At 44.4% G+C, this 520,296-nt stretch overlaps 2 protein-coding genes, 3 long non-coding RNA genes and 3 other non-coding genes across 13 annotated transcripts; 3 read left to right on the top strand and 5 right to left on the bottom strand.

The window, feature by feature from the left end:
* Positions 1-61,414: 61,414 nt before the first annotated feature.
* On the top strand, positions 61,415-61,518 carry LOC138423012 (U6 spliceosomal RNA). The gene has a single exon (XR_011250118.1). It is a non-coding gene; the product is annotated as a U6 spliceosomal RNA (small nuclear RNA).
* A 20,138-nt stretch (positions 61,519-81,656) lies between these two features.
* Positions 81,657-81,797, bottom strand: LOC138422983 (small nucleolar RNA ACA64). The gene has a single exon (XR_011250095.1). It is a non-coding gene; the product is annotated as a small nucleolar RNA ACA64 (small nucleolar RNA).
* A 9,752-nt stretch (positions 81,798-91,549) lies between these two features.
* FHIP1A (FHF complex subunit HOOK interacting protein 1A) lies at positions 91,550-388,351 on the top strand. Of its 3 annotated transcripts, none has more exons than XM_069556706.1 (14): positions 91,550-91,947; positions 173,959-174,082; positions 209,723-209,792; positions 275,777-276,009; positions 295,678-296,304; positions 311,875-312,033; positions 314,146-314,232; positions 351,088-351,255; positions 354,446-354,525; positions 368,931-369,121; positions 370,838-371,968; positions 381,179-381,357; positions 381,891-382,029; positions 387,168-388,351. In XM_069556706.1, the coding sequence occupies exons 4-14, from the start codon at positions 275,905-275,907 to the stop codon at positions 387,419-387,421; spliced, it is 3,120 nt and encodes a 1,039-aa protein (XP_069412807.1). In that variant the 5' UTR covers positions 91,550-91,947; positions 173,959-174,082; positions 209,723-209,792; positions 275,777-275,904; the 3' UTR covers positions 387,422-388,351. The 3 variants fall into 3 exon arrangements, with proteins under 3 accessions (XP_069412807.1, XP_069412808.1, XP_069412806.1); XM_069556707.1 differs by lacking the exon at positions 209,723-209,792 and adding an exon at positions 216,092-216,208 and having other exon boundaries at positions 91,567-91,947; XM_069556705.1 differs by lacking the exon at positions 209,723-209,792 and having other exon boundaries at positions 91,567-91,947.
* Positions 118,098-118,202, bottom strand: LOC138423019 (U6 spliceosomal RNA). Its single transcript, XR_011250124.1, has one exon. It is a non-coding gene; the product is annotated as a U6 spliceosomal RNA (small nuclear RNA).
* Positions 373,357-394,667, bottom strand: LOC138422165 (uncharacterized). 2 transcript variants are annotated; one of them, XR_011249768.1, is made up of 3 exons: positions 394,320-394,578; positions 376,078-376,288; positions 373,357-375,941 (listed from the first exon to the last, which is right to left on the bottom strand). It is a non-coding gene; the product is annotated as an uncharacterized lncRNA (long non-coding RNA). The 2 variants fall into 2 exon arrangements; XR_011249767.1 differs by lacking the exons at positions 373,357-375,941; positions 376,078-376,288 and adding an exon at positions 386,309-388,083 and having other exon boundaries at positions 394,320-394,667.
* Positions 377,317-378,574, bottom strand: LOC138422167 (uncharacterized). Its single transcript, XR_011249770.1, has 2 exons — positions 377,966-378,574; positions 377,317-377,579 (listed from the first exon to the last, which is right to left on the bottom strand). It is a non-coding gene; the product is annotated as an uncharacterized lncRNA (long non-coding RNA).
* A 331-nt stretch (positions 394,668-394,998) lies between the features above and the next one.
* GATB (glutamyl-tRNA amidotransferase subunit B) lies at positions 394,999-494,039 on the bottom strand. 3 transcript variants are annotated; one of them, XM_069556709.1, is made up of 13 exons: positions 493,765-494,039; positions 491,425-491,575; positions 458,468-458,581; positions 455,657-455,855; positions 454,806-454,928; positions 442,366-442,479; positions 438,927-439,011; positions 438,039-438,083; positions 435,599-435,788; positions 417,602-417,735; positions 411,258-411,336; positions 396,972-397,106; positions 394,999-395,674 (listed from the first exon to the last, which is right to left on the bottom strand). In XM_069556709.1, the coding sequence occupies exons 1-13, from the start codon at positions 493,938-493,940 to the stop codon at positions 395,546-395,548; spliced, it is 1,674 nt and encodes a 557-aa protein (XP_069412810.1). In that variant the 5' UTR covers positions 493,941-494,039; the 3' UTR covers positions 394,999-395,545. The 3 variants fall into 3 exon arrangements, with proteins under 3 accessions (XP_069412810.1, XP_069412811.1, XP_069412812.1); XM_069556710.1 differs by lacking the exon at positions 438,039-438,083 and having other exon boundaries at positions 493,765-493,990; XM_069556711.1 differs by lacking the exons at positions 435,599-435,788; positions 438,039-438,083 and adding an exon at positions 424,676-424,826 and having other exon boundaries at positions 493,765-493,990.
* Positions 458,511-470,452, top strand: LOC138422166 (uncharacterized). The gene is made up of 3 exons (XR_011249769.1): positions 458,511-458,666; positions 465,415-465,570; positions 468,226-470,452. It is a non-coding gene; the product is annotated as an uncharacterized lncRNA (long non-coding RNA).
* Positions 494,040-520,296: the final 26,257 nt, after the last annotated feature.

The raw sequence follows: 520,296 nt of genomic DNA, 5'->3' as shown, positions 1-520,296 counted from the left end.
GAACTGATACTTTTGAACTGTGGTGTCGGAGAAGACTCTCGAGAGTCCCTTGGGATGCAAGGAGATCAAAACAGTCAATCCTAAAGGAAATCAATCCTGAATATTTCTTAGAAGGATTGATGCTGAAGCTGAAGCTCCAATAATTTGGCCACCTGATGCGAAGAACCAAAGAACCGGATCAGGTTCTTCATTAGATCTCATTAGAAAAGACCCTGATGCTGGGAAAGATTGAAGGCGGAGGACAAGGGGATGACAGAGGATGAGATGGTTGGATGGCATCACAGACTCAATGGACATGAGTTTGAGCAAGCTCTGGGTGAAGATGAAGGACCAGGAAGCCTGGCGTGCTGCAGTCCATGGGGTCACAGAGTTTGACAGGACTCAGGGACTGAACAACAATGTAAATTCATCAGTTGTAACAAATGTACCCTCTGTGGAGACTGTTGATAATGAGGGAGGCTGTGCATGTGAAGGGGCCGAGAGATACGGAAAATCTCAATCTTCAGCTCAGTTTTGCTGTGAACCAGAAACTGCTCCAAAATATGTAAAGTCTAATAAGCAACTTTTTTTTTCGAGTCACCCTGTATTCTAGGTAACTTAGGGTTAGGAAGTGGCCACCATCTTTAGAAGAAAATGTATTTAAGAGCCTGGTACCTGATTATTTGCAGGGAGGCAATGTGGTGAAGTGACAGAGCAGTGACTCTAGGGTCAGAAACTGTCATTTGAAGCACTTCGGTAAAGCTGAAAAGAAGGAGGGAAGAAAGTTAATTATGTGTATCCATTTAGAACACATCTGAGATTCATACTTGCACATACGCACTTTGGCACACGAAGAGGCAGATTCTGAAATCTCAGAAAAAGATATCCAAGCAGCAGAGACACTGTCTGGACATGACTCGGTGGGACACTCCCCAGTAGAATGAACAGGCCTTTATCTTCAACCTCTCGTTCTATTTTTGAAAGCTTGTGAGGTCTCCTAACGTTCAGCGTGGGAGAAAAAGACAGGGAGAAAGGGGTCACTGAAAATAGAATTGCTGGCAAAACCAGAGCACTCTTTGCCTTTTTTAATAGTGATTGTTGCTTCCAGAAAAAAATCTTTCTGCTTTCAGGAAGGTTAGAACTACAGTCAGTTATCTGGAATTGAGGTCAAATTCACAAGTGAAATTTTATTACTGCATTAGCAGTTAAATAGGCTTCCCAGGTGGCTCAGTGGTAAAGAATCCATCTGCCAATGCAGGAGACCTAAGAGACACAGGTTCGATCCCTGGGTTAGGAAAGTCCCCTGGAGGAGGAAATGGCAACTCACTCTAGAACTTTTGCCTGAAAAATCCTGTGGTCAGAGGAGCCTGGCAGACTACAGTCCATGGGGTCGCAAAGAGTCAAACACAACTTAGCAACTGAGCAGATAAGTAGACATCTGGACAACTTGAAGTTAAACTCGAAGAAAAAAAAAAGATTCTAGACCTTGAGGGTTGTTTTCAGTGTTTAGAGTCACTGTAAGTGGAAACATATTTGTCACGTACCTTAGAGAATAAGGAGTCATTTGGAAGTCCCTACCTTGACTACAGTAAATAATCTGCCGGCCATGCAGGAGACCCAGGTTCAATCCCTGGGTCAGGAAGATCCCCTGGAGAAGGAAATGGCAACCCACCCCAGTATTCTTGCCTGGGAAATTCCATGGACAGAAGAGCCTGGTGGGCTGCAGTCCCTGGAGTCACAAAGAGTCGGACACGACTGAATGAGTAACACTCGTGATGACCTAGACGACAGCACAACTTCTCAACTTGTTGGGGTCTCCATGACTCAGAGTTTTAGTTTGAAAAGAGCTGAAAGTGTTCTGAACGTCCCATTCGATCAGAGCTTTAGGAACCTATGCCCTTCTTTCCAGGTGTGGGCTCAAGCAGATTTTCCATTCAACAAACGTTTATGTAATTATTGTAAGACAAACATCGCACCAAGTGCTGTGGGGAAATTCAAAAGAGGGAAAGAAATATTTACTCTGGGGCTCTAAGGCTCATATAGGTTTTCTCATCTTCAATGAACAAAACATAGTTCCTGTCCTCCAACCATAGGAGGACAGATCCAGTTTATACAAAACAAGGCAAAGTTTGGTAAATTCTATCATAAAGATATAACCTCAGGCAAAGTGCCAAGATAATTCAATAGAGAAAGAATTGTCTTTGCCATAGAAAAAATTTGAACCCCTACTTTATGCCATATAAAAAATTAACTCAAAATGGATCCTAGATCTAAATGTAAGAACTAGAATTATAAAGCTCTTCAAAGAAAACTTCAGAGAAAATTAAATTTTAAAAATTTAATCCTTAAAGAGGATTAAACTATTGTGACATTGTGTTAAGCAATGGTTTCTTAGAGTGTTGCTTATACCAAGATATACAAGAGACAACTGAAAAAATAAATCGGCCCTTACCAAAATAAAAAACTGTTCTGCTTTAGAGGGTATCATCAAGAAAGTAAAAGACAACTCTCAGAATGAGAGAAAATGTTTGTAAATCACATATCTGGTAAGGGACTTATATTCTGAATATATGAAGAACTTAAAAAATAAGATACAATTAGCCCAATTTTTTAAAGGACATTCTCCAAAGAAGAGATACAAATGATATATATGAAAATGAAAAAAAAAAAATTCAACCTTATTAGTCATTAGGGACAAGTAAATTAAAATCTCAATGAGGTGTCTTTTAACACATACCAGCATGACTAAGATAAAAAGGCTAGGCAATTAAAAGATGTTAAAGGATATGGAGAATTTTCAATCCACATACATGTCTGGTAGGAACATAAAATGGCAGAGCCACTTTAGGAAACAGTCTGGCAGCCCTCAAAAAGTTACACATAGAAAGTGAAAGTGAAAGTGAAGTCGCTCAGTCGTGTCTGACTTTTTGAGATCATGGACTGTAGCCCACCAGGCTTCTCTGTCCATGGGATTTTCCAGGCAAGAGTACTGGAGTGGGGTGCCAGTTCCTTCTCCAGGGGGTCTTCCTGACCCAGGGATCTAGGCTTCTCTGTCCATGGGATTTTCCAGGCAAGAGTACTGGAGTGGGGTGCCAGTTCCTTCTCCAGGGGGTCTTCCTGACCCAGGGATCGAACCCAGGTCTCCCGCATTGCAGGCAGACGCTTTACCCTCTGAGCCACTAGGGAAGCCCAAGTTACACATAGAGTAACCACATAACATAGCAGTTCTACTCATAGGCATATACTCTGGAGAAATGAAAACATGTACATCCAAAAACTTGTATCTGAATGCCCATAGTGGCATTATTTATAACAGGCAACATCACTACGAACAAAGCTAGTGGAGGTGATGGAATTCCAGTTGAGCTATTTCAAATCCTAAAAGATGATGCTGTGAAAGTGCTACACTCAATATGCTAACACTTTTGGAAAACTCAGCAGTGGCCACAGGACTGGAAAAGGTCAGTTTTCATTCCAATCCCAAAGAAAGGCAATGCCAAGAATGCTCAAACTACCACACAATTGCACTCATCTCACACACTAGTAAAGTAATGCTCAAAATTCTACAAGCCAGGCTTCAACAGTACGTGAACTGTGAACTTCCAGATGTTCAAGCTGGTTTTAGAAAAGGCAGAGGACCCAGAGATCAAATTGCCAACATCTGTTGGATCATTGAAAAAGCGAGAGAGTTCCAGAATAATATCTACTTCTGCTTTATTGACTATGCCAAAGCCTTTGACTGTATGGATTACAACAACACCTGACCTGCCTCTTGAGAAACCTGTATGCAGGTCAGGAAGCAACAGTTAGAACTGGACACGGAACAACAGACTGGTTCCAAATATGGAAAGGTGTACATCAAAGCTGTATATTGTCACCCTGCTTATTTAACTTATATGCAGAGTACATCATGCAAAATGCTGAGAGGGATGAAGCACAAGCTGGAAGCAAAATTGCCAGGAGAAATGCCAATAACTTCAGATATGCAGATGACACCACCCTTATGGCAGAAAGCAAAGAAGAACTAAAGAGCCTCTTGATGAAAGTGAAAGAGGAGAGTGAAAAAGTTGGCTTAAAACTCAACATTCAGAAAACAAAGATCATGGTATCTGGTCCCATCACTTCATGGCAAATAGATGGGGAAGCAGTGAAAACAGTGAGAGACTTTATTTTGAGGGGCTCTAAAATCACTGCCAATAGTGACTGCAGCTATGAAATTAAAAGATGCTTGCTCCTTGGAAGAAAAGTTATGACAAACCTAGACAGCATATTAAAAAACAGAGATATTACTTTGCCAGCAAAGGTCCATCTTGTCAAAGCTATGGTTTTTCCCATAGTCATGTGTGGATGTGAGAGTTGGACTATAAAGAAAGCTGAGTGCCAAAGAATTGATGCTTTTGAACTGTGGTATTAGAGAAGACTCTTGAGAGTCCCTTGGACTTCAAGGAGATCCAACCAGTCCATCCTAAAGGAATTCAGTCCTGAATATTCATTGGAAGGACTGATGCTGAAGCTAAAACCCCAACACTTTGGCCACCTGATGTGAAGAATTGACTCATTTGAAAAGACCCTGATGCTGGGAAAGATTGAAGGCAGGAGGAGAAGGGGACGACAGAGGATGAGATGGTTGGATGGCATCACTGACTCAATGGACATGAGTTTGAGTAAACTCCAGGAGTTGGGGTGATGGACAGGGAGGCCTGGTGTGCTGCAGTCCATGGGGTCGCAAAGCAACTGAGTGACCAAACTGAACTGAACTGAGATATAACCAAATACTCATCAACTGGTGAGCAGATATTCAAAATGTGGCATATCCATTCAATGGAATATTCTTTAGACATAAAAATGAATGAAGTACTGGTATATGCTACAACATGGATGAATCTTGAAAACATTACACTAAGTATAAAAAGCTAGAGACATGGCTTCCATGGTGATCCAGTGGCTAAGAATCTACCTGCCAATGAAGGGACAGGAGTTTGATCCCTGGTCCAGGAAGATTCCACATGCTGTGGGTCAACTGAGCCTGTGCACCACGACTACTGAAGCCCCCATGCCTGAGAGCCCATGCTGTGCGACGAGAGACGCCATCACAGTGAGAAGTCTGCGCCCTGCAGCCAGAGCCCCTTCTCACTGCAACCAGAGAAAGCCCACATGCAGCAACAAAGACTCAACACAGCCAAGATAAATAATTAATTTTAAAAAGAGAAAACGCTAGAGACGAAAGACTGCTCTGACGTATGACCCTATTTATTTGAAATGTCCAGAATAGGTTAATCCATGGGTGGAGGAGAATGAGGAGTCACAGTCACGAGGTATGGTATTTCTCTCCGAGATGATGAAAATATACAATCAGAGAGTGGCGATGGTTGCACAACTCCAAATATACTCAAGGATGACTTTTAGGGTATGTAGTTATATTTCAATAAAGCTGTTATTTTATTAAGAAAACTATAATCCACTCACTGTGAAAGCAAAGAAATAAGAACCAGGGAGCGGACTATACTCTGAAAATCATATTGAACTACAGAAACCAGATAGGAGTTAAAGATAATAACTGTTTAATCATTTGAAAGAAAAGGATAGGTGTGGCCAACTGGAAACAAAATAAACATGTCAAAACACCCTTCCTACCCTAGTGACACAGCAAAAGCCAAATTAATAGAAGGAAAATGTTAATGAAAATGCACAGCTAAGAATAGAACAAAATTTGCCCTTAAAGCTTTAAAGTATTAAGGAAAAAATTTGTAAGCAATATTGAAAAACAGCCTCCATTACAAAGAAAAAAATGTTATTTGCTTCTCACTTTGGCTTTACAGCCTGAAACGAAATGGTACGGGAATAGAACACTAGAAAAAGTAAGAATATACTACATAAATAAAGGGGCTTCCAAGGTGGCACTAGTGGTGAGGAACCCACCTGCCGATGCAGGAGACTTCGGAGACATAGGTTTTGCTCTCCTGGAGGAGGACATGGCAACCCATTCCAGTAGTCCTGCTGGAGAATCCCACGGACAGAGGAGCCACAGGGTCACAAAGAGTCAGACATGACTGAAGCGACTTAGCACACATTTAAAACATACACAGTACAGTGCTTGGCACGACAGTTGTTTGTTTAATGACTGAGTTAATATAGTAAATAGAGTTCCCTTTTTATTCCTGCTGAATCATCAGAAGATATGAGTCTCAAGTTCTTCAACTTATATAAAAAGTAAGTACCTGGAATTAAAAATTTACACCTCAAGACATCAAAAAAGAAAAGGCAAGGATGGGCAAGGGTATGCAGTGGATTTTAAAAGTATAAGATCTTCATAGTTTTGTTTCTTAAAATATCTGAACCAAATATGAAAGAATTTTATGATTTGTTAAAGTAGGTTGGTGGCTTCATGAATGTTTAACATGGTACATTATTCTCCATATTGTCCATGTACATTTAAATCTTCATTAGTTTTTAGAAAACAACAGAAAAGATCGATGAAACTAAAAGCTGGTTCTATGAAAAGATAATATTGACAAACCTTTAGTCAGACTCATGAAGAAAATAATGGAGAGGGCTCAAATCAATAAAATCAGAAATGAATAAAGAAGTTAAAACCAACACCACAGAAATGCAAAGGACCGTGGTGGTCATAAGTCACTTCAGTCATGTCCAACTGTTTGCAACCCTATGGACTGTAGCCCTGTAGCCTGACAGGTTCCTCTGTCCATGGGATTCTCCAGCCAAGAATACTGGAGTGGGTTGCCATGCCCTCCTCCAGGAGACTTTCTCAACCCATGGATAGATCCCGAATCTCGTATGTCTCCTGCATCGGCAGGCAGGTTCTTCACCACTGGCACCACCTGGAAAGCCAATAAAGGACCCTAAGTGACTACTAAGAGCAACTATGGGCTTCTCAGGCGGTGCTAAAGAAACTGCCTGCCAATGCAGGAGACATAAGAGACGGGGGATCAATCCCTGGGTCAGGAGGTCCCCTGGAGGAGGGCACGGCAACCCACTCCAGAGAATCCCAAGGACAGAGGAGCCTGGCAGGCTACAGCCCATAGGGTTGCAAAGAGTCAGACAAAACTTAACCGACTTAGCATGCATGCAAGAGCAACTATATACCAACAAAGTGGACAACCTAAAAGAAATGGACAAATTCTTAGAAAGGTACAATCTCCCAAGACTGAACCAGAAAGAAATAGAAGATATGAACAGACCAATTACAAACACTAAAATTGAATCTGTGATTTAAAAACTCCCAACAAACTGAAGTCCAGGACCACATGGCTTCACAGATGAATTCTATCAAACATTTAGAGATGAGTTAACACCTATCCTTCTGAAACTCTTCCAAAAAATGACAGAGGAAGGAACACTTCTGAACTCATTCTATGAGGTCAGCATCACCCTGAAATCAAAACCGGATAAAGATATCACAAAAGAAAATTAAAGACCAATAACACTAATGAACATAGATGCAAAAATCCTTAACAAAATACTAGTGAACTGAATCCAGCATTATTTTAAAAGGATTATATACCATGAACAATTGGGGTTTATCTCAGGGACACAAGGATTTTTTAGTATCCACAAATCAGTCAGTGTGATTTTGTTGTTGTTGTTCAGTCACTCAATCGTGTCTGACTCTTTGTGACCCCATAGACTGCAGCACACCAGGCTTCCCTGTCCTCCATCATCTCCCAGAGTTTGTTCAAACTCATGTCCATTGAGTTGATGATCCTATCCAACCATCTCATCCTCTGTTGGCCCCTTCTCCTCCTGCTCTCAATCTTTCCCAGCGTCAAGGTCTTTTCCAATGAGTCAGCTTTTTGCATCAGTGACCAAAGTATTAGAGTTTCAACTTCAGCATCAGTCCTTTCAATGAATAATCAGGGTGGATTTCCTTTAGGATTGACTGGTTTGATCTCCTTGCTGCCCAAGGGACTCTCAAGAGTCTTTTCCAACACCACAGTTTGAAGGCATCAATTCTTCGGCACTCAGCCTTCTTTATTGTCCATCCATACAGGACTAATGGAAAAACCATAACTTTGACTATATGTACCTTTGTCGGCAAAGTGATGTCTCTGCTTTTTAATACTCAGTCTAGGTTTATCATAGCTTTTCTTCCAAGAAGCAAACATCTTTTAATGTCATGGATGCATTGACTTTCCATGGTGATTTTGGAGCCCAAGAAAATTAAGTCTTTCACTGCTTTCATTGTTTCCCCATCTATTTGCCATGAAGTGATGGGGTTACATGCGATGATCCTAGTTTTATGAATGTTGAGTTTTAAACCAGCTTTTTCACTCCCCTCTTTCACCTTCATCAAGAGGCTGTTTAGTTCCTCTTTGCTTTCTGCCGTTAGGGTGATGTCATCTGCATATCTGAGGTTATTGATATTTTTCCTGGCAGTCTCGATTCCAGCTTGTGATTCATCCAGCCCAGCATTTCTAATGATGTGATACACACATTAACAAATTGAAGACTAAAGCTCCTATGATCATCTCAATAGATGCAGAAGCTTTTGATAAAACTCAACATCCATTTATGATGAAAGTTCTCTGAAAAGAGGGCATAGAAGGAACCTACTCAGCATAATATCTATCTACCTATCTACTGTAGGTGACTTTGCATCTCTTCCAACAGGAAGTGGTTCCCTACCCCGTGAAGTTGGGCTGACTTTGGGATTTGCTTTGGCCCATGGCATATGGCAGAGGTGACAGTATGTGAACTCTAAGTCTAGAACTCTTGAGGGCTTGCTTGCTTCATTCAGCTTGTTTTCTTGGAAGACTTCTACCACCATATGCCCAAGCCATGGTGAACTCAGCAGGGGATGTGATAGTCTGTGAGGGAAAGACCAGTTGTCCTAACTGAGGCCCCAGCCCACAGTCTCCCAGTGTGTGAGAGGACCCAGTCCAGATCAGCAGAGTTGCTGACTAGCAGCTGACCACAGACAAATAAATGACCCACCCAGCTAAGACAAAAACTGCCAGCTGGCCTCTAAACTCATAAGCAGTAAGAAATGCCTTGTGTTTTATGTCACTGGGGTTTTGTGGTTGGTTGTTATACAGCATGTGCAGGCTTTGGAAACCCCAGGAATCAGTTGCTGGAAAAAGAGATTTTGTCGTTCAGTCACTCAGTCGTGTCCAGCTCTTTGTGACTCCACGGACTGCAGCACGCCAGGCTTCCCTGTCCTTCACCACTCCCGGAGTTGGCTCAGACTCGTGTCCATTGAGTAGATGATGCCATCCAACCATCTCATCCTCTGTCACCCCCTTCTCCTCCTGCCCTCATTCTTTCCCAATATCAGGATCTTTTCCAATGAGTCAACTTTTTGCATCAGGTAGACAAAGTATTGAAGTTTCAACCTCAGCATCAGTCCTTCCATTGAATATTCAGGGTAGATTTCCTTTAGGATTGACTAGTTTGATCTCCTTGATGTTCAAGGGACTCTCAAGAGTCTTCTCCACCACCACAGTTCAAAAGCATCAGTTCTTCTTTACGGTCCAGCTCTCACATCTGTACATGACTACTAGAAAAACCATAGCTTTGACTATACGGACCTTTGTTGGCCAAGTGGAACATCACACTTGTGAAAGGAATAGGAGAGACAGAAATATTGGTCAGGGGGATATTGTACCATAGTGCAGACCTGACGAAGCCTCTGCTGGTCCAGTGGAGTAAACGGGTAGGCCCTCAAATCGCCACCACCTTGCTCTGTCATTGGCCCATGCTGCTTGAAGGCCGGCAGATGCTGAAGGAACAGCTAACTGGAGGCTGCTGGTCTACCACACTCTTTCTTCCCAGACAGCAAGTGTCCTTGAAGGGGGTGGCACGTGTGTCAGCCGTGTCAGTCCTCACACCCTGCAAATCCACTCCACTGTACCCGTCCAGCTCAGGTCACCCTCCTCCACTGCAGGGGGCCTCAGACATCCCAGAGTACTCATAGTCTCCCTTCTCCATCATTCATTCTAAATCCCTCTTGCCCCCAGCTACCAACTCCGCTGGTCTCGGTGGCTTACCTGGTGCTATGACCCAAACTTTCATTACCGAGGTATCTTAGCCCCTAGTAGTCATATCCTTTTCAGGCTGGAGTTGCTTCACTTGTCTGTTCACAGTTATAATGATCAAAGGAGAATCAGGAACCAAAGAGCATCCAAGTGGGTCATCTGAGCTTCACATATATGCCTCTTGGTTCCCCTTCTGGGCAACCAGCCTTATTTCCCACTGTCCGCTAGAGTTAGTTATCCCTGCCAAGATGGTCACTTTTCTCACCTTCTGGTCCCTGGTCACAAGGTGCTCCAAGTGCCCAGAAAGCAGTCATCGTTTACAATTCAAATTGACCCTCGCTGTGTCCTCTGGGGAGAATACGGCCACATTGACAACTGGAACGGCCAATCCTGTAGAGCCCAGAAGCATAACTGAGTAGGTCACGGGGAGTGATGGTCAGTGGACCACTCCTGCTTCTACTTCTCAATTCCAGATGCATATATTCTTTTGACTGGAGACACAGCACCATAAAAAGAAAGATCTCTGATATAATGTATACTGCATTCTAGAGGATTAAACCCGACCTTCACAAAATATTGTCTCCAATTTTGCACTTCAGCTATGCCTTACTTCAGCAAGAATATATACATATATTTATATATTTCATATATATATGAAACTAGAGGTAAGAAGCATAACATATAATATATAATAGCTTTTTAAGATAAGTACCATTTCATCCATCCAAAACAAATCCATAAAACGTATGAGCATAAAACCCAAATCTCTCAAAGTCACATTCACAGAACAAGAGATTATTATTAGTCCCTCTCTTCAAATAAAAATGAAGCATATATTCCAAAATCAAGACCAGGGCTCTACAATAAAATACACGAAAGTGTCAAAAATGAGAGTTTATTTCCGGACAGAAGAACATTTTTATTCAAACTCTTGACACATCTGAAAAGAAAAATGTCAGGGGTTTATGTACAATGACCTAGAGCTTCTCATGTTCTCTGGCCAGGTCAAGCTTTAATCTTTTTCCTTTGCTACTAAGGGTACAGGATCCAAGAAGGAACATAAGAGAGGCAGACTATTTGTTTCTCCCAATGCCTGATATCCCCTTGAGGCTGGGGGGTCAAGAATAAAGACTACATTCTGCAGTGTCCCATGGCCCTATCATGTCTATGTGGCCTGGTTCTGGCCAGTGGGAACCAGTGTGCACGACTTTGAAAAAATGTGTTAAAGGGAAGGCACATGCCCTTCTTCACCCTTTGCCTCCGTTGGCTAGAATGTAGATGTAATGGCTGGAACTGGAACAGTCATCTTTAACCACAGATATTAAGGGACTAGACGTCTGGACCAGTGATGATCACGGAGAAGGCATGCCTCTCAGACCTCATACATCTAGATTTCATTTACGTCAGAAATAAACTATTTTTTAAGATTGACTTTTTTTAAACTTTCTGTTTTATATTAAAGTATAGCTGATTAACAGCACCATGGTACTTTCGGATGCACAGCAGGGCAATTCAGCCGTACATACACATTTATCCGTTCTCAGCTTCTACTTTTTATTTCTTTCAACGTATTATTATTTTTTGGCTGTACTGGGTCTTCATTGTGGTGCATAGTGAAAGTCGTTCAGTCACGGCCAGCTCTTTGCGACCCCGTAGACTATACAGTTCATGGAATTCTCTAGGCCAGAATAGTGCAGTGTGTAGCCTTTCCCTTCTCTAGGGGATTTTATTGTGGTGCATAGGCTTTGTCTAGTTGCAGCATGCAGGGTTAGTTGCCCTGACACATGTGGGATCTTAGTTCTCTGACCAGAGATTGAACCCACTTCCCCTGCATCGGAAGGCAGATTCTTAACCAATGGCCCACAGGGGAAGTTCCCTCAACTTCTAGTTTTTCAAGCTATGATTATTTGGGATTTTCTGTCACACTGTTATTGTAGTTCCATTACAAACATGAAAATGTGTCTCAAACAGTCATGAAAGGAGGTAAGAGGGAAGGGAAGTATTCCGAACAGAAGAAAGATTCAGAAGTCAAAGTGTTAGTCACTCAGCTGTGTCTAACTCCATGGACTGGAGCCCTTTGCCTCCTACTTTTCCAGGGGATCTTCCCGACCCTGGGACTGAACCTAGGTCTCCTGCATTGCAGGCAGATTCTTTACCATCTGAACCACTAGGGAAGTCCAGAAGAAAGATTATACACAAGCAAAACAGAGTCTAAAATAACTTCTGATATCACAATGGAGTGAAATACACAACTGAGAAAAGAACTTTCTATAACAAAATACCCCTGCCAAACTTGGAGTACCCAATTCCAACATGTGAGGGGTTTCCCCACGTCACCGAGCAGTTTGGAGACACCACTTTGTGTCCTACAAGTCAAGTCAATTCCTACACTGTCTACCTGGAGTCAGCAGCTGGCTGGAGATGCTAAACCTCCCTCCACCCTCTACAATCACCCCCTGAGCTGCCTAGAGTGGTCCATGAAACTCCAAGTGATATTGTACTTAGTAGATTACTGGTTTATTATAATAGGATACAACTCAGGAATAGCCAGATGGAAAAGATGCATAGAGCAGGAAATAGGAAAAAAACATGGAGCTTTCGTGCCCTCTCAGATTTTGTCACTCTCTCCAAATGTCCATGTGTTCAGCAATCTGGAAGATGTCTGAAACCAGTCGATCTGGGTTTTCATGGAGGCTTCATTGCAAAGGCATAATTAGTTAAATCACCAGCTGTTAAAGTGCTGCACTTAGTATGTCAACACTTTTGGAAAACTCAGCAGTGGCCACAGGACTGGAAAGGGTCAGTTTTCATTCCAATCCCAAAGAAGGGCAATGCCAAAGAATGTTCAAACTACCACACAATTGCACTCATTTCACATGCTAGCTAGGTAATGCTCAAAATCTTTCAAGCTAGGCTTCAGCAATACATGAACTGGGAACTTCCAGATGTCCAAGCTGGATTTAGAAAAGGCAGAGGAACCAGAGATCAGATTGCCAACATCCACTGGATCTAGAAAAAGCAAGAGAGTTCCAGAAAAACATCTATTTCTGCTTTATTGACTAAGCTAAAGCCTTTAACTGTGTGGATCACAGCAAACTGGAAAATTCTTAAAGAGATGGGAATAACAGACCACCTTACCTACCTCCTGTGTAACCTGTATGCAGGTCAAGAAGCAACAGTTAGAACCAGATATGGAACAACAGACTGGTTCCAAATTGGGAAAGGAGTACGTCAAGGCTGTATATTGTCACCCTGCTTATTTAACTTCTATATGGAGTACATCATGTGAAATGCTGGACTGGATGAAGCACAAGCTGGAATCAAGATTGCCAGGAGAAATATCAATAACCTCAGATATGCAGATGACACCACTCTTATGGCAGAACGTAAAGAGGAACTAAAGAGCTTCTTGATGAAGGTGAAAGAGAAGAGTGAAAAAGCTGGCTTAAGACTCAACTTTCAGAAAACTTGGATCATGGCATCTGGTCCCATCACTTCATGGCAAATAGATGGTGAAACAATGGAAACAGTGAAAGACTTTATTTTCTTGGGCTCCAAAATCACTCCCATGGTGACTGCAGCCATGAAATTAAAAGCCTCTTGCTCCTTGAAAGAAAAGCTATGACCAACCTAGATAGCATATTAAAAAGCAGAACCATTTCTTTGCCAACAAAGGTCCGTCTAGGGAAAGTTATGGTTTTTCCAGTAGTCATGTATGGATGTGAGAGTTGGACAATGAAAAAGTTTGAGCGCGCAAGAATTGATGCCTTCAAACTGTGGTGTTGGAGAAGACGCTTGAGAGTCCCTTGAACAGCAAGTAGATAAAATCAGTCAATCCTAAAGGAAATCAACCCTGAATATTCATTGAAAGGAGTGATGCTGAAGCTGAAGCTCCAAGTCTTTGGCCACCTGATGCGAAGAGCCGACTCATTGAAAAGACCCTGATGCTGGGAAAGTTTGAAGGCAGAAGGAGAAGGGGATGACAGAGGGCAAGAAGGTTGGATGGCATCACCGAATCAATGGACATGAGTTTGAGCAAGCTCCGGGAGATGGGGAAGGACAGGGAAGCCTGGTGTGCTGCAGTCCATGGGATCGCATAGAGTTGTTCGCGACTGAACAACAATTGGTGACTGAACGCAGTCTCCAGGCCCTCTTCCCTCCCTGGAGGTCAGGGGTGGGATTGAATGTTCCAGTCCTCAGGGCTGGCTCTATTGAGGACCAGCCCCTACCTCTCCGTGGGAGTCCAAAAGTTGCCTCATTAGTGTAACAAAAGACACCTTTATCAGTTTCATCACAGGAAATTCCAAAGGTTTTAGAAGCTCCTGCTAAAAGATGGATGAAGACCAAATATATATTTCTTATTATGAATTGCAATATCACTCCTCTAATAAATTAAGGGAAATCTCCAAAGGCTAAAAGTGAACAAGGAGCTATAACTAGAGTGTTGATAATAGTTGATTCACATATGGGACTATTCAAAGTGTTTTAAACATCTTAACTCACTTAATCCTAACCACAACTCTATGAGGTAAATACTACTTGCATTCTTATCTTATAGGTGAGGAAGCTAAATCACATAAAGTTTACAGAAGATATAATGACAAGGTTCAATGGCTGCCCAACTGGAATTCTAAAAAGGAAAAGAATTAAGGAAAGACAACACTTGAAAATCAATGACTGAAAATTATCCAGAACTAATAAAAATCAAGAATCTTCAGATTAATAAATTATACCAAATTCCAAGTAGGCCTCTAAAAACAATACCAATGCAAAAAATAATGGCTAACATTTATCCAGTACTTACGAGTTAGCACTGTCCTAAGTGCATTGTATATATTTTATCCTTTAACCTTCACAAGAATCTTAGGAGATAGTTCCTACCATTATCCCCAGTTTGCAGATAGGGAAACTGAGGCACAGAGAGGTCAAGTAGCCCTTTTAAGAATGAAAGTGAAAGTCGCTCAGTTGTGTCCAACTCTTTGTGACCCCATGGACTGTAGACTGCCAGGCTCCTCTGTCCATGGAATTTTCCAGGCCAGAATACTGGAGTGAGTAGCCATTCCCTTCTCCAGGGGATCTTCCCAACCCAGGTCTCCTGCAGTGCAGGTGGATTCTTTACTGTCTGAACCACCAAGCAAGCCCTTTTAAGAATGAAGAGCCTACAAATGGTGAAGCCAGGATTGAAACTCAAACAATTTAATTCCAAGAATGCATTTTTCCCATCGCTCCTTTGTGTAACCTTCTCTGGGGAAAGCAGTGACTCTTGGATATTTAAGTGGAGTGCATCAGATGGCAGTGAAAGGAATGTGTCTCTCTGAAGTCCAGAAGAAGTTGCTGTGATGATGGCAATGCTCTGTCTCTATGTTGTCTGATGCAGCAGCCCTGGGTGATAGTACTGGACACTTGAAATGTGACTAGTGCCATTTACAACAGCTAGGACGTGGACGCAACCTCGATGTCCATCGGCAGAGGAACGGATAAGGGAATTGTGGTACCTATACCCAACGGAATATTACTCAGCTAGAGAAGGAACACATTTGAGTCATTTCTAATGAGGTGGACGAACCTGGAGCCTATTATACAGAGTGAAGTAAGTCAGAAAGGGAAAGACAAATACTGTATATTAACGCATACATATGGAATTTAGAAAGATGGTACTGATGATCCTACATGCAGGCAGCGAAGGAGACACAGACATAAAGGACAGACTTTTGGACTCAGTGGGAGAGGCGAGGGTGGGATGATTTGAGAGAAAAGCACTGAAGCATGTATATTCACGTATGTGAAATAGATGACCAGTGGGAGTTCAGTGCATGAAGCAGGGCACTCAAAGCCAGTGCTCAGGGACAACCCAGAGGGATGGGGAGGGGAGGGAGGTGGGAGGAGGGTTCAGGATGGGGGAGCCACATGTATACCTCTGGCTGATTCATGTTGATGTATGGCAAAACCCACCATACTATTTACAAAGTAATTATCCTCCAATTAAAATCAACTAAGAAAAAAGTAATGTGACTAGTACCACTGAGGAACTAAATTTTAAATAATTTTAACTAATTAAATTTCGAATGTAAATCCCCACCTACGGCTACTGCCTACTATCTTGGACAGTGCAGGTTCAGAGTTAATGAAGAGAGATTGGATGTGGAGACAGGGTAATTCACTAATCCTCTTGACCTCATGCTGAAATGTCTGGGTGACTCTCCATTTTAGATTAGAAAAACCAATAGCGTGATCTTGTTTCTTGAGCAAAGGCTATTCACAATTACCCCTGAATAGCTTTTAACTGCCTGTAGAGAACTGTTTATATGTTTTGGTTGGTGCCACCGTGTAAGGTAGGGTAATATGCATGTGTAATGTATTTAGGAATATTTACAGATAAGGAAGATGTAGAGAAACCTGCAAAAAATTGTAAAGAAGTCTCTAGGAGGCTGAGAGGAGTCTGCTTATGAAGGCCTATTGAACCTCCTCCTCTCTCCAGTCTGCATGCTCCTTCTGCTCTGTTTGGCTCCCAGGCCACTTTCTATTTCCCCTTGGGAGCATTTCATCCCCTTGTAGATGCTTCTCATTCACCCACATAGCCCTACCAAGTGCTTTATACCCCAAGTAAGGAAAAAAGTGTAGTATTACTCTAAGCCTTATATTTTAATATTGCGTCTTACTATCTTACACCCATTTTATTTTTTTTAAAGATGCATGTATTTATTTTTGGCTGCGCTGGGTCTTCGTAGCTGCGTGCAGGCTTTCTCCACTTGCAGTGAGCAGGGCTGCCCGGGTTTCTCACTGAAGTGGCTCCTCTTGCTGAGAACAGGCTCTAGGTGCACAGGCTTGAGTCGTGGCGGTGCACAGGTTTAGCTGCTCTGTGGCATGTGGAATCTTCCCAGACCGGGGATTGAACCCCTGTCCCCTGCACTGGCAGGCAGATTCTCAATGACTAGACCACAAGGGAAGCCCTATCTTGCATCTTAATAGTCTATGCCCTTGCTGTGAAGTGCGGTGCATGGACTGGTGGCATCAGCATGACCAAGCAGCATATTTAAATACGGAATATCAGCTCCGCACCAGACCTACTGTATCAGAAGCTGTATTTTAATAAGATCTGCATACACTCACTAAGCCCAATCCTCCGGAAAGTGAAAGTGAAGTCACTCAGTCGTGTCCAACTCTTTGCGACCCCGTGGACTGTAGCCTACCAAGCTCCTCCGTCCATAGGATTCTCCAGGCAAGAATACTGGAGTGGGTTGCCATTTCCTTCTCCAGGGGATCTTCCCCACCCAGGGATCGAACCCGGGTTTCCCGCGTTGGAGGTAGACACTTTAACCTCTGAGCCACCAGGGAAGCCCAATCCTCTTGCAATGCAGTAATTAAAATGTCTAACCCTTTGACTCAATTGCTTATAATTTTGGTATTATTAATTAGACTGTAGACTCCATCAGAATGGGGATTGTGTCTACCTTGATTATGATTATATTCTTAGAACCTGACACCAAGGTGGGCACTTAATATATCCTCAATAACCAGTTTGGATAAATTAAAAAACAATCAGAAAACAGATTTTTTTTTTTAAATGAGAAAAAGAAAATATGGTAAAATGACCTCCATTGGTTTGCTTTCATCTAAGTCATACTTTAAAAACCATCTGATTAGTAGGTATTGGTAATGTTCTTGAATTGTTCTGAATTGAAATTCAGTGCTAATTTTTTTCTGTTATATTAAAACCAATGCCAAATACATTATTAAAAATAACTTGGCAGAAGTTAATTTTCATTTTCTCCCCAGAAGAGTACAAGTAGCATTTAGCTCTTTCAGTTTAAAGCATATGATGCTTTCAAAGGTATAATAGAGATCAAAGGTAAATTTTCTACTCATTTCGATTTCTCAAATAAAGAAGCTGTCGGAATATAAAAGGAAATGCCCCCACAGGTAAGCATTCCAATCACCTAGGGGAGAAAGCAGATGGGCCTTCTGTAAAGACTTAGACTCAGTCAATTTAAATTCCATTTCCTGAAGCTTTTCTTCAAATTGGTGTTTATTTGCAAAACTTGTTATGTGTGGAATCTTGATTTACTGTGCTTCCCTCTAATTTTGCTTTCAGAAGACAACCGTTCTTGCTTATCTTTGCTTATGTAGAGTCTCAATAGCAATTGTCAGAACTCTCCCTGGGCAACAAACCCACCACACTGACCTCAGCAAGACCAAAAATGTCTTACAGAGAGCTAGCTTGTCTTACTTCAAATGGAATGCTCAGCTTCAGCAGTTCTCAGAGCTAAATAGCATGAGCAAATGAGCAAGGCGGATGCATTTTACAGACTTCAGAATTTGGAAGCCCTTGGCAGCCTGACTGACCAGCTCCCCTGCCCACTGCTCCTGTCCCCGCCCTCCTGCTCCAGTCACACCCAACTTGTCACTGCTTCCAACACACCCTTCTCTTCATGTCTCTACCTTGGGACATGAAGTCACTTCTGCCAGGATCACGCAGACAGGAAGAATACAGAGAGCACATGGGCTTGGGGCAAACCCAGATTCACTTCCTTGTTTTGAAATTTTGAGCAAGTTAATTAATTACTTTGAACTATTTGCTGATCCGAAAAACAAAAAATTGCAGTGTATAGGGGTTGGGATTGTTGTAAGGACAAAAACAAAGGACTAAGGGAAATAACAGTGGTGGTGTTTTAGTTACTAAGTCATGTCCGACTCTTTTGACCCCATGGACCACGGCCCACCAGGGTCCTCTGTCCATGGGATCTCCCAGGGAAATAACGATAGTTAACATTTAATGAACACCTACTGTGTGGCATTATTGTGACAAGTACCTACATTATCTGAATGACTACTTATATCAGCAGAATACCTACCTTTTTCTTACCCCTTTCTGCACTGTGAACCAATGAGTTTTTTCATAAACCTGTCTTATACACTCAACTCTGAGTTCCTCAAGCACTAGGAAATTATCTTCTTATTGCTCTTAGAAGCAAGCAAACACCATGCCTGACGCAAAGCAGGGGCCCAATGAATGTTTATTTAATGAACTGATAGTAAGGCATTATTGACATTTTGTCTCTCTGCACTGTAACCTTCCCTTTCCAAGTCTCAAGTGTTCTACTAAATAATATGTACCTCACAGAGTTGCCTTGAAGATTAAAAATAATAATGTGCCGCAAAAAGACAGGAAGGAAATTTAAATACATATTGCTAAGTGAAAGAAGCCAGTCTGAAAAGCCTATATCCTATATGATTCCAACTCTATGACATTCTGGAAAAGGCAAAATTATGGAGACAGTGAAAAGATCAGTGGTTTCTAGCAGTTTGAGGGAGGGAGCTAGAATGAGTAGGTGGAGCACAATGGATTTTTAGGTGAGTGAAACTATTTTGTAAGATACAGATGTAACTATTTGTCACAACCCATACAATATTTTGGGCTTCCCTGTTGACTCAGATAGTAAAGAATCTGCTTGCAATGCAGGAAACCTGGGTTTAATCCCTGGGTTGGGAAGATCCCCTGAAGAAAGGAATGGCTACCCCCTCCAGTATTCTGGCCTAGAGAATTCCATGGAAAGACGAGCCTGGTGTGATGCAGTCCATGGGGTCCCAAAGAGTCAGACGTGACTGAGTGACTGACGCACACACATACAACAGTCTACATTTGTCAAAACCTAGTATCTGTACAACCTGCAATGGGAACCCTGACGTAAAGTGCAGACTTCAGCTAATGATACTATATTAGCATTGCCTTCTCAGGTGTAGCAGATGTACCATGCTAATGTAAGATTTTAATTACAAGAGCAACTAGGTGGGACAGGAAGGGGAATATTGGGGCTCTTTCCTTTCTGGCCAATTTTCCTATAAATCTAAAACAGTACTAAAACATTAAGTGTATTCATTATTTTTAAAGAAAACATTAAAAAATAATGTGAACATCACATTTCACTATATGATAGACTTTATGAGAATTAAATGCAGCAACTATTTATTGGCTGCTTACTCCACACTAGACGCAGGGCTAGGTACTGGAGTTGCAGAGAAGGAAAATCTTGTCGCTGTCTTCAAGAGATATAATGTAATAAAGACACAGAGAAACAGAGGGAGAATGTTCAGTACAGTGTGACCCGCAGACGCGTGCACAAAGGAAGCACATCTAAGCTAGTCTGGGGAAGAATTGTTGCTAGGGCAGGAGAGCTTTACCGGAGGAAGTTATGTCTGAACTGGGTCTTAACAATAAGGAGGAATTAACTGGGCAAAGAAGAAGGGAGGGTGTAAGAAGAAACTTGTAGGCTTGATCAAAATAGTTGTGAACACCGTAGTCAGGGAATTAGAGGTAACTGAATATTTCTGTGGACGAGAGAAAAATGCATTAAGGGTCCACAGGTGAAGCTGGCAAGCTAGGGAAAGGTGATATGAAAAGCCTTTGTGTGCCGTGCTGAGGGATCATGAATGGGACAATGGGGGTGATGGGGAGAGTTCCAGCAGCAGAGTCTGGCAGTCAGGAGGAAGGCTGAGAAAGGCCAGCATTTTGGACTCAGCACTGTCTCCCTATCACATCTTTAGTTTCTCAGCAGCATTGCTGCTACCACTTAGGTATTTTGTTTTTCCTGGAGAGGTTCTAAGAGCTGGCAGCAGGGAAGATTTGGAAGCCAAATGGAGATGACACGGGGCATGAAATGGAAGTAGAGAAGACGGTTGCTTTCTCAACTGCTCAGGGCCCTTTGAGGCTGCTTTTCTGCAACACAAACTCCACTTTGATCCATCACTCATTGGCTCAATCCTCGGGATTTCATCTCCAAAGTCCCAGGAGAGGAAGTCACTGAAATACATAGGAATATCACTATCAAATATCCCTTTTCCCCTCAAATATTTTATCAACCACCATATGTGGTTAATATAAAACTGAGCAGCAAGCAGAAAGCCAGCTATATAAGAAAAAGGACATGAAGGCTCTGTTAGATGACCTCCCAGAAAAAAAGCTAAACAGAATTTCTAGCCCATAATCTGGCTTGGGCTTCCACGAAAGTGTGTAACAGCCATTTCTGGAGAAATCGGAGAACCTGGGAAACCTAGGACTTACTACAGTTGGGACCACGGGCAGGCGGTCCAGGGACAGGACAACTGGTGAGACTGTAGTGGAGAAGGCGCTCTGATTTCACCAAGGCCCATCTCCAGTTCTGGAGTAGGCCTGCAGGACTTAGTGAGCTCCCTCAGCTGGTGCAGGCAGGAGATTACAGCGGGGGGTAAGGAAAGGGCAAGTGGGCAGGAGAACACGACTCCATGACAAAACCCAGCAAACAACCTGGATGAGGCATACCCAGGGTACAAAACCAAAATACGTAAAGCAATCTGGGTGAGCAGATCCAGGAGCTCCGTTTTCAGATTTTAAAGTAATGGCCATTGACATGTCAATGATGACCGGCCTCAATGTGTCTGAGCCACAGGCCTCCTCTGCGTGCCTGTTGCCCTCTGTATCACGCACCCAGTTCTGAGTGCTCACTTCACCTATTTCCTTCCTTGGATTTCCTGTTTTCCTATAATCCACACCTTCTTTCAAGGTTCTCTCTCTCTCTTTTTGATTTAGCACTTTGTCCCTAAGCTTCTCGAGAAAGAGTGCATGGAAGGTAAGATTTTTGAGAATTTATGTAGATTCTGCTTTTATTTTTGATGGACAGTTCATCTTGGTATAGAATTTTACATAGAAAATCATTTTCTTTTAGATTTTTGGAAGCGTCCTTAGAATTCAGGGTTCAGAGTTGTTGAGAAGTCTGATGCCATTCTGGTTTCCTACCTGTTTGTATATATGCTTCTTCTCTTTAGAAATATGGAGACTGTTGTCTCTGTGTCTAGTGTTCTAGAATTTCATAATAATACACTTGATATGGATCTGTTTCCATTCATTGAAGTGGGTACTTGTACGCTGTTTTCATCTGGCAATGTAGGTCCTTCAGGTATCTTTCCTGTTAAAATTTCCTCCAGTGTAATCCTGGTTGTAATCCTGGTTGCCTGATTGTATTTAACGTTGTTGTTTAATCACTAGGTCATGTCTGACTCTTTTGCGACCCCATGGAGTATAGTCCACCAGACTCCCCTGTCCATGGGATTTCTCAGGCAAGAACACTGGAATGTTGCCATTTCCTTTTCCAGGGGATCTTTCCAACCCAGGGATGAACCTGTGTCTCCTGCATTGGCAAGTGGATTCTTTACCACTGAGCCCCCTGGGGAAGCCCTTATATTTAAGGACGGGATAGCAAAAAGGTGATGAGAAGCTCTGTGATTTTGGGAAGATTTATTGATCCTAAACTTTACTGAAAGATGATATAAGTAACTTCTTTGTTAGGGAATTCCAGCCCTCACCCCATCCCACTCCATATCACTGTCTTTAGGGATTTTTTTTCTGCTTGGACTAGTCATATTTCTTGGAGAAGTCTTCTCCAGTCTTTCCTCTGGAGGGTAAGGCTTGATTTCTAGCATTTCAGGAAACAGGGGAAGATCTGAGCATTTGATGTGCCTACATTAATTAATCCCTGTTTTCTTGTTACAGCCCCTAAGGCCCTTCAACATCAGAAATGAAGTGGATGAAGCTCCACTTCTGTTAGAGTAGGGGAGGGGAAGTCACCCAGTGGAAAAGAGTCCGGGAGAGGGTATAAAAGTAGTCACTTTACAAGGGGCTTCCATCCTCAATCAGTTCCCTTATTTCATCTCTCTTGCATCTTCACTCCACTTCCAGAGGACTTTGCAATGCCACTAACTTAGCATTTGGTTTTCTCAGGTCTGCCAAGTCCTTTACCACCGTTTTCTAGTCTCCAAAATTCTGTTATTATTACTTCTTTTCCCTCTTCCCCCATCCTTGTGAGTTTTAGTGGGGTCCTGGAAAGAGTGAAATTAGAAGCATTTGCTTAATCCATCATTTCCTCTTGGAACCAACTCTCAAACAGTCTAAAAAAAACCCCTGAGATTCATTTGTCCAATAAGTACGAGTGCCATTGATATTTTGGGCACTTTGATAAATGCTGGAGATGAACTGTAATTTATCTGCCATCATGAAGACCGATGCTCTAAGGTAATGGTTTGGAAAAAAGATTTCTTTCTTTGCTTCCGCCTTGATGTCAGCAGTTTATTCTATGGGGACTGCTCTGTGCTTGGTGTACTTGATCAGCACATATCTGATCCTGATTTGAAACCGCATGTTGAAACCTTGAATTGTTTCTGATGTCACCCACTTATTCCCTTACCCTGACTGTGTTTCTGAGTTTGTAGGTTAATTGGCCTAATGCTTAATTCTAACACTGCATGTGGTGTCAGGGCTGATTTGCCTTAAACACCATCTGTTCTAAATACAGCAGAAGACCAGGTGCCTCAGGTGCTGACCGAAGGATGAATGTGTGGTCATCTTAAGAAACCAACATGCCTCTGCTGTGTTTCTGTTCCTGGAGACACTTTATTCTAGATCTTGTCTTCAAAGTTTGGCAATAAAGCTTCAGTGATTACAATGGTAGAAAGAGGTGTGGAGGGGGGTATGACATTCATTCACTCATTATTATTTTATTGAAATATAGTCCATGTACAATATTATGTCAGTTCCAGCTATACTACACTGTGATTTCACATTTGCATACATTAGGGAATGATCACCGTAAATCTCGTAACCATATGTCCCTATACAAAGTTACTATGATGTTATTAAAATTATCTGTATTTCTTATGCTATAATAAATCCCTGTGGGTCATTTATTTTATAATAAAGTTTCAGTATCTCTTAATCCCCTTCACTTATTTTTCCATCTATCCCCCTTCCTGTCTGTCAACCACCCTTTTGTTCTGTGTATCTATGAGTCTGTTTTCACTTATTTTGTTTAAGATTCCACATATAAGAGGGATCATATGGTATTTATCTTTCTCTGACTTATCTTGTTTAGCATAATACCTTCTAAATCCATACATGTTGTCGTAAGCGGGAAAATTTTATTTTTATTATGACGAATATTCCACTGCATGTATACATCACATCTTTATCCATTCGTCTGTTGATGGACTTGTCATGGTTATTCCCACGTCTTGGCTTTAACAGTGCTGCAGTGAACATGGGAGCAAAGATATCTTTTTGAATGTTGTAACATTAAAAGGATGCACATTCTTGTTTAAATGAATTGTATCATTTGAAATTTCTGGGCTGGCTATTGCTCAGAGCCTAGGATGAACTGGAGAAAATTACTTCTGCTTGTTACTGGTATCTTACATTGATAAGGAACAGGAAGACCTCTGGAGTTTTTTTTTGTTTGTTTTTTAGTTTTTATCTTGTACATTGAGCCAGGAAAATCACATGTAGGACAGCTACAAGTAATAATGATATTAAAAATAATATCTTATCTTTGCATTGTACTCAGAGGTTACAAAGCATTGTTATACACATGAGTGCCTCTAAATAACCTTGAGCTGGGTTTTCATTGATTTACTACTGTGTGATTCAAAAAGTGCTTGAGATTTTATTAATGACTAACACAATAAACATGCTTTAGCAGCTAGGAATTTCCTAACCTCAACTTAAAGGTGTGGTATATGTTGAAAATCCCCCCTCCTGCCCCACCCTTTGCGTTAACAGCACCTGAAAAAAAACCTGTAACACAAGTAAGTGTGGGTAACCAGTTTCTTGAACCTCAGAAACAGGACCTTAAGACAGAATCACAAAGTCTCCATAAGGGAAGAACATTAAAGGTCAGCTAGTTTAAACCTCTGTCTAATGCTGTTCTGCATTGAGTTCTCCTGCCCTAGGGGAAGGCTCGGTGTTCTCCTGGAAACACTATGCATTTCCATTTCCTAGACAGATTGCTCCCCAGGGTCAGACGGCAAGTTATCGCAGGAGGTAGGAGAGCAAGGGTCAGGGGATAAGAAGGTGGAGGAGGAGAGGAACAGAGAGAACTAGAAACTGCCTTAGGAGAGAAGAGAGAATAGAGGTTATTTTTTTAAGAGGCGTAGAACCCTCCCCATGGGCTAGGGCAGTTGGTGCTGTGCCGGGGGAGGAAGAAAAAAGCCCACCTTTATGGAATTTACAGCCTCATGAAGGAGGAGGAGTTTTCACATGTCCCAGTTAAATGTGGGGCGTACCAATGAGTCATCCCTTGAAGTCTAGAATTTGATTAATAAAATAAAGGCAAAGCGGATGACACTGGACACAGGTACTTTAAAGAAATTGAAAAGATCACAGGCCAGGTGTGTGATTTGTTTAGAGCAGAATTGGAGGTTTCACTTACCAGGTGGAAGGGGTTGCAAATTAGGACAAAAACATAAATCTGAGTGGGTCTTGGACTCATAATCCCATTCTGAGGAAGGGCCCAAATTTAACCTCCAGAGTTCTCAACTGGGGCGAGGGTGTCACAGGGATCTAGAAGTGCCAGAGGCATGTGGTGTCTGTTACCCAACCAGGAACTGAACCTGCAACCCCTACGGGGGAAGCACCGAGTCTTAACCCCTGGACTGCCAGGGAAGTCCTGCCCTGAGTCCACGCTTAACAACAACCTTCCAGATGATAGTTGGTTTTGAAGGCACATTTCCTCTGTGAAATTTTCCTGAGCACAGTCCCCGCCTCCCAGGAGCTACCCACTCCCTCCTCTGTCTCTACATTTACTGTGTACGGACCTCTTTTATGCACCAATCGTCCGTAAAGCATTTGTAGTGCTCAATTTATATATCTTCTCTCCTACCACATTGGAAGACAAGGACTCAATCTCAGACACTTTTGTGTTCTTGGTGCCTCTGCATAGCAGCAGGCAGTCAGCAGATGCTCAGTGAATACCTGAGTGACAGAATAAAAGAGTGAGTGATGGAGTGAATGAATGGATCCATGGCTAAGTAGATGAAAAGGTGTTAATGTGAAAAGAGTTAATGTGAGCAAAACTTGAAGTCAACAGGGTATACTCAGGGGACTAAGGCAAAACCTACCTCCATGAAGCATATTTGGAAAGAGTGAAAAAAAAAAAACAGTTAATAGGATTAGGCTAGAAAATGGAGAGCCTTGAGTGCCAATAAACATTCCTGTGTTTATTCATTTGATCAACAAAAAATTTATCATAAATTCCCGTAGGTTGTGTGGATAATGTGGGCTTCCCAGGTGGCCCTAGCTGTAAAGGACCTGCCTGCCAATGCAGGAGATGTAAGAGACGCAGGTTCAATCCCTGGGACAAGACGATCCCCTGAGGGAGGGCATGGCAACCCACTCCAGTATTCTTGCCTGGAGAATCCCATGAAGAGAGGAGCCTGGCGAGCGATAGTCCATAGGACCGCAAAGAGTTGGGTGTGACCGAAGCAGCGTAGCACACACACGTGGATACTATAAAACTACAGTCTCTAGCCTTAGAGAGCACAGTCAAGGGGGAAAGGGAACCCTCACGAGAGCTACACAAAAAGCAAGGGCCGCCAGAGAGGCACAGCCAAAGAGCCCTAAGAATTCAAGGGTCAGTAAGTCACTTCTGATTGTGCCAACAGAAAAGCATCTGAGCTGGTCTTCACAGGTAACAGCGCCACAGACGGCATGATGTCAGCACGGAGGCAAAGATGGGACCGTGCAGGGTGTGGATGGAAGGCTGAGAGTGGTTCCCCAGGGCTGAAGCAAATCTGGAGACAGTGGGGTGAGGCAGAAGTGAAGAGGTAAGAAGAGAATGAGTAGGGGATTAATTTGTCAGGCTAAGGCGGTTGCACTGTATTCCAGAGGAGTTAGGGAGCTTGTGGTGACCCGCCGCAGGTTAGTGTAGGGCTAATTACCATGAGCACGGGGAACTGTCAGCCCAGCCCCGGATAAAAAGGTGAGGTAAATCTTTCTGACAGGCCTACCTGAGGTTTCGAAAATGTTTTACTCCATAATTAAGAGTCAGATGCTGAGACAGTTGCTGAAGTTTTCACACGGTAACTCATTCCTCGAGCGGTGCCCTTCCATTGCACCAGGTCCCATCATTATCACTGCTTTGTGTCCCAGGGCAGACCTCAGCTGAGACAGATAACCACAGACTGGGAACCTAGTAGATTATTGCCCTCCTAGTTATGATGCACTTGTTCATGGGGTCAAAAAAGTGCTAGCTAAAGTACTTTCAGTTTGAGTTGACAGTGTCTGGCACTTATTAAAGCCTCAGTTACTGTTAGCCAGGTATGAGTGTGCTAAGCCACTTCAGTCGTGTCAGACTTTGTGTGGCCCTCTGAACTACACAGCCCGCCAGGCTCCTCTGTCCATGGGGTTCTCCAGGCAAGAATATTGGAGTGGGTTACCATGCCCTCCTCCAGGGGGATCTTCCCGACCCAGGGATTGAACCTATGTCTCTTACGTTTTCTGCTTTGGTAGGCAGGCTCCTTTCAATCATGGCAAAAATATTTCATTTTCTACAGTCTTAGAACAGAATCCAAGGGTATTTTTACAAGTAACAGAATGCCAAAGCCAGCTTAATCTCAAAGTTAGATTTATTGGCTAGATACTGGGGTAGCTCACAGAGCTGAAAGAAACACCAGAAACGACACAGGATTATGGGAAGACAACAGAGCAGGGAACACCAGGAATCTGTCTCCCCACCTGGACAATAATTCTACTGGTAGAATCGATCTGATGTCAATAGTTTTGAAACTCTGGAGTCTACTGAAGGCTTGCAACTGCCAGGGGAATTATGATCAATTTCAGATTTCAGCACACTGGCAGTTCCAGTCCCAGGCAGGCAGCTGTGCACATGTTCTTGGAGCTGTTTGCAGACAGCTTTGGAAGCCAATGTGAGCAAATATCAAGGACCTGTGCTCTGATTGCTGATGTTCCTCCTTGTCGCAGAGTGGTCAGTGGCCATTGCTGCTGAACCTCTTCCCATGGTTTCCCTCTCTGCCAACTGAAGACTTCTAGGGAACTTACAGGGCTGGTATCCTTCCCCCTTCATTGTTCTCTTTTCCCTCTTTAGGAGCCAGATACTAAAAGGTAGGACATTCAGAAGCAACTGCTTTTTGTTCTTAATTTTATATTTTTGGCTATACTCTGCGGCATGTGGGCTTCCCTGGTGGCTCAGTGGTAAAGAATCTGCCTGCCAGAGAAGGAGCAGCAGGAGACGTGGGTTCTCTCCAGGGGGCAGGAAGATTCCATGGAGGAGGAAATGGCAAGCCACTCCAGTATTCTTGCAGGGATAATCCCACAGACAGAGGAGCCTGGCAGGCTACAGTCCATGGGGTCACAAAGAGTCAAACACGACTGAGCGTGAACACACATGTGGCATGTGGGATCTTAATTCCCCCCTAGGGACTGAACCTGCATCCCTTGCAGTGGTAGCACAGAGTCTTAACCACTGGCCTGCCAGGGAAGTCCCAGAAGCAACTGCTTATACAAAGGAAACTAGGGTAACATGTGCCCAGGGAAAGGTGTTGGCTCAGAAAAGAGCTGAGAAGGCCTTATGTTTTCACCTCAAACTGATACTTGGCTCAGAAATAGCCTACAACAATTTTAAAACAAAAATAAAAGCAAAAAGAATCAGCAAACCCTGGGGAAGGAGGAGAATCTAATTTCCAGATTTAGCACATTATTAGATTTAAGTGTCCAATTTTCGATAAAAAAATGATGAGACATACAGAGAAACAGGAAAGAATGGCTTATTCAAAGAAAAAAAAATCAACGGAAACTCTCGTTGAAAAGACTTGGTGATGGATCTATTGGACAAAGACTTTAAAACAACTGTCTTTAAGGTGTGGATAAAGTAAAGAAAAAGATGTATGAACAAAATGGGAATAAAATAGGTAGAAAATCTAAAGAGAAACCAAAAATAGGTTCTAGACTGGAAATATACAACAGCTGAAATTTTCAAATTCACTGGAAGGATTCAAAGGCAGATTGGACCAGCCAGAAGAAAGAATCAGTGATCTTGAAGAAAGTACAATCGAAGTTATTACATCTGAGAAACAGAAAGAAGCAAAAACTGGAGAAAAATGAGTAGCGCCTAAGGGATCTACGAGTCAGCCATCAAGTAGACCAACCTATAGGTGGAGAGAGTCTTAGAAGGAGAAGAGAGAGAGAGAAAGGGGCAGAGAGGATACATGAGGAAATAATGGCTGAAAACTTCCCAGATCTAATGAAAGACATGAATATGGTCATCCAAGACGTTCCATGAACTCCAAGACAAACTCAAAGAAGCTTAAACTAAGGCTCATTATAATCAAGCCTTTTGAACACAAAGACAGAATCTTGAAAGCAGCAAGAGAGAAGCTAGTCACATATAAAGACTCTTCAATAAGACCATCAGCAGATTTCGCTCCAGACATTTTGGAGGCCAGAAGGCAATACACTGAAATATTCAAAGTGCTAAAAGAAAAAAGGCTGTCAACCAAGAATCCTACATGTGGCAAAGTTGTCTTTCAAAAATAAGGGGGAAATGAAGACATTCCCTGGTAAACAAAAATGGAGGGAGTTAATTACTATTAGATTTGCCCTGAAAGAAAAGCTAAAGGGGGTCCTGTAGGCTGAAATGAAAGGACACTAGATAGAAACTTGAAGCCATATGAAAATATGTACATGTCAGTAAAGGTAAATCGCGGGCAATTATAAAAGTTAGTGTTATTGAAACAACAGTTTGCAACTCCAATTTTTGTTTTCTGCATGTTATGAGACTAACATATTAACAAAAAATGATTGTCAGTCTAAAAGCTGATATGATATTATTGTAATTTTGGTTTGTAACTCCATGTTTTGTTTTCCATGTAATTTAAGATACTAATGCATTTAAAAGAATTATTAATTTACATTTTGTGTATACAATATATAAAGATGAAATACTATGGCATCAATAATTAAAGGGTAGGAATGGAGCTGTACAGGTGCAGAGTTTTTCATGTTGCTAAAGATAAGCTAGTTTAAATTCAAGTTAGAGTGTTTAACTTGAATTATCATCATCCTAAATTTAGGATAGTCAGTATAATCTCCACAAAGCAACTAGGTATAGAATACACAGTTAAACAATTATAACATTTTTTGTTATGTCTATTTTACCTCACGCACTAAAAAAGTTCACTACTCTTTACGCACGTGTCCACTAGAAGCTCCAAGCTAAGAGATGTACTTAGGTCATTCCACTCCAGAATTATGGGACAGAAGGGAGGGCCTCTCCTGCTAGGGAATCTTATTCTCCTGAGTGGCTGTCAGGTATCCCTAGCACCCTCCAAGACAGTCCCTGCCTTGACTTGGGAGGCAGACCCCCAAACAATTTTTTTAAAGTGTGAGAATAGAGCAAAACAGTACAGAAAAGGCAAAATTCACAGATAAGGTAAGTAGATGGGGGAGGGGTAACAGGAAGTGAGTGCTAATGGGCACGGTGTTTCTTTTTGGGTAGACGAAAATGTTCTAACATTAGGTAGTGGTGAATGTTGGGAACATACTAAAAACCATTGAACTGTTCATTTTAAATCAGCAAATTTTATGGTATGTGAATTATATATCAATAAAGCTATTATTTTGGAGAAGGCAATGGCAACCCACTCCAGTACTCTTGCCTGGAAAATCCCATGGATGGAGGAGCCTGGTAGGCTGCAGTCCACGGGGTCGCGAAGAGTTGGACACGACTGAGCGACTTCACTTTCACTTTTCACTTTCATGCATTGGAGAAGGAAATGGCAACCCACTCCAGTGTTCTTGCCTGGAGAATCCCAGGGATGGCGGAGCCTGGTGGGCTGCCATCTATGGGGTCGCAGAGTTGGACACAAATGAAGCGACTTAGCAGCAGCAGCAAAGCTATTATTTAAGTTATTTTTTTTTTAGTGCAAAAAAAAAAAAGGAAAGCCAGAAAGTTGCAACTCTGGATTCTTGGCTTTTATAACTAGGCTCTCTTTTTTAAAAAAAAAATTTAAATATTTTATTTGTGCCTTGCAACTTGTGAGATATAAGTTCCCTGGCCAAGGATTTAACTGGTCCCCCAGCCAGGAAAGCACAGAGTCCTAACCACTAGCCTGGCAGGAAATTCCCCGGGCTCTTCATTGATCCTTCATGTCATTGCCCCTGCTGGTAGGGACAGCCCCAGATTCATATCCATCTCAAATCGCTACCCAACAGGCAAGCGTGTGCTTCCTTCCCACAGCTCCACTGGAACATTCTGGATGAAGGGCTTGAGATGACTCGGTTTGATTCATGAGTGCATCCCAGGCTGAATACTGTAGTGGGATGGATGGTGGGGAGGTGGGTAGACCAACTCAGCATGGGTTATACCGGCTCCCCGGGGAGCAGGGGCTGGGGACAGTCACCAGATGAATTGGGGGAGGGCAGAGGATGAAGACAGCAGTTGCTTTGCAAAAGCAGAATGACTCCTGTAGATGCTCAGCTGACTTTGGCTAGAACCTCTTTCTGATTCAAGATCCAAGGTGTGGGGTTTATGATTAGGTTCCACTGTACTGAGTGGGATTAACACTGTCCCTGTACTTCAGTGTGCCTTAATTATGTCTTAATTACTTCTGAGTCACTGACACACAGTCCTTCGGACTGTTTGATTTCAAAGGTGTTCCTTTTTACCTCTAGTATCTGTTTTATCTTGAAAGACATCTATTTTTTCACTTACGTAGCTCAGAATAGAAATTTCAATATCTAAGACCTAAGCTTAGGCTTCAAAAGACACCTGCCATATCTTCTGTGAGGTTTCCCCCTGGAGGGGAGGCAGTGGCTGGATGGTGACTCACCAGCTGCCATTCTGAGTGGCCCCTCATGTCTGAAGCTGGACTGGGAGTTTGGTGTCACTCCTGCTGGGCCAGAGATGTAGAGGGAACAGAGACAGAGAGTTTTGCTGTTCATTCTTAAGCATCCAACATTACTTGACTCCATTAATAGGTTGAATTGTCTCTCTCCAAAATACATATGTTGAAATTCTAATGCCCAATACCTTAGAATACGACCTCTCTCAGGGAGAGGGATTTTGTAGAGGTTCAGTTCAGTTCAGTCACTCAGTTGTGTCCAACTCTTTTCGAACCCATGAACTGCAGCACGCCAGGTCTCCCTGTCCATCACCAACTCCCAGAGTTCACTCAAACTCACATCCATCGAGTCGGTGATGCCATCCAGCCATCTCATCCTCTGTCATCCCTTTCTCCTCGTGCCCCACATCCCTCCCAGCATCAGAGTCTTTTCCAATGAGTCAACCCTTCTCATGAGGTGGCCAAAGTACTGGAGTTTCAGCTTTAGCATCATTCCTTCCAAAGAACACCCAGGACTGATCTCCTTTAGGATAGACTGGTTGGATCTCTTTGCAGTCCAAGGGACTCTCAAGAGTCTTCTCCAACACCCCAGTTCAAAAGCATCAATTCTTTGGTGCTAAGCTTTCTTCACAGTCCAACTCGCACATCCATACATGACTACTGGAAAAACCACAGCCTTGACTAGACGGACCTATATTGGCAAAGCAATGTCTCTGCTTTTGAATATGCTGTCTAGGTTGGTCATAACTTTTCTTCCAAGGAGTAAGCGTCTTTAATTTCATGGCTACAATCACCATCTGCAGTGATTTTGGAGCCCAAAAAAATAAAGTCTGATACTGTTTCCATTGTTTCCCGATCTATTTCCCATGAAGTGATGGGACCGGATGCCATGATCTTCGTTTTCTGAATGTTGAGCTTCAAGCCAACTTTTTCACTCTCCTCTTTCACTTTCTGCCATAAGGGTGGTGTCATCTGCATATCTGAGGTTATTGATATTTCTCCCGGAGGTCTTGATTCCAGCCTGTGCTTCTTCCAGCCCAGCGTTTCTCATGATGTACTCTGCATAGAAGTTGAATAAGCAGGGTGACAATATACAGCCTTGACATACTCCTTTTCTTATTTGGAACCAGTCTGTTGTTCCATGTCCAGTTCTAACTGTTGCTTCCTGACCTGCATATAGGTTTCTCCAGAGGCAGGTCAGGTGGTCTGGTATGCCCATCTTTTGAAGAATTTTCCACAGTTTATTGTGATCCACACAGTCAAAGGCTTTGGCATAGTCAATAAAGCAGAAATAGATGTTTCTCTGGAACTCTCTTCCTTTTTCCATGATCCAGGGGATGTTGGCAATTTGATCTCTGGTTCCTCTGCCTTTTCTAAAACAAACTTGAACATCTGGAAGTTCACAGTTCACATACTGCTGAACCCTGGCTTGGAAAATTTTGAGCATTACTTTACTAGCGTGTGAAATGAGTGCCATTGTGTCATAGTTTGAGCATTCTTTGGCATTGCTTTTCTTTGGGATTGGAATGAAAACTGACCTTTTCCAGTCCTGTGGCCACTGCTGAGTTTTCCAAATTTGCGGGCATACTGAACACAGCACTTTCACAGCATCATCTTTCAGGCTTTGAAATAGCTCAACTGGAATTCCATCACCTCCACTAGCTTTGTTCATAGTGATGCTTCCTAAGGCCCACTTGACTTCACATTCCAGGATGTCTGGCTCCAGGTGAGTGATCACACCATCATGATTATCTGGGTCATGAAGATCTTTTTTGTACAGTTCTTCTGTGTATTCTTGCCACCTCTTCTTAATATCTTCTGCTTCTGTTAGGTCCATACCATTTCTGTTCTTTATCGACCCCATCTTTGCATGAAATGTTCCCTTAGTATCTAATTTTGTTGAAGCGATCTCTAGTCTTTCCCATTCTGTTCTTTTCCTCTATTTCTTTGCATTGATCGCTGAAGAAGGCTTTCTTATCTCTTCTTGCTATACTCTGGAACTATGCATTCAGATGCTTATATCTTTCCTTTTCTCCTTTGCTTTTCGCTTCTCTTCTTTTCACAGCTATTTGTAAGGCCTCCCCAGACAGCCTTTTGCTTTTTTGCATTTCTTTTCCGTGAGGATCCCTGTCTCCTGTACAATGTCATGTACCTCCATCCATAGTTCATCAGGCACTCTATTGATCAGATCTAGGCCCTTAAATCTATTTCTCACTTCCACTGTATAATCATGAGGGATTTGATTTAGGTAATACCTAAATGGTCTAGTGGTTTTCCCTACTTTCTGTAATTTAAGTCTGAATTTGGCAATAAGGAGTTCATGATCCGAGCCATAGTCAGATCCCGGTCTTGTTTTTGTTGACTGTATAGAGCTTCTCCATCTTTGGCTGCAAAGAATATAATCAATCTGATTTTGGTGTTGACCATCTGGTGATGTTCATGTGTAGAGTCTTCTCTTGTGTTGTTGGAAGAGGGTGTTTGCTATGACCAGTGCATTCTCTTGGCAGAACTCTATTAGCCTTTGCCATGCTTCATTCCGTATTCCAAAGCCAAATTTGCCTGTTACCCCAGGTGTTTCTTGACTTCCTACTTTTGCATTCCAGTCCCCTATAATGAAAAGGACATCTTTTTTGGGTGTTAGTTCTAAAAGGTCTTGTAGGTCTTCATAGAACCGTTCAACTTCAGCTTCTTCAGTGTTACTGGTTGGGGCATAGACTTGGATAACTGTGATATTGAATGGTTTGCCTTGGAAACGAACAGAGATCATTCTGTCATTTTTGAGATTGCATCCAAGTACTGCATTTCGGACTCTTTTGTTGACCATGATGGCTACTCAATTTCTTCTAAGGGATTCCTGCCCGCAGTAGTAGATATAATGGTCATCTAGTTAAATTCACCCATTCCACTCCATTTTAGTTCCTTGATTCCTAGAATGTTGATGTTCACTCTTGCCATCTTGTTTGACCACATCCAATTTGCCTTGATTCATGGACCTGACATTCCAGGTTCCTATGCAATATTGCTCTTTACAGCATTGGACCTTGCTTCTATCACCAGTCACATCCACCACTGGGTATTGTTTTTGCTTTGGCTCCATGCCTTCATTCTTTCTGGAGTTATTTCTCCACTGACATCCAGTAGCATATCGGCCACCTACCGACCTGGGGAGTTCCTCTTTCAGTATCCTATCATTTTGCCTTTTCACACTGTTCATGGGGTTCTGAAGGCAAGAGTAGTAAAGTGGTTTGCCATTCCCTTCTCCAGTGGGCCACATTCCGTCAGACCTCTCCACCAAGACCTGCCCATCTTGGGTGGCCCCACAGGGCTTGGCTTAGTTTCATTGAGTTAGACCAGGTTGTGGTCCATGTGATTAGATTGACCCTAACCCTAACCCGACACCCTAACCCTAAACTGACAACCTAACCCAACACCCTAACCCGACACCCTAACCCTAACTTGACACCCTAACCGAACACCCTAACTCTAACCTGACACCCTAACCCTAACCCGACACCCTAACCCTAACCCGACCCCTGACACCCTAACCCGACCCCTGACACTCTAACCCAACACCATAACCCTAAAAGGTAGTAACCCTAAGTTTGTAGAGGTAATCAAGTTAAAATGAGACCTTTGGGTTGGGCCCTAAGCCAATATGATTGGTGTCCTACTAAAAAGAGGAAATTTGGAGATAGACACACATGGGGGGAACATCTTGTGAAGATGAAGGCAGAGCTCGGGGTGATGGCTCCACAGGCCGAGGAGCACCAGAGACTGGCGACAGACCAGCAGAAGCTAGGGGACAAGCGTGGCCCAGCTCTTTCCTCATGGTCCCCTAGAAGGAGCCGACTCTGCCAACACCTTGACCTCAGACTTGCCTCCACAGTTGTGAGAAAACTAACTTCTGTTCTTTAAGCCCCCCAGCCTGTAGTCCTTTGTTATGGCAGCCCTAGCAAACTAATAGATCTTTTGAAACCATCACGTAATCTAACACCCCCATGGGAGAGCAAGCCTGTTTTCTTCTCTCTTGCCCCATAAGCATATCTCTCTTTCCCGAGTTTGGATCACACATCTTTACCTCCTTCCAGCGTTCTTCTCTACCTCGCCTTCAAATCCTTATCCCCCTTTGCCGACCCCATGATCCCATCATTCTCAGCCTCTCTGACGTCTGTTCTGGATTCCCTAGTCCCAGTCCCCGTAATAGCTCATCTTGCATCACCCCCTCCTGGATCAAAATCTGACTTGGGAGTTATCCTGTTCCTGCTGTGGGCTGAATGCAGGTGTCTTAAGGCACTTCCCTTAGGCACTTAGAAGACACGCTCCTGCAAGGAGCAGTGATGGCTGACATTCCCGCAGCCACAGTGTGCAAGAGTCAACTGTGGGTGAGCAAGACTACGTCACAGCCCCCTTCACTCCTTTGTGACAACCATGGTGGGATCACCAAAGCACCCGTCTGGGATTTGGGATAATTTGTTTCTTCTCTTGGCTTTGGTTCCCTTGATGAGGGAGTAAATAACTAGTTGAAACAGGACTTGAGGCTGGAAAGCTCTGGGTTGTAGAGATCGTCTGGACATGCTGTGGTCGTGTGGCCTTATGGACGTTCCATCATTTCTCTGAGCCTCATCTGTAAAACAGGAATAATAATTTATATCTCGAAGAGTTGTTATGAGGATTAAATAAGATAATAACTATTCAGTTACTAAAAGCTATGTATGTACAAGATACTATCTTGCAAGAAAGTGTGAAAGTGTTAGTCGCTCAGTTGTGTCCAACTCTTTGCGACCCCATGACCTGCAGCCCACCAGACTCCTCTGTCTGTGGAATTCTCCAGGCAAGAATCCTGGGGTGGGTGTCATTCCCTTTGCCAGGGGATCTTTTCAACCCAGGGATCAAACCCAGGTCTCCCGAACTGCAGGCAGATTCTTTACCATCTGAGCCACCAGGGAAGCCCATGCTTTTGAGCTCTTAGGACAGGATCTGGGTATACAGTAAAAACTTGTAGTGGGGCAGAAGAGACAGGCAACCTACAGAAACATTTTGTTTCTTATTCAGATGTTTTGAATAAAAGCGTAGTGTGTCAAATATACTTGATTAAGCATGACAAGTTGCAACAAAATTTAAGGGTCCATTCAATTTTTAATACTCCAACTATGCTATATTTTATATTTTTTGAAATTAAAAAAATCACTCTCAGTTGGAAATAGCTCTAATGAATTTTATATGGTGCTATTTTGTCGTGGATTGTGCATATGTATGTATAGCTCACTGAGACCTTAATTCAAATAATTCACTCAACATTGTAACACTCATCACTGCCTCTCAGACAGGGACAGTCATCCCTGCTAGGGAACATTTGGCAATGTCTGGAGATGTTTTAGTTGTTATGACAGGACAGTTCCTAAAACAAAGAATTCCAGCCCAAAACATTAACAGTGCCGAGGCTGAGAAATCCTGCCCTCTGTTTCTCTATCTCTCTTTGCATATATATACATATACATATTTGCTTTATATATATATACATACCTATTTTATACATATTTATGTAAATATACATATGTCTAAAATTTTGAGATTTATATATAATATATAGCATATAAATATACACGACACACAAATGGACAGTCATCATAGAAACACAATGAAAAAAAGAAAAAGAAGTAAAGCAAAATAAAGTAAAAATAAAAATTAAAAGAAAAAGAATTAAAGCAGAATAAAGTAAAAATAAAAATTAAAAAAAAAAGAAACACAATGAAAGCAAGCTACCTAGTTAAAAAAAAATTTTTTTTTTCCAAGGAGAACTACTGATGGGGAAAGGAGGTGGTAAGACTGAGATTCAACAGTGTGTCAGAGGAGTCTGCCGGTGGGGGCTGGGGATGACCAGGATGTCAGGATTCTGAGCTAGTCGGCCAGCTTTCCAATCTGTCTGCCAAGAGCACAGCCCAGCTCTGCCTCAGCCGAGTCGCCCATCTGTGAGCCCCGGCCGCTGGAGACAACAGTGTTGCTATCTCCACGTACAACTGGGCACAATGGCAGAGCAGCGCACACTAGCATTTTTGTTCGCAGTTGGCAAGTTCACAATTAGAGCGATTGTTTCCGAAAGAGTGTTGAGTGCACGCTGGCTTCGCGTCCTTAATGTCTGCAGTGTGCTGAGCATAAAAGGTTAGCCGGGGGAGGGGGCACAGAAGTTTGAAATATTCAAATGCATGCAGAATTATACAGGCTTAAAGACTCCATTTTGGAGGCTCCTTCCTGCATCGACATAATGTGTTCGTTTCTACCAAGGACTCAAAATAATCCCTTGCTTGGAATTAGGAATTGAAAAGAGGTCCATTAATTCTTTCAGGCTACCAGGTGACCTTTTTGTTGTGGGCAAAAGGGAAAAAAAAATATCAGAAATGACACAGACTGGACAGGTGAAAGTCCCTCAGTCACCCAGCCAGGCATCTCCGAGGCTGGCAGTCTTTCATCGTTAAGTCCCACAGTTTATACAGGCATGTTTATTAATCGAGGTTTTATTCTAATATTTTTAGTTAAAATAAATATTTGGTGTTCTGTTATCAAAAGACTCACTCTGTGCCAAGTGAGTGGCACATACGAATCCTTGTATCTCCAGAGAACGGTGTCAAGGTCCTGTCACCAAGACGCTGTTTTGTATCGGTCTAGGAGTGAATCAGAGGAGTAGGCTGCTCATTCCATGTGATTAATCAACAAACAGCTGAGGATTCAGGAGTCAGCATGGAGCTAGGTGCTCTGAGATACACAAACATAGGTTATGAAAGTGAGTGAAGTCGCTCAGTCATGTCCGACTCTTTGTGACCCCATGGACTGTAGCCTACCAGGCTCCTCTGTCCATGAGATTTTCCAGGCAATAGTACTGGAGTGGATTGCCATTTCCTTCCCCAGGGGATCTTCCCAACCCAGGGATGGAACGCGGGTCTCCCGAATTGTAGACAGACGCTTTACCGTCTGAGCCATCAGGGAAAGGGAAGTATAGATACACAAAGGAAAATATCAGATACTTTTATTTCAGTGGGTTCAGAGGCAGTATTTATGGTGAAAGGCTATTCCTCAGGGAGTGGATCAAACGATTGCAGCGGCCAGAAAACAGAATTTCAGGCTTTCAGGGTATCATAATTTAGTTAGGGAGACAAGTTGACGACAGTAGAGAATTAATGATTGCTAAATAGTTTGGCCTTAATTATCAGTGAAATGTAAATTTATAAAAGGAGAAAGCAGATTGGCTTGAGTAAAAGGTTTACTTTGTGAAGCAGTTGAAAATAAGATGGGGTGAATAATTCATGTTATGGAGAACTAGTCAAGTTAAGAAGTCTGAAATTTACACCACACAAACCGAGACAGAAGCAACTCCCTTGAGCAAGGGAAGGACTGTCAATCAAGAGCCATAACAGTGCTGGGCACCGTGCCAGGCGCTTGGGGCACCGAAATGCCCCGTGTGTGGTACTCATGCTGATGGAACTCACAAAGGGGCGTTTTAAGCCTGGTTCAGCTGCCCTCCACAGGACAGCCAGGAGTGGGGAGAATCCAGAGCTAACGAGACCAGGCATGAGGCTGGGCAGGGGATGATGCGGGCCTGGGCCGGTTTTTCTCAGGCCAGCAGAGGGAATGTGAGTCTGGAAGGCGCTGAAGCACTCGGATCCTGGAAAGAGACTGAAGGAGCAGCAAGAGGGCAGGGACATGGGAAAAGGGTGGAGGCCCTGATCGCAATGGGGCACTTATAGAGGCAGCCAACTGGAATGCGGAAGTTTTAAGATACTGAAAGGGAGATAGTGGCAGGACTTACATATTGAAATAAACAGTAGGAAGATGGAGCAAGATCGATCAGAATGGCTGAATTGTACAGAAAGTGAGGGAAGAGAGGGATCAGAGCCAAGCCCTGGGAGCGTCATCCCTGGAGTCCGGAGCTGGGAGGGGAGGGGCAGATAAAAAGTTGTTGAAAAGGTCAAGAAGAAGTAGGAAAATGTAGTGTCCCTAGACCTAAGGGTGGAAAGAATTTGAAGGAGTGGGTTGCCAGGGTGGTTAAATGCCACAGAGAGGCTGAAGAGAATGAAAACCAAGATAAAGCCATTCATTGTGTAAGACTGCACTCTATAAAACAGCATGTGGGTTTTTTGTTTTAAAATGAAATGAAAAGTATCAGATAGTAATGAGCTCTGAAATCAAACATATATGCAAATGAACAACGTCAAGGTTTTAGTAACCTGCAGGGCTGAGATAACAGTATCCTATAATCACACAGCATTTGTGTTTTTAGAGCATTTTCAACTACATTATTTCAATTGCCCTTTTACAACATTCCCGGGATGATTATATTAATAGCCTAAAAGGAATCTAATTTCCTCTTTTTCCTCATTTACTTGCTCAATTACAGTTTGCATTTGTACAGCTATCAGTACTACTAACAATGAATAACTCTCCAGCAGCTTTTAAATTTTATTAAAAAAAAAAATTTTTTTTTTGGTTCTGCCACACAGCTTTTGGGATTTTAGTTCCCCGACCAGGGGTGGAACCCAGGCCCATATTGGCAGTGTGGAGTCCTAATCACTGGACCCCCAAGAAATTCCCTCTCTAGCAACTTTGCTGCTGCTGCTGCTGCTGCTGCTAAGTCGCTTCAGTCGTGTCTGACTCTGTGCGACTCCGTAGACGGTAGCCCACCAGGCTCCCCCGTCCCTGGGATTCTCCAGGTAAGAACACTGGAGTGGGTTGCCATTTCCTTCTCCAATGCATGAAAGTGAGAAGTGAAAGTGAAGTCGCTCAGTCATGTCCGACTCTTAGCGACCCCATGGACTGCAGCCCACCAGGTTCCTCCGTCCATGGGATTTTCCAGGCAAGAGTACTGGAGCGGGGTGCCATTGCCAAGAGTACTGGAGTGGGGTGCCATGATGATAATGAGGATGAAGCCTCATGAGTAAAAATGTTGGGTAATAATACCCAACATTTATACAGTGAAAGGTGAGTTCACGTATGTTATTTTATTTTACCTTTAACATTTCTGTGAGATAAGTTTCATTATCTCCATTTTATTTGTGTGGGCAACTTTTAAAAGTCCATGCCCAAAACAAATATGTTCAACAGGGGTTGTGTGCTTAGTCACTCAGTCATATCCAACTCTTTGAGACCCCATGGACTGTAGCACACCAGGCTCCTCTGTCCATGGGATTCTCCAGGCAAGAATATTGGAGTTGACTGCCATGCCCTCCTCTAGGGGATCTTTCCAACCCAGGGATCGAACCCAGGTCTCCCACTGCAGGCGAATTCTTTACCGTCTGAGCCACCAGGGAATAGGGGCTAACCTAGACCAAGTAAATGGACTTTACATAGTTAACAAACTTAAGCTCTGCTAAGAAAAATGAAGGCAATCTTATCAAAGAATAAGAAAAAAAATCTCAACATATTAGGACACATCAGTTAATGTATCCCCTTTCTATAAGCAGGCAAAACATAAAGCTGCTTACCTCATTTGAAAGTCTTGTAAATTTCTTTTAGTTAGAAATTTTGTGATTGCAAGTGACAAAACCCACATTAAACTCATTTAGGGCAAAAAGTGGCGGGGGATTAATTGACTCAGTAATTGAAAAGTTGAAGGGCAGAAGTTCAGTCTAAAGGTTCAGACATGGCTGGATCCATGTGTAATTCAAGTTGAAAAAGAGCAAACTCAGAGCTTGAATGGGCTGTGTGTGCAAGTACCACCTAGGAGTGTGCATATATGTTTGTGTTGGGAAGTAGTAGGGGTAGGGTGGGCAAGGATCACCCTTATCTCATGGCTGAGTCCCTTCACTGTTCACCTGAAACCATCACATTGTTAATCAGCCATACCCTAATAAAAAAATAAAAGTTCAAAAGAAAAAAAAATGTTTATAATTAAAAAAAAAATCAGCCCTACCTCAACTGCAAGGACTTAAAGCAGGGAAGGGGTGGTTCTCCAGAGGAAAACCAAGGGGCCCCTAGCAGAAGAAAGAAGAATGGATCTTGGGTAGGCAAAACCAACAGATTTCCAAATTACTCCCGTTTTCAAATAGTGTTGCACCAGCTTTCTTGAAATTCTCCCAGTTTTTTTTCCCACTGTTGAAGACTTTGGGACTCAGGAGTTACTTACAAGGATACAGATATTCTGGGGCATTAGACTCATGGGGTGGCCAAAAAATGCTTTAAAAAATTCATGCCTGAGCCTAACCTCTCAAGTGAGGTCCAGACATTGGCCCTCAACACCTCAAGCTTTGTCCACACAGTAAATGTCTGAAAGGAAAAACAAACTATGCAGAGTTAAAAGCGGGAGATAGCAGTTAATCATCTCATAGCTTTTCTTGCCTCCCTTCTCGTCTGCCATGCTATTAAAGAGGCTCTCTGACAGAATGGGCTTCCCACGTGGCTCAATGGTAAGGAATCCGCCTGCTCATGCAACAGATGCAGGAAACTTGGGTTCTATCTCCTGCAGGAGGAAATGGCAACCCACCCCAGTACTCTTGCCTGGAAAATTCCATTAACAGAGGAGCCTGGCGGGCTGCAATCTGTGGAGTCGCAAAGAGCAAAGAGCGGGACAACACTGAGCACACACGCAGGCTTGGGCAGAGTAGTTTTCTCATCAATACTGTTGAACTCAATGCAGAGAATACAGCAACCCCTACTGGTGGGAACCGGAGGCCCTCTGCAATGAAAGTGCCCAGTCCTAACCACCGGACCGTCAGGGAGTTCCCTCCTTGGAACAGACTCCTACTCTCTGTGACTGACTGTCTCCAAGGGAACAGAAGTGGGAGAGGAAATGAGGAGTCACGTGTGTGCTCAAAGACACTCCAGTCCAATAAGGGAGGAAGACGAGTCTGAGTGAGGGAAGGGTGTGTGTGTGTGTGTGTGTGTGTGTGTGTGTGTGTGTGTGTGTGTGTGTGTGTGTGTGTGTGTGTGTGTGTGTGTGTGTGTGTGTGTGTGTGTGTGTGTGTGTGTGTGTGTGTGTGTGTGTGTGTTGCTTAATAACTTTAAAATCTGGTAAGCAAAAAGAAGCCTGGCCCATTAGGAGACTTGAAAGTAGTCCTTTAGGGCTAGACGATAGTGCCTGAGGGCAGACTAACCCCACTGAAGCTGGAGAAAAGAGCCAGGGGACATAAGGGCTAAGTTTATTTTCATTCAAGTGCTCTAAAGAAATGTTCTAAAGAGCATTTAAAGGGCTCCTCATGTGAAGAGTTGACTCATTGGAAAAGGCCCTGATGCTGGGAGGGATTGGGGGCAGGAGGAGAAGGGGGCGACAGAGGATGAGATGGCTGGATGGCATCACCGACTCCATAGACGTGGGTGTGGGTGAACTCCGGGAGTTGGTGATGGACAGGGAGGCCTGGCGTGCTGCGATTCACGGGGTCGCAAAGAGTCGGACACGACTGAGCGACTGAACTGAACTGAAGAAATGTTTATTACAGACTGGAATCCCACGCATTCTCTAATTTTGAGCTTGTACATTTTCTGTTTGTGAGTTGAAAAAAAAATTACATCTTTAAATTGTAGTTTAAAAATCAGTCCGAAAAATACCCCCAAAGCCTCCCGAAAACCACTGGGATCCGGTGCTCCCGTGCCGCAGTGTCGCGGCTCGGCCACAAGGGTGCAGTGCAGCTCAGCGGACGGCGGAAGCCGGCGCTGACTGACGGATGGCCTGCGGGGCGGGGTCCCGGGAATCCCTCCCCAGGGAGCAAAGACGGTTCCTCTGTAACGAGGTGGGGCACTTTACCCCCGTCTGTACTTTTCCGGGCTTCCTCCTGCACCATCTATCGACCTTCCCCGCCAAAAACAGAAACAAAGTCAAAGCTCCGTTATAGCGTGTGGGGTACAAAAATGTCTGTAAATTAATGGTCCCTGCAGCACTCGCTTGCATGGCCTCATCCCGTACAAGCACTTGCCTTCTAAAAAAAATTGGAAACAACCAAAAGGTCCAACAGTCAGGCGCTGACGAAATGACTTGCAGTATGTTTATACAAAGAAATAGAGCCACACCCTTTAAAAGGTAGGGTAAATGATGAAAACATGTTAAGCGGAAAAAAAGAAAACAGCAAAATCCAAACAATGTATAGTGATAGCCTAGTTTTACTAAAGTGCTTATACGTATTAACATAGAATTAAAACCTGGAAGTTACCAGTGATAATCCTTGATGACAGAATTACTGTTGAGTTTTATTTTCTTCTTTATATTGTTTTATAATTTATAAAATCATAAACGATGCTTTTATGCTTTGAAGAAAATTAGCAAGGGAAATCTCAATACAAAAAAGTAAATATCCACCCCCAAAAAAGAATAATTTTATAATTTTATCAGTTACATGAGACTACATTGGCTCATGGGACTGAGTCCATGTATACTTTATTAGTGGAGTTTGCACTGATTAAGGACAGGTGTTTTGAAGCACACTCATAAATCCTTGAAAGAATAATGAACCACAAGAACATATTACTAGTGATTGTAAATAATTGTTTATTTTCTTCTGAATACTTTTCTGTATTCAAATTTTGTATAGAAAACATACACAGGTTTTATTTTTAAAAAAATAGCAAGCACAGACTGACAAGATGGAAAACTGTTAAAGGAGTAGGAGGGAGAGGCCTATCTTCCAGTCAGTAAGAGATAGATCTTCCTTCTCTTAAACTTGTCATTTGAGATAGCTGTCATTCTTTTCATGCTAAAATGACTTTTTAAAAAGTTTATTGTATTATTATTTTTAATGTGGACCATTTAAAAAGTCTTTATTGAGTTTGTTACAATATTGCTTCTGGTCTATATTTTGACCTTTTGGCTGCAGGGCATGTGGAATCTTAGCTCTGTGACCAGGATTTGAGCCCATAATCCCTGCGTGGGAAGATAAAATCTCAGCCACTGCACCACCAGGGAAGTCCCCTAAAATGGCTATGTTGATAAATACATCTCTCCAATCATAAAAATTAAAAACGTTGAAACTTAAAAACCTTTACAAAATTACAAAAGCATAGTGCAGTTTTTGTGAAAAAATAACTGGTTATTTCTTCACTAAGAACTGTATTTTGTTTCATACTCTTCCAAGTATGAAAAAAGATTTAAAAAAAAATTTTAATTGGAGGCTAATTACTTTACAATATTGTGGTGATTTTTGCCATACATTCACATGAATCAGCCTGAAAACAGATTATTTTTTTTAAACAAAGTAGGAACCTATTGCTTTCTGACCTGGCAAACTCATGTAACTACATATTGAACTTTCATGAATGTCGTTAAATACATGATTTTTGAAGTCTGGGCTGCATACTTATTTTAACATAAATGTGTACAATGATGTATTTAACCAGTTTCCTTTTGATAAACATCTATTGATTTTCTAGTTTTTAACCATTAATAATGATGAATTTAATATCTTTGTTCTTTTGTGTGTTTAACTATCTTTTCAGCAAAAATTGCTAGAACTGAACCGCTGAGTCAAAGATTTTTCAGCCCTTTGCCAACTGACATAAAGATAGAGTGCTCCAATCTATACTTCCCTCGGTAGTAATTATGTTACATATTATAGTGTTATATAAGCCTTATTATATGCCTTCCTCAGCAATCAATGCAAAGAAATAGAGGAAAAGAACAGAATGGGAAAGACTAGAGATCTCTTCAAGAAAATTAGAGATACCAAGGGAACATTTCATGCAAAGATGGGCTCGATAAAGGACAGAAATGGTATGGACCTAACAGAAGCAGATGATATTAAGAAGAGGTGGCAAGAATACACAGAAGAACTGTACAAAAAAGATCTTCATGACCCAGATAATCACGATGGTGTGATTACTCACCTGGAGCCAGACATCCTGGAATGTGAAGTCAAGTGGGCCTTAGGAAGCATCACTATGAACAAAGCTAGTGGAGGTGATGGAATTCCAGTTGAGCTCTTTCAAATCCTGAAAGATGATGCTGTGAAAGTGCTGTGTTCAGTATGCCAGCAAATTTGGGAAACTCAGCAGTGGCCACAGGACTGGAAAAGGTCAGTTTTCATTCCAATCCCAAAGAAAGGCAATGCCAAAGAATGCTCAGACTACCACACAATTGCACTCATCTCACACGCTAGTAAAGTAATGCTCAAAATTCTCCAAGCCAGGCTTCAGCAGTATGTGAACTGTGAACTTCCAGATATTCAAGCTGGTTTTAGAAAAGGCAGAGGAACCAGAGATCAAATTGCCAACATCTGCTGGATCATGGAAAAAGGAAGAGAGTTCCTGAAAAACATCTATTTCTGCTTTATTGACTATGCCAAAGCCTTTGACTGTGTGGATCACAATAAACTGTGGAAAGTTCTGAGAGAGATGGAAATACCAGACCACCTCACCTGCCTCTTGAGAAACCTATATGAAGGTCAGGAAGCAAGTTCGAACTGGACATGGAACAATAGACTGTTTCCAAATAGGAAAAGGAGTACGTCAAGGCTGTATATTGTCACCCTGCTTATTTAACTTATATGCAGAGTACATCATGAGAAACACTGGGCTGGAAGAAGCACAAGCTGGAATCAAGATTGCCGGGAGAAATATCAATAACCTCAGATATGAAGATGACACCACCCTTATGGCAGAAAGTGAAGAGGAACTAAAAAGCCTCTTGATGAAAGTGAAAGAGGAGAGTGAAAAAATTGACTTAAAGCTCAACATTCAGAAAATGAAGATCATGGCATCTGGTCCCATCACTTCATGGGAAATAGATGGGGAAACAGTGGGAACAGTGTCAGACTTTATTTTTGTGGGCTCCAAAATCACTGCAGATGGTGATTGCAGCCATGAAATGAAAAGACGCTTACTCCTTGGAAGAAAGTCATGACCAATCTAGATAGCATATTGAAAAGCAGAGATATTATCTTGCCAACAAAGGTCCGTCTAGTCAAGGCTATGATTTTTCCAGTGGTCATGTATGCATGTGAGAGTTGGACTGTGAAGAAAGCTGAGCGCCAAGAATTGATGCTTTTGAACTGGGGTGTTGGAGAAGACTCTTGAGAGTCCCTTGGACAGCAAGGAGATCCAACCAGTCCATCCTAAAGGAGATCAGTCCTGGGTGTTCATTGGAAGGACTGATACTGAAGCTGAAACTCCAGTACTTTGGCCACCTCATGTGAAGAGCTGACTCATTGGAAAAGACCCTGATGCTGGAAAAGATTGAGGGCAGGAGGAGAAGGGGACGACAGAGGATGAGATGGCTGGATGGCATCACCGACTCGATGGACATGAGTCTGAGTGAACTCTGGGAGTTGGAGATGGACAGGGAGGCCTGGTGTGCTGTGATTCATGGGGTTGCAAATAGTCAGCCACAACTGAGAGACTGAACTGAACTGAACTGAATAAGCCTTAAAATCAGATAGGCTGTCTTTCAACTTTGCTCTCCTTTTTCAAAGTTCTTTTGCATTTCCATGTAAATATTAGAATCATTTGTTAATTTCTACCCAATAAAATCTTCCGGTGAATGTAGAAATCAACTGAGGGAGAATCCCAGGTGGCTCAGGCAGTAAAGAATCTGCCTGCAGTGTGGGAGACCCGGGTTCGATCCCTAGGTCGGGGAGATCCCCTGGAGGAGGACATGGCAACCCACTCCAGTGTTCATGCCTGGAGAATCCCATGGACAGAGAAGCCTGGCAGGCTACAGTTCATGGGGTCACACAGAGTTGGGCACGACTGAGCAACTAACACCCACTTTCACCAAAAAAAAAGTCTCCAGGATTTTTACTGGAATGCTGGTGAATCTAGAAATCAATTGAGGGAGAATTGGTATAATTTACTTGATTGTAAATTTATATGTTAGTTTTTAAAAATTAATAGTTTTTTGGAGCTGTTAATTTTATAGGAAAATCAGTCAGAAAATATAGAGAATTCCCACATACTCTTTCTACTCCCCAGTTTCCCATGTTATTTACATTGTGAATTATTCTGGTACATTTGTTATAATTGATGAAACAATATTGACACATTACTATTAACTTTATTAACTCAAGTTTACAGCTTATGTTACAGGGGATTCATTCTTTGTAGTGTACATTCTTTGGTGGTGGTTTAGTCACTAAGTTGGGTCTGACTCTTGGAACCCCATGGACTGTAGCCTGACAGGCTTCTCTGTCCATGGGATATACCTGGCAAGAATACTGGAGTGGGTTGCCATTTCCTTCTCCTGGGGATCTTCCCATCCCAGGGATGGAATCCCGGTCTCCTGCACTGCAGGTGGATTCTTTACCAACTGAGCTACCAAGGAAACACCGTTGTACATTCTTTGAGTTTTAGCAAATATATAATGATGTGTATCCCCCATTATAGGATCATAGAGATTAGTTTCACACTACTGGTTTTTTGTGTATTGATCTTGTATACTACAACCTTGCTAAAATCCTTGTTAGCGCTGATGAAGTTTTGTAGATTCTGTTGGATTTTCTCCATAGATGATCACCTGGTCTGATAATAAGAACAGTTTTATGTCTTCCCGTCCAGAATCTGTAGTATGATGTTGGGAAGAAGTATTGATCCATGCCTACATCCTGATTTTAAGGGATAATGCATTCAGTCTGTCACAGTTAAGTAAGATGTTCACTGTAGATTTTTTCACAGATGCCCTCTGTGAAGCTGAGAAAGTCCCCTTGTTTACTGAAAAAATGGGTGTCTGGTTTTGTCAAATGCCTTTCTGCATCTGCCCAAATGATCTTATTTTTTCTTTTTTCAGTTTAAGATGGTGAATTACACTGATTTGTTTCCTGATGTTATGCTAATTATGCATTCCTGGGATAAACCACACTTGGTCATGGATGATGCATTATCCTTTTTACTGCTGAATTTTTTTTTTGTATATAATTTTTTGCATCTAGGTATTTAATTAATTAATTTATATATTAAAGGTGTTTTGGGCTGTGTTGTTGCTGCACATGGATCTTCATTGTGCTATATGGGCTTCTCTCTAGTCGTGGCGTGGGCTCTGTGGTCGTGGGATGAGGGCTCAGCAGTTGTGGCCCAAGAACTCAGTTGTCCCACGGCAGATGGGATCTTAGTTCCCCAAACAGGGTTGAAGCCTACATCCCTGGCGCTGGAAGGTGGATTCTTAACCACCGGACCACCAGGGGCGGATTCTTAACCACTGGATCACCAGGGAAGTCCCTGCATCCACATTAATGGGTGGAATTGAGCTACAGTTTCCTGGTCACGTGTTTGTTTGTCTTGTTTTGGTTTGAGGAGAATGCTGGCCTCATGGAATGAGTCAGAAAGTAAATTTAAGTTTCCTGGAAAGTTTGTTTTTAGCTGATATTGTTTCTTCCTTAAATGTTTGGTAGCTTTCACCAATAAAGCCAGATGGGCCTCCAGTTTCCTTTTGGGGAAGGTTCTTAGCTAGAAATTCAATTTTGGAAATAGATATATAGGGTTGTTTAAGTTGCCTCATACTTCTTCTGGAGTGAGCGTTGGTAGTTTGTGCCTTTCGAGTAATTTTTCTCTCATTCACGTAGTTTCCCCGCATGCCTGCATTGCAGTGTTGCAGTTGTTTAATTGCTAAGTCATGTCCAACTCTTTGTGATGCTATGGACTGTAGCCTGCCAGGCTCTACTGTCCATGGGGTTTCCCAGGCAAGAATACTGGAGCGGGTTGCCCTTTCCTTCTCCAGGGGCTCTTTCCAACCCAAGGAACCCACATCTCCTGAGTCTCCTGTATTGGCAGGCAGATTCTTTATCACTGAGCCACCAGGAAGCCCGTACTAATCGATACTCTCTTGGAAACTCTGCTGCGTCCCTCTGTGTATCTCCAGGGTTCTCCCTCTGCCCAGGTCTTTCTTCTCTGGTGCTCTGGCCAGTGACTGCTAACCCTGTTGCTTTTCTCGGATGGTCAGTTCCGTCTCAATTCCGGGAGGCTGTTGAGCGGTGCTTGCACCCACTGCCTCCTCCCCAGCCCTCTCCTCTGCCCCACTCAGCGGCCTCGAGTCTCTTCCAAAGCTGTGCAGCACAGCAAGCGTGGGCTTGCATCCCTTGTTTTCTATGTTCCAAGGACCATTTTACTTCATTGCCTAATGTCCATTGCCTTGGGAATTCATGTTAAATTTTACCTTTTTTCTTTCTTTGGGGACTTTTGGGTAAGAGAATAAATGAAGTCGCCTTTATTCATCTTGTATGGAAACAGAAGCCCCTTGGGTGTTTTTTAGTATCTTCAAAGCAAAGCTTGCCCTTAAAAAAAAAAAAAAAGAAACAATACAGTACTGTAAAGTAAAATAAAGTAAAAATAAAAATTAAAAAAAAAACAAACAAGCAAACAAACTTGGCTGCACCAGATCTTACTTTCTGCACAAAGGGGATCTCCAGTCTTTGCTGCAGCACCCACGGTCTTCAGTTGCCGCATGTGGGATCTAGTTCCCTGACCAGGGCTTGAACCCAGGCCCCCTGCATTGAGAGGGTGAGTCTTAGCCACTGGGCCACCAGAGAAGTCCAAGTTTACCCTTTTAATGGTCCCCAGATTCTTAATTTACATTTAGCAGAGGCTTCGTATCTTTGAACAACAATACATTCTTTGAGAATTGCTTTTTTTTTTTTAAAAAAAGATAATTCCTAATTAGTCCTTATTACTTATTCTGTGAAAGTGCTGCAAGCTGTAAAGCTCTAAACAGTTATTAAGTATTTTTATTGTTTGGTAGTCCATGCTAGACAAAGCTTTATATGTATTTTAGGCTTACATTGTTCTCTTGCTCTCACAGAAGATTTCCAGGCAACTAAGTAATGAAATTCAGGAAAACAGTATTATGGAATGCTTAATTTTGCTAACCTAATTATATTTAGTAAGTTAAAATTTCTAGCTTAATAGTGAGTCATTACACATGGGGATCCTGGAAAGAACTATTTTAAAAGTTTATTTTGGGGAAGACTTTCTCTTAATGTCTTGACTTTACAAGTTCTAGAACTTTAGGAAATGTTTAAATGAAAAGAAAGGTAGCAAAAATGATAGTAATTAATGAACATTAAGGACAAAAATTAAAATGCCCATTCAGAGCTGCAAATATAAAACTGTACCTCTTATCATGACGTGAATTGAATTTGCTCGAGTGAACACTGAAACCTATCAAGTTCAATTATTTTATAAATGATTAAATAATTATGCATTTCCAAAAATGATGGAATCTCAGTAAGTGCTTTCGGAGCTCTGAACTCTACTCAGTTTTTTTTTAAGTAACTGGTAATAGCTTAGTGAATAGTTTAGCAAACTCTTAAAACTTTTTTCACCCGTGGTGGGTATTTTAAATGTATCATATAAACGGGAAGAAGAATAAACATATGAGAGTCTTAAGATAAAGGGTAACCTAGTGAGAAGAATTTCTGTTTCCAGAGAAATGCATTTGCCCATTCAGCCGCTATTTGGCAGACGAGCCAACCAATCAGTCAAAAAAATTAACAACTACCTCTTTCAAGACCACGTTATTAGTATTCACAGGTATCTGTCTCCAGGGCTTTAGCGATAATTAAATTAGCTGTGAATCATCACTTGAGAAAAATTCTATTCTCTTCATGATAAAAGAGGAAATAAAACTAGCCGTTTGATGGATGAACATTACTACAATGTGTATTCTAAAAGGGTAAGTTTGTAAGTCATCATGAACAAACTCAATCAAATATGGTGAAGGAACTGAGACTCTGAATCAAATTCTATTCTGTGTTTTGAGTCATCCAGTTTTGCTTCATACAGACACCACGCCCTTTCAAATGCAGAAATCAGTGAGCGGGATCGCTAGGACACTTGGCAGCTTTCTGGTTAAGCAGTTGCAGGCTCTTACACTGCAACTACCAGGAACTTTCTACCTGATCTGAATAGAACTACAAGACTGAAGTTTCCTGTAAGAAAAAAAGTGATTACTGACTGCACTGTCAATTTGGAGACTTCTGGGTTCGAAGAAGAAGCACAGTGTCTTTCTTCCATGGGAAATCATCACATCAAGCGTCAAGATTATTCTAATCTTCTGCTTCTTCTAGACAACTGTGTCCTGCTGCAACTATGAGGATGCAAACCACCATGAATTAGTTTTTAGGAGGGAAACTTAAATCTTTCCTTTAAAAAATTCAGTCCTGAAAGCTCTATCACATGCTTGGGGCATGGATGAATCTGGAAGATCTTATCCTGAGTGAAATAAGCCAGAGACTATGTGAGGTTCCTGGGTTTCCCTGGTGGCTCAGTGGTAAAGAAGCTGCCTGCCAGTGCAGGAGACTTGCATTCAATCCCTGGGTCGGGAAGATCCCCTGGAGGAGAGCATGGCAACCCACTCCAGTTTTCTTGCCTTGAAAAATCCCATGGCCAGAGGAGCCTGGCAGGCTACAGTCCGTGGGGTCACAAACAGCCAGACATGACTTAGCGACTAAACAGCAATAACAGCATATGAGGTTCCTAGAGAAGTAAAATCCAGAGAGACTGAAAACAGAATACAGGTTGCCAGGGACTGGGAAAGGTAAGGATTGTATTTTTAAACTAATACAGATTTTAATTTTGCAAGATGAAAGGAGTTTTGGTGATTGCTTGCACAACAATGTGAATATCTTTAACCCTATTGAGCTGTAAGTGTAGAAATGGTTAAGATGGGAAATTTTATGTCGTGTGTGTTTGTTTTACCACAATTTAAAATCAAACAAAGAAGCAAACAAATCTTCAGTAACTTCTCATTGCCAATAACAACAATTCCAAGTATTTTTTTTTTTTTAATCAAGGCACATATAGAAATGATCATTAACACACTAAGGTGAATAAGACAAGTCATTCAAGGTTAGGAGGTGACCAGCCGGGGTCTCTGGGCTTCTCAGGCTCCATTTGTTTGCCCAAAAGTCTGAAAGGATCAATAGCCTGGCACTTCAGTAACCCATTCACAGACCCCTAGTTAAGAATATTTTAAAACAGAAAAAGCAGTGTATTGACATATATCTAGGTGTGTGTGTGTGCACTAAGTCACTTCAGTCCTGTCTGACTCTTTGCGACTCTATGGACAGTAGCCTGCTAGACTCTTTTGTCCATGGGATTCTCTACGTATGAATACTGGAGTGAGTTGCCATGCCCTCCTCCAGGGGATCTTCCTGACCCAGGGATCGAACCCACATCTCTTACAACTCCTTCATTGGCAGACAGGCTCTTTGCCTCTAGCACCACTGGGAAGCCCCATATATCAATATATATAGGACTATATATCAATATATATAGTCCCATATATAGGACTTATATATCCTATAGGCCAGATGCTTTGAGGGGTGCAGACAATTTTGTTGGCCCTGTGCTCATCTACCATTTGACTCTGCCTCTCACTGGATGTCAGCTCCATTTTTCAGAAATGCTGTCTCTTTAAGCTACAGATTTTCAGTAAGAAATAGAACTTTAATGTCTCCAGTCTAAACACTTTTCTACCTACCTCCTGATATCAGGCAGAGTTTCTCTAGGGAAATGGTTCTCAGCTGGTGGTCCTATGCTCCTTCTCAAGCTTTCATTTGTTTACAAAACACCAGAGATCTTGTTCAAATGTTTCAGATTCCCTAGGTTTAGTGCCTTTCACATCTCTAGCTATCTATCCAATGTTGATGCAGCTGATCCAAAGGCCACACTTTGAGTATCAAGACATTAGGGGATGTTCAGAAATGAATGGGAGCATTTTTGGTTGTCATGTGACTGGGAACACTCCTGGCAACACTGTCTGTTGGGGACCAGGGATGTCAAGCTTATTGCAATGTGCAGGAGAGTTCTGTGTAATGAAGAATTATCCCACCCAAGATACCAGTAGCTCCTTCTTTAAAGGGAGAAGCCATGCTTTCAGGCCTGATAGGATCCATGCCTAGTGGCATCCTAAATATTAATACTTAGGATAAAAGTCACCAAAGGTTACATAACATCAGAATCCAATGTGACACTCAAGAAAAGTTAAAACTACAGAAAAGGTTTAAAAGTCATTATTTAGTTTTTTTTTTTTCTTTCAGTTCAGTTCAGTTGCTCAGTTGTGTCCGACTCTTTGCGACCCCATGAATCGCAGCGTGCCAGGCCTCCCTGTCCATCACCAACTCCCGGAGTTCACTCAGACTCGCATCCATTGAGTCAGTGATGCCATCCAGCCATCTCATCCTCTGTCGTCCCCTTCTCCTCCTGCCCTCAATCCCTCCCAGCATCAGAGTCTTTTCCAGTGAGTCAACTCTTAGCATGAGGTGACCAAAGTATTAGAGTTTCAGCTTCAGCATCAGTCCTTCCAAAGAAATCCCAGGGCTGATCTCCTTCAGAATGGACTGGTTGGATCTCCTTGCAGTCCAAGGGACTCTCAAGAGTCTTCTCCAACACCACAGTTCAAAAGCATCAATTCTTCGGCGCTCAGCCTTCTTCACAATCCAACTCTCACATCCATTTAAAAAATACTATTAAAATCTTAGTATCTATTTTTTCATATGCTTAGAGTGGAAGTCAACCTGATATTAAATCCTGGTTTTAGTCTAAAAAAAGTGTTGAGGAGCCAGGTTCCTCCTCCAAATTTTATGTTGTGGTTCACACTTCAGTGATACAAGTAAAAATGCCTGCATATATGGCTAGAGCAGGTGCTATGAGCTATTTAGGTAAGATGAGGATTCTCTACAGCTGGAAGCATGTCAAATGTAGATCAGATGCCATCTTCACTGCACCCTTTTCTCTCATTCTCGCGTCAATTTTTGTTAGATGTTAGATGTTTGGATGCACGAGTCATTTTACTGGTTTCTGAACCTTAAGCCAGAATAGTGTCCTGTATGTTTCTGAGAGTAGTTGTAATATTAAGGAAACAGGCTGTAGTCCTGGACAGACTGGATTCCAATCCTGGCTCAGCCAGACACTTTGCTGTGTGACCTTGAACAAATTACTTAACTTCTTATATACTCAGCTGTGAAATTGGATAAAACTGGCACCTACTTCCTGGGTTCTTATGCACAATTAATAGATGAAAAACATTTAAAATAATGCCACAATCTGGTCAGCATTCAGTAGATGTTTATTACTACTAAATTATCCATTTGAGCTTGTATTTTTCTGGCACAGTGTAGGAAGACAAAGGACCATCACAGTCCAGAGAACAAGTACAGGAACGTTATTGTGAAGTGGCTCCAAGATAAGTTAATCGAGGTGTTTCTATACGACTGAATGCTATTAAATAGTTTAGACCAGTGTTCCTGACATTCGAGTGTATCAGAATCACCTGGAGGGTATGTTAAACCATAGATGCTGGGTCTACCCTCTAAATTTCTGATTCACTGCGTGAGAGGTGAGGTCCTGGAATTTGCACTGGAACAGGTTGCCAGGTGATGCTGGCGTTGCTGGTCCGTGACCACCCTTTGAGAATCACTGATTTAGATTAGGGTTTCTCAGCCTTGGCATTAGTGACGTGTTAGGCCAGGTAGTTCCTCATCATGGCACTGAAGGACGTCTAGCTGCATCCCTGGCCTCTAGCCACCTGATGCCAGTAGCTCTTCTTCCTCCTCCCTTGTTATGAAAACCAAAAACATCTCCCCACATGTCCCCTGGGGAGGCAAAATTGCGTCCTGCTGAGAACCACTGGTTTAGAAAAGTGAACTAGTAACATGAACCAATTTTAAAGATCAGTCTATGGTTTAAAAAGCAGGCTGCAAAGAAGACTTCCAGAAGTATGCATTCATTAATATAAAATTTGGAGATACACAAAACAATATATTTTCAAAAATGCGAAAGTACGTATTATAAGTACTGAAAACGTGAAATGGAAGGACACAGAAAAATCATAAAATAGTCTCTGTGGGGAGAGAGGAAAGGACACGGGCCTGGGGCTGGGTGTTCTGTGATGGTTGAATGTTTTATTAAGTGTTAATTGTGAGCCATAGGTATGTGGATATTTCTTATACTAGTCTCTGTAGTTTTCTATATTTAGAACATTCTTTCCAAATAAAACACACACACACATATTTAGTAAATAAAGGAACCATTTACATTACTATTTGTGTTATTCATGTACTGATTGAAGTCTTGGTTTTAGAGTCAGACTACAGTTCAAATCCTAATTCCACCACTGATGAGTTTCTGATCTCTGGAAACTTCAATTTTCTCACTTATAAGGTAGAGATGACCCTGGTATGATTGTCTTTATAAGCATTGACCAAAATAATGCATTTATTGCGTGAGGTCCTGCGAGAAGCAGGGCGCAACATGCAAGGATTATTTTTCAGTTTTCTTTCTATGAGAGAAGATAGAGAGGGAGCTGAGAAGGCTGGGGAGAGCGGTCAGACACGACACCCAGTCTGATGGTGAGTAAGGCAGAGAAGGAAGGCAGGCTGATGGAAGCTTCCTAGACTACCGTGCAGGCTACGTAAGGTTTGGCAAGGCAGCTGGGGAAGCCTCCAGCCGGTTTGTTGCCTGTGAGAGGAAGTCAGGCATCTCCATGACTGGGCTTACCTTCGGATCTCTAACTGTGCTCAGGCGTGAACTGGGAACAGCCTGGAGAAGTTGGGCCCAAGCAAGACATCATTTCCGAGCCCAGTAACTGATCAGTGTGGTTGGAGATCTGCGAGGAGCACCTGGGCCGCCACAAACCCCTAGCATCATACAGAGCGGACAGTGAGCACGCAATAAATAGTAGGTGCTACTGCAACAGAGCACGCGTGCTAAGTCGCCGCAGTCGGGTCCGGCTCTGAGACCCCATGCACTGTGGCCCGCCAGGCTGCTCTGTCCCCGGGATTCTCCAGGCAAGAGTACTGGAGCGGGTTGCTGTGCCCTCCTCCAGGGGATCTTTCTGACCCAGGAATCGAATCTGAGCCTCTTAAGTCTCCCACATTGCCCAGTGGGTTCTTAACCACTAATGCCACCTGGGAAGTCCATTAACTGTGCTAATATAGTGCAGTGCTAATATGCTAATAATGATATTCTTTTGAGTCGGCTGTGTACTCACAACATAAACGAGCGCCTTTCCCAGTCTGTTCGTCCGTTCATCAGATGATGGATGTTTGAGTTGCTTCCAACCTTTTGGTGCTTTTGAGCAGTGCTCCTGTGGCAATAGGCATACAAAAATCTTTTTCAGATCCTGCTTTCAATTCTTTTGAGTCCATACACAGATGTGGATTGCCAAATCATACGATTTTTAATTTTTTGAGGAACCACCAAACTTCTTCACAGCAGCCATACCGTTTCACATTCCTATCAACAGTTTATGTGCTCCAGTGTTTCCACATCCTTGCCAACATGTTACTTTCTTTAAAACAATGTTTTTATAGTCACTGTCCTAAGGAGGTGAGGTGGTATTTTGTTGTGGTTTTGATTTGCATTTCCCTAATGATTAGTGATACTGAGCTTCTTTTTCATGTGCTTGCTGGCCACTTGAACATCTTTTTTGGAGAAGCGTCTGATTAAGTTCTTGGCCCATTTCTAAGTAATCAGGTGGTTTTCCTGTCGTTCAGTTAAAGCGATTCTTTTTTTCTAAATGCTTTGTTTGTTTGTGGCTGTGTGAGTTCCTCGTTCCTGCACGGGCTTCTCCCTAGTCGTGGTGAGCAGGGGCTGCGCTCCAGCCGTGTCCGTGGGCTGCTTACTGTGGTGGCTTCTCTTGCTGCAGAGCATAGGCTTTAGGGAGCTCGGGCTTCAGAAGTTGCAGCACATGGCTCGGTAGTTGTGGCTCCCGGGCTCTAGAGCACAGGCCCACGGGCTTGGCTGCTTCGAGGCATGTGGGATCTTCCTGGACCAGGGATCGAACCCGAGTCTCCTGCACTGGCAGGTGGATTCTTCACTAAGCCACCGGGGAAATGGTTTTTCCTTTTCCACATGCTTGTCTAGTGAGAGAGGCCAGGGTCAAAAGGCCTGGGAGCTGGGAGTCCTCAGACACAGTTCCGGCCCTGCCATCAAAAGCTCTGGGGCCTCTGGCCAGCACCTGCTGCTCCCTCAGTCGTGCCCAACTCTTTGTGACCCCATGGACTGTAGCCCACCAGGCTCCTCTGTACGCGGGATTTCCCAGGCAAGAATACTGGAGGGGGTTGCCATTTCCTTCTCCATAGAGCAGGCCTTTTTATAGTCTGGATATTAGCCCTTTATCAGGTGTATAATTTGTAAATATTTTCTCATTCTGTAGGCTGCTTGTGTTCGGGGCTGTGTTGTGCCACTCGTGGGCTCTTAGTTCCCTGCAGTGGTTGAACCTGGTCCCTAGGCAGTGAAAGTGTGGAGTCCTAATCCCTGGGCCATCTGGGAATTCCCTGTAGGTTGCCTTTCACTCTGTTGATTGTGTCCTTTGATGCACAGAAGTTTCAAATTTGGCTGTAGTCCAGCTTATCTATTTTCACTTTGTTCTCTGTGCTTTTGGTGTCATATCCAAGAAATCATTGCCAAATTCAATATCATGAAGCTTTTGACATATTTTAAAAATTTTTATTGGACTATCATTGCTTTACAATGTTGTATTAGTTTCTACTGTACAGCAAAGTAAATCAGCTTTATGTATACATATAATTAGTTAATGTTAGTTGCTCAATCCTGTCCAACTCTTTGTGACCCCATGGATTGTAGCCCACCAGGTTCCTCTGTCCATGGGATTCTCCAGGCAAGAGTACTGGAGTGGGTTGCCATTCCCTTCTCCAGGGGATCTTCCTGACCCAGGGATCGAACCCAGGCTTCCTACATTGCTGGCAGATTCTTTACTCTCTGAGCCAACAGGGAAGCCCCATGTATACATATATCCTCTCTTTTTTATGTTTCCTTCCCATTTAGATCGCTGAAGATCACTGAGTAGGGTTCCCTGAGCTATACGGTAGGTTCTCATTAGTTATCTATTTTATACAGAGAATCAATAGTCTATATATGCTAATCCCAATCATCCTTTTTTTTAAAAGTATTTTAGCTCTTATGTTTAGGTGGGGTTTTTGGGGGTCAATTTTGAATTAATTTTTCATAACCCCTGAAGATTTTTGAATAAATGAAGTGATGTGAAATAGTTGTGAGCTAAGGATTTAGAAATGGACAATAATCACAAATAGGAACCTCATGCATGTCCTCAGATCCTATGTTTCATGTTGCTGCTGCTGCTGCTGCTGCTGCTAAGTCGCTTCAGTCGTGTCCGACTCTGTGTGACCCCAGAGATGGCAGCCCATCAGGCTCCCCCATCCCTGGGATTCTCCAGGCAAGAACGCTGGAGTGGGATAGAATCCTTTGTATAAAAAGGACTTGATAAACTTGAACAGTGGTTCTCAACCTTGACTGCCCTGGACTTAGGTGGAGAAGATTTAAAAAACAGTGATATCTGGTTTCCACCCTAGAGATTTTTATTTAATTGTTCTGGAATACAGCCTGGGTATTCACTGTTAGTTTTAAAAGCTCCCCAGGTGATTCTAATATGCAACAAAGACCAGAACCACAGTGCTAGAGAGTTCCAACAGTACAAAATTAAGCAACAGTTCATTGTGTGATCATCAGTGTTTATTTGCTTTACTCATTATAATAAAAGACAGCTTGTAGATTTAAGAAAAGGGAGAGAAAAGCATGCATCCCAATGTTTCTAATTCAATGTATTGCCTTCCCCAATATTTAGTGATGTTAGAAGGGAATCCAGCTTCATGGATTTATGAATTTTTAAAGAGCTCTTTAATGATGACTATGCTATTGTTTTTATAATTGTATCTTATGCCTCTTTGATAAACAATGGCAATTATTTTCTCTTAAAGGCATCATATATTGACCCCATGAAACACATTCAAAAGGAAAAATACTTGCAAATATGCTGAAGAACTGTAAATAAGCCTAGAATAAAAAAATGGAATTCTTTATAGATTGCTGAACTGAATATTCAGGCTACAGATAAAAGCCCCCCCCCTTTTTTAAAACCTATTTAGCTTTGGAAATTTCACTGTTCATCAGTTATAGTTCCACAAATTCTGAGAAACTGAGACTCATTGTCAAAGACTGTGGACATAGCAAAGCCCGGAGGGAGGTGTGGGGAAGCAGAGGAGGAAGGGAGGGATAAGAAGGGTTGCGTGTTCTAACGTCTTGGAATTCAGCCCTGATGACTCAGACATAGAGCAGTGAACAGAACATGCTTAGATCAAGGATTATTTTGATAGCAGAGCATCATACATGCCTTTCTTTACACTAGATCTTATAGTTTTCACTTTGCAAAATCATAGCTAAACTGCAGGTGGCAAAATCCCATGGCTATTTAGAATTAGAGTAATGTAAATTAGGTATGATGAAGCATTGCCCTTTAACTATTTCCCCCTGTGTCTTACACCAGCAGTTCTCAAACCTGCGTATGCATCAGAATCACCTGGCAGGCTTGTTAGACCACAAACTGTGGGCCCTGACAAACTTCTAGTTGATAGCTCTAGGACAGGGCTAAATATTTCCATTTCTAACAGGTGCACAGTGGTACTGATGCTGCTCTGGGTGGGCAGGACACGCATCTTGTGAAGCACTGTTTTATACTGATGCTATCTGGGCACAGGTGTCTCCTACTGATCCTCATTCTTGAGTTTTCAGTACATCTTTCAAACTGATGTTTGTATTTGACAAAAGGATTGCTTTTAAAAAAAAATGCTTTTCTGGGGCTTCCCTGGTGGGCCTGTGGTTAAGACTCAGCTCCTTCCTAATGCAGCAGGCTGGGGTTTGTTCCCTGGTCAGGGAACTAGATCCCACATGCCACAGAGTACACCAAAAATTAAATAAATAAATAAACAATGCTTTTCTCTGAACATGGTTTCAATCTAATATCTGCTTTTATTTTTCAGCTGAATTAAAAAAAGGCTACTGAATAATTCCCAGGACGCACATTTTTGTATGTATGAGTGGGTTCTAATGTGCATTCCCATAATTATTCATACGGATGCATTTGCTTTGTAAACAATAATCTTTTTTCTAACTATAACAATGGATTTTACTGTCATGTCACCTTTCCAAAATCTGGATAATCAGAGTTTTGTATTACAGGAGAGGGGATTAAAGGAGGAAATAAGGGCGAATGGCACAGAAGGTCTGAATTTGTCCCTCCAAAATTCTTATGTTGAAACCTAATTCCTAGCGTGATGCTGTTAGGAGTGGAGCCTTTGAGAGCTGATTGCATCATGACCTCGTGAGGATGGAAAGGACCTCCTTGAGAATGGAGAGCATTCTTAAAAAAGGCCGGGAGCACTCTCTTGCCTCCTCCACCACAAGAAGATGTGATGCATCTGCAACCCAGAAGCAGGCCCACACCATACTATTCCACCCTGATCTCACATTTGCAGCCTCCAGAACCGTGAGAAATAGATTTCTGTTGTTTTAAGCCCCTCACTCTATGGTTATTTTGTTGCAGCAACCTGAATGGATTAAGAGTGAGGCAGATTGTATTAGAATAACTGGTGGATTTCAGTTATTCATGCAATTTCATTCTATGAATAATCAAGAGTTCACTGCGGCTATAATTTTCTGTTGAAATTTTTCTTTTTAAAAGCTCCACATAGCAGCTTAATTATAATCTCTCTCCGCTTACTCAGAGAAAGTTCTTGAAACTGGCAGTAGGTTTCCTAAGTATCTGAGCGTTTACCACGTCATTTGGTTGCCTAGAACTGAGGATAAAACATCCAGTGTGAAATGTATGTAGTAGGGCTAAAGAGAATGCAGTTTGTGAGTAATCTAAAAGATAAATGGCAAGCATTCTCAAGACTGTAACAGTAGACAAATTTAAAAACAAGAGGGGTAGATGGCTTGGAAAATGCTAGTTTTTCCTCTATTTTTAAGAAAAAGGTTATTACCAGTTACAATGGGTAGCTCCTGTGAAGAGAGGAGAAAACAGCTCTTCAGATGTCATGAAAGGTTGAAGAATGTGTTTAAACAAAAGACTGGTGCTTGCTGCAGCAGCATCTGTACTAAAATTGGAACAATATAGAGATCAGCATGACCTCTGTGCAAGGATGACACTCAAATTTGTGAAGTGTCCCACATTTTTCAAAAAGAGAAAGACAGACCATGTGATCTCACTTATATGTGGAATCTAAAATAGGACACAGATGAACTTTATGAAACAGAAACAAGCTCACAGAGAACAGAATTGTGGTTGGTAAGTGGGGGTAGGGGAGGAATGGGTTGGGAATCTGGGATTGACAGACACAAACTATTAGTGTAGGATGGATAAAACAGCAAGGTCCTACTGTGTGTAGCACAGGGAACTGTATTCAGTAGCCTGTGATAAACCATATTGGAAAACAGTATGGAAAAGAATGCATATGTGTGTGTAACTGAATCACTTTGCTGTGCACCAGAAACACAAGATTATAAGTCAACTTTAATTCAATTAAAAGTACACATTATGTATTTATTTTAGAAGTGGGAATCTGTACCTTTCGACCCCTTTCATTCATTTCTCCCACCTCCAACCCTCATCTCAAATAACTCCCAATCTTTTCTCTGGTAACTTTGAGTTCTGTTTTTTTTGTTTTGTTTTGTTTTATATATTTCACACATAAATAAGAATCATACAGCATTTGTCTTTCTCTATTTCACTTAGTATAATGCCTGTAAGGTACATTAATGTTGCTGCAGATAGCAAAATTTCATCTTTTGTAGCTGAATAATACCCCACTGTGTATATATGGTATATATACCATTTTCTTTATTCATTCATCCATTGGTGGACATTTAGGCTATTTCCATGTCTTGAGTATTGTAAGAATGCTGCAATGAACATGGAATTGCCTGTCTTATTTTTTAAGGAAAAAAAATTACTTGTATCAAATTGAAAAATGAATGAATCTTCAAGTAAGATAAAATCATCAGTAACACAATTAAGTTACGACAGCGCATACAGATTAGACTACAGGTTTAGATACTTTTTTTAATTTTTAAAGATCTTATTGGGTTTATTCAACATATCATGAATCAAGCAACATCCCAAATAGCAAATAGAAATGAGCTCCAAGGAACTGAACAAAATGGGAGACTTTTACAGTCAGAGGGGGAAGGGACAAGGAAAGGGCAGATTACTTCATAGGTTTAGATACTTTGAATTAAGTACATACACCAAAATCAAGAGAGTTGACAGCTTTCACACTGACTGAAAGCCCTGACTTATTGTAAACGCAAGACTTCTGGGAAAATGGAGCTGACATTTCTCGGGATAGGGAGGGCATATATCTTTTTTAATTACTATTTTCATTTCGTTTGGATAAATATCTCGAAGTGGAATTGCTGGAGTTTTAATAATTTTAATTAAAAATAATTTTCAGCTTTCTGAGGATGCTCCATATTGTTTTCTGTACTGGATAAACCAATTTAACATTCCCACCAATAGTGCACGAGCGTTCCCTTTTCTCCACATCCTCTCCCACACGTATTTCTTTTTGGTAGTCATTCTAGCACAGTGATATCCCACTGTGGTTTTAATTTGTATTTCTCTAATTAGTGATGTTGAGCACTTTTTCATATACCTGTTGGCCATGAGAGAGTCATCTTTGGAAAAATGTCTGTTCAGATCCTTTGCCTGTTTTCTTTTTATTAACAGAGTTGTTTATTTGCTATTGAGTTGTAATAGTTCTTTATGTGTTTTGGGTATTAGCCTCTTCTCAGGTAAATGATTTGCAACTATTTTCTCCGATTTATAGGCTACTTTTCAATTTTGTTGATGGCTTCCTTTGCTGTATAGAAGTTCTTTAGTTTTGTTTTTTTTTTTTTTTGAAGGTTTTTAGTTTGATGTAGTCCCACATGCTTATTTTTGCTTTTGGGATCAAATCTACAAAATTATTGGCAAACTGATGTCAACAAGCTTACTGTCTGTGTTTTCTTCTGGAAGTTTAATGGTTTTAGGTCTTACATTCAAGTCTTTGATCCATTTTTTGCTTGAGCTATTTCCAGGGATGGTATACAGTGGTCCAGTTTCATTCTTTTGCATGTGGCTGTCCAGTTTTCCCAGCACCGTTTCTTGAAGAGGCTGTCCTCGTCACACTGTATACAATTGATGGTGTATCTATGTGTGGGCTTCCCAGGTGGCACCAATGCAGGAGACATAAGAGATGCAGATTCCATCCCTTTAGGCGGGCTTGGCAACCCACTCCATTATTCCTGCCTGGAGAATCCCATGGGCAGAGGAGCCTGGCAGGCTACAGTCCATAGAGTTGTAAAAAGTTGGACACGACTGAAGCGACTTAGCATGCAAGCACACATATGTATGGGCGTGTGTATTTCTCTGCACTATCTGTTCTGTTCCATTGACATGTGTGTCTGTTTTTATAATAATACTGTATTGTTTTGATTACTACAGCTTTGTAACGTATTTTGAAATCAGAACGCATGATCCTCCAGCTTTTCTGTTCTTCCTCAAGACTGCTGTGACTGCTCAGGGTCATTTATGGTTTCCTTTGAATTTTGGGATTATATATTCTATTTCTCTGAAAAATGCCACTGGAATTTTGATAGGGATTGCATTGAATCTGTAGATTGCTTTGGTAATATGGACATTTTAATGATATGAATTCTTCCAATCCATGAGCACAGAATATCTTTACATTTGTTTATGTCTTCAATTTCTTTCACCAATATCTTAGAGTTTCCAGTGTGGATGTCTTTTACATCCTTAGTTAAATTTATTCCTAGGTGTTTTATTCTTTTTGATCCAGTTGTAAATGGAATTATTTTCTTAATTTCTCTGATAGTTCATCATTAGTGTATAGAAATGAACAGTTTTTGTATATTGATTTTATATCCCACAACTTTACTGTATTTATGCTAACAGTTTAGTGATAAAGTTTTTAGGATTTATGTATGTATATGTGTATAAGTTTCCCAAGTGGCATTAGTGGTAAAGAAACCACCTGTCAATGCAGGAGACATAAGAGATACGGGTTTTATCCCTGGGTGGAGAAGATCCCTGGAGAAGGGCATGGCAACCCACTCCAGTATTCTTGCCTGGACAATCTTATGGACAGAGGAGCCTCGTGGGCTACAGTGTAGAGGGTTGCAATGAGTCAGACACGACTGAAGCGATTTAGCACATATGTGTGCTAAGCATATATGTTATATGTATGTGATCGTGACAGTTTTAGTTGTTATTTCTTCCGTTACAATTTGTATACCTTTTATTTTTCTTGCCTAAGTGCTCTGGCTAGAACTTCCCATACTAGAATAAAAGTGGTGAGAATGAGTATCCTTATCCTATTCCTGATCTTAGAGGAAAACTTTAGCTTTTTGTTATTAAGTATAATGTTAGCTGTGGGCTTGTTATACATGACCTTTATTATATTGAGGTATGGTCACCTCTAAATCCACTTTGTTGAGTTTTCTAATCATTAGATATTGAATTCTGACAATGCCTTTTCTGCATCTATCAATGATTATATGATTTTTATTCTTCATTGTGTTACTGTGGTATATCGCATTGATTTTGTGAGTGTTGACTCATCCTTTAATTACTAGACTAAATCCCACTTGATAATGGTGTTGAATTTGGTTTGCTGATGTTTTGTTGAGAACGTGTGTGCTGATGTTCATCAGGGGTATTGGCCTATGATTTTCTTTCCCTGTGGGATCCCTGTCTGATTTTGGAATCAGGGTGATGGAGACCTCATAGGATGAGTCTGGAGATGTTCCTTCCTCTGCAACTTTCAGGAATAGTTTCAGAAGGATAGACATTAACTCTTCACTTGTAATTTGATTACTGTAAGTGCCATACTACTACTACTACTAAGTCGCTTCAGTCGTGTCCGACTCTGTGGGACCCCATAGACGGCAGCCCACCAGGCTCCCCCGTCCCTGGGATTCTCCAGGCAAGAACACTGGAGTGGGTTGCCATTTCCTTCTCCAGTGCAGGCAAGTGAAGTTGCTCAGTCGTGTCCGACCCTCAGCGACCCCGTGGACTGCAGCTTAAGTGCCATGTTTGACCCTAATTATAAAGGACACATTTCCTTGTTCTTTTTTTTGTGTGTATCTATTTTAGATTTTTGGTTTGCTGTTACTAGGAGGCTTTTGTGCAGCAGTCTCTTTCTGAGAGAGAGAGATGATTGTATATGTGTATGTGTATATATATATATTTGTAATACACATACATATACATATATTGAATGTTTTAAGTTGCTGATGTTTTAATTTCAAATGAATTTAAAAGCCCTGCATTCTCACTCTACTCCCCTCATGATTACTGTTTCTGATGTCATATTTTATATCTGATTGTTTTATGTATCCCTTGGCTCAGAGGTTAAAGCCTCTGCCTGCAATGCAGGAGACCTGGGTTCAATCCCTGGGTCAGGAAGATCCCCTGGAGAAGAAAATGGCAACCCACTCCAGTACTCTTGCCTGGAGAATCCTATGGATGGAGGAGCCTAGTGGGCTACAGTCCACAGGGTCGCAAAGAGTCGGAGACGATTGAGTGACTTCACTTTCACTTCCACTTAAGTGCTTGTGGATACAGATGATTTTACCATTTTGCCTTTTAATTTTCCTACTGGTTTTGTGTGTGGATGCTTTCCTACCTTTACTGTATGTTTGCTTTACTGGTGAACTTTTTCATTTTGTAATTTCCTGTTTCTAGTTGCGGCCTTTTCCTTTTTGCCTAGAGAAGTTCCTTGAACATTTGTTGTAAAGCTGGTTTGGTGGTGCTGAAGTCGCCTAGATTTTGATGCCTATAAAGCTTTTAATCTCTTCAGCAGGTCTGAATCAGAGCCTTGCTGGTAGAGTATTCTTGTAGGTTTTTCCCTTTCATCACTTTAAATAGATGATGCCACTCCCTTCTGGTCTGCAGAATTTCTGCTAAAAAGTAAGCTGAGTTTTATGGCAGTTCCCTTGTATACTGTTTGCTGCTTTTCCCTTGCTGCTTTTAACATTGTCTCTTTTTCTCATTTTAATGACAATGTGTCTTGATGTGTTCTTTTAGGATTAATCCTGAATGGGACACTCTGTGCTTCTTGGATTTGGATAACTATTTCCCTTCCTGTGTCATGAAAGTTTTCAGCGATTTTGTCTTCAAATGTGTTCTTGACAACTTTCTCTTTCTTGGATCCCTATAATGTGAATATTATTTTGCTTGAGGTTACCCCAGGGGTCTCTTAAACTGTTCTCATTTCTTTTCATTCTTTTTTTCTGATCCACAGCAATGATTTTCACTATTCTGCCTTCCAACTTACTGGTTTGTTCTTCTGTGTATTTTAGTCTCCTGGTGAATTTTTTATTTTAGTTATTGTATTATTCATGTCTGTTTGGTTGTTCTCTATATTTTCTAACTCTTAAAAAAATTATCTCCTGGGAATTCTGTGGTAATCCAGTGATTAGGATTCTGTGTTCTTGTTACTGAGGGCCTGGGTTTAATCCCTTGTTGGGGAACTAAAATCCCACAGTCCACATGGTGTAGCCAAACCCAAAACAAACAAACAAACAAACAAAAACCTTAAAGAGAAAAAAGAAAACCAACAACCTTCTCTCTTCTTGTTCTGTGCCTCCATTCTTCTTCCAAGTCTGACCATCTCTATGATCATTACTCTGAACTCTTTCTTGGATAGGTTGCTTGGCTTTACTTAGTTTCTCTTCCAGAATTCCTTCATCTGAAATGTATTCCTATGCTGATTCACTTTGTCTGAGTTGCCATTGGTATTTTTATGTATTTGGTAAGTTACTTATGTTTCTCTGCTTTGGAGAAGTGGCCCTCTGTAGGAGACGCCCTATGCACCCTAGCAGTGCTCTCCTTTCTAGTCACCCAAGGTATATGCTCTGGGAAATCCCCCTAGGAGAGCTGTGTGGGTCCTTCAGTAGTGCTTATTATGTGAGTGATGTGATAGGCTTGGTTGGCCCCTCAGTTCAGTTCATTTCAGTTCATGTCTGACTCTTTGTGATCCCGTGAACCACACATGCCAGGCCTCCCTGTCCATCACCAACTCCTGGAGTCCACCCAAATCCATCTCCATCGAGTTGGTGATGCCATCCAACCATCTCATCCTCTGTTGTCCCCTTCTCCTCCTGCCTTCAATCTTTTCCAGCATCAGGGACTTTTCAAATGAATCAGCTCTTCGCATCAGGTGGCCAAAGTATTGGAGTCTCAGCTTCAACATCAGTCCTTCCAATGAACACCCAGGACTGATCTAACAAGACCCAGTTTCCCCAACAGTCAGTCTCTCCCATCAGGAAGCTTCCATAAGCTTCTTATCTTTATCCATCAGAGGGCAGACAGAATGAAAACCACAATCACAGAAAACTAATCAAACTGATCACATGGAACACAGCCTTGTCTAGCTCAGTGCAACTACGAGCCATGCCGTGTGGGGCCACCCAAGACAGATAGGTCATGGTGGAGAGTTCTGACAAAACGTGGTCTGCTGAAGAAGGGAATGGCAAACCACTTCAGAATGCCTTGAGAATCTCATGAACAGTATGAAAAGGCGAAAAGATAAAACACTGAAAGATGAACTCCCAGGTTGGTAGGTGCCAATATGCTACTGGAGAAGAGTAGAGAAATAACTCCGGAAAGAATGAAGGGATGGAGCCAAAGCAAAAACAAAACCCATTTGTGGATGTGACCAGTGATGGAAGTAAGTTCAGTGCTGTAAACAGCAATATTGCATAGGAACCTGTAATGTTAGGTCCATGAATCAACGTAAACTGTAAGTGGTCAAACAGGAGATGACGAGAGTGAACATCAACATTTTAGGAATCAGTGAACTAAAATGGACTGGAATGGGTGAATTTAACTCAGATGACCATTATATCTACTACTGCGGGCAAGAATCCCTTAGAAGAAATGGAGTAGCCATCATGGTTAACAAAAGAGCCCAAAATTCAGTACTTGGACACAGTCTCAAAAATGACAGAATGATCTCTTTGTTTCTAAGGCAAACCATTCAATATCACAGTAATCCAAGTCTATGCCCCAACCAGTATGCTGAAGAAGCTGAAGTTGTACAGTTACTATGAAGACCTACAAGATCTTCTAGAAGTAACACCCAAAAAAGATGTTCTTTTCATTATAGGGGACTGGAATGCAAAAGTAGGAAGTCAAGACATACCTGGAGTAACAGGCAAATTTGGCCTTGGAGCACAAAAGGAACCCAAGCAAAGGTTAACAGAATTTTGCCAAGAGAACACACTGGTCATAGCAAATGCCCTCTTCCAATAACACAAGAGATGACTCTACACATGGACATCACCAAATGGTCAGTACTGACATGAGGTTGACTATATTCTTTGCAGCCAAAGATGGAGAAGCTCTAGGAAGTCAGTTGTATAGACAGAGAGCTGACTGCGGTTCAGATCATAAACTACTTATTGCCAAATTCAGACTTAAATTGAAGAAAATTAGGGAAAGCCACTAGACCATTCAGTTCAGTTGCTCAGTCGTGTCCAACTCTTTGTGACGCCATGAATCACAGCATGCCAGGCCTCCCTGTCCATCACCAACACCTGGAGTTCACTCAGACTCATGTCCATCAAGTCAGTGATGCCATTCAGCCATCTCATCCTCTGTCGTCCCCTTCTCCTCCAGCCTCCAATACCTCCCAGCATCAGAGTCTTTTCCAATGAGTCAACTCTTCGCATCAGGTGGTGAAAGTATTGGAGTTTCAGCTTTAGCATCAGTCCTTCCAAAGAACACCCAGGACTGACCTCCTTTAAAATGGACTGGTTGGATCTCCTTGCAGTCCAAGGGACTCTCAAGAGTCTTCTCCAACACCATAGTTCAAAAGCATCAATTCTTCGGCTCTCAGGTTTCTTCACACTCCAACTCTCACATCCATACATGACCACTGGAAAAATCGTAACCTTGACGGACCTTTGTTGGCAAAGGAATGTCTCTGCTTTTTAATATGCTGTTTTGATTGGTCACAACTTTCCTTCCAAGGAGAAAGCGTCTTTTAATTTCATGGCTGCAAGCACCATCTACAGTGTTTTTGGAGCCCCCTAAAATAAAGTCTGCCACTGTTTCCACTGTTTCCCCATCTATTTCCCATGAAGTGATGGGACTGGATGCCATGATCTTCGTTTTCTGAATGGTGAGCTTTAAGCCATCTTTTTCACTCTCCTCTTTCACTTTCATCAAGAGTCTTTTTAGTTCCCCTTCACTTTCTGCCCTAAGGGTGGTGTCATCTGCATATCTGAGGTTATTGATATTTCTTCCGTCAACCTTGATTCCAGCTTGTGCTTCCTCCAGCCCAGCGTTTTTCATGATGTACTCTGCATATAATTTAAATAAGCAGGGTGACAATATATAGCCTTGACGTACTCCTTTTCCTAATTGGAAGCAGTCTGTTGTTCCATGTCCAGTTCTAACTGTTGCTTCCTGACCTGCATATAGGTTTCTTAAGAGGCAGGTCAGGTGGTCTGGTATGCCCCAACCAGTAATGCTGAAGATGCTGAAGTTGAACGGTTCTATGAAGAGCTACAAGACCTTTTAGAACTAACACCCAAAAAAGATGTCCTTTTAATTATACGGGACTGGAATGCAAAAGTAGAAAGTCAAGAAACACCTGGGGTAACAGGCAAATTTGGCCTTGGGATACGGAATGAAGCAGGGCAAAGGCTAATAGAGTTTTGCTAAGAGAACGTACACCCTCATAGCAAACACCCTCTTCCAACAACACAAGAGAAGACTCTACACATGGACATCACCAGATGGTCAACACCAAAATCAGATTGATTATATTCTTTGCAGCCAAAGATGGAGAAGCTCTATACAGTCAGCAAAAACAAGCGTAGGAGCTGACTGTGGCTCAGATCATGAACTCCTTATTGCGAAATTCAGACTTAAATTGAAGAAAGTAGGGAAAACCACTAGACCATTAAAGTAAGACCTAAATTAAATCCCTTATGATTATACAATGGAAGTGACAAATAGATTCAAGGGATTAGATCTGATAGACAGAGTGCCTGACGAACTATGGAAGGAGGTTTGTGAAATTGTACAGGAGGCAGTGATCAAGACCATCCCCAAGAAAAAGATATGCAAAAAGTCAAAATGGTTGTCTGAGGAGGCTTTAGAAATAACTGAGGAAAGAAGTGAAAGGCAAAGAAGAAAGGAGAGATATACCCATTTGAATGCAGTGTTCCAAAGAATAGCAAGGAGAGATTAGAAAGCCTTCCTCAGTGATCAATGCAAAGAAATAGAGGAAAACAATAGAATGGGAAAGACTAGAGACCTCTTTAAGAAAATGAGAGATACAAAGGGAATATTTCATGCACAGATGGGCTCAATAAAGGACAGAAATGGTATGGACCTAACAGAAGCAGATGATATTAAGAAGAGATGGCAAGAATACACAGAAGAACTGTACAAAAAAGATCTTCATGACCCAGATGGCCATGATGGTGTGATCACTCACCTAGAGCCAGATATCCTGGAATGTGAAGTCAAGTGGGCCTTAGGAAGCATCACTACAAACAAAGCTAGTGGAGGTGATGGAATTCCAGTTGAGCTGTTTCAAATCCTGAAAAATGATGCTGTGAAAGTGCTGTACTCAATAAGCCAGTAAATTTGGAAAACTCAGCAGTGGCCACAGGACTGGAAAAGGTCAGTTTTCATTCCAATCCCAAAGAAAGGCAATGCCAAAGATTGTTCAAACTACCACAATTGTACTCATTTCGCATGCTAGCATAGTAATGCTCAAAATTCTTCAAGCCAGGCTTCAACAGTAAGTGAACTGAGAACTTCGAGATGTTCAAGCTGGATTTAGAAAAGGCAGGGGAACCAGAGATCAAATTGCCATCATCTGATGGATCATTGAAAAAGCAAGAGAGTTCTAGTAAAACATCTACTTCTGCTTTACTGACTGTGCCAAAGTCTTTGACTGTGTGGATCACAACAGACTGTGGAAAATTCTGAAAGAGATGGGAATACCAGACCACCTGACCTGCCTCTTGAGAAATCTGTATCCAGTTCAAGAAACAACAGTTCAGACTAGACATGGAACAACAGACTGATTCCAAATCAGGAAAGGAGTATGTCAAGGCTGTATATCATCACCCTGCTTATTTAACTTATATGGAGAGTATATCATGAGAAATGATAGGCTGGATGAAGCACAAGCTGGAATCAAGATTACCAGGAGAAATATCAATAACCTCAGATACACAGATGACACCACCCTTATGGCAGAAAGGAGAGAAGAACTAAAGAGCCTCTTGATGAAGGTGAAAGAGGAGAGTAGGCTTAAAACACAACACCCAGAAAACCAGGATAATGGCATCTGGTCACACCACTTCATGGCAAATAGATGGGCAAACAATGGAAACAGTGAGAACCTTTATTTTTTTGTCTCCAAACTCACTGCAGATGGTGACTGCAGCCGTGAAATTAAAAGATCCTTGCTCCTTGGAAGAAAAGCTATGACCAACCTAGACAGCATATTATAAATCAGAAACATTACTTTGACAACATAGGTACATCTAGTCGAAGCTATGGTTGTTCCAATAGTCATGTATGAATGTGATAGTTGGAACATAAAGAAAGCTGAGTGCTGAAGAATTGATGCTTCTGAACTGTGGTGTTGGAGAAGACTCTTGAGAGTCCCTTGGACAGCAAGGAGATCCAACCAGTCAATCCTAAATGAAATCAGTCCTTAGTATTCATTGGAAGGACTGAAGCTGAAACTTGCCGGGGTCCTGCCCTGGTGGATCCAGGGAATTCGAAGCGGGGACAGTGTTGGCGTGAGAAAAACTTATTTATTTATTAATATAAGATTAGATTAAGAAACAATAGTATAGTAGGAAAATTAAGTAGAGAAAGAGGCTGAATAACTTGGATTATGTGGAAGACCAATAAAGTTCCAGACAAGGAGCTTGCACCATCTACTTTAGGTCACCGGCGTCCATTTGAATATCAGAGAGTGCCCTGTCTTGGGCTCTCTCTCTTACGGATCTTAGAAGCCGGGACAAATTAGTAGACATGATGAGCCTCCCTGCTCCAGATGGGAATTCAGCCGGAAAAAGAAAAGAACGACCTGGGGAAGCCCAGCATCGGTGCAAGACTCCAAAAACTATTTTTCAAAATCAGCTTATATACCCCAAGTTGTACATAAAGAAATAGAGTTATGCAGGGGCAGCAGTCCTGACCCTCATTGAGACAAGGCTTTCTTTTTGCATACCCTCCTGTATACAAAAGGTCTCAGGTGGTTTACATTATCTTCTGGCCAAGAGACTTGTTAACATTTTTATGGCTCTCTTCCTGGATAATTGTCCAGAAAACTCCTTTTCCCTAGAAGTGTTTTTTCTTTACTCTGCAATCCCTCAAAGTACAAAAAAGTTACATTCCTATAGAACAAAGGTGCAGTGGGTTATAACAAAGAAAGTACTTAACTCAAAGATCTAGTGTTGCTAATACCAGGTCTAATCCCTGTTTTTCTATATACCAACTATAACTAAAAATAAAAGATATGAAAATTTGGCAGCAAGTATTGGCTCAACAAATGAAACCTTTAATCGGTCCTATTCTAATGATTTTGACTCCTCGGAAGCCTCCACATTCCTAGGATGTTTTAAGCTTCCTGTGCCTCCTGCAGTCGGGAGGCCTCAACAATCACATGTGCAGCTGTAGGAGTCCTGCAGGCAGGCTAGAAAGCCATCAGAGGGGTTTTTGGATTGAAACACTCGTATTATGCCCAGGAGATTTATTATCTAAAAGCTCTAATTTTTTCCAGAAAACGGTAGTGGGGGGACAGTCCCCTGTTAATGACAGAAGAGTAGGTGGAAAGCATAACACAGTAAAGCAGGCAGATTCTGGTCTCGGGGGGTGGATGCTCAGGAATTTCCAGGGGGAATCCCTGAAGCCGAACACGTCCTTGCGTTTTGTCAGGCTTCCTTCCGCATGACCTTGTCACTGGTGGGATTCCTCACGCTGGCTCCCGACAGAAACTCCAATACTTTGGCCACCAGGTGCGAAGAGCTGACTCACTGGAAAAGACCCTGATGCTGGGAAAGATTGAAGATGGGAGGAGAAGGGGACAAAAGAGGATGAGATGGCTGGATGGCATCACTGACTCAATGGGGACGAGTTTGAGTCAACTTTGGGAGTTGGTGATGGACAGGGAGGCCTGGCATGCTGCAGTCCATGAGGTCACAAAGAGTCAGACACGACTGAGCCACTGAACTGAATGTACTCATTTCCATTTTTATAATTGTTTTCTGATGGTTTTGTAGTTCTTTTGTTCCTTTTTATTTTGCTCTCTTTCATGATCTGATTTTCTGTAGTGCCCACACGTTTTTAATATCACAATTTACATCTTGTTATCTTGTTTATCTCTTAACTAATTATTATAGTTATAAATATTTTTACTACTTCTGACTTAATTTTCATACTAATTTCCACCACCTTTACAACATTAAATTATTCTGAATTTTCTCTTAATATGTATTCACCTTTCTGAGATTTATACTATGATTTTTTTGGTCAAACTTAAAAGTTCTCATTCAGTTCAGCTTGAAGAAGTCCTATTATCATTTCTGATAAGGCTGGTCCATATTTGGATGAAATGTTCCCTTGGTATCTCTAATTTTCTTGAAGATCTCTAGTCTTTCCCATTCTATTGTTTTCCTCTATTTCTTTGCCTTGATCACTGAGGAAGGCTTTCTTATTTCTCCTTGCTAGTCTTTGAAACTCTTCATTCAAATGGGTATATCTTTCCTTTTCTCCTTTGCTTTTGGCTTATCTTCTTTTCATAGCTATTTGTAAGGCCTTCTCAGACAGCCATTTTGCTTTTTTGCATTTCTTTTGCTTGGGGATGGTGTTGATTCCTGTCTCCTGTAGAAGTCATGCACCTCCATCCATAGTTCATCAGGCATTCTGTCTATCATATCTAGCCCCTTAAATCTATTTCTCACTTCCACTGTATAGTCATAAGGGATTTGATTTAGGTCGTACCTGAATGGTCTAGCGGTTTTCTCCACTTTTTTCAGTTTCAGTCTGAATTTGGCAATAAGAAGTTCATGATCCAAGCCACAGTCAGCTCCCAGTCTTGTTTTTGCTGTCTGTATAGAGCTTCTCCATCTTTGGCTGCAGAGAATATAATCAATCTGATTTTGGTGTTGACCATCTGGTGATGTCCATGTGTAAAGTCTTCTCTTGTGTTGTTGGAAGAGGGTGTTTGCTATGACCAGTGTATTCTCTTGGTAGAACTCTATTAGTCTTTGCCCTGCTTCATTCTGTACTCCAAGGGCAAATTTGCCTGTTACTCCAGGTGTTTCTTGACTTCCTACTTTTGTATTCCATTCCCCTGTGATGAAAAGGACATCTTTTTTGGGTGTTAGTTCTAAAAGGTCTTGTAGGTCTTCACAGAACTGTTCAACTTCAGCTTTACTGGTCAAAGCATACTTGGATTACTGTGATATTGAATGGTTTGCCTTGGAGACGAACAGAGATCATTCTGTTGTTTTTGAAATTGCATCCAAGTGCTGTATTTCAGATTCTTGTTGACTATGATGGCTACTCCATTTCTTCTAAGGGATTCCTGCCCACAGTAGTAGATATAACGGTCATCTGAGTTAAATTCACTCATTCCAGTCCATCTTAGTTCACTGATTCTGTTTCATGCAAAGATGGGCTCAAAAAAGGACGGAAATGGTAGGGACCTAACAGAAGCAGAAGATATTAAGAAGAGGTGGCAAGAATACACAGAAGAACTCTACAAAAAAGATCTTCATGACCCAGATAATCATGATGGTGTGATCAGTCACCTAGAGCCAGACATCCTGGAATGTGAAGTCAAGTGGACCTTAGAAAGCATCACTACAAACAAAGCTAGTGGAGGTGATGGAATTCCAGTTGAGCTGTTTCAAATCCTGAAAGATGATGCTGTGAAAGATAGAACTGGACATGGAACAACAGACTTGTTCCAAATAAGAAAAGGAGTACGTCAAGGCTGTATATTGTCACCCTGCTTATTTAACTTATATGCAGAGTACATCATGAGAAATCCTGGGCTGGAGGAAGCACAAGCTGGAATCAAGATTGCCGGAAGAAATATCAGTAACCTCAGATATGCAGATGACACCACCCTTATGGCAGAAAGTGAAGAAGAACTAGAGAGCCTCGTGATGAAAGTGAAAGAGGAGAGTGAAAAAGTTGGCTTAAAGCTCAACATTCAGAAAACTAAGATCATGGCATCTGGTTCCATCACTTCATGACAAATAGATGGAGAAACAGTGGAAACAGTGGCTGACTTCATTTTTCTGGGCTCCAAGATTGCTGTAGATGGCTATTGCAGCCATGAAATTAAAAGATGCTTACTCCTTGGAAGGAAAGTTATGACCAACCTAGACAGCATATTAAAAAGCAGAGACATTACTTTGCCAACAAAGGTCCATCTAGTCAAGGCTATGGTTTTTCCGGTCGTCATGAATGGATATGAGAATTGGACTATAAAGGAAGCTGAGCGCTGAAGAATTGATGCTTTTGAACAGTGGTATTTGAGAAGACTCTGGCAGTCCCTTGGACTGCAACGAGATCTAAGCAGTCCATCCTAAAGGAGATCAGTCCTGGATGTTCATTGGAGGGCCTGCTGCTGAAGCTGAAACTCCAATCCTTTGGCCACCTGATGCTAAGAGCTGATTCATTTGAAGAGACTGTGATGCTGGAAAAGATTGAAGGCAGGAGGAGAAGGGGACGACAGAGGATGAGATGGTTGGACATGGTTTTGGGTAGACTCTGGGAGTTGGTGATGGACAGGGAGGCCTGGCATGCTGCTGTTCATGGGATCACATAGAGTTGTACATGACTGAGCGACTGAACTGACTGAATTAGTAAGGCTGGTCTACTGGTTATGAACTTTAAATTTTTTTCTGTCTTGATAACTTTATTTCTCCTTCGACTCTGAATGATAATCTAGTTGGGTGGAGTATTCTTGATTGAACATTTTTTTCTTTTCAGCATTTTGAATATATTGTGCCACTTCTTCTGGCCTACAAAGTGTCTACGGAGAAGTCTGATAGTCTTACAGGGGTTCCCCTGAGTGTAATAGGTTTTCCTATTGCTCCTTTTCACATTGTTTCCCTGTCTTTAACTTTTGACGTTGTAGTTATCTATCTTAGTGTAGGTCTCTTTGGGTTCATGTTATTTGCAGCTCTATGGGCTTCTTGAATCTGGATGTCTGTTCCCTTCCTCCAGCTTAGGGAAGTTTTTGGGAGGTCATTATTTGTTTAAGTAAGTTTTTCTGCCTCCTTTTGTCTTCTGGGATCTCTATAATGTGAATGTTGGTCTGCTTGATGTCATCCCACAAGTATATTAAGCTACCTTCATTAAAAAATTTTTTTTTCTGCTGTGATGGTATGAGTTCTGCTGACCTGTCGATCTCTTTCTTTGCCTCGTCTAGTTGACTGCTGAGTGCCTCTAGTGTATTTTTCAGTCCAGTTATTGTTTTCCAGCTCATCAACTTCGGTTTGGTACGTTTTTATGTTCTTCCATTTATTTGCTGTCATTCTCACTGCGTTCAAACGTTCTTTTTCTACATTCTGTGAGCATCTTTATGAACAATTAAAAAAACTATCGGGTAAATCACATCTCCATTTCATTAAGAATTTTTCCCCCTAAAATTCTATCTTGTTCTTTCATTTGGAACATTCCTCTATTTTTTCATTTTTCTCGATTCTGTGTTGGCTGTTTTATCTTATACGTAAAAACCAACTCTTTTTAAAAATTTAATTGAAGTATAGTTGATTTGTAATGTATTGGTTTATGCTGTACAGTCAAGTGATTCAGTTACATATATATAGAGATGTATATATACACACACATATATTCTTTTTTATATTCTTTTCCATTATGGCTTATCACAGGACATTGAATATAAATCTCTGTGTCCTATAGTAGGGTCTTGTTTATCCATTTTTTAAATAACAGTTTGTATAAAATAGCCAGGTTTCGCTGGTGGCTCAGTGGTAAAGAATCTGCCTGCAATGGAGAGACACAGGTTTGATCTCTGGGTTAGGAAGATCCCTGGAAGAGGGCACGGAAACCCACTCCAGTACTATTACCTGAAGAATCCCATGGACAGAGAAGCCTGGCAGGCTGCAGTCCATGGCATAGCAGGAGTCGAACAAGACTGAAGCCACCTAGCACACGCACATAAAACAGCCACCTCTTCAGTCTTGAAGGCATGACCTCGTGTGGAACATGAACCTCCTTGTTCAACACTGCTCTAGCGCTTGCTTGTCTCGAACTTCTGTGATTGTCCACACAACCTATTTGAGACTCCCAGGCGTTGATGGTGTGCCAAGACCTGTCAGTGTCCCAAAGCGGAGGTTCTTAGTCACTGCCTAGTTTCAAGCTAATTGGAAACCAGACTCCCAGGCAGCAAGTATTAAAGTATGCAAATATATCTACTCCTGTGGGAACACAAGTGTTAACTCCTGCTGGCCACCAGAGCCAGGTAAGTCAGAGGTGCCCCTGGTGGCAGCTACAAGAATTGGGGCACAAAAGTGTGTGCACTCTCCTTTCTGGGAGCTGCTGGTGAGTTGGAGAGTGGCATAGGAGGAGAATGCAAAGATGTCTGCTTCCAGCCTCCATCTCTGGAGAGTACTCTGGTAGGTCCTTAGAATTATGTTAAATTAGATGCTTGCCCCTTGGACCAAGGCTTTATAACCAAATGAACTCCTTTCATGTAAAATCTAGACTCCTCACAATTGGCTGCCTCTCTGCTGGTGGTCCCTGGGGTGGGTGGGTCTGAATGCACTAACCCTTTAAGAGTTGTTTCCCAGTCCTTTGTAGCCTGGCAGGTTTCATGGTTGCAGCCCCACTGGTATTAAAAACTTAATGTTTAGGAGGGAGCTTGTGTCTCTCAGATGCAGGTTTTAAAATCTGGGTGCCCAATATGGGGTTGAAACTCTTTGCTCTTCTGAGAGCTCTAATTTTTGAGTCCCCTCCTGAATTGTGTGTTACAAAGCCAAGGTTGTTTTTAAGCCTGTCCCACCCACTTCAGTGGAAACACTGTCAGACTTTATTTTTTGGGCTCCAAAATCACTGCAGATGGTGACTGCAGCCATGAGATTAGAAGACACTTACTCCTTGGAAGAAAAGTTATGACCAACCTAGGTAGCATATTGAAAAGCAGAGACATTACTTTGCTGACTAAGGTCCGTCTAGTCAAGGCTATGGTTTTTCTAGTGGTCATGTATGGATGTGAGAGTTGGACTGTGAAGAAAGCTGAGCACCAAAGAACTGATGCTTTTGAACTGTGGTGTTGGAGAAGACTCTTGAGAGTCCCTTGGACTGCAAGGAGATCCAACCAGTCCATTCGGAAGGAGATCAGCCCTGGGATTTCTTTGGAGGGAATGGTGCTGAAGCTGAAACTCCAGTACTTTGGCCACCTCATGCAAAGAGTTGATTCATTGGAAAAGACTCTGATGCTGGGAGGGATTGGGGCCAGGAGGAGATGGGGACGACAGAGGATGAGATGGCTGGATGGCATCACGGACCCGATGGACGCAAGTCTGAGTGAACTCCAGGAGTTGGTGATGGGCAGGGAAGCCTGGCGTGCTGCGATTCATGGGGTCGCAAAGAGTCGGACACAACTCAGTGACTGAACTGAACTAAACCCACTTCAGTGGGGCTTTCCTGGTGGCTCAGTGATAAAGAATCTGCCTACCAATGCAGGAGATACAGGTTTGAATCCCTGGGTGGGGAAGATCCCCTGGAGAACGAAATGGCAACTCCCTCCAGTATTCTTGCCTGGAGAACCCTAGGGACAGAGGAGCCTGGCGGGCTACAGTGCATAGGATTGCAAAGAGTTGGACACGACTTAGCGAATGAACAACAACCTACTTCAGTGTGGGTTTTTTTCCCGTCATTTCCTCATCTGTAGAAATTGCTTGCTAGTTCTTGCCCTGCCCCACTCCAGAATAAGTTGTTTATATGTAGCTATAAATTTGGTGTGTCTGAGGGAGGAGGTGAGTTTAGGATCTTCCCATGTCAAATTTGCCCTAGAATTTTCAAATACTAGTCTTTGAGATCTTTCCAGGGCTCCAGCTAAAATTACTACCCTTTAAAAAAAATCCTGTAACTCTAATCATGTTATACCTTTGTTTATAGTAATTAAAGAATCTGCCTGCAATGCGGGAGACCTGGGTTCAATCCCTGGGTTGGAAAGATCTGCTGGAGAAGGGAAAGTACTCACTCCAGTATTCTGGCAACTTTCACTTTCATAGTAATTAGGGTAAAATGTTTATGGAATTGGGCATGTTTTCTTGCTTAAAAAATGTCACTTCAAATGTTGGTTGGTGATCAAAATAAAATATAAATTTTGATTCTTATTAAAATCTGAGAATGTAAGAATTCAAAAACTGTTGACTTTATTCTGTTTGTGGAATAAACTTTATTTTAAATAAACAACAAAAAAAGTTTATTTTCCATACTGGATCACAGTGGTAAAGATGGTGTTGTGTTTATTTTTGTGGCTCCTTTAAGGACTAATGGAATGTTTGGAATTGGTTGGGTTCTTGAAGGTTCTTGAAATATATATAAAATATTGAAAGGAAGGAAAGGAAGAAAATAAATGTGTGTAAATATTCAAAGAAAGGAAGAAAATGAACATATTTGTGCACATACACACGTATGTTATCTTCTTCAACCTTAAGGCATGTATTTATATTTAGAGAAATATATTTGCATCGATAGTTTGATGCATTGAACCAAGAACTTCTGATGTTAGGTAAGATGGTAAGCTAAGAATGGCTGCTGGCTCTTTCTCATGCACAACAATTCTGGAGATGCCAGAAAGGAGATATCCAGAATGTGGAATATAAGAGATGAATTTCAATCTGATTAAGGACATCAACCAAAAATCTATGGCAAATATCACATTTAACAGAACTTACATGTGATAATATCTAGGCCTATGTTTGTTATATGTACATGAAACCCAGACAACAGTGGTATAAACATACAAATGTTGGCTTTTTCTTAATAATAAACAGGAAGTCCAGAGGTGGGCAGCACAGCCCTGTACATGGCCTAGAAGCTTCAGTGTTCTTGGCCCCTCTAACTCCCCTCAATCCCTCACATTCAGCTTTGTTCTCATGCTGAGGTGGTTTCTACCTCTGGCTCTAGGCAAGAAGAAGAAGAAGACAGAGAAAAGGTAGAGAGATATGGACCAAGCCAGCTGGGCTTTCTGCAAGCTCACCAGGCATGTCCTCCTAACATCCCATTGTCTTGGACTGCATTACACAACCACCTTTAGTTACAAAAGCAGTTGTATTTTGCCTCTATAAACAAAATTGGTTTCTGGTAGAAAGCAAAAAAAACAAACAAACATAGAGACTTGAAATTGGGTTGACAACTGGTGGTATCTGCTTGTGTCTTCACTTTAAGTAGAGAAAAACATGGTGATCCCCCTATGACCACTACTTTTGAATCAATGCTTAATTCTTGGCCATTGCAAAAAGAACAAAAATAAATGTGATATGTAACTGTCAGAGTTCTGTCACATACTTCAGAAAGTGTATCTAGCTGGTTTTAAAAGAAACTAACTTTTAAAGCAATGTGAAGTAGCTTGTGTTTAGCTAGTCAGTAGTGTCTGACTCTTTGTGACCCCATGAACAGTATAGCCCACAGGCTCCTCTGTCTATGGGATTTTTCAGGCAAGAATACTGGAGTGGGTTGCCATTTCCTTCTTCACGGGATCTTCCTGACCCAGGAACTGAACAAGGGTCTCCTGAATTGCAAGTGGATTCCTTGCTGCTGAGCCACCAAGGAATCCATACAATATTAAAAAATTAATCTAAAAAAAATATAAAAATAATTATGGAAAAGTTGTATGGCTTGATTAGCAAATATTAAGGACACCTGAATAAATGAAGCAACACACCATGCTAATAATGAGATAATTTAACTTTTTTTTTAGATCAACAGCTTTATTGAAAGATGAGAGAAAGGGAGGTTGGGAGGGAAGCTCAAGAGGGCAGGGGGATACAGATATAGCAAATTCACTTCTTTGTATAGCAGAAACTACCACGACATTGTAAAGCGATTATACTCCAATAAAAAAAAATATAAGAGCAGATGCCCTTTCTTCCCACAGTTCTGGTGGTATACGACTCAAACTCTGAGCATCCAGGTGTCCTGTGGGTAGAAGACAGGTCAGGGGTCAGATACCAGAATTTAGAACACGCCACCAGCCGCAGGCAGCCCAGAGCAGAGGTGCATGTCAGAGCCTGGGTTTCCCCGTGGCCCCCCCCGCCCCCCCCCACCGCCAAGGAGGAGCAAACAGTGAGCTGAGGCCCTGGTGGCTCTGGGCAAGGAATCTCACCTGTGACCAAAGTCACAGGTAATTTTCAACCAATGCCAATGAGATGATTTAACACTTTAAAGATTTAATTCCTCCAAAATTAATCTGTAAGTGCAGTGTGATTTGGAAAACAATTTTAGAAAGATGTTTTGGAGGTAAAGCAATAAAGTAATTCTGGAATATATTTGGTGAGTTACAAAAAGACAGTTTTGGAAAATAAGCCAAAGCAATTGAAACAGTGTCACAGGATCAACTCTTTAAGCCAAGAGGGCAGGGTAGAAAATCAAGAAACAGATCTGTATACAAACGAGAATTTCCTATACGATAGAGAAATAAAATCAGAAGAAATGATGGAGTATTAGAGTTAATAAATGGCACTGAGAAATTTTCTCACTGCAAGGAGAGAAATACAATCAGATCCCCATATTATATAAAAGTAAACTCCAAATATATTTAAAAAATCTAAAGATAAAATATAAAATGAAAAAAGAAACTGTAAGAGTATCAGGAAAGGATTTCTTGAATAAGGGCCTGCAGGTCAGGCCCTCTGGGAAACAGACTCTAAAATAAGAGATTTGTGTGGGGGCAGTTTATTGGGGTATTCCCTCCGGGTCAACACGGATGAAGGCAGTCTTAGCCTGATCCTGTGAGGCACTCTGGAGCTGGGGGAGCCCTTCTGATTTGAACTCAAGCTTTACTCTTTGCATAGGTCAGCTGTTGGTTGCAGGTTGTCCCCAGGAAGTGGGCAGGGCCCTGGGTGAGGCAGCAAGTCAAGGGCAATGCCCAAGTTTCCCATGTCTTCCTCTTGGCTATTGAATATAATGTTGCTCAGAATGTTGGTGTGCAAATATCTCTTCCAGATCCTGCTTTTAATTCTTTTGGATATATACTCACTAGTGGAATTGCTGGAGCATATGGTAATTCTCCCTGATGCTGGGAAAGATTGAAGGCAAAAGGAGAAGAGGGTAGGAGAGGATGAGATGGTGAGATAGCATCACTGACCCAGTGGACATGAGTTTGAGCAAACTCTGGGAGATGGTGAAGGACAGGGAAGCCCGGTGTGCTGTGGTCCACTGGCTTGCAAGAGCTGGACATGACGTAGTGACTGAACAGCACAGCCACGTGGTCATTGTAGTTTCATGTTTTCTGTGGCACTGTCTTACTGCTTTCCACAGGGGCTGTGCCATTCATATCCCCACTGACAGTGCACAAGGCTTCCTATTTCTCTACATTCTCCCAACACTCATTATTTTCTTTTTGCCTTTTATTGGCAGCCATCCTAATTAGTATGAGGTGATATCCTAACTTTGATTTGCATTTTTAAACAAGTTTTTAAAAAGTTAAGTTTTGGCCATACCCTGCCACATGTGAGATCCTAGTTCCCTGACCAGGGATAGAACCCACAACCTCTGTACTGGAGCCACTAAACCACAGGAGAAGTGCCTTGATTTGCATTTTAAAAATCTAGCTTGTTTTTTAAAAGCAAAAGTTTTGTCTTTTAATTATAAAAATAGTGCATATTCATTATGGAAAATTTGGAAAGCATAGAAAATCGTAGTGGGAAAAAACCTCCCTCAGAATCCTGTTACTTTAACATAATCAGTGTTAATACTTGGGTTTGTGTCTTTCCAGTTTTTTTTTTTTCTGTCCGTATTTCCAGATGACTGGTGCTGAGTCATAACACCCCTTTGAGCAATTCAGAAAAAGACATCCTGTTCTCTAGGTGAATGCAACCCTGCACCAGGGTATATGGCTTTTGACAAGCAGAGAACAGCTAGATTTCAGATCTCACTTGCCCCTAGTGGAGGTACATTATGCAGCGAAGAACTCATACAACCATATGTTGTAGTTCTGAATGTATCAAGAGATTTATTTTATATATATATTTTATAAATCTGAGATCATACTATTTGATAAACTATGTTTGGATAGGATAGAATTCATTCCTATTTATTAGTTAACTTATTTCCAAAGTTTTGATATTATAAAATCTTGCTAGTATGACAATACTTTTTTTTTCCCTTCAAGAAAACTGTGTTTATTTGTATTCTTACCAACAATGTACAAACTTGTTGACCACTCTGCAACACTGCATATTAGTAAATTTTAAATCTTTTGGAGACTATAAATTATGTGTTCACCTTATTAATATTGAAGTTTGGTGTATGTGGCCATTTGTTTTTCTTTTTCCTGTTACTTGCTGTACATCTGATATGACAATACTTGCACATGAATCTTTGTGCTTAGAATTATGTCTTTATGATAAAGTCCCTAGAAATTGCCTTGAAAACTTAAATTAATGAGTGCTTATTATTATGTGCCGTAGACTGTACTTAGGAAAATGTAAAGAGATAGAGATGCACAATTCTCATTCCAAACCAATGATCTAGGTACTGTGATTGTTATTTTTAAATAGAAAGTTGAGGTGCAACAAGAAATGAATGAGTGCTTATTAAACTTATTTGATGCAGGTCACAAAGCTGGGAAGCAGTCGAGCTGGGTTTTGACATGACTGTCAGCTGCATCTGCTCCAGAGCCCCGAACATGCCATGGCGATTCGCTTTAAAAGAGAAGACAGATGGTTTTGAGGAGAGTTTTAATAATTAATAAGCCTCATATCATCAGTGGAGTAGACCCTGACCACTTGACAAATTTCCTTAGGAGAAAAGATCATTCAAAAGCAAAGTGTTTTTATTAAGATATTTGGTAGAAAAAAGAATTTGATGGGTTGATTAATATCCTAATAGGATATACATTGTTCATTTTTGAGTTCCTTTTAAGGAAAACAACTTTAGAGAGTAATTTAAATTTAGATTTAATTTGACTGCAAATGATAATGTCTTCATCCTTTTTTTAGTTTCCAAGGTTTCTGGGTCAATGAAGGGATCATTTTGATGTCCTCATCTCAGAGTGCTCACTTCCCTATGCTACACCTAAACTTCTGTTTTTTGTTAAAGGTGATATGCTTTGCCCATTTCCTCAACGAGATGTGAAGATATGGACTACAGTCTCATGAGCTGTGTGAAAGAAGAGTATGTGAGAGTGTGGGTATTAGTAAGATACTACTCTTCTTTTTTCATATGATCGTGGATTTTTGGTATTTTAAATATTTAATGATTTGAGAAATGTATAATACAATATAAGACATAATTACATTTTTAAGTGGGACTAAAGGAGGGGACTCTTGAGAAACCTATATGCAGGTCAGGAAGCAACAGTTAGAACTGGACATGGAACAACAGACTGCTTCCAAATAGGAAAAGGAATACGTCAAGGCTGTATATTGTCATCCTGCTTATTTAACTTGTATGCAGAGTACATCATGAGAAACGCTGGGCTGGAAGAAGCACAAGCTGGAATCAAGATTGCCGGGAGAAATATCAATAACCTCAGATATGCAGATGACACCACCCTTATGGCAGAAAGTGAAGAGGAACTCAAAAGCATCTTGATGAAAGCGAAAGAGGAGAGTGAAAAAGTTGGCCTAAAGCTCGACATTCAGAAAACTAAGATCATGGCATCTGGTCCCATCACTTCATGGGAAATAGATGAGGAAACAGTGGAAACAGTGTCAGACTTTATATTTTTGGGCTCCAAAATCACTGCAGATGGTGATTGCAGCCATGAAATGAAAAGACGCTTACTCCTTGGAAGGAAAGTTATGACCAACCTAGATGGCATATTCAAAAGCAGAGACATTACTTTGCCAACCAAGGTCCATCTAGTCAGGGCTATGGTTTTTCCAGTAGTCATGTATGGATGTGAGAGTTGGGCTGTGAAGAAAGCTGAGTGCCAAAGAATTGACACTTTTGAACTGTGGTGTTAGAGAAGACTCTTGAGAGTCCCTTGGACTGCAAGGAAATCCAACCAGTCCATCCTAAAGGAGATCAGTCCTAGGTGTTCATTGGAAGGCCTGATGCTGAAGCTGAAACTCCAGTACTTTGGCCACCTCATGCGAAGAGTCGACTCATTGGAAAAGACTCCGATGCTGGGAGGGATTGGGGGTAGGAGGAGAAGCGGACAACAGAGGATGAGATGGCTGGATGGCATCACCGACTCGATGGACATGAGTTTGGGTAAACTCCGGGAGTTGGTGATGGACAGGGAGGCCTGGTGTGCTGCAATTCATGGGGTCGCAAAGAGTCGACCAAGACTGAGTGACTGAATGGAACTGAACTGAAAAGAGGTAAGAAAAAGAAGGAAATCTTGTCTAGCTCCTGTACTTAAGAAATCTAATTTTAGTTCTTTAACATATATAATACACCTAGAGAGTATAAAAAGAAATAAAATGAGATAAATTAATGAAAAGTACAAGTTAAAAATGGTTCCTATTATGTTACTAACATGCATTCAAATCAATGTACTTATTTCTAACTTGTTAATTACTGTAACTTGTATAGTAGTAGGCTTCAAATCAATGGCTGTTTACTGGATGCATGTTGTTAAAAATGCATGTCTAAACCAGAACTCATATGTTGCCAGTGGGAAAATAAATTGGTATAGCGACTTTGGAAAACTGTTTGGCAGTTTTAGCTAGATGTCATTGATATATACAGCCTGTGTGTGGTGTGCATATGTACTCTCAGTTGTGCCCGACTCTTTGTAACTCCATGGACTATAGGAGTAGCCTACCAGGCGCCTGTGTCCATGCAATTTTCCAGCCAAGAATCCTGGAGCAGGTTGCCCCTTCCTTTTGCAGGGATCTTCCTGACCCAGGGATCAAACCTATGTATCTTGCGTCTCCTGCATTGACAGGTAGGATCTTTACCATCTAAGTCACTAGGGAAGCCCCTGTATACAGTCTCAGTTCAGTTCATTTGCTCAGTCATGTCTGACTCTTTGCGACCCCACGGACTGCAGCACACCAGTCTTCCCTGTCCATCACCAGTTCCTGGAGCCTCCTCAACTCATGTCCATTGCGTTGGTGACGCCATCCAACCATCTTATCCTCTGTCGTCCCCTTCTCCTCCCGCCTTCAATCTTTGCCAGCATCAGGATCTTTTCCAGTGAGTTGGTTCTTTGTATCAGGTTGCCAGAGTATTCCAATGAATATTCAGGATTGATTTCCTTTAGGATAGACTGGTTGTATATACTTGCAGTCCAAGGGACTCTCAAGAGTCTTCTCCAACACTGCAGTTCAAAAGCATCAATTCTTTGGCACTCAGCCTTCTTCACAGTCCAACTCTCACATCTATCATCTAGGAATTTCACTTCTAGGAGAATGGGATACCTGATTATGCCAGAAAACTTAGAGAAAAGCACAAAAAAGAGAATAAAAATAAACTGTTATCCTAGTATGGAGATAGCAATTGGTACAGATTACATTTTAAAGGAGAACCATGTTTTACATACCATTTTGTAGCAGGCTTATTTTATATAATAATGGATTGTGAATGTATTTTCATTTACAGATATTTAACAATGTTTTAAAATTCTGCCTATAATATTATAACATGGCTAACCCATAACATATTGTACTTATGCTTACTTTAATTTTGTCTTTTGAGTATTTAGGATATTTCTACTTTTTCACTATATTTAAATAACAGTGTAGTGAAATTTCTGGTTCAAAAAGTATAAACATTTTAGTTATTTAGACACAAATTGCTAACAATTATTGTGACTTATACTCCCTTCCATATGGCAGGATATTGTCCAACATCCACAATAGGCATAATTTTTTTTTAATCTTTGCTAAATTTATAAATAAAAAATTAGTTGCCTCTCATTCTAGCTTTACTTAATACGGTTTGACGTCTTAAAATTATGGACTTAAAAAAATAATTCTCTGTTCATCTCCTTTGATTATTATTCTATTCTTATGTCTGTCTTATTTGTAAGAATGGTTTATAAGCAGTAGCAATCAAAATTCTTTGCTTAATACTTCGGTTGTGGATATTTTTTTCTGTTTTATAACCAACTTTTCATACTTGAAACTCTTCCCAAACTAGCAAACTCTGACATCTCAGTCTTTCCCTTTGAGAAAGCAGAATTTAGGGGAAAGTGTCATAACAGATAATCGGCATCAGGTACTTTCGTTGGACTTCATTTCTTACATTTTCATTTCATGTCCCTTCTCTCCTGTTTTCGGTCCCTTTTCTTTACTTTTAGGGCATAATGGAAATCTATGAATTTCGTATTTGCAGAGAGAGAACTAACATCCTTAAGTGGCTGCCAGGTGTCAGGTACCGTCCTCGATGCTCGACTACATTAACTCACGTGTGTGTTATGCGCGTCTTAAGTCGCTTCAGTCGTGTCCGACTTTGCGACTCTATGAACTGTAGCCCACCAGGCTCCTCTGTCCATTGGGATTCTCCAGGCAAGAATACTGGAGTGGGTTGCCATGCCCTCCTCCAGGGAATCTTCCCAACACAGGAATTGAACCCACATCTCTTGAGTCACCTGCATTAGCAGGTGGATTCTTTACCACTAGCACCACCAACAACCTTAACATTTTATAAGCTGAAGAAATCAAAGATCATCCAAATCATGTGTCCTTTCTTTCTTGTCTTCCTTTTAACTTTCTTACTTTCACCCTCAGCCTACTCCTTTTGAAGTCTTTTCCATTCTTTTTTAAAAAAAAGTGTTTCTCTTTATTTATTTGGCTTCACTGGGTCTTAGTTGTGGTATGTGGGATCTTTTATCTTCATTGTGGCATGCAGGGTCTTTAGTTGTGGCATGTGGGATCTAGTTCCCTGACCAGAGATGGAACCCGGGTCCCTTGCAGTGGAAGCTTGAATCTTAGCTACTAGACCACCAGGGAAGTCCTAAGTCTTCTCCATCTTTGTTCTGGCAGTTCCGTCCTTCCAGCTGTTAGGCCAAACCGCTCAGCATCCTCCTTGTTTTCTTTTTTATAGCCGAACATATTTGATAGAAATATTAAAATAGGGAGAGGGTGGGATGATTTGGGAGAATGGCATTGAAACATGTATAATATCATATAAGAAATGAATCGCCAGTCTAGGTTAGATGCAGGATACAGGATGCTTGGGGCTAGTGCACTGGGATGACCCAGAGGGATGGTACGGGGAGGGAGGTGGGAGGGGGTTCAGGATGGGGAACACGTGTACAGCCGTGGCGGATTCATGTTGATGTATGGCAAAACCAATACAATACTGTAAAGTAATTAGCCTCCAATTAAAATAAATAAATTTAAATTAAAAAAAAAGAAATATTAAAATAATCATTACAGTTCCTCTCACTGTGGAAGCCAGGGAGGGAAACCTCTTCTGTAACCAAAGTAATAATTTTTGATCATGCAACAATGCATTTTTGTTATTATGATCATAGGTAGAGACTGTATTTCAAAGCAGATTGATATAGATTTCAAAGAGGCCTGGACTTACAGAGTAAGTGAAATTTATTTAAATATAAAAGTTACCTCATATGCTGCTGGCATACTCATAGTCACAGTTTATAAAGTAAAAAACTAAACTGCTAAAGTCCGCTCTGAAATAGATGCATTTTCATTAATAGCTTCACTAGTTAGGTCTCTTCTTCTAAAACAGGGAGAAAGTCAGATATTTTGTAAGGAATAAACTCAGCATGTCAGCAACAAATTTCAGTTACTCCTTGTCCTCCACACTCCATACCCAGGCTTGGAGGATTCCCCTGTCAACTCACTCCATCCACTACCTCTGTCTCCCTGGCCCAGTCACTCTCCTCTTGCTCCTGGGTTATTTCAGTAGCCTCTCACTGGTCTCTGCGTCAGCCCTCACCCATGACTGCCCTCAACCCAGCAGTCAAAGTGATCCTATTACAAGGTGTCAGAAGATGTCACTTTCCTACACAAACCCTTCCAGTGGCTTCCAGCGGCTTCCAGCTCACTCAGCGTGGGGGCTTCCTTTGATCCATGTCACCTCTCCCTCTTCTCTGACTTCTTTCTGCCACAGTGGCCTCCAGGTTGCTCCCAGCACACTCAGGCATCCTGCCTCTGCCTCAGGGCATTTGTACTTGCTGTGCTTTCTGCCTCAAAAGTTATCAGCTCAGATATCTTGTTTCCCACCTCCTTCAGCCCTTTGCCCAAATATCTCCAGCAGCTTTCTTTGATCGCCTATTTAAGAGAACACGCTGCTTACTCCTATGTTCTGCCCCTGTCTATTTTTTCTCCACAGCATTTCTAATCATATGGCGTGAGTGCGTGTTCAGTCACTTCAGTTGTGTCTGCCTCTCTGCGACCCCATGGACCATGGCCTGCCAGGCTCCTCTGTCCATGGGATTCTCCAGGCAAGAATACTGGAGTGGGTTGCCAGTTCCTTCTCCAGTGATAAAGTATGAAGTGAGTGAAATGAGTGAAGTGAAGTCACTCAGTCCTGTCTGACTCTTTGCGACCCCGTAGGCTGTAGCCTACCAGGCTCCTCCCTCAGTGGGATTTTCTAGGCAAGAGTCCTGGAGTGGGTTGCCATTTCCTTCTCCAAATCATATGGTAGTCCACATATTTTCTTTATCATTTGTGTCTCCTGCCTGAAAGGTAAACTCCATGAGGGTTAAAATTTTTGTTTTTGTTCTCTGCTGTGTCCCCAATCCCTAGGAGAATGCCTAGCATGGGAAAAACACTCTAGAATGGTTGAATAAATGATTCCCCCACATCCCAATTGTTAGAACAGGCCCTGACCTGCTGGGCAGAACTTCCTCGCTCCTATGCTTCTATCTCCCTGTCCTTCCGCAGCTTTTAGTTAGCCACCTGTCTTGCACTTGTTATCGGTGGAAGGTTGGTGACCCCTGAGAGTTATTTGCAGCAGATGCATCCCTGCTGCAGTCATCAAGAATAACAGTGGTGGTAGAGCTGGAAGTGTGAAGTTTTTGCATCCTCTGATTACTGAGGTTGCAAGAGAGAACCCGAAGCTAGATAGACTTGATTTTCGTTGTCACTGGATGCCATTCATCGAGAATGGAGGGAGGAAGATATACTTCCTCCAAAGGAGAATCTGGTGAGGCGCAAGCAGGATGTTGCGGGCAAGAAAAACCCCACATCCGCCTTTGCAAGCCATAGTTCGGCCCAACCCGCTCTGATTGCGGCTCACCTCAAGTTTCAGCCACACCAACCACAGGGCTCTGGAAATGCCAAGAGAGCCTCTAACCAGGAATTTGATTCCTCCTCCTGGATTAAAAGTTCAGAAAGCAGATCCTCGACTTTACCGTCCAAACAGGCAAGGAGCTTGGAAGGAGGAGGAATGGGGAGGAGGAGGTGGCAGTGCCAGCAAGACAACAGGCAGGGTCTCCGATGATACGCACCAGCAAACATGGAGTCCGGTTCTGGAAAGGTCTGGGTTCTGGAAAGGCAGTGCCAAAGGCCATCGCCATACCCTGGGCGTAGGGAAATGGATTCCCAACCTGCTCTCTCATTTTCTGAGGAGTTGTGAGATGGGGAAGTTTCTTTTTGCTGTTGAACTGTCCAATTAAAGAGCTCTCATATTTGGCGGAAAACTGCCAGTGAACTGTGACACGTACACCTATACTCACAGGGTGCGTGTTGCATGGAGGTGTCTCACTTTCTCCACTCAGCAAAACCCAAGTAATGAGCCTTTTGGCACGATTGTAAATGTTGTGTGTGTGTGTGTTCGTGAAGTGGTGTAGTTCCAGCGATAGAGGAGTCCCCAAGGGCGAGGTGTCCTCCATTCCTCGGGGTTCAAGTTTCGGTGGAAACTTTCCCTCAGAGGCTCCGCCTCCTTCACCTTGGCAACGGGCGCAGGGGCCACGTCGCAGCCGACCCCACCCCTCTCCACCCCACACCTGGCGGCCACGCGCAGGGGGCAGGGGCGGAGGCAGGGGCGGGGCCTTCGATGGGCGGGGCCGGAGGGGCGGGGCGGGGCGGGGCCGGGTGCGCGCTCCCCCTGGCCGGCCTGGCAGGTTGGGCCCCTCCCCGGCCGAGCCCCGCCTGCGCTCCCGAGGGCGCGGGGAAGGGGGCGGGGGAGCCGGGGAGCGGCGCGACTCCGCCGCCCGCTGACGCACCGTCGGCGAGTTGCGCTCGGACCTTCTCCCGCCTCGTCCTTTCCCGGGGAGCCGCTGTAGACTTGGAGCCGGGCAGGGGGGAGCCGAGCAGAGATCTGCGAGCGTCGGCCGGCCCGGGAGCGGAGCGGACTGTCCCGGACCCGGCGAGGAGCCCGCTCCCCCTTCCTCGCAGCGTCCGGCGCGGGCAGCGGCACAAACTTTCTGCACTGTCCCCGCACCGCGCCCTCGGGAGGAGGAGCCGCGGCCCCTGACAGGTACGTGGCGCGCGGTTCTGAGACTTGCGCTTGAGGGGCTCTCTTGCTTTAGGGGTTGTGGGAAGCGGGAGAGCAGAAGCGCCTCTTCCTGAGCTCTCCGACCGGGAGGGAGGCGCAGGAATTGGGAGCGGGCCCTTGGGAATAGCCCAGACAAGGTCTCCGTGTCGGGCCAGGCGCGGCGGGGAGGAGGTTGGCTCCCCGAGCCGCGGGACCGGGCGTTACTCGGTGACTGATCCCGGGGGAAAGAGAGCTAGCTTGTTTTGACGGAGAAGGGTGGCATTAGGGCTCTCCACCCTTTTCTTGGTCCCTGGGGCCGGAGAGCTGAATCCTACGGGAGGAGCAGGCAAAGGCGAAGAGGTCTCGGGCTCAGTTTTCCTCTCTAGACCTTGTCGCTTTTATACCAGAGGCAGAGGCGGTGCCACTCTGAAGTTTGCAGTACTTGCCAGGTGTGAGGACTTACTCGTTGGGTGGCTTTTGCTCAATTCCATCAAGTTCTCTAATGAAATTGCTTTCAAGTCGTAGTTATTATTGACGGTGATGATGATGGTGTGTGTGTGTGTGTGTGTGTGTGTGTGTGTCCTGCTTCGACCTTAACAAAGGTCCATTGTTACAATTCCACTTCTTCTCGGGAGTAGAACTGCTGTCCTATTTCAAGAGCCCAGCCAGAGCCAGGTGTTGATGGCAGGGGTAGGTAGCCTTGTTTCTGGGGACTTTGGGAATCAAGTGGGCAGGTCTAATGAATTAGCCCAGTTCTGTCCCACCCACTTGGATCCATCCATTCTTAATAGAGCCGGGTTTTGTTAATCCCAGACTCCTAATTTATCCTGCTGTGTTATGAATGGATGGATCCAACTGGGTGCACAGGGAATTCTTCCCAATATTCTGTAATAACTAAAATGGGAAAAGAATCTGAAAAAAGAATGCATATATGAATGTGTATAACTGAATCACTTTGCTGTACACTTGAAACTAACAACATTGTAAATCAACTATATTCCAGTATAAAATAAAAATGAAACAAAAAATAGACCCAGCTTCCACCATTCAGCAGGTGCTGCAACCTTAGCCATCCAAGGTGAGGAATATTCCCAGTGGAAGAAAGGAAATAAAAACGGAGGAGAGATCCTCCTGAGGAGGAGGAGTGAGCAGTGCACACCACTTGTTGCTTCCCTGTAGACTGGGCCTACTGCAGGCCTTCTCTGGAAGGGGCCTGCTATCAAATTCATCTCATTAGGAAGTCAGCTGCTCTCTGGTAATAGCCACAGCAGCCCTGATGAAATTATGTAGGTCATTGAAAAATAATTCCTGCTTAATCACCTTTATCCTGTTGATTAGCGAGAGAAAAAGATTTCCTCTCCTTAATGTACCATGTCTGGTTGGCAGGGTAACCTGCCTGACCTCAAATTCACTTGGACACCTGGCCCCGGACAGGACATTTTTCCCTGAAACTGCCCAAACGTAGCGTACCACAGCCCAAGTCCACATTTGGAGAACTTTAGCGGTCTTCGCTGGACAGAAATCAAACAGGAGACTCAATCTGTACATTTACAGCTTAATGTGGCATACTTGTTGGATTTAGATAACCTTTCCAGGTAATTAAAAGCTGGTTTCTTTTAGTTCCAGTTAACCCCTCTCTGCCAGGTTCATAGAAATCGTTTCCATGTTTGTCTTGAAATAAAGTTTGGGGTCCCATTTGTCATTTGTCCTGTAGCTTTAGGAACAGGATTTAACTGTGTGGGGCAGATGGAAAAAACAAGAGAAACTGCCTATCACTGAACTAGATTCAGAGAGAGATTTAGAGTGGTTTCACAATCTAGGCACAACTACCCAGCTAGCTTCCTACCTTTCCCTAAATAGAGACAGTACAGTTGTATCACTTTATATACCAGAAAAGATATTTATTTGGCTGAGCCAGGTCTTAGTTTCAGCACATGGGATCTTTGATCTTCGTTATGGCATGCGAAATCTTTAGTTGTGGCATGTGGGATCTAGTTCTCCGACCAGGCATCCACTGGGGCCCCTTGCTTTGAGAGTGTGGAGTCAGCCCCTGGACAACCAGGGGAGCCCAGGTTGTATCACTTTTAATGTAGGCCTCTGAAGACCAGAAATGAGAGGACTGTTTTACTACAGTGTTGGTAATGCTCTGCTGGACAGTTCTTCGTGATAACTTCTTGAAATTGGTTCCAAACACTTTCTCTGCAGAATTCTTTTCTGCCATGTAGGAAGTCAGTAGATTATGTCTGCAAGTCAGAAAGCAGATGTACAGATAATGTTGAAATATCATATAGAAGGCTGAGGTGTGACTTTGGAAATGATGTTCTTGTTTCACTTTTCCAAAGATAATTTGATAAGAAAGCTCCCTCTCTCTGAAAATATAAAACAGAGTTGCTTTCTCTGATCCCTGCTTAGATGCTCGATGTTCTATGCACGTTTGTCTCATTGGGTGATACATAGGACCTTGGAAGAGCTGGCCCCTCAGATTTTGGCTGTGGAACATGATTTACTTCACCCTTACTTCTCACACTTGTGTGAAGAGTGAACACCTTTACTTCACTCTTACTCTCGATGACGTCTGCCTCTTAGTTTTTAGCCTACACAGGAGAACAGTGCTCAAGTGACCAGTAGCTTCAGGAACTTCATTTATAGGGATCTCTTAGTGAAGACAGTCACAGAAAGTAACTTTTTTGTGGGTCTTGAGGTGGCTGACTTAACCAAAAAGGCAGCTTTTGCCATCGCTTCTTGGCTGTTTGGCTAAGATCAGATGTAGTATGGGGGCTTCCCTGGTGGCACAGTGTTAAAGAATCCTCCTGCCAGTACAGGGGATGCAAGAGATGCGGGTTCGATCCCTGGGTCAGGGAAGATCCCCTGCAGGAGGAAATGGCAACCCACTCCAGTATTCTTGGCTGAAAAATCCCATAGACAGAGGAGCCTGGCGGGCTACAGTCCCTGGGGTTGCAAAGAGTTGGAACATGACTGAGGGACCGAGCATATACCATATTTGTGCTTTGTGATTTAACCATTTTGAAGTTCGTGCTATTATATTCAGATTATACAGGAGGAAAACAGATGAGATTCAGAGAAAATAGGAAACTTTTAGGTGCATATTTTGTTCCTGTATATGTTGAACTCAGACCCAAGTGCAGTGTTTCTGATTTAGAGGACAGGCTTTCAATTTTTTCTCTGCTGCATTTTGTGCAGGTTTGGGTGCAAAATGGGGTCTTATTTCTCATTAACCAAAATGTGAGCTCACGGGGGACTGTAGAAACACGTACATACACGTGTGTGTACATGCATGTCATCTTTATATCCTTTGCATGTTAACAGTGTAGGTGCACCCCAGGAGGTGGGGTAGGTAAATCAATGCCCTACTGGTTGCCATAAGAAACTTTGACTAGGATCTACAGTTGAAAAAATCAGAAAATAGAACTTAAGTGTGGGGTTTAAAAGTATGGAATTAATTACTAGAAGAAACATCTAAAAGAGTTGAAGGGCTTCTTTTGGAGAGTGGAACTCAAGGGTGAGGAGGAGCCAGGCAGGACTCTTGCTGATTTTGGCCAAGTACCTTATAACCTTAGACCTTATATTTTATGCTGTGTACATGTGTATTGCTTTTTTAGGTCTTCTTTGGCAAGGAAAGAGTAAAGGTTTGTTTTTCGAATTTTAAAGTCAAAAGAGACCGCAGAGATTGTTTATTTCCAGCCCTTTCATCTTGTAGGTGAGGAAATTGAAATATAGTTGAGTTGTTTTGCTAAGGTCTCCCAGGTTCACACCCTTCCCCAGGCAGGTGGAACTTTTCCTCCATGCTTGTGATTCCTTAGTCAGCTTTCCAGGCATTGCTCCCTTCTCCTTTCTGTCTGCCTTTTACAGCGTTTGATTAGGTTGTTGGACTGTGGATTCAAAAATAGGTAATTATCTCTAATTTTTCATATTTCTATCACAAAAGTGCTTCAGAATTTCAAAGTCTGCATAACCTGTACACTTTTGAGGTTGCTGCTGCCGCTGCTAAGTCGCTTCAGTCGTGTCCGACTCTGTGCGACCCCATAGACAGAAGCCCACCAGGCCTATAATAACTTTTAATTAGGATTGGAGACACTTTTTTCCAATGAGTCAACTTTTCGCATGAGGTGGCCAAAGTACTGGAGTTTCAGCTTTAGCATCATTCCTTCCAAAGAAATCCCAGGGAGGGATTGGGGGCAGGAGGAGAAGAGGATGACAGAGGATGAGATGGCTGGATGGCATCACTGACTCGATGGACGTGAGTCTGAGTGAACTCCGGGAGTTGGTGATGGACAGGGAGGCCTGGCGAGCTGCGATTCATGGGGTTGCAAAGAGTTGGACACGACTGAGCGACTGAACTGAACTGAACTGAGAGACACTTTTGCAATCTGTGTGCAGCTATTAAGAAATTGATGGTGTTACTCAGTTGCGTTTGGTAAATACTGGAGTTTGGCCTAAACTTTTATCTCGAGAAGCTATTACTAATGGGAGATGATAAGAAGGTCTTTCTGATATCTATGTGTGTTGCTTAATTTTGAAATTCTGAGAATAAGGAAACAATGGTCTTCCAAGAGAGAGGCCGAGGCAGGTGATATAGCAGAACTATAATAGAAAAGTTTTTAACACTCCAAGATTTCTATTTTATTTCTATTTTATTTTATTTTTTTAAATTTTACTTTACAGTACTATATTGGTTTTGCCATACATTGAGATTTTCTACTTTCTCTCCAAAATTATATCACCAACTTAAAAGAAAACTTTATTTTTTCTGATTATACACACAATACATATTCAACATTCAAACACTATAGAAGTATGTAATGTTGAAAATTAAACATGCAATGTGATGTTGTATTCTAGAGAAAGTTCCCCCAAATTTTCCTAAATTAAAATATATTTATAATTGTGCTTTTAATAACAAGTAGGGGTAAAATAGCACAACTTTCAACTTAATTTTTAACTTAATATGCATTGAAAATGTTTCCATAGCCATACATACAGATCATACTGTGTAGTATTGCATCACAGGTGATTTAAACAATTTCCTATTGTTGGAAATGTGGGGGGTTTCCCATTTTCCCCTAGTAAGAATAATACTTTGGAGAACATCCTTGAAAGTATATCTTTGTACACTTGGGTAGGAAAGGTTTGTGAAAGAGTCAGAGGGATGAAAAGTTAAATATCTCTAATTTATACTTCCTCCAGTAGTGTCTCTACGTTTTAAACTATATTAGTAGCTTTTTTATTTTTGAATATATTGGACCAAAGATAGAAATTATTAATATATGAGCAGACTCTGAAACAAAAGGTCATCGTAACAAAAGGTGCTAAGCTTTTAGGTGAGGCTCACCTCATTTCAGATTTTTTTGGTTTTAATATTTTCCCCAAGAGAATATAGTAATTGATAACAGCTCTAAATATATTCTGCAGTTGTTGGATGAGCTGCTAATTACTTTTTATGGAGCATAGTTAAAAAAAAATTTTTTTAAAGAACATTATTCTAGGACATGCCATTAAGGAGTTCAGGGAATCCTCTAGGCTTTGCAGAGTGCAGAGTGAGTGTGTTTTAGCTCCTCTTCTTGTATGAAAATTTACCTCTGTTGAAGTATTGGTTATGGGTCAATTTTAAGATCTTTAGACCTGCAGAAAGTCCCAGGAACTAATTTTACTCATCTGTGTGTGGCAAACGTGAAATGTAATTACTTTGGCCGAATTTCATGACCTAGGCTCACTGAAGCAGGAACATTTCAGCACTTCCTGTGGCAGAGTTTTTATTGGTCATCCTAGAGAGCTGATTAATATTTTCATGGAGTCCAAGCTTTGTTCATGACCATTCAATTAGAGGATTATGTTTCATTCCTCAGGATGAATACCTTCTGTTTTGTTTGTCTTCATGGAACTTGTACTTGGAGTTCATTCATGATTTTCTTTGTAACATATTAGAATGAGTATAAAAACATCTTAACAAATATAAATGTACACACATGCACACTTATATATATATATACACACTTATATATATATACACACATACCCTATGTATTACACTTGTGTGTAATACATGTGTGTATTTATGCATAAGTAATATAAGCTATACTTTAAAAATATGATCATCAGTAGGTCTTTTAGCATAAATATTTGGTGCACCCTTAAAATTAAGATGATATCTGCCCATGTTTATTTTATTAGGAAAAATGCTTCTTGATGTCTTTTATATGAAAAATTTCTTAATAAATTAAGAATTTTTTAGGATACAGATAAAACTTCATTGCTTGTATATAGTTCTTACATTTTGGGTTTTTTATTTGTGGGAAGGTGAAACTTATCTTGTGTATTAGTCTTAGTTATTGCCTGTTCTCTAACACTGTCACTTTTTAAATAAGTTGACTATTTAAAATCTCTCCTGTTTGTGATATATTTCAGAATGTTTACACTTTCCTTATTTTAAGCAAGATGCAGTAATGTTTATGAAAAAAGTGGCAACAGGACTTTCACTGACCTTGATTTGCTTCAGGAAATACTGGACAATGTGCTCTTTACTTGAGTTGTATTAAAAACTTAATGGTTAATGCTAACTTCAGCTTGATGAAGTTTGTCTTTCAGTTTCCTCCTTGTACTTCTCCACTGGGTTCATATTGAGGACTTTGTGTGTCCGATTTGGAAAGTGGACCCTGCAGTCGCTCTTGATGAATCAGCTTGTAAGCTGTGTTTTGGTTGTTTGGGGCCTGGTTGTATTGCTTCTCCCTTTTTTCCTCCTAAAGTCATCCTACCTCTTGATCACGTTTTAGGATTAGTGTGCCACCTAGGAGTGGTCGTTCCTCCACAGTGAGTCACAAAACGACTTTCTGACTCGAGCCTGACTGATTCAACCTGCTGTCCTTCGGGCTTCTGTCGGCGGGGGGGGGCACTCCTGGAGCAAACTCTCAACTTGGCTCCGTCCCCTGCACAGGTGATCCGTAAATCTGCATCCTCGTTGCTGACCTTTGAAATCCTAGGCTTGCTTCTCCAGTTCCTGCGGCATAGCTCTTTATTTGGATCCTGACATCCTATTAAACTATAGGGTGACAAGAGTAACTCCTCTGAGTCACCGGGCTGAGAACCTTACTGTGAACAGAATCCCGTACGTGTGTGTTGTTCACGGTCTGAGTCTCATCATCACATGGGCGGTTAGAGTGTGTTTTGCCTTGTTTTTATTTCCAGTTTTTCTTTCTGTGATCCATTTCATGCCATGATTGGTCTGATTCTATAAAGTACAGCTTTGCTTATGTCACTAATCATGGTCCTTGTTGCCTACTGAGTAATAAGTCAGTTCAAGGTATAATGGCTAAATTTAGGTGCCAGATTTAATTGATTGGGTGACAGGTTGTCTAGGGATTTATTTGGTTAAACATTGTTTTGGGTGTGTCTGTGAGGTTGTTTCTGGATGAGCTTGACACTGGAATTGGTAGACTGAGTAGTCTTTCTGCTGAAAGTAGGGCCTTTCTGTTGTGGATGGGCCTCATTCAGTCCACTGAAGACCTGAATTGAACAGAAAGGCTGAGGAAGGGAGAATTTGCGCTCTCTGCCTGACAGGTTTTGAGCTAGGACATCCATCTTCTGTGTCTTTGGCCTTAAGCTTGGACTTGAACTGTATTATCAGCTGTTCCTCTCTGGCTTGCCAACTGCAGATCTTGGGACTTCTCAGCCTTTGTTAATTGCATGAGCCAATTCCTTACAATAAACCTTTCTGTCTGTTTATATATATATATGAAAATATACATCCTTGATTTATTTTAAAATCTTTAGTGGCGTATAGTTGCTTTACAATGTTGTGTTGCTTTCTGCTCCATAGCAAAGAGAATCAGCTCTATGTATACACACATCCCTTCTGTTTTGGATTTCTTTCCCATTTAGGTCACCACAGAGCACGGACTAGAGTTCCCTGCGCTATCCAGCAGGTTCCCATTAGTTATATATTTTATACGTAGGAGCGTAAATGCGTCAGTCCCGGCGTCCCAGTTCATCCCACCCCACCCCTTTCTCCCGTTGGTGTCCATGTTTGTTCTCTGCGTCTGTCCACCTCCCTTATCTGCATGTCTTCGGCTGGTCTGTTTCCCTGGCGATCCCTAACACTCAGGCATCTGTGCTGTGCCCCATGCAGGCCCTCTGCTCAGGCTGCCGTGCCGATCTGTTCTTCGTTCCTGAGCACACCTTTCCCACTCTCTCTGATGGGACTGGTGCTTCCTCTTTCCTGTCTCGGTGATGTGAATTCTTCAAATCCAGTTCCGAGCCTGTGTCCTCCATTAAGCCTTTCTTGGCTATCTTCTCCTGTAGCAGTTTCCTGGCATCTGAATCTCTGTACTGAAATTTTAGGAATTTAGTCATTAGCTTTCTAGTGTTAAAAAATCTTTTATACAATTGTTCTTATCCCCAGTTATAAACACCGTGAGGACTCGGGTCAAGCTCTGTACTGCAAATCCTCCACTGTTCTTGGTTTTGCTTCACATAGAAGGTGGTCAGTGTTTACTGATTTTCTTTTAAAGCACTAAGCTCTACCAAGGAAGGAGAGGCAAGTATGGGGCATGTGCGCTCTGCCCCCAACCTTGTGCCCAGGGAAGAAATGTCTAGCTCATGGCCCACAGAACTCAGGACTCTTTATCAGAGTGGCGCTCCAGGGAGACTCTGCCAGTTGTTTGGAGTTGTTACTAGAAACAAAACTTATACATCGTCCTTGACCTAGAGCTAACTTTTCCTAAGAAAAAGTTGAGCCATATTTAAAGTTCTGTTGAATTAGCCCTTTCCTGAAGTACTGGTTTGCAACTGTTTTTGCTCTCTTCTGCTATGCTTTTGTCTCTTATAATTCCCTTTGCTCTGCCCATGGTGAAGTTATTTCGTATCTTCCTCCATAATTATATTATGTAGCATGTTGGTGTCAATAATTTTGAGCAAGGGTCAAGAAGACGAAATATGGAAAAAGAGCTCTGTGTTCCTAGGCAGTTTGGGTTTGTCCAATTTTATGCACATTTCCTTCAAACTCTGTTTGATTTTCCTCATTTCTCCTGCAGTTGAATGTAGTTTTTGAGGAACATCATTGCAAATCTGACCCCCTTATGCACTTTGGTGTGTCTTTTAATCTCAGAGTATTACAGATCCTCTGCACATTCCTTCCCCCTTCCCCTGCTGTCCTGCACTTGTTTTCTAACATATTACAATTTACTTATTTATTTTGTGTATTGTTTATCAGTTAACCCCCAAATAAGAACGTAAAGCTCCACGAAGGGCAGGGATCTCTGCTGAATTAGTTTTGACTCTCTTTGGCTGTGTCCCAAGATGTAGACCAATGCCTGCCATTCAGTAAAGTGTTTGTTGAATTGATTGAGAGTTTGCTGTCTTTTTTTTTCAAAGATTAAAAAAAATTATGTATTTGGCTGCACTGTTTGTTCATTGCAGCACACAGGATCTTCAGTTGTGTCAGACAGAATCTAGTTCTGTGCCCAGGGATCAAACCCAGGCCCCCTGCATTGGGAGCGTGGAGTCTTAGTAACTGGTGGCTTAGCCAGTTAGCCAGCCACCACGGAGGTCATTGGGAGCTTGCTGTCTCGAAAACTCTTCACACCCCTGGTTGTCTGGGCTTTCTGTTAAATCCTGTTGGCCCCTCTTCCTTTTTCCCTTCTTATTACTGAAGGTCCCGTCTATTCAGAGCTGGGCTTCCCAGTTGGCACTTGTGGTAAAACACCTGCCTGCCCATGTAGGAGACATCAGAGACAAGGGTTCAATCCCTGGGTTGGGAAGATTCCCCGGAGGAGGGCATGATGCCCACTCCAGTGTTCTTAGCTGGAAAATTCCACGGACAGAGGAGCCTGGCAGGCTACAGTCCATAGGGTCACAAAGAGTCGAGCGTGACTGAAGGGACTTAGCACGTCCAGACCGAGTCAGGCTTCAAATCACATACCCACCTGTTCGCCAGGTCGTTGCCTTTGTTGCCGCCACATCTACAGCAGGAGTGATTTAGAGTCTCCTGGCTGTTCACGGCTTGAAGAGCACTGTCGCACATACAGTCTCATCTGAAGTTGTTTTGTGTCTGTGGTGGTACTGAGTGCTTCAGGGCTCGTCTTTCACCAGAGCGTGCAGGCTAGCAAAGTCCCGTGCCGTCAAGGGGTACAGCCATTCTCCAGTGTGTGCTGGGCACACTCTCCCCTTGGCTCTGCTCTTGCCAACTTGTAACTAAGGAGCACGCCTCTTTGATGGCAGCTCTGGCCTTCTTAGGAACAATCACTGTTTTCTTCAGAAGAGTGTATGTATGGTATAAGGTCCCCAAGTAGAGTGGAAAAAGTGAGGAAGGAAAAAAAAGAGACACACCAACACGTGTATGGGACACTTCTCATTGGCAAGTCCTTGGGTAGATGCTGAAAACAGTTGTTGCCTTGAAGTTAGTGTAATAGAGTAGTTCCAGCAGCAATTGGACACAGAAGCAGGGAATCGAAAACCTTGGCCTGAAGTGTGCAGATCGTGTAGAGATGGGAACTGGGGATTTTGGGGTTCTCTGTCAGTAAACTGCTGTTCCTGTCCTCCTGGTCTTTCGTGACTGAGCTAAGAAGATGGAGCCATTTTCTTCCTAAAGGGCTTCTGTTCTTGCCTCCAAGCCATGGGAGTGCTCAATAACTATTAGTGTCTAATGATGACACAAGAATATTCCTCTGAGCAATTGCAGAGCTGAAGGCGTGTCTCACAGCGACAGGCTCTCACCAATCTCCTTTTGCTGCTTTGAAATATCACCGCCAGGGGAGTTGTATACATCTTGTTCAGGCAGAGGGGTCTTAAATATTCATCCTTTTACCTCTTCCTTAAGAGGAATGCCAGCATTTCATCTTCAGGCTGCCAGTAGTAATTTTGGAGAAATTATATTATAACTTTTTCAAGGTACTTATTTTCATATGGCTCATTTATTTATGCATCCATATATTAAGGCTGTGCTTAATGATGAAGGGCATGTACTTTGAGGTCAGAGGAGAGTCAGGGGTTAAATGGAGGCCTTTGGTGAGTTATACTCTCTGGTAAGTTAATTAGCAAGTATTTATTGTTGTGGGAGGCAACATGGGCATGGTGGAGAGAAGGTGCAGTTTGGACACAAATCTGGCTCAGACTGCTGCCTTGCTGTTTAATAATTGTGTCTGTGAACCTGTTGCTTTCCTGGGATGAACCTTAGCTTCTTTGTTTTTGTGCTCAGTCACGTCTGACTCCACGACCCCATGGACTGTAGCCACCAGGCTCCTCTGTCCATGGGATTCTCCAGGCAAGAATACTGCAGTGGGTTGCCATTCATCCTCCAGGGGATCTTCTGACCCAGGGATTAAACCTACATCTCCTGCGTCTCCTGTATTGGCAGGTGGATTCTTTACTACTTGGGCCATCGGGGAAGCCCAAGTTTATAATGCACCGCCCCCCGCAGGAATTTTCCTTGAGGGTTGAATAAGATAACACATCTGAAATGCTTACCATGTAAGTAATGATCAGTACATGGTAATTGTTATTTATGTGCTAAATCTCTGTTAGCACTCTTCTAGGGATTGTTAGTGGGATTCTTTCAAAAATTATGAGTTAATATGTCTGCAAGGCCACAAAAGATGTTGACAGAGATGTATTTGACACACAAAAAATTAGGACAGCTTGTGATTAAGTGTTATTTGTACAGAAAATAAGCATAAGAAACCAGAAATGTAGAGGTCACTGTGGTGAGGATTGTGTTAGGCTTCCTTTGGTTGTAAGTTATTAGAAATTTCAACTATATGGAAAGGGAATTTATTGACTCACATGGTCAAAGGTATGAGAGAAGTGAAGGAGGTATTGGAAGCCAGAGCTGGAAACTCCTGTACCACTGAGAGTCTCCATGTCTTTTCCCTACTTCTCCCTACTTCTCTCTGGGTCAGTTTTCTCCACGTGGCTGAGGGCATGGCTGCCCGAAAGCCAAGGATCACCGAGAAAGAGGGCCTGAGCTTTTAATCTACATCTCAGAATCCCGGGGCTGCCTCTGGTTGACCTCCCTTGGATGGTACCCTTTTCCCTGTGGCCGGCGGCACACGTTATTTGGTAATTGGCAGCCCTGTCTAGAAACACATTTTTTGGGGAAGAGGAGCAGTCTCCTGAAAGAAGGGTCGTGCCATTCTCTGAAGAAGGGTGGGTGCTGGATGCAGGAGCAGGAGCTGTGTCTACTGCTGAGGGCAAAGAGGACAGCTTGAGCTGGTTGCAGGGAGAGCGTCAGGTGTGCAGAGCACCAGCCAAAGGCGCCAAGTCCAGCATGAGAAGATGGGCTGCACCAGTGAGACAGGATCAGTCAGCCGCAGGCAGACTGGTTCCATGGGGCTGGTTGAAGAGTTTGGACTGGTCTGATTGGGCGTAAATCCTGAGAATTGACATCAAATCGACATAGTCATGTTGGGTCCTGCCTTTTGTTCTTTAAAAATAGGTTTCATATTGTAGGTGGAGTATTTGAACCGGTAACCTGAGGACTATGTGGAGTGCACTTGAGAAGTTACACTCATTGAGTCAGACCAGGGTAGTCTTAATAGTCAAGAGGCAGGTATCTGTCTGATACTACCTTAAAAAGGTGTTATCAAGCACTTACCTTACATTTCCTGTTTTTTAAAAAACCAATGCTGTATTTCAGAGGAACCAACAAGTGGTTTGTACAAAAACCTGATTTTTAGGATTCCAACCCATAAGTGCAGAAGAAATGACATAAAGAAAATACTACCATTTTATTACCCATAATGAAACAACAACCTAGGGAATGGTCGTCAGTGACTCCTGAAACCTAGGTCAAAGGGCAGTTGGGAACTTTATAACTGATAACATCAGACAGAGAATCCCTGTACCCACCAATCAATGTTAATGTTACAAAGAGAGAAAAAAGTAAATATGTGCCCCCTAACTGGATAAAATAGGAAATATATAGAACCATTTGACATTACTTATCAAAAACCTGAATATGATTCCAATCAAGACTTTGTCTCTAATTGCTAGTTTATAAAAAGCATAGGAAAAAGGGGACCATGTTTAAAAATATCATGGAGATGTGATCAGCCAAATCCAGAATGCAGATATTTCTGCAGAACAAGTTATTTTGTTTGTTCAGTAAATAAATGGCAAGAAAAAGAAGGAACTGTTATTTTTTTTCCCCAAAGTCAGTGTCAGATAAGTGTTTTTATTTATTTATTATATTTAAAAAAGTTGCCTTGAGATTTAAGAGGCATAAGTATTTTTGTATCTTGGTTTGGCTAAATCACCACAAAGTTATAAATTAGAAATATGAAATTGAGGCAATTTGGGAAATTTAAACTCTGGATATAGACACATTAAAGGACTTTAACAAAGGGAATGATCATGGCATTATTTTTAAAAAGAGTACTTCTTAAATATACATGGTGAAAAAATTTTCAGTTTGTATAATATTTGGTTAGTTTCTTATAACTATGGTAATACTTCCACAGACTGGGTGGATCAAACAACAGAAATTGTTCTCTCATTGTTCTGGAGGCTCGAAGTCTAAAGTCAAGGCGTAGGCAAGGCCATGGTCCCTGTGCGGAGCTGGGGGAGAATTCTTTCTTCTCTGGAAGCTGCCCTTGGTCTGTGGCTGCATCTCTGTCCCACCTCACGTGGCTTTCTCCTCTTGGTATGTCTGTGTCTTGTCTCCTCTACCTTTTTCCTATAAGCATACATGGGATTGCATTTAGGACTTACTTGGATAATCCAAGATGAATTCCTCCTTAAGACTGAAAGTTATAGCTGCATATTTCCCCCTATATAAACTAATATTCAGAGCATCTGGGGATTGGGAAGTGACATATATTTGTGGGCCATTTTTTTCTTGTCTCAGATATGGTGTATGATTTGGGCCATGCTTTAAGGCGTGTGAGATCTGAGCTTCCTGACCAGGGGTTGAACCTGGGCCCCCTGCAGCGGAAGCCCGGAGTCTTAACCACTGGACTACTGCGGAAGTCCTGAGATTTGCTTTAAACAATCCAGCAGAGGCAAGAAGTGGGAATGGCAGGTTGTGAATAGCTATACATTGTTAATTGCGGACCTGAGTGATGGTAGCTCATCATACATAAACACAAACAGAGCAGGTAAATCAAAATGCCTTAGTGTCAGTTCCTTTCAGAATTTGGGAAGGATGTCAAGCCCTGATAAATAAAAACTTCATTTTTTTTTTCTGTTCACAAACCTTAGATATTAGGGAATTCCCTGATGGACCAGTGGTTCAGTCTCTGCACTTTCACTGCTGAGGGCCTGGGTTTGATCCCTGATTGGGGAGCTGAGATCCCACAGGCTGCAATGTGGGGCCAAAAAAAAAAAATTACATGTGAGATGTCTAATATCCTCGTTAATCCTTCAAGTTTTCACTACCTTGTCAGATGTACTTGTTTGTACTTCTTAAGAAAAGTAAGGGGTGAGTGAATATCCCTTCACTTGGAATACAGAAATTGTAAGACCTGAGTCTTAGATAAAAACCCGCTTTACTTTTCCTTACTAAAATACTGGTGACAGTCAGAATGTCTGAGATCCAAAAGTCTGCAAGCAATAAGTGCTGGAGAGGGTGCGGAGAAAAGGGAACCCTCCTACACTGTTGGTGGGAATGCAAACTAGTACAGCCGCTATGGAGAACAATGTGGTGATTCCTTAAAAAATTGCAAATAGAACTGCCTTATGACCCAGCAATCCCACTGCTGGGCATACGCACTGAGGAAACCAGAATTGAAAGAGACACATGTACCCCAATGTTCATTGCAGCACTGTTTATAATAGCCAGGACATGGAAACAACCTAGATGTCCATCAGCAGATGAATGGATAAGAAAGCTGTGGTACATATATGCAATGGAGTATTACTCAGCCATTAAAAAGAATACATTTGAATCAGTTCTGATGAGATGGATGAAACTGGAGCTGATTATAGAGTGAAGTAAGCCAGAAAGAAAAACAACAATACAGTATACTAACACATATATATGGAATTTAAAAAGATGGTAATGATGACCCTGTATGCGAGACAGCAAAAGAGACACAGATGTATAGAATGGACTTTTGGACTCTGAGGGAGAGGGAGAGGGTGGGAGGATGTGGGAGAATGGCACTGAAACATGTATACTATCAGGTAAGAAATGAATCGCCAGTCTGTGTTCGATACAGGATACAGGATGCTTGGGGCTGGTGCACGGGGATGATCCAGAGAGATGATATGGGGTGGGAGGTGGGAGGAGGGGTTCAGGATTGGGAACTCATGTATACCTGTGGCGGATTCGTGTCAATGTATGGAAAAACCAATACAGTATTGTAAAGTAAAATAAAGTAAAAATAAAAATTAAAAAAAAATTAAACCATAAAAATAAATACTGGTGAGTGCATGAAGCAACAGTCAGCTGGGGAAACTCATGAGCCATGTGACTTATCATGACACCTTTGTCAAGCAGGTAAAATCATGAAAGGGTCAACCTTTTTGCTGTAGGGCTCCCCTTTCAACTGTGTTTTAATGTGATCGTAAAATGTCCAGGCGAGCAGCAGACTTGGCATATCGAGTACACTGGCATAGCTCAATAGTAATAAATATTTTTCGGTGAATTACATTTTTAGTTTTGTAAGGCTTGAGATTTTAATTCTTAATTTTAATCTACTTTGTTTTTCCTGAAAAGTAAAAGATAATGAGATTTTCATGATTTCTCTTCTTTACCTCTGTGCTGGAAAGATTTCAAGGCATACATTTAAAAACAACCACAAAGAGCTCTTGTTGCATATCAGAAGTTATATTTCTGTGTGCCCAATTCAGCTTAAGTGTGTTATAAAGTATAGTGACTGCCAAGACTCTGTTTTCGGTGATTCAGGTTACTTCACATACACTTTAGTTGCTTAATGATTTTTTTTAAGGAAGAAAACAGAAATTCATATGCAGAGTCTGCAATCAAATAATGCCTCGGTTGTGACTTAAGTTGTCAAAAGCAGCATTTTAAAATGTGCGTTTAGCCTTTAGAAGTCAGTTTATCAACATGCTGTAGTTTTATATTCATTCTTCAGTGATTTTTATATTGAATCTGTTTCTTTCCAAGTTGAAAACTGTATTTTCAAGGAGTGGTGTAGAATCTAGTTGCAAAATCTCAAAGTTAGACTGTCTTAAAAAAATTTTTTTTTAGCTCATGACATTAAACTTTAGTTGGTACATTTGTCATTGATGTATGAGACTACTAAAACCCAGATTCCCCCTTTATGTTTGTTCTGAGTATGGCCCAGATTGGCCCGTGTGCATCAAACACAAGAACAAGCGGCAAATTCAGTACAAAATTGGCTTTTTGTGTATTCACGGAGTTTGTAAGGGTGACTACATTTTGAACTTTATACCATCTTATGGGGGCTTCCCAGGTGTCTCAGTGGTAATGAATCTGCTTGCAATGCAGGAGACTCAGGAGATACAGGTTTGATCCCTGGGTTGGGAAGATCCCCTGGAGAAGGAAATGGCAACCCACTCCAGTATCCTTGCCTAGAAATTTCCATGGACAGAGGAGCCTGGCAGGCTACAGTCCATGGAGTTGCAAAGAGTCAGACACGACTGAGCATGCACCACCACACAGAAAAACCCGAGTGCACTTTTGGCTGACCCAGTATGTTGCTATGACATGGTAGCTAACCCAGGCCTACTGGAAAGCTGTATTTTTTTGGAGGGTATGGATTAGAAGTAGCATATCACAGTAAGATAGATATAAAAATGACTTTTCCATGTAGGTGAAATCATTCAGTTTAGTTCAGTTCAGTTGCTCAGTCGTTTCCGACTCTTTGTGACCCCATGGACTGCAGCACATCAGGCTTCCCTTGTCCATCAGGGAATTATCAGGGAGCCAGTGAAATCACTGGTGAAAGAATAGATTTAAATCACTGCAAGCCTCTTGGGCATTCTAGTTGCTTACTAAATGGTTTATTATAAAACTTGATGGTGATTATTAAATCTCTCAGCCATTCCCTCCTTTTAGAGTTGTAAAATCACCTGATTTATGTACCCTGTAATAAAAGAGAAATGATGTATGGAAATCATTGAGATAATGGTTTACATTTCACTTGATACAGTATCATGAGAATCTGTTCTGCATTTTTTAGTGTGTTTTTGTGCAAGAAAAATATTTACTCAGTAATAAGGTATGGGTTCTTTTATTACCCAGGTGCAACTCAGTTTTTCAGGAACACACATTTTTACATAAAATGAAATACTTCTTAAGTCTTGCTTTTCTCTGTTATTTTTTCTTCTTTATATAAAAGATAAAATATGTGGGACCTGGTTGAAAAAGAACTCTGACATTTGCATTATGTGTTTTGGTTTGCAAAGTGCAAGAAAGTGCGGTCGCTCAGCCGTGTCCGACTCTTTGCGACCCCAGGGACTGTGGCCCACCAGGCTCCTCCGTTCACAGGATTCTCCAGGCAAGAATACTGGAGTGGGTTGCCATTTCCTGTGATTAGCAAATAAGTAATTCTTAAGCAAAACGAAGTGCCTTCATTTTCACTTTTCACTTTCATGCATTGGAGAAGGAAATGGCAACCCACTCCAGTGTTCTTGCCTGGAGAATCCCAGGGACGGGGGAGCCTGGTGGGCTGCCGTCCATGGGGTTGCACAGAGTCGGACACGACTGAAGCGACTTAGCAGCAGTAGCAGCAGGCATAATGAAAGTATTATCTTTGAGTAAATAACAAACACAGAATACCATCCTAACTTTCACTGCTTTTACATCCAATGCCTCTCAGATCCACCCGTTTCTTGCATCTGTGTTATCCCCACCCTCTCTTGAGATTATTACAGTGTCTTCTTAACTGGTCTTCCTGCTTCTCTTCTGTCCACTCTCCAGTTGGTTCTTTACTCTAGCCTTGGTGATATTAAATAACGTTGATTTTATGGTGTCTCTTCCCCATCCTCCTTCCCATTTGAAAGTCCAGTTGAGGCCTTTCATCACTCTTAAGGTAAGTGAAGATCCTTAATGTGTGCCAGGCTCTGTGGAGTCCAGCCGACTACTTTGCCAGCCTCATCCTGGACCATTCTCTCACTAGTATTGAGACACTTCTCGATGCTAGTATTCTCACTAGTATTCATGCAAAACTAGTATTCCCACTAATATTTACTCAGCGCTAGTATTCTCACTAGTATTCAGTCAATGCTAGTATTCTCACTGGTATTCACTCAGTGCTAGTATTCTCACTAGTATTAAAGTAGTGCTTTAGCAGTGGAAACAGTGTCAGACTTTATTTTTGGGGGCTCCAAAATCACTGCAGATGGTGACGCAGCCATGAAATTAACAGATGCTTACTCCTTGGAAGAAAAGTTATGACCAACCTAGATAGCATATTCAAAAGCAGACACATTACTTTGCCAACAGATGTCCATCTAGTCAAGGCTATGGTTTTTCCTGTGGTCATGTATGGATGTGAGAGTTGGACTGTGAAAAAAGCAGAGTGCCGAAGAATTGATGCGTTTGAACTGTGGTGTTGGAGAAGACTCTTGAGGGTCCCCTGGACTCCAAGGAGATCCAACCAGTCCATTCTGAAGAAGATCAGCCCTGGGATTTCTTTGGAGGGAGTGATGCTAAAGCTGAAACTCCAGTACTTTGGCCACCTCATGCGAAGAGTTGACTCATTGGAAAAGACTCTGATGCTGGGAGGGATTGGGGGCAGGAGGAGAAGGGGACGACAGAGGATGAGATGGCTGGATGGCATCACGGACTCGATGGACGTGAGTCTGAGTGAACTCTGGGAGATGGTGATGGACAGGGAGGCCTGGCATGCTGCGATTCATGGGGTCGCAAAGAGTCGGACACGACTGAACTGAACTGAACTGAAGTGAGTGCTTTAGCACTGCAGTCTTTCATTTCTTAATGTGCCCATAGTCTTAAAAAAACCAAACCAAACTACAGAGCCTTTGCACATGCTACTTGAAACATGATTCTCCTCTACTCCACCCAGTCTCCATACCTTTCCCCTCGCAGTGCTCTTTGTTTAATGAGTTAACTGCTGATTATCTTCAGTTCAGATGAACTCTCTGGACCTCCATGGTGGTGCACTGGATGAGAATCTGCCTGCCGGCGCAGGGGACACAGGTTCAATCCCTGGTCTGGAAAGTTCCCACATGCCGTAGTGAAGCTAAGCCTGTGCACCACGACTCCTGAATCCTGAACTCCTGGGGCCTGTGCTCTGCAAGAAGAGAAGTCACTGAAACGAGAAGCCTGAGCACCACAACTAGAGAATACCCCCCTGCTTGCTGCAACTAGAAAAAGCCTGTACTCAGCAACAAAAAGAACTGGCACAGCCAAAACAAAAAACTACATCTCCTTAGAAAGCCTGTTTACACCAGCTGGGTCTCACTGTTACAGGCTTGTTAAAATAACCTTCTAGCCCCCCGATGGAGCCGCTCATGCCCAGGTGCTCCACCTGCAAACTGACACTTAGATGATTCCAGTGTCCCTTGCTCCTTGGAAGAAAAGCTATGACAAACCTAAACAGTGTATTAAAAAGCAGAGACGTCACTTTGCCAACAAAGGTCTGTGTAGTCAAAGCTATGGTTTTCTTAGTAGTCATGTACAGATGTGAGAGTTGAACCAGAAAGAAGGCTGAGCGCTGAAGAATTGATGCTTTCTAATTGTGATGCTGAAGTAGACTCTTGACAGCAAGAAGATCAAACCAGTCAATCCTAAAGGAAATCAATCCTGAATATTCATTGGAAGGGCTGATGCTAAAGCTGATGCTCCAGTACATTGGCCAGCTGATGCGAAGAGTCAGCTCATTGGAAAAGACCCTGATGCTGGGAAAGATTGAGTGCCGGAAGAGGAGGGGACAACAGAGGACGAGATGGTTGGATGGCATCACTGACTCAGTGAACATGAGTTTGAGCCAACGCTAGGAGATAGTGAAGGACAGAGGCCTGGCATGCTGCACTCCAGGGGTCACAAAGGGTCGCACATGACTAGCAACTGAACAACAACAATAAAGTGTCCCTGCATCTGCTCTGCTTGACCAGGAACCCAGGGAGTGTAACTAGTCCGTCAGTCTGCAGGCGCCAGGTCAGCGCTGAGACTTCCCACTCCAGACAAGGGTGAATGCATGGCCCGGGGTGTCACCGATGTTTTCCGTGTTTCCCTTCCCTGTTCTTTATTTTTTATCCTGTGAAAGCTTCCAGTCTTCTGCCCCATTTTACAGTTTCCGCAAGGAGACCGTCCACTTCATGAAGTGTTAAATAAAGTTTCTTTGTATCAGCTCATTGTCTTCTTTAGTAATTTTTAATAGGTTTTTGCATCACCCTATGTCTTTTTTTTTCTCCCATTGGATTGACTTACTGGTTATAATTTGTGTGGTTCTGTAAATTGTCTTCATGAGGCAGGTAGAGAGGCCTGCTCACCATTACCTTCCTAGGACTTAGTACAGTACTCGGCAGATACTTAGGAGCACTATAAATATTTGTTGAATGAATGAATAACGTGAAAAAATGGAATCAGAGATAGCTGTTACCTAATTAAGTAAACGTACAATCCCATTACTAAAGACATCCTAAAAAGTGAAACATGCTCTTCAAAGAAGTCATCTAGGGAGGTTGCCTGCTTATCCCATAGCTGGTGCTCATAGAAGGAGAATTTGGAGTCTTAAAGAATTGTCTTTGGAAGTAGTTTTCAAGCCACATAAAAAAAGCACTTGTTCTTTTGATTAAAAATAATATCCAGCTCAGTGGTTCCCTTCATTTTTTAAATGTATTTCCAGCTCGCACATTTCAACTTCCACTTTCAAAGACCCAGATTTGTCACAGTTGAAGTTTTCAAAAAGGTATTGTATACGTAAACACAGCCTTAAAAGAGTTACTGCTAAGACTTCTTGAGCATTGGCAGGCATTTTTGTGATGAGCATGTAGTCTTTGAAGGGACTAATATTCCTGTAGACGTGTGGACTTTGGTGTTCTTGTTAACTCTAATGAAGTTGCTCTTGATGCTGTGCGGATGTCTCACTTTTGCTTCTGGCGGTGAGGAAGGGGGATACATTTTACTCTCAAGTCTTTCGCTTCATCCTGGTGCCTCTCATCCTCCATGGGCAAAATACGTCTTGCAGTTTTTTGTTTTATACCAGTAAGTGTTATAATAGGGAATTGAATGAAATATTGTCAAGTTTTTAAAATTCCTTAGATGTTGAGTTCTCTGTTTAGGAAAAGTCCCTGTTAGTGTGAAACGTCTCAGAACTGTGACCACATTCTTCCACTGAAAAGTATCAGGGGTTCTTGCCAACTTCTGCTATTCAAGATTATTCAATATTTTTGTTAATTTATCTTTTTAGCCACTATGCATGCATGCATGCTTAGTTGCTTCAGTTGTGTCTGACTCTTTGTGACCCCACGGACTGTAGCTTGCCAGGCTTCTCTGACGATAGAATTTTCCGAGCAAGAATGCTGGAGTTGGTTGCCATGCCGTCCTCTAGGGGATCTTCCTGATGCAGGGGTCAAACCTACATGTCCCGTGTTGCAGGCAGATTCTTTACCACTGAGCCACTGAGGAGGACCTTAGCCACTATCACTTAACGATTTTCAGGAGGCTTAAGTTCAATCCCTAGGTCAGGAAATGCCCCAGAGGAGGAAGGGACAACCCACTGCAGTATTCTTGCCTGGGAAATCCCTTGGACAGAGGAGCCTGGCAGGCTACAGTCCACGGGATTGCAGAACAGTCGGGCACGATGGAGCGACTGAGCGCACATGCACTCGTTGCCCCTTTACTTCCTGATTTTGGAAGGAAGCAGCTTTGTGTACTTTCTCTAACACTTTAAATCAGCACGGACTTTTAAGTGGGAGTAACTGAGCTAAAATAACATGTCTGCGATTTGAATCTCTAGGAAGGCTTTTGGAGGTGCTGAACTGATAACTGCAGCTATGAAAGGTTATCTTAAAGTGGGGCATTTATCATAGCTCCAGTTGGGTCACCATGAGCGCTGTGTTTCTTAATTGTTCACTTTTGAGAAAATGCAGTCAACTCAGTGTGGTATAGGTGCTCTCAGAAGAGTGAACAGCTCTGCGAGCTCACAAGGTGGCAAGCCTTAGCTACGCAGCTGGGAACAAAAGTTCTATTGACCTTTTATTCTCAAGTGTTCTTGTTTTCCCCTGAGCACCAGAGATTTGGCTTTCATCTGCATTTTGTTGGGTTTACTACTTGCCAGTAAGGGCTTACATTTTCATATTGCTTCTGTGTTGGCAGCATTTATTTATGCAAATATAGTTTTGTGCCTCCAATGCAAATATTTTCTTTGCCTAGGAATAGTATCAAGATTTGTTAGAGAATCCTCTTTTGAATTTGGTCTTTTAAAGGGTGATTCTATGCTAACTGTCTTCTGTGGCAGTTCATTGCTTTTTATTAAATGAGGATCTTAGAAAAAGAACATTTAATGGTCGTACAGAAGACTCACTGTGTTCTCTGCCTGTCTGAGTGAATCTCAGTGAATCCCATCTTGACTGAGTCATAACCTCATACCTTATCAGTGACATTCATCTGTATGAGTGCTGGCTAACCACTCCCCACCTCCCAACAGAACTGTCCCCAGAGGGATTTAAGTGCATTTTGATTGAGATGCACTTACAGTATCATTAAGCTCTTTATTATTATTTTTAAAACTAAATCATCCCCCCTGAAGCTGGGGTCATGGTACTGCGTACTGTGTTTAATGGGCACAGTTCTTGTTCTCATCACTTATCTGATTGCTGTGCTGTTTCCTGTGTGGGAAAGAGAATTGCCCTTCAGGTGAGGTAGTGCCGTTCAGGGACATTATGGTGCCGTGACTCTAAGAAGTCTTGGAAATGATGGCAGTCATGTGCTCAAGTCACCTGTGCTCGCAGGATGAGTGCTGAAGGACTGTAAGGGTATGAAAAATTGATGGAGAATTAATACCTCGTAATGAAAACCCCCTGTGGCTTCCGCAGTGGCTCAGGGGTAAAGAATTCACCTGCCAATGCAGGAGACATGGGTTCTGTCTGTGGGTTGGGAAGAGGCCCTGGAGGAGGAAATGGCAACCCACTCTAGTATTCTTGCCTGGAGAATTCCATGGACAGAGGAGCCTTCTGGGCTACAGTCTGTGGGGTCACAAAGAGTCGGACACAACTGAGCAACTGAGCACCTACACACGAACAAAGCCGGTACTGTTTTAAATAATGGCCCACTCAAGCTCAGTGAACATATATTAAGATTTTCTAACATGAGTTAGAACCATTTAAGACTGATAAAGAAGGGGTAATAGAGGACTTAGGACAGGCTGTTCATTTAGCTATGAAGTGAATAGACTGCTTTGCATGAGAGGTCCTCCTGGCCTTTTAAGGAGGAAGCTGAAGTGAAGAGAGGTTCAACAGCGTGCTCAGAGTCACAGAAGTGAACAGAAACAGAGCCAGGACCCCAGCCCAGACCATTCTGACAGACCGCTGGTGATCGTCCCTCTGCGGTGCTGTCTTTCCCCCGGCATCCTGTGTCATAAGAAATAAAGTGAGTTGTATTTTATTTATTGATCTTTTGGTTGCACCGCACAGCATGTGGAATCTTAGTTCTCTGACCGGGGATCGAACCTGTGCCCCCTGCATTGGAAGCACAGAGACTTAACCACTGGATCACCAGGGAAGTCCCCGGATTCTCCTGTATTGACAGGAGGAAACAAATTCAGGTTTAGAACATAAAAGCTCAAGTAATGTATTAATTTATTAAATCATTTGTTCAGAAATCTACCGAGGACTTCATATGTGTAAAGCACCATGTGTGTTAGTTGCTCAGGTTGTGTCCGACTGTTCGTGACCCCATGGACTGTAGCCTGCCAGGCTCCTTTGTCCATGGAATTCTCCAGGCAAGAATACTAGCGTGTGTATCCATTCCCTTCTCCAGGGGATCTTCCCGACCCAGGGATCAAACCCAGATCTCCTGCATTGCAGATGGATTCTTTACCATCTAAGCCAATGGGTTTCCTATGAAGCACCGTGCTGGGAGCCAGAGTAGGATATCGAGATCACCCAACTGTCAGAGCTTGTAAAATATGTTTAATAATAACTTTTATATACAAGACAGAATTCCTGCAACAGTCTTTGGGGGAGGGTCACTGTGGTGTTCTAGGACTGGCCTAGACACTTGGGATCATTCAGCTGTTTATCAATTCATGCTTAGCTTTGGCTCACCTAGTCTGTGCCTGACACTGTTGTAGTTGCTGGGAAGAAAGATGAGATTAACGCAAGCGAACTCTGTGTTCTCATTTAGTACGTTCTGGTGGGAGAGACACACAATAAGTAAGCAAGAGAAGACTTGTTCTGCAGGGAGTGGAGCTCGGATGGTGTGTGGATAGCTGGCTACGTTAGATTGCAGAGATAAATAAGATTTGAGCCTTGCCCTGGAGGAGGCAGATGCGTAAACAGTGAACTACAGTGGAATCAATATGTGCAGTGATTCATGTAGGAGCAAGACGCTGTGGGTGACTGGAGGGACGTGAGACCTGAGGGGCGACAGGGAGCTGCCCGAACCAGATGTGTGTTTGGGTGGCGATTGTGGAGCAGCCTCAGGCGTAGGCTAGACGGGGAGGGAGCGAGGACAGGGTGTGCTAATTCCTCTCTGGGCTGAGAGCCCTGGACGAGCGCAGGAGGACAGAGAGGAGGAGGTGTTACTTCTCACAGAGAGAAGTACAGAAGGCTTCCTGAGTGAGATGACATCTCAGCTTCATCCTTAAATATGCAGATGTGAAGGGAAGGGCGTCTCATGGGTATACAACCGAGAACAAAAGGGAAGATCCAGCTTATAGCAGGAGTGGCTACACTCAAGGGCCTATAGACTGGCTGGAGCAGAAGCTATGTGAGAAAGAGGGCCATGGGGGCTTAGGTAGGCAGATTTGCTTCAGGTAAGCAGAGGGAACCTATTACAGGTTTCTTTTTTTTTTTTTTTAAGTGGACTGACATAGTCACAACCTTAGGAACATTCTTCTGCAGTAGCATATATGAGAAAGTGGAGTGGAGAGAGAGAGAGTGGAGATGATTCAGGAAGGCGTGTGGTCTGATGACCCTGAGATATTGGGGATATGATCTATAAAAGTGGGCCTGGGACTGGATTAGAGAATGTGGACGGGGAGAATAGTAGGGCAGACTACTGATCGGATGTGGGCAGTTAAGGAAAAGGAGAAAACTGATTGCAAGGACGAAGCCCAGATGACTAAGAGGATAGGATTTTTTTTGTGGGGGGCGGGGGAGGGCACACTATAAGGAATGCAGAATCTTTGTTCCCCAACCAGAGATCAAACCTGTGCCCTCTGCAGTAGAAGCACAGAGTCCTAACCTCTGGACCGCCAGGGAAGTCCCGAGGATGGGGTTTTTATGACTAGCTGAGGATGGCAGAAGGAAAAATGTGTTTGAGAGGTCAGATAGCTAAGATTAGTTTGGGACTTGTGGAGCTGGTACTGGTGGGACCTTGAGGTAGGAATGTCAGATAAGTAAATGAAGATAATACTTTAGCTCTGGGTTGGAAGGTATAGGTTGGAGTGGTAATAGAAAGTGAAAGTGAAAAGTGGTTCCATTTGTGGGCTAGATCACAGTGGCCAGGGACTGACTTGTACAAAGAAAGGAGGTGAGGATGGAAACTTAGGAGCATCATAATTTTGGTGATTTATTTTAATTTTTGTTCTTGCACTTTAGTGCTAATAATCTCCTAAACTACACTGTTGGACTTCCAGCTTTTTACTCTCAGCTCAGTCCACCGTATTGCTGGGAAAATTTGGGCTCCTGGGCTATATGATCTTGATTGCATTGTAGAATTTGGTTTTAATCTGGGACAACGTAAAAAAAAAACACAACAAAAAACAGCTTTGTGACCTTATTTGAGATACTGGAAAATTTTTCCATCATGTCTTTCTGTGTCTCCTAGAGCAGCTGTTTCACAGCAAGTGTTTGGAAACAGCTTTGCTTCCCTGGAGGAGTGGAAATTTTGTTCTTCATAGAAAATCATATAACTGACTACATTTACTTTTTCATCTTGGCTGCTAGGAGGCACTCAGATTCCCTGCTTAGTTGTAGTCACTGTGTAGGACTCAAATAGCTCTCCATATCTGGGTTCTGTACCAATATCTCTTATGCCAGGCACAGTCTTCATTTTCTTCTTTAAGCATTCCTTGGTCAAGGATCTTTAAAAATATCATCAGTTCACAGATTTGTGTGGTATCCCTGTGCAGGGGTCATGCTAATCTTCCCTGGACTGTTCCAGTTTTAATGTATGTGTTTCCCAAGTGAGCTTTGCTTGGTCATGATTTTTAATTTCCTTCTGTAATACATGCATTTCTCAGACCATCTCAGATTCTTTGTAGAATGAGATGTGCATGCATGCTAAGTTGCTTTAATCGTGCCCAACTCTGTGTGACCCTATGGACTGTAGCCCACCAAGCTCCTCTGTCCATGGGATTCTCTAGGCAAGAATACTGGAGTGGGTTGCCATGCCCTCCTCCAGGGGATCTTCCTGAACCAGGGATCCAGTCTGTGTCTCTTACATCTCATGCATTGGCAGGTGGATTCTTTATCACTAGCACCACCTGGGAAGAATGAGGTGAGGACTAGATAGATAGTGCAACTATGCTGATCACTATATGAATGAGTAGGATGTTATAGGTCAGCACATAAATACAAAGACTCACCACATTTTAAATTTATATGTTCTTTGTTTTCTATGAACTTTGTCTTAATTGATAGTTTTTTAGGCAAATGATACATATAGTCGCAGACAATAAAACTGTCAGGCGAGTGTATGCTCCTTGGTCCTTTGTCTCGTCACAGTGATGATTTGGAGCCATTTGGGACATTAAAGCCCTTGGCGCGTCACAGCTCTCTCAGGTCTTGAACAAACCGTGTCATAGCTCTTAGACAAATCAGTGTTACAGTTCTGTTTTATTTAGAAGATAGCAGGAGAATCCATCCTCGAAGAACAGAAGAGAGTGGAGGAGCGTGGCGGGAGGTGGGGGGTGGAGGGGTGGGGGGAGAGAGAGAGAAGAGCGCTTGGCTCCTCCTATCGTATGTTTTCTTCCCCCTGGGCCTGCCCTCTGCAGATTGGGCTCAGCCAGGAGTGCTGCTCTACCTGAAGTCCTCACTCCAGTCCTCGGACCTTTCTTTCACCTTCCTTTGTTCTGTTTTCGAGGGCTTTTCCCTTCTTTGTCTTTTAGCCACCACCATTTTGGACTCCTTTTCTCTATTCTTATGACCAACCTAGAGAGCATATTGAAAAGCAGAGACATTACTTTGCCGACTATGGTCCGTCTAGTTAAGGCTATGGTTTTTCCTGTGGTCAGGTATGGATGTGAGAGTTGGACTGTGAAGAAGGCTGAGCGCCGAAGAATTGATGCTTTTGAACTGTGGTGTTGGAGAAGACTCTTGAGAGTCCCTTGGACTGCAAGGAGATCCAACCAGTCCATTCTGAAGGAGATCAGCCCTGGGATTTCTTTGGAAGGACTGATGCCAAAGGTGAAACTCCAGTACTTTGGCCACCTCATGTGAAGAGTTGACTCACTGGAAAAGACCCTGATGCTGGGAGGGATTGGGGGCAGGAGGAGAAGGGGACAACAGAGGATGAGATGGCTGGATGGCATCACTGACTCGATGGACGTGAGTCTGAGTGAACTCTGGGAGATGGTGATGGACAGGGAGGCCTGGCGTGCTGCGATTCATGGGGTCGCAAAGAGTCGGATACGACTGAGCAACTGAACTGAACTGAACTGCCTGACAAAACTAAATGAAAAATGGTGTAACAGCAGGAGCCAAGTTCATGTGTAGACGTTTGCACACTGACCCTCCACTCTGCCTCTTGATGAGTTATTTATTTCCAGGTGAATGAGTCTTTGTAAAATTGTTGGAAGTTTTGGTCAGTCTGTCATAAGTTGTAATAGTTGTTTCATTTGGAAACTTGGAGTTGATGTTATTAATGGCCTGGGACTAATTGTTGAAATTTGAGCTGACATGATCTAGTAACACTTTTATTTCCAATCAATGTGAGCAAATCCTGCCTCAGAAGACTGGATGTTGTTCACTGTTGAGCAATGAGCAGGTCACTGGGTGGGTGAAAAGAATTGACTTCTTTCTGCCAATCATTCCTGAATTCTGTCCTCTGAAGAAAAGTCTTTTCTTTTCTTTCATAGAAGGAAACTTTTGCGTTCAGCCATTAATCCTTTATAACAAAAGTCTTTTAAATTAAAAAAGCCAAATAATTAAGGGGTATCTGTGATTATTAAATTTGCCCTGTGTAACCTGCAGCAGAAATTCAGCGCCCCGCTCTACCCCACACACCAGTTTTAAACTTGACAAAGTCTTGTCCTTACCTCAAACAACCCTGTCCTTTCTTATAAAATGGGAAAACTATGAACCTATGCTGAGATAAATTTAAGTGGTACAGAAAACGAGAAGTGAAAGGCAAAGAGGAAAGGAAAGATATACCTATTTGAATGCAGAGTTCAAAAGAATAGCAAGGAGAGATAAGAAAGCCTTCCTCAGTGATCAGTGCAAAGAAATAGAGGAAAACAGTAGAATGGGAAAGACTAGAGATCTCTTCAAGAAAATTAGAGATACCAAGGGAACATTTCATGCAAAGATGGGCTCAATAAAGGACAGAAATGGTATGGACCTAACAGAAGCAGAAATTATTAAGAAGAGGTGGCAAGAATACACAAAAGAACTCTACAAAAAAGATCTTCATGACCCAAATAATCACGATGGTGTGATCACCAGCCTAGAGCCAGACATCCTGGAATGCAAAGTGAAATGGGCCTTAGGAAGCATCACTACAAACAAAGCTAGTGGAGGTGGTGGAATTCCAGTTGAGCTATTTTCAAATCCTAAAAGATGATGCAGTGAAAGTGCTGCACTCAACTTGCCAGCAAATTTGGAAAACTCAGCAGTGGCCACAGGATAGGAAAAGGTCAGTTTTCATTCCAATCCCAAAGAAAGGAAATGCCAAAGAATGCTCAAACTACCACACCATTGCACTCATCTCACATGCTAGTAAAGTAATGCTCAAAATTCTCCAAGCCAGGCTTCAGCAATACGTGAACTGTGAACTTTCAGATGTTCAAGCTGGTTTTAGAAAAGGCAGAGGAACCAGAGATGAAATTGCCAACATCCCTTGGATCATAGAAAAAGGAAGAGAGTTCCAGAAAAACATCTATTTCTGCTTTATTGACTATGCGAAAGCCTTTGACTGTAGATCACAACGAACTGTGGAAAAACCTTACCTGCCTCCTTAGAAATCGTATGCAATTTAAAAAGCAACAGTTAGAACTAGACGTGGAACAACAAACTGGTTCCAAATTGGGAAAGGAGTGTGTCAAGTTTGTACATTGTCACCCTGCTTATTTAACTTCTATGCAGAGTATATCATGTGAAATGCTGGGCTAGATGAAGCACAAGCTGGAATCAAGATTGCTGGGAAAAATATCAGTAACTTCAGATACACAGATGACACCACCCTTTGGCGGAAAGCAAAGAACTGAAAAGCCTCTTGATGAAAGTAAAAGAAGAGAGTGAAAAAGTTGGCTTGAAATTCAACATTCAGAAAATTAAGATCATGGCATCCAGTCCCATTGCTTCATGGCAAATAGATGGGCAAACATTGGAAGCAGTGAGAGCTTTTATTTTTTTGGGCTCCCAAATCACTGCAGATGGTGACAGCAGCTATGAAATTAAAAGGTGCTTACCCGTTGGAAGAAAAGCTATGACCAATCTAGACAACATATTATAAAGCAGAGACATTACCTTGCCAACAAAGGTCTATCTAGTCAAAGCTATAATTTTTCTAGTAGTCATGTATGGATGTGAGAGTTGGACTGTAAAGAAAGCTGAGCGCCAAAGAATTGATGCTTTTGAACTGTGGTGTTGGAGCAGACTCTTGAGAGTCCCTTGGGCTGCAAGGAGATCCAACCAGTCCTCCTAAAGGAGATCAGTCCTGAATGTTCACTGGAAGCTGAACCTGAAACTCCAATACTTTGGCTTCCTGATGGGAAGAACTGAGTCATTGGAAAAGACTTGATGCTGGGCAAGATTGGAAGCAGGAGGAGAAGGGGACGACAGAGGATGAGATGGCTGGATGGCATCACCGACTCAGTGGACATGGGTTTGGGTGGGCTGCAGGAGTTGGTGATGGACAGGGAGGCCTGGCATCCATGGCTTCCCAAAGGGTCGGACATGACGGAGCGACTGAACTGAAAACTTTGTGCTGAATTGTCAGTCGTGTCTGACTCTTTGTGACCCTATGGACTGTAGCCAGCCAGGCTCCTCTGTCTATGGGATTCTCCAGGCAAGAATACTGGAGTGCGTTGCCGTTTCCTCCTCCAGGGGGTCTTCCTGACCCGGGGATGTGATCCGCCTATTTTCTGCCACTAACACCACCTGGGAAGAAGTGGTACAAAAAGCTTTGTAGAATTAAGTGAGTATCAGATGAGATATTTTTAGAAAGTTTGTCTTTTAAAACAGTGATTCTAAGATGTCACTTTTATCTGTTTCAGCTGATGACCTCCTTTCTATTTACATGTCAAATGTTGACATCAGAATATCTTTGCGATTCTGTTTGCATAAGGATAAATGAATTCAGTTAAATAACACAGTGGTTTTTACATATTTAGACCCCATATCCAGGTGGGGCTGGTGGTAAAGAACCTGCGCAGGAGGTGTAAGAGACGTGGGTTTAATCCCTGGGTCGAGAAGAGTCTCTGGAGGAGGGCGTGGGAACCCACTGGAGTGTTCTTTTTTGGAAAATCCCCGTGGACAGAGGAGCCTGGCAGGCTGCAGTCTATGGGGTCACACAGAATTGGACACAACTGAAGCGACTTAGCATGCAGGCACTCATTCCCCCCAGAGAAATGCAGTATTCTCAATGTGTCAGTCATGTTTCAGGATCTTTTGCTGGTGTGGAGTTTGCAGTCATGGTGAGCTGAACCTGCCCTTCTGCAATGCATCAGTGTTAGATTTCTTAGTGAGTTTCTCAGCCCTCCTCAAACTTACCCTTATTTATTGTAAAAATATATCCTTAGGATTTTTATTACATTGAACAGAATCCTCTCTCAGTAACCATAGGTTGAATTGCTTTCTAATCTCAGTAGCAAAAATAGTTGTTCTTTCCCTGAGCAGCTGGTTTATTTTTACCCCAGGGACACTGAATCTTATAAGAGATCATGTTTCCCTCTGCATGTTGGCTGCAGCAAAGCTCAGAGTCCCTCCTCCCCCTTAAATGTCTATAACACGTTAATTCAGGCTTTCCTTATACCTTGTGGCTACAGTGCTGGCCACAAGTGGTATACTTATCCATTCCTACTGGTTTTAAAAGCTGTTTGAAGACAAGGATGCTGCTACTCGTGTTTATTTTCTTTCAGTGTTGTCCCAGTGTCTTGCACCATCTGGCACTCAAATAATAGCCATTACTAGACCATTCAAAAATAGCTTCATGTTGGGACCTCCGTGGTGGTAAAGATAAGGAGAAAGAAATATGTAGTATTTCAGGTGGAGGTTCTGAAATACGCTGAAGATCAAAGGGATTGTGTATTTGAAAACATGGTGAAATGAAATAGGATCCTTCTAAGTGTGAGAAAGGAAATGGCAATCCACTCCAGTATTGCCTGGAGAACTCCATGGACAGAGAAGCCTGGAGGGCTACAGTCCAGGGGGTTGCAAAGGCTCAGACACGACTGAGTGACTGTCACTCACTCATTCAAGTATGAGAAAAGAATGTTGAATTTAGGAACCAACAGGTGCTGTTTTCCTCTTTGTGTCTTATCTGAATACACTGATGTATCAAAGTTGAGAGCCTGGCATCTCCCTTACCTTGCTCTCCAGTAAGAAAGAGCAGTTCTCTTCTCTCTTAGGAAAAAGATAACGAGTTACGGGAGGGACAGTTTTATCAGTAAAGGATTAGAAGTTGCTCTGAGATTGATGCAGACAGATAGTGTAGACTACCTACTGTGCTATGCAGATTACATTACCTCTAAAATGGTTGTGAGCTGTAGCCAATGATCCATGTATTCAGCTATTATTCTTTATGATTAAATTCTAGTACAACCAGAAAATGTAGACAGATCCATGTGGTGAATTGTAATAGTATGTAACATGTAGTAAAAACTCTAATAAGGAATTCCATTGAAATGAAAATGAACTTACTAAACTGAAGGCAAAAAGATCATCAGCTTTGGATACAGCGTAACATTTTATGTTATAATTGAATTTGCAAAATCTGTATTTGTATTGAGGAAGGGGAATTTTGTTTTTTAAAAATTTAAAAATGTGTTATATTCTGTTACCATGTTATCATATATTGTTGGTAAACATCATGATTCTAATTTTTCTAAAATGTAATCTAAAATTTTAAACATCAGATGCTTAGAAAAATACTAAGGGAAAGAACTTTTTTCCATTGTATTTCTCTCTCCCTTCCCTTTCTCTGAAAAACCAAAGCATAAGGTTTGTTTAAGTGAAACAAAAACAGGAAAACCAGAATTTCATTTCTTAAAAACTTTGCTTAAGGTCTTGAAGTAATTTCTTTGAAGTAGTATTTAGTTGAAAACATATTGCTGAGGACCCTTTTTTTGAATTACCGAAGTACCGGTTTCTCAGCATAATATTGATTATATTATATAGTATATATTATATTATATTTTAAATTCCCTTTACTTCTAAAGCACATGTACTTCAAATGAAGCTTAAATAGTTGCATTATGACATACAAATATAATCTAACTCTGCCAAGCCCCAGTGAAAAATCTAGATGTCGGTTTTCTGATTAGTGGCAAGAATTATGCTCTCTGCAGGTATGTGTAAGTAATTGAAGGGGTGGCGTGGTGGTAAAGCTACTCACTGTGGAGTCTGACTGACTCACAGGGTTGTTGTGAGGATGAAAATGGTTTATTGTTCATGACAAGGGTCTAGAAGAGTGTCTGGCACAAGTAAGTGCTCGCTTAAGTGTTCGCTATTTTTGTTATTGCTATTATATAGCTAATTATTATATTAGCTTTATATATGTAATTATATAATATAGAAATATTATAGACATGACTATATTCTATAAAATATTATATACTTATAGAATATTATATTAATATTTATTTATGTAATAAAAATATTTTTCCTTGCCTCCAATAGAGTTTGAAGTACTTTTGAAGTGGCTGAAGTGGCTTCTGCTATTAAAAGTTACAAGAAGCTAGAGAGTTCTGGAACTCCAATTCTGCATCCTCCCCCTTAGTTAAATGCTGTGGGGCTCCATTTCCTCACGTGTTAGAGGACAGTTCCCTGGTGATGGGTCTCTGTTATTTAAGCCACAACAATTCTGTGTTGCTTTGATCTTACCTTCTGTGTAAACAAGAAGGTTGAGTTTGTCTGTGTCAGATTCCTTGATCTGGAGTGGTAGAATTTCAGAAGTGAAAAGGGCATTAACCAGATAGTCTGCTCTCTTAGGGAACTCGTCCTGTCTCTTAGTTTCAATTGGTATTTGAGTTTTTTTCTTCTTTAGCTTTTCCTTTTCTTTTTCTCGTCCATCTTTTTTTTCCCCAAACACTTTTTACATGCTTGCAGATATTGTATTTATTGTATTTATTGTTGTTTGTGTCTGTATCCCTCCTTGAATGTAAGCTTCACAGGGGCAGGGACCTATGTCCTTTTTTTGGTTGTCTGGCACGCCGTTGGTTGCCAAACAGGGGCCTCAATAAATGTTGTTGAATAAATGAATGAATCTTCAATTACGTAGTGGACATTTCTATTAATTGATCACTTAGGATTCTCTTCTAAAATAGCACTCTTTCATTGTCTTATTTCCACCAGTGAATACTTTGATGTTACCAAGAGCAAAACCCTAGAGGAGTTGGCAGCCATACCTGAGACAAAGCAAATTAAATGATTTTCAGGGGTGGGCTACCATCTCTGGGGTCGCACAGAGTCGGACTTAGCAGCAGCAGCAGCAGCAGCAGCAGCAGGGGTATTAAGACAGCCACTGCCCCCAAGGCTGTAGGTGCAGAGACAATGGCAGTGCATTTCATAGAGGGTCGGTGGGCCAGGATTTTCTCAAAGAGAATCTTTTGGGCCAGAACTAGCTGCTGCTGCTGAGTCACTTCAGTCGTGTCTGACTCTCTGCAACCCCATAGACGGCAGCCCACCAGGCTCCCCCGTCCCTGGGATTCTCCAGGCAAGAACACTGGAGTGGGTTGCCATTTTCTTCTCCAGCGCATGAAAGTGAAAAGTGAAAGTGAAGATGCTCAGTCGTATCTGACTCTTAGCGACCCCATGGACTGCTGCCTACCCGGCTCCTCCATTCATGGGATTTTCCAGGCAAGAGTATGGGCCAGCACTAGAGGTAATTGCTTAACTGCTCAGGAAATTACTTAAGTTACCAAATCTTAATGCTAAACTCATAGATTCTGCTGGGTTAATATTGCTGATACGTTTCCCTTGTCATGCTAGTTCCAGTGGAGATTCTTTGCTGCTTCTCAACAGAGTCCCAGCTCTGCAGCCTGGCATCCAGTGAACTCCCCCAGAGCCTCCCAGTTCCAGATCACAAGAGTGCCCCTTGTCAGTTCTCTCCTCTGCTGAGGCCTCTTCCTCGGCATCTCCTGCACCTTTCCCGTTCTTGCTTTCATATCCCTCTGTTCACTCTGAACTGTGTTCATCACGTGCTCAGCTTTCCTCCTCCTTCCTGTGTCCACACCTGTCTTCCTTAACCCTCCAGGGAAGCTTTTCAGCCCTTATGTATGTGAAGGCATCTCTGTCGTGTTTTGGCTCCCAGATGTTGCTTGATCCTTGTGTTCCATTTGCGTATTTACTGCTTTCCCTACTTTATGATAACCGTTTTGAGGTAAGGACTAATGGAATAATGGAGTTGGGGGACCCTGGGGATTAGGGAATGATTGAAAATCAGAGCTAAAGCAACACCAGAACAAAACTGAAACAAAATTGATGTAGCATGAGTGTATTTTCCTGCCTGTGAGGGTGTTCTCAAGGGCTTTAGAAATGCTGAGATCAAATCCTTCCTACTGTTTTTGGCATAAAAATGTCTTCTAAATAATTAAATAATGGTAGTAACACCTAGTGATAGTAATGGCCTCAAATTATATTTACTTGGAAATATAGGTAATTGGTGGGGGCCTTCCCAGGTGGTGCTAGTGGTAAAGAACCCACCTGCCAATGCTGGAGATACAGGTTTGATCCCTGGGTTGGGAAGACCCCCTGGAGAAGGCATGGCAACCCACTCCAGTATTCTTGCCTGGAGAATTCCATGGACAGAGGAGCCTTGTGGGTGGGCTACAGTCCATGGGGTCACAGAGTCGGACACGACTGAAGTGACTTAGCACGCACGCACATATATATAATTGACAGTTGAGTTGGCAGTGTGTGTGTGTGTGTATGTAATTTTACTGGTCTGTGAAATCAGAAAGTCTAGGAAAGACAAGTCTGGCTGGTAATCATGGGAACATACACACTGCATCCCCTTACCCTTCACATGGTGGCCCTTCTCTTCCCTGGTCAGTTGCACAGTACAGATCTTCCTTGACTTATGATAGGGTTACATCCCAGTAAGCCCATTGTAAGTTCAAAATATTCTAAGTTGAAAATGCATTTAATACACTGCGCTTACTGAACATCATAGCTTAGCCCAGCCTACCTTAAATGTGTGCAGAACGCTTATATTAGCCTGTATTGGAAAGAATCATCTTAACACGAAGCCTATTTTATAACAAAGGTAATAATATCTCAGGTAATGTATTGAATGTGCTAGGTAGTTAGAATAGGAAAAAGGAGTCCATCATGGCGGTGGCTAAAAGACAAGGAAGGGAAAAGCCCATGAACCAGAGTGAGGACCTCAGGTGAAGCAAACAGCCTCCTGGCTAGCCCAGTTTACAGAGGGCAGGCTCAGGGGGAGGAGAAAAAAGAAAAAACTTATAAAAAGAGGAAACAAAATTGGGCCTCTGGCTCTCTTCTCATGTCTTTTGGGTCGACCTGCCCTTACGCCTTGAGGATGTATTTTCCTTTGCTTGCCAGATAAAACTGAGCTGTAACACTGGGTCCATCTGTCGCTTCAGATTTTTACTGCAGTGAGACAGAACCGAGGAAATTGCACACTGCACACCACCCCCCCCGACAAATATTGATAGTGAAAAACAAAATGATTGATGGGTGTGAATGGTAGTAAGTATATTGGTTGTTTACACTTTTGCGCCTGACTGGGAGCTGCCCAGCATTGCGAGAGTGTATGTACTGCCTATCACTATCATGGAACAAGATAAAAATTCAGAATTCCATGTACCATTTCTACTGAATGCATGTATGGCTTTCGCCCCATCATAAGGTATAAAAATCTTAAGTTGGACAATTCTAAGTTGGAAAATATCTGTATTCAGTTTTCAAGGTCTCATATGGGCTTAAGATTTTCATGTTATGGTTTGACTCTGGTTATCCAGCCAGGAAATGCGTGAAAGAATTTCCTTCTATTTCTTGAACTTCAAAGAATTTTTTTTTTTCTTGTTTGGTTCCGATTAATCTAAACAATGGCATTCTGTACTCTTTTCTAAGTAAATCAGCGTTATTCATGTCATGAAAAGAGAATTTTTGCATGGCTTTCTAATTTTTCAGGCTGATTGAAAAACTCAGTGGGGATACAAAACACATTGATTTGTTCTTTTGCTCCCAAATCTTGCAGCGTTTGTCCTCTTGTTCCATATCGCAAGACAAGTTAACATTCTCCTCCTTTTCCAGTTGTTCCACAATTTCAAGTTTTCATTGAGTACACCGTTTGTTTACTTCTAGACTTTGCCATTTTAATTATTTGGAGCATTTGATCACATACAGCATTTGATCGCCCTGACGTTCAGCTGTACGGCCTGGCTCCGTTTGTGTGCCGTGCTGACAGAGTGACAGGCAGCGGGAGCCCGCGTTGTGCTCTGCAGCCTCGGTGGAGGGAGACTCAGGGTATCCCCATGGTACAGCAGACAGTGTTGTGTCTCCTGGTTTCTGTGTGGCTCCAGAAAGCAGACACTTGCTGTTTTAGTCAGGGTTTATTGGTTGCAAAGAACAGAAGCCCTCCCAAATTAAATAAAATAGAAAAAGACTTAGAGATGTAGGAGTTAACCCATCTCCATGACGCCAGTGGGCCGAATAGGGACTGTGGAATGGGCCCCAAAAAGCCACGAATCGTGGTCTCATTGCCGCCTATCTCATTTTGCCTTTCCTGTGTCTGTTTCCTTCTGATTCCCATGGGCTAACATACCTTCCAGCCTTGACATGAGTTTTTGGTTTTAGGCCCGTGTGAGAGCCTATGTTTTTCCTAAGTCTTTTTCTCAAAAGAGAAAATGTGGTTGGTTTAAGTCAGCTTACAGTTCCATTCCCCTTGGACCAGGCAGCTACCATGGTTCTCTGAATGTCGGAGCTGGCGTGGGGGCATTTAACATGGGACCACTCAGGGTTTCCCAGGTGGCACAGTGGTAAAGAACCTGCCTGCCCACGCAGGAGACGCCAGTTCGATCCCTGGATACACTTGAGAAGGAAACAGCAACCCACTCCAGTATTTTGCCTGGAGAATCCAATGGACCGAGGAGCCTGGTGGGCTTCAAAGAGTCCATGGCGTCGCAAAGAGTCAGACACTGCTGAGCACGCCTGCAATCAGGCAGCATTTAGTTGGAATTCACACCTACTTGCACTGGTTCTTGTCTCTAATCTAGTCTTTCCCGTTTTCTGTCCTTTTGTCTTTTTATTTTTTTAAACATGTTTGAGAAATTTCCTGTCATCTCACAGTACTTTTACAGAATTTTTATTTTGGTGATTATATTTTCAAAAATACTTTTAAAGTTCTTTATTTTTCTCCAGTCATTTTATTTTTGTGCATCTCATTCTTGTTCAGTGGTTGTAATACCTTGAATCTGTTTGAGTGGTATTAGAGCTAACTTCTTTTTAAAGGGCTCTTCTGTTTCCTGAATTAACTCCCTTTCTTCTCAGTGTCAGCTTTTCCCCCCTTAATGTTTCTGATTTTCCTGGTAGACTTAGTTGCTATTCATAATTAACAATAAAGGTCTTTCTCTATTATCTTGCAAAGATCTGTATGTAGAGTCTGTATCTGCTCTACCCCACCTCTCCCTTGAGCAGGAATTCAAAATAGAGCTGTGTATGTGTATGAGTGTGTGGCTTTGCTTCACCCCAGAAGTGCCCTGACAGGGAGGATTTACTCCGAGAAAGCAAAATTCACATCAGACACCTCCGCAGGCCATCTCTCATTTCCTGCTGCCACAGTTGGCTCTGTTCCTTTAGAAACGAACCCCCAGATGCTTGTCTGTCCTTACGCTTGGCGGTGCTGCCTGAAGGCTCTGTTGGAGGGTGGGGAGGCGGGGTGGGTAGCTCGCTATACCCCTCCATCCCTTTTCGCCGCCCCCTACCCTCCTCCCTGCTCTGTGATACCTGCTGACACAGCCTGGGGTCTCCCTGGTGTTCTCTGGAACAGACCATCTCCTTGGTGGCCCTGGGTGGCAGCTGTCCCTCACTGTTTCATCTGACAGCTCATCTCCATCTCCTGTTTTGTTTCCCAGAAGTTTGTTGAAATCTCTTGTCCATTTAAAGTTCTCTTCCAGCAAACTCTTTTTAATCTTACAGAATTCTTCTGTTTTATTTTTTGATGCTTTCACTTCATTAGGGATTCAGGTAGGAGAACCAGGCTATCAACCATCTTGAAACTGACACCTCAAGGTTGTTTTTGAAAAAATAGCATTTGGCCTTTATGTTTTCAAATGAGAGATATATCATGTACATCCATATATAAGTATATATCAGTATATGCATGATTTAAAGAAAAATAGTAAAATTTTGTACCTACTGCATAGCTTAAGAGATGGAACATCACATTTTCAGTATCTTAGAAACCGGTATGTCCTTCTTGATTGTATCATCTTCATCCCGTCTGCCTCCCGTGGTATCCATTTTCCTTCACTTTTTAAGTGACTGCCTTGCCTTTAAGAAAAATGGGTTTGTCTTACATGTATTTATCTCCCAACAATACATTGTTTAATTTTAGCTGCTTTTACTCTTTATATAGAATCATGTAACTTGTATTCTCTCGCTGTGCTGTTTCACTCAAGATTGTTTCTGAGATTCATCCGTGTTTATTCATGAAGCTATATATTATTTACTTTATTGCTGTATAGCATTGCATTTTAAGAATATACCACATTTAATTCTCTTTTCTGCTGCCGATGAACATTTGTGTTGTTGTGTAACTTTTTGCAGTCATGAGAAAGATTGGTATGAACATACGTCCTCTGCATTGCATTTATGCATTGCATTTATGCATTGCATTTGTGTTAGAGTTTCTCTAAATGTATAAACCTAGAAGTGGAATTGCTGGGTCATAGAGTATATATATGCACATTTAATTTTACTAGGTGATGACAGCTCTTTTCCAGAGTAGTTGTATCAGTATAGACTACACTCGTGTGTGAAATTGCCTTTGGCCTGATGACCTTTGTGTGATAAGATTTCAAATAGTTTTGCCTGTTTGGTGGGTATGCAATCGTATCTTACTGTGTGTTTTTAAAATTGAGGTATAATTTATGTGTAATACAGTTTACCATTGTGACTTTACTTTTCAGTTTCTTGATTGTTAATGAGGTTAACGATATATTGACTAGGCTTCCCTGGTGGCTCAGATGGTACAGAATCTGCCTGCAAGGCCGAAGACCTGGGCTCAACCCTTTCATGTTTTCTCTGTTCTCCGGTGAGCGTTTGCTATGTTTTCCCAGTTTTCTGTTACTGACTGGGGGGTGTTCCTCGTATATTCTGAATATATGAGAGAGAAAGAGAGAAGCTGTGATATGTGGTGGAATTTATTTTTTGGGGGCAGTGTCCATTGCACCAGGAGGAAAGGAAAAGGCCGCGCACATATGACCAGCAGTCAGTGTTCTTGCAGCTGTGATGAAAGCATGCTAACTTTTTCTCTGTTTACTTGTGGTTAATCTTTGACAGAATTGAAAAGTAGGTTTTGGCACTTTAAAATTTTTGGAATCTTTTTTTTCCAATCCCTCCTCCTAATCTACCCCTATTGTGAAATAATTTTGGTTGAAAACATACCCTTGACATTCAGTAACTCTGAGCGTTTTCTGTGAAGTGCGTGCTATTCAAGTTGAAGTACAAGCCTGTGAAGCTTGATGCTCACAGATCTCAGTGTTTCAGTGGTGTCAGACTGCAGGGCGGCCAGCACCCGGGGAACAGAGGAGTTGGGCGGTGCGTGCTGACCCAGGTTGCTAATTTGGGTATTTTTACCCCAAATCTCTAAAGGTATTCTTCCTGACTTCCTGGATAACGCATTTCAGAAATTTAATAGAAAAGTCAGTGGGCTTTGTAAAATGATAGCATTACTTACTAACCATTCTTTTCTCCATTTAACCGTGTACTCTGACTTAAGGGACATTTTCTTTTAAGTAGTGATGTATCTATAAAGAAAAACTGTACAAGTGGTTAAAATGGTAAATTTTATGTTATGTATATTTCACCAGAATAATATTAAAAAAAAAAACCTCACGGCTGAAAAAAAGTTTTTAGAAGATTTAGGACTTTTAACAAAAATGCAGAGATGACACTCTGAAGTAGTGTATCCCGAGCTAACTAGCAATACCTCTTTTACATAAGTTGTCATGATTATTCCTTTAAGAAGGTTTACTTGTTTTGAGTTTTTGTAAATTTTGGAGTGCATTTTCAAGGACAGTATTTTCGTTTACCTTCTGTTTTTCATCCTGGCAATCACTCACCCCTTTGCTGCAGCCTCCCCGGGCCTTCTTTCTTCTCCTCTGATCACATCCTTTCCCATCCTCAGAGCCTCCCTCAGATTGTTCTTTCCCCTGTGCCTGCTCTCATTTGTTTTATTATGTTGTTATTTTAAAAATGTGATCAAATATACATTCTGTGGGCTGAGTTGTATCCCCCCGGCACAAGTTATATACTGAAACCCTAATCTCCAGTACCCCAGAATGTGAGTATAATTGGAGATAGGGTCTTTAACGAGGTAAGCTAAAATGAGATCCCTGGGGTGGGCCCTAATCCAGTAAGACTGTGTCCTGATAAGTAGAAGAAATCTGGGCAGAGCACAGTTACAGAGGGAAGACCGTGCTGGAGGCACGGGGAGAAGGCGGCTGTCGATGACTAAGGAGAAAGTCCTCAGAAGAAACCAATGCTGCTCACAGCTTGATCTTGCACGTCTAGCTTCTGAGACTGTCAGAGAATAAATGTCTGTTTTTTAAGCTGTGGAACTTTATTATCATAGGCCTGCATGCTAAGTCGCTTCAGTCATATCCGACTTTGTGCAACCCCTTGGACTGTAGCCCGCCAGGCTCCTCTGTCCATGGAATTCTCCAGGCAAGAATACTGGAATGGGTTGCCATGCCCTCCTTCAGGGGGTCATCCTGACCCAGGGATCGAGCCTGTGTCTCCTGCATTGGCGGGGGGGTTCTTCACCACTGTTGCCACCTGGGAAGCCCAGTGCACACTAACATCATATGTAACATAAAGCTTACGAGGTAACCACTTGTAAGCATACAGTTCAGTGGCTGTATTCACATTACTGTGCAACCATCCTCACCCTCCACCTTCAGAACTTTTGTCTTCTTGCAAAACCGAAATTCTGTACCCTGTTCTCCCTGCGGACATGGCTTAGTGACCGAACAGCGAGAGCCCAGCCCCTGGCAGCCACCCGTGTACTTTCTGCGCCTATGACTTTGAGCACTCTGGGTCCCTCATATATGTGAAATCAGACAGTATTTGTTCTTTTATGACTGGCTTACTTCACTTAGTATTCTGTCTCAAGATTCATCCAGGTGGTAGCATGTGTCAGAATTTCCCTCTCTTTTATGACTAATATTCCATTTTATGCACATACGCCATATGTTGTTTATTGGATGGTCATTTGGGTTGCTTTCACCTTTTTGGCTATTGTGAGTGATGGTGCTATGAACATGGGTATGCAGACACCTCTCTGAGATTCTGCTCTCTTTTGGGTCTATGTCTAGAAGTGAAATTGCTGGGTCATGTGGCATCTCTGTTAGTTGACAATTAATGTCTTGAGGAGCCACCGTATGATTTTCCATGGCGCCATTTCACATTCATGTCAGCAGGACACAGTTTCAGTTTCCCCACATCCTCACCAAAGTTTGTTATTTTCTGGGTTTTTTTGGGTAGTAGAAATTGAATTACTGCATATCAGAACTTTCAGGTATAATTCCATGCCCTTTTAATTTTTTTGTGGGAAGGAGGTGATAAAATATGGCTTTTTAATTATCACTGCATTAATCAAAAAGAGTTGATTCTCAAAGGGTTGTGATGTGGCATCTGTCTTCTTGCTTCAGGCGGGACACCTTGGAGGCCCACCAGGAAGCGTTGGAGTTACTGGTGTGAAGTCACCGACAGCCATTTTTTTTTGCTGTTGGGCCCAGGAACTTTGTTCTTGTAGTAACTTCGGATCTGCTTATGCGACGTGGTACCAGCTATGACGAAAATAGGCATTTCTCAGGACGGAGGCCCTGTGAGATAGCTGTTTTGCGGAACTAAAAAGGCTAGCGAGTTTCTTATGTGTTCCCCCAGGGCAAATTTTCATTTTCCTAAGTGTTTACAGCTGTGTTTGTTTAAAACACTCATGTACCTAACAATTACAGTCCTGTGAAGAAAACAGAGCAAGTTAGACAAATTAGGCCTAAAAAGCATCTCAAGCAGAGGTTGTGGTAAAACAGGAAGCTTGAGAGATGCACAGCGGCTTCCTCAGGGCATTTTTGAAATCATGGAAGAGCTGTATGTTCGACGGTAAACGTCGCACTGCCTTTACACTCAGAGAGGTTCTGAATATTTATAAACACACCCCTTAAGACTGTGAAAAAGGAAAGTTTTCTGTGGGTTAATTTTTTTTCTTTCCTTGTCCACTTGTGTGGATATCACTTAGCAACAACAGCAGTTCTTGGGTTAACAGCGGCAAAAGAGAAATTCTTTACTGTGGTTAGTGACAGGTGGAGCCACCCAGTCTCACTGGGAGATCAGATACCAGCGTTCACCTCGCCTACACTTTGTCATTCTCAGCTGCAGTTTGTATAGGTGATTTTGACTAGGAAGCAGCTCAGTTTAACAATCACAAGTACTAAGGCTTAGCAGCAGCATCACAATACCCAGCAAAATTAATTTTATGCACGCAACTTATGTTTTTCTTTGTATGGTTTGTACACCCACTGGTTTGAGAATTCACAGTAAAGAATGTAACGGTGTTTCCTCTCTTATTAGCCTTTTCCTCAGGGTCGCTGTAGTAATAATGCCTTGTCTAAGAACCCTGAAAACTCTGCCAGGGCTTCGCAGGCCGTGGAAACTGAGATAACCACTGCTGTCATTGAAGGTGGCAGGTCATGCCCCAGCAGGGATCAGCTACTCCTGCCTCATGCTGCTTGCTGGTTGAAGTTCTCTTGGGATCATAAAACTGGCAGAGGAACCCTCGTCTCGGGTCGTGTGCCCTTGCACGGGGATGATGGAAGGAGCAGGAGTCGGTTGCCTTGCTTCCTTGAAACGTGCCCCACCCCGGGCCCCCGGCCTGTCCCCCTACTGTGTAAGTTCAGAGCCGACTCAGGGAGGAACACCTTCTTCCTTCATTGCTTCGGGTGTTTCCTGAAAGCCTTCCCGTCAGTCCTGATCTGGGTTAGTGGGAGCCCTCCTCAGTCGTTGCCACTACACCTCCCGCACGCTGCCTCTCAGTTCAGGCACTTCAGTCGCTCAGTCGTGTCCGACTCTTTGCGACCCCGAGGACTGCAGCACGCCAGGCCTCCCTGTCCATCTCCAACTCCCAGAGTTTACTCAAACTCGTGTCCATTGAGTAGGTGATGCCATCCAACCATCTCATCCTGTGTCGTCCCCTTCTCCTCCTGCATTCAGTCTTTACCAGCATCAGGGTTTTTTTTTTCAAGAGAGTCAGTTCTTCGCATCAGGTGGCTAAAGTATTGGCTTTTTAGCTTGATCATCATCCTTCAATGAATATTGAGGACTGATATCCTTTAGGGTGGTCTGGTTGGATCTCCTTGCAGTCCAAGGGACTCTCAAGAGTCTTCTCCAACACCACAGTTCAAAAGCATCAATTCTTCGGCACTCAGCTTTCTTTATAGTCCAACTCTCACATCCTTACATGACCACTGGAAAAACCATAGCCTTGACTAGATGGACCTTTGTTGGCAAAGTAATATCTCTGCTTTTTAATATGCTGTCTAGGTTGGTCATAACTTTTCTTCCAAGGAGCAAGTAAGTGTCTTTTAATTTCATGGCTGCAGTCACCATCTGCAGTGATTTTGGAGCCCCCCAAAGTAAAATCTGTCACTGTTTCTACTGTTTCCCCATCTATTTCCCATGAAGTGATGGGATCAGATGCCATGATCTTAGTTTTCTGAATGTTGAGTTTTAAGCCAACTTTTTCACTCTCCTCTTTCACTTTCATCAAGAGGTTCTTTAGTTCTTCTTCGCTTTCTGCCATAAGGGTGGTGTCATCTGCATATCTGAGGTTATTGATATTTCTCTCTGCAATCTTGATTCCAGCTTGTGCGTCTTCCAGCCCAGCGTTTCTCATGATGTACTCTGCATAGAAGTTAAATAAGCAGGGTGACAGTATACAGCCTTGACATATGCCTTTTCCTATTTGGAACCAGTCTGTTGTTCCATGTCCAGTTCTAACTGTTGCTTCCTGACCTGCATACAGGTTTCTCAAGAGGCAAGTCAGGTGGTCTGGTATCCCCATCTCTTTAAGAATTTTTCAGAGCGCTGCCTCTAGAGGCTGAGAAGCAGAGGGCTGGGTTTACTTTACCGTATTTACTTTAATTAATACATTAAGTAATCAATTTAATTATGATTTAATTATGTTAATCGATTAATGAGTTATTTCATTTTATGCTCAACAAATAGACAAAGTCTGCTGTGTGGAGAGAGAGAGCTGTGCTGAGCTCTGTTGAGGTCTGTAGAACAAATATAAAGCAGTTGTATCGCAAGGAGTCCAGAGTGTCAGGTAAGAAGCATTGAGCCCTAGAGAACATGCCCAGGGCGGTTGAAAGGTCACTGTGTAGCCTTCCGTCACTTCTCAGAAACCCTGGGGGGAGGGCTGGTCATTAATCCTCCCAGGAGGTCAGATGGGGGCAGAGCAAATGCGGAACACGTGGGAGAAAGCTACTTTCTTCACATCAGTTTCTGCCTCCTTGAGGGACCTGGCCTTTTAGAAAATGTACCCTGATCCTCTAACTGTAGTTAGGTACAGGAGTGTAAAATACATAAAGAACGTTCTTCGTCTGATAATGAAAGTCATGGCTCTTTTTTGGAGCAGCAGACTTGGAAACCTCGCGTGTATACCACACAGAAGAAAAGCACATCACCCGTGATCCAGCCACCCGGGAAAATCCGTGCTCAGCATCGTGGAGCGTGACCTTTTTCCCCTGTGTAATTGACCTTAATGATCTATATACTTGGATTCTCAGACCAGAGGGTGTACAGATTCTGTAAAGAATCAATATGAATTGGATTCATATAAGATCACTGTGTTGGTTATTGTGATGATAATTTTGACCCTGCATAGCTTTTAAAATTATGTTTTTACTGAAGTAATAGTTGGATTACATGCTTATCTTTGACTTTATAGTGATTTTGAAAAATTTTTGTACACTTTGAAAAAAGCCCACTTGATTTCATTTTAGAGTATTTTAAAGCAGACCGCCTTATTTTAAAGAGCATATTTTCAGTTGACGTACTTTTGGGAATGCTAGAAGGAAATGGAGATTTTCTGATGAATTAAAGGGAATTATAGTGAAAGTGTCAGTCTTTGAGTCATGTTCAGCTCTTTGCGACCCTATGAACGATAGCCAACCAGGCTCCTCTGTTCATGGAATTCTCCAGATAAGAATAACTAGAGTGGGTAACCAATCCCTTCTCCAGGGGATCTTCCTGACCCAGGGATTGAACCTGGGTCTCCTGCATTACAGGCAGTTTCTTTACCATTTGAGCCACCAGGGAAGCCCCGAAAAGAATTATGGTCGTTTAGTTTTGTGATAGTAACAAATCTCCATAATAGTTATCTTTGTATTCTTACAGTGTTCAGTTTTGGTCCTTTTCGTAGTGACATTTTTCCAGGAATGATGTATGTTGTTAAGATATGTGTTTCTTGTTAAGTCTTTTTATCATTCATGGAAAATTTATGTGGGTAAAGTTAGTAAGAAAAGAACTGGATTTTTTAATGTGTGCAAAGCGATTGGTGTGGTTAAAACCTTGACATCTGACAGGAACTTTTGGAACAAGAGATTTCCTGGGCAGTGTGGCCTTCACACTTCAGGAGGAACAAAGCTTTTGAAGTCTATCTTCTGCTCTGCCTTTATCATATTTGCTCTGTCCACTTTGTGCCCGACCTGGACCGCTGCCAGTGGGGCTCCGTGTGTTGGGAGTTGTTACTGACTTCAGTAGTAGAGAGCAGAGTTTGTTCCTCCCAGGCTCCCTGCCACGCCCGTGCCTTTGGACTGGTTGAGAGGTCTCAGTCTTCTTGGAGATTGGGGACTTCTTGTGCTGGTTTTTAAGAAGGCAGTGTGTTTAGTATAATGCCTGGCTGTCCTGTTCTCTAATATCTTTATAATTCTAAAAAATTCCTTGTAGTTCTGAGACCTTTTGTTTGAGGAGGGTAAAGGGTGTCACAAACTCAGGGACCAGACAGTTACGTAATGAGAATATGATTCTAAGGAATATGACTCAGTCATAAAAAAGAATGAAATGAGGTCATTTGTAGCTGCCTGGGTGGACCTAGAGATTGTCATACTGCTGCTGCTGCTGCTAAGTCGCTTCAGTCATGTCTGACTCTGTGCGACCCCAGAGACGGCAGCCCACCAGGCTCCCCCATCCCTGGGATTCTCCAGGCAAGAACACTGGAGCGGGTTGCCATTTCCTTCTCCAGTGCATGAAAGTGAAAAGTGAAAGTGAAGTCGCTCAGTCGTGTCTGACTCCTAGCGACCCCATGGACTGCAGCCCACCAGGCTCCTCTGTCCAAGGGATTTGCCAGGCAAGAGTACTGGAGTGGGCTGCCGTTGCCTTCTCCTGATTGTCAAACTAACTGAAGTAAATCAGAAAGACAGATGTCATCTGCTGTCACTTGCACGTGAAGTCTAAAGCAGGACACAAATGAACCTGTCTGCAAACCAGAAACAGACCCAGACGTGGAGAAGAAAGCTGTGGCTGCCAAGCGGGGAGGGAGCGGGATGGACTGTGAGTTTGGGGTTAGTAGATGCGAACTATTACATTTAAAATCGATAAGCAACGAAGTCCTACTGCGTATCACAAGGAACTATAGTCTCCTGGGGTAAACCGTAATGGAAAAGACTATGAAAAGAGAATGCATACATATATGTGTGTGTGTGTGTATAAAGCAGTCACTTTGTTGTACGGTAGAAATTAGCACAACATTATAAATCAGCTATATTTCAATTGAAAAGATTCTAAGGAGGAGTGTGGGGACTGTGCCAGGCTGGAGGATGCTCACAATCTCCAAAGGCAGTAAAACAAATCCACAGAATATTACAGCCAAATAGAAAGTCCAAATTAGAAGCTTACCCATTTATGGGCTTCCCAGATGGCGCTAGTGGTAAAGAGCCTGCTTGCCAATTGAGGAGGCATAAGAGGCATGGGTCTGATCTCTGGGTGGGGAAGATCCCCGGAAGAGGACATGGCAACTCGCTGCGGTGTTCTTGCCTGGAAAACTATATGGACAGAGGAGCCTGGCGGGCTATAGTCCTTGGGGTCGCAAAGAGTCAGACACGATTGAAGCAACTTAGCACAGCTCAGCTACCTGTTTATGTCTGGTTATGCCAGGTTCCCCTGTAGTATGCATTATCTTGGCTTCACAATAAAGGTAAATACTATTACTGTCCCCATCTTAGAGATGAAACTGAGGCTTAGCGAAGTTTCTTTTGCCCGTGTCACAGAGATAGTACACACCAGAGTCAAAACCAGGTTTGTCTGACTTTGGGTCTTGAGCTCTGGGTTGTGTTTTGATTTTAGGCCACAGAACTTTGAATTGCATTCACTGGGTAGGAGAAAAGTTGTCAGTCAGCAGCTGAGCTACTCATTGGGTTGACGGCGGCTAGCTTTGTGGTCCTGGAGGAGGCAGCCAGGCCTGGGACAAAGTTCTTGGGCTTAGAGGAGAAAGAGACTGCAGGATCAGGTACGGACAGGCTCTGGAAGTCTTCCCCAGGTGCCCAGGGAGGCGAGGCGTTGGTGGGGGAATCAAGAAATTAATAGTTCTTGTTAGATACACAAAACGTGTGGGGGGTATGGCAACATGTAGGAGGGGAAAACCTGACTGATGTTTGGTAGGAGCTTTGGCAGACATGAGTCAGCTCTGGGTGATTCTTTGTACCCTCGGCTTCCGAACTGTGAGTGAGGGAATAGCTAGAGCCGTGGAATAAAGAACTAAAACGTATGGGCTGAGGTTTAATCTAGGGCCTTCTGTCACAATACACTATTTTTTTAAATGTCATTAAATTTTTTTAAATTCTATTTTTCCTTTATCCTGCCACACAGCATGTGAGAATCTTAGTTCCCTGACCAGGGATGGAATACATGCCCTCTGCAGTGGAAGTCCGGAGTCTTAACCTCTGAACTTCCACCAGGGAAGTTCCACAATACACTTTAAAACTAAATGAGGTTTTTATCAGGTAGAAGGGACTGACTTCTTACACTCTTCTTTTTTTAATTAAAATTTTAAAAAATTTAATTTTTATTGGGGTATAGTTGCTTTACAGTGTTGTATTCGTTTCTTACTGTGCAGTGAAGTAAATCAGTCATACGTATACCTAGATCCCCTCTTTCTTGTCTAACATCTCAGCAGCAAATACTCACACCTCAGAGTGGTTTTTCTGGGGCCAAGCGGATCTCTGTCGGACCACTGGCATTTCCCGTGGTATTTAGTGGAAAGAAAGTATCCTCACAAACCTTTGGTTGTCGAGTTCACCAAAAACTGAAGGTGTGTTAACACAGCACCTTTTAACAAACAAGTCCCTGCATCTCGCTGCACAGTGTAACTGTCGAAGCCTCTCTGTCCAAGTGCCTTTAGCTCAAGGAAGTGAGACGCGGAGCCCACCTCTTCCTGCCCGGATGCCCATGAACGTGGGCCTTGGGAAACACAGCAGCCTCTGTGAGAGGCCTGTCTGCATAAACCTCACAGAGCCCTACAGAGAGATGAACAAAAAAGCGCTCTCTCTCAAAAAAAAAAAGGCGCTCTTTCTCACAACACACGGAAAAATTAAAGGGCCGTGTCTTCACATTTTTTCCCACTATGAATAAACTACAGAAATACATTAAAGACGGGTTTAATGGAGTTTGCTTTCTGTAGCCTAAGACTTTTCAGTAGATACTGGAGGAGGAAGCGGACTCAGCGTCAAGAAACTTAATACTGTTAGAAGGAGGGCAGGGGTGGGACCCAAAATAGAGCACGGGCAGGTCTTAGGAAAGCCCTTCTGTTGAATTGTTTGGTTTAAAATGATCGCTTTCCTAGAAGCAACAAGAAAAACTGGTCCAGTCTGTTTTTAGAGTTGGAAGAAAATCCTCAATGTAAGCAACTTCTGGCTTTGCAGTGTTTCCATCTGGAACATCATTGGAGAATTTGGCCAGATCTCAAGTGATTTATGTTTAGTAAATAAGATTACCTTAGGCTTCCTATTGTGAAAGAGCAAATGGTCTGGGGTTTAGCTGCTGCTTTTCAGCCTCTTTTAATTGCTTGTTCAAGGTAATACAGCATTAATCTCCATTATTTATCTCTAGAGTTGGGTTTGCAACAGTGGTTTCTGAAGCAAGAAAGCAGAACAGTGGTTGATGCGAGAATGGCTTAAAGTATTAATACCCTTGTTGTAGAGTTACCGAAACGATAACTTGTTGTTGGTAGTGGTGTGGGGTGGGATGGAAGGGCTTTTGGATACACCTGAAATTCAGCTTTTATGTTTTTCTGTATTATATGGCAATGCTCTTAATTTTATGAAACAAACAAAATAAAGGGAATCTTGTATCACTCGTGTCAGCTATTTTGAATACTTTTTCATGTTTTAAGAGTTTCATGTTATAAGAGTTCGTAGGAAGACATTTCTTATTGAAATTGTGGACATCCAGTGAAATATGACATTTCATTTTGGTGTTAGAGGATACAGTAGTATGAAAATGTGAATTCTGATATCCTGTTTTTTTAAATGTGCTTGTTTTAAATTAAGTAGTTTTTATAGGTCCCATGTTAAATTATCCTCACTATTAGGTTTAAATATTTGTGTGAGAGAGGTAAGAATCTTTAGCAAAGAAATGACTATTTCATACTGCAAGACAGAAAAAAAAATTGAAGTGTTTCTGGGCATAAAATTTAGGAAAGTGGTACATTATCTATTTCATATTCACTGTAGGTAAAAATAGCTACATCTAGTTAGTAAGTGTTCTGTTCTAGTAACCTCCTTCAGTACCGCTTCCTAAATCTCAAAGTTTCTCCTTCAACTAGTATCTTAATATTTTGAGTTTCATATCTTGTGCATTGTGCAAACCAAGCAAAAGATAAAATATATGGAGGTCACTCTGCTTTTCAGATTCTATCAGTTGTTTTGAATCTAATTCTTAACTGTTCGTGATTCCTTGGCAGCAAGCCATGTTCTTGTCACTTTTTCTCATTACTGTTAAGTCTAGTCCTGTCAAGAACAGGTTTACTAGTCTTGTTTAATTGCCTGCTTAAAGTGCCAAGTGTGGACCGAGGGTCACTTGAAAGTTCTGAGTGAATCGGAAACTCACTGAAGCGGGGAGTGCAGACATGAGCCGTTCAAGGCTGGTGTGGAGCACTTGCATCCAGAAGAACGGAGCGGGGCTTAAATGTGTGTGCTGTTGACTAGTGTAACCGTTTTCTTTCCTGGGTCTTTGCGTTTAAGTGTGCCACCTGCTGTTTGAGGGAACTGGAGGCTAAGCATTAGACAGTTGGAAGGTTGAGACACAGATGAAGGTGAGCCATCATCTGGAGGCGACAAAAGAGAGAAGGATGTCCACCCTAAAGCCTGAAAATCATGATCACGTGAAGGAGGGGAAACCATGGTTAGATATGGGCCCTGCTCAAGGGCAGCGCAGTGACAAAGAGAGGAAAGAAGTCGTAAAAGAAAAGTGGAGTGGAGAGATACGTAGGAGGAGGTAGGGGCAGAGCCCTTGGTCTCCCGAGAAAGCATGGTCTTTGACTGGAAGAATGTGTCTTTCCCCCTCTGGGAGCAGAGAGGCCAGGTTTCCCAACACACGGGGAGGCCGGCTTTGTTGATGCTGCCCAGCAGAGTCTGAGGTGTGGTGGTGGGACCCTCGTTCTCACGACCCTGTGGGAATAGAGATGTAGGGACTGCGTTCCTTTCCAGGGGTGTGTTTCGGAGCCGGAGTGGTGTGTGTGACCTTGCAAGGAATGATGGTTGGGTGGGCCGCTTGGCTGAGTCAGATCAGAGTAGCCTTCACTGAGCCATCTCTTTTCCTTGAGTCACCCCTTACCTGGTGGACTTAGGAGGGGGGGTTACTTTGCAGTGTACCGAGGGCAGGGCTGACTTTGTGTCGTTAGACTCCCCCTCCCGTTCCCCTCAGAGCTCTTCCTGGGGAGGATCACGGCTTCACGTTGTTCCCCAACAGGGCCCCATTTACTGGAAATGTATTTCATATTCTGGACCTTTCCTGATTTTCTTACCATCTACCAAGCTTCACGTTCACTTTCTCATTTCTCTAAACTCTCCAGATAACTGGAGCTAATTGAATAAAAACACTCATTCACCTGTGTAGGGTCTGTATATAACTCATTCCCTGTTACATGTGTGAATTCTAAAGGATTCGCAGTATGCTGACTCAAAGAAATGGTGGCGTTTGGGGCAAGTCTGTGGGAAAGTACTAAGATGGTGATATTGCAGTGAGTCGTACTGTGTGCATGGTTTACGCATGGGAAGTAAACTTGAGCAAAAGGAACAGAAAGGTAGGAGATGGCCATTGGAGTGTATGATGAGCGCAGTCCTGGGGCAAACGTGAGATAGGGGCTACTAGCCTGTAGTTTGTAGGGAGATTTCACTTCCTCGAAGATTGTGAGTGCTTCGGTTTAACAGCACGGCTCACAAAATACAAGCCTAACACATTATCTGGGTTGACCTGAAGAGTGAATAGTCTTTCCCAGAGGGCAGGAAAAACTGGTCATCTTGGACTTAGGGAGAAACAGCAGTGTTGTATGTCATGAGGAATTTCAGGGAATTTTCGAGGGTGGTTTGGACTATTTGTAATTGTTGCCTTGAGCTTGACTTTGAACTCTAACCCAGCTCCTGGTGCCATTAGGTATGACTTAACACTGTTGGTTGGCTGAGGGAAGGGCTTGCAGGGCTACTGAGGGATCCTTGAGATTTGGGACTGTGTGTCATTCATTATTGCCAAAGGAGCTCAGAAAGGGTTTCTTGTTTAATGAAATAATAAATACATAGCACCTCTGCCTGATGCCTTCCCGACCCCAGACTGGCTGAAAGTAGGAAAGTGGTGTGTATGTATGAGATCCTGATGGTTTTGAAAATGCTTTTAATGCCTAAAGAAATACCAAACCCATATCTTCCAGTCCCCAACAGGGCACCCTAGTCACTGCAGGCAGTTCTGGTATCCCAGGAGTAGATGGCCCCCTCAATTACAAGGCTTCATTTCCTCATTTGCCCCTCAAAGGTGGTGTTGAAACCCTGGAATTATGGGTCATTTACAAGTTCAGATTCCATTCCTGGGTCGGGAAGATTCCCTAGAGAAGGGAATGGCAGCCCAGTCCAGTATTCTTGCCTGGGAAATGTCATGGACAGAGGAGCCTGGTGGGCTACAGTAGTCCATGGGGTCACAAAGAGTTGGACACTTCTGAGCGACTAACACTTTCACTAATACTACAAAGTAAAGCTTAATAGATGGAAAATACCTCCTTCTCCCCAAACTACCTTTCCCACTCCTCTTCCCATGCTGCGTTCTATCTTTCTGGCTGTGGTCCAGTTGTGGGCTGTGGTTATGATTCTTGTACCTTATGAACAACTTGCCTAGAAGGTTAAATAGGTGTCACAAGTTTAGCCAGTTTAGTAGCTGGACTTGTCGATGACAGGCCTGAGCATGAGCAGCACCACAGCACTTGCTGAAAGGACCCTGGTCTCTGCAGGGTGTCTGATTGATGGGGCAAGTTTCAGTTGTGATCGTCACCACCGGAGTTTGTGTGTTTTTATATTCCATTTACAGAGGTTCAGTTCCTGCCTTCAGGGAGGTTGGAAGTGCCTCTGTACGACATCGGACCTTCATAGCATAGGTCTGGCTGCTAAGCACTCATTGGATGCTAGTTTTAGCTTTTTGTCGGCCTCCTGGGTTGGTTTGATGTTTTTATTTTTGTAATGTGCCAGTCACTTTGTGTTGTGTTATAACAGAATCCCAGAAATGGGGGGACTCTTAGAGGTAGTTAAATCTGGGGTAAACTTTTCCTTCCTTCAAAGGGACAGTAAAACCTCTGATTTAGACCTATCTGTAAATGAGAGGAAAGCTGAATTTCTAGTTCCAGGAGGGATGGAAATGGGAGGCCCAAAGCCTCTTACATTTCTCTGCCCTCTTCCCGCCCTGCCCTGAAAGTATTGCAGTGTGCATCTGGGCCTCTGTGGAGCTTGGTCTGAAAACCACAGCTCTGGAGAAATGGGTATTTTTGCTACTTCTTAAGTGAATCTTCCTGGCACCAATTTACAGTTTATTGCTTCCTGAGGGCAAAATTTTAAAACCGAACAGCTCAAAGTTCTTCCTTTGTGCTTATCTTAGTGTGAATTACCTTGAGTCACTCAGCAGTCATCAAGAAGCCTATTGTACGTTATGAACCCCCAGTTCAGCCAATGTGTGCCATCAGGTAAACACGGGTAAGAAGCTGACCTGAGGGCCGACTGGTACTTTATTATTATTTTTTGAATTTGTTCACTTTCACTTTTCACTTTCATGCATTGGAGAAGGAAATGGCAACCCACTCCAGTGTTCTTGCCTGGAGAATCCCAGGGACGGGGGAGCCTCATGGGCTGCCGTCTATGGGGTCGCACAGCGTCAGACACAACTGAAGCGACTTAGCAGCAGCAGCAGCATGACATCCAGGTGAGACTATGCATATGCCTAAGAAGCTGGGATGTCCTTCATGCTGTTAGTCACTAAGTCACGTCTGACACTTTGCTACCCTTTGGACTGACTGTAGCCCACTAGGCTCCTCTGTCCATGGGAGTTTTCAGGCTAGAATACTGGAGTGGGTTGCCATTTCCTTCTCCAGGGGATCTTCCTGACCCAGGTATGGAAGCCATGTCTCCTGTGTCTCCTGCTTTGCAGGCAGATTCTTTACCTGCTGAGCCATCCTGTATAGATCAAAGCAGGGTCCCCTGACCAGCCGCCCCTAAAACCTGTTAGAATGCAAATTCTTGATTTCTACCCACATCTGCTGAACTTTGAGGGTAGAGCCTAGAAAGATAACAAGCCTTTGGGGTGATTCTGGGCTTCCCTGGTGGCTCAGATGGTAAAGAATCCACCTGCAATGCAGGAGACCTGGCTTCAATCCCTGGATTGGGAAGATCCCCTGGAGAAAGGAATGGCAACCCATTCTAGTATTCTTGCCTGGAGAATCCCATGGACGAGGAGCCTGGCAGGCCACAGTCCATAGCAGCACAAAGAGTTGGACACGACTGAGTGACTAACACTTTTTTGAGGGTGATTCTGCAGCACATTGTTGTTTGAGAACCACTGGTGTTGAAGAACACAGTGATAGCGGCAAGGGTTGGCTTCACTTCTCCCCCAAACTTCCTGTTCCTGTAAATTCTTCTTGCTTTGCTATGGAAATTTGATGTTTTCTCAGCCTTCCACGAAGTCCTATAACAAAAACCCTAGCTCTGACTTCCCACTATGTTACCACCCGCCTTCGTCCCTTTTATGTGGAAATTCTGAGGCCTCTAGTGGATGTATATAAGCATGCTTTTCAGGTGTTAGTTGGATGCTTGCTTGTTTGTGAAAGGAAGTGATTTTCTGCTTGGCCAGCCAGGGCCTCATTTGTCAGAGTACCGCTTAGGTAGCTCCAAACCGCAGCTCCTCCACCTTCCTGTCTGCAGTGAGGGTCTGATGGAGGCTTTCCCCAGTGCGGCTCTGCTGTGGCCATGATCACCTCACCCAAGCTGGCAGTACAAGCCTGTTCCTTTTCTCTTGTCTCTGATTAATCAGGCAATGGTTCAACACCCTGAAGTTGAGAATTCCGAGTCTGAGATCCAGGAACCAACCCTGGTATCAGACAAATAAGCTTGGCTTGTGCGTAGGTGTGTGTGTTAGTTGCTCAGTCGTGTCTTCCTCTCTGCGACCCCATGGACTGTAGCCCACCAGGCTCCTCTGTCCATGGGGATTCTCCAGGCAAGAATAGTGGAGTGAGTTGTCATGCTTTCCTCTGGGGAACTTCCTGACCCGGGGATAGAACCCTGGTCTCCTGCATTGCAGGCAGATTCTTTACAGTCTGAGCTACCAGGGAAAATGCCTCTTTGTGGGTGGAGGGTCCATTGTTTCCATCAGACTGGAAAGGATCTGTGAGGCATCGCCCCTACCCCCCCACCGCCAAAAAAAAAAAACACCCCAACTCGGTCTAGCTGTTTTTGAATAAAAGTTTTAAGAAATCCTTTTAAGATTTGCAGCCAGCTGAGGTAGAAGACCTTCTGTGGGGTTGGCAGTCATACTTCAGCCTGCTGTGTAGGCTCCTCAGGTGTGCTGTGTACATAAGTGGAGTAAGACTGGTTCTCTTGGTCCAGTGGTTTCAGGGATCGTGTGTCTAAATGAGTCGATCCTGTGTGGCATACGGAGCAAGAGGGGTGTTTTCCCTTTTTACATCAGTGACCCTGAGGCTGAGAGAAAAGCAAGAAACTGTCATCTCTAGGCTTACTGTCACCTGAAGGCTTTGAACTCGCCTCCCCCCACTTCTAAATGCACTCGGATGATGCTTACAGAAATCTCAGAAGTTCATTATGGATAGAGGGCCGATTGTTCACCTCGCACCTAACATCATCATTCCTCTCCAAAGGGAATCAATCACATTATAACTGCATTTTGCTTTTGGCTGTTCCTCATTTTAGCAATTTTGAAACGAAATTTTACGGATATAATCTCCCCACCTCACAGTCAAATAAATGCTGACCCCAGCCCCTCTTCTTTTCTCCTCCATGAGTATCACAGAGAATCCTACCTGATCATATTTTTCAGCATGTTGGATCAAGAGAGGGCAAGTCATTGTCAGCTTGTTAGCATCACCTCATTTTCATTAGATTGTTCTTTGGGTTTCAAAGACTAGTGCCCTTGTAACTTACATTATACAGCCTTAAAATTGCACATAAAAGTTTGCTGTGGAAGAGTAGCAAATGTAAGATAAATGGAAAAGGTTAAGGGGAAAACGGTGCTAAGAGCTTCTCACAAATGAATTCTCATCATAAAAGCCCAGCGATATCTCCAAGTGACAAATTAACTTGAGACTGTGCTTTGCAATTTTAAGTAGTGTGTGGTAGGATAATTCCATTTGTGTTCAAGCCAGAGGTCAATGCCTCACTTATTCCACTAGTGCTTTTTGTCTAATAGTGTAGAAAAGAGAGCTGGCTATGTGGGTATTTAATTTTCTTTGATTTTGCAAATGCATTGTGTCATGATTCAGTCAGTACTGAGATTCTAGGGGTTGAGGCAGGCTGCCTTCTAGAAGGTGTCTGTGCTGAGGGCTTGGGGCCAGCATATTTTCTGAAAGGAATATTGTGCTTAGAACACTTCTTAAAATGATTCTTGTTCTGGCTTGGACCATACTTTCTGTTTGGTGGGGCCACTTGAAAGGACATCAAGATGTCAGTCATTTCTATCACTTCCCTGTCGTTGAGTGGGTACAAAAGACATTCGTGAGTGGTATGGTGGTTCTTTCTGTCAGCAAGTTAGAGGTCTATTACGAAAATTAACTTTGGGCAAGTGACTCTGTATTTCTATCAAGAATATGCATATTGATGTCATTTAGACTCTTTGGGAGAAATATAAAATACCTATATAAATTTTAGCTTTTGTACATATGTGATTTCTTGAACAGTTATGGGAATAAAGAGAAAAGAGTTCCTCCCCTGACTTCCTAGTCTGTTTACTGAAACCCGAGGGATCATGTGAAAACTCTTAATTCTTCAAGATGTTGGTGTCAGAATTAGAAGTTTATTTTATTTTACAAGCGTCCTTGTATGTTATTTAGTTTTTTCTTTTTTTGCTTTACTGAAGGATAGTTGAGTTATAATATTACATTAGTTACAGGTATGCGACATACTGATTCGATGTTTTTATGTTACATACTACATGAAAAAAGGTTTAATTTCTAGCCCAAATCAGAAAAAAAGCACTCCAGAATGAAATTAATACAAAGCAGTCCCTTGATAGTTGGCATTATTTAGGCAAGATGAAATGTGGCTGCAGTATGTGCACTAATAATAACATTTGAAGAGCAGTTCACAGATATAAAGAGTTTTCATGTGTATCACACCATTTCTAAACAATGGAGGTGAGTATGGCCACGCCCATTTTACAAATGAAAAACAGCAAGATTATGTATATCTTCCAAGGCTACTCAGCAGAGTCAGGACTCAAAAGCAGGTTGAGACATTTCGAATCCAGGTCTTCTTTTATGTTTGCATTTTTATTTTTTTAAATAGAAGTATAGTTGATATCGAACTGCAGATTGACCCAGTTATACACACACACACACAGTTTTTTTTTTCCCAGATTTTTTCCATTGTAGATTATTATAAGACATTGAATATAGCTCTCTGTGCTGTACAGTAGATCCCTGTCATTTTATCTATTTTATGAATAGTAGTTTGTATCTGTTCATTGAAAACTCCTAATCTACCCCTCCCCCTTCCCTGTTTGGTTGCTGTAGTTTGTTTTCTGTGTCTGTGTGCTTATTTCTGTTTTGTATCATTTTTTAGATTCCACATAGAAGTGATATCATATGTTAGTTGTCTTTCCCTGTCTCACTCACTCCAGTTAGAATGATAATCTCTGTCCGTCCCTGTCGTTGCAGTCGGCATCATTTCACTCACTTTTTATGTGAGAGTGAATTTTCCACTGTGTGTGTGCACCGCATCTTCCCTATCTGTTCATCTGTCGGTGGACACTTAGGTTGTTGCCGTGTCTTGGCTATTGTAAACAGTGCTGTTATGAACACTGGGGAGAATGCATCTTTTTGGGTTAGAGTTTTCTCCTGATATATGCTCTGAAATGGTATTTCTGGTTCATATAGTAATTCTATATGTAATTCTATACAGTAATTCTATATAAAACAACAGAATGGGAAACACTAGAGATCTCTTCAAGAAAATTAGAGATACCAAGGGAACATTTCATGCAAAGATAGGGTCGATAAAGGACACAAATGGTATGGACCTAACAGAAGCAGAAGATACTAAGAAGAGGTGGCAAGAATACACAGAACAACTATACAAAAAAGATCTTCACAGCCCAGATAATCATGATGGTGTAATCACTCACCTAGAACCAGACATCCTGGGATGTAAAGTCAAGTGGGCCATAGGAACCATCACTACAAACAAAGCTAGTGGAGGTGATGGAATTCCAGTGGAGCTGTTTCAAATCCTGAAAGATGATGCTGTGAAAGTGCTGCACTCAATATGCCAGCAAATTTGGAAAACTCAGCAGTGGCCACAGGACTGGAAAAGGTCAGTTTTCATTCCAATCCCAAAGAAAGGCAAGGCCAAAGAATACTCAAACTACTGCATAATTGCACTCATCTCAGATGCTAATAAAGGAATGCTCAAAATTGTCCAAGCCAGGCTTCAGCAATACATGAACCATGAACTTCCAGATGTTCAAGCTGGATATAGAAAAGGCAGAGGAACCAGAGATCAAATTGTCAACATCCGCTGGATCATGGAAAAAGCAAGAGAGTTCCAGAAAAACATCTATTTCTGCTTTATTGACTATGCCAAAACCTTTGACTGTATGGATCACAATAAACTATAGAAAATTCTGAAAGAGATGGGAATACCAGACCACCTGACCTGCCTCTTGAGAAACCTATATGCAGGTCAGGAAGAAACAATCAGAACTGGACATGGAACAACAGACTGGTTCCAATAGGAAAAGGAGTATGTCAAGGCTGTATGTTGTCATGCTGCTAATTTAACTTCTATGCAGAGTACATCATGAGAAATGCTGAGCTGGAAGAAGCACAAGCTGGAATCAAGATTGCCGGGAGAAATATCAATAACCTTATATATGCAGATGACACCACCCTTATGGCAGAAAGTGAAGAGGAACTAAAAAGCCTCTTGATGAAAGTGAAAGAGGAGAGTGAAAAAGTTGGCTTAAAACTCAACATTCAGAAAACAAAGATCATGGCATCTGGTCCCATCACTTCATGGGAAATCGAAGGGGAAACAGTAGAAGCAGTGTCAGACTTTATTTTTTTGGGCTCCCAAATCACTGCAGATGGTGACTGCAGCCATGAAATTAAAAGATGCTTACTCCTAGGAAGTAAAGTTATGACCAACCTAGATAGCATATTCAAAAGCAGAGACATTACTTTGCCAACAAAGGTCCATCTAGTCAAGGCTATGGTTTTTCCGGTGGTCATGTATGGATGTGAGAGTTGGACTGTGAAGAAGGCTGAGTGCCGAAGAATTGATGCTTTTGAACTGGGGAGTTGGAGAAGACTCTTGAGAGTCCCTTGAACTGCAAGGAGATCCAACCAGTCCATTCTGAAGGAGATCAGCCCTGGGATTTCTTTGGAAGGAATGATGCTGGAGCTGAAACTCCAGTACTTTGGCCACCTCATGGGAAGAGTTGACTCATTGGAAAAGACTCTGAGGCTGGGAGGGATTGGGGGCAGGAGGAGAAGGGGACCACAGAGGATGAGATGGCTGGATGGCATCACTACCTCGATGTACATGAATCTGAGTGAACTCCAGCAGTTGGTGATGGACAGGGAGGCCTGGCGTGCTGCGATTCATGGGGTCGCAAAGAATCGGACACGACTGAGCGACTCAACTGAACTGAACAGTTAGTGATGTTGAGCTTCTTTTCGCGTGCCTGTTGGGCATCTGTATGATTTGTTTGGAGAAATGATTTTTAAAGTCTTCTGCCTGGTTTTTGATTGGGCTGTGTTTGCTGCTGTTGTTGTTTTTGGGTTGTATAAGCTGTTTGTATGTTTTGGACATTAAGCTCCTGCCCATGGCGTTCTTTGCAAATATTTTCTCCCATTCTGTAGGTTGCCTTTTAGTTTTATTTATGGTTTCCTTTGCTGTGCAAAAGCTGGAAGGTTTAATTAGGTCCCATTTATTTATTTTTGTTTCTGTTTCCATTACTCTATGAGATGGGTCCAAAAAAATTGCTGTGATTTATGTCAAAGAGTGTTCTGTCTATGTTTTCCTCTAGCAGTTTTATAGTATCCAGTCTTAACATTTAGGTCTTTAATCCAGTTTAAGTTTAGTTTTGTATGTGGTATTAGATAATGTTCTAATTTCTTTCTTTTACATGTGACTGTCTAGTTTTCCCAGCACCTCTTATTGAAGAGACCGTCTTTTCTGTATTTTATTTCTTTTTTTCTTTTATTTATTATTTTTTAAAATATAAATTTATTTATTTTAATTGGAGGTTAATTACTTTACAGTACTGTATTGGTTTTGCCATACATCAACATGAATCCGCCACAGGTATACATGTGTTCCCCATCCTGAACCCCCCCTCCCTTCACCCTCCCCGAACCATCCCTCTGGGTCGTCCCAGTGCACCAGCCCCAAGCATCCAGTATCATGCATTGAACCTGGACTGGTGATTCGTTTCATATATGATATTATACATGTTTCAATGCCATTCTCCCAAATCATCCTACCCTCTCCCTCTCCCACAGAGTCCAAAAGTCTATTCTATACATCTGTGTCTCTTTTGCTGTTTCGCATACAGGGTTATCGTTACCATCTTTCTAAATTCCATATATATGCGTTAGTATACTGTATTGATGTTTTTCTTTCTGGCTTACTTCACTCTGTATAATCGGCTCCAGTTTCATCCACCTCATTAGAACTGATTCAGATGTATTCTTTTTAATGGCTGAGTAATACTCCATTGTGTATATGTACCACAGCTTTCTTATCCATTCATCTGCTGATGGACATCTAGGTTGTTTCCATGTCCTGGCTATTATAAACAGTGCTGCGATGAACATTGGGGTACATGTGTCTGTTTAAATTCTGGTTTCCTTGGTGTGTATGCCCAACAGTGGGATTGCTGGGTCATAAGGCAGATCTCTTTCCAGTTTTTTAAGGAATCTCCACACTGTTCTCCATAGTGGCTGTACTAGTTTTCATTCCCACCAATAGTGAGCCCCCTTTTCTCCACCCCCTCTCCAGCATTTATTACCTGTAGGCTTTTGGATCTCTGCCATTCTGACTGGCGTGAAATGGTACCTCACTGTGGTTTTGATTTGCATTTCTCTGATAATGAGTAATATTGAGCATTTTTTCATGTGTTTGTTAGCCATCTGTATGTCTTCTTTGGAGAAATGTCTGTTTAGGTCTTTGGCCTATTTTGTCTCCTTTGTCATAGATTAATTGACCATAAGTGAGTGGGTTTATTTCTGGGCTTTCTATCCAATTCCATTGAACTATACGCCTTTTTTGGTGCCAGTACCATACTGTTTTGATTATAGTAACTTTGTAGTATAGTCTGAAGTCAGGGAGTGTGATTCTTCCAGCTCTGTTATCCTTTCTCAAGATTGATTTGGCTCTTTGAGACCTTTGTATTTCCACAGAAATCAAAAAGTTTTTTGTTTCCATTCTGTGAAAAATGCCACTGGTAATTTGATAGGAATTGCATTGAATCTGTAGATTGCTTGGGGAGTATAGTCATTTTAACAATTTTGATTCTTCCAGTTTAAGACAAGTATATCTTTCTATCTGTTTGTGTGATCTTTAAGTGAGATTTAAAAATTTAAATGTTTTCTTAATTTTTCTTTCTGATATTTAATTGTTAATGTATAGAAATGCAACAGGTTTCTCTGTATTAATTTTGTATCCTGAAACTTTACTGAATTCAATGATGAGATTTAATATTTTTCTAGTGGCAACTTTAGGATTTTCTGTGTATAGCATACTGTAAATGGTGACAGTTTTTTTCTTCCTTTTCAATTTGGGTTCCTTTTATTTCCTTTTCTTCTCTTATTACGGTGGCTAGGACTTCCAAAACTATTAATATGTTGAATAAAAGCAGCAAGACTGGATAACCTCATCTTATTCCTGATCTTAGAGGAAATGGTTTCAGCTTTTCACCACTGAGAGTGATGTTTGCTGTAGTGATGTTTGCTGTCATATATGGCTTTTATTATGTTGAGGTAGGTTGTCTCTATGCTCACTTTAGAGAGTTTTCTCATAAGTGGATATTGAATACCATGGACAGAGGAGCCTGGTGGGCTGTGGTCCATAGGGTCACAAAGAATTGGACATGACTGAAGTGACTTAGCAGGTACGCATGCACATTGATTGGCAGATAATGAAAAACCCTTGCATTCCTGGGATAAATTCTAATCAAGGATGGTGTATGATCTTTTTAACACATTGTTGCATTAAGTTTGCTAGTATTTTATTGAGGATTTACAACAGACTGGTTCCAAATAGGAAAAGGAGTGCATCAAGGCTGTATATTGTCACCCTGCTTATTTAACTTCTATGCACAGTATATCATGAGAAACGCTGGACTGGAAGAAACACAAGCTGGAATCAAGATTGCCGGGAGAAATATCAACAACCTCAGATATGCAGATGACACCACCCTTATAGCAGAAAGTGAAGAGGAACTCAAAAGCCTCTTGATGAAAGTGAAAGAGGAGAGTGAAAAAGTTGGCCTAAAGCTCGACATTCAGAAAACGAAGATCATGGCATCCGGTCCCATCACTTCATGGGAAATAGATGGGGAAACAGTAGAAACAGTGTCAGACTTCATTTTTGGGGGCTCCAAAATCACTGCAGATGGTGATTACAGCCCCATGAAATTAAAAGATGCTTACTCCTTGGAAGAAAAGTTATGACCAACCTAGATAGTATATTCAAAAGCAGAAACATTACTTTGCTGACTAAGGTCCGTCTAGTCAAGGCTATCGTTTTTCCAGTGGTCATATATGGATGTGAGAGTTGGAGTGTGAATAAGGCTGAGCGCCGAAGAATTGATGCTTTTGAACTGTGGTGTTGGAGAAGACTCTTGAGAGTCCCTTGGACTGCAAGGAGATCCAACCAGTCCATTCTGAAGGAGATCAGCCCTGGGATTTCTTTGGAGGGAATGATGCTGAAGCTGAAACTCCAGTACTTTGGCCACCTCATGCGAAGAATTTACTCATTGGAAAAGACTCTGATGCTGGGAGGGATTGGGGGCAGGAGGAGAAGGGGACAACAGAGGATGAGATGGCTGGATGGCATCACTGACTCGATGGACGTGAGTCTGAGTGAACACCGGGAGTTGGTGATGGACAGGGAGGCCTGGAGTGCTGCGATTCATGGGGTCGCAAAAAGTCGGACACGACTGAGTGACTGAACTGAACTGAACTGTTGGGTCTTAGTTTTGGCCCTTGGGAGCTTTGTTGTGTCCTCTGGGGTCTTTTGTTGTGGCACTGGGACTCTCTAGTCGTGGCATTTGGGCTCAATTGCTCCACGGCGTGTGGGACCTTGGGCTTCTGTGGTGGCTTAGATGGTAAAGAATCTGCCTGCGATGCGGGAGACCTGGGTTCGATTCCTGGGTTGGAAAGATCCCTGGAGGAGGCATGGCCACCCACTCCAGTATTCTTGCCTGGAGAATCCCATGGACAGAGGAGCCTGGCGGGCTGCAGTCCGTGGGGTCACAAGAGTTGGGCACCTGAGGGACTAAGCACAGCACAGCATGGAGGGTCTTAGTTCCCTGACCAGGGACTGAGCCTGCAGCCCCTGCATTGCGAGGCAGATTCTTAACCACTGAATTATCAGGAAAGCCCCTTTGTTGAGGAACTTTGCATGTATATTCATCAGTGATATGGGCCTGCAGTTTTCTTTTTTGTGATCTCCTTGTCTGGTTTTGGTATCAGGGTGATGGTGGTTTCATAGAATGAGTTTGGGAGTGTTCCTTCTTCTGTGGATTTTTGGGATAGTTTCAGAAGGATGGGTGTTGACTGTTCTCTAAATGTTTGATAGAATTCACCTGTGAAGCCACCTGGTCCTAAACTTCTGTTTGTTGGGAATTTTAAAATTACTGATTTAGTTTGAATACTGTAATAAGTCTTCCTATTTTCTGTTTCTCCCTGCTTCAGTCTTGGGAGATTGTCCCTTTCTAAGAATTTGTCAGTTTCTTCCAGGATGTCCATTTCCTTGATGTATAATTGATTGTAGTAGTCTCTTCTGATCCTTTATATTTCTGTGGTGTTGGTTTAACTTCTCCTTTTTCGTATTTGATTTTTATTGATTTGAGCATTCTCCCTTTTATTCTAGATGAGTCTGGCTAAAGGTTTATCAGTTTTTTCTTTTCAAAGAACCAGGTTTTTGTTTCTTTGATCTTTTCTGTTTTGTTTTTTTAAATTTATTTATTTGTTTTAATCGGAGGCTAATTACTTTACCATATTGTGGTTTTTGCCACACACTGACATGAATCAGCCATGGGTGTACATGTGTCCCCCTGTCCCAACCCCCCCTACCTGCCGCCCCCTCCCATCCCTCTGGGTGATCCCAGTGCACCAGCTTTGAGTGCCCTGCTTTTATATGTTTCACATATGGTCCTATACATGTTTCAGTGCTATTCTCTCTTAAAGTCTCCCGTTTCATTTATTTCTGTTCTGATCTGTACGCTGTCTTTGCTTCTACTAACTTTGGATTTTGTTTATTTCTTCTTTCTCTAGTTGCTGTAAGTGTAAGGTTAGGTTGTCTGAGATTGTTTTCTGAGGTCTATCGCTATGAACTTTCTTCTTAGAACTGCTTTTGCTGCATAGATTAATAGTAATATCTTTGTCTCCTGCATTCTTCTACTAAAGTTCTCTTTTTCTTCTCTGGTCTGTTGCCACTTTGCCCTTTTGCTTTAGGATTTTAATTTGTGAGGTGAAGACAGTGGGCATGATTTTCTCCTACATCGCAGGTGGATTCTTTACCAACTGAGCTATCAAGGAAGCCCTATATTATAGATAATTGCCTTGAACACTGGCTAGTGAGGACCTGACCTTTCAAATGCCAGGCCAAAGATCAGATTTTCACTTGTGTGGGATTTTTTGTTGCTTTGATCTCAGAGGAATCTATGGATGCGGGTGTCAAGAAGACTAAGGGAGATGAGGGCAGGTGCGTGGTCAGGAGCTCTGGAGCCATGTTCAGTCCCTCAACTCATGGTAGTGTCTCACATTCCTTGGAAGAAGCAGAATAAATTCAAATACCTGAGGCTAGGCAAAGCAGGCCTCCATACTTCCGCAAAGTTCAAGTTCCTTTTAACTCTGAATGTCTCCTGGGATCATTCTTTTAAGAAAACACTACTGTATTTTTTTTCATAAGGATGAAACCCCAGCACTCTAAATTCATGCTCCCTACTGTGGAACCTAGTATTATAGAATCTGTTTGCCTCTAAATAAAGAAATAAAGTAGGTTTCGACAGCATGTCAGTCAGCTGTCCCAGACACCACTCAGAAGATGAGGTGTTTTGAGGTTGTATATTCACCTGTCTGGAGAGTTGAGGAGTCTGGCCATATTTCGAGTTAGGAAACAAATAACCTATGTGATTACATTTCTTATTGTTTATTGTAAAACGTATCACCTTACGTTAGAGTCCAGTGACTCATGATCTGACTTCAGAATACTTTAGCCTCAATAAGTGAAAAAAACCCTTTTTCTGCCATTTAGCTTTTAACATGTGTTCAGGCCATGCTTTTCTTTTGGTACCTTTCCAACTGAGATGAAATTTGCATAACACAAACACTGTGAATATTTTTTGTCAAGAGAATTTAAGAAAGGTTAATTGACTGAGCACTTGGTTTATTTATGTGAATTCAGTAGCTGATAGGCCAGGATGATATATAAAGCTAGGTCCTGCCTTGAAGGAGACCAAGGGGGATAAAAATATAAACAGATAATAATAGAGACATGTCCAGTGTGCCCTGTGACTGGCAAGGATGCTGACTGCACATTCCTTTCCGAGCCCACCTCTGAAAATGGTGGATCTTTCCCTCTTGTTCAGTATTTTTGTGGTGACGTCTCTCACTTCTTCGTCTTAATGTTTTCAGTTAGAGATTTCATATGAAAGTTAGAATTTTGTCAGCTACTTCATGCTTCTCAATAGTTCTTGCTTCTATGATTCAAAGACAGAAATGAGAGTGGTAATGCTTGATGTTAGTCTGTTTGTTAGAATTATAAAACATGCAGTTGATATAAAATTGGATATAAAACTGTATTTTTGAATGTTGGAGTATGAATTTGGCATTCTGTCAAGTGTGTTTTTCCAGCAAGTGTGTGGCAAGACTGTTGGCCAGTAAAATCCAGGACTGTTTGCTTGCTTAAGCCTGAACTATATTGTGTACATTTTAATTTTTATTGTATGTTTCACCCTCATTGCCTTAAAAAACCCAAGCCGAAAAAGTATACTGCCTGTTTTCTTTGCTTTGAAATATCCTGAAACTTCATATCTCTTCTCTTTCATTTTTGTTACTTAAATCTCTTAATGTATTTGAAAATGATAACAGCAGTGCCTTTTTCTTTTATAGTGGTAAGTGGACAATATTTATAGAGATCCCTGGAAGTCATAGGGAAAGGACTAAGTGAAATTTGAAATGGTATTATGCAATATGAATATATTATTTTCTTATATTAAGCTGAGTTTTATTGAGGTGAATATTTCTCAGAACTAATCTTTTTTAAAAAAGTTACTTATCATTTATTTGTTTCTTTGGCTGTGTCGGGTCTTGGCTGCGGCGTGCAGGCGTTTCCGGTTGTGAGCAGGGGCTGCTGTCTGGTTGCGGTGCGTGGGCTTCTCGCCGCAGAGTACGGGCTCCGGGGCGCGCAGGCCAGTGGCTGCGGCGTGCAGGCGTTTTAGATGTCTTGGTACTCGTGGCATCTTCCCAGACCAGGGGCCCCTGCATTGGCAGATGGATTCTTAGCCACTGGGCTGCCAGGGAAGGTCAGTACTCCTCTTTTTTAAATGTAAAGACTTCAGTCGTCTTTTAAAATAATCACACTATTTAGACTCCCTCCTTTCTCTGTTTTCACATGTTACATTACACAAGCCCTCAGGGACTCAAACCGAGAAGTTGAATGCCAGTGTCTTGGAAAGTGAACGTTGCTCAGTCACGTCCAGCTCTTTGAGACCCCATCCATGGACTTCTCCAGGCCAGAATACTGGAGTGGGTAGCGGTTCCCTTCTCCAGGGGATCTCCCCAACCCAGGGATTGGACCCAGGTCTCCTGCATTGCAAGCGGGTGCTCTACCAGCTGAACCACCAGGGAAGCCAAATAGTTTAGAATAGTTATCCTGTTTAGATTCCCTCACTTCTCTACTGTTAGGCATCTCTAAACTGGTACAGCTGTCATTTTCTTTTTCATTTTACAGAGTATGGTATCTGTGAAACGTTAGGTAAAAAAAAAATCCCTCTAAACTTTCTTCCTTGATCCATGAAAATGTAAGAACTGACTTCGGTTGACTTCACTTTAATACTCATATTTTAGTAAAATCTTGCAATATGTTGCTCAAGTGCTAGAAAATAATATTTTTAGCTCAATTTTAAACCTTAACTGAAGTTTTATTTAACCTTTCTCTGTGTGAATAGCTTAAAGGGCACACTTATAAGGTTACATATTACAGTTTTACAGAAAGATCTTTTTCTTCCCTTCATTATCTTGACAGCCGAGAAAGTCAAGGGAACAGTCAACAGGCTGGTCTAATGGGAATTTGTTCCGTGTACTGGAATTTGCTTCCTCCTTGGTATGAGAGCTTGTATTTGTGGCGTACAAAGTGACGTTGTGTAAAAATGTGAAAGACAGGTGTTTACTCTGGCCTTGACCAAGGTGAGAGTTTGAAACAGGAGAACTGGGCTCTGTATAGGAGGGAACAGGGAACTTGACGGATCTGTCGGTTTTGTCCCCTGTCATTGAAATCAGAGACTCAGTGAAGGAGATATAATTTCCCGACTTAATACAGCCTTAACATCTTTTTTCTTTTGGTTGATGTATTTTAAGCAGTTGAATACATTTTCCATAAATTTTACTGCCTTCCATTCATCTTTGAATAGAAGCCAGCAGAGAGATATTTAGAAGGTTATGCACAACAATAAAACGAACTGTTAGGAAAGTCCTTTTGTGGCATTCCTCAAGTGTATGCCGGTAGAAAAATTACTGTCATTTGATAGTGGGATGTTGGAAATGATTTTATTTACTATTTAGAAATAACACAAATGAGCCTTGCTTTTTCAGTTCACAGGTTCAAAACATTTAGTTATGCCTCACTAGCTCAAATCTTTGTTCATTATACTGTACACTGATGGAATTAAATGTGACACATTGCAATACTGGATCAGCCCCACAGATTTAAAATACAGGGTTTGATTGAATGCTGGGAAAAAAAATAAAAAATAAAGATACTGTTTAATGTCAGAAATGATTTCTGAAATTTTGTTTTTAGCTTAAAGTTGGTTCAAGAAAATGTCCTAGTGATGGCAGAGGGAAAAGATTGTGAAGAATATTTGATGATAGGTTGTCCTGTTGAAACCGAAAGAGAGTCTTAGGCTTTGAAGGAGCAAATAATTTTTCTTTCTTTTTTCAATTTTAAGTACATATACATTTTTTATTTGAAAAAAAAAAAAGTATTTATTTAGCTGTGCCGAATCTTAGTTGTGGGTACTTGGGATCTTTGATTTTCATTGTGGCATGGAGATTTTCATTGTGGCATGGAGCTTTTCACTGTGGCATGTGGCTCAGTTGGTAAAGAATCTGCCTGCAATGCAGGAGACCTGGCTTTGATTCTTGGGTCGGGGAAGATCCCCTGGAGAAGGAAATGGCAACCCACTCCAGTATTCTTGACTGGAGAATTTTATGGACAGAGGAGCCTGGTGGGCTGCAGTCCATGGAGTTGCAAGAGGCGGAGACAACTTAGTGACTAAACCACAGTCACTATGCAGGGTCTTTAGGTTAGATGTTTAGATGAGATTGCAACATGTGCAGTCTAATTCCTCGACCAGGGATGAACCTGGGCCCCCTGCATTGTAAGTGTGGAGTTTTAGCCACTGAACCACCAGGGAAGTCCCAAGCAAATAATTTTCAAAGCCAGGCTCTTGGTGTCTCTGTTGGCCATAGTATGGCTAGCGCCTGGCAGAGTGTGCTTCCAGTGCTGTGTCTGCCGGCTCCAGTAGTACGCACATGTTCAATGACCATTTGGCCTTGAAACATCCAGTTTTGCCCTCTGGCTACCCAAGGACATGTGTGCATGAGGGTCAGAGCCTTGGGATGCTTGCTGTGAGGCTCATAAGTGATGAGAGAGGAGAGCTGCCTTAATATAATGACCATATTTTCCTGGGAATTCTTTAGAGGCTACCTTCTTCTTCTTCTTTTTTTTTTTTTAATTTTAGTAATGTATTTTATTTAACCTAATCTGTCCAGAGTGTTGTTTTTCCAACATGTAATCAATATGGACATATTGTTGGTGACTTCCCTGGTAGTCCAATGGCTAAGACTGCACATTCCCAATGCAGGGGGCCTGGGTTCCATGCCTGCTCAGAGAACTAGATCCCACAGGCTGCAACTAAGAAGTCGCATGCTGCAACTGAAGAACCTACAGGCTGCGATAAAAGATGCCATGTGCTGCGACCTGGTGCAACCAAATGCGTATTTTTAAAATGAACATATTATTAATGAGACCTTCTACATTCTTTTTTCATACTCCATCTTTGAACTCTGGTGAGGATTTTATATTTAAAGCACCTCTATATTTGAATGCTCACTTTTCACCAGAAAATGCTTGATCTCTGTTGAGATTGTATAAAATGTATAGTTGAAAAAGTATTTTTACACCCAAGTTGTTCTAGTAACTGAATCAGTTATCAATTTTAGACTTCAATTAATTAAAATGAAATAAACTTTGAGTCCCTTAGTCCCAGAAGCCACATTCCAAGTTTCAGTAACCTTGCATGGCTAAAGGTGACCTTGTTGGACAGTGTAGTGCTGGAGATTACCCCTTTGGGCTCCAGAACCAGTCTGGGGAGGCCATCTTCTAGTTCTTTTGCTTACTTAATTCATTTAGTACAGGGCCATCTCTCAATGGCGTCTCTAACGTGCACTTCATTTTTATAATTACTATTTTTTTGGCCATACCTGCAGCAACCAGGATCTTAGTTCCCTGACCAGAGATTAAACCTGTGCCCCGTGCATGGGAAGCATGGAGTCCTAACCACTGGACTGCCAGGGAAGTCCCATAAATCGTACTTTAGTATTCATAAGATATATGAGCGTTTTCTGTGGCCTAGAATCACCTGTCATTTGTTTCAAGGGTAAAGGGCAGGGGGTTGGAAGTTTGACTTGGGTTTCAGTCCTAGCTCTGCCAGTGTATGATTTGACTTCATCTCTTTAAGCTTCAGCTTACTTGTCTATAAAATGAGTGTTCATTTGTTCATTCATTTTTTTGTTCCTTCATTCAATAAATATTGAGTCATTTCGGTGTGCCAGGCTTATCCTCGATGCTGGAAAATGAGCAGTGAGCAAAGCAGACAAAACTCCTGCTCTCAAAGGAGCTTGCATGCTACTGGGGAGATGGAATATAAAATAATAGAAGTGAAATATAATATGCTAGATGGTGACGGTTGCTACAGAGAAAAATAGAACGGGTTCAGGGATAGAGTGACAAGATAGGAAGGTGATTCCTGTCTGTTTTACACAGTTGACAGTAGACAGAGAGGGCCTCTGTGTGGAGGTGCCGTGTCGGCAGAGATGTACGAGAAGAGCGGAAGGGTATCTGAGGATTCCTGGGGATAGATGATCTCAGGGAGTACTGCATAAGAAGAGAGGTTACAGGGGGTGAGGGGGTGAGGGGGTGAGGGCCAGTGCAGCCGTGGTGCCAGTGCACACCTCTTGAGCTGGCTTAGAGGATGGGGTGAGATGACCTTTGATATGCATTTTGCACTGAAAGAACAAAATGCCTTAACAAGTGAGGATTGTTGTAGGAATGCAGAAAGGTTCAGTAGTATGAAGCTTATTAAAGATCTTCATCATCTTGTTAAATATAAATAGAAAAATCATATCATTTTTATAGAAAAGGCATGTGATAAAATTCAATATTGATTATTGATTTCTTTTTTAAAACCCTCAAAATGTAGTAGGAAAATATCCTTAGTAAACTATGTGCTTCTCAACCTAAAAAACATCTCAGGCTTAACAGGAAATTTGTGACCATTAAAATCAGAAACAAAATAAAGATATCTACTGTTTTCACTCTTTATTAATGGTATTTTGGAATCACAAATTAATGCAGGTGAACAACAGAATGAAAAAGAAGTTTGAGAGGTTTGATAGTAATATACGGCTAGAATACTCCATGGAATCAAATGAAAAATTAACTATAATCATATTTATAAATGTGCCTGGATGTTGAAATAATATGTCAACATTCATACCTTTTGGGTATACTAGCAACTAGTTTAAATGTTCGGTTCAGTTCAATCACTCCATCATGTCTGACTCTTTGCCACCCCATGGACTGCAGCACGCCAGGCTTCCTTGTTCATCACCAACTCCCGGAGCTTGCTCAGACTCAGGTCCATCAAGTTGGTGATGCTATCCCACCAACCATGTCATCCATCCTGTGTTGTCCCCTTCTCCTCCTACCTCCAATCTTTTCCAGCGTCAGGGTCTTTTCCAGTGAGTCACTTCTTCGCATCAGGTGGCCAAAGTATTAGAGTTTCAGCTAAAGCATCGATCCTTCCAATGAATATTCAGGACTGATTTCCTTTAGGGTGGACTGGTTGGATCTCCTTGCAGTCCAAGGGATTCTCAAGCGTCTTCTCCAACACCACAGTTCAAAAGCATCAATTCTTTGGCTCTCAGCTTTCCTTATGGTCCAACTCTTGCATCTATACATGACTACTAGAAGAACCATAGCTTTGACTCTATGGACCTTTGTCACCAAAGTGATATCTGTGCTTTTTAATGGTGGCTGCAGTCACCATCTTCAGTGGTTTAGGAGCCCCCCAAAATAAAGTCTCTCACTGTTTCCATTGTTTCTCTATCTATTTGCCAGAAGTGATGGGACTGGATGCCATGATCTTCGTTTTTTGAATGTTGAGTTTTAAGCCAGCTTTTTCACTCTCCTCTTTCACTTTCATCAAGAGGCTCTTTAGTTCCTCTTCACTTTCTGCCATAAGAGTGGTGTCGTCTGCATATCTGAGGTTATTGATATTTCTCCTGGCAATCTTGTTTCCAGCTTATGCTTCATTCAGTCTGGCATCTTGCATGATATACTCTGCATATAAGTTAAACAGAGTAACATTATACAGCCTCGATGTACTCCTTTCTCAATTTGGAACCAATCCATTGTTCCATGTCCAGTTCTAACTGTTGCTTCTTGACCTGCATACAGATTTCTTAGGAGGCAGGTTAGGTGGTGTGGTGTTCCCATCTCTTTAAGAGTTTTCCACAGTTTGTTGTGATCCACACAGTTCAAGGCTTTAGCGTAGTCAATGAAGCAGAAGTAGATGTTTTTTTGGAATTCTCTTGCTTTTTCTTTGATCCAATGAATGTTGGCAGTGTGATCTCTGGTTCCTCTGCATTTTCTAAATCCAGCTTATACATCTGAAAGTTTTCAGTTCAACATACTGTTGAAGCCTGGCTTGAAGGATTTTGAGCATACCTTGCTAGCATGTGAAGTGAGTGCAGTTGTGCGGTAGTCTGAGCATTCTTTGGCATTGCCTTTCTTTGGGATTGGAATGAAAACTGACCTTTTCCAGTCCTGTGGCCACTGCTGAGTTTTCCAAATTTGCTAGTATGTTGAGTTCAGCAGTATAATAGCATCATCTTTTAGGATTTGCAGTAGCTCGAATGCAGTACCATCACCTCCACTAGCTTTGTTTGTAGTGATGCTTCCTAAGGCCACTTGACTTTCCATTCCAGAATGTCTAGCTCTCCATGAGTGATCACACCATCGTGATTATCTGGGTCATTAGTATCTTTTGTGTTTAGTTCTTCTGTGTATTCTTGCCACCTTTCCTTAATCTCTTCTGCTTCTGTTAGGTCCATACTGTTTCTGTCCTTTATTGTACCCATCTTTGCATGAAATGTTCCTTTGGTATCTCTAATTTTCTTGAAGAGATCTCTAGTTTTTCCCATTCTGTTGTTTTCTTCTATTTCTTTGCACTGATCACGGAGGAAGGCTTTCTTATCTCTCAGTGCTCTTCTTTGGAACTCTGCATTTAGATGGATATATCTTTCCTTTTCTCCTTTGCCTTTCGCTTCTGTTCTCTTCCCAGCTATTTGTAAGCCCTCCTCAGACAACCATTTTGCCTTTTTGCATTTCTTTTTCTTGGGGATGGTCTTGATCCCTGCCTCCTGTACAATGTTACCAACCTCTGTCCATAGTTCTCTAGGCACTCTATCAGAAATCTAATCCCTTGAATCTATTTGTCACTTCCACTGTATAATCATAAGAGATTTGATCAAGGTCATACCTGAATGGGGTAATGGGTTTCACTACATTTTTCAATTTAAGTCTGAATTTGGCAATAAGGAGTTCATGATCTGAGCTGTAGTCTGCTCCAGGTCTTGTTTTTGCTGACTCTATAGAGCTTCTCCATCTTTGGCTGTAAAGAATATAATCAGTCTGATTTCAGTATTGACCATCTAGTGATGTCCATGTGTAGAGTTTAAATGTAGTGAAAGAAAAAACAATTACCATAAAAAAGTATTAAATACCCAAGAATAAACTTAAGAAATAGGTATGATATATATGAAGGTGTTAAAAAATGCTCCTGAAGGAGATACATAAATGATATGAGGCCTGTCATATTCTGGAATACAGAGATGCTGGTTCTCCTTAAATTAATGTGTATGTTTAATACAATTCCACTAAAATAACAAGATTTTCAGGGGCTAAACAACCTTATTCTGTGCTCATATGGAAAAATAAGTAAGCATGAACAGCTCGGCCATTTCTGAGAAGAGATTAAAACATACTGCAACATTATAATAATTGAAGCATTTGTATTACTAAATGTCATGTTTAGTACATGACAAAAGATGGCATTTCAAGTTAATTGGAGAAAGATGCTCTGTTCAATAAATAGTGGTCGGATAACCAGGTGGCCATCTGGAGTGGGGAAAGAAAAGGCTATTTAGAACAGTATCTCAAGTGTTAAGCAAAATTGATCTATGTTAAACAGAAATTTTAAAAATATTTTATGGAAAAAAGCATGGCAAAGTTATTTTATAATCTTGGAGTACATATGGTCTAAGTAAGAGAGAAAAAAGAGGAGCTGTAAAAGAGATTGATAAACTTGATTACTTTAGAAAACTAACAGAAAAAAATCCTGCATAAAAGATGACTAAGATAATTGGGAGAAAACTTTTGCTTCTCATACTGCAAAGGGACTGATTTCCCTAATGAAGAGTTTCTACAGTTCCGTAAGAACAATTCCAACCACCCAGTAGAAAAATGGACAAAGGATACAGATAGTCTGTAGGAAGAAGAATAATGGTGTCTTTCAAACATATTGAGAAGATGCTGAACCTGCTCATTTTAAGAGATATGCACATTACAACTGAACCGAGGTTCCATTTATCGCTGTTTGATGGGCAGAGATTAAGAAATTATATAACCTATTCTGTAGACAGAATCAGTGCAAAATAGTCTCTTTTGTGGGCAGTTTGGCAAAATCTATAGGCCTGATGCTGACGCTGAAGCTCCAGTCCTTTGGCCACCTCATGCGAAGAGTTGACTCATTGGAAAAGACTCTGATGCTGGGAGGGATTGGGGGCAGGAGGAGAAGGGGACGACCGAGGATGAGATGGCTGGATGGCATCATGGACTCGATGCACATGAATCTGAGTGAACTCTGGGAGTTGGTGATGGACAGGGAGGCCTGGCGTGCTGCGATTCATGGGGTCACAAAGAGTCGGACGCGGCTGAGCGACTGAACTGACCTGAACTGAGTTGAGGAATTGTGAGTTTAATGTAGAGAAGATATGGTTTCTACTTCTGTCTTCCCTGTTTACCAGCATTTAATTTTGAACACGTCACCTCCCGTGTGCATGCTAAGTCTGTCTCTTCAGTCGTGTCAGCGTCTTTGTAGACTGTAGCGCACAAGGCTCCTCTGTCCATGAGATTCTCCAGGCAAGTATATTGGAGTGGGTTGCCATGCTGTCCTCCAGGGGATCTTCCCGACCCAGGGATTGAACCTGCATCTCTTCTGTCTCCTGCATTGTCTGCCGGCTTCTTTACCACTAGCACCAGCTGGGAAGCCCTGTCCCCTGCCTTTACTGTGCTTTATTTTTTTCACCTATGAAATTCATGGATTGGGCTTAGGTCCATCCATTTTAAGACTCTTGAATTATTATTAATATGCTTGAGTGGATTCAGGGAAGATTGTGGGCCTCAGCAGAACATTTTGTTCTTATCGGCAAGTTTTCACATAACCTGTCTCAGTTCAGCTCTTTTGGAGAATGAAATTATTCAATAATCAGCTCATCGTCAACACTACAAATTTGAAAACTTCTTGAATTGTTTGAGGCTTGTACTTGATTGATTGATTTGTTAATTACTCTCCAGGAAAGCACTTGATTATAGTTCGGGTCAGTTAATCCAATGCTATGGAAAAATCCACACCCCCTATAAAAACGCCCCTCTGCATTCATTTTGCCGATACAGGGAGAAATCTGTGGTGTGGCTGTTAATTATCTTCCCCTCTCCGCCCACAACCTGCACAGCATTCATCTGATGGTTTGCTGTGCTTTTTGTGCATGCCCCGCCTATTAGCAGATTTCTGAACTCAGCACAGTAGAGGTCTGAATTCACTGAATTTGTGCCATCTGCAAATGAGGTTTAAATTTGTCCCTGTTTTGAAATTAGGGAAATGACATAGCCATTGCATAGAAGGATTGCGAACTTGAATTTGATTTTGTTAAGTGGAGGTAGAATGTTTTGTTAGAAGGAAAACACTTGCCTGGGCAGAGATTTGGGTGTGACTCAATTGTGAACTGCCAACTCCTCACCCCCTTATTAGCAGGAGATGTATTTTGTTTTTAAGGGAGAAATTATAAAGAGAGAATTATAAAGACCCAGTGAATTTTAAGAGAGTCCTTTCAATTTACTTTAATTCCGTTTAACCTTGCTTTCCATGTTATCCTGTGCATTACTCTCGAGGAGCTCAGCTTCCTTTTGAAGTCTCAAAGCATGGCTGCTGGTGGAATCCTGATGGTAAAATATAAGTGATTCTCAGTAGCCCTTCCTGATACATAGGGATGCCTTGCTGCCCAAGTAAAAGCATGTGTGTGTGAGTGCCTATAAAGGAGCGAAAGGGCAGAATGTATGGTAATGGATAATGAAGTGGGAGGAGTGTTTCTCATGAATTAGAGATGCCCTTTCATAATTCAAGAGTCACAGAATGAGAAAAGGCTTGACATCACCTGAAAAGCATCTGGAAGCAATCTGTAATTCTTAAGAGGCAGTAGGAGAGCCTGTCTCTCTAGTACATGATAATAAAACAGTTCATGTGGGATTATGGAAGAAGTAGAATTCTCTCTTACTTGTAAGTCATTGTAAAATTGCTTGAGATGAAATGCCCAGGGATTTGATTATGAATTATACTTTGAAGTCATAGGTGCTAAATATCGGAGTCGAGTGAGGAAAGTAGATTTGAAGGCACTGAAGAAATTTTAATGTGAATAATTTGTTTATTTGCATGTGAAGTGTTATCCCTTGCCTCTCAGGCCCCATACACACTTTTTCTGTGCCCAGGCATTACCACAATTGTATCCAGTTTTGAAGACTTTGGTCACATTGAGGTCCCTCTCTTCATCTTTATCCCTTTCACGAAACAAACGTGTTATAATAAATGACTTCCAAGCTTTTGAGGCATCTGTAGGTCCGACATACACACAAAACCTCTTATAGTGACTTCTAGGGAACCATCTTTTAATATACTGAACTGTTACAGAAAAATTATGTTAATGAATGGTGCATCCTTATTACCCAGAGATTTTGAAAAGAGCTGGTATATTTGTTACACCAGTCAGTCCTAAAGGAAATCAACCCTGAATATTCATTGGAAGGACTGACGCTGAAGCTCCAGTACTTTGACCACCTGATGCAAAGGGCCGACTCATTGGAAAAGACCCTGATCCTGGGAAAGATTAAAGGCAGGAGGAGAAGGGGATGACAGAGGATGAGATGGTTGGATGGCATCATCAACTCAATGGACATGAGTTTACACAAACTCTGGGAGATAATGATGAACAGGGAGGCCTGGTGTGCTGAAGTCCATGGGGTTGCAAAGAGTCGGAAACGATTTAGTGACTGAACATTTGTTGTAATGAAACTGTGTAGTGTCATTTCAGGGGGCCTCTGAAGGGCTCCAGTATTACAGTCCTTTATGTCTCAGTGTAGAAAAGAATTCAGCAAGAGACAAAGCGATAGATAAGGACGTGATTTATTAGAATAGAACACTTGTGAGGTTTACAAGCGTGTGGGCAAGAAATGCCACACCCTAAGAACTCACTGGGCTACAGTTTTACCATAAAGGAAAAGTAGGGAGGAGCAGAAGAGCTTCTTTGTCTCTCTTGGGTAGACATCATGCTTCCATCATCAGCTCCTCCTCCAGGCTGGGCAGGGGAATTTTCTTGTCTCTACATGGTCAAGCTAGGTGCACAAATTATTGTTTTTTTATGTGTGCAGAGAGTATGTCCTAGGGATCATTAACTTAATGAGCTCACTGGGCAGGATGTGAGGTTTATGCCACCATTGTTATATTGTTTTGGGGCACGTCTCTTTCGTCTCTTCATGGTTGTGTGTTAAGCAAGCCTGCTTGGTTTTGTGGGTAAGCAGACTTTCTTGAGTAATCATTAACTTACAGGGGTCCCCATATATTTTCTATTTATAGTCCCCTAGAGGACTGTTTAATCATCTACTTTGTCCCTTTACTCTGTCCCTATCAGTACTAGATTCTGACTTGAATTGCTCACCTTAACCCATCTAAAATTAGGGAAATACTTCTAATTATATTAGAAGAAACTGCTTCCTGTGTCTTGCTTTGCACTGGTGATTGTGATCATATGGAATTACAACATTGTATTCTGTGTTTTCTTTCTTCTTTATATGATAAATGATGTTTTCCCCACTTTATTAAAATTCAAATTTTTCTGATGGTTGACAAAATTGTATAAAGTAAATTAGATCATTTTGTCAAATTTATTTAACTCTTCTTTCCCAGTTATTGGGCACTTAATATGGCTTCTATGCTTAAAATTTACATATAGTATCTATTGCTTTATTAAAATGTGTTTTTTTTTTTTTTGGTCATTTTTCTCTGGCTTCCACCTGTTCTCATCTAGAATAGCATTCTCTTTCACTTTGTTTAGCATTTGCATTAGCTTCCCTGGTGGCTCAGATGGTAAAGCATCTGCATACCATGCAGGAAATCTGCGTTCAATCCCTGGGTCAGGAAGATCTCCTGGAGAAGGAAATGGCGACCCACTCCAGTATTCTTGCCTGGAAAATCCCATGGACGGAGGAGCCTGGTAGGCTACAGTCCAGTCAGTTCAGTTCAGTCGCTCAGTCGTGTCCGACTCTTTGCGGACCCCATGAATCGCAGCACGCCAGGCCTCCCTGTCCATCACCAACTTCCAGAGTTCACTCAGACTCGAGTCCATCGAGTCAGTGATGCCATCCAGCCATCTCATCCTCTGTCATCCCCTTCTTCTCCTGCCACCAATCCTTCAGCTTCTTCAGTGTTACTGGTTGGGGCATAGACTTGGATTACCGTGATATTGAATGGTTTGCCTTGGAAATGAACAGAGATCATTCTGTCATTTTTGAGATTGCATCCAAGTACTGCATTTTGGACTCTTTTGTTGACCATGATGGCTACTCCATTTCTTCTGAGGGATTCCTGCCCGCAGTAGTAGATATAATGGTCATCTGAGTTAAATTCACCCATACCAGTCCATTTTAGTTCGCTGATTCCTAGAATGTCGATGTTTACCCTTGCCATCTCCTGTTTGATCACTTCCAGTTTGCCTTGATTCATGGACCTGACATTCCAGGTTCCTATGCAATATTGCTCTTTACAGCATCGGACCTTGCCTCTATCACTGGTCATATCTACAACTGGGTATTGTTTTTGCTTTGGCTCCATCCCTTCATTCTTTCTGGAGTTATTTCTCCACTCATCTCCAGTAGCATATTGGGCACCTACTGACCTGGGGAGTTCCTCTTTCAGTATCGGGTCATTTTGCCTTTTCATACTGTTCATGGGGTTCTCAAGGCAAGAATAGTGAAGTGGTTTGCCATTCCCTTCTCCAGTGGACCACATTCTGTCAGATCTCTTCACCATGACTTGCCCGTCTTGGGTTGCCCCGCAGGCATGCCTTAGTTTTACTGTGGTCCTAGTGTGATTGGATTGACTAGTTTTCTGTGAGTATGGTTTCAGTGTGTCTGCCCTCTGATGCCCTCTTGCAACACCTACCGTCTTACTTGGGTTTCTCTTACCTTGGGTGTGGGGTATCTCTTCACTGCTGCTCCAGGAAAGCACAGCCGCTGCCCCTTAACTTGGATGAGGGGTATCTCCTTCCGCCGCCCTTTCTGACCTTCAGTGTGGGATGGCTCCTCCAGGCCCTCCTGGGTCCACACAGCTACCACTCCTTGGACGTGGTGTTGCTCCTCCCGGCCGCTGCCCCTGGCCTCGGGCGCCGCCCCTGGCCTCGGACGCAGGGTATCTCCTCTCGGCCGCGGCCCCTGACCTCGGACGCGGGTGAGCTCCTCTCGGCCGCGGCCCCTGACCTCGGACGCGGGGTAGCTCCTCTCGGCCGCGGCCCCTGACCTCGGACGCAGGGTAGCTCCTCTCGGCCGCGGCCCCTGACCTCGGACGCGGGTGAGCTCCTCTCGGCCGCGGCCCCTGACCTCGGACGCAGGGTAGCTCCTCTCGGCCGCGGCCCCTGACCTCGGACGCAGGGTAGCTCCTCTCGGCCGCGGCCCCTGACCTCGGACGCGGGTGAGCTCCTCTCGGCCGCGGCCCCTGACCTCGGACGCGGGGTAGCTCCTCTCGGCCGCGGCCCCTGACCTCGGACGCGGGGTAGCTCCTCTCGGCCGCGGCCCCTGACCTCGGACGCGGGTGAGCTCCTCTCGGCCGCGGCCCCTGACCTCGGACGCGGGTAGCTCCTCTCGGCCGCGGCCCCTGACCTCGGACGCAGGGTAGCTCCTCTCGGCCGCGGCCCCTGACCTCGGACGCAGGGTAGCTCCTCTCGGCCGCGGCCCCTGACCTCGGACGCGGGTGAGCTCCTCTCGGCCGCGGCCCCTGACCTCGGACGCGGGGTAGCTCCTCTCGGCCGCGGCCCCTGACCTCGGACGCGGGTAGCTCCTCTCGGCCGCGGCCCCTGACCTCGGACGCGGGGTAGCTCCTCTCGGCCGCGGCCCCTGACCTCGGACGCAGGGTAGCTCCTCTCGGCCGCGGCCCCTGACCTCGGACGCGGGTGAGCTCCTCTCGGCCGCGGCCCCTGACCTCGGACGCGGGGTAGCTCCTCTCGGCCGCGGCCCCTGACCTCGGACGCGGGGTAGCTCCTCTCGGCCGCGGCCCCTGACCTCGGACGCGGGTGAGCTCCTCTCGGCCGCGGCCCCTGACCTCGGACGCGGGGTAGCTCCTCTCGGCCGCGGCCCCTGACCTCGGACGCGGGGTAGCTCCTCTCGGCCGCGGCCCCTGACCTCGGACGCGGGTGAGCTCCTCTCGGCCGCGGCCCCTGACCTCGGACGCAGGGTAGCTCCTCTCGGCCGCGGCCCCTGACCTCGGACGCGGGGTACTTCCTCTCGGCCGTTCCTGCGCCGTCGCAGCCTGGCACTCTAGGCCGCTGCTCCTGACTTCGGACGCGGGGTAGCTCTCGGCCACGCTCAGTGCGCCGGGCGCTGCCGCCGCCGCGTCCATGGAGTTGCGGAGTCGGACACGACTGAGCCACTTCACTTTCTTTTGGCCTTTTGAGGTCTCTGTGCTTGGGGTTAGTCTCTTTGCTGTGCTCTCTAGGACACCTCTAGGTTATGTCCTCTGTACGGTTCGTCTCAGGTGGGACAATTTCCCAGCTTCCTCTTTTTGGGAACCCAGGCCTTGTCCTAGAAGCGGTGCATCTTAGCCACTTAGCACCAGGGAAGTCCTTTCTCAGCCTTCTTCAAGCTCATGTTTTTCTGAATGTATGGTCAGGAAGCCATGTAACTGTGCTGTGAAACATCTTCCCAGGTAGGCATGATCACATGAGACCTGTCTCTAAAACCAAAGTAAACTTTGCCCATGGGATGGCAATAAATTAAACTTTCAACTGTCAATATTTGAATAGGTCAGAAGTGCCAGGGAATATTTGGCGAATATCACACCTTTAAGGAGAAGCAAGCTATGAAGTTTCTTGCTATTTTATAGTTTGTTCTCATTATAATGTTATGTTGCTGATGCATGGATATGGGTTTATTTCCACATTTTTTTTCTCTTTTAAAAGAAGTATATAATTACTTACCATCTCTTGGAGGACAGAAGAATCCTTTCCTTTCTGCTGCCCAGTGGGAGTCTCGTATTTGGCTAGCATTCAGACTTCTAAATAAAGATTTAATTTTTGCTAATAATTAAAAAAAAGTAAGTGCAATCTGAGGCAGAGCCATTCAGTGCACAACAAATGGCGGTAGCTGGGAGGGGAGAAAACCTAGAGAATAATTGATTGGGTTTTTGTAGTTTATTGATGACTGTGGGTCTCTGTCTCTCTTTTTTTTTTTTTAGTTGGAAATATTCTTCTGGGAGTTGCCAGCAGTGCCAAGTGTTGGAAAAACCTTTTCTGCCCTTCCTGTAGAGTGAAGTGAGCAAACATAATCTAGCAGAAGGCTGGTGAAGAGAGCAATCACAGGTAATGTGTTTTCTTGTTACTATTGATGTGTGTTCAGTAATGTTCAGTAACAAATTAAAGAAAAATAAGCCTACTTGAATTTACACATCCAAGTGCTGACGGAAGAAAAACACACAACTTGAGAGTTTTGAATTAAGTTTTATTTTGAGACCTTACTGAAGACTATAGCCCGGGAGACAGTCTCTCAGATATCTCTGAGGAGCTGCTCCAGCGAGGTAAGGGAGGAGCCAGGATGTGTAGGCATGTTGAGCTTTAAAAAAAACAAACAAAACAAAAACATGTAGTCAAAAGATAACTGCTAATCACAGAAATAAACATTGCAAGTTTATGATTTTAGTGCCTTTTTACTTACGGGAAGATGCAAGAATCTGGGCTCAATGAAATTGTTCATTAGATATGCATCTTAATTATCTAGGGCCAGTATCCAGAGCACAGGGTGCTTCCTGTTTTTCTCTATCCGGAATTGCCCTTGGGGCATACCATCAGTGGGAATGAGGGTGCTGCAGTGGCTGATGGCTTGGTGCTTGTTTACTGGAATGACAGGCAACATCCTTTGTCCACAGAGGTGAACATTATCTTTCTCAAAACAGTCTTTCTCAGAGACTTCACTCTCTCCTCTACTCAAAACATTAAAAAAAATTAGTTATTTGACTAACGCTGGATCTTAGTTCCCGCATGTGAACTCTTGGTTACTCTTGTGGGATGGAACCCAGCTCCCTGCATTAGGAGGGTGGCATCTTAGCCACCAAGGAAGTCCCAAAGATTTTTTTCCTCTGGAAACTGCATCTAAATCCTCTGGTGGCATTCTTTTAAGCATCCTATTTTCTGTGGTAGCAAATGTAAACCCCTCAGAGGGTGTTTTGGGAAGTAGTCTAAATTTCTTCAGAGCTATGGGATCTGGGAAGTTCTAATTTTTATCAAAAACCAGAAGGAGAAATAAGGTAATGAAACCAGTTTCTCTCTGTATAATTTGTATGTGTGTTTGAAGTCTTACACACTATATTGAAAGTTACTTCTAAAAAGTGGTGACTCTGAGTTTCAAATAGTAGTATAATTGTATTGTTATTAGACTTGTAGCTTACAGAGAAGCATATGCTGTTTATTTGTATGTAAATATTGCTATTCTTTCTTATAAAATTGATCAATTTGTCAATTATCAGGTTCAATAAGATAAGATTTAATTTCCTTATAAGATATATTTCTAAGGCTCTGTAATTTGCATCTTATTAGAGGTGTGTTTTGCATTGTTTCCTAAAGTGTTGTTATAGTACTTGTTAAAAATGCACAATGAAAATTCAGATTACTAAGACAAGGTGCCAAATCTAGTGTGTCATAATCTGAATCAGAGTGCTAGGGGGAAGGATTTGGAAATTTTACAAGTGACTACCACCCAAGATGGACACTGCCAATGCAACTGAGAGCATACTTCCACCTAATATTTGTATTTTTGGATTTAAAGGTATTGCGATCACCTTGATTTTTGCTTTGAATAAAACAATGCTGGTATTTTTAGTATACTGTTTTGACATAGGATTATGTTCTCAAGTGGGCTTCCCTGGTGGTTTAATTGGTAAAGAATCAGCCTGCAGTGCAGGAGACTCGGGTTCCATTCCTGGGTTGGGAAGATCCCCTGGAGGAGGGAACAGCTACCCACTCCAGAATTCTTGCCTGGAGAATTCCATGGACTGTATAGTCCATGGGGTCACAAAGAGCCGGACACGACTGAGCAACTTTCACTTATGTTCTCAAGTTGCATGTTGTTAGATCAAATTACTGTTATTTGAACTTTATGTCTCAATTTAAAATGAGAATACTTTTCCTTGGATGCAGATGGATAAATTTGTTTTTGACAGCTAGATGGCAAATACCAAGTTTTATGAAATATCTTCTTCATTTGCTAGTAAGTTGCACCTCACGTATCTTATTCAGCTCGTGGTAAAGAGTAACGGGATAGATCTTAGAGGCTCCTGGAGTCTGTGCTTTGCTACTGCAGCATCCAGTCCAGCATTATTCAGTAAACATCGTGATGAAAGCTTTGCTGTGCAATTTATGGTTCAGACAGACCAAATCTTTTCCTTATAGTACTCAGAGATTTCATGAAGTTCTTTGAATCCCTCAAATGAAAGAAAGTATCAATATTAAATACTAGACTTTGATAGGATATTTTCATTGCCATGTACATTCTTTGGTAATCCTTCCTATAAAGTTATTAATTTTACAGAAAGTAAGCTTTGTGTATAAAATGTGTTATTTTTTAAACATTTTCAATCTAAAAAATTTGTTTATAAACATTATAAATAAATCATTTATTTATAGTATTTATTTATAAATAGACATATTTTATATTTTTATACATTTATTCATTTTAATTCATTTAATTTACAATATTGTAGTGGTTTGCCATACATTGCCATGAATCAGCCATGGGTGTACATGTGTTCCCCATCCTGAACGCCCCTCCCACCTCCCTCCCCATCCCATCCCTCAGGGTCATCCCAGTGCACCAGCCCTGGGCACCCTGTCTCATGCATCAAACCTGGACTGCCGATCCATTTCACATATGATAATATACATGTTTCAGTGCCATTCTCCCAAATCATCCCAACCTCACCCTAATAAATTATTAATTTGTAGTTCAGCCACTCAGTTGTGTCCGACTCTTTGTGACCCCATGAACCACAGCACACCAGGCCTCCCTGTCCATCACCATCCCCCAGAGTCCACCCAAACCCATGTCCATTGAGTCAGTGATGCCATCCAACCATCTCATCTTCTGTCTTCCCCTTCTCCTCCTGCCCTCAAGCTTTCCCAGCATCAGGGTCTTTTCCAGTGAGTCAGCTCTTCACATCAGGTGGCCAAAGTATTGGAGTTTCAGCTTCAGCATCAGTCCCTCCAATGAACACCCAGGACTGATCTCCTTTAGGGTGGATTGGTTGGATCTCCTTGCAGTCCAAGGGACTCTCAAGAGTCTTCTCCAACACCACAGTTCAAAAGCATCAGTTCTTTTTATTTATCAATTATTTGTAGTATTTATTTATAAATAGACATATTTCTTAAATTTATTGATATTATAAATAAATATTGAAATATTTTTAGATATTTTATAATCAGATTATACCTTTACTTTAAAAGACACCTACAGTATTATATCATTCTATGTATGTTAATATAAGAGAAATATACTTTATGTAAGATAAAAATGACTACAGATTTATAAGTTAAGGCCATTATGAGAAAATATTTCATAGTGTATACTTAAAAATTGTGTTAAAATGCACAACACAAAATTTACCATTTTAACGATTTTTAAGCATATAGTTCCAGTATTATAAGTATATTCACATTGTGCAACCAGTTTCCGTAATGAAACTCTACAGCCATTAAACAACTGTTCATTCTCCCTGCCCCCTGCACCTGGCAACCACCATTTTTTTTTTTTCTTTTGGTCTCTGTAAATTTAACTGTTCTATGTGCCTCATGGAAGTGGATTCATATGGGTATTTGTTTTCTTGTGACAGGCTCATTTTTCTTAGAGTAATGTTCTCACAGTTCATCCATTTGTTAGAATTTCCTTCCTTTTTAAGGGTGAATAATATTTCTTATACACACACACGCACACACACCCCTTACATTTTGTTTATCCATTCATTCATTCATTAATGGACATCTGGGTTGCTTCCATCTTTTGAATGTTATGAATAAGCTGCTTGTATATGGGTGTGTAAATAATCTGTTGCATTCCTGCTTTCAGCTGTTTGGGATCTTAAAGTGGAATAGCGGGGTCACATATTAATTCTATTTTTAATTTTTTGAAGGACCACCTTACTGTTTTCCACAGCAGCCAAACCATTTTATATTTGTACCGGAAGTACACAAGCATTCCAGTTTCTCATATCCTCCTCAACACTGGGTTTTAGTATTTTTTTGTTTTTGTTTTTGATGATGATAGCCATCCTGATGGGTATGAAGTGATGTCTCATGGTTTTGATTTGCATTTCAATAATGATTAGTGATGTTAAACATCTTTTCATATGCTTGTTAGCCATTCATATATGGATAAATGTTTAGTCAAGTCTTTTGCCCATGTTTTAATAAGGTTGTCTTTTTGTTATTGAGTTATAGGAGTGTTTATATGTTCTGAATATTAACTCTTTATCAGATATATGGTTTACAATTAAGATTTGGGGCTTCCCTAGTAGCTTAACTGGTAAAACACCCATCTGCAACACAGGAGACCCCAGTTTGATTCCTGAGTCAGAATCCACTGGAAAAGGGATAGGCTACCCACTCCAGTATTCTTGGGCTTCCCTAGTGGCTCAGCTGGTAAAGAATCCAGCTGCAATGTGGGAGACCTGTGTTTGATTCCTGGGTTGGGAAGATCCCCTGGAGAAGGGAAAGGCTATCCACTCCAGTATTCTGGCCTGAGGAGTTCCATGGACTGTATAGTCCATGGGGTCACAAAGAATTGAACATGACTGAATAACTTTCACTTTCATTTTCTTTAGACTAAGATTTAATAATTGACAGTAAGCATAGAGCCTGTGTTTAAGTTTTAAGTTAGTTATTTGGTGGGCGGTTACATTATATTTGGGATTTGATTATGGTAAACTCTGAATTTTGGTCTTCAGGTCGGTGGGTTAGTGTGTGTGTGTCTTGTCACAGGGCTTGACAAAGGAGAGATCCTCCAATGTCTTAAGAAGCTTTAGTTTCAGGACCATAAGCAGAATCAACATTTTTATGGTGAAGGATAGCTAGTAATGAATCCTAGGAAAAAACTTAACGACAGTTCAAACCATTAACCTGTCTGGGTAGCCTGATTTTGCCTCTAAGCTCTAAAAAGTGGTATGTTTGTTGACAGGATACTTAGACTGACTTTGAAAAGTTCGAAACCCAGACCGTGTGCCTTTAGAAGTGAGGTTATTTTGGGGAAGACAGGAGGGTGTTTGGAGTTGGGTGGGAAGAGTCCAAAAGCAAATATATATAACAAAGAGGAAAACCTGGGCAAAGATGCTCCGAAGGAAGAGGGAGCAGCCTAGCTGGATGTAGGAGTCCCATCGATATTGAAAGGATCTAACCCTTGGATGTATTACTTTCTTCGAAGGAAATGACAGCAGGTACTAGAGCTAGCCCAGGAACAACCACAAGTGGGAAATGGGCTTGAAAAGGGGTGGAAACAATGTGATATAAAATGTGCGTGACAGCCCCAAGGGGATGTTGCCAGTGGGATTCATCGTTATGGATTTTGGAGGTGTGCTCAGAACCGTGAGACAAATAGCAGGTGGACAGAGGCAATTACGGATCTTCTGACTTGGTGAGAGAAAGATATATTTGAGTGTAGTGTTTTGGGGCTAGGAGCTGTCTGCATGAGCGGAGAGGAGTGGTCAGAGCAGCGTTAGAATGCTGCTCTCCCTAATGGAATACCGGGAGGTCTGAGTCATGGCGGTGGTGAGGGGAGGATGTGTCTCTGTGGCTGCCCTGGCTTTGTGTGGAACCAGTGGGAAACCGTGTTTGAAAGTTGTTTTGAATAAAAATTTAGCCTCAAGACAGTTTGGGGATCAGCTTTCCTGAGTAAATAACACAAAAAGATACTTAAAAGTGACTTCTTACAGTCAAATAATCAAAACAGCTGCCTAATGCTGTCATTCTGACTGTACCTTTTCAGAGTTTTGTAGATTTTAAAGTTATGAGCTGTCTCTACCCTGTTTTGTGAATTTAGTCTGTATTTATTCAGTCATTTTGGTCTCTTCTCCCTGACCCTTGTAGTTTCATTCTAGCTTAGTTTAGTCTGGGTCTTCTCCAGCTTTCTGTGTTTTTTCCAATTGACCAGAAGGGCTTAGAATACATGTGTGAAGTTTATGTTTCATCATATTTTCTGTTTCATTTTCAGCATCATTTCTGAAATGTGCTACCTTTTCTTTAAGGGTACAGGTCGCATTGAGGTGATGTACATAGAGTGTTAGTCGCTCAGTCGTGTCTGACTCTTTGTGACCCCATGAACTGTAGCCCCCCAGGCGCCTCTGTCCATGGGATTCTCCAGGCAAGAATACTGGAGTGGGTTGCCATTCCCTTTTCTGGGATCCCTTTTGATCTCGACCCAGGGATCAAACCCGAGTTTCCCTCATTGGAGGCAGATTCTCTACCGTCTGAGCCACCAGGAAAGCCCTTAGGAAACTCTCTAATGACTAGTCCACACCAGAGATTCTCAAAGTGTGGTCCCTAGGTGAGCAGCAGCAGCCTCACCTCACACTTGTTAGAAGTGTAAATTCTTGGGCTGAATCAGAAACTCCTACAGTAGTCTCAGTTTGTATTTAACAAGCTCTCTGGGTGATTCTGATATCAGTTAGAGTGTGAGGACTGCTCCACATGTCTCGTTAGCTGTGTGCAGTTGTCCAGGCTTTTCATTTTCTCTATCCCTTAAGATCAGGGGTTCCCAGATATTGGTGTGCGCATGAACGGTCTGGTAAGTGTCTTTAACACATTCCAGAGAGCAGTACACTTTCCCTAACTATCTGCCCAGAGATTCGGATGCCGTGGTCTTAGATTCAGATGCAGTTATCTGCTTTACAGCAGGCTTGCCAGAATACATCTCATATCTGGAATCTGGACCAATGGCTATCTCTCTCTCCTCCAAGCCCCAAAGTGATGTGATTTAAAGTGGCTTTTCAGGTTCAGTAACTGAACCTGAACCTGGCTTAGGGGCCAGTTGAATTTTATTTTCAAAATGCAGTTTGGATTATTTTTCAGTAAAGCCATTGTGTTCTGCTTTCTTTCCTTAAAAAATGTGATTCTTTCTTGGCCACTCAGGTTACTGTGTGAGATTTTTCTCAGGCTTAGCCTCATTGATAAAGCAGTTCGCTTGGACTGTTAATATGAGATTTTTCTCAGGCTTAGACTCATTGATAAAGCAGTTCGCTTGGACCGTTTGCTCACTAAAGGAGCCCTCTGCCTCTTACCAGCTTGGAGATTTCACTCTGGGGTTCGTATGATAATTTATGAACTGTGTTAATAAACTGTAAATGCTGGTTCTTGGGGAATGCTGTTCTTCATTCGGGTCTTTTTGTCCTTACTCTCGACTTCCAGTCTCTAAGCTGGTGCCCTGGGCATGATGCTATGTCTGCCTCATCTCACTGTCATTCATGCTTTTGTTTCTTTAGTTGTTACGGCGCAGCTTTATTAGAATTGTTTTCTGTGAGTCTTCCTCTTGTCTCATTGGCTGCTCCTTCTGCCCTTTCCCCTCTGTCTGCCCCTTGAGTGTCCGTGTTCCCTGGGAGCTGCCCGAGTTCTTTTCTCCGCATCTTGCTACATCTTACTCCGTCCCCTCAGGGCTTGCTTCTTCCTGTCTGCCGGGCCCTGGCTTAGATATCGCTCTCACACCACCCTTGATCAAGGAGCCTCAGACTCTCACCGCTTTCTGAGCTGCAGCCCGTATCCTCAACTGCCTCCTGTGTGTCCCACAGGCAGATCAGGTGAATGTATCTGAACTTGAACTTATCATTCTTCTTCCCCGGAACTTGTGCTTCCTCTCATGTCCCCTATCTTGGTGAATGGCGTCAATATCACTTTGCACGGAGAAGGCAGTGGCACCCCACTCCAGTACTCTTGCCTGGAAAATTGCATGAACAGAGGAGCCTGGTAGGCTGCAGTCCATGGGGTTGCTAAAAGTCGGACACGACTTCACTTTCACTGTTCACTTTCATGCATTGGAGAAGGAAATGGCAACCCACTCCAGTGTTCTTGCCTGGAGAATCCCAGGGACGGCAGAGCCTGGTGGGCTGCCATCTATGGGGTCTCACAGAGTCAGACACGACTGAAGCGACTTAGCAGCAGCAGCAGCATTTATTCAGCATCTTCTATATGCCATGTCCTGTTCTGAGAACTTCCATGTAACTCCTCGCAAATCCTTTGAGATTATATTATTATTCCCATTATACAGATGCAGAAACTGAAACACATGGGGTTTAAGTGAAGGTCCCAAAACCACTCACGGATGGAGATGGAATCCTGGAGCATGGGGTCTTAGTCATGCTTCCTCTCCCAAGCTAGACGCCTCAGGTCTCCCTTCCCCTCGTCTTCTTGCTCCTGCGCATCTCCCCAGTCCTCTCCAATTCACCTGCTAATCTCTCTGCAAAGCACACTTCCTCGTCTCTGCGTTCCATTGTGAGCAGTCTCGTCATGACCTCCTTCATCTCTTGTCCCCCTGTTATAGCAGTGTTTTCTTCCCATCCATTTCTTTATGATTATTGCCAAAGTGTTATTCTTGCCAGCAGTAAGTCTCACCGTGATGCTTTCCTGCATCTGTCAGCCTAACCCTTCTCAGTCCGTCCTTCAGTGTTGGGCAAAGCCTCTGTTATCCTCTTCATTGTTGAGCAGGCCCCACCAATTTGGAGGAGCAGGACGATTCTGCCATTTAAAGAATCAAAGTCGAGAGCTGGAAGAGCCTTTGCCTCTTTTGGCCCTTAATTTTGATTTATTTTAATAAAGGAATAATTATAAAGCAACTCCAGAGTCTAGGCTGGCCAGAGAGGGCCGGCCTCTGTGGTTTCGGCAGTGCCCGAGAAGAGTGGTCTAGCACTCCATGTGTGTGTTCCAGCTGGGGCAGACTGCTTGCGCTTCCCATAACGGGTCACGTTCTCCCGGCTTCCTCTGGGTCTTTGCCCACGCTGCTTCCTCTTCCGCAGTACTCTTCCTTCCTTGGGTAACGCTGGCTAATACGTCCATCTCCATTTTCAGGTCTCAACTTAGATTTCATTTCACCTGGCAAGCTTTCTCTGATCCCATTTGCCTTCCAACCAACAGGTGGGGTTAAATACTTCCATATGATGTCATAGCCTGCCACCCTTGCCCTGCCATGGTGTCAGTCGCTCAGTCGTGTCTGACTCTTTGCTACCACCAGGCTCCTCTGTCCCTGGGATTTGCCAGGCAAGAATACTGGAGTGGGGAGCCATTCCCTTATGACTCATCAAACTTTGTTTTAATTGTTGGTTTGGTTGCTTCATTGTAACTATAAGCCACATCTTATGTATTTCTGTGCTTCTACCTCTAAGCATAGCTGTTCAATAGAGATTGATTGCGTGGAATAATAAATGAGTATTTAAATGAGCTAATTGATTTTAGCCAGTTCCACCTGCTTCTTACCTTTGTAAAATAACTCTGGCAGGTTATAATAACTTTTGTATAATAACTTCAGCAGATCAGTTAGGGTTCAGTTTACCCAGAGGTAACTATAGGAATCAATGGTTTAAACAAATTTTGGGATTTTTTTCCTTCACATGAAATAAGTCTGGGACTAAGCTATCCAGGCTTAGTAGACTGGTTCCTTGATTATCAGGGACCCCAGATTCCTTCTGTCTTTATGCTCTACTCTCCTAAGTGGGATCCTTGCCCTCATGTTCTCATCTCAAATATGTGCCAGAAGTCTGGCATCTGCAGGCCCTCATTCCAGGGAAGAGGGGAAGGTCAAAAAAGCAAAAAGGAGCTTGCTAGCAGTCTGACTTCAGCCTTTGTACCTTTTAGGGACTTTCCTGAAAGGCCTTCCGAGGATATTACTTTCTACCCCTTGATTAGACAGTATCACAGCATCACCTCTGCTGCAGGAGAGACTGGGAGATACTGTTTTTCTGCTTTTGGTCTTTGCTTCTTCCTACACAATTGGGGTTCTGTTAATAAAGAAGGAGAGGATAGATACTGAGTGGTAACCAGAAGCTTCTACATAGCTTAGGATGATATCCTCTTCAGTGGTTATAGACAGATTAGTAAAAATTGACAGAACAGTATGTCAGCATTTTTAAAAAGTATGTGTCTAATGTAGCTTTGAAAAGAACCTTACCTCTTTGTGATCCTAGCAATTTTATATAAAATCAGCAACTTTTTTGGGTATTTTAAGGAGATTTAATTTCAGGCATCTAAAAAAATCTAAATAATTACTTTCATGAATCATTTTCTTCTAGATATTTGCACGTGTTGATTTAAGAGTGTACCTTCTTAGTATATGGGTGTTAATTGTAACTACTCCTTCATCTTTTACTGTTGTCTTGAAATTTTTCAAGATTTAAAAAGCGGGGAAATGTTAAAAATAATAACAAAACAAATAATTGTCTTAAAAAGTAAAAATAAATGCATTGAAAAGAGTATTCTAGACTTCCCTGGTGGTCCAGCGGTTGGGAATCTGCCTGCCCACGCAGGGAACGCAGGTTTGGTCCCTGATCCGGGAAGACTCCACGTGCTGCAGGGCGGCTGAGCCCATGTGATGCGACCACTGACGCTCGTGCACTCTAGGGCCTGTGAGTGGGCTTTTTTTGGGGTGGGGGAGGTTTAAAAAGACTTGTTTAATTAAATACCAGGATAAGCCAGGCAGGGCAGTGGGGGAGTCACCCAGAAGCACAGGTGCCCTTGGGGCCCTCCCCTGCACCCTCCTCGAGAGGCCACAGCTCAATGGCTGGAGCCAGGACCCCAGACACTGGGGCTCTGCAGCAAGACAAGCCACTGTGCCCCGCAACTGGAGAAAGCTGTGAGCAGCAACGAAGACCCAGCACAGCCATAAATAAATAGATAAAAGCTAAAAAAGAAAAAAGGATACCTTCTAAAGTCTCATTAAGATGTGCCCCAGAGAACCCTCTTACACTGTTGGTGGGAATGCAAACTAGTACAACCACTATGGAGAATAGTGTGAAGATTCCTTAAAAAACTTGAAATAGAACTGCCATACGACCCAGCAATCCCACTGCTGGGCATACCCACCAAGGAAACCAGAATTGAAAGAGACACATGTACCCCAATGTTCATTGCAGCACTGTTTATAATAGCCAGGACATGGAAGCAACCTAGATGCCCATCAGCAGACGAATGGATAAGAAAGCTGTGGTACATATACGCAATGGAGTATTACTCAGCTATTAAAAAGAATGCATTTGAATTAGTTCTAATGAGGTGGATGAAACTGGAGCCTATTATACAGAGTGAAGTAAGTCTGAGAGAAAAACACCAATATAGTATATTAGCACATCTATATGGAATTTAGAAAGATGGTAATGAAGACCCTATATGCGAGACAGCAAAAGAGACAGAGATGTAAAGAACAGACTTTTGGACTCAGTGGGAGAGGGAGAGGGTGGGATGATTTGAGAGAATAGCATTGAAACATGTATATTACTGTTTGTGAAATAGATTACCGGTCCAGGTTCGATGCATGAGACAGGACACTCAGGGCTGGTGCACTGGGGTGACCCTGAGGGATGGGATGGGGAGGGAGGTGGGAGGGGCGTTCAGGACAGGGGACACATGTACACCCATGACTGATTCACATCAATGTATGGCAAAACCACTACAGTATTGTAAAGTAATTAGCCTCCAATTAAATTAAATAAATAAATTTTTTAAAAAGCAAAAAAATAAAAATAATGTTAAATTAAAAAAAAAAAAAAGATGTACCCAAGAATCTACTGGTGGGAATGTAGATTGCTGGAACAGTTTACAGTAGATATTAAGAAACCTAAGTCTAAATTTTATAAATTAGATTTTTTTGAGAATTTAATGATTTGGGAAAATGCTCAGGATGTAAAATTAAATGAAAGGAGCATGAATCAAGATTTAATTTTGTCATTAAATTCTTAAAAAAAAAATCCAGCTTTAGTAGTGGTCTTTTGTTCTATTATATGGGCTTCCCTTATATATGTGTGTAATCCTTCTTTTGGGCTTCCCTGCTGGCTCAGTCAGTAAAGAATCCACCTGCAGTGCAGGAGACCTGGGTCCGATCCCTGGGTTGGGAAGATCCCCTGGAGGAGGGCATGGCAACCCACTCTAGTATTCTTGCCTGGAGAATCCCCAAGGACAGAGGAGCCTGGTGGGCTGCAGTCCCTGTGGTCTCAAAGACTTGGACACGACTGAGCAACTAAGCACAGCACAGTCCTTTTATTACTGAACACTTTGCTTGTTCCAATTTTCACTATTAGAAGTAATCTTCAATGAAAGACAGTATTTATTTAATTTTCTTTAGATTTCTGGGTTTTTATGATAGATTTATAAAAGAATGAGCAGACTAGATTAAAGATATAGATCTCTTTTTTGTTGGAATCTATTGCCAAATCTTTTGCGAAATATGTGTATACATTCCCATATATTGTACTTCTGACTTTGTAAAGTTTATGAAATTACTGGAAAGTATAGAAAAAAGACTACCAAAAGATATATTAAAGCTTTAAAAATAGTTTTTCATATGGTGGTGTTCTGAGTGGTAATTATTTTCTTTATATTTTCTCTCTCTCTATTTTCTGCAATGATTATATATTGTTTTATAATTTAAAAATAAATTAAGTTGAAGATAAAGAATAGGTCTTCTGGGAAATCCCTTGTGGTCCAGTGGTCGGAACTCCTGAATTTCACTGCCAAGGGCTCAGGTTAGATCTCTGGTCAGGGAACTGAAATCCCTGGAAGCCTCATTTGGGGGCCAAAAAAAACAAAGAATATGCTGAGCTGCTGCTTTGCTATCTAGAGTGTCAGCGTCAAAGGAGATTTTTTTTTCCCACTATGCCATGCAGCTTATGGGATCTTAGTTACCCAACCAGTGATTGAACCCTGGCCCTGGAAATGAAAATGCCGAGTCCTAACCTCTGGACCTCTAGGGAATTCCCCAAAGAGAAATTTTAATGTTGCTTTTTTATCGAAGAAGAATAAGCACACAACAGATGGAACCTTGAAGGTTAGACATGTTTTATTGAATTTGTTTAGAGGTATTTTCTCCATTTTTCCTAGTAATTTGAGTGAGTGAGTGAAAATCGCTCAGTTGTGTCCGACTCTGCAACCCCATGGACTGTAGCCCACCAGGCTCTCCTCTGTCCATGGGTTTCTCCAGGCAAGAATACTAGAGTGGTTGCCATTCCCTTCTCCAGGGGATCTTCCCAACCCAGGGATCGAACCCAGCTCTCCGGTTTTATCTTCTGTTAGTCTTTCTCCCTTTTGGTCTTTACCCGACTGGGGTCTTTGGGAACTGTGCCTGTGTAGCAGCATCTGCCATAGCTCTTCACTTTAGCTTAGGCTGGATTTGAAGAGCCAAAGCAGGAGAACACTGAAGGAGACCTGAGACTCTCACAGAGAAATAAATTATAGCTGATGTTTCCTTTAGCTTTGCTTCCCTGTTCTATATTATTTATTTATTTTAAAAAATATAATCTCTCCTTTTATCAACCTTTATCATTTCATACTGCAAGAAAGTGAAATCAGTAAAGGCAAATAACCCTTATGAATCTGCTGAGTGTTAGACCCTGGTTAATGGAATCTAGTTAACTGAAATAAAAATTGTGGGTCTTCCCCCCCCCCCCACCCCGCAGTGTTATTTATTGTAACTGTTAAAAACAAGAGGACCACATAGCTTCAATTCTCACATTCAGTAGCTGGATTGTAGTATTAGATGGTCCTAGGGTCATTTTTAGCTTGTCATCGTTTCCAGGGTAATCCTCTTAAAATATGAGTACATATTTGTTTCTAGAGGCAAAAGTTGAAATGATTGTGGAATGCATGGATGGGTTCATGAAACTGACCCTTGATCAGTATAAGGTGTCCTAGTAACCTATTTCATATTCATAGACTCTGTAGCCTGGGATAGATTAATTTTAGAGATGTATTGCAGAATGTTAGATAAAGCGAGAGATTGTGGAAAACATGTTCTGTAAACCAAAGTAGTGTCGGTTAGGAAACAGCAACAAAAGCAGACTCCTGAGTCAGCGATATACAGTTGGGGATTTGGAGACCTGGGGATGGGAATGAAGGGTTTGGGCTGCATTTAGAAGCAAAAGGGCAGATTAGTGGGAGCATTTTGAGCTGTTTTCCCCAGGCTCTTGTGAATTAGTGTACTTTTCAAACAAATGTGGTCTGCCGCAAGATTCTGCCTGATTCTGTTCTTCCTCATTTGACGAAATAATATTGTTAGACAGTTACCCATGACCCAGATCATAGTTTTAAGTAAATCTATATTTTGTTAAATATCTATCTCTGTACTATCTACATTTGTCTCCTTGAAAAGTGACAGTCTGATACTCAGTCTGAAGTAGAGTTTGGCAAACAGTGATCAAATCTGGCCTGTTGTGTGGGTGTTTTTTTAAAATTTTATTTGTTTTTTATGATCACCAGCTAAAAATAGTTTAAAAATTTTTATATTCTAGTTTTTATTTTTTCTTTGGCCGTGAAGCATGTAGGATCTAGGTTCCCTGACCAGGGATTGAACCCACACCCCCTGCACTGGAAGGTGAAGTCTTGAAAAAAGAGGAGGAAGAATATGTATGTGTATCCTTCAGAGCTGAGACTACTTACTATCTGGTCCTTTACATGTGAAATTTGCCAACCCCTGGTCTAAGCAGTGGTTTTAGCATCTCAAAATGTGTGTGCTCAGTTGTGTCTGACTCTTCGTGACCCCATGGGCTGTAACCCTCAGGCTCCTCTGTCCCTGGGATTACCCCACCAGGAATACTGGAGTGCGTTGCCATGTCCTTCTCCAGGGGATCTTCCCTGCCTGGGGACCGAACCTGTGTCTCCTGCAGCTCCTGCACCGGCAGGTGGTTCTTTACCACTGAGCCACCCGGGAAGCCCTCAGTCTCTCAAGGCACGTTTGATTGTCAGTCTTAGAGTGGAGGGGATAGGAGTGCCGCTGGCAGTCTGTGGGTGGAGGCCAGGGATGCTGTTCAGCATCCTCAAAAGCACACAGTGACCTCTCAGGACGAAGGTTTAACTGATCCAATCAAGATGTTAACGAAGACTGCTTCCTTCCCAGGCGGTAGTTGGGCGCCTCTAAGCTGCTTTCTAGATTGGGCCTTCGCCTTGGCTCCCATCCTGTCTTTGACCTGCCTGACCTAGTTTTAGCAAGAATTCTGTTTTATCAGTTTAGTGAAAATCCCCCCGCTTTTCCTGCCTGATCACCCTGATGTCTGATCAAATGCCTTATCCCCTACCCTTGATGTCTAATTACCCCTTGCTGTGTTCAGCAAGTTAGATCAATCTAGTAAGAATCCCCGTACTCTTTAAAAATTAAAAAAAAAAAAATGTATTTGGTTGCCTTGGGTCTTGGTTGTGATGTGCAGGCTTCTCTCTATTTGTGGCCCTCGGGCTCCAGAGCACCTGGGCTCAGTAGTTGTGGCATGTAGCTTAGTTGCCCCCAGCGACATGTGGGATCTTAGTTTTTCATCCAGGGATGAAGCCCTTATTCCCTGCATTGGAAGGCAGATTCTTAACCACTGGACTACCAGGGTAGTCCCAAGACCCTTGATGTCTTAGTAATTTTCCATCTCCTGACTCCCTCATGCTTTTTATTAGTGTAAATTCCCAGCTCTTTGCTGTATTTAGAGTTGAACCTAATCTCTCTCTCCTTTTTTCAGTAGTCTACATCCATTGCAATAATCCTGAATAAAATCTTCCTTATCGGTATAACAAGTGTTGGAATAGTTTTCCTTTAGTAATATCAGTAGTGTAGAGGTTGAGAAACCCTGAGCTAAAACAATGCTGGGTAGCATTTGGTACATATACGACTTCAGGGGCCACCTCTGCAAATGGGCTCTGCAGCAGCCCCTTCCTCCTGTGTTTGGCCCTGGCTCTGTTCCTTTATGAGTGAAATAAGGTTGACTCTGTCTGGGGGAATTTCATTTCAGCCTTCCTTTCTCTCCAACATTTTATTTTATTTTATTTTATTATTTTTTTTATTTTTAGTTTTTTATTTTTTACATTTTAAAATCTTTAATTCTTACATGCATTCCCAAACATGAACCCCCCTCCCACCTCCCTCCCCATAACATCTTTCTGGGTCATCCCCATGCACCAGCCCCAAGCATGCTGCATCCTGCGTCAGACATAGACTGGCGATTCAATTCACATGATAGTATACATGTTAGAATGTCATTCTCCCAAATCATCCCACCCTCTCCCTCTCCCTCTGAGTCCAAAAGTCCGTTATACACATCTGTGTCTCTTTCCCTGTCTTGCATACAGGGTCGTCATTGCCATCTTCCTAAATTCCATATATATGTGTTAGTATACTGTATTGGTGTTTTTCTTTCTGGCTTACTTCACTCTGTATAATCGGCTCCAGTTTCATCCATCTCATCAGAACTGATTCAAATGAATTCTTTTTAACCGCTGAGTAATACTCCATTGTGTATATGTACCACAGCTTTCTTATCCATTCATCTGCTGATGGACATCTAGGTTGTTTCCATGTCCTGGCTATTATAAACAGTGCTGCGATGAACATTGGGGTACATGTGTCTCTTTCAATTCTGGTTTCCTCGGTGTGTATGCCCAGCAGTGGGATTGCTGGGTCATACGGTAGTTCTATTTGCAATTTTTTAAGGAATCTCCACACTGTTCTCCATAGTGGCTGTACTAGTTTGCATTCCCACCAACAGTGTAGGAGGGTTCCCTTTTCTCCACACCCTCTCCAGCATTTATTGCTTGCAGATTTTTGGATCGCAGCCATTCTGACTGGTGTGAAGTGGTACCTCATTGTGGTTTTGATTTGCATTTCTCTAATAATGAGTGATGTTGAGCATCTTTTCATGTGTTTGTTAGCCATCCGTATGTCTTCTTTGGAGAAATGTCTATTTAGTTCTTTGGCCCATTTTTTGATAGGGTCGTTTATTTTTCTGGAGTTGAGCTGCAGAAGTTGCTTGTATATTTTTGAGATTAGTTGTTTGTCAGTTGCTTCATTAGGTATTATTTTCTCCCATTCAGAAGGCTGTCTTTTCACCTTGCTTATATTTTCCTTTGTTGTGCAGAAGCTTTTAATTTTAATTAGATCCCATTTGTTTATTTTTGCTTTTATTTCCAGTATTCTGGGAGGTGGATCATAGAGGATCCTGCTGTGATTTATGTCGGAGAGTATTTTGCCTATATTCTCCTCTAGGAGTTTTATAGTTTCTGATCTTACATTTAGATCTTTAATCCATTTTGAGTTTATTTTTGTGTGCGGTGTTAGAAAGTGATCTAGTTTCATTCTTTTACAAGTGGTTGACCAGTTTTCCCAGCACCACTTGTTAAAGAGATTGTCTTTACTCCATTGTATATTCTTGCCTCCTTTGTCAAAGATAAGGTGTCCATATGTGTGTGGATTTATCTCTGGGCTTTCTATTTTGTTCCATTGATCTATATGTCTGTCTTTGTGCCAGTACCATACTGTCTTGATGACTGTGGCTTTGTAGTAGAGCCTGAAGTCAGGCAAGTTGATTCCTCCAGTTCCATTCTTCTTTCTCAAGATTGCTTTGGCTATTCGAGGTTTTTTGTATTTCCATACAAATCTGGAAATTATTTGTTCTAGTTCTGTGAAAAATATGGCTGGTAGCTTGATAGGGATTGCATTGAATTTGTAAATTGCTTTGGGTAGTATACTCATTTTCACTATATTGATTCTTCTGATCCATGAACATGGTATATTTCTCCATCTATTAGTGTCCTCTTTGATTTCTTTCATCAGTGTTTTATAGTTTTCTATATATAGGTCTTTAGTTTCTTTAGGTAGATATATTCCTAAGTATTTTATTCTTTTTGTTGCAATGGTGAATGGAATTGTTTCCTTGATTTCTTTTTCTACTTTCTCATTATTGGTGTATAGGAATGCAAGGGATTTCTGTGTGTTGATTTTATATCCTGCAACTTTACTGTATTCATTGATTAGCTCTAGTAATTTTCTGGTGGAGTCTTTAGGGTTTTCTGTGTAGAGGATCATGTCATCTGCAAACAGTGAAAGTTTTACTTCTTCTTTTCCAATTTGGATTCCTTTTATTTCTTTTTCTGCTCTGATTGCTGTGGCCAAAACTTCCAGAACTATGTTGAATAGTAGCGGTGAAAGTGGGCACCCTTATCTTGTTCCTGACTTTAGGGGCAATGCTTTCAATTTTTCACCATTGAGGATAATGTTTGCTGTGGGTTTGTCATATATAGCTTTTATTATGTTGAGGTATGTTCCTTCTATTCCTGCTTTCTGGAGAGTTTTTATCATAAATGGATGTTGAATTTTGTCAAAGGTCTTCTCTGTATCTATTGAGATAATCATATGACTTTTATTTTTCAGTTTGTTAATGTGGTGAATTACATTGATTCATTTGCCATGTATTACTTTTTGAGGAACAAGCCTTGTTCCACAGTAGTTACATTGTTTAACATTTCCAATGGAGTATATGAGAATTCCTACTTCTCCACATCTTAAACAACATTTGTTATTTTCTGTTTTCTTAAAAAAATTATTTTTATTTTTTTGTTATAACCATCCTACTGGGTAGAGAGTGGTATCTCACTGTAGTTTCCATTTGTATTTCCTTGATAACTAATGATGCTAGATACCTTTTCTGCATTTCTGTTAGCCAACTGAATACCTATTCTGAAGAAATGTCTATTCTAGGTTCTTTCCCCATTTTGCAAAATTGGGTTGTTTATTGTTGAATTGTAGGATCTCCTTATATTTTTGAAATGTGAAACCATTATCAGATTGTCCAGTTCTCAATTAAAAAAAATTACAAAGCATACAAAGAAACAGGAAAGTCTAACCCACTGATAAGGGAAAAAGAAACTGATAGGAGTCATCCATGAAGAAGCCCAGATATTAGACTTAGTAGGTAAGTCTCTACATTTACTGTCTTAAATATTCTAAAAGAGCTAAAGGAAACCGTGAATAAGCAACTAAAGGTAATCCGGAGAATGGTGTAAAATCAAGTAGGGAATGTCAGTACAGAGATAGGAACTATAACAAGGAACCAAGTTGATATGCTGGCGCTGGAAGTTATAATAGCTGAAATCAAAACCAAGCAAATGAAAAACTAAAGGGCTTCAGCAGGTGATTTTAGTAGGCAGGAGAGAGAGTCAACAATTGTGAAGCTAGGACGATTACAATGACTCAGTCTGAGGTGTAGGAAGCAGAAAGAGTGAAGTAAAAGGGGCAGAGCCCGAGTGACTTGTAGGACACCATCAAGTTTCACAGCGCATACATTATGGGAGTCTCAGAAGGAGAAGAGAGAAAGAAATGGTTAGAAAGATTATTTATTTATATAACCGAGAAGCTTAACGAACTCCAAGTAGAATAAACACCAAGAAATCTACACCTAGATGCATTATAATTAAGCTGTTGGAAGCCAAAGAGAGAGCTTTGTAAATATCAAAAGAGAATCAACTTGTCACATCCAAGGGCTTCTCAGTAAGATAAATTGCCAGTTTGTCATCAAGACCATGGAGGCCAGAAGTCAGCAGGATGATATATTTGAAATGCTGAAAGAAAAGAGTTGTCAGCCAAGAATCCCATATTTGGCAAAGCTATACTTCAACAATAAGGGAGGAATCAAGATGTTTTTAGATAAATGAAAGCTAAAGGAGTTTATTGCTAGACTTGCTAGACTTGCGCCACAAGAAATGCTAAAGAGAGTCCTTCAGCCTGAAACAAAGGAACACTCAGCAATAACTCAAAGCCATATGAAGAAATAAAGATCACTGGTAGGGACTTTGCTGGTGGTCCAGTGGTTAAGAATGTAGCTTCAGTGCAGGGTACATGGGTTTAGTCCTGGGTTGGGAGACTAAGATCCTACATGCTACAGAGCAACTGTGTCACAACTAACGAGCCTGCATGCCACAGCTAGAGCATGCGCTGCAGTGAAAGATCCCACATGACGCAGCGAAGATCCTGTATGCCGCAGTGAAGACCTGACGCAGCCAGTACAGTAAATTAATTAACACAGGATCACTGATAAAGGTCACTGTAGATGAATACAACATCAGTATCATTGTCATTTTGGTTTGTAACTCTTCTTTGTCTTTCTTACATGATTTAAAAGACAAATTTCTACAACAATGATTTTAAGTATATATTAATGTGTGCACAATGTATAAGATGAAATTTTTGACAATAACAACGTAAACCGGGATACGGAGCTAGGTAGGGACAGGTTTATTGCAGGCTACTGAAGCTAAGTTGGTGTTAGTTCAAACTAGTTTGTTATAGACTTAGAATATTAACTATAACTCTGATGGAAACCACCTCGAAAATCAGTACAATATACCACATTAATAGAATAAAGGGTGTAAAAATCCATATGATCATCTCAATATATGTAGAAAGAACATTAGATAAAATTCAACACCATTCACAGCAAAAAGACTCAGAAGACTAAGAATAGAAGGGCAAAAAGCATTTATGAAAAACCTACAACTAACATAATTTTTCATCGTAAAAGACTGGAAACTTTCTTTTTTAAGATCAGGAGCGAGACAAGGATGTCTGCTTTCATCATTACTATTCAACGTTGTACTGGAAGTCCTATCCAGAGCAATTAGGCTAGGAAGAGAAATGAAAGGCATCTAAATTGGAAAGGAAGAAGTAAAGCTATTTCTATTTTAAATGATGTAATTCTATATGTTAAAAAAATTCAACTTTTGGCATACATGCAAAAACTACTAGAGCTAATTAAGCAAATTCAGCAAAGTTGCAGGGTACAAGACCAAAACAGAAAAAAATCAGTTATGTTGCTATATACTAGCAATGAACAGTCCTAAATGGAAATTAAGAAAGCATCCAAAGAAATTAAATATCTAGAAGCACATTTAAGGATGTGAAAGACTTATGCACTGGAAACTACAGGATATTGATGATAGAAATTAAATGAGACCTAAATAAATGGAAATACATCTGTGTTCTTTGACTGGAAGACTTAATATTGTTAAAATGGAAATATTCCTCAAAGCAATCTACAGATTGAATGTAATACCTATTCAATGTCCCGTGGCCTCCTCCCCCTAAAATGGAAAAGCCAATCCTCAAATTCATGTAGGGCAAGAGGCCTTAATTAGTTAAAACAGTTTTGAAAAAGAAGAGCAAATTTTGAGGACTTATACTTCCTGACTGAAAACGTTGCCACAAAGCCACAGTAATCAAAATAGTGTGGTACTACATAAGGATAGATGTATAGACAGATGGAACAGAATTGGAGAACCAGAAATAAACCCAGACATCTCTAGCTAATTAATTTTCAACATGGGTCAAAAGACCATTTAATGGGGAAAGAACAGTTTCTTCAACAAGTGATGCTGAGACAACTGGATAACCATATGCAAAGACTGAATAATGAGCTTAGTATACAAAAATTAAATCAAAAGGGATTGTCCCTAAAGATAAGAAGGAACACTCTACATCTGCCTTAAGAAGCCATAGGTCTTCATGATCTTGGGTTTTGCAATGGCTTCTTAGAATTGACATAGAAAGCATAAGCACCAAAAGGAAAAAAATCGATAAATTAGACTTCAAAATAATTTTTTTTAAAGTCTGTTAAAGAATATTATTAAGAAAGTGAAAATGCAACCTACAGAATGGAAGAAAACATTGCAAAGTCATGTACCTGATAAGATACAGCTGTGTAAGTTTTGTAAATTGACGTTCACACCACCAAATTTCCTGATTAATCCAGTTTCCGTTTTCTCTGCAAAGTGTAGTGACTGCGGTCCACAGTGTGCTGAGTTGTAGTAGCAGCTGTTGGCTGCTTATAAATAGTCTGTGCTTTTGTGGCTCTTTCAGTTGAATTTTATGTTTATCTTCAGTTAGCTATGTGTATGTTTGTGCAAATTTTACTTAATATTGTAATTAATTTAGTTAAGTATCATATGGGCTTCCCTGTGAGCTCAGCTAGTAGAGAATCCATCTGCAATGCGGGAGACCTGGGTTCTATCCCTGGGTTGGGAAGATCCCCTGGAGAAGGAAACGGCTACCCACTCCAGTGTTCTGGCCTGGAGGATTCCATGGACTATAGTCCATGGGGTCACAAAGAGTTGCACACGACTGACTGACTTTCACTTCACAGAGTGTTATATGAAGCAGTTAAATATGGGTGAAAAAGATATTTTTGAGAAAATAAATCTTAATACTTAGGAAAAACTTGAGAATGAATCAACATTTAACCTACATTAAAGAAACCAAAACTGGAGAAGTATAACCATGCACTGTGGGGGTGGTTTATGTAAGAAACAAGGTTGATAAGACCAATCAACAGAGTACTATACACAGAGAAACACCTTGGTTTTACATCAAAACATTGGTTTGCTTAGAAGTGTTTATTTAGTTTATATGATTCCTTTTGTTGGACAGCTCTTTCATAATTAACTGTCCAGTTTGGGGTAAAGAGAAGCTTTTGCTGTATCCATTACTGCAGAAATAGAACGCTGCAACTCTAGATCAGTTTAACCGCAAGACATTTTGTTATATTTTGTGATAGATTTCAGGACTTGTTGACTTTGGTAGCTCTACAGTGTCATCAACGAATGCTCTCTTTTCCACCATCTTTAATGTGTTTGCTTTTAGTCTGGCCCCTCTCTAAATTGCAAGGTAGCTACAATAATTGTCCAGAAGTAGAGAGTTCCAGTCATTATTCTACCTTCTTTGTAAGAACAAGGAAGCCTACCCCAGAATCTCCAAAGCAGATTTCCCCCATGTCTCACTGGTTAATGATGGGTCACCTACCTACTCTTAAACCACTGCTAGCAAGGAGCATGGGACCATCATGACTGGCTTTGACCCTGAGAGGGTATTAGCCCTGAGGCCCTAGAGCCAGGGGAGATACTCAAAATCCAGTTCTGCCCACAAAAATTACGGGCATAGTGGTGTTGGAAAGGAGCCAGTAGTTCTAGAGGGCAGCAAATCTTTCGTGTATTCTTCCTTAAATATTGTTCCCCCAAACTAAGCTTTTTATAACAACCAAGCAGTAGGGAATTCAAGGTTATTCTCTTTGGGAGCATCCACAGTTCAGCTGCTCAAAACTACTGGTCGAGAATGTATCCAGCGTATCATCTGAATAGATGGCAGGTTGCTCTCCCTTTCTCAAAGCTTGTAAGGAGTCTGGGAATCATACCCGAATAGATGGCCACCACGTCTTTGTGTGAAAGAGGGAAACTCTACTAGCTAAAGATACGGTTGCCCTGGATGTTTTCTCTCGTTTTGATAATAACAGTGCCTTCTGTCTGGAGATTTCTTTCCTGTTCCACATGATTTTGGTAAGGACAGTAGTCATGTTGATCTATGATCTCCTTGTTCCCTGCCTCCTATTCCTCGCTACAGAAGGAGGCATGTGACTGAGGCTGACTAAGAGAGGTCCTTGTCTCCTAGGCTACCCCATCTTCCTGGGGATGGTGATGCGTTCAGGAGAAGGTGTAGATAGAATCAAACCAACGAGACTCCTCCCCAGGACTTTTATGTTACAACTTGTGGGCAAGATGTTCATATTTTTGAGAGAATAAGTGCAGGACAAACAATAGCCTGGAGTTTATTTCCCGGGCCACTTGAGAGACACACATGGAGTAGAGAGAGGGAGGCCATTAGGCAAACAGACGTAGAGAAACAGAGACTTGGTAAGGTGGGCGATGAGCAAGAGCAGACAAGTTTCCTGGCAGTACTGAGTCTTTATTTAATTGAATTTTCGGCTGTGCTAGGTCTTTGTTGCTGTGTGGGCTCTCCTCTAGTTGTGGCAGGTGGGGGCTAGTCTTCAGTGGTGGGTCTGTAGGCTTCTCCTTGCAGCAACTCCTCTTGCGGCAGACCCTGGGCTCTCAGCAGCCGCAGCCCGCAGCTTCAGTAGTTGCAGTTCCTGGGCTCCAGAGCGCATGCTCAGTAGCGGGGGCTCTGGGGCTTAGTTGCCCTTCGGCACATGGGATCATCCCAGGCCAAGTAGCGAACCATGCCTGCTGCACTGACAGCGGATTCTTTACGACTGAGCCACCAGGGAAGGCTGGCATTGAACCTTGACCCTAGTTTTCTTCTCTTCCAGGTGCCGTTCATCTGTATGAGCTAAATATCTTCTGTTTTGCCTAAGCAGATTCGAATTGGGTTTCTATCACCTGTAACTTCATACATCCTGATTAATACACTGTTTGAAGAGGTATCTAAGGAGAGAGCCATGCTTTTTTTTTTTTTTGGTTTTAAAGTCACTCTAATATTTGCTTAATGAACCGCTGAGGCCCCAGTGTTCCATGCTGAAGGGCACACTCACATTAAAACCCAGCTTTGGAAAAGATAACTAATTACTAATCATGACCGTAGAGGGACAAATCTTACCTTGGAAATGGCCACTGGCCAAGTTTAAGTACTATAGCTTGTTCCTGATAAATGTTTTAGAGTAAGTGAGTTGCAAAGATTTTCCCTAAGAGATCTTATTCCAATTAAACATGGGAGGGTATATACTTTAAAAATACTTGGGCAGAAGCACTGAACTAAATTAAATAGTCTTGGAATAGTTGATATTGAGTTGCTTTTGCTGAGGCTAATATGACATCAGAAGTTAGGTCTTCCCATCTGTTCAGTTTCTGAAAACATAACTGTAAAACGGGTGTGGGGAGTACTTACCTTTAGGTTCTCAAGAGTTGGGATTGGTGCACCCAGGGGGCATTCCTGTTGTCTCACCTTCAAAGCCAACCTGAACGGAATTCTAATTAGTAAGGAGAAAGGATGGGACCTGAATTGATATTACATCTGAAGACAAAGGTCTGAGGTTATGATCTGTCTACCCAATGGTAGTCAAGGATGTGGAGAAAGCGTGGCGAACATCCAGAGTATCCTGCTGCACTTGGGGAGAAGCATGGAGCCTGGAAAGATTGCGGATGCCAGGAGAATCTCTAGCATTTTTCTAGCTGTGGAGTTGCGCTAGAGTTCTAACTTGCACTTAGTTCCTCAAAGACAAATAAGGGACAAGTACAGAGAAACGAAATGGGTGCAGTTAATGTAGTAAAACAGATGGCTCAGTGTGGCAGTGATTTACATTCCCTAACGGTACTGAAGCTGTGGCTGACACCATCCTTCTAATGACTGGAGGAGCCAGGGAGCTGACACGCCTCCAGCACCGGCTGCTGCACACCCAGGAGTGCTTTTTTGTTGTCCTGGTGAGCCGTGAAACACAACAAAATTGTGCGTTGTTCAAAGCCACAAACAGAAATCTTCTTCTGTACTTAATGGCTGGCTAGCACTGAATAATTTGGGGTTTCTAAAAATGTAGAACAGTTTAATAATTTTTTGAGCTCTGGACCACCGGCAAACCAATTCCATTTACCTAGAGCTAGATGTTGAGAGAATCATTTGTCAGACTTGAAGATTTCTTTCTCACTTAAAATTGGAATGTAATTGCTTTACAATGTTGTATTAGTTTCTGCGGTGTGTGCCTGAGTGTGTAGTCAGTCGCTTCAGTCATGTCCACCTCTTTGCAACTCCATGGATGGAAGCCCGCCAGGCTCCTCTGTCCTTGGGATTCTCCAGGCAAGAATACCAGAGTGGATTGCCATGCCCTCCTCCAGGGGATCTTCCCCGCCCAGGGATCTTCTCCACGTCTCCTGCATCTCCTACATCGTCAAACGGATTCTTGACCACTAGCGCTGCCTGGGAAGTGTCTGCTGTACAGTGAAGTAAACCAGTTATACGCATACATATATTCCTTCTCTCTTCCACCTCCCTCCCACACTTCTAGGTCAGCACAGAACACTGAACTGAGCTTCCTGTAACACAGCAGCTTCCCACTAGCTGTCTATACATGGTGCTTTATATATGTCAATCCCACACTCCCAGTTTGTCCCACCCTCCCTCTCCGCAACCCACATCTCTGTGCACGTGTCCATTCTCTTTGTCTGCATCTCTATTCCTGCTTTGGAAATAGGTTCATCTGTAAAATTTTACTAGATTCGCATATATGTGACTGGAAAAGGTCAGTTTTCTTTCCAATCCCAAAGAAAGGCAATGCCAAAGAATGCTCAAACTACCACACAATTGCACTCATCTCACACACTAGCAAAGTAATGCTCAAAATTCTCCAAGCCAGGCTTTAGCAATACGTGAGCCATGAACTTCCAGATGTTCAAGCTGGTTTTAGAAAAGGCAGAGGAACCAGAGATCAAATTGCCAACATCTGCTGAATCATCGAAAAAGCAAGAGAGTTCCAGGAAAACATCTGTTTCTGCTTTATTGACTATGCCAAAGCCTTTGACTGTGTGGATCACAATAAACTGTGGAAAATTCTGAAAGAGATGGGAATACCAGACCGCCTGACCTGCCTCTTGAGAAACCTATATGCAGGTCAGGAAGCAACAGTTAGAACTAGACATGGAACAACGGACTGGTTCCAAATAGGAAAAGGAATATGTCAAGGCTGTATATTGTCACCCTGCTTATTTAGCTTGTATGCAGAGTACATCATGAGAAATGCTGAGCTGGAAGAAGCACAAGCTGGAATCAAGATTGCTGGGAGAAATCTCGATAACCTCAGATATGGAGATGACACTACCCTAATGGCAGAAAGTGAAGGTGAACTAAAGAGCCTCTTGATGCAACTGAAAGAGGAGAGTGAAAAAGTTGGCTTGAAGCTCAACATTCAGAAAACGAAGATCATAGCATCTGGTCTCATCACTTCATGGCAAATAGATGGGGAAACAGTGCCTGACTTTATATTTTTGGGCTCCAAAATCACTGCAGATGGTGATTGCAGCCATGAAATTAAAAGATGCTTACTCCTTGGAAGGAAAGTTACAACCAACCTAGACAGCATATTAAAAAGCAGAGACGGGGGGCTTCCCCTGTGGTCTGGTAGTTAAGACTTCACCTTCCAGTGCGAAGGGTACAGGTTCGATTCCTGGACGGGAAGCTAAGATCCCACATGCCTCCTGGCCAAAAACCCAGAACAGAAAACATAAGCAATGTTGTAACAAATTCAGTAAAGTCTTTAGAAATGGTTCACATTAAAAAAAATAATTATAAAAAAATGAAAAGCAGAGATGTTACTTTGTCAACAAAGGTCTGTCTAGTCAAGGCTGTGGTTTTTCCAGTAGTTATGTATGGATGTAAGAGTTGGACTATAAAGAAAGCTGAGCGCCCAAGAATTGGTGCTTTTCAACTGTGGCATTAGAGAAGACTCTTGAGAGTCCCTTGGACAACAAGGAGATCCAACCAGTCCATCCTAAAGGAGCTCGGTCCTGAGTGTTCATTGGAAGGACTGATGTTGAAGTTGAGACTTTGGCCACCTGATGCGAAGAGCTGACTCATTTGAAAAGACCCTGATGCTGGGAAAGATTGAGGGCAGGAGGAGAAGGGGATGACAGAGGATGAGATGGTTGGATGGCATCACCACCTCAATGGACGTGAGTTTGGGTGAACTCCGGGAGTTGGTGATGGACAGGGAGGCCTGGCGTGCTGCGGTCCATGGGGTCACGAAGAGTCGGACACACCTGAGTGACTGAGCTGAACTGATGCGGTACTTGTTTTTCTTCTTTCTGATTTACTTCATTCTGTGTGACAGACTCTAGGTCTATCCACGTCTCTACGTGTGACTGTATCTCATTCCTTCCAGTGGCTGAGTAATATTCCATTGTGTGTGTGCACCACATTTTCTTTGTCCCTGCAGCTGTTGTTGGGCATTTAGGTTGTTTCCATGTCCTGGCTGTTGTAAATAGTGCTGCAGTTAACATTGGGGTACACGTGTCCTTTCAGATTAAGGTTTTCTCAGGGCATATGCCCCGTATTGATATTTCTCGATCATATAGTAGTTTTATGTTTAGTTTTTTAAGGGGCCTCCATACTATTCTCCATAGTTAATACATCAGTTTACATTCCCACCAGTTGTGTAAGAGGGCTGCCTTTTCTCCATACCCTCTGCAAACCAGTTTCACTTAGCTGGAGTGAAATGTTGGGAGAATCAGTAGTCAGACTTGAAGAAGCTTTCTTAACAAAGTAGGACAGATTATGCTATGCCCAAAAGACTGACAGTCTGCCAAGATTTGGTCAGTGACTTTTATTTAAAGGTGTTTTGCCATATGGCTTCTGCAGAAAGCCAAAGATCAGGTCTCAGATTCTAGCACATTTGCGTTAATAAGTCATGTTCTTGAACTGGAGCAGGTACCACCTTTGTTTTCAGGGTGGAATTTGAATGGGCTTATGGGCAGTGGGGAAAAGAACCGGCCTGGGCGTTGAGTATGTAGAGAGGGATGATTTTTTGGACAGGATAGTTGATAAAATATTTACTGTGACTGCAGGGCTCTGCTGTGTTTTCTCTGGCCTTTGCCAAGGAAGTCTTTCCACTAAATTAAAAAAAGAGAGAAACCCTAAAAGAGTGCTGAGTTTCAGAACATAAAGTATGAATCCAGTTATGTAATATGGGAAGAGATTTAGAACTGTGATAGTTATTTCTTAAATTTGTTTACACAGCAATTTGATACCTGAGTCAGAGGACAGATCCTCCCACTTCATCTTAAAAGAGAAATCAAACATGACATTCCCTGGCAAGAACAAGATTCTCATAATCTCTAACAGGAAGTACTTGATTCTAGTGAGATTTCCTGCCCAGCGGAGCCCTGCTTAATTCAGTGCCTTGTACCACTGTCTGTTTATGCTGTGAGAGCTGTATCTCATTTTTAAAAGGAGCGAGATAGCAACTAGAAAATAAGAAAAAGTGTGTTTTTTTTAAAGTTCAAAGATATTAAGCATTATTTTTAACCCAAATTCTTCACTTACTACTTCTTTCTAGTCAATATATGCATTCTTTAGTATTTGATAATTAAAGTAATCTAATATATTTTAATTTTCATATCATTATACAATGTTAAATGGCATGACAGGTGATCTTAGATCCATGTGATATTTTGTAGGAAATGTTTTCCTGGACTGTGAAATGTGCAAGGAATATCTATGATCTTTTTATTATTTATTGTCAAAATTATAGTGACCTAAAGAAAAGTCCCTGTGGCTTTCTCCATCCCCCTCCCCCATGATTTTAAACACCTTGAGAACCACAGTTTTGATTCTGAGAGAGAGATAGAGACATTCAGAGGGATAGATGTGATCAGGAAAAGGGCGGTATGGGATGGTACTTACCAGAGAGATGGTGTCATGTATTATTTAAACAGTGAAGACAGATGTTGCTCCTGGAAGCCAAAGTAGCACTGAATTAAGAGTCTGATTCCTGAGGCATTTTTTGAGTCTGAAAGATTCAGAAGGAGAAGACAGAGAATATAGAATGAAAGCTGAGGGGGCTATTTCAGGGCAAAGGCAAGAGGAGGTGCCAGAGGAATACCGAGCAGTCAGGCAGGCTTTTCCAGGCAGGTTTATGAACGGGTTTGGGAGAGGCACAGAGACGGAACTAGGAAGAGAGAGTAGGGATTGTATAACAGGATTGCCTAACTTATATGGTTCTGTGCTGTGGAGTAGCTCACTTTTTATTTCATCTTTGACTATCTCAGAAGGTGCAACACTTACAATGAAAAACATCCTCTTAGGAACTTAAGATCCAGGAAAGACCAAGAGAGGCATAGTAATCGAGGGGAGAAAGACTCTGAAGACCCGCCTTCATGCACAGTATGGTGACATGAAGTGTGCTGAGGTCTGATCACTGGCCAGTATTGTCTCCTTAGGTTACTGGCTCAGGAAGTGTTAGCCTTTTGCCTTGGGTGGGGCCAGGAACCAGAAATAAATGAATGACTGGGTGTGGCCCCAGCTAGAGCTGTGAGTCGAAGAATGAGGGGTGAGATAGAACAGGCGGGCTTCTACTTGCCCCCTAGGTTAACAGCAGCGCGCCACTGATCCACCGTCATTGATTGAGCCAGAACATCAGCTGTGTACTTGTGCAGAAAGGCTCTCAGGATCAAAGTTTGACTTTATTACTCTTGCAAAGCTTAGAACTTGGGGGCTAGGAAGTTCACTGATGACATGGTTAGGATTCTGGGCTTTTACTACTGTAGCCTGGGTTCAGTCCCTGTTTGGGGAACTGAGATCCTGCACTGTGTGTTGCAGGCCAAAGGGAGCGGGGGAGGATTTGAGGGCTAAACAAACATTGGTTCATTTGCCCAATCGAAAAATGGGCCAAAGAATAAACAGATATTTCTCCAAAGAAGACACAGAGATGGCTAACAAACGCATGAAAAGATGCTCAACATGACTCATTATCAGAGAAATGCACATCAGCACCACAATGAGGTACCATCTCACACAGGTCAGAATGGCTGCTATCAAAAAATCTACAAACAATAAATGCTAGAGAGGGTGCGGAGAAAAGGAAACTCTCTTACGCTGTTGGTAGGAATGCAAAGTAGTACAGCCACTATGGAGAACAGTGTGGAGATTCCTTAAAAAACTGGAAATAGAACTGCCATATGACCCAGCAATTCCACTGCTGGGCATACACACTGAGGAAACAAGAATTGAAAGAGACGCGTGTACCCCAGTGTTCATTGTAGCACTGTTTATAATAGCCATGACATGGAAGCAACCTAGATGTCCATCAGCAGATGAATGGATAAGAAAGCTGTGGTACATATACACAATGGAATATTACTCAGCCATTTAAAAAGAATACATTTGAATCAGTTCTAATGAGGTGGATGAAACTGAAGCCTATTATACAGAGTGAAGTAAGCCAGAAAGAAAAACACCAACACAGCATACTAATCCATATATATGGAATTTAGAAAGATGGTAATGAAGACCTTATATGCAAGACAACAAAAGAGACACAGATGTAAAGAAGAGTCTTTTGGACTCTGTGGGAGAAGGCGAGGTTGGGATGATCTGAGAGAATAACATTGAAACATGTATATTACCATATGTGGAACAGATCCCCAGTCCAGGTTCGATGCATGAGACAGGGTGCTCGGGGCTGGTGCACTGGGATGACCCTGAGGGATGGGATGGGGAAGGAGGTGGGAGGGGGGTTCAGGATGGGGAACACATGTACACCCGTGGCTGATTCATGTCAATGTATGGCAGAAACCACTACAATATTGTAAAGTAACTAGCCTCCAATTAAAATAAATACATTAATTAAAAAAATAAAAATAAAAAACAGAAGTTAGGTTATTTGGAATTGGAACCTACTTTCAGTCTTGAAACCATGTGACATTAGTCTCTTGTATTGTCTGGACCAGGCGGAGATAGAGTAAAGTACACAGGGAGCTCAAAAGCTGGAAAAGCCTATTTGCCCACTGTAAGCTGTTTCACACTTTCCCTGTGCCCAGGCAGCCTTCTTTAAAAACTGCCTGTAACTTTGAAGGAACACTTGTTTCAAAACTTCTGTCTGAAGGTAAACCACGGGAACCTCAAGCAACAGCTTTTCTTCCTGTTGGGTTTGGTTGTAATTCCTCCCTGTGGGCAGTGTCAGGCTTTCTTTGGGAGGCAACACAAAGTAGCACCTAGCATAAGGTTCAGTTCAGTCCAGTCGCTAAGTCGTGTCCGACTCTTTGTGACCCCGAACCGCACATGCCAGGACCCCCTGTCCATCACCAGCTCCCTGAATTTACTCAAACTCATGTCCATTGAGTCAGTGATGCCATCCAACAATCTCATCCTCTGTTGTCCCCTTCTCCTCCCACCTTCAATCTTTTCCGACATCTGGGTCTTTTCAGATGAGTCAGTTCTTCATATCAAATGGTCAAAGTATTGGAGTTTCAGCTTCAACATCGGTCCTTCCAATGAACACTCAGGACTGATCTCCTTTAGGATGGACTGGTTGGATCTCCTTGCAGTCCAAGGGACTCTCAAGAGTCTTCTCTAATGCCACAATTCAAAAGCACCAATTCTTGGGCGCTCAGCTCTCTTTATAGTCCAACTCTTACATCCATACATAGCTACTGGAAAAACCGTAGCCTTGACTAGACAGACCTTTGTTGACAAAGTAATGTCTCTGCTTTTTAATATGCTGTCTAGGTTGGTTGTAACTTTCCTTCCAAGGAGTAAGCGTCTTTTAATTTCATGGTTGTAATCACCATCTGCAGTGATTTTGGAGACCCCAAAAATAAAGTCAGACACTGTTTCCCCATCTATTTGCCATGAAGTGATGGGACCGGATGCCATGATCTTCGTTTTCTGAATGTTGAGCTTTAACCCAACTTTTTCACTCTCCTCTTTCAGTACCACTGAAAGTACTCCACTTTCTTTTATACCGTTCTTCTGTGTATTCTTGGCACCTCTTCTTAATATCTTCTGCTTCTGTTAGATCCATACCATTTCTGTCCTTTATTGAACCCATCTTTGCATGAAATGTTCCCTTGGTATCTCTGATTTTCTTGAAGAGATCTCTAGTCTTTCCCATTCAATTGCTCTTTAGTTCACCTTCACTTTCTGCCATTAGGGTGGTGTCATCTCCATATCTGAGGTTATCGAGATTTCTCCTGGCAATCTTGATTCCAGCTTGTGCTTCTTCCAGCCCAGTGTTTCTCATGATGTATTCTGCATACAAGTTAAATAAGCAAGGTAACAATATACAGCCTTGACATATTCCTTTTCCTATTTGGAACCAGTCTGTTGTTCCATGTCGAGTTCTAACTGTTGCTTCCTGACCTGCATACAGGTTTCTCAAGAGGCAGATCAGGTGGTCTGGTATTCCCATCTCTTTCAGAATTTTCCACAGTTTATTGTGATCCACGCAGTCAAAGGCTTTGACATAGTCAATAAAGCAGATATAGATGTTTCTCTGGAACTCTTGCTTTTTCAATGATCCAAGGGATGTTGGCAGTTTGAGCTCTGGTTCCTCTGCCTTTTCTAAAACCAGCTTGAAGATGTGGAAGTTCACGGTTCATGTATTGCTGAAGCCTGGCTTGGAGAACTTTGAGCATTGCTTTGCTAGTGTGTGAGATGAGTGCAGTTGTGTGGTAGTTTGAGCATTCTTTGGCATTGCCTTTCTTTGGGATTGGAATGAAAACTGACCTTTCCCAATCCTGTGGCCACTGCTGAGTTTTCCAAATTTGCTGGCATATTGAGGGCAGCACTTTCACAGTATCATCTTTCAGGATTTGAAAGAGCTCAACTGGAATTCCATCACCGCCACTAGCTTTGTTTATAGTGATGTTTCCTAAGGCCCACTTGACTTCACATTCCATGATGTCTGGCTCTAGATGAGTGATCACACCATTGTGATTATCTGGGTCATGACACTCTCTTTTGTAGAGTTCTTCTGTGTATTCTTGGCACCTCTTCTTAATATCTTCTGCTTCTGTTAGGTCCATACCATTTCTGTCCTTTGTTGAACCCATCTTTGCATGAAATGTTCCCTTGGTATCTCTAATTTTCTTGAAGAGATGTCTAGTCTTTCCCACTCAGTTGCTTTCCTCTATTTCTTTGCACTGATCACCGAGGAAGGCTTTCTTATCTCTCCTTGCTATTCTTTGGAACTCTACATTCAGATGGGTATATCTTTCCTTATCTCCTTTGTTTTTCTCTTCCCTTCTTTTTACAGCTATTTGTAAGGCCTCCTCAGACAACCATTTTGCCTTTTTCCATTTCTTTTTCTTGGGGATAGTCTTGATCCCTACCTCCTCTACAGTGTCACGAACCTCTGTCCATAGTTCATCAGGCACTCTGTCTATCAGTCTAGTCCCTTAAATCTATTTCTTACTTCCACTGTATAATCGTAAGGCATTTAATTTAGGTCATACCTGAATGGTCTAGTGATTTTCCCTACTTTCTTCAATTAAAGTCTGAATTTGGCAATAAGGAGTTCATGATCTGAGCCACAGTCGGCTCCCAGTCTTGTTTTTGCTGACTATACAGAACTTCTCCATCATTGGCTGCAAAAATATAATCAGTCTGATTTTGGTGTTGACCATCTGGTGATGTCCATGTGTAGAGTCTTGTCTTGTGTTGTTGGAAGAGGGTGTTTGCTGTGACCAGTGTGTTCTCTTGGCAGAACTCTATTAGCCTTTGCCCTGCTTCATTCCACATTCCAAGGCCAAACTTGCCTGTTACTCCTGGTGTTTCCTGACTCCAGCTTTTGCATTCCAGGCCCCTATAATGAAAAGGACATCTTTTGGGGGTGTTAGTTCTAAAAGGTCTTGTAGGTCTTCATAGAAGTGTTCAACTTCAGCTTCATCAGCTTCACTGATTGAGGCATAGACTTCGATTATCGTGATATTGATTGGTTTGCCTTGGAAATGAACAGAGATCCTTCTGTTGCATTTGAGATTGCATCCAAGTACTGCATTTCAGACTCTTAGTGACTATGATGGCTACGCTGTTTCTTCTAATGGATTCTTGCCCATAGAAGTAGATATAATGGCCATCTGAATTAAATCCGCCCATTCCAGTCCATTTTAGTTCACTGATCCCTAAAATGCCATGGCGAGTGGCTGAGAGGAGATACCCCATGTCCAAGGGCAGAAGCGGTGGCTATGAGATACCATGTGTCCAAGGTCAGAGAAACCCCAGTAAGACAGTAGGCACTGAGAGGGCATCAGCGGCAGACAGACTGAAACCACAACCACAGAAAACTAACTAGTCACACGGACCACAGCCTTGTCTAACTCAGTGAAACCGTATGGGGCCATCCAAGGCCGATGGGTCATGGTGGGGAGTTCAGACAAAACGTCGTCCACTGGAGAAGGGAATGGCAAACCACTTCACTATTCTTGCCTTGAGAACACCATGGACATTATGAAAAGGCAAAAAGATAGGACACTGAAAGATGAACTCCCCAGGTTGGTAGGTGCCCAATATGCTGCTGGAGAAGAGTGGAGAAATAACTCAGGAAAGGATGAACGGATTGAGCCAAAGCAAAAACAACACCCAGTTGTGGATGTGACTGGTGATGGAAGCAAGGTTTGATGCTGTAAAGAGCAATATTGTTTAGGAACCTAGAATGTTAGGTCCATGAATCAAGGCAAATTGGAAATGATCAAACAGGAGATGGCAAGAGTGAACATTGACATTTTAGCAATCAGCGCACTAAACCGGACTGGAATGGGTGAATTTAACTTAGCTGAGCATAGGGTTATCCTTGTCCAAATGAATATGTAAGAAATATTACTTGAGCAGGGAAATGAGATGGGAGGGAAAATCTCTCAGCCACTGGCGCCACTGAAAGGATTTGTTAAACTCTTTGCCTCCCTGGGGCACGAGCCAGGGGTAGTACAGAATGCATTAACAGTTGTAACTTCTGCCCTTGGAGACCAAGAGCACCATTTGTGAGCTTATTCATGTGTGGAATTTACCTCTGTTGTCATTCTCAGCTGATAATCGAGTAAACTGCGGTTTCGGGAAGGAATTAATAGTGGCGGCCAGTAGGAGGCCAGCACTGAGGGCAACTGCACCCCAGGGCTTCACCTTTGTTTTTGCCCTGCTTCTTTCTCATTGAGCTGCTGGAAGTGCTTTTTAAATACTGTGCTTGGTAAAAAAAAAAAAAAATACTGTGCTTGGTACAGTTGCTCCTTGTGTTTTCTGGAGGTATAAATACATTTAAAGAGATTTTTTCCCCCTCCCTCCTTTACCTCTCGGTCTTGACATATTGTGATCTGGGTTTGCACTCAGTTTGGTCAGGGATTGATTCATCGTCCTCTTGGGGGCAGGTGCCGTTTAGGAGGCCTAAATGTTTTTCTTATAACTGAAAGTATGAAAGTGTGGCTGGTCCTGGACAAGGTTGGGAGGCGGAAGGAGAGGTTTCCTTTGCTGTGCCCTGCACACCTCCTGCTTCCTTAGCTGCCCCGCTCAGTGTGTTGCAGTCCATTCCCCACCCCGTCAACATTTTATTTATTTTGAAATAATTTTAGATTTACAGAAAAGCTGCAGAAGTAGTATGGAGTATTTTCATATACCCTTCAGCCAGCTGCCCCTAGTGTTAACGACTTACTTATTTAACCCATCAGCTCATTGACATGTGATTTCTACTGAGCATGTTCTTTTAATCTCTCCTGTCCTAGAGACCTTGGCATTCTTGTGATCCAGCCATGGCATAATTTCTTTCTCTTACCGTGGAGAATCTGGCAATCTGTGAGTGGATTTTAGTGATTTAAAGTTTTTTTTTTAAAGATTTTTTAAAAATTAAAAAAAATTATTTTATTTCTAATTGAAGGATAATTGCTTTACCACGTTATATTGGTTTCTCCTGTACAACAATGTGACTGATTTAAAGTTTTATCTTCTTATAAGAAGTTTTACATTCTGAGACATTTTTTTCCGGTAATAGTAGCAGTGAATCCAATGGTAGCAGTTTCTAGTGACCTGTTCACATTTCAGAGTCAGTAGAATCTAGGTGAAGGAGTCTTTCTGAATTGAGAGACTCTTGAAACTGCTGTCTGTTCATTTATTGATTCTTCCATTGTTAGCATTTATTGGCTGTCCCATAGGTGTAAATGCTGTTCTAATCTCTGGAGATATTTGAACTTCAAGATGTAGCTCTTGCCTTTAAGGAATTTATGATCTAGTGGAAAAATACATGGTTGTAAGAAAATACACAGTGGTAGAGAATCTGCCTGCAATACAGGAGACCCTGGTTCAATCCCTGGGTCAGGAAGATCCCTTGGAGGGAAATGGCAACCCACTCCGGTATTCTTGCCTGGAGAATCTCATGGACAGAGGAGCCTGGCATGCTGTGGTCCGTAGTGTTGTGAGAATCAGACGCGATATATCTCTGTGGCAGAGATATATTCAGGGTATTTGGAAACACATGAAAAGAGACCCGAAACCTCACTGGCTGCGGCATCTGGAAGGAGCACTTCATTCACTGTGAAATACATATGTGCTGTTCAGTTCAGCATTATAAATAAGGTAGCCTAGGTGAATCTGGGGGGCCGTCAGTGCTTTGTTATCTTACAAGTGGAGAATACATCGTCTCTCTGTGAAATAGAGTTAGAATATAGTTACCAACCTGCAAATTGTGGTTATCTTTCCAGCCCTTTTTCTGTGCATATGTTTACCTTTAAAAAAACTAGAATACAGTAATTTTATAGATGCTATTTTATATCTTACTGTTTATATTTAACTATACGTGTGTGTGTGTATATACACACAATCTTTCCATGTCAGTAAATACACTTTCAGAAGATTGCTGTGAGAAGTTGTTATAAATCACAGAGAGCCCAGCCTGGTGCTTTGCAATGACCTAGAAGGGTGGGAAGGACGATGGGAGGGAGATGTAAGAGGGAGGTGATAAAATGTATAATCATGACTGATTTGTGTTGTTGTATGACAAAAACCAACACAACATTGTAAAGCAATTTCCCCCCAACTAAAAATAAAAGCAAAAAAATAAACTTTTAACATCATGTTTTTCAATATTATGAAGAGTTTTATCATGAAAAATTTATAGCATGGCTGAAGTAATTTAACAGTTAGAACCTATGCTGATTATTTAGGTTCTACTATTAGCTGATAGAGTGCCTGATGAACTATAGACAGAGGTTCGTGACGTTGTACAGGAGACAGGGATAAAGACCATCCCCAAGAAAAGGAAATGCAGAAAAGAAAAATGGCTGTCTGAGGATGCCTTACAAATAGCTGTAAAAAGAAGAGAAGCAAAAAGCAAAGGAGAGAAGGAAAGATATGCCCATTTGAATGCAGAGTTCCAAAGAACAGCAAGGAGAGATAAGAAAGCCTTCCTCAGTGATCAGTGCAAAGAAATAGAGGAAAACAATAGAATGAGAAAGACTAGAGATCTCTTCAAGAAAATTAGAGATATCAAGGGAACATTTCACACAAAGATGGGCTCAATAAAGGACAGAAATGGTATGGACCTAACAGAAGCAGAAGTTATTAAGAAGAGGTGCCAAGAATACACAGAAGAACTGTACAAAAAAGAGTGTCATGACCCAGGTAATCATGATGGTGTGATCACCAGCCTAGAGCCAGACATCCTGGAATGTGAAGTCAAGTGGGCCTTAGGAAGCATCACTATAAACAAAGCTAGTGGCGGTGATGGAATTCCAGTGGAGCTATTTCAAATCCTGAAAGATGATGCTGTGAAAGTGCTGCCCTCAATATGCCAGCAAATTTGGAAAACTCAGCAGTGGCCATAGGACTGGGAAAGGTCAGTTTTCTTTCCAATCCCAAAGAAAGGCAATGGCCAAAGAATGTTCAAACTAGGGCACAGTTGTACCCACATGCGAGTAAAGTCATGCTCAGAGTTTTCCAAGCCAGGCTTCAGCAATACATGAACCGTGAACTTCCACATGTTCAAGCTAGTTTTAGAAAAGGCAAAGGAACCAGAGATCAAACTGCCAACATCCCCTGGAGCATCGAAAAAGCGAGAGACCTCTAGAAAACATCTATTTCTGCTTTATTGACTATGCCAAAGCCTTTGACTGTGTGGATCACAATAAACTGTGGAAAATTCTGAAAGAGATGGGAATACCAGACCACCTGACCTGCCTCTTGAGAAACCTGTATGCAGGGCAGGAAGCAACAGTTAGAACTGGATATGGAACAGACTGATTCCAAAAAGGAAAAAGCATATGTCAAGGCTGTATATTGTCACCCTGCTTATTTAACTTAAATGCAGAGTACATCATGAGAAACGATGGGCTGGAAGAAGCACAAGCTGGAATCAAGATTGCCGGGAGAAATATCAATAACCTCAGATATACAGATGACACCACCTCTATGGCAGAAATCGAAGAAGAACTAAAGAGCCTCTTGGTGAAAGTGAAAGAGGAGAGTGAAAAAGTTGGCTTAAAGCTCAACATTAAAAAAAATAAGATCATGGCATCTGGTCCCATCGCTGCATGGCAAATAGATGGGAAAACAATGCATACAGTGACAGACTTTATTTTGTTTGGCTCCAAAATCGCTGGAGATGGTGACTGCAGCCATAAAATTAAAAGACACTTGCTCCTTGATAGGAAAGCTATGAAAAATCTAGATAGTGTATTAAAAAGCAGAGAGATCACTTTTCCAACCAAGGTCCGTATCGTCAAAGCTGTGGTTTTTCTAGTAGTCATTTTCGGATGTGAGCGTTGGACCGTAAAGAAGTCTGCGTGCCAAAGAATTGATGCTTTTGAATTGTGCTGGAGAAGACTTTTGAGAGTCCCTTGGACTGCTCGGAGATCAAAGCGTTAGATGGTAAAGGAGATCAACCCTGAATATTCATTGGGAGGACTGATGCTGAAGCTGAAGCTCCAATATTTTGGCCACTTGATAGAAAGAGCTGACTCATTGGAAAAGACTGAAGGTAAGAGGAGAAGGGGGTGGCAGATGATGATGGTTGGATCGCATCACTGACTCAGTGGATATGAATCTGAGCAAATTGTGGGAGACAGGGAAGAAGAAGGGAACCTGGTGTGCTGTAGCTCACGTAGTCCCAGAGTGGGACATGACTGAACAGTTGGATTGCCTTGACGCATTTGTTGACAGTTTGGACCATATTCGTGAGGGTGTGCTTTTCGGACCCTCTGTTCTGTTCCATTAATCTACTTTGATTACTCTTGTGTTGTACCACTTTTAATAGTTGTATGTTGTATGAATGTCTATAATTATATAGAATCAGTTTGCTTTTGTTGGGCATTTTGAAGTTTATAGTGTTTTGCTATTTAAAATCGTTTTCTTGCCAAGTGAAAGACATCAGAGAAAGACAAATACTATATGATATTCCTTATATGTTGAATCTAAAAAAATAAAACGAGCTAGTAAATATAAGAGAAAAGAAACGGAGTCGCAGAACAAAACAGTAGTTATTAGTGGGGAGAGAGAAGGGTGAGGGACCGTAGGGTAGTGGGGTAAGATGTACAGACTGTTACATGTAAAGTGAGCTGCAAAGATATACAACACAGAGAATGTAGACAGTATTTTAAATAACCATAACCAGAGCATAGCCTTTAAAAATTATGACTCACTATACACCTGTAACTGATGTAATATTGTATATCAGCTAAACTTCAATAAAAAATGTGATGCACATTACTTATGTTGTTTAATCTTTGATTCTTTAAGTTGCAAGTGGCAGAAATAATTTATAAACAAAACTGAAGGCAAATGTGCACAAGTTCAACACTATCGTTGGCTTTCCACAGTGTATTCTGATCTTTCGTTCTGTGACAAGTGAGAGTGTCTGCTGTTGGCAAGAAGGTAGAGTGCTTACTGCACAGCTGCGAGAAGAATGTCCACTTTGCTTCTAAATGTCATTTATGGGTCACCTCTCTTATGTTGTCAACCAAAATTATCAGAGTAGAGAAGCAGAAAGACTAAAAGCTTAAAAAGGACTTTCTTAGAACGTACCGTTCTCCATGGGTCCCATAATATGTTGTAAACATGAAATTGCATGCATGTCAAGTTACTGAAAATGAGAGGCAGATATTTGATCAGTTGTCTAAAGGCATTCACTCAATTACAGAGACGGAACAGCAGTCATAACTCTTGTCCTGTGTACTGTCAGATATGAGAGGTTATCCACGTTAAGCTTTTTCATATGGTAAACAGCAAGACTTTTAGTTGTGTAAATGACCCTCAAGGCATGTGTTCTTATTTTATGTAGGTCTATAAATAAAGTTGGACCACTGTGTAAAGTGTCTCTAAACTCTTTGCTCCTTTACTTGATAATTTATTCACTTACAGGAGCATGAGGTCGCTAAGAGTCGGACACGACTGAAGCGACTTAGCAGCAGCAGCAGCAGCAGTCTTTATCTTGGAGAAGGAAGTAGCAACCCACTCCAGTATTCTTGCCTGGAGAATCCTGTGGACAGAGGAGCCTGGTGGGCTGCTGTCCATGGGGTCACACAGAGTTGGACACAACTGAAGCGACTTAGCATGCATGCATGCTTTGGAGAAGGAAATGACAACCCACTCCAGTGTTCTTGCCTGGAGAATCCCAGGAACAGAGGAGCCTGGTTGGCTGCCTTCTATGGGGTCACACTGAAGCGACTTAGCAGCAGCAGCAGCAATTTGTGGGGAATAGGCCACCCTAGACATCATTTTCAGTATTTTTGATGCTTTTCTTGGGGAAGATAGATTTAAAAGGAAAAAACGGTTATTAGGGGTGAATATTTGATTTTTTCCCATGTTTTCATAATTTTAGTTTTTTTCCGCAAGTGGACAGAGAAGTAATTGTGCATCATAATGTTTTTTAAGAGGTTTTCTTGTGTTTACAATAATAAAGGCTAATATCTGTGGTGGAAAGTCTAATGTAATAGAAAACTAGAGTCTTCATAAATTATTAAGTCAGTTCTGTAGTCTAGAATAAAAGTTTGCCAGCTGTAGCTCTTGGCAAGCTAGATCTTGGCAAAACAGAAAAATAACAGACTCTATCTAGGAGAGCGTCATAGGAACTCCCTGTATAAATGGGTTCTTCAAACTTTTATATACGCTTTCTCATCTGTCAGTTATCAGAGATTTCCTTCCTGAGTCGTGTCAGGTATTTTTAGCCAAGTGTGAACTCTTGTTTGTGTGAAAATTTCATTATCAGAAAGTGAAGCTTCCCTGATAGCTCAGTTGGTAAAGAATCTGTTTGCAAAGCAGGAGACCCCGGTTTGATTTATGTGTCAGGAAGATCTGCTGGAGAAGGAAAAGGCTACCCCACACTCTAGTATTCTGGCCTGGAGAATTCCATGGACTGTATCATCCATGGGGTTGCAAAGTGTTAGACACGACTGAGCGACTTTCACTTCATTATCAGACTGTGGTTTAATATAAATATGTTAGAATCTTCCCTCTTTCCTCTTCTTTCCAAGGGGTGACAAGAAAGACCATAACGTAGTCAGTCAAAGCCATTTATCCTGCATTCCAGCTGCAGCGCGAATTGCAGCTTTCAAGGACAGCCTTGTTCCCAGGGCATTGTGAACAGGGGCACAGGGGCCACCCTAACCCGGCCCCTGTCTGGGTGAAACCCACCGGATGGCGTAAGGTAGATTGTTAGGTGTGGCTGTGGTGGCCTTGAGGTTTTGGTGTGTGAGTTGCAGGAGTCCTGCATGAACTTAATCTCTGATTATTCTTGATGAGAGACACATTACTTTCCCACCGAGCCAGGGGGGTATGCTCAGTTTTCTGTTCAGGAATCTCCCTGGGGGCAGTCAGTAGAGGTTTCCCCAGGCTGGGTGAGAGGACGGTCCCAGCTGGCTTCCGGCTGCTGTGCACACCCTCCTTCAGTATCCAATTTTCCAGTCCCCTGCTTGTTTTCCTAACGAGAGATGAGCCAGAACCTGGGACAGAACAAAAACCAAAGCCAGAACCATAAAAGTGTAAGATAAATCTCACCCTTGGCTCTCTGATCTTCTCATCTAATCATCCTGTTTCCAGCAGCTTTTGATAACATTGCTAGAGTCATTTTATTTATAAAGTCATTTTATGCCTTTCTCTTTTTTAAGGAAAAAAAGAACTGGGGGATTTGGGTGCTCATATCTTTCTAAAGTGGAAGCTGAAATTTAAGGACATTTAGTTCTCTGTCTTCCCTTTGCACTGTGACATCTGGCATCACCGTCAAGGTGGGTTTGTGTGTGTGCGTGTGTTTGGTTTGTGACCAGTTTAGCTGTCTGATGTTGTGGTTTTCCCCAGAGCTGACTCTTGCTGCTAATAAGCACGATCGTTTTATACGGTGTCGCTGTAGTGCGGGCATGTTAAATAATTGATCGGGTGTGGCAGGTAGAGAGTGGCAAATGTGGCCCCTTTGTTGCTATGGTAATACATTTGGTTTAAGGGAACTGTTTGTCATTTGGACTGCACGGATCTTGCCCGTGACTGTTGCCTATAGTTGAGGCAGTTGGAGAGGAAAATCAGCGTAAGAGGATGTAGCACTTTGAAACAAATGAGTATATACAGTTGTCCCTCGGTATCATGAGGGACTGGCTCCATGACGCCCCGCTGATACCAGAACCCACAGACGCTTCAGTCCCTTTAATAAAATGGCCATTGTATAGCCCACCCTCTGAACCAGGGTTCCAGCATCCGCAGATTCGACCAACTGCAAACTGATGGTGCGAAGGGCCGCCTGTGTATCAGGAGATTTGGGCTTCCCTCTGTGGAGGGACTTACTCTTTTTTATTAAGAGGCTCTTCCTTGGCTAATACATCAGCCTAGAGGATGAGACAAGTGACAGGTTCGCTCACTTGTTAACATGGTGGGATTTGATCATCTATTGTGTGAAATGGTTATTGTGTGAGGTTTATGTTCGTTTCTCTGTTATCCCTAGGAGGACTGTCTTTAAGTGAATTTGAGTCCATGTTTGTTAGGAATCTTGGGGAGGAAGGAGAACACAGTCTCTTTCTTTTATTCTCCGTTAAAAAAACCATAAGTCCTTAAAGGTATGGGGTATATTTGTGTATTCTCTCGAGAAGTGTTTGTTGAGTGTTCAGCAAGGGGCCCTTAGGGTTTGGGAGTACAGTGTGAGCAAAGCAGCTGTGGTCCCTGGTCTCAGAGGTTAGACGCCGTGGACGGCTTCCGCTCACTTCTGGGTTCCGCCTTTAGCACTCTCTTTTGCCTTTTAGACACCTTTCTCAATAAGTGTTTGATAGATTTTTAGAATAGTTCCTTTCTTCCTCCTTCCCAGTACAGTCTCTTCATGTGAGTTTTTCTTAAAGGTTAACACCATTTGTTAACACCGTTTGTCAGCAACTGACATGTAAGTGATGTAAGCACACATCCTTCTGTTGATCTGTGACCTTCCTCGCCTCACGGCTTAGCTCGTGTCCTGCCTCTGCCACGGTGCCAGCCGAGCCAATAGCAATCTCTTTCTGGGTATTCTATTCAGTTAGTATGACATAGGTTATCTTGTTTTCCTACGTTATAATGTAATTTTTTTTGTATTCTTGTCACATATCTTATATGAGTTAAAGCAGAAAAAAAAACACTAAAAGCCAGTGGTCAAGTCCCAGCCTCCTTATTATATAGAGAAGGAATCCAACCTATAGAAATTAAAAGATGACTGGTATAAAGTGTTGTTTCCAAGAGGAAGCACTAGCAAGCACCATGCTTTCAGCTTGGAGTGACTGTGGGATGGTGAACACAAGGGCTGACTCTAGGGCCGGCTGCGAGCTGAGGCTTAATGGGCTGTGACAGTGATTGGATAACGCAAAACCAATGGGTGCAGCAGTTTGTTGGGTGTTTTAATTTGACACGTCAAGCAGTTGCAAGCCACTGCAGGGTTTTGAGAAAGAGCTTAACGTGAGCAAATTAACACTCAAGGGGAGACGCAAGAGATGCTGGCTGCTGCTGCGTGTCAGTGCGGCTGGGGACAGGGAGGACAGCAAGGATTGACCCTGGAAGGGAGGTGTTTCCCACTTGATACATGGAAACTTGAGGCTCTTCGATTTTGACCCCAGACGCTATAATAAATACGTGACAGAAGTAGGAATCAAATTCTCAAATGACTTGTCAGCTCCATCTTTTTTGATCAGAGTTGGTTTTCCGACTCTGAATTCCGATGAATATCTTATTCTGTTTTCACTTGCTGAAGGATGACTCTAGTATTACTTACCCTGTGCTTATGCTGCTGCAGCCCTAGCCCCGACTGAAATAGCTCGACATCAAGAGAAACCTCTGTGCACTGCGTTGCTTCAGTCGTGTCCGACTCTTTACAGCCCCGTGGACTGTAACCCACCAAGCTCTTCTGTCCATGGGAATTCTCAGGCAAGAATACTGGAGTGGGTTGTCATTTCCTTCTCCAGGGGATCTTCCCAACCCAGGGATTGAACCTGGGTCTCTTATGTCTCCTGCATTGGTAGGCAGGTTATTTACCACTTGTGCCACTTGGCAAGCCAGAGTAAATAAAAGGGGAAATTTATCTAAAGGTGTCTGGTACCTTAAGGAACTTCAGCTGAACCTGTCCTCAGACCAGGAATAGGAATGCCTGCTCAGCACTTTCTTTCTCTTCCTGAACTGGCTTTTGTTCCTTGTAGCTAAACTGGGCTGCTTTATATCTCCTGAGTTTGTGTCCCAGTGATGGAAGCAACTAGAGAAACTCATTTAGCATTTTCCAGTCCTGATTTAAATTCCTAGAGGAGAAAATGTGATGGGCTCAACCCAGTCAGCACAGGTGAGCAGGGCAGCCAGGCTCACCTAAACACCAACTTGGCTGCAGGTCTCCCCCTTGAACTGGAGGATTTGGGGTCAGAGGAGAGGGCCTAGGCAGATACTCCCAACAAATTGATAACCCCTGCTTAAAGTGACCCAGATCCCTGAAATGTTATGTACCATTTGTTGGGTAAATGTTTTGAAGTTTCGTTGTGGCGTAATAAGGAATTAGATCTCTTCAACCCACCTTATCCACTTAATCGTTTAAAAATAATTCAGAACCCAAGCTTTTCCTTGCAGCTGTGGTTTTGTTGCTCACTTCTGTTACTTTCCAAACCTTGCTGGGAAAAGGAACTTCGGGAGGGTGACATGGGGAGTAAAACGTTGAAGGTCTACAATACTTGAGTATAATGTCCCTGAGAATTAAAATGGGAATTTTTAGGCATTAAGAAATTTTGTTCATCATAAACCACCTGTCTTTTGACTACGTGTTTATCCTTCCCAGAGTGGTTTAGAAATGAATAACCTTGAGATGTTCAGACCTCAGAGATTCTGATTTTATTTATAGGCTGCAAGAGAACACTCAGTGACGTTTGTTGTGATTCACTGCTCATCACCTTGAGCTGTTGCCTTTCAGTGCCAGGAAGGCAGTGAATCTTGTGTGCTGAGTGAATAGGCTGAAATCCATGGAGCTCGAAACAGAGGCCTGAGTGTTATCCCAGGGATTTCCCATAACATATCGGATGGATCCTCGCCAGTGGCTTCAGAGCTGGGTTTTTCTGTTCATTCCCACCCATGAGAAGTGAATCCTTTGTCAAATCCGCAGCTGCTTTGAACCTTGGTCTTTTGGTGGCTGAAAGAAAAGCTCTCAGGAACAACAGTTTTCAAGCTCAGCTGAGTAGTGGTCTGAGGAAAAGTGTGCTGGTTGCTCAGTCGTGTCCAACTCTTTGTGACCCTGTAGACAAAGAGGGTGTGTAGCCCGCCAGCCTCCTCTGTCCATGGGGTTTCTCAGGCAAGAACACTGGCATGGGTAGCCGTTCCTTTCTCCAGGGGTTCTTCCCGACCCAAGGATTGAACCTGGGTCTCCCGCGTTACAGGCAGAGTCTTTACCATCTGAGCCACCAGGGACCGAGGAAAAGTAAATCTGGATAAATTACACGTTGACCTGCTGGTGTACCCCTGTCTCCCTCAAGTTTGGTGTGTCAGAAGTGCTTGTCTGCTGCTTGTCTTAAATATGCAGCAAACGCCTCTGCTCTCTTACGTGCGGATTGGAGAGAGAGCCTGTAGTGGGTTGCTGTGAAATGTACGTCAGGGTGTCGGCTGCAGCCCCTTGTCCATGCTGTTGAAACCTACAACTCGCATATTTAAAACAGAAACATGAAATGGAACAGATTGACTTGCAAGCCAGATAATAAAATAAACGATAAATGGAAAGGGACCCCGGTTGGAGGCCAGGCTGGAGGAGACGGGAGTCGGGAAAGGCTTCGTGCAGTGGCTCCTGTGTGATCGATGCAGCACGTTATTTGGAATGTCATTGTCTAAGTTATGTATTCGGGTGGAGAGAGGAGGGAGGCTTTGCTCTGAGACTTTTCGGTCTTGTTTCGGTTTGTATCTTGAGGGGGCTTGCGTAGTCTGCTTTGTGTTTTTCAATGCCATAATAAAAATTTATCCCAAACAGAAAACCAGCAGCCTTGCTCCTCATTTCAAGCCCAAGACGCACTGAAAGTATTATCCTCCCCTCAGTGGTGGCGGAGGTGTGAGGGCTTTGGGACGTGACTTGGTGTTTCACTTCCCGGACCTTCTTGAAGGCATCTTATACCTCTCATAACGGGGGCGCCCTCCCCGGGGTTGTTTCCTTGCCTGGCCTGGGTCTCCGAAAGGCTTCTGAAACCTTTCTTTGTCAGAGGAATTGTGTCCTTTCTCCCAGTCTGCTCAGCGAGGCCCTATGAAGCTGTCTGGTGAATGGTTCTCCGTCTCTCTCTCAGATGGATGCAGGCTCCTAACCTGTTACCTCTGCTCACAAGGAACTTCAGGTCATAGAAAGTTTGTTGTTAGATCCGAGGGAAAAAGGGAACAGCCCCCTGCAGGAAGGGCGGGGAACTGGGCCGCCAGAGACTGGAATTAGAAGGTGTTTGGATCCCCACCGGCTCTGGAAGCCTCTGCTGAGGGGCTGTGGAGTGTCATTCTGGATGTCCGCCCTCACCGTTAACCCCGCTACTCTCCAACTCCCTCCTCTGTCTTGGGGTCTGTCTGCTTCACTCCCTGCTGGCAGCAAGCTCTGCTTCCAAGTTCAACCCTCCAAGAGAATTGGAGTGGCTGAGCTAATTAACCGTCATCTCTGAGATTAAACCATGGTTGAAGGCCAGTATGGGGATTAGCTGCATTTAGATCAAGTTCCCACTCCTGGTCCTGTCAGATTCTCAGATTTTGGTGGATGGAGTGTGTGTGTGTGTGTGTGTGCGCACGCGTGTGCACCCATATGTGCGCATGTGTGCAGAAAATCATTGCCAAGGGCTGTCCCCAAACAGTGGTTGGGAATATTACCAGTTTGCTTTAGAAGGAGCTTAGGCAGGGCAATCACCCCAGTGGGGTAAAAAGTCCGCTCTCACCTAACACCCACAAGATTCTGATAAGATGGAGTTTATTATCCCTGTTTTGAAACTGAGGAAATTGGGGCCAAAAGTACTGTGCTTAAAACTATCGACTTAGTAGGTGGCAGAGCTGGGATTTGAAGCTAGATTTATAAGACTCCACTAGGCCATGATGTGTGTTTTTTTTTTTTTACTTCTGAGTTCTTCAAAGATGAGGCAAGGCCCTGTTGAAACTCGATGAATTGTGTCGGCCCTTTCTTGTTCTTGGAGGTACAGGGGCCATGAGTTTTTTCCTCTCAAGGAAAAGAGCTGATAAGAAAGATTGTGAGTTTTCTGTGTTGAAAAGAAATATTTCAAACTCAGTGTTTTGAAGCTGGTACTGTTCCCATTGTACCAGGCAAGAGAAGAGCGTGACGGAGGATGAGATGGTTGAATGGCATCACTGTCTCAATGGACATGAGTTTGAACAAACTCTGGGAGGGACAGGGAAACCTGATGTGCTGCCGTCCATGGGGTCGCAAAGAGCTGGACACGACCGAGCTAGCCAAGAGTCAGACATGGCTGAGTGAGCAGAGTCAGATGTGACCGAGCAGTGAACAGCAGTAACTGTTCCTGCTGTAATCCAGCTGAACCAGGGGCCGGGTTGGGAGGGCTCTCACACGGAGCAGTCTTGACCGAGCTGAGGAACCTGGAGGCAGATCCTGCCAGCCCTGCTCGTTTTCCCTTCACAGTGTGCAGGTTCTTGTCCTTGTTGAGGGGTTTGCCCCTTACCTCAGGCACGGGGAGGAGCCTGGGGCCTGTGAGCAGGGCAGTAGTGTGGTGACAGCACGCAGCAGGCGCACAGTCCGTGTTCCCTGGACAGCTCATGGCTCTCCCTCAGGGAGACACCTCTTATATGTGTGTGTGTGTGTGTCTGTGAGTGTGTGTGTGTGTGTGTGTGTACCTAGTCCTTGTTCCCTGGACAGCTCATGGCTCTACCTCAGGGAGACACCTTCTCATATGTGCGTGTGTGTGTGTTTATTAGGCTGCATCGGGTCTTAGTTGGGGCACAGAGGTCTCTTGTTGTGGTTCCTGGACATCTCTTCTTGTGTGTGTGTGTGTGTGTGTGTGTGTGTACACAGTCCTCGGTTACTGGACAGCTCATGGGTCTACCTCAGGGAGACACCTCTTATGTGTGTGTGTGTGTGTATTTATTTAGCTGCATCAGGTCTTAGTTGGGGCACACAGGCTGTCTAGTTGTGGTTCCTGGACACCTTCTCATGTGTGTGTGTGTGTGTGTGTTTATTAGGCTGCATTGGGTCTTAGTTGGGGCACACAGGTCTCTTGTTGTGGTTCCTGGACATCTCTTTTTATGTGTGTGTGTGTGTGTGTGTGTGGTGTGTGTGTGTGTACGTGTACACAGTCCTTGTTCCCTGGATAGCTGACGGCTCTACCTCAGGGAGACACCTTCTCGTGTGTGTGTGTGTGTGTGTGTGTGTGTTTATTTGGCTGCATCAGGTCTTAGTTGGGGCACAAAAGTCTCTTGTTGTGGTTCCTGGGCTCCAGAGTGCGCAGGCTCAGTAGTTGTGTGTGTGTGTATTTATTTGGCTGCATCGGGTCTTAGTTGGGGCACACAGGTCTCTAGTTGTGGTTCCTGGACACCTTCTCGTGTGTGTGTGTGTGTGTGTGTGTGTGTGTGTTTGGCTGCATCGGGTCTTAGTTGGGGCACACAGGTCTCTAGTTGTGGTTCCTGGACACCTTCTCGTGTGTGTGTGTGTGTGTGTGTGTGGCTGCATCGGGTCTTAGTTGGGGCACACAGGTCTCTTGTTGTGGTTCCTGGGCTCCAGAGTGCGCAGGCTCAGTAGTTGTGTGTGTGTGTATTTATTTGGCTGCATCGGGTCTTAGTTGGGGCACACAGGTCTCTAGTTGTGGTTCCTGGACACCTTCTCGTGTGTGTGTGTGTGTGTGTGTGTGTGTGTGTTTGGCTGCATCGGGTCTTAGTTGGGGCACACAGGTCTCTAGTTGTGGTTCCTGGACACCTTCTCGTGTGTGTGTGTGTGTGTGTGTGTGGCTGCATCGGGTCTTAGTTGGGGCACACAGGTCTCTTGTTGTGGTTCCTGGGCTCCAGAGTGCGCAGGCTCAGTAGTTGTGGTGCAGGCTTAGTGGCCCCGAAAGTTATGGCATCTTAGTTTCCTGACCAGGGACCAAACTTGCATCCCCTGCATTGCACAGTGGATTCTTAACCCCTGGACCACGAGGGAAGTCCCTCAGAGACACCTTTTTGATGAATCACTTTTATCCTCATGCTATTTCGCTTTGTTCAGATTTTACCGGCCTTGGATGAGAAGGCAGGTTTTCTGATACTTCTTTGGGGAATTCTTTGGAATTCTGCTTGGGCTTCTGTAGTGGTTGAGCCTTCAACTTCTGTGGCTCTGATGATATTTAATCTCGTAAACTGAGCTTTGGAAAAAGAAAGCTGTTTGTAGTTGCCAGCTCCTTCTCTTTCCTGCCCCTGTCCCTTCCTTCAACATTACTCTTTAGTGGCAGTGTAGTGATGAATGGTATGAATTTTGGAGCCAGGAAGACTGGGGTTTGGTCCCATATTCTGACACATCCTGTCTGGGTGACCTTTGGCAAGTTATGCAGTCTCTCTGAGCTTGGGTCATGTAACAAAGCACTTAGTACAGAAATGGCAACCCACTCCAGTACTCTTGCCTGGGAAATTCCATGGACAGAGGAGCCTGGTAGTCCATGGGGTCTCGAAGAGTCGGACACGACTGAGCGACTTCACTTCACTTCACAGGCATGGCACATAGTAATGACTCAAAAAAAATTAGGTGTCCCTGCAGATGGTGACTGTAGCCATGAAATTAAAAGACGCTTACTGCTTGGAAGGAAAGTTATGACCAACCTAGATAGCATATTGAAAAGCAGAGTCATTACTTTGCCGACTAAGGTCCGTTTAGTCAAAGCTATGGTTTTTCCTGTGGTCATGTATGGATGTGAGAGTTGGACTGTGAAGAAGGCTGAGTGCCGAAGAATTGATGCTTTTGAACTGTGGTGTTGGAGAAGACTCTTGAGAATCCCTTAGACTGCAAGGAGATCAACCCTGGGATTTCTTTGGAAGGACTGATGCTAAAGCTGAAACTCCAGTCCTTTGGCCACCTCATGCGAAGAGTTGACTCATTGGAAAGACCCTGATGCTGGGAGGGATTGGGGGCAGGAGGAGAAGGGGACGACAGAGGATGAGGTGGCTGGATGGCATCACAGACTCGATGGACGTGAGTCTGAGTGAACTCCGGGGGTTGGTGATGGACAGGGAGGCCTGGCGTGCTGCGATTCATGGGGTCACAAAGAGTCGGACATGACTGAGCGACTGAACTGACTGAACTGAATATTATTGTAATGATAACCATGGGTTTTCTTCTGGGGACTGTTAATGCTCCCTGTTCCCAAAGGGGGGAGCTCTTAACTCTGAGCTGCATCAGCAGAGCCACGGACAGAGAAGCCTTATTATTAATCTCTGGTCTTTTTGTTTATATTCTGTTGTCATCCTAGGATTTGAAGCATTTCAAGTGTTATGAAGCACATTTCGCATGGGGGTAATTACCCTGTTTCTAATGTGGGTGGGAACTGAGGTGTTTTAATTAGTGGTGTGCCAGGAACCCTTTCAGTGAGGTGAAGTGTGATTTTTTTTTAAGGCCTTCATCTGCTTGGTCATAATTAGGGACATTTGTAATGCTCAGGCATAATATCTGCTGATGTGTACACTTTCATTAAGTAATCAGGATCGAATGACCAGACTTTCAGGGCTCGGGTTCCGTCTGTGAGGGGCGGGAGCTTCTCACTGCGTCTCTGCTGTTTGTCCCCGCCCCCCAGCCCGCCTGTAGCCTCTGCTCAGATCCTGGGTTCATCTAAGACAGAGCTAGAGGCGCTACCATCTTTTTGAGGCCCTGATTTTTATAGAATCCCTCTGCTGCATTTTCCTCCTTCTTGCCTTGTGAACCCATCTGGCTAAATCTCTCTGTCAGAAAATGAATTTTTCATGTGGCAATGACTGTTGTGGGGGCCATTAAAGGTCATGAATAATGGAAATGAAGAAGTTGAAGTTAGTGCCTTGGGAATCAGAAGAAAGAGTCAAAAGTGTGTGAGAACTCAAAGGGGTTGTTGGTTTCATGTCTAAGCCTCATCTTTAAAGACTCCACACAGCTTAGGAACAGAGCCCATGCTTGACTTGTTCAGTATTGTGTGCCTTGTACTTAGCATTGAACCTGGTGCAGAGTAGAACTTGTTGAGTATGTTGAATTGATACTTTCAAACTGTGGTGCTGGAGAAGACTCTTGAGAGTCACTTGGACTGTAAGGAGATCAAACCAGTCAGTGCTAAAGGAATCAATCCTGAATATTCATTGGAAGGACTGATGCTGAAGCTGAAGCTCCAATACTTTGGCCACCTGATGCAAAGAGCTGAGTCATTGGAAAAGACCCTGATGCTGGGAAAGATTCAAGGCAGGAGGAGAAGGGGACAACAGAGGATGAGATGGTTGGATGACATCACCGGCTCAATGGACATGAGTTTGAGCAAACTTCGGGAGATGGTGAAGGACAGGGAAGCCTGGCATGCTGCAGTCCAGGGGGTCACAAAGAATCGGACATGACTTAGCGACTAAAAACAACAGTGGGAAGACAGAGGGCCACTGATACTTACGTAAATTACACTGATATCTACAGGGACCGAGCTTGGGACTGATGTGGATCGCCAGGGACCAGTGAGAGATGTGTAAAGAAGCGAATGAAGTAAAACAGGCAGGAATTAAAAAACAAAAAAAATCAACATGGGAATATATTTAGGGATGTGTGAGGAAGTTACAGAATAGAAAATGTGAGTCTCACTTGCTGGCGCTTCATGTGGAAGGAGCACGGAGTACATGGATGTGTGCCATTGGGTTCTTCAGTGCTGACTTCTGTTTGTTTTCAAGAAGCAGAGGTTGCGCAGCTGCATAATACTCTTGGTACAGTTCGGTCTGTATCTCTTCTTGGTTTTGTTCTTTTATTGCTTAACCTAGGATGACTTTGCAGGCTCAGAGTCTCATTATTTATTCCCTTTTCCACCCTAGGTTTATGGTTGCTGTGTTGAATTACCATTAATTTCAAAAGTCTTTTCCTTGCTATTAATGCAGATTATATAATTTTAAACCCATTTTCCTTTTTCCGGTTCGTTGTACATCAAGCAGATCAAAAGCTACTCTTGACAAATATCTTCATCCAACCGGATTTTGGATTTTAAGCCAGTTCTCCGCACATGCTCTCCTTTGTGCAGGTTCCATGGACCAGGTACCGTTTCTTCTTGTACTCCCCCGGCTGCCCCCGCTGCAGACGTGCAGAGGTGACCAGGGGCCTCTTGGAAGAAGATGGGTGAATGCTCCTTAAGTGCTTGGGTGTGTTTAGGTAGCATAATGGGTAGATTCTTGTACCCTCACATCCTGGCGCTTGCTAAGGATTCTAGCTCCTGAATCAGGTCAGAGAGGCAACTGGTGGTGGTGGCTTTCCTAGACAGAGTTGCGGGGGGGAGAGAGAGAGAGAGAGAGAGAGAGAGAGAGAGAGAGTGTGTGTGAGTGTGTGTGTGTGTCTGCGCTTGTGGGCAGTGGTGTAGGGGATGCTTGCTGAGCAGGCGGAGAGGGCAGGTTGGCCATCAGCCTCCTCCCTTCCTTCCTTTTTCAGCTCAGGGGCGTGATTGGCACGTGTGATGTGTCATGAGTGGAGGTTTCCTTCTAGGACAGAACCACCCACCTTGCCTTATTAGATGTTAGTGCTCCACCTCGGTGACGTTTCTCTGGGTGACTGCAACGCTGCCGACTGTCAGATGATAATTGTGGCCCTGACGGGCTGGGGAGAGACCAGTCCAAGCCCCTCACTGTAGGGCTGGAGAGCATATAAGAGGGGACCAGGGTCTGGAGTGCACAGAAAGGCTGTTTTTCGGGGCATATAGGATGCATTTCCTTTAGCTCACTGCAGCACACACTGTGACTTCCAATTATGTAGGTGTCTAGAAAAATTAGTTTTGAAGAATCCCTAAAGTATGCCCATAGACCTGTTTACCAATCTATCTGTAATTATTTATTGATCGTGTGTCTTGTGATTAGACCTGTCCAGCCCCTTCTCAGATAGAATAGTAAAATTTGGTCCAGGGATTTCAGACTCATTCTGTTTGTGATTTAGGTTTTCAGGAAAAGCCCATTTACCCTGAAATCGAGACAGATAGCCTCTGGGAGTTCTGAGTGGAAATTCATCTGTTTCCTCTGTCATCTTAGAGAAGGCAGCACGCTCGTACATCCAGCCATGGATTATGCGTAATCAGCGGTGATGAATGCAGGAGCATTTTTAATTAGTCTTCATACCCTCTGTCTAATGCAATCAGAAACCCTCGATCAGACTAGAGATTTATAATCAATCATTCAGCATTTTCCGAGGTGGGTATAAACCTATTTGCTTTTAGCCTGTAACTTAAAATACCTGCTTTAGAGAATTATTATTTAACCGGGCAGATATCTATAAGCTGAGTATATTTTGAGCATGTAAACTTAAATCTCAAATTGCTGATTGCTCTGATTAAGGGTAACTGTGTGAATTAAGGTGTCTCTAACCTTCACTGGAGAAAACCTGCCAACAGACAAAATAGTGTCAGAGAAAAATATCAGATTGGCATCCAGGAGGCCTGAGTTCTAAGGCTAGCCTTGCGAACCCCAGTTTCTTATTTATAAAAATAAGGATAAAAATAATTGGAATTTAAATCTTCATTATGTTGAGTTCAGTTGCTCAGTCGTGTCCGACTCTTTGTGACCCCATGAATTGCAGCACGCCAGGCCTTCCTGTCCATCGCCAACTTCCGGAGTTCATTCAAACTCATGTCCATCGAGTCAGTGATGCCATCCAGCCATCTCATCCTCTGTCGTCCCCTTCTCCTCCTGCCCCCAATCCCTCCCAGCATCAGAGTTGAGTTACTTATGATAGAATCCTAATAGTGAACATATTTGGACCATTTAATATGTCATGGGCACTGGGCTACAGCATTGTGCCTTAAGCAGGTGCATGAACTCTGCATGATCTCGTTTATTCCCACGTTATCCCTTGAGGTAGTTAGTAGGAAATGACCACCTCTGTCTTAGTCTGTGAGTTCCTGGTAGGGAGGCTGATCTCTGTAGGGAATAGATTTGGGAATGTCAGATAAGAATTCACAATGGTAAATAAAGATCATTGAATTGAATACAGAGCCCTACAAAAATGATCTTATATTTGCCTTAGTGGGTCTAACAAAATTCTGCAATTAACGTGAAATTGGCAAAGTAAAATTTCTAATTTAACTGACAGGTAATTCCTCTGTTCTGATCTTCTGTTAAAATGATATTCTTCCCCCAAAGTGAAAGTCTAGAGGAGTCCAAAAACGAGTGGGTCTTCCTTGTTGGGCCACAGCATTAGAGAGCACGTGCATGCGTGCTCCGTCACGGCGACTCCTCGTGTCTCCTTGGCTGTACTGCCCCGGACTCCCATGTCCATGCGATTTTTCAGGCAAGAATACTGGGACGGGTTACCATTTCCTCCTCCAGGGGATCTTCCGGAACCAGGAATCGGATCTGTGTCTCTTCCGTCTCTTGCATTGGCCACTGCGCCACCTGGGAAGCCCCATTAGTGAACACGTGAACTAGCAAGTACGCATATAAATATATTAGTTTAAAGTAGTATATCTAGGGCCTAAAGTGGTTATTTTTGTCTGGTTGACATTTTTTTACACATCTGTACTTAAAATATTTTTCTGAAGGTATCTGTATTATTTTATTATAAGAAAAATAAATGAGCAAAAGGAAACCGTACAAACTTCCTGAAATAGAAACAAAGGGCTCAAAACTGCTTACAAATGTGAATGTATGAGGAAATGTAATTGTTACAAACAAACACAATTTTTATCCTGAGGTGATCAAGTTTGGTTAACTTGCCTTCATTCATACTGATAATTGAAGAGGTCTTTGAGTTCTTTGGATCAGGATTTAGAAAAATTTCACTCTGATTATACCTTATTAGAAATCAAAAGAAAACAAGGAAACAAACAAAAAAAAGCACTCTGGGAACCAGCCTTTTTCCTCCTAGTAGTTAAAATTAATACCAGTGAAACTTGTTAATTGTAGAATTTTAGAATACATAGAGGTTCAGTTCAGTCACTCACTCGTGTCCGACTCTTTGTGACCCCATGAACTGCAGCACGCCAGGCCTCCCTGTCCATCACCAACTCCCGGAGTTCACCCAAACCCATGTCCATTGAGTCAGTGATGCCATCCAGCCATCTCATCCTCTGTTGTCCCCTTGTCCTCCTGCCTTCAATCTTTCCCGGCATCAGGGTCTTTTCAAATGAGTCAGCTCTTTGCATCAGGTGGCCAAAATATTGGAGTTTCAGTTTCAGCATCAGTCCTTCCAATGAACACCCAGGACTGATCTCCTTTAGGATGGACTGGTTGGATCTCTTTACAGTCCAAGGGACTCTCAAGAGTCTTCTCCAACACCACAGTTCAAAAGCATCAATTCTTTGGCGCTCAGCTTTCTTTATAGTCCAACTCTCACATCCATACGTGACTACTGGAAAACTATAACCCTGACTAGACGGACCTTTGTTGGCAAAGTAATGTCTCTGCTTTTTAATATGCTGTCTAGGCTGGTCATAACTTTCCTTCCAAGAAGTAAGTGTCTTTTAATTTCATGGCTGCAATCACTATCTGCAGCAATCTTGGAGCACAGAAAAATAAAGTCAGCTACTGTTTCCACTGTTTCCCCATCTATTTGCCATGAAGTGATGGGACCGTATGCCATGATCTTGGTTTTCTGAATGTTGAGCTTTAAGCCAACTTTTTCACTCTCCTCTTTCACTTTCATCACGAGGCTCTTTAGTTCTTCATTTTCTGCCATAAGCGTGGTGTCATCTGCATATCTGAGGTTACTGATATTTCTCCTGGCAATCTTGATTCCAGCTTGTGCTTCTTCCAGTCCAGCGTTTCTCATGATGTACTCTGCATAGAAGTTAAATAAGCAGGGTGACAATACACATCCTAGACGTACTCCTTTTCCTATTTGGAACCAGTCTGTTGTTCTGTGCCCAGTTCTAACTGTTGCTTCCTGACCTGCATACAGGTTTCTCAAGAGGCAGGTCAGGTGGTCTGGTATTCCCATCTCTCTCAGAATTTTCCACAGTTTATTGTGATCCACACAGTCAAAGGCTTTGGCGTAGTCAATAAAGCAAGAGTAGATGTTTTTCATGAACTCTCTTGCTTTTTCGATGATCCAGCGGATGTTGGCAATTTGATCTCTGGTTCCTCTGACTTTTCTAAAACCAGCTTGAATATCTGGAAGTTCGCAGTTCACGTATTGCTGAAGCCTGGCTTGGAGAATTTTGAGCATTACTTTACTAGCGTGTGAGATGAGTGCAATTGTGTGGTAGTTTGAGCATTCTTTGGCATTGCCTTTCTTAAACAAATAAAATTAAATAAAACATACACACACAATCCCACTTGCCAGAAATAACCACTATTGACATTTTAGGTTGTATCCTGCAGAATTTATATTATAGATACACGTATGTGCGTCCATATGTTCGTGTGTGTGTGTATTTGTAATCACCCAGAGAGATATATGTATCGGGCTTTGTCACCTGCTTCCTTGCAGTAGAGGGCAGGCCTTCAGACCGTACAGTTTAATGAATACAGGGACCGTGCCACTGGGCACGACTTCTTTCCCAGTACAACAGCAGTGCCTGATGCAGAGCAGGAGTTGAATAAATATTTACAGGGCATCAGCATCTATCTTGCCTGTCTTTCCAGGTCAGCCGTTTTACTCCCAAGGATTATTTTGTTGGCTTGATAGAATTTCATGGTGTGGACATACCGCATTGACTTGTTTCTAGTCTTTAACTATTAAAAATGCACTGCTGAAATGAAGTGTTCTTGTAGCCAAATGTTGATGTGCCATAAATTATTTATTACAGTTAATAACCTAAAAACTGAATTGTTGGGTCAAAGGATATGTATGCGTTTCTCACTTTTGATAGCATTTCTCAATGTCCCCCAGAGAGGTGGTACCATTTTGTATTCTTAGTGGAAGAATTCAGTGCCTGATTTCACCTAACACTTGGGAGCGTGGCACGGACCCTTTCTTTGTTTAATTGAAAATTTTATTGAGAGCATTGTAAATTCTTATGCTGTTGGAAGAAATAATAGTCATTGCTTGTACACTTTATCCGCTTTCCCCTATTGGAAATATTCTTGCAAAAGTGTACTGTAGCAGCATAACCAGCATGTTGGCACTGACAGCATCCTCAGATCCTCCCTGGTTTGCTTGTGCTCATTCGTGTGTCCCCGTATGACTGTATTGAGTTTTGTGCCACCAGTATGCGTTTGTGGGTCCACCACCACAGTCAAGACACTGAGCAGTTTCAACACCACAAGCGTTCCTCCTAGTGCCCTTTTATAACCATGTCACCTCCTGTTGCCCTCCCAGCCCCCGTCTTCCCATACCTAACTGCTGGCAAGTCATTAATCTTCCAGTCATAAATATTGTAATTTTATTGTGACCATCAAGGGCTTAATTTCAAAATATACAAACAGTTCGTAAAACTCAATGACAAAAAAACAACAGTCACAAAATGGGCAGAAGACCTAAATAAATATTCCTCCAAAGAAGATATACAGATGCCCAGCAGGCGCATGAAAAGATGTTCAGTGTCTCTAATTATTAGAGCAATGCAAATCAGAAGTACAGTGGGGTACCACCTCACTCCAGTCAGAATGGCCATCTTCAGAAAGTCTACAGATAACAAGTGCGGAAGAGGGTGCAGAGGAAGGGGTGTGGCTCACTGTTGTGGGAATGTAAGTTGGTGTAGCCACTATGGGAAACAGTATGGAGGTTTCTCAAAAACTGAAACCAAAGCTGCCATACGACCCAGCAGTGCTACTGGGCATATATCTGGAGTAAAATGTGATTCAGAAAGATACCCGGGCCCGTGTTCATTGCAGTGCTGCTCACAGCAGCCAAGACAGGGAAGCAACCGCAATGTCCATCAGCAGTGGAATGGGTAAAGAAGATGTGGTTCGTATCTTAATGGAATGCTACCTGCCACAAAAAGAATGAAATAATGCCCTGTGCAGTGACATGGAAATGCAGTGAAAATTCTGAGAGATGGGAATACCAGACCACCTCACCTGCCTCCTGAGAAATTTGCATGTAGGTCAAGAAGCAACAGTTAGAACCAGACATGAAACAACGGACTGGTTCGTATTTGGAAAAGGAGTACATCAAGGCTGAATATCGTCACCCTGCTAATTTAACTTATATGCAGAGTACATCGTGAGAAATGCTGGGCTGGAAGAAGCACAAGCTGGAATCAAGATTGCCGGGAGAAATATCAATAACCTCAGATATGCAGATGACACCACCCTTATGGCAGAAAGTGAAGAGGAACTCAAAAGCCTCTTGATGAAAGTGAAACAGGAGAGTGAAAAAGTTGGCCTAAAGCTCAACATTCAGAAAACGAAGATCATGGCATCCGGTCCCATCACTTCATGGGAAATAGATGGGGAAACAGTGGAAACAGTGAGAGACTTTATTTTCTTTGGCTCCAAAATCAGTGCAGATGGTGACTGCAGCCATGAAATTAAAAGACGCTTGCTCTTTGAAAGAAAAACTATGACAAACCTTGACAGTGTATTAAAAAGCAGAGACATTACTTAGTCAACAAAGGTCCACCTAGCCAAAGCTATGGTTTTTCCAGTAGTCATTTATGGATGTGAGAGTTGGACTGTGAAGAAGGCTGAACACCAGTGAATTGATGCTTTTGAACTGTGGTGTTTGAGAAGACTCATGAGAGTCCCTTGGACTGCAAGGAGATCCAACCAGTCCACTCTGAAGGAGATCAGCCCTGGGATTTTTTTTTGGAGGGAATGATGCTGAAGCTGAAGCTCCAGTACTTTGGGCACCTCATGCGAAGAGTTGACTCATTGGAAAAGACTCTGATGCTGGGAGGGATTGGGGGCAGGAGGAGAAGGGGACCACAGAGGATGAGATGGCTGGATGGCATCACAGACTCGAAGGACATGAGTCTGAATGAACTCCAGGAGCTGGTAATGGACAGGGAGGCCTGGCATGCTGCGATTCATGGGGTTGCAAAGAGTCGGACGTGACTGAGCGACTGAACTGAACTGAATTCTCTGTGGTTTCAGAAAACTATGATCATGGCATCTGGTCCCATCACTTCATGGCAAATAGACGGGGAAACAGTGGAAACAGCGTCAGACTTTATTTTTTGGGGCTCCGAAATCACTGCAGATGGTGATTGCAGCCATGAAATTAAAAGACACTTACTCCTTGGAAGGAAAGTTATGACCAACCTAGATAGCATATTCAAAAGCAGAGACATGACTTTGCCAACAAAGGTCCATCTAGTCAAGGCTATGGTTTTTCCAGTAGTCATGTATGGATGTGAGAGTTGGACTGTGAAGAAAGCTGAGCACCAAAGAATTGATGCTTTTGAACTGTGGTGTTGGAGAAGACTCTTGAGAGTCCCTTGGACTGCAAGGAGATCCAACCAGTCCATTCTGAAGGAGATCAACCCTGGGATTTCTTTGGAAGGACTGATGCTAAAGCTGAAACTCCAATACTTTGGCCACCTCATGTGAAGAGTTGACTCATTGGAAAAGACTCTGATGCTGGGAGGGATTGGGGGCAGGAGGAGAAGGGGACGACAGAGGATGAGATGGCTGGATGGCGTCACCGACTCAATGGACATGAGTTTGGGTGAACTCTGGGAGTTGGTGATGGACAGGGAGGCCTGGCGTGCTGCAATTCATGCGGTCGCAAAGATTCAGACACGACTGAGCGACTGAACTGAACTGAACTGAATACTCTATGGTGTGGATGGACCACAGCTTGTTTAACCATTTGCCTATTAAAGGAAATATGGGCTGATTCCAGTTTTTGGCTTTTATGGATAAAGCTGCTATGAGCATTTGTGTATGAGTTTTTGTGTGAGAGTAAGTTTCATTTCCCTGAGACCAGTCCCTAATAGGTCACTTGCTGGATTGTGTGGCAATTCAGTGTGTAGTCTTTAAAGAACCTGCCAAACTGTTCTCCATAGAGGCATTACCATTTCACATTCTCACAGCAGTGGATGGATGAGCCAATTTCTCTCTGCATTCCATCAACATTTAGCCTTGTTACTGTTTTAGTTTAGTTTCTTCTGATAGGTGTGTGGTAATGTGTCATTGTGGTTTTCATTTATATTTCCCTGATAACTAATGATGCTGAACATCTTTCCATGTGCTTGTTTGCCTTTTGTATTTCCTTTTTGGTGAAATCTCGGCTTGTGTCTTTTACCATTTTCTAATTGAATTATTTGATTTTGTTACTGTTGAGTTTCTGAGTGTTAGGGATTCCAATGTGGCTCAGCTGGTAAAGAATCTGCCTGCAACGTGGGAGACCTGGGTTCAATCCCTGGGTTGGGAAGATCCCCTGGAGAAGGCAAAGGCTACCCACTCCAGTATTCTTGGGCTTCCATTGTGGCTCAGCTGGTAAAGAATCTGCCTGCAACGTGGGAGACCTGGGTTCGATCCCTGGGTTGGGAAGATCCCCTGGAGAAGGCAAAGGCTACCCACTCCAGTATTCTTGCGCTTCCATTGTGGCTCAGCTGGTAAAGAATCTGCCTGCAACGTGGGAGACCTGGGTTCGATCCCTGAGTTGGGAGGATCCCCTGGAGAAGGGAAAGGCTACCCATTCCAGTATTTTGGCCTGGAGAATTCCATGGACTGTGTAGTCCATGCGATTGCAAAGAGTCAGACCCGACTGAGCAACTTTCACTTTCACTTTAATAGTCTAGATCAGATACGTAGTTTGCAGGTACTCTGGAGGCATTCTTTAACTTGTCTTTTCATCTTCTCCATGTAGTCCTCTATATAGCAAAAGGTTTTAAAATTTTGATGAGGTTCAGTTTGTCCGTTTTTCCTTGTATGGAGTGTTCCTTTGGCATGAAGTCTCTGGTCCCTTTTGCCTCGCTGCCAGGGACGTGTTCCTCAGAGACCTTCTCATCCTGATTCTTCCCCGTACTAGCTGAGTAAGTAGACACATGTTTCTTAATCCCTCTCTTCTTCAGTTTTCTCATTCATGAACTGGAGGTAAGAATAGTATGTACCTCATATGGCTGTTTCCAGGATTAAGCTGTTATATGTGAGGTGCTTGGAGTAGGGCCTGGTTGGTGTGAACATTTTTATTATCACACCTCTTGCAGCGAATCACCTTGGGTGCTTGCTGGGGTTAGGGCTCTCTGAGTCTGCAGGTCAGCACGAGTCCCACCTGGTTCTTAAGGACATTTCTGTTTCCCGTGGGAAGTGAACTGGCTGGTCTTTCTTTGGTAGTGTGGTTGGGTACTTCTGCCAATGCCTTTTCTCTAAGATGCCTTTTCTAAGAAAACGTCTTTCTCTAAGAGCACGGCGAGTGTTGCCAGATACTAACCAATAGTTTCTGTAGAGTCGGGTTTTGGTGGAACTCTATAGCCAGCTTAATTCCGTGGCACCACCAGGGTGAGGCAGGTGTGAGACCACAGGGAGGGTGGGGGTCTGTGGTGAACTGGAAACCTAAAGGCTGCTGAATGAAGACAGTAGGAGTAATAAGGGTCGGTCTGTGGCCGGGATTCAGCATTCTGCAGCTTGGTCTCTTACAGGAACACTGTCTCCTGTGGTGATGGGGGCGGTGTGAGAGACTTTGTTTGCTAATATGTGTGTCCATTTTCTTGTAAATGGGCTGCTCAAGACCAGCAGTTTTTCTACGAGCTTGTCTATTACGGATTATCATCCAGTGTAAATACTGGAAATTAAACTTGGGAGATAACCTCAGGCTATAGAGACAGCTGTATGTACTTCTTACTGACAAAGGATGACTCTATAGGATTTTTCCCATAAGGGCTGTCACAGGAAGCACAGAGGTTCTTCCCGGGGAGACGTCACTGACATTTCCTCTAAACAAGACATAATGTTGCCTGGAGCTACTGTGTTAAGGTAGAAGCCAGCTCTTGACAACGCAACTGGCTTCTTAGTGTAATTCAACGGGCGTTCTCTCCAGCAGTCAGAGGGGTGCTGTGGATTGTCGGTTCTTTCCCCTCTGATTTCTGCCTGCACCCTGCTGAGTGCTCTGTCTGGCTGGCTAATTCCAGGATGTTTGGAGGGCCAGACTTCTCCGCCCACTGCTTAGTGCGTGCGCTGTTACAGTAATTACATACTTTCATCAAGTAACATATAGTCTGATGAAAATGGGCCTGTGAAAAGAAAGCTGTTTGTTTCCACCAAGTTGAATTCTTTGCAAAGACTACATAAAGGCAAGTTGTTATCAGACATTTCTGTCAAATTACACGTGGAAGAGGTAACTAGAAGATTGGGAAGATGTTTAAAATAGGGAATGATTCTACACGGAGATTGATTCACACTAAGATGCTTCTCAGCTTCAAGTAGACAAACTGGAAATTATATATTATACATCATGAGTGGTTTGAGCAGGAAAGGCAGCTCTGAGCTTCAGTCAGGAGACTTGTACTTGAAGAAGTAGCTTTGGCCTGTGTGAAAATGTTGGCAAATGAATTTGCTTTTTTATGGTTCACGATGACATAAGGTATTTAAAATGTGTGTAGCTGTCGTTTTTAGTGATTCCCTGCCTTCAGTGACATTTTCTATCAGTCTACCAACCACTGCCTCGTTACAACCAGGATTTCTGCAGTCATTGGTCCCACAGGGCTATATTCTGACTACTGAGTAGCTGAAAATGACTGGGACTAGTCTATAGTCAAGGGGTGGAGGAGGTTCTCTTTTCAGAGAAAACAGTGCTCCAAAAGCAATGTATTTATAAAATACTTAAAAAAAATTCTTACTGAAATTTAAAGTTTGACTCTCTTTTATTTTATGCTATAGCTCTGTCTAGCTTTTGTTTTTAGAATACTAGTCAGTAATTATACATTTGGTAAAAATCAACATTTTGTTTCCTTTTCCTGTGAAAAATTTCTCACATAAAGGATGCTCATGATTTAATACAAGGTGATACAAAGTGATTCATTTGTCAAGTTCAGGGGTGTTTGAGATACTTTATGGCAGTGAGACTGGGTATAATAAATTATCTTTACTTCAGGCATGAGCTGATTCATTGTTTTCTATAAGATCTTAGTGATAAAAAAAAGTCCACGAAGTAAAGGGTATCCCTCACCTGCCTATGCAGTGACTCAGCTCTGCTCCCCGGTCCCCTCTGGGTGTGTCCTCCTGTCCCATGCCAGGCCGGCCGCTCAGCTACTCGAGTCAGCTCGCCTGACCCACAGCTCTAGGAGCGTCCCCTGTGGTGGCTTTATGGGCCAGGGATCCTTCTAAGCAGTGCTTTTGAGGGAAAAGAGGCAACACAAGTTGGATAAACAACTACTTAAATTTTTCCTCATGCAGACTGACTTTGGTCTGAGTCCCTGAGAGAGAGAGACTATTGAACATCACCCTTCTTGAAGAAGAAGGTTTACTCTTTGGATATCTACGTAGCCCCTAATGGGAACCAGTGAGGCAGCTGCCCTGGTGATCTGCAAACCATTCGACGAAGCGAGTGTTGTCATCTTTCTTTTCCCTAGGCTGTTCCTCTCTAACCTCTAAGGGTTTTTTAGGGCACCAAGACTCTTGAGAGTCCCTTGGACTGCAAGGAGATCCAACCAGTCCATTCTGAAGGAGATCAGCCCTGGGATTTCTTTGGAAGGAATGATGCTAAAGCTGAAACTCTAGTCCTTTGGCCACCTCATGCGAAGAGTTGACTCATTGGAAAAGACTCTGATGCTGGGAGGGATTGGGGGCAGGAGGAGAAGGGGACGACAGAGGATGAGATGGCTGGATGGCATCACTGACTCGATGGACGTGAGTCTGAGTGAATTCCGGGAGTTGGTGATGGACAGGGAGGCCTGGCGTGCTGCGATTCATGGGGTCCCAAAGAGTTGGACACGACTGAGCAACTGAACTGAACTGAACTGAACTGAAAATGGTATTTAGACTCTTTCTTGCCTTAGCAGCAAAAGACTGAACAGGGATAATCACATACTAACCTGCACATGGTGCAGGCTCAAGAATATTTGTTGAGTGACTGGATGACTATGCTGGTCTCAACAGACATGACTTGTACTTGCTAATCGTGAAGACGGGCATTGTCAGTCCGGCTGTTATAGCATTAGGCTGAGAGTGGGACTGTTATTGCAGGCATAATGTGGTCTGGTTGCCCAGCCTGAGCTGGTAATTGGACTTTCGCCACAGCGCATACATTTTCGCAGTCCTTTATGATCCTTCCTCTTTTCCACCACGAGAGCTCATTCTTTTGCGGCTCGTGTCTGTGTCATCACCATCTAATAACATTCATTAAGCTCCTCCACGCTGAGTACTGCTGGGTTCGTCCCTGTTAATGAGCATGAGTGTTTAAGTTGAAGGATAGGATTTTATGCGACATGGCTTTGTCCTGGGAGGGCTAATCTGCGAGTACATACGATTTTGGCATGCCGTTTCCTCAGTTCAGCAAGCTAATTAGATTAATCACATATTTTTGTTGACACACTCTGGCTGCCACTTTAAAACAAGGGGGTAAATCAGCTTGTCTTGGTGCTGGGAGATGTTATCAGTCCTGGGCTCCTTGTCAGTATTAGGCGTTAGCGGGCTCTCTATCTTGAGTTTCTAAACAGCCACTTTCGTTACACAAAAGATGTTCACGCTCTGTGATTTCTTGCTAAGCACTTCTGTCATTTGCTGCAGTAGACCTTTCCAGTCAGCGTTGCTTGTAGAGAGTATAGTGTTGTCTGATGCTTTATTTTGTGCTACTGTTGGTTAGCCTTTTTTAAAAAAATGCGTTATGCATATGAAATTACCGTAAACATTTTGCAATCAAAATAAAAGGAAACCTTTCTGGTCTGGCCCTCAACAGGTTGTGAGATCATCGTTTCTCCCTTTGTTTGCTCCCAGTATTCAGTGTTTCTGAGTCTTCTCTTGATTCTCACTTCAGACCATTCCTTTGGCTTCCAGCTCTCCTGTGTCTGTGTGCTGTCCCCTGGCCCAGCCCTTCAGCACCACACCGCCTGCTCTGTCTGTAGCTTCACTTTCTCCCTGTGTTTGTCACCAGCCTCCTTGTGCCCCATTCTCTGTTTAGCTGCTGCACAAAATTCCTCGCATCGCTCTTCTGTGCTCTAACCAGTTTGCTCTTTTCGCGGTTGCCCAGGGCACTGGAGCTTGACTCCTTGCCTGGCTTCATTATGGGGTTTCACACCCGCTTTCCAGGGCCGTTCCTGTGCTTTTGGGGGACTTCCCTGGTCGCTCAGCTGGTAAAGAATCCACCTGCAATGCAGGAGACCTCGGTTTGATTTCTGGGTAGGAAGATCTGCTGGAGAAGGGAACGGCTACCCACTCCAGTATTCTGGCCTAGTCCATGGTGTTGCAAAGAGTCAGATGCAAAACTTTCCTGTGCCTTTTGGAAGTAGTCATCTGTCCGTCCAGGGTAAGCTTGTTTTCCTGCAGGATGGTGCCATGGTGAAGAGCCTGAGCACTGGGGTCAGATTAGTCTGGGGTTAGAGGCTGGTTCCACCACTTGCCTTGTGCTATCAACCTCTCTGCCCCAGATTCCTCATCTATAAACTGGGCGTGACGATGTTGCTTTCTTCATAGAGGTGTGAAGTGTGACTTGTGTGTGTGTGGTATGTAATAAGGATTCAGCAAAAGGGTGGACTATTGGGACTTATGTGGTGGTTCAGTGGTTAGGACTTCGAGCTTCCGAAGGAGAGGGAGTCCCTGTATCGGATTCTTCGTCAAGGAACCGAGATCTCCCATGCCGCAAAGTATGGCCAAGATAAAAAAGGAAGAAAAGATAAAGGGTGAGCTATTAATGGATTATGCTCAGGTAGTCTAAAGTGCCCTTCTAATAATTATGCTAGTTCTTATATAGTGCTTGCTATGTGTCAGGCACTGTCCTAAAGTGCTTGCTTACATGAATTTGTTTAATCCTCACTAGAAGTCTGTGAGGAAAGAACTGGTACCAGTCCCATCTTATAGATGAGAAAACTGAGGCTGAGAGTTTTGAGTGACTTTCCTAAACTCACACAGTTGGCTAGGATTTGAACTCGAGAAAACTAGCTCTAGAATCAGTGCTATTAAGCACTATTCTGTAAATTTAAATTCTCCTTGTGAGTCCCCTCCAGGAATCTCTTCAGCCTTGCAGCCTATAGTGATGCCTCTCTGCTGAATTCCTAATGCATGTATTCAGCAGAATAAGTTTGTAATTGCTGAAGTCCTCATTGTTTTATATTTTTCAGTCCTGTTTATATTCTAGAAATTCCTTTGACTACAAAGTTACTACATGTTAAAATGGGGAATCTTGAATATGGAAGCATCAGAGAAGAAAATAAATCTGGAGATAACTACTAGTCACATGTTATCTGTCCTCCTAATGTTATTTATAAATATTATATACATGACAATGTAGGACATAAATACACATTATATATTATAATAGCCATGTCATATATATAATTTTATGTCCTGCTTTTCTTGCTTAACATTATAGTGTGACCATTTGCCTGTATCATTAAATATTCTAAGTCACCAGAGTGCAAACAGCTTAATTGTGTAGTTAGTTTTTGTCTGTGGTGGACAAATTGTTTACTCTCTGTTTTTCAATGACTAATAAACATTTCTACTATTAGATTGGTCAGAGGTCATGGCTTTAAAAAAGATTTCTGGTCTGTATGCAAAATTGCCTGTCAGAGATTGCCCCAGTTTATTACCTCCACTGTAATAAAACAGTTTTATTAAAACTCCAGGTGTTTCACAGTCCTTGTTGACTACGTGTTCACGGTTCTAATTGACCAATAATGTTTTGACTCGTCATTGCTGATGTGATAGCTGATTAGGGTGAGGGTTATGATTCAGGTTTCACTGAACACAAAGCACTTTTAGTAACAAGCACTTGGTGTTCCGTGAATACTGACTTGATTGACCTTTCAGGAGAGATGTGATAGGCTTTGTCGAATTCTAGGATTTAGGAACTGGAGGAGATGGTTCAAACCATTTAATATAGCCCTGTGTTTTGAAGATAAAGAAAGTAAGACACAGGTTAAGTAACCTGACCAAGTTCTTAAAACTGGTTAGGAACAGAATGAGTATTAGCTTTCTGGTTTTCAAGCTCACTGATTTTTCACTGTTTCATGCTGTTTTTCATTGACCTCGCTTATTCATCTTACATCTCGCCATCTGGCTTCCCTGACGTGCCTGACCAAATGTGAGAGTGCTGTGTGTGACTGTAGAACAGGGAATCAATGCTTGCCCCTCTGGGGTGAGGGAAAGGATTCCGATTAACCTCATCAGACTCTCCAGCTTTGCCACCATTTAATTCCTCCTTCCCCACTTAGAATGCGCTTCCCTGGTGGCTCAGATGATAAAGAATCTGTCTGCAGCGTAGGAGACCCAGGTTCGATCCCTGGCTGGGGAAGGTCCCCTGTAGAAGGAAATGGCAACCCACTCCAGTACTCTCGCCTGGAGAATTCCATGGACAGAGGAGCCTGGCGGGTTACAGTCCATGGGGTCGCAAAGAGTCGGGCACGACTGAGTGACTAACACTTTCACTTTTCTTTTCCCCACTTAGAGCTTCTCAGGTGCCAATGTTTAACTCAGATAAAAGTGAAAGGGTGTGAAGAAGATCAGGACCGGAAATGTGGCCTGACTGACAGACCGAGGCCTCAGAGTCTGTGAGGTCATTCAGAGTGCTTGGTGCTTGGAAACAGCTTTCCTTAGGGCTTATGGACTCTGATGGCGGCTGCAGTGTTTGGCTGTGTGGCCCTTCTCACCTTTTCCCATGGTGTTGAGTAAAGCTGGGTGTGCAGCCGACCCACGGAAGCTGGCTCAGCCGGACTGGCCCTTGCCTTGGAAACTGGTCCTGGGAGCCTTCATCTTTACGCAGTTTCACTCTGTAGGTTTGGAAGCATGGCAGTCTCTCTTGCCCTCAATCTTTTTGCATTTCTCGTAAGAGCACTTGGTTCCCCAGGAGGATCTGGGTAGCATGGATTACTCTCTGTATATCGATGCTGTGGGATGAAAAATAAATGCAACAAATTTTTACAGTTCACATCTTTTTTCTTTTTTAAATTGTGATAATGAAGCTGTAAAAAGGTTAGGAAATTCAAGGCTGGGAACACATGTTAAATACTTATCTCACCTTTATCGCTGATCGTATTGACTAAAATTCCCAAGGCAAAATGTTTTCTTACTTTCTTAGTCTCCGAACAACCTACCTTTATCATCTTGTTCTTAACAAAGAACAAAAGACGTTATCGACATAGTATAAGAATTTATCTTGATAGGTTAAAATTTTCATATAAAAACAATAAAAAAAGAACCCTGCTTTGAAAGCCTCCAGCCTTTGGCGGAAGGTGAATGTCTTAACTCTGTTTAATATGCTTGTGGATGAGAAGCACAGAAAAGGAACTTTGAAAAGATGATTCTGTCCCATTTATCTTTTAGGAATGTATTTTAATTTTTTAAACATCATTGAAATGATAGTAAATGTGGACTTAAATTTTTGACACAAGAACCCACTTTCCCTTTCTTTTGCTTGTTCATTCACTCACTCATTATTTCATCCAACAAATATTTCTCACAGGCCTACTATGTGACAGGCACTGTGCAAGGCGCTGGGGATAAAGCCGTGAACAAAATGCAGAGTTTGCTTTCACGGAGTTTATAAAGTCTTGTGGGCAAAAAGTCAAGTCTTTCTGGGAAGACTTCCTGGTAGTGGAGCCATGTAAGTCGAGACCCGACAAGTGAGAAGAAGTCTGAAGACAGCGCCTACTATGAATAGATCTGGAGGTGCGAGGGGGAGTGGGGCTGCACAGACCCTGTGTTGAAGAAGGCGGGCTGTGGGCGTATTCAGGTTTAATTACAGTCTTCATCTCAGAAACAAAGACCGTTTGCTATTACTGGGTTAATCAAAAAGTTCATTCGGGTTTTTTTCAGTAAGATGTTATGGAAAAACCCAAACAACCTTTTTGGCCAACCCAATATTTTAAAACTGAAGCATTGTTTAACGCTTAAGTTGTGGCCAGACTTCACCGGCCTGGGGGAGTAGATTCCAAGGCTTGGCTTACGGTCATAAAAATATTCTCTCTGGTCCCTTCTGCATCAGCCCTGGCGGCTCCAGCTGCCCTGTGCCTTGCCAGTTGTTCTTTAGTTTGAAAACTGCACGGCGATTCTTTCTCTAGGTTGGCAGTTCTGATTAGAGTGGATTATTTCGACTCAGAAGCCAGGAGGAAATAACCGAGAGCTGCTTTGCGGCACAGTGCCGTAGGCTGGCTGTGTCTTGTCCCCTGGAGCACCGTCGTGAGCGACTGCAGGCCGCCGACTGCACCTTGCGTGGTGTGAGGAGTGGCAGAACTGCCTGCAGATGTGCTGGGAGGAAGGGCTTCTGAAACAGGATGCTCTTCTTTGCTGTCCTGTGAAAGTAGCTCTCAGAGAAAAGCCGCCCGCTGGAGCACGGTGTGGACTCACAGAAAGAAAAGGTAAAGTTCAAGGTCATCCAGTCAGTGTTCTCTGAACTTTCTTAGACACTTTTTTTTTTCCCTCCCAACAAAATCTTCTTTGGAAATCTAGGCTGTAAATCTGATAAAAGCAATGAATTGACACCTTAGAGAGTTTTAATATTCATTATTTTCAAATGCCTGAAGCAGTGCTTTTCCCTAGAGCTCTTGGGTTCTGGACAAGGAGAGCCTGCAGAAGAGCTGATAGTAACAGCTTGCTGTTATCAGCGTTTGCAGCAAGAGCCACTGTGCAGTAGGGATCAGGTCTCATCTCCCTTGTAGCCCTGTGAGGTAGGCATGGTGTTGGTCATCTCTGTCTTACAGATGAGGCATTAGGCTTAATCTCCTGCTCAAGATCACATAGCTAGTAAGTGATGGGAGCTGGACTTGAACCCAGGTCTTCCTGATCTCCTTCAACCAGGTCTTCGTAAACCAGGCAGTTTTAAGCTGGCTTAAAACTCAACATTCAGAAAACTAAGATCATGGCATGAGATCTCATCACTTCAAAGTGACAAACTTTGTCTTCTTGGGCTGCAAAATCACTCAGATGGTGACGGCAGCTGTGAAACTAAAAGACGCTTGCTCCTTGGAAGAAAAGCTATGACAGTGTATGAAAAAGCAGAGACATCACTTTGCCAACAAAGTTTGATATAGTCAAGGCTACGGTGTTTCCAGTAGTCATGTATGGATGTGAGAGTTGGGCCATAAAGAAGGCTGAGTGCCAAAGAATTGATGCTTTTGAACTGTGGTGTTGGAGAAGACTCTTGCGAGTCCCTGAGACAGCAAGGAGATCCAGTCAGTCAATCCTAATATCAATCCTCAATATTCATTGGAAGGACTGGTTCTGAAGCTGAAGCTCCAGTATTTTGGCCACCTGATGGACTCGTTGGAAAAGACCCTGATGCTGGGAAGGATTGAGGCAGGTGGAGAAGGGAGTGACAGATGGTTGGGTAGCATCATCGACTCAATGGAGATGAGTTTGAGCAAACTCTGGGAGATAGTAAAGGACAGGAAGCCCAGCGTACTGCAGTCCATGGAGTCGCAAAGAGTTGGACATGACTGAGCGACTGAGCAACAACTCCGTGACTAACCAGCCAAGGCCCTTAGTCACAAGTCTAATGGGATTTCAGCACTCGCTGCTACGACATGTAGTCTTAACCTTACTGAGATCGCATTTGTGGTCAGTGCCCGTACTGGGCTTGGGACCAGGAATTCTGGCTCCTGGCCTGGTGTTCTTGGTGTGTACCGTCATGACAGCTGCTCTGGAAATACCAGAGTGATGGTTGATGGATGAGCTAGTTTCCTGGAAACACAGTTCCTTTAAACAAAAGGCAGTAGTTCTAGGACACTTGTCCTTCTTTTCACGTGGCTTAGTAACAGTGTTTTTGAAAGGGAGATGAGCCTGCATTAAAACAGAGGGGGGAAGTCTCTATTTCTCTCTCCTCCCTTACTCTTTTGCTGTAATCAGACAACTCAAAAACTCTTTGAAAAGGGTTTATTTTTAAAGTGAAGAAGTTAGTAGCTAGGTTAATTTGTTTTATTCTGCAGGCTCTTGGTATGTGTGTATGTATATGTATATTTAAAATTACCCAAATTTATTTTTATGTAATATTTTATATATTAATTTTATGTAATATTTTATATAATTTTAAATATATAATAATATATAATATTTTAGATAATTAATTACCTAAATTTATTAGGTAGTGTCAGGCTAAACACATTGATTCACTGGTGGTGCAGTGGTAAAAAAATCCACCTGCCAACACAGGAGACATAAGTTCGATCCCTGGGTTGGGAAGATCCCCCGGAGGAGGGCATGGCAACCCACTCCAGAATTCTTGCCGGAGAATCCCATGGACAGAAGAGCCTGCTGGGCTACAGTACATGGGATTGCTGAAGGGTCAGATGCGACTTAGGGCCTAAACAACAACAATCTAAGCACATAAAGTAAAAGCCAGTTTTGTATTAATTCTTTTTTTAAAGATTTCTTTTTTTGACATGGACCATTTTTAAAGTCTTTTTGAGTCTGTTACAGTATTATTTCTGTTTTATGTTTTGTTTTTTTGGCAGTGAGGCATGAGGGATCTTAGCTCCCCCACCCAGGGATCGAGCCTATACCCCCTGCTGCATTAGAACGTGAAGTCTTAACCACCAGATCACCAGGGATGTCCCTGACTTAATTACCAACATTCATTTGGGAGTCATTTAGAACTATAAGACTGAATATTGGAAAACGTTGCTTTAAATAATTGAATATTTTTTGTTAGTTTGCCTAGCTTACAAAAGTGATGTTCATTCTCTGTTCGAAGGCTTGTAAAATCTTAAAATTTTTCTATTTTATAAAAATGTTTTTTTCTAAGTGTCTTTAGTGGCTCAGAGGTTAAAAGCATCTGCCTGCAATGCAGGAGACTTGGGTTCGATCCCTGGGTTGGGAAGATCCCCTGGAGAAGGAAATGGTAACCCACTCCAGTATTCTTCCCTGGAGAATCCCATGGACGGAGGAGCCTGGTGGGCTACAGTCCACAGGGTCGCAAAGAGTCGGGGACGACTGAGCGACTTCACTCACTAATTTAGTAACCTTAGATAGGTAGGTAGTAACCCTAGGTAGGTAGGTAGTAACCCTAGGTAGATAGTTAGTAACCCTAGGTAGATAGTAACCCTAGGTAGGTAGGTAGTAACCCTAGGTAGGTAGGTAGTAACGCTAGGTAGGTAGGTAGTAACCCTAGGTAGGTAGGTAGTAACGCTAGGTAGGTAGGTAGTAACCCTAGGTAGGTAGTAACGCTAGGTAGGTAGGTAGTAACCCTAGGTAGGTAGGTAGTAACCCTAGGTAGGTAGGTAGTAATGCTAGGTAGGTAGGTAGTACCACTAGTTAGGTAGGTAGTAACCCTAGGTAGGTAGGTATTAATCCTAGGTAGGTAGTTAATAACGCTAGGTAGGCAGGTAGTTAGTAATGCTAGGTACGTAGGTAGTAACCCTAGGTAGGTAGGTAGTAACCCTAGGTAGGTAGCTTGCTGTAGTTGACCGACAGCGGTGGTGTTTGCCGCAGGTCATCCTGGGGTGCATGCTCTGACATGGATAAGTTTGTCGGGCCGTGCTCTGCACCCTGGGCGGGGGGAGGAGGCGGTGCCAGCAGAGGGAGATGGCAGGAGGAAGGCTGCCGTGACATCTGCACAAAGGCCTGGGCTGACCCTGCAGAGGCCTCGAGCTGTCCTGATCTGGGGGCAAAAGGGGTCACACCCTCTCTAAGTCCAGGCATGAATGTGGGCTGCCTTCAAGGGGAGGGCGAAACCTTGGGCAACGTGGCTGTCTTCAGCAGAGAGTGATTTCTGGAGAGGGCTGACAGCCAGCAGCACTCCTAGCAGATGAAAGAACAAATCTTTCAGGCCCGGAGAGACTGGGTGGGCGTCACGGCATCTAGCACCGTGCTGTTAACTGTTCAAACTCACTAAAAGGGTAGGGGAGGCAGAGCAAAGCTCATCACAAGCTCTGTGTGACGAATATGGATTTAAGGTGGATGGGGAGTTGTATGAGATGTAAACTGTTAGCAAATCCAGTTTTCCCCTCTGTGTTTGTGTGTGTGAAGAAAGTTTGATACTTAAGCCTGTAAAAATAGAACCGCTTTAAAAATACAATTTACCTAATTCATGGTGTGATTTATTCTAGTATTAAATTCTAAATCTGGCTAAGTCACAGATCCTTAAGCTGCTCACAGAGGAATGTGCTTTGTGTTATAATTATCTGAGGAAAAGTCTGGGAGCACGCTGCATGGGGAAGATGAGCACGGTCTACAAAAATTTTATAAAACCAGGAGTCAAATTGCAGAGTCTAGTCCATAGGGGAATTTCATGTAAAGATTAATGACCTGAGTTTTTAATTTAAAATATTGCATGGTTTTATATTTCATAAACAGTTACAGAAAAAAATATGCAGTTACATTTTAATTTGCTAATTTAAATTGTGTACAGAAAGTTACTGTAGACATCCGACTGAATTTATGACCTATTCCTTGCAATATTGATCGGTATACACCATATGAAAAAACACAAAAAGTATTTGGAGTCAGCATTCTTGGTAATGCATCTTTCAGTAGATAACATAGCCCCTCTCTTAGAACTAGTGATGAATTGGGATATTTTGAATGGCTTGTGTTTAGTGGGGTTTTCTTTCTTTTTAAGGTATTCCCTGGTGGCTCAGATGGTAAAAGCATCTGCCCGCAGTGCAATAGACCTGGGTTCGATCCCTGGATTGGGAAGATCCCCTGGAGAAGGAAATGGCAACCCACTCTAGTATTCTTGCCTAGAAAATTCCATGGATGGAGGAGCCTGGTGGGCTACAGTCCATGGGGTCGCAAAGAGACATGACTTCACTTTCACTTTTCTTTCTTTTTACAAGTAGGATAATCAGTATTGTTAATCTTTCTAGTATATGTTGGAATTACTAACCAGTTGAACTTTACTTGCATAAGCTAGACCTTGTGTCAGCAGGGACGTGACATAGCGTCTCCAGCGACTGAAACCCCAGGTTTTCCAGGCCCTTGGATGCACTGCAGTAGAGCTAGTGGTAAAGATTCTACCTGCCCGTGGAGGAGACGTAAGAGACCTGGGCTTGATCCCTGAGTCGGGAAGATCCCCTGGAGGAGGGCATGGCAACCCACTCCAGTATTCTTGCCTGGAGAATCCCCATGGACAGAGGAGCCTGGCGGGCTACAGGGGGTTGCATAGGGTTGGACATGACTGAAGCAACTTAGCATGCATGCACGCAGCTGTGACTTGTGGTTTCAGCTTCTTCAAGCCATCATTTTGCCTAGTCCCAAACTTTGACCACCCTTAAAGTTGGATTTGTGTTTGGTACAAGTTCCACGACACTGTTCTGTGGACCTTATGGTAAAACAAGCAAATGGAGATGTTTCATTAGGGGCTGGAATGCAGGGAATCACATCCTATTTTTAATCCACACACACTTCTCATTTGCTCAGGTGACTTGTTTCCCCATGTGACCCTCAGATACATTCCTGTATAACTGTGATATTAGTGAAGGAGCCTGTCCTTGGTGCAGCCCTTCCTGACCATGGTTCCCTCTCTGGACCACAGCTGCAAGTTGACTCCTCCTCTCTTCCATCCAGTATTTCCAGTCCTGCCACAGTCCTCCACACTCTGCCTCTTGTTAATGCCACTATTGACTTTTCTTTAAGCATCAGTTTCTTCATCAGTAAACTGAGTGTGGCAGTCACTATCTCATTGGGTGGTTGTGAGAATTACACAGTCTAACGTGGTGCCGGCCCAGATAGGTGCCCAACAGATGACAGCCTTCTGTGGGGTCACAGCGTCTGACACAGCTGAGCACGCTGCAGACCTACTGGTGGCTGGTACTGTTTGTTGCCAGCACACACATGGCCCTTCACAGTAAGCTGCTCATCCCCCAAGGCTTGGGGCTGGATCTTATCAGATGCTGTACCCTGCACATCTTGGGCAGTGGATAAATGCTTCTTGAATAACCATGAATAACATCAGATGCCATCCCTACCCTCAAGGAGACCAGAGTCTGGTTCTGAAATAACTATACCACAAGGCAGAAACTATTATCACAGGGAGATATAATGAAACGAAGAGGTTCAGAACAGAAAGATGTGAATCAGAGGGGTTGGAGGCAGGTGCTTAGTAGGCATTCAGCATAATGCTTTTGATCCTGGCAACCAGAGGTTTTGGGGATGCTGAAAGTTTTTGCTAGATTCTTCTGGGCATGTTTTATTTCTACTGTGAATTCTACCCTTCGATTTTTAATGACAGCTTGTTCTTTGAACCGTGCATGGAATTGGGATGGACAGAGTGCTCTTTTTTTAGCCCAAGCAGATGGAATTAGATCTGAGGGCATCTGTTTGAGCCATCCAAGTTCTTCTGACACTTTTGCAACCATTTACTACGTGTATCTGTAGTTTACGTTGGGTGTGTGGTTATGCTGAGCATATGCTAATTTTGTGTGCTTGGTTGTGGTTAGTGGGTAGATAATTTGAACATTTTTGCTTTTTAAAATTTTTCATTATGTAGCTATTCTCCTTAGTGGCTTTGAAAAGATTCTTTCTCCTGAGAGATAGCCAAATTAGAGTTACTTATTTTTAATCACATTTTGGGGGCTGGCATGTTCCGTGTGGCAGTCCCCCCTCGTCCGTCCTATCAGTGGGATTTGGGATAGGAGTCAGAGGGGCTGTGCTCAGACCATGGCTTGTTTGATTCCCCCAGAGGCACCGGTTCTTTGATCTCCTGGTGTAGCTTCTCTGATCTCTTATTCTGTGAAGTGTTTGTGTCTCTGTATGATGGATGTTTCACTGACCCAGGTAAATGGAAGAAAATTTTCTCCAGCCTTTAAATGTATTGCTTTCCTTGTTCTTTCAAAACACACACACACACACACACACACACACACACGCACGCACGCACGCACGCACATGGTAAGAACATTTCAGAGGCATTTGACCTTTAATGGAATCTGAAGCACTGGCAGGTGGTTTCCCTGGTGAGAATCCATCTTTGTTTCTCTTGACTCTACTCCTGTCTCACAAGAGGGGAGCAGTCGGCCTCCTCTTCATTTTTTTGAAACGAGTATCTGATTTCACTGAATTTTGCACTCTGGTTCTTATTGTCACTTTCCTTTCTTTCTGTTGAAGGAGAAAAAAAAGTCTCAACTGTGTACAGAGTAAATTAAATTATGAGGAGAATAAGTCTGTGGAGTTAAACAAGGTGAACCGAGCCTTTGGCCCAGAATCTAAGCATTGCCCTGATGTGGTCGGTAGTCTTAACTGCTGCTGCTGCTGCTAAGTCGCTTCAGTCGTGTCTGACTCTGTGCGACCCCAGAGACGGCAGCCCACCAGGCTCCCCCATCCCTGGGATTCTCCAGGCAAGAACACTGGAGTGGGCTGCCATTTCCTTCTCCAGTGCATGAAAGTGAAAAGTGAAAGTGAAGCTGCTCAGTCGTGTCCGACTCTTGGTGACCCCGTGGACTGCAGCCCACCAGGCTCCCTGGGACTGGCCAGGCGGGAGCACTGGAGTGGGTGCCGTTGCCTTCTCCAGTGCATGAAAGTGAAAAGTGAAAGTGAAGCTGCTCAGTCGTGTCCAACTCTCAGTGACCCCATGGACTGCAGCCCGCCAGGTTCCCTGGGACTGGCCAGGCGGGAGCACTGGAGTGGGTGCCATTGCCTTCTCCAGTGCATGAAAGTGAAAAGTGAAAGTGAAGCTGCTCAGTCGTGTCCAACTCTTGGTGACCCCGTGGGCTGCAGCCCACCAGGCTGCCTGGGACTGGCCAGGCGGGAGTGCTGGAGTGGGTGCCGTTGCCTTCTCGGGGTAGTCTAACGGTGACTCACAAATGCTAGTCACTTTGATACACTGTTGCTTTGACTCGTTGCCCCAGGGCTGGCTGGTGGACTGAGTTGCTCAAGTCAGCTAGTCATTTTGACCAAATCAATGAATAATTATAGTTTTGTGCAGGCAGCAAATACAGAATACTGATTCTGTTAGACCAAAGGAGAGGTTATTGTGACACAATCACGTAAAAGATTTAATGCTAGCATTGGAGCAGTCCTTTACTTTGCTCTTACTTTAGGGCTTCAGTTCTCAGAAGGCATGATAGAAAAAGATGGTGGCAACATTTCTTGTTTTGTTTTTGTTGGTTTGTTTTGGCCACGTGGCGTGTGGAATCCTAGTTCCCTGACCAGGGATCGAACCTGCACCTCTTGCTTTGGAGGCTCGAAATCTTAACCAACTGGGCCACCGGGGAAGTCCTGTGGCCACTTTGTATTCTCTCAGTAATCAATATATGAACATGTGAAAGACTCTCTGGTGCTAAAGTTAATACATATATTTTAAATGCATTTTAATAATAATAAGGAGCATATCTTTATAAGCCCTCAGAACTAAATATGATCAGGTTTAAAGCTTCAACTTTTCACAGAAAGATTTCTCACAGAAAGAACCTGGGCATGAACAATTCATACGGCAGAGCCAGAAGTCAGTGCTACTAATTCTTCTATCAGTTTATGAGAGAAATACTCGTATTAGCAAGCCCAGGCCTACCTGAAACGTAAATATTTACATTTGTTTGGTTTCTATTTGTTCATCCTCTTTTTCCTCACATTTAAGGCATCTTTTTCCAGAGTATGTTTATTACCAAATTGCTAATTGACAGTGTTTGCATGCTATATTTGTGGGTATAAATTTCAAATATTTTAGAAACAGAGCATGTCTCTAAACATGTTTACTTAATTGAAAAAAAAAATCTGTTCTTAATTTTACTTGAGTTGTCTCCCGGATGCTTCACCTGCTAGGTTCTTTTTCTGTGAAAGCAGGAAGTATAATTTACTTGGAACTTAGGGCAGATTTGCTGTGTGGTTGATAATTGTGAAGCTCCTCCCGGGTCGTTACTCTGAAGAAGGCTCCAGTATTATGTGGTAACGTCAGCCACTGTATGTATCCTTGACCAAAAAAATGAAATGAAATCAGAAAGAGAAAGAGAGGACAGTAGTTCGGAAGGTATGGCTGCTTTCTGAGTTTATTGTTGGGGAGCCATAGAGGTGTATACGTGCATACCTGCTGGTTCCTCGCTGGGCCTAGTGTCCCCCTGCCTCTCATGGTGTGAGGCTCACACTGTGCTGAAAGCAGTTCTTCCAATTGAGGATACGTGTTACTGTTTATACAGCCTGAGCCCAAATGCCTACCGCTTGTTGGGTACTCAGCTATGTCTCCAACTTAATGAGGAAAGTAGGTTGACTTCTAATGAGTGCCTTGCTAAAAGGGTGTTCAAGAGGAATTTTGAGTCTTTGTATGTCTTGCTTTATATACTGACATTAGAGCTTAATCAACAGATAAGTTCTATTCCTGTAGTACAGAATCAGTTTATCAATTTTTGATAACCCTGCAGGGCATAGAATGGGAATGAATTATTATGCATATATGTTAATAGTATATATAATATTATTCTTGCCAAAAAAAAAAAAAGTGCCCAAATTCTTCTTTTGCTTCCATACCCTCTTCTCAACGTCTTTGATTTTAAGTGGTTAATTAGCTCTTAAGTGCAGGATGCTTTTCAGGGGAAAGTGGCGACTCTGTCCACTACTCTTCTTGCCCCTAAGTTTCTACTGGAAGCGCCAACTCTAGGGAGAAGTAGTGCCAAATGCAAAGTTGACTCAGTTTAAAACACTGTCTTCAATTTCTCTCCTCTTGCTTTTGCTTTCTCTTTCTTTCCCCTCTGTACACAAGTCATGGATACACACATATTAATTGAGCAGAGAAACTTTTAATTAAAGAAGTATGGATATCCTGAAACCATTCAAATCTGTGCCAGTCGCTCCAGAGGCAAGTGGAGATAAATTGAAGCAGAATATGGGAGAGTTGTGATCTACCCAGTGGAGGCTTATAGGTGAATCGGTGCCCTTCCTCCCCATGAAGACCGCCTCTCTGCAAGTCTGCTCAGGGGGCTGGCAGCCATCCAGTCACTATAAGCCACCCTCGTTGTGACAGAAGAACTGCTTAATATTGGTTGTTCCCATTTTTACTTTTATTTCTTGGAAGGGCGTTGCAATAAGATGAAATGCTGTACCCCAAGCAGAAATTAGAGCCTTCATTACCCTTTGTTAATTGCAAATGACTCATGGCTCTTCTATTGTGGAGTCTCTGAAAAAACAGCAACTAACGATTAGCATTCACATCTTCTTGCAGAGCTAGACGTTTATGTGTGTGCGTGTATAGACGTGTACCTCTCAGTCCATGAGAGGGAGAGAGAATAGATACCTATCACGGAGGTGGAGCAGTGCATCACTCGGGTAACCAGTCTCTTACCAGGTTCTGTTTCAGCACTCCGCAGAATGATGCTTGTGGCAAAACGAGGCTTCAGAGCAGTGAGATCTGCTGTCAGTGAGTTGCTGTTATTGTTTAGTGGCTAAGTCATGTCCAGTTCTTTGCGATTCCCTGGACTATAGCCTGCCAGGTGCCTCTGTCCATGGGATTTCCCAGGTGAGACTGTTGAAGTGGATGGATTGCCATTTTCTTCTCCAGGGGATCTTCCAGATCCAGGAACTGAACCAGCATCTCCTGCATTGGCAGGTGGATTATTTACCAGTGAGACCCCGTGGAAGCCATGCTGTCAATGAGTATCATACTTTAAAAAGAGGAAGTTTAAGAAGCTTGCTTATAGGTGTATAATAATCTTTGGTTTTCAGGGAAAATGATAGTTTGAAAGGTTTCGTACAAGTAGAAAAAAATGCGATAAAAAGGCCAACTAATTTAAAAAAGTTGTTGGGAATGGTGGTGGCACTGCTTCAGTATAACTATAGCAAATTGCAGGCTGGAGGATTTTTTGAATAAGAGAAACCTTGATAGTGAGCTGTATTTACTTTGACTGATTTTGTTTTTTCTCAGAAAGAGGTTCTCAAAAATTACTGAAAACCTTATTTATGCTTCTCTAACATGTCATTTTCATCCATATTTATTCCATTGGAGTTAACAGCTTACGTGCTATGAATCAAGTTCGTTTTCCATTGTATGCTCTCCAATACTTTGCAGACATTTTGTGGTCCCTGTAATTGATTCAAATGGCATATCACATTAATGTACTCTTTTATCCCTACTCGCACCCACCAGGCCGTATAGAGCCCTTGTGCAGGCTTTTCCCTTTCCCAGAGAGACGGAGGCTTCAAGGCCACGGTGATTGCTGCACTCAAGCTGAGCTTACGTACTTCCCTTTTTGTTTTCCACGTTCTGTTGCTTTTGTTAATTAAAAATGTTTTCGCCAAAGTAGCCCACAATCATGGTACCAAATTCTAAAAGTAAAGAAGGGCGCACAGTGAAAAGCAAGTCTCCCTGCCTCTCTGTCCCCAGCCACCCAGTGCCCCTCTGCTGGGGAAGCCGCCTCAGGGTCTTTCTGTGTCTCCACAGAGATGGGCTATGCCTTGGCGAGCATTTGGAGCAACACATGCTTTACTTCTTACACAAATGAGCATACCTGCTGCTCTGTATATATCCTGGCAGCCTTTCCATATCAGTTCATTCAGAACTGCAATCTTTTTAAAAATTTTAAAACAATTTTTACCTGACTTATGTATGTTATAGGTATACAGCATAGTGATTCACGGTTTTAAAGGTTACGTTCCATTTGCAGTTGTTATAAAATACTGGCTGTATTCCTCATGTACACTATGTCCTCGTGGCTTATTTCAGATGTAATAGTTTGTACCTCTTAATCCTTTACCCCATATTGCCTCTCCCCCTTCCATCTCCTCACTGACGACCACAGGTGTGTCCTCTGTATCTGTGAGTGTGCTTCTTTATTGGTCATGTGCGTTAGTGTGACTCCACATACAAGTGACATGCTCAACACAGTGTTAGCATTTCAGATTCCACACAAGTGACTCCACATACAAGTGACTCCACATACAAGTGATATGTTTAATAGTGTTACCATTTCAGATTCCACACAAGTGACTCCACATACAAGTGATATGTTTAATAGTGTTACCATTTCAGATTCCACACAAGTGACTCCACATACAAGTGATATGTTTAATAGTGTTACCATTTCAGATTCCACATACAAGTGACTCCACATACAAGTGACTCCACATGCAAGTGATACATTTAATACAGTATTAGCCTTTCTCTTTCTGACCTTACTGAGCATGATACCCTTCAAGTCCGTGCATGTTGCTGCAGATGGCAAAATTTCATTCTTTTTAATGGCTGAGTAGTATTCCATTGTGTATAGATACCCGTCTTTATCCATTCATCTGTTGATGGACTCTTAGGTTGCTTCCATTCTTGGGCTATGTTTTTGATGTTGAGTTGTATGAGCTGCTTATATATTTTGAATGTTAACCCCTTTTCATGTCATTTGCCACTGTTCTCTCTTATTCAGTAGGTTGTCTTTTCATTTTGTTGCTGGTTTTCTTTGCTCTGTGAAAGCTTTTAGCCTTTCTTAGGTCCCATTTGTTTATTTTTGCTTCTGTTTCCTTTGCCTTAGGAGCCAGATCCAAAATAATATTGCTGTGATTTATGTCAAAGAGTGGTCTGCCTGTGTTTTCCTCTAGGAGTTTTGTGGTTTCTGGTCTTACATTTAGGTCTATAGTCCATTTTTAGTTTATTTTTGTATATGATGTTGTAGAATGTTCTAATTTTGTTCTTTTATGTGCAGCTGTCTAGTTTTCCCAGCACCACTTATTGACGAGGCTGTCCTATCTCCACTATATATTCTTGGTCCTTAATCACAGATTAATTGACCATAGTGCCTAGGTTTATTTCTGAAGTTTCTATCCTGTTCCACTGAGCAGTGTTTCTGTTTTTGTGCTGTCACACACACTATTTTGATTACTATAGTTTTGTGGTATAGTCTAAAGTCAAGGAGTGTGATTCCTCCAGCTCTATTCTTTGTAAAGATTGTTTTGGCTATTCAGGGCCTTTTGTTTCCACAAAAAATTTAAGCTTATTTGTTTTAGTTCTGTGAAAAATGCCACTGGTATTTTTGATAGCTATTGCATTGAATCTGTAGATTGTCTTGAGTAATATGGTCATTTAAATTATTAATTTACTTTAATAAATTAATCTAATATTAATTAATTGTAATTATATTAATTCTTCTAATCCAAGAAGAATGCCCACCTTTCCATCTATTAGTGTTGTCAGTTTCTTTCATCAGTGTCTTATAGTTCTTTGAGTATTGGTCTCATACCTCCTTAGGGAGATTTATTCTTAGATATTTTATTCTTTTTGACACAATGGTAAATGTGATTGTTCCCTTAACTTTTCTCTTTTTATATTTCATCGTTTTTGTGTATAACTGCAACAGATATCTGTATATTAATTTTGTATTCTGCAGCTTTACCAGATGAGCTCTAATGGTTTTCTGGGGGCATCTTTTGAATTTTCTGTGTGTAGTATCATGTCATATGAAAACAATGACACTTTTCCTTCTTCCTTTCCAATTTGAATTTCTTTTATTTCTTGTCTGATTGCTGTGGCTAAGATTGCTAAAACTATGTTAAATAAAACTGGTGAGGTTGGGCAATTTTGTCTTATTCCTGACTTAGAGAAAATGCTTTCAGTTTTTCACCACTGAGTTTGGTACATTACCTGTGGGTTTGTCATATATGACCTTTCTTATGTTGAGGAATGTTCCCTCTATGCCCACTTTCTGGGGAGTTTTTTTTTTTAAACATAGTTCAGTTCAGTTCAGTTGCTCAGTCGTGGCTGACTCTTTGTGACCCCATGAATGACAGCACGCCAGGCCTCCCTGTCCATCACCATCTCCCGGAGTTCACTCAGACTCACGTCCATCGAGTCTGTGATGCCATCCAGCCATCTCATCCTCGGTCGTCCCCTTCTCCTCCTGCCCCCAATCCCTCCCAGCATCAGAGTCTTTTCCAATGAGTCAACTCTTTGCATGAGGTGGCCAAAGTACTGGAGCTTCAGCTTTAGCATCAGTCCTTCCAAAGAACACCCAGGACTGATCTCCTTCAGAATGGACTGGTTGGATCTCCTTGCAGTCCAAGGGACTCTCAAGAGTCTTCTCCAACACCACAGTTCAAAAGCATCAATTCTTCGGCCCTCAGCCTTCTTCACAGTCCAACTCTCACATCCATACATGACCACAGGAAAAACCATAGCCTTGACTAGACGGACCTTAGTTGGCAAAGTAATATCTCTGCTTTTGAATATACTATCTAGGTTGGTCATAACTTTTCTTCCAAGGAGTAAGCATCTTTTAATTTCATGGCTGCAGTCACCATCTGCAGTGATTTTGGAGCCCCCCAAAATAAAGTCTGACACTGTTTCCCCATCTATTTCCCATGAAGTGATGGGACCGGATACCATGATCTTCGTTTTCTGAATGTTGAGCTTTAAGCCAACTTTTTCACTTTCCTCTTTCACTTTCATCAAGAGGCTTTTTAGCTCCTCTTCACTTTCTGCCATAAGGGTGGTGTCATCTGTATATCTGAGGTTATTTATATTTCTCCTGGCAATCTTGATTCCAGCTTGTGTTTCTTCCAGTCCAGCCTTTCTCATGATGTACTCTGCATAGAAGTTAAATAAGCAGGGTGACAATATACAGCCTTGACGTATTCCTTTTCCTATTTGGAACCAATCTGTTGTTCCATGTCCAATTCTAACTGTTGCTTCCTGACCTGCATACATACAGATTTCTCAAGAGGCAGGTTAGGTGGTCTGGAATTCCCATCTCTTTCAGAATTTTCCACAGTTTATTGTGATCCACACAGTCAAAGGCTTTGGCATAGTCAATAAAGCAGAAATAGATGTTTTTCTGGAACTTTCTTGCTTTTTCCATGATCCATCGGATGTTGGCAATTTGATCTCTGGTTCCTCTGCCTTTTCTAAAACCAGCTTGAACATCAGGGAGTTCATGGTTCACGTATTGCTGAAGCCTGGCTTGGAGAATTTTGAGAATTACTTTACTAGCATGTGAGATGAGTGCAATTGTGCGGTAGTTTGAACATTCTTTGGCATTGCCTTTCTTAGGGATTGGAATGAAAACTGACCTTTTCCAGTCCTGTGGCCACTGCTGAGTTTTCCAACTTTGCTGGCATATTGAGTGCAGCACTTTCACAGCATCGTCTTTCAGGATTTGAAATAGCTCCACTGGAATTCCATCACCGCCACTAGCTTTGTTCGTAGTGATGCTTTCTAAGGCCCACTTGACTTCGCTTTCCAAGATGTCTGGCTCTAGGTTAGTGATCACATCATCATGATTATCTGGGTTGTGAAGATCTTTTTTGTACAGTTCTTCTGTGTATTCTTGCCACCTCTTCTTAATATCTTCTGCTTCTGTTATGTCCATACCATTTCTGTCCTTTATCGAGCCCATCTTTGCATGAAATGTTCCCTTGGTATCTCTAATTTTCTTGAAGAGATCTCTAGTCTTTCCCAATCTGTTGTTTTCTCTATTTCTTTGCATTGATTGCTGAAGAAAGCTTTCTTATCTCTTCTTGCTCTTCTTTGGAACTCTGCATTCAGATGCTTATATCTTTCCTTTTCTCCTTTGCTCTTCACCTCTCTTCTTTTCACAGCTATTTGTTAGGCCTCCCCAGACAGCCGTTTTGCTTTTTTGCATTTCTTTTCCATGGGGATGGTCTTGATCCCTGTCTCCTGTACAATGTCACAAACCTCGTTCCATAGTTCATCAGGCCCTCTATCTATCAGATCTAGGCCCTTAAATCTCTTTCTCACTTCCACTGTATAATCATAAGGGATTTGATTGAGGTCATACCTGAATGGTCTAGCTGTTTTCCCTACTTTCTTCAATTTAAGTCTGAATTTGGAAATAAGGAGTTCATGATCTGAGCCACAGTCAGCTCCTGGTCTTGTTTTTGTTGACTGTATAGAGCTTCTCCATCTTTGGCTGTGAAGAATATAATCAATCTGATTTCAGTGTTGACCATCTGGTGATGTCCATGTGTAGAGTCTTCTCTTGTGTTGTTGGAAGAGGGTGTTTGCTATGACCAGTGCATTTTCTTGGCAAAACTCTATTAGTCTTTGCCCTGCTTCATTCTGCATTCCAAGGCCAAATTTGCCCGTTACTCCAGGTGTTTCTTGACTTCCTACTTTTGCATTCTAGTCCCCTGTAATGAAAAGGACATCTTTTTTGGTTGTTAGTTCTAAAAAGTCTTGTAGGTCTTCATAAAACCGTTCAACTTCAGCTTCTTCAGCGTTACTGGTTGGGGCACAGACTTGGATTACCGTGATATTGATTTTAAACATAAACGGATTTTAAATTTTGTTGAAACCTTTTTCTGCATCTATTGATATGATCATATGGTTTTTATTCTTCACTTCATTAATATGGTGTATCCCGTTGATTGATTTGCAGGTACTGAAAAAGTCAGTGCCTCCCGGGGATGAATCCCACTTAATCATTGTTATGATCCTCTTAATGAATTGTTGAACTCAGTTTGCTGATATTTTGCTGAGGGTTTTTGCACCTATGGTCATCAGTGATATTGACCTATAATTTGTATGTGTGTGGTATCTTTGTTTTTGGTATGAGGGTGTTATCTCATAGAAAAAGTGTGAAAATGTTCCTCTGCAATTTTTCAGAAGAGTTTCAAAAGAATATGTGTTATCTCTTCTCTGAATGTTTAGAATTCACCTGTGAAGCCATCTGGTCCTGGATTTTTCTTTGTTGGGGGTTGTTCCTTATTCAGTTTCCTTACTGGAAATTGGTTTGTTCAAATTTTTCTTTCTTCCTTGTTCAGTCTCAGGAGATGGTACCTTTCTAATAATTTGTCCAGGTCCTCTAAGTTATCTATTTCATTGGCTTACAGCTGTTTTTAGTATTCTCTTATGATCCTTTATATTTCTGTGGTGTTGGCTCTAACTTCATCTTTTTTCATTTCTGATTTTATTCACTTGGGCCCTCTCCCATTGTTTCTTCACGAGTCTGGCTAAAAGTGTATTAATTTTGTTCATCTTTTCAAAGAACCAGCTTTTCGTTTCATTGATCTTTTATATTTTGGTCTTTATTTCACTTATTTCGCCTCTGATCTTTATGCTTTCTTTCCCTTTACTAACTTTGGAATTCGTTTGTTCTTTTTTACCAAGTCCAGTTAGGTGTAAGGTAAGGTTGTTGGTTTGAGATTTTTCTTGTTTCCTGACGTAAAGTTGTATCACTGTAAACGTCCCTCTTAGAACTGCTGTTGCTGCATCTCAAAGGTTTTGGATTGCAATGTTTTCATTTTATTGAAATGAAATGCCTCTAGATATTTTTTTATTTCTTCTTTGATTTTTTCATTGATTTATTGATTGTTTAGTAGCATACTGTTTAGCCAACACATGTTTGTGGTTTTTGCAGTATTTTTTTGTAGTTTATTTCTACCCTTGTGGTCGGAAGAGATGCTTAATATGATTTCAGTTTTCTTTAATGTATTGAGACTGTTTTGTTCCTAATATGTGATGGATCCTGGAGAGTTTTTCATGTAGTTGAAAAGAATGTGTATTCTGCTGCTGTGGGGTGAAATGCCCTCTGTTTATCAGTTGATGTGCCGTTTAAGGTCAGAGTTTCCTACTGACTTTCTGTGTGGATGATCTGTCCATTGATGTAAGGGGGCTGTTAAAGCAGCAGCCCCCGTCTACTATTACTGTGTTACCGTCAAGTTCCCCTTTTATGTCTATTATTTCCCTTATATATTGAGGTTGGTTGTGAGTATATTTAGTTTCTATATCTTCCTCTTGGATTGACCCTAAGCATTATGCAGTGTCTTTCTCTGTCTCTTGTTACAGTCTTTATTTTAAAGTCTATTTTACCTGCGTATTGCTGCTCTGGCTTTCTTTTGAGTTCCATTTGTGTGGAGGAGTTTTTCTACCCTCTCACTCTCAGTGTGTTTTTAGATCTAGTGAGTCTCTTGCAGGCGGCAGAGCTGTGGGTCTTGTTTTGTTTTGTCCATTCAGCCACTCTCTCTGTTCTGATTGGAGCATGTAGGCCATTTACGTTTATGGTAATTATTGATAATGTGTCTTCTCATTGCCATTTTGTTAATTGTTTCACTGTTGTTTTGTATATCTCGCCCCCTTTGTTTTTGTTCTCTTGTGATTTGATGACTCTCTTTAGTGTTACGTTGGATTCCTTTTTCTTTTTTGAGTGTATATCTATTATAGGTCTCTGGTTTGTTGTTGCCATGTGTTGTTGTATATAGAAATCTCTCTATATACATGATAGCTTTAAATTGCAATTAAATTAAAATCAAAATTTCAATTGCATTAAAAAAAACCCTGCATTTGTATTCCCTTCCCCTTGTGATTACTGTTTCTGACAGCATGCTTTGCAGCTAGCTGTTTTGAGTGTCTCTTAACTGCTGGTTGTGGTTATAGATTATTTTGCCACTTTCGTCCCTTTACCTGTCTACTAGCTTTGTATGGGGATGATTACCTACCTCTACTGTATGTTTGCCTTTACTGATGAGCTTTTTCATTTCATAATTTTACTGTTTCTAGTTGTCGCCGCCTTTTTTTTTTTTGCCTAGAGAAGTTTCTTTAGCATTTGTTGTAAAGCAGTTTTGGTGGTGCTGAACTGTTAGCTTTTGCTTGTCTTTAAAGCTTGATTTTTCCATCAAATCTGAATGAGAGCCTTGCTGGGTAGAGTATTCTTGGTTGTAGATTTTTTTCCTTTAAACGTATCATGCCATCCCTTCTGGCCTGCAGAGTTTCTACTGAAAAATCAGCTATAGCTATAAAAGAGTTCCCGTATATGTTACTTTTTGCTTTTTACTTTGCTGCTTTTACTGCTCTCTATCTTTTTCTCATTTTAATTACTGTGTGTCTTGATGTGTTCCTCTTTGGCTAATCCTGTGTGGGACTCTGTGCTTCTTAGATTTAGGTGACTACTTCCTTTCCAGTGTTACGTCTTCACGTATGTCCTCAACCCTGTTCTCTCTCTCTCCTCTTTATGGAACCTCTATAGTGTGACTATTATTGCACTTGACCTTACCCCAGAGATCTTTTATACTGTGCTCATTTCTTTTAATTCTTTTCTCTCTCTTTTTTTTTCTGTTCTGCAGCAGTGATTTCCGCTACTCTGTCTTCCAACTCACTGATTCATTCCTTTGTATCATTTATTCTGCTGTTGAATCCTTCTAGTGTATTTTTTCATTTCAGTTATTTTATTTTTCATCTCTGTTTGGTTTTTCTTTGTATTTTCTAACTCCGTTAAAAACTTCTAGTTTCTCATTCTGTGCGTCCATTCTTGTCCTGAGTCGTTTGACCATCTTTATGACCGTTTTCCTGAACTATTTCTAGGGCAGATTGCCTGTTTCAGGTTTACTTAGTTCTTCTTCTGGGGTTTTATTTAGCTTCTTCATTTGGAACATATTTCTCTGCCACTTTATTTTGGCTAAGTTACTATTTGTATCTTTATGTATGTAGTAGGTTGGGTGCATTTTTCAGCCTTGGAGAAGTGGCCCTCTATAGGAGACATTCTGTGCGTCCCAGCAGTGCATGCCCCAAGCTCTACACTCTAGGGGTTCCCCCTCGCGAGGGCTGCATGGGCTCTTTCTCTTGAGGCAGGTTGATTGTGTGGGCAGTCTGCTAGGCTTGCTTGACTCCTGGCCTAGTTGGTTGCCAAGCCCTGCCTTTTGTGGAGGCTGTTGACTATAGTTGGTAGGACCTGGTTAAGATGCAACTTTCTGCAGAATGCCAGGATGCCTCAGGGCTAGTGCTGGCCCCACGGGGCTGGACTCAGGGCTTGGAAGACTTTGGGTTTGTTTCCTCCCCACTGTTGGGTGACACCAGGCCCTGGAGTTAGTGCTGGGTTTCTGGCAGGCAGAGCCGGGTCCTAGAGTCTGGTAGCAATGCCTGGGCATCCCAGAGCTGGTGTCAAGTTGCTGGTGATGAGGGAACAGTTCCTGACACCATTGGTGTAGGGCCCGGGGTGGCTCAAAGCTTTTGTTGGCCTGCTGGTGGGCAGAAGCAGGACTCAGATGGTCCCAGAGTGCACGGCCTGCGGTGGACTGTCGGGGTCTGCAGGCTGCAGGTCTGTGGTTTCCTAATGTCTGCGGTCTGCCCCCTGCTATGTGGAATTGAGTGTTCGCCCTTTAGTGGCCAGGGCTGTTTCTAGAGTCATGTCTAGAGGGGGCTGTGGGCTCAGGAAGTCTTCAGGCAGTCTGGCTGCTGATGGCTGGGGCTGTGTCTGCCCAGTTAGTCACTTGGCCTGAGGCCTCTCTCCCAGCACTTGTACCTGTAGGCTGAGTGGTGCCAGGTCTTGGCACTAATAAGCTAAAGGAAGGACGCCACACTGATGCCCATCCATGCGGTAGAAGGGGCTCCCAAGAGTGACTGTCACCAGTATCAGTGCCCGTGGGTGAGCTGCAGTTGCCCCTTGGCACTCTTGGGAGACCTTTCAACACTAACACATAGGTCTGGCTCTGCCTCTTATGAAATTGCTGCTTTTACTCTGGGTCTCAGTGCCTGTGAGATTGTGTGTCCTCCCTTTACAAGTGAAATGTCTATTTCCACTAGTCCTTTGGGACTCCTGAAGTTAGGCCCTGCTGGCCTTCACAGCCGAATGCTCGGGGGGCCGTGTTCCTGGTACAGGACTCCTGGGCGGGGGAGCCCAGCGTGTGTGGGCCTGTGACTCTCACGCACGTGGCAGAACTTCTGTGATACAGTCATTCTCCAGCTTGTGTGTTGCCCACCCCGACTGACTGTGTCCTGAGTTTGCCTCTTCTGCCCGTCTCGCTGCGCTTCCCCCTTTATGTCTTTAATGGTGAAAGATCTCTGCTTGGTTTAGGTCTTTATCATCAATGGCTGTTCTGCAAATAGTTGTGATTTTGGTGTGCTGGGAGAGCAGGTGAGCTCAGGGTCTTTCTAGTCCACTGTCTTGGCCAGTCTGCATCCTTTTTAAAATTGTGATGTAGTATTTCACTGTATTTATTTATATAACCCAACTGTTGCTGATGGATACTTGGGGTCTTTCCTGTTGTCTACTATCTAACTCAGAGGGTATCTGTATAGTTTGAGAGGTACTAATGGTTAGACCCCAGGATATCTGTGTGACCTTGATTAGACCAGCACCTTTACTTCTCTGTGCCTGTTTCTGTATCTTGTAGAAGAGGGAAGTGTAGTTCACAGGATTGCTGAGAAGATTTAATGCGTTAATGGTATAATGTCTTCAGAATAGTGCCTAGCACAGTTAAGTGTCAACTCTTTGCTGTTATTCAATATGCCATTTTGTAATGTGGAAATATATTTATAGGATGTAAATGTACTTCAAAAAAATTTTTTTAAGCCACTTTAAAGATGCATTCTTGGTAAAACTATGAAGAGTCCCCAAACAGAGGCTAACAGCCAACTCAGATTCTGAAGTTATTACTGAAGAGACAATCATGGGACTCTTGTGACTTCAGTGATACAAGAAGTTCCATTTCAGCAGCTCAGGGGTTATTCTAGCCTGTGAGTAACTGTGATCTTGTGTAATAATCAGGGCAAGACTCTGTGTTAAAAATTTCATGGCTGGTTAGATACTTACACTCCGAGTCAAAACACTGCAAGGTGTGGCGTCTGAGGTACAAGGTGATTAGGGTTTATTCTAATGTTAGAATAGAACAGAAGTGATTTTGCTGTTCAAATTCAGTTTTAAAGGCTGTTGCCAAATTGCTCTTTGCAGGTAGAACAGCAGTATAATTTCTCACCTGAGGTATATGAGATGGACCCATTTTTATGTTTCCTAAGTCCCCTCTTGAAATACGTAAATCTGGACATTGATAATATACGACTGAGGCCCATGCAGTTGTTACTGAGCAAGGAGAACTTTCAAGTTAAATTTTTTTGCCTCTGAAATTTTTCGGTGATCCTAAATCTTGCTTTTTATTTTTTATTAGCATGAAATCTTGATGATAAACTGATCGTAGCAATAATATATGTGTGAGTGTTTAACTACTTTAAACCATAGATTTTTATTATGAACTTCTAGAATCTTTTGCCTACTCTTGGATGAAAACACAGTCTTTTAAATTTTGGTTCAGCAGTGATACCATTTGTTAGTTTATTATATTTGCATGTAAGGAAGTCTTTCATTAATTTTATGATCATAAAAAGTCAAGAAATGGGGAATTTATTAGGTTACCATATAAGTGCTATGCGCAGATGCTCAGTCGTGTCTGACTGCCTCCTCTGTCTATGGGATTTGGGGGGCAAAAATACTGGAGTGGGTTGCCATTTCCTCCTCCAGGGTACATGTGCTCATTATTCCACCTATGTGAAGTCAGGATAGCTGTAGTATCCTGGTAAGTACTGGTGACTTACTCCACGTCTATGATGTTTACATGTACAGAAGGCATCCACACTCTTCACGGCTCTTTTCATAAACTGGTGAAGAAAGGTACTTTGTTCTAATTGACATAGGTCCATGCTCTTTGAGCCTGTTGCTAATTTTAGAAAGATGTTAATCACTTTGTGCCTCTGACGCCACACCTTGCAGTGCTTTGGAGTTGGAGTGTAAGTATCTAACCAGCCATGAAATTTGTGAGGCTCTGGGGCCGGCCCTGATTGTTACTCAAGATCATAGTTACTCACAGGCTGAAACAACCCCTAAGCTGCTGAAATGGAACTTTTTGTATTTCCAAAGTCACAAAAGTTCCATGACTCTCTTCAGTAATACTTTTAGAATTTGAACTGGCTGTTAGCCTCTGTTTTGGGACTCTATATGAATGCAATTTAAAGTGGCTTATAAATGTTTTTGAAGGCGGGCAATTCATGGACCCTTTTTAGAGTTGGCTGAAAACTGTAGCCACCTCTCTGCAGGGAAATATGCCCGCAATTTGTGAGATTTGTGAATATATATGGAATTTTATTGTTAGTACACTCATTGCACTTAGTACATCTTAAACCACGCATGGATGAAGGACATTTTTGAAGAGGAGATTTTGTTTTTCCTGTCGCTGTTCCAAAAGGTAATCAGCACATCAGCTTAATTACGCTGCAGGTTGCATATTTGAAATTTTTCGCGTAAAGGCATTTGAAAGACTGGTGGTACGGAACTAATTCTGATTGATAGAGCTGCAAAGACAGGTATTAAACTAAGCAACATAACTTCCCAAAGCTACCTCCTTTTCCAGGGAAAATGGCCAAGACATGTTGGTCAAAAACTTAAGGTTCCCCCCACCCCCCAGGAGAATTTCTTGAGAAGAACTTCATTAGTATGAGAGAGTTCTTAGAAATCCAGAGCATCTACCTTAAATCCCAGCTTTAACATACTTCCCTGTGGAATTTGTCAGATAAATTTATCTCTGAATTTTCCTTAGCTAAATGTTAGAGTTTTACAGCAGATACTGTAACTGAGTTACCCCTTAATGGGTTTCAACAAAATAGTTATGTGACTGGATGGTGCACACTACCAAAATTATAGCGATTGATTGGGTTGTTGGGGAGACTTTGCCCAAGAATGGTCTGGTTTTCACATTTTGACAAATCATTCCACGTGTGGAAGAGATGTTCCTGTTCAGTCACCAATGAGCTGATGTCTCAACATTCGCTATACTTTTCAAAAGCTATAATTTTTACGGTCCAAATCTTTGCCATTAGGGGTTTAGTTTCTTAAGCAGCCTTAAAAATTAAGTCCCATAACAAATTTTTGGTATGTTTTAGATAACTTTCATTTTTCTTCCTCATTCAATCTGCTTATCAGTCACTTGCATGGTGCTTGGGTTTGACCTAGTTGGCTGGCAACTTGTTCTAGTGAAATTAAGATGTAAAACATAGTGGAATTATTTCCTGGCATTATTAACAGTTTTCTGAAATCTGGTTACTGTTTTGAGGCATGCATTTATCAAAGCCTGAAACCATTTGGAATGCACGCATTGCAAGCATTTTCTCTGTTTTCACCCTATGTGTTAACAGGTTACCTACAACTTAGGGGAACAAAACAATGTGTGCTTTGCTGGAATGATGGATAGCGAACTGAACGAGCCAACAAGTTGAGGGAGTCTCAGGACAAGGTCCAGGAGTCAGGGGCTGTTGGATGCTGGCTTTATTTTCCACAGCCCAGCATTCCGATGTGATACAGTAGCAAGAGAGAAAAGGAAACTGGGCCAGAGATTAGAGTGCAGGGAGGATGTCCTCTTAATAGATTTTTATAAGGCTCTATGGAGAGGTTGTCTGAGGCAGTTTGACCCAAAATGAATCCTCCACCATCGCTATTAGTTATAATTGAGGGCACACACTTCCCCTCTCTTCAGACTTTCCCAATATTTGAGGAGTCTTCACCCTTAGATGGAATTTTGTTTGATTAGTACATTTATATTAATAGACTATGTATTTAATAGCGGCCAATTCAGAGCCTTCTAAAGTACATTCTAAAACAATGAGTTTTTTTTTTTTTTTCCCTACTGGCAGTTGCTCAGGAAAAAAATCCAACCAACCAACTACAGGTTATATTTTGAGATGGCTGATCTCTGTGCTCTGGATTCCTTAAGTGAAATACGCTTTACTCATAAGAAATATTACAGATAGAATCCCATTTACAACTGGAATTCCTACAGAGATTTGTGCACCATGGCTGTCACCCTGTTTTAATAATTATCTGATTGCGTACTGCACTGAGTAATGTCTTGACTCTGTGCAGCCCCAAGGACTGTAGCCCGCCAGGCTCCTCTGTCCATGGGATTTCCCAGGCAAGAATACTGGAGTGAGTTGCCATTTCCTTTTCCAGATTATCTGATTACTCCTCCACAATTAGTATAATGGTTGCAATAAAAGATAGAAAATAATGACTTTTGAGCTGGGAGAGACCTGAGAAATAATCAGTTAATCCTAATTACTCCCCCAAGCAAGGTTTCAATCTAAGAGCCTCCTCCTGTCTTAGACCCCATCTCCCAGTCAAAGCTTAAGTCTCTGAGTAGGACCTTATGTTTTCTGCCTTCCATGCTTGGAGAACTGAGCTAAAAACTCTCAGCACTGATACTCTGTTGCCTGCTTTGCTGATGCTAAGTCACTTCGACTCTGTGCGACCCCATAGATGGCAGCCCACCAGGCTCCCCTGTCCCTGGGATTCTCCAGGCGAGAACACTGGAGTGGGTTGCCATTTCCTTCTCCAGTGCATGAAAGTGAAAGATCTAAGTGAAGTTGCTCAGTCGTGTCTGACTCTTAGCGACCTCATGGACTGCAGCCTACCAGGCTCCTCTGTCCAAGGGATTTTCCAGGCAAGAGTTGCCCACTTTAAATCCACCTAAACTCTGATCATCTCCAGAAACCAGCCAGAGTTATATCAGGAGGGAAGGAGAAGGGAAGATGGAAAGGGAACCTGCCATGTTTGTCCATCAAGTTCAAGATTTGGTGACTTGCTGTGAAAAGAGCCTGGCGTGCTGCAGTTCATGGGGTCGCAAAGAGTCGGACATGACTGAGCAACTGCACTGAACTGAACTGTGAAGAGTCAGCCTTGCTTCTCTTATCTCTAGGTCTCTCCTATCTGTGCTCTTGACCTCACCTTTCTCCGGATCCTCTTGCTCCATCAGAATCTTTTTGTGTGTGTGGGTGGCGGGAGTGGGGGGCGGTCGGGTGGCGGGTATCTTCAAATTCTCCATGATAGTTGATTCCTTCTCGTTAGATCTGCAAACAGGATCAGTTTTCCCTTAACAAAAATGTTCCCTAGGCTATGTCTCTCCTTAAGGTCACCATCCATTTCTTTCTCTTTAGGATTTTTAAAAATAATCTGTTATTAGAAGATATTATGTTTAAATACTGTGTGATATCACTTATATACAATTTAAAAGCAATATGAATGAATGCACGTGCAAAATAGAAACAAGCAGATTTAGGGGCTTCACTGGTGGCTCACTGATGAAGAGCCTGCCGGCCAGTGCAGGAGATGTAGGTTCAATCCTTGGGTCAGGATGGTCCCCTGGAGGAGGAAGTGGCAACCCACTCCACTATTCTTGCCCGGAGAATTGCATGGATGGGGGAGCCTGGCAAGCTACAGTCCAAGGGGTCACGAAGAAGCAGACACAGCTTAGCAACTACACAGATATTTAAATATGGAAAAGGATATTTAAATATCTTAAATTGAAGGACAGTATGAGCTCAGTTCAGTTCAGTCGCTCAGTCGTGTCCCACTCTTTGTGACCCCATGGACTGCAGCACACCAGGGTTCCCTGTTCATCACCAACTCTCAGAGCTTGCTCAAACTCATGTCCATTGAGTCGGTGATGCCATTCAACCATCTCATCTTCTGTCATCCCCTTCTCCTCCCACCTTCGATCTTTCCCGGCACCAGGGTCTTTTCCAGTGAGTCAGTTCTTCACATCAAGTAGCCAAAGTATCAGAGCTTCAGCTTCAGCATCAGTCCTTCCAATAAGTATTCAGAACTGATTTCCTTTAGGATTGACTCGTTGGATCTCTTTGCAGTCCAAGGGACTCTCAAGAGTCTTCTTCAACACCACAGTTCAAAAGCATCAATTCTTCGGTGCTCAGCTTTCTTTATAGTCCAACTCTAACATCCATACATGACTACCGGAAAAACCATAGCTTTGACTAGACGGACCTTTGTTGGCAAAGTAATGTCCCTGCTTTTTAACACACTGTCTAGGTTGATCATAGCTTTTCTTCCAAGGAGCAAGTGTCTTTTCATTCCATGGCTGCAGTCACCATTTGCAGTGATTTTGGAGCCCCCCAAAATAAAATCTGTCACTGTTTCCCACTATTTCCCCATCTATTTGCCATGAAGTAATGGGACTGGATGCCATGATCTTAGTTTTCTGAATGTTGAGTTTTAAGCCAACTTTTTCACTCTCCTCTTTCACTTTCATCAAGGAGGTTCTTTAGTTCTTTGCTTTCTGCCATAAGGGTGGTGTCATCTGAGTATCTGAGGTTATTGATATTTCTCCCAGCAATCTTGATTTCAGCCCAGCATTTTGCATGGTATACTCTGCATATAAGTTAAAGAAGCAGGGTGACAATATACAGCCTTAATGTACCCCTTTCCCTTTGGAACCAGGCTGTTGTTCCATGTCCAGTTCTAACTGTTGCTTTCTGACCTGCATATAGATTTCTCAGAAGGCAGGTCAGGTGGTCGGTATTCCTGTCTCTTTTAGAATTTTCCACAGTTTGTTGTGATCCACAAAGTCAAAGGCTTTGGCACAGCCAATAAAACAAAAGTAGATGTTTTTTTGGAACTCTCTTGCTTTCTTGATGACAGTATGAGATAATGTTTTATTAAATACCAAAATGTGTACATTGTAAGTTCAGCCTGATAGTGAAAAATATTAAAATATAGTCACTGTGAAAAAATGTGATTTTGACACAGTTATAGCTCTCGTAAGTATTATAGTTTTTGAGAGAGACTGAAATTAGAGGTCTGTTTGGGAGTGACACTGAAGGAATTTTTACATTGGAAAGAAGTATGATCTATATGGCTAGAATCTAGGCTTTTATGATTATGTGGTATATTTTATAATTCTGTTATATGGAAACATATTTTTCTGCTTTTTTCAAAATCAAATAAAAATATGACTTTCAAAAAAGGGCAAATAAAGACACAGGTAATTCTTATGTCAGTTATTCTGTCTTCAATAACGTTTAATAGAATTTCCTCCTCATTGTTGATGGAAAATATTTCTGTATGTAATATTAATGATATCTATAAATGTGACTACTCAGTAGTGTCTTTGGAAATAATATAATCAGTTCCGTCTTTGCAGTATAGAACCTGTGTTGATACCTCAGCATACATACATACATACAGACAGGCAGACATGTATTTTGACAGCTCATTTCTCCACTCCAAGACCAAAAGTCTCAACTACCACACCGCAATACTACTCGCAACCGCTGTGGGAAAAAAAGAGTCATTTGGGTATTTTTTATTGGTGGTGGTTTGTCTGAGGAACGGAAAAAACATCAGTCCTTTAAGAGCTGAATGATTTCTAGAGCTTTTTCTTGGGCATGAAATTCGCGTTGATGTGCACGTTTGCATTTATGGGGAGAACGGGTGGCGTGTGGGCCAGGAGCAGCGAGCTGGGCCCTGAGCTTGGCTCTGACCGGTCCCAGCTCCAGATGCCTGCGGCTGAAGAGAGCAGAGGGCCAGAGGGGGTGACATGCAGTGACGGCACGCGGCACGCAGGCATGATCTAACTCCCGCAGCCTCTCCTGTCTGCTCACAGCCTTTTGCTTAGTTTTGTCCTCCGTCTTCACTTGGGATTTTTAGCTGTTATCTGAGAGTTGAAGAAAAAGCTTGGAATTGGAAAAAGGAAAGGCTGATAATGGGAAAATGCAGCAATAGGTTGAAAACTGTGATGCTTGAGGAAATGTGTCCTTACACATCATTCACAAATATGGAACCGCTGCTTTCGGTTCTGCACTGGCCTGGGGCCACACCAGCGCTTTGCCACTCTGGCCTGCGAATGAGAGAGTGTGGAAGGAACCACCTGGCCTCTGGGTGCTTGGGTGGTGTTTGCATTGGCAGGGTCTCCTGATACAGCCTTTCCTTCCCAAACATGGCTTTCTGGACTTGCCTCCCCTTCTCTTTTGTCCCAAGTTCTCTCGATGTTGTGGTTTCTGTAATCATGGCATATTGATTGATTTCTATAATCATGGCATAATCCAGGCATCTGCCTCAAGAGTATGATTGGATAAGCATCAACCAAGTGAAATGTGTTTTTGTCAGAGAAGATACAGTTTCTTTCAGGGACTAGGGCCAGGGATTACAAGCCTTACAAAGGAGAATATGGTTTCTGGAAAGCACACTGGACTGGGAGTCAAGAGACATGTCTATCTCTATCAGAGCAAACCTGCAGGACTTCCCTGCTGGTCCAGGGGCTGAGACCCTGCGCAGGGGCCCCAGATTCAATCCATGGCCAGGGAGCTAGGTCCCCTATGCTGCCTCTAGGACTTGGCACAAATTAATAAATACTTAAAAAAAAAAGAAGCAGTTGTAATAGTCTGTTAGAGATGAGGGATGTTTGGGCTAAGGTGGTAGCAGTGGAGATGAAGAAATATTTTTTAAAAAAGAACTAACTAGTAAGATTGTGGCCTTGGTTAAGGTATTTGTCCTGTCTGTACTATGGCCTCCTATCTGAAAAAATGGCATGTGGGGTCCCTTTGAGAACTAATGTAAAGCATCGTAGAAAGCACGTTTCTATTTTTGGTTTAGAGGCAGTTGGCATGATTTATGTTTCCTGAATGCCTTCGAAGAAGAATCTGAGATCCTGGAGCTGGAAGGCATCTAAGAGAGTCTTGTACTTTTTCAGCCTCTGGAATAAACCCAGGCACTCTGATTTTCCCTGTTGTTATCACCTAAATAAGAGACCTGGACATTTCCAAAGAGATACAGTGTTTAGGACAACAAGGAAGTTGAATCAGAATTTCTTTTCCCTCTCATCACTTGAAACAAGTTTGCACAGTGAGATGCTGTCTAGAAGGGCTAGCCTGCTAATCAGAGTGAGGCGGGAGGGTCATAGGGAGTGCGTGAGCAAGCATGCATGTGTGTGTGTGAGTTTGCACATGTACCTGTGTGTGTGTGGACAGCCACTCCTGATTTTTAAACACCAGTTGGGCCCATTGAAGTATGCCTCTCAGTGGCAGAGCGCCGTGGTTGTCATTGGACAGTGTCTCATTGAAAGCACGTTTGTGTTATTAAGAATTCGCCAATTTACAGAATAAAACATAGTCACGGAAGATAGAATTTAGCTGTTCCTTTCCGGTTTATCAGGTATACAGTCCTCCTTCCAACAGGCCTCCCTCTTTCTGCATACCTGTTCCTCGGACATTCTCCTTAAAAAGCATTTCTTTCCTCAGATGACGAATTCTTACAAGTTTTCTATTCTTATGTACTAAAGTTTATTTTAAAGCTCTTTTAATGTTGGCTGGTGTGTCTTCTACACCCCCCCAGCAGAAACATTGTGTTAACCAAAACATGCATTTGATTCCATAAGAGCTTATGGAAAAACCTGAAGGAACATTTTGATCAACCCAGTACTTGTCTGGCATATTCCTTTAACTTGCCTTCCAGTGTTTTGCTCTGTTTCCCACAAAGAACTTGACCCATAGCCTCTCGCATTTCATTGTTTATAGGAGGAATGGTTGATCAGTTTGATCAGTGTTCTTCTTGTAATACCTTTCATATTACTCAGGTGAAAACAGTGTCTTGGGACTTCGCTGGCGGTCCAGTGGCAGATACTTGGGCTCCCAGCGCAGGGGAACTGGGTTCCATCCCTGGTCAGGGGACTAGATCCCGCATGCTGCAATTAAGAGTTCGCATGCCACAACTAAAAATCCCATGTGCTGCAACTAAGGCCCAGTGCAGCCACAAAAATAAACGTTGAAAAAAGAAAGAAAGAACATAGTCTCTTTAAAAAACAAAAACAAAAACTCTTTTGTCACTGTATCTCTGGAAGTTTTATCATGGACTTTGTTTTTCAGTGCTCTGATAATTATAGTTCCTTTCCCCTGTACTCTCTCTAGCCTGTACACTTAAAAAAAAAAATAATAATAATAATAACATTTTGTACTGTTGTTGTTGTTGTTCAGTTGCTCTGTCGTGTCCAACTCTTTGCGACCCCATGGACTGCAGCACACCAGGCTTTCCTGTCCTTCACTATCTCCTGGAGTTGGCTCAAATTCATGTGCATTGAGTTGGTGATGCCATCCAACCATCTCATCCTCTGCTGCCCCCTTCTCCTTTTCTCTTCAGTCTTTCTCAGCATCAGAGGTTTTTCCAGAGAGTTGGCTCTTTGCATCAGGTGGCCAAAGTATTGGCGTTTCAGCTTCAGCATCAATGAATATTCAGGGTTGATTTCCTTTAGGATTGACTGGTTTAATCTCCTTGCAGTCCAGAGGGCTGTCAAGAGTCTTCTCCAGCACCACAGTTCAAAAGCATCAGTTCTTCGGTGCTCAGCCTTCTTTATGATCCAACTCTCACATCCATACATGACTACTGGAAAAACCCTAGCTTTGACTATTCAGACCTTTGTTGTCAAAATAATATGTCTACTTTTTAATACACTGTCTTGGTTTGTCATAGCTCTCCTTCCAAGGAACGTCTTTTAATTTCATGACTGCAGTGATTTTGGAACCCAAGAAAATAAAATCTGTCACTGTTTCTACTTTTCTCCCTTGCATGTGCCACGCAGTGATGGGACCAGACTCCATGATCATAATTTTTTGAGTGTTGAGTTTCAAGCCAGCTTTTTCACACACTCCTCTTTCACCCTCATCAAGAGACTTTTTAGTTCCTCTTCACTTCTACCTTTATAGTGGTCTCATCTGCATATCTGAAGTTATTGATATTTCTCCCAGCAATCTTGATTCCAGCTTGTGCTTCATCCAGCCTGGTATTTTGCATGGTGTATTCAGCATATAAGTCAAATAAGCAGGGTGACCATATATAGCCTTGATGTATACTCCTTTCCCAGTTTTGAACCAGTCAGTTGTTCCGTGTCCAGTTCCAACTGTTACTTCTTGACTCACAAGGTTTTCAGGAGACAGGTAAGGTGGTGGTCTGGTACTCCCATCTCTGTACTCAGTCCTTTTCTGGGCTGATGAAACTGAGGAGATAATACTAATATCTTACTGCTTTTGTCAGAGTTAGCTCCACACAACTGGATACTATTCTCTGTATGTTCTGTGACCTCAGTATCTTTTTTCTCCTTACCGACTCTGTTGGAATCTGACTTTCTTTGTATTTTATCTACATAATTCATTTTTCATTGATAAATAATACTGCTGCTTTTCATTGATAAGTGTGCTGTGCTTTACTTACACTAAGTAAACGCTGTCTTGTTTTTGATGGAGCATTTCTATCTGATTTGTTAAGGTTACTTGGAATTCTATTTTTATATTTATTTTTCAGGGAAGTTAGAAACCTTAACTTAGTTTGTAGCCATGAAATGACTGAGAATGTTTTAAATTCCATTATGAGAGTCACTGATTTAAAAAAGTTGTTATTATTGGACCCGGCAGTCAGGGTACTGTGCTATAACCCCCCTAAGTTATGTCAGGCTATTTATTTTAGTCACTATTAACTAAAGATTTTCCTGTTTCTTGGTGTTTTTAAACACCACAACCATTGATAATTGTAGTTGATTGCTTGAAACTAGATTTGGATGGTTTAGAATAATAATCTAGGGGGTTGTGGTTGGTGGTAGTAGAATAAACTCAATAATTTTTGAATTTATTCATATAGCTTTGGAGGCATCATTTTATATTTTTAGTAGCAAAATGAGAGAAAAATATAAGAAAGGCTTTGGATTGAGCTTAAATGTCTATTTTGTAGATATTTTGCTCAGTGCTGGACTTTGAGAATGTCTATGCTTTGATTTTAATTTAATCATATCCTATTTAATATGTATTTTTTTTGTTATTGTCATTACAGGTTTCAGAAGGTGACAATGAAATGTGAAGATGTTACATTTCTACTGTGATCCTTGAAAATTAGTGGCTGCCTACCAAGTTTTCATGAAAATTAAATATGACTTAGGAGCATTTGATTTATGAAGGCTTATGATGTCATCCGTTGCGACAGAGAGCAAAATCCAGAGGGCGGTGAGCCTGCAGGGAGTTGACCCAGAAACATGCATGATTGTATTTAAAAACCACTGGGCTCAGGTAATGTTGGCGTTTCACCCTCTCTGCTGGTTAGGTCGTCTTACAGGCTTCTATTGGGCTGATCCGTGGGTCCCTACCTGTGTGACAAGTAACTAGGCTTCCAGAAACATAGGGAGGAAACCTTTTTAGGTAGGAAGAAAAGCAAATTTCTCTTCTTGCTTTCCTAGAATAGGTAGCTATTTAAAAACCTTGCTTTTCATGAAAGCAATTACAGGACATGAATGTTCCCCAGATATTTTTGGAGGAGCAGCAGTTGGGCTTCAAGTGACTTGTGTATCACTTTGCAATACACTCGACCATGAGTACATCCTCTTTCTTTCCCTTCAGTCCTTAAACTCTAACAATACTGAAAGACATATTGATTAAGTATTTGCCAAGTGCTGTCCTGAATACCACAAATGCCTTGTATCATTTAGTCTTCTCCGCAAACTGGCAAGGTAGTTAGTTTTAGCTTCCTCATTTTACAGATGAGGGAATGGAAACTCGTTAGCTTGTTTGAGGTTATATGACTAGTGACTCTCCATTCAAGTACTTAGACCTTGGTCCCATGACTCCAAGACTAGTGTATTTGACCTCTATGCTCTACCGCTTTTCAGGCTTGTGGTCCCTCTGTCATTTAAAGAAGGAAGGTAGCTAGAAGTATCTGAATTCATTACAAAGCTATTTATAAAAGATTTTTTAAAAATTATTATTATTCATTTTGACTTCTCTGTGACTCTTCTTGGATCTACTTGTATGAATAATTAAGGGTTGAATGGTCAGGAAATTTACCAGCTTGCCCCTTCTCTCAGAGAGTTTACAAGGAGAAAAATAAATAAAATTGGCATTCTTTACTACTTGTCCACCATTACACTCCCAGGTGAGCTGGTAAGTGGCTATTTATGTGACAGTTTTTTAATGACTACCCAATTCCTTCCTGTGGCTGGAAATAGCACATAAGTTAAAGCACTGAGCCTGTAGATTATAGCAGTTACAGGGACACAGTTTAGATCAAAAACAAAATTGATTCTGCTTCTGGGTCATTAACACTTTGTAGTTTCTTGTCACTGTTCAGTGTAAAGCTTCTAAAATTCTTTTTATGCATTTCCCTTTCTCTGACTTTTAACTGTTAAAATCTTAATGGGTTTGCCCTGGGATATTAAGGGCACATCTGCTTTAGCAATGGGAAGAAAGTAATCCAGGAGTTTTCCAGATAATTTGAGTAATTACCTTTGGCTTTGCACTTGAGTGCTGACGCATAGCACCTTTTGTTTGGTGGCACCAGTTCAGTCGCTAAGTTGTGTGCGACTCTTGCAACCCCTTGGACTGTAGCCTGCCAGACTCCTCTGTCCATGGGATTCTCCAGATAAGAATACTGAAGTGGATTGCCGTTTCCTTCTCCAGGGGATCTTCCTGACCCAGCAATTGAACCCTGGTCTCCTGCATTGCAGGCAGATTGTTAACTGACTATGCTACAAGGGAACTCCCTTTCATTTAGTGCAGAAAAGTACTGAGTTGAGGGTAAGGGCAAGTTTGTCAGAGGGACTGGAGTCTAGTTATTAAACATTTTCTTTTGTAAAGTGAGTGCACTCTTGGTCCAACTGTGTTTCAGCCATTTTTTTTAACTTTGGCCAAATTTCTTACCCGTTAGTCTTGACTTTCCTTTTAAATAAATCTGGAAAATGCCCTCAGTCTCTCTCTATTTCCCAAGGCTCTTGAGGGCCCAACTGTTACCTTTATAAATAAAATTACTGGTTAAATCAATTCATGTAGACATCAATGTAATTACAGTCATTGCTTGGTATCTATGGGGTATTGGTTCCAAGATACCAGCAGATAACAAAATATGGGATGCTCAAGTCCCTTATACAAAATGATGTTTCCGTATCACCCAGGCACATCTGCACGTCCTCCAGATCATCTCTAGATTACTTACGATAACTAATACAATATAAATACTACGTGAATAATTGTAAATGCAATGTAAATAGTTGCTGGTGTGCCTCAAATTCAAGTTACGCATTTTGGAACTTTCTGAAATTTTTTTGCAAATATGTTCCATCTGTGATTGGTTGAATTTGCAGAGGTGGAACCCACAGATACAGAGGACTGACTGTATTGTTAAATGGAGATTTAGTGAGCCCAAACTTCAGCTCCCTCACTGTGGGCATCACAGGTGGGACACAGAGAAGTATAAGCCTTGGTCTGGGCTTTTCTTTTAAATTTCTTTTTAACTAGAGGATGACTGCTTTACGATGTTGTATTGCTTTTGGCTGTACAACAATGTGAATTAGCCATAAGTTTACATATGTCCCCTTCCTCTTGCGCCTCCCTGCCACCGCTCACCCCGTCCCACCCATTTAGATCGTCACAGAGCGCTGGGTCACGCTCCCTGTGTTACACAGGAGCTTCCTGCTAGCTACCTGTTTCACACATGGTGACGGATACGCTTCAGTGCCATCTCTCAGTTCGTCCCACCCTTTCCTTCCCCTTTGCCGTGTCTACAAGTCTCTTCTCTATGCCTGCATCTCTATTCCTGCCCTGCAAGTAGGTTCATCAGCACAATCTTTCTAGATTCCATATGCGTGCATTAATATATGCTATTTGTTTGTCTCTTTCTGACTGACTTCATTCTGTGCAACAGGCTTCAGGTTCATCCACCTCACTGGAACTGACTCAGATTAGTTCCTTTAAATGGCTGAGTAATACTCCAGTGTGTGTGTGTGTGTGTGTGTGTGTGTGTGTGTGTAGTACTACTTCTTTATCCATTCATCTGTTGATGGACATCTTGGTTGCTTCGTGTGTGTTTGTGTGTGTGTGTGTGTGTGTGTATGTGTATGTGTGTATAGCACTACTTCTTTATCCATTCATCTGTTGATGGACATCTAGGTTGCTTCCATGCCCTGGCTATTGTAAATAGAGCTGTAATGACTATTTGGGGTACATGTGTCTTTTTGAATCATGGTTTTCTCAGGGTATATGCCCAGTAGTGGGACCCTTGGATCATATACTGGTTGTATTGCTAGTTTTATTTTTTTAAAGTAACTTCCATACTATTCTCCATAGTGATCAGTTCACATTCCAGTGCAGTAGGGTTCCCTTTTCTCCACATCCTCTCCAGCATTTATTGTTTGTAGATTTTTTGATGCTAGTCATTCAGATTGGTGTGAGGTGATAGCTCATTGTAGTTTTGATTTGCATTTCTCTCATAATGAGCAGTGTTGAGCATTGTGTGTGTGTGTACTGGCCATCTATATGTCTTCTTTGGATGTCTTTTTAGGCTTTCTGCCCATTTTTTGATTGGGTTCTTTGTTTTTCTGATATTAAGCTGCATGAGTTGCTGGTAGAGATTAATCCTTTGTCAGTTGCTTCATTTACAATTATTTTCTCCCATTCTGAAGGTTGTCTTTTCATCTTGTTTATGGCTTTCTTTGCTATGCAAAAGCTTCCAAGTTTAGTTAGGTCCCATTTGTTTATTTTTGTTTTTATTTCCATTACTCTAGGAGATGGGTCACAGAGAATCTTGCTGCAGCTTCTGTCACCGAGTGTACTGCCCATTTTCCTCTGAGAGTTTTATACTTCCTGGTCTTACAGTTAGGTCTTTAATCCATTTTGAGTTTATTTTAGTGTATGGTGTTAGGAAGTGTTCTAATTTTGTTCTTTTACATGTAAGTGTCCAGTTTTCCCAGCACCACTTATTGAAGAGATTGTCTTTTCTCCATTATATTTTCTTGCCATCTTTGTTAAAGATAAGGCACCCGTAGGTGCCTGGGTTGATCCCTGGGCTTTCTGTCTTGTTCCGTTGGTCTGTATTTCTCTTTTGTGCCAGTACCATACTGTCTTGATGATTGTAGCTTTGTAGTATAGTGTGAAGTCAGAAAGGTTGATTCCTCCAGCTCTAGTTTCCTTTCTCAAGATTGCTTTTGCTTTTCAGGATCTTTTGTGTTTCCATAAATGTTGTGAACTTTTTTGTTTTGGTTCTGTGAAAAATGCCATTGGTAACTTGATAGGGGTTGTATTGAACCTATAGATTGTTTGGGGTAGTTTAATCATTTTCACAATATTGATTCTTTCAATCCAGCGAACATGGTATCTTTCCCCATCTGTTTCTGGCATCTTTGATTTCTTTTAAGAATGTCTTACAGCTTTCTGTATACAGGTCTTTTGTCTCCTTAATTAGGTTTATTCCTAGGTATTTTATTCTTCTTGTTGCAGTGGTGAATGGGATTGATTCCTTAATCTCTCTTTCTGATTTCTTGTTGTTAGTGTAGAGGAATACAAAGGTTTTCTGTGTATTGATTTTGTATCCTGTGACTTTACTAAATTCACTGATGGGCTCTAGTAATTTTCTGATAGTATCTTTAGGATTTTCTATGTCTATTGTTGGTTCGTCTGCAAACAGTGAGAGTTTTACTTCTTTTCCAATCTGGATTCCTTTTATTTCTTTTTCGTCTCTGATCATGGCTGCTGCTGCTGCTGCTGCTAAGTTGCTTCAGTTGTGTCTGAATGTGCGACCCCATAGACGGCCTCCCACCAGGCTCCCCCGTCCCTGGGATTCTCCAGGCAAGAATACTGGAGTGGGTTGCCATTTCCTTCTCCAGTGCATGAAAGTGAAAAGTGAAAGTGAAGTCGCTCAGTTGCGTCCAGCTCTTAGCAGCCTACCAGGCTCCTCCATCCATGGGATTTTTCCAGGCAAGAGTACTGGAGTGGGGTGCTATTGCCTTCTCTATCAACATGGCTAGGACTTCAAAAGCTGTGTTGAATAATAGTTGGGAGAGTGGGCATCCTTGTCCTGTTCACAGTCTTAGAGAAAATGCTTTCATTTCTTCACCCCAGGTGGCACTAGTGATAAAGAACCTGCTTTCCGATGCAGGAGATGTAAGAGAGAGATGCAGGTTTGATTTCTGGGTTGGGAAGATCCCCTAGAGGAGGGCATGGCAGCTGCTCGAGTATTCTTGCCTGGAGAATACCATGGGTAGAGGGGCCTGGTGATCTACAGTTCATTGGGTTGCGAAGAGTCAGACATGACTGAAACGAGTTAGCATGCACATACAGGAAAAATGATTGTTGTGGGTTGTCCTGCATAGCCTTTCTTATGTTGAGGAAGGTTTCTTCTGTGCCCATTTTCTGAAGAGGTGTTTTTTTAAATCATAAATTGGTGTTGGATTTTGTCAGAAGTTTTTTCTGCATCTTTTGAGGTTATCATATGATTTTTATGTTTCAGTTTCTTAATATGGTTGTCACATTGATTTGCATACATTGAGGAATACTTGCATCCCTGGGATAAACCCCACTTGATCATGGTGTATGTGTTGCTGGCTTCTGTTTGCTAGTATTTTTTTTTTTGAGGCTTTTTTGCATTTGTGTTCATCAGTGATACTGGCCGATAATTTTCCTTTTCTGTGATATCCTTGACTGGTTTTGGTATCAGGGTGCCAGTGACCTCATGGAATGAATTTGGAAGTGTTCCTCCCTCTACAATTTTTTGGAAGAATTTGAGAAGGACAGGTGTTAGCTCTTTGCTAAACATTTGATAGAATTCACCTGTGAAGCCATTTGACCCTGGGATTTTTTTTAGGGGGGCAGATTTTTGATCACAGTTTTGAATTCAGTGCTTGTGATTGGTTTGCTCATGAGTTCTGTTTTCCTTTTCCAACCTTGGAAGATGGTACTTTTCTAAGAATTTGTGCCTTTCTTCCGGGTTGTTCATTTTATTGGCATATAGTTGCTTGCAGTAGTCTCTTGTGAGCCTTTGTATTTCTGCATTGTCTGTTGTAACCATTCTTTTTTTCATTTATAATTTTGTTGATTTGAGTCCCCTTATTTTTTTACTTGATGAGTTTGGCTAATGGTTTGTCAATTTTTTTTTCTTCTCAAAGAACCAGTTTGTAATTTTATTGATTTTTTTATATTGTTTCTTTCATTTCTTTTTCATTTATTTCTGCTCTGACATTTATAATTTCTTTCCTTCTGCTAACTTTGGGGTTTTTTGGTTGTTCTTCTTTTTCTAGTTGCTTCAGGTATAATGTTGGATCGTCTATTTGATTTTTTTCTTGTTTCTTGAGGTAGGACTGTGTTGCTATAGACTTCCCTCTTAGAACTGCTTTTGCTGCATTCTGTAGGTTTTGGGTCATTGTGTTTTCATTGTCATTTGTTTCCAGGTATTTTTTTATTTCCTCTTTGATTTCTTCAGTGACCTCTTGGTTATCCAGAAGCATATTGTTACCCTCCATGTGTTTGTGTTTTTTACAGATTTTCCCCTGTAATTGATATCTAATCTCATAGTGTTGTGGCCAGAAAAGATGATTGATGATTTCAGTTTTCTTAAATTTACCAAGTCTTGATCTGTGACCCAAGTTGTGGTCTGTCCTGGAGAATGTTCTATATGCATTTGAGAAAAAAGTATATTCTTTTTTATATTTGTTTATAAAAACTTTTATAAAAAGTTTTATATTCTTTTAGAAAAAATTTTTATAAACGTTTATTCTTTTGTATATACAGAAGATCTGTATTTGGTGCAATGTGCTAAAGATATGTTAGGTCCATCTATCCTGATATGTCATTTTAGACTTGTGTTTCCTTATTAATTTTCTGTCCATTAGTGTAAGTGGGGTATTGAAATCCCCTACTATTGTTGTGTAAAATCCCCTACTATTTTTGATTTCCTCTTTTATGTCTGTTAGTGTTTGTCTTATGTATTGAGGTGCTTCTGTGTTGGATGCATAAATATTTGCAGTTGTTATATCTTCTTGGATTGATTCTTTGATCATTAGGTAGTGTCCTTTATTGCCTCTTGTAATAGTCTTTATTTTGAAGTCTGTTTTGTCTGATATGAGCATTGATACTCTGGCGCTCTTTTGATTTCCAGTTGCTTGGAATATCCTTTTCCATCTCCTCACTCGTAGTCTGTGTGTCTCTCTCCATCTGAAGTGGGTCTCTTGGAGAGAGCATATATATGCGTCTTGTTTTTGTGTCCGTTCAACCATTCTGTGTCTTTTGGGTGGAGCATTTAATCTATTTAAATTTAAAGTAATTATTGATATATATGTTCCTGTTGACATTTTCTTAATGTTTGGGGTTTGTTTTTGGAAGTCTTCCTTCTCTTGTGTTTCCTGCCTAGTGCAGTCCCTTTAGCATTTGTTGTAAAGCTGGTTTAGTGGTGCTGAATTCTCTTAACTTAGCTTTTCTGTAAAGTGTTTGATTTCTTCATCAATTTTGAATGAGATCCTTGCTGGACAGAGTAATCTTGGTTGAGTGTTTTCCCTTTCATTATTTCAGATATATCCTGTCACTCTCTACTGGCCTGCAGACTTTCTTCTGAAACATCAACTGTTAATTTTATGGGGTTTACCTTGTATGTTACTTGTTGCTTTTCCCTGGCTGCTTTTAGTATTTTTTCTTTGTGTTTAGTTTTGTTAGTTTGATCTATATGTGTCTTAGCATGTTTCTTCTTGGGTCTATTCTGTAGGGGATTCTCTGTGCTTCTTGGGCTTAATTATTTCCTTTTCCATGATAGGAAGTTTTTGACTATAATTTCTTTAAAAATTTTCTCAGACCCTTTACTTTTCTCTTTTTCTTCTGGAACTCCTGTAATTCAGATGTTGCTGTAGTTAATATTACCCCAGAGGTCTCTGCAATTATCCTCAAGTTTTTTTCATTCTTTCTTCTTTATTCTGCTCTTCAGCAGTTATTTCCACTATTCTCTCTTCCAGCTCACTTATCCATTCTTCAGCCTCAATTATTTTGCTATTGATTTATTCTAGAATGTTTGTAAATTCAGTAATTGTATTGTTTGTCACTGTTTGTTTATTCTCTGTTTCTTTTAGGTCCTTTTTAAATGTACTATATGATTCTTACATTTTCTCCCTTGTATTATTGAGATTTTGTATCTTTACTCTCATTACTCTGAATTCTTTTTCAGGTAGTTTGCCTATTTTCTCTTTGTATATTTTGTCTTGTGAGTTTTTGTTCTTCATCTGCATAGTATTTCTCTGTCTTTTCATTTTGTCTAACTGACTGTTTGGGGTTTCCTTTCCCCAGGCTATGGGGTCACAGTTCTTGCTTTTGGTCTCTTTCCCTGGTGGATGAGGTTGGTGCAGGGGCTTTTGTAGGCTTCATGTTGGAAGGGACTTGTCCTTGTGTTCTAGTGGGAGGGGGTGAGTTTTTCCCTCAGATGGACAGGGTTGTTTGAGGTGGTGTGGGATGTCTGTGGGCAGCCCCTCTGCTTATGTTCTTGTCTTGCTTGTTATTTGGGTGAGGCATCCAGGACTGGGTGCTGCAGGCAGTTCGGCAGTGCTGGGTCTTGGATTCAGCTGGAGGCCTTTTTGAGAGTGCTTACTGATTAATATTCCTTGTGGTCAAGAGTTCTCTGGTGGTCTAGTGTCCTGGACTCAGACATCCCCTCCAGAGACTCAGGCCCAACTTCTGGAACCAAGATCCCACAAACTGTTTTGGCAATAAAGGGTAGGAAAACAAACAAGCAAACAAACAAACAAAACCCTGAGAAGACCAAAAAAAACCCACCCCAAACCCCAAAAAGAACCCCCCCAAACCAACTAAACACCAAAAACCCTTCCCCAAGAAACAGAAAAATGAAGCTGAAACAAATGATAAAAGCAAATTCAGACAAATAGAGACAAAAACAAATGAACGTGCTCACACACACACACACACACACACACACACACACACACACACGAAAGCACAACAGTCTACAGAAAACAAAGTCCAAGAGGGAGATCAGGTGAGTAAAGGAAACCAAAAACGATATCAACCAGTCGAAAATAAAATGGACAACAAAACAAAACACAGAACAGAAAACGAGGCCAAAGCAGAGTGCCAGCTGAGGAACGGAGCAAAGCAGGCAGGCGAGCAAACATGGTGGGAAAGAAAAGAAAGGAAAAAAATAGGAAAGCAAAGTTAAATAGAGATGTGTAAAAGGTCTACATATGTTAAAGAAAAACTAGTCAGAAAGGGCTTCCCAGGTGGCTCAGTGGTAGAGAATCCATCTGCCAAGCAGGAGATGGAGGTTCAATCTCTGGGTCAGAAAGATCCCCTGAAGCAGGAAATGGCAACCCACTCGAGTATTCTTGCCTGGGAAATCCCATAGACAGAGGAGCCTGGCTGGGCTACAGTCCATGGGGGTCACAAAGAGTTGGATACAACTTAGCAATTGAACAACAAGCAACAATAAGAAAAGAACCCCCCCCCCAAAAAAAAAAACCCCACACAAATCCATAGAAAGCCAAAGTAGAAATATACAAAAGAAATTTTAAAAAGTTTCCAACAGCCTAAATAGAGATAATAATAATAAAAAGAACAACTGCAGAGGAAAAAGAGAGTGAAGAACTTCTAGAAACAACTGCGGAGTGAATCAAAAGAAGAGTCATGTTTTTCTCGGATCTCAGTGGCCAGTGTTCTTTCCTCTGCTGTGAGTCACAGTGCACCTCCGCCTCCCTAGGAAGCCTTCCGTACCGGGGAGGGCTAATCTCTGGACCTTCTGCGGGGTCAGCTCAGGCTCTAATCTGACCCTGCTCTGGCCCTGCTGCTGGATGTGCTTGCCTCCACTGTCCACAGCTGCCCGAGCTAGAGTCTTTTCTCCTGTGGGAACAGTCACTGCCCTTCTGCATATTCCATCGACACAGAGTCTACCTAGTGGATCATGTGGGCTTAATCTGTAACTTGCACAGCTAGTGGAAAGACTTTGATCCTCTTCCTTAGGCAGTCCACCCTTGGAGCTCAGTTGTGGTTTTATCCCTTCCTTACATGTCGGTCATCCACAGGAGTCTGCTTCTGAGGCTGCCCTAGAGGACCTGGGTCTGCCCAGTGAGGACCAGGCATAGAGGTGGTGTGGCAGCTTGGATCGTGGGGACCCTGGCTGTGCCAGGCCCACAGGGAAGCCAGTGGCCGCAGATGCAGGAGATATGGTTCTATTAGGATTCTTTCTAGCTCCTGGCAGCTGCTGCTCAAAGGACCTCCCTGGCTGGTCCTTCTGTGTTGCTCAGCCCAGCAGGCACTCAAAGGGCAGCCTGGCTGGGGTCCTTCTCTGTCGCTGAGCCCAGCAGGCTCTCAAAGGACTGCCCTCTCTGGAGTCTTTCTCCATTGGTCAGCTGCGTGCTGACCACTGCCTGTCAGGCGTGTGTGCGGAGAGAGGCGTCCGTGATGGCTCCTCCCCCTGCGTGTGACTCAGCAGTAGCGCCTTGTCTTCATGGCTGCCCGGCGTTCCTCCGAAGGCACTCCCCGCCGTGGATTTCTTTTCTCCCGTCCCTTCCGGCTGTCTCCCCGCAGTCAGCAGCAGCCCTCGCCCCCGGATTGCCCTCCAGCCCCCACTCTCCAGCTCCCACCCGCTGCGCCTTCTGGTGGATTCCCATCCCTGTCCGGGGTATGTAGGGCCGCGGCACGGATGAGCTGTGTGGTTCTCACTCCACTGAGACTATCACAGATTGGCTGCCTTACTCTCTGATAGCTTTAGATGCTTCCCTTCTGTTCCAGCCGAAGGTCCTGGGTTCAGGGATCTCCCCCCTGCTTCAGCTCTCCCATCCCTGGCTGCAGATTGGTCCTGCTCTCTCTCATCCTCCTCCTTCCTTGGTCCTACCGAGTTTTCATGGATCGGTATATTACTTTAGGGTGGTCAGGGACTTCTGCTCGGTGAGAAATTCTGCATCTGAAGATGTATTCCCAATACATCCATGGGGAGAGATGTATTCTACCATCTTGTCGACATACTCCCTCACTGTGTTGTTGACCACCAGTCTAGGCTTTTAAAGAACAGTTAAGCTAGTTTGGATGACAACATGAGATACGTTATTATAAAATGAATCATATTGATCATAGGAATTAAGGGAAGGGACTATTATGGATGGAAATGGCCTGTGGAATCCAGGAAGCAAGATTTTGTTAGCTTGACTGTGGGAAAAGGAGGTTTTGATGACAGAAAGGATAAGGATATATATTTTTTACCTTTCTGAAGGGAGGGGTATTAGGAGCAAATGATCAGCTTTGGCTTTTTTCAGTGGTTTAAAAAAGTGGTGAGGGAATGAGGGCAAGGCAGAGCTGTGGTGCTAAGTTTAAGATAAGGAATGAGACCTTCAGTAGATAAAAATACATGCTGTCCATTTATTGTTTTTGGAGTTTCATGCTAACGCTTTGCTGTGAGTTGTTCAGGCTGGAGACTAATTCAAATGATCGGTTGCAGAGGACTGGGAGATGAGCTACTATCTGACATAAACTCCTGTGACTAGTGTGATGTAGCCCCCAGGTTCCCCTGAGGCAACCCAGGGAAACCTGTAAGGCTGGTAGGAAATGTGATATAGATAGAATGGTGTGACTACGTTCTGTTTACTGGAGTGTTCCATTAGCCAGCAAGTACCATGCTTTTGCAGATGTTCGATTAGGGAAGATGAGGGCAGCAAAAGTCAGTGGTGTCCAAGGTTCTGTCCTAACAAAGTATCGTAAGAAAGGATACTTGAGTACAAATTCAGCATAACTAACATATATTTGAGAGATTCTGTTCTCCTGTTTGCTAGGAGCTTCTGCTTCAGGGGTATACACTTACCCACCAACACTTTACAATCTGTCAGGGGCTGCTAGTTACACAACCACCCGTCATCCAAGGCTGTCTGTGACCACAGGGGTCACCAAAGGAGGGACCTTGAGTGCCACTGATGCACTTGAGTTTCCTAACTGGCTCCAGGGTCCAGTGACCTCAGGGCATCCTCAGGATAGTTCTAGAGTGGATGTCCCAGAGTAATGGACACTGGAGAGTCCAGACTGTGGGAAGTAGCCTCTGGCCTGTACATCCTGTCATCTTCTGAGATGTCGTTTTCAGCCATGGTAGCCAGGGCAACGAATCTAAGACCCGGGTCTGCCCAGGGCATCCCTGTAATTGGACGCTTCATTGGCTTCTGGCCACCTGCATGCCGGGCTGGGAGATAGGGTTCTTTATGTCATGGCCTCTTTCTCTGCTCATCTCTCATTTAATCTCCAAAAACGCAAAATTACTTGGAGTTCCTAGCCATCCCTTCTCCTGGCATCACACCTTTCCATGCCTCTCTGCCCCAGGCACTTCCTCTTCTTTCTGCCTGGAATATGCCTCCCTCTGGTTAGTGCCTTCCACAAGCCCCGTTTAGAACATCATTTCCTCCAGGAAACCTTCTGTGCCCTCTTTTGTGTTCCCACTCTGTGCTCCAACAGCATCTTGAGTGTTCTTTCACAGTTAAACCCACCACCTTTTATGAAAAGTATTTACATAATATCTTCTTCCCAGTCTCATTACAAGCTCCTCATGATCGGAAACCATTTATTTGTAGTTCACAAAATCTCCAGTGCCAAGAATACTGTAGGCATATGTAGATGTTTAATAAATTATTGAACTGAAAGACAGGAAATATGAAATATAACTTTAGAAGAGTTAAGAGACTTGGAAAATGAGTATCAGTAAAACATTTGCTATAATTTGCTACTGGTAAGATCTTTAGACTTGAGAGAGAAAGAGTCAGAATATGTTTAGTTTATAGTCATCTAGAAGAACAGGTTATAGTCTAGCAGAGTATTGTTTTTATCTCTTGCCTTTGCTTCTTCTGAATGGAAGAGAGAGCAGGACATAAGAAGCATTGGTCCATCAGATAATGAACCATCCAACTGTATTGCCACATGAACTAACACCCTCCCCTCTCAGTTATTCTTAATGGCACACTTTTATTTGTAAAGCTTTATGGCCTTTGCTCTGTTTTGTCTCTATCCTTTTCTTTCACGTGTTGAATCATTATTAGTTATATACTAAATGATGTCTGCTCTTAAAACCAAGAGACTAGAGGTTAAACAAACTCAATTAGAAATGAGAAATGCACATTTCTGTGTGCCTCTTAATAGTGCAGAGCTTCTCCTTACTACTCTCAGCCTCCAGAAGATAAGTGTTATATAATTTTTTAAGCTAAGAGTGTATCAGAGTTCAGATCATGTAATGGTAATGATAAAGAAACACTAGTGGATTTAGTAGCCATTTTCTTCTTGGAGGGGATGGGGCTGAGAAAAAAACTGAATCTGGCTTGATTAAGTGAAATGTCTTCCTATAATAATGAAGAACAGATAATATGTTCTAAATAGGGTGACCTGTGCAGAGCCCCAAGTGGCCTGACTCCACTGAAGAAGCACAGAGATCACAGTGAAGATGGCTTTGAGATCAGCATTCCCTGATTTCACAGTCAGGGAATTTCAGCCTGTTCCCTGTGAAACTCATTGTCTTGCTCTGTTCATCTTTACTCTTGTGGTCTGGGCCTCGTCACAGACTAAATAACAGAGGGAAATGATGTGAAGTCTTTAAGCGATGAAAGACTGGAAGATGTTAGAGAACTCTGTGATCAGTCTTCTCAATATCTTTCCTAGTAAAGTGATGTTTGTTAGTATTTAAAAATTATATGTCTCTCTCCGCAGCTTTTGACAGTAGAAAGTAAAGCAGATCAAAAGCTGCACTTCCGCAGAGGGCCAAGGCATTGAATTGAGCCTTTGTTAGACTCTAGCGTTGTTGGGCAGCATGTTGAAATCTCAGAAGCTCATCTACTGTATGCTTGGTGATAAGTCTGTTTTTGCTGTGTTTGGAATTACAGGGGTCTCTGGAGTATTATTTCACAGATCATTACTCTTAAGTCTCTCCTCTAATAATGAAACTTTAGAAAAAAAATTATGTATACCTGACTTAAGGGTTATTGGAGAAGGAAATGGCGACCCACTCCAGTGTTCTTGCCTGGAGAATCCCAGGGACGGGGGAGCCTGGTGGGCTGCCTGTCTATGGTGTCGCACAGAGTCGGAGACAACTGAAGCAACGCAGCAGCAGCAACTTAAGGATTAGTTTACATATTATCTTATTGGCTGATGCTCCTACTGTGTTTCTGTGTTATAGTGATTACTACTCTGGTCCCAAGGAGGTATGGCATGTAGATATGGTTTCTGCTTTATCCTGTTTAATTCTAGATTTAGACACATCTCTATAGTTCGGAATTGAAGCCGACGTTAACCAAGTTCTGCAGGTACACATATATTATTAGGCTGTTCCCTTAATATAAGAAGAAATGATTGTGTAAAGGTCTCCCGTGGGAATAGGTGTGTACAAAATACCCTAAATTACAGGACACAGCTGCTAAGTAGTGAACAAGGACTGAATGGAAATTTGCTTTTGTTGTAGTTGATTTGGTACATTAAATGGAATTTGGCGTTAAGATCACTAAATCCTGTCCTCCTTCTCTGTGATGGAAAATGTTGCTTAGTAACTTGTTTTTTTTTCCACAATGCCACTTTAAATTAGCATTCCAAAGGGTTTGGAAGTGTGGATTGTATTCATATGTCTTTCTTGAAATAACTAGGCTCTAACCAAAGTAGCATAAATAGTCATCTATTGTTACCTGAGTGTATATAAGACACAGAATGATAGTAAGGTGGAGTCAAAGCTAATCTTCTGTCAGAGAAACGTTTTTTATAATGAAGAATTTGTTGTCATGTGGTGAGATTATGTGATTTATGTATATCTTTCATTCTGAAAGCATATGAGCTTCCTCTTTAGAATTTGTGCATGTTTGAAATTCAGACCCATTTTCGCTGAGTCGTAGGAGCCATCATTAAACCTAAGGATAGGAGTAGCTGATATCCCTTAATGGAAGAAATATGCTATTTGTTTATCTTATTGAGCTCTAATGATCCTCATAGTTACAGGTCAGATAACTTTGAAGTTAGGTTAAAAATTTAGCTGTGTTGGTCAGATGATAATTTGTATACCATTGCTCACACTGTTGACTTTTTGTGTATTTGTTTCTTTTTAGAATCATGATACATGATTTGGGCTTTTGATCCTTTTGTATTTATATCTTTATGTATATAAATTTACACATATTTTTATTATATTTACATTAAACATAATGTAATATATGTAACGCATATATATTAATTTTATATGTGTAAATTTATAGATATGTAAATTTAATATATGTGAATTTGCACATAAATGTAAAATTTATGCAAATATATAAATGACTCCATATCTGTATGTATGCATGTGTATATATCTAGTATATATACAAAAGCTTGTATATGTTACAGTTGGTAGATCAACAAATGCCTGGCTGTAATTGGAAAACAATTTACAGTCCCGTATTTGATCTTAAGAAAAGAAAGAAAGTGAAGTCGCTCAGTCGTGTCTGACTTTTTGCGACCCCATAGACTGTGGCCTACCAGGCTCCTCCGTCCGTGGGATTTTCCAGGCAAGAGAACTGGAGTGGGTTGCCATTTCCTTCTCCAGAGGATCTTCCTGACCCGGGGATCGAACCAGGGTCTCCTGCATTGTAGGCAGGTGCTTTACTGTCTGAGCCACCAGGGAAGCCTTTGATCTTAGCTGGCGTATATAGTGAGCATGGGCTTTATCGGGGGTTGATTCGGTTTGTTCAGTGGTATTTGGCCTAACAAAAGTGAAAGTGAAGTGAAAGTCGCTCAGTCGTGTCTGACTCTTTGCAACCCCATGGACTATACAGTCCATGGAATTCTCCAGGCCAGAATACTGGAGTGGGTAGCCATTCCCTTCTCCAGGGGATGTTCCCAACCCAGAGATCGAACCTAGGTCTCCCACATTGCAGGCAGATTCTTTACCAGCTGAGTCTACAAGGGAAGCTGCCTAACAAAGTGAACTTGTTTAGTAAAGGAAATGTTTGTAAAGTATATTTTCCTGCTTGGATCTCTCCGCCCCCATAATTGTGTTTTCCTCCCGTAAACTGAATCCTTGAGACGAAGCACATATAGCTGAGGAATAGCCAGGGCTGGGGAGTTGGAGGCAAGGCTGAGAGTGTAAGAGGGTTAAGCAGGGGAGTGGGTCAGGCCCCTGTGAGCAGCAGGGATCCGCAGCAGGTGAGTGAAACTGGGCAGCAAGCAGAAACGGGGGCCCGGGAATGTTGGAGTTTGGTGGGAGTGATGTGAGAAGAGGGCACATAAGGAAAAGATTGAAAGGTCAAGGTCACAGCAGGAATCAGCCGACAGAACCCGAAAGGGCTCAGAGCCCACCTGGACGGCTGACCTGGGACATCGGAACAGAGGCTCCTGGCTGTTTCCGTGCCAGTTGTACTCTGGCCGGGAAGCTTCCTGGGCATTCCCTGTCAGGGTGGGAACCAGGCGCAGGGCGTGGCCCGCAGAGCCCACTTGTAAAAGCAGGTCAAGGGTGTGTCTGCCTGAAAGGGAAAGGGAGGTGGCCCGGGAGCGTCCTGACACCTCGAAGAGGGAGGCTAAGGACGAGCGGCAGCACAGGCAGAATCAGCACTTTGCTGAGCTTGTGACTCAGGGCCCTGGCTGTAACACACCAGTCTTTCGGGCAGTGAAGCCTCCAGGCCAGACTGGGGAATGAGGCGAGGGCCCTGTTCCAGACGACCAGCAAACCTTTTCTTTCTTTGTGGGGCTATCACAGCTCTGTTCTCATGTTCCTCTGCCCATGAACCCAGAAGGTGGTGTAGAAGAGCTTCTGTAAAGGGGATACAGAGAGAGCTTTCCATGTAGAAGCTGCTGTGTGGCTTACATTCTGTATAAAAATCTCAGTTCTCTTTTGTGGGTTTTTCGTGGCCCCCTCCCCACCAAAAGTAGGTCTGTTTGCAGAGGAGTGTCTTGAAATAAGTAATATAAATGAAGATTAACCCATGAGAAAAGTGTGGCTTGTGATCGTGTAAATAGTTTTGCTTTATATTTATATATATACATTTAGATACTTTATAAATATTTAAAGGCATGCATATAGAATAAACACATTTGCATATATGAAACTTTCTACTGGTTAGGAGTTTCTGTTCATTACTGTTTTAACTCAGCGTTTGGTCCTTCTTTTAGACAAAAGAACAAAATTACTTTGTTTTTATTTTTACTTATATTATGAAATTAGATCAATTTATAGAAAAGAAGAACTAATTAACCTTACAATCTCATTATATCTTCAAACTCATTTCTAACTGTGGGTCTATTTGTCAATATATTTAGTTTTTAACAAGTCATTTTTCCTTATATATTGGATATAATGATATGATTCACTTCGTGTTTATTTTTAATAGCATTAGTGTATGGTGATGTGACATTGTGATTATAACTCTCTTATTCTTGACCATTTGGGTCAATAATGGTTTTAGTTTTCATTATTGAAAATATAGCTTGGGTAAACATTTTAAAACTAATTATCTTTGTGTTGTTGCCTTGAGGCATTTTCCCCAAAGTGAGATTAACAAGTGAAAGGGCAGGAACAACGTTATGGCTTCTGTTACATGTTGCCAGATTGTTTTCTAGAAAGACGGCACTCATTTGCAGCGCCACCGTCAATGTATAATGCACAGAGCCAGTTTAAGATAGCTTAGACGGTCTAAGCACACATGAGAAGTATAATTACATTTCTACCCCGAGGCCTTGCTGTATAGATAGCTCTCATAAGTAAACTCAATATGTGAACTTTGAAATTATCGAATTAATTTAAGTATGGAGCTAATTTGCTCTTTAGAATGTGGAGCCTTATAGGGGGCTTTGGGGCTGGAGAGCATCCTGTATCGAGGTGGTGCCCCCTTTTGGACGAGTGTGGTACTGCGATCCCACACTGTGAGACTGTCGAGGCCAGAACCAAAGGGGGACCACAGACCCCAGTGTTTCTCACAGTGAGGTCCTCAGGCTTGTGAGGAGTCCTGGAGGGCTTCGTGGAGGCTGGGGGAGAGGGGCACTCTGCAGTCCAGGCAGCCAAGAAGAGGCGATGGCCACTGGGAAGGCCTAGGCCACAAGTCCCTGAGCTGTGCATGTCCCAGGTAACTGCTAACCACAGCCTTCCTCATTGAAACTGTCAACTCAAGGGTGTTGGGGGCGATGTTTTCGGCATCACCCTGGCAGTATTTTTAATTTTATAATGGAAGCCGATGGAGATTACAGATTCTGTAGAAATTTATTCATCCACAAGGATAACTAGCCTAGTCTATAAATGTTCTTTTACTCTGCTTCAGAAAGGGGAAAATCTTAGACTTTTCCCTGAGAAATAAATTTCCCTCATTGCTCATGCCTGCTGACATAGCCTTGTGCTTCTGCCAGTTTCCGCAGTGACTTGCAGAAATTCTATAACCTAAATACCAGAACACGTAACGGCATGTCCTAGAACTGGGCCGGGAGGGTGAGACCGAAGTGAAACATATTCCACAGAGCGTGTGGTTCAGAAAGGCAAAAAGGAGCAACTGAAAGTCATTGATAAAATGCTTGAGGATTAACGTGTATACATTTTAAAGGACGTGAATTGAATGGATATTTATCTTAGAAATTCCAAGTCATAACGTTTAATGGAGGCTGAGATATAAAATTTGTTTTAATTTTCAGGTACCAAAATAGAAGTTAAGTATTGGTGGGTGGAGAGAGGTGGTAAGCGTTAAAAGGCCATATACCTAGACTGTCGCATGAGATGGTTTATTTTTTAATTTTCAATAATTTTTTTCAGTACATGTAAATATATAAAGCAAACTCTGCCATCTTTATCTTTTTCAGTCGGTAGCATTAACTACATTCACAGTGTTGTGCATCCATTACTATTATTTTCAAAACTTTCTTACTACCCCAGACAGAAGCCCTGTGCTTTAGGGATTTATTTTGTAATTGATTATCTCAAATTTTTTTTTCTGGCTTAAAAAAATACACAATTCAAACTCTTCACGCTTAAAATTTCAACGTATGCCATACGTTAGGGGATTCTTCTAGGTACGTGTCTCAGGGTCATCAGTTTCCTCTCCTCCTTCCTGCTGACGCCTGCTTTGCTGAAGATGGTGCCAGTCAAAGAGGGCAGGGAGGGCTGCTGTTCTGTCGGGGACATGTGAGGAGCTGCATTCTGCTGCTGAAAGCTTCAAATCAATGCTATTTGTAGGAGAACAACGGTAGTTCTGCTTATTTAATGTATTTTAAAATTTAAAGGCCCTATTATGTTCTTGACAGCTTAAAAAAAAATCAGAACTTGTCATTACTTTGAACACAACAGCTATTACTATTTTTATGTATTATTTTTAGTCTTTTTTAACTTTCATGTTTTTGACGTAGTTGATCATGATGAGTCTAATTGTATACAATTAACTTATTTTTTCATTTAACATATCACTTAACAGTTTTTTAAAAAATGTTGCTCAGTAGTCTTCATAGTAATAGGCCTAGGAATGTATGTAGCTTAATTTACACAACCATATCACTTTCTTTGACATTTCGGTGGCCAACATGTGTAACTATGATAAACGAACAACTTCAAACATCTTCCTTCTGTAGTTTTTAACCCCTTCATTTTATTCTCATGAGAGGGAGATGCAGATGGCTCACATATCTTTTCTCCCCAAACTTTAAACTTTTTATTTTGTATTGGGATGCAGCCGATTAACAATGTTGTTGTAGTTTCAGGTGAACAGTGAAGGGACTCAGTGGTACATATACATGTATCCATTCTCCCCTAAACCTCCCTCCCCTCCAGGCTGCCGCATGACACTGAGCAGAGTTCCACGTGCTATACAGTAGGTCCTTGTTGGCTATCCCTTTTGAATATAGCAGTTGCTCACATATATCTTGTTAGGGGCCATGGCTCTTGCATTTTCCGTGAAGATTTGGTACAGTCAGCAGTGGTATGTTTTCGTAAGCTATGATAAACAGCAGATGGATGACACGTACTTGATTTGGTTACAGGTTGTGAAAATCTTAGAGAAGCACGACCCCTTGAAGAACACCCAGGCAAAGTACGGGTCCATCCCTCCAGATGAGGCCAGCGCTGTCCAGAACTATGTAGAGCACATGCTCTTTTTGCTGATTGAGGAGCAAGCCAGGGATGCTGCCATGGGGCCAATCCTGGAATTTGTGGTCTCTGAGAACATCATGGAGAAACTCTTCCTTTGGAGCTTGAGGCGGGAGTTCACCGATGAGACGAAAATGGAGCAGCTCAAGATGTATGAGATGCTGATCACCCAGTCCCACCAGCCTCTGCTGCACCACAAGCCCATTCTGAAGCCCCTGATGATGTTGCTGAGCTCTTGTTCGGGAACAACCACCCCCACCGTGGAAGGGAAGCTGGTGGTCCTGCTCAATCAGCTCTGTTCCATTCTTGCCAAAGATCCATCCATCCTGGAACTCTTCTTCCACACTAGTGAGGACCAAGGGGCCGCGAACTTCCTCATCTTCTCCCTTCTGATCCCCTTCATTCACCGGGAGGGGACCGTGGGCCAGCAGGCCCGGGACGCCTTGCTCTTCATCATGTCTCTCTCTGCCGAGAACACCGTGGTGGCTCATCACATCGTGGAGAACACCTACTTTTGTCCCGTAAGTCCTTACTGTTGGCCCACCTTCCTCCTGCTCTTCTCCTCTCTTGGGCTGATGATAAATACTCTTTTTTTAAGCTTCTTTAGATTGTTATTTGCGTCTCTTTTGTGCTGAAAGTCTTGTTTCTTTTTGTTGTTGTTGTTGTTGTTGTTATTGTCATTTGTTCATTTTTGGCTGTGCTGTGTGGCATGTGGGATCACAGTACTCCAACCAGGGATCAAACCCTTGCATTGGAAGTGCAGAGGCTTAATGGATATTTTCCCTTTTTTTTTCAGCAAACTGTTCTTGGGACCTTCTATGGAAGGATGTTTAGAGGAAATATTTTGGAGGGAGGAGAGGAATTTAAGTTGAGATGCTCTGTGGCTGAGCAATGTCAGCTTGAAGTAAGCCGATAGAGGAAATTATGTGTGTGACTGTTTCTTGGCTCATTTCCATTGGGTTGGGAGCTGTTTTGTTTTTTCTGAGAGCATCTCCTGAGCAGTTGGTAAAACCTGCTCGTCTTGTATTCTTAGCTTTTCAGGTTGGCTTTGAGCCAGTGAGTCATGGCATGTGGGCAGACCCCTCACAGAGGGCTTCACAAATTAGTTTGTTTCCCAGCAAGATAATGACCAAAATCATAAATCCAAAGCACTGATTCTATTTTAAAAGGAGAAATACATATTTACAGTTTGAAGTAGCAAGACATCCTCTACTGTGTATTGTTTCTTAAGCGTAGGTTGCTGAGCAGTAGAGAGTAAGGCCTCATGTGGATGCCTGAGGAGTTAGGCCCAGTCATAGGCTGGAAAATAATAGGGACTGTCTCAGGCTCTCGCAAAGCTGTACGCCTCTGATTGCTTTCTTCTGTTAGGGACACCTTGGGAGGGGGTATTTAAACAGATTTATAGGTTTGCAGAGTTCCATAGACTAGCAAGGAGAAATACAAAAGCCTTCTTAAGTAAACAATGCAAAGAAATAGAGGAAAACAATAGAATGGGAAAGACTAGAGACCGCTTCAAGAAAATTAGAGGTATCAAGGGAACATTTCTTGCAAAGATGGGCTCAATAAAGGACAGAAATCGTAGGGACCTAACAGAAGCAGAAGATATTAAGAAGAGGTGGCAAGAATACACAGAAGAACTGTACAAAAAAGATCTTAATGACCCAGATAACCACGATGATGTGGTCACTTACCTAGAGCTGGACATCCTGGAATGTGAAGTCAAGTGGGCCTTCAGAAGCATCACTATGAACAAAGCTAGTGGAGGTGGTGAAATTCCAGCTGAGCTATTTCACATCCTACAAGATGATGCTGTGAACGTGCTGCACTCAATATGCCAGCAAATTTGGAAAACTCGACAATGGTCACAGGCCTGGAAAAGTTCAGTTTTCATTCCAGTTCCAAAGAAGGGCAATTCCAAAGAATGTTCAAACTACCATACAATTGCACTTATTTCACATGTTAGTAAGGTTACACTCAAAATCCTTCAAGCTAGGCTTCAGCAGAATGCAAACTTAGAACTTCCAGATGTACAAGCTGGATTTAGAAAAGGCAGTGGAACCAGAGATTAAGTGGCCAAAATCCACTGGAATATTGAAAAAGCAAAGGAATTCCAGAAAAACATCTACTTCTGCTTCATTGACTGTGCTAAAGCCTTTGACCTTGTGGATCACAACAAACTATGGAAAATTCTTAAAGAGATGGAAATAGCAGACCACTTTACTTGCCTCCTATAAAACCTGTGCGCAGGTCAAGAAGCAACAGTTAGAACCAGACATGGAACAATGGACTGGTTCAAAATTGAGAAAGGAGTACGTCAAGGCTGTATATTGTCACACTGCTTATTTAACTTATATGCAGGGTACATTATGTGAAATACCAGGCTGGATGAATCGCAGGCTGGAATCAAGATTTCCGGGAGATATATCAACAGCCTCAGGTATACAGATGACACCACCCTTATGGCAGAAAGAGAAAACGAACTAAAGAGCCTCTTGATGAAGGTGAAAGAGGAGAGTGAAAAAGCTGGCTTAAAACTCAACATTCAAAAAAAAAACTAAGATCACGGCATCTGGTTCCATTATGTCCTGGCAAATAGATGGGGAAACAATGGAAACAGTGGCAGATTTTCTCTTCTTGGGCTCCAAAATCCCTGCAGATGATGACCACAGCCATGAAATTAAAAGACACTTGTTCCTCGGAAGAAAAGCTATGGTCAACCTAGACAGCATATTAAAAAGCAGAAACGTCACTTTGTAGACAAAGGTCTATATTGTCAAAGCTATGGTTTTTCCAGTAGTCACGTACAGATGTGAGAGTTGGACCATAAAGAAGGCTGAGTGCCAAAGAATTGATGCTTTTGAACTGTGGTGTTGGAGAAGACTCTTGAGAGTCCCTAGGATAGCAAGGAGATCCAACCAGTCAACCCTAAAGGAAATCAGTCCTAAATATTCATTGGAAGGGCTGATGCTGAAGCTGAAGCTCCAGTACTTTGGCCACCTGATGTGAAGAGCCGACTCATTGGAAAAGACCCTGATGTTGGGAAAGATTGAGGACAAGAGGAGAAGGGGGCTACTGAGGATGAGATGGTTGGATGGCATCACCGATTCAACGGACATGAGTTTGGGTAAACTCTGGGAGATAGTGAAGGATAGGTAAGCCTGGTATGCTGCAGTCCATGGGGGTCACAAAGAGTAGAACATGACTTAGAGACTGAACAGCAGATCTCCTGTTTTGAAAAATGTTGAGCAATGGCTGTTTTTATTTTCCTAACCCAGTGAACATCTCCAATTTCCGTTATGTGTTCTTTTTACTTATCATCTCATTGTGCTTCTTTATAAACTGTATTGCCTTGAACATGCCTGATTTTGCCAGAGTAGTGTGTAAGACCATTAGTGAGTTTTATAGGAACAGGCCAGGCAAATTGCCTTAAGTAGATCAGATTCATTGTTAATGAACACGATGTGGGTGGTTCTTGACCCAAAGCGAGGGTATTTAGAAATGTATGTGGGGCGTGTTTGGTTGTCGGGCAACATGTGGGGCCTGGAAGGGAGGTCATCTGGCATTTAGTGTGCAGGGGCCAGGGATGCTTAATGTCCAGTAGTTTGTGGAATGGTCACATACAGGAAAGAATTGCCTTGCCCCAGGTGCTAATAGCCATGCTAGTGATTGACATGCTGTATTTGGCTTTGAGGTTCAAGAGTAGTAATCTTCTTTATAGTACTAAATTCCTATCTTTATTAATAAACCAAACAAACTCAGGTCACTGAAGTGTCTGGTGAATATTTATTTTAGGAGGATCAAATGAGTAAAAACTTTGAGAAATAGAGTCAAGTTCAGACACCATATGTCTCTTCTCTTCTGGCTTCTGACCAACAGAATCAGAAATTGCAGAAAGCGTGTGTGTGTGCTCAGTCACTCAGTCATATCCAACTCTTTGTGGCCCCGTGGACTGTAGCCCGCCAGGCTCCTCTGTCCATGAGATTTTCTAGGCAAGAATAGTGGAGTGGGTTGCCATTTCCCCCAAAGACTGAGAGTCAGATGGGAAATAAAGAACTGATTCCATTCATCTGTGCCAGCATATTAAACCTCCTTTCCTTATTTTCTTCAACAGAATTATAAGCTAGATTATAAATTCTTTTAAAAGAACATATCTTTAGGCAAAAGTGTAACTTCTCACCCTGAATCTGAGTGTCTGTATTAGTTTTCCTTAAAAAACAACAACAACAAAAAAGCTAACTGATTAGAGTATAATTGCTTCCCAACGTTGTGTTAGTTTCTGCTGTTGAAGGAAGTGAGTCAGCTATATGTGTACACACATCCCCTCCCTCTTGAGCCTCCCTTGCACCTCCACCCTCATCCCACCCCTCTAGTCATCACAGAGCACTGAGCTGAGCTTCTTGTGCTATATACAGCAGCTTCCTAGTAGCTGTATTAGCTTTCTATCGCTGCTGTAACAAACTACCAAAACTATGGCTTTAAATAACAGTGATGATTATCTTACAGTAGTATCGTCTTACTGTAGGTTAGAAGTCCAACAGGTCTTACTGGGCTAAACTTAGGATGTTGACAGGGCTTGCTCCTTCCTTTTCCTCACTTCTCCAGCTTCCAGAGGCCCCCCACACCCCTCACCCCATGGCTCGCTCCTTCCTTTCCACAGCCAGCAGTATTACATCTCTCTCCATCCTTTTGAAGTCGTGGCTCCCTCTGACTCTGCTCCTCTGCCTCCCTCTTCCACTTCCGCAGGAACCCTTGTAATTATGTTGTGTTTACCTGGATCATCCAGAATTTAAAGATTTGTAAGATCATCCCTGCTTAAAGATTAGCTACTTAGCACCCCTAATTCCATCTGTATCCTTAATTTTCCTTTGCCATGGAACCTAATTTGTTCATGGACTCCGGAATTAGGATGTAGACAGCTTTGTAGGGGTTCTGCCTCCCACAATTACCATATTCGTTCAGTTTGGAGAGATCTTGGAGAAGTTTGATGGAGAACGCAGCATAATCAGGATTCTTGTGGTTTAATCTGACCATGTAAGTTTGGGAGTTGTTGAGGAAGCAGGGACACACATTAGGGTCTAGAAACAAGAGTGATTGGAATGAGAATATGAGCGAGGCGCTGGGCCTGAGCAGGGGTGTGAAGGCAGAGGCTCACTGAACAATGGATTTTTTCACGAGGGGGCTGTGCGGAGGTTTGGAGTTTGGCTCACTTGAATTGTTTTGGGTAGTTCTGCTGTCCAAGAAGGAGTGCAGGTATTGAAACAAATCGCAGTATTCGGGCAGTTCACTCGGTCCGTATCTACAGGGCAGTTTCAAAAAGGTACTGTTTTCAAAAGCATCACAATTCTAGTGTATCTTGAAGAAATCTAACAAATATGTAAAAGGATTTTATAAGGAAAATTAAGGACTTTATTGAAGGGCCTAAAACAAGACAGAAATAGATGGAAAGCCCTGCGGTTTGTAGATATAGTATAGATAATGCTTTTCTGCAAATCAGTCTGTGAAGTTAACTTACGTTTTACAACTTTTTATTGTGGAAAAAAGCAAACTACAGAAATGGAACAAATACAGATATTTGAAAGAATACTAAAAGGAGCACCATATATATAGTGCTTAAATTCAAAGCTGTTAACGTGTGTCATACTTTGGTATACTTTATTTGTATACCAAGTATATTTGTATATTTGTTTTGTATCTTTGTTTTTGCTGTTCTATTTAAAATTAAATTATAGATATAAATTATTTTAATATGTATCTCCTACAAATAAGGACATGCTCCTATGCAATCACAATACTGTTATTATACCTAAGAAAATTGTACAGTAGTTCTATAATGTGATCTAATAACCAGTTTCCCAGTTATGCTGCAGATGACTTTTACAGATTCCCCACCCCCACCCCAAACCAGAGTCTAGTACAAGGTGCATTTCTGACTGTCGTGTAGCTCTAGTCTCTGTTAATTCTCAGCAAGTTGCCGCTTTTATCCTCATGGTGGTGACTTTGTAAGAGTTCAGCCATTATCTTTAGAACACCCCATGTTCCAGGTTTGTTTCTTTGTGTAGTTTGACTGGTCCCTGTCACTGGTGTTTCCTGAAAATCGGGAGTTGGGTCTAAACACCTGGTTAAATGCAGGTTAAATACATTTCGTAAGAATGCTTTATAGGTGATGCCGTACACGACAAGAAGCACATGTTAGGTTGCACCACTGTTCGTGAGACCAGGGGTGGTCACTCGGTCGTTTAAGGCGGTGATCCTTCTATCCCTGTGTTGTAAAGATAAAACTTCCCCTTTGTAAATTGTAAGGTACGATTGGTGAGATGTTAACGTGACTTGAAATCCCAGTAGAGTTTTCGAAGGAACATGGCAAATTGATGCTTAATCTCATATGCACGCATGCTAAGTTGCTTCAGTCATGTCCGACTCTTTGCGACCCAGTGGATAGTAGCCCACCGGGCTCCTCTGTCCTTGGTTTTCTCCAGGCAAGAATAGTGGAGTGGGTGTCCATTCCCTATTCCAGGGGGTCTTCCTGACCCAGGGATTGAACCCAAGTCTCTTATGTCTCCTGCACTGGCAGGCGGGCTCTTTACCACTTGTGCTACCTGGGAATAGCTGAAATAATTATACGAATAATGATAACAGTAATGTATTTGTTGAGAGCTAACTATATGCCAGCCACTATTCTTAGAGCTTTATATGTGTTAATTGAATTCTCACAACTATTGGAACTAGTGTTATTCTCCTTTTATAGATGAAGAAATCCAGGCACAGTGACCTGATGTAAATTCATACGAGGCCACGTGGCTAGTAAGAGAGTGGGTTAGGATTTGAACTGGCGCAGTCTGACTCAGTGACCCGTATGCGTAACCCCTATCTTGTACATAAATGATAAAGTATTAAGACTTTCTATAAAGCAGTAATCATAAAGAAAAGACTGAAGAACAGAAACAGCACCCGAAGATCAAACCTGCGTGTCTTGCATCTCCCGCATTGGCAGGTGGGTCCTTTCCCACTGGTGCCACCTGGGAAGCCCACTTGTTACACACGTATTTGCAAGTGGTAGGTACCCAAAATATATAAAAATATTTGTAATACTACACATTAGTAAGAAAGCGATGAGACGTATGTGAAAGATATGAACCAACAGTTCCCAAAAGACCCTCAACGTGATACATATGAAAATATGCTCATCTTCCTTAGCATCAGGTAGATACAAATGAACTTAAGTGAGACAGTAGGTAACGGCATCAGAGTGACTAACCGTTAGACATCCAGTAACACCACGTTGGTACAATAACTCAAGAAAGCAGTATGGCAGTGTTGCCCTGAGAGCTCAGCTGGTAAAGAATCTGCCTTCAGCACAGGAGACCTGGGTTCGATTCCTGGGTTGCGAAGATCCTCTGGAGAGGGGAAAGGCTACCCACTCCAGTATTCTGGCCTAGAGAATTCCATGGACTGTATAGTCCGTGGGGTCACAAAGAGTCAGACACGACTGAGCAGCTTTCACGTTCAGTGAAACTGGGTGTTTGCGTGCCATGTAGCCCTTGCACCTTCACTTCTAGATATCTCCCCTAGGGAAGCCTGGCGTATGTTTACAAGGGTACATGCACAGAGGTGTTCTGTGGAATAGTGATTTGAGGAAGAGAGAAAGAGAAATAAGAAAAAGATACATAAAATGGTACACACGATGTCGATGGAACACTCCTCAGCATTCAGAATGAATGAATCACTGAGCGTTATTCCCCTGCACCTGTATCTCTCTGCCTACCGCATCCGTTTCGCCTGTCCAGCTCTTGAAGGACGCTTAGGCTGCTTCCGTAGCTTGGCTATTATAAATAGTGCTGCAGTCAACATTCGGTGTATGTATCTTTCTGAATTAGTGTTTTGTTTTCCTTGTATAAAAATGGAGTGAAATTTTGCCATTTGAAATAGCACGGAGGGACCTGGGTGGGATTAGGGTTAGGAAATAAATAAGAGACAGACACCTACTGTATGTAGTCACTTGTGTGTGGAACCTAAATATGACGGACGAGAAACAGACTCACAGATGTGGAGAACAAGCTAGTGTTCATCAGAGAGGAGAGGGGCTAGGACCAGGGCAAAGCAGGGCAAAAGGTGCAGACTACTCGGTGTAAAATAAGTTACACGGGTGTTATGCACAGCATAGGAAATACGGTCAGCATTTTATAATAATTTTGAATGGAGTCTAATGTATAAAAATATCAAGTTACTATGTTGAGTTATGTTGAAACTAATAATAAGTCGAGTGTGCACGTGTGCTAAGTCACTTCGGTCGTGTCCGACTCTTTGCAACCCTGTGGACTGTAGCCTGCCAGGCTCCCCTGTCCTTGGAGTTCTCCAGGCAGGAATACTGGAGTGAGTTGCCATGCCCTCCTCGAGGGCATCTTCCCGAGCAGAGACTGTGCCTGCGCCTCCTGTGGCTCCTGCACTGCAGGCAGACTTTTTTACCGCTGAGCCCCTGCAGAAGGCAAGTCAGCTGTATTTCAATAAAAATAAATGAATTACACTTCTCATTTATTAGCACGTAGCTGCAGCTACATGTGTGAGCACCAAGGAACCTAAAGACAAACAGCATAAAGTCTAAAAACATGAAAAAGTAAGTAGCAAAAAGTTCCATATAGTATGTTAACACTTAAGTACAGTTTATGTACACTTTTAAGACAGCATCTTAGTGTGTGCTCTTTTTTTGATACACGTGAATACAGCAGAAGTACAGAAGCACAGAAATAATATATATTAAGCTCAAGACTGTGGTTACTTTTGGGTGCAAAGGAAAGAGGAGAGATGATAATGAGATTGGAATAGGGTTCAGCTCTACTTGTAATGTTTTGTTTTTTGAAAAATAAAGAGCACTTTGAAGAAATCTTGGCAAAACAAAATCTGTTAAATCTTGGGGATGATTTTCTGTTTTGTTTTATGTGTTTGTAATATGTAATATTTAAAAAATTTAAGCATGTTAGGACTAGAATGGAGCATATTTTTAGTGTTTAAATTTCCACTTACTAAATTATAGGTAGATTTCACTGAGTAGTTGCTGCTTTTATAAAAACATGTTTTAAAACACTGTATACAGTTCATTAAAACTGGAGGAAAAGCATCTCCAGCTGACCTTGTTTGCTAGAATGGAACACAGAGCTTTGTTGTGTTAAGTTGCCCCTTAGGATAGATCCCATAATCTCATTTGTTCCCAGTTTTCTATAATTACATCTGACAACATAATTAAAAAAAAAAAGACCTCTTTATGTTGAAGATAAAAGCATACTCTATTAACCATCTGGCTAAGGACCACAATTGACAAAAAGCTTTTTCTAATTAGTATGATTGTCAAAGTGTGTTAGCATCAGGCTTTGGGAAGAGTAATGGCTCTTTAAGGAGACTGGACCCCTTTTGCAAACTTTTGTTCTGTGGTTTATAGGAAGAGCTTCTGGTTCTGCCTTTTGTCTTACGATGTGTTTTCCCAAGAAAAGAAAAATAATAAGGATACTCTAGGGAAGAATTTAGTGCCCACGAATGGTTGGGGACCTTATGACCCTTGCTTCTTGTGATTTTTAAAAACCAAGTATTGATGATTAAGCCCTTGGCACTTGTTACATGTTGGCAGAAATGAGAAACAGCCTATACATACATTTGGAAATGCACATTGAAATAAGCAACCTTTAGGTACGCAGCCGCAGGTAGAAAGTTATTTGTCCCATATCTAAAATTTATGAGGTTTTTTATTTTGGCACGTTGTCACAAATGGTCCCCACCAGGCGTCTTGCTGCTAGCTTCAGACTAAAGCCATCTGCCGACAGTCTTCTCTGATTTTGCTGAAATTAGCTGGGTACTATTAGATGTTTAAAGTTAAAGGGGAACCTTTCCTGATGGCTCACTGCTCTGTGCTCGTCTTTTTCTTCCCCTCCATTGGAAACATTGCTGTGTGTAAACCATGATGTCCACTTCTTTACATGCATGATTTCTTCTAATTGTTGCAACAACTCAGTGGAGAAACTGAACTTGGGAGGGCTTTGATAACTGCCTGTAAGTGGCAAGGTCAGAGCCATAGTAGTCTGATACCGAAACCCGGGGTCTCGGCAGTTACCATGCTACACTGTACTGCTGTCAGGGAGGTAGTTTGCTTTTCTAATTGTTGGTCATCTTTAGGGTTTTACGTGGTCGTTCATTTTTTTTTAAGACTTGAGAAAAGATATATTAAAACTATTGGGTTATAGGACTTCCCTGGTGATCTAGTGCACGGGATCGGGTTTGATCCCTGGTCAGGGAGCTAAGATCGTGCATACCACACGGCATAGCCAAAAAAAATGGGGGGCGGGGAGGCGTGGTGGTGTTCATATGTTGGGGATAAGTATCATGTTTGACAGTTACTTTTTGGTGGTCAGGATTAATAAAAGGCTGAAAGAATGGGTGAGCATTTAAAAATATTAACTGTTGAATGTCAGTATATATTTTGAATTTTGAAGTTAAAATTGTCTTAAATTGTACCGTCAAACTCTTGGAAAAATTATCTGCAAACCTGTTGTTGCCTCTCCTTTCTCTTCTTCCTGTTCCCATAATATTCCCTGCGTTGTTTTTTGAATAAGGGAGTGAATAAAGGTCAGCAGGAAGTAGTCACCAGTGGTAAGTCTTTCTTGCATTTATGGTTGATCAGCTGCCTCCTCCATCGCACCCGGTCAGACTTGTTCAGTGCTTGTTCCCCAGTCCTGACACGGCGCCTGCCCTGTTGTTGGTGTTCTAGAAATGCATGTGGGCTGGATGAAGGAATCTGAAATCTGAGCAGAGTCTTGGAAAGGATAAGTGTTTAGCAGAAAGGATTTGCAGTCTTGCTCTTAAGGCCGTAGCCCCCTTCATCCTGCATGCTCTTCCTCCTGTTTCTTTGCCGTGCTGGAGACAGTTGCAGGTTGGTTCACTGCAGGTGTCCGTGTCCAGGGGACACACCACACTGTCCTCCTGGGCAGGCGGGCTGAGTTCCCGTCTCAGCCATGCCCTTTGCATGACATTCTTTAAAAAAAGTGAATATTAGGTATGTGTTATTTTTAATTACTGTCACTGATGTATGTAATTTGAAAATTAATGTTGCTGTAATTATATTGATATACTGAATAGTTATTCCCAGCTTCTTAGTCAGACAAATTAAGCCTGTCTTTATGAATTCATCTTCAAAGGCTCAAAGTGGTTAAGGAATCGGGAATATGCAGAATTAAAGCCTTTGTTCTGCGGTTAATTTAGCATGAGTTAGCAAATGTAATTGATTTTAAAAACGTGGCATCAAGATTAGATTTCCCTTCAAGGAGAACTTTTGGTCTCTGTTCTCTGCTTCCAGAGGTTTCTGATTTATAACAAGGAGCTCACTGGGGTCACATTCAAAACAGGAATTAAAGTGATTTGTTTGGGTTTGCTGACAAGGAGTTAAATGCTTTAAATAGGGGACATTCTTTCTTGGGACTGCAGATGCCCTGAGTTTGAAAAAGAGATAACACTCTGTCTTGTTGACTGCTGTATATCCTATACTTAACATCGTGCCTGTCCTGAGGGTGCTCAGCGACTTTTTTTTTTAAATGAGAGACTGAATGAATGAGTGAATAAAGGTCACTAGGAAACAGCAGAGAAATGTATATGATCTTTTGATTTTTCCAGTGTTGAAACGGTTCATCTCTTTCCCTCGCTGCCCTCACACACTCAGCCATGGCTACTATTCCCCGCCCCGCCCCCTCCCAGCCCTGCACCCACTCCCTCCTGTAGCCTCGGTCATCCGGTTTCTCTGCCCCACGACCTCCAGGTGCCCTTATTGACGGATGTATTACTCAGGGAAAGTACTGCTAGGGTCTCACCGGACAGATCACCCCAGTCTGCGGTGTGGATGGGAATGAACTAACTGGTCAGGCGGGGTGAGAGAGAGAAGACAGACCTTAAACTAGCAAACGCAAGGAAGGCAGTTGCTGTACAGAGGGCTGCAGGGGGCGCTGTGGGAGCAAGCCAGGGGAAAGGGGGAGGCGACAGTTGGTAGATTCTTCTTCAAAGTATGGCATGCCTGGAGCCACACCTCCTGGCTTTCCATGGCTGATGGCAGGCATATGGATGGTCACAGCTCATCATCTGAACCTCCCTTCCCTTCTCTCTCTGGTCTGGATAAAGCCTGAGGTCTCATCTTTTTGGCTTTTCATACTGTTCACGGGTTTCTCAAGGCAAGAGCACTGAAGTGGTTTGCTGTTCCCTTCTCCAGGGAACCACGTTTTGTCAGAACTCTCCACCGTGCCCTCTGTGCACGGCTCATAATTTCACTGAGTTAGACAGCGCTGTGGTCCATGTGATCAGTTTGATCAGTTTTCTGTGGCTGTGTTTTTCATTCTGTCTACTCTCTTACGATTATACAGTGGAAGTGACAAATAGATTCAAGGGATTAGATCTGATAGCGTGCCTGAAGAACTATGGACAGGGGTTCATGACATTGTACATGAGGCAGTGATCAAGACCATCCCCAAGAAAAAGAAATGCAAAAAGGCAAAATGGTTATCTGATGAGGCCTTACAAATGGCTGAGAAAAGAAGAGAAGCAAAAGGCAAAGGAGAAAAGGAAAGATATACCCAATTGAATGCAGAGTTCCAAAGAACAGCAAGGAGAAATAAGAAAGCCTTCCTTAGTGATCAATGCAAAGAAATAGAGGAAAACAATAGAATGGGAAAGACTAGAGATCTCTTCAAGAAAATTAGAGATACCAAGGTAATATTTCATGCAAAGATGGGCTCAATAAAGGACAGAAATGGTATGGACCTAACAGAAGCAGAAGATATTAAGAAGAGGTGGCAAGAATACACAGAAGAACTATACAAAAAAGATCTTCATGACCCAGATAATCATGATGATGTGATCACTAACCTAGAGCCAGACATCCTGGAATGTGAAGTCAAGTGGGCCTTGGAAAGCATTGCTACGAACAAAGCTAGTGGAGGTGATGGAATTCCAGTTGAGTTATTTCAAATCCTGAAAGATGATGCTGTGAAAGTGCTGCACTCAATATGCCAGCAAATTTGGAAAACTCAGCAGTGGCCACAGGACTGGAAAAGGTCAGTTTTCATTCCAATCCCAAAGAAAGGCAATGCCAAAGAATGCTCAAGCTACCGGACAATTGCACTCATCTCACATGCTAGCAGAGTAATGTTCAAAATTCTCCAAGCCAGGCTTCAACAGTACATGAACTGAGAACTTCCAGGTATTCAAACTGGATGTAGAAAAGGCAGAGGAACCAGAGATCACATTGCCAACATCCGTTGGATCATCAAAAAAGCAAGAGAGTTCCAGAAAAACATCTGCTTTATTGACTATGCCGAAGCCTTTGACTGTGTGGATCACAACAAACTGTGGAAAATTCTTTAAGAGATGGGAATACCAGACCACCTGACCTGCCTCCTGAGAAATCTGTATGCAGTCAGAACCAGACATGAACAACAGAGTGGTTCCAAATGGGGCAAGGAGTATGTCAAGGCTATGTGTATTGTATAAGTTAAATAAGTATTGCTTGTTAACTTATATGCAAAGTAGATCATGCGAAATGCCATACTGGATGAAGCACAAGCTGGAATCAAGATTGCCAGGAGAAATATTAATAACCTCATATCTGCAGATGACACCACCCCACCCTTATGGCAGAAAGCGAAGAAGAACTAAAGAGCCTCTTGATGAGGGTGAAAGAGGAGAGTGAAAAAGTTGGCTTAGAACTCAACATTCAAAAAACTAAGATCATGGCATCAGGTCTCATCACTTCATGGCAAATAGATGGGGAAAAAGTGGAATCATTGAAAGGTTTTCTTTTCTTGGGCTCCAAAATCACTGCAGATGGTGACTGCAGCCATGAAATTAGAAGACGCTTGCTCCTTGGAAGAAAAGCTATGACCAACCTAGACAGCATATTAAAAAGCAGAGACAGTACTTTTCTGACAAAGGTCCGTCTAGTCAAGGCTCTGGTTTTTCCAGTGGTCATGTATGGCTGTGAGAGTTGGACCATAAAGTTAAGTTCCGAAGAATTGATGCTTTTGAACTGTGGTGTTGAAGAAGACTCTTAAGAGTCACTTGGACTGCAAGGAGATCCAACCAGTCCCTCCTAAAGGAAATCAGCCCTGGGTGTTCATTGGAAGGTCTAATGTTGAAGCTGAAACTCCAATACCTGATGTGAAGAACTGACTAATTGGAAAAGACCCTGATGCTGGGAAAGATTGAAGGCAGGAGGAGAAGGAGACGACAGAGGAAGAGATGGCTGGATGACGTCATCACTTCAATAGCCATGAATTTGAGCAAGCTCTGGGAGTTGGTGATGGACAGGGTGGCCTGGTATGCTGCAGTCCAAGGGATTGCAAAGAGTCGGACATGACTGAGCGACTGAACTGTACTGAACTGAACTGTGGTCTCATCTCCATGCGATGGCTCCAGAGGTCTGTCTACTGGACTTTCCACTGGTTTGTCCCTTCAGTTCTGCAGTCTGTCCTGCAGAACACTGCAGGGTCTGATTCAGGCATGCCTTGCCAGGCTCCTTCCACCTCTAACTCTACACTCCAGTAATATTGCACTTCTCTTTATTCCTGGAAGGAATCTTTTTTTTTGCTCCTTTATGCTTTTTACATCCTTTGCTCGAAATATTCTTGCTTCCAACAGTATAAGAGCTTTTTTTTTTTAATAATGAAGCTCAGTAAGAACTTTTTCTGGCTCTTACTCATTCTTCAGCAGCTCTTGGATATCACTTCTTCTGAGAACATTTCATGCTCCTAACACTCCAAGTCTGGGTTTATCCATGGTGGCATATTTTCTGTGATGCAGTCTGAGCATTTATGTACACTCCTATAATGGCCTGTTCATCTCTTATTAGTCTGTGGGATTGGTGAATACTTTGCTATTTCTTCTCTGGGCCTAACTCAGAAGGGGCTGTTTTCTTCACTGCTTCTATCCCGTTTGAGCTCCTTATAACCTTAGGTTTACCTAGAGCAGCACCTTTCACAGGTGCTTGTTTCTGTTCTGGGCACTTCCTGTCCATCCTTTGCACATCTTCCAGGTCAGCATCCCTAAGGTGCTGGCTTGCATCACTTCCCTGTACCGTGAAATCCATTGTTTCCCTCGGTTCTGTTTTCCACAGGGTAAAACTAGCAGGCACTCAGCATAAATGAGTGTCTGCTAGTTTTTTCTACATTTTCTACATTTCTGTCTTGGTTTAAGGCATCAGCATTTTCTTAACGACCAAGCTGGAAAACGCGACAGTGTGGAATTCTCCCTGATCCTCAGTGACTGAACCTGAGCGCAGTCAGTGTCACACAGGGGCAGAGCAGGGGGAGGAGGCGAACCTCGAGACTTTGGGTCAAGAGTGGGCTGGGGGGTACTTCAGGCAGAGCACCCTCCCCTCCACCCGACCTGTGCGCCTGCACTCCCTTCACCCTTTCTCCCTGCTGCCGATGCTTCAGTTTAGACCTCTTTAGCTCAGTTTGAAACTTCCTCATCTCATCTAGCTGACCCACGACCCCCGCCCCCGTTGTTTCTCCTAGACTTTGTGGAGATGAGATGAAAGTGCCTTCTAAAGTGTCCACGTGCGCGTGTCAGCCATGACCTTGAACACGGCTGCCGGGATCTTTCTCATCCAGCTGCTCACGGTTCTCCTGTGACGTCTTCTGGCCCGGCCGCCTCAGTCCCAGGCGCTCCCGGTGGACAGGGGTGTGGGCTGTGTTGGGTGTGCGCTCAGAGCTGTGTGATAGAACACGTTGTTGCTGAGTTCGCTCCTCTCCTGCACACACGTGAGGGCCGTAACCACGTTTCCTTCATCTTGCGTCTGTCTCCCTCCCTCCCCCCACCCCAGCCCAGGGTCGGCCCGACACGGAAGAGGTCAGCAACCCGTAGTATCCGTGGACCCGGTGCTTCTGTTCCCCCTCCCGCCTCCTTCCAGGAGCCTTCCGGGTTCCCTCCAGGCCGACAGCCTCTAATGCGGGAACCCCTCGCTACGTAAAGTGCAGTCTGGGCTCGCGGTCGAGGCGCCGCGTGGGAGGCACGGTTGCAGGTGAAGAACTCAGGGAAAGTACTGATCGCACTTTTGTTTCTGAACCCAGGTGCTTGCGACGGGGCTCAGTGGCCTGTACTCCTCCCTGCCTACCAAGCTGGAGGAGAAAGGCGAGGGGTGGCACTGCCTGCTGAGGGACGACTGGCTCCTTCTCCCGCCGCTCGTCCAGTTCATGAACTCGCTGGAGTTCTGCAACGCCGTCATTCAGGTGAGAGCGGCGCATTCAGGATACAGGCGGTAGGCTGAGTCAGCTGATCGCATCAGCGGTTCCTTCTCTTATTGCAGTCAGTGTTTCTGGAACACTAATGCTTTACTTTAAGCCTGTTGAATGTCCTGGAAGAGTGAAAATGTTGGTTTATAGGTTTGGGGGAAGTTTTAATTGAGAAAAAAAAAAAAAAAGAGTAGATTTTCTTTATCTTCCTTATAAAAAGTGTTAATTCTGTTTTGATTATCCATTTAACCATCAAAAATAAGTTCAGTGCCAGACTCATTAAATAGATATTTTTAGGCTTCTAAGTACTCCAAATTACACCATTTTTACTTCAAGGTCTTCTTGGGAGTCTACAAAGCAAAACACTTTATTTTGCTTAATTGTGCATAGTACATAAAGGACATTGTTACCTCAATTGAATTTAGAAGACGTTAAGCATCTTCTTAGCAACACAAATTAAATTTGCTTTGAAATTGGCCTGCTTCGGGGGAAAAACAGCCACTGAACTCAAGTATATTTGGCTTTTTGATTAGATTTTTACCTTCAAATTTCTTGTTACTGTTTTCAATAAAAAATCAGATCATATATATACTTAAGGGTATAGTAGGTTTTCACTGAAAAATGTTTTATTTCTATATAGGACAAATATTGCCTTAATACTAGATTTATTAAGAAATAAAATTTCTTTATGATGATTGTAAGGGGAAAAATGTTAGTTATAATTTGTTTATCTACCAAATGAAAAAATAGCTTCTGGGAGAAAATGCAAGTAAATTACTTCAGTCCCCGTCTCATTTTTATTGCTAAGTCAAAGGAGATTTTATTTATGTATAAGATAAATGGATTACATCTTGTTATTTTTTTCCTTTAATATTACAGTCTATCAACATTTTCTTGCAGAATTTTGTGAAAATAAAAAAGATGGAACTATTAGTTTCTCCCCAAATGTACACAGAGAGTGAGATTATCAGTAATTTAAAGATCCAGCCACACTTCCCTAGAAGTTGCTTTTTACTTTATTGTTTGACTCTTTTTATTTTTTTAAAGAAAGAGAAAGCTAACAGGCATGGTTGAGAACAGAGATATAGTTTATATCTTATTCTGAGACTGAAGCCATATACTTTTAAGATTTTTTGTTTGGGGGTACTACTGAAAAGATTACAGTTGACCTTTGCACCTGCAGGTTTCACAGCTGTGGATTCCACCAACAGCAGATCTGAAACTATTTCCAGAAGAATCCAGAAAGTTCCAAAGGGCAAAACTTGAATTACTGAATGCCAGCAACTGTTTACATGGCATTTATATTGTAGTTACTATTTGTATTCTATTAGGCATTATAAAGTAATTTAGAGATGATTTATAGTATATGGGAAGACGTATGTAGCTTATATGAAAACACTATGCCATTTTTATTTATAAGAGACTTAAACATCCACAGATTTTGGTATTGTGGCAGTGGGAGCTGATCATCCCAGAACCAATTCCCCACAGATACCGGCGATGATTGTGTTTATAAAAGATGTCAGTAAGGCTTATCCATACTAAATATATTTTGAAAGTTAAATATAGGAAATGTTGTACCTCTGATAATGTTTTCTGCTTTTTAGCATTATCTGTTTTTTATGAAAAGATTTTCTAAATGCCTTCCTCTCCAATATAAATGATTTTTATCAGAGAATGCATTTCAAAATGAGAATTTTTTTCTGCTGACAAAATGAATGGTTTTAATTGTCCGTTTTGACAGTTATTTTTTAAAAATTAGTTGCAAGTTGAGATAGGACATAGATGAAGTTACGGAGCAAAAATTATCCATTCCAGTTTGTTGACTTTAATATATGAGCCCATGTACATATTCAGTCTATTTATTATATGTTTTTTATTTTTTTTCCAAACAGAAATCTAAAATTACCGGTTTTAAAATTTGGGAGTCCAGGCTATTTATTTATACTGGGATAAACCGTCTGGAAAAATTACCTGGTGGTTTGAAGTGTCAGTTATTCTTTAGCCATGAAATAAATGGCGAACATTTGGACTTCCTTTCTGAATTCAGGTTTGATTTTAAGAAGATCTAAAGATTGTCTTTTTCATGACTGTTTGTTTCTCTCTTAGGTGGCTCACCCTTTGATTCGTAATCAGCTTGTCAATTATATTTACAACGGATTCTTGGTACCGGTCTTGGCTCCAGCTCTCCATAAGGTCAGTGACTGGCTGATGTCACCTCTTGTCTGTTTCTTGTACAACTGATAGAAGCCGAGGAAGGAAGACACAGTGTCATTGACTTGGTGGTGACTTAGCTTTATTTTCTTCTCATTTCATCCATGTTCCTTACCAGTGTCAGTTACAGATCTTAATGATGGTGACAGCTTAAATCTGACAGGATCCATTTGATGTGTCGAGTAGAGCCCTGTGAATATCAAGCAAGCTGGTGTAAATGAACATTGGCACCTGGACTGACTCTTGTGTCTACTTGATTTCATAGGTAGTGGCGCTAAGAGTCAGACACAACTGAGTGACTTCACTTTCACTCTTCACTTTCACGCACTGGAGAAGGAAATGGCACCCCACTCCAGTGTTCTTGCCTGGAGAATCCCAGGGACGGGGGAGCTTGGTGGGCTGCCGTCTATGGGATCACACAGAGTCGGACACGAGTGAAGCGACTCAGCAGCAGCAGCAGCAGCAGCCATGGCTCATAGTTTCATTGAGTTAGACAAGGCTGTGGTCCATGTGATCAGTTTGGTTAATTTTCAGTAATCGCGGTTTTCATTCTGTTTGCCCTCTGATGGATAAGGATAAGAGGCTTATGGAAGCTTTCTGATGGGAGAGACTGACAGAGGGGGAAACTGGGTCTTGTTCTGATGGGTGGGGCCATGTTCAGTTTGGTTCAGTTGCTCAGTTCTGTCTGACTCTTTGCAACCCCGTGGACTGCAGCATGCCAGGCCTCCCTATCCATAACCAACTCCCGGAGTTTACCCAAACTCACGTCCATTGAGTCGGTGATGCCATCCAACCATCTCATCCTCTGTCGTCCCCTTCTCCTCCTGCCTTCAATCTTTCCCAGCATCAGGGTCTTTTACAATTAGTCCGTTCTTCGCATCAGGTGGCCAAAGTATTGGAGTCTCAGCTTTAACATCTGTCCTTCCAATGAATATTCAGGGTTGATTTCCTTTAGGATGGACTGGTTGGATCTTCTTGCAGTCCAAGGGACTCTCAAGAGTCTTCTCCAACACCACAGTTCAAAAGCATCAATTCTTCAGCACTTGACTTCCTATATGGTCCAACTCTCACATGCATACATGACCACTGGAAAAACCATAGCTTTGACTAGACGGACCTTTGTTGGCAAAGTAATGTCTCTGCTTTTTAATATGCTGTCTAGGTTGGTCATAGCTTTTCTTCCAAGGAGTAAGTGTCTTCTAATTTCATGGCTGCAGTCACCATCTGCAGTGATTTTGGAGCCCAAGAAAAGAAAAGTCTCTCACTGTTTCCACTGTTTCTCCATCTATTTGCCATGAAGTGATGGGACCAGATGCCATGATCTTTGTTTCCTGAATGTTGAGCTTTAAGCCAACTTTCTCACTCTCCTCTTTCACCCTCATCAAGAGGCTCTTTAGTTCTTCTTCACTTTCTGCCACAAGGGTGGTGTCATCTGCATACCTGAGGTTATTGATATTTCTCCCAGCGATCTTGATTCCAGTTTGTGCTTCCTCCAGCCCAGCATTTATCATGATGTACTCTGCATAGAAGTTAAATAAGCAGCCTTGATGTACTCCTTTTCCTATTTGGAACCAGTCTGCTGTTCCATGTCCAGTTCTAGTTGCTTCCTGACCTGCATACATGTTTTTCAAGAGGCAGGTCAGGTGGGCTGGTATTCCCATCTCTTTCACAATTTTCCAATTTGTTGTGATCCACACAGTCAAAGGCTTTGGCATAGTCAATAAAGCAGATATAGATGTTTTTCTGGAACTCTCTTGCTTTTTCCATGATCCAACAGATGTTGGCAGTTTGATCTCTGGTTCCTCTGCCTTTTCTAAATCCAGCTTGAACATCTGGAAGTTCATGGTACATGTATTGTTGAAGCCTGGCTTGGAGAATTTTGAGCATTACTTTGCTAATGTGTGAGATCAGTGCAGTTGTATGGTAGAGTGAGCATTCTTTGGTGTTGCCTCTCTTTGGGATTGGAATGAAAACTGACCTTTTCCTGTCCTGTGGCCACTGCTGACTTTTTCAAATTTGCTGGCATATTGAATACAGCACTTTCACAGCATCATCTTTCAGGATTTGAAATAGCTCCACTGGGATTCCATCACCTCCACTGGCTTTGTTCGTAGTGATGCTTCCTAAGGCCCACATTCCAGGATGTCTGGCTCTAGGTGAGTGATCACACCATTGTGATTTTCTGGGTCATGAAGATCTTTTTTGTACAGTTCTTCCGTGTATTCTTGCCACCTCTTCTTAATGTCTTCTGCTTCTGTTAGGTCCATACCATTTCTGTCCTTTATCGAGCCCATATTTGCATGAAATGTTCCCTTGGTATCTCTAATTTTCTTGAAGAGATCTCTAGTCTTTCCTATTCTGTTGTTTTCCTCTATTTCTCTGCACTGATCACTGAGGAAGGCTTTCTTATCTCTCCTTGGTATTCTTTGGAACTCTGCATTCAGATGGGTATACTTTCCCTTTCGTCCTTTGCCTTTTGCTTCTCTTCTTTTCACAGCTATTTGTAAGGCCTCCCCAGACAGCCATTTTGCCTTTTTGCATTTCCTTTTCTTGGGGATGGTCTTGATCCCTGTCTTCTGTACAATGTCACCAACCTCCGTCCATAGCTCATCAGGCACTCTGTCTATCAGGTCTAGGCCCTTCAATGTGTCTCTCACTTCCACTGTTTAATTGTTAGGATTAGGGCATACCTGAATGGTCTAGTGGTTTTCCCCACTTTCTTCAGTTTAAGTCTGAATTTGGCAATAAGGTGTTCATGATAAGTTCATAATAAGGGGCCATGTTCAGTAAATCTTCAGTCCGTTTTCTGTTGGTGGGCAGGGCTGTGTTCCCTCCCTGTTGCTTGACCTGAGGCCGCACTGTGTGGCGGTAATGAAGATAATGGCGGCCTCCTTCAAAAGTTCCCCTGCAGGCACACTGCACTCAGTGCCCCCGACCCTGGAGCAGGCCACCTCTGACCCGCGTCTCTGCCGGAGACACTCATAGCCTTGTCTGGCTCAGTCTCTTGTGGGGTCACTGCTCCTTTCTCCTGGGTCCTGGTGTGCACAAGGTTATTTTTTGTGCCCTCCAAGAGTCTGTTTCCCCAGTCCTGTGTAAGTTCTGGCGGCTCCAAGAGGGCTTACGCCATACTCAGGTCTGCTGTATCCAGACCACTGCTGACCGGCACCTCCACAGGAGACACTCAGACAGAGTTCTGGCTCAGCCTCTGAGGGTTGGGCCTGTGTTCCGTGCCTTTCCGAGGTCTGAGCAGCTCAGGTGACCAGGTGCTTGGGGAGCACTGTCCCAGGTGGACCCTGTGTCTTACTCACCACCCGAGTCCTGCCGCTGGGTTTCCCGGGGGTGCCGCCAGAGTGCCGTCTCAGGCATGCCTGTCTCCGCTGGGGAGCTCATCTCAGGCTGCGACCCTCCTGGCGGATGTCAGCCATCCAGGATCCCAGGAAGACATGTTTAGCAGCTGGAAGCCTGCTCACAGTTTGTTGGAAGATGCCGTCTTGAGGCTGAGACTGCAGCAGCCCCATGCCTCGGGCTCTGGCCGTCCTGAGCCTGCCTCTCTGCCTCCAGGTGGGGAGGGGCCTGTACACGGCCTGCTCGCTCTCCTTTGGTATTCACTCAGTCCTTGGTTCTGTGAGCGGGCCAGGCTGCTCGCTAGGTTGTTAGGTTAGAGCCTTTAGCAGGAAAGATCTCTTTTCCGCAGTTGCAGTTCAGTTCAGTTCAGTCGCTCAGTCGAGTCCGACTCTTTGCAACCCCATGAATCGCAGCACGCCAGGCCTCCCTGTCCATCACCAACTCCCAGAGTTCACTCAGACTCACGTCCATCGAGTCAGCCATCCAGTCATGCCATCCAGCCATCTCATCCTCTGTCGTCCCCTTCTCCTCCTGCCCCCAATCCCTCCCAGCATCAGAGTCTTTTCCAATGAGTCAACTCTTCGCATGAGATGGCCAAAGTACTGGAGTTTCAGCTTCAGCATCATTCCTTCCAAAGAAATTCCAGGGCTGGTCTCCTTCAGAATGGACTGGATGGATCTCCTTGCAGTCCAAGGGACTCTCAAGAGTCTTCTCCAACACCACAGTCCGAAAGCTTCAATTCTTAGGCACTCAGCCTTCTTTAGCATCACTCTGAATTTCTTTTGATTCTCTTCTTTTATGTAATGAATCAATGGATATATTTTCTATTGTGAGATGTCAAGAGACATCCATGGACCTAGAATTCTAATTTTAAAGAGTTTCGCCTTACTAAGTAAAGAGACATACACAGTATTTAATTTGGAGGATCTCTGTCAAGGTATCTAATTACCAGCCCTGGCAGGGAGAGAAGCAAGAAGCAGCCTACCGCGAGCATTTTGATGGCATGCTCACTCTTGTGGGTCTGGTGGTCCGCTGTGAAGAACACCTGAGCACGGCGACTTTGCAGCTTGGCTGTGATGCTGGTGGCCGTTCCTGTTCAGAGCTTTAAGTCTCGAGGGAAGATGTTCCCCTTTCTCACCGTTCAGTGCCTTTCGAGCACAGGGAGGTGTTTTCCAAAACAAACAGGGTACCTAGTTTGGCTACGGTTTTTGTGTTACTTCTGTGTTCAGGAAGTATTGTTATTATAGAAATGAACCTTGTATCTGCTTCCGTGTTATCTTTCTGTTAAATACCGTGCTCTTCTCATGGAGGGCTGGGTGTCCTGTGTTGAAGGTCTATAAGCCTCTTCATGGAAGAATTTTCCTTTATGGGAGAATAGAATGGTGCCCTGAAAATTCCTTGGCAGTAATTGTCCACAGTATACCGGCCTGGTAATTCCCACGGACAGAGGAGCCTTGCGGCCTCCAATCCATGACACCGCAGATTCGGACACGACTTAGCAACTAAACAACAACAGTTATTCACATACTGTCTTGCACATTTAGACTTTCTTCCTCATTTATTCTCATCTTCTTTCTCATTGGCTGATACTAAATAAATTCCCCAGTCATCATTATGATACAGTAAATCCCGTGTGTGTGAAGCTTCAGTTGCAATCTCTGAAAGATGAGCATGTGCCCCTGTGTGTTGGCCTGCACTGCTGTACTCTACTGTAAGGTGAAACATGCTTGCTTTTTGTGTTTGCGTTTTATGTACTGTTTGTGCAAAAATATTATAAGGCTGTTACAGTACAGCATTATATAACTGTCGTGTTTGTTGGGTGCCTAGGCTGACTCTGTTGGATTGGCAAACAAATTGAACTTAACGAACGTGCTCTCGGAACAGAACTTGTTCGTAGATAGGGGACTTACTGTAGTTATAATCGTAATTGTTGTCTGTTCAGGATATTTTATGTTATTTTAATTAGCATACCTTAAGTTACAAATATTAATGATAGCTCTTTATCCACAATCGAGGTTGAGAGCCACCTCAGAGAGCTGTTAGGAAGCTCTGACTGGTCTCCGAGTGCCTTCCCTTCATAGCACTTAGCACAAGTGGAATTAAATTATTCAAAGTGCGGACCTTGGGTAATGTCTCCACAATGCTCTGCCTGCTTCTTGAGGGTAGGGTTCACCCCTGCTTTGTTTACTGGGGAATCTCCAGTGCTGAGCACAGAACCTTAGACCTGGGAGGCTGAGTAAACAGCACACGTATGGAATGATGTTTGTTAAAATGTTGAACACTCGGTACATTTCCAGACAGTGGTTCGTAGAGGAAAATTACAGCACCCACATATAGGAACGAATATTGTTCTCAATTATGCCCGTAATTAAACTATGGGACGTAAAAATCATCAAGTTATTAATACATGCTTATTGTGGAAAGAGACAGTCAGTACTGAATATGTAAAATACAAAGTGAACATGACTATTTTAGGCTGTGTTTCTGACCCTAACAAATTCCTTAACATTTATCCATTGCAGACCGTTTCTCCCAGGGCTGTTTAGTGAAAGGAGAGTGTTTCCTTCTTAACGTATTTTCCTCCCTTCTCTCCATTTTTCATTGGTTGTGTTGTTATCGTGTAGAATGAGAAGTTTCAGGAAGAAGCAGGGCGCAGGGGGAATGTGAAGGGCCCCTCCGCTGGCTCTCAGCTCCCCGTGTGGTGGCTGATGCCTCTCAGGAGCGCAGGACAGGGGCTCAGAGCGGGGCGGGGAGACCAGAGCTCGGTGTTTCTGAGGGAGTCCCGGTGGGAGCGCACGCACCGTGTCCTTGCCTTTGACACAGCAAGGGACACCTGGAGGCCTCAGCTCTCCTGGGCGGGCTCTGTCTGTGTCTTTCATATTCTGTGTCCCTCACTTTGCGCCTTCTTTAATATCCTAAATAAATTTCCCCGTGGACGATCTCAGCTCCCGATTTATGTCTAACATTTTGGTTTCCTCCCTCAATGGTGGCAGTTTGCAGGGGTGAACTTACTCTCACTGTCTCATAAATAGTATAAATACGTTTAGGCTTAAAAATTTTCCTGCCTCACAGTCCGTACTCACAGTGTTTCCACAGCATTTCTTAGCCAGAGATGAAGTCATTACAAAGGGTGAAGTGAGTGAAGGCGGTCAGTCGTGTCTGGCTCTTTGCGACCCCATGGCCTGTAGCCCACCAGGCTCCTCCATCCATGGAATTTTCTAGGCAAGAGCGCTGGAGTGGGTTGCCATTTCATTCTCCATGGCATCTTCCCGACCCAGGGATCGAGCCCAGGTCTCCTGCATTGCGAGCAGATGCTTTGTAGAGGGCTGTAAAAGGTGGCGGGGAGGCGGGCGGTTTGCCGGGAATCCTGACAAGTGAAGAAAGAGCATCTCCTCCTGCCTCCTCCCCACTCTGCACACGTGTAAGATGCCTTTGCATGTGCTGTCTCTATCTTGTGCTGTGGGGTGGCCGCTTATTCTTCTGTGTTGGTGCAAAGGAGTATCTGCGTAGTTTTCTGTAGTGTGTGTGTGTGTGTGTGTGTGTGTGTGTGTGTAGGCCCATAATCCCTTATTCACTCTCCAAACTTCAAGAAGTTCCAAAAGCTTCATATGGTGTTAAAATAAATAGCTTACGGTGAACCGTGTCAGATTCACGCTCTCCCACTCTCCAAAGGAGAGGGCTTTGCTTGCTTTGGGACCAGAGACGCAGCTTCAGGCACTCAGAGCTTCGGGTGACAAAAGTTTTATTGCAGTACAAAAGGAATAGAGAAAGCTTTGGACACAGACTTCAGAAGGGGGCAGAGAGTGCCCCACTCAGTAGTTCCGGTCGGGCTTTATATGCTTTTTCAATTGGTTATTAACAATAGAAAGACCAGACCTACTCCCACGACATACCTCTGAAGATGGCAAGATTAGTCAGAAGGTTCTTGTTAAGGAGAAACATGTCCTCAAGCAGGATGCATTGTTGTTCTATAATCATTAGCACAGAACTTGAGGCAAAGCATACCCTTGAGCAAGATGAGTTATTTTGTTGTGTAATCATTAGCTCCGGGCTTAAAGAAAGTAAGTCTTAAAGATTGTTGTCGTAACAACTCAGAGTTTGAGGAAAAAAAGCATCTTATGTGACTAAGGGGAAGGAATGTAGGAAAAAGAAGCTTGTCCCTTTCTCCTTGAGAGCCTTGAGCTCCTTATTAACCTACCTAAGGATTAACTGTCAGAATCTGACCTTTGCTGAACTCATTTGGTGGCCAACCCATACCTGAACTGTCTCAAGGTTATTAATTTTTGTACCACTTGTGTTATATATAGACATTAGCTTGTATGTTTCATGGAAGACATATTAACATATGATTATAGAGTTTTGCCCTGGGCCTGCTGGTTTGTTATATCAGATATGACAGATGTATGTATATATTACTTTTTGAAAAGTTTTGAATTACAAAATACACATGATTTCCAGGGTTTTGGATAAGGGATTCGAGCCTATTTTGGACATTTGGGAAAGGACTCATTTCTGGAGATGGGTGAAAATCATACTTTGTAAAAATCGTGTTAAAGAAAATGACACCATGTTAATACGGTTCATTTAGGAATTAGATCCAGCCACAGATACTGACATCACATTGTCTAAAGCTGGTTATTTATGACCTTTGATTAATGGGACCACCCTTATTCAGCAAGAGCAAGTTGTGTTGTTTCTGTCTGTATGTTTAATATATCAAAGCTCAGTTTTCAAGCCTAAACATTTATTGGGATGGTCATATTAGTCTGGGTCCTCAGAGAAGAGGATGCCACAATGGGATTATATGTGCAAGGGTTTTATTAGGGGAAATGCTTGTGAGAGAGAAAGCAGGAAGAGAGACGGGGAGGGCCGGGGGGTTGTCAGGCTGCACATCTGAGCCTGGGTGAAGGGAGTAGGCAGAGGTTGGCTGGAGTGTCCGAGGCTTCTGTGCGATATGAGCACAGCCATCAGAGGAGGCCTGCACCCCCGGGATGCCTTAGCGTCCCTCAGTAGGAGCGGCCAGTCTGGACCCTGTAGCAGTGGCACTTCTGCCTAATGTATTGTTCATGGTAGTCGCCAAGTCTGCCCACTTTCAATGGGAGATGATAAGCGTGTCGAAGAGTTTGTGGCCGTATTCTGGACATTTCCATGGTTACCGCCCTGGAACTGAAGGTTTGCAGGATCGGAGGGCTGAATGGAGAGGGCCCCTTGATGAAAACCAGGATCCTGGGACGTGGGTTATAACCAGTCTATGACGGAGTCGGGAGATAAATAGTCAAACTTCATTCTCCTTCCTCCCTCTCTTCTCTTGGACTCCACTGGGTGAACCCAAGTGGAATCCAGGTGGCAAGGGAATCCTGGAGAAAAAACTGGCGCATACAGAGCAGGGTGAAAAAGACAGAGAGTAGGTCCAGACTGGAACGTGGAAGTGGTCAGCACGCATCTCTACCCGCCTCAGCATCACTGCTCCCGGGTCAGCCGCTGTGTGCCCCTTGCCAGATAATTGTGCTTAGTCACTCAGTCGTCTCTGACTCTTTGCGACTCCTGGGACTGTAGCCCACCAGGCTGCTCTGGCCATGAAATTTTCCAGGCCAGACTATTAGAGTGGGTTGCCATTTCCTCCTCCAGGGGATCTTCCTGACCCAGGGATCGAACCCACCTCCCCTGTGCCTCCTGCATTGCAGACAGATTCTTTGCCTGCTAAGCCTTCAGGGAAGCCAAGTCATTAAATGCATTCTAAACATTCGTTTAAAATGTTGGAATTTTAAAGAATCACTTTATGAACAAACCCAAGGCTTCTGACTCCTAGACTCGAGCTGTCTGCTTTCCCTCTGACCTCCACCCTTCAGAGCCTCCTGTTCTCCTTTAGTCTGTCTGACTCCTCTCCTTTTCTGCCCAGATGGGGGTGTGCCCAGGGCCTGGGCTCTGCTGATCAACCGGGATCAACTACCATTGGAATCTCTGCCTGAGTGACCTGCTGTGCCCTCAGACTATCAAAGCCACGCTCATATGATCTGTTTCTCCCTGGCCACCTTAGGACAGCCTCTGTGTACCTCCTTGGTGGGAGTGATGTCATTTCCCCCCAGTTGCCAGCCTTGTCCCATAAGGTTCTTTTTGTTGTTTTTTTTATTGGAGGATAACTGCTTTACAATACTGTGTTGGTTTCTGCCATACATCAACATGAGTCAGCCAAAGGTATGCATGTGACCCCTCCCTCCTGACCCTCCCTCCCGCCTCCCTCCCCGCCCCACCCTTCTGGGTTGTCCCAGAGGCCTGGGTTGAGCTCCCTGAGTCACACAGCAGATTCCCAGCTGCTGTCTGTTTCCAGTTGGTGCTGTGCTTGTTTCTGTCTCTCTCTCAGTCCGTCCCGCCCGCTCCTTCCCCCGCTGCACCCACACGTCTGCTCTCCGTGTCTGTTTCCACTGCTGCCCTGCAGATGGGCACATCAGTGCCATCTTCCTAGATCCCATACGCTTGTGTTACCCTGCTCACTTCTGCTGCTTCTCCCGACAGTGTCCCTGCGGGTCACCCTCTGCACACACCTCGACGTGGGTCTCATCGAAGCCACCTCTTTCTGCGGGTTGTCGCGCACATCACTGCTAGATTAAGTTTACTGAAACGCATCATTTTTTAGAAAAGAAATTGTGTGTTCGTTTGGCTGTTTATTGCATCATGCAGGCTCTTTCACTGTGGTGGTGCACAGGCTCTCTTTGTGGTGCTTAGCCTTAGTTGTTCTGCAGCATGTGGGATTCTTGCTCCCCCAGCGGGGATCGAACCCGAATCTCCTGCATTGCATGGCAGATTCTTAATCACTGGACCACCAGGGAAGTCCCTGAAGACCGTGTAAACGTCCGCTTTCCTCTCAGCCTTGAGTGACCGATCCCCTAGGCCTCATCAGTCCGCACGCAGCTCCAGGTCCCCGCTTCACACCCTCCTTGTTCTGGCGTCGGGGCCTCTCCTGTACTCACTCTTCTCCTCTCGAGTCTCACTCTCTGCAAGGGGCAGCTTAGACCCCACCCCTTCCTCAGCTGTCCCTGACTTGGGGGCTCTGGGCTCTCCTAGCATCTGTGGTTCAGTGTCTGTGTAGTCACTGGACACTCCTGTCTCTGCTGGAGGATCTCATGATCCTGCTTCCCTGCTGCTAAGTCGCTTTAGTCGTGTCCGACTCTGTGTGACCCCATAGATGGCAGCCCACCAGACTCCCCTGTCCCTGGGATTCTCCAGGCAAGAACACTGGAGTGGGTTGCCATTTCCTTCTCCAGTGCATGAAAGTGAAAAGTAAAAGTGAAGTTGCTCAGTCGTGTCTGACTCTTAGCAACTCCATGGACTGCAGCCCACCAGGCTCCTCGTCCATGGGATTTTCCAGGCAAGAGTACTGGGGTGCCATTGCTTTCTCCATTGCCTGCTTCCCTACCCCTATCTAAAACCCCAGGACAGTCTCTATCTGCAGTTCTCCAACAGTGTTTCGAGGAACCCTGGGCCTTGGTGGAGGGGGAGCCCAGTGTAAATTGCCTACATTTATGATGGAAACACAGTGACGCCTGTCAGACACCATGTGGATTAACTAACTTGAAATAAGTCAGCTCCGGCATTAAATATACATACCTTTCAATCAGAGCCTACTTTTGCCAAACCGAGTTTTTGTCAGGTGCTGTGATTAAAAGCAAGTATCGTGTGGAAATCTTGGTGGAATTTCTGAGGTTGACAGTGTTGAGTCTGATTCTGAGGTTTGAGTGCCCAACAGGAGTTAAGCTGTTAGGATTTAACAACATATTAAGTCGTTTGGATGTAAGTACTTAATAGATGGGATGGTTGGGTATTTCTTTTGGCTTTGGGGTGCTGTGAAAAAATGATGGATGTACTGAAGGTGCCAGAGACTAAGAAAATTTCAGAACCTCTGGCCTGGGTTGTGGGTTTTGGTGTCTCTACAGCAGGGTTTGGCAACTATGACCTGTGGGCCAGATCTGGGCTGTGGCCTGTTTTTATTTATCCTGAGAGTTAAGTATGGTTTTTACATTCCTCTACTGGTGGTTAATTAGCCAAAAACATGGTACGTGCACAGAATGGAATATTACTTAGCTTTAAAGAGGAAGGAAATTCTAGCTCGTTGTTATACAGCATGGATGAACCCAGAGGACATTATGCTAGGTGCAATAAGTCAGTCATAAAAAGACAAAATACTATATGATTCTAGAACAATTGCAATCATAGAGACAGCAGAATGGTGGTTGCCAGGGCAAGGGGAGGGGAGAATGGGCAATTGTTTATTGGATATGGAGTTTCAGTTTTGTAAGATGGAGAGAGTTCTGGAGATGGATGGAGATGTTGGTTGCATAGCAGTATGAATATACTTAATACTATTGGACTGTACACTTGGTATGGCGGATTTTATGTGTACTTTACCACAATTTTAAAAAAGAACTTTTTATGCTTTTCAAAAAAAAATTTTTTTTAAGGAGTATATGACAGAGACTGTATATGACTATGAAACCTAAAATACTTACTTTGAGGCCCTTTGCAGAAAGTTTGCTAACCGCGACTCGAGGGGTTGGCATGGCTCCCTGTATATTGTAGGTGATTCATAAACGTTTAAGGAGGATAATAATAGTGAAAGAACGTCCGCAGGTAGAGAGAGAGTCCCGCCCCCCCATTTTTTTCGGAATGTGGTGATCAGGCTGAGGAGCCCCAGATGAGAGCGCGAGTGGAGCAGGCTGGTTGGCTTTGCCGCCAGCTTAGAGGAGTCTTTGCCCAGGTGTGTGGTCTGGGGGCCCAGGCCTGGCGAGAGAGAGGCCAGTGGACTGTTGGCAGTTGCAGCCAAAGGTGGGTTTAGCGCCACCCGGCAGGGCTAGAGGAGGGGGAGGGCCGCGCAAAGAGCCTGCTGGGCTCCGTGTTGTCATTTTCGTCAAGTGTCTCGTGAACTTGGGTATTCTGTTCGGAGGGTTATTTTGGCTCTTTTATTTGGAGACTGTGAGGGAGTTTGGGCTCCCTGCGGTGGTTGGAGGCTGAGACCTTGAGAGGAGTGTGAAGTAAAGGATGGGTGGAAGGGGACATGATGACACATCACCCTTTGGCACAGGCAGCTCGCGGGAGCTGGCTGCAATAACCGTGGCCTCAAAGGGCGTCTGCACCTTTAGATTTTACAGAGAACAGCAGCAGTGTTTTTGTTCAGCAGATTATTCCATGCAAGTCCACTTGGAAAAACAGAAGTGAAAAACCCACCAGAAACACTCATTTTCCCACCATCTCTTGTGTGCTGAAACCCTGTCTGAGCAGTATTCATGCAGAGACTGACTTCAGCCATTCCCTGAAGGACATGTGCCAGTTTCTTGTAAACCGCTGCAGAGCCTATTTGTTTGAGAATCTCGTCTTCCAAACACGTGCATACATATTCATGATCCGTATTCCGTGAGCTCAATAATTCATGGCTTATTGACTTGGGCTGATGGATGGAAGTTTTTTGGGGATTGGAGAAGATGGAGATTTTGAGAGTCTGAGAGCAGCCACACGTGAGTCACCCGCTTGCTCTTAGTGTGTCTGTGGTGAGCTGGGCCAGTGGGGCTCTTGCCAGCCAGGTATGCTTTGGACTTTCATGCCCAGTGAAACTAGTGACTGAAGGTTTTAAGCGCCATAACATGCCATCTTCAAATTATTCATCATTAATAAACGTGAATGAGCTGTGATGGGGTGCCCAGTGGAGAGGAGGTTTATACCGGCCTCCTCTGCTGGCGTTTTCTCCAGTGAAAAACTGGAGCAGGCTGTCACTTAACGTCACTTGTGTGTCTTCCCTCATGCATCTCTAGTCTTGGCGACAGGGGAGGGGCTGGGGTGGTGAGGGTAGAGACAGTCCCAGACTTGCTCATCTGGAGACTTCCTGTCGCGTCTGGAAGCCCGGTGAGGCAGTGCCCCGTGCTCTCGTCTCTCATCTACCCGCGTCACCTCCCGAAGACAGACACCTGGACATTCTATGTCTGGTCCCCAATAATGCTGTAAAACCTCATCGATCAGGTCATTCCTTTCCATGGGAAACTGATGAAAGGAGGAAATTAGGATACCATCTTGGCCTGAAATTTGAGATTTCCTTTTCCAAATGTGGTGGTTCTTTGTTAAATCTTGCAGTTTTCCCTTGAGTCGTGGAGCTCCACACTATTCTCCAGCTCTGGCGGGGGGCCCATACCCAGAACTCCAGTGGGATCATATTTTTGTCTTTCCCTTGGGTATTTCTATTTGTGCATTTCAACAGTCTCCTGCCTTCTGGACCCAGCCTCCGCAGTCACAGGCGGCCTGTCCTGCTCCTCTCTGCTGGCTCCTTACTCCCTTCCTGGAGTGGCGGTGGGCTCTCCCCGTGCATGTGGGACTCGGGTTCTCACCGTGCCTGGAGTAGAGCAGTTAACTTGGAGCGGTTCTGTCCTCCGGAGCGCTGCAAGCATCTCTGTGCGCCAGCCGGGGTCTGCGAACGGCTGGTCTGTGTGAGGTGAAGGGCTCTTCGGATGGACTGGAGGGATGAGGTCGTTCCTCTCGGAAGCTGCTGCCGAGGCCTCACAGACTCCGAGCAGGCTTGGAGGGCCCAGGGCAGGGGATGGGGTCCCTCCAGGGCCGGCTGGCAGCGGGCATGGCCGAGGGCTGGGAGGGGTGAGCTCCAGAAGAAGGCTTGGGGCGCCGGCTGCCGCCTCAGACGTCTGCACAGCCTCGTGGTCCTGTGCAGTGCTGGGAGTCCAGGGGTGACTGAGGACCCGGGACGCAGGGGCAGAGCCCCAGCAGTCATTGTGTCCTCGTTCACCCTGGGCCTCGCGGAAGACTTCTGCGGCAGCAGAGAGGCTGGATGTGACTGTCCCTGGCGTCCATCAGAATGAGGTAATTAAAAGGCCGGTTCTGTCGTGGGCCTGCAGCTATGGGACGTGGATTGACAGCACGCTGTTAAACTTGGATTGAAAAGTTCATATTAAGTGGACCAGCTCCAGACAGCCTAAATTAATAATTGCTGTAGCCAGTGAGAGCCAGCTATTAAATAGACCTAGAAGATCCCAGTGACAGTTATAAGAGGCTTTGACTTGGAAATACTTTATTTATTAATTGAAAACTGAAAGTGTGTGCCATCTAATACATTCTATTAATGCATTTGTATTTGATTAGTACAATTTGGGGAAGCAATCTAGTTTAATGTTGCAAAAAAAATGGCTTTTGAAGTGAACCTTAGTTGGACTTCTGACCCTTTGCTATTTAACTAGCAGCGTGACCGTGGCAAGTACCTTCATCTGTGTGTATATATTATCTGTGGATAATGATACCTACCTTATTGGGCTCTTGTAAAGAGCAAATGAGATGCTGCATTGAACGAGTTTTTTGTCTCTGACACTTAGTACTAAATACATATATTACCTGTTAACCAGCTGAATCTCTAAATGAGATGTCCTTCCCATGACACTGTATGTTACTGGACAGTGAAATTTTTTTTTAACCCATTTTTGTGGCTCAAACAATAAAGAATCTGCCTGCAATGCAGGAGACCTGAGTTTGATCCCTGGGTCGGGAAGATCCTCTGGAAGAGGGAACAGCTACCCACTCCAGTATTCTTGCTTGGAGAATTCCATGGACAGAAGAGCCTGGCAGACTACAGTCCATGAAGTTGCAAAGAGTTGGACGCAACTGAGACAGACAGACAGACACACACACACACTCTCTCTCTCACTATTGGATTGGCCATAAAGTTCCTTCGGTAGGCTGTTACAGAAAAACCTAAGCAAACTTTTTGGCCAACGCAGTACTATAGTGTTTTGATTTTAGATAGTCTGATTATTGTTCCTAATCTGCTTTTTTCATTATTTCAGACAGCATGACTTTGGGTTTACTTTTTACTCATTCCCTCAGAACGTGGTATCTATTCAGTTGTCCATAGAGGTATTTCCCTAATCATTCTAATTCTCAGTGTCAGACTTGAGCATGCAGACGAGTCCCTGGGAGCGTCCTGCCTGCAGCCTCCCAGGGCTGGGGTTTGGCTCTCACAGGCTGGGCTGCAGCCCTGGCGTCTGCATGTCTGCCAGCTCCCAGGTGCTCCAGGGGCCGCTCTCGGGAGACCCGGCGGCTCTGCGGCCTTCTGTGGGCACGCGGCTCGCCGTGCTCTTTCACTGAAGTAGGATCCGGAGACATGGGCCCTAGTGTGATGCGTGCTTGTGAGGACCTTAACTTTCTTAAGGATTCAGGGTTTCATGTGTACTGTTCAGCATTGTCAGTTTCCCAAGGCTGTGGGACGCATCAGACAAGAAGGCAGGTAACACCTGGGGAAGCCATGAACGTCTTCCAAATGAGCAAGGTATTAACAGGGGCATGAGGTCTGCTTTGCCCCACGCTAAGGCCATTTTAGCCAGCAAAGCAGATGACATAGGTGAGAATGTTTTGCATAATGTAAAGCCTTAGTAGGCAGAGTGTCTAAAGGTGAGTAGTGCAAGAGGACTGTTGGGTGGTGAGGGTGTGTTTCTGCCCCTGATGTGCGCATGGTGTTTGACTGAGGGACGTACCCCCTCATAGTTCAGGATGCTGTACAAGCGCCATTACTCATCACCCTGAAATCACCTCTGCTCCTCTCCTATGTGATGCTATTTGGGTGCACAGACAGTAATGTCAATACCATAAAAGCTCCTTTCCAGTGCAAGTGCTGTCAACTTGGCAGTGGGAAAACTGGCCCCTTGCTGCCGTCATGTATGCCCCAGAGTATCACAAAGGCACTGCCACTCCTCTCCACTGGTCCTGCCAGCGCCGTGGGGCTATGGCGGAAGGGAGAAGGAGATTGTAGCTGGGACTGCACAGTGAAGGGGGGATAGGCTGGTTTTGCAGGGTTGACTTCCACAGTGATTACTTTTGCACTTCCCACATTCTTCATATGAAGTGGAAAGATGACGCGTACAGATATTTACACCCATATACAAATGCACGTTTCTCTTTATCAGTACGTAGACGCGCCTACGAGAGTCCATTGTGCATCCCAGAACTGTTACTTGTGGGCCAGCTGTGGAGCAAAATGAAGTGTCTAGCACTTACTGTGGAAAGCATCTGAGAATGTGGAGGTAGATTATGTTAGAAGCTATCGGAACATTCACCTGTTTTTTTTTTCTTAAAGAAAATCTTGTAACGAATATCTAAGGTCTTGCCCTGGGTTTCCAGCTGCTTAAGCACTGTGTCTTTGGATGTTTTGTAGATATGGGGTTCCAGGTAAGGCATGTGGGGGGGTGTGTGTGCAGCTAAGGCCTGGCCATATTGCTATATGAATGAAAATCTAAACCTTTCCCCTTGTTTTGCGTATTCACAGAAGAGATAGTGAGCTAACTGGCCGTAGGATTCACGGTGGCATCACCTTGGTGTTGATAGCTTCATGGTGTCTTGGGGGCGTTCCTGTCTCTACAAGGTCGTATCTAATGCTGTGCCCAAACAAACAAAACCGAAAACCGTAAAACGTTGCCTAGGTAAATAGAATAGAGAGCAGAGAGCAAGGCAGGTTTATTCGCTCTCTGACATAAACCCAGATGTAGTGGTGTTCAGTGAATAAGGTCTCTGGAGAGGATTCAGTCTGATGTGGACTTGAGAGTCAGGTGGCCAGGGTCAGGATCCAAGCTCTGCCGCTTGTCACTGGGTGCCCTTGGGCAGAACCTTTAACCTCTCTGAGCCAGTTTTCTCCTTTCCATTTGGAAAACGTGGGCATTAATAATAGTGCCTGCCATATACATTCATGAGGACTGCATGACTTTAAAGTGATGTCTGGCACAGCGTAAGTGCTATGTGTATGTTAGCTCTATTATAACTGTTCGTGTGTTTACTACATACCTGTTGGAAAATCATAGTTGTAGATGGCCCAGCAGTGCTTTTGCTGATTTGTGATGCTGTACTATAATACCATTGTTATTAACTGTACGAGTATGGTGTTTGCCACGTAGCTGGAGGAATTGGGTGGAGAGCTGTAGGCATCAAGGTACTGGAGAAATAACCCAGACGTATACCTAATAGAGCCCAACTCTGACTCTTTCCCAGGCCAATCCCAAATGTCCTCTTCCTGCCTTCTCCATAGACTCTCCTCCAGTTCTCCCAGGCCACTGCTGTACACTGAGTGTGAATTAGCCTTCTGGTTAAAAGCCTGTGCCTCCCGCTCCGTGAGCTACCCTTTCTCCTGCAACTGGACTTTTCCAGATCCTTCTCATCCTCCAGTGTCCAGACCATATGTCACCTCTTTCCGAAAGTCTTCATGATTGAGCCAGAAGTAGGCAATCACTCCTCACTTCTTTATTTAGATTTTTTTTTTAATGTGGACCATTTTTTAAAGTCTTCGTTGACTTTGTTACAGTATTGCTTCTGTTTTAAGTTTTGGTTTTTTGGCCATGAGGCATGTGGGATCTTAGCTGTCCAACCAGGGATCAAGCCCATGTCCCCCTGCACTGAAGGGTGAAGCAGTCTTAACCACTGGACTGCCAGGGAAGTCCACTCCTCACTTCTTCAGCGTTTGGCCGGCATCACTCATATGGCACCTACACATCTCCTTGTGTGATCATTATGGGATTACCTTATCTTAGCTGCCCAGCCCGGGGGCAGACGCCATGAGTGTAGAGACCGCGCATGTGTGTGTAGGTATCCCTTTATTGAACGTACATTATGACAGCATGTCTAGCACCCTGCCCTGTGTTTAGTAGTTGCTGTGCCCTGTTAAGGCTTCCTGGAGAAGGCGATGGCACGCCAGTCCAGTCCTCTTGCCTGGAAACTCCCACGGACAGAGGAGCCTGGTAGGCTGCAGTCCATGGGGTCGCGAAGAGTTGGGCACGACTGAGTGACTTTCACTTTCCTGCATTGGAGAAGGAAACGGCAACCCACTCCAGTGTCCTTGCCTGGAGAATCCCAGGGCGGGGGAGCCTGGTGGGAGGCCGTCTCTGGGGTCGCACAGAGTCGGACACGACTGAGCGACTCAGCAGCATGGTGGCTTCCCAGGTGGTTCTAGTGGCCAAGAATCTGCCTGCCAACCTGGAGGCCCGGGTTCAATCCCTGGGTCAGGAAGATTGCCTGGAGAAGGAAATGACAACCCACTCGAGTACTCTTGCCTGGAAGATCTCATGGCCAGGGGAGCCTGGTGGGCTGCAGTTCGTGGGGTTGCAGAGAGTCGGACACGACTGGGAGACTGAGCACGCACCAGCGATTGTGCTGTCTTATGAGTAAATGACGAGTGTGGGACCAGAGGTGTGGTGAGCAGGTCAGGGGATGTGTGTGGAGCGAAGGCGAGGGAGTGAGCAGGGAAAGTGGAGGAGAGATTGAGCAGTTCAGAGCTGCTGTGCTCCATCTGGTTGGTGAGCTGTTGTTTCCCTGACAGCTGTCGGGAAAGTGAGGAGCTTGAGGAAAAGGGGTGTTTCAGATTGGCTAGAGGTGTGTTTTGCTGAAAGCGAGACGACGCTTATTTGTTGTGGGGGTCCAGAAGGAAAATGACCACCTTCAAGATGGATGTTGCTGGAAAAGTATGAAGGAAGATACATTTTATAGAAGGAAGTGGAAGGAACCTGAACAAAAAATATTAGTGAAGAATTGGTGATGGATTCATGTCTAAAATACGCCCTCCACATCCAGAAGTGGAATTATATGAAGTGGGCAAGCTCTTCCTTGTTATTTTTGGCTTCAGTTGCCTACAAGATGATAAATTTTAAAATACTGACAGTATATCGTCGCCATGGTTATTTATCAAGACATCAAACTATCTGGGTAAGATGTATGATATTGATATTTGTGTTACATGCTTTAAAAGAACTAGTAGATTTGGCTGGGCAGTTTTTTTTATTAGCATTCTGAAGTTGAGAACGTCAAAGTCCGTTAGATTTTGGTTTCGTGGAGGAGCCATGTGGGGGCAGAGGTGAGGGGCTCTCTCATTTGTCTCCATGTCTTTATTCCCTGCCCTAGGAATGTTTTCCAGTAAATGAATGAATAACACCTCAGCTTTTCAGTGAGCAAGTTAATATCTAGTTTAAACAAATTTCAGACTGGGTAGATTTCATGAAACTTACCTTTGTGTTTAAAGTTCTCACCACATCTAAAATGCAGAGACTGAACTGGAGATAGGAAGAAACGTAATGTGTTAACATGCACTCATGAGTTCAGTGCTGGACCTAGAGATGGTTTAGCCTCAGCGCCCCATTTTTCAGATAACAGCACTGAGGACTAGAGAGGTTAGGTGACTTCTCAGGCTCACACAGCTGCTTGTGGCCGAGTTTGGACCCAACTGAGATCTCCAGAATGTGAGGCTTCAGTATCGTTTCTCCCCTTTACTCTCCTCAGAGTAAATCTTACTTACATGAGTCCTTCCATGACGTAACTTAATTCCTGTGCTCCTAATGCAGACTTTAGAAGAATTCTCCTTCTGCTTTTGTTAATTGCAAAATGGACAGATTTTTCAGGGAGCAGATCCCTTCCCATCCGGGCTCCTTTGCAGTGCCGGGGACTGCTTGGGTGCGCCCATAATCATTTTTTGATGTCCTGCTTGAGTTTCTCCTCCTGGTAAGTCTATTCCAAAAGGAGAGCTTGCACCATCTAGTGGATCTAAGAAGAGGCTCTTGGGTTTAATTTTTTGGTGGCCTGGTTCTAAAAAGAAGAAAGAAACAATTTTTTACTTAATTAATCTGCAGAGTCTCACATGGAACTCTCTGTTTATATCATGAGAGCAAAGGTGACAGCCCAGGATGAGGGTAAGGTCACTTTGGACCTCACTGTGCTCAGAACAAGGCACCTCCATGACCAGGCTGTTGCTGCAGCTCCTTTAATGGTGGAAGGAAGATTAGGAGGTAGGTAGTACATCAGCCTGTATTTTCTAGCAGTGCTTGGATTGTTTTACTCATTAATTCAAAACATTAACTCTTCTGTAATGGGTCTTCACACAATAGTTGGGAATTAGTCGAATCCTGCTATTATTACTGGGAAATCCGCTAGTACTAATTTGGCCAATTAACTTTTTCAGTAAATGTGCAGTATTTTTCTACCCAGTTGGATAAATGAAGTTTTGGGGTGCTTCCAAATTATTCTTTTGTTTCCTTCAATAGACATTTAAATCTTTTCTCAAGCTCTGCAAAATACTTATCTCACGTGATCAGCGGGAGAAGATGGAGTCTTTCAAGCAGGGTAACTTGATGACTGAGTGAGCAGCACAGTGCTGAGGTCTCTTCACTGACTTTGCCCTGAGATCTGAAATGCTCACTACCTTGTGCGGCTGAGTTTTCTTATTAAAAGATGAGGCGATCCTCTTTCAGCTGAAATGTGATGTCTTACGTGCCTCCTTAGCTCCTGTGCAGTGGGAGCATCTTGTCTGATGGTGGTTCTCACCTTGGTGCCTGTCGGAATCAACAAGGGAAGCCTGGCCCCACCCCTGGAGAGTCTTATTTACCCGGGATGTGAGCCCGGGTATGTTTAAAATGCTCCCCAAGTGATTCTAACATGGAGCTGGGGTTCAGAACCACTGCTCTATGTTGCCTTTGAAAGTGTGTTGTGAACCATTGGATTCCAAATCCAATTTGAACATTGGAGATCCCTATTTGAAAACCAGTATTCTCTTTGGGACCAGCAGTGGTTTTCCTGTACTGTGACTGGAGCAAGGACGTCGTCACGATGTCTAGTGACTCCATGCTCACCCCTCTCCCCGGTGCTGGTGGGGATGGTTATGGTATATGATCTGGGTCGCCAGGGGCAGTGAGGCCAGAAGGGAATGCTTTCTCCTCCCAGTTTTATTGACGCATAAGCAGTTTATTCTTGTAATTGTCCTCATCTGAGGCCATTGACTCTTTATTGTTGGCATTTGTCCTGGTGGCAGTGGGAGCGTTGGTGTCCAGGAGTAGGGTGCTCAGAGAGCTCTTGGAGAAAGTGTTTTCTGGAGTCAGTCCTGCTCTGTTGCTGGAAGCAGGTTGCTTCTGAGAAGCTGAGCTGAATCGGAGGAAGGGTGAGGTGGGCCAAGGGGAGGGAGGGCCTGGGTCCTCCGAGATGCCGTTGCTCGAACTCTTACGATGGGAAACAGAGTCTTTCACCGTGATCGGCCCACATAGCTGATGTAGCTGTTCAGTTTCAAAGTATTTTTCTGCTATGTCTTCAGAGGGCAAAGGGATGAGAGTGTCAAGGAATTGTTAGAATTCTTATCTTGATTTTTGCAAGACAGACCTGTTGTGTGAAGAACATAAAATTTGGTGTCGAGCAGATCTGGTCTCTCATGAATCTGGTCTCTGCCACTTGCCGTGTACTTTGGGGGGCAAGTTTGTGAGGCTCAGTTTTTTTTTTTTTGATCTGTAAGATGAGAACCCTAATACCTATACCCTCAGGGCCAAGGTGAGTTAACTCCTGTGTGAAGTACCTAACACAATGCTTGCCACAGAGTGGGAACTCTAAGCATGGCAGCTGTTTCTGGAATTATTGATACTGTTAATAATGGTGATAATCAGTGATAATGACAGTAATAAACGACTTTTTCCCTCTGCTTTGGAAATGGTCCCTGAGATGCAAGTAGCCTCATGGTCCTTGTGTCTAGCTGTCGTGCCTGTGGGCTGAGAATGGGGATGGGAAAGCAGTGTTAACAGGGGTCCCACCTGGGAAACTAAGAATTTTCATCCTCACATAACCAACGTGTCATAATGTAGTCTCATCACACATTAATGCCTTCAAGTGTAGTTGCTCCCTAGAAGAGTAACTTTGAGTTCCATTGGTGACTCATCTTGTGAATATTCTGTTTGTTTACTTCAAAGGCACTAGAAGAGAGATTTTTATTTGCACAGTGTAGAATGGGGGTTAGCAGGGAAGAAGGGGAAATGTGACTTGTGGGGATTACTTTAATATAAGCCGTGACTGGTGCCGTGGTGCTGCAGGAAGGGCCTCCTTCCAGGGCCCAAAAGTCAGCTCTTGTCTGACGCTCGGAACTGAATTGTCCAAGGAGACAGGCATGCTAACAAAGCAAGAGACTACTGGGAAGGGGCGCCCGGGTGAGAGCAGCAGGGTGAGGGAGCCCCGAGGACCGCTCTGCTACGTGGCTCGCAGTCTCGGGTTTTATGGTGATGGGCGTAGTTTCCAAGCTGTCTCGGCCAATCATCTTGCTTGGCCCATGTTTGGTCTGACTCACAGGCCTTCCCTGTGGCCTGTGTGTCTGTCTGCCAGGATGGATTCCAGTGCAAAGGCTTCTGGAAGGATGACAGGACATATTATGGGGTGATGTCTCCTCCCTCTTTTTTGAAGTGTGAAGTAAAAGTATTAGTCGATTAGTGGTGTCTGGCTGTTTGGCACCCCATGGACTGTAGCCCGCCAGGCTTCTCTGTCTGTGGGACTCTCCAGGCAGAAAAACTGGAGTGGTAGCCGTTCCCTGACCAAAGGATGTTCCTGACCCAGGGATTGAACCTGGGTCTCTGGTGTTGCCGGTGGATTCATTACCGTCTGAGCCACCAGGGTGGCCTGAATTCTTCTAGCTAGCTTTATGAGGCATGTTTGGGCCAGCATCTGCTTCCTCCTTTTGGTTCCTTCTGGAATTCTCCCGGTTAGTTTTCAACAGCAGTACCACATTCCTTATCAGGACCTCCTGTTGTGAGGCAACTCCTGCAAGTGGTCATCATCTGCCTGGCCAAGGGGTACAGTTTCAGTCAGTGGTTCCCTAACAATGGGGTAGTCTGGACCGGAGAAGAGACGATGCCAGGATCAGGGACCTGTGGGGGCCTGAACGAGGCAGCTGTTCCAAATGGCTGTCCCAAGGTTGCTGTTAGCACTGCCTGTGTGTCCCCATAGAGCTGTCTTGGTGCTACCTCGGTCCTTTGCGGTAAGTTGCCAGTATCTGGAGGACAGCACTGTTGCACTGAAGCTCTGAGCCTGGAGTCGAAGGCATTCACGTGAATCAGGGTGAGCTGGGTCTGTGCAGCTGAGGGCCCTGTAATGCAGCTTCAGAATAGTCAGTATATTCTAATGGGGTATAAAGGGATTTCTTCTCCATCTGGGTTCTGACAAGTTGAGAAAAAAATGAGTGAGGCAGATGGAGGAGCAAAAGAGCAGCTTTATCATCAGTAACGTGGGTGCTGGAGAACAGGGTTTACACCTGTACGTGAGAATACCTAATACTGAGCTCAGAACTAGGCAGACTCTTCCAGATGCAGAGAAGAACGTGTCCTTCCTGCTGGCAGCCTGGCTCCTGGAAGGAGAGAGAGAGGACAGGCTCATCAAAATGACAATTATTACCCTCTGGCCCGGAAGCGTTATTGAGGAAGGCAGAGAAAGCCCAGAAGTGCTTTTCTAGGAGATCCTGTGTCAGAAAAGATGTCTTAGGATTGGAGACATTGGTTTTTCTATCAGGTCTACAAAAATCCAGCATTTTAAAATTCTAGCAAATTGGAAGTAGTAAATCGTATTTAAAAAAAAGAAAACAGTAGTAGTTTTCCAGTGCTTAAGTACCCAAAATGGGTCCCTGTTGCCTGCGGAAGATAGTTGAGACTCTTACACTTGATTTTGAAACACCCCTGCCCCCCCACCCCCAGTCTGACCCTTCCTACCTATGGCCCTAACTTCCCCTGTGATTTTCTTTTCTTTAAAGTTGATTGTATTTATTTGGCTGCACTGGGTCTTATTGCAGCATGCAGGATCTAGTTCCCTGACTGGGACCCAACCCCAGCCCCCTTCATTGGGAGCACAGAGTATTAGCCACCAGGGAAAGTCCTACCCTACACTTTTCAAATGTAAACCTGAAGTCAGAGCCGTGCCCACATGGTCCTCTCTTATCCCCGTGTTCCTGCTGGAGTATTCTTTCTCTTTTCCGTCTGTTAAGTCCCAGGACAGCCCTGATATTGGGGTATCGTGTTGCACTTCAGCACACACTGCTTCTTCTCCTCCCTGAATTGCTGCTTCTCTCTCCACCCGGGACCACACAGCTTAGCGCTTGTCTCATTATGTGAGTTTCACCAGCCAGCTGCTGTGAGTACCACGAGGGACAGGATGTTTCTTATGCTTCTTTTATGTTTCCTCAGCTGCTACTATATTGTGCACATGAAAAGCCCTCAGTGAATATTCAGTTGGTTAAATAAATATATCAAAAAACAGTGGCTAGCTCCCTTATCACCACACTGGAATAAAGTTAGGTGTTGGTTATTCTGGAAGGTAAAATTACCAAGACAAAGAACCAGAATTGGCTCATGTTTCATGCCACTGGACTCAAAGAATCTCAGGTTTTGGAAACTGAGAAGATGGATCAGCTAGTTCAACACCATCATTTTACAGCCGAGAACACGAGGAAGATTGAAAAAGAAATATTCAGAGTCCACAAGCCTAATATTTGTGAGAGGAACGGAGGATACGGAATTGATGATGTTTCATTTCTTCAGCATTAGTTTATCCGCAGAGGGTTGATGTAGCAGCTTTATATTTACATTTTGGCATCCTCTAAGTGTTCCAAAGTGCTTTTTTATTATCTTGTAGAGCCTCCCTCCTTTATGTTCTTACCAAAATCTGTGGAGGAAGGCACTTTTCACAGAAGCTGTCACTGCATCTCAGGGTTGACCTTCGTTGATAAATGTTAACTTCCTGCCTGAGCTGATGCGGCAGGTCAGAGGCTCTGGGCTTAGTGTGCAGCCCCAGCAGCTGACCCGCCCAGAGGTTGCTTGACTTGCCCACGGCCCCCAGCTACTAAGGGTCAACATGCGAGTGTTTCACATTCCACTGCAGTCCATTTTCAACTACCCTCTGATGCCTTAAAAAAGAAAAATCTTAAATTATTATCTCTAGATTCTGAGAATTCCAGCTTAGAAGGAAATACATTTTTAATTTGCTGCTCAGCAAAGAGAAAGAACAGCTAACACAAGTACTTACCCACCCTGGGTAGAAGTTTAGGAACCAACCTTGGGGCAAAGACAGCCTGCTTTGCTGAATGCAGAGAGACAGTGCTGCCCGTTGCCAGGGAGGAGTTGCCAGGGAGAATGCAGGAGTCGAGACTGGAGAAGGATGGGTCACCAGCCCTCTCTCTGCTCCTCCGAAGTCCCAGGCAGGTCTTCCCAGTGCAGATTCCATATTTGTCTCACGTTGTAGGGGCCCCAAGACATCAGTGCTTGTATTTAACTATATAAAAATGTCAAACAAAAGAAGAACAATGTTTTGGTTATTTCTAACTTTCCATTTAATTTTACATTAAAAATTATACTGTAGTGCTTATTCATTTATTAGTGGACAGAAGATTTAACAGGGAAGTAAATATATATATTTTAAACAGAGTTTTGAACGAGCCACAAAATGAGCCACAAAATCAGTCTGGTAGGTCACAAATAGCACTTCGAAACAGAATCAAATAGAGAATATTGGCGTGCACTGTGTTTAGTAATGGTAAGTATCATATTATTGTAAATTCTTATGATGTGCCATGGCTTTACAAAGCTTCAGAAAAGACTGTGGTCGTGTTTTGGAGGATTGCTTGGAGAATGGGCTGTGGAATTAGTCTTGGCGGCACGTTTCTGCTCTGTCATGGGCTGCAGTAGCTGCAGTCGGTCTTCTGGTATGAAAATTCACCTCTGTTCTGAGTGCCTGGTATACAGGAGGCACTGTTCTCAGTGCTGTGGATGAGATCTCTCTAGCAGTTGACTTACCAAGCAAGTCATCTTATCTCCAGAGAAGACACTGGATCAATTTGCATAGGGTTTAACTGTAACTAACAGAAAATGCCCTTCAGTAATCTTGTCTCATCCCATCTACCACTTCTGTCTGTACATCACTGGCCAAGGCATATACTGAGGTACTTACATGCAAAGGAAGAAGGAAAATGTGGTTTTTAGCTATAAAGTTAGGATTTGTTCCCAGGAAGAAATGGAGACTGAGTATTGGGGCACATTTAGAAGTACCCGCTCTAAACCTCAAGATTTCTTCCATGTTCACATTGATGGGCAGTGGGAGGTTCCAGTTACTGTCATTCTTATGAAAGTGCTGGCTGGGCAGGGATAGGCTTGTGTGGGTTGTTGGCTGCACCAGGGATGCCCTGCTGAGCGGGCAGAGAGGAGGATGCAGGGCATCTCCTGCTTGACTCACGGGCACCTTGATCTCGTGGGCAGAAGGCACTTTTTGCTTTGGTAGAGCTGTCTGCTTTCTAAGCTATGGCCCTGGGGGCTATTCTGCTGGGTGACGCTGGGGGGTTGGAGGGTGATTTACTGCTTCACAGACTTGCACTGTACAGGCTGGTTTTTTGGTTTGTCTTTTAATTTTTAATTTTATATTGGATTGCAGCCTATTATCAGTGTTGTGATAGTTTCAGGTGGACAACAGAAGGACTCAGCCATAAGTATGCATGTATCCATTCTCCCCCAACCCTGCTCCATCCAGGCTGTCACGTAACACTGAGCAGAGTTCCCTGTGCTAGACAGTAGGCCCTTGGTTATCCATCTTATTTTTTGAAATAATTTTATTTATCTGTGGCTGTGCTGAGTCTTTGTAGCCATGTGGGTTTCTCCTCCCGCTGTGGCGAGCGGGCCTCCTCTTGGTTGCGGCGTACAGGCTTCTCGTGGGGCGGCTGCTCTGGGTGTGGAGCGCAGGCTCTGGGATGCTCGGGCTTCAGTGGCTGTGGTGCGTGGGCGCAGCAGTTGCCCCTCCTGGCTCTAGAGCACGGGCTCAGTGGTCGCAGTACACGGGCTTGATTGCTCCACGGCATGTGGGATCCTGCCGCACCAGGGGCTGCACCCATGTCTCCTGCATTGGCAGGCGTATCTTTTGCCACTGAGACACCAAGGAAGCCCTGGGTATTCATTTTAAACATAGCAGTGTGCACGTGTTGGAGAAGGCGATGGCACCCCACTCCAGCACTCTTGCCTGGCAAATCCCATGGATGGAGGAGCCTGGTGGGCTGCAGTCCACGGGGTCGCTAAGAGTCGGACACGACTGAGCGACTTCACTTTCAGTTTTCACTTTCATGCATTGGAGAAGGAAGTGGCAACCCACTCCAATGCTCTTGCCTGGAGAATCCCAAGGACGGGGGAGCCTAGTGGGCTGCCGTCTATGGGGTTGCACAGAGTCGGACACAACTGAAGCCACTTAGCAGCAGCAGCAGCGGCAGTGTACATGTTGATCCCAAACTCCCTGGTTCTGCCCCTTTTCCTGGGACAGCTCTTCTCCCCTGGATTTGCTGCTTTAAAAATTATAGACGTTAGTGAGCAGCAGGGGTATACTGCAGAGCACAGGGAATTATCCCCGTTATTTTGTAATAATCCGTATTGGACTATAATCTGCAAAAAAGTGAATCAATATACTAAAACGAACACAATATTGTAAATCATCTATACTTCAAAAAAAAAAATACACACACAAAACTATAGAGGTTGGGAGACCAACCTGTCTGTATTCACTGCCTTATACACACCCACCCACCCGATTTTGGAGTTTGAGCGGGTCCCAGATACTGGGAAGCCTCCTCATCTCTGACCTCCCATAGTTCTTCATGTCACTTCTCTCCTGTTGCAGGGGAAGAAAATTAGGGCTATAAATGGAGCTTTCGTTTAGTTTTTGATTTGAAAAGAAAAATTAGATTTCTTTCTTTTTCAGCAAGTGCAGAAGGGAGATAATGCAGAATCACAGGATTCTGCTCTTAAGCGTCAGGATCACGGAAAGATAGGAAGGGCCCCACCCACTCTACACGGAGAAACACAAAAAACAGCTCACACAAACCCCACCTTATCTAAGGCAGCCAGGTGGTATTCATCTTGGAAACAAAAGTGGAGAAGGCAGGGAGAATCTGGTCGGAAAGTTGGTGTTAATCTTTTATTCTTTCCCTGCATGCTCCTAAGAGATCATTAAACATTTATCAGCAACAAATGCCCTGCAAGCTTTTCTTCAGGTAGTCGTAAGAAAACCAAAAAACAAAGAGAACGCAAAGGAAGCTTATAGCCTGCTTATTGCATGTTCTTGGTATACTTTTCTTTTGCCCCACACTAACTTTTTAAAGCACTATGTATTTTATTCATTTCCTTATTCTAAAAGTGATTTAGTTAACCTGCTTGAGATATTTAGGGATGTTGACTCAACGAACTTTTCCAGTAAACGCAGAAGATTATGTAATAGCATAGAAAATGGTTGGGGGCTTTCCCGGTGTCTCAGACAGTAAAGAATCCACCTGCAATGCAGGAGATTCGAGTTTGATCCCTGGGTCAGGAAGAGCCCCTGGAGCAGGGCATGGCAACCTGCTCTGGTGTTGTTGCCTGGAGAATTCCATGGACAGAAGAACCTGGCAGGCTACAGCCCATAGAGTCGCAAAGAGTCGGACACGACTGATCGACTAACGCTTTCTAACATTTACGTACTTAAAAGAAGTGAGCTTCCTTTAAGAGTCCCCCTCTCCAGTCACTTTTATGACTGACTTGCATTGTAGGTGAGACCCAAGGAATAACTGACGGGCTGCCCCTCTGTGCCTCACCCGGTGGTGAGTGAGTACCTGATGATGAACAAGTTTGGGATAACAAAGAAAACCACCAGGAAGGCGAGAATTACTGAATTTGTTGGAGGAAACACCTGTGTATTTTCTCGGCCTTCCATTGAGGTCTTCTCCAGTGGATAAGAAGCCAGGAGTGAAACCTGCCCTTTATCATCAGAACTTGTCTTTATTACAGTTTTCGTGTCTAGGAAAACTGTCCATGTATAAAATTCCACGCCCAAACAACACATGGAACCCAGCAAGCAGACTGAATGGGGACTGGGGTGACAGGCATTAGATGCCGCCACGTTACAGTTGTTCTCATATAAAGCTTCATTCTAAAGAAGCTGCCTGAAACAACCCTCTGAACCATTTCCCCTCCACCACTGGGTTTAATGTTTGCTCATCAGAATTCAGTAGTATTGTCTTGTTAATCAAGAAGAGAAATTAGGAGGAAGCCCAAGGAAGCATTTCCTTTTTCCCAACGGATCACTTTTCTCAGTTGCCATAATCAAAAGCATGGCATGAGTCAGGCTCTTTATTTCCTATGAAGTGTTCACAAAGAGTCGGCCATGACTGAGTGACTTAGCACACACAGAAAAGGAAGATTTCCTCTGCTGTTCACGTATTGTCAAATGAATCTACCTTGCTCATGAAGGCATCCCCAACATAGACTTTGAAAACCATATTTGTTTCTTTGTTTTATTAGTAAGAGGGCAGCTGATTTCCACCCTGACATGTTTATTGATTATTCTTTGGGTACTTGCTGGTGTACAAAATGTTTTGAGAATTCACACTGTAGGTCAGACATAGTCATTTCTGCAGTAACTTTGCAATCTTAAAAAATGGAAAAATGCATTAAGAAGATTGAAAAAGGGCATGGACTTTAGCAAAGAGGAAGCTGAGGGCTTTCATAAGAATTCCAGAACAGGAAGGGAAGTGGAGTTTTGGGGGACAGCATTTCCCCACCACCGCTTCTTAACGTGAGGGCAGTGAGCGTAAGGCGCACTTTACATTAAGCAGGTGGAATTCTACTTCACATTGAGGCATTGCTTTCTTGATTGCAGAGACCTCCTGAGCTGTGTTGCCAAAAGAAGCTGTGCAATCCCTGTTTGATTGCCTCTGGCTTCCTACCCTCAGACCTCCCTTCTCTAAGCTTGCTCTTCGGGCTTCTGGCGATACTGTTAGCTTACCCCAGGCTTCTTCCAATAAGTATCTTTTCTGCGTAGGTCCACTCAGTTCTCCTGAGATGGTGTGGACTCAGAGAGCTGAAACAATATGCTGAGAATGGTCTTCAATTATGCACAGGTGCCCCAAAGCAGATCGGTGATGTTTTTATAGTTCTTCATATTGCAGCTAAGAAGAATCTTTCTGGAAGAATTAGTAAACAGAAAGGGATGGGTGAAATGATCTTTGGAATACTCTTCAGATCTTTGCTACTGAGATAAAACTTATTTTGCTCCAGAATTTCCTTGTTGTTTCTGACCACAGAGCCGTACTGTGGAATAACTTTCTTAGTGATATTTGGAGTATTTCAATAATGAAATTCTATACTGGATATAGTTCAAATATAGTGGATCATATATTGAATTATACTCTGATAAGTTACATTATAATGAAGTAGTCTTGTAGACATTATATACACATAGAATAGGAAGAAAGGCTTTATAAATAATTTGCTGACTTCTCCAGGGAGAGGTTTATCATAGGCAAGGAGAGGTATCTTCTGTTTAGTCAGTCAATTAATATTTAATTGACTTAATTAATTAATATGTTTAATGTATTATAGATACATCAAGAAAATACTGCAGGAAGAGGCAGAGACTGGTTTTACTTTTAACTTCTTTTCCTTAAAATATGTTGAAGAAATCATTGTAGCTGTCACTGTAATCTCTTTCCTCAGTTATTTTAGGAATGAATAGCCACACCTGTTGACTTACGGCAGAGAGCAAAGAGGAACTAAAGAGCCTCTTGATGAAAGTGAAAGAGAAGAGTGAAAAGTTGGGGGGTTCAGGATGGGGAATGCATGTATACCCATGGCTGATTCATGTCAATGTATGGCAAAACCCACTACAATATTGTAGAGTAATTAGCCTCCAATTAAAATAAGTAAATTAATTTTTTTTAAAGTTGGCTTAAAACTCAACATTCAAAAAAATAAAATCATGGCATTTGGTCCCATCACTTCATGGCAAATAGATGGGGAAACAATGGAAACAGTGGAAGAATTTATTTTCTTCGGCTCCGAAATCACTGCAGATGGTGACTGCAGCCATGAAATTAAAAGACACTTGCTCCTTGGAAGAAGAGCTATGACCAGCCTAGACAGCTTATTAGAAAGCAGAGACGTTACTTTACCAGCAAAGATCCGTCTATGGTTTTTCCAGTGGTCATGTATGGATGTGACAGTCGGACTATAAAGAAAGCTGAGCGCCAAAGAATCGATGCTTTTGAACTGTGGTGTTGGAGAAGACTCTTGAGTCCCTTGGACTGCAAGGAAATCCAACCAGTCCATCCTAAAGGAAATCAATCCTGAATATTCACTGGAAGGACTGATGCTGAAGCTGAAGCTCCAATACTTTGGCCACCTGATGTGAAGAATTGACTAATTGGAAAAGACCCTGGTGCTGGGAAAGATTGAAAGCAGGATGAGAAGGGGACGACAGAGGGTGAGATGGCTGGATGGCATCATCAATGCAATGGACATGAGTTTGAGTAGGCTGCAGGAGTGGGTGAAGGACAGGGGAGGCTGGCGTGCTGCAGTCCATGGGGTCGCAAAGAGGTGGACACGACTGAGCAACTGAACTGAACTGAATTGACTTTGGATGTCACCTCCTCTCACGTCCCCGCCTGCCGGGTGGTGGGGTAGAGGCAGTGAGTGCCTGGAGGCCAAGGAGCAGGAGGGGCCAGGAGGGAAGGAGCCTGAATCGTCAGTGCAGCCTTTTTGCAGACTGGGAATAATCGAATGTTTTCAGTCCTGAATTTTTGGCTGAAACAGTGGCGCCGCTCCCTGAGAACCAGGGTGTCTGTCTTTCCGCTTCTGTTCTTGAGTGTTGCTCGTGCTCCGTGTCCTGGCAGGGAAGGAGAAGGCTGGGAAGAGTCCAGCTGCAGCGGTGGCTGCCGTGGGGTGGACACGCCCCGCCTGTCCCTCAGCGGCTCTCCCTCTGGCAGCAGCAGCGGGGTCTTAGCCTGTGTTCCCTGGGAAAACCCCTTCGTGTCTGTTTCACGTGATCCAGCCTCATCTTTCCTTCCTCGTACTGATTTCAGTGGTCCAGGGGCCCCTGGTCTCCTTGTTTCCTGCCCTCTGGGTGGAGCCAGTGGGGCTGAGGCCTCACAGAGGACCCAGAAGAGCCCTTGCTGGGCTAGTTGTCTCCTCTACACCAAAGGGACACCAAAGAAGGGTGGCTTCTGACTTGGAGAGGGTGCAGCAGTCACCTGATCCCGCCGCCCGCCACCTGCCTGGGCGACAGAAGATAGTAACCATCTGTTTCTCCCAGTGTGACCAGATCTCACACAAAACACAGTTAGCAGGTGGGGATGTACCATTCAGGACACGCATAAACCTGCCATTACGGGGAGGATGCTGGTGCTAATTTAGATGCAAATGGAATTGCCCCGCTAGAGCTGGTCACAGAAAGGTCGGGGTGTCTGTATCTATATGCTCAGTGTCCTTCCTACGCTGTGCGTGAAGCGGCTGCGCTGCTGCGATGGGGGGCATGATGCTGGGCTGGGTTCTCGCTTCACTTTGGGGAGAGCTTTGACTTTGCCCAAGTGGAATGGGACACAGTGTCAATTCCTCCCTCCCCTCTCGACCCCTTTTTCAAAGAAAACAAAATCTTTATTTTGTCCATTTCTGAGAAACTTACAATTTTAATTAAAAGGCAAATGCATTGTTGGAGCTCTTAGGCTAAGGTAAAAAGGAGTGGACTGACAATAAATTCAGTTGCCCTCCTGCCCACAGAACCGACCTCAGCTCTCCATGCAGTTCACCCAGATCCAGGCCTTGCTGGGAGATGGCCTGGAGTGCAGGGCCCTGGAGGGGAAAGGCTGTGAATTGGTTGGGTTTTTGCACTGCTACTTTAGTATTTTTTTCAAATGTTTTAACTATTAATATAAGGCACAGCCAGAAACTTATTTTCTACATTTCTGTGTATGCATTTTCTTAGTTGAATGTGACAAGACATATACATGCAAAATACATTGTATTACATATAGTTGGAACAAAATATTTATGTAAAAGTTTGGCAAAACAGGACTTATTTTTACTACATGCAGTCTATTCCAATACTTTCTGTTTGAACCTGGTCTAACCACGAGTGGACCAAGACACTGATTCTGTTACCTACTTTGGGTCTCAAACTATGGTTTGAAAAACATGTTTAAGCGGTTGGTGCAGGGCACTTGGCGTGAAGGGCAACTCAGGTAAGGGCCAGTGGAGGTGGAAAGGGTGGTGAAGAGGTTTCAAAAAATAGGCTAAACTGGACTGCATAGCAGGAAAAATAAGTACCTGTGTCGGGGTCTCATTCTAGAACTTGGGCTGAGAAGTAGGCATGTGAAAGTGCCTAGGCAAATATCCTGTTTGGGTTCCTGGTTGTACCTTCTTGTAAAGGATCATTATTTGTCTGTAGGACCTGAGGTTTCCTTAAGTCATTGTAGCCATTGTGGTCTGCTTTTAGTAAGAAAGAACATTCCCGAGCTTTATTATTGTGTATTATATGGCAGAACCTCATTTACCCTTTCTGCTGGAATTTCTATGAAAATTTGTTGCTGCAGTTCTTTATAGAACAAGGTCAATAAATATTGACACACAACCGTGAGGCAGAAGGGTCCTCCTTACATCGGCAGCCAACTGTCCTTCACGACTGGCCCATGCTCTTTGGGACATTGGCAGAACCTGAATTTTACATTCGGCACAGCCCAGCCACCCTCCCCTGGTGGCTCATCATTAGCTTTCAAGTGATCACATTTAGGCTCTGGTCTCATCCTCCTTTAAGGAGGTTTCCTATTTGGAGGATTAGAGAAAGTTTCTGAGAAGTCAAGATAATGGGGCAGGAGAAGATTTTCTAGGATAAAAGGCCTCTAAGGGCTCTGAGAATATGGAGGAGGAGGGAAGAGGGGGAAAGAGAAGGGAGCCAGATTTTCTTGGTTTGGGTATTCATTTAAGGTGAGGATGACCTCGATTCATACAGACTTTGCAACCTGATGCTTAATAGAATTGGGTTTTAATATTTATAGCACGTTATGTAAATGCTGCCCCTCCAAGTGCTTCCTTAAATCCTCTTAGCTTATAAATGACAGCTTTGATTTCTAAAAAAAAAAAAAAAACAAACCAAAGAAATCTTTTCATTTATCCCTGCTTAAGAGTAGTAAACAATAGATGCTTAGTGCCCGCCTTTCATGCCAGGCCCCAAAGCCTGAGACTTAGATTCTCAAGAGTTTATCTCTGTGCTTTTGAGCTGATTACGGCCATGCATAGCTAAAGAGGGGAAAGCTGATGCTAGACTGTTGGTGCAAAGGCAGCTCTTGGAATTGTGTGTAGCGTGTCAGCTCAGCAGTGCTCCACAGGTAAGCTGAAAACACAGAAGCTACGCACGTGGTCCCCTTGGAATGATTGTTGTTGTTGTTTAGTCGCTTGGTCGTGTCCAGCTTTTTTGTGATCCCGTGGACTGTAGCCTGCCAGGCTCCTCTGTCCCTGGGGTTTCCCAGGCAAGAATCCTCAAGTTGCCATTTCCTTCTCCACAGGATCTTCCCTACCCAGCAATCGATTAGTGCTACTTTTTTTTTTCTTCTAGTAATCAGTATTGTTAGGGAATTCAAATATTGTGTAAATGATTTTAGGTTAAATTTCTACTCTAGGACCCTGAGATTGCAGTCATGCAATGGGTGTGCGCTAATGGAACTGTGTGTTTGGTGGTGGTGTCAGTCTTTTCCCCTTAATTGTCCTGGGTGACATCAGCTATTCTGTAATTTTTGTTTTAAAAAAAGTCCCCACTCACTGGGGCCTTCAGATCTCATGCAGAGAAGAGGGAGGCATTAAAAAACTTAAGCTCAACTTTGGCAAATGTAAATTGCCAGGTCCTTGGAGGCTGTCATTTGCTCAGGAAATGTTTATTAAGTACCGTCTGTGGCAGCAGCAGTGCACCGGGCTCTTTCCATTGCCCTGCAGTAATAAAGAAAAAGTCGCAGCTTGCGTCCCAGGACAGTATTGTAAGTGCCGTGAGCCTGGGGCTAGAGAACGCAGGAGAACACAAGGATAGAAGCCGTTTGTTCAGAAGCAGGGCAGCCCACAAGGAGGACTCTTCTCAAAATAATTTGTCTGCCAAGTGGTTGGTGCTTACCTGTTTCCTTTGCTTTATTTGGGCACAGAGCGCGTTCACAGCTGGTCAGATGACACGGGTGTGTTGGTTGAGGAGTCATAAGGCTGGCACTGAGTTGGGAATGGAAGGGCTGGACGCAGCGCTCAGGCCACTCCGGGTACTGTCCGTGGGCTCTGAGAGGGCACTGAGATGTACTGTGGGGGCCTTGCTTAGAATGAAGGAAACAGAACTGATCTGGTAACATCTGTGTGAACTCATCGGTCTAGCACATCCCTAAGAGCCAAGAAACTCATAAGAGTAATTCAGGCCTTTCTGTGCAGATGCATCCTTACGCGGTCTGTCCACACTTACATAGCAGGTCTGGAGATCTGGCTTCTAAACTGAGTTGTGGATTTTGAAGGCAGACAAGGAGAAAAGGAAAGCATTTTTAAAGGCACGGCCCAGTAGCAGTGTGATAAAATGACAGCTAACACTTTTAAAGTGAGGAGGAAAGGAGATCGACTTCTGGAAAGGAAAAGATGTGACCACTCAGAGTTTGTCACCATCTGTTTCGTTTAGCATCAAGTGTGTTTGACTCATGACAAGGGGGATATCTAAGCTTCCTAGGGTATAAGACTGAAACCTGAAATTTTGCACCGTTTCCCTGGTAATTCTCATGCAGCCTTGTGTGAGTCTTTCTGTGTTACAGACAGTATGGCAGTTGATGACCCCTGTTCTGCCTTCAGGGCTTCCCAGGTTGCTCAGTGGGAAAGAATCCTCCTGCCAGTGCCTGCAATTGCAGGAGACATGGGTTTAATCCCCTGGAGAAGGAAATGACAACTCACTGCAGTATTCTTGCCTGGAAAATCCCACGGACAGAGGAGCCTGGCGAGCTACAGTCTATAAGGTCGCAAAGAGTCGGACATGACTTAGCACAAGCATAATTCTGCCTTTAGGGAGACAAAGCAGTGTATACTCACTCTTAAAATATTCCCAGTCAGAATGTTTACACTAAAAATTTGTTGCTTTAAGCATCAAATCCTCAGTTCTTTGAACAACTTGACTCTTTAGAGGAGTCTGTTTCCTGAAAGATTGATGTTTTATTGCATGGGAAGATCTCAGCACTTAGAAAACAGTAACCCGTATTATTTAAAAAGTCACAGTTACTTTATAAGCAGTAAACTCTTTCAGCAGTTTATAAATAATACTTTATGTACATTATTCAGTTATAAAATTTTGACTTGCAGCTTGCCTGAAATGTATCTGAACTCCGGCAGCATTTTGTTTCTGCACCTGTCATTTGCTATTTATTATATTTAGTTTGCTAGATCATAAACAGAACCCATCTTCCTGGACAGAAAATGTTGTTTCTAGCTTCTTGTTCATAAGAAATCCCAATAAAGGTTTACTGAATGACTAGTAATGAAACAAGTTATACTGAGCTTTCTAATTAATCCTTTTTACGGACCATGAACATACTTTCTGTTATCTTTTCCCTCTTTGTGATTACACACTAAAATCTTGATGGTATTTGAACTGCATCTGGTGATCAGGGTTGTCGGAACACTTGAGTTGCTTCTTTCTGCCTTTGCTTTTCCCTTCCTGAATTAAAAGGTGGAATCAGCATGAGATTTTGAGGAATGTGAATAGGTTAGGGGCTTCAAATGAAGCTCTGAAGTGTGTTCTCGTGGCAGGCGTGTTCTTGCCTTGATGGGGTCACTACGGTGAGGCCGGGGGCCATTGGAGAGGCATGTATTGCAGCATCGAGGGGAGGCTCACCTGTGTTCACTCTGTCGTTGGTCCCAGGTGACTGTGGAGGAGGTCATGACCACAACCGCCTACCTGGACCTTTTTCTGCGCAGCATCTCTGAGCCAGCACTGCTCGAGATCTTCCTCCGCTTTATCCTGTTGCACCAGCACGAGAATGTCCACATCTTGGATACGCTCACGAGCCGAATCAACACCCCATTCCGGGTAAGGACAGCCCCAGTGGAAGGGAAGTTATGACTCAGGACAGATTTCAGGAGAGTTTGTTTTTGGAATAAAACTACTGAATATTCTCTTCTTTTTATTTCCCCTCCTTTTATTTTCCTTTCAGCCTTTACTTTTCTGTTTTGGAAGAGATGAGCTAGATTGTTTTGCTGTCTGGAGCCCTTCTGTCTGGGAGGTGGAAGTTACTGCCTTTTCTAGACAGTTTTCTCAGTTTGTCTGGGTTGCCACTTTCTTCTGTAGAACCGGCAGAATGTGCTTCTGAGGAGACAAGGAACAGGGGTTGGGGCTGAAGCTCAAGTAAAGCCAAAGGGCTGAAGTATGTCAAGTCTGGGTACTAGAGATCGTATTTCTTGCATCTGAAATGCAAGTCTGGGCACGTGTGAGTTTAGGTAGTCATCCTTTGGCTTGGTGCTCTGAGTAACTTCTAAAATCCTCTCATACCTTTAGTGTAGTCCTTTGCAGCCCTCTCCCCATAGGCTGTCTCTCTTTAATTGCAATTATTATTTTAAAAGCAAAGGTATGTTGGAAGAAAACAAAAACACTAGTTTGCAAAGATCCATGTACCCTAATGGTTATAGATAAGCAGCATTATTTGCAGTTTGCAAACTGTCCACGTTATGGAAGCGACCAAACTGTCCATCAGCAAATGAATGGATAAAGAGTACGTGGTAGGACTTCCCTGGTGGTCCAGGGGCTGAGAGTCCACCTTCCAGTGCAGGGGACACTGGTTTGATCCCTGGTTCAGGAAGATTCTACATGCACAGGACAGCTAATTCCGTGCCTCACAACTGATGAACCCTAGACACTCTAGAGCCCATGCTCTGCAACAAGAGAAACCTGTGCACTGGAGAGCAACCCCAACTAGAGAAAGCCCTTGTGTGACAGTGATACCTAGTGCAGCCAAAAAAAGGGAGAAGAATAGAAAATAAAAGGGGGAATGAAATTTTGCCATTTGCAAGAACTTGGATGGAGTTGGAGGGCTTTATGCTAAATGGAGTAAGTCAGACAGAGCAACACATGCTGTATAATACCACTTATATGTAGCATTTAGAAAATACAACCAACTAGTAAGTAAAACAGACAGGAAGCTGACTCACAGCTATGGATAACAAATGTGGTTACCAGTGGTGAGCTGGAACGCGTAGGGGGAAAAAGGGATATCATGAAATCATGTGTGAAACTTTTGAAAACTGTAAAGCACTATAGAATTTAAAGAACCTTTCATTCAATAAAAACAAATCAAAAGCCTCAAAAAAAAGTTGGATTTTTTGAAAGATTGACAAAATTGACAAACTTTTAGCTAGACTACTAAGGAAGAAAGTAAGAAGAGTCAAATTAATAAAATCCAGGATGAAAGAAGGGATATCACTATTGACCTCACAGAACTAAAAAGGATTATGAGGGATATTGTGAACAACTATATGCCAAAATATTGGATAATTTGGATGAAACAGGCAAGTTCTAGAAAGATACAGGCTTCTGAGACTGATTCAAGAAGAAATCGAAAATGTATAAACAAGTAAGAACTCTTGTGTTTCAAAGAACACCATTAAGAAACTGAAAAGACAGCTGACACAATAGGAAGGAATCTTTGCAAGTCATGTCTCTGATAAGATACTTATACGCAGAATAACAAACTCCTGGGACTCAATAATAAAAAGACAGATACAGGGTGCTGAGCACCTTGACAGTGATTTGCCCACGTTACTATGGTGACACATAGAAAGGACTCAGAATGGGGAAAGCAGATGCTGAGGGGTAATCCTGGGAGAAAGAGAAGATTTCCTAGGAAAGGTGATGCCTAGGGTTAGTCTTGAAGAATAAGGAGGCTTTATCCTGCGGAAGAGACAGAGAAAGGCATTCCAGGCAGAGGAACAGAATGTGCAGAGGCGTGGAGTGAGTGGAATGAAGTGTTGCTTCTGCCTGACTGTAAGGGGTGACCTGTCCTGAGTACAAGAGATGTTTTGGGGCACACCAAGTACAGTTCTTTCCTTGCAGCACTGTTAGGAATTTCATTGACCAGGTTGTCAATGAAACTGGTCCTGCCTAGAAGACAGACTAGCGCTTATTCTCCTGTACAAACAGTAAGCGCCTCAGTTATTTAAGCGGCTGGATAGAACAATAAATGCTTACTCCCCAAAGGGCACAGTGATTTTAGAATGCACCTTTGGGAACCTTCTCTGTTGGGCTCTTTATCCTTCCTTTTTAGAAATTAGAGATGGCAAGAATTCTTCTTTTTTTTTTTAATGAAAAAAGTACTTAATGAAATACTTCAGGAAAGTATATCATCACCCCCTCAGCACTATGGGAAATGGAACTCAGGAAAATCTTTGCCCCAAAGCCAAGAAACAAATCAAAAGGAGTTGAGGTTTGGGGCTGGGGACTCTAGGTAGAGAGTTGGCCGGGGTATATGCAATTTTCTTTTAGCCCTATCTTGTAAAAAAATCAATGTCATACTTGAAAATAACTAGAAGGGTCTTCTCTGGCACTCCAGTGATTAAGACTCTGGGCTCTGAATGGTGGGGATCCAGGATTTGATCCCTGGGGGTCAGGAGACTAGATCCCACATGTTGCGACTAAGACTCTGCATGCCACAGCTATTAATACAAGCTCCTGGATGCCATAACAAAGACTGCTCACAGCCAAATAAATAAATAAAATCTTAAAAAAAGAAAATAGGAAAACAAAACGACATTCATTGATTGTGTGTGTGTGTGTCTGTGTCTGTGTGTGTGTGTATGTGTCTGTATGTGTGTGTGTCTGTGTGTGTGTGCGTGTCTGTGTCTGTGTGTGTGCGTCTGTGTGCGTATCTGTGTGTGTGTGTCTGTGTGTGTGCGTGTCTGTGTGTGTCTCTGTGTGTGTGTGTGTCTGTGTGTGTGCTGGGGAGTTGCAGGGGCATATTTATCTGGATCTTATATGAGCATAGGCATTTTGTAGGAGGGTAATTCTGCATAGTGGCATAGTCCCAGGGATAGATTGTCGAATAAAATCCTACAGGAGAACTGGTAGTCTGAATACACATTCTCTCTGGCAGCAGCATCTTAAAAAAAAAAAATTAAAACTACTTACAAAATAAAGGCCATTTTTTGTCATTCTGATGTATTGGCCATCTTTGGGGGTTCCAGAGGGCCTTTCAGTGTCTGAAATAGCATGTGTGTTTGTTGCTTCCCAGCTTTGTGTGGTGTCCCTGGCATTATTTAGAACACTCATCGGTTTACACTGTGAAGATGTGATGTTACAACTAATTCTAAGGTGAGTTGCCACCTTTTGTCTCCTTCAAAGAACAACCCTACACTATTGCTACTTATTTTCCTTTGGTGATATGAGCTAAGTAAGGGCCATGCTTCTAAGAAAGAAAATAATCAAGAAAATCAGCTTAATTTCTGCATTATTGCCCAAGGTTAAAAGTATTTAGGGGGGCAAAGGCATTATATTATACACGTGCTCCTGGAAAAAATAAATAGAACATTTGGAAACTTTCAGAAGTATTATGAAAGCTCTTCTGGTCTGTAACTGAATGTCTTTCTCCCAAAGTACATTTTTAGGAGGCTTATGTTATTGAGAACAACTTTTCTCAATATGAAATGCTGTTGGTATATAGAAATTATTCTGTGACTTTTGCTTTAGTAATGGTTTGGCTACAGTGCTCACTGCCTGACTTGCAAGCATTTTTCAGTTAAATTCGGTAGATATTTAATGAGTACTTCCTGTGTACAGTTCAGAAGGGCGTGGGTGGAGGGACGAACTGAAAAGGACATCCACGTACGCGGGGCAGAGAAAGCCTGTCCTTCACATGTCCAGGTGGGAACGGTGTCGTGAAGGGGCTGGGATCTGAAGATGAGCGTCCAGAGTCAACGTGGACTGCCAGCAAGACGACGTCAGTTTGGTCATCGGGCAGGAGCCTCAGGGACACCGAATCCTGCCTCAGCCCAGCCTGTCCTCTCAGGGTCCCTGAGAGGAGCACCTGCCTTTGTGATGGAAGAGAGTTGATGAGGGCCTGTGCTCCCGCACTCCCCTCCGTGGTCTGGACGCAGTAGGAAAGAGCCGACCAGCTCACTTGTGCCTGCTCCACCTCCATCTTCCATAGACCCTGCTGCTGACCCCCTCCTGGGACAGAGGGTGCTGAGAGCAAGAGGGGAGGGAGGAGACCCGGGCTGCCCCTGGTCCCCACCGCGGTTTAGACATGGATTAGCAGGATTACTGAGGAACTGGCTTTCCAAGAGGAGTCTGGCCCTGGAGAAGTTTCAGGGTGTGGCCAAGCGTGCTCCTGGGAACAGCGTCAGAGACGTCATCCAGGAGCTCAAGAAAACACACATCCTTGGCTGTCTTCTCCCAGACAAGCTGAGTCAGGAACTGGTGGTGGGTGAGGCCTGGCAAGCTGTGTTTTGTTTAGCTCTAGGGGATTCTGATGCCAGGCTAAGTTTGAGAACTACTGGTTTGAGGAAGGTGCAGTATAGACGTGTCACCCTGCAGAAGGGAGCGATAGAAGCACCGCAGGGGGAGTCGGTGGGCGGCCTGGTGATGGAGGCCTTGCAGAGTCACTGTTTTATAGGAGAATATCGCCTATTAATTTTGGGCTTTTGGAGGGTTTGGATCAGGCCATCAGTAACTAATCTTAGGGCCTTAGCAAAGAACAGATCTGCTCATAAGTACATACCCTGGGTCGTTCAGGAGAGCATTCGTTTTCTGTCCTAAAAGGGTTACGTCCGCTTCGCATCAGGTCTCTCCTGATGTGACAGGGCATTAGCGGCGCCTGGATGAAATCCGTCAGAGCAGCTTGTTAAAGCCTTTTTGTTTAGTGTCAAAGCCAAAGTTCGCTTCCAACAAGGGTAAATCCTGGTTATATTTAAACGTTAGATTCTTGAATGCCGCTTCTTTGACAGCAGGGAAAGCAGCTGTCCTCTGCAGTGGGCCTGGAAGCCTGGCCCCACATCCCAGCCCTGGTCACCGGGGGAGGCTGAGCCCAGGGGGCGGACGCTTCTGTCCAATGGCGTTGTCTACTCATAGGGCGGTGCTTGTGGTAAAAACTGTCCCCAGAGGTCGTATTCGTCAAAGCTTCTTGTGAGAGCCAGATCTGTGCCTTATGAAGGTGAAGGAATCAGCTCGTGATTGAAATGCGTGTCCAAGTCAGTGCTTGGCATTTCCGTGGTGAGTAAGGGCCTGTTGTTGCCCAGGAAAGTGCGTGGTTGCAGGTGCTGAATGGAGTCATGGGAAAGCGCTGGGTGTGGCCTCTGACCCCAGCGCTCCCAGCCCGTTTCTTTGTTTCCTTATTGAGGAGGATGATGAGAATATAATAGTAGTTGCCCTTTATTTTCTACTTTCTGTATTTCTGATTTTGCCACGTTGCCTGGGGAATCTGAGAAGAACGAGTTGGGGACAGATGTAGAGGTCAGCACGGGGTAGACAGCAGGAAACCTCTGCTTCCTATCTTTGTCACCCGAGCGGCTGATCCACCTCCCCCCGCCAATCCCCATTTAACAAGTACTTTTTCTGATTTTTTTTAAACTTTTTATTTTTTGTATTAGAGTATAGCTGATTAACAATGTTGTGATAATTTCAGGCAGAACAAGTATTTTCAATTGTAGTAAAATACACTCAACATTCAAAAAACTAAGATCATGGCATCTGGTCCCATCACTTCTTGGCAGATAGATGGGGAAACAATGGAAACAGTGAGAGACTTTATTTTCTGGGGCTCCAAAATCACTGCAGATGGTGACTGCCGCCATGAAATTAAAAGACTCTTGCTCCTTGGAAGAAAAGCTATGAAAGCAAAGACGTTACTTTGCCAACAAAGGTCCGTCTAGTCAAAGCTATGGTTTTTCCAGTGGTCATGTATGCATGTGAGAGTTGGACTATAAAGAAGGCTGAGTGCTGAAGAATTGATGCTTTTGAACTGTGGTGTTGGAGAAGACTCTTGAGAGTCCCTTGGACTGCAAGGAGATCCAACCAGTCCATCCTAAAGGAGATCAGTCCTGGGTGTTCATTGGAAGGTCTGATGTTGAAGCTGAAATTCCAGTACTTTGGCCACCTGATGCAAAGAGCTGACTCATTGGAAAAGACCCTGATGCTGTGAAGGATTGGGGGCAGGAGAAGGGGACGACAGAGGATGAGATGGTTGGATGGCATCACTGACTCAATGGACATGAGTTTGAGTGAACTCCGGGAGTTGGTGATGGACAGGGAGGCCTGGCCTGCTGCAGTCCATGGGGTCGCAAAGAGTCGGACATGACCGAGCAGCTGAACTGAGTCAAATGCACAGACCCTAACCACACAGTTCAGTGGTGGGCATTCACTCTATTGTGCAGCCATTGCCACCATCCATCGCCAGAACTGTTCTCACCTCACAAAGAAAACCCCTTCTGTGCCCCTTAAATCCTCACTCCCTGCCCCCACCCACGCCCCAGCCCAGGGCAGCCCCTGGCCTGCATTCTGCGGCTCTGCGTTTGCCTCTTCTGGGAGCCTCACGCAAGTGGACTCATGTAGTAGTTGTCTGTTTGTGCCTGATTCACTTCACTTAGCACGGTGTCTTCAAGAGTCTTTCATGTTGTAGCAGGTGTCAGAATTTCCTTCCTTTTGAAGACCAACTAATACACCATCATTTCTACCACATTTTGTCTACTCATTTATCTGTCACTGGACGTTTTGGATTGCTTGCCATTTTAGCTGTAATGAATAACACTGCTGGCCATAGATATACAGCTATGTCTCTTCAAAACCCTGCTTTCGCTTTTTTTGTGTAGATGTCCAGAAGTGAAGCTGCTGGACCATTCTGTTAAATTTTTTTTTTCTACAGTAGCTGCACATTTTATAAGCCCACTGACAGTGCACAGGGTCCTGGCTGCTCCACATCCTTGCCAATACTTATTATTTTCTGTTAAACTAAAAACATTTTTTTTTAAGAAATTTATGTTTATTTATTTGGCTGCATTGAGTCTTAGCTGTGGCACACAGGCTCAGCTGCCCTGCAGCATGTGGGATCTTAGTTCCTTTCAATTCAGTTCAGTCGCTCAGTCGTGTCCGACTCTTTGCGACCCCATGAACTGCAGCATGCCAGGCCTCCCTGTGCATCACCAACTCCCGGAGTTCACTCAGACTCGTGTCCATCGAGTCCGTGATGCCATCCAAGCATCTCATCCTCTGTCATCCCCTTCTCCTCCTGCCTTCAATCCCTCCCAGCATCAGAGTCTTTTCCAATGAGTCAACTCTTCACATGAGGTGGCCAAAGTACTGGAGTTTCAGCTTCAGCATCATTCCTTCCAAAGAAATCCCAGGGCTGATCTCCTTCAGAATGGACTGGTTGGATCTCCTTGCAGTCCAAGGGACTCTCAAGAGTCTTCTCCAGCACCACAGTTCAAAAGCATCAATTCTTTGGTGCTCAGCCTTCTTCACAGTCCAACTCTCACATCCATACGTAACCACAGGAAAAACCATAGCCTTGACTAGACGGACCTTAGTCAGCAAAATACTGTCTCTGCTTTTCAACATACTATCTAGGTTGGTCATAACTTTTCTTCCAAGGAGTAAGCGTCTTTTAATTTCATGGCTGCAGTCACCATCTGCAGTGATTTTGGAGCCCCCCAAAATAAAGTCTGACACTGTTTCCACTGTTTCCCCATCTATTTCCCATGAAGTGATGGGACCGGATGCCATGATCTTCGTTTTCTGAATGTTGAGCTTTAAGCCACCTTTTACATTCTCCACTTTCACTTTCATCAGGAGGCTTTTTAGTTCCTCTTCACTTTCTGCCATAAGGGTGGTGTCATCTGCATATCTGAGGTTATTGGTATTTCTCCCTGCAATCTTGATTCCCGCTTGTGCTTCTTCCAGGCCAGGGTTTCTCATGATGTACTCTGCATAGAAGTTAAATAGGCAGGGTGACAATATACAGCCTTGACATACTCCTTTTCCTACTTGGAACCAGTCTGTTGTTCCATGTCCAGTTCTAACTGTTGCTTCCTGACTTGCATACAGATTTCTCAAAAGGCGGGTCAGGTCGTCTGGTATTCCCAACTCTTAGAATTTTCCACAGTTTATTGTGATTCACACAGTCACAGGCTTTGGCATAGTTAATAACACAGAAATAGATGTTTTTCTGGAACTCTCTTGCTTTTTCGATGATCCAGCGGATGTTGGCAGTTTGATCTCTGGTTCCTCTGCCTTTTCTAAAACCAGCTTGAACATCAGGAAGTTCACGGTTCACGTATTGCTGAAGCCTGGCTTGGAGAATTTTGAGCATTACTTTACTAGCTTGTGAGATGAGTGCAATTGTGCGGTAGTTTGAGCATTCTTTGGCATTGCCTTTCTTTGGGATTGGAATGAAAACTGACCTTTTCCAGTCCTGTAGCCACTGCTGAGTTTTCCAAATTTGCTGGCATATTGAGTGCAGCACTTTCACAGCATCATCTTTCAGGATTTGAAACAGCTCCACTGGAATTCCATCACCTCCACTAGGTTTGTTCGTAGCAATGCTTTCCAAGGCCCACTTGACTTCACATTCCAGGATGTCTGGCTCTAGGTGAGTGATCACACCATTGTGATTATCTGGGTCATGAAGATCTTTTTTGTACAGTTCTGTGTATTCTTGCCACCTTTTCTTAATGTCTTCTGCTTCTGTTAGGTCCATACCATTTCTGTCCTTTATCGAGCCCATCTTTGCATGAAATTGTTCTCTTGGTATCTCTAATTTTCTTAAAGAGATCTTTAGTCTTTCCCATTCTGTTCTTTTCCTCTATTTCTTTGCATTGATCGCTGAAGAAGGCTTTCTTATCTCTTCTTGCTATTCTCTGGAACTCTGCATTCAGATGCTTATATCCTTCCTTTTCGCCTGTCTTCTTCTCACAGCTATTTGTAAGGCCTCCCCAGACAGCCATTTTGCTTTTTTGCATTTCTTTTCCATGGGGATGATCTTGATCCCTGTCTCCTGTACAATGTCATGAACCTCATTCCATAGTTCATCAGGCACTCTATCTATCAGATCTAGGCCCTTAAATCTATTTCTCATTCCACTGTATAATCATAAGGGATTTGATTTAGGTCATACCTGAATGGTCTAGCGGTTTTCCTTCTTCAGTTTAAGTCTGAATTTGGCAATAAGGAGTTCATGATCTGAGCCACAGTCAGCTCCTGGTCTTATTTTTGTTGACTGTATAGAGCTTCTCCATCTTTGGCTGTGAAGAATATAATCAATCTGGTTTCGGTGTTGACCATCTGGTGATGTCCATGAGTAGAGTCTTCTCTTGTGCTGTTGGAAGAGGGTGTTTGCTATGACCAGTGCATTTTCTTGGCAAAACTCTATTAGTCTTTGCCCTGCTTCATTCTGCATTCCAAGGCCAAATTTGCCTGTTACTCCAGGTGTTTCTTGACTTCCTACTTTTGCATTCCAGTCCCCTATAAGGAAAAGGACATCTTTTTTGGGTGTTAGTTCTACAAGGTCTTATAGGTCTTCATAGAACCGTTCAACTTCAGCTTCTTCAGTGTTACTGATTGGGGCATAGACTTGGATTACTGTGATATTGAATGGTTTGTCTTGGAAACGAACAGAGATCATTCTGTCGTTTTTTAGATTGCATCCAAGTACTGCATTTTGGAGTCTTGTTGACCATGATGGCTACTCCATTTCTTCTGAGGGATTCCTGCCTGCAGTAGTAGATATAATGGTCATCTGAGTTAAATTCACCTATTGCAGTCCCTTTTAGTTTGCTGATTCCTAGAATGTCGATATTCACTCTTTCCATCTCCTGTTTGACCACTTCCAATTTGCCTTGATTCATGGACCTGACATTCCAGGTTCCTCTTCACTTTCATGCGTTGGAGAAGGAAAATGGCAACCCACTCCAGTGTTCTTGCCTGGAGAATCCCAGGGATTGGGGAGCCTGGTGGGCTGCCGTCTATGGGGTCGCACAGAGTCAGACACGACTGAAGTGACTTAGCAGCAGTAGCATGCAATATTGCTCTCTACAGCATCGGACCTTGCTTCTATCACCAGTCACATCCAAAGCTGGGTATTGTTTTTGCTTTGGCTCCATCCCTTCATTCTTTCTGGAGTTATTTCTCCACTGATCTCCAGTAGCATATTGGGCACCTACTGACCTGGGGAGTTCCTCTTTCAGTATCCTATCATTTTGCCTTTTCATACTGTTCATGGGGTTCTCAAGGCAAGAATACTGAAGTTGTTTGCCATTCCCTTCTCCAGTGGTTTGCCATTCCCTTCTCCAGTGGACCACATTCTGTCAGACCTCTCCACCATGACCCGCCCGTCTTGGGTTGCCCCGCAGGCATGCCTTAGTTTTACTGTGGTCCTAGAGTGATTAGATTGATTAGTTTTCTGTGAGTATGGTTTCAGTGTGTCTGCCCTCTGATGCCCTCTTGCAACACCTACCATCTTACTTGGGTTTCTCTTACCTTGGGTGTGGGGTATCTCTTCTCAGCTGCTCCAGCAAAGCGCAGCCGCTGCTCACACCCGAGTGCCCTGCACTGGAAGCAGATTCCCAGTGACTGGAAGTTCCCTGGAAATGGCATGTTGGCAATCAAGTAGAAATAACAGGCAGATTTAAAGAACCAGCTGGGGCTTTTAGAAGTGGAAACTATAATTATTGAAATGAAAAACTGAGTGTTTAGTGTAGATAACATTTAAGATACAGATTAAGAGAGAATTAATGCGATTGAAGAAGTTACTACTAAGTTTGCAGCAGAAAGAGATAAGGAGATTTACATTTGTGAGAACAAGGCTGTGAACAGTGGTGGCTGGAATGATAAGGTGCAATGATAAGGTGTGTATCCAGTTAGGTCCATCTAGTCAAAGCTAAGTCATGTATGGATGTGAGAGTTGGCCCATAAAGAAAGCTGAGTGCCGAAGAATTGATGCTTTTGAACTGTGGTATTGGAGAAGGCTCTTTGAGAGTCTTGAACTGCAAGAAGATCAAACCAGTTAATCCTAAAGGAAATCAGTCCTGAATTGGAAGAACTGATGCTGAAGCTGAAACTCCAATACTTTGGCCACCTGATGTGAAGAGCTGACTCATTGGAAAAGACCCTCATGCTGGGAAAGATTGAAGGCAGGAGAAGGGGATGACAGAGGATGAGGCAGTTGGATGGCATCACTGTCTCAAAGGACATGAGTTTGAGCAAGCTTAGGGAGTTGGTGATGGACGGGGAGGCCTGGCGGGCTGCAGTCCATGGGGTTGCCAAGAGTTGGACACAACTGAGCAACTGAACTGAACTGAGTCCCTCTCATCTTTGGTTCTGTTTTCCAACGTTGCAGTTACCTATGGTCAACTGTGGTTCAGAAATATTAAGTGGAAACTTAATATTAAGTGAAAACTTAAGTGGAAATAAGCGGCTCATAGGTTTTAAATTGTGTGCTGTTCTGAGTAGGTGTGATGGAATCTCAGGCCTCCCCTCCCAGGATCCCCAGTTACCGACAGAGTCTAACCCCTGATATCCAGCCGTCAACGTCTTCATGGCTCAGCGATCCAGGATCACCTTAAGTACACGTTCATCGTTTGTGTTATGTCGGAAGGTCAGTGACAGCCTGAGCCTGCGTCACGAGCCTGACATTGTTCAGCTCACTTCATGCCATCGTGGAGGCGTTTTGTTGTCTCATATCCTCGCAGGAGGGGGGAGTACAGCACAGGAAGACGCTTGGAGAGACACTGCATTCTCATAACTTTCATTACAGTACACGGTTATAGTTGCTATGTTTTACTACTGGATGCTCCAAAAACGGATCCGTGAGCTACTGCGCTGTGTATTCTAGGGTGAAACTGAGTAGGCTAGACCATATTACCCCTAGATAAATGAGCTGGATATGATTTTTTTGTCATTCTGCAGTACCATTTTGTAAATTAAAATATTGATGTTATCATATCTGTCCATTTTCCAACACTAAAACTTTTCTGAAGTTGGGGGAAATAGCTATTACTAGCTGGTGGTGTTACTCTCTTCCTGAGCCTTATCTAGAAACTAAACTTTATCATAGGTTTGCATGTATAGAAAGAAGCACAGTATTTATAGGGTTCAGTACTGTCCGCTGTTTCAGGTATCACTGGGGGTCTTGGAATGTATCTCCTGCAGATAACGAGGGGCTTACTGTAATGAGAACAGTGTCTTTTCTGACTTAGAATCTGTACCAAAAGCAAAGGCAATTAAAAGATCCTTATTTTTCTAGCCATTTAAACGTTAAGGGACCTAAAAGATATATTTATAAACTGTCCGTTTTTGTTGTTGCTGCTGTAGTCATTTGAACGTGCACGACAAACTTGTAGATCTGAGAGGCAGCAGAGAGCAGTGACGATTATGTGACTCCTTTTAGTGAGTTATTTGTTACACGATAAAACTACATCAATTTTTGTTGCAACTCAAACACTCTTAATTATTGACATTTCAAAGAGATAATCCGTTTGTAACTGATTTTTTTTTTTTCTTTACCAAGATATCAGAGTAGTAAGTTGGAATAAGGTACCCCTAGAGAGGCTATTTAGGGCCACAGAAAATGTAAGAGAAATTGTCCACCTCGCAGGATGTGACCTGTGATGGGCCAAAGGCAGGCAGGGGCTGCTGACCGGCAGTCGCCTGACAGGTTACATGCACCCCCCCACCCTACCCCCATCCCCCCGTGTTCGTGACACTTCCCAGCTTAGGCACCACTGGATTGCTTAATACCCTGAATGGCATTTCTGAATATTCTGGTTGGGGTTTTTCTTTCACAAGTGCTGGTCCTTGGTCAGGTTTATGAACTACGTCACCTTTTGTGTTCAGGTAGAAACTATTTGCTCAAAGAGAAGCTGTCTGTTCACTTCAGGAACATTCCCATCTTATGTGAGCATTAGGTTTCTGGAGGAGCGGGGAGGAGAAGCCAACCTAAGGGTACGGTGAACAGGAGAAATCTGGCCAAAACATCTTACAAAACCAGAGGAGCTTTTTGAAATTCACTCACGTTGCTGTTAAGATTCTTGCCCGCTGGTGCATACTGAGGTGGTCATCATCTCCTGAGAAGCGTCTTGCTTCCTTCATCATACCCTACTGCTTTGTTTGTTTTTATTGGCAGTGTAGCAGCAGGCAGTGTGTATGCTCTGTTATTGATCGGTTGTCAGTGAATTGTTTCAGAAGTGATGATGATTTATTTTAACGAGTGATATCCAGTAACGCAGAACATGGACCCAGGGTTGCGGAGGGCTAGGGAGATAATGAAAAAAGGGAGGACAGTGTAGGAAATAGTTTTTTTCCTGCTATATTGGGATGGCTTTGAGTAACCTGAGCCTCTAGAGCCATGTGTTGGTTTCCGATTCTGTAATATTTACTGCTTCCTGAACTTAAATAAAATCCCACCTCAGGCAAATAGAGTTGAAACGAAAAGATAGTTTGATGCCAGACATCTGTACGAAGTTTCCTAAGTGATCTTCCTGCAGTCATCAGCCACTTAATCCTGACGGGCGATGTTTGGGGAGCATCTGACCCCACTCTGTTTCTAGTCTCTCTCTGTAACTGAGGGCAGGCGGGGGTTAGTGTGTGCTCCCCCCACGCTTCTCTCTGGGGTGGTCCTTCATTATAGAAGCACAGTAGTGGAAGTCCTGCTGTAAGTGTGGGGGTGTTCTTCATTTGGGTTGACTCTCCAATTTCTAATTGTATAGAACCCTCTCCTTCAACCACTGGGGCATCCCTTTATTTGATTTACTCAGAAGAAAGTTCTTAGTTTCTACTGAAAGTGTGTATTTGCAAAGTTGCAAATTCCCAGTCACTATTTATCCTAATATAATTCCAAGCTACCCACCAGTGATATTTGATAAATAGCTCTATTAGGTTTGATCCACTGGTCTATTTTTTTTTCTTTTACTTCTTCAAATAAAGAGTAGAAATCTATGTATATATATCAACTTAAATCATGAAATATGCTTGGTTTGAGCTGTAAGCAGTCATCAAGTTCCTGCAGTATATAAAAGCATCGAAGCAGGTTGTTTTTTAAATAATTAATGATGAGAATAAGGATACAATATAAATTCTGTATAATGTGAATTTCCCCGGGCCTCTCTCGCCTGTGTCGGCAGAAGAGTTCGCATCAGCAACCACAGGACAGGTTTTCCTGGCTCTTGCCCGCCCCCCTGCCCGTTGTCTAAGACCATGGCCCCCTGTGAAGCATCAGCTATCAGTTCTGTGGGAGCCCACGGGTGGGGTCTCCCACGGGCTCCCGCGCAAGCCTGTGCCCCAGTGCAGTTGCCCCAGGAGCGTCTCCGCTGAGCCCTTGATCGGTGCTGCCTCCCTCGGTCCCTGCCGTGTCCCCGCTCCCGAGAGGGCTCGGGGGCGATGGAGGGCATGAGGGTTGGACCAGCACGGCCTCCCTGTGTTTCCCTGGGGCCAGAAGAAGGCTTCTCTCCTTTGCATCACTCTTGGTCCACAGAGTGTCTCCTCTCACCGAGATCCTCATGAAAAGAGCTCTTTCATTTTCTGCCCGTAGGATCTGTTTCCTCTCCAGCAGGACTCAGGCACACATCCCCAAGGCTGGGCTAAGGAGGAGGACAGATGGGCCTGTTTCCCGCACTGCCTCTCCCGTTCCCTGTTTGTTCTTGGGCCTCTGAGTTCCACGCTCCTGCACTTGCAGGTAGATACTGCTGCGTCAGGTACGCGGGGTGCGTCTGGATCTTAGCGATGCGGGTTTAGGCTCAGATGTCTCTGTGTGTTGCGTGCCTGTGAGTGTGGGGAGGGGAGACTGCGTCTCCCTTACTTGGCAGTCTAGCTAAGGTTTGGGTTGAGTGAGGCATAATTTGGTTTACTGATTAAAGGTGGCAGCACTAGAGGTGAAGAACCCACCTGCCAGTGTAGGGAACAGAAGAGACCCGGGTTCGATCTCTGGGTTGGGAAGGTCCCCTGGAGGAGGGCAGGGTAACCCACTCCAGTATTCTTGCCTGGGGAATCCCACAGGCAGGCCTGGCTACAGTCCATAGGGTCACAAAGAGTCAGACATGGCTGAAGTGACTTAGCACAAGTTAAGGATTTATGTATGTATCTTTATTTGTATTTATGTTACTTACTTGATTGCCTGTGGCATGTGGGATTTAGTTTTCTGACCAAAGGACGAATCCAGGGCCCCTGCATTGGGAACCACTGGAGCACCAGGGAAGTCCTTGATTTATTTTCTGAGAACTGAAGGTTCAGCGGCAAGCTTGTCGTTCCATACCGTGTTGTAAAGACCGAAGTGTCTTCATAGCGTGTGCTATGAAGAGAATGAAATCTCTTTTCCTCCTTGACTCAGGCACTGGCAGCAGGTCAGTCATTAATGCAAACGTACGTTTTCCTCTTGTGGATCCGCAGGAGCCGTGGGAGACAGCTCAATGTTTACTGGCCTCGGGACATACCCTGGAAGTTGTACTTTTATCTTTTCCTCTGAATCCTTAATCATCCTCGTTTTCCTCTGTTCTGCCTCTCTCTTGAAAGCTAAATACAGAAACAAAACCATGCAGGTTTATTGAAGATTGCAGTTGTCTGCCTCAGGGCTCGGGGTCTCTGGAATTGGCTCCCGCACAAACCTGGGGCACTTGGCTCTGGCCGTGAGGCTTCCATCCGGTTTGTTCCATCTTTGTTTCTACAAACAGCGTGATCTTTCTCCCTGTTAGGAAAGGAAGCCACCGAAATGCACTTGATTCCAGCCTCGCAGCCTGCCAGCGTGCGCCGAGTGTGTCAGAAACGACTGCCCACATTTTCTTGTCTCCGGCCGTGTGATGGTCCTGGGATGCTTTGTCGCCCACTCCCCAGAAGTGGTGGAAACGGGGCCCAGAGCTCCATGCTGAGCCCTTGGCCACTGTGATGTTGTGGTTCATGAGAAGAAATACATGTTTGGTCTTTGTCCTTTTCCTTCTGAGCCCCTGATATCCGGGGAGAGGAGAAGGTTGAATTAAGTGCGAATGGTCAGTGATTCAATTAGCCATGACCGTAATGAAACCTCCATAAAGCCCCACAACCGCTGGGTTTGGAGAGCCTCCCATTGGTGGAGGTGCTGGGAGAGAGGGGCCGGGAGATGACACGGAACCTCCATAGCCTCCCCCACCGCTGCCCCCCTGCATCTCTCCATCCGACTGTTCCTGAGTTACATCCTTTCCTAACAAACTAGTGACCTAGTAAGTAATGTGTCTCTGAGTTCTTTATTTACAAAACAGAAACAGACTCACAGATTTAGAGAAGAAACTTAGGTGGTGAGGGGAATAGTTAGGGAGTTTGGGATGGACAGGTACACACTGCTGTATTTTAAGTGGGTCCATCCTAAAGGAGATCAGTCCTGGGGTTCATTGGAAGGACTGATGTTGAGGCTGAAACTCCAATACTTTGGCCACCTCATGCGAAGAGCTGACTCATTTGAAAAGACCCTGATGCTGGGAGGGACTGGGGGCAGGAGGAGAAGGGGACGACAGAGGACGAGATGGTTGGATGGCATCACTGACTCAATGGACATGAGTTTGGGTGGACTCTGGGAGTTGGTGATGGACAGGGAGGCCTGGCGTGCTGCAGTTCATGGGGTCGCAGAGAGTTGGACATGACTGAGCGACTGAACTGAACTGAACGGAACCAGCCAGGACCTACTGTATAGCGCAGGGCACTGTGCTCAGTGTTACGTAGTAGCCTGGATGGGCGGGGAACTGGGGGAGAATGGACACGTGCATATATCTGGCTGAGTCCCTTTGCTGTCCACTGGAAACTGTCACAAGATTGTTAACTGGCTATGCTCCAATATAAAATTAATAAGTTACAAAAAAAAAAAAAGCCTCTGAGTTCTGTGCACTTCTCTAGCAAATTGATCAAACCAAGAGGTGGTTGTTGGAGCTGCAGGAGCACAGGTGACAGCCTGGGCTTGTGACTGGCATCTGAAGTGTGTGTGTGTGTTGGGAAGTCTCGTAGGACCAAACCCTCAGCCCATGGGCTCCACTGCCACCTCCGAGTAGACAGTGCCAGACTTGAGTTGAACCAAAGGACACCTTCAGCCTGGAGCACTGCTTGCTTGGTGGTGTGGGGACACCCCCCACCCTTACATACAGCCCCTTCGGAACTGCTGCCAGAACACTGTGGCACAAGATATTCTCATGGCCCTACGGGAGAACAGGAGAGGAGGCTGGCACCCTGATAGGTCTTTGCCTTTCCATGCAGCTGCTGTCGTCTGGCGCCCACTCTGAGCACTGCCCACGGGCTCATGAGGCAGAGCTCCTGAAGGAGGCGGTTCTCTGGTAGCACATCCTGTTGAGAAGGCAGACACCGGAACAGTTGTGGTTCTGACAGCAGCGCCTTAGCAGAGGGCCGTGAGCGCAGTGGAGGGACAGGGTGTCTCCAGCTTGGAATGGGAAGCCCGGATGCCCTTCTGGAGAAAGTGACACTGAAGTTGGAGTTTGCAGGACGTCTGGTGTCTGGCAGGGGCGGGGGAAGCATGCTGCAGAGAGAGATTACAGCTGAGGCAACGGCCCGAGGCGCAGAGGGGCAGCACAGCCATTAAGAGGGGAAGTTTGGGGATGTTAAACCGTGAAGGCCCTTAGATCTGCTGTCAGAAAAAAGCAGCCTTTGACAAGCTTGAAGCTAGGAGTGAGCCCCGGGGGCGGGAGTGAAGCTGCAGAAAGGATGAGCCCCCCCTGATCACGGGAGTGGACCTGCAGACACTGAACGCAGCCCTTTTTGTCTTCCAGGTATCTGATCCCTTGCAATCACATGATGCTGAGTCAGAGGTGGGCTGTGAAGGAGAGAGACTGTTATTCTGTGTCTGCGGCCAAGCTGCTCGCCCTGACCCCCGTCTGTTGCTCCAGCGGGATCACCCTGACACTTGGAAACCAGGAGAGGGATTATATTCTCTGGTCAAAGTGCACGCATGATAGCCCAGGTAGGGGTGTTGCCGACCTGCATCCCTGACCCTTTAAGCGATAGAAATTGACAAGAGGCCAGGGGAGGAATTCAGGCAGGGCTTTCCCGGGCCTCTTGCTGCAGCCCAAGAACAAGAAACAGATGCCCTTGCTTGCTCCCAAGCCGGGGGCCAAGCTGGTTCCTTAAACAGGGTGAGGGTGGGGGTGGACCGATAGATGGGGTCAGAGGGGTGGCTTAGGTGGGCTGCCGACCCCCTTGGTGGTGCTGTGCGCTGGGATCAGGCTCAGTGCCCTGCTTTTGCTTCTGGCGCCGCGGGAGTGGAGGTTCAGTTCTGGCCTTTTTGTGTGCTGTTTTCCGTAATTTGCCCCATCTGTGCATGTAGGTAGTTATTTTTAGTTCCTTATAGCTTCTTTGTATTCTGTCGCTGGAGGGGAGGAGGAGATGCATGTCCAGGTGTAAGCACTGAAGCACAGGGTCCGGGGTCCCAGCCTGCCAGGCAGCCCTCTCTAGTGATAATCTTTATAAAGGAAAGGGTACCAGATTCCATCTCTCCTTGTAGACAGGGAATGCTGCAGTGAGTCCTGCTTCTTTTATGACTGACTAGCTAGGGGTCCTTTTCTGCTTCTTACAGTTGTAGTAAGTATTCACTGACGTGCCCAGCTCTCACCCAGTCAGTGTCCCCAGACCTCAGTTTTCACTAGGCTTTCTAGCAGCAACCTCAGTGTACAAGTATGAGATGTGTTGTATTCACACGTCTTTTTAAAACAACATGGGGCCGGGGGTTGGAGTTGGCTATAGCTAAGGTAGTTAGCCCTTATTTTAGATAATGGAGAGGCTGAACGAAGTAAGGAGAGAGGTTGGCGTGAGATGACCTTGACTTGGGGAGGCAGGGACTGGACTTGTGGCTTGACCTGTGGCTCTGCCACTGGCTCTTGGGTGATCTTTGTCTCTGAGCCTCAATTTCTTCATCTGTAAATGGAGAAAACAGTGTCTTCACTTAGGCTTGTGAGGATTAAATTTGACAGCACTGATAAAGTGCCTGCCGGCTGGTAGACGTTTTAAGAAACGGTAGAATTTGTGTTTGCCCTTGTCTGAGTCCATTTTTTCCCTAAAGGAAATGTAAACTTCAATGCAGATGTTTGCATAGCTATTTCAGTTACATGGTTGAGAGCTTTTAACATCAAAGGTAGTCAGTGTATCATTCTTAGGTTAAAGGGGCTATTTTAATAGTGAATATGAAAATTTATCGCAAGACACTACTTGGAACATAAAACTCCCAGGAATTCTCAGGATGGCAGAATGAATTAACAGGCTTCTTAAAAAACCCAGGGTTTTCTAGAGGAAATCTGTTTTCCAAGTTCACGGATTCTGTAGGCTTTCTACTTTAGAGTCAAACCAGTCTTTTTAATTATTACCTGCTCTATGGCAGGTGCTGTGTTGGAAATACTGCTTCACTTAATCCTCCCAACAGCTTGAGAGGCCGCCATCACTGGCTCACATCTCTCTAAAGGCTGACACCTAGTAACAGACTTCCGCTGGTGATGGCCAGATTGGTTTTGTATCTTCTCTGAGGGTTGAGTTTCTGGTTTTATTTTTTCTGCCTAAAACTGTAACCATTTTTCGTTCTTTGAGAGTCACGGTCAGAAATCTTTAGAGCCACAGTGGCTGGGGGGACAGGGTCTCGGCGGGCCCCGCAGGGCTGCACCCATTCTGACTCGTGTGTCTCCTGGGGCAGGGCCCACAGAGCAGCCGCTGCCCGAGGCCTTCCTGCCGTCGGCCTGCATCGTGGAGTACGGCAAAGCCCTGGACATCAGCTACCTGCAGTACCTCTGGGAGGCCCACTCCAACATCCTCCGCTGCATGCGGGACTGCCGCGTGTGGTCCGCCCTGTACGATGGAGACTCCCCCGACCCCGAGGCATTCTGCCTGGGCCCGCCGGAGGAGAGGGCCCCTGGCACCACCTCCCCTGTGCTTCGGCTTCCGCAGCAGGTCCCCGGGACGACCGGGCCCCCACTGGCTCCCAGGAAGGAAAAGAGCCACACGGAGCTGGAGTGGGACGACAGCTATGACACCGGGATTTCCTCAGGGACCGGCGGGGGCTCCCCTGGGCCGTATGAGGATGCTGAGAACGCCAGTCCCCCGGCTCCCGTCGACCCTCCTAAACACATCCAGGAGATGAAGAAGAATGCCATCCTGCTCTTCAAAGGGGCCTACATCGAGGAGTCTGACTTCCAGGACGATGTGATGGTGTACAGGCTGTGTGCTGAGAAGGATGCTGAAGATGCGTGTGGTTCACAGGAGGACTCTGTGAGTCCCCCAGCCCAGATCCAGGTCCAGAGTGCCCCCCTGAACAATGGCCCCCTGCCTGGCCCTGAGCCTGAGACGGATTCGGAGGAGGAACATAGCAGGGATGATTTGGCCGTGCTTCACAGTGCATCCAGGGACCCAGCACCAGCCAATGAGCCTGAGGCCTCCCCAGAACCAGCCCCCGAGTCAGCAGCCCCCAGCCCTGAGGCGGAGCCCAGTGCCCAGCCGACAGCAGCGGTCCCCGAGGGTGAAGACTTCATGGCCCAGTACGACCAGATCATTAAAGAGCTGGGTTCCAGCACTGAGGGCCTGATGGAGCGGGATCTCTCCTCACCAGATGCGTTGCTGGTCACAAAGGAGCCAGAGGAGGAGGGAGACGAGAGCCAAGGGGGAGAGGAAGACGAGGGGAAGAAGGACCCGGAGGAGGACGACGACGACTTTGACTCTTTCATAGCCGAGGCTCCCCCCCGAGAGACCCCGCCACCCCCGTTCGGAGCGCGAGATGATGCCACCTTTGCCAGTCACCGTCCTGCAAGGACGCAGAGCACCCCGTTCACAGGTGACGCCCTCAGATTGCTTTGTGGTTTCTGCTTTTGAAAGTACTTGTACGTATTGCATCAGAGGAGTGAGGTAGGTGCAGGTAAGGAGCATTATCAGTTTACCTACCAGAGGGGTGGAAGTATTTTTGTAAGGAGCAGGGAGGGGTGGTTTCCTGTTTATCTTATCTTATCATCTTGCAATGATTGTCTTTTTCCCCGCCCACCCCCCCAAGCAAATTAGAGGTTCTATTTTGCCAGTGAGTAACTTCTCTTGAGAAGCCAATTCAGTTCAGTTCAGTAGCTCAGTCATGTCCGACTCTTTGCAACCCCATGAATCGCAGAACGCCAGGCCTCCCTGTCCATCACCAACTCCCAGAGTTCACTCAAACTCACATCCTTCGAGTCCGTGATGCCGTCCAGACATCTCATCCTCTGTCGTCCCCTTCTCCTCCTGCCCCCAATCCCTCCCAGCATCAGTCTTTTCCAATGAGTCAACTCTTTGCATGAGGTGGCCAAAGTATTGGAGTTTCAGCTTTAGCATCATTCCTTCCTAAGAACACCCAAGACTGATCTCCTTTAGGATGGACTGGTTGGATCTCCTTGCAGTCCAAGGGACTCTCCAGAGTCTTCTCCACACCACAGTTCAAAAGCATCAGTTCTTCCCCCAGAAGACTCACTAAACCTCACAAGAAGTCAAGTCTCATTATTTAATAGGCTCATTTCTTCTTTGGTGTTCAGTCACTAAGTTGTGCCTGCCTCTTTGCTACCCCATGGCCTGCTGCACGCCAGGCTTCCCTGTCCTTCACCATCTCCTGGAGCTTGCTCAAACTCATGTCCATTGAGTCAGTGATGCCATCCTGCCATATCCTCCTCTGTTATCCCCTTCTCCTCCTCTAGTCTTAACTTGTTTTTCTCCTTAGCATTTGTTTTTATATGTTTTATATGTTAATTGTTTTAAAAACCAGTTCCGATTTCCTTCATGAGAGCGCAGTTGTTGGCTTGGTCTCTGCACTATGTCTAGTCCTGAGCAGTGGACAGGGCGTACAGTAGCTGCTCAGAATACCCCTTGAATCAGTGTGGCTGTATACAGACAGCACAGGCCATTGGAGTTAGTCATGCCTGGGAACTCATTTCAATTAATCACAAAATCTTCCTCCAAACATGAGTAGAGGAGATCCACATAAACGCATCACTCTAATGAAAGAATGGGTGTGTTCCAGTGATACACCCCTAACAGGGGGTAGAAATCATGGAAGAGGCAAAGGGCCAGGCTAGAGTATCAGGTAAGTGGCTTGAGGCGAGGAGTTACGGCAGAATTATTATTAGTAAATTATAAGCCAAGTGAAATTATTACCAAAGTCAGACTTGGCTGCTCACTGGTTGAAAGCTAATTCTTGAGAGACATGTGTTGGTAGGAAAAGAAAGACTGCTTTATTCAGGAGGCTGGCAACTGGGGAGAAGGTGGACTCATGTCCAAAAGCCAACTCCGCACTGCTGATCGGGGGGCAGGAGCTTTTAAAGGGGAGCTTCGGGTGTGCACAGGTGGAGGGGCGCTGCGTGCAGAACGGGCGCTGTCAGCTCTGACAGTCGTCTTGAACTTAGTCTCTCAGCAGTCTGACCAGCATCGTCCTGGCTGTTTTCAGTACAGTTAATCTTCAGTTCCAGGGCTGGTTTGTTCCTGTTACTTTGAGGCCAGTTCTCAGAACTGTGGCAGCTTAGGTCATGACCAGAGTCTGGTCATCATGTGGTTAACTTCTCCTATCTGGTGGGGGTTTGTAAAACAGCTGCAAAACAGCTGCAGAACAGCTCACAGGACATCGCTCAGAATATTGTCTGTAGCCTTTGAAGAGGAACTAAAGGTCCTTGATTTTGTTTAACAGATAAAGTGTTTTTATTTTGTCTTGCGTGGCTGTTTTCCTTTGCTTTTGCAGTTTTCTGACTATGTTTTTCTCTGGCTAAAGTTCTCTGCAGACAAGAGGCAGGCAGGAGGCATGGGGAGGTCTGTCCTGGGAAGGCCCCACAGGGTCCTGCTCCTGCAGTCTGAATCTGGGAATCGTGGCCTAGAGGGAACCAGCACAGCGGGAGGTTCCTCAGGCCTGGGGGCAGCTGTGGTGGGACCCCTGAAAGGTGTTCAGTTAGAGGAGAGGGTCCTGAAGGAGCCAGCATCCCAGAGGGACAGACCGGCCTTGGAGTCAGGCCTCTGGGGACTCCTGACTCTGGCACTTTAGCCACGTGGCCTTGGTGTCCTAACCCTGGGACAACTGAATGTGATCCTGGGGGTGGAGGGTGGGCTGTGTCATCACTGTAGCCACAGGCAGCCCCCAGCAGCCTCGAGGCTTGTCCTTCCCCAGCCAGGAGGGGACAGCTTGGTGGGGAAGGACCACGCTCCCTTCCCACCTGCTTGGATCACCCAAATTACATGAAGTCATAGCATCTTCGGGTCCAGCCAGGTTGGCTGACGTGATCTCAGCACGCTCTTCCACCTCCTCCAACATTTCTTCATCTATTTACTGATGGCTGAAAATTTACTGAAACAGGGAGAGGGCTTTTAATTGCACAATTAAAAGGTTTGCATTTCTAGCTGAGATAACATTTCAGTGTAAATGGGTTTTAATTAAAATTCAATCAGTCAATCATAAGTAAAAAGGATTAGATAATCTGGCTTTTCCCAGTTGATGAGGGGAGGGGTGGGGCATGAGGGCCCTGACCCACTGAGGGTGAGGCGGAGTTTGGTGGGAGAAAGGACAGAGCTAACACCAGCTCTGCCCTCCGGGTACCCCGTCTGCTCTCGTTCAGCAGCACTTCCAATTTGCCTGCTGTGTTCTCCAGGACAGCAGGACTATCCACTGCTAGTGAAGACTGCTCTTTAGAATACTAGCCTTCTGACAAAGGAGCTTCATCTCTGGGCGCCAAGTAAATTGACGAAACAAAGTATTGTTGTTCTGCCGCTCAGTCGTGTCCAACTCTTTGCAGCCCCGTGGATTGTAACACACCAGGCTTCCCTGTCCTTCACCATCTCCTGGAGCTTGCTCAAACTCACGTCCATTAAGTCAGTGATGCCAGCCAACCATCTCGTCCTCTGTCATCCCCTTCTCCTCCTGCCTTCAGTCTTTCCCAGCATCAGGGTCTTTTCCAGTGAGTGGGCTGTTTGAGTCAGATGGCCAAAGTATTGGAGTTTCAGCTTCAATATTAGTCCTTCCAGTGAATACTGAGTACTGATTTCCTTTAGGATTGACTGGTTTGATCTCCTTGCAGTCCAAGGGACTCTCAAGAGTCTCTTCCAGCACCATAGTTAGAAAGCATCAATTCTTCAGTGCTCAGCCTTCTATATGGTCCAACTTTTACATCCATACATGACTACTGAAAAAACCATAGCTTTGACTAGATGAACCTTTGTCGGTAAAATAGTGTCTCTGCTTTTTAACATATTATCTAGGGTGTCATAGCTTTTCTTCCAGGGAGCAAGCGTCTTTTGATTTCATGGCTGTAGTCATTGACTGCAGTGATTTTGGAGCCCAAGAAAATAAAGTCTGTCATTGTTGCCACTGTTTCTCCATCTCTCTGCCATGAAGTGATGGGACCGGATGCCATGATGTTAGTTTTTTAAATGTTGAGTTTTAAGCCAGCTTTTTCACTCTCCTCTTTCACTTTCATCACGAGGCTGTTTAATTCCTCTTTGCTTTCTGCCATAATGGTGGTGTCATCTGCGTATCTGATTATTGATATTTCTCCCAATAATCTTGATTCCAACTTGTGCTTCATCTAGCCTGACATTTTACATGTTGTACTCTGCATAGAAGTTAAATAAGCAGGGTGACACTATACAGCCTTGGCATACTCCTTTCTCAATTTTGAACCAGTCCATTGTTCCACGTCTGGTTCTAACTGTTGCTTCTTGAGCTGCATATAGGTTTCTCAGGAGGCAGGTGAGGTGGTCTGGTAGTCCCATCTCTTGAAGAATTTCCCACAGTTTGTTGTGATCCACACAGTTAGCTTAGGACAAAAAACAAAAACAACGAATACATCACATATTAAATAACATCAATATTTTGAATATGGTACACCTGAAAATCAGCAAACCATAATCTGCGATTTGGATACATATAGGTAATTTTAACTAAAACCTCACCTATTCCCTCCTTTGAACCTTGTTCAGCTGCTTTCCTCTCTCCGTGCATGTGAACGTTGTCATGTCCAAACTTCTGAGTCTTCTCTGCAGCGTTTGGTTTAACTCCCCTCTCTCCATGGAGGGCTTGCTTCCCTGGTGGCTCAGTGGTAAAGAATCTGCCTGCAATACGGAGCCGCAGGTGATACAGGTTCAACCCCTGGGTTGGGAAGATCTGGAGGAGGAAATGGCAACTCACGCCAGTGTTCTTGCCTGGAGAATCCCATGGGCAGAAGGGACTGGAGAGCTACAGTCCATGGGGTCATAAAAAGTCGGACATGACTGCAGTGACTTACCATGCACTCTCCATGGAATCCTGATTTCTGTAGAAATGAATTTACTACTCAGCTAAATCAAAGCATTCCATTTCATTCATCTAATTTATTTTATTTATTCATGCATTCAGCAATCTTTTATCAATCCCCTGATACTCTGTGCTAAGGACGCAGAAACGAAGGGATTTGTAGACTTTCAGAGGAGACATCAACAAAGAAGTGTACGCTGTTCGTGAGAAATGGATTATTAGTCATAGTATCCGAATCCTATGGGGGTCCAGTGCAGGGAGTGGGAAAGGCTTCACAGAGGGGGCCCATAGAGAAGAGAAGCCTCTGGGTACAAGCAGCTGAGAACAACAGTCAGGTAGGGGAAGCGGCAGGTGAGGAGAAGGAGCCTGCCACCACACGGGGGGTGACAAGGCCTGGATCTCGGGAGTAGAGAGGGAGCCGCAAGCCTGGGGTATGCTGACTCAGCCCTCAGGCCACGCTGAGGAGTGGGGGCTTGTGCTCCAGGCCCTGAAGACTCCCCGTCAGAGTGGGTGAGTGATGTGACCAGATTCCTGTTTGGAAAGGCCAGTCTTGAAGACTGTGGAGAGAGGCTGGAGTGAGGAGAGGCTGGTGCCAGGGAGATCCAGCTAAGAGGCTTGTCGTTGTATCTGGATTCAGAATGCAGGAGTGATAGCGTTTCCAGCAGCGTCTGCACAGCTGTGGTCACACGATGGGCCGAGCGGCGTGCACAGAGATGCTCTTTGCAGCGTCACTCACAGTAGCAGTCGCCCAAGCGTCCGCCAGTAGGGGCTGTTTTGCTCACGTTGCACCCATGGCAACCGGATGTCTTGTGAGTGGACAGGATGGCTCTGCGCGTGGTGACACGGCGTAGCCTCTGGGGGAGACACTGCGGCACAAAGACGAGAGGCTGAACAGCGTGTAGACAGTATTGTCATTTACCATTTATTTTTAAAAAGCACCAGGAGGTAGACACACACAAAGACACACACACATGCTTTCACTCTGGGAAGCAGGACAATGTGTTGGTTCCGAGTATCGACGCTGGAAACATGGCCTGAGTGAAAATGGAGGCTCCGTTTACTCACTGTGCGCGTGACATTCTGCATCGTCTTTGGTGGTGGTGGTTTAGCTGCTAAGTTGTGTCCAAGTCTTGCAACCACGTGGACTCCAGCCTGGGGATAACTGTTGGGTTGGCCAAAAAGTTCGATTGGGTCACATCTTACGGAAAAAGCCAGGTGAACTTTTTTGGCCAACTCAACAATACACACGCTTTGTAGGGTTGTTGTGAATATTTAAGTAAGTCAGTACATGAAGAGTATTGAACACTGCCTGGGACATAGTAAGTGGTTCGTGTTTTTAATGATAACTCAATTGTTATAGTTTATCATATACATGAAACATTGCTGGAAGAATGCGCTTGGATCTGTTAACAGGAGTTGCCTCTGGCTGGAGGCCTGCTCTTTATTTTATACCCCTGTACTCTTGGAAGAAGAAAAATTTTAAATCATTTTAATCTTTATTAAAATAGAAAAACTGTTGCTGAACACCAGACAAGTGAGGAGCCTGACCTCAGGCAGTGCTGGCAGGGGAGGTGGAGGTGACGGTCTGCGTCTGGGAGGTGGTTCCCAGGGGAGTCAGCGGAGCTGAGGCTCAGAATGAGGGTGGCGGCTGTTGGAGTTAGGAAGCACCAGTCAGGGTGGGGGTCACCCTGAACAGGAGGGGGTCTCCTGAAGCAGGGGAAGAGGGCCTGAGGGGAGAGAAGGGAATGACGTATCATTTGTTGTTCTGAACATTCAGTATTTTATGGGTGTGAAGTTAATCTGTCTCCTAGAAGGGGAAAAGATACACCCTCGTGCCCACCGTGGCCCATTCCCACATTCCCAGTGGCTTTCTGAACTGGAACCGAGTTTTCTCATTTTCAGCTGCTTGCCCATTTCTCCTTCCTCCTCCATTGCACTCAGGGGTTTTTTTAAAGTGCTAGAATCAAACAGGAACTTGAAAGGGTTTAATATATGCTTCTTATTGCACGTGCCTAAGAAGCTGTAGTTAATGGGGTTAGTGGATTGTAATGACAGTCTGCTGACCTGGCCTGATGCTCTTTTGTCCAAGTGAGACAGTGATGACACGGACTCTCCCAGGCGTGGTGGCAGGCTGGGGTCCTCCGTGACAGTAGCGCTGGACCGTGTGGCTTTTAGGTTTGTAGGATGGCCGGGAGGTTGAGGGCCCTCGTTAAGGAGATGTTTGTTAACTCCTTTATTTCTGGCCACACTGGGTCTTCGTTGCAGTGAGCAGGGGCTCCTCTTTGTTGTGGGGCGGCGGCCTCTCCCGTTTCCAAGCCTGCGCTCTAGGCACGCGGGCTCCAGCAGTTGCCGCCTGTCCGGTGGCTCCGCAGCTCTAGAGCACAGGCTGCTGCCCTGTAGCGAGTAGGATCTTCCTGGACCAAGGCTCGAACATGCGAGCCCTGGGTTTACCCTCCTCCACTACCAAGGCTCCTAAAGCAAGCATCTTGTGGTGGAGCATGTCTTGTTAAACTTGTATTAATGTTGCTGAAACCTTTATAAGGCACGTTTATTTGTGGCGTGTGGATTCCTTTTGACCGCACCACCAGGGGAGTCCAAGGAGATGTGTTTTATAGGAGACTCTTCCCACCCAAGTGTCAGCCGAGTCACCTGTCTCTGTTCCTTTGGAAGGAAAGAGCTGCTGAGTCCCAGGGACTTCAGGGGAGCGGGGTCGGGGTGGGTGTGAGCCCAGGTCGGGGTTGGGGAGTGAGGACAGCAGCCTTCCCCTGGCAGATGTGCCTGGGGGACTAGAATTAAGTAGAGCTGCTGGTGACATTTTGGGGGTTCTTGGTGGAACCCCAGCAAGATGCTGTCCTAGTGGTGTTGCAATCCAGAGTTTCTGAATGTGTTTGGCAATCTCTCCCAGCTTTGTTTTGTAAGCAGGGGCTCTCTATTAGAAGAATTCATTGACCTCCCTGTGTCATGAAAAGTGACCCAGGAGCTCTGCCCCCTCCCAGGGAAGGGGAAGTTGGGGCCAGTCTTGACACCCAGATGCAAGGTGTCTCTCCTGGGCTCTGGGTGCCTTAGAGACAGCATCTGTGTTTGCAGTGGCAGAAACGACAATTGCCAGGACTCTGTTAATTGCCCGCGTGGGGAAGAGGCTTAGGTTTGCTTTTCGTTTTTCACAGACAGTGGCTGCCTTCTTACAAAGGTTTACCCTCTCCCACTACCGAGGATTCTGAATGAAGCATCTTGTGATGGAGTATGTTTTTGTTCAGTTCAGTTCAGCCGCTCAGTCGTGTCCGACTCTTTGTGACCCCATGAATCACAGCATGCCAGGCCTCCCTGTCCATTACCAACTCCTGGAGTTCACCCAAACCCACGTCCATCGAGTCAGTGATGCCATCCAGCCATCTCATCCTCTGCCGTCCTCTTTTCCTCCTGACCCCAATCCCTCCCAGCATTAAACCCATATTAATGTTGGTGAAATGTTCACAAGGCATGTTTATTCATCGGGGGTTATGTGCTTTTGTCAAAAACATGCCATGGTTTAGAGGCATCCTCAGTAGCTCCACTGGGGGAAGTAGAAGATTCTCCTTGGTTTTCCTTAATGGACCACTTTTATGGTGAAAATGGAAAACATCTTTAAGTAATTTTATTAATGCCAGATTTGTTTTCTGGATTCTCCTTGCCTTCAATCAAGTCAAATGAAAAGCATCTTATTTTTCTAGTGACCCAAGTTAGTTGAAGCTTCTTTTTGTCTTTTTTTCTTTTTTAAACTGCTTTTACAGTCTCAGGGAATTTTTTGTTTAAGGAAACTTGGACACACCAGACTCCAGTTTCCCAAACTGAGCCCTGAGTCCCTCTCCTCCACAACTTTAAGGTGTGGCTCTAAAATTATAGCTAAGGCCTCCTTCACCTCTCATTTTCTCTTATTTTTTTAAAAATATTTATTTGGCTGCACTGGGTCTTAATTATGGTAGGAGGGATCTAGTTCCCTGACCAGGGATAGAACCTGGGCCCTCTGCCTTGGGAGTGCAGAGTCTGGTCCATTGGTCCTTCCATATAGTGATATTGGCAAGTCTTTCTCTGGTGCTTGTAGAGGATGGACAGCCCCCCCTTCTCAATGCTGCTGTTGGTAAGCATAGTTTGTAACAACAGGAAGACTTTGTTACTTTTGGTGGCCACTGATTGGGTGACACGCTATAGCATGGGGGCTTCTCTGGTGGCTCAGAGGGTGGAGAATCTGCCTGTAATGCAGGAGACACAGGAGAAATGGGTTGGATCCCTGGGTGGGGAAGATCCACTGCATAAGGGAATGGCAACCGGCTCCAGTATTCTTGCCTGGAGAATTTCATGGACAGAGGAGCCTGGTGGGCTACAGTCTTGGCATTGTTGGCTATAGCGGGCACCATCAGGGAGTGAAGAGTGCCATGTTGTAAAGCATTGGCAGCCCCAAGAGATACAGAAATAGTATGAAAAGTACATTTTGGTTTTAAAAATTAAGTCACTGGTCATTTTTTCTAAGGTCCACGATAATTTTCCAAGCGTTAAAACTGCTCACAGAGTCAAAATACTAGCTCCCAAAGCACGGGTTTCTGCTTTGTTCTCGTGGCGGTGGTATGCCTCGTGGTTTGGCACCAGGCGACCTGGTCACCTCAGCCGCACTTGTCTGAACTGGATTTGCCTCCAGTGGCCCCGTGGTGGTCCCCCTGACTCCTTGGTCTTCAGGAGAGGCGGCCCCTGCGCTCAGCCGGCCCTGAGCCTCATGTCCTTCCGCAGGCCCGTTCATCAGCGTCGTCTTGTCCAAGCTGGAAAACATGCTGGAGAACTCGCTGCACGTGAACTTGCTGCTCATTGGCATCATCACACAGCTGGCCAGCTACCCGCAGCCCCTCCTGCGCTCCTTCCTGCTCAACACCAACATGGTCTTCCAGCCCAGCGTGCGCTCCTTGTACCAGGTACCGCCTGGCCCCGGGTACCGCCGTGCCCCCGCCCCGCGCACACCTGCTGCCAGAGGCGTGGCTGATGCACAGGCCCCGCCCCGCCCCGCCCTGTGTACACCTGCTACCAGAGGCGTGGCTGATGCAAGGCCCCGCCCCGCCCCACCCCGCCCCGTGTACACCTGCTGCCAGAGGCGTGGCTGATGCACAGGCCCCGCCCCCGCCCTGCGTGCCTGTGCACACTTGCTGCGGAGGCAGAGGGGCGGCTGAGGCAAGGCCCCGGCCCTGCCCCTAGTCCTGCCCCTCTTCCCTGTTGTCGTTTGCTCTCCAGCCAGTCCTTTCACGCTGGTTGTATGGATTATCGCAGACAAACTGAAGATTCGAAGCTTGTTTGATTTGATGTTTGGAGAGCACCATCCCCCCCAGAACACCCAGGCAGTTAAAACCCCGTCGTTCCTGCAGTGGGGGGGGCTGTGCCTGACAGATGTCCCGATAACGCAGAGCAGAACTCCGTGCTGAAGTATTAGCGTCATTAGTGCTGGTTTTGACAGGTCCTCGCTTCAGTGAAGAATAAGATTGAACAGTTTGCCTCCGTGGAGAGAGACTTCCCTGGCCTCCTCATACAAGCCCAGCAATACCTGCTCTTCCGCGTGGACCTCTCCGATCCGAGCCCGGAGACACCCACCAAAGGTCAGCGGGGTCCTCCCCTGTCCCTCCCTGTCAGCGGCTCCTGTTCCCCCAGCTTTCTGACTTGGGGTCCTGGGTGCTGCACCAGCTCCTGGATGCTAAAAGCATCTCAAAAAAAAAAAAAAAATCTCAGAAAAGATTTCCGTTTTTACCTTGAGTGTCCTTAAACCAAAAGGAAGGTCTGCTCCCCCCATATGCAGCCTGGTCCCACTTTGGAGGGTCTAGCAAGGCATTTGTGTTCCTAACCTAGGGTAGTTCCCGGCAGGACTGATGTGGGAGCTGTTTCTAGAATAAATGACTTGGCACATATGGGCCAGAAAGAAGCCTTATGTGCCCATTGTCTGGTCAGTCCTACCCCAAGGAGGGCATCCATTTTATTATGTTTTCAGAGACTTTTGAGCCCCAAATAAATGTGCTTCAGGGCTCCAGAAGGTGAAAACCGTTCATCTGGAGCAAGAGAAGTAAAGTTTATGTGCGCCTTAAACCTTCCAAGATGCCTTTCCACGGGCTCTGGAGGGCTGGCCAATCAGGTGGCCCAGGAACCCGAGGACCCCTGCTGGCCACTGGGCCTGGGGAAAGGGCTGCCCAGCCTTGATTAAGCTCTGGTCACACAGATTTGACAACAGCTGTCTCTGTTACTGAGCTGGCTTCTGTTCATCTCCCTTGAGACAAGTCAGGCTTCTCTGTGGTTGGCGGACAAGAGAGAGAGCAGGGCTGTTGGTCCAGGCTAAAGCACGTGATGGGAAACAAGATGTGGAGTGCGAAGCAGGAATGTAATTCAGAGCAGTGTTACGCCACCGAGGGAAGCTGGGAAGGCCCCGCCCTCTGCCGGCCTGCCCTGGCCACCGGGTAGCTGTCTGTTCTTGGTGACTTGGCTTCACGGGACTTTGGCCTCGACTCTCAAGTGAAGGTTTGTCTTCTGTCCTCGAGTTCTTTCTGACTGCAGAGTTCAGGGTGTGAAAGGTGATTAGAACACTGCAAGACAGACTCTGAAAGGAAGGGGGCCCTGTGCCACTGGTGAGCTGACGGGGAGGCTTCAAGCACGGGCTGTGGAGAAGAGCAGGTGGCCAGTCTTGGACGGAGGGGCGCCCCCGTCTGTGGGAAGGTGGGCTGCAGGTTCCCTGTGGCCTCTGCTAGCCTCATGCCAGTCAGCCTGTTGGCTTGTCCCTCCTGAGCAGGGGGCACACTGCCGTGACTCACCCTGCGGGAGCGGTGTGCCGGTTAGCCTTCGTGCGTAATAAACCACCACAGAAGACTCCAAATACAGTGATCCCACATGCTCTTGAGTCTGTGTGGTTGCCAGGTTGACCTGCTGCCCTGGATGGGCATAGCTGATGCTGGCAGCACTTGCTCAGTGTGGCTGGGCATCTGGGATGGCCTGGCTCACAGCAGTGGCTGCTGGCCGGGGTGATGGGGTGATGAGGGGCTGTGTTACTCATCATCCAGTGGTCTGCCCTGGCTTGGCAGCTTCTTGGCTGTTGGGTAGCGGGAGCAGAAGACACAGTCTCTTGAGGCCCCAGCTGGGGACCCCCCACCTGACAGGTTGACTCTGCTGCATTCTGTCGGCCAAGCCCCTGGGTCAGCCCAGCTGTGGGAGTGAAGCAGACCCCCCGACCCCCTGGGTGGGAAGAGCTATGCTGGATCATGGCCATGTGCAGCCTCCAGACAGAAGGCAACTGAGGCTTGTGCTGTGCTCCGGGCTTGGTCTTTGTTTGTATTTCGCAGTTTGCAAGGTGCCTTCACAGACAGTTTCCCTTTTCAGACAGCAGTGCACAGTGGACACGCAGGGTACTGTTAGCTGGTGTTCATAGAAGGAGGCTGAAGGTACAGGCCCAGAGAGGTCGGCCAGGCACCTGGTTCAGAGTCTGAGGGCTCATGCCCTGACTGGCTGGACCCTCACAATCCTGGTGACGGTGGTGGGGTTGGGGTGGAGGGGTCCCTGAAACCCTGTGCTCCGTCCTGGCTTCAGACTGTGTGACGGCGGTGGCTGCTGGATACGTGCCCAGGGGCTCTTGTTCCCGCCTCATAAGGTGGTCGGTTAGGCAGCTGTGGCAGATGATTTCTAAGGCCTGTGACTCTCAGAGGACGTTGACTTGTAGGAAGCGTCTCTTGGGATAGAAGACTCCCCTTTGATGGAGTTTTTCAGATTAATCTCCTAATTAACCTCTTTCAGGTTAGCAAAGTGACAGGTTCCCTCAACTTTAAAAATCTTTCAACTCACAGGATGACCAAGGTCTCTGTCCCTTGGACAAACCTGACTCGTGTGTGATATGATTGCTTATAGATGAGATGGGCCTGGGAGCCTGCTTCTTACAGGGGCGCAGGACAGCGAGCGATCAGAATCCCGTGAGAGGCGCTTACTGGGGAGCCTAGCGGCTGTGCTCCTTGTCTGCCGCCATTGCGGAGGTGCAGGGTAACTCACTTTTCTGACTTCTCCAGTCTTCCCAGCAGTATCCTGACAACCCTCTGCAGTAGCTTTTCAGTCCCAGGGCAACAGTTTAGGAAGCCACTCCCGGTTCTGGCATTTATACTTCCTTTCCTTCCTGCTTCTCCTCTGGGTGCTGTGCCTGCACACTGGACCCTTTTTCAAGGGGTGTCTGGTTCATGGACGCGTAGCCTGAGCTGCCCCATCGCGCAGGCCCTGGTGAAACCAGCCTCCTCGCTAACGCTTCGATCAGAAGTCTGGGTGGACTTCTCTGCTGAAACAGTCACTCTTGAGACTCTTGGTCTGTGAGGCCCAGCCACTTGCCAGGCATTTCATGTTTCCCTCAAATACAAATTCCAAACCACAAAGGTAGTATTTTCTGTTATTTATGTATAGAGTCTTTGCACTGACTGCTAGTTCTGGAAGGCGTCAGGTAGGCGTTATTTTCATTTTATGGAAAAGGAAACCGAGCCATTCCGTGACTAGCTGGTTGCCAGGTAGGGACCATAACTCAAGTCTCCTTGTTTCTGAGTTGAGTTTGACTCAAGGAAAGAACCGTGAGTTCTCTCTGCTGCTGGGACAGAGCCACCGCCAGGACTTCTGCTGGGCTCCTGCCGCCCTCACTGGGCACGCCCCCGCCTTCATCGGGGAAGACAGTGTTAATTCTTGGATTGAAGCTGGGTAAATGAGGCTTAGCAATGACACTTTTAAAATTCATGGATCAAGCTGGATAAATGATCCACAAAAGCCCTTTGCGGGGAAAGAGTAAATTTGAAAGAGAAAGATGGAGACGAGGGAGTGAACCAGCTCCAGGGAGCTGAGGTGCAGGGAGCAGCTGATGATGGCGGGTTCCTTCCATCATTCATTCAGCAAATGTCTGTTAGCTGCTTCTGTGGATGAGCGTGTGTGTGGGGGGCCACGAAGGACACACTGTTCGGGGGCTCAGCTCTTAGGAACCTCAAAGTCTTAACAGAGGAGAAAACAGAAACAGCACCGCCAGGCTGAAGGGCCCTGCAGACCCCAACTGGTAAATAAAATGAGTGGGAGGCTTCAGCGGGGTCACTTCCAAGGGCAAGAAGCGGAAGTGGTTTATAGAGTCAGGGCTACTGAACTGACGGCAGTGTGATGGCCTACACTTAATAGCTCCCTGTGCACGCTACGCCCATTGACTCCATCTTTCTGTGAGTTTGTGAGAAATGAGGCCAGTAAATCTGGTGAGGCTTAGGTGTGCAGACAGGGGAGGGAGTGCCAGGTGGGGGCCAGCACGCTCAGTGTGGGCCTCGGTCTGCTGCCTGGGTCCCATCTCCCTGGGAACCCCGGCCGGCCTCCTGGGTGGGCCCCGCCGTGTCCCTGAGAGCTGAGTGCTGGGCACTGGGGGTTGGGGGCGGGTGTCGCTCTGGCGTGGTCCCCCAGGGCTGTGGGCTGGCTGTGTCCCCAGGGACATCAGCGCTCTGTCCTCACTCTCGTCAAGGCACAGTGTGAGTTTCTGCTGAAAGGCAGCAGCAGATTCTCAACAACCTCCCCAGTTCTTTATGGCATGAGCTGTGATAAGCTTTAATCTAAAAGGATATTTAAAGCAGTAGAGTGGAGGATTTTTTTTTTTAACACTAAAGACGATAGTAGTGAGATGTGGAAAGTACTATAAATGTCAAGAATTTTTAGTACCATAGTTAAGCAACACTCTGAGAAGAATGTTGAGAAATGGGACTGAATTCTAAAAAGCAGCCAAAATAATGAAGAGCTTGAATATAATGATTTATAAGGAGTAATGAGTCTGTTGGAGAGGGGGGCAGAGGAAGACATAAATAATACCTATCGATAGGAAGGCTGGAGATCTTCAGGAATTAAATAGTTAGGTAAGTTGAACCATTTTAATTGGCAAACTGATGCAATATGAAAATGCAAATCACTTGGATATACAAAATTTGGTTCATATCATCTTAGATGAACATTATTGAAACTGAGATTGAAACTCCTGGAAACCTTGTTTGAATGGAAGGTCCAAGCCACCTACTGCTGCGAGATGCCCATAGTGGTGGAGAGTTCCCGGTCTGGTCTTATGAGCATTCAGCTTCCTCTGCATCGTTCCAATCTTGAAAAGGCTTCATCCATTCTATTTCTCCCAAAGGCTGGAGATCCCACCCAGAAGGGGCTGGGATTGGGGCAGGAAGCCCTGACGACCGGAGCCCTGTGCCCAGGCCGTGGGCAGCGTGGTGTGTGACTCAGGCCGCCTTGCACAGCCCTGCGAGGTGGTCAGGGCTCAGCTGGCAAAGGGAGGGTGGTCACCCCGACCCCAGGAGGCATGGAGGGTAGGTGTCCCTGTTGTCCTAGACAACCATCGTGCTCACCTGCGTCTTCCCTTGGCTGACTCAGCGGGAGGAGATGCCTTTTCCCTCTTTTCCCTTCGTCTTGCCCCAGGCGCAGAGGGCTCCTGATAAACCTATATTCTTGCCACAATTTCTGCTTGTAGAGCCTCATATGGGAATTGGGATAAAACTCTCTCATTACATGCCTGATGTTGTAGGTGATCTGCTGGGTGGATCTGAGTGTCTCAGAGGGAAGTAGAGGGGGGCTGGGGTGTCTTCAGACTGCAGTCAGAGTGGGAACTGAATGTGCACGCTCCGCACCGCCCCCTCCCCACCCCGCCCAGCACTTAAGGGTGGACAGAAGGGCTCCTGGAGGCGCCTCACCACAGCTGCCTGCCTTCTGGTTTCAGATCCCGTTCAGGATGCCTCCAGGACAGGAAGCGGCAAGAACTTTTTGGATGGCCCCCCAAGAGTGCTTCAGCCCTTCCTGACAAACAGAGCCAAGGCGGTGGGGGCGCCCCCCAGCCTGCCCCCACCGGTGCGGGACACCATGCTGGCAGCTGCCCTGTTCCCCGAGTTCCTGAAGGAGCTGGCTGCCCTGGCCCAGGAACACTCCATCCTCTGCTGCAGGATGCTGGGCGACCCGGACGACGCCTGCTGGTAGCCTGGAAGTCTGCTTCTGGTTTTCTGCGGTGTTGGTGTCTTGACTGGATGTTGAATGCAAAGCTGCTTATAGACATCTCCACTTGGAGACTTCCTGACGATACTTGATTTTGGGGGAGCGGGGTCTTCTGTGCACCTCCTCTCTCTCCAGCTAGGCTTCCCCACCTTGTCTCCCCACTACTGTGGTTGCTCCTTTGGCAGGATTTCTGGGCTCCGTTTTTTTCCTCCTCAGGAGGTCTTGGTCCTTATCCTCCCATTCCTTTGAGTGGGAGCAAAGGTCCCACCTTGCAGCAATAGGTCACACCCAGCGATCACCAGGGGTCAGTGACTTCTGGAGGTGCCCGTGCCAGAGGGCTGACCCTCCAGCGGCGCACGAACACATACCTGCCCCTGCGGCCTTCCGCATCGTGGCCCCCTCTTACAAAGGGAGGAGGAAAGATGGAGCCCCTCTTGCCTCCAACACAAGCCTGGATCATCCGTCCTTTTGCGTTTTGCTTCCAACACTTGTATTCCATCCAACACATGTTGCCTTATGGTGCAGGCAAATCCACTGGTCTCAGCTTTCTGCCCAGGAAGTCAGGTATAGCTGGAGAGAATGTGGAATGCAGGGAAATGTCTTGTTGCTTGAGAGCTTTCTTAACTCATTGTATCGCCACCTAAACACTGAAAATAGCCTTACTTTAGTAAGATTTGCACACAGTGAACTCTGCCTATGCAAACTGTTACTTTGGTTTTTAGGATTCTGATCAACCCAACGAACAAAGCATGGTATCTGATGCTTCTGTAAGAAGACAAGCATTGTTATTTTTTTAAGTGTTTTATGGAAATCTGATTCATTTGTGAAACTATCTCATGGTGGGTATTTTTGGGGAGTATGGAGTGGGGGAAAGGATAAAGGTAAACTAAATACAATCTGTACAAACCTTGGTAATCATTTCAAAATGTCAGCTTTTTCTGTGTCGCGCTTTGTGGAGAAACAGGGACTGTGTAGCCTCTTTGGGAACTGGGGTGTAAGGGCCAGCAGGCCGTAGGGAGCCCCGCCAAGCCGAGTGCCTGCTGGGGCCTCGCTCTGCACAGAAGCGCTGCCTTCTGAGTAATGGGGCCCATTAGACGGCCCCATCGTGATGTGTTAGCGCATCTCTGCTCCGCAGCCCGCTCCACCAGGCGTAATTACACTCAGAGCCTCGGTCTACTCCCACGGAGAGGGAGAAGCACACAAAATAATTGTGGGCTAAAAAAAACAAGACCATAAACCACCGATATTCATGGATATTATTAGGTTCCACTGCCCTGTTGTGTGTGCAGGTGAGAAGGTTGGAACTAGGATGAACTCTGTTTGGAAGGAAATCGGAAGCCCCGGGTTTCTCTCCTCTCTTGGTGGGTGTCTTGCTGAGACCCTGGCGGCAGCGCCTCAGCAGCGCTGTTGTGGTTTTAATCAGGCCCTAGTACAGCGGGGGCATGAAGGAGAAAAGCGCAGGAGATGCTGCGGAGCTGAGGTTGCCTTTGTGTTCGGGGACCTTGAAGCACCTCTGTATCCAAAGCGGGCAAGTCCCCCCGGGATGAGGCCCCTGGAGCGCGGGCTGGGGCCAGGCGGCGCCTCAGAGCCAGCCTCACAGTCTTCCGGGTCCAGGCAAGGAACCGGATACCGAGTCGCTGTGCATCCTGACTTCCGGTTTGCCTGTCTAGGAAGATGGCTGGCCCGGCTGAGGGGCACACTGGCCTGCCCTTGGCTTCCCAGCGCCCACTCGTATTTGCACAAGTTTCCACTGGAAAAGAAAGTGTCTCGGAGGCAGAGAGAGAGGAGCGGAAAGATGGAGTTTCGGCTGTAATTTATTACCTTCCAGCTTTGTTTTCATAAGTTATTTATCTTCCAGTTTGGACTCACTGGGTATATAAGATGCTCAAGTTGCCTCCGGAAGCCATATCCTTTAGCTTTCTGGTGTGATTTACACTTCTCTCCATCATCTGGTGATGGTGTGGAGTCTTTTTCTTGCTTTATTACAGAAAACTACAGTCGCCTATGTGGAAGGCGCCCCCTGGGGAAGAGTATGTTTTTGAAATAGGTACTGAAGTAGACTTCGAGGAGGACGGAGGTGACCCGAGTCTGAGTGAGAGGCAGGAGGATTAACTCCCATGGTGGGTGCTGGTAGCAAGCCCACAGGAAGCCCTGTCTGGAGGCAGACACCGGTTCGGGTTTCTGGATCCACTGCAGCCCTCCAACCGGAGTGTTATGCCCAGGATTTCTCAAAACGAAGTCAGAAAAGGAACCTGGAAATACATTCGTGGGAACAGGTGAACCTGTGCAGTCGAGGGGGAACAGCCAGGTGGGCTGGCAAGGATGTTTGGAGGTGGGGTGGCCGTGCGTGAGGGCGCATGACAGAGGCCGGAAGCTGAGACAGAATAGCAGCCCTGAGGAGTCTGGAGACATGGCAGCCGAGGGCGATGGGAAGCCTGCGGCGGTACTGAATGGCAGCCGGGGGCGGTGGGAATCCTTGCTGGAAAATCTTGGTACTGAAGTAGATGGACCTCCCGGGGTGGCGTTAGTGGTAAAGAACCTGCCTGCCAGTGCAGGAGATGTTAAGAGATGCGGGTTTGATCCCTGAGTCAGGAAGATCCCCTGGAGGAGGGCATGGCAACCCACTGAAGTACTCTTGCCTGGAGAATCCCATGGACAGAGGAGCCTGGTGGGCTACACAGTCCAAGGGGTTGCAGAGTCAGACATGACTGAGCGACCGATCACACACACGAAGTAGAATATTCTAGTCATAAAGTAGCAGGTGGGATGCTTAGAAATCTCCTTTGCAATGAGATTGGGGAAGAATTTTGAATGAGACTTGGCATGCTTTAAAATGTTCCGCCGGGTGGACGCTTTACCACGTGGTGGGTCCCCACCGCAGCTGCTGTGCTGAGGGCTGGAAGGCTCAGTGGGCACCGGCTTCGGTGCTGCCCAGGTTGAGGTCGCTGTGTCAGGCCTGGTGGTCCTGGGCCGCGGAGGTGGGTCAGAAGTTCCTAACATAGCACGTCCTTCACTGAGATTCATAATTCAGAGTCTGATCTGAAGTTCTAGATGAACTGGGTTTTGTGGTTCAAAGTATATGAGAACACTGGGATATTTAAAATTGATTTTTGGAAATAGCCAAGTAAATGTTTTTAAAATTTTAAAGCAATTCCAGGTTGAGTTTAGCCTAAAATACAATTTTACAGACTAAAGTAGAGAGTCCCAGACATGAAATGGCAATGCTGGAGTAACCAATCAGAGACGTGTTTTTTTTAGTAGGTACTTCCTTTTCCTGATTGATATTTAGAGGAAATGGTCCCCATTTTACTAAAATACTTTGAGGTGCTAGGATTGGAATCAGTGTCTCCGTAGCATGCAGGAAGGGGCTGTTTATTCCCCCGTGGGTCCTCAGGGGCACCTTTTCCTCAGCAAGTGGCTTTTACTTCGGTCTGCTAGTGGTTGATTTCAAGCCATTAAGACATCCTGGGCCCAGGGTAATGTGGGGAGCACGTCCTAGGTACAGAATCTAGAAACAGGACACAGGGTACTCGGGGCTGAGAGTTGTTTTTGATGTCTCTGGCTCAGCCCGGTCTTGTGGTCCACGTGGCTGGGCTTCCAGCTGGGTTCAGAGGTTTGGGACTGCAGGTGGGCTGGCTGATCCGAACGTGGGTCAGTGTGTCTCGGCTGCTCTCCTACAGGAAGTGCGGCTGGGGCGGGGGTGCGACGTGCCACAGGCAGAAGGGTGAGCGTCTGCAGTGCACGCCCAACTTCACGTGGGGGCAGGCGGGTCAGTGTGGTCACTCATCATCAACCACGCGTTTACTGAATGGCCGGCACACGCAGCCATTTAAATGAAGGACATTATTGCAGGTCAGCTATTACTGTGCCTGAAGCGAAGAGCCCACTCATTGGAAAAGACTCTGATGCTGCAAAGACTGATGGCAGGTGAAGGGGGCGGCAGAGGATGAGACGATTAGCTAGCATCACCGACTCAATGGACGTGAACTTGAGTTCAGTGGACACCAAACTCTGGGAGATGGTGATGGACAGGGAAGCCTGGTGTGCTGCAGTCCATGGGGTCGCAAAGAGACCTGACTCGGCGACCAAACAACACTACTGCGCGTGCTGCTCGAAGTCACCGGCCAGCTGGGTGTAATTTTTGGCTCACCCTGCACCCCAGCCAGCTTAGTGGTATTAGCTCTTCTTGAATAGCAGGCCTCTGTAGCCCAGGCTTCCAGTCATTGAGGATATTCTTGACCCCTCCTTGCTTCAGCCATCAGTCTGTAAATCACACAACACTAATTCTCCGTCTAATAACAGCCTAAGATAGAGCACTGTCAAACAAGTTTATACTCTGCTCTTAAATCACATCATGGAGGAAACATTTTAAGAAAATGGAGCTCCCCCCCCCCCTTTTGAATGACCATCATAAACCTAAATGCTTTAGAAAGAGCTCTCAAAAGACTAAGAATCGTTTCAAGATAACTTTGCCTCAGTAAATCCTCGCTATATTCAGGCTTTTATTAGGCTATTCCTTGTTCTGGAGAACAGATCATCCTGGCAGCTCATTAACAGGATAAACAGGGCTTGGGTAAAAAGTCTTCCTTGAGGCTTTGCGAGGACAAAGTTCTTTGGCTTTTGTGCTTGCAGTCCTGAGATGGGGACTGATTTTAGCTGAGACTGCCCCTTCCTGCCCCCATGACTGTGTATTTTCTCCCCTACTGTCTCCCACACAAGGAACAAGGCTGCCAGCAGCGTCCCTAGCACACCTCAGGCATCTGTACGGGACCTGAGGTTTATCGTGTCCTTTTACAACCTGACGAGGGCGATGGCAGCTGACTTTTACTGGGACACGTCTAGAAAAGGCCTACCTGTAACAAGGCCCCATTCTGCCCTGCACACATTTTAAAAGAGGGAATTTGGGGTTGATGATGATATTTAAATGATCTTGGCTAAGATGCTTGACTAAGGGAGGCAGAGAGAAGATGTCAATCAGATGCTTTCCATCTGACCACCAGGGATCAGCTCTGCTCACAGTCTGTGGAGCATTTGTCTAAAATCTGCTGAAGGGACATGGCTGTGATCTACGTGCTACTTTTGGGAATGGAAAATGATGGCCTTTCCGTCAGATTTACTGTTCTTTTTTCCCCAAAGAGCCACCATGTAGGATCCATGAAATGATGCTGCTGAACTCAACAGATGTGAAAAATACAATATAGGTTGTAGGTCCTGGTCATATGCTATGTACTGAATGAGCCAACTGAAAGCTTTAGGAGGGTGTTTCCCTGAAAAAGATTCATAGTCTTCTTCCAGGTTCTCACTAATTATAAAAAAGGAGGTGGGAGCTCAGCTAAAACATCCTTACCTTGGTGTAAATAACAACAACCCCCCCCCGCCCCGCCCCCCGCTGCCCCAGCGTTGCCTACATCTTAAAAGATGGGAACAGAAGTTTACCTGGATGCAGAACCCTGGACAGAGTTAAGATGCTCCTTCCTCGTCCTAGAATTTAAAAGCCCAGAGGTTGGAGGCACCCACCTCTCATATGAAAGGGCCCCCACAAAAGGCAATCTTTTTCCTTTTTTCTGGCTGTGAGACTTGAGGGATCTCAGTTCCCTGACCAGGGATCAAACCCACACCCCCTGCAGTGAAAGCACGGAGTCTTAACCCCTGGACTGCCAGGGAAGTCCCTGTCCATTAATTCAGTTTTATAAATCTAGTGAGCTTTTACTAAAAACGGACTCTGTGCCTGGTAGCCAGTCCTCCCCTCCCGCCTGAACCAGCCAGCCAATCTGCTCCTCAGCCAGAGCACACACCTGGTACCTGAGCAGGTCCGCCGGGAAGCCAGTCTCCCAGCACGCCTCTCTCCCAGCCTACAGGTGTGTGCATTCCAGTGACAGATGGCGATCGCTTCACCTGTGGCGCCAACTCATCCATTTTAATGAGATTTCCCACCGAAAAGCGGACCACCAGACTAAATTCACACTCATGCAAAAATGCATTTAAAACTGTATTTCACTGAAGCCCTTTTTACAAGCAGAGCCATACGTTGTGAATTTCTTAAGGTGTTACATAAACATGTATTTCAAATCTCTAGTCAGGTTCCAAGTAAGATATCAGCTGTGCTTTTTTTTTTTCTTATTAGCAGTTATAACAACATAATCTGATTTTTTGGATTTTGAAAGTGGGCATTCAAGATAACGGGCAGTTGTCAGAGCTGGACGATAATCAGCATTGTAGAGATTCAGTGCTCTGTGTTAAACTGAGGTAACTGGTTTATAACACTGTATGTTTCATGTGGATAACATATTTCTGCTTCACTATACATTACAGTGTGTTCACCACCAAGGGCTATTTCTGCCTGCCACCATGCAGCTGACCCCCTTTTACCCATTTCCTTCTCTCTCTGCACCCCACCCTCACCCCAGCAATGGCATTTTTCTCCAAAATGATCAGTCCGTAATACAGTTTACATATGACACGATATTATTGGTAAATGGTCTTCATTCAACTGTCCCCGCCCCTCCCCAGTCCCATTCAAGTCAGCCCTTGATTTAAAATGGTCTGCAAAGGTTGGCCAGTGCTTTCTGTAAAGTCTGATGACCAAGAAGCCAGGTCTTTGGTGAAAATGGAGTTTGGAAAACAAAACTGAACTCCTACCATTTCTTAGAAAACCATGCTGCTGCCAGATTCCAGTCTCAGGAGCAAAGGGGTGGGGGGTAGGGGTTGGGGACTGGCTCTTGCTTTCTGTCTCAAAAAGCAGTTTGATGAACACAGTTTACTGTCAGGCCCAGTGGTTTTCAGCACCGTTAACAGGACGTGCAAGGGGCACACGGCTTCCCGGGTGATATCGCATATTCTCAACACTTCTGCGTCACTCATTTTTCACAAAGTAAAACCTTACCTCTTCATGCCTGTCTGAAATAAACCAGATGGCTGGTCTCCTTCCTGTCCCTGCTCTTCTGGCTGGGAAGGACAGTCCTCCCGTTACTCCCAGTTAGGGAAGTCCTGAGCCAGCATCCACAACCAGAACCATGAACAGCTGAGGTGCTGGCGGGGGATGGTCCGCTCTTCTCCGGGTCCCCGCTGCCTCCGGAGCACCATTCATGATGGAGACATTTGTCCTCTTCTCAGCACAGACAGAACTCAGGGTAAAGTCGGGGCTGCCAAAGATTTTTTCCTCTTATGTCAGCTTATTTGACATGTGCTTTTAAAAATCATCACTTGTAAACATGGTCTTTCGTGCTGAGTCAGAGGTAACAAAGGCACGCAGGGAACACAGGCCACCCCCTCCCCACCCCAATCCCGCCCCCCCTCCGCCGGCAGCAGAGAAACACTATTACTGTCCCAGGAATTGGGGGGGCGGGGGGCGGCAACCCTGCCTGCAGGGAGGTGCTCCTAACTGGACCACAGAGACCGCTAAAGGTCGTGATTTCCATTTACTAGTTTGTCCTCTTATTCTTTCCAGGCAAAACAAAGCAGTTTAATGTTACAGCTTTTTTATCTCCTTATCAAACTTCCTGGCCTGAGGGTGGGGAAGGGGAGTTATCAATCAGCTGCACAATCTTTGACAAATAAGTTAATTTTTTATGTGACATTTCAGTATATTTTATTCATTAAATCTATTTGAAAACTGATGTTGTATTTTTTATGGAGGAAAAAAAAAATCCCTTATGCTCAGATCTCTGCTTTCTGGGATGCCAGAGCCCTGGGTGAGCGACAGCAGTCTTACTCAGTGGATGGGAGAATACCGCTACTTCATGGTTTTAACTAAGGCTCCTAGCCTCCTCCCCCACCACGAGAGCTCCCCAAACAAGACACTGCGCCCAGATCACAGTCTCTCTCCATCACTGCCCATCCCCAGCACCCAGAATGATGCTGGGCCCAGAGGACGTGCCTACAAATGGATGAGGGCCCTGCAGAGTGAGATATCGTCCTAGGATGTACAGCATCTGAGAGTGTGCGCGCTCAGCGTCACTGCATTCCTCACCGTCGCCGCACCTCTCCTGGAACCCTGGGATGTCCATGAAGCCTTCTGTGGAGGCGGCATCTCCAGGCGCAGGTGCGCAGGGCCCCGGACATCAGTTTGCACAGGCTCCGGCCGGGCCTCTGCAGGGGGACGCGAACCTGTCAGGACGACAGCTGCCTCTCCAGCACCTCCTTGATCGCTGTCGGATCTGCTCGGCCCAGAGTCGCTTTTCGGACCAACCCGATCAGTTTGTTTATAGCTCTGGGGTTTCCCCTCTTTAGATCCATTACCTTTAAAAACAGAAATTATTTTAGAGGGGAAAACAGACTCTAGCCTAAAAAAAATCCTAAACCAAGTTTGGGCTTACTGAAACAAATTTAGCTTCTTTTTTCTGTATTAGATATAAAATGAGAAGAGGACAAAGGGGAGAGGGTGACCTTCGGAGGAGGCTTCTGGGCTCCTGGCAGAGGAGGTACCTGCTCCCCAGCCTCCTGATTACAAGGCACCGAGGAGGGCTGCGGCGCGGCACAGCTGAGCCTCGGCGCTCGCACCCAGTACTGGATGTGAGTGCCCCTCTCCCCAAACCCTTCAGGTTCAGTGGGCCCTCCTCCCCCAGCTTCCTGCCAAGAAGCTTGTTTGCTAGAAGGCAAATCCAGGAGATGGCAACGCTCCCCAAGCATCCGGGTGGGGGGTGCCGGGTGGGCAGGCAGGGGCGCTGAGTGCCTGTCAAAACAGCCACCGCGTCAGGATCGCCCGCCCAACCTCCTGCCTCGGATCAGCACCCAGCACCGGCGCCTGCGCGGAGCTGCGCACAGTGCCGCAGACCAAACGAGAAGTGTCTTTATCAGCCACTCCACATGAGGCCGGGAGATGGAGACTGCCGAGACCCCGTGCAAGCTCGTTTTCCTTATCGAGAGCTCTTCACAGAGCTGTTAGTGTCCCTGCAAGCTGATGAGTGGGTGGCATCGTTCTGAAAGGGATGGTAGCAGTTTTTCCCCCACTGAAAAGAATCTCTGCACAATGATTAGATTTGGGGGGGGGGTGCGGTGCGCCTCATTTTAGTTTTTTTCTATTTTGTTCTCTGCTCTCAACACAAAATGACTTGATTTCCAGCTCTGTTCCCGGGAAGGACTTTCTCCATAATTCACAAATGATTTTCAAGCCTTCTGTCTTTCCTCCCACCTCTCCAAGGCAGAGAACTGAAGTGTCTGACCCTGTGCAGGCAGTCCCACCTGCTGCTTTCTGAGACAGAGGTCTTCTTACAGAGCAGAGCTCGGGGACCCTGTGAAAGCGCCCCCCATCTCAGGAGGTCAGCAGTGGCTGATTCCCCCTTCCACCGGGATGCCATGAGACTCAACTTCAGGGGTGGATCTCCCTCCTAGGAAAAGCTGTATTTTTCCAGTGTTCACCTAATTGCATCTCTTGACTTTAGCTGAAAACTGACAAAATTAATTGGGGATTACAGATGAAACTGGGCCAACCATTGTTAGGAAGCTCCTCTGGACTGCTGGGGGTGAGCAGGAGAGGTGCCCCTCTGCCCGAAGCCACTGCGCCTGCATAATGACCCCTCCCCGCGGGGCCGCGTACCACGTGAGGATGCGCCTCCAGCGTGGAGCGGCAGAGCTGCTCCAGGGCCTCCAGGTCCTGCAGCAGTTCAAGCTTCTTTTCTGCAACGATCTGTGCTGGGGTCTTGCCTTCATTCCTCCACAGTTCCTCAAATACCTGTTGGGGGAAGGAGGGTGGAGAGAGGAGGGGTCAGTGAGTTCCAGCCACGAGCAGACACACCAGGGCCTCCCCACACTGAGCCCGAGACCATGCTGGTGGAAATGGAGATGGGTTATCTGCACTGGTGGACTCCAAGGGCACAATAGGGAGGGCGGGGAGGTGATTCCTCACAGGTCCCCGCTGACGCGAGTTCCACTGGATGAATGAGCTGAGGTGACGTGTTGGCTCATAACAGAAATCACCTGCAAGGCCTTCTTTTAAGCATCTCTGCAGCAACCCTTTACCGGGAAGCAGGCATGGAGACTTCCTGCAGCCAGGGCCTGGAAGCTGAATGCCTGGCGCTCGCGGACCGCTGCAGCCACTGTGGCTCAAAGTGCAGAGCCGGCCTGAGTTGACCGCCCAGACTCAGCCTCTGCCTGGCACCCAATACAGCAGGGACCCAACAGGCCCCAACACTGGCTGGATCTGCCTGGGCCAAAATAACCAGGATAGAGGCAGTTCAGGGATCACGGCCAAAATACAGAATTCAGAAGGAAACGCAGGACAAGGCTGGGGTGATGCTTTTAAATGCAGGGAGGCTGGCTGCTCCCTGAGCGTGCGTGGTGGGCTGGAGGTGGGGTGAGGACCAAGTGACCCAGGGAAGCGCACCCCTCGCAGGCCTCCAGGAACAAATGCTGGCGGGCCGCAGTGTTCTCCACTCCAGAGTTAAGAATGTATCAGATTATTAGCTTTCCAAATCAGTCAAACGCAGCCCAGCCCCAGCCCCCTGGGCTGACACAGTGGGTTCCAGGATCCAGTCCTCTGCTCCTTCCTGTTTAAGACACAGACTGCCCTCCTGGCTGGAGTCAGCAGGCAGGGAGCCTCTGAAGGCGGCCCAGGCCGGCTCCCTGGCCCCCTTGCTGCAGTCATCCTGGCTCTGGGGTTGCCAGCCTCGTGCTGCGGCATAAATCCTCAGCTTTTGTCCCTGTCTGATCTTCACCCTGGGAAGCACTATGGGAGCGCAATTGTTTCTGGCCCGGTGTGCAGCTCCCAGGCCTGCTGCCGCCCGCCCACCCGTGTCACGAGCGGTTCCTACCAGCAGAGTGGGGAATGTAAGCTGGGGACTCTGAGCACACCCTGCCCACCAGAGCTGGCTCTGACACATGGGGCACAAACTCAGCCTTCAGTTCCTGCAGGTCACGCACACAGCCTTCTAACTACCACCCGACTGTATCTTTAAAGGATCTGCAGGGGAAGGGCAGGAGAGCACACAGCCCCCTGGCCCGCCCTGCCTGTTTGGGGCTTCCAGGGTCAGAGTGCTGGGGGGGGGGGGGGGGCGGGGGGGGGAACCTGTTCCGGGGGGCGCGGAGACAGACAAGACAGAGAGAGTGCCCCTCTAGGCAGAGGTAAGCATCATCAAAGGTCTTTCTTCCAGACATCAATCCAGGCCTCTAAGAGAAACAGGCCCATGAAAACATCCAAAGAACTGACCCACCAAAAAGGGAGAAAGAGACATCAAATCATTTGAAAGTTTTACTGCACAACGTAACATTTTCTGCATTAAAAGGTTTCTGGTGATTTGTTTAAAAGCAGACCTCTGAGAAGACAAGTGGAAACTGCTTACACGGCGTGCTAAGGAGACGGTCCCTGGGGAACAGCGGGCCACATGCACCTTCTTCAGGCTCGCACGGTGGAGACAGCGGGCATCTGGGGTGCTCGCTCTCGGGGCCTGGCTGGCCGGCAGCCTATACGACACTGAGGGCCGCTGAGTCCCCGGAGGCTAGGGACCTTGGTCTGCCAGCCGCAGCGGGCTTGTGGCTCTGCAGGTGGGGGTTTGGTGGGCCCTGTCCTTGGCAGGGAGAGGAGACAGGGGCTCCGTCAGTAGACGGAAATGGATCCTGTGAGAGGAGAGCCCAGGCGCTTTTGTCTGTAGCTACCAGGAAGTTGCTCAGGGCGATAAATAACCTTTGAGTTTCTGTTGCCCTCCTAACTGTTCTGTGCCCAGGGAACTAAGCAGATGAGGTTTGTTAAGTCTTAGAAGCACTGTTGGGGCACCTGGGGGGAAGGGGCAGTAGAATGTGTCAGGGACGAAAATAATGGGTGATGATGGAAGGGAGAGCCAGGTGGCAAGATGGATTAATAATAAATTCGACATAAAGTGGGAGTCTTCGGAGTTCAGAATATTTTCAAGGCAGGATGATTCCTTCTGCTTATTTGTCATTCTGAGGAGTCATCCTGAGTCAACTTTTTTCCCCCGTCTCCTAGTTATCCAATCCAACTCTGTTATCCAATAACCCGCGGGACCAGAGTCTTTCTGCCTCACAGGCTTTCTAAAACCTAAGGCCTTGGATTCCTCTGTTAAATTCAGTAAAAATTAATTGTAACACATTTTTCCACTGTAAAATGTAACACATTTTATAGTACTCTATAAAAATAAGACACAAAAAGACGCTTGATGTAATTAGTCAAAAGGCAAATGCAAATCAAACCCACCCTGAGCTACTGCTTTACACCTACTGGGAAGGATAACTAGTCAGAGGACAGTTACAACTGCTGCTGGGGGCGTGGAGGGACTGCAATCATCCCACGCTGCTGACCGGACTGTGAAAAGGGGCGGCCCGTCGGAAAACGGTCTGGCAGGTCCTCAAGGTGTGAAACATACAATTACCACGTGACCCAGAGAGTCCAATCCTGTAGGTATAGCCCCAAGAAATTTGAATACGTGTACCAATCAAATCCTGTACACGCGTGTTCACAGCATTATTTAAAAGAGCCCCAGTGGGAAACAATACAAGCGTCTGCCAGCTGAGGCAGACAAATGTGGTTCTGTCCACGCAATGGAATACTCTTTAGTCATAAAAAGGCATGGAGCGACCTTCCTGGTGGCCCAGTGGCCAAGACTGTGTGCCCAAGGGAGGAGGCCTGGGTAAGGTCCCTGGTCAGGGAATTCGATCCCTCCTGCCACAACTAAATTTCCCTAAGACTTGGCGCAGCCAGATAGTAAATAAAAGTAAACATTTGTTAAAAACCTAAGAAAGGCATGAAGTACAGACGCGACGTAGATGGTTTGGAAAACATCATACTGGGTGAAAGCCAGACACCAGAGGTCATACGTATACTGTAAGAGTCCATTCTCCTTACATGTCCAGAACAGGAAAATCCAGAGAGCAGATCTGTAATTGCCTAGAGTGAGAGGTTAATGGGGAGAGACTGCAGACTGGGCACAGGGTTTGTTTTGGGGGTGATGAAAATCTTCTGAAATTAGGCAGTGGGGATGGTTATCCATCCTTGTGACTAGACTAAAAACCATCAATGAACTGCACACCTCTTCAAAAATAAAGTTGGACTTCCCTAGCGGTCCAGTGTTGGGAATCTGCTTGCCGACGCAGGGGCCGTGGGCTCCATCCCTGGGAAGGGAAGCTCCCACATGCCGCAGGGCAGCTGACCCTGTGCTCCGCAACGAAAGAGAGCCACGCGCAGCAAGAAGACCCAACACAATGAAGAACAAACAAACAGGACCGAGGAACAGTACACGAAACCTCTCATTTTCAAAAGTCTTATTTTTTTTTAACCCACCATCTGCACATCCCATCATCCATCCTTCCAATGGTCTCTCTGCATGGAAATCTGCCTGGGACAACGATGTTCACCCAATACTAACAGTAGTTAATTTAAGGTGGTAGAATTGGAAAATCTTTATATTTTTCTGCATTACTTAAATTCTTTATAATGAAAAAGAACACCATTTTTCCCACCAGAAAAATTGGTAATTTTTTTAAAACCGTAAAGTACAGCAATGAAAAGGCAAACGCCCCAAGGCAAGTGCGTAAGGGAGAGCCCCTCACGCGATACACACTGACTGCCTTGCCAATCAGACTTTAATTTTGATTCTGTGGTTGCCTCACAGAAGCCAGGATCCACCCCTACCTCCTTTAAACACACCAGAAGCCAACAGAATCCAAAAATGTCTCTATCTGTATCTGAACCCAGCTGTCAGCACCCCCTGCAGTCCCCAGCTCTGTCCTCTGAAACTCACAATCACTGCACCCGGCTTTCCTCACTGGCGCAGGTGGAGTGGGAAGGGGCAGGTCTTTCTTCGGTTTCAAACGCTACAATTCATCTGCTCTTACATGTATATATAGTTTTTCTGCCCTCAGGCCATCTGCTCTTTCTGCTACTGCCGAGCACTGTCATAAACACTTGTATTCCTCTGACATCCAGGCAACCAAAAGCCTGCCCTAAATGTGTCACGGTTCCTGTACTTGACAGCCTCTCTTGGTGGTGGGTAAACAGAGTCTTTATTAGTTCCTGTCCCTGGTTTCACAGTACAGAGCGGGGTGTATGCTCCATGGTGCCTTGTAATTAGCCCAAAGCAGGAGCTTTTCCAAAGCCTCCCTTTGTAACCTGCCACTACTGAGGACGTGTATAAATATTAGATGCAAAAGGTGCCATTAAAATAACACTAAGTTTCTGGCTGAAGCGCTTGACAGCTGTGAGATCTGAAGTTGAGATCAGGCAGGCACCGTGGTGCTTTATCCTTCTGCGTGCTTATCTGTAAGCGTTTTCTGAGTTCCAGGAACGTTGGGCCTACCTGAGACTGTCCGGCGGGTGTGGAGATGAGGCAGAAGGCCTCCTCTGACAGTGAGGCTATTTTTTTCTGGGTCTTCACACATTAGGCATGTATATAAACTTTGATCTATGTAGTGGGAAGTGGTCTGTCTGACCTCACCCTTCTTGCAGGAAGACTGACTTTCAGGGGTAACCATGTGAGCCCTGGTCCTGGGTGGGAGGCTGTGGAGGACGGGAGAGGGGGAGGAGGGCCGGGGAACAGTGCTGGCCACCCCGGGCACAGGGGACACGCACCATCCAAGCCCCCAGGAGCTGCAAGGCCCCACCTCTCATATGAACACGTTTGGGAAACATTCCAGGCAAAGCCAAACAACTACTCTCTCTGGTTAACAAAGATGAGAAGCAAGTTACCTGTGTCGTACATGGGATAGGCTTTATTTCATTTGCTACATAAAGTGTTTCTACCTCTCAGTATAAAAACAGCACTTAGCAACTTCTCTAAAAATAGCACTTAGACACTTCCCTGGTGGTCCAGCGGTTAAAAGTCCTGCTGCCCAAAGGAATCCTAAACTACATGAAAAGACAACCTTCAGAATGGGAGAAAATAACTGCAAATGAGGCAATGGACAAAAGATTAATCTCCAAAATATAAAGCAGCTCATGTAGCTCAATAACAGAAAACAAACAAACCAATCCAAAAATGGGCAGAAGACCTAAACAGACATTCCTCCAAAGAAGACATACAGGTGGCTAATAAACACATGAAAAAATGCTCAACATCATTTATTACTAGAGAATGTAAATCAAAACTAAAATGAGGTATCATCTCACACCAGTGAGAACAGCCACCATCAAAAAATCTACAGACAGTAAGTGCTGCAGAGGGTGTGGAGAAAAGGGAACTCTCTTGCCAACTGTTGGTAGGAATGCAAACTGATACAGTCACTATGGAGAACAGTATGGAGAATCCTTCAAAAATTAGGAAGCAAACTACCATATGACCCAGCAATCCCACTACTAGTATCAGTTCAGGTCAGTTCAGTCGCCCAGTTGCGTCCGACTCTTTGCAACCCAATGAACTGCAGCACGCCAGGCCTCCCTGTCCATCACCAACTCCCAGAGCTCACTCAGACTCATGTCCATTGAGATGGTGAGCAATCCAAGCATCTCATCATCTGTGGTCCCCTTCTCCTGTGCCCTCAATCTTTCCCAGCATCAGGGTCTTTTCTAATGAGTCAGCTCTTCACATCAGGTGGCCAAAGTACTGGAGTTTCAGCTTCAGCATCAGTCCTTCCAATGGACTCCTTTAGGCTGGACTGGTTGGATCTCCTTGCAGTCCAAGGGACTCTCAGGAGTCTTCTCCAACACCACAGTTCAAAAGCATCAATTCTTTGGTGCTCGGCTTTCTTCACAGTCCAACTCTCACATCCATACATGACTACTGGAAAAACCATAGCCTTGACTAGATGGACCTTTGTTGGAGAAGTAATGTCTCTGCTTCTGAATATGCTGTCTAGGTTGGTCATAATTTTTCTTCCAAGGAGTAAGCGTCTTTTAATTTCATGGCTGCACTCACCATCTGCAGTGATTTGGGGCCCCCAAAAATAAAGTCAGCCATTGCTTCTACTGTTTCCCCATCTATTTCCCATGAAGTTATGGGACCAGATGCCAGAATCTTTGTTTTCTGAATGTTGAGCTTTAAGCCAACTTTTTCCACTCTCCTCTTTCACCTTCATCAAGAGGCTGTTTAGTCCTTCTTCACTTCCTGCCATAAGGGTGGTGTCATCTGAGGTTATTGATATTTCTCCCGGCAATCTTGATTCCAGTTTGTGCTTCTTCCAGCCCAGCGTTTCTCATGATGTACTCTGCATAGAAGTTAAATAAGCAGGGTGACAATATACAGCCTTGATGTCCTCCTTTTCCTATTTGGAACCAGTCTGTTGTTCCATATCCAGTTCTAACTGTTGCTTCCTGACCTGCATACAGATTTCTCAAGAGGCAGGTCAGGTGGTCTGGTATTCCCATCTCTTTCAGAATTTTCCACAGTTTATTGTGATCCACACAGTCAAAGGCTTTGGCATAGTCAATAAAGCAGAAATAGATGTTTTTCTGGAACTCTCTTGTTTTTTTGATGATCCAGCGGATGATGGCAATCTGACCTCGAGTTCCTCTGACTTTTCTGAAACCAGCTTGAACATCTGGAATTTCACAGTTCATGTATTGTGGAAGCCTGGCTTGGAGAATTTTGAGCATTACTTTACTAGCTTGTGAGATGAGTGCAATTGTGCGGTAGGAACTAAAAAGCCTCTTGATGAAAGTGAAAGAGGAGAATGAAAAAGTTGGCTTAAAGCTCAACATTCAAAAAACGAAGACCACGGCACCTGGTCCCATCATTTCATGGGAAATAGATGGGGAAACAATGGAAACGGTGTCAGACTTTATTTTTTGGGCTCCAAAATCACTGCAGATGGTGATTGCAGCCATGAAATTAAAAGATGCTTACTCCTTGGAAGGAAAGTTATGACCAACCTAGATAGCATATTCAAAAGCAGAGACATTACTTTGCCGACTAAGGTCCATCTAGTCAAGGCTATGGTTTTTCCAGTAGTCATGTATGGATGTGAGAGTTGGACTGTGAAGAACGCTGAGCACCAAAGAATTGATGCTTTTGAACTGTGGTGTTGGAGAAGACTCCTGAGAGTCCTTTGGACTGCAAGGAGATCCAACCAGTCCATTCTAAAGGAGATTAGTCCTGGGTGGTCTTCGGAGGAATGATGCTAAAGCTGAAACTCCAGTACTTTGGCCACCTCATGCAAAGAGGTGACTCACTGGAAAAGACTGATGCTGGGAGGGATTGGGGGCAGGAGAAGGGGATGACAGAGGATGAGATGGCTGGATGGCATCACGGACTCGATGGACATGAGTCTGAGTGAACTCTGGGAGTTGGTGATGGACAGGGAGGCCTGGCGTGCTGCAATTCATGGGGTCACAAAGAGTCGGACACAACTGAGTGACTGAACTGAACTGAACTTGAACATTCTTTGGCATTGCTTTTCTTTGGGATTTCCCTGGTGGCTCAGATGGTAAAGCCTCTGCCTACAATGTGGGAGACCCAGGTTCCATCCCTGGGTTGGGAAGATGCTCTGGAGAAGGCAATGGCACCCCACTCCAGTACTCTTGCCTGGAAAATCCCATGGATGGAGGAGCATGGTAGGCTACAGTCCATGGGGTTGCAGAGAGTCGGACACAACTGAGTGACTTCACTTTCACTTTCTTTGGGATTGACATGAAAACTGACCTTTTCCAGTCCTGTGGCCACTGCTGAGTTTTCCAAATTTGCTGGCATATCGAGTGCAGCACTTTCACAGCATCATCTTTCAGGATTTGAAATAGCTCAACTGGAATTCCATCACCTCCACTAAGCTTTGCTCGTAGTGATGCTTCCTAAGGCCCACTTGACTTCACATTCCAGGATGTCTGGCTCCAGGTGAGTGATCACACCATCATGATTATCTGGGTCATGAAGATCTTTTTTGTATAGTTGTTCTGTGTATTCTGGTCACCTCTTCTTAATATCTTCTGCTTTTGTTAGGTCCATATGATTTCTGTCCTTTATTGAGCCCATCTATGTATGAAATGTTCCCTTGGTATCTCTAATTTTCTTGAAGAGATCTCTAGTCTTTCCCATTCTATTGTTTTCCTCTATTTCTTTGCACTGATCACTGAGGAAGGCTTTCTTATCTCTCCTTGCTATTCTTTGAACTCTGCATTCAAATGGGTATATCTTTCCTTTTCTCCTTTGCTTTTGGCTTCTCTTCTTTTTTCAGCTATTTGTAAGGCCTCCTCAGACAGCCATTTTGCTTTTTTGCATTTCCTTTTCTTGGGAATGGTCTTGATCCCTGTCTCCTGTCACAATGTCACGAACCTCCGTTCATAGTTCATCAGGCACTCTGTCTATCAGATCTGGTCCCTTAAGTCTAGTTCTCACTTCTACTGTATAATCACTGCTGTTGCTGCTGCTGCTGCTGCTGAGTCGCTTCAGTCATGTTTGACTCTGTGCGAACCCATAGACGGCAGCCCACCAGGCTCCCCTGTCCCTGGGATTCTCCAGGCAAGAACACTGGAGTGAGTTGCCACTTCCTTCTCCAATGCATGAAAGTGAAAAGTGAAAGTGAAGTCGCTCAGTCGTGTCTGACTCTTAGCGACCCCATGGACTGCAGCCTACCAGGCTCCTCCGTCCATGGGATTGTCTAGGCAAGAGTACTGGAGTGGGGTGCCATTGCCTTCTCCGTATAATCGCTAGGGATTTGATTTAGGTCATACCTGAATGGTCTAGTGGTTTTCCCGACTTTCTTCAATTTAAGTTTGAATTTGGCAATAAGGAGTTCATGATCTGAGCCACAGTCAGCTCCCGGTCTTGTTTTTGTTGACTGTATAGAGCTTCTTCATCTTTGGCTGCAAAGAATATAATCAGATTTTGGTGTTGGCCATCTGGTGATGTCCATGTGCAGAGTCTTCTCTTGTGTTGTTGGAAGAGGGTATTTGTTATGACCAGCGTGTTCTTCTGGCATAACTCTATTAGCCTTTGCCCTGCTTCATTCTGTACTCCAAGGCCAAATTTGCCAAAATTGCCTGTTACTCCAGGTGTTTCTTGACTTCCTACTTTTGCATTCTAGTCCCCTATAATGAAAAGGACATTTTTTGGGGGTGCTAGTTCTAAAAGGTCTTGTAGGTCTTCATAGAACCATTCAACTTCAGCTTCTTCAGCGTTACTGGTCAGGGCATAGACTTGGATTACCGGGATATTGAATGGTTTGCCTTGGAAACGAACAGAGACCATTCTGTCATTTCTGAGATTGCATCCAACTACTGCATTTCAGACTCTTTTGTTGACCACAATGGCTACTCCATTTCTTTTAAGGGATTCCTGCCCACAGTAGTAGATGTAATGGTCATCTGAGTTAAATTCACCCATTCCAGTCCGTTTTAGTTCGCTGATTCCTAGAATGTCGACATTCACTCTTTCCATCTCCTGTTTGACCACTTCCAATTTGCCTTGATTCATGGACGTAACATTCCACGTTCCTATGCAATATTGCCCTTTACAGCATCGGACCTTGCTTCTATCACCAGTCACATCCACAACTGGGTGTTGTTTTTGCTTTGGCTCCATCCCTTCATTCTTTCTGGAGTTATTTCTCCACTGATCTCCAGTAGCATACTGGGCACCTACTGACCTGGGGAGTTCATCTTTCAGTGTCCTGTCTTTTTGCCTTTTCGTACTGTACAACTAGTATATACTCTGAGAAAACCACAGTTCTAAAAACACATGCACCCCAATGTTCACTGCAGCACAATTTCCAACAGACGGGACACGGACACATCGCAGACGCTAGGTGTGCACTGACTGACAGGCGACCCGATTAAAGACGGCGTGGCACCGATACACAAAGGAGTCCCACTCAGCTATAAAGAGGAGCCAACGTGAGTCAGTTCTAATGAGGCAGATGACTGCAGAGCCCGCTACACACGGTGAAGCAAGTCAGACAGAGGACAAACAAACACTGTGTATTAAGGCACGCGTGTGAAATCTAGAAAGACGGTACTGATGAGCCCATCTGCAGGGCGGCAAAGGAGATCCAGACGCAGGGAAAAGGCCTGTGGGCACAGTGCGGGGAGCAAAGGGCGGGATGGTCAGGCAGAACAGGCCTGTGGGCACAGTGCGGGGAGCAGAGGGCAGGATGGTCGGAAGACAGGCCTGCGGGCACAGTGCGGGGAGCAGAGGGCGGGACGATCTGAAGACAGACCTGTGGGCACAATGCGGGGAGCAGAGGGCGGGATGGTCAGGCGGAACAGGCCTGTGGGCACAGTGCGGGGAGCAGAGGGCGGGACGATCTGAAGACAGGCCTGCGGGCACAGTGCGGGGAGCAGAGGGCGGGATGGTCGGAAGACAGGCCTGCGGGCACAGTGCGGGGAGCAGAGGGCGGGACGATCTGAAGACAGGCCTGCGGGCACAGTGCGGGGAGCAGAGGGCGGGACGATCTGAAGACAGGCCTGCGGGCACAGTGCGGGGAGCAGAGGGCGGGACGATCTGAAGACAGGCCTGCGGGCACAGTGCGGGGAGCAGAGGGCGGGACGATCTGAAGACAGGCCTGTGGGCACAGTGCGGGGAGCAGAGGGCGGGACGATCTGAAGACAGGCCTGTGGGCACAGTGCGGGGAGCAGAGGGCGGGATGGTCAGGCGGAACAGGCCTGTGGGCACAGTGCGGGGAGCAGAGGGCGGGACGATCTGAAGACAGGCCTGTGGACACAGTGCGGGGAGCAGAGGGCGGGACGATCTGAAGACAGGCCTGCGGGCACAGTGCGGGGAGCAGAGGGCGGGATGGTCAGGCGGAACAGGCCTGTGGGCACAGTGCGGGGAGCAGAGGGCGGGACGGTCGGAAGACAGGCCTGCGGGCACAGTGCGGGGAGCAGAGGGCGGGACGGTCGGAAGACAGGCCTGTGGGCACAGTGCGGGGAGCAGAGGGCGGGACGATCTGAAGACAGGCCTGCGGGCACAGTGCGGGGAGCAGAGGGCGGGACGGTCGGAAGACAGGCCTGTGGGCACAGTGCGGGGAGCAGAGGGCGGGACGATCTGAAGACAGGCCTGCGGGCACAGTGCGGGGAGCAGAGGGCGGGACGATCTGAAGACAGGCCTGCGGGCACAGTGCGGGGAGCAGAGGGCGGGACGGTCGGAAGACAGGCCTGTGGGCACAGTGCGGGGAGCAGAGGGCGGGACGATCTGAAGACAGGCCTGCGGGCACAGTGCGGGGAGCAGAGGGCGGGACGATCTGAAGACAGGCCTGTGGGCACAGTGCGGGGAGCAGAGGGCGGGACGATCTGAAGACAGGCCTGCGGGCACAGTGCGGGGAGCAGAGGGCGGGACGATCTGAAGACAGGCCTGCGGGCACAGTGCGGGGAGCAGAGGGCGGGACGATCTGAAGACAGGCCTGCGGGCACAGTGCGGGGAGCAGAGGGCGGGACGATCTGAAGACAGACCTGCGGGCACAGTGCGGGGAGCAGAGGGCGGGACGATCTGAAGACAGGCCTGCGGGCACATTGCGGGGAGCAGAGGGCGGGACGATCTGAAGACAGGCCTGCGGGCACAGTGCGGGGAGCAGAGGGCGGGATGGTCAGGCGGAACAGGCCTGTGGGCACAGTGCGGGGAGCAGAGGGCGGGACGGTCGGAAGACAGGCCTGCGGGCACAGTGCGGGGAGCAGAGGGCGGGACGGTCGGAAGACAGGCCTGCGGGCACAGTGCGGGGAGCAGAGGGCGGGACGATCTGAAGACAGGCCTGTGGGCACAGTGCGGGGAGCAGAGGGCGGGACGATCTGAAGACAGGCCTGCGGGCACAGTGCGGGGAGCAGAGGGCGGGACGATCTGAAGACAGGCCTGCGGGCACAGTGCGGGGAGCAGAGGGCGGGACGATCTGAAGACAGGCCTGTGGGCACAGTGCGGGGAGCAGAGGGCGGGACGATCTGAAGACAGGCCTGTGGGCACAGTGCGGGGAGCAGAGGGCGGGACGATCTGAAGACAGGCCTGTGGGCACAGTGCGGGGAGCAGAGGGCGGGACGATCTGAAGACAGGCCTGCGGGCACAGTGCGGGGAGCAGAGGGCGGGATGGTCGGAAGACAGGCCTGCGGGCACAGTGCGGGGAGCAGAGGGCGGGACGGTCTGAAGACAGGCCTGCGGGCACAGTGCGGGGAGCAGAGGGCGGGACGATCTGAAGACAGACCTGTGGGCACAATGCGGGGAGCAGAGGGCGGGACGATCTGAAGACAGGCCTGCGGGCACAGTGCGGGGAGCAGAGGGCGGGACGATCTGAAGACAGGCCTGTGGGCACAATGCGGGGAGCAGAGGGCGGGACGATCTGAAGACAGGCCTGCGGGCACAGTGCGGGGAGCAGAGGGCGGGACGATCTGAAGACAGGCCTGTGGGCACAGTGCGGGGAGCAGAGGGCGGGACGATCGGAAGACAGGCCTGTGGGCACAGTGCGGGGAGCAGAGGGCGGGACGATCTGAAGACAGACCTGCGGGCACAGTGCGGGGAGCAGAGGGCGGGACGATCTGAAGACAGGCCTGTGGGCACAGTGCGGGGAGCAGAGGGCGGGACGATCTGAAGACAGGCCTGTGGGCACAGTGCGGGGAGCAGAGGGCAGGATGGTCGGAAGACAGGCCTGTGGGCACAGTGCGGGGAGCAGAGGGCGGGACGATCTGAAGACAGGCCTGCGGGCACAGTGCGGGGAGCAGAGGGCGGGACGATCTGAAGACAGACCTGCGGGCACAGTGCGGGGAGCAGAGGGCGGGACGATCTGAAGACAGACCTGTGGGCACAGTGCGGGGAGCAGAGGGCGGGACGATCTGAAGACAGGCCTGTGGGCACAGTGCGGGGAGCAGAGGGCGGGACGATCTGAAGACAGGCCTGTGGGCACAGTGCGGGGAGCAGAGGGCGGGACGATCTGAAGACAGGCCTGTGGGCACAGTGCGGGGAGCAGAGGGCGGGACGATCTGAAGACAGGCCTGTGGGCACAGTGCGGGGAGCAGAGGGCGGGACGATCTGAAGACAGGCCTGCGGGCACAGTGCGGGGAGCAGAGGGCGGGACGATCTGAAGACAGGCCTGTGGGCACAGTGCGGGGAGCAGAGGGCGGGACGATCTGAAGACAGGCCTGTGGGCACAGTGCGGGGAGCAGAGGGCGGGACGATCTGAAGACAGGCCTGCGGGCACAGTGCGGGGAGCAGAGGGCGGGACGATCTGAAGACAGGCCTGCGGGCACAGTGCGGGGAGCAGAGGGCGGGACGGTCGGAAGACAGGCCTGCGGGCACAGTGCGGGGAGCAGAGGGCGGGACGATCTGAAGACAGGCCTGTGGGCACAGTGCGGGGAGCAGAGGGCGGGATGGTCAGGCGGAACAGACCTGAAAGACATTCATCACCACATGGAGAACAAGCAGCCAGTGGGAATTTGCTGTATGATGCAAGGAGACCAAATCTGGTGCTCTAGAGGTGCTTCAGACAACCTAGAGGGGTGGGATGGGGTTGGGAGGGGGGAGGTTCAAGAGGGAGGAGACATATGTATACCTATGGCTGATTCATGCTGATGTATGGCAGAAACCAACACGACATTGTAAAGCAATTATCCCTCAATTAAAAAGAAATAGATTGAAAGAAAGAGAGCCCGCCTGCTAATAATGCAGGGGACACAGATTCGACCCCTGGTGTGGAAAGATCCCACGTACCGTGGGGCACCTAAGCCTGTGGGCCACAACTATTGAAACTGTGTGCCCAGAACCTGTGCTCCCATAAGAGAAGCCCCCGCTCGCTGCAGCTAGAGACCCAGCACAGCCAAAAATGACGAACAAATAATCAACAAAAAGTGCTGAGGACATCACCTCTAAAACCAAAGCAACAAACGAAGAAACGAAAACAACCCCCCCCCCCCAAACAGCACTTACAAGTGTTTATTACAATATTTCCATGATGAAATTCACTTAGTGCGGAGTTTCCCATAAAACCCGTACTGGGCCTGCAGGGTGGCAGGACTCCTCACGAGGTGTGGACTTACCTGCTTGGCTGCGGACGAAGAGATGGCCTTCCTGTCCAGCAGGTCCAGCAGCTCAGCCAGGGCGGAGGGTGTGACAGGACTGGCCCCCCCAAAGGAGAGAAAAAAAGTGTCACTTCCCTTTGTCAGCATACGCACGGACGGTTACTCGAGATCAAAGCCCGCGACTCTGCAGGTTTGGACGAGTACATCCCCACTCAGGAATGACAGGAACAGGCCAACGGGGCCCCATGTCATTTATTATTTTGTATTTCAGGCTAGAACACGTTTTTGTGACTACTGTTGTTTTTCTTTATTTTACTACCCAACAGTAACCGCTGTTTGGCAGAAGTTGTAGCAACAGACAACTGCTCAGTTTAATTAGTCAAGAAAAGGAGGTGGTTGCAAAATTCACGAACCGTGGTGAGAAGAGAAAAAAGAAAGAAAAAAACCCAGTAATTAAGTATTTTTGACTGAAAGTTCAGCCTAAAAATTACTTCAAACAAAACAGCTAACCAAGCTGGTTTTTGGAGTGTTTCTGTGCGCGTATAAATTCTTTTTTCACTGTAAGAGTTCTCCTTTCGGGGTGCAGTGACTGCCAGTGACACCCTCCGGTGTCCGCATGGGCACCCACACACTCTGCGGTCTCCTGCAGGCTCTCAACAGCTTTCTGGACACACCAGGGTCCAGAAGCCATTATACCTACACTTCCAGGAAGTGACTTATTTCCAAGGAGCCCATGATGTAAAAGGCCAAGAGGCAACCGGACATGTGAAGTGTCATCAATTCAATTAGCCGTGGGGGGAGGTGAGTGCCTCGGTTAGTGGAAATACTGAATTACAGACTATTTATTTCAAAATACATGGTCTTGCTACTTTTAAACACACACAGCAACCAGGCGAATGAAACGCTGTCTCTCTGAGGTCACAAGGGCGCCAGTTTTAAACAGACTGAAATGCCTTATAAATAGCACATTACTGTGACTGCGCAAGTGAAAGCTTCTGGAGTGCTTAGCGAGACTTGACAACACCTTCTGTTTAAGTCTCAGCTCCCATCACTCGACGCTAATTTCTTTGTCATGCTCTTGGATACTTCTTGGAACTCCAGGCCAACCGAGCACAAGTTCACCAGGTCCAACTCAGGTACCATGAGACCTCACAGCATCGTTCACACTAGACACGGAGACCCCCGCTGTTCTGCCGGTGTCCGCTTATTCCAAAGAACGGAGAAGAGGAAACTCCTAGAGGATGTGCGGCCTGGAGAGAGTCTGGTATCGGGGGCAGCTGTAAACCCCCTAATCAGATCTCAGCAGGACGAGGCGGAAAGGGCTGGGAGAGCAACAGATACCTCTTCTCTAACCTCCCACCCTTACTGACAAGTAAGAAAGAATCCAGGCTGCTTTAAAAATTCAGGTTTCTTGGATGTTCTACCATCCTAGTCGATATAAAGGCCAATTATTGTGTAGACCATAATAAGCACTGAGGTTGAACTACATTTCTCGAGCCTTCCACAGAAAGGGTGCCCATTCCCATGTGAGCTGGTGATAAAGGATGTGGGGATGGCGGAGCACAGAAATAGAACAAGCATAACTTAAAATACTTAGCCTTTCATCCAATGACCTTAATTCACTATAAAATATCTCCACTGACTTGGGATTTCTCAGTCACCCTTTTATACCCACAGTCGGTCAACAGTGTCTGTTTCTTGGACTCCTTCCCCAACAAGGAGGGGAAGGCAGAGGATGCCGCTGACTGTGTCAACTCTTTCCAGCTGTGCCTGGGCTGACCTCCAGAAAGACGATGGCGAAGACTGGGACCTGTCACCCTAATCCTCAAAGGCCCCTCCTCAGTTACATAAATAAACCATCTGACTTGGAACATAACGGCAGAAGCACACGCTACTGAGTGGCTGCTGTCAGATCATGCTGGTTTCTGGGCCACAAGTGTGTCTCCGCTAAAGAAAACTCTAACGCAAAAGACAGAAGCCGTGTGTGCTAGTCTCCCATCCCCAGCCCAGCCCACCTGTGAGGTGGAGGGGAGAGGCATTTTGAGCCTTCCAACTTCACCTGGTCCCTTAGATCTCTTCCGGGATCACAACTCCGTCTGCAGCCTGGATCCTGGAAGCAGACACCCCAACACAGCCACAGCCCTGCGGCTCCTGTGGAATGTGCTGCCCATCACAACCTGCAGGCTCGCTCAGGCCCAAGCCTGTGCGACTCGGAGGCTCGTGGAGGGAGACAGGGAGGCCTGGACCCCCAGGCGCTGCTCAGCAGGCCTTCTGCTCATCCCGCTGACTTCCAGCACCCTGCCTGGTGTGCCCCAACCCGAGCGGCTGCTCTAGAGCCTCCTTTCTACGCTCCTTCTCAGCAAGGACCCCCACCTCCCACATCATCAGGCCCCCAGCCGATGGAAGGCCCAGAATCTTCTAGGGTGCCCTCTGCCTCCTCTTCCACCTAACAGCCCCTCAAGCCCACGCTCCTGATCCTGTCACTTGGCGCTCCGACAAAGCCTCCTCGGATGCCAGGCTCCTGTCTCCTGCGGCTTTGATCCCACGCCTTCACGAGCGCTCAGATCTTCCCGATCTTAAACGCCTCCGAGTCATCTTGCCGTCACTCGCTTCTGCCTGGCTTCCTACCTTATTTCTTACCAGTGCAGAGCATCAGTGGTTACTGTCTGCCCTCCTGAGCACATGCCATCTGGATGTCAACTCTATCCCTAAAAATTCGCCTCCCCTCACCTGTTACCAAACACAAGAGCTTCTCCACACTGCTGCACCTCGCCTCTGGGCCACCTTCACCCCCTGGGAAAGCCCCTTCTCCCGGGGCCTCCGCATTCTCGAGCGAGGAGTGGCCAGGGCGCGTTTCTGCGTCCTCTGCCTTCACCTCCGCCTGGCAAAGGAGGAGCATGTCTGTCCCCAGGACGGCCGCTGCTTTCAGGGCAGCGTCCTCCTGCCAACACGGTCAGCCACCTCGCAGGGGTCCCGTCTCCCCACACAACACACCGAAGCCAGGGCTCAGGGACTTCTTCCAGAAAGAGCCGGGGATCAAATACTTAAGGCTCTGTGGGACACACCGGGTCCCCGTCACGTACGCTTCTGGTTTGGTTTCTGCGAAAGACGGCAAGCACCCTCAGCTCACAGACTGTACACAGACAGGCTCCCGCCCCCTGCATCCCTTTCTTGGACGTGGCCCCGCACGTCACACTGGGACTGACCCTCCCACTGGCATCAGTCCCTCCTCGGCTCAAAAGTCTTCACTGGTTTCCCAGGGCCTCGGGGGCTGCTGCCTACAGCTGACCTGCAGGTTCAGGGTCTCAGCTGGAATGAACTGGAGAGCCACACTGGCCTCATTCTACCAGGGAATGCTGCATCAGGGGACCAGTAGTTTCCACCTTCGTAATTAAATCAAACCTGATATTAACGGAGTTATCGTCCAAAAGAGCTATATACTCAAAATAGCGTAAGGGCCAAGTTCAACAAGCACTTTTGTGGTTGCTCAGACAGTAAAGAATCTGCCTGCAATGCAGGAGACCATGGTTCTATTCTTGGGTTAGGACGATGCCTTGGAGAAGGGCATGGCAACCCACTCCAGTCTTCCTGCCTAGAGAATTCCACAGACAAAGGAGCCTGGTGGGCTACAGTCCATGGGCTCGCAAAGTGTCAGACAGGATGGAGCAACTTTCACTTTCTTTTTGAGCTTCCCTGGTGGCTTAGATGGTAAACAATCTGCCTGTAACGTGGGAGACCTGGTTTCCATCCCTGGGTTGAGAAGATCCCCTGGAGAAGGGAATGGCTATCCACTCCATATTCCTGCCTGAAAAATACCATGGACAGAGAAGCCTGGTGGGTTACAGTCCATGGGCTCACAAAGAGTCACACATGACTAAGTGACTAATACTTTTCTGGTCAAACCCTTTAAACACCAGTCTTCTGAGAGGTCTTTAAAAATGAATGCTCATTTGCAAAATGAGTTCCAGCCAGCACAATCTCTGGTGTCCCTTGCCTGGCGTTATCATGACGCTGTTGCCAGCTTTGCAGCTACTGCCCTTCCAGGCTTCGGAAACGCTAGCCCAGCTGCTGAGGTTGCTCAATGGTTAACGTCTGCTCCAAGCTCCTGCTCTATTTACACCGCAAGACAGAACTTGCTTAGCTTCATCCTTACTTGACTTTGGAACAACCAAATACACTTTTATTTAGAGTTAGGTGCCCTTGGGGTTCTTAAGTCAGTAATGCTTCCGAATTGTCTCGATAAATACCAGGGCTCCAGGTTCCCTCAACAGGTTTTTATCAACCTCAGCTCCTGCAGTGGTTGTTAGCAAACCCCTCATTTCCCATATCAGCATATAAAGAAACTGATCTCAAAGTCAGGGGACGGGCTTCCGGTCTGAGCATCGGTGCACGTTACTTCTTGGAGCCTGGGTTTCCTTCTCCACTAAACGTGAAGGAGCCGAACCAGAAAGTAGCTAAGGGCTCTGCCGAGACAAATTCAGGGGCACTAGTAGTCAGCCAACAACACAGAATGCCTTATTTAAGGCTAAGAGTTAGATCTCCTCCAACAGCTCAAAGCACACCTTCCTGGAGCCTCTTGGGTGAACGTGGTCTCACCCTCTCTGCTCCCACCACATTGCTTGTGCTTCTAGGCAGGAAGCGTCCTGTCTGCCTTGAACTACAGCGCTGCTGTGCAAGGCCATCCTCCCCAGGACACAGAGCTCCCCGAGGGCTGGGCCGGGGCCCTGCTCCCCTCCCCACAGCTGGCACTTCATGGCTCAGCTCCTGTGACCTTGCACCTGCTCCGTGCACTGGCTGAGCCCCAATCACACAGTCAACTTGAATTTCCTGCCGTTTTCCGCCCCCCGTTCCTCTTGGCTATGCTCCCCGTGGTCCCCAAAGCTGCTGGCTCTCATGCCCGGTTGCCCACAGACTTCACCAGGCCCTCCCTTACCAAGCCCGTCCCACTCTGTCAGGCTCAGGGGCAGCTACGCCTTCTCCCTCAAATTGGCCAGGAGGCTCCAGCCTGCCCTGCCAGGCCCAGGATTTCCATGTAGAAACTGGAGTAGAAAGGTCAGACTGGAAAAGACAGGGAGGGAAGACAAGCGGGCAACAGACGCCACAGGGGCTTGGGGACCTGAGGGTGCTTGGTACTTGACAGGCAGCATGAAAAGCGAAGGAAGCCAACGCTGAGGGCTCGTGGGCTCCACGCCTCCTCCTGGGAGGCAGGCGCCGCATTTACAGCTAGACACTGAGGGTGGCTCACCGAGGCCACGGCTGGTACCAGCCGCGTGGCCTTGCTGATGCTGCGCACACACTCGAGCCAGAGGCTGAATGCGCACGGGCAGCTTCTCTGAACGCACAACTGTTCGGACTCATGTATCAACACACACCTGTCTCGCCCGCTCCGCTCCCGCAGCCCATGGCCGTGGTGCTCCCGCGGCAACGACACCCACCCAGATGGGTTCTGCTTCCCTCCAGGGTCCTGCTGGCCCTGCCACCCACCTGTGTGTCCCCGATGAGCCCTGCACTGCTCCTTCTCTCCCTCTCGACCCTCTCCTTTCCTTCTCTGCCACCCACGCTCCCGGTTCTCCCCTTCTTGCCTGCCCACGCTCCACGGGTAAAGTCCAGGGCGGCTCAGGCTCCTTCCGCAGCCACAGTCAGCTGTGTCCTCCCTGACAGCTCTCCTTCGCTCCAGCGGCTTCCAGTTCCATCTACACGCTCCAAGCCTACGATCCACTTATCCCAGACTGTGCACGGCCTTCCCCAAGGTGCTGCACCGGGGACCCCCTTGGGCTGTCTACGCACGCTGGCCCCCACGCCCGGGCACCCTGACTGCTGGGCGTCTGGTCTGGCCCCAGTCACCCCCACTCAGGCCAGCTCAGCTATCCCTACCCCTTCTCAGGAGGTGTCCTGCCCCTTCCTCTTGGCCACTCCCACTGGTTCCCCAGGGCCTGGCGAACCCTGGGGTTCCCCAGGTTCTGAGGGAGCCTCGTTCCCCCTCCTGAGGGTGATGCCCTTGGCTTGGTCCCTTTTTGTGTATTCATGGGTGGCCGGGCACAGCTGTGGTGCAGCAGGATCACAATGAGCTGACTGCTTTCTTACAGTCGAGACCAACTCTTTATTGTTTTCAGCTCAGGCCTCCAGCCCAGCCCAGCACACAGGCCAGGGTGGGTGGTCAGAGACCCGAACACACCAACAAGCTTTCAGATGTGCAGGGGAAGGCGGACAGCCCTGACATTCACAGGGAAGGTCTGTGTCTCGTCAGGAGATCGGGGCGCGGCGGGGTGGGGAAGGACAGAACCTCGGCCCTCAACTATTTCAGCTGCTTCTGGACACAGAGATCATGACAAAAGAAAATGCCCTCCCCAGACCCCACTCACCTCTCACTGACGGCAAGGTTCTGTTGCTTTAAAAAGCCCAGGAAAGTGTTGAGGACCCAACTAGTCACTTTTTTGGGCTCTGCCCTAGTTTCTTTGATCACACTTTGGAAGAACTCCAGTAGGCCAACTTCATTCTGTAAAGAAAGAAAAAAATAAAATTATATAAAACCTCCCCAAAATGGAAGATCAGCATTCTGAAACTGCCACCCTCTGCCTCCCCTGAGACGTCTCCTGGTACTTCCCAAACACAGAGGTGTCACCAGAAAATTCTGGCAAAGTGCTTTAAGTAGACAGCAAGGTTGCCACCCCTACTGCTGCCACCCTGCCTTTACACAGCACCGTGCCAAAGGACGAACGCACTGCAGACGCCTGGGCTCTGCGGCCCACGACAGCGAAATCCACCACCCTAACCCCGCGACCCTCGCCGTGTCTGCTGTGTGCGGCCACAGCCTTCATCCTGGAGCAGTATGTCCTCTTTCCAGGCCTGTCTCCTCTCGGAAGTCCTAGCAGCTGCTAGAATAAGAAGGTAAGACAAGCAGCAGACAAAAAGGAACAGAAAGAATACTCTACTTCTGAAAACTCAAAAGTGGATCGTAACTGCGTTCCTCTGCGTATCACTCCAGAAGTGACGGAAGTGGTTTTCACGTGGTCTCAAAATGAGAAAGGACATGGGCATGGGAACCACTTGGGGTGGGAGCGCCAGGCCCGGCTGACCCCGGCGCTCACCATGCTCCAGGAGAATGACCGCAGCCTGGCTCCTCATGGACGCGTGTTGGCAGAGGCCCCTCCCACTCTGGACACCAGTTCTGTGAGCCAAGGGCCGCGCCGCCCTCTCTCTCTGTGACCAGAGCTACGTCAGTGCTAGATCACGGCGGCTGCCTAATCAGCATCAGTGGATGAATCAATGTCTTCCACTGCCTTGTATTAAAAAAAAAAAAAATCACACACGAATGTTCATCCTGCATCATGCCACGCTCACCTTTAAATATTGGGATTGCTACAGTTTATTTACTTGGCTGCACTAGGTCTCAGCTGCGGCACGAGGGCTCTCTGCTGCAGCATGTGGAGTGCAGTTCCCCAAGCAGTGAGCGAACCCAGGCCCCCTGCACTGGGAGCTTGGAGTCTCAGCCACGGGACCACCAGGGGAAGCGCCATGGAATTGCTACAGTGACGCCTCAGATGAACCCCCAAGTCACTCATCAAGGCGTACGCTGCGGCTAACTATCCACCCCGACGGGTCTGGCAGAACAGGGAAACCTGGCTAAGCCTACCTCTTATTTTTCAATAAGGAAAATAAAAACACCTTCTACATACATCTGGGAGAATGAAGTTTCCAAATGCAGAGGAAACACAATTTAAGTAGCAAGTTTCCCCTACCTGCTGAAATTCAAATCAAACCACCCTTTTGAAATATCCTTTTTCAACTTTATATGGCAGGTAAGGCTCTCACCCTCGCCCCTTTCAGAGAGCCTTCATTAATCAAAAGAACATCCTAGAAAAATACAATACTGGGAAGAAGCAAGACGCACTAACCAAAGTGCTCTCAATGTTTTGTAGCTGCTATGATATACACACAGGCCTGCAGTGGCTAAAATAGAAATTCCATAAAAAAAAAAAAAAAACACACCCCACTACGTGCCCTTCATAACAGATGCATTCTCTGGTGACAAGCCTACTGAATAATCCCATAATCACCTCCTGAATCTCTTTTCAAGCTGATGCTGTTATTCTGCTCATGCTAAACCAGGGCAAAGGCCACCCTGGCAGCCAAAGGTTGACTACAGATGAAGGCAAATCCAGACAGCATGAAGAGAAAAGCTCTGCTTAACTTACGGAAAAGTATTCAAACTTCCACAACGGCACACAGACCACTGGGGAGGGAGGAAACCGTTATCTGGCCCCTATCAGACAAGCAGGATTCCCTTTGTTCTAACTCCGACAGGCTGGCCCGCTGGTGAAAAGAGCTGTCAGGAGGAGGACTCTGCTTTGCCAAGGAAAGGTTTTTTCTAAACCCACCCAGAATTACTGCACTTGAACTCACAGGCCTGGCTGAGTTGCTGGGACGTGATGAGTATCTATTCCTCTACCCTTGGGTGGTTTTTTATCGGATGGATAACACGGCAAGTCAGATTTCTGTCTGTCTTTTCCTGTCACTGCCGTGAAGCAGTGTCTCGGAGCTGGAGCAGGGCTTCACTGGGGATACGTGGGTTCAGCTCACGATCTGTAGGCGACGGGGAAGGCTGTGTTCGCGGTGGGGTGAGCTGTGGGTGGCAGGGCTATGGGAGGCTGAGCTGCTGCTGCCAGAGTGACGGGGGCATGCAAAGTCACACGTGGGCTGCCCACTTGTGCTCTTCACAGCAGAAGCCCTCTATTCAGAGGAAAAAAAAAAAGCCACATAGCACTCTAGGTAAGGCCTTGTTTTTCTGTGAGATCGGCAGATGCTAATAAGCTTGGCGCAGATCTCAGAAGGCCCTGTGAATGCAGCCATGAAGCCATCTGGTTTTTGCAGGGAAACAGCAGACCAGTAATTCCTTGACATGGAAATCGTATTAAGAGCAAAGCAGAAAGGCCAGTGCATTAGGGGCCCCTTAACATCCTTCGCAGAGGCAACAAGCCAGCACGAACCACCTACCCCACATCGGATCGAGCTGGAACTCAGCTGCATAGGGCATCAGGCATGCCGGCTGACTGCAGCTGGAACTTCCTGCAGAGAAAGCCCAGGTGGCAGAGACGACTGGTCCTGGCTTTTGTGTCATGCCAGGCACTGTCGACCACTTTGTGAATGAGAAGCATCTTTTCCACATTTTAATCAAATTTCCCAAAGCATTCCATTCTATCCAGAGCCAGTGCCAAGCCAGGCTCTCCGTCACAGACGGGAACCCTCCACTGCCAGGGAATCTGCCTGCTGGTCATTGCTGGGACACGGCAAGGCAGGGGGGGTACCTTGCCTCCTTTGCTGCTTTGGGAAGGAACCCCATCCACCCTTGCAAGGTGCCTGAAAGCCAACTTTTCAGTCTACCTTCAGAGATGACAAGATGCCAGGAGTCTATCCTGTTGGAACAGGATGAAGGCTGATTTTGCAACTGCCTTCCTGTCCTAAGTCACACACCCTGGGTGCCTGAAGACAGGGCAGGATGAGGCTGGACTATACTTAGAAGGAGAATGCAACCCGAGAGAGACAGCTGGCTGGTGGCAGAGGCGGGGAAGAGGACACAGAGCACACGCCATGGAACAGCTGGTTACGTGGCAGGGAGTGAGCCCAAGCTGGCCCCACTGCGGTGGCAGCGACTGAGCCCCAAGCTGGCCCCACTGTGGTGGCAGGGACTGAGCCCCAAGCTGGCCCCACTGTGGTGGCAGGGACTGAGCCCCAAGCTGGCCCCACTGCCTGAATACCTGCTCCATCGCCAGCCATGCGAGGGGGCTGCCTCTGCTGCCAGTGATGCTCATGGTAGTTCCAACTGCAACAATTAGAGGAGCTTTCTCTACACTAACGCATCCAACCCCAACACGGACACAAGAAACCAGCAGGGCTGGGACTCTGTACCCGTCCCATAGGTTCCGATGCTGCTACTGGAGGAGAGTCACACCCCGTCTTCCTGGGGACTGAAGCTGAGCACCCACTAGGGCTGGGTACGACACACAGCAAATTGCCCATCCAAAGAACATGTTTCCCTATCATTTTCATTGTTTTGAGAGTCGCCAGCTGTTCAAAGGTTCTTAGCATAGTAAAAATGTCGCAAAGGCCCTTAGCAAACCGCTTAGAAACCAGGAGGAGAAAATGGCAGGTTCGAGTGCTGCTGTTGCCAAGGCTGTCTAAACCCCGTGGCGCTCTCTACTGGGTCTGACACACACTGGCTCCCAGACTGGGGGACAACAGCGGCACCCCCTTCCTATTCAGGGCTTCCGCGGCTGGGAGGATGACTGGTGTGCCTCCACACCCTCCCCAGAGAAGTTAGGGGGCATGCGCTCGTGGACGCTGCCTGCTTCAGCAGCATCCTTGAGGCTACAAAACAAACCCCGTGGCCACTCAGAGTGTTGGTGTCAAGCTCCTCCTGTTTCCCTGCATTCTAACTACTTCGATGTGGGTGACCAAGGCACACGTTTATACCTAACTGGGCAGGCGGGGCATTTCAGACTCCTTCGTGATGATGGCTACTCCACTTCTTCTAAGGGATTCTTGCCCACAGTAGTAGACACAACGGTCATCTGAGTTAAATTCACCCACTCCCGTCCATTTTAGTTCTCTGATTCCTGAAATGTCAGTGTTCACTCTTGCCATCTCCTGTTTGACCACTTCCAATTTACCTTGATTCGTGGACCTACCATTCCAGGTTCCTATGCAGTATTGCTCTTTACAGCATCGGACTTCCATCACCAGTCCCACCCACAACTGGGTGTTTGTGCTTTGGCTCCATCTCTTCATTCTTTCTGAGGTTATTTCTCCACTGATCTCCAGCAGCATACTGGGCACCTACGGACCTGGGGAGTCCATCTTTCGGTGTCATATATTTTTGCCTTTTCATACTGTTCATGGGGTTCTCAAGGCAGGAATACGGAAGTGGTTTGCCATTCCCCTCTCCAGTGGACCACATTCTGTCAGGCCTCTCCACTATGATCCGTCTGTCTTGGGTGGTCCCACATGGAGCGGCTCATAGTTTCATTGAGTTAGACAAGGCTGTGGTTCATGTGATCTAGTTTGATTAGTTTTCTGTGATTGTGGTTTTCACTCTGTTGGCCCTCTGAAGGATAGGAATAAGAGACTTATGGAAGCTTCCTGATGGGAGAGACTGACTGTGGGGGAAACTGGGTCTTGTTCTGATGGGTGGGGCCATGCTCAGTAAATCTTTAATCCAATTTTCTGTCGATGGGCGGGGCTGTGTTCCCTCCCTGTTGTTTGACCTGAGACCCAACTATGATGCTGTTAAAGTGCTGCACTCAATATGCCAGCAAATTTGGAAAACTCAGCAGTGGCCACAGAACTGAAAATGGTCAGTTTTCATTACCATCCCAAAGAAGGGCAATGCCAAAGAAAGTTCAAACCACCACACAATTGCACTCATCTCACACGCTAGTAAATAATGCTCAAGATTCTCCAAGCGAGGCTTCAGCAATACGTGCACTGTGAACTTCCAGATGTTCAAGCTGGTTTTAGAAAAGGCAGAGGAACCAGAGATCAAATTGCCAACATCCACTGGATCATCAAAAAAAGCAATTCCAGAAAAACATCTACTTCTGCTTTATTGAATATACCAAAGCCTTTGAGTGTATAGATCAAAACAAACTATGGAAAATTCTTCAAGAGAAGGGAATACCAGACCACCTGACCTGCCTCCTGAGAAATCTATATGCAGATCAAGAAGCAACAGTTAGTTAGAACCAGACATGGAATAACAGGTTCCAAACTGGGAAAGGAGTACGTCAAAGTTGTATATTGTCACCCTGCTTATAAGTTATATGCAGGATACATAATGCGAAATGCCAGGCTGGATGAAGCACAAGCTAGAATCAAGATTGCCGGGAATAATACCAATAACTTTGGATACGCAGATGACACCACCCTTATGGCAGAAAGTGAAGAACTAAAGATCCTGTTGATGAAAGTGAAAGAGGAGAGTGAAAAAGCTGGCTTAAAACTCAACATTCAAAAAGTAAAGATCATGGCATCTGGTCCCCTCACTTCATGGCAAATAGATGGGGAAACAGTGCAAACAGTGAGAGACTTTATTTTCTTGGGCTCCAAAATCACTGCAGATGGTGACTGTAGCCAGGAAATTAAAAGACGCTTGGAAGTAAAGCTATGACCAACCTAGACAGCATATTAAAAAGCAGAGACATTCCTTTGTCAACAAAGGTCCGTCTAGTCAAGGATGTGGTTTTTCCAGTGGTCATGTGTGGATGTGACAGTTGGACTGTGAAGAAGGCTGAGCGCCGAAGAATTGATGCTTCTGAACTGTGGTGTTAGAGAAGACTCTCGAGAGTCCCTTGGACTGCAAGGAGATCCAACCAGTCCATCCTAAAGGAGTTCATTGGAAGGACTGATGCTGAAGCTGAAGCTCGAATACTTTGGCTGCCTGATGTGAAGAACTGACTCATTGGAAAAGACCCTGATGCTGGCAAAGACTGAAGGCAGGAGGAGAAAGGGACCACAGAGGGTGAGACGGCTGGATGGCATCACTGACTCAACGGACATGAGTCTGAGCAAGCTCTGGGAGTTGGTGATGGACAGGGAGGGTCGCAAAGAGTGGGGCATGACCGAGTGAGTGCGCTGAACTGGGCGGCTCCTGAAGCTGTGGTGGGCGCGGCTGGCAGCCTGGGGACCCACAGCTGCGACTAAGCGGCAGCAGTGCCCGCCGGGCGGGGCTCTCGTGCGTCACCGTGCAGAGGGGTGCTCCTACGGAGAAGATGGTCCCGAATCTGCACATAAACTCTGTGCTGCCTCACCATTCCTGCGAGTCCACGCGCTCTTCCAAAGAGAGAAAAACAAAACACAGACCCAACAACTTAATGAAAAATGGCCCTGAAAAGCACATCAATGCTAGTTCTGGGACAAGACGGACATCAGGCAAGCATGCCCCAAGAGAGCAGTGGTTCCCGGGCAAAAAGCGCAAGGCACAGCCCCAGGGAGGACAGGAACGTGCAGTGGGGAAGGGCCCGAGTCCAGAGGTGAGCGGGGCCTCCCGCTGCTTCTCACGGAAACAAGCAGTGGCTGTGGGAATCCTTCAAGGGGTGAGGAAAAGAAAACAGACTCACTCAGAGGAGTCGTCATTGGTGGAAATCCAAAGGTGGCTAGTGGGTGGTGTGAAGCTGGCACAGGAGCACCGCTCTCCACTGAGAGTCAGGAGGGAGCCGGAATCCTGAACCACCACTCCACCTTTAAGAACATGGGCGTCTGCAGCTCTGAAAGTGACCCCAAACACCGACGGTGTGCCCTCTGGTATGACTCGGAGAGTACATGCTTTCGGGGGCGGGGAGAGTTTATAGTCCTATTGTGTCCAATTTCCACCTCTGGATCACATTCCCAGAGGGCTTGGGGACCCTTAACATCTGAATAAACCCTGGTCCCAACAATCTCACCTGTGTTCTGTTCGTAGTGAAGCCAGAAAGTGCACACATCCGAGCTGGACTCCCCTTGCCCACGGACAGCTGGCTGTGAGGTTCCATTGTCTGTGATGCACTCACTCTGGGAGGGATGCGGAGGGAAACCACCTGGGGAGCCGGACTTTCCCTTGGACAATCAAAATCAAATAACTCAGGTAATAAAAGCTGACAGCAGACAAGCATAATCAAATACTGGGAGAATGAGGGGCAGAAAGGATGTTGTCAAGAAATCAATTCTGATGATAATCAACCTTCAGTGAGCCTAAAGCCAGTGCTGCCAAAATGCTCGTGACACGGAGGAAACCTGTGTAACTCAACAGCGGTCTTCTGTTAACTGTCCCAGAATGGAAACCAGCCCACAGACGGGATATGAGGCTTCAGGATAGGCTTGGGGACAGAGCCCCTGACAGTCCCCAAGCCTGGCGCTCAGACGGCTCTGCGCCTGGTGGATTCCACCTCTGAAAGCCCCTTGGCACCTGCACTTGAAATGAATGAACTAACTGTGGGTTTTGCAAGAGTGAAGTTAGAAGACGTGTCTTTTGATTCGACTTGAGCGGAACAAAATAGCGGCTATTTTTTCTGTGCACAGACTGTGAAAGCACCCTTAAGTTGGCAAGCACTGGATGTGATTTCATAAACTGAAGAATAAAATCAATTCTGAAAATTGCATGGAGCTCAAAAATGGCAAGTGACAATGTTGACCAAATGGATTTTCCTTCAGCTGTGGTCCGACGGCGAGTCTTCGAAGTCTGGGCAGTCTAAAACTAGTCAATAAGGTTGCAGATGCTTTTTTAGTTATTAGCTTTAAAGCAGTATTACTTATGGGATATACAGATATTTGTCATGGGAAATTATTTTATAGGCAATTCGTCCAAACAGAAAACCAGGCCATTTCAAGCTAACAAGAGACCCCGAACAAAACTCTCAGAAAACAGTCCATCTGACAACCAGCCATCGTCATGATATCTCCTGTCTCTCTTTTCCTTGGAGACACCGTACCCTTTCCCATGATGTCAGAAACAAAAGACTATGGCTTTAAATGGGGACTAACTGGCTGGGCAAGGAAGTTGTTCAAAGAAAACCATGTGTCTTGAGACTGCACACAGACAGACAGACTCAAGGCGGCAGAAGTCACTGACGTGGAGGGTCACAGCCGTATCTCCCTACAGTCTCGCCGAGCCTCAGGTAGGCTGTCCCCAAAACTCTGCCCTGCGCTGGATGTGGCAGCAGCTGTCTGCTGCCCTTTCCCTGGGAGCAGCATGTTCCTGGCTGTCTGCGTGGCTGCAGGCAGCTATCGTAGCCTCCGTGAAGGCACTACTGTGCCTGCCATCTTTGGGGCCGAGTGTCCCGCTCCCCTCCCCTTTCCTTTGGGGAAGGAACAGCTTCAGGAAGCTTCTCAGTGCCCCCCTGCCCCGCAACCATCAGAGGTGAGATCTGGAGTCAAGAGTGTCTGTCTTGACACGTGGTTGCCGAAGGGGAGGAGGGAGTTGGGGAGGGATGGACTGGGCGTCTGAGATTAGCAGACGACAACTGTTATACACAGAACGGATGGACGACAAGGTCCTGCTGAAGGAACAGTGCAGGTATTATAGTCACTGCCCTGGGATAAATCTTAATGGGAAAGAGAAGGTATACATGTGTATAACTTTGTCAAAGTGACAGTCACTTTGCTGTACAGCAGAAGCGAGAACATTGTAATCAACTATATTTTAAAAAAAAAAAAGGCGTCTGTCTCAGTGTGTTAATCTTTTCTGTAGGGCTACTCAAGAGAGTTAAACATAACACAGAAAAGATGAAGCTCTTACATCTGAAAACAGCATAGGGTACTGGAGGAGGAAATGGCAACCCACTCCAGTATTCTTGCTGGGAAAATCCCACGGACAGGGGAGTCTGGCAGGCTACAGTCTGTGGGGTCGCAGAGTCGGGACACGACTGAGCGAAGAAACACAGGGCACTGTGGTGAGTACAGCAGGCTCTCAGGAGACACTGAATTGGGGCTGCTATGCCCATTCTGCCACTGAAATCTTTCACAACAGATGACACGGAAATGTGTCCACGAATTCATACACAGCCAGCCAACCAGAGAGCTCAGATGCGTTCTCACCACCTACATCAGGCAAACCTGTCCCACCAACGCCATACACTATGTGGAGGCCCTTCTAAAACAGTCCGTCAGGTTGGGACAAGTACCCAAGGCACAAAGTCTAAGAAACAAAATAAACAGAGCTGTGGGAGAGCTTACATTGCTTTTCTACTTGGAAAATGAACAAAATTTCTGCTTTCCACTGGAGTTGACTGATTTTCACTAAATTTAGCAGGCAGCACTTATGTTTATTTATAGGGCAGGCTGGCATCTTAAAAACCAAGAGGGGTGGGAAAAAGGTTTAAATGGACTGACATTCTATGACTTTCTTTCATGAAGCCTCAGCGGGGCTAGATAAAGTATTAATACCCACACAAGTGAACAACTGTTTTCTCTATTCGGTGACTCAAAACAGCAATGAACTTGAAACAGGACTCCCACCGGGCCCTGGGGCCCACTTCTGTCCAAGCAGGCAGGAGCTCAGAAGCGGGCGCCTGGGCCCTGGAGTCAGCTCCCCTCAGGCCTGGCGGAGTCACTTGGTGGCTCACACTCAACCTCAGAGGTGGCACTTCCTCACCAGAAAAATGGGGAGACAGACGGCAGCACCGCAGGGGGTGCTGGGAGGACGGACTCCATTAGAAAGTGGTCCACTTTTGGACCCGGAACTGCGGAATCTGCTGTTAGCTAACGGCCTCGACTGACCCCGAGCTGCCTATCAGGCCAGTGACAACAACTCATCTGGATTCCCTGTTCAGCAAAGCAGGGTCTAGGAAGAGACATCCCCACAGAAATCACCTTTTATTATCTGCTAAAAAAAAAGGCACCTGCACATATGACCGCTCTCACAATTACTCCTGGACACACTGACTCAGAGAAGGACTTGCTCTGCTACTGGGACCTCTCATTTCTCTAGAATCCTAATGCCTCAACCTCACCCTCCATACGCCCATTCCTTACTCCTGACAAGTGACGTCAGAAATCTGGGAGTCTGACACAGAGAGGAGAAAAAGGGGAGCTCACTAGGCTGAAGCTCCAGATGGGACACGATACGCTTCATGAGGAAGAAACACTCACGCCGGGTACGGTGGGAGGGGTTATCAGGCGGGCTTAAGAGGTGACATGAGAATGCACGCTTGATTCCAAAGTCCTGAAGAAACAAGTTCTCTAGGAGCCAGGGGCACAGTCGCCGCATGCGGCCTGATTGCGGCGGAACCCAGGCTTCTCCCCGCCAAGCTCAGCAACACAGGCACCACCCTGATTTGTTGGGCTGTCAAAAGGGTGCTTTATGTACCTGACTTTGGGAGACAGGGACACTTTATCAGGAACGCTGCTTTCCCCAGGGCTTCATGAGTACTGTGAGAGTCCCATTCATCCACTCATCTGTCCATCTGTTCACTGATGCCTACTGTGCGCCAGACTTTGTGGTGGATGCTAAGACAGACTATGTTAGAGTTTTGTAAATGCCAAGGAGAAATTATTACCACACAATTCAGTGCTCACCACACAGTACAGTGACAAGGGCAGAGCTGTATAACATAGGGAAGACAGCCACTATTACAATAAACGGAACACACCCTTGAAAAACCGTGAATCACTATATTGTACATATGTAACAAATAACACTGGATATCAACTACACTTCAATTAAAAAAAATTAACAGTTAAGCTCTGAAGTTGTTTTTGTTTTTTTTAACCGTTAATGGGTAAGGATTGCATCACCAGTAAGGACTGTATGCTTCATGCTTAATTTAATCAGTGACCCAAAGGCAGGAGCATGGAGTCAGAGCTCTGCAGAGCACACCTCCACCACGCTACTGATTTAATGAATACTCCCAGGCACTCTTTAAATTGAAAGATGGTTCATTAGATTGGTGCATCTGCCCTTCTCAGCAATCTGTTGTGTTTCTGAGGAAGTCAGGAAAAAAACATGAACATACCACTTTCGGGCATGTTATGAGTAACTCAGCTTCCAATGATTACTAAGTCATCAACAGCTCAGGGTGCCTAATTTCAGGAAAAGAAATCGTCTGAATCATCCTCCTTCCATATTACTAGTTCTCTTCTCATTTGTCTTGAAAATTTCAAGTACTAGCCATTAAAAAAAAATACTGCAAAATGAATCACCTAATACATTATCTGCAAGCAGTCTTAATACATCAAAAACAAACAAACAAAAAAAACAAAAAAAAACCAAAGCTCTTATGAAACTGGCTTAAAAGCCAGCACCTCCTTGAGAGTTTTCCCCACTTGTCCCATCAAGGTCATCACTACCTCCGCGGGGCTCCTGGCCCACATCATGCATCATACATTTACTATCTACTGCAGTCTTCCCTGGAGGCTGGTTAGCTGAGGTGTCATATATACATGTTCTTGAAAAGCAAAGAAAACAAATCAAAAACGTGTCTCTGTCCCCATCTCAGGACCTGCTACATAGAAGATGCTAATAAAAGGGCTGAAGTGAATAGACAAAAATACGTTTCTATAATCAGGGCTTATACATCTGGTTCAGTTCAGTTCAGTCGGTCAGTCGTGTCCGACTCTTTGCAACCCCATGAATCGCGCAGCATGCCAGGCCTCCCTGTCCATCACCATCTCTCAGAGTTCACTCAGACTCACGTCCATCGAGTCCGTGATGCCATCCAGCCATCTCATCCTCTGTCGTCCCCTTCTCCTCCTGCCCCCAATCCCTCCCAGCATCAGAGTCTTTTCCAATGAGTCAACTCTTTGCAAGAGGTGGCCAAAGTACTGGAGTTTCAGCTTCAGCATCATTCCTTCCAAAGAAATCCCAGGGCTGATCTCCTTCAGAATGGACTGGTTAGATCTCCTTGCAGTCCAAGGGACTCTCAAGAGTCTTCTCCAACACCACAGTTCAAAAGCATCAATTCTTCGGTGCTCAGTCTTCTTCACAGTCCAACTCTCACATCCATACGTGACCACAGGAAAAACCAGAGCCTTGACTAGATGGACCTTAGTCGGCAAAGTAATGTCTCTGCTTTTGAACATACTATCTAGGTTGGTCATAACTTTTCTTCCAAGGAGTAAGCGTCTTTTAATTTCATGGCTGCAGTTACTTACCATCTGCAGTGATTTTGGAGCCCCAAAAAATAAAGTCTGACACTGTTTCCACTGTTTCATCATCTATTTCTCATGAAGTGATGGGACCGGATGCCATGATCTTCGTTTTCTGAATGTTGAGCTTTAAGCCAACTTTTTCGCTCTCCTCTTTCACTTTCATCAAGAGGCTTTTTAGCTCCTCTTCACTTTCTGCCATAAGGGTGGTGTCATCTGCATATCTGAGGTTATTGACATTTCTCCTGGAAGTCTTGATTCCAGCTTGTGTTTCTTCCAGTCCAGCATTTCTCATGATGTACTCTGCATAGAAGTTAAATAAGCAGGGTGACAATATGCAGCCTTGACGTACTCCTTTTCCTATTTGGAACCAGTCTGTTGTTCCATGTCCAGTTCTAACTGTTGCTTCCTGACCTGCATACAGACTTCTCAAGAGGCAGGTCGGGTGGTCTGGTATTCCCATTTCTTTCAGAATTTTCCACAGTTTATTGTGATCCACACAGTCAAAGGCTTTGGCATAGTCAATACAGAAGAAATGGATGTTTTACTGGAACTCTCTTGCTTTTTCCATGATCCAGCAGATGTTGGCAATTTGATCTCTGGTTCCTCTGCCTTTTCTAAATCCAGCTTGAATATCTGGAAGTTCATGGTTCATGTATTGCTGAAGCCTGGCTTGGAGAATTTTGAGCATTACTTTACTAGCATGTGAAATGAGTGCAATTGTGCGGTAGTTTGAGCATTCTTTGGCATTGCCTTTCTTTGGGATTGGAATGAAAACTGACCTTTTCCAGTCCTGTGGCCACTGCTGAGTTTTCCACATTTGCTGGCATATTAAGTGCAGCACTTTCACAGCATCATCTTTCAGGATTTGAAACAGCTCAACTGGAATTCCATCACCTCCACTAGCTTTGTTCATAGTGATGCTTTCTAAGGCCCACTTGACTTCACATTCCAGGATTTCTGGCTCTAGATGAGTGATCACACCATCGTGATTATCTGGGTCATGAAGGTCTTTTTTGCACAGTTCTTCTGTGTATTCTTGCCACCTCTTCTTAATATCTTCTGCTTCTGTTAGGTCCATACCATTTCTGTCCTTTATAGAGCCCATCTTTGCATGAAATGTTCCCTTGTATCTCTAATTTTCTTGAAGAGATCCCTAGTCTTTCCCATTCTGTTGTTTTCCTCTATTTCTTTGCATTGATCACTGAAGAAGGCTTTCTTATCTCTTCTTGCTATTCTTTGGAACTCTGCATTCAGATGCTTATATCTTTCCTTTTCTCCTTTGTTTTTCACCTCTCTTCTTTTCACAGCTATTTTGAAGGCCTCCCCAGACAGCCATTTTGGTTTTTTGCATTTCTTTTCCATGGGGATGGTCTTGATCCCTGTCTCCTGTACAATGTCACCAACCTCATTCCATAGTTCATCAGGCACTCTATCTATCAGATCTCGTCCCTTAAATCTGTTTCTCACTTCCACTGTATTATCACAAGGGATTTGATTTAGGTCATACCTGAATGGTCTAATGGTTTTCCCTACTTTCTTCAATTTGAGTCTGAATTTGGTAATAAGGAGTTCATGATCTGAGCCAGGAGCTGACAGTCAGCTCCTGGTCTTGTTTTTGTTGACTGTATAGAGCTTCTCCATCTTTGGCTGCAAAGAATATAATCAATCTGATTTCAGTGTTGACCATCTGGTGATGTCCATATGTAGAGTCTTCTGAAGGCCAGGAACGGCGGCAGAAAGGAGATACCCCTCATCCAAGTTAAGGAGTAGTCACTGTGCTTTGCTGGAGCAGTCGTGAAGAGATACCCCACGCCCAAGGTAAGAGAAACCCAAGTAAGATGGTAGGTGTTGCAAGAGGGCATCAGAGGGCAGATACACTGAAACCATATTCACAGAAAACTAGTCAATCTAATCACACTAGGACCACAGCCTTGTCTAACTCAATGAAACCAAGCCATGCCTGTGGGGCAACCCAACATGGGTGGGTCATGGTGGAGAGGTCTGACAGAATGTGGTCCACTGGAGAAGGGAATGGCAAGCCACTTCAGTATTCTTGCCTTGAGAACCCCATGAACAGTATGAAAAGGCAAAATGATAGGATACTGAAAGAGGAACTCCCCAGGTCATTAGGTGCCCAATACGCTACTGGAGATCAGTGGAGAAATAAATACAGAAAGAATGAAGGGATGGAGCCAAAGCAAAAACAATACTCAGCTGTGGATGTGACTGGTGATAGAAGCAAGGTCCAATGATGTAAAGAGCAATATTGCATAGGAACCTGGAATGTCAGGTCCATGAATCAAGGCAAATTGGAAGTGGTCAAACAGGAGATGGCAAGACTGAACGTCAACATTCTAGGAATCAGTGAACTAAAATGGACTGGAATGGGTGACTTTAACTCAGATGACCATTATATCTACTACTGCGGGCAGGAATCCCTTAGAAGAAATGGAGTAGCCATCATGGTCAACAAAAGAGTCCGAAATGCAGTACTTGGATGCAATCTAAAAAACGACAGAATGATCTCTGTTCGTCTCCAAGGCAAACCATTCAATATCACAGTTATCTAAGTCTATGCCCCAACCAGTAACACTGAAGAAACTGAAGTTGAATGGTTTTATGAAGACCTACAAGACCTTTTAGAACTAACACCCAAAAAAAGATGTCCTTTTCATTATAGGGGCCTGGAATGCAAAAGTAGGAAGTCAAGAAACACCTGGAGTAACAGGCAGATTTGGCCTTGGAATGCGGAATGAAGCAGGGCAAAGACTAATAGAGTTTTGCCAAGAAAATGCACTGGTCATAGCAAACACCCTCTTATACATCTGGAAGTTCACTCTAGTGGCAGAAAACGAAGAGGAACTAAAGAGCCTCTTGATGAGGGTGAAAGAGGAGAGTGAAAAAGCTGATATGAAACTCAACATTCAAAAAACTAAGATCATAGCATCTGGTCCCATCACTTCATGGCAAATAGAAGGGGAAAACATAGAAGCAGGGACAGATTTTATTTTCCTGGGCTCTAAAAATCATTGTGGACAGTGACTGCAGCCATGAAATTAAAAGATACTTGCTCCTTGGAAGGTAAGGTATGATAAACCAAAACAGGGTATTAAAAAGCAGAGACATCACTTTGCCGACAAAGGTCCATATAGTCAAAGCTACGGTTTTTCAGTAGTCATGTGTGGATGCGAGATAAAGAAGGCTGAGCACCAAAAAACTGATGCTTTTGAACTGTGGTGCTGGAGAAGACTCTTGAGAGTCCCTTGGACTGCAAGGAGATAACACCAGTCTATCCTAAAGGAAACCAGTCCTGAATATTCATTGGAAGGACTGATGCTGAAGCTGAAACTCCAATAATTTGACCACCTGATGTGAAGAACTGACTCATTAGAAAAGCCCCTGATGCTGGAAAAGTTGAAGGTGGGAGAAGAAGGGGACAACAGAGGATGAGATGGTTGGATGGCATCACTGACTCAATGGACATGAGATTGAGTAAGCTCCGAGAGTTGGTGATGGACAGGGAGGCCTGGCGTGCTGCACTCCATGGGGTGGCAAAGAGTCAGACATGACTGAAGCAAGGAGCCGACTCAGTGGAAAAGCCCCTGAAGCTGGGAAAGACTGAGACAAAAGGAGAAGAGGGTGGCAGAGGATGAAATGGTTAGCTAGGATCACCAACTCAATGGCCATGAATCTGAGCAAACTCTGGGAGATAGCGGAGGACAAAGGAGCCTGGCGTGCTGCCCACATGGTCAAAGAGTTGGACACGACTTACCGACTTAATAACAACAAACGACAACAAAACAGGGCCTTAAACTATGAAAAAACCAGAAACTCACTCACTTGCCACCATCCGCAAACATTTCTCCAAGGCCTCTGCGGCTGAGGCGCTTGAAACACACAGAAGTGGAGCCTGGGACACAGACAGGAACATGTATCTGCTTCAGAGAACTTGCTGGAGGTGAACACTATCTCTAGGGCTGAGAAGCCTCGGTTTGTGTCCTCTTTCATCCTTACAGAATTTGGCAAATACATTACAAAATGCAGGACTAGAACTTAGCATTCAGTGTTCATTCTGAAGTTGATTTCAAGTGGGCTGGAAATTCAAGATGGTGGGGAAGGTGTGTGAGACTAAAATTCGGGGTTTGTTAAATCAACTTGGGAACAGTGTGAATTCTAAGAGGTTTCAGGTTAAAAGGTGTTCTGAACAAGCTGCTTGCTGGTTCACACACAGGCTTGGCGTTCAGCAGTGCTGACACGGCGAGCGGATGGGACAGTCCTTGCCAGAACAAAACACACCAATTAATAAAGAATTAGAATACACCGACACAATTGCCACAGAGGTGTGGGTAAGATACAACAGCAGCGCACGGGAGGTGGCGAGCCACTCCGCCTGCAGTGTGAGAAAAGAACCTACCATGTCTGACGTGGTGAACAAGGCTGCCTGTGAGTCTTATACAGACGCCTACTACCCTGAAGACTCTTGGGACGCGTGTGTCTTCTCCAGGTCGATCTGACAAAACCGAGTTTTCTATACTCTGATTCTTTTCAAATGAGCTGATTTATGGACGATAAACAGACTCATTCATTCAACAAGCACTCGCTCGCCTACCATGTACCAGAAACGGCAGGGTTTTGTCACTGAAGTGTGTAAATATATGCACAAACATGAATATCCTAACATCCCTGTTCAGTTCCCCCTCAATCACAGTGCAACAGCCCAGACTTCCCAGAGATTCTGTGCTCCAGGCGATGAGTGCGGCAGACAGCCTGTCCCTGAGAGACGCCGCGGAGAATCTCCGCACAGCCTCCCCGACAGACAGCAGAAGACACCGGCGACGCCACACCACTCTCACGGATGCCGGGCCACTTTAACGTGGCGTGACCAACGGAACCGCTGAGCCCCGCAGCCCTAGACAGGATGGAAAATCCCTGAGCACATCTCCACGCTGTCAGGTTCCTAACGGCCCCTTCAGAGGTCCCCTCCAAGGACCGAGGCGTTTAGTCAGTTGGCAGCATTTCGTGCGGAATAAATGTTTCTTCTACAGTCGGTAAAACAACTGTCTGCTTTGTGAGAACCCAACTTCCTGCCAGACCCTGGCATGGTTCAACACCGCCAGACATCCGGAAAGCCTACATACTGGTTTCCTTTGGTCCTGCAGAGAGACAAGTGAAGAGCCATCCGGAACATCCGGACTGTCTTCAAGAAGCCTCCACGGCGGCTGCGAGCAGCTCTGCAAGTCTGCACGCGAGAAGTGACTGACCGAGGAGCCCGCCTCGGGGGTCTTCAGAGGCGCATCCACCCTAGAGGCTGGTGAGGAAGGCGAGCGCCCTGGTTCCCGGTACCGCGCAGCCGCCGCACTCCACCCGGAGCCGCACTCCACCCGGAGCCGCACTCCACCCGGAGCCGCACTCCACCCGGAGCCGCACTCCACCCGGAGCCGCACTCCACCCGGAGCCGCACTCCACCCGGAGCCGCACTCCACCCGGAGCCGCACTCCACCCGGAGCCGCACTCCACCCGGAGCCGCACTCCACCCGGAGCCGCACTCCACCCGGAGCCGCACTCCACCCGGAGCCGCACTCCACCCGGAGCCGCACTCCACCCGGAGCCGCACTCCACCCGGAGCCGCACTCCACCCGGAGCCGCACTCCACCCGGAGCCGCACTCCACCCGGAGCCGCACTCCACCCGGAGCCGCACTCCACCCGGAGCCGCACTCCACCCGGAGCCTCTGGCAGGACCCACCAGCAGGGCGCAGCTGTGCTCCGGCAGCATCCCGTACTGTCGCACGAGCCTCTCGCGGGTCACGCGGGGCAGCTCGGGCAGCCGCTCGCGAAGCCTGTCGATGTCAATCACCTGCTGCGGGTCTGCGCCGGGGGGGAGGGACCCTGAGTCGTAGAGCAGCAGCGGGGGCAGGTTGGGCTCCGGCATGAACCTGGGTGCAGAGAGGAGACGGCCTGACTCTCCGTACTGGGCTGAGTTGGAAGAGACAAACTACAGTCGATGTGAAGCTCTGCCTACAGATGCTGCTACGAATAGTTTTTGAAGTCCCACATCAAGTCTCCTGCTTTTCCAGGAACTAGTACTTGCACAAATGTAACATCAGAACCGCCACATCCAGCACTCTCCATGCTTACAGATGAGCACTGCGTGAAAAGGGCGCGGCACAGGGTTGATGCCGCCCTGCTGTTTATAGTTATGGGTCAAGTGCATATTCACAACAGGACGCGGACTGGAAAAAACAGAACCAAATAAGAGCAACTTACTTTTTAGGAAGAAAGGTGATTTCACCCACTTTAAAATTTTCAGTATTTTTAGCAGTTTTTATGAAAGGGAAACCTTTCTTGAGAATTGGAATAAATGGACTTCGCTAAATATCGTGTTGGCGAAAAAGTTTGTTCAAGTTTTTCCATAACATCTGATGGAAAAACCCCAAAGAACTTCTGGCCCAACCCAATAAAAGGCAGAAGGTAGGCGAGAGGGAGGGATGACTAGGGGAACACAGAGGGGTTTCAGGGCAGTGAAGCCACTCTGTGTGACTGTAATGGCGCACACATGCCATCACACGCCTGTTACACCCACACAACAGACGGCATGGGGGGAACCCTAAGGTAAGCTGTGGACTTCAGTTACTACCAAGGTATCAATACTGGTTCATCAATTTTAACAAATTTACCACATTACACACTAAGGCAAGATGTTGTAAGAGGAAACCTCTGTGTGTGTGTGTGTGTGTGTGTGTGTGTGTGTTGGGGCGGGGAGGTATACAGCATACACCAAGAAGTATATGCAAACTCTAATTTCCACTCAATTCTGCTGGCAAACTAAAACTGCAATAAAAAAGTCAATTAAAAAAAATGCGGACGCCGCATTACTGCATCAGCTCTTGTCAAACTAAGGTGTCCTTCCCCTTTTGTCTATTCTAGCATCTAACGTTTTTCCCTCTGCCCATACTTGTCAGAGGGCTTATGCAGAAGCAGGGTTACGCTGAATAAATGGTGGCTCCCAGGTAATAGATCAGAAATGCAAGCAACTCATCACCTCAATGCCAAATCTGTGCTATGAATCAGCCTGACTTCTGAAGGCAAGAGGAAAGCAAAGGGAGGCTTCCCAAACCTCATCTATTAACCCAGGGGAGCAACCTGAAGCGACTGACTCTGCTAAAAGCCAACACCATGCTCAGCGAGAGAGCAGCACCAACACAGCGGGGGCCACACGGGAAAACAGAAGTTTCTTGGGAAGAACAGACTGAACCTAGAGAGAGCACTGTAATGAGAGCAAGGCTGACTCTGGCAGACACATGAGAGGCGTCCTCGAGGTGACGTCCACTCTTGGGGTTTATGAGCTGCTTCCCTCCTAAATCACGATGCTATATTCGTTCCTCATCGACAGCAATGGCTACTCTCATATCTTCCTGCACTTCACAAAGTAAAGTGCCAACCTCCACCACTTTGTTGCTCAAACTTTTAACTTTTGCAGTCTGATAAACAGGGGAAGAAACAAGAGGCTCAATTTACCCCAAGCTATTCCTTTTTTAAACTGTGGAACATTTTAAAAACCTGTATTGAAACTGTTAAAGTATTGCTTCTGCTTTGTGTTTTGGCTGTCGAGGCACATGGTATCTTAGTTCCCTGATCAGGGCTCACTGTTTCAGTGCTTCCTCCTCCCTGACCAGGAAGGTGAGATCTTAGCCACTGGGCACCACCAGGGAAGTCCCCAAAGCTACTCTTCTCATTAGCTTTGTTTCTGGATCTCATACGAAGTCTAACTTGTTAAACGGTATTACCTGAGATGGGACGGGAACTGCCATTAACATATACAGCTCTTTTTTCTACCTTCTTACAGTCCTTGCGTTACTGACTTTGTCACTGAAAGTAAGCACGAGATCAGCCTGGGTCCCCCCCTCAAAGGCCATCCTCTCGGCTCAGTTGGAACAGCTCTGACGAGGTGAGTGCCTAAGTGTTTTCCAGCCATTGAATCCTGTCAAATAAGGTACTCCACGGCTCCCAAATCAAAATGCTCTTCCTCTCAGGACACACATAAACCAGGACCCCTGGATCTTCCACCGTGCAGAGACGACAACAGAAGTGGTTCCTAAAAGCCACCCAGGATCTCTGCGTTGGTCTGTAAGTGGGCCTGGAATACGAGCCAAACAGAGAATGGTATTTTGACAAGGAGTAACCACCTGTAGTCTTGTTTTCCTTCTTTGTCTCTCATCGGCACGGTGCACCTGTGACAGTTAAATGAGAAAACATTTAAAAAAGCACTGCAGCCAAGGCTGGTATGTATGCAGACAGGGGTTCGCTACCAACAGGGGAACCAAGCTCCTCTGCCTTCTGTGGGAGACCCTTTCCTGAATACGCTGCAGAAATGATATTAAAGAAAGACATATGTGTAGCATGATAAGTCAAAAAAAGAAAAAGAAATTGCTTCAATGTTTCCAACATTTAACCAGCTCAAACTCCAGGCTTTTGAAATCTTTCCCCTAGTCTTCTGTTAAGTGTATGAAGAAGCGAAAGTGTTACTCAGTCGTGTTCGACTCTTTGCAACCCCATGAACTGTAGCATGCCAGGCTCCTCTGTCCATGGATTTCTCCAGGCAAGAATACTGGAGTGGGTTGCCATTTCCTACTCCAGAGGATGTTTCTGACCCAGGGACTGAACCCAGGTCTCCTGCATTGCAGGCAGACTCTTTACTGTCTGAGCCACCAGGGAACAAAGAATCAGAAAGTTAAGACTCAGAGATAGTGAACAGATAAACACACCAGCTCCAAGCTTTCTTCCACTTCTAAGCTGAAACTGGTAGGTCAGACAGAATTTAAGGAAGTAAAAATTCTTGGCACAAAGGAGGTAAGCTGGAATCCAGGGAGGGGCCAGGATCTAAGACTCCAAGTCTGCTCAGTCAAGTGAAATCTGTCACCAGCCCTGGAGGGTATATCACATCCCTGTGGGGTATGGCATTTTCCTAATGAGGAAACCAGACCACAGAGAAGCTAGGTACCTTCTTCATGGTGATATGGCTGGTCTGCGGAGCCCCACCGACCTGTATTCAAGATGCTGTCATGCAAACTCACCCAAGCTTGTAATCAAACGAGCGAGTTTCATTCAGAATTTCACCTCCATTCTCAAGTTCATTGATTTGCCTCTGAATTTCATAGTCTAAAAAAAAAAATAGTTTAGTATCATATTTGATTCCTTTATCCAGTTAAGCAATAATTGGAACTCTTTCAATCTTTAGGTCAAAAAATAATCAAGGGAGTTGTTTATAATAATTCTTTCCACAGATGCTGTATTTTTTTCTTCTTGCTGCCATCATAGAATAATACTGCTGGGAAGGGTCTTTTAGGAAGCTCTGCTCTCTCACTTTTTGAGCAAACCCAGGTTTAGAGCAATTAACGTGACCCAGTCCAGAACACAAGTATACAGCTTGGCAGAAGGGCTAGGGCCAACGCTGAGGACAGGCGACTCCGGATCTAGGACCCTTATCAAAGAGTGTTTATCCCAGGATCCATGGACAGGCTTCGGGGGTTCCGGTATCTCCTGGATCTATATACAAATGTGGGTGTGTGCCTAGGCACAGATTTTGGAGAAATGATCCAGAATGTCCACTGTATTTTCAAAGGGATCTATGGCCCCGAATGCTGAAGAGCCGTTGCTCTACGCCATGCCCCCTCACCACCGAACAAGGCAGCAGTGCTAAGTAGAGCACAGCCTCAGCTGCCGAGCTTCTTTATGAAAAGAGCTCCAGCCTTCCCTCCCTCCTTAAAGTGAAAGTAAAGTCGCTCAGTCGTATCTGACTGTTTGCGACCCGTGGACTGTAGCCCACCAAGCTCCTCCGTCCATGGGATTCTCCAGGCAAGAATACTGGAGTGGGTTGCCATTAACTCCCCACTAAAACATACTCTTGCCCTCGCCCAAATCCTGACTCTTACTAAGCTGACAAAAAGCAACCAACACCAAGAGGATGGCTAAAAGGCCTGATGTAAGGAGAAAATTGGGGTGGAAAAACTACAGGCTTGGGGACTTAAGCCCGTAACAGGAAAGCTGGGGTTCTTCCAGCCCCAGCCCGACCACAGGTAGAGTTCTGTCTCAGACCGCTGCTCCACAGGGTACTTCATAGGACAACAGAAGGCTAGGGGCAGCCAAAGCCTTCAAACTCATCTGCAGTGAATCTACCTAAAATCTTGTTGCTTGCTTAAGTTCCAATCAACCACCTCTTACAATAATGAGCTTCAGGACACTCACCTACAAGGCAAAGTGGAACTTTTTTCTGTTCGTTCCAAGCTTCACCTTCACCAACCTGAGCTGGAAGGGTTTCTCCTGGCCCAGACCTTTTGCAGCCTCAGACACATGGACAGTGTCTCCTCTCACAAGCAGAAGAGTCTACCCTTGTTAGCCTGTCCTTATGCGGGACATTGTCCCTATACATCCTGTATGTCACCCCCCTGACCATCAGTTCAGTTCAGTCCCTCAGTTGTGTCCGACTTTTTGCGACCCCATGGACTGCAGCACACTGGGCTTTCCTGTTCATCACCAGCTCCCGGAGCTTGCTCAAACTCATGTCCATCGAATCGGTGATGCCATCCAATCATCTCATCCTCTGTCGTCCCCTTCTCCTCCTGCCTTCAATCTTTCCCAGCATCAGGGTCTTTCTCAATGAGTCAGTTCTTCACATAGGTGGTCAAAGTATTGGGGTTTCAGCTTCAGCATCAGTCCTTCCAATGAATATTCAGGCTTGATTTCCTTTAGGATGGACTGGTTGGATCTCCTTGCTGTCCAAGGGACTCTCAAGAGTCTTCTCCAACACCACAGTTCAAAAGCATCAATTCTTCAGTGCTCAGCTTTCTTCGCAGTCCAATTCTCACATCCATACATGACTACTGGAGAAGCCATAGCTTTGACTAGATGGCCTTTGTCGGCAAAGTAATGTCTCTGCTTTTTAATATGCTGTCTAGGTTGGTCATAGCTTTACTTCCAAGGAGCAAGCGTCTTTTAATTTCATGGCTGCAGTCACCATCTGCAGTGATTTTGGAGCCCCAGAAAACAGTCTTTCACTGTTTCCGTTTTTTCCCCATCTCTGCCATGAAGCGATGGGACCGGATGCCATGAGCTTCACTTTCTGAATGCTGAGTTTTAAGCCTGCTTCTTCACTCTCCTCTTTCACTTTCACTCAGAGGCTCTTTCGTTCCTCTTCACTTGCTGCCATGAGAGTGGTGTCACCTGCATAGCTGAGGTCACTGATACAGCTGCGTATCTGAGGCCCTTGACCACGTTAATGCCTTCTTCTTGAAACTGTATAGACTCACAGTGTCTTCATTAAGGCTGGTTGTTTATTGCAGGTTCAGGATAATAAAGTTTTATACAAGACCAGAAAATCTGTCTTCCTTCTGACACTCAGCTTTGGCTGGGATGCCACTTTTATCCATCCTCTGCTCTGCGCACCTTGAAGGATGTGCCTCCACCTCCATCTCCTCCCTTCTTTCTCTCTTCCTCTAAGACACCTTTGGTTTTAAAGAGTACTTTCACTCTTCTGAGATGTCACCCCCTCACATTCAGTCATCAACTTCTATGGACCACTCCAGCTGCTGAGCTTGCTCAGTGCTTCCATTTTAATTACTAGCATACATCTGTCCACACTGAAAGATCCACAGCATGCGCTCCAGTAAGATCACTACTTGGTTACACGGGCCTAGGCAATCTTCTCTGGTGGGTCAGACAGTAAAGAGTCCACGTGCAATGCAGGAGACCCAGGTTCAATCCCTGGGTTGGGAAGATCCCCTGGAGAAGGGAATGGCAACCCACTCCAGTATTCTCGCCTAGAAAATTCTATGGACACAGGAGCCTCGCGGGCTACAGCCCACAGGGTAGCAAAGAGTCGGACACGACTGAGCGACTAACACTTTCACTTTCAAGCAATCTGTTAGTTAAAACAGTTAAAAGCAGAAAAACATACTGACCAGTTAGGTCAGATTGTGGCTAATCTATAACAAATATGATGTCATACAGTTCAGACCGGTTATGGCACATGGAAAAACCGAGTTACAGAATTTTGCAAATCCTCCCGTAGAGGTGAAGTCTATTTCCTCCCCCTTGCCTTGAACCTGTTTTGAATGGAATGTGCTGGAAGAAATGTTGTGCAAGTTCTAGAGCTAAAGACTGAAGAGGACTCGAGGGACCTGCCTTCATCCTCCTAGGAGGCCACCTCTGCCAAATAAGAAAGCCTGGGCTAAGCAAGCGAATGCAGAAAGCCCACAAGGGTAAAGAAGCCCAGCAGATGTCTGGCACCAAGGCCCCAGGATGTAAGGTCCTCCTGGGCTATATCTCAGCAGAGTGCTGGCTCCCCAGAGTCAAATGAAAGAGCTGAGGCAGGACCAGCAGAAAACCACCCAACCCACAAAACCGTGAAGCTGAGATGTTATCATGTAAGTCATTAAGTTGGGTTGGGGGGGGAACCCTGTTACACAGAAACAGCTGCTACAAAGAAGCATATGAGGAGCAACAGCTGACATTCACCTATAGCTCTGGCCAAAAATCGGGCACTGTTGAGATTCTTCACTTCGGTTCGAACGCCCAAAGGCTCCCCAGGGCGATGCACAGATATATTGGCATCCACTCTTAACTGGCCCTCTGGAAGGAAAGAAAAAAAGACAACTCTTTAGAAATTCTCTGAGGGAACGTAGTCTTTTTAAGGCAAGAGAGTGCAAGCAATATCTAATTCTAGCTGATGTCCATGGCGCCAGTGGTAAAGAATCTGCCTGCCAATGCAGGAGATGAGATATGGGTTCGATCCTTGGGTCAGGAAGATCTCCTGGAACAGGAAATGGCAACCCACTCCAGTATTCCTGCCTGGAGAATCCCATGGACAGAGGAGCCTGGTGAGCTAGAGTCCATGGGGTCGCAAAGAGTCGGACACAACTGAGCACGCGCGCGCGCACACACACACTCACTCTCTCTCTCTCTCTCTCTCTCAAAGAAGGTAAGGTTGGTCCTGAAGTTCACGGCTGGTACCTCTGCCCACTGACAAGACTGACAGTCCTAAGGCATCTGCAGAATGTGTGCATACGTGTGTAGGGATATTTCTGTGCACTTGTACACAGAAAACAGAAGAAATTCTGGATATACCATCTGGGGAGTTCTAATTTCTTTCGTGCCAAATAAGAAAAACAACATTGTTAAAATGGAGGTTTACTCTGAAGTTTTATTCAAAGCGTCAGAGCTGGGTTGGGGGGAAGGCCTCAGAAATTGTTATGTGATAGCCCTACACTGCTCTCTAAGGGAATGTGGATTTCCAACAGCGATTCCAGGAGATTTACAAGAGAGTCCTTGAGAATTTACAGCTCAAGGGCACAAGCCAGAAACGTGGGCTTTCCCCCCTCCTCCTTCCTCCAGGTACTGTAATAATTTCTTTCTTCTGCAAACAGGACTCGAGTCCTTCCTGACGGCTGTAGGGGTTTGCCACAGCAGACAGTGCTGGGGGTGGGGGGAGCCAGAGACAGCAGCCCTCATTCTAGGAGAACTTTCTTTGACTCTGAACCCCGCCCCCATCCCTGCCCACTTTGGAAGCAGTCACCCCTAAGGAAATAGGCAGTTTGCGACCCCTTCTGGTCCAGCCCCCCTCCCTCCCCGGTTCTGGCTGTGTCCTTCCACAGGACGGCTGCATCCATTAGCGCTGGGCCGCGAGCACAGCCGGCTCCCAGCGCTGGGAGCCCTGCCTCCGCCCCGCACTCACCAGCCCTCCTCTGGTCTCAGCCGCCGCGCCCCTGCGCTTCCCGCCGCTCACTCCCTGCCTGCGGCTGGCCCCGCGCCCCTGGTCATCACCGGTACTGTTCCTCCTTCAACCTCGGCTCAGCCTTCAAGGGCCCACACGAGTGGGCCTTCCCCCTCCCCACCCCCACTGGTGCTCCTCCGAGTTACCGGAATACACGCTCAGGACCGCAGCCTATTCGGAATTCACCTTATCTTTATGACCAGAAGGAAGGCCTTTAAGAATGGGTCCTTCCCTTCCAAGGACACCATCCCTTCAGTTCTCTCCTCTATCCACACCAGGGGTTGATTATCTTCCTCATGGCCCCTGTATGTACATGTATGCAACAGTATTTTTCACTAAAAACAGAACCTGAAGACCTGCTCCCTTGAACTCAATTCTCTCTCCATCATCCGGCTAGTCTCTCTCTGCTTTCCTTTTCAGCAAATCCTCTCAAACAAATATTGTTTGCTTGCTGACACACTGGCTCCATGATCTCACCCTTCAGTCACTCCTGAACCTGGGGCAGCCTGGCTTCTGCCCCCACCTCCCCTAAAGCACCCTGCCAAAGTCGCCAACAGGCCCTGGCCGCCGAACGCCACGGACACCCGGACACAGGACACGCTGTGCCCTCACCTCACTAGATACACAGGCAGCACGTGACCTACCAGCCCCCTCAGCGGCTGGCACCATCACTCTCCGGGTCTCCTCTGGGCTCCTGAACTCGTTTCCACGTCTCTGCCATCTGTTCCCATCCTTGGCGCTCTCTGTAAAGGAGTGTGGCTTTAAACACCACCTCTGCTCTGACGGTCCCTATAGACTTCTCACTTCAGCCCAGACCCCCGCTCTGACCTCTGATGTCTCCTTCAGCTCCCTGCGGGGGCGGTTGGGCGCGTCAGTTTCCCCAGCTGAAGGATCTGTCCATCTGCAGAGTAATCTGTCCTCAGCCTCCCGGTGTCAGCAAACAGCGCCACCACCTCGTGCCTCAAGCATGACCTCTTCCTGCCTCTTGCCTTCTACATCAGCCTATTAACAAATCCTGTTGTTTCTAAAAACCCCCTCGAAACCACCTATCTTGACCTCTCTATCCTCATGAACACCAGCTCTGCCCACACCAGCAGCACCCTCCACTGAACTACTGGGAAGGCTTCTTACCCGGGCTCTGCTTCCACTCGTACCCCGCTGAAACGCACGGTCCACAGAGCAGCCAATGGTTTCCTAAAACATTCATCTGACTCTGTCCTTCAGTGGCTTAAAACCCTTCTGTGCCCTCCCACTGTAGCACTGTGGTTTAGCCCTCTGACCTTCTCCGTCTTACCTGAGGCACAGCCCCCTGCTCCTGCAATCTCCCTGCCGTGGTCTTCTGCCCCGCTGGTGTTAATACCTGCAGGCATAGTCTACACTTTCCCTCACCTCCAGGACGTGGCCTGGGCTCCTGGCTGGATGCTTACCCTCTAGCTGATGCTGGCTGGAACCTTGGAGCATTCTCCTGAGGTCCTCGCCTTCCAATGGTATCCTTTATCAGGGTACCTTCTGTGCTTCCTTAACGCACTTCTCACTACGTGCTATGAGCTAAGTCGCTTCGGTGTGTCCAACTCTTTGCGACCCTCTGGACTGTAACAGCCCGCCAAGCTCCTCTGTCCGTGGGACTTTTCAAACAAGAAGACTGAAGTAGGTTGCCATGCTGTCCTCTTCCAGGGGATCTTCCGGACCCAGGGATTGAACCCTCATCTCTTATGTCCCCTGTACCGGCAGGTGGCTGCTTTACCACTGCACCACCTGGGAAGCCCCACTTATCACTGCAACTATAAAACTACTTCGTTTTATTTGTCAATGTATGTGTCTGTCTCGTGAATACATACTCTCTTCCTCACTGCTCTATTCAGAACCTAGAGCTGGCTCTGGCACAAGGTAACTGTTCGATGAATTCATACCCTGGTACTTGCCTGAGGAATCAGTAAGCAGACTGGTCTCACAGTAGGTTCCTGACAAGTTCTAAAGTTCTGTCTGAACAGGACTCATCTACTGCATCATCTGAAAGGCCCATTCAGCTCAAAGGAAAACTTGCCAAGTATGCTGAGCTCTGCCCAACCCCATTTCAGTATTTGGGAGAGAACTTTTTTTGAGCTTTGAGAACCTTGAATAGGACCTCACTTGCTTTTAAAGTAACATCATCTCTCACAATTTAGACTTTTAATTTGGAAGAGGAACAAAAGCACGAGTTTCAGTCTCTCCCAGGGAAGATCACACTCTGCAGAGGTCTGAGGGGACTCATTTAGTGCCCTGCAGTGTTGAAGGCGTTCCCTTGCCTGGACTCAAACACAGTACCTAACATGCACAAAAGGCGTTTTACCCAATGAAGATGAAACACCTTTTAAACAAATTAAGTTAAATTGCCTCAAGTCCACAAAAGCCTCACCAGCCAGGTTTGCTTCAGTGCATTCTGCAACACCAGGGGAGGGCCTTCATGAGGACAGTATCAAGCTCAATTTCCACCCTCTAGAAGCAGACATGTGTAACAGCAAGATGAAAAACCCTACCACTGAGCACAATGATATGGTGCACTTACGTGCTATTTTTTCACCCCAAACACATCCACACACGAGAAATATAACACCAGGGCAGAAAACGGTTTCAGTCAACAGCTGTAGCCTGAGGATTTACTGAAGGTCTGTTAAACTGTCTCATTCTGGTCATTCATTTCTGGTTTACTCTCCAGAACGCGGATAACAGGGTTTGACAAAAAGTAAGATAAAATAGTGTGACCCAACTTTACTGAAAATATTTCATAAAGCTTATTTCTCTACAATGAGCAGTATTTCTGTAAATGTAATACTACTTATTCGTATTAATAAGCACATAATGTTTAATGAGCACAGGCTATTTGTCAAGACTTGTGATCTGTTTTGTGTATATTATCACATTCATTCCCTACAATACAGCGTTAATGACAAAGCCACTTAGATGTCCTTGAGGCGATTCATACCCGACAGTCCCCAAATGGAGTTCCAGGCTTCCTCCCACAACGATGTTGCTGGCTCGCTCACCCCACTCTGCTGCCCAGCTCTTATCTGATACGCGGATGACTTCCTCTCCTCTTGGGTTTCTTCCTTTCTCTTTCTGTATACAATTATTTAGCAACTGGTTTTAAAGTGTAGAAAGGGAGGCTGGGAGAAGTCAAACACCTCACCCAGTTTCTACAGCTAGAAGCACAGGACAGGGTTCGACCCCAGGTCTAGGACCGTGGCGTCTGAAGCACCTACTCTGCTACCCCAGGTCTCCAGGCTGTTTTCCACAGCAGCGGCCACCCTGTCGTGGCTGGCACCAGGAAGCAGGGGCACGCAGTGCTTAAACAGGAGGGGCTCAGATCCCAGCTCAGTCACTTCCTCTGTGCCCTGCCCACACCACCCAACCTGTAAGCCTCCACTACTCACGTACAACAGGCACAGTAGTAACAGTCTCCGGGGAAAGTAACAGGATTTAAATGTGAAGAAAAATTAATTTTAAAGAATGCTTTCTGAACAGACGAACATGTTTAAAGCAGCAGGCAGTACGGCCTTGGAAACATTTAGTGTATCGACTTGGGTACATGCTCCCCTTAGCAGACTGCTCGGAGGATCTCAACAGTGGCAAACGGCCACTGAGAAGGAAATGACTTCTGGAACCCAGGCTGAGCCAGTCCATGCTCATTAGCAAAACTATCGGGAACTCACTGAATCACAGCCCGGAGCAATTGAAGCTTCACTGCAAAAGCACGTGGGGGTCCACTGGCGCTCTCCGGGGTGGCCCTTGGTTCCAAGGCCTCAATCTCCACCGGTGACACAGTGCCCTGCAGTGGGGGGACGTAAGGACGAGCAGGGGGCTGGGCTGACAGAGCGCTGAGGGCAGGACCCCTGCAGACTCCAGGCAGACCTTCGCTCCCCACAGCACTCAGGACACCCTCACACACGCTGCCGCTGTGCCGGGGGCAACGCTGTTGGAATCATATTTAAAAGCAACAAAAAGCATCATGACGAATGAGATTTAATAAACCCTCTCTGCCTTCACCACCTGATGAGTTCTTGCTGCTCTGGTTTATCTCATAGCAAGGACCTGATGGGACTCTTTCTCAGCTAACAGGTGGTCTGTTTATTATTCCATAGGTTTGGTGGGAACCACATTTTGAAAAAGAATGGAAAAATAAAAAGGTCTGTTTATTATTCCATAGGTTTGGTAGGAACCAGTTATTTTGAAAAAGAATGGAAAAATAAAAAGAATTTTTTAACAGCAACAGTGCAAAAATGGATAACCATTCAGCCTGCCCGTATTTCATTTCTGTTCCATGTGTAAAAAGGCAGCAGGAGTCAAAAATCCAGCGTGGAGAGGTCTCTTATTCTAACACGGACCCTCTTTTCTATACACAGACTTGCAGGCAGCTAACCTTTACGCCACTCACACTCCTGTGGCTCTGTTTGTCCAGCCTGTAGCTTAAAGAAGACAGCAAATCAGCAAGTTCCGTCTCCAGATTCAACCCAGACCATGGCTTTGATGTTACAATTTGTTGCCCATAAGATGTCCTATGTGACAAAGATGACCTTACAGCTTCTGAAGTCCCTTTGTAACATGCAAATAAATGTGTGGCAAGATGGTCAATAAACAGTATTATAATCTAACAGGCAGATGGGTCATCTGCGTCAGTAGTACTTAATGGAACCCCTTGTGACTACCTGAGATGGTTAATTGTGTCAACAGCACTGAGCCAAGGGGAGCCCTGATATCTGGTTAAACGTTATTTTGGATGTGTCCTTAGGGTGCTTCTGAAGGAGATTAATATTTGAACTGATATTGAGTAAAGCACACTACCTGCCCACTATGGGTGGGCCTCATTCAATCCACTGAAATCAAGAACAAAGGGCCCAGAGGGGGTGAAACCAAGGAAGATGCTATGGGGCTCCTGGATGAGGAAGCCTTTTTGTGTCCCCCGTTTCTTGCTTGTAGGGAACAGACTCCCACCTCCATGACCTTCCCTGAGTTCCAAAGGGCAGATTCAAACAGTTGCTAGTCAGGGAAGGAAGGAGATGCATAGACAAGGGAGGGGCAGGCAAGAAACACTAGCGCAGCCCTGGGGTGGGGTCCTGGTTCCACCCCAGGAGATTCACACCACAGGCTCTTTATAAGAACTAAAATCCCCAACAAATGCAAGATGTTAACTCTTTGAAGAAGTACTCTTCACTCCAGAGAAAAGATGACAGTTTGATAACCTTCAGTTCAGTCCTTCAGTCCTCTTTGAGACCCCATGGACTGCAGCACGCCAAGCCTCCCTGTCCATCACCAACTCCCGGAGTCCACCCAAACCCATGTCCATTGAGTTGGTGATACCATCCAACCATCTCCTCCTCTGTCGTCCCCTTCTCCTGCCCCCAATCTTTCCCAGCATTAGGGTCTTTTCCAATGAGTCAGCTCCGTGCATCAGGCAGCCAAAGTACTGGAGATTCAGCTTCAGCATCAGTCCTTCCAATGTACATTCAGGACTGATTTCCTTTAGGATGGACTGGTTTGATCGCCGTGCAGTCCAAGGGACTCTCAAGAGTCTTCTCCAACACCACAGTTCAAAAGCATCAATTCTTCGGTGCTCAGCTTTCTTTATAGTCCAACTCTCACATCCATGTATGACTACTGGAAAAACCATAGCCTTGACTAGATGGACCTTTGTTGGAGAAGTAATGTCTCTGCTTTTTAATATGCTGTCTAGGTAGGTCATAACTTTTCTTGCATGGAGTATCTTTTTATTTCATGGCTGCAGTCACCATCTGCAGTGATTTTGGAGTCCTCAGAAATAAAGTTTGCCACTGTTTCCACCGTTTCCCCATCTATTTCCCATGAAGTGATGGGATCAGATGCCATGATCTGTTTTCTGAATGTTGAGCTTTAAGCCAACTTTTTCACTCTTCTCTTTCACCTTCATCAAGAGGCTCTTTAGTCCTTCTTCACTTTCTGCCATAAAGGTGGTATCATCTGCATATCTGAGGTTATTGAGATTTCTCCTGGCAATCTTGATTCCAGCCTGTGCTTCCTCCAGCCCAGCGTTTCTCACGATGTACTCTGCATATGTTAAATAAGCAAGGTAACAATATACAGCCTTGACATACTCCTTTTCCTATTTGGAACCAGTCTGCTGTTCCTGGTCCAGTTCTAACTGTTGCTTCCTGACCTGCATACAGATTTTTCAAGAGGCAGGTCAGGTGGTCTGGTATTCCCATCTCTTTCAGAATTTCCCACAGTTTGTTATGATCCACACAATCAAAGGCTTTGGCATAGTCAATAAAGCAGAAATAGATGTTTTTCTGGAACTCTCTTCCTTTTTCGATGATCCACCAGATGTTGGCAATTTGACCTTTGGTTCCTCTGCCTTTTCTAAAACCAGCTTGAACATCTGGAAGTTCACGGTTCACATATTGTTGAAGCCTGGCTTGGAGAATTTTGAGCATTACTTTACTAGCATGTGAGATGAGTGCAATTTTACACTAGTTTGAGCATTCTTTGGCATTGCCTTTCTTTGGAACTGGAATGAAAACTGACCTTTTCCAGCCTGAAGTTTTCCAAATTTGGTGGCATATTGAGTACAGCACTTTCACAGCCTCATCTTTCAGGATTTGAAATAACTCAACTGGAATTCCATCACCTCCACTATTTTGTTCATACTAATGCTTCCTAAGGCCCACTTGACTTCACATTCCAGGTCTGGCTCTAGGTGAGTGATCACACCATTGTGATTATCTGGGTTGTGAAGATCTTTTTTGTACAGTTCTGTGTATTCCTGCCACCTCTTCTTAATATCTTCTGTTTCTGTTAGGTCCATTCCATTTCTGTCCTTTATCAAGCCCATCTTTGCATGAAATGTTCCCTTGGTATCTCTAATTTTCTTGAAGAGATCTCTAGTCTTTCCCATTCTATTGTTTTCCTCTATTTCTCTGCACTGATCACTGAGGAAGGCTTTCTTATCTCTCCTTGCTATTCTTTGGAACTCTGCATTCAAATGGATATATCTTTCCCTTTCTCCTTTGCTTTTGGCTTCCCTTCTTTTCTCAGCTATTTGTAAGGCCTCCTCAGACAGCCATTTTGCCTTTTTGCATTTCTTTTCCATGGGGATGGTCTTGACCCCTGTCTCCTGTACAGTGTCAGGAACCTCTGTCTATAGTTCATCAAGCACTCTATCTATCAGATCTAGGCCTTTTGTTAGGTAGGTAGAAAAGGGAAAAGGAGTCCAAAATGGCGGTGGCTAAAAGACAAGGAAGGTGAAAGGAAAGTCCGAGGACCAGAGTGAAGACTCCAGGTAGAACAAACAGCAGTCCTGGCCAAGCCTAATTCGCACAGGGCAGGCCCGGGGGGAGGGAAAATCATATAGGAGGAGGAGCCAAAGCGCTTTCTCCCTCTCTCTCTCCCGCGTGCGTGCATGCGCGCTCTCTCTCTCTCCGTCTCTCTCTCCCTCCCTCCCCCGCACGCTCCTCCACTCTCTTCTCTTCCAGTCTTTGGGCTGGCATGCCCTCATGCTTCGAGGATGGATTCTCCTGCTATCTTCTAAATAAAACAGAGCTATAAACCCTGATTTGCCTAAGAGCTATAACATGGTTTGTCCAAGACCCGAGAGCTGTGACGCGCTGGGGGCTTTAATGTCCGTCACTCCAAATCTCTGTTGTAACGAGACAAAGAACTGAGGAACATACACTTGCGTGGCACCTTAAATCTATTTCTCACTTCCACTGTGTAATCATAGAGGATTTGATTTAGGTCATACCTGAATTGTCTAGTAGTTTTCCCTACTTTCTTCAATTCAAGTCTGAATTTGGCAATAAGAAGTTCATGATTTGAGTCACAGTCAGCTCCCAGTCTTGTTTTTGCTGACTCCATAGTGATTCTCCATCTTCGGCTGCAAAGGATATAATCAATCTGATTTCAGTGTTGACCATCTGGTGATGCCCATGTGTAGAGTCTTGTGTTGTTGGAAGAGGGTGTTTGCTATGATCAATGTGTTCTCTTGTCAGAACTCTATTAGCCTTTGCCCTGCTTCATTCTGCACTCCAAGGCCAAATTTGCCTGTTACTCCAGGTGTTTCCTGACTTCCTATTTTTGCATTCCAGTCCCCTATAATGAAGAGGGCATCTTTTTTGGGTGTTAATTCTAGGTCTTGTAGGTCTTCACAGAACCGTTCAACTTCAGCTTCTTCAGCATTACTGGTTGGGGCATAGACTTGGATTACCATAATACTGAATGGTTTGCCTTGGAGATGAACAAAGATCATTCTGTCATTTTTGAGACTGCATCCAATTACTGCATTTTGGACTCTTTTGTTGACTATGATGGCTACTCCATTTCTTCTAAGGGATTCTTGCCCACAGTAGTAGATATAATGGTCATCTGAATTATATTCACCCATTCCAGTCCATCTTAGTTCGCTGATTCCTAGAATATCGACGTTCAGTCTTGCCATCTCGTCTGACCACTTCCAATTTGCCTTGATTCATGGACTTAGCATTCCAGGTTCCTATGCAATACTGCTCTTTACAGCATCAGACCTTGCTTCTATCACCAGTCAATCCACAGCTGGGTGTTGCTTTTGCTTTGGCTCCATCTCTTCATTCTTTCTGGAGTTATTTCTCCACTGATCTCCAGTAGCATATTGGCACCTACTGACCTGGGGAGTTCCTCTTTCAGTATCCTATCTTTTGCCTTTCATACTGTTCCTGGGGTTCTCAAGGCAGGAATACAGGAGTGGTTTGCCATTCCCTTCTCCAGTGGACCACATTTTATCAGAACTCTCCACCATGACCTGTCCATCTTGGGTGGCCCTACAGTGCATGGCTCATAGTTTCATTGAGTCAGACAAGGCTGTGGTCCACGTGATGAGATTGATAACCTTGAGAACCACAGAAGCTCATCAGGAGATCACCTGAGGCTAGATTAAAGGAGCAAGGCCCTGCACACACTCAGCTCCTTGTCAGCAACCCTACCCTTCAATTACTGCTGTAAAACTCTTCACCAAATCCTCCCAGGTTAGGACACGCAGTGTTGAGGGGCATGAATCCACCTGAAACAGGGGGGTACAACTCTTGAAAGAATGACATAGCCTGAGAAGTCAGCATAATCTGATTAGAACCAACTAGGTCCAAGATGGTGGACAATTTGATTTCCACTAGACCCTGAGCCTCAGTGTATGCTCACTGTAACACATGAGCAAGCTAAATTATACAACCACAGGTGCCACGTCAGTTTCCAGGCTGATCATCAAAGACCAAAAAGTGAGCAGTGCCGCAATTCCTGGAAATCTCCATCCCTTCCCCAAAATAGTTGGAATAATCCTCCTAATCATTAGCCTATGAAATTACCCAGCTCATAAAAGCTAACTATACCATATTTCAATGTCCCTCTCACCTCATGAGATGGTCCACAGCCGGTCTATAGAATGTGTTTCTCTCTAAATAAATCCACTTCTTATCTATCACTTTCTCTCTCACGGAATTCTTTCTGCAATGAGACATCAAGAACCTAAACCTTAATCTTCATTGGGCTTTCCTGGTGGCTCAGATGGTAAAGAATCCGCATGCAATGTGGGAAACCTGGGTTCAAACCCTAGGTTGGGAAGATCCCCTTGAGGAGGGCATGGCAACCCGCTCCAGTATTCTTGCCTGGAGACTCCCCATTGACAGAGGGGCCTGGCAGGCTACAATCCATGGGGTCACAAAGAGTCAGATTGAGCAACTAAGAACAGGTAACCTTCATTAAGTCTTAGAACAAGGTGTATGATCTTAGTTGGATCACTGTGGGTTTTCGCCAGATTTTGAGTCTCTGGTTGCATGGGTTCAAGTCCCAGTCAGGGTTATAGCCAGGTTGTGGGCACAAGTCCCAGTCTGAATTACACAGTTTCACCTGTTTGCCTGGCAAAAAAAAAAATCAAGCTATTCTTTTCTATTTCCCCCAAAACTCTTTCTCTGAGATTTGATTTAGCACTAGTGCAGAGGCTGAGTTTTCAGCATCAGGGGAAATCTGCTGTCTCTGCTTGACTGCCTTGGAGCTGGGATTGCAGTCTTGCCTTGGACTCTGGCTCGGATTGGAACGTACACCCTTGGTTGTCCTGATACTCAGGCCTTCAGTCTCAGGCTGGAACTATAATACTACTGGCTCTCCCGCTGCATGCTGACTGCAAATCTTATGACATCTCAGCCTCCACAATCACATGAGCTAATTCCTTATAATTAATCTCTTTATATCTCTCTCTCTCACACACACACACACATATTTATTGTTTCTCTGAAAAAATCTAGACTAACACACCAACGTACAGAGCAATGGATTAACCCACTGCAGACGAAGAACTTGCTCCCTTTCTCTACACTGTCAGGGAGTGCTCTGTGAGCAGCAGTTTCTTAAAAGACCCTGGGAACAGAAAATAGGGGGAAGCCACAGAAGGGACGAGCGTGGGGATATAAGGGTGGGCAGAGCAGTGATAGGAGGGGCAATGCAGAAACTGACCGAAACCTGTGACCTTTATATCCAATCGGCAAACACTTAAAACGTATAGTTTCCTTGATCCCAAATTTGCACACCGTTTCTTCTGTTTAACTCCCTATTACATTTCTATTGCGTATATCTAAGAAATATAATTTAAATTATAAATGCATTTAACTTTATCTCAAAGTTAAAGTTTTGTGAAATCATAGCCTTGGTTTGCAGTTGATACAATTTGGCTTCAGTTTTATCTAGATGAAAACTTTGTATAAAAGGCAGAAAAGAAAAAGACCCAAAGGAAAGGCATTACCTAGCAATTAAACACTGTCCACACAGAACTCACAAGCTAAGAGCTACTCTGGATAAATGCGCTGTCTTCTCTCTGAGGCTGATGAAGCTGTTCAAACACATGATTTTACTAATTCGCACAGCGTCCTGATGCAAGAAGCAGGAGGATGCCCCTGGCCCCTCAGCTTCTAATCTCACACTCTGGGGCTCAGTTGCCTCAGTAGGGCTGCTGTCTGTGTGTTTATTTTTGGTCAGGGGCTCAGAAAATAATCCATGGGAAATTCTAAGGGGGAGAACACACCCTGAGGTAGAAAAGGCTGAGAAAGGATACAAACAATCCCACTACAGCTGATGCAGAGGACTACACTCCAGTGAGAAGAGAGCACAGGAGCAGAGAGGCAGAAGGGGGAGAGGAGCGAGCTGCTTCCACAGCTTTTACCTGCCATGTTCGCCTGGCTGGTCCCCAAGGCCTGAAGAATCAGCTGCAGCTCCCTGACAGCTGTGGCCGCCTCTTCTCCGCAGGACATGTCAGGCTCCAGGACCACTTCCAGAAGGCCGATCCCTATCAGAGAGACAGGGTCAGCCTGACTGGACTCTCTAGTTTCTGTCCCCAGGCACATCAGGCTAGAGTTTTAGGGAAACCCTGCGTCACTGACGGACTTCCCGAGTGGCTCGGTGGCACAGAACCTGCCTGCAATGCAGGAGACGTAAGGTTTGCTCCCTGGGTCAGGAAAATCCCCTGGAGGAGGGCGTGGCTACCCACTCCAGGATTCTTGCCTGGAGAACTCCATGGACAGAGGAGCCTGGAGGGCTACGGTCCGTGGGGCTGTAGAGTTGGACCCTGAGCGACGGAGCGTGCACACATCGTTGACGGGCTCCGACTCACTTCTCTTTACCCTCACTTCTGAATTTTTAACTTCGGTTCTTTTACTGTCTGCTTCCGACACCAAGCTGCTTGGTTCATGACTAGGTGGTGACGTCGATCTTATTTTAGGTGCGGGTTAGAAGGCAGTATTCTTGCCTGGAGAATCCCAGGGACAGAGGAGCCTGTTGGGCTGTCTATGGGGTCGCATAGAGTCGGACACGACTGATGCGACTTAGCAGCAGCAGCAGCAGAAGGCAGTCCATAGAAACCAGTCCCCACCTGGCTGGCTAATCAGCTCTGCCAACACCAATGCTGATATTCTGACCCACCTGTCAACCTCCAAGCCCTGTTTCCTCACCTGGTTTGGGAAAACCCTGGAGGGAAGGGCAGTGGCAGGAAGGAAGACAGAGCGTCCCCAGGCCTACCTGCCCTGTTCAGGTCAATGAGCGTCTGGGACCGCAGGTCATCGTGCAAGCTTTTGCCGCTGTCCTGCTCCAGCTGGATCTGCTTCACCCTCACGGTCCTGGTGACCATCTGACTTGGCTTCCTCCCCACAGAGACGCTGTAAGCCAAGCTCCCGTTCACAGCGATCGGTAGCCTCTGCTGGGTAATCTGGTAGCCCGCCTGCATGCAAATGGGGGCCAGAGTCACCGGTCTGTAAGTCAAAGCTGGGAACCAGTTGATCACTCCTTTAAATGCCCGAAAACTACAAGCTTACGTAAAAACACAACACGACAACAACAACAAAAGGAACACGAGACGAAAAATTAGTCTCTGCGCTGCTGCCGCCATCCAGCCTGGCCTCTTCTGGCTCCTCTGAGACCCCCATCCCCACGCCCCCAGTAATGAAGCAGTAAAGCACACGGACCCTCGCTCTGCCCTGCAGAGTACCATTCTGGGGACTAACAGTCATCTCTCTGTCTGCAGCCTCTGAGAAAAGAAGGTGCTGTTTCCACTTAGCTCATTAGCTCAGCCCTGCATCTGCTTACAGGGCTCCTGACAGACTCTTACTGGGAGTGCTGGCTAAGCACCCTGCCATCGCATCTCAGCGCAGCTGACAGCAGCTGCCAGCGCCGTGAGGCTGGTTTTGTTCCTGCTCTCTGTGCTAACCGATCATGTCAGAAGCGCTCCCTGACCCAACTTCCCCTGTTCCTCGAGCCAGAAAATGCAGTGACACCCACACTCCACTAATGGCAAGCGTGGAGTACTAAAACCTGATGGACGCTGCCAGCGCTCCCCCGCCACCTTCTGAGCGGGCAGGAGGGACTCCTTTCAGATGCATGCACACTAAAGAGAGGGCAGGTTAGACACGGCAAAGAACAGAGGAAGACACTGGCGCAGTGTCCCCAGACGCCATTCTGGGCGCTTCACGCCACTGAGTCCTCAGGACAGCCCCAGGAACAAAGCACAGGGCACGGAGAGACTAAGGACCCGTGACCAAAGCCACAGAGCCGCTAAGCATCAACATCAGGATCTGAACTCGGGTGACCTGGCTCCAGAGTCTGTGTTCCTGGCTTCCTGGCCAACCCCGCTCAAGCTTAAGCTGTATCGGAATCCCCTGGCAGGGTGGTCAAAACACAGATCTTTTGGCCCCACCTGAAGTGTTTCTGACTCTGCAGGTCTGGGGTGGTGCCTGAGAATCTGTATTTCTGACACGTTCCTAGGAGACGCTGAGGCTAGTGGCCTGGGGAACACACTTTGAGAACCACTGCATTAGGCCACCTTGTTTTCTGTGCTAAGACAGCAAGTCTTAATCCGTAAAAATTAAAGTCTGGGTATGGTTGCCAACTAAAATACAGACGCTCAGTGAAACTGTGATACTATGAATAAACTGTGTAGATAAAAACGAACACTTTTTTAGTATAAGCATGTCCCATGTAATATCTGGCAACACTAACTCCAGATTATGTGAGCTACCTGGGCCAGAAAGATCAGAAAGGCAGAAAAAAATAAAGCATCTCATTTTTCAGTTGCTTACTGCTACATCTCCCACCTTAACCAAACTCGTTATCGCTCTTAAAAGATGAATAAATGCAGTTTAATTCTTTCTTCCCTACCAAGCAGTGGAACTTGCTAAAAAGCTGGCAGTCAGAGGGGAAAAATAGCAGCAACTAGAGAATTCAGGTGGAGAAGGCAATGGCACCCCACTCCAGTACTCTTGCCTGGAAAATCCCATGGATGGAGGAGCCTGGTAGGCTGCAGCCCATGGGGTTGCTAAGAGTTGGACACAACTGAGCGACTTCACGTTCACTTTTCACTTTCATGCATTGGAGAAGGCAATGGCAACCCACTCCAGTGTTCTTGCCTGGAGAATCCCAGGGACGCGGGAGCCTGGTGGCTGCCGTCTATGGGGTCGCACAGAGTTGGACACGACTGAAGCAACTTAGCATCAGCATTAGCATTAGCGAATTCAGGTTCCCATTGTACTTTTTATTTAATCCCACTCCTGCCTGCATCTGCTGAAAGCAGCTGGCCCCCACCTTCAGTTCCAGGAGAATAATATGAAACAGCATCAGCACTGCTGACCACCTAAATAAACCTCAAGCAGGGCCACACTCGCCATCAGAGGCTCAGAGCAAATCAAACGTTACTTGGGAAACCCAGTCAACGTTACAGTTTTGGTTCAGTTCAATACTATGAAAAATTGGCTCCAGTTCACACTGGCTTTTCTCATACAGAAAAAACTTCCTAATTTTAAGGAGAAGGCAGGTTAATATCAGGTTTACTGCTTTGCCAATTACTGTCATCTGTCCAGGCTTCTGGTTCACGTTTCCGCTTACTACTGTCCACTTACGCAGTCCTTGGGGATGGCAGGCATGTCTGCAGAGGAGATGGTCCTATTATCGGGAAACCCAACTTGACAGAGGGATGCTCTCCCTGTCCTCCGAGCCACAGGATGCATTGACCGCTGCACAGAGGTGGCTTCTGTCCTAACTGGCAATTAGCACCAAACCCCACAGCTGGGCTGAGCCTGACAACACAGGCTGCCTCCCTTCTGTGGTCAATTACGAATGAGCCCCTAGAGGCACAAGGCTCCTGGTTGGAGCTGGCAGTCAGGACCCGGCGTCCGATCTGGTCCACGGTGGGGGGCACTTGCTTCATCAGCTGGGCAGGGCCCCCCACAGGGCTGGACTGAGCTCTGGCTGAGAATGCACGCAGCAACCCCCCCTCCCCTCCGCCACAGCCAAGTCCTGGCTCTGGGTAGGGCGGTGGACAGACAGACAGAGTGTACTCACAGGGAGGTCTGCATAGAAGTAGTGCTTCCGGTCAAACAAGGACTTCCTGTTGATATGACAGTCCAGGGCTAGGCCGGTCATCACGGCCGCTTCCACGCACCGCCTGTTGAGGACCTGCAGGGACAGGACACCCACTGTCTGAACAAATATGCCTTCCTGTGGACATCCTCCCTGGACCTGCAATCTCACCCTTCAACAGGTATGAGCTCTGGTTCTTCCTGTGGGCAGCTCAGCTCACAAGCCAACTCAGTGTGTCTGGAATTGGGGAAGTGAGTGAAAGTAGCTCAGTCGGGTCAAACTCTCTGCAACCCTATGGACTGTAGCCCGCCAGGCTCCTCTGTCCACGTGATTCTCTAGGCAAGAATACTGCAGTGGGTAGCTGTTCCCTTTTCCAGGGGATATTCCCAACCCAGAGACTGAACCCAGGTCTCCCTCACTGCAGGTGGATTCTTTACCGTCTGAGCTACCAGGGAAGCCCAAATTGGGGAAAGTTGATTAAAAAAAAATAAAAGAAGTTGTGGTGGTGGTGGGCACTTAATAACTGCCTCATCTGGGGTCCTTTTGGAGAAGGCACTGGCGACCCACTCCAGTACTCCTGCCTGGAAACTCCCATAGACGGAGGAGTCTGGTAGGCTGCAGTCCATGGGGTCGCTAAGAGTCGGACACGACTGAGCAACTTCACTTTCACTCTTCACATTCATGCTTTGGAGAAGGAAATGGCAACCCACTCCAGTGTTCTTGCCTGGAGAATCCCAGGGACGGGGGAGCCTGGTGGGCTGCCGTCTATGGGGTGGCACAGAGTTGGACACGACTGACATGACTTAGTAGCAGCAGCAGCTGGGGTCCTTTCCCCTAACACCTGACACGACATCAAAGTTAACAGGGAGGGTCCTGGCAAAGCTCAGGAGAGAGGTTACTACACAGAATAACATCAGTCTCATCCCACTGCTAGCACAACAAGAAGCCACGCAGAACACACAGAGGTGGTGACTCCTGAAGGAGGATTTGAGAAGCACCTCTCCAAACAACCTTGGTGAGGCTTGGAAACACAGTGACAGAGAGAGAATGCACTTCTGGAACCGTCAGGGCTGCAGCCATCTCCCCCAGGGCTGGGAAGTGCCGCGTGCCTGCCTCCTGCTTTGGGTCCAGGCCTGGCTGAGCCCCCAGAAGGTGGGGCTGGGCACGCTTCCCCTTCACCTGCTGCCCCCGGGGCTTCCGAGTACCTTTTGGGTCCCACCCTGTCCAGCTTTCAGGAGCAAAAGACCAAGGAAGGGCTAGCAAATTTTCCAGCCCCAAAGGAAGGAAACAGCTTTCGGAACTCTGGGTGTGTAAGTGGCTGGAATAAGGTGGACAACTAGAGATAAGGAAAAAATCTATTGAGATGTGGAGTCAGACAGGCCCTCACCCCTCTTGCGCTGTGTGTCTGCACAGCTGCAGGCCTGGAAGCCACAGTTCCCCATCTCAGGGAGAGAGAGAGTTAACGTCTACCACGCAGAGTGGGCAGTCGCAGCTGGCTACAATCACAGCCACTCTAGGGCAGGAATTCAGTAAACAGGTCCTTTTCCCCACTCTGCTTCAGGGAAAGTTTTGAGGACTGCGCTTGCTCTTGCAATATGTTTCTATTTTTCATTAGAATCTCTATGAGGTTCTTTAGTGCATTTAGTACGTTTCTATGTAGAGCTTTCTGGTTAAGGCTTTTCACAATCACCATTTCATTCCAACCTCACAGCAACCCTGTAAAGAAGGAATTTGGACTATTCCAACATGTCAGAAAAAGAATAAAGACCCAGAAAGACCGAGAGACTTGCCCAGGCCTCAGAGCAGGCAAATGATAAAGCCAGCTCGAGTCCACACGTGCCCGAGCCCAGAGGGTGACAGAATCCCCGTGGCGCGGGGACCAAGCACCCGGACACAGGTGGGACTTGATCATACAGGCAGAGTCTAAATGCAGACCTGTATGAGAAAATGTGAGAGGTATCTCTACTTGCTCCAACATACAACCCTCCTCAGTGACCCCCACCCCAAAGAAAAACCCAACAGCGAACCTCCCTCCTAAAATCATCCTCCCAGGCCTGGCCAGGTTACAAAATGGAGCTGTCTCACAGCTTCTATTCAGAGCTCTTCATTTTGAGCCAAGTAATATTGTCAGCTCTGCAGTAATAATGGTTTTCATGAAAAGATGTGTGTGCTGGGGGCGCGGGGGTAGGGAGACACAGGATGCTCTAATTATTGATGTTTTCACTTGCTAATGTTAGGCGTTTTACTGAACAGTTGTTACCACAATACAAATAGAGCTGGTGCCAAATTCAAGCCTGCAGATCTGATCTGGGCCAAGGCACAGGAGAACCTGAAGCTGGGGTCCTGCCCCGAGGCTCGCCCCCTCTGTGGCTGGGCAGCAGCGTGGCGTGCCTGGAGACTGCGGGACTGGCTGCCTGTCAGTTCTTGCTTTTCCACCCCACTCTTCTCTAACCACCGCTTCCTCTCTGCCCAGTCTGCCCCTTTGGGACCAACCTGCTCCCTCTGTCTGGGCCTGGGGAGCACCCAGGTCTGCTCTGCTTGCTTCTTTCTGAGTGTGTGTTGCTAATAAACACCCCGTGCCTGGTGCTGCGGGGGAGTGGAGAGCCATGGGTGACACAGACTCTCACTCTCCCAGTGTGCGCACGAATACCTGGGCACTTGATAAACCATCATCAATTTCCAAAGGATAAGAATGCGGAAAGACACACAAACATTACAGCAATATTGAATATACTTTAATCTTTTTTCGATGATTTAGGAGGCTTGGAGCGCTTCAGGGTCAGGATTATAAGCATCCATCATCACCACACTACAGTTGCACAGAGGGGCTAGTAAACAGAGAGAGCCAGTTAAAAGAATGCCAAGAATAAAGAATTTATTACAATCCTAGTCAAGCTGCTTGTGACAGATGGAGGTCCAGGTCAGCATGTTCTGAGGAGAGGATGCAGAATTGGAAAATTCAGCTGGGGCTGTCTTCATTTCAGACAGTGTCTTCAATGTCTATACAGACAGTACTAGGCTTGAGGGGTGCCGAGTGACACAGGACTCTGCCGCTGGCCTCAAGGAGTGTGCACTGGGGACGTGAGCCTGCTGGTGTGGCCTCCACCCTCTGCAAGCTCATCTTCCCCACGAGCACGGTCCTGATAAAGGCTCAAATCCTACAGTGTCCTGTGGGCTAAAATCACCTGGCGACTGCCATGTCTACACGGGGAAGGCCAGCCTCTGCCATGGTCTAGCACTGGCCTCCATCTTCAGTTCCACCTCCTAACACACACACACACACACACACACACACGAAAGGCCAGGCTCTGCCATGGTCTAGCACTGGCCTCCATCTTCAGTTCCACCTCCTAACACACACACACACACACACACACACACACACACACACAGAGGAAAGGCCAGGCTCTGCCATGGTCTAGCATTGGCCTCAATCTTGTTCCACCTCCTAACACACACACACACACACACACACACACACACACACACACGGGAAAGCTCTGGCCTCCCTCTTCAATTCCATCTCCTAACACACACACACACACACACACACACACAGAGGAAAGGCCAGGCTCTGCCATGGTCTAGCTCTGGCCTCCATCTTCAATTTCATCTTCTATCTCTCTCACACACACACCTTGCCCACAGCTCCCCGGTCCAGCTCTCCTGCACAAACAATGCTGACTGCTGGCCGCCCTGTTCTTACTCCCAATCTATGGAGACGTCACCAAGTCTGGGCGACTTTCCTTACTCTTCTCCCCGTGTGCCTTGCTGGCCTTCCACACGCTCCCCTTTGTGCCTGCATCACGGTGGGTCAGACGTGTGTGCGTGCACTGCCCCTGGACCAGGTTCCACGAGAGTGGGCACTGCCTGTGCCCCCTTGGACCCGGAGCCCCACAGAGAATGAAAGGCGGTGGTGCTCCGGAGCGTGCGCTGAGCTCCAGTGAAGCGGGAGGGAACGGGCATCCAGGGTGGGTGTAGAGAGGCCTTGGCGCCTCTGTCTCCTCTAGGCTGTTACTTCCACCCGCTGGCCTTCAGACCCATTTCTGGAAGTGCCCTGAAGTGACAACCAATCACACATGACAAGATCAGAGGAAAGAAAAAACTCCGAAGACCAACGTGTCCTGAAGATGCAAGTTCCAGAATTTTCTTTGCAGTTCACATAAAGTGACTACAGAAGGGCTCACGGGTAACCACAGCAGCTTCCCTGTGGAAGGAAACCAGTGCTCCTTGGCACTCACAAAGCACAGCTCACTCTGGCTTCGGGAACCAACGACGGCAAGTGCTGACTGCACGCTATTTACGTCGGGAGGTGGGCTGGGCACCTCACACGCAGGTGCCAGGCAATCCCCTCGGCAGTCCTAGGGCAGGCACCACCATGATCGTCATCTTACAGATAATGAAGGAAAGCACAGGGGTTAGGTAACTCGCCCCAGGTGACCGAGAAGCAAGACATCAGACCCCAGAGCCCAGACTCTCAACTACACTCTCACTGTAAATCTTTAAAGGAGGTGCATGAGTGTTGGCTCTCAAGCCCGCTAACACCGAGCCATGATTCTCTAGCAGCAGCTCAAACCAAACCCTTCCAGAGAGGCAGATACTGTTTCTAGCAACTTTCTTCCTGCCGGTTTCTACGTGCACAGGCTTGTTTTCAGATGTCTAACTCTAAAAAGGTGAGCACTGTAGTCTCTGAATTTTGTAAAACACTCCGTACGCATGTGTTTTACACAGTGGCTTTGGCATGTGGCGGCTGGGGAGCGAGTGGACCTAGAGTTTTTCTCAAGCAGAAGGGGATGCGTTATCACTGGACTTTCAAAACCTTTAGACACAAGTACCCATGAGACAATTTATCACGTAAGTAAAAAGCTGATCCTTCAATTGGAAGTTAAGAAACCTATGAGAGGTGGACGGAGGAGATGAGACAGGCAATATATGTCATGTCCAGAAGAGAGAGACTGGGTATATCACAGCCAGGGAAAGGATACAGACTGAGGAGACAGTGAATGGCTTTTAAAAGGATTAGCACTTGTTCCACTTGTTTGCAAAGTAAGTAGAGCTGCAACCACAGCTTGGGTGCAATCTGAAACACATCCAGCGCAGAAGGCAGCAGAAACATCATAAGACTTCCAAGGACAGGCTGCGACCCCAGTGTGAGAAGCAGGCTTCCAGTCTTAAGACTCACTTGGCCTAACCAGACATTTCCTGACCTGCGAGTATAACAATCATTCTTTTAACCACAACTCCCAATACACCTAAAATAAACGATCAAGCAATTCACATCCTACTTTTTTAGTATGTCTTGATTATTTCCCTCCTCCTAAATCCTCTGATTTAATTCAGGCTTCCATTCAAACATGCTCCCCTCCAAGCAAGACTTCTGCACTAATCGCCTGGCCACGTTTCTCCACCTCCACACTTAGCTCTGGACTCTTGCCTCTGTACCAACTGATTCTTCTAAAGGATAAATCCGTTCATGTAACTCCCTTGTTAAAACCCTTGTCCCGCCTCCCCACTACCAAACAGATAAACACCCAGTGCTTGATGGAGTCTTCAAGGCTCTTCGAGGTTCGGCCCTGATCACCTTTCTGGCTTAGCCCTAACCCAAGAGGTGCTCATACAGCCAGACACGTGACATGCTTTTGCACAAACTGCTGCTTCTGCTGGGAACACCCTTCCTCCTCATCCACTTGAGCAAGATCCTGGCACCTGGCAAGACTCCCCTGAACAGGCATCCCTCCTTTCCAGGTGCCCGCCCTCTGGAAAAGCACTGGCTCCCCAGCCAGACTGAGCTCCCTGAGGGCAGTCAAGTCACTTTATCTTCTTTGCCCTATTATCTAAACGCCATGCCAGCTGATTAAACATTAACTGAGGTAGTGAATAATTTAGCATCCCTTTTATCAACATCCCAAACTCCATAAGCTAGGAAATAAAAGCAAAACTGTTTTATAAAATATGTGTTAGGAAAAAAGAAACCACTCAGTATGTAGAAGAGACAAGATTTAATGCAGAGACTTTATTACACAGATGACAGACGGGCTAGGGTGTCAAGGAGGCAACTGAGAAGATTCTCAGTGGCAAGAAGCCACTCATGCCCCAGGGAGGGAGGGGCAGGGTGGTGGGGAGCAGCGTTACTGGCAGCAGGCGGAGGGCACCAAAGGATGCTGGAAAGCCAGTGGACCCGTCTCGGCGGCAGGAGCCACGGGCATGACCCCTCCACTACCAGAGATGCTGCCGGAGGGAAAAGGGAACGAGAGGCTCTCTGTTGCTGCTTTCCTCCCAGCGCCAGTCTCTCATCCAAGCCTCCTGCCTAACCAGTCAAAAGCCAGCAGCAGGGGTGGCATGAGGGGACACCAGGAAGACCAGCCCATGGGGGCAGCGTGCCCCCAACCCCACGACGCCCTGAAGAGCCGGGGAATGGTGAGCAGAGGCTCTCGGGAATGCGGGCCGGGACCACACCGCGAGCCACATCCAAGTCTGTACTCACTTCTGCGTCTTCTTTTGATAAATATCTAACCGATCAAATGATGCCACTGTCAAATCTGCCCAATTAACAGCGAAAAAGGTCTTGTTGACTCCTGTTTCACACACTGGGAGCCAGGAATTATGAAATGTCACTAATGCATAAGGAGCATCTGTGATAACTCAACGTGGGCTGGACAGAACTCTAAGGTGACATCAACCGTTAGGAAAGGATTTGCTAAGAAGATAATGGAACAAAAAAGACTGCATACTTTACTCAAGTCGATAAAAATATCCCTAGGATTTTAGCACATTTATGTGAAATTCCACTGATTACAAATAAATCTACTCAGTGCAGTCAGTCTTGGGGACCTACGCCAGGAACTATTTGTGATGTACTTCAAAGGAGTAAAACTACAGAGTCTTCAGAAGAGCCTGCAGTTCACGCCATCTCTCTCCTTCCTCCTTAGGCCTCAACTGGTGAGCCCACGGCGCTATGATACGCAAAGTCAGTCCCACGGCTACCAGGACCTCCTTAAAAAATTGCGGCAGCGTGACAAAACGAGCGTAACTCACTGAAAATCCAGTTGGCGACTCCTCTGGCGCATTCAAACAAAGACTCTGAGGTGATGTTTTACGAAAAGCCCAAGTGGCAATTATTCTATGAAATTAATGTTACATGTGACAAACCTGATGGATGATTAAGATATAGCACCGTAAATGCTCTAATTTATAGAGAGAAAGTAATTAAGATTTACTAAGTAAAAATAAGGCACTAAAATGGGTCTTTATTTTACTGCTAACCATAAATTTGTCTCAAAGCACGAACTCTCTCTGATTCATATTCAAAGCGAAAGTTCCCACACAGATAAATTTTCATTACGGTAGAGAAAGCTGCTCCCCACTGCCTCACCCCCACATTCTTTCTCACCACTGAGCTCTTCTGTCATCACCCAAAACAAACACAAACACTTCAAGGTCTGATGACTAAGCGTGCTGAAACTGCTAAGAAATTTTTTTTTTTTTAAAGTGGACTTTTACCATCAAAAGATACCAGCTTTGGGAGTTCCTTTGTAGTCTAGTGGTTAGGACTCATCACTCTCAGTGCCAAGGGCCTGGGTTCAACATCTGGTTGGGAAACTAAAACCCCACAAGCCACACAAGATGGCCAAAAATAAAAGAATGTGTTACTAGCTTTATGCAGATACTAAATATTTATCTAAATATACCCACATAAACATATATGTTCTTTACACCTACTGGTGCTGCCTCAGGAAAAGGAGAAAGGGAATGTTACAATTTCTCTTTTATTTAAATCCCTCTTTCACAAAAGCGGGGGAAAAACAATCAAACACCCATCCCAGGAAACAATTCTTGTTCAGAGAGGAGGGGTGTGGTCTGACAGGTCGGGCCCCTCAGCTCCAAGGCGCCTCTCTATTCTCTTGCCCTCGAAGCAGTTCCGCTCCCCAGGACTGGTCAGGATTGAGGGCAAGGACACCTCCTGGGTCCAAAGTGCCAGAGGGCCCACTCTCCTCACTCGGGATCCCATTCTCCGGCAGCTTCCACCCCCCGGCACGGCCTCAGGCTGGTGCCCACCCTACCACCAGCGAGTGGGGCTGGGGACGGCAGCCTTGACCTGCCCAGCCTCTGACACCGGAGGACTCTCTCCCCGCTGTGCCTCAGACCCCTGGGTACTAGGACCCGACACCCACCTCGGCGCTGGTAGGAAAGAGGAAAACTCCAGGGCTGCTGCCAGCCTAGGGGAAAAAGACCTCTCAAGGGACACAGCCTGGGGTCCTTGGGCCTCACTCTGGGGTGAAGACTTGAAGACTTGGTTAGAGAGGAAGATTTGAGAATGCTTGGGAGCCAGTGAAAAATAAGACTGGGTGTGCAGGTTAACCAGGCTCCATTCCTTGCTCCCACAACGCTCCCAACAGTTACTAGCTTGGCAGTTAACCTCATCTTGAGAAGGCGCCTACTGATTGACAAGTTGGGCAAAACTGAGTCAGGAAGACCTGCGCCGAAATCTTCACTACTCAGCCGAAGTCTACCCAGGAGCTGTGTCGCCTTGCACCAGTCTACCCTCTCTCAGCCTCAGCTTCCTCATCTGTGAGGGGAAAAAACAGTATTTTGCAGGACTGCTTGGTGAATTAAATAAAATTACTCGACATGTGGGAGATTTTAGTAAATCCTAGTTTCAGAATGGAAGCGTTATTAAATGCAAAATGCCCAAATCAACTAAATCTTTCATACTCAAGCTTTTCTAAGAGACAATGGAATCTAATAAGGAACGGTCTAAACAGTTCCACAGACCATTAGTCTAGATTTACAATTCAAAGTAAGGTACAACAGATGCTGAAATTATGTATTATGTCAACATGATATTTCCCCCTTAAATGATAACCAACACCTTTTGTGATAATTAGTGTGTTACCTGCAGAGGAATAGAGACCATATTTCTTAACATTTCAGGAAGCTTATATGACTTCATTTTCTCTGTTTTATTGTGAGGCAAAATTTCCTTGGATAAATCGTATGCTTGCCTGTGGCTGGAAAAAGCTCCCATTCTTAAGTGAAAGACACTACCTTCTGACAAGTTGGAGCGTTACACACCAGATAACTGAGTCCATTTTCACTGCCGTCCCCTTGCTGCCCACCGCATATCTGTGACTTCCTGTCTCCTAAGGTGGCAGCTACTTTTGAAATTTAAAGACAGTCTGTGGAGAAGAGATGTATGCAGGCATGAAGTGGCATGGCAGTCACGGTTTAAAACAATCGCTGTCCTTCAGCAGCATGGATGGGTCTGGGGATTCATCTTGGAAGCCAGAGACAGGACACACACCACACGGTATCACTCACATGTGAAGCCAAAATATGGCAGTGAACTTAAACAGCAACATGAAGAACAGCCCTGTGGCTGCCGAAGGGCAGAGGACAGGGTGTCTGGGATTGGCAGATGCAAACTACTGTATATAAATGCATAAACGGCACAGGGAACTACACTCAATATTCTGTGATAAACCACAGTGGAAAAGACCATGAAAACAGAAATCTATACATACATGTGACTATATATGTGTGTGTGACTGATTCACACTGCTACACAGCAGAAATGAACACAGCATTGTAAATCAACTCTGCTTTAATTTAACCAAAAGGAGTTCAGGGGAAAAACAAACAACTGTCCTTGAATAAAACTTTGGGATCCAGCGAGGATCTTGACAGGAGAAAAAATTTCCCCAAATTTTAACTCTGAATATTTGTATTTTTCTTGTTTATAGCTTTTAAGAAAACTATGTTAATGTTGCTAAAGCTCCAACACTTTGGCCACCTGATACGAAGAGCCAGTTCATTGCAAAAGACTCTGATGATGGGAAAGATTGAAGGCAGGAGGAGAAGGGGACAACAGAGGATGAGATGGCTGCATGGCATCACTGATTCAATGGATATGAGTTTGCGCAAACTCCAGAAGATAGTGAAGGTCAGGAAAGCCTGGTGTGCTGCAGTCCATGGGATTGCAAACAGGCAGACAAGACTCGGTGACCGAACAACAACAAATATTAATGTTAAAATGCTAAAGCATATAAATCCATTCATTTTAGATCACTGTCCCCATACTAAAACTCTGTCTTTTCTTACCTATCCTAAAATTTACTCCCAAGACAAGAGAGATTATTACATGGAATGCCAAACTTTTTCATATTACTGAAACCTTAAGAGTAATCAGTGATAGTGATAAGAAACATTAATTTCATGAGTGAACAGATCCTATGACCCCAAAAGAGATCTACTTATTTCTTTATGTAAAAGATTAGTTCTTACTTGAAAGCTCTGACTATTGCTAAGAAACAAAGCAACTGGCCTGAACCAACAAAACTCTAGGAAATGCTAGCTAGGCATTCATTACTGGTACGGACAGGGCATTTGGTGGAACAAGGCCTGTGAATATCAAAAGCAGTTCCTAGAGACATGTCATTCTATTTAAAGTGCATGCATGCTAAGCCACTTTAGCCATGTCCAGCTCTGCAAACCTATGGACGTTAGCCTGCCAGGCTCCTCTGTCTATGGAATTCTCCAGGCAGTAATACTGGAGTGGGTTGCCATGCTCTCCTCCAGGGGATCTTTCTGGCCCAAGGACTGAACCCATGTCTCACAGCTCCTGCACTGGCAGGTGGGTTCTTTACCACTAGCCCCTCCTCTAGCTCCACTCATCAGTCCCAGGAATGTCCCGAGGAGTAAGCCTTTGGGAGAATCTATCAGGACAAAGTTTTCAGAAAAAAAAAAAAAAATCCTGAATTTTATGCATCCTAGACGTATATAGCATCTTGTTATAGGCTTCCTGGCAAACTATGAAATCATGGAGGCTAAAAGGAAAAAAAAAAGAAAAGCCAAGCCTTCATAGGCAAACCCCCTACTCCATTAGCTGTGTTTGCTGTCAGAGCAAATAACAGAAGAACTAGCCAGGATCTAAAAGTATGTCAATGTCATGAAAAGGGAAAAAAGGGAAAGAGAGAGTGGAGAGAGAGAAAAGGAAAGGAAAAGGAAACAAAAAAATGAGACTACAGCGTCACGCCAGCTAAATGCAGTGTGTGATCTCTGACTGGATCAGGAGCCGGGGAGAAGTCAATAAAGGATGATACTAAGTTGGCCATGAACTGTGTCCTGGATAACCAGGTCGTAACCAGGCTGGCTTTCCTGAGTGTGATAATTACACGGCCATCAGTAAGAGAATGTTTTAGCTCCTGGGAGAAAAGACGCTGAAATATTTGTGAACGAAGGGTCATGATGTCTGCAACTCACCCTCCAATGCCTAATTCAAAAGGAAAAAACAAGCCAGATGTCGGCGGGATGCTCAGTGTACGCTTCTGTATGTCTGAATTATTTCAGAATAAAAGGTCTGGGTGATGAAGCAAAGAGTAGACAATTCTCCTACCTAAGAGGCTGGGGAGATGCTACAAGCCTTGAGTGGGAAGAGAGCCTAGAGGAGGCAGGAGCTGCTTACACCGATGCTAACTGATGAACCACACACATGCGTCAGAAGCCTCGTTCAAAGCTGCTGAAAATTAGACGTAGAAAATATTCTACATACTATAATCTGTCTAAACTTCCCTATGCCATAGTTCAGTGATGTGATACTAAGTGACACTAAGCTCCTTGTGCAGATGAAGCATGGTGTTAACACTCATAGGACTGTTAAGTATTTCATTTTACAGGTGAAAAATCTGTTCAAGGGAATTCTGTCCCATCTGTACGTAAGTGTATAAATCCTGCATATAGACAACTTTTATATAAACAAGAATATGAAGGAAAGATGCGTGTGCTCTTTTACCTGGTAGGAAGAGAATTTTCCCCAATTGTATCTTTTCTAGTTGAAAATACTTTTAGCTTCCCCCCAAATTGAACAGGTATCCAATTTTCTGTTAATGTGTCTATTCTGTTGTCTCACTATGTAAACACACATGTAACTTCTCAATTTTTGCTTCTCTGAAAAAAATCTATAATGGAAAACTTTGTATTGTCATTCACGTGTGCTGTGCCATTTTAAGTGCGGCCACTGAAAAGTGGAAAGAAGTACTGTCTCTATTAATATTCTAATGCTGCGATGTTAAGAATATGAGTATCATAATAATATCAGGTAACATTTACATGCCACTTGCAAGTTACGAGGTGCTTTCGTATACAGTAGCTTCTCTGCATAGAAGTAAAAATGTAAGAGAACAAGAAATACGTAATTAGGAGGGCTAGCTAGCTGTCACAAGTAAAAACAGATTATGAGTGATGACAGGCAACTTAAATGTTTACAACCAGCTATAAAGGAAAAATTCCCTGTTGTGTTTCATCGGAAATGAACAATTAGCAAATTCTGCAGAAGGGAATGCAGTCTGGTGCTTTACGCTAAGAATGGGAGCCAGGCAATTCTCTCTTCTATTTTTAACTGGGCTTCTGACCTCCTGGTATCCTTGGGTAAGTCCAAAAGGCCCTCAATTTCTTCTCTTATCAATTGGGGTTGAAGCCTCTGACCTCACTCACTGGGGTGGCCTATGAGTCGGCAAACAACACTGAAAATTCGAGACGCCATTGACGATCACATATTACTGTCTGTCTGTACTGCCTAAGAAAGCTGCAGCACATGACAAAGACTCTTGATTGATTATGCTTCCTGCTTCTCTACTTGTGAAAAGAGATCCACGCATCAGTATTGGAAGAGAGTACTTTTAAGCCTCCTGGGAACACTAACATTTTCCTGATTCCTACTTTTTCTTCCTGCCCCAGCTTCAGGCCTTATTATAAGGACTCGGCGAGCGGCAGAAGGCTGGGAAACAGGAAGGCTCACTAGCAAGAACCCTCTGCCACGAATAAAGACCCTCTTCAGAGGAGCCCCGCCTGGCTACACCGACAACACCAGCATCGCCAAGCCTACACCTGGCATACCGGGATGCCAGTGGCAAACGACTTCCTAACTTGGCCAAGGTCTTTCAAAGAGCAAAGGAAAAAAATTCCCCAAGATGCCGCAGTGCAGAGAGTCACCAACTCCTCCCAAACTAAATATGAAGCTGAAGATACACTGGAAAATGATTACAATTTACTCAAACAACAGGTGTATATTCCTGCAGTGTGGAGAAGCAATTCCAAAGGAGACCACCCCACAAGAAAGAGTACCTCACGTCTCCTCCCAGAAACTGGCTCAGGCTTTTGAGGGCAGAACGGATCATCGTCCATCTCCTGCCCCCATGTCTCCTCGCGGATTCTGCTCTCTAGTCCATATTCTTTTGTCCTCAAAAGAGGAGTGACTCTTGTAGTGAGCAACTCTGGGAAAAGGAATCGAGCATATGTGGCCGGCTCCTTATGGCCCAGCATTTTTATTACAGGCTCTAGTATAAATCACCGGAACACAGCCTGTGGGAGCTCTTTCTGATCAGCACGCCCACCAAGATGGTATATTCTGGTCTGTGAAAGGTCTATGGTTTGGGGGGATGCAAAAAGTACTAGAAGCCATTTGGATGCATCATGTTATATTCTTCCATCAAGCTATTATCGGTAATGAAGCCAGCAGGTTCATCTCCATTTGTCTGAACACTATGCTGATTTCTCAATTGGTTCTGACTCAAGAGGCTTCCCTCGTGATGGTAAAGGGTCTGCCTGCAATGCAGGCGACCTGGGTTTGATCCCTGACTCAAGAGGCTTCCCTCTGATGGTAAAGCGTCTGCCTGCAATGCGGGAGACCCAGGTTCAATCCCTGGGTCGGGAAGATCTCCTAGAGAAGGAAATGGCAACCCACTCCAGCATTCTTGTCTGGAGAATCCCATGGACGGAGGAGCCTGGGAGGTTACAGTCCATGGGGTCACAAAGAGTTGGACACGACTGAGCGACTTCACTTTCTTTCACTTTTCTGACTCAAGATGGGAAGACAGTATTATTTTTATTGACACCCTAAAACCACACATCTTCCTGGAAACACTTTTAAGTACTCATGAAGCCAACCCAGAAACCACCCCCTCCCCACCAGCATCACCAATGGCTCCAAGGAGCAGAAGGAGCAGAAGCAGCTGGAGGCAGCTGGCTGCGGCGGCCAGGGGTGCCTCCCTGGGAGGGCAGAGCCTTTACAGGTCTGCTGCAGTGTTTTAAAGCTCTGGACCTGTCTGGGGGAGAAAAATGAATGGTACCCAGTTGCATGATTTCCGGCTGCATTTTTATTACCGGCTTCAAGAATAAATCGCCAGAACAAAGCCTGTATGAACTGCCTGAATGGCAGAGACAAAGACTGTCACAGAACATAGCTAGGCAATTTTTTTAAACTACTGTATATTTATTTCAAGAAAAGATCTCTGAGCTTGCGTACTCCTGGGCACCTTTGGTGATGTGTTCGTGGCTTATTTTTCACACATTCTCACCTTGTTTTCTCATATTACAGACTTGTGGGTGGAGCAGCGCACCAGATTCATTTTAAACAGTTAAGAGTTATAAACAAAGCACTAGCTCCTCTAACAAGGGCTTGCCGCTCTTGTACTCAATGTCTCATCCAAGGGCATATTTTAAAGGGAAAATAAACCTGCACGATGGGATGTGGAAACTGGGAAATAAGTGAAAAGCCCTTTCTAAGCTCAACACTGAAGGTTTCTTGCTCAAGGATGAACCTCTGGGGAGACAAGGATGCTGCCTGGAGATGGTCCCTTCCCAGAAAGGAACATGAGGCTGTATCAGAAACAGTCACTTGGGGAGAAGGCCAGACAAAATCCCATGGGTTCCCAGAGACTGGGGTAGAGAGGAAAACAAACCCTCAGTTTCCTTGTGGGTTGCTTTGCCAAAACCCGCTGTTTTTAAATTGGGGGATAACTGCTTAAACATGGAGCTGTTTTCTGCTGTACATGAGTCAGCCGAAAGGATATATAAATGTCCCCTCCCTCTTGAGCCTCCTCTCTGCGCCCCCCAGCCAGGTCATCACAGAGCCCCAGGCTGAGCTCCCTGCGCTACGCCGCCGCTTCCCCCTAGCTAGCTGTTTCACACATGGAGGGCATGCATGTCCACACTACCCTCTGCTCGCCCCACTCTCTCCTTCCCCTGGTCCGCCCGCAAGTCCCCGCTCCACATCTGCATCTCTCTATTCCTGCCCTGCAAACAGGTGCATCAGTACCATTTTCTAGGTTTTATATATATATATATACACACACACACACACGTACATGTATTAAAACTTTTTTTTCTTTCTGACTTACTTCACTTTCTATAACAGGCTCTAGGTCCACCCATATCAGTTCAACTGACTCAAATGCATTCCTTTTGATGTCTGAGGAATACTCCACTGTATATATGTACCACAACTTCTTTATCCATTTATCTGTTGCTAGACCTCTAGGTTGCTTCCGTGTCCTGGCTACGATAAATAGTGCTGTGGTGGGAATGTCAACTGATACAGCCACTATGGAGAAGAGCATGGAGATTCCCTTAAAAACTAGGAATAAAACTACCACATGACCCAGCAGTCCCCCGACTGGGCACACACCCTGAGGAGACCATCATTCAAAGAGACAGATGTGCCCTGCTGTTCCTCTGAATTGTACTATCTTGCTTTCTTGTTGTTACTTGAGAAGAACGAGATGGCATCATCACGTCCACACACAAAAAACAATTCATTACGGATGAACTGCTTTTGGAAGGTGGGAACTTTTAAAGGAAACGGGTGAGAGGGTACATCCTTGCACAACTAGCAGGAATTTGGAAAGAGCTCAATAACTTCATCTGTGTCTGTGACAGCAGGGCAGAGAAGATGAGCAGGAAGCTGTACACATCTCTGCCTCAGCTGCGATGAGAGGGGAGGGACAGCTTAGAGGCAGGAGGAAAGACAGAAAGACGTAAAGACGTCTTTCCTGCCCCGTTTGAAGTCTTGACTCACCCAGCTTCATACCCTGGGCTGCGGTCCCAGCTACATGGTCACGCTCGCTTTTCCCTCTGAAGTGTTTCCATCTTAGTAAAGTCTCAGCCCAGACTCAGGTTAAAATGAAGCATAAAAGTCTGCTCTAAGAAGTGATTGCCACAACCTGCTCTCAGGCAAACCTGGCATTCAAATTTATTAACTGTGTGGTCTAGGAACACCAAGCTAAGAGATAAACATGAAAAAAAGGCTTAGACCTGGGGTATCTGGCAAAAGCCAAAGTACAAGCTCTTTGGAGAGTTGCTCTCAGCCCAGCCAGAAGATTCCCTCTAAGAAAGTCCCGTCAAACCTGACTCCGTAATCCAAAATTACAAAATACACAAGAACATCACCTACCGTTAGCCAGAATCAGGAGACATGTAAAAAGCAGAACAAGAAATCCCAAGAACCTCATGTAATAGAATTTCTGAACACAGAATAAGTAGATTTAAAATTACCAAAGAAATAAAGAACTGAATACATGATAAAGAACAAGGAATTTTCAAAAAGATAGGAGAGATTTAAGAGAGCAGAATTTCTATAAACAAAAGATACTCTCAGTGAAATTAACAACAACAAAAAACTCAATGGATATATTAAAGAACAGAGCATACATAACAGAAGTAATTAGTGAACTGGAAGAAAATGTAGAGAAAATTTCCTAGAATGAAGCCCAGATAAAAGATCCTAAAAGAATATTTCATTATGGCCACTATCTGCCTAGTGAGATGTACGGCTGGGAGCTGCCCACAGTCAGAACGGCTCTCTTAGTGGGAGATCGAGAAAAATCCAGTGCCTAGGGCACTGAATTGGTAGCTTGTTAGGTTAGATCTCCTTTCACCCATTTCTTCTTCTGAAGCAGCACTCTTTTCCTTTTTTCTCTCTCCCCAGATTTAGATCTCTCACCTAGTAGACACTGTAATAAACAGCACATACAATCAGCTTCCCTGATAGCTCAGCTGGTAAAGAATCTGCCTGCAACACAGGAGACCCCGGTTTGATTCCTGGGTTAGGAAGATCCTCTGGAGAAGGGATAGGCCACCCACTCCAGTATTCCTGGGCTTCCTTTGTGGCTCAGCTGGTAAAGAATCCGCAGGCAATGCGGGAGACATGGGTTCAATCCCTGGGTTGGGAAGGTCCCACGGAGAAGGGACAGGCTACCCACTCCAGTATTCTGGCCTGGAGAGTTCTATGGACGGTATAGTCCATGGGGGTCACAAAGAGTCAGACACGACTGAGTGACTTTCACTTTCACAGTGAGCATCACTGCTGAACAGTCAATGTGTATAGCACGTGGACAGGTATCTAGTAACATTATCATATATACACCTGTCAATGGTGTGCGTGTTCTGAAATATACACATGCCTACAAAATAACAGTGCCTACATACATCAAATTCCAGAAATTATGGCAGAACAGAGATTGAAGGCTGAACATTAAACAGACCAGAAACCCGACTGGGACAAGAAGCAACTGAGCAACTGCCGGGCAGTTCTCTCATCTCAGTTCAAAGGACTGAACGGCATATTTCTGGGATCTTTTCCTATTCTAATTCTCATACTGCTTACAACATTGAGAAGCTAACTAGTTTCATATTAATCATGTACTTTATTTTGTAGGACAGGTCTCTACTCAGAGCCTATTCTTATTTACATTAAGAAATGCAATCATCTAGCTTTCTGGACTGGAGCAGATCAGAATAACTGAGAAGTGAAAAATGGGCAAGAAGGGGTTCCTAGGATCAAATATACTGACAGTAGCTTAACAAAGGAGGTGAGAGGTAGATGACTGCAGTAACAAGGAAAAAGACTGTAATGCAAAGCCTAAAAAGAATGGCTATCTTTAGCTGTTTCCTGTAGGATCAGACAATTTTACACACCTCAGTAGACCTTGAAGGCACCATTATATTACAACAATATATTGCTGATAACCTTGAGCAATCAAGAAAAGGTTAGCTTATGTTCAGTACACTTTATTTAAAAGCAGAAAAGTAGAAAATGCATTTTAGAAAGATTTCCATAAAGAAGGTAAAACATATCAAAAGGGTTTTAGATATCTGGAAAATTCTCTCCTATGGACTCATGCATGTACTCATAAGTGTCTGCAATTATACAGAGAAATATTTATTAAATACATGTTCTGTGCAAGGTACAGTCAGGTGGCTTGAACAACATCCATGAACTGCTTTTTAGAACTTCAAATCAAACATAGAAATCCTCATAAACAAATACATAAAGGATGTTTAACCAACTGTGGACTATATATTGACAGAACACAGAAGCGCTAGTATTCATAGTTAGATTTCCCGCGGGGGATTCTGCATGCGAGAAGGGCGGGGGTGAGGGAAGGCAGAATGGCTGTGAAGAGGGAAGCTTTCAAGAACCCACCGAGGGGGACTTCCGTGAGGGTTGAGAATCCACCCTGCAGTGCAGAGGATATGATTCAATCCCTGGTCGGGGAACTAAAATCCCACAGGCCACGGAGCAACTAAGCCCACGTGCCACAACTACTGAGCCCACACGCCACAGGAAAAGGTCCTGCACGATGCAGCCAAGACCCTGCCTGCTGCAACCCAGATCTGATGCAGCCCAAGAGAAAAGCAGTAAGAAACCAATAAAATTAAAAGCAAAAACACCGAATGCTGGCAAAGTACCCCAAACAGTAAAGGAGTGAAATGCTTCCCTGCGGGAGGAGAGGCCATGCTGCCCACTGGACGTGAAAGTCCGTCGTCGTCCTGGGTCATCCAAGTCCACGGGGGACATCCAGTTAATGAGACAGAGGGCAAGTCAGGACCCTCAGAGGGTTCAAGAGCTGAAAGGGAGCCTCTCCACACTTGCATGCATGAGCTCACAGATACACCTCTTTTGCAGAGGGCAAAAGAGGTCACGGGGCACAACACTGCACCCCTGGAACACTCCCCTGCACAGAGGAAAGAGGGAAAAGTGCAACAATGGCTCAGACAGTGGCAAGATTAGCGTCTGAAAACATAATGTAATTATAAATTCTACAGATTACATTAAAGCAAGTCATTGAAATGGAAAAACATTTTAATAGAAAACTGTCTCATCTTGTCTTCTTAGTCAAATAACTAACCATCATTTAGGTGTGACTGGACAGAGAAGCAAATATAGATCTGATTACAAATGTATGAATTTAAACACTTTTTTCTGAATGCTGTTTTCTTGCATTTCTGCTCCATTTAGAAGTTTTGAAGTAAAGAATATTTATAATTACATTTTGAATTAAGAGTCAGGAAAGTGCTTAAGCCGAATGCTCACTAGAACTAGTTAGGTATTTCTAAGTCTATTAGGTCCTTTAAAACAAAAGTTATTACCAACATCTGCTATGTTCAGAGAGCCAGGATACTGCAGGTTTACCCAGATAATACATATTCCATATGGAATTAAAAAATAAACTAAACTAACGTCAAAAAGGCATTCATATTATCATTTCTTAAAGGGGCAGGATCCCTTTCAGAGTGATCTGCATACACGTTCAAGACGGAACCACCAGCATAAGGCATGATAACCGCATTGTCTGTTGGTCCCCAGAAGGCAGGCATCACATCAGATCTTCCCTCTTCATTCCCCTTCTGCTTGTTAAGAGTAAATGACATTCTTGTGAATAAAAGAAAGTTTTGTAAAATGGGGTAAATAATATCCCAGTTCCAGTTTTCATGCCATAGCTGCCACCCTGTGTTTTTTCAGAGAGCAAAATCCTGATCTTGAGAAAAGCGGAGCCTGTTCTTGTAGGCTTCCATAGCCCTTTCCCCAGTTCTAGAAGCAAGAGACAGAGTTACTAGGAGGTTCCATGCTATGCACACCTAAGCACTTTCAAACAAGCAAACCAAGATCAGAGTTATTACTTAGAAAATTTTTTTTTAAATGAAATTGACCAGCACTGTTTATCAATGTGTTAGATGTCTTGGCCTCTCATCAGTGGAATTCAGCTCAGCCTGGTAAGCAGCAGCAAGTACCTCCTGGCCACAAACAGTCACCCAGCAGCCGGCACTAGCAAAGCAACAACATTCTCTTTGCTTGCCTTCTCCTGCTCGGGGATTGACACCACGAGGGGGGCAAGCACTTCAAATAACAAAGTGAGCGTGTGTGGGCACGCGCGCGTGTGTGTGCGCTTGTGGTCTGCACAGGCATATACTTCAAGCACACCTGATGGTTTGCTGAAATCTCGCCATTACTGGAAACGTTAGCAAATTATGAAAGAAACATAGAGTTTCTAGAGTTGTAAATCTCTAGGCATTTTATCAAACAAATGTATTTCCTTTCCTATTTTTCTTCCCATTTCACATCTCACATACAAAATATTATGAGAGTTGGAATGACATTGATAAATAGGAAATAACTGACTCGAAGAAATAATCTAAGATTCTGTCTATAATTCTGCTGCTGCTGCTGCTGCTGAGTCGCTTCAGTCGTGTCCGACTCTGTGCGACCCCATAGATGGCAGCCCACCAGGCTCCCCTGTCCCTGGGATTCTCCGGGCAAGAACACTGGAGTGGGTTGCCATTTCCTCCTCCAATGCACGAAAGCGAGAAGTGAAAACGAAGCTGCTCAGTCATGTCCGACTCCCAGCGACCCCAGGGACTGCAGCCTAAGAGGCTCCTCTGTCCATGGGATTTTCCAGGCAAGAGTACTGGAGTGGGCTGCCATTGCCTTCTCAGTCTATAGTTCTATAGACAAACAATGATTTAATAAATTAAGGAAAATTCTGTACCACAGTAAGGGGTTTTACTAGGTCAAGGTAATGAAAGAAGCTGAATGCCGGCTAATAAAAACAAAGAACGCTGTTTTTAGCTTAGCTGTAATCCTGCCTACCAGCAGGAAAATAGGCTGAGTGACCTTTCCAGTCTGAAGATTTATGATGGGATTCCACATAATTCTAAAACTAAAGGTAAAATGAGAAGATAAAAATGCCTGGAGTCCTAAGAAGCATTCAGAAGAAGGGTCACTAATCAGAATGGCAGGCGGGAGGGAGGCTGTAACCGCTGTAGAGACAGCAGCCTAAGTCAGGCAGAGCCGGGGGATAGGCACGCTGGGTGGGGCGGGGAGTGGAGACGGGGGATGAGAACAAGTATTGTGTCTGCACACACAGACACGTACACAGAGAAATGTGTCCAATACACACACCCAAGCTCAAAAGCAAGAAAGGAAACCCCCTGGGCCCCCATCACCCAGGGGCAGCTGCACGAGGCAGAAGGGCAACGGTATGAATTTGGAAGCCGGACTACGGTGTTTCAATCTGACTTCTCCAGTCAGTCAGTCAGTGCAGTCGCCTCAGATGCGTCCGACTCTTTGCAACCCCATGGACTGCAGCACGCCAGGCTTCCCTGTCCATCACCAACTCCCTGAGCTTACTCAAACTCATGTCAGTGATGCCATCCAACCATCTCATCCTCTGTCATCCCCTTCTCCTGCCTTCAATTTTTCCCAGCATCAGGGTCTTTTCCAATGAGTCAGTTCTTCGCATCAGGTGGCCAAAGTATAGGAGATTCAGCTTCAACATCAGTCCATCCAATGAATATTCACGATTGATTTCCTTTAGGATGAACTGGTTGGATCTCCTTGCAATCCAAGGGACTCTCAAGAGTCTTCTCCAATACCACAATTCAAAAGCATCAATTCTTCGGCACTCAGCTTTCTTTATAGTCCAACTCTTACATACATACATGACTACTGGAAAAACCATAGCTTTGACTAGATGTACCTTTGCTGGTAAAGTAATGTCTCTGCTTTTTAATAAGCTGTCTAGGTTGGTCATAACTTTTCTTCCAAGGAGCAAGCATCCTTTAATTTCAAGGCTGCTGTCACCATCTGCAGTGATTTTGGAGCCCAAAAAATAAAGTCAGCCACTGTTTCTACTGTTTCCCCATCTATTTGCCATGATTTGATGGGACTGGATGCCACAATCTTAGTTTTTTGAATGTTGAGTGTTAAGCCAACTTTTTCACTCTCCTCTTTCACTTTCATCAAGAGGCTCTTTAGTTCTTCTTTGCTTGCTGCCATAAGGGTGGTGTCATCTGCATATCTGAGGTTATTGATATTTCTCCCGGCAATCTTGTTTCCAGCGTGTGGTTCATCCAGTACAGCATTTCTCATGATATACTCTGTATATAAGTTAAATAAGCAGGGTGACAATATACAGCCTTGACTTGCTCCTCTCCAAATAGACTCATGGGATTAGACCTGATAGACAGACTGCCTGAAGAACTATGGATGGAAGTTCATGACATTGTATAGGGGACAGGGATCAAGACCATCCCCAAGAAAAAGAAATGCAAAAAGGCAAAATGGTTGTCTGAGGAGGCCTTACAAATAGCTGTGAAAAGAAGAGAAGCAAAAGGCAGAAGAGAAAAGGAAAAGTATACCTATTTGAATGCAGAGTTCCAAAGAATAGCAAGGAAAGATAAGAAAGCCTTCCTCAGTGATCAGTGCAAAGAAATAGAGGAAAACAACAGAATGGGAAAGACTAGAGATCTTTTCAAGAAAATTAGAGATACCAAGGAAACATTTCATGCAAAGATGGGCTCAACAGAGGACAGAAATGGTATGGACCTAACAGAAGCAGAAGATATTAAGAGGAGGTGGCAAGAATACACAGAAGAACTGTACAAAAAAAGATCTTCACAACCCAGATAACCATAATGGTGTGATCACTCACCTAGAACCAGACATCCTGGAATGTGAAGTCAAGTGGGCCTTAGGGAGCGTCAGTATGAACAAAGCTAGTGGAGGTGATGGAAGTCTAGTTGAGCTATTTCAAATCCTCAAAGACAATGCTGTTAAAGTGCTGCACTCAATATGACAGCAAATTTGGAAAACTCAGCAGTGGCCACAGGACTGGAAAAGGTCAGTGTTCACTCCAATTCCAAAGAAAAGCAATGCCGAAGAATGCTCAGACTACTGCACAATTGCACTCATCTCACATGCTAGTAAAGTAATGCTCAAAATTCTCCAAGCCAGGCTTCAGCAATACGTGAACCATGAAATTCCAGATGTTCAAGCTGGATTTAGAAAAGGCAGAGGAACCAGAGATGAAATAGCCAACATCCGTTGGATCATGGAAAAAGCAAAAGAGTTCCAAAAAAACATCTATTTCTGCTTTGCCAAAGCCACTGACTATGTGGATCACAATAACGTGTGGAAAATTCTTAAAGAGATGGGAATACCAGACCACCTGACCTGCCTCTTGAGAAATCTGTATGCAATTCAAGAAGTAACAGTTAGAACTGGACATGGAACAACAGACTGACTTCTCCACTTACTACCTAACTGGGATATTGACAGAAACTGCCCCATAGAGTTGATAAGGTTAAAACAAGTACACACACATAAAGAAAGCACTCGGTAAATGTGAGTGGACCTTACTATCACTAACCTTGTTAACCAGGCTGAAGAGACACCAGACGCTGGCGATTTCAAGCACCTAAGGCAAAGAAGTCAAGGCTGGGATTCCACTGGGGCGGGGAGCTGACAGGAGCCACGGAATCCTGGTCCAGCCAGAAAATCTTGTGCCACCAAATGAGGAGTTCACATGGAAGAGGCAAGCACCTCAGGCCTCGGGTGAAAAGAGAGTCTTGAGCAATGAGAGCCCCTGGCCCTGTGCCAGCATAGACATGGGGCTTGAAGGGCTCATCACCCCGGCAGTGCGGCATCTGGGGGCCCAAAAACGAATGGAGAAACCGTCCCTTAAGCCCAAAGGGGGCCAGCAGAGCCACTGTGAATCCCGCCAGTGACGCGGCCACCGTCCTGGGCTGAGTCTGTGAGCGGAGAAATCACACAGAGCACAGAGCAGGACAAATAAAACACTTCCGTTCCTGGACGCATCCTGGCCAGAGCCACGAGAGAGGGAACATGGAAAGGAGCAGACTTCTCGCAGGAACGAATGCCTGAAGACAAGGAAATCGAGCCTTCCGTGTGCTGAGCAGACAGGCCTGTCAGCTTGGGATTCTCTACTGTCGCTCAAGAGCCAGGGAGAAACAGGCATGATGGGAGGCACAGACAAGCTGAGAGAGCGTCTCACCCACAAACCCCAAATCCAAACACACCAACAGAGGCAGGAAAGAGCACCGAGGAGGAGCATGAGATGCAAGAGACAGCGTTAGCTAGAGAAGGAAAAGTCAGAAGGGAGCTGGGAACGTCCCTCAGCAGTGTCCTACTCTTTGTGATCTCGTGGACTGTAGCCCACCAGGCTCCTCTGTCCGTGGGATTCTCCAGGCAAGAATACTGGAGTGGGCTGCCATTTCCTTCTCCAGGGGATCTTCCCAACCCACGGATCGAATCCGGCTCTCCTGTACTGCAGGCAGATTCTTTACTGTCTGAGCCACCAGGGAAGCCTCCCAAGCTTCCGCAACCCAGCCCCGAAAGTTGCCTCCAGTCATGAGTGGAGGGCTCCCCTTCCCTGAGGTTGCAGGGCAAGAGCTGTCTTCTTCGGCTCCAGGGACAGCCCCCGCTTTCTCAGGAACCCGATTCTATCAATGACTCTCTCCCCCATACGTCACTCCTTTAAATCTAAGTTTCAACTGTTTAAGAAAATATTACATGTATGTATAAATTTCCTTATAATTTATAAGGAAAATGAGCAGTTCCTGCCACCCACCTGCACCCCTCGACAGTCTTGAACCACCTTCAGATCTCTGAGCTGTTGTGTCTGGTATTTATCTTCCTATTTTTAAGTAATAAGCTGTGCCGGGGGACCTTGGGACAAGGTATCAGTTTCTGGGCATGGCTCTTGGCCATTTGCCATGCGACAATCCTGCTTTAATCTGGGAAGAAGACAGACTTGACGAACTGTCCCCATAACCCAACATGGTTGTTTTTGGAATATGAAGCCACCAGACTTTGGCCCATGCCATTCCCAAGAGATGATTTATGTAAATTACAAGGTGAGATGTTTTGCAACACTTTTATATCTTACTCTGTCCCATGGAATTTACCCATGCTTATTACTTATCCATTTAAGAACAAAATAAGCCACCCCTAAGTGCAAGCCCATGATGGCCTGAATGATATTCAAGTGGAAAGTCAGGTTGGTAATCAGCAGGCCACCCCACCCGTGGGGAAGCAGGGACACCTCCACGTGCTTGAGCCTGGGTATGAAGGGGTCTAGAACGTGAACGAGCCTTTCCCCGTATCAGGGGGTAAGGGCGGGATTTACAGCTGAGGGAATGGGTGGGGTACAGTCACTGTTCCAACTTCAGGGAAAAAAAAAGAGAAAATTTCACCATCAGACGGCTGAGAAATAGCAGAGGTAATATCTTATTTTAAGTTAATATTATCTTGATACAAAAACCTTGTTGAAAAACTTTTTACCTCATAATTCATCTCTTGGGAGCTCTAAATCTTTTACTCATTGCCTATTTAAAAAATAAAAAGCTAAAAGAAATAACAACAGCCAATTAAACAAAACCAAAAACCAATCAAGTTAGGGCCTGAAAAGGAGAAAGAGGCTGCTCCTAATTGTGGCTCCAAAATATTCCTAAAACACAGCCTTAGGTTACTTTTTTCTTACTTTATCAATTTAGGACACGACTTCCGATCATGGTAGATAACAATTTAGTTCTTTGACTTGCCAATATCCCAATTACATCCCAGTTTTTGTTAAATGAATGGTTGGTGTTTGTTATTACCGTGTAAATATGTGTCTGCTGAGCTGCTCAGTACATTCCAATCACGTTTCCTTTCTTGAACGTTTTGCTTCTTCTTGGAGTTTGTAGGCTTTTCATTTGATCATTTGCTTAATTTTACTGCCTATTCTTATTATTTTCTAAGACTCCAGTTTCTCAGACTCACAGACATAGAAAACAGACTTGTAGTTGCCAAGGCGGGGCAAGGTGGAGGAGAAATATGCTGGCAGTTTGCAATTAGCAGATACAAACTATTACATACAGAATGGATGAACAAGGTCTTCCCAGGTGGCACTCAGCGGTAGAGAACCCACCTGCCAATGCAGGAGATATGAGAGACTCAGGTTCGATCCCTGGGTCGGGAACGTCCCCTGGAGGAGGGCATGGCACCCCACTCCAGTATTCCGGCCTGGAGAATGCCATGGACAGAGGAGCCCGGTGACGTACAGTCCACAGGGTTGCAAAGAGTCGGACACGACTGAAGTGACTTAGCACACGTACACGCAGACTCTTCACAGCACAGGGAGCTATATTCAAAATCCTGCGATAAACTATAATGGAAAAGAACATGAAAAAGAACTTGTGTGTGTGTGTATGTATGTACACGTATATAAAACCGAGTCACTTTGCTGTAGAGTAGAAATTAACACAACATTGTAAATCAACTACACTTCAATAAAATCAATGAAAGACTCTGGTTTCCTTGTAAAAATCTCTTATCTACACAAGCGCTAGATACCTGCTGTTCCCTCCGCCCTCCCTTTCTTTCTGGAAACCTCTCTGTTCCAGAGCCATCCCGTCCTCTCCTGCGAGGCTCTCTAGGTCTCTAGCAGAGCCAGCAACCCAGAACCTCTCTATGCCTCCAGCAGGTTCCTTTTTATTGGAAAGATGATTTGTCGAGAACCTGCCTGTCTGAAAATATAATTATTCTACGGCTACACTTGATTTGTAGTGGTGGACACGGAATTCCAGGTTAGAATGATTTTTTCCCTAAGACTTTAAAAGGCACTATTCCATCATCTTCCAGCTCTAAGCGCTGCTTTGAGAAGTCCAACAGGACTGATTTGCAGGCCTTTGTTCTTGGTTCTAGTATCTTCTCTTTTTGGGTCGTTGTCAGATTTTTTAAAATTGGAGGATAACTGCTTTACGATGTTGTGTTGGTCTCTGCCTTACAGCAGCTGAAACCAGTCATATACATGTATATCTCCCCTCCCTCCCACCGCACCACTCCAGCTGGTCACGGTGCCAGGCTGGGCTCGCTGTGTTACACAGCAGCTTCCCGCCAGCTATCTGTTCTCACTGGTGTTGTGTTCCCTTAGTTCATGGTGGCGGGCCTGCCCTGGGAGGCTATTTTTATTCCTTGTATTGGGGCACTGGCAGGCCCTTCTGATTTGGAGACTCGTGTCCTGCAGTTCTGAGAGACTCATCCGTGTCATTTGTTAAACAATTTTCCCTTGTCTACTTCCTCTCTTTTGGAACTCCTATTAATCAGAGGCTGGACAACCTGGATCGATTTTCTCAATTTCCTATTTTTTTCCCCCTACTGTCCAATTCATTGTATGTGTGTTATTTCCGAAAGATTTGATTTTATATTCTGACTCTTCTGGACTTTTTTTTTTCCATCCTAATTTTAAAGCTTCTGTTCTGATTGTTTATTTTATAAACACGGTGGTATCATATTACTGTTTCAAAGATACAGCTACCTTATCTTTCTGAGGATATTTATAAAAGCTTTTAATTTTTAAAGTATTTTTACCCTATGTGTTTGTTATCTGTTGCCTCTGTTTTCTTTCAGTTTTCCTTTTATTTTGGGCCCTGTCTGCTACATTGGAGAATTTCTTCAAATGTCTGGTGATCTGGGGCTGTCAATTTCTATTTTAAAGTAAGGTACCAAAATGCTGATTTAAAGTTCTGTGTAAATACCCAGGCCTTGTTGATTGGTGGCCTTCACACTAGGACAGTCAGTGAGGTGGCTGGTAGGTTTTTTTTTTCACTGTTGTTCAGTCACTCAGTCATGTCTGTCTCTTTGTGACCCCATGGACTGCAGCACACCAGGCATCCCTGTCCTTCACCATCTCCCGGAGCTTACTCAAACTCATGTCCATTGAGTCAGTGATGGGCTTTTTTTTTTAACTAAGATCCCCCTAAATGTCAAGTTCTGTCAGGTTCCTGTGGATTGCTGCTTAACGAGTTGGGGGTGAGAAAGAGGAGAGATGGTCATACTGGGAAAGGCACGGCAGGCCCCAGGGTTCAGAGTACAGACACTGTCTGACCCCAGTTCCTGGGATATCTGGGGGAGTGTGTCAGCAGCTGAATTTCTCCCCAGACTGCACATCCCTGTGGGGCTAGAGCAGTTGTAAAAGGGCAGGAAGAGGACCTCAGGTCTACCTGCTCTGAATCTAGATGATGAATTAAGCCCTCTGTCTTCACCTGCCCCTGGCCCTCCACAATACCTGCGGCTCTCACATCGGGACCCTTCCTGGGGCTGCCCAGGGCACGCAGCTCCTTCCTGACCTGTGCTCTTTCTGCAGGCTTTCTGTCCCTCTCCTGGCTCACACTCAACTCCTTCTGCTGAGTCAGGCCCTCCTGCATCTCCCTTCTCTCCTGCAGTCTGGTCTCCTCTCCCATCTCTCACAGGTTCACAACATTTGAATTCTTTGGCTGTCATTTCAGCGGTGTTTCTTTGGGGCTGGGAGACAGGCAGATGAACATGTATATGTCCAACTCGCCACATTAGTCAGAAGCCTCTTTAATTGCTCCTTTGTCATTGGCTCCTCATCAGTATCAAAAGTGTTCTTTATTGTGTTTTATTGCAGTAAAAACATTTAACATGAGATCTACCCTCTTCACATATTTTTAAGGGGATGTTACCTTACTGTTGACTATAATTCATCATCATTAAAACCATCTCAAGTTTCTCCAACATTAAGGAAACTGAGAAGTTTTTTTTAAATTAAACCTTTTATTTTATTTGGGAGCATAGCCAATTAGCAATGCTGTGACAGTTTCAGGTGGACAGTGAAGGGACTCAGCCATACATATACATGCATCTATTCCTCCCCCAACCCGCTCCCATCCAGGCTGCCACGTAACACTGAGCAGAGTGCCCTGTGCCATATAGTAGATCTTTGCTGGTTGTCCATGTTAAATATAGTGTGTATACGTAAATTCCAAACTCCCTAACTATCCCTTTCCCTACCTTTTAAAAAAATCACCTCTCTGTATTTATTTATCTGGCCAACTAGATCAAACCCAGGCCCTTGGCAGTGAGAGCTCAACAGTCCTAACCACTGAACTACTGAGGAATTCCACTCCCTTTTTTAAAAACAATAGTATCATCAGTGATAAGTCATGGTTTTTGGTCTTCTTTCTCTTTGCCACACTGCACAGCTCGCGGGAACTTCGCTTCCTGGCCAGAGGTCAAACCCAGGTGCAGGCGGTGAAAGTGCTGAGCCCTAACCGCTGCACCACCAGGGAATTCTCTCCTGCATTCTCCTTCCCTCCTGCGCCAAGCTTCTTGGAACAGTTGCTCAGCTCTCACCTCTGCCTCAACATCCCTGAGTTTATCTTCTGTCACCTCCCTCCTCCCCCCATCAATCTACTGGAGCCATTCTTACAAAGGGTACCCTATTAAATTAATAGCCAATGGCCCCTGCCCAGGCCTCACCTCACTTGACTCTTAGTAAGTCTGACACCGTGTATACTCACTCCCAACGCTCCATCCCTTGGAGCTTCTGACCCTGGACCTCTCTGCTGTGGGATGCACACTGCTTAGTGACGCTTGTGTGGCACAGACTATGCTTTCCACGCCGGCTTCCCCTCTTGCTGTGCCGTCTTCAAGTCCTAGGCTACATGCGTGCTAAGCACTTCAGTAGTGTGCAGCTCCATGGACTGCTGGGATTCTCTGGCCATTGATTCTCCAGGCAAGGATACTGGAGTGGGTGGCCATGTCCTTCTCCAGGGTTGCAATGCACCAGATTTCTTTCAGCTTCTAGATCAAGCCATGTCCTGTTTTTCTTCTGGTCTCTGTATTTACCATTCACTTTTATCTGGCCAAATTCTGCCAATTCCTTATGCCTGTGTTAAATGTCTCTCCTTGTACTCCCGCTACCAGCAAGTCCACTGAACGGTACTGCAGCTGCCTGCTCACTTGTCAAGCTCATGAAGACGAAACTCTCATCTATCCTTTCCTTCTTCAAAGCTGTATCACTAGAGCTTCTACGATGGCTAGTGCATGGGAGGCACCCAAGAAATGTCAGTTGAGCGAGTGAATGAAGACACAATCGCGAGAGGGAAGAGTCACGTACGTGCAGAAAGACACTTTCTCATATTTTCTCTTTAATGGGCCAGCAGAGCAAATGAATTTGGTCTACAGAAAAAGACTTGACACTCTAACCTAAATTCTTTTGGCTGCCCTTTTTTCCTATCCAGTCAGCATATCTGACAAATGGTCACCATTTTTTGGTACAAAAATCACCAAATGCAGAGTCAGAATATCAGAGCATCAGTAAACCAGCTCCACAGGCTTAACAAAGGCCAACTGTCTCAATGCTTCAGTATATTTAAAAGTTCTATATAGATACACTGCTGGGTTTTGAAGTGCTGTGAGAGTGACGTCTTATTCTGGCAGTTTTGGTGTAATCTGGGTCACATACTAAAACAGGTCTTTTAAAAGACAGAAGCATTTCTGAAAAAGGCAGATGAGCTCTGTTGACAGAATCATTAGGCTGCTCAAACTATGAGTATAGTAGACTCCAAAGAGGAAAAACAAATCCCAGCTCAAGCGAACTGGATTTCTAGCCTTCAGTTGTCATTTAATGACTGTAAGTCAAGCTCTCAACACTTCAATGTCCCAAACACCTTCACTATCACACCAATGATGCTTATCCCTGGGCAAGTATCTTCTTCTTTAGGGCATGATGAGACATCTTTCAGGGCATGCTGACATTTAGTTACTTTGAATTGTCTCTAACATTTGACCAGATTTAGCCTGGAGAATCCCATGGACTGAGGAGTCTGGCAGACCACAGTCGAAAGGTCACAAAGAGTCAGACACAACTGAAGAGACTTAGCACACACACAGCCACATCTACAGAAAACCTGCTTAGCTGCAAAGAGATGTTAAAAGTTATGACCAACCTAGACTGCATACTGAAAAGCAGAGACATTACTTTGTCAACAAAGGTCTATCTAGTCAAGGCTATGGTTTTTCCAGTGGTCATGTATGGATGTGAAAGTTGGACTATAAAGAAAGCCGAGCGCAGAAGAATTGATGCTTTTGAACTGTGGTACTGGAGAAGACTCGAGAGTCTCTTGGACTGCAAGGAGATCCAACCAGTCCATCCTAAAGGAGATGAGTCCTGAGTGTTCATGGAAGGACTGATGCTGAAGCTGAAATTCCAATACTTTGGCCACCTGATGCAAAGAGCTGACTCATTTGAAAAGACCCTGATGCTGGGAAAGATTGAGGGCAGGAGAAGGGGACGACAGAGGATGAGATGGCTGGATGTTATCACCGACACAATGGACATGGGTTTGGGTGAACTCCAGGAGTTATTGATGGACAGGGAGGCCTGGCGTGCTGTGGTTCATGGGGTCGCAAAGAGCTGGACAAGACTGAGCGACTGAACTGAACTGATACTACATTCCCAGCTGGAAAAACCTAGAAAGAACTCTGCAGTTAAGTCTAGTCTCTTGATAATGAACCACCATGTGGGAGAAAAAAAAATTCTGAGCTCAGAAGGAAGAAAGGAAAGGTGTGATGAATTGTTTGTCTAAATAGATATTTATTTCTACTATATTTGACTCTCTGCCCCCAAAGAGAATTCATACATTTATAACTGAAAAATGGAAACTATAACTCTTCACAAACAAAAACAATCTCTCCATAAACAGATGCACTAAGGCAGAGGAAGTGAGTGAGAAAGGTGGGCAAGACACTCCTGTGCTTGTCTTCTACCAGAAAGACCCAAGAGCAATTCAAAGACGACCCTAGACAGGGTTTCGGAGAAGGTGATGGCACCCCACTCCAGTGCTCTTGCCTGGAGAATCCCATGGATGTAGGAGCCTGGTGGGCTGCAGTCCGTGGGGTTGCTGAGTTGGACACGACTGAGCGACTTCACTTTCACTTTTCACTTTCATGCACTGGAGAAGGAAATGGCAACCCACTCCAGTGTTCTTGCCCGGGGAATCCCAGGGATGGCAGAGCCTGGTGGGGTGCTGTCTATGGGGTCGCACAAAGTCGGACACAAATGAAGCGACTTAGCAGCAGCAGCAGCAGCTAGATAGGGTTTACAGGAATAGGGGTCGTCCAGGACAAAAAGTGCAAGTGAGGAACAATCCCAAGACACAGACGCTGCCCCAGTACAGCCAAAACCCTGAGTACAGCAGGTACACGGGAGCAGCTGCCCATGGCCTTCTCCTCTGGGCTGTGACTCTGGGAAAAGTAAACTTCTGCTCCTGCACTCCTGCCAGAGCTCGGTTTAACCAGTTTTCACTTGTATTTAAATGTTAGAGAGCATGGAATTCGCCCAGGACAACCACTCCCTCCTCCCATCACCATCAGATACACTTTCCCTGAAAGGCTGGCAGGAAACCCCACATCCAGTTGATAATGCGTGTCCTGGACAGACTATGAGCCAAGTATCAGCCCAAATATTCACACTGTTCCTTCCATCCTTTTCTTCAAAAATTAAACCACCTGTATGAAAATACATGCTAAAAATCTTGCTGATGGGTACACTGGACCCAGTCATTCCTTGGGTTTTAGTGAAAAGGAGCAGACAAATGAGTGATTAATTCAAAGCATTGTATGGTTGACTTTCTCTGCATTACTGAGCCCTCCTTAACTTTCAAAACCACACTCATTATGAACCGTACACTGTGATATCATGTGACATATGCTGCTTCCGTTGGCCAGACTTCTCCTCCTTCCCCAGGTACCTGCCTGACTCCGACCTGGCTTCTCAGCTAGCTCGGACACCTCCTCCCCCAAAGACCTTTCCTTAAGGAACCACACCCCCTCCCTGATTTCTCACAACAGTCCTCATACTGAATTAGGTATCCCTCCTCGGGGATCCAAAACTAAACTGTGCTTATGACCTTCACAGGAATAATCACACAGTACTCACACAGGACACATCTCCCCAACTCGCCTTTGAACTTCTCAAAGACAAAGATAGTTGCTCGTCCTTCTATTTCAGTTCATAGCACAGACATTCTAGTATTCAGCAGACATTCTAAACTGTGAGTGAGATGTATGTATGAACAAACGGATGACATTTACACTTAGAATTCAGAGATGAGTCTTTAGAAAACATTGAGTCCATCCCACTCCAGTCAAAGTTTCCTAAACAAGTATTTCCTAAGAGTTATGTTCAGTGAAGGATGAACATTTTGCAAATGAAAACAGCATTAAATAAAAACCTTACCGGCAAAGTTCCAGGTAGAGATGCATCAAAAAAAGATACCAAAGAATTGGGAGGAGCTGCAAAGTGGACTTGAGATCCAGAAAAGAGTTTGGAGTTGGAGGCAATCTGGGCATGAATTTCCAATCCTACTACAGCTGCCCATTCACGTTCACTAAAGAGAACATAATGGCCAAGAAGTCATTAGGTTAGATCTATTACCATGAGTGAATTTCTACGAGCTTAAACTGCAAATGTTACTAATACTTCCCACTTGCGCTTTTAACTTATTAAAATTGTATATTCTACTTTAAAAAATGTGTTACATTGTATTCGGTAACTAAATTAAAAGAAATGCAAAATGAACACCAAGAAGACTGGTAAAGCAATATTCATTTACAACATGGCATAAGAAGAGTTCCCTGGGCAAACAAGGTAACAGGTACAATATGGGATCTGAAAACAATTTAGAAATGGTTATCAGGTGGAGACTGCTTGGCTGACTTTAATGAGAAGCACCATTTTCTAAATTAACTGTCCTTTGCCAGTTAATCACTCAGGAAAGCTGATTTTGTGAACATTTTTAGAATTAACAGAAACAAGATTTCACTACTAGAGAAATAATGGTAAATAAATAGTTGTACATCTCATTATTTAAAAAGGAAGGGAAATTCTCAGTCATGTTTTGAATTCATTTTCTAACAACGGTTTGCAAGTAAAGTAACCATAGTGATACAGATAAAATGGATTACTACTAAATGATAATCTTTGGAATTCTGCACAAAGGAAAACATTAAATCATCACAAGTGGCTCCCCCGCCCCGGCCCCCCGGTTCCCCAAATGACTTTAAATTCCAGACACTTAGTGTCAGGTTCCTTTGCATGTTTTAAACTTAATTGCTACCACACCCAAGAAGCTGCAATAGTGCAGTTCACATGCTACAATAATCTCTTGTCTGGTCACTCCTACTCTGCTGGGTCTGTATGAACATTCCATACACAGGTCTCCCTAGGTTCATCTAAGTGTGCTTATTCTATGGGTTATTATCAAACCCATGTATCCTGGGCAATCTGCAGATGGCCTGGTGTACACATACGCTCTCCATATTCTGTCTGTTCCTATCCTGCTCTTCCCTCAAGCAATTTTCTGTATTATCAAAATTTTTATTTACATGCATTTGGTTTTGTTTCAATCATTTCAACACATGAAGTTCTGTATTTATAGTACTGAAGAATTCCTTATTTTTAAAGTTTGCAATCACAAACTATAATTGAGAGGAATCAAACTAAGACGTCATCAGAAATCTGCATTCACTAAAACCCAATTCAATGTTTTTTTGCAGGTTCATTACATAAGAGAAAAAAACTTTTCATTCACTTTTCATAGTGAAACAACCTAATTTAATGAAAAGAACAGAACCAGTACTTCTGGACATTTTCCCCTCTGTAAAAACAGAAAAGCAAAAATAACAGCAACCTAACTATCTCAAAGGAAAAAATGAATATTTGACACATGCCTTATATTTCTGCACTTGAAAAGATATCATTTAGGTCTTATACAGTGAAATATAAGCAGCTGTTCAGACAATATTGAGCAAAATAAGCAACAGTCTCTACAGAACCAGAGGGAAGATCTCATACTGGCTGCATCTTCCTAGGTCTACACACACACCCCACACGTTCAACATGAAAGGCCTCCACAGATAGGTGGGTTTTCTAACTCAAGGCCAGCCATCCAGAACTTGTAGGTAAAGGCTCCCTTATACCACTAAAACACTGCTGGCCCGTAGTGTGCTAAATACATGTCAGCTAAATAAGATCCCACTTCTATTGATACTGGGCTGACTACTAGTTAAGGTGACTGAACCACTCTTCTGTGAAACATTAAAAAAAAAAAAAAAAAAAAACTTGCTATTTTACACTCTCAAATTACCCAAATAAGGCTATCTGAAGACACTGGTTTATGTGTGGGGTAGGGACTGATAAGACAGCCAGTTTCCTGTCTTTATTTAGATTTCAGGGCTGCAACATACAGCCCAACACGTTCCCGCCCACCAAAACGTCCAGACTTAAGGCTGGGCTTTAAAGTGAAGTCGCTCAGTGGTGTCCGACTCTTTGCGACCCCATTAACTGCAGACCACCGAGCTCCTCTAGCCATGGGATTCTCCAAGCAAGAATACTGGAGTGGGTTGCGATTTCCTTCTCCAGGGAATCTTCCCGATCCAGGGATCAAACCCGGGTCTCCCGCATTGTAGGCAAAGGCTTTACCGTCTGAGCCACCAGGGAAGTCTGTAGTGGCCATCTCCCAAGTCCCACAGTTCTACCTCAACTTTAAGTGGGCAATACTGGTATGAAATAGTATACCCTTTTCTCGGCTTCTGGGCTGTGATGTGGGGCTGCTGAGCCACTGTGCTCTGCCCCCTTTTCCCGTTGGACGTGGACCCAGTCGGAGGCCCTCTTCTGTGGCAAGAACCGCAGCCAACCCGGGTGAAAGCAAACCGCCTTCCAGGACAGCACCACCGCAACATGGGCGCCGCCATTGTCTCTCCAGAGTCCTGGTCAGGTGACACAGCCTCCCTCCGCTGCAAGGCTCTCTGGGAAACGTAGTTCTAAGCAATTAGATAAACCGCTCTAGACTCGGACCGGAAGACTACTATTACCAGAGAGCACTGCGACCGGAAGGCTTCCGGAACCGGGCGGGGAGGGGGCGGGAAGCAGAAAGAGCCGGGAGAGTGGGAGGGTTTTTGGGTGGGAAGGTGTGACTCCTCCTAGCGGGGAGTTGGAGAGGTTTGTAGCTGTAAGCACGTGTGAGAGAGAGCAGGCGGTGCCAGAGATCGAAAGCTGAGAAACCTGGCTGGGATTTTATATACCAGTTAACCTGTCGGGCTGAAGTAAATGACCTTGACATCTCCGTAAAGACTCTCTGAACCGCCCAACTCAGTTCTTTTTTCTGCTTCCTTTTCCACTTCAGACCCAAATGTAAGCATAACTGCAAGAAATAATTATTTGCATGCCAATATGCTCGGCATGGTTCTTAGACACGGGGGATTCAGCAGTGATCAAGGCAGATATAGCCACCATGTTCACGAAAGTTACATTCTTGGTAGACTAGACATACAGAGAAGTTAACAAAAATAGGATGCTTTCAGATAGACCATAAGGACCATATTTCAGCACAGGTTCTTGGGAGATAGACAGACCTAGACTGAAACCTCAGGAAGATTTTAAATTTTTCTTTTTGATCTTGGCCAGTGTTTGAAAACACTATGTAACAACGGAAGCCTTGATAGCAAATACCATCATCCCAGTGGACTTCTTTTTTTTTTTTTTTCCCTGCTTCAAAATGCATCCCCTTCTTGAAACGCCCACTGATTTCTTGTATTTGAGCATACAGTTTAGAACAGCTATTCCACCATTCTCTATTAGATCGCCTATACTAATACTCCACATAGTGCTCGTGACTATCTGATGTTTGTCTTCCATCTCCACAAGCTCCTTGAGAATGGGAAATCGGTCTGCCTTATTCAATACAGTATTACCAAAGTACAAAGTAGGTCTCTCAGAAATGCTTGTTGATTGAAGGATTGCTGTGTGAAGAATGCATTTGACAAAAGAATGGAGTACATGCCCTTCAGAGTAGTTGTGTGGGAAGGAGATGATGGAATAGTGTGGTGGTGGAGGCAGAGAGAAATTGACCTCTGTGAGATAGATTAGGAAGGTAAGATTGGAGGACTTGGTATTGGATTAGATATAATGGCGGAAGCCTAGGGGAGGGTCAAGTAACTTCTGAATTTCTGGCCTTATACAACTGGATGGCTGATGGAGTTACTCACTGAGATAAGGAAATCAGGAAAGAACAGATTTGTCAGAAAATACGACTTTGGTTGCCTTGGAGACGTATAAGAGGAGAAATCGAGTAAGCATCATTGATGCCTAACTGAATATTGAGCAGGGGGGAAACCTGCATACTTCATATATGTCACATGGATAGATTTGCAGTTTTTGATCAATAACCCGTTGATTGTGTATGTGTGAGCTCAGTAGTGTCCGACTCTTTTCAACTCCATAGACTGTAACCCACCAGACTCATCTGTCCATGGAATTTTCCAGGCAAGAATACTGGAGCAAGTTGCCATTTCCTACTCCAGGGGATCTTCCCCACCCAGGGATTAAACCTGAGTCTCTCACGTTGGCAGAATTCCTTACCACTGCGTCATCTGGGAGGCCCAACCTGTTGATTAGACATCTGTAACCTATGGTCTATTTCCATTAATACTATTGTACAGTTATAATAGTATGCAATTTATTCCAACCAGGTAGGCAGCTTTAATTATTTTCATTAAAATTATTTAATTTTTCTATCCTTTTAATTTTTTCATCTGCTATCACTGATCCAAGTTGCTATACCAGAAGTATTTTCATATGGCTGAAAATGAGAGAAATGACAGAGACTATAAAGTAGAAGTGGAGATTGGTTCCAGAATTTATCTCTAGCCAATTATGGCTCTATCAGGTTCAGATCACTGTTTAGAGCCTTTACTAGTAAACTTCTCTGAGTTTCCCACCTTTGCTCTGGGTGAGCTTGCCTCCTCTTTCCTACTCAGCCCTCAGGCTTACCTGGCCCAGCCTCAGGGTCAAGGGAGTTGTCTCTGGCCAAATCATGGCTCCACCTGTGATAGGACTGCAGAGGGGAGGAAGCATCCTGCATCTCAGAAGTGAGAATGGGCATCCTTTAGCTGGAAGGAGAGGGAGACCATTGCCACCTTCCCACTGGCAATTAGCCTGCTTAGGAGGCAATTCACTCCTTAGGATGAAGGGTTTGAGGGTGTTTGGAAACCTCTGTAAGAGAGCAACACACCTAATGAAAATCCTTATGTCATGGGCAAAATGTGCTCTAATGGAAACTCATCTTTGTTTATGACGTAGTATCGTGCAGTAATAGCATATTCCGCCCCAGCGTTCAGTCAGTTCAGTTGCTCAGTCGTGTCCAACTCTTTGCAACCCCATGGACTGCAGCACACCAGGCCTCCCTGTCCATCACCAACTCCTGGAGCCTACTCAAACTCATGTCCATCGTGTCGGTGATGGCATCCAACCATCTCATCATCTGTCATCCCTTTCTCCTCCTGCCTTCAATCTTTCCCAGCATCAGAGTCTTTTCCAGTGAGTCGCTTCTTCATGTCAGGTGGCCACAGTATTGCAGTTTCAGCTTCAGCATCAGTCCTTCCAATGAATATTCAGGACTGATTTCCATTAGGAGAGACTGGTTGGATCTCTTTGCAGTCCAAGAGACTCTCAAGAGTCTTCTCCAACACCGCAGCTCAAAAGCGTCAATGCTTCGGTGCTCAGCTTTCTTTATAGTCCAACTCATGCATACATGACCCCTGGAAAACCCGTAGCTTTGACTAGATGGACATTTTTGGCTAATGTCTTTGTTTTTTAATATGCTGTCTAGGTTGGTCATAGCTTTTCTTCCAAGGAGCAAGCCCTACCACTAGAGGGAGAGAAAATCCTGGGCACATATTTGATCCCTTCAACAACTGGAGACCTTCCAGCTTGATGCGTATGACGCAACCCTTTCAAAATCCCGCAGGAGCTGATGGCTCCCTTCTCCCTGCAGATTATCATCACCAGCAGCGCCCCCTGGTGCCCTTGTGCGTGGTCTGGTGCCTAGGAGTGCATTGTTTTTCCTCCTGCCTAGTCAGGGGCTCCCACCAAACTTCCTACTATGGGACCATTTCTCTTGTGTCCCTCCTGCATGTCAACTCTGATATCTGTCAGAACTCTTACTGACAGCTCTCGAGCTGTGAGAGCTATTTTGGTTTCACCAAAAAGGTGGCTGTCATCTGGAAGACATGGATGTTTTCATTTTCAAGAAGCTCAGAAGGTTCCTAGGACAGGGTTCCTAGCAAAAACCTTTTCTTTGGGAGAGCCTCTCAGCTCTTATTTTATTCACATAATTGACACAGTACAAATAAATTTAGAACAGGTTCTTGAAAAGATATGTAAGCCAGGACAGAATTTCAAGTTGTTACTTATAAATGGCAGTGGTTAGGAAATATATCTAAAATAACATGTTTGGTTTTGTTTAGTATTCTTGAGAGAGTCTTTGAACACCAGAGTTGGAACAGACTGGCTTACCTCTGTGCTTGCCTCAAAATCCTCAGGTATCTGTAGAAAATACATTGATTTCCAAACACAAATAATTTCTCCCTCAAATCTAAGTGGTATTTAATTGCGCTTTCCTTCTCCTTCTTTCGCTGGATTGAGATGGGGGAAATGAGGTATAGAAACAATGTTCTAGGATTTATAACTTCTTCAGCAACATGGGTACAATGTGAGGGAATGACGCAAATGGCCCTGTTTCCATTTTTTTAAAACGAAGTAAACGATTTTAATGGAAACATTGAAATTTCAAGTAAAATTAAAAGGATTCATTTGAATAATGTATCATGGCAGTCTCTCTCAAAATTGACTTGAATGTAATTCTGAGTCTGAAAATTGTGTTAACTCACCTTTTATTTGACTAATGACTTTTGTGGAAACAAAGGCAGCACTTTAAAGATATCTAGCAGACTAGAAAACAAAATGCCCCTTGCAGCCTAACAGACTGGGCGTGGATGGCTATCTGAGTATTTTTAAACACGGTTGGGCATTTAGCTCCTCTGTGCAACTGTTAGTTTCTATCTGTTCTACAGTTATAACACCCAGCCTACTGTCTTGAATGTTACATCATGTAGGGAGGGAGGAAGGTCAGGACAAATTCTCTAAGGAGTAAAGCGTCTACTGCAGATGATGTACAGATGACAAAAACGGACAGCATCATCTTCAGGTTGGAAGTACATGGGCACGAAAGGAAGTCCAGGTTTTTTTTTTTTTTAAGCATTTTGAAAACAAAATTTCTTTTTAGAAAAACCACCTTATAGGTCCCAGTTGAGTGTCATTAGGGGGATAAAAATGCTGAGAACACGTGCATGCTGGGAAATCGGGAGAACAGGATTCATTTCCTTTTATTTTTACCCTTAAGTCTTGATTCTGGTAAAATACTGATGTGGAGGGAACAATTGCTTTTTCTGGAAGATTGCTCTGAGCAAAGAAATCTATAACTTTTTCTTCCTTCCAAAGCAGGGAAATAGAACATCCTGTCCAGTGTGTTAGTAGAAATGAAGTATTGTCTGGGGAAGAAGGGACCAGCACATCACCACCAGGAGCCACGCCTGGTCCATGAACTGTCATCTCTCCACGCCCCTCCTTCTTCGAGATGGTCTCAAGGGACGGTGTGCTGTTTCTCAGGCTTTTGCTTTTCTAGAAATCTGACTAATCTTAGAAGCAGTCAGGAATTATATGTAAGAAAGAAACTCCCCCTGTCGACATGCCCCTGACACAGCTTGCTTGAAAGAAGATACTCCCGAGTTGCTAGTAATGGGCAGGAGAACATGTGAAGCTCAGCACGCCTGGAAGCTATGTGCTCAGATTCCCGCTAGGCACTAAGAAGCTCTGTCTGTTGTGTTTTGAAATTGGGTATTTGGTCTTTAAAATTATAGAGTTTGTACACACACACTTCTAAGCAGTATCTTATTTTAGGATCATGCACATATAATGATCAAAAGCTTTTAGATTTCAAACAGATGATGTTTTTGGATGAGAGCTGGGTCTCTCAAGTTTAAGTCCAAAGATTTCAAGGAGTACAATTATAATGGAACAGAGCTATGCCACCAAGATGCACAAGCTCTGATGACACTTTCCCCTCAGTGGGTGGACCCCTACTTGCTAGGAAGGGAGGATGTGTCAGAGTCCGCAGGGCGGCACAGAAGAGAACAGGTTTATCTTGCCCATCCTGCCAGGTAACCAGTGTCATTACCTGTGAGTATCTGGGCTGGAATCTCTGTATCTAGGCTGCCCTTGAACCAAGAGTGGGTGGGCTGCATGAAGCAGTAAAGGCTGAAACCTTCCTGGTGGCAGAGCCTTCAGGGATCCCTGCAGTTCAACGTATGGCCGTTGAAAGGAAATTTAGTACTCCGTGAAGAGGTGCCAGATTGAATTAAAATCAAGCAGCTCAATTCAAACACATTAGCAATCAAATGATACAATGACTGAGATAAATGCAAAGAGAGAGACAGCAAAAAATGCCCAGCAATTCATGAATACTAATTAGAGAAGGAAAGACCAGCACAGACATTATTCATGCCTCGTTGGAGTCCTACTCTAGATTCTAATTCACGAATAAGATTCGATAACTTGACTCAACAGTGATTTCATGTTGATGTTGATTCTACACTTAGACCAGTTTTCCTGCTAAAAGGCACTTTCATCCCCTTTCACACGTAGTAATAATGAAAAGAAATGATGTTAAGAAAAGGACTGGATACTGTATTTTTCAAAAGACATGGACAAGTAAGATTATATAAAATGCCATGCTTGTAAATAACAAGGGCCCATCTAGCCCAGTGTTCTCTAAGGCTTTCGTCTGTATTTGGGTTGCCATAGTACATTGGCAGAGTGTCTCTGGGAAATATTTTGCCATGATTCAGAGCCCGTGACTTTTAAAATTTTATATAAATTTATTCACTAAATGCATTCCCTTCTACTTGCCACACTGAAACACACAATCTCATGAAGTGTTCTCACAATTTATGAGGGTTGGTTTGACATTGCACAGTCTCTCTGAGTTTTGTGTCCAGAGCAGATGTCAAAATGAAGAAGCATGGGTTTAGGAAAGAAAACGATTCATCTTGCTTAGTTCTCAAGACCAGCGACCGTTTTAGGTGCATGGGGCCTTTCTCTTGGGGTCTATGACAGGAGGACATGAGCAGCTATATAACCACCTCTCTCACAGCAGTTCTGTTTCCTGGAATAGTAGCTCACTTCCCCAAAGGAAGACCGAGAGTATTTTGCTGTTGGCTTACCTTGTTTGTTATGTCTTTCTAGAAATTCTATCTAGCCTTAGCCTTACACCCTTCTGTTCTCTTTGCCCAAGAGAGATCTAAGGTGCCACTTATTTCGAAGTGATGATATCCCTTTGCATCGGTTCTATTGTGTAACGGATCACACGAACTCTGCGTCTCACTGTGTCAGTTATTAGTTGTTGTCCATGGAGTTGAAAAATAAAATTGAGTATGTAGTTTTGGTTGGATTTTTATGGCACCGTTGAATCGAATGTGTTTATTCTCTCTTCTTTCAAAAAAAAAAAATGCTGCTATTTATTTTCCATTGTCAAGAAACAACAAGCTTGGAAGTTGTAATCTCCAGTGTACTGTGGCAAGACAGGCCATATTAGGGAAAATCGACCAGCTTCTGTTACATGAGCCACAGAACTGAGCTCCTGTCCTGCCCCTGGGACTTTGGCTGTTGTCTGCTTCTCTTCAAAGGGATTCCCAGGATAAAACCACCCATGGATTGTTATCTAGGGAAAAACACAGATAAGACCTAGACATTTAATTGTTGTTAATCAAGACAGAGGCGGGAATACTCACCTTTCTTCCTATACTTTGAAGCCCATTTTCTTGAAAGAGCAGTTAACGCTTACTTTCTGAGGTCTAAAATTCTATAACTTCTATATTACACTGTCTTTTTAAAGAAAGGTGTATTTGCTTTTGGCCATGCCGGGTCTTTGTTACTGTGCACGGCTTGCTCCAGCTGTGGCGAGCCGGGCTGCTCCCCAGCTGTAGCGAGCGGGGGCTGCCGTCCAGCTGTGTCGACCAGGGGTTGCTGCCCAAGCGGGGGCTGCTCCCCAGCTGTGGTGAGCGGGCTGCTCTCCTCTCCAGCTGTGACGAGTGGGGGATGCTTCTCAGCTGTGGCAAACGGGGACTGCTCTCCAGCTGGGGCTGCTCTCCAGCTGTGGCCGGGCTTCTCCCTGCAGTGGTTGCTGTTGTCGCAGAGCAGGGACTGTAGGGTGGGCTTTAGTAGTCGGGGGGTGGGCACTGGCTTAGTTGTTCCTCGGCGTGTGGAATCTTCACAGACCAGGGATTGAACCTATGTCCCCTGCATTGGCAGGTGGATTCTTAACCACTGGACCACCAGGGAAGCCCTGTCTATGCCTTTTGATGTAAGATAAAGACTATAATGTTTCCCAGGCATTTGGTTTCATCAAAGTAACCTCTATGTCAAGAACTCTGTTATCCTCTGATATGGAATTGATTAACGAGTTCAATTGGAGGAATATATTTACGCCAAAAGTTTTCATATTTAATAATGCTATTTCTTCAAAAGTTGCAGTTGAACATGCCTTCCTGCCATAATGAACATTGCTTCAAAATTTTCTTTGCTCTTCCCTTGTATGTTTTTAAGGGAAAAGGTTTTGTATCAAAGATTCATTTTGTATCAGACTGCTCCTTATTTTACACCGAGGGAAACCAAAGAGAACTAAAAACAGGAGCACCAAGTATATATATTTATGTTTATTTATATTTATGTGCGTGTGTGTTTAAAGGTAAACAGCATTGCTTACTGATTTCAGAATATCAGTGATCCCAATTTTCCTGCTGTAGAAGAAGACAAGCGTAATCAATGAAATCTTCAAGTAACATTGATGTGCACGTAAAATAAAGCACAGATGTAGATGAATTGTTTTAAAGGCTTGTTAAGCAACATAAAACTTGTAGGAGGCCAAGTTCTAACTCTTTTGTTATCTAGGGCCTATAGTTATTTTTTAAAAATCAAAACACTTTTAAAAATAGCCTTGTGTATTGAATTCCAGCGTGCTGCTGCTTCTTGTAGAGGCATTCCTGTAAAATACAAGTTTATTTATAGATTGCAAGTGACTCAATGATGTTACAATATAAAAGGAAATGACACTCCAGAGTCTTTGTTCAGGGATGTTTGGGGCTCTCTTAGAATTCTCAATTCACTCAGAGGACTGCTTTTAATTTTCAGAAGCAAAAGGAATTTCATAAGTTGGCCAGATGGAATTTTCTGATTAAATTTTTAATGTTTGGTGTTAAACAGAATAATGAAAGGAAGAGTTCTGAGAGTAAAACCCAATTAGCATTTCACACAGTTTATTGCTCTAGGTATGGCTTGGGTTTTATTTTTATGGTTTCCACCCATCATCTTCCTGGACAACCTGTCTACCTTGAAAAACACAGCATGGCCAAATCACCTCCCTCCTTCCTTCCTTCCTTTTATTCTTCAGTTCAACTCAACTCCCTTCTATTTATATCCACCTAAGTTCCCTGGTAAAGAATCCACCTGCAATGCAGAACTGGGTCAGAAAGATCTGCTGAAGAAGGGATAGGCTACCCACTCCAGTATTCTTGGGCTTCCCTGGTGGCTCAGACGGTAAAGAATCCACCTGCAATGCGGGAGACCTGGGTTCGGTCCCTGGGTTGGGAAGATCCCCTGGAGGAGGGAACAGCTACCCACTCCAGTATTCTGGCCTGGAGAGTTCCATGGACTGTGTGGTCCATGGGATCGCAAAAAGCTGAACATAGCTGAGAGACTTTCACTTTCGCTTCATTCATCTATAGCCTTCCTAGGCAACAGGCACCATTCCAGGTCTTACTTTGTCCTGGTCTTCATGAATCTTGGTATAAAGAATTTTTTTCAGATTGTTTTCCATTATAGTTTATTACAAAATATTGAATATAGTTCCTTGTGCTATACACGAAGTCCTTGTTGTTTATCTAGATAGCAGTGTATATCTGCTAATCTCACTAATCCCAAACTCCTAATTTATCCCTCCATGCCCCTATCCCCTTTGGTAACTGTAAATTTGTTATCTATGTCTGTGAGACTGTTTCTGTCTTTTAAGTATGTTTATTTTTATTTGATTTGTTTCATTTTTCTACATTTGTATCATGTATCATTCCACGTATGAGTTATATCGTATGATATTTGTCTTTTTCTGACTTACTTCGCTTAGCATGATAATCTTTAGGTCTATGTCTAGCTGCAAATGATACTGTTTCATTCTTTTTTATGGCTAAGTAGTATTTCACTGTATATAAATAAACCTACCACATCTTCTTTATCTATTCATTTGTTAATGGACATTTAGGTTGCTTCCATGTATCTGCTACTATGAATATAATATTACTGCTATGAACACTAGGGTGCATATATATTTGGTAGAGAAAATATTTTTAACACACTATAATATTGACTTGCTAGAATGGTATCACTCGTTGTACAAGAGACTCTTACTTCCATCTGTAGTCACAGACTAGCTTACAGTTTTATAAAAATTATTCTTCGTGATGTTGAAGGCAAAGGTGGACATTCTCCATTTACCTTCTTTACTTACATTTTTTCAGCTTTGCTGCTAAGTCGCTTCAGTCATGTCCAACTCTGTGCGACCCCAGAGACGGCAGCCTACCAGGCTCCCCTGTTCCTGGGATTCTCCAGGCAAGAACACTGGAGTGGGTTGCCATTTCCTTCTCCAATGCATGAAAGTGAAAAGTGAAAGTGAAGTCGCTCAGTCGTGTCTGACTTTTCACGACCCCATGGACTGCAGCCTACCAGGCTCCTTCATCCATGGGATTCTCCAGGCAAGAGTACTCAGTGGGGTGCCACTGCCTTCTCCATTTTTTTTTAGCTTTATTGAGGTATAATTGACAAGATATACTTATAAGATATTATAATTGGAAGAAACACAAGCTGGAATCAAGATTGCCGGGAGAAATCAATAACCTCAGATATGCAGATGACACCACCCTTATGGCAGAAAGTGAAGAGGAACTAAAAAGCCTCTTGATGAAAGTGAAAATGGAGAGTGAAAAAGTTGGCTTAAAGCTCAACATTCAGAAAATGAAGATCATGGCATCTGGTCCCATCACTCCATGGGAAATAGATGGGGAAACAGTGGAAACAGTGGCAGACTTTACTTTGGGGGGCTCCAAAATCACTGCAGAGGGTGATTGCAGCCATGAAATTAAAAGACGTTTACTCCTTGGAAGAAAAGTTATGACCAACCTAGATAGCATATTCAAAAGCAGAGACATTACTTTGCCGACTAAGGTCCGTCTAGTCAAGGCTATGGTTTTTCCTGTGGTCATGTATGGATGTGAGAGTTGGACTGTGAAGAAGGCTGAGCGCCGAAGAATTGATGCTTTTGAACTGTGGTGTTGGAGAAGACTCTTGAGAGTCCCTTGGACTGCAAGGAGATCCAACCAGTCCATTCTAAAGGAGATCAACCCTGGGATTTCTTTGGAAGGAATGATGCTAAAGCAGAAACTCCAGTACTTTGGCCACCTCATGCGAAGAGTTGACTCATTGGAAAAGACTCTGATGCTGGGAGGGATTGGGGGCAGGAGGAGAAGGGGACGACAGGGGATGGGATGGCTGGATGGCATCACTGACTCGATGGACGTGAGTCTGAGTGAACTCCGGGAGTTGGTGATGGACAGGGAGGCCTGGCGTGCTGCGATTCACGGGGTCGCAAAGAGTCAGACGCGACTGAGCGACCGAACTGAACCGAACTGAATTATAAGATATTTAAAGGGTACAATATGATGATTCCCAAGTGGCTCAGTGGTAAAGAATCCGCCTGCCAGTGCAAAAGATGAAGGTCTGATCCCTTGGCTGGAAAGATCCCTTGGAGTAGGAAATGACAACCTATCCCTGTATTCTTGCCTGGAAAATTCTATGGACAGAAAAGTGTGGTGGGCTACAGTCCAAAGGGTCACAGGGAGTCAGATACAACTGAGTGACTGAGCACACACACACACACACACACAAACGATGATGTGGTCTACAGATACACTGTGAAGGAATTCTCGTAACTGAGTTCATTAACATATGTATCATCTCACGTATTTACCTTTTTTTGGGGAGGGGTGAGAACATTTAACTTCTACACTCTTAGCAGATTTTAATTACACAGGACAGTGTCGTCAACTGTTTCCAGGCTATACGTTAGATCCTCAGACTTTACTCATCTTACAACTGAACGTTCGCACCCTTTTTCCTACTTCTTCTATTTCCTCCACCCCCGACGACCTTGACAACCACCTCTTTACTCTTTGTTTTTGAATTCAACCTTTTTTTTTTTAAAGATTCCACATATAAGTGATACCATGTAGTATTTGTCTTTCTCTATCCTTCAGTTTCACCCCTATTGTCATAAATGACAGGATTTTCTTCTCTTTAAAAACTAATAACATTCCATCTAGTATTATTCATATATAAAATCTCTCTGTGTGTGTGTGTGTGTGTGTGTGTATACACATACACACTTAGGTTGTTTCTATACATTGGCTATTGTGTGCTGCAATAGACATAGTGCAGATATCTTTTCAAGACAGCAATTTTGTTTCCTTTGGATATGTACCCAGAAGTGGAATTACTGGATCATATGGTAGTTCTATTTTAATTTCTTGAGACGCCTCCACTTTCCTACAGCAGTTAGATGTTCCCATTAGCACTCAAGATAAATATATTCATTTGGCTATGTGGATATTGCAGAAACAACTTTTCAAAAAGAGAATGTCTTACTAGACTGAGATTTTTGAGGGCAAGGACCATGCCTTTCATGTGTCATGTCCTTTCAGTTCTTGGAGCTATGCTAGCTGTAAGGGCCACCATCTACCCACTGATCCTAGGAATTATTTCCTCTTCCTCACCCATACCATCCATGTGACCTTATTCAGGATTTCCAAGTTGAGCCAGGACTCCATGCTACAGTTGGCTACATAATTGATGGGGTCCAGTGCAAAATTAACATTTGGAATCCACTGTCTAAATATTACTGAGGATTTCCAGGTGGCAATAGCAAAACTTTTAGCCAAGCATGAGATCTTTCTAGGCAGAGGTCCCTATACCACTGTACAAGATGTATACCCATCAAGCCAGGGTTATTGTGTACATACACACACACACACACACACACACACACACACACAGAGCCATGGTTCCTTGGGTCCTGAAGGAAGGAAATATCTGACTCAAGTAAGATCAGTCAGAGCCCTTTCCTGGTTTATTTGTTTGGACCAGAACTAAGAAAACAAGTTTGTCCTGCTTGGATAAAACTAAGGACCCATTGTCCGTCTTGTTTCCAGCCACAAAAAGAAAGCTGCAGCCATGTTGAACACATATCCCTCCATTCTTTCTCAGATGTGGGCGGGGGGATTTTGCTTGTGCATTCCCAAACATCATCTGAGATCCTGCTAGCCAGCTGGTGTCCCAGCATCCCTGCAATGTGCTGTTCACTAACCTTGAGCATCAGGAGGCTGGATCAGGTGACCTCTTGAGACTTTTTAAGATCTATCAGTCTCTGGATGTATCATCAGAGTCTATAAGACTGACTTCACGTATCACCATGATGAGAAGAAATACAGGAGAGTTTGTCGTCACCCATTTTTCTCAGCCAAGGCTCATAGAACAGTCATTTACTTAGATCTTGTAGTGTAGTGACCACTGAGACAAAATCACACACGCAGAAAACACCTGTCCTTTAAAGCTGGCCATCAGCTAAGTCAACTTTTTTTTTAGCAAGATGATTCTGAGTGTTTCCTTGGGGGAAAACCATGGAGCAATGAAGACCTCATATCCTAGGGAATGTCTGTCTCTACAGTTTGTCTCTTTCTCCTTTTCCCAGTAGTACAACTTCTAAGAATTTTCTCAAAGGGGATTCACAAAACACTAGTAAATGAATAAAAATTGGCTCCCAGCAGACCTCTTAAGTGGCATTCTTCTGGGAGCTAGTTTTAAGGGGTGAGTTTTGGGGCAGGCGTGGTCATTTTCCATAGGGTTGAGCTTAGATATTTTCTGAGTTTTTTTTTTTTTTATCACCACATTAGACTTATCAAGGAAAAAAAGGACTAGTATTAAATGAAGGCCATAAATAAAGTTTAAATTGAGTAAGTGGCTACTTCCTAAACCCACACAGAAACTTAGGGAAAACTTGGCTGAATTTATTATGCTCTCTCATCTATTTTAAAATAAAAATGTATATAGATTGAAATCTGTTCCAGTGAGAAATAAATATATTAATATAATATATGAATAAATATCCCTTAAATATACCTGATATGTAGGGTCCTAGATTCAGAATAGCTTGTTACCGAATAACATTTAAGCACATTTTCATTCCTAAGAAGACTTTTCTGTTTGTTACCTCTCTGTAGGTTTATAGCCGAAGATGCTGGCTCCCAGCATGGTGAAAACTCATATTTTCACAGTATGTGCTAAGATCTACCAGACCTCTTTTCTCCTAATCATGGCTGGGTTATTATCCAGGGCCCTGCTTCTGTGCACCACCTCAGAGGTGAGAAATTGATATGTGTCATCATGAGGACTTGCTCTTGCATTAATATTTTTAGTTCTTTTTATCTCTTAAGTAGAAACAGACCCAAGCTAAAGTGAGTGCCACAGGTCTTGAAGTGAACCCAAGCCTGCAAAGACAGTCCTCAAGGGAAGGTTCTACAAATGTCCCAAAGATGATGTCCATATGTCTTTCTGGAACTGGTGCCAAGATCGTTGCAGGATCAAAATTACTTCTTCATGGCCGTTATGTGGTGTCCCATCTTCCAGAGCGAAAGGAATAAATTTCAGACATGCAGAACACACATCTCTTCAGCCTCTCTTAGGCAGGCTGTCAACTCCGCAGCATTAATGCACAAATCAAAAAGGGCAGCCAGAGCCTCAAGACTTTCCCTGCGAACCTCCTCCTGACTGTCTGCCTTCCCAGTGCGGCAGAGTGAAAATTCTACAGCCAGACCGTTGTCTTCCACGCCGCCTTCTCCCACAGAGGGCTCCAGGCTAGAAAAATAGGATCAGACGTGGAATAGGGCTAGAGGGAAGAGATTTCGTCAGGCAGAGAAGGAGAAAGAAATCATGTTGTGAAGAACTACTGGTAAAGGATTTACCACAAAACCTGTGCCTGGTGCTGCCTGGCCTTTTACTGGCCAGAAAGGCATTCTCCAAACACCATGACCCCTCCTCCTCGATTCTCTCCTTCCCTTCCTCCCTGGGGTCTATCCTCCACAGGCGAATGCTCCTGAGTGTTTTCCCTCTTAGAAACAGTATGCTTCCTGTCAAACCACAGCTTAAACTTTTCAGAAAAGCTCTTGAGCTTTCATTTCTGTAACCAAGAGCAGCAATCTGTCATGTACAGTGGTATTTCCAACTGACTGCTAGAAATCTCCACCTGGATGCCCTGCCAGCACCTGGAAATCGACACGTCCACAATCTCAGCATCTTCCAACCTGAATGTATGTTCCATTCCTGAACCTCCCCCGCCCCCCACCGCTGTTAACAAGAAATCACTCTCTCAGTCATTCTAGCCACAGACATTGGAATTATAACTGCATCGTCATGGGCATCGGATGGTCAACAGGTTTCTGGCATGGGTGGCTCAGTAGAGGGCTCCACAGAAAATGAGCGTATGTATGGGAGAGCCATAATAACTGCATGGGTTCCTCACATCCTGTTCTCCCAGTTCAGGGCAGTGTGATAGCCAGATGTCACTGTGCATGGACAAAAGAGAGGAGAAGCACCAAAATTATGAATCTGGGAACGAGTCGTGGTTTTGTTGGTTCTTCTTTCTCTAGCTCCTTTAGACATAAGGTTAGGTTCTTCGAGAGTTTTCTTGTTTCCTGAGGTCAACTTGTTTTGCTATGAACTGCCCTCTTAGGTCTGTTTTTGCTGCATCGCAAGAGCCTTGGGCTTTCATTTCGTTTGTCTCCAGGTAGAATTCTAGGCTGACAATTGTTGGTTTCCTCCTTTCACTTTGTAGATGTTATTCCAATGTGTTCTCACTTCTATGGTGTCTGATAAGAAATTGTCTGTGGTGTTCTTTTGTATCTAGCATGTTTCCCTTCCCCCAACATATACACTGATTTTAAGATTTTCTTTTTATCACTGGATTTGAGTGATTTAATAAAATTGTTTTAATTTAATAAAATTTTATTTTATTTTAAAATAAAGGATATATAGGTTTCACCAGATATGGAAAACTTTCAGCCATTATTTCTTCAATTTTTTTCTTATCCATCTCTTCCTTCCTCCCTCTTCTTCAGGGACTCCAATTTCATAGATATTAGGCTTCTTAAAGATATCCCGCTGGAGAAGGCAATGGCACCCCACTCCAGTACTCTTGCCTGGAAAATCCCATGGGAGAAGCTTGGTAGGCTGCAGTCCATGGGGTCACTAAGAGTTGGACACGACTGAGTGACTTCACTTTCACTTTTCACTTTCATTCATTGGAGAAGGAAATGGAAACCCACTCCAGTGTTCTTGCTTGGAGAATCCCAGAGATGGGGGAACCTGGTGGGCTGCCGTCTGTGGGGATGCACAGAGTCGGACACGACTGAAGCGACTTAGCAGCAGCAGCAGCAGCGGAGATACCCCACAGCTTACTGAGGGCCTTTTCATTTTTCTCCGTGCATTTTTATTAGGATAGTTTCTGTTACTGTATCTTCAAATCTTTTTTTTCTGTAACGTCTCATCTACCATAAGTTTCATCCAGTATATTTTTTATCTCAAACAGGTGAGGCTATGGTTTTTCCAGTAGCCATGTATGGATGTGAGAGTTGGACTGTGAAGAAGGCTGAGCGCCGAAGAATTGATGCTTTTGAACTGTGGTGTTGGAGAAGACTCTTGAGAGTCCCTTGGACTGCAAGGAGATCCAACCAGTCCATTCTGAAGGAGATCAGCCCTGGGATTTCTTTGGAAGGAATCATGCTAAAGCTGAAGCTCCGGGACTTTGTCCACCTCATGCAAAGAGTTGACTCATTGGAAAAGACTCTGATGCTGGTAGGGATTGGGGACAGGAGGAGAAGGGGATGACCGAGGATGAGATGGCTGGATGGCATCATGGACTCGATGGACGTGAGTCTGAGTGAACTTCGGGAGTTGGTGATGGACAGGGAGGCCTGGCGTGCTGCGATTCATGGGTCTCAAAGAGTCAGACATGACTGAGCGACTGAATTGAACTGAACTGAATTCATCAGTAGATATTCAGAGTCCTAAAAAGCTTTTCCAAAAGTGGGTATTTGGCAATTCTTTTCTTTATGCATTTGCTGACCATCCCTTCTTTCAATTTTAATTTTTGTACAAGGTACACATACACAGTTTAATAAGCCAGCTACATGCTTTTAGTATATAGACTGCTTAGAATTAGATTCAGCTGCTTTTAACAGGAACTTCCAAACAGTAGTATTTTGAATTTATAAGGCTTTTTTTTTCCTTCATATTATAAACTATTTAGTGCTAGCTAGGCCAGGCCTTGTTTGGCAGCTCCCAATGTTATCAGGAACATCAGCTCCTTCCAGCTTTCTGCTTCTCTGTCCTTAGGGACAGTAACCTCCAGCCATTTTCATGTTTGCAGTCCAGGAGATAGAAAGAAGAAAAGGGAAAGAACCAATAGCTTCTGTGTACATCTCACAGGCCAGCATGAAGTCCATGTTGCTACATCTCGTTGTAGGCGTACAGAAGAATCTGGTATTTTATCGTGGCATATTGCTCTCCTGAGTAAAACTGGGATTCTATTATCAAGGAAAAAGAGAAGGAGGGCAGAAACATTTCTGTCATAATCTCTAAAAAACTATCTGTGCCATCTTCCTTCTCCTGATTCCTATTTCCTAGAGGTGACTATTTTCAATTCTCCTTCCTGTTTCTCCTAACATTTACCTTCATTTTCAGACAAAAACAGTGTTGTGCTGCTGATTATTTCCTTATTTTACATTTACTGTTGTTTAGTCACTAGGTTGCATCCAACTCTTATGACCCCATGGCCTGTAGCCCACTGGGCTCCTCTGTCCATGGGTTTTTCCAGGCAAGGATACTGGAGTGGGCTGCTGTTTCCTTCCCCAGGGGATTTCCTTGTCTCAAGGGTAGAACCTGCATCTCCTGTATTGGCAGGCGATTCTTTACTGCTGAGCCACCAGAGAAGCCCCCTCGTCATGCACAGTATCTATTTATTTTACTATGGAAAATGGAAGTTTACCTCTCTTAGATGTGTATGCCAGGTCTTTTTATCCATTCTTCTAGCACAATTATGTCATAATTTTATTCACTCAGTACTCAATATTTATAATAACATTATTATGTTAACTCATTATTGACCAGAGGGTTTTTGCAGAAACTAATGCCTGCAGCTGGTGATTTATTATCTAAGCAAAATTGACACATCTCCAGTGAATAACTTTTGGGTAACAAGACAATACATCTCTGGTCAATAATGAGTTGTTTTTATTGTTCAGTCACTAAGTCATGTCCACCTCCTTGCAACACCATGGACTGCAGCACACCAGGCTTCCCTGTCCTTCACTATCTCCTGGAGTTTACTCAAACTCATGTCCGTTGAGTCAGTGATGCCATCCAACCATCTCATTCTCTGTTACTCGCTTCTCTTCCTGCCCTCAATCTTTCCCAGTATCAGGGTCTTTTTCAATGATTCTGCTCTTCACATCAGGTGGCCAAAGTATTGGAGCTTCAGCTTCAGCATTAGTCCTTCCAAGAAATATTCAGGGTTAATGTGATTCAAAGCTGGGTTATGTAGTATATTGTAGTTATATGTATATATTTTTAATTTTACTGAATCATTTTTTCTTTGTTTACTTTTGCATGCCCCTAATTTATTCCCAAGCTTTTAATTTAAGTGTAAATTGCATCTCAGGACAGCCAAACATCTTTTTGTTTATCAATTTCATCTGTTTCAGAGACATGCTCCTGGTACCTTCTGTCTCCTCTTGTTCCCTGGTTGCCCCCTGTTCTGATACACAGATGTCTTCCTGAATAATCCTATTATCATCCTCCTGGGGACTCCATTCACTTTGTGAATATGGACCTTCTTCCTCATTCTTCTTTCCCGCTTTATTTCCTTGTTTGGCAAAGCACATTTTCTAGTAGCTTCTTGAGAAAGGACATATTGGCAGTGAATAATCTTGAAATGCATATCTGACAGCATCTTCATTTTAACCTCCTACTTGATTGATGATTTGGATGAAATTGAAATTCAAGTATAATTTTTAATAAATAATTTTCCCCAGAATTTTTTTCCTCCTTCCCTAGACTTCTTAAAGGCATTGTTCTATTCTAGTTTTCAATGCTACTGTTGAGAATTGCCATGCCATTTGCTTCTCAGTCTTTTTGTGTCCCCCGTTTTTTTCTCTGGATGCTTTTTGGATATTCTCTTTATGCCTACCATTCTGAAATTTCATAACATTGTGGGTCTTTTCTTATCTGTTGAGCTGGGCATTCCACTGATCATCTCAGTCTGAAAATGTCTTTCATTTGTGGAAAAAAATTTTGAATTATTTTTTCTGGTAATCCTCCTTTGTCTATTCTCTCTTCCCAGGGCTCTTCCTCTTCAGATAGTGGGCCTCCTAGATTGATCATCTTCTCTCTCAATATCTTTATTATTGTGGGTTAACATTCTGTTTTTATATTTTCTGTCATTTTTATATAATTTCAAACAGTAATGGTAAATACAAGTGGCCAGTTCCCTGCATTTAACTAAAACCCTTTGGTATCTTTTTAAACTTTTACTTCTTTATGACTTTGCTGGGTCTTGGTTGCCGCTCAGCGGCTTTCTCTGGCTGTGGTGCGTGGGGGCCGCCCTTGAGTTGCAGTGCGCAAGCTCCTCGTTAGGATGACTTCGTGTGGAGCACAGGCTGCACCACACAGGCTTCAGCTGTTGTGGCTTCCAGGCGCCAGCGTGCTGGCTCAGCAGATGCAGCGCACAGGCCCAGCCACGCCGTGGCCTATGGGATCTTCCTGGACCAGGGCTTGAACCCATGCAACCTGCGTTGGCAGGCAGATTCTCAACTGCTGAGTCACCAGGGAAGCCCTCCTCTGATATCTTTTCAGATGTTTTCATTGCAGGTAGGAGAGCTATGGTAGAAATCCACGTGGTGTCTCTGAGATGGGAGCCAGCTTTGCTTTCATTGGCCTGCTTCTCCCACCTATCAAGCTTTGCTTTGGGGTGTTTACCCAAACTAGAAGTGAAGGCCAGTAGAAAAAACAGAGCAGGGCCAGGTGCAAGCCCTTGGGCAAGCTATCCTCTCTCTCCCTTCCTGACCCCCTCTCTCTCGTGAGGCTTATTCATTCCAGAGATGAGGGTCAATAATGCCTACCTTTTATAAGCCAGGGGTGTAATGATGACCAAGTGAGGGCATGTAAATGAATATTATTGGAAATATATATGGTGGTATATTAGTGTGAAAGATTATGGCTCTCAGGAGCACAGGACCTCCTAATGAAGACTTAAATAAAACTTGTTGTTGCTATTTTTGACTAGGGAAGCCTAAATAAAACAGGCATAGACAAAACAAGACTTGGGTAAGATAGTATTCAAGGTCAGTGGAAAGGAAGTTCACAGAAGCTCTGAGCAGTGGATGGAGCAGAAGCCTTTCAGACAGACAGACAGGGTTCACACCCTCATTTCAGAACTTTTCGGGCTATCCATGGTATCTTTGAAAAATAAGAAAAAGAATGCTTACCTTGTGGTGTTGCTGTATGAAATAGACTTATGAGGTAAAATTGAATATAAAGCCCCTCGCACTTAGCTGGTGTTCAAAAAATGGTTCCAATTTTCAGTGGTTAGGGGTTTGCTGGTTCTGGAGCCAGGTGGGTGCTTTCTGTCACATCCTACCACTTATGAGTTGTGTGATTTGGGGCAAACTACTTAACCTCTCTGGGTCTGTTTGCTCATCTGTAAGATGGGATATTAACAGTAGCCATGCTACAGGGTGGTTTTGAATGTTAAACTCATCAGTCAGTTGAAAGTGTCTAGAAGCGAGCCCTGGCACACAATCACCACTCAATGAATATTAGCTACTATTATCATTATTAACTGCTAACCAACAAAGCAGCTGTATCAACTGTGCATTGAGTCATAATTTGGAGTCTAACTCAAGTCACAGATGTAATTTAATTAAATTTGCACATAATAAATAAATAGCAGAGATGACTTGTCCTCGCACCAGGTGGCTCATTATCTAAAGGACCTCCAGTCCTGTATCCCTGATCCCCCAGGTCCTTAAGCCAGGGGCTGATGGAGTGAGAACATCTGAAGACATTCTTATGTCAGGGCTCTGGGCCAAGTCCAGCTTCTGTCCTGAAAAGTAGAAGCCTGAAACTGGGAAACAACCAGGGGAAGAGGGGTAAATTATCTCCTAGTCAGTCTTTATGACGTCATGGGCATCCTGAATAGCTCCAGACATCATGGTTTTTCCATTTGATTAAAAAGCTGGGACCCTAAAGAAATTATTGAATTCTGCCCCCTCCTGACTTTCAAATATTCCAATACTAGTTGCCCACCTCAACCAATGATTAGATTGGCTGAGCCTCTTATCAGCCCCAGCTTTACCCTGGCTTGCCTTTGACTCCAAGCTGCCCCTGCCCTGGGACTTCCAGCTTTACGCTCTGACTTGATTCTAAATTATAAGGATGGCAGCATTGCCCAAGTACCCAGTGACTATTTATTGGATAAGTAATCAGTGGCTCAGATGGTAAAGAATCTACCTGCAATGTGGGAGACCTGGGTTTGATCCATGGGTTGGGAACATCCCCTGGAGGAGGGCATGGCAACGCACTCTAGTATTCTTGCCTGGAGAATCCCCATGGACAGAGGAGCCTGGCAGGTTACAGTCCATGGGGTTACAAAGAGTCGGACACGACCGGGTGACTAAGCGCAGCACAATCAGTGGTGGGTAACATAATGGCTATGTCCATGTTCATATAATAGTACATATATGATATGTGAAAGTTACATAGCTTATATTTTTAAAAGGCATATTTAGTGTTTGCTGCCTTCCCCGAGGCTCATGTACTTGTATTGTAGTCATTTGGTATTTGTGTCTCCTTTGAAAGACTGAATCTCTCAAAGGCAGAGGTTTCATTTTTCTCATCTATAATACCTGGGGAGTGGATGGGTGAATGAATCTATCCATTCAACAAATATTTGTTCAGCTCCACTCGTTGATCTAAAGACATTGTAGGGCTCAAGAAGACGAGGTCTTACAGAGCTTCCATTTTACAGGAGGAAACAACTCATAAATGAGTGGATGGACAAGGTAATTTCAGATAGCGAATGCCATGAGCTCCTCATAAATTCCATCAACACACATTTTTTTGGCATTTTCTTATAAGGAAAATGTAGTGTGTAATTTGGCCCTGAGTGGCTACTCCACAGGTCTCAACAGAGGAAAGGAGTATAGACTGCAGGATTTACCTAAATTGCTAAACTGCAATGATCTAGTTCTCCAAATTAAGGCAAGTAGTAGCATTGCTTAAGTGTTTTAGCTTGGCCTGCAATTTACTAATCAGAGGCTGGAGGTGACATGCCATCCAACTACACAAGCTTTTAACTGATAGGTTTACAGAAGGTTCAGCAGCAAAACTGTGCTCTTTAATTGGAAGTTTAAAGGCACAAATCTCAGGTCATTTAAATAAAAACTCAGTATTCCTTGCACCTTCTCCTTCGTCTAAAAAATCGAAAAAAAAAAAAAAAAGTCTGTGTCAGAAATAATTTGAAAAAGGTCTATAACTCCCAAGGAAGAAAAAAATTATAGTTATTGACAATAAGTCCTTTCCTATAGCACTTTCAACTTATAAGTGTATGTAAAAAAAAAGTCTTTCTTAAAAATATGATACATGTATTTTGGGAATACCACTCTATATATGTAAATGATAAAAGGAAAATTAATTAGCTTAGACCAAATTTCACCTTTTGATACAGACAGATAACTCCTGCTGGGATAATTATACAAAAGCTAAGGGTATTTGAATCTCAGAATAATATGTGTATTTCCAAGAGCAAAAGTTTATCTCTATCATGTGCCAACTGGAAAAAAAAAAAAAAGCACAACGTGAGGGTTACAAATTAAGGTAAAACGAGACTATAGCCTGGAGACAGCATCTCAGATAGTTCTGAGCAGCTGCTTCAAAGAAGTAGAGGGGAAGGACAGTATATATGTGATTTTGGTGAAGGCGGAGTTGATATTTTTTGCAGGTTTCTGCTAGTCTGGTGAGGGTTACTGCTAGTCACAAGGAGCAGATGTCGCCAAGAAGGATTTTAGTGCTTTTCTAGGTATGAGGAGATTCAAGAATTGGGCTTATAAAATCATCTCCTGAAAATATCTAACTACTGAATCCCTGTCCTGCCAGTTTCTCCCGGAACACAGAGTGCCTCATCTCTTCTCTACCCCAACCTCCTCCCAGGGGTTGTTGAAAGTCAGCAGCTGCAGTAGCTCGTGATTTGGGCAATGGCACCCCACTCCAGTACTCTTGCCTGGAAAATCCCATGGATGGAGGAGCCTGGTAGGCTGCAGTCCATGGGGTCGCTAGGAGTCGGACACGACTGAGCGATTTCCCTTTCACTTTTCACTTTCATGCATTGGAGAAGGAAATGGCAAACCACTCTAGTGCTCTTGCCTGGAGAATCCCAGGGACGGGGGAGCCTGGTGGGCTGCCGTCTATGGGGTCGCACAGAGTTGGACACGACTGAAGAGCCTTAGCAGCAGCAGCAGCAGAGGTAGATGGCAAGTGGCAATTTGTAGCCGACGCATGCACGGGGTGTCCCGTGTCCCCACGTGCACGCGGTGTCCCGTGTCCTCATGTGGTGTTCTCACGTATGCGTAGTGCCTCTGTGTCTATCTACTGCTTGCGAAGAGAAAGGTTGTGAGAACTGCATGACCAGGTTAAGAGGGCCGACAGGATGAGCATTCATCTTCCTTCCTTGTTAAGTGATTTCTACCTGTGCTTTTCAGAAAAACTTGAGGGGTTTGTGTGTATACATACACACATACACATATATGTGGAGATACTTTCTGATCCTCTGTGATTAGTTGATAGTCTCTGGATGGAAAACAAATAGGATAAATAGGAAATGGGGCCGTGAAAGAGAAATGTTACCAAGCGGGGTACAATTCCCGCAGTGTTCTCCCCTGCTAGCGTTGTGTGGTCTTCTTTCCAGGCCCGTCTCATGGACCCCTGAGTCAACAAGGGGGCGCGGGACAGCAAGGAGTGCCACTGCTTTTCCTCCATAGCCACGTTCCTCATGTTTAACATAAAGCTTCAGAATCTTGGAATGAATAGCATGGACCTTGTGGGAAGGGATGTGCCTTTAAGTTTGTATTATGTCAAATTCTATGATAAAAATAAATCACCTGGGACGTCCCTGGTGGAGCAGTGGATAAGAATCTGCCTGCCAGTGCAGGGGGCATGAGTTCAATCCCTGGTCCAGGAAAATTCCACATGCCACTGAGCAACTTAGCCTGTGCGCCACAACTACTGAGCCCACACTGGAGAGATGGAAAGCTACAACTAAGACCTAGCCTGGTCAAAAATAAATAAGTGTAAATAAAAAATTATCTATTTCATTCTAAGCATCCAGGAAAGCAGTGAGATAAATTATTTCAAAAAGATTATTCCTTTAAAAAGAGCTATTATATAATTTCTACTCTTGCCCTAATGTTTCACTTAGATTTATGTTCAGAATGTTATCAGAACACATTAATCCAAGCAAAATACTTCCCAAGACATTCAGTTATTATTGACTCTGTTCCATACATATACATGCATTTATGAAGCTGGAGGGAGCACATGCATGCAGCTAGGCCGACAGACGAATACATCATGCTTCTCTCACACGGTGCAATCACTATTGACAGACTCATTTCCAGTAGGTGCCCACTCACTTGGTTTCACAGCTTAGCTATTCATCGTCAGACAGGGTGTCTGTGTTTCCCCCATATATTTCCAGTTTGCAAAATAGTGCCAGACTGGCATCTTGTCTTGTGACTCGATAACAGATTCCACTAATAGCACATCCAGTGGGACTAACATCCAGTCCCTTTCATCTGGGGGGAAACCTGGCAATTAGTGCCAGCCTGAGGAGCTGCACAGGCTGGGGTACATGCCAGGTCATGCAAAAGAGGGCGACTGTGCATTCACACCCTCTGCATGCCCAAGGACTTGCAAAAAGGGAGCTTTGAAATTAAAAGGATGAAGGGGGATAATGGGTAAAGACTGTCCTGCTATCTGCCATCCTTACTTTGTGAAATCTGGGGTGAAACAAAATCACCATTGTCTCGCTAGGTTGGGACCATGCCTGGCTCTGTGCTCTATTCATTCCCCAACACATTGCTAGCTCTTAATGATTATCATTATCATTATTAATGATGGTAATAATTGACAACAGGGTAAATAACTTGAAAAGAGCTAGTTTCCTGGAGGAAAAAAAAAGTCACTGTAATAATGGCTCTTTTACACAGTAATAAATAGCCCATTTGTGTCTCAGTATTTTAAATTATGTCTTTGTTTGCTGAAGCTGGAGGGCATAGGGTACAATTTTGAAATCCAATAAGTGAACCAATGAATTAGCATGAGGAAAAGGGTACATGTTAATCAAAATCAGCCATTTGGATTTGGGGTCTTTAATTGCATCGAAATTTTTGGTTTGCTTCTTTCTGTCTAATATCACTTAAGTCTAGATTTGCAGAACTGACCTCGTCCATAAGAGGAGGAGAATCTTGCTTACTGGGTGCTGAAATTTTAGGCTATGCCACATAAAATAGATGCCATCCTTTCATGTAGGTAAAGCTTAAATTGCAAACATACCAGAAACAGGAGCCAAGAAAGGCTTGGGAAGCTCCTGACTCATTCAACCTCTTCTCCTTGACTTTAATCAGTCAATAGTAGGAGGGAGCAGACAGACGTGGGTTATCAGCCTTTGAAACACAGAAGGTTAATACGATTTTTTCCCTGAGAAGACTGGCCAAGGATGCTGCTCAGTTGTCTGACTGAGAAAAATGCACGTGTTTCCTTCTACCTGTACTTTGAAACATTTCCTTGCAAAGTAAATAATTTCAATTAAGCTGGAATTAGAAAAAAAAATAACATTTCCTGCAATGCGAAACAATATCTCAAGCTATTTCACCTCGACTCTTTCTGTGATTTGCAATGACATCTCATATGGGAATAAAAACGCAGAAATTATCTATGGAACCGACGTGTATTTCTTTGACAAATAGTTTGCCATGAATGTATCTGTGCAACTGATCTCATATGTTTTAAAAGATGGCAGAGTAGATTTTACCTAGACTACCCCTTAGAATTCCAAATACGTGTTCTGTGGGGTATGCATTTATTCTTAGAATCTGGTAGAAAAAGACAGGAATTCATTCCAATGAAGAAATCCTTTCTGGAAATATCAGTTTGGTAGATAAAGTGTCAACTTGGTGGAAATAATAATCATAAAGATGATAATATCTCATTGAGAAAGAGATTGAGCATCATTTCATCCCATTTTTTCCACAGAGCATCAGTGGCCAGCTGTCTGCATCTGCAGATTATAAATCTCCATTGCTCCCTTGATGCCTCATTTCCTAGGGCTCCTCCGCTTAAGGCACTAGAGCAACTCACACAGATTTGCAGAATCATTCTCCCGTCTCCTGTGTTCGAGCTTTGTCATAAATTCCTCATTTCCTTTGCTCTATAATTAGAAATGTGCATACTGAGACTGATTCCATCTTGGTCCACCATAGGCCTGGTTTCCTCTGGGAATGACAATAGAGCTTCTGTGTATGGAGAAGCCTCCTTTTAAGGTTTCCTGCATCTTTCTGGCTGAGCTGGCCACTTTGTGTAGTTGCTGCCTGCAGTCAGTCACTTCTATACCAGGCCTATGAGACAGAGCATCCCACTTTTCATGGAAAAGATTCCCCTTTCACCGTGCTTCCCAGTCCTATGCTAAAGCTCTGTTGAAGCCACCCCTTACATGGTACTTGTGCTGGTCTCCTAAGGCTGCTGTAAAAAAAACAAAACAAACAAACAAAAACCCCACCACAAACTGAGTGATTTAGCACAACAGAAATGTATCCTTGAATAGTTCTGGAGGCTAAAGTCCCAGATCTAAGTGTCTGCAGTGTTGGTTCAAACTGGAGGTTCTGAGAGAATCATTTCCACGTCTCTCTCCCAGGTCCTGATGGCTGCCCGCAATCCTTGGTCTTCCTCTGC

This window comes from Ovis canadensis, chromosome 17 (genome assembly GCF_042477335.2).
Source record: "Ovis canadensis isolate MfBH-ARS-UI-01 breed Bighorn chromosome 17, ARS-UI_OviCan_v2, whole genome shotgun sequence".
In the NCBI taxonomy this organism is placed as follows: Eukaryota; Metazoa; Chordata; class Mammalia; order Artiodactyla; family Bovidae; genus Ovis; species Ovis canadensis.
Note: the sequence above shows the minus strand (reverse complement) of the source record. Positions and strands in the feature narration are given on the sequence as shown.

Bases quoted from the DNA above. Each gene is read 5' to 3' on its own strand.
- GATB (XM_069556709.1), bottom strand. From the start codon at position 493,940: ATGGCGGCGCCCATGTTGCGGTGGTGCTGTCCTGGAAGGCGGTTTGCT. The intron at 458,582-491,424 runs GTAAGGTTTTTA...CTGTCCCTGCAG, and splicing joins CTCTACCTGGAACTTTGCCG to GTCCTCAACAGGCGGTGCGT. The intron at 455,856-458,467 runs GTGAGTACACTC...ATTTGCATGCAG, and splicing joins ACTTCTATGCAGACCTCCCT to GCGGGCTACCAGATTACCCA.
- FHIP1A (XM_069556706.1), top strand. From the start codon at position 275,905: ATGATGTCATCCGTTGCGACAGAGAGCAAAATCCAGAGGGCGGTGAGC. The intron at 276,010-295,677 runs GTAATGTTGGCG...ATTTGGTTACAG, and splicing joins TTAAAAACCACTGGGCTCAG to GTTGTGAAAATCTTAGAGAA. The intron at 371,969-381,178 runs GTGACGCCCTCA...GTCCTTCCGCAG, and splicing joins GCAGAGCACCCCGTTCACAG to GCCCGTTCATCAGCGTCGTC.